Here is a 576,716-nt window from a genome sequence, read left to right on the forward strand (position 1 = left end):
GAAACAATAATGATGTGTCCAATTGCAGCAGATAATTTGGGGGAAGCATAGTAAATGAGTAAAATGGTTATTTGGATTAAAGGTACAGTGGGTCTTCATTATCCACAGGTTCAGTATCTGAAGATTTGACCCACTGTAGGTTCCAAACCCACAGTGCCAGGACTCAAAGAGGACCTCCTAGGTGTGGCCGGAACCTCATGGATGCCAAGAATCAACCTGTTTTCCACATGTCTTCTTCCTAGGTTAGACCTGGAGGCAGATCTTTATTGATTCTTTGTCCAAAGACTCATTGAAGATGCTTCCCAGCTATTTACCATTTGACTCAAGTTTTCAGATATTCATATTAAAATTTGACCAAGATGGAGCTAAGCAACTGGTTCAGCTATGCTGTATATCAATCACAATCCACCAAGGAACACAGCATATATGTGTATTCACAATATGTGATTGGGATAACAGACCATGGTTTAGGAAGATGCCACAATGTTTTTGTTTGCAACTAGAGAGGTTAGTTCTGAAAGTCAGCGGTTGCTAGGTAGACTTTTAATCAGGAAGGTCCAGCAATGAAAATGTCCTACTTATGAAATGTTTGTGTGTTGTATCATATTCAAGCATTCTTTGCAATCATGAGAACTTGCCACTTGTTTTGAAAATTAGACTCATGGCCCATATTTTCAAGGAAAACAAAACTGCAGTGCTTTGGAAACCTAGTCAAAAGGGGCTGGAAGAAGCTGGAGAATCAGAGATGCTATTTGGCTACAGCTGAGTTTGCAGAACTTGCAATGGGTAGTTTTAATATCTATTCACTTCAATGACAGCAGTAAGCACATTTTCTTTTTGGATCCTACTGAAATTACTGGGACTTCAAATGCTCAACTTTGACCCAAGTGTGCCCAGTGGTTTCAATGGGACTTGGGCAGTGGGCATGCACAAAGGCATATATGGGTGCAATATCAGTATTAATGTTGCAAATTCAGCACCCTTCTTTGTTTGCTGTGATTAGTTCTTTGACATTCAAATGTGAAGTACACTAAATCCATCACATTTGTTGAGTGTAAAATGTAATTAAAGGATGATTTTGGGAGAGTTGGCACAGAGGACTGCTAGGCTGGTTCCTTTATGATAGCATTGTGGGAGTTGATAAATGGAGTTGATGAAGCTACCCATTGTTGGCAGCCTGTTGTTCCATTTGGTAGAAATTGTGTTTCTTTATTAATGTGCATGTACCCACAGGGACGTGTGCAGGTTTTCATAAATAAAAGACTAATATTAATGGCCTTAATTTTTACCACCCCCACCCCACCCCCATAATAAAGATTAATGATGATTGTGTAACGGACACATGGTTTCAGGGTACTCCATACAGTATTAAAAGCTGAGGTGAGTATAAAAGTTTGCCTGATTCATCCTTGTATTGATTTTTTAAACAAACATTTAAATAACAAGCGGTGTTTAATCCAAGTTAAAGATGCTGTTGGAGGTGGAAAATGTGTTCCAGGATGAACGATGCCTTTCCTTTTCCCAGTTAAGTATCGAAGCCTGAATCTCATTTATAGAAAGATATTATTCCTTTGACCCGAACGGTGCTTTTTAAAAATACTTCTTTTTTTTCCAGGCTGAAAAAGAAGAGGAGGAAGGGATTGAAAGCCAAGGTAGAGATTTTGGAAGGTTACATAAAATGTAAGTTCCAAGATCAATCAGTGGACCTGGGGGGGGGGGGGGGGAAGTTCCATTAATATTTGGAATCTTCTGGTAAGTATCACATGCAGTCATAAATAAAAAGCTTGAGCGCGGATTGTTAACTCTGTTAACAAAACTCTGTTTGTATGCGTTCCAAAAAAAAAAAAAAAAAAAAAAAAGCCATGGCAGTTTATCAACTAGCAGCATGAACTGTCATATGTACACAGATGAGCATATTAGATAAAGCAATGAAAAAGAACAAAAATCACTGTACATGAACTGTGGCCAATTTTCAAGCAGGAAGAGCTTGGCTTTCCACACCTAAAAATACTACATTGAAGTGGCTGTAAATATGTGGTTTGTGGCTTGAAGGACTCCTAATGGATTAAGTTTAGGGCATTTTGAAAGAAATGGCAATGCTGTTCCATTTTTTTTATTTTCTCTTTCATCTTTGTTAGCATCATCTGTGCCAAAACACTGCCAAGGTTAACATTCTAGTCCTCAACATTTGTGCCATCTGCCTAGAGTAGCAGAGTAATGACCCAGCAAAACTGCAGTAACATTTCTGCATGTGACATTCCACTGGCAAGGCACTTTTACACACCCAAAGTACTTATTTGCTGGTACAGCAAATCTTCTGACTGGGCTTTAAATAGACAGGTAGAGTTGAGAAACAGGTACTCTTAATGGGATGTTGATGGAAGCCAAATGGGAGGGTTAACATATAGCTGTAATATACGTATATAATTTGTAACAGGAATACTGATGAAGCCAACAGATCATTTATACGTACATACTCCTATGAACGAACTGCTTGTTCCTGGAATCTTCAGGATCAAGACTTCCTTTTTGTCTTCCTTTTCTTCTTTTTTTCTTCTCCTCATTGCAATAAAAAAAAAATATTAACAAAGCTGTTTAGAAAGCACAATAACAATAAAGTCCCCTGTCCCACAGAAAGGAACTCAAATGGCGGCTCACATCCCCCAATGGTCCTATTGATAAATGACCCTCTCCCAGTTCCCATGGCACACCTGGGGATCATTCATGGCACACCAATGTGCCATGGCACAGTGGTTGAAAATGGCTATGCTAGACCACTGGTTCTCACTACGGGAGTTTGAGAACCAGGGTAAGTCTTTTTGAGGGCAGGATAAAGAGCAGCAATGCGGCCTTGCTGAGAGGAACACAGGGGCCTTTTTTTAACATACCTGAGACCCTGCTGACATCTGGGGGGTGTCATAAATGAACAATGAGAGCTTGCATTTCAGGATAGCAAGCATGTGTATTTATAGCCATACTAACCATGATAGTAGAGGTGTCACTAGGGGTTGTGTCACCCAGTGAGAGAGCAATTTGCTTCACCCCCCATGATGGACTTCCTCCTAAACCTGCCCATACAGAATAAATTAGAATATCATATGCACATCCTAAATGCAGTAGCCTCACTAGGGTTAGTGTCACCCCCATTCCCTTTATTTATTTTAATATATAACAGTACAGGTCACCAAAAGAATTAGTAATCAACCAAAAAACAGTGGACAATTTGATGACACTCACACAACTGAAAAAGATTTCTGATATTAGCTCTGATACATGGAAATGAGAGCTGACTTGTACTAACACCTTATTGGTGCTCAGTTGTGACATAATAACACCTTATTAGCTCTTCGAACAATCCGTCTCATTGGTCAATTTTGAGTTAAAGAAATCCATTTTTGTTACATAAGGCAGTTGCGTTTTCCTTTTCTTGTTTTTTTGGCTGTAATGTTTGATAGAATACTGATGTTTCAGCACAGTTTGTTTCATTGCATTCTGCATTACATTACACATCAGATGATATATAACATGATGATATTCTTTGAAAATACCAACATTTCACAATTTTGGCCAGTAGTGGTGTCACATGCACACCCCGAGTGTGTCATCTGGTGCAGTTTGCTCCCTGCCTGCACTGTCCTAGCAACACCACTGCATGTCAGTTACCAGCCACCACATTCAGTTGTACGGCAGTGGCAGCCTCTTCCTCCTCATCAGTATTTATATACCGCTTTTCAACAAAAGTTCACAAAGCAGTTTACAGACTGGAGGCACAATCCTTACCAGGTCTACTCAGAAGTAAGTCTTATTTTGTTCAATGGTGCTTACTCCCAGGAAAGTGTGGTTAGGATTGCAGCCAAATAACTAAATGGCTCCCTGTCCCAAAAGGGCTCACAATCTAAAAAGAACACCAGCAAAGAGCTACTAGAAAAGACACTGTGCTGGGGTGAAGAGGGATAGTTTCTCTCCCCTTGCTAAATATAAAAGGAACACCACTTGAAAAAGTGTCTCTTGTCCAGTTAGCAACATGACAACAGTGGTCAAGAATATGCCAGCTTTCATTCCCAGGAGCAGGAATAGGCAGGCAGGCAGGCAGGTGTATAGGGCCTTCCTTGGTCTTGTCATCATAAGTACAGTATAGAACACTGAATGTACCTATGCAGCTCTCTGATCTGGCTGCGCTCACGCTCGCTCGCTCGCTCGTTCTCTCTCTCTCTCTCGCTCTCTCTCGCTCTCTCACTCTCACTCTCTCTCTCAATTTGTTCTTAATGAAACAAGACATACAGTCTTCCCAGGAAAGATGCTCTCACAGAAGTATGGTAGCTGCACACTTTTGCTTCCTGGCCAGAGTGCAACATTGGCAGATCATCTCCTTTGTGTACAGAAGTACAGTAAGCAAGATGTGTCCTTTGTTTAGTCGTGTTCCTTGTCGACATAGGCAAGCAGTCCAATCCTGGGCAATTTTGTTCCAAAGTCATTCGCTTTGATTTCAGTGAGATCCGCTCTCAGTGTGCATAGGAGTGGAGCCCAAATAAAAATGAAACACAGGTCACTCCGATGTAAACAGCAGTTGCTTTACTTTGTTTGCAGAGAGCACATGGAATGTCGTCTCACACTAGAATCCCAACTAGACTTTAGAAATGGATTTAAATGTACAATGCATTGCTCCTTCGCTTAATCTGTGGTCATTAAAGACATACAGTGTACATCCTGCTCTCCTGTAAAGCAATTATATTTGCTTGCCTGTAAGCATTTCATTCAAAATTAATCTTCAAGCCTTATTGTGATTATTTCCCCTATTGCTTTGGAAAGCAATAAAAATACATAATAGTCTATTTTACCGACCTTTATCATCCCATCTGGCCCAACTGCTCCCTGAAGCAGCAATAAAGGTCAAGAGGGTTTTACAGAAAAAAAATGGATTCACTTTGCCAAGCATACAAGACCTAGCAGTGGACTTGCACTAGAAAGCGAGAGAGTTCCATCAGAGCAAATCTTATTGCTCCTTAAGTGAGGGTAAGGGGATGGCCTTTCGGAGGCTATAAATGGTTCTTGGTGTGGATTGCTGTGCATGAAATTGGAGGCATCATCTCTCTGGGACCAAATTCCCACTGCTTTCTATTGTTTTGATTAAGGGCTGACTGCAAGTGCAGGACTAGCGCAGAAGGAACTTTTAAACTTACTGAAGGATGACTGCGTTTTGTGAATTTCTCCAATTAAAATGGTAGATTGAGATCTCACATGAACAGTCATTCTGTATGTCAGGTAGCAAAGCCCCCTGTTCATTCTCAGCTCCCCTTCTTTTCCCTGACAAGCCTCCAACTCACCTTTTCAGTTTGGAGCTTGTGGAACACCTCAGGACCTTGTTCCAGTTTTGTACCCCTAGTGAGCCCTGATCCAGGTTCCCAGACCAGCACTAGGTGGCTGAATGTGGGTGTGCTTCAATTCCCCCCCCCCCCCCCAGCTTGCCTTCTCCAGGGCTTTGATCTGAGTGAGTCTTTGCAGACCTTCTGGCTAGGGATGGGAAGCTGAGAAATGGAGAGAATGGGTCAGCAAATGGGAATGGGATTATTTCCACTGTCTTTCATCTGGATAAGCAACTGAGGGGTGATTCTGACAGTCATTCTACATGTTTGTAACCCTTCTAACCCTAAACTCTGTATCAGATTCCTGGGAACAGCAGAGATTTGCTTCAAAACAGAGTACAACACTTTACAAGTCTGTACTGATTGTGGACAGCATCTAATTCAAATTTAGTACTTTTCCAGTACTCGGTTGTCTCTCTAAACACTTTAAAATTAAATGGATTAATCAATTGGAATAAAAACACAAAACACTGAGTTTTGCTTTTTTAGTTCAACAATTTTGTGGGAAAAAAAAAACCCATTTTCAAACAGCCCTATTATAAGTCACCATATCCACTGGAAGGGCATATAAACAGGCAGAAAAAGGAACTGCTAAGTGTCAGTGCTTGGTGAGAACGATGGTCAAAGGACTTCTTGAAACCACACTTCATTTTTTGCAAAACGAAACAAGCTGTCTGCTTTTAATTAATATCTCACTTTTTTGTTTTAAAATAGCATTCATCACAACAGCTATTTTCTCAAGATCTCCCTCTCGGGACTCTTACATGTAAGCTTTTAATTTTCAGCATAAGTTTTCCATGCCACTTCTGCCATGGTGCTTGAAGAACATCATTTTATTTACAGGTTTGTTTGTTTTTCCTTCTCCCCCTTCATTATGACACTTGCTGTACAGCTCGTAGTTCAAATGTGTATTTCAGAACAGCAGCTTGAGGCACTTGGACTAAATCAGGGAGTACTCCAACAGGTGGGACTACCTGGTGTTGGCCCATAAAGGTGTGAGAGCAACTGGAGGGACTAGTGGCTGTGGCAAACTGGCAATCTGCTTCATGGGCATGGGGGAGGTGGGCTGGCTCGCCACCTTCCAATGCTTCATCTTCCTGTAAAACTAAGAAAAAAAGACTGTATGCCACCAGTGTATTGCAGCAAATTGAAAGGTGGAATACATCTACTTGGGCAGCTAGCTACTCTGTTATTCCCCCCATCTCCTATTGGGTAATGATGCATCTCACATTCACTTCCTGAGAAGAGGTTGTGGCTGCAAGGTGCTTTCTTTCCTAGCAGGAGGAGGCGGCATTGAGGGCAGCAGCACCTCGGGGCAGGTCAGCAGGCACCTTTGCCTGGTTTCTCTTCACTTGTTCCCGGTGAACTGTTGCACAAGTTCTGCTGCGAAAGAGGCGCTGCTGGGAAAGAGATGAACCTCATCCACTGAGCATCTCCAAAGGCAAAGATTTTGGCACAAGTCCACAGCAAAGGGAGATGGTACTCTGCACTGAACCCAGCCAGGTCCCAGAAGGAATTTGGAGCAGTGCCCAAATGTGCTTTGGGTAGTAGTAGTAGTAGTAGTAGTAGTAGTAGTAGTAGTAGTATGTGTGTGTGTGTGTGTGTGTGTGTGTGTGTGTGTGTGTGTGTGTGTGTGTGTGTGTGTGTAGAGTAGAGTGAATTGCCTTGAAAAAATGACATAGGGCAGAATCCTAACAAGGTCAACTCATAAGTAAGTCCTATTTTGTTCAGTGGGGCTTACTCTCAGGAAAGTATGGTTAGGATTGCAGCCATAGTGAGACTTATGTTGGTCCAGAACAAACCTGTTCAACTCCTGTCCTGTGTCGCTTTGCATCAGTAGTGTCCAAGTCAATAAACTGCTTGCTCCTGATGAAGAATTGCTATCACCAATCACAGCACAGCAAAACTCTAAATGTCACATGATGATCCAATCAGATATTTCTTCTAGAATTATATTAGAAGTCAGTTATAGAAGGAGAGGCTATATTGCTCTCAGCCTCTGGGCTACATATTAAGCAGGCCATTTTGTAAATCCTAAATTTCAGAATGGTGTGAAATGTATATATTTTCCTGATTTACTGAACCTAAGAGGGGAAAAGCAATCAGGAAGTTTTCTGACAGCAAAATCTGTTTTTAAAAACTGCTGAAGCTGTAGTTTAGATACTTATCAGAGCCAGTGTGGAATGGGAATCTCAAGACAGAGAGAGAGAGAGAGCAATGCTTCTGAGTTTCAGATTGGCCATCACACAGCTCCACATCAGCCCCCCCAAATTCCAATGCAGCTGATTCACTCCAAGGATGTCTTACGATATAATGAACTTCAGACAAGATAAAGGATGGTTCCCTCTGCCTGTGATGGGTACGTTGGCTAAGCCACGTCTGCATTAAGCACATTTCCTGTACTTCCAAACCAAGAAATTAAGGGCAGCACATGGCTTCATGCCTGTTGCTAGGCTGGTTGCTACATGATGATCTCAATAAATTAAAATGGAGGATTATTCATGTGTTCACATTGCTGGGGCAGTCCTACACCAATCTTGACGTAGGACAGGCATTAAGACCCTGGGGAAAGAGGGATTCCATTTGACAAGTTTTCCGGTAATGGCACTTAGAGCAATCAGCTACAAAGCCAAAAAAAAAAAAAAAAAAAAGAGGAGGCAGGTCAAAGGAGGTTAGGTTTCTCTTCAGCACAGCAGCATGGGAGAAAAGTAACTTATAAAACAGTGCCTTGACTGTTACACCGTGATCCATGTGTACCACACTTGCTTTGCAAAAAAACATTTGTGGGACAGGGAAAGCTAAGTGTGTGAGGAAGAAGCAGGTGTTGCCTCCTTCAGGCCTTCCTGATATTCCATATGTGGATTTCATTCATCTGTGCTGGCAGAAACTGGACAGGTTATAGATGCTCCTCTGCTTGGGTTACTGTCCCATCTAAATATTCCAACTCCCTTCGCCTGCTTTTTGGCTAATTAACACCCTCCTTTTCCAAGAACAGCAGCTGTGGTGTGCAAAGAAACAAACAGAACTCCTTATCTGTAGCAATTAACCAAATGTATTGCTACAAGCACTGACACTCCCTGCAAGTCCTCTTGTCCAGAGGCTTTCCCTCCCCAAAACTCTACTTAACTCAGTGGGTAAAGGTCTGAAGCCTCCAGTCCAAGTCCAATCCAGTCTCCAAAGCACAGTCCAGTCTTCTGCAGCAGAGTCCCTCCGCTCCAGCAGTGTCCTCTCCAGCAGAGTGTCTCCTCCAGCAGGGTCCTGGCAGTCCTCTCTTCTGTGTCCTCCAGCAGGGTCCTGGCTGTCCCATTCTCCCATAGGTATGGGTCAGGTAGTGTCTCCCTCTGGGTCAGGGTAGCTCTGTCACCTTCTGAAGCTGCCTTTTATCTTTGGATGTCCCATTATCCAAAATGCAGGTCAGCTGTAAGCTACCTTGTTAAGTCCAAATTAGGCTCAGGTGAGTCATCCCTTCAGTCCATGTCCATTCAAAGTCCCATCAAGGTCAAATGAAGCTCAGGTGTCCATCAGTCTCCATTGGCCTTGATTGATTACAGCTGTGGAGCCAGCCCTGCCCTTCCCAGAGCTGTCAACCAGCTGTCAAAACATGGGGTCACTGTCAATACCAAATCATCCACCTGATGATCTTCTGATCTTCCATTACAGTTACTGGACACAAAGTGGGCCAGAGTGCCTAAACTTTTAACCATTGTATAAAAAAGGGAATTTTGGCAGGTACAGCTTTTCAAACCCTTCCAGGTTGAGCTGCACCTGCCAAAATTACCTCTTCTATGCAATGGTTAAAGGTATAGGCACTCTGTTCCACTTTGTATCTGGTCACCCAACCTTTGCTAAGTAAGCCCACCCCTTACTCCTTTGTTACAACAGCAAATGGGGAATGAATGCCCCATCCAGTTCATTCAGCCTCCATATATGTTCATTTCATAATGATTTAAAAGCTAACTGAACAGCCCCTATTTGCTTCATGTTTTATTTTTTATTTTTCACTTTTCTATACAGCCCTTCCTCCAAAGACCTCAGGGCGGTGTACACAGCTGCTCCCCTCCTTTTGTCCTCACAACAACCTTGTGTGGTAGGTGAGGCTGAGACTGGCCCAAGATCACCAAGGAAGCTTCATGGCTGAGGGAGGATTCAAACCTGGATCTTCCAGGTCTACCTTCCAAACCACTACACCACCCTGGCTCATTTGTTTTCATTTGTTAGCATAGGGCCAGCAACCACAGGACTTTTTTTTGTACTTTTATACCATCTTTCCTCCAAGGTTGGTAGACATGGTTCCTTCCCTCCTTTTGTCCTCACAACAACCCTGTGAGGTAGGTTTGACTAATAGTGACTGGCCCAAGGTCACCCAGGAAGATTTGTGGCTAAGTGGGAATTTGAACTCGGATCTTCCAGATCCAAGTCCAACACCAAACCCTTATATGCCATTCTTGCTCTCCAATTATAGGTGGGTCCTCAGTATCCACTAATCTGGTGTCCACTGATTTGACTTACCACTGATACCAAGGTCCACCTTTAAATGCCTTGTAACAAGGGGGGGGGAAGTGCCAAAATCCCATTTTCTACCTTCGCGCTATTAAATAATTATAATTTCATGCCACTAGAATTCCCTTGTTCACCCCATCTACTATTATTATTATTATTAACAGAATTTATATACCGCTTTTCAACTAGTGGCTGACTGTGGTACATTGTGGTACCACTGAATGTGGTACATTCAATCTAGTGGCTGAATGTGGTACATTGTCTATACCCATGCATTCTGGGGCAACAATGGAGGAGCAAGAAACCTGGAAGTGGGCCTTTAAAGCTATTTTTCCACTGATTTGGTATCCACTGATTTTTGTTTATCCACTGGGAGTTCTGGAATGGAACCCCCATGGATAACAAGGCACAACCTGTAGTGCTATATATGCAGACTGTCCCCAGTCTTATGGATCAAGCTGTGCTGTTTTGCTGTTGTATGACAGTGTTATGCTTTTGGTTTCTCAGGTCCTAATCCTAATCAGGTCTACTCAGAAGTAAGTCCTATTTTGTTCAATGGGGCTTACTCTTAGGAAAGTGTGGTTAAAATTGCAGCCTTAGGCAATCTATTGTTGTTGGCAACCTTCAGTCTCGAAAGGCTATGGTATCTGAAAGGTGGTTCTGGAACAGCGTCTAGTGTGGCTGAAAAGGCCAATTCGGGAGTGACAATCCCTTCCACACTGGGAGCAAGTGCAGTCTGTCCCTGGCCTGTCTCCCTGGCTATGGGCCTTCCTTCTTTGCCTCTTTGCCTCAGACTGTTGGCCAAGTGTCTCTTCAAACTGGAAAAGGCCATGCTGCACAGCCTGCCTCCAAGCGGGCTGCTCAGAGGCCAGGGTTTCCCACTTGTTGAGGTCCACTCCTAAGGCCTTCAGATCCCTCTTGCAGATGTCCTTGTATCGCAGCTGTGGTCTACCTGTAGGGCGCTTTCCTTGCACAAGTTCTCCATAATCTATACTGACCTAACAATTCTCCTAATAGATTATTTTACAACAGTACATAATTGCAAGGAAATGCATTTAAAAACACTCAACAAAAGTTACCTCAGCATTTTTATTTTATTTTATGGAATTAAAAAATAACTTAGAGCATCCCAAAACTCCATTAATATTTTTCTCCTCTTCTTTTCTGGTTTGTTTTGAGCGGAAAGAACTAAAAACTTACTAAGCTAAAAACATATCAAATGCAGGATGTGATAGATGTAAATGATATTTTTACAATCCCAGCAGTCTGTAACTGCTGTAAATAAAGAATTATCTCTCAGTTGATGTTTTTAAAGAGGAGGGCAGCTTTTGAAAATGTCAAAAGAGGATTATACTAAAATAAAATCAACTAGTGGATTATGCTGACATTTTATGTTTTTTGAAATGTTAAATAAAGGCTGTTCATTTGTACATAGTTGCTTCCTTTTTCTGGAGTGGGGCAGATTGGCTGACCACTTGACAATATTGACTACTGATTAATAGTTCAGAGAGTCAGCCCCACTTTCCCTCACCAGTTCTTTTCAGAAAATGTTGACAGCACAGCTCAGTGAATGTCATTGGGAGGTGACTCAAACCTATCGTTGCCAACCGTCGATCAGGTTGGCTCCCAGATCTCCTGCCAATCAATTTCATCAGAAGACCATGCAACAATGGTAAGAACTTCATTTGTTGATTTCTCAGCATACAGCAATGGATGAAAGTCAAAAATGGATGAATTTCGAAACATAGCCTTATTTAGCTTGCAAATCTATTTTGGCCAGTGAAAGTGGTTACATCCCATCCCTGATCTGATTCACCCCTTACATCCCTGATCCACCCTGTTCTGCTCTCCCCCTTCCTAGAAACAACCTCTCCTAGCCTCCTTGACACCCTCCCCACTCCCCTGTACCCCCAACGCCTTACCTGTCTGTGTCAGCAGCCCGGGGCTTTAAATGCAGTGTCAGTGGGTGGTGCAGGCCCTTCCGCCCGCACAACCTACTCTCCAGATGCAACGTATGAGCTTTACGCTGCACCAGCCAAAGCTGGAGTTTGGATCACACTGGCAAGTTTTTTTAAATAAAACTTTTATTGCTCTTTATTCCTTGTCTGGTCTCACGTTCTCAGATCAGTAGAGATATGAAGGCTTGTAGCTATCTTTGATATTTAATTTAAATAGCTGGAATTTGACACCATTTGACAGCTGACATGCAATGCTATACTTGATTTGAAAGATGCCATGATATCTGGTATTTGACTTAATTTAGGGTCCAATCCTATCCAATTTTCAAGGGCTGGTACAGCTTTGCCAATGGGGTGTGCACTGCATCCTGTGGTGGGAGACAGTCACAGAGGCCTCCTCAAGATTTGTTTCCTTACCTTGAAGCTGCATTTTGGCTGCATTGGTGTTGGAAAGTTGGATTGGGCCCCTAGTGTCTGCCATCTTTGTGCTGCTTCTCACCATAAATGACTGAAGCACCATTCAATTAGCAAGTAATAAGCTGGCACTAATTGTTGGAAGCATTCTGTTGGGGTTCTACTTGACCTGACCAAGGATGGAGCTACATATAACCCCCCAGATTATGGCTATGCAAACACCATAGTGCATGAAATATTGGAAAGGGTGAGGAATTCATAGCCTGCTGATGAGATCTCCTTCCCTTCAGGTTATGAGTGCACCACTGCTTGGCAGAATGCCAGCTGGTCCCCAACCACCTGCGTCACAAACCAGCAGATATTTTAAACACTTGACTATATTTGAATAAGCCAATTACACTATTTAAAAGTTTAAAATGGCTGATTAGAAATAAAATGAGAGACATTAATTATGACAAAGTCAACTTAAAGTAATATTTGAAATGGTGAATGACAACTCAGAACAACCAATATGCCATGTAAATAAGATTATTGATAGTTTAGGTCGGACTTCAATCCTATACACACTTACCTAGAAATAAATGCCATTGAACTCAGTGGTGCTTACTTTTGAGTAGATACCCAAATGGCCAATTGCACGGTAAGGCTACAATCCTAGACACACTTTCCTGAGAGTAAACCCCACTGAAGTAAGACTTACTTTTGAGTAGATGTGCATAAAATTGCACTGCTAGTCCAGCACAAAAGTAACAGGGGATGTCACTAGCTTAAAATAAAATCTGATTAAGTTACAAGTTTAAATCAACCTGGCAGGGTTGCTATAGCTACTGATGCACAGCTGCTGCTGGGATGGTGAGTGGTCACCCATGGAACTAAAGTTGACAATGAAAGATTAGTACTTTTGACACAGGAGGTGTCCCCCGTGAACCTGGCCCAAACCAGTTTTGCGGGCAGACCACCTACGCAACCATATCCTTTAACCATCGCAACACTGACCAAAACACAGTCTGTATTAAAGGTCTGTTTTCTTCCAGTCTGCTGACATTGCCTTTATCCTGTCCATGATATCTTTAACATGACTAATCTTTTCTACCTTGCCTTTGGTTTCCAGCAATGAGGCTTATCCATTCAGCCTCAAGTTCTCGGAAAAGCCTGCTGGGCAGTAGGTGTGATGGCATCTGAACCTGCTTCCCTTTTCCATGAGCTTTTCCAGCCTCTGTCCGCAGAGTGAGAAGGCCGCATCAGCCTTTTTTTCAACATTCATTTTGCATCGGATCATCGCACAAACAGTATGTAAAAAGCTGCCGATATGTACCTACAATAGTTGAAGTATGGATCGCAGCCTGAATGAATTCTCCCTCCTTTCCTCTCAGTGTATGCTTATAAAACAGAAGGCATGACAATTATTGTTGGTGTTTCATCTGCTCCACATCATTAGCTTTTGTGGATGCTGTGGATGCTGCTACAAGATGATGTTGCAGGTATTAATATCATTATTACAGGGAGAAGAAAGGAAACTAGATATTGGGTCACTATTTTGGGTAGAAACCCTGTGTTTTGGACAACATGTAAGCTTGCACAAAGGGTCGTCAACTATTTATATACAAATTATTCTATTATAATCAAGCAGTTGGACTATTGACAGTGCATTTGCCTGCACTGATAAAAGACTTTAAGGGCCTAATCCTATCTATCTTTCTAGCACTGATGCATCTGTGCCAACTGGGTGTGCAATGCATCCTGTGGTTGGGATGCAGTCATGGAGGTCTCATCAAGGTAAGGGAATATTTGCTCCCTTATCTCAGGGCTGTGTTGCGGCTGCATCAGTGCTGAATTTTGGTAGGATTGGGCCCTTAGAAGCCTGTAACTGGCATTAGATCCACAATGAAACTTCAGCTAATGGCCTCCAGAGCAGGGGTGCCCAAACCCTGGCCCTGGGGCCACTTGTGGCCCTCAAGGACTCCCAGTGTGGCCCTCAGGGAGCCCCCAGTCTCCAATGAGTCTCTGGCCCTCTGGAGACTTGCTGGAGCCTGCATTGGCCTGATGCAACTGCTCTCTGCGTGAGGGCAACTGTTTGACCTCTTGCTTGAGCTGTGGGATGAGGGCTCCCTCCACTGCTTGCTGTTTCATGTCTGTGATGCAGCAGTGGCAGCAAAGGAAAGGCTGGCCTTGCTTTCTGCAAGGCCTTTTATAGGCCTTGAGCTATTGCAAGACCTTCATTCATTCACATAAGTTCATCTTTAATATATTCATTTTTGTAAACTTATGTAAATTTATTCAAATTTTAAATGTAAATTAAATATTTTCTTCCTCGGCCCCTGACACAGTGTCAGAGAGATGATGTGGCCGTCCTGCCAAAAACTTTGGACATCCCTGCTCCAGAGCGACCATGGCTGATTCAATCAAATGGGTCATCTGTAAGCAAAGGTGACATCGGAAATGGCAATGACTTTGATTCCAGTCATAAATGCACTTCATCATGTATAGGTATCACTAAAATCAATGGTCCTTCTTGCAAGTGCTTTGGACTACAGCCATTTGGTAACAAGGGCATTTAAGGGCTCTCGTAATAGATTATAAAAAGTGGCATGACAGTGATTCTGAGCAAGTTGGGTGTTTTAAGATATTCATCGTTTAAGCACAGGTATTTGAATGGCCATTGTTCAAGCACAGAAGACAGTCTCTTCTATCTCTCTATTGCATTCCCAACTTGTACCTGAGCAGTGGGCCAGTTTCAACCTTTGTAACTAGAAATAATCAGTTGTCAAGAATGAATGACTTTCACTACCTTGCACCCCAATTGTATCCTCCATTCTAAATGGCTCTGGAGGCCGAAGCACAGAGTAATTCTGCAACCGCATGAAGCAAGCCAAGTAAGCCCAATTCCTATTTGCTGCTAAATATAATGGAAAAAGTGTTTTGCTAAAACTTCTGGCTGTTACCATCACTGTCAGTGGTAAGAGCTCAGGCTCTTGTTTCAAGGCATGGTCAATTGTTTCACCCTGTTTTGCTCCAGGTTGAAGGTGTGTTCCGGGGCATCTGGGTAAAAAATGGCTGCCACCAGGATGGGCGGGGGGCACAGTGGGGGTCCTGCTATAAGTGTCACAGGCAGTAGGGGGAAAAAAAAAACAAGGTTTAAAGTAAAAAAAGGAAATTAAAAAAAGAAAATAAATGGGAATATAAAATGAACCAGAACACTACAAATAGACCCTGAAAAGAATAGAGAGCAAGCCTGAGTGACCCAAAAAAAGAGTTCCAGAAATAAATGGAGCTCTGAAAATGTAAAATGTTTTAGTACATGTTTCTAGTTATTAAAACAGACTGAGTTCAATTTCTCAGATCCAACTATATACTTTATTGTCTTCACTTTGCTTGAGCTGATCGCCATTGTGTTTTCCCTAAAGCTTCCTATAGTTTTGTCTTGGACAGAGTTGCAACTAGGTCATTTGACACCCGCGGCCCATAAATTTTTGTCATCCAGTACGTCATAATAATAATAATAATTGTCACTATTATTATTTTAATTATTTAATTAAAATTTTATACTGCCCTTCCTCTAAGCAGCTCAGGGTAGTGTACATGGTTCCTCCCCTTATTTTGTCCTCACAACAACCCTGTGAGGTAGGTGAGCTAGAGATAGTAATAGTCATGACATGTAATGAATAATAATAATAATAATGGCCAGAAAATAAATGCAGTGAATATTTCCCCACAAGTAATGGATGAAATTCTGCATCAAATGGTATATAACATGATGGCATTATTCCTAAAAGTCATGATTTCCATAATTTTGGTCACTGGGGTGTCACCCCCCCCTCCCTAGGATGTCTCATTGGCCTGCTTTTGAGTTAAGGCAGTGGTTCTCAAACTTTGGACACTGGCACCCACTTTTTAGAATGATAATCTGTCAAGGACTCACTGGAAGTGATGTCATGGCTGGAAGTGACATCATCAAGCAAAAAAAAAAATAATTATAAACAATTAAATTAAAGAAAAACAGATATTTAAATAAGGGGAACCCAGCCCTGTTTCACCAAGTGAATTTTCTCTGTAGCTTGCCTGCAATAACACCACCCCCCCCCCCGAAAAAATCTGTGAGATTTTCAGCCCTCTCCAGTGCCCACCTTACCAGTTCAAGCCTCTGTTTCATTCTTGGGGGGAGGGGTGCTACCTTCTGGAGCATTTGTTGAGCCCCACTTTCATCAGATTGGGACCATGCAACTAGCCTTGCATTCTCCTTTACCTGACTTGACCTGCAGCCAAGGCACGTTTGCTTACTCGCGAGTAAACGCGACCATGTGGCTTACTTTTGCTTTCCATGGGGCTCAATTCATTCGTCGGCTTGGAGGGAGTGACCCTCCTTCTTGGGTGTTTTTTGCGGGCTGCTCTCATTGAATAGGAACCATTCTGGTGTCGTTGGATTCCTCTCAGCCTGCCCTTTTTGATGCACTAAGGCAAGTTTGCCTACTTGTGAGTAAACATGTGATATGGCTCGGTTTCACTTTCCATAGGGCTCCATGCATTTTAATATCCAAACAGTCCAGAGAGCAAGTGATTCTCAATGTGAACAGAAGTGTTTATGAACCACTTCAGTTCTGCCTAATGTTAGTTCCCCACATATGAAACCCTCAATGACTAGGTACTACTATATGCATACATGTAAATAAAATCTAATACTAGTATAGGCATGGGCATGTGTGCACAGGTGTTTGCACATGTGTGCTTGAGCACATGGGAAATTCAGAAATTCCAAACAGAGGGCAGTGTTTTGGTTTCTCTTTACCATTTCCTAGGCCAGCTTATCAATCTTGCAGAAGGCTTAATGTAGCCAGGTCTTTTTTTTTTTTTGTTTGAAGGTTGCTGATTTTCTTCTTTCTCCCCTCCTGATTCTATGTAATTTCACTGCCCAATTTTGTGGCAGCATTCCAGCTTTGAGAGGAGTTAAGCTGCTAGTCCCCTAAAGCCAACCATATGGTCGTGGCAGAGTAAACATTCCCTGTTGTATCTGTCCTCAGACACATTATTACTCAGGATAAAATTGTCTTGATGGAGATGTTAATCTTCCATGTTAGCATATGCGAGTGGTTCTCAAACTTTTAGCACCAAGACCCACTTTTAAGAATGACAGTCTGCCCAAGACCCACCAGAAGTGATGTCATGGCCGGGAGTGACATCGTCAAGCAAACCAAAATAAATACTGTAGACACTCACCTATAAGTCGATTTCACAGACAAGTCAAGGGCGGGTTTTGAGCCCCAAATCATGGAATTTTCTATGACCCTCAAATAAGTCGGGGGTTAAACTTAGGGGGGTCTGACTATAATTTTGTCTGATTTTACCCAAGGCCAGATCCTGAAAAACAACCTTCCAGTAATTGTTACCTAAAAACTGTACAGGTTCTAATTTATTAAAAAATACAATAAAAGATAATAAGATGCATTTTTGTTCATTAACTTTAAAAATTCTGGACTTCACAACATTTGTGTAAACACTGTCAGAGTAAGTGTTGTGCCTGTAAACAACATACCAGTAGAACCATCAGTCAAATCCTTCTTTAAGGTGCCTGGTGTGTGAAGCCAGAGGCTCTACATATAACATGCAACATAAAACATGCAATTGGGAGTGTGCAGTTCAGTTCACAGCAGGGAGATGAGCCACAAGGACTGAGCTGCGCACAGTTGCAACCCTCTTTACTCAGAAGCAGACCCCCTGCTTTCCATGGGTGTTACTCTTAAGTACTGGTGCATTGCAGCCTGCAAACTTGTTTCAGATGGAAATGAGGATCCCATCCTGGGGTTTTAAAAACCAGACCCCTAAACTTGGGGGGGGGGGATGAAATTCTTTGCAAATGACTTGCCAGCAGTGTTCAGAGGCAGTAGCAGCAGCAGAAGAAAAGGAGGCATTTCCCTTCTTCTTCAAACTGGAAGGGAGAAAAGGGGCTTCTGGGAATTGTGGGGAGGCTTTGTGGGAGCATGTGCTGCATTCCATAGCAGCAGCCCATACAGAGTATAATTCCCAGAAGTGCCTTCACTTCTCTTCCTGTCTGGAGAACAGGTTAAAATAGTGTAATTACTAGTAAAAATTCTCCTCTTTCTCCACCTGCTTCCTGCTTCTCAGCCCATTTCCAGCCCCCCCAACTTCACCAGACAGCTGCTGAGCTTCCATAAGCTTCCCAGAAGCTCCCAGAGGATCCTGTTCCTTCTTCTGCATTGACCTGGGTATAAGTTGACCAAGGATCTCAGGCTCCATTTTTAGGCATAAACTTTTTGACCTATAGGCGAGTATATACGGTACAGTGGTACTTCGCATAACGAATGCCCTGCGCAGTGAAAAACTCGCAGAACGAAAGCGTTTTGCGAAGTTTGGTAACTCGCACAACGAATTTTTATGACCTGTGCTTCGCAAGACGAATTTTTTTTGTTTTGCTTTGGTTTGTTTTAAGGGGAAGATCTTCATGTCAGTTTATGATCCTGTCCATCCTAGTAAGGGGAGGATCTTCATGTCAGTTTATGACCCCGTTCACCCTAGTAAGGGGAGGATCTTCATGTCAGTTTATGATCCTGTACACCCTAGGGAGCGGGGGATCTTCATGTCAGTTTATGATCCTGTTCACCCTAGGGAGCGGGGGATCTTCATGTCAGTTTATGCTCACATTCACCCTAGGGAGCGGGGGATCTTCATGTCGGTTTATGCTCACATTCACCCTAGGGAGCGGGGGATCTTCGTGTCGGTTTATGCTCACATTCACCCTAGGGAGCGGGGGATCTTCATGTCGGTTTATGCTCACATTCACCCTAGGGAGCGGGGGATCTTCATGTCGGTCTATGCTCACATTCACCCTAGGGAGCGGGGGATCTTCATGTCAGTTTATGATCGCATTCACCCTAGGGAGCAGGGGATCTTCATGTCAGTTTATGACTCCGTTCATCCTAGTAAGGGGCAGATCTTCATGTCAGTTCATGATCCCAATCATCCTAGTAAGGGGAGGATCTTCATGTCAGTTTATGTAAGTAAGTCCCATTGTGCTTGCTCCCAGGAAAGTGTGCACAGGATTACAGCCTTCAAGCTCCCCACTCAGCATCCCCCCGTTTTTGAAATCCTCAGTACAGTATGTATGCCTTTAAAGAGCACTTAATAAACACTTTGTAAACCAAATTTGACTTTGTTCTGACTTTTCTTGCCCATAGGAACGCATTAATTAAATTTCAATGCATTCCTATGGGAAAACACGCTTCGCAAAACGAAAAACTCGCATAATGAAAGGACTCGCGGAACGAATTAATTTCGTTATGCGAGGCACCACTGTAATTATAAGTGATTAAAGTAAAACAAATAATTAAATAAGGGGAAGCCAGCCCTGTTCCACCAATTTTCTCTCTACCCTGCCTGCAAAAAACCCCCTCCCAAATTAGTAAGATTTTCAGCCCTATCCAGTGCTCAGTTCAATTTAAGTTCTTATATTTAAACCATATCACTACCAGGACCCATGTAGCTTTACAAGTCTTAAAAAAAAAAATCACCTTACCATCTTAAGCCTCTGTTTTATTCTTTTTATTGGGGGGGGGGCTGCTTTCTGGAGCACTGGTTGAGCTCCACTTTCATCAGATTGGAACCGTTCTGGTGGCCTTGCATTCTGCTTTGCCTGGCCTGAGCAAGAACCAAGGCACGTTTGCTTGCTCACAAGTAAATGCAAATGTGTAGCTTAGGGCACAATCCCGAGCATCCTTTGGGGCAGTGCAAGTCCCTTGTGCCAGCCGAAGAGTGTCACAAAAGTACCATAAATCACTTTCTCATCACTTTTCAGGGAGATAGGCTTTTGCACAGATGTGCACTGGCTTCCCTGCACCAACACAAGCCCCAGGGCCTGGTAAGCTCACACTAGCCAAACTTGGCTAGCACAGGAGATGGGGTGTGTGTGGGGAGGGGGGGAGGCATTTCAGGGCAGGGGGAAGGAGAGCGGAGGGCGTTCCTGGGGCAGGTGGGGAGTGGGAGGCGAGGCCAGGATATGGCACTTATGCCAGAACCTAGTCCCATTGCCGAGCAGCCTGCAGCAGCTCCGAGCTGCTTAAATTTGTGCCAACAATTTAGGTTGGGGCTGCTGTGGCTCTCCCCAGGATAAGGAGAAAAGCTTCTCCTTGCCTCAGGCCAAGCCTCAGACAGCCCCAAACGTGCACTGGATACAGTGCAGGCCCATTGGCCTGCCTGTTCCAGCACAAGTTAGGATTGTGCTGTTAGTTTTGCTTTCCATAGGGCTCAATACATTCATCAGCTTGGATGGAGGGACTTCATTCTTGGCTGATTTTAGGGGATTGTGTTCATCAGGTGACACCATTCTGGTGTCATTGAATTCCTCCCAGCAAGTTTGCCTACTCATGAGAAAACACACAGTTTCACAACTCACTATCACTTTCCATAGGGCTCCATGCATTTGCCTTCTCAGCTATCAACTTGTTAGCTAAAGCTTCACAACCCACCAACAATCAGGTCATGACCCACCAAGTAGGTTGCAACCAACAGTTTGAGAAACCTTTGCATATGCATATACGACATGTTTCATTTCATCTCTTTTGTACAGAACCATCACAATCCAATCACAATCCAACCCAATAAAAGCAAAGCACTGCAACGATAACAGTGAAATGTTAGCAGTCTTCTGACAAATTGACCCACAAAAAGAACAGCTGATGGGCCAGATCATTTTGTTCAAGGAAATTTAGACTTGGTCGTTCAATGAAGCCCTGGTGGGAAGCCTGGTATCTACTGATTTTCAGGATGTTTCCGCAAGCACGATTCCTTGTGTTCACATGAAAGTCTCATATGTTTCCCAAGTTCAAATCACAGTCACAGTGTTGGGTTAAATGCCTTAAAAAATATCCTGAGGTTTCTGAGGCAGACCTTGCTGGTGTCACCAGGCAATCACAAGGCAGTGGTAAGACTGCTAACTTTTAAAACATGGAGGAAGAAATCTGATTCCAAGATGTGACCCAGCAATAAAGTGCAGGGCCCAGTGCTAAAGGGGCAAGGCTCAGCTGTGGTCCAAATGTCCACTATTTTACATCGTTCCTACTCATGGAACTACTGTAAATGGGTTTAATCCGTATCATCTTGTCTACCTGATCTATTTGACCAAAGCAGGCTTTCTTAACAGCTACAATTTTCTAAGAAGTGCAAAAGCCAGAGACCTTAATGAAAGACTGGCTGCAACATCTGACTCTATGAGAATGAAATGATTTGACAGTATAGTCCAGTGGTATTCAAACTGGGGTGTCGTGACACCCCAGCCTGTGGGTCCTCTCCTCTGTCCCCTTAAGGGGCAGGGGAAGCCAGGAGACAGGGGGAAGACAGTGGCGCGATCCACAGGATTGCACTGCTCGGGGGGCTGCAAGGGCTTGGGTGCACTTGCCCAAGCCTCCTGCAGCCTCCCAGGGGTGCCGGGAGCCCTGAGCAACCTTCGGCAGGGCTCCCCAGGTCAGGAAAAGTGAAAGTGGAGCGATCGTGTCCCGCTCTACAAAACCGGAAGCAGAGCACAATCGCTCTGCTTTCCCTTCTGACCGGGCTGCAGGGACTGGGGTGCACTCACCAGTCCCTGCAGCAGCCGTCCCTGTGTGCAGGGAACTCTGCATGAGCGCCTGCAGGGCTCCCCAGGTCAGGGAAAGGGAGAATTGGGCAATCATGCTCCACTTCCGTGTTTGCAAATACTTCTGCAAAGTTTTGCAAAAACTTCCGCTCCCCCCCCCCCCCCGCAAAGACTTACTGCGGGTTTCAAACTCCCGGAGAGTTTGAAAACTGCAGGTATAGTCAGTTCTGTTGGAATTTTTTTTCCCCTTTGGTTATACTTACATGCTGTGTAGAAAAGTCTGGGTAACAATAGATTTACCATATTGGTAAAAATGTCACCCACACCCACACCCTATTCCTCTTAGGATCATCACCTATTTTTAGAACAAAATGCAAAAAGACTGTTTCAGTCTCGGGAAAAGAGCTCCAAATCACTGACTCACTGCTGAAGTTGGAAAGTGTTAGAATTACAATTCCCTCTATTCAGTGACTGTGAAAGAATAGCCCCAACACTATCAAACATTTTTAGCTGCCAAAATTAAAATCCGCTGATGCATTTCAGAAGGACATTCTTTAATTCTCCTGTCATATTATTTTTGAAGAGCTGCAGGAGAGTTTTCTTAATCCCAATAACACTTTTATGGATGCAAGTTCTAGTCGATCACCCACATTTTAGCTTATTATTTCTTCTGAAGTCTATCAGAGACTTGTTGAGTCTATCCCAAATTGTTGCGATACAATTTTTCAAGCAACTGATAAATGTCCGTTACTGAATACTTGATGTTTTTGAAGGCAGAGGTGGTGGACTTTTTAAAAGCATATTTTATGTAACTTAACTTTCCACACGTTTATGCAGAGCAGTCAAAGATGGGGGTGGGGAAAAAGTTGAGTGAGACCGGAAATTATTTGTTTGATTTTGAAATATGAAAGGAAATGAGAGTATCCAAATCCTGCATCCAGGTTGACTGCTTAAATCCTACTGCTATAAAGAGGATTAAAGAAGCTTGGCAATTCAGAACACGGCGGCGGATCTCTGCAATTCCTTTGCTTAACTTTTGTCATTTGGTTGGTTTCAGTGTTGCCCATATTGGTCCCTCACGCTTCCAATCTTTGTTTATGGTTTTCAGCCTTCTCTAAATAGCAATTGTGTCGCCTGTGATGCTAGTGATTCTCATTGTCCACAATTTTCCAAAGCCTTTCTAAAGTGCAAGAGGAAGGTCTGAAGGTCATCTGGATCAGCGGTGGCCAGCGTTTTTGGAAAGCATGCCACAAGTCAGACCCACTGTCGCGGATGGTGCCATGCCTGTAATTTTTGTAAAATAAATAATGCCAACTGCTAACTGGGCAGAGGCTCCTTCTGAAGTCATGCCCTCTTTTATTTAACAGAGCAACTGCTCATCTTCACCCCAGCAAAGCATTTTAAAAAAAAAATGATTGTGAGCCCTTTTGGGACAGGGAGCCTTTATTTATTTTGATATGTAAACCGCTATGTGAATGACTTTTTATTGAAGAGCAGGATAGATAAATATTCTTAATCATAATTCTCCAAAAGCCAAAGTAATCTTTATTAGACCCAACTAAACCATTGGTCTGTAGGCATGATAAGCACAAACTAGGCTTGGTCATTGCCTGGCGGGATTCTTGAAGAAAGAAATTATTTGAGCTGTACATGTACACCTGTATGTATGTACATAGTTGACCATTTCCCATTCTGTGGTGTCAATTAAAATCAAATCAATGTTGGTTAGTGGTTGTGATAAAAGTTGGGTGGTACTGGTACGATGATCAAGCGGGATTAGTTATTTCTGCTGATCGTTGCTGACCATCATGCCTTGACCTCCTTGACACATCATCTTAAGTATCACTTAAGTAACACTTCACCAAAATGACAAAATTACTGGTATGTGTTCACACAACTGCAAGCGTCTACATAAGTTCTAGATTCTTCTTCGATTGTAATTGTTATCGATTGTAATTGTTATGTGGTTGTCTTTCTGTGGGACACCTTTCTGTTTGTATAACAATATCCATACCAAGTTCTTGCGTTACAGAACAGGGACGTGCAGTGTGGGGGCGGCGGGTGAAGCAGAATCACCCCGTCATTGTCCGTGGAAAAGCAACACAGCTGCCCTACCTGCTTACACCTGAGGAGGCCCTCCTTACCCCTAAAGAGGCTCTCCTTCCATCCAAGGAGGATCTCCTTACACCTGATTTCGCGGGAGTAAGGAAAGCCTCCTCAAGTATAAGCAGGCAGGGTGCCTGTGGTGTCCACAGACAACGACGGGAGTGGTTCTGTCTCACCTGCTGCTTCCGTACCACCCGTCCCTTTTACAGAAAGCCCTTTGGTCAACTTGTCTCCCTCTGCAGTTTCATATCAAAGCGGAAAGGATGTTGTGAATACGGTACATCAAAGGTGCTGCTAACCCATGATCCAGCAAGCGGAGTGCAGTCCACCACCCATGTATTAAGATCTGCCAGTCCTTGCAATCTCCTTGCAGGCCGCACAAGTTGTGCAGGCAACCAATGATAACATCTACAACTCCAAGTAAAGAACCAATGAAATTGTCCTGTACTGAGCGTTAACCAGTGTGCTTTTCAGACCAGTGTGCTGGTCCATCTGGATTAATATTGTCTAATGGCAATGGCTTCCAGAGGTCCCTCACAGTCCTACCTGGAAAAATCAGGGATTTAACCCCAAGCCTTTTGCATACAAAGCATGTGCTGTACCAAGAGCCGTAACTAGGGTGGAGCCTGAGGGGTACCTGCCCATGGTGCTATGCCAATGGGGGGTGTATGAGTGTTCCTCAGGCTCTGCCCTAGTTACGGAGGAGGTGCTGGCAGATTCTCTCCCCCTTTCCTTCTTCTGTGGAGGCTCCCATTCATGGGAAGCCTCCACAGGAGAAGGAATGGGGCACAAAGCTGCTGCAGTGAGCCTCACTCCTCTGGGGAGAACCCAGAAGTGACATCACATGGACGTGACGTCATGACATCATTGCTCCAGGTGCAGCTTCTGCCCTTGGACAGAGACATAAGACATCACATGACATCAAGCCATGTGACGTCACTTTGGCTGTACCACCACTCCTTTGGCTGTACCACTAGGCTACAGCTTTTCCCCCAAAGAGAGCACTTGTGAATACCTTACTATTAGGGAATGCTTCCTGAGCAAAATAAACTATATGCCTATTTACTTTTATTATCCATTTACATTTCAGTTTATTTTTAATGCCTCTAGTTCAAAGGTTTATTTGGTAAACATCAGGGTCTGAGTCTTTAAATGCATTTAAATGGTGGGATTCCATTACAGCAATGACAGTCATTTGGTTTCTTATTTTTACAGGAGAGAACAGGGAGGATCCAGGCGTCAGTGCTGTTGGAATGCAGAGAAAGTCAAACTGTAGGATGTTTTGGGTCTATTTAAGTGCAAAAACAGAAAACGTACACAGAATTGCAAAAAGCCTGATGACAAATACCGTGCTATCAAAGTGATTAAAGTAATCTTTGGAAGTTGTTAGCAAAGTCCTCACTACAAATAAGATACTTTAATACTGATTTGACCTACTTCTTAAAATTTTATATTTGAAAAAAACAAGAAAAACCCTACGTTGCAAAGTCATGATTTTTCTCTACATATATCTTTTTTTGTGTGAAAACATTAAAACAAACAAACTAACATTCACTTAGCAGCGTAAAGAAATAAGGCAATTAAACTGCTCACCTACTGTTTTCAATGCCCATGAAGTGAGGAGAGGCACCATCTTAAGTTTGTACGGGAAACTGCTGGAAGTTTTTGATACAGTGCAACAAGCAGCATCTATTGCAATTACTGGCCATTTCGGAAAGAATTAGGTCTTCCATTTACAAAGGTGGTATGTGAATAGGAATAATTGTCTTCAAAATCACTACAGGGATTTGCAGCCACTGGGAATCTGGACCGTATAATTCAGACTGGGCTGCCCTAAAAGCATGCCGCCTGTTCTCTCTCCTTGACCAGTCCTTCAACTGGTTTAAAAAACCCTCATTATCTTCTGTAAAACAAAATCAGGCTGAATTAGGCACCCACCCAGCCAAATACGGCCCACTCCTAGACAGGGAGAGTGGAGCGCCAGGTGCTTGAAAGCTCCAGTTTTTGCAGTCCAAAGCAGGTGACCAAAGCCAAGAGATTGATTGAGCCATATTATTATGGTTTTTATGCACAGACAGCCAGATGTTGGTGGCTGGATTTAGCCTGTTGAATACTGAGTGCTTCCCAAAGATCTTGGATATTCACAGATATGATGACGACAAGTATCCACAGCTAGCCGTATGTGGGTTATTGGATTTAGCCTGCTGAATATTTGATCCTTCCTTTTTTATTTCATCACAGCCTATGCTAGGCTGGTCACAGTCTGCAATTCAGAATCTAGCCAAGACCATGAGAATCACTGTAGGATTCTTGCTGTTGTTTTCTCGAGTTGAGCTGGTGTAATTTGCTCAAGGCCATGAATGTTGAGGTGTTACTTCAGACTTCTAGGCACCACTCCAATGGACTCAATGACAATTTGCACAATAGAGAGTTGTTGTTTAGATAATTATATACTTTTAAAAAATAAAATGTAGTTCACAAAGGGCACAATCCTAACCAATTTTCCAGCATCGAGGTAAGGGCAATGCAGCTCTGATGTAAGGGTACAAACATTCCCTTACCTTGAGAAGTCCTCCATGAGTGCCACCGAACTGCAGGATGCAGCACGCGTCCCATTGGCACAGCTATGCCAGTGCTGGAAAGTTGGTTAGGATTTGGGACAGAGTGTTTTACATAGCAAAATAAATCAGGAAATGGTTCCCTGTCTCCAAAGGGCTCACAGTCTTAAAAAGGTGCAGAAGAGACACCAGCAACAGCCACTGGAAAAGATGCCATGCTGGGATGAAGAGTGACGCTCTCATCTTGCTAAATACGACACCACTTTAAAACGTGCCTCTTGGTCCATGAGTCACCATAGATGATGTGTAAGCTGCAATCATGGCAGCGGACCACAAATTGTGCAGGCCCTGAGTTCACATCGTCTGCCGTGTATCCTGGAATGCTTCCTACTCTGAGTGATCGGAAACAAAACCCAAGAGAGTGACCACAGCAGGGCTGCTTCATAGAAGGCAGTTGTCCTTGGTGATGACATTGGAGTACAAAACCATGTATTCTTCTTTCATGTGGAAAGTAGGTTTGCCCTTGTTCAAATACATATGACTGGGAGCCTGATGCATTGTCCATGGACATACTTGCACACTTCAAAGGGGCAAATGCTGAAGAAACACACCCCCAGGTGCACTTCTGATGCTCAATGCCTCTGTTTTTTTAAAACATTATTCTGTATTTTCTTTTGGATTGTGCACTATGTAAATGCATTTGCCTTTTGTATTTGACGCTTTTGTTAAAGTGTTTGCATACGATTCTCTCAAACACACACGCAGTGTTTCAACAGATACCAAATGTCAGCTAGCTAGCAAATCACCTCTAGCCTATTTCTACACAGGTTAAGGCGGGGGTGTCAAACTTGTTTCATACCAAGGGCCGAATGGCATTCATGATGCCTGCTGAGGGCTGGAAGTGATGTCATTAGGCACGAAGTGATGTCATTGAACAGGTCATAACCAAAAGCAAGCACTTTTTGTCACTTAGAAATTCATTACCTGCAAATGACAGAAGAGAAAACACGCAAATCTTTATCATATTTCAAGATATGGGGGAGCCTGAGTATCATGTGGGCTGCCCTTTCAGCAGTACCACCTCAGCACTGCTCAGCAGCTGAGAGCCTGAGGGCCAGATAAAAAGCTTCTGCGGGCTGCATCCGGCCGCCAGGCCTTATGTTTGACACCCCTGGGTTAAGGAATTCTGAGGATTCCGTTAGCTTCATTCACAAACATTTCTCCAGGCATGATGCAAACTGACACAATGGGCTCCCTTCCCTGTTCCTGCCCACAGAAGGCTTAGTGGAAACATTGGAGGATTGATTGGTGTCCTTTAGCTTCTATACAACCCCCTTGAAGCCCTGGCTGCCAATTTGTATTTATAGCCCAACATGGAAGCATATAGAACCTTAGCTTCTAACGTGGTTGATTTCAGTGAACTAATTTTTGCACATATGTCCAGGAAACCTGTAACTTGTAACAATATCATTGGCTCCCATTATCCTACAACTCTTAGGATCCTTCATTATTTATGATGGTGCTTATCCTTCCATCTTACTTTCAGCTGGGTGCCACAAAACGGTTGTCTCTTTCTGTTGTGCTAATGAACTCTGGGATTTGAGAGATCACATCACACAGAGAGGTACACTATGTTCCATCTCTCAAACTACATATGCTAAATTTTTTAGGGTGTAATCCTAACCCCTTCTGTCAGTGCTTTCCAGCACTGGCATAGTGGTGCCAATGGGACATGTGCTACATCCTGCAGTTGGGTGGCACTCACGGAGGCCTCCTCAAAGTAAGGGAATTTATTGCCCCTACGTCAGTGCTGGAAAGCTGGAAGGGGTTAGGATTGCACCCTTAGAAGTGTTTTTGGGTGGGCATTCCTGGGGGCTGGGTGGGCAGGGAGCAGGAGGTGAGGCCAGGATCCGGCACTTATGCCAGTTCCTAGCCCTGTTCCTGGGCAGCCTAGGGCAGCTCTGAGTTGCTCGGATTTGTGCCATCAATTTAGGTGGTGCAGATCTGACTAGCCCCATTGGGGCTTCTGCATCTCTCACCAGGGTAAGGGGAAAGGTTTTCCCTTGTCTTGGGCCGAGCCTCAGACAGCCCAAAACTTGTGCTGGATACAACATAGGCACACCAGCCTGTTCCAGTGCAAGTTAGGATTGCACTGTGAAAACCACCAACACCCCTTAGATATGCATTGCACTCACTTGCACTGCCAGCCATAGACGGGGCTATGCATTTCCATCTTCCTTGCAATGTAGATGGGAATGCACAACCACAACCACATGCCTCTGGCTGTGCAACTACTGCTGTATACAATCAGAGCTGAATCTAAGTCGAAATGTACATTTTTTTTCTTTGAACACAAAGCAGTTTTTTTTTTTTAAGCTAAAAGGGCATATCCAGAATCTAAAATGTAGAAAAGAAATGCTGTAATTTTTATGATCTAACCAGAACAGATATTTGCTAAGTTATAAAAGTTTTGGAAGTAGATAGAGAAATTCTTCCCCAGACAATTGTCTGATTTAATGATTTTGTTGTTGAAATGTCTCGAGTTTATAGCATGAGGTAATTATGTTTGAGTCTTCAGGGAAAATAGATTTATAGTAATGTAGAAAAGTGAACATTAACTTGATTATCACAGCAGATCAAAAGGCTCTCTTGACTCTTTTAGGAGAAAGCCACGGGTTACTTGGGTAGAGATCACAACTGTGAAGTTGGAGACAGAAAAAATTCCACATGCAATTTAAAATGTTAAAAAAATACTAAAAGTACATACTAATCAAACTATGAATATTATATACCTTTGTGCGCAATCCTAACCAATTTTCCAGCACTGACATAGCTATGTCAGTGGGGCATGTGCTGCATCCTGTAGTTGGGGGAAAGGGGCAGTCACAGAAGCCTCCTCAAGGTAAGAGGATGTTTGTTCCCTTACCTTGGCATTGCATTGCCCTTATGTTAGCGCTGGAAAGTTGGTTAGGATTGCGGTTGAAGTCTGTTCCAAGGTTTTGGAAAATGCATACATATAGAAATAACATAGCTAATGCCCATACCTCTTCCATAGCCCAGCTTGCATTAAAGCTGGTATAAACAAACTCTGTGCTGGTGAACAGCTAGTTTGAGAAGTGATAGGGGGAGGGGGAGAATGGCAAGCCTAGGATCCACTCCCCAATGTTACCTGCTAGAAAATGCTCCAGTCCTAGCCACAACTTCCTTCAGATGCCCCTCCTACCTCTGTGTTAGCATTTGGAAGGGGAAGCCCAGTTGCTAGATCCAGATGTATGAATTGTTCTCATTATATAAGACCAGGATGGCCAGCTACAATGGAGGACACAGTGCCTGTACCTTTAACCATTGCAGGGAAGAGGAAATTTTGGGAGCTTTAGCTCAACGTGGAAGGCTTTTAAAAGCTGCACCTGCCAAAATTCCTTCTTCTATACCAGAGGTGTCCAAAGTTTTTGGCAGGAGGGCCACATCATCTCTCTGACACTGGGTTGGGGGCCTGGGGAAAAAAAGAATTAATTTACATTTAAAATTTGAATAAATTTACATAAGTTTACACAAATGAATATATTAAAGATGAACTTACATGAATGAATGAAGGCCTTGCAATAGCTCAAGGCCTATAAAGGCCTTGCATAAAGCAAGGCCAGCCTTTCCTTTGCTGCTGCTACTGCATTACAGATGTGAAACAACAAGCAGTGGAGGGAGCCCTTATCCCACAGCTCACGCGAGAGGTCAAACAGTCGCCCTCACGCTGAAAGCAGTTGCGTCTGGTCAGTGTGGGCTCCAACAAATCTCCAGAGGGCCAGAGGCTCATTGGAGACTGGGGGCTCCCTGAGGGCTGCATTGGGAGTCCTTGAGGTTCACAAGTGGCCCCAGGGCCGGGGTTTGGGCACCCCTGTTCTATACAATGGTTAAAGGTATAGGTAGTGTGTACTCCATTGTATCTGGTCACCCTGTATAAGATTTCACTGATTCCCTTTCCAGTTTACGAACATATTTGTGCTATTCTTCAGCAATTCCTGATCTATGTATTTTACTAATTTGTTCTAAAACAATTCCATAACCTTTTCTTGCAGCCTACACCATCCTACGTACATATGCATAATTGTATTTATTCTTTTTTCATCAATGTTGTCAAGAAAGCTAAAGATTCATTTTTGTTCTGAACTCCACTTTGACAAACCAGGAACCATTCTGAGTAGCAAGGAGATGCTGTGCCTTGCTATATCAGGGCGAAGGGCATATCAATTGATTTCCAGGCCAGCCACCTCTGTTATCTACTGTTATCCAGGGACTTGCGGTGTGGGGGTGGCAGGTGAGGCAGAACTGCCCTACCGCAGTCCACAGAAAACAGCCAGAGCCTTCTCTGCCACTGTACAAATGCTCCATGTTTGCATGCTGAATCCAAAAGCCAGTGGAGCACTTGTCCAATCACAGGGGAGGTGCTCAAGGCCAAATTAAACATGATGGCGGGAATACATGTTTTTAAGCTCAGATCTTAAAACAGTGATTTTAACTATTATATGATCCACTGGGATTTGCTTTGTTTTTAACTGTTTTACTGTGCAATCCTAAGCATGTCTACTCAGAAGTAATTCACACTGTGTTCATAAGGACTTACTCCCAGGAACGTGTGGTTAGGATTGCAGCCTCTATTGTTTTATGCCCATGTTTTATTACTGGTTTCAAGATTGTAAGCTGCCTTGATTGCCTGGAAGAAAGGTGGGATATAATTTTTTTTCCCAATAAATAAATACACACACACACACACACACAGGCAAGTAAGCAAGCTTTCTTTATAGGATGACTCTTATTTTTGCCAGTTCTGTTTGAAAGCGATGCCCTTTCTTGTGTTGTTCCATTGTCCCTGTTTTCCTTCATGCATTTGAATAGCAAAAATTGTTTAGTGAAAATATTAATGAAATGGCAGCATCTGTACTTGTCCTGACTCTCTGCGCATTTGTGTTGGCAGCTTCTGAGTTGCCTCACGGCAAGTGTTTGTTTTGGTTGCTGATGACTGTCTAGGCTACCCTTGCAATCTGGACCATTTACCATTCTTTTCCCATCTTCCCTCTGCCCCTTTCTTTTGTTTTGCTTTCTGTTTTGTTGGTTTAAGGCTTGTAATATTTTAAAATATATTTTTTACTCTCCCATGGTAAGTTTCACCTACCTATCATAAGAACATAAGAACAGCCCTGCTGGATCAGGCCAAAGGTCCATCTAGTCCAGCTTCCTGTATCTCACAGCAGCCCACCAAATGCCCCACAGAGCACACCAGATAACAAGAGACCTGCATCCTGGTGCCCTCCCTTGCATCTGACATAGCCCATTTCTATTCTCAAACCTCCATAAACTCTGGGGTTTTTTTTTTTTTTTAGTATAAAGTTCAACTTTCTGCACTTTTCCTCTGTTTTTGTAAATATTCCTTTTGAATTAAAGAATAGTAAGCAGGGAAGGCCCTACAGATTGGCAAATTAAAATACACAATGTCTTCTTAGGTTCTGGGTATGCCTTGGAATCTGCTTAGAATCATACAGTAGCCTCAATGTTGGAATCAATTTTGCCCTCAGCCTTGAACCTTGGAATCATAAGGTAGACTCAAGGATGTTGCTTCAAAGGAAGCAAATGTAGGGTTGCTGGTTTTTTTTTTTCTTTACTCATTTCAGCTCTAATCTTTGAGATTAGAGCCCACTCCCTTGCTGATTAACACAAACTTTAGGGAGGCTCATGTTGCATCCTATTGTGGGAGAAGCAGTAGTAGAAGTCTCCTCAGGGTTAGGGAACTATTGTTCCCTTACTCTGGGGAAAGCCTCTGCTTCCCAATGGGTCTCCTTGATTCTGTGCCATCTATTTTGCAGGTGCAGAGCTGAAGAATGTCATGGTAGTGGAGGGGGAGGGATAGGAGCTGGTTGCACGTGAGTGCCACCGTCCCCAAACCCTCCCACCCCTATTTTACCACCCTGTTCTTGCCATTAACTCCCTTCTTCCTTTCTGTCCCTCCCTACTCCTCCCACTACCTATCCTCACCTCTGCCTTCCCTGGTGCCAGTGGACAGTGTCTTTGCCACCAGCAAGCATGCACAGCTACCAGGGACTTTGCTGGTGGGCTCACTGTGCTAAAGTTGACCTCCTATGTACTTTTGATGGAAATGTGGTGTTCTTAAACACAATGCCTTGTCTCCATACGTCACTGCCCTGAGAATTCACAGACTCGAACCATCAAACCCATGTGTGGTCTGGGGGTTGAGCCATCGCCTTGCCTGAAAAAGCTGAGCAGAAACAGCTCAGGTCTCACCTTGAGGAGGTGGCTGGTAGAGGTGTTTGAAAACAGTGTGATTTATTTTTCTCAGGAAAGACCATTGGATTCAGTAAGACTTAGAGTGCAATCCTGGGTCAACTTTGGGCTGGCGCAAGTCCTTTGTGCTTGCCCAGCAGTGTCACAAATGTGCCGTAAGGCATGTTTGTGCCTCCTTGAGAGTCAGAGAGGTCAGCACAAGAATGTGCATCTGCTCCCAGCACAGGAGCAAGCCCTGAGACCAGTGAGTTTGTGCTGGTGGCTGGTTGCCAGCGCAGAGGTCTGGGGAGGCCAGGGGAAGGCACAACTGGGGTATTTTGGGGTGGGCCATCAACAGGCCAGGCCAGGCCCAGGAGGGGGGTGGTGCCAGGATTTGGCACTTAGGCTGGATCCTAACCCCCCTCCCTGGAGGCGTTGTGTAGTGCGGACTGCTCAGATCTGTGCCACCTCTTTAGGTGGTGCAGATCCAAGCAGCAACATTTGGGTCACTGCCATGGGGAACCTATTCCTCTTGCCCCAGGTTGTGCTGCAGCCAGCCCCAACCCCATGCTGGATATGGGGGCAGCCAGCTGGCCTGCCTGTTCCAGCTCAGGTTAGGATTGGGCTGCCTGGCTGTCATCTTACTCAGCAGAAACAAATATTTCTAGTGACCAGAAGCCACCGGCTAGAGATGAAGGAATGTGGACTGGCAGAACCAGCCTGGGACTAGATTTGCAGCTGCCTGTGGAACCTTGGAAAGCACAAGAGCTGTGCTGCCAGGATGGTGATTGTACCATAAAGGGAAACATCTGGGGAAAGGGAGGATTCTATGAAGTTTCTCTCATAGAAAAACACACTTGTATTTTTTTTAATACAAAAAAAATATGGTTAAAATATGGGGGATTATGGTCAGCCTTCCGATGTAAACCACCTTGAGTCCATGAGACTCAGGATTACGAGTCTTCGAGAAAGGTAATATATAAATACCGTAATAAATAAATGCTCACTACAAACATGTTATGCTACCACAACACACAACTTTTGTGCTCACTTACTCATTTTACTCCATCATTCAATATAAGCTTGTCACAGAGAAGGGGGGGGGTGATAAGAGAGGAAGAACATCGCCGGTGAGAATGGAAACAAAGAGAGATGAAAAATTAAAGAAGCTGGGAAGTTTAGTGTATTGGAATCGCGGAAGATCTGGCGAGGAGGTAGATGTGGTGTCAGCAGTAGCCCCTTTAAGGGGAAGGCCTGGTCATCCAGCAGAGTGTGCTGCAGGCTGCAGCCACTTGAAGGCAATAGGGCCCTCAGGGATATAAGGAGCACCTGAGTCAGGAAGGGTTTGTGGGTTGTAGGAGGAATGCAGGTTGGAGAGGCTGGCTGGGCTTATGGACTTTGGAATCTGACATTGGACTGGGACTTGGCATATTGACTTTTGGACTTTGACTTGGATACCCTGACTGATTTGACTGACTTACCTGGAACCTGACCTTGGACTGTAACTTGGCTTATTGGCTCTGGGCTCTGATTTGGCAACTCTCATTGACTGGACTGGTTTACTTGGAATCTGTGGACTGGAACTGGACTCTGACTTTTGCTTGCTGCAATGGTGAGTTTCACAAGGGAAACTAATCAGCATTAAGTGGGCACGAGGCCCAGTGGATTGGGATTTGGCAGAACAATTAGGAACAAAGAGAAAGAGAGAGGTGAAACCATCTGTTCAATGGTGAGAACCTCCATTCAATCCCTGCAATTTAGCACACTGTTTCTCAAACTGTGGGTAAGGACCCACTAGGTGGGAAGTGATCCAATTTCAGGTAGGTCCTCATTAATTTCAAAGTGTATTTTATTTTTAATATAGTAGACTGAATGTGGTATGCATTTGGGGAAATGTTTTAGATCTGTACTTTTAACAGGCTACTATGTACATACTTTTAACAATGATAGTCAATGGGGCTTACTTCCAGGTAAGTGTGGATAGGATTGCAGCCTTTGTTGCAGGAACCCACTTATAACTGTCACCTTGCCACCTGTCCTAACTTCTTACGTCTCACAATAGGTCCTGCCCTTCTTAAACAGCCAATAAACCTATTGTATTGTTGTTATATGAGAAAAAGGTGTGGGAATAATAAAGTATAATAAATATAATAAAAATAATAAATATATAATAATAAATATTTATAATAATAAATATACTTTATTATATTAAAACAAAATGTGTATTGTGCTTCTGAGCAGAGAAATAAATGTTTCTCTAGCATCACAGGGCAGAAAACACTCTTAATGAGCTGGAATGGAATCCTTCTTCTTCAACAATGTTAACAGATGTAGCTCTACTGCCAGAGCACATGCTACATGCTGTGGTGGGGGGAAGAGGGCAACCAGACAGCCTGGAAAAGGTAAGTATATATATTTTTACTTACCTCTCCATAAGCTGCCTGGCCATCAATGAGTCTCCTAGGATCTATGCTGGCTATTTAGCTGGGATAAGTCTGAGGAGCCTTGGGGACATGTCAGGATGCACTAGTAATGCCAGGATCCCATCCCTGTGCGCCCTGCTCTCCAAACCGATCCTGCACTGCCCAGATTCCCCTGCTGCCACCATATCTGCTCCAGCACAGTGTCTGGGATCTGCTGGCAGGCACATGGAGCCTCTGGCCAGTTATGCCAGTGGCTCTGGAGCACATAACAGTGGCACACCTCTAAGCGCCACTGTAACAGGACTTACAGCAGCAGCTTGCAAGGCCCTACATAGGAGAGGGCTGTTCAGGGTATCAAGATTATTATGTATTATTATTTACTTTATTTATATCTCGCCTTTCTCCTCGAGGGACCCAAAGTGTCTTACAACAATAATTAAAACAACATTGAAAACATGATGAACAGATGCCAATAATTCCCTCATCTGCCTCTTATGGTCCAGTTGTATCCAACCGTCCACTGGAGCGGTTTTACTGCTGTTTTTAGAGGGAAGGGATGCATGTTTCAGATAGTCACTTAATATGGAATTATAGGTCCCAGTCCATCCAATACTAAGGACTTTTTGATTCCATTGATTTCCCATTGATATCAATTATTAACTCAAATACATGGATTTGATAATTGAAATCAAGTAACTGGGACTGTAAAGTCCTTCACTTTGCCTGGATCATGCCCATATCTCCTAATATTAGCAGTTGATAAAATGCACTACACTGCATTTAGATAAGAACTCTCTCTTATTATTTCTGTCAGGCTGATTAAATCACTTTGGCTTGCTTCTGCTGACCTTCGTGCGATGCTTTATTAAAAGAGAGAACTATATATTTCATGCGTCATTTATCAAGTTTAATAAGGGAGGTTTTGGTCCAATTAATTGGAGTTTCCAGATAACTTTGTGCCCCACAATATGAACTAAATGTCATAACTAAAGTATGAGTTTGGGTTCAGAGGTCAAGAATGGCATACACAGCCTAGGCTGCAAACAACCCATCATCTGAACCATCAGAACGCGGAACTGCCTTACCGTGAGTAATTCACTGATATAATCGGAGAAATATGGAAGCACAAGGCTCTCAACCCTTTACCTCTTGATCTATTGCTCATCGCTAAAATTAGCTTCCAGAAGATGCCTCATTGTTTTGTTTGTTTAAACTTTGTCCATCAAGCCACATTCCAACTTTTAAGAACGATAGTACTTAGTTGTGCTTTCTTTTTTAAAAAGTGGCTGAAGCCAATTCAAAGCCCCATTGCCAAGCAATATATATATTCACCTGTCACCTGGAGAACCACACCATTGGAGGCAGGAGGGTTCCCACACCATCCAGTCTGAAAACTGTGCTTGTGGCTGCAGTCCTATGCACACTTTTGTGGGAGTAAGCCCCATGGAACATAAGGGGGCTTCCATCTGAGTAGACCCGCATAGGTTTGTACAGTGTGTGTGCTTCAGCTAAAACCCAAAGCAAACTGAGGCAAGGAGAGAATGCATGACTATCAGCTACCAAGACCTACCCTGTCTCCTACAGATGCCCAAAGGACTTCCAAGATTGGTCCACTCTTGCCTCACATGATAGTGGGGCAAGGTAAGAATGCTTCTACCCCCATGGGTGGTGGCAGGTGGCACTCTTCTTCAATTTTCCCCTGGCACTCCTTCTCAGGTTGGATGTAGCACTCGGGTGCATACAGAAACCTTGTGCTCCACAAACTTGCATGCAGACATGTTATACTTTTAATTGTTTTTTTTCTAAATCACATTTGGAAACATGAAATAAGAAATGAACTGGAATGAGCATGAGCTCCTGAACTGAACCAGAATGAGAATGAGCTTCTGTCCTTGCTGTCCTAACTTTTAGTGTGTGTGTGTTGGGGGGGGGGGGTCACTGCTGCTGAATCACAGCTATGCTAAAATCCTGGATGTATCCTTATGGGCAGGTGTCACTTCCTCTCTGGGGAGGAAAAGAAAGCCAACAGCTTCTTAAAGGGGCATACATCAGTTTTGGGCCTGGCCTCTTTAGCTCCTGGGAACCAGGCCTGCAACATGCTGCCCCCCTGCAACACCCCCTCTCCCCTCCCATACATGCCCTATCACACAGATCCTCACGCGACCTTCTCCCTGGCCTCCAAAAGCTGTCTGAAGCTTCTGGAACGCCATTAAATGTACATTCAATTTTTCAAAAATCGGAAGTACTGTTAAGAGTGCTCCAGAAGCCTCAGGTGGCTTTTGGAGCACCAGGGTAAGGTCACACTGGGCTTCGCCTGCCCATGGAACAACTCCAGATGGTGGGCAAAGGCAGCAGTGGAGGCAAGCAGGTGGGGGTGGTGCAACAATGGGTGCGGGAGTGCTGCCCCATAGGGCCCACAGATGCCTGGGGCCCTTGTCCCACCTCAGGCTCGCCACTGACATACATACAAACTACTCCATCTACTGCATCTGATGGTGGTCATAAAGATGTTTACAAGTATCTTGTTTTGCTGCTAGCTACCATGTGGCTGATAGACTGCAGTCAAATACTTGGTTTGACAAGGGGTAAGCTTGAGGAAACCAGGGGGCAGAGAAACTGACCATGACAGCTTCTTGAGGCAATCACATTAAAATTTGGGGAGAAGCATTCCCATGTGAGAAGATTTCAGCCAATGCTAATTATTACAATAGCCTAATGTAATTAATTTGTCCCTGCATCACACATTCACTCTGAGCATCGGATTAACCACATTTTTACACCACATCAGTTCATTTGTTGGGTTACTAAAATGCTGCAGCAGGGATATGTAATCCACCCATAGCTGAGATCTGCTAGATTTTTAGAAAGCTTTAGCTGTCTTCCAAATTCCTCAGATGCTGTGCCTCCAAATATGATGGCAACTACACCCTAATCTGCAATAGCAGATAATGCATTTTGCTGTCCAAAAGAGGAGCTCTACTGCAGAAAGGAGTGCCAAACGTATTATCGAGTCCTCATGTAAGAGCGAAGCATGCGGTAAATAAGCAGGATCTGGAGCTGAAAACCAACTTGCTAATTACTGCTAGAATTGAATTGGCAATCGAATGAAAATCAAATGATATCACTGTGGAAAATTAGAATGGAAACACATGGAATAGTTTGCTATTGGTAAAAAGGAAGCGAATAGAAAAGAACAGATATAGAAAGGGACAGAAAAGGAAGAGAAAGTAGTGACATAATGGATGGTATTCTTGAACTTCTGGAATAAGAGATACAGATCAAATGCAATCTTCAGATAAAATATTACTTTCTCAAGGGCTTGGATAGGATCTGATAGAAGATATTATAGTATGTTTTGTTTTCCTCTTACTCCTTCCATATGTTACATTTAGAGACTGTTTGGTTTAACAGTTGGAGGAAAAGGGGGAAAAAATGTTTAAGCTCTGAAGAAAGCATGTGACCCAACCATGTTAAGGGACTGAGTTGGTAAAACACATGTTCCACTGGTGCTCACTGACACAAAAATACCATAGAAGCGCAAAGCCCAGGTGGTCCAGCAGCCCACCAGAGTAGGTAAGTCCAGTGCAGGAATGGGGGAGGGAGGGGAGGCGGTGGGAGGAAATGGGGCAGGCGGATTGGACAGGAAAGGGGGCAGGATTGGTGGTGCTATGTATGCCAAATCCCAAGGCCCTTCCCAGGCTCGATTCGCCTACATGGATCAATGTGGATGTGCACCAGCAATATTGTTGGCAAAAGACCAGTTGACCCATTACAGCTGCTGAAGCTTACCCTAGGGAAAGGGCGTAAATGTTCCCTTACCCCAAGGAGACCTCCAGCAGCCAAAAAATCCCCCCTTCAGGATGCAGCATAGACCGAGTTAGCGCCGCTGCATCGTCGCACAGGGATTTAGGTCGGATTGGGCTGTTGATGTGCTAAGATATTAAGAGGGCGCAACATCATACATTTAGGCCCCAATCCTATCCCCCACCAGTTTATGCAATTCAGCGGACAAAACAAAGAAATCTGCATAACTTAGATGCTTCTTGCACTAGTTGCTCCATGAAATGCTATTGCCTCCTTTTCACTGGTTGCTAAAATTCTCAAAATGATTGCATTCATTGTTGGATTGGCAACAAATACAATTGCCCATATACCTCCCACAAAGACAGGAGACCATATTATTTGGAGTAAAATTCTTGATATGTAAAGATAGTTCAATTTACAACTGCAACTGATTCTACCTATACAAACTTTTCTGCCTTTTGGTGAGGACACCTACCCTAGAGGAGAACTAACCTCTCCAGACCCCCTTTGGGTGACACTATCTTTTCTTTTCTTTCTTGTATTTCTCTAGTATTTTATGAGTTATATAAGATCAGATACTCCACAACAACAGTGGAAACTGTTACACAAGCACCCTCTCTTTCCGAACACATGTGCTGTTCAAACTGACTCCATCTTTGTTTAACTCAGTTTTTTGTTCTGGACTGGCAACCCTGACAGTCGAGAGGCTGCTGCCCTGCAAAGAGGTGAAGTCACACTGTGACAGAAGATTTGCTAATTCTAGGTCCATTAAGGGTTGGACCCTGGGACATCTGCACATCTTCTTCCCCCTCAGGGTCTCAGGAATTTGGATGCCCTATTCTTATCAAAATTGCTGCAAGAGCAAGTTCTGGCTGCATATTGAATTAACAGCCCAATCCTATGTTACACTGGAAGAGGCAGGCCAGCTGGCCTGTGTGGTAAGCAGCACAGGGTTGGGACTGGCTGTGGTCCAACTCAAGGAGAATCGATTCCCCTAACCACAGACAAAATGACAGCAGCTTGAATGGGGCTACTTGGATCTGCGCCACCTAAAGAGCCAAGGCCCAGACCTTCTAGGCCTAGTCTCCCCACAGATCTGCCCTCCCCCCTGCCTGGAACACCCCCAAACCACCCTCCCCCACCTTCCATAGACCCTCATGCCTGTTGAGGCAGGCACCCAAACTTACCAGACACTAGTGCACTGGGGGCCAAATTCAGGCTGATGAGTGGACGAGCACCGGCCGGCCTCTTTCTGATGTGGTGCAAAAAGTGCCTTATGGCACTTTTGCAACACCTCTGGGCTGGTGCAAGAGACTTGTACTGGCCCAACTGGACCTTAGGAATGCGCATTAAGCTCCAATTGCCAACTGGGCAGTCTTTTTCAGTCTCTGGGCCAAAAGGTATTTCCTGAGCCTGAGACAACAGTCACCCAGTCATGATGTTTCATCTCTCAGAGACAACTCTGCCTGAGGAGCCATTAAGGCTTTGCCTGCTCCTGGAAGGGCACACTCAATCAATCAATCAATCAATCAATAATAATAATAATAATAATAATAATAATAATAATAATAATAATAATACAGGTATTTATATACCGCCTTTCTTGGTTGTCAGATTTCTCCTCAGACTTTATTCAAGGCGGTTTACATAGGCAGGCTATTTTTACAGGGATTTTTACAATTGAAAGAAGGTTCTCTCTCTCAAGAACCACAACATTTCAGATGTTTCTTTCTGATCTGGTATCACATTCTGGCCTCCATCCTCCCATGCTCAGAGCAGATGGAATAATTCGGCTCAGCTTGTCAGTCGCTTCAAGGTCGCACGGTGCCAGTGGCCTTGAACTGGCGACCTGTGGATGTTGTCGTCAGGCAAACGGAGGTCCAGGAAACCTTTGGAAACATAGCTAAAGATAACTCTTCTGTCTCCCCAGGAATGCTTTGTTCCCTTTATGAAAAGACCTATAACTTCCCCTGCTCTAGGAGGCAGAACTAGGGCAGCTCTCTCCAGCAAGATGTCTTGAGGTTTCTCTCCCAGTAGAAACCTCCATTTTGAAATGGGAAAGAAACCTCCATATACGGTATGGACATCTTGCTGGAAGGGAAATCTGGCTAGATTCAGGAAATTATCCCATCTTTGCAGTACTTGACAGTAAGACAGAGTGAAATTTTCCCTGCTCTGCAATATGCATTTGGTTCATTGCCTCTCCAAATCAATTGGACGTGTGCAATATTCAAGATCACTGCATTACCATTTCCTTGACTTGGGATCCACACAAGTGATTTGTGTGTGTGGAAAAGAACAGCACAAGAGAACCCGAGGTTGGCATTCTGGTGTTGCTGCAGAATGCCAACAGCAGTCCCCATGGTGGAGGCCATCTGCTTTTGCCAACAGCAGTGGCAAATGTTGGGAGTCAAATATAAAAGTGAGGCTTGAAGCAGATGCTGTTCTTGTCCTTCTTTGGATCTGGAATTTGATTGCCATGGAAAAACTGAAAAGTTGCAGATGTTGACGACGTTTACGGCTTTTATGGCTGTAAACGGCTTTAAAAGCTGGAGTAATGAATTAGGACTAAAATGTCTCTAGCATGCCATGTTTAAATATAGAGTGCTGGAGAAAACCACAGTCACAGAGAAGAGCATGACAAGAATGAGCTCCAATTTATCACACACGGAGTCACCGCATTTTGTAAAATAGCTGATTTACTTTTCCGTATCTATTCTCGGGATGGTCCTGTAGCTGCACAGCGTGATCTGAAGTGTAAAATTGGGCTTGGCTTCGGATGTGGGAATGGGGATGCAGAGTCGTCAAATTGAATTGTCAAAGGAGAGAGAAAAGAAAAGTGCAACTCTCCTCTCTCCTCAATCATCTTACAGCATGAACATATATTTTTAGAAAATGGTGAGAGCTTATGCAATGGAGTCATTTGAACAAAAGCAGAAGAGAAATGAATGTTGAAATGTAATAAATGTAGGTGTTTCTCCCCTGTTTGGAAGGCAAGTGAAAAGAATTCATCAAAGCAATTCAGTAAGAAAGAAGCAGCTTCCAATCAATCCTTTGCAGCTACAGAGGCATTAATTGTCTTTTGCATCATCGCAGCTAAAGTAAGATCCAGGGCCTGACAGGTGGGACCGAACTGCTTCCATTTTGTCTTTACTGTTATGCAAAACTAGCATAGGGCAGTGGTTCTCAAACTTTTAGCACTGGGACCCACTTTTTAAGAAGGAGAATCTGTCAGGACCCACCGGAAATGATGTCATGGCTGGAAGTGACATAATCAAGCAGGAAAACTTTTAACAATCCTTGGCTGCAATCCTACCCACACTTACCCAGGAGTAAGTCCCATTTACTATCATTGTTAAAAGCTTATACATAGTAGCCTGTTCTGTACAGAAGTACAGATCTGTAACATTTCCCTAAATGCAGTCACATACCGTGGTAGCATCAAGTCTAATATATTAAAAATAAAATATTGAAATGAATGGGGACCCACCTGAAATTGGCTTGCAGCCCACCTAGTGGGTCCCAACCCACAGTTTGAGAAACACTGTAGGGTATATGACCTATGAAAGTCAGTGTGATGTAGTGTTTACACTACTAGACCAGAAGCAGATTCAAATCACTTCTTAGCTATAAAGCTCATTGAGTGACCTGGGCCAGGGTGCCCTGTGTGAGCCTAGGAGCAGCTGCAGGCACTTCTAGGGGGTGGCAGAGTGATGATGTTATTGCTGTGCACCATCCGTCAGGAAGACAGCCAAGCAAACCAGCAATCCAGGAGATGAGGAATCAGGGCAAGTGCAGGATGAACAAAAGGACAGGGAGAGGGAGACAAGCAAGGAAAGGAAGGAAAAGCAAGAGGGCTGGGATAGGAGAGAAAGAGGTGATCTGACATTGATCTCTGTGTGTGCATATAAAGAAGGTGAGAAGGGAGAAAGAAGGGTGATGGGAAGGCATTCCACATGGATTGTGGAATGCCCACACACATGCCCACAAGGTTTGATAGCTGTGCTTTTAGTTTAGTTTTAGCTGTGCTATAAGTCTCCTATTCATGTAAGAATATGTACCATGTTGTACAAATCCTTTTATATACATTATTCAACAGCTTTGTGGGTCACAATACTGATAGGGCTGCCCTCCAGGATGGACCTGGAGTCTCCAGGCATCAGCATCTCCCTCCCTCCCTCCCTCCCTCCCTCCCTCTCTCTCTCTCTCTCTCTCTCTCTCTCTCTCTCATGTATATATTCAGGAATAATTTCAGTCAGTGGGCAACCCCAATGCTAAATCCAGCCAATCCACCAAGCACTTTGATCTTCCAAGCACTTTACTAACCATCAGTTTCTTCAGTCAAACAACAAAAATTGATTTTCCAAGCCCTTGATGGGTGGCCTCTTGTTGATGTGAATGTCACCATATGAGGCTCTGTCCATGCCATCCTATTATCATGGCATGGTCTCTAGTGACCATTGAGAAAATTAGTCTTTTCCCTCTGTAAAGTGCAGAGGAGAGTTTTGGGATATCTTCCATGGGCTAGATCCAGACTTACACTTGCATGATGGCATCAAACTCAGGATCTTCCCCATCACCTGAGTCCACAAAAAGCTGATCATAAGGGTCAAGGAATTTGTGAGATTGGCATAGGAAGGACAGGGGGCTGTAGGAGGTTGGGGGGAATCTCCAGAAAAGAGGTGCAAGCATCTTCCACAATATATTCTATTTTTAGGGGCCATGACTGCACTGCACCCACATTCTGTGAACTCCCCTAATCCTCTGTAACCGCCCTCCCTGGGTGGCATTTGGTGCTATTCCTTAAGGTTTTTGACCCTCAAAACTGGCTCTCTGGAATGGTCAGTGACAGTGTGTGACTCTAGTCTTTCTGTCCCTATGGTTAAAATTTGCACACCCTAATGATGGTGGGAAGTGATCCAGGAAGAGATGCTTCATCAGGAGGGCGGAATGACAAACGGACATTAACACATTTTTCCAGCTTATAAAACAGTGGTTCCCAAACTATTTAGTACTGGGACCCAACTCCCAGCACTGGGAGGGAATTTGTCTAAAACTATCATCTTTTTCAAATGATACTCCAACAAGATCAATCTAGGTTGTAGAGAGTTTAAAAAAAGATCTAGAAAGAAATAATTTTTAAGAAAATTTACATATAATAATAAGCAGAGAAAAGATGCTGTAATGGAAGATCAGAAGATTGTCAGGTGGATGATGTGCTGTTGACAGCGATTCCCATGTTTTGACAGCTGGTTGCAGCTCTGGGAAGAGCAGGGCTAGCTCCACAACTGTAATCAATCAAGGCCAATGGAGACTCTGATGGACACCTGAGCTTCATATGACCTTGATGGGACTTTGAATGGACATGGACTGAAGAGATGGCTCACCTGAGCCTAATTTGGACTTAACAAGGGGCTAACAAGGTAGCTCACAATCATCATTGGCATTCTTCAGTCTCGAAAGACTATGGTATCACGCTCCGAATGGTGGCTCTGGAACAGAATGTCCTCTCCAGAGTGCGAAGCCTGGGTAAAGTAGATATGGAGGATAAGACTGTTTCCCATGCAGCAAATCCCCCCTCTCCACGTCGCTGAAATGGTCCAATGGAAAGGCAGAAGCCAATACGGTTGGTTCCAGCGGCGTCGCAGGAGTTGCCAGAACGTGACTGTGTTCAGCCATGAACTGCCTCAGGGACTCCAGCTCCGGATTTTGCCTCGTGGTTGACTCCTGAAGCCTTTTCCATAACTGGATGTAGCCACAAGACAGTGGAGGTTTGGGATCAGAGTTTTCCTTCTCTCAGATGAGCTGCCTTCCCAGGCTATCGAGTCCCATCTATCCGGTGGTTGTTTCGTCACCTCTTACGACAAGTATAGCAAAACTGAGGGCCTATTCTTATCCCCCAGCCCCCAGGGGTGACGCGTGAATTGGATTAAAGTGAGGGAGAGGTGCGCATAGTCAACCTCACTCTCTCTTCCCAGATTTCATCTTGCTCCAATGGCAGGACAAAAGTCGAGACAGTTGGAGATGGGCGTCTTTCGTGTCTTGCTGTGCTCTTAGCGCACCACATCACTTGCAGAAACTGCCTTCATGACCATTGGTCCTATTCTAGTAGGTCTCATTCGCTCAATCCTCTGGAGTCTGTCTTCACATGCTCGGGATAGACAAGTCCCAATCTCACCGAAGGTCAATGACCCGACGGCTTCCCTCAACCTGGTTTGGCCAGCCTGTCGAAGCTGTCCCCCGGGGTGTGGCCACTGCACATGCTACAGCTACTGGGAGCCACAGGTGAAAGCTGAGTGACAGGTGGGGACCAAAGGTGCTGCCCTAAAAGAACATGACATGCCTCTACACCAGAGGTACTACCCCTCCCTGAACACCCCATACACCCCGGTAGCTCACAGCTGTGCTGTGGTAGTTCACAGCTGAGCTGCATTTTGGATAATGGGACATCCAAGGATAAAAGGCAGCTTCAGAAGGAGCAAAGCCCCAGACCTACACCCTGACCCAGACCTACAGAACCCCAGACCTACGGGACCAGGACCTATGGGAGAAGGGGACTGCCAGGACTCTGCTGGAGAGGACACAGAGGAGGGACTCTGCTGCAGAAGACTGGACTGTGCTTTGGGAGGTTGAGCTGGAGTGGACTTGGACTGGAGGCTTTGGACCTTTACCCACTAAGTTAAGTGGAGTTTTGGGGAGGGAAAGCCTCTGGGCAAGAAGACTTGCAGGGAATAAGTGTTTGTAGCAATACATTTGGTTAATTGCTATAGATAAGGAGTTCTGTTCATTTCTTTGCACACCACAGCTGTTGTTCTTGGAAAAGGAGGGTGTTAATTAGCCAAAAAGTGGACATTGGGAGACGGAACATTTTTGGGACAAGACAGATGCTCAAACTTTTATCTTGCTATATGTACACAGGCTTGCAAACTGCAGGAGCTCAGCTGCTTGCAGGGCAATTAGCAGCTACCTGATTTTTGAATAGCCGCAAGATTTGAGGCAGTTAGTTATCTGATCTCTTCATTACCCATGTTCACACATCAAAAATCAGGTTGTGACCCACCAGTGGGTCTCAATCTATAGTTTAGGAACCACTGTAATAAAAACTTCCATACCTAGCTGCAAGGAAGTGACTTTTGTTTGTCATAGAGGAGCAGGTTGCTGGCTATTTTCAAACTTTCTTATCATATACTTTCCACCCTGAAGAAAAGCACACACTCACACATGAGCTGCATGCAAGGATGGGCAATATTTTAACAGCACAAAGCTATAGCTCAGATACAGAGAACTGCTGGCTGTAAAAGTTTACAGTTGATTTGCTGTGACCTACTCACTGAACAGAAGAAGGAAATCTTTATTTCCTCAGTTGATTTGCAGCACATGTTGTTTCAATACAAATAAAATATAGTGAACTGAGCTGCTATGAATCACAACCAAAAATAGCAGCTTCTTTTCCATAAGAAAGTATGAAGCATTTTAAGACAGTATCGATGCTTATTTTAAATGCCGTAGCAATGGTGTATTTTTCCCACCTTCCAACTCTATTTTCCCTGTATCTTCATTGTTATTCAAATCATTCACAATACAATAGCAATTTTAGTCTATTTTGCAGTGTGAAACGTTTAAAAAGAATGCCTCTTAATGAAAAAGTCAAAAATATTTTCATTTATTTTTAAGGTAAGGAGCTGCTATGGTGTAACTGGGGGGGGTACAGGGGGAGAATTTTTCCAGGTGCCATGTTTGGGAGGGGGCAGCATCACACCACTGTCCACCCCCCAACAGCACCCCCCATGGCATTCAGTTGGCTGGTGCACCAATCTAAGGTCCGCCACCTGAGGGCCTCCCCTGGCCCTCAGAGGAGTTCTGAGGGCCAGTGAATCAGGGTACAGCCTCCCCGACCCTCCGTAGGCCTCGTAAAGCCCTTGAAGGGCTAAAAATATCACGTCTAGTTTCATGGAGGAAACCAGACATGACTTTTTAAGCCCTTGGAAGGGCTGAGAATGCTTCCCTGACCCTCAGAATGCCTTCTAAGGGCATATAAACATCACTTCCTATTTCCTTCATAACCCACGGGGAGGCACTGCTCAGTGAAAGACCACATGCTTTGCATGACAAGAGTCCTAAGGGCGCAATCCTAACCCACTTTCCAGCACCAACATGAGAGCAATGCAGCTCCAAGGTAAGGGAACAAGCATTCCCTTACTTTGAGGAGGCCTCCGTTAGTGCCACCTAACTGCAGGATTCAACACATGCCCCATTGGCACCGCTATGCCAGCTTTGGAAAGCTGGTTAGGATTTGGATTCCTGGATTAACAGTAACAATTCCCGGATTAAAAGTCCTAGATTAACAGTACGATCAACATAAGGCAACTTCCTATGCTTTTAAGTCACCTGAAAGCATGTAATGTTCTCGTTTGTGAGAACTGGCCTTGAGGTTGCACGCTACCTGCTCTTTGTCTTCCTGGTTGTACATATCCTGAAGGTGAATGCTATGGAGATAAACCTACTCAAGGTGAGGTTGAAATCAGTAACATCAATTGTTCAATTCATCTTTCTGAGCTTTCCATCTCTTGCACTGAGCAGGCCCAGGCAGGGTTGTAGTAAGAAACATAAGACTCATTAAACTCTAAATAGAAAATGGCTTTCTCTATTAGAGTATTCCAAGAGAGGCATTATGTTAACAGAGTGTAATATAAAAAAGGGGAAAGCAGGGAAGCTGCATCTGCATTAGAACTGATTCCATCAACCATGACTTGTTTTGTTATGTGAAAAAAATTGGTTTGCATTTTGATCAGCTCATTTTTATGCTATATTACCCCAATAGTATCTTTCATCACAAACATGCCTTGTGGGGAAAAAAAATGCTCATTTGTAAACAAATTGGTAATCCTGTAATTGCCGCAACAACAGAAAAACCAGACTGAAGCATGTGTTGGTAACAGCCCATTGGGATAATGTTTCATCAACTCTTTTCTCCATTATGTCCAAACCATTTAATACAAAAGAAACATACAATGTTTAATCCACTGGAGAGAGTACTGTGGGGCACACGTTGTAGCCTGAGTGACAGCAATAGAAGCCTACTTAATCAACACTGGATTGTGTTGGAAATGAGAATTACCCACACTCTAACCTCTCTTGATGAAGACACTATTGTTGCTAAGAACTTCTTCTTCACCTGTTGGATGCACCTCGCTGCAGGAAAATTAAGCAAATCTGATTTTGTGTCCCTTTCCATTGGGTCCCTGAAGAAATAACAAAGATGGAGAATTGGGACTTTCAAAGGAGAATATTCATGTTACCCATTTCATGCAGACACACACTGGTTGCATGCTTTGTGTCTTACAACTGCCATATCTTAGACCAGATGATCCCAAACTCAATTGGGATGCTATCCCCTTAAGGAGGGTTGCTACCCTCCCTAAGGTGTAGCATCCATCCTCCCAAAACTGCACACACCTGCTTGGGGGGGGGGGTGCAACCCCCAGTTTGGGAAACACTGTCTTAGATCATATGGGGATCTTTGAGGCTACAATCCTGTCCACACTTTCCTGGATGTAAGCTGGATTGAACCCAATGGGGCTTCTGAGTAGACATGTATAGGATTGTGCTGAGGGTTTCCGGATGCAGTGGGAGGTGAAGTAGTCCTAGCCATACCTGCCCGTTAACTTCCTGGTCCTGCTGACAAATCCCTTGTGGTGCTCTGGAGCACAACTCTGGTGGGGTGCTTTCAGCCCCGCTGGACTGCTTCTCTCCCTCTGTGCGTGAGACAGAGGTGGGGAAATGTGGGCAGATAATTGGCTGCCGTCGTAGTTGGGGGCATGGTCTGGCTGTTGCTGGGGCTATCAGTCTGTCCTAGGCAACCCCCCTCTGTGGCATTTGGCAAGCTGGCAGGACAGCCAGGAGTGGGGGCTGGTGTACATGCTGAGGATAGCAAGGCCAAGGGGTAAGTCAGGACCACTCTGACAACACTTGTCCGGATTGATGAGGCTAGCTGGTTAGCCCCTTGGCTAGTTTGAGCAAAGGCTTACACAAGGTTTTCCAGTGTGGGTCTGTGCTGGCCGCTGCCTCAACCCTTCAGGTTTGACCATGATATGTTAACTCAGTCCTTGATTGAGTGATGCCGTAAGTCAGGATGTAATGCCCAATTGGGGTCAGGGAGAGGAGATGGCCCGTGCCATTTCATCAGGCAATTAGATGCCAGCACGCTGAGGGAGTTTTATTGTTGTTTGTTGTTTATCAATAAAGTTTAAATCCTATGCCTTGCGTGCGTCTTTGGGGTGCCAGTAACTGACTATCTCCTTACTGTCTAAAAGGGGGTGGAAAGAAAAAAAAAAACTGAGGAAGAAACAGGTATGAGCTGTGACTGCTGTGTCTTCCGACATATCAGGAAAGTTAACTGTCTCTATTCAGCTTCCCGGGTTAAGAGTTAGCAACCCTACCTCTGTCCTCTTATTCCAATGGAAGTGCTGAGATGGAATATCAGCAGTCAGGTTCTTCTTCAATATTTGGCAGGATCGAGAAATGGCTCCCCTTTACCCTGTGTTGAGCCCTAGCCTGATCTTGCCTGATCTGGGAAGCTAAGCAGGGTTAGGCCTGGTTAGTACTCGGATGGGAGACCGCTTGGGAATACCAGGTGCTGTAGGCTTCTACCATAGTCTTTCGAGACTGAAGGTTGCCAACCAATCTGTGGTATTTATGTATTGTTTGCATGGTCTGTAGATAAATATGGTGAGCAATGTTGTGAGAACAGCAGTGGCATTAGCCTAGTCATTTCACCAAGGCAACACTGTGAAATGTACAGTCACAGGGACTGTACAAAAAGGAGGGAAGGACTGAAAGCACAAAGTGTGCACAAACTCCCATGGGTGTCAGGCTAAGGATGTTAGGGTCAGGTAACCTGGAGAAATCATCTAATTGGTTCCCAAATCCATATAACCACTTATGGCCACACTCCTCCATCTCTGCCGCTAACTGCCTTTCCAGACACCACTTAAGGCTTGCTTCATGTTACTTGCCTTCCTGCCTCTGACTTTGTATCTGCCTGCCTGCTGCCTGCCTTCCTACATTAATGAGTCACTCCCAAGGGTTCACCCACTGAATTTATGAATGGGATGTTCAATAATGAGCACGAAACAGCTTGCCATCAAAAAGAAGTTCTGGTTTTAGATAAGATAGAGAAAAGCTATCTTTTGATGTGTATGCGCAACCTCCTGATTTTAGAAATGGGTTATGTCAGAATGCCAGATGCAAGGGAGGGCACCAGGATGAGGTCTCTTGTTATCTGGGGTGCTCCCTGGGGCATTTGGTGGGCCGCTGTGAGATACAGGAAGCTGGACTAGATGGGCCTATGGCCTGATCCAGTGGGGCTGTTCTTATGTTCTTATGTAAGCTAATTTAGCAATTACACAGGAAATCATATACCGTGCACTGTATTATCGGGAAAGTTCACCATAGTGGGTTCGGCCAAGAAACAACAAATGCTCCATTAATTCACTAGCACAGTGGTTCTCAAAATTACCTGGGTCATGATGCCCCCACAGCCTCTTCTTCCTGGCTGAGCTGGGCACCACCATTTTGGGTCTTGCAAAACCTTGGGAGATCCAAGATGGTGGCACCCAAATCCCACGAGATTTTGTGATATCCAAGATGGGGCAGCACTATGGGGAACAGGTAGGATGGGTAACCAGGGACATCCTGCGGTGCCCCTGTGAGTGTGCTGCGGCACCCTAAGGCAAGGGTAGTCAACTTGCAGCATGTGCCACATTTTATATAGAGAATCCTGAACGTGCCATTCCACCAGCAGCATACCAAGGGTCAACCCTGGGTGTCAAATGTGTCACTAAGTTGCCAATAGACCTGACCCCCCCCCCCAGGATCTCAAGGTATATGCCAGATCTACCCATTGCTTTGTGTGGCTGCTCAAAGCCAAGGGTAGTCTTGATCTCTGCCTCTAGATACCCTGGGTACCAAAAGGGTAGTCCTGGCCTTGAGGCAGAGGGCCCCAGAGTGTACCATTTAAAAAGTGTCCATGTGCCACTAGTGTCATGCATGCCTCAGATTGGCCACCCCTGCCCTAAGGCGTTACAATGCACACCTTGGGAATCTCTGCACTAGCTTAGGTCAGGAATCCCTGACCTAAGTAATACATTGCTTGCCGACACCTGCTTAGCAGCATTTTGCAGAAATCTTCCTTACTACCTTTGCATGCATATATTCATGCAACAAGCTATAATCTATACCCTATTCTGACTGGGATATATGGGATATGAATAGAGCATTCATTGCCATAACAACTATTAGGGAAGCCTATACAGTGTACCATCAAGATGCCAGATTTTGGCCACAATAATCAAACACTACTATTGTTGGCATCTTATGTATCCACATACTTTCATGTCCAGCCTTTAGCTATCAGCGACACTCATGCTACTTGCATGAGATTCATGTTCACCTGATGCTTCCTAGCTTCCACATCTTCTCCCCTCTGCTGAGTATTTTTAGAACATTTTCAGTGAAAAAGTTCCTATAGCTGCAAGTAGATCTATTGTATTATAATTGAGTGTTGTAAGAAAGTCAACATTCTTGAATCCCGGAATCCTCACCACTGATAAATACCAATTTCTAATTCACATTGTCGTATGCGTTCAGCTTGTTTTTAGGGGCGAAAAAATCCATTTTTAAAAGGTTATGGGCAAAATCCTAACCAGGTCTACTCCGAAGTAAGTTCTGTTTTGTTCAATGGGGCTTACTCTCAGGAAAGTGTGGTTAGGATTGCAGCCTATGGGTGGAAAGAGAAAATGGAATAAGATCTCAATTACGGCGGAGGCTGCGTCATAGGTGTGAGAGGCTCAAGCTTCCAGTTTCTGACAGTGGATGAGTCTATATCAAGTGTGGCAACTGGAGCATTATGGCATTGTCATGTGCTAGCCTTGCTGACTCCAGTAGCTGTAGGCAGGCTGTGGAGGAGAGTGAGAGGCTGCTCTGTCTTTGTCGTGACAGTGCAGCCTACAATCAGCTAAGATTGTTTCAGCTGACAGGCTGCTGATGAAGTTACTAGGGAAAACTTCACTGTAAACAGCGCACTTGTTGAACAGAATTCTTCCTTGTTAAACAGGAAGTGTAGCCTGTTAAAGGCACACCTGTGTTTCGACTTAGGAATTTGCAAGAGTATGGATAGGAAAAACAGGAGATTTATCTCCTGAGAAAGGAGGGAAGTTAAACTTGTCAATAGATACATGTTGCCACAACTCCTGTTCACAGCATAGGTTAAATACCAACAAAGGTTCAACAAGCGATTGCTTACCACGGGGAATATGAAAGCATGTGGTAAATGGGTCACTTGCGCTGCCTTCTCAATGACATGAAGAATTCATTTGTACCCAGTTCTAATATGGGAAGTCAGGTCAATCAGCAGTAAAACTGTAAAAGAGTAAAATATAAACTTACCACAATAACCACTCGGTAAACTGGTTGCCTGTGTTGTTCTGCCAAGTTTGAGATGCATTTCGTGACACTTGTTCAGAGATGAGTGCAATTTATCAAGGCATAGCTTGTCACAGGCAACAATCCTGTCCACACTTTCCTGGGAGTAAACCCCATTGACTATAATGAGACATACTTCTGAGCAGACATGCATAGGATTGGGCTCTCGGTGCCCAATCCTATCATTGGGCAACACCAGCGCTGACTGTCATAAAAGCACTTTCCAACATGCCGGAAGTAAGCAGCGCCAGCAGGAAGGCCTGTGCTGTCCTATGGGCACCACATCCTGCCTGACAGCTGCCAAGGCAGGTGAGTGTTGCGCCGGGTGGCAGAGGGGTGGGATACAGTGGCTGGAGGGCATTATGGAGGTGGGAGAGGGTGCTTTGGGTGGGGTGGGGAGGGGTGGGGACAGTGAAGTAGCCCTCCACCACATGCTAACCCCCATCCTGGGCCCGAAAGCCCTACATGGGGCTACTTGGTTCTGTGCCAGCTTAATAGCTATTGCAGATTCAAGTAGCCCCATTGACCAGGCTGGGGCGCTACACAGGGTAAGGGGACAAATGTTCCCTTATCCTGAGGAGACCTCGCACCTGCTCAAACCAAACACTGGATACAGCATGGGTCCAGTGGCCCCGCTGCACCAGCGTAGAATAGGATTGGGCTGTCAGTGTGCACACAGTCACTTGGTAAGCTGATTAATGGTATTGTCTTGAGACATCCACACCACCCTGTTCATGTGTGGTTTAAATATGACATTAAAGCTATATTTAATTCAGGTATGAGAGAGCAGTTCAGATCAATCGCCTCCCCATGCAGTTATGAGAAGGGAAGCAATGCTCCAGGAGGTAGAGCAAGGAAGGGGTGTCTCCAACATATATGAACCTGCACTACTTCTCTAGGTTTCTGAAACCCTGTCTAAATTATGGTGAGACAATGTATTCATGTGATATTTGAATTTTTTAGCTGCATTATCACATTATCCTTATTCCACTTCAGAAATTCACCTCAACTCCTCTGTGACTCAGTCCACGGTAAACCTATTATGTGGCATTTGTATTATCAAGACTGGGTCAAATTGGATGAAAAAAAAAAATGCTATCAGGTTTTCCTTACTGCTTGGCAGTGTGTTATGGAGGGTGACTACAGAGGCCCAGTTTACCATGTGGGAAATGTGGGGATGTGCGCTCTAGTATGCTAAAGTACCACAGTACAATTGTTCAGAGTTGGTTTTCATAGTTTATGGTGACTCTTGCTCCACTCTTAGTTACAGAATCATTCTGTTGCTATGAAGACATTCATTTTGCCCGTTTCTAGTGTTTGCCACATTCTAGTTCTCCAAACCAAGCAGTCTAAATTCTAGAATGCCCAATCCTGTCCCCTGCCATTACCAATGATGCAGTCATGCTGACAGAGTTTGTGCTGCATCCCAGAGCCTAGGAGAGGGGGGTAAAGGAGGTAATTTGTACCTGGGCCCAGGGTCAAAAAGGGGGCCCAGGAGCCAAAGGAGGGGGCCCAGAAATTTCTTGGGATCTTACATTTTTAAATCTCACCTGGACTCAAAGCCCACATGGGATGCTGGAGGCACTACTATGGAGCATCTGGCTGTAGCTACTGGCAAGCCATACATGCTGGGCTGAGGAATGAATACACGATACTCCTTAACACAGTGTCTAATCTGGAAAGCAACTGGCCTGCTGCAGTATTTACTTAGCGCAGTGGTTCTCACACATTTCGCATCGGGACCCACTTTTTAGAATGAGAATCTGTCAAGACCCACCAGAAGTGGGTGACCAGAAGTAACATCATCAAGCAGGAACATTTTTAACAATCCTAGGCTGCAATCCTACCCACACTTACCTAGAGTAAGTTCCATTTACTATCAAAAGAATATATATAGTAGCTTGTTAAAAGTACAGGCCTGTAACATTTCCCCAGATGCAGTCACATACCATGGTAGCATCAAGTATTAAAAATAAAATATTGAAATGAATGGGAAACCACCTGGAATTTGGCTCGCGACCCACCTAGTAGGTCCCGACCCCCAGTTTGAGAAACACTGACTTAGCATACAGAAGCATATAGGAGCTCAGGGACACAGCTGTGGGACTACAGAAGGGTGTTTTGGTGCACACAGGACACTTTCCGTTCTAGTGTGAGCCTAAATATGGTGATGCTAATTTTCTGCATGTTTTGCTTTATTTAAAAGATTTTAGAGAGACTTAAGAGTGTGTTTGTCTTTCTGTATTACTGTATCTACCTGTCAATGCTGCATGAGCAAGTAGACCTGGGCTCCAGAGACTTTTCCAGCTATCTTCCCCCTGCCCTGTTTTGTCGTCCCCCCCATCCCCGTTCTGTTTGTCCATCACCACTCTCCCCCGCTCTGTTTCACCCCTCTCCCTCTGCAAAGGGGCCCAAAAGAAACTTTGTACCTGCTGATAAAATTCCTCTCAGAGGCCCTGCTGCATCCAATGGGGGGGGGGGGGGAGTGATCAGAAGGTCTGCCAGAATTATGTAAAAATATTTTCTACTTATCTCTGCAGAAGCCTCTTGGTGGTCTATGGGTCTCCTCAGACCTACACCATCAATAGAGCTGGCATACGTCCAAGGAGAGAAAAGGAGTGGGCAGGGTCAAAAAGGGGGATAGACCCTGGGGCCAACAAGATCCACTCCCTCCTTTTTCTGCACTGCTCCTTGCCCTCTTCCCTCCCTGCTCCAAAACTTCCTCTGCCTTCTCCCTCCCTGCCCACAACATGCCCTTGCCACCAACTTACCAGCACTACTGAAGCCTCTGGAAGCTGCTGTTCTGGGTGGCACCCTCTGGGAAGCATGTGCTGTGCCTTGGAAGTGTATGACATCATCCAGCTTTTGCACCACCATAAATGGCCTTGTGCAGTAAGAACGCAAATTCTGGCAGTGCAACGCCCTGATAAGATGGGAGCTCCAGTTGCATATTGTGCAAATCATTTGACAGTTATGTACAGTCGAGTGATGGGTTGAGAGGGGGCTATATTAATTTCTGATTCTGCCATGCCCTCTCAAAATTTCACAGATAAAAACAGAAAATGGTTCTTCATGACCTGTTCTTATACCAAGTATCACTGCGCACATTCACTCCTGCCATGTTTATGCATTACTGAAGGCCCGACTGGCCAGCCATTTTCTTCAATAGTACAGTCATTCCTCCACCAATTTATTATTATTAATGATTATTAACAGAATTTATATACCGCTTTTCAACTAAAAGTTCACAAAGCGGTTTACAGAGAAAAATCAAATAACTAATGGCTCCCTGTCCCAAAAGGGCTCACAATCTAAAATTTAATACTTAAAAGGAGAATTATTCTTTCAGTCAGAGACATACTGTTACCCTGCACATGCCCGATCACGTCTGATCTTGGAAGCTAAGCAGGGTCAGGCCTGGTTAGTACTTGGATGGGAGACCGCCTGGGAATACCGGGTGCTGTAGGCTTATACCATAGTCTTTCGAGACTGAAGGTTGCCAACCAGAGACATACTATAAAAATGTCATTGTCCTTATAAACAATAATACAGGTCGGCCATCAGCATCCACAGGGGTTTCATTGCTGGAACTTCTATGAATGCCAAAACCTGTGGATACCAAATCCATGGGTCAGAGGCCTCACCTGATCTCTGGACACCATCATAAAGACCATAAAGTTTTTCTTCTTATATGCAAGATGAACAATGCTGATGCTTCCAGTTGTTCTTCCACTGCTGCCAGCTCCTAGCTTGCCAGGGCCTCAATCTCTGCAGGGCCCTGAGGAGATGAGGTTCTCAACCTCTCAGTCCAGTTGACCCTCCTGTAACCTGGTGGCCTGTCAGAATTTAGAGAAGGATTCCAGAGTTTGGGGCAGGACTGCAACACAGCTCTTCAAATGGAAGGGGGCCTATTTCCAAAGGACACTTTGGTAGCAACCTTCCTCTCAAATAGTTCAGCAATGGTACAGCTCAGTGATTTCAATTCTGTGACTTTAGTTCTGTGTCCCAGCTCCAGTTCTGACTAAGGGCTGATTGAATGGCTAAGGGCTTGTCCTTATCTACACTTTGGGGTTGCTTAGTTCCTCCTCCTTTCAGTTGGCCATTTGGGAGGGAATTTCAAACCAAACTTTTTTTTTATATTAACTTCAACAGTTTTGAAAGGACGCTTATAGTTTGACATTTCACTCGGACTGAAAAAGAAACTGGTTTTGAAGGCTGCTCACCACAGCAGGAGAGGGAGGGGAGATGGACACTAGTGCTCAGTCACAGCTATGCTTAAATTCTGGGTTTCTCCACTGCATTGTTTGAACAGTTCTCACCTCAGGGGAGAAAAAACACACCAAGAGTTTCAGGAAGGAACCAGGGAGTTCCAATGCACAGAACATGCAAGGGATGGCTAAGACCTTGGCATTCTGATGGCATGTCTGTCTGAGCATTCCGGAAATACATCAAGTCACTGGGCGGAGGGTGTGGTGGCAGAGGGGGCAGCAGGATGGCCGGTGTGCCCCGGAGCAGCATGCCAGTCAGCTACGCTGCTGCCCTGTGTCACCTGTGATGGCAACCTTTTGGGCAAGTGTATCACAAGTCAAGGTCAGGCTTTTTGATTGTGGTGCCCTACCTTGGTCTGGTTTTGCCTCTGGTGTAAGGAGCAGACAAGCAGTGACATTATAGGGGAAGGGAGTGGGATTCATTCAACACTATAGTTAGCTCCACAAGAGCATCTGTCTGTCCAGAAGTGCCACAAAACCTCTGGAGACTGCTGTTAGTGCCCTTGCTAAAGGTGGGCTATCCAGGGCTTTACGGCAGCTGTTAGCTCCTAAGAACACTCCAGCCCTGAAGTGTTTTTTGAGAGGCTATACAGAGTGAAGAGGAGAAATAAACTTATTATTACTTATTTACTTATCATCCACTTGAACTTTTCAGCTGACCATCCTTTGGGAAAATGAAATGTATTTACCATAGTTTAACTGTAGCTTATTTCACTTAAGCTACACGGGAAGCTAATGATCTCCCGGGAAACCGCTTGTAGAGTAAGAGGCTTATGAACGGAACAAGGTGTAAAAAATTATACAGCTCTCCAATATTTATGACCTCTACTAAGATTTTTCTGACATTCAGGACCCATGTATTGTTGGCATTAAAAAAAAAGAAAAATCTGAGCGTTTCCATTGACTCAGAGCCCCTGGTGACGTTTTAAGCCCTCTTATCTTTTGCAGAATGTTTGCTTTTCTCCTTGTGGACCTAAGTTAATATTTTTATAATGTTACCGACCAAAAGAGGAACACGTTATCATCACAAAAAAAGTAATGGAACCATTTAGTGATTGTTTGCTTTTTTTGCTAATAGCAAATATTTTCATAAAAGAGACAGGAAGGATATATTGACAAGGAAACTAGAGCGTTCTTCCTTAATGGCATTTTTTTTTTTTTAAGAAAATGGGGGCCTTTCTAAATCGTTCCCTCCTTTTTCTTTTCATTTCCTGCTCTCCCTTCACCTAAAAACTGTTGTTGTCAATATCAGGGTGTCATTTTATGTGACTTTTGGAGATACGTAGATGTGTATGTGTGAAAGACCAGGGTGCTTGGTACATGACCCCCCCTCCCTGTGGTGGAGTGGTGTTTTTCCACCATCTCCGCTGAGGGGGGGGGGGAGAATGATAGCACTCATCTCAAGCATATGGCAAATACAGCTAAATTGGCCCTCTCACCCACCCTCAGTTCCGTATGGCTCCAAATGGTGCCATTTTCAGAGGCAAGGGACATGCATGCATAGGGGAGGGTGTGACGGTGCAGGGGGTAACCACCCTCCTCTGTGACTTCTTCCTGCCTGGCAACACAACTGGAGGGAAGCTACAGAGGACAGGGATGACCAGGGATTTTGTTTAAAATGCTGCAATGATGAACTGTTTTTGCACCATTTAATTTTTTAAAAAAATTTTTATGTGGGACCTGTAATAAAATCTTGCATCTGCCTAATCTGCAATGCCCAATTGGCTCAAGTGGGTCAGTTCCCTTTTCCCCCATCCCTTTTCTGTTGCTGTTTCCTTCTGACACATCAACATCCTGTGGGTCTTGGACAGTGAGCATTCTCAGGAGGCCTTGGGTGGTCCTGCCTCCAGCATAAGCCCTACAGGTACATAGAAAAACAGATATCAGGGATGTTGGAATTTGGATGCAATGCCACCTTTCAGACTCTGGAGGACAATGTACTGTCCCATCACTTGAGACCATCTACCTGTCCAAATCTGTGGTTCTTGCAGGAGGTGTGATCCTTCCTTCCCTTCCTCACCAGATCAGCGCAGGATATGTGTATGTTTTTATTGATAGCAACTAGGGGCCAAATCCTATCCTATCCAATTTTCCAGTGCTGGTGTAGCTGTGCCAATGGGGTGTGCACTGCATCCTGTGGTGGGGAGGCAGTTACAGAGACCTCTTTGTGGTATGGGAACATTTGTTCCCTTACTTCGGGGCTGCATTGCGGCTGCACTGGTGCTGGAAAGTTGGATAGGATTGGGCCCTAGCTTGGGTGGTGAGATATATTTTTACCATTGGAAGGGGGTGTTGTTCTCTGATTACCATGCTACTTCCCCTTGTCTTTCCAACAAGGGACAGGGCTGGCATCAGCTTCTAGAAGGCCCTGGGTCACCTCCCTGGCACACTTCACTGTACCCAGTTTGCTGCTCCATGTTTTCCCCACGATTGCCCCTTACCTTAAAAAAAAAAAAAAAAAAAAAGTACCTGGCAGTGGTGGCAAGGCTTCATTATGTTTGAAACTAAGTGATTCCTTAATCCAAGCCAGTATTTAGGGTTCTCACAGACTACTAATCCATTCCAGAATTTGGTCTGGCCAAAACGGTATACAAGTTTCTAAAGGAATTGATAGCAGTCGGTGGCCATATGCAGAGAAAGAACATCGGTGTTAATTCCTGCATTTTGATACGTCTGCATATTTAGTCTTATTCTCAAAAGTTCCTGGTGTTCTGCTACAGAATTCACTGTGTGGGCCTCTATTAGACCTTCAGAACTTCAACAGCATCCCTGGATCAGTGAAAGAAATTCTGATGCCCTATTAAGTGATCAGGATCCATGGGAAATATACATCTAAAACAGATTATTGGGCTCCGTTTATTGTGCCAGAGTGCCACTCTGAAAAGTGAATGGTCTGATGGAAGCTCCATAGCGAGGTCATAGCTCAATGGGAAAGGAAAGTGGGCAACTGCATTGGGGAACAGTAGAGTCTAGAATGGGGAAGAGAGGGAACTGGGTCCAAAGTCTGGAGGGCATTTGGGTTTTGCTTGTAATGGCTTCAGGGTCTCTGATCTGGATTTCAGATTTCAGTGCCATCACTAGTCATAGTAAAAGACCATGAACAAGAGCCTTTGAGCACAATGAGTCTGACATCTGCTAAGTTTTTTTACACCGTGTTCCAAAATATCAGAAGCTCAATTCACAGAGTTTGCCAATATTCTATTTTTATTTTGTCCCATGTCTGATGTTGCTGAGGTTGTTCCTGTTCCCAAAAGGAATGATTTTAGCATTACTTAGCAGTTGGTAATAGGAGTCAAGAAGAGTGAGATTTTTAGCACATTCAGAGTGGCTTAATTTCCCCTCCATCTGATGATATTAATTTCACATGGAAGGAAAAACACACACACACACACCCCAAAAAGAATTCTGTGGATTTTTAAAAGCCTCCCACACACCTTATGGAATTCAGACACTGTGTGGGACTGAGACCATGAAAATGTTCCATAGGCATGGTCTCCTGGAGCATATTTTCATCTCCGGGAAAAAAAAAAATGTTAAATTAAAATTTAATGACACTCTTTTATCTAAACATCCGATTCCAAACATTTAGATTATGCCTATTGGGATGTGATATTATTTAATTTAAATTAAACTAAGACTTTTCTTAGGGTGACAGCTATAAAAATGAACGTGCTTGCTTATGTACAGCATTTTTTCACAATGGTAATACTAAAGAACAATAGAGCCTACAATGGGAAAGAGGGAGAACAGGAGGAAAATCTCTCTCTCTCTCTCTCTCTCTCTCTCTCTCTCTCTCTCTCTCTCTCTCTCTGCGTGTGTGTGTTAAACCCACCCTATGTAGTTATGTTCTGTATTTAAAAGGCACAGGAGAAGAGCAGAACTGCATTTCCCCCCCCCTCTCTGCTTTTGCTCTAGATCATAAATAGATTTGGCAGCATTTGAATGAGATGCATAGCAGCTTTACAGGCTTGTGCAACAGATGAATGCACAAAACAGGAGGCTGGATGTTGGAAATCCTGTTCGTTCGTCATATAAGAAAGGATGAAACATGCTTTCTCAAAGAAGGCTGGGCTTAGAAACCTCTTTGAAGCAAAGCAAAATCCCATTTAGGGACTGCCAAAACGTGGAGGGGGGAGGGGGGAAGAGATGCTGTCTCTTCCCCCCCCCATTTGCTATCTATCTGTCTACACATTGATCTGAATCTAAAGCCAAGTGGAGTATTGACAAAGAGCCCAAAATTTGGTGATGACTAGTGCTGCCTGAATGTATATGCCGAACATAATTTGGAGGATGATGTGAACACTGGAAGGGAATGGGATGAAATCTTGTCGTTTCATGGGAGGACCATGAAACTTGGACAAATTATATGGGGCAGAAGTTGTTTCTTCCAGGGCCAGCCCAAGGGCCTGAGGTGGCAGGTCAAACGCTGCCTCCTTTTAACTGATGGCATAGCCTCTCTTCCTCTACCTGGGCTTGAAAAAAAAAAAAAGATGAGGACACAGCAGAAAAAAGAGAGGACAATGATGGGCTAGAGCAGGGTGTCAAACGTAGGTCTACGGGCTGGATATGGCCCACTGATGCTCTTTATCTGACCCATGTGATAATTGGGCTCTCCCAGTGCCACCCTTCTGCTGTGGCACTTGGAGGAAAGGAGGAAGGAGGCCTCAGTAGGCAAAGAACACTATGGGAGAAGGGACAGGCCAAGAGGGGTGAGAGAAGGAAAGGCTAACAAGGGAGAGCCCAATTATCACACAGGCCACCCTTTCAGCAGTGCCACATCAGCTGAGGCATCATGTGGCAGACACCTCAGACATCATAGAACATAAGAACAGCCCCACTGGATCAGGCCATAGGCCCATCTAGTCCAGCTTCCTGTATCTTACAGCGGCCCACCAAATGCCCCAAATCATAAAGTGACACTTCTGCAGAAGTCATGCCGCTGAAAGGGCAGCCTGCGTGACAATTGGGCTCTCTCAGTTTAAACATTGGGCTCTCTCATATCTTGAATATACAATCCAGTTTTGCGTCTTTTCTCTTCTATCATTGCAGCTAATGACTTCCTACATGAGAACAAAGTGCTTGATTCTGGATTTCATCTGCTTAATTATGTCACTTCCTGCTTAATGATGTCACTTCTGGCCCTCAGCAGGCACCATGAATGCTATTGGGCCCACTGTATGAAATGAGTTTGGTACTCCTGGCAGCTGTGGACCTGCCATAATGTCCGATGGGGTAAAAGCCCCGGGTGTGAGCCGCTAGGACCCCACAGAAGCCTCTTTGAGGCTCCTGATGGGGGCGGAAACTGTGCTTCCGGTTTTCCAGAAGCTCAGTTTATAGCGTCGGGGAACCTCAGAGAGGATTTCCCAACATGGGTGTAGGTCGCGTGAGGCTTTGTGAGCCTCAGGTGAATGGGGGGTGTGTGGGTTTTTGTGCAGGGGGTGCGCAGCGACAATTCACGGAGGGAGCGCCATCATGGACCTTTGCCCCAGGAATGGGGCTGGGGAGGTCTGCTGCTGACTCCTGGGCTAGGGTATCTCCAACACTCTCCTCCACACATCCTTTGCCACTCTTTCTTCCATTTCCAGGCCAGGAAGTGTACGGATGAGGAAGAGCTGTGTAGGTTTATGGGCAGATGGAGGCAGGTAGCCCCTCCCCCCCCATCTTGCCTGGCATCCTGTTTTGCACAGTGGCCTACCAGATGTCTCTGGGAAGTTGTGGGCAGGGCAGAAGCATATTTCTTTCCCACCTTTGCTCCATTGCAAATGGTATTCTATTCTCCCTCTGAAAATTGCCTCAAAGGCAATCATTTCTCTCAAAGCAACTGTTTCCAGACATAGCCATGGAGGGTTTTTTTGTCATTGCCCCCCCCCCCCAAAGGAATGACTTCCGGTTTTCAGCCCCTGTCTTAATGACAGGCTTAACATAACATGCAAGTTTGGCCCCGTATGAAAAGAAAACAGACTGACACATGATCTTCAGATAAGTGCTAAGACATACCCACTCAGTCCAATCATGGGTAGGATCTAGATTGGTGGTAACCACTCAGAAAAGAGATCCTGGAGTCATTGTGGAAAACTTTTTGAAAGTAGCAGCATAGTATACACAGCAGTCAAAACTAAAAACAAATTGAATATTGAAAGACAATAGAAGGTAGACTGAAATGGGCTGCTTAATGAGTGGAATGTTCATGTATGGGGGATACATATGATTGCCAAATGCTAGGGACAAACAAAAGGGAAGGGCTATTTTCATCTTACCTATGACTGTTGAAGAGAGAATCCTGGACTAGACAAACATCAGCATGGCTCTCTTTCTCTCCATTTTGTCCTCCCAACAGTCTTATGTAGTAGGTTAGGCCAGTGGCGTCACTAGGGTTCGCGTCACCCGGTGCGGGATGCCAGCGTGTTTACCCCCCCATGCAGTGGGCGGGGCAACACTCCAGCTGGTGGGTGTGGTGATGTACCATCATTCCGCCACCACTAGTTTTTTGGCTGTACCTTTTGATAGAACAAAGACAGAACACATTCTGCATGAAATTACGCACTGATTGAGATATAACATGATGGTAGTATTCCTCCAAACTGTGATTCTGGTGATTTTGGTGGAAGTGACATCATCAGGCAAAATAAATAAGTATAAATAACACAGGCCTACAAAATTGAGAGTCAGAAAAGTTTTTCCCAAACTATGGCGGTTTGATATGAATTTGGGGTGCTGATTCCAAAAATGACATCCGTTTTGCCCCATCACGTCTAGTTTTGGAGATATAGTATAGCCACTGGTGTCACTAGGGTTCACGTCACTTGGTGCGGGATACCAGCGCATCACCCCCCATGCAGTGGGTGGGCAATACCCCAGGTGGTGGGCGTGGTGATGTACTATCGCCCCGCCCCCACTGGTATTTTTGGTTGTACCTTTTGATAGAACAAAGATAGAACACATTCTGCATGAAATTACACATTGATTGATATTTAATATGATGGTATTATTCTTCCAAATTGTAATTTTTGTGATTTTGGTCACAAGTGGTGTCACACCCCCCGCCCCCCCAGGGTGTCAACTTACTAACACCTTATTGCAGCATTTCTCAAACTTTTAGCGCTGGGACCCACTTTTTAGAATGACAGTCTGTCCAAGACCCACCAGAAGTGGTCATAGTGGAAGTGACATCATCAGGCAAATTAAAATAAATAACATCCCCCCTCCAAAACCAGTAAGGTTTTCAGCCCTACCCAGTGCCCAGTTCAATTTAAGAACTTCTGTTTAAACAACCAGATCACTGTCAGGATCCACCTGGCTTTGCAAGTCTCAGAAAGGTTTACCTTATCAGCTGAAGCCTCTGTTTTGATCCTCTCTAGTGGGGAGGGGGAGGGGGAGGCTGCCTTCTGGAGCACTTGTTTAGTTGCAGGTGCATAGGATCAGGACCATTCTGGTAGCCTTGCACTCTCCTTCACCTGATCTTCCACACCAGCCAAGGCACGTTTGCTTACTTGTGAGTAAACACAGCCGTGAGGCTTTGTTTCACTTTCCATAGGGCTCAATACATTCATCTGCTTGGAGGGAGGGACTTCCTTCTCAGGTGTTTTTTTTGGGCTGCATTCATTGGATTAGGACCATTCTGGTGTCGTTGGATTCCTCTCAGCCTGCCCTTTCCGATGGACTAAGGCACGTTTGCCTCTTTATAAGTAAACGCATGATACAGCTAACTTTCCATAGGGATCCATGCATTTTTTGTTCTCTGTTTTTTTGGCCATAACTTTTGATAAAAAGGAAATATTTCACTCTGATTTTCTGCATTGCATTCTGCTCAGGATTCCACATCCAACGGTATATAACATGATGGGGTTACTCCTAACCACCTTGATTTTAGCGTGTCACCCCCAGTGCGCGTCACCCCCCCGTGTGCGTCACCTGGTGCAGCCCGCACCCCCCGCACCCCCCTAGCTTCACTACTGAGTATAGCCTCATTCGTGAATGATTCAGGCAGCTTCCCCATGAGGAAGCCATGGTGTACACTTCCTCATGACAGTGGCGTTGCTAGTCATGCGACGCCACACCCACCCCGCACCACCCACACCCCCTAGCGATGCCACTGGGTTAGACTGAGGGATAGTGACTGACCTAGTCCCCCCAGCTTCATGGTACATGGGGATTTGAATCCAGGTCTTTCCAGCTTGAATCTGACACACTAACCATGCTGACTCTCACTGCTGCTGAAGAGACTTAACTTTCTCCCCGCTTGACACTTACCTCACTGCAGTCCCAGCCCATCCCCGGTGGTTTTCTCCTAGCCAGAATCTTTTCCAGTATTGAACCCTGGCTAAGAGAAAGCTGACATCAAAGGACAGTTAGTGGCAACAAGCTATAAAGAGGGTTCAGCTCTCCTCACCCCCATATCTTTTTTGCTGTTACAATGTGTATGTGCTTCTGGGTTTAATCACACAGATCTACCACCATCACATGAAGACTTTTGACCCTGAGTCTGAGAAATGTTGGGACTAGGATGAGGAAGATGTTTTGTTGTTGAGGTTGCAGTTTCTGAGGAGGGGGGAGGTTGTTTGGAGTCATACTGAACTTGGGGTTGGCTGGATGGCTGAAGAGTAATTTTTAATTATGTTGAGGTGAACTATCTTGGGGTTCTTCTCGTAAGAAGAAAGGTGGTATCTTCAGAAATAATGAAAAAGACACACAATTTTAAGTTTCCATTCATGTACCGTATGCAAATGACCAGGGTCTTTTCCCTTCTCTGGAGAAATAGTAATCTTAGCCAGTGTGTAGGAAAGTATCTATTTTTAAAATGTGGATGATGAAGATATTAATTGAGTTTTGTGCCCTGTAATGCTGTTGGTTCGTGAAAGAGGAGCGAAGTATTGCCATGCATAATGATTAGCCCGGGCGATCAGCTCTTCCCTTCTGTGAATTGCTTTTTATTTTGGAAGTTAGAAAGAAGCCTGACTCTGTGCCTGTATTGGTTTGTGAAATAGACACTTAAATTACAACATAATCCTTTAAAGATAGTAGCCTGTCGGTGTTCACGATTTATAACTCGGCTAAGAAGCCATGTGGCTCTTCAGGGCAAAATGTTTCATTTTGAGAATCATTCCGTTTCACTTTTTGCCATCTAAATTAAATTGTTTGAGATCTTTGTAATAGCTCATAAGCAAGACTTCTGGCTATATCTAAGTTGCTCCGTTTTAGGCTATATCAGTTTTGTGGGTGAAGGTGGATTCTCATTTGTCTATGATTGAGTTATTTTCAAAATAACTGACATCTGGGCTAAGCAGTACCCTTTAAGTGGTAGTTGTCTTATATTTAGCAGGGGGAGAGCATCTATCCCTTTCCACCACAGCATAGTGTCTATTCTATGACTATTACCTGGCATCTCTCTCTTTTGCATCTTATTAGAACTGTGAACCCTTTGGGACAGGAAGTCATTGTTTCATTTATTTTGCTGTGTTAACAGCTCTGTGAACTTTCATTGAAAAGTACTATATGGGGGGCCCAATCCGCGGATCCCGTATCCACAGATTCACTTTCTCTGCTGATCGGGTCCGCGTTCCCCCCACATGCACCCTCCGTGCATGCCCCTTCTGGAGGTGAGGGGTGTTCTGCTCAGAAGAGACCACACTCATCAATTTGCTGAGCCTTTTAAAAAAAACAGAAGTGACTTTTTTTTGTTCCAAGGCTTCATCTGAGCTGAGCAGAGGTGGGGGGGCATTCCCTGGTATCCACAGTTTAAGTAACCATGGGGGGTTCTGGAACCCCCATGGATTCTAGGGCATGCCTGTATCGCTCTTTTTATTACTGACAACAAAAATAATAATGTTGTTATTAATGTTATTATATATTATAATGTTATTATTAATAATAATGTTATAACAGGCCACCAGCCTCCCAGGTGCTTCTCGTATTTTTTTCCCGTCCCAGGAGGATGATCAAAGCAGAATATATGCCTGTCCTTCTTAGGCCACGATGCATGTGGATGAACTGTGTCCAGATGACTGGTCTGTGAATTGTGGAGTTCCAGTTGAAGACAGCCATTGTGGAGCGTGCTAAGCAAAATGTTAGTAGGGGGACCAAGCACCTTAACAGAGAGTTCCTAGCAAACTACAGAAGTGGAAACTAAGAGATGTAGCGTGCTAAACATTGTTTTTTAATGAAATGAACTACCGTGAATGTCGATAGAAACCAATTGACTTCAGACCTTTAATTATTACTTGCATGTCAAATAGTACCTCACATGTATAGCACAGCCTGAGTCAAATGTGTGTTATAAAGTCTACCAAAATAATGGAAAATATGCAATTCTCTGAAGCACCTGGATCATCCAGATTTCTATACTAAGAACGCGTTTCTCCATGGTTGTGCTCTGTCTGTAACTCAATTTTCTTACAACATACTATGTACATGCATTTTATGGGAGCTGAACTTTCCAGAATCTTTTGTGCATTCTACTCAGAAGACACCAGAGTGAGGACTTCCTCTTCCCTTCCTCTGGCATCTTCTGAGTTAGGCCATACCAGGTAACATAAACACTAAAGATTTTGCCTTAATTTAGTGCCCCCATTTCATTGCCAAAATGTCCCACACAATTTAACACCTTGTGAACAAAGTTGAGAGAAGACATTTCTGCCCAAAACTTGTTATTTTAAATGTTCATGAAACTTCAAACCCCCCCTCCCAATATGAAACGAGCTTCGGATGTTTTTGGCCAATGCTCCAAACTGCTCCCCTGTATTACATGGGAGAAAAGTGGGCATGCATGTCTCCTTCTCACCCATCACAACAGCGCATAATCCTGTGAGGGTTGTTCATTAAGAGAAGCAAAGGTAGAAAGAGCTATTCAGGTGAACCCTCTAAACAAATAGATGTCAGCATGGTGGGTAGAGGGAGACATGTGCCCATTCTATGGGCACCCATGCTGCCTGCCATGTAACTGATTCAGATCGTCTGACATGTTTATTTCAGGATTTCCCAAAGTGTAGGTCATGACCCGCTGGTGGATCATGAGCCCACATAGTGAGTCATGAATCGAGCCTTCCCGCCCCCCCCTGCCCCCCACTTTTGGTTGGTTCCAAATTGGAGCCATTCTAGAAGCATTGGGGGGGGAGGTAGAGGCCTCTCCCTGGTTGCATCAGGCCAGTGAGCCACTATATTGATCTCTATGGGTCTCTGAATGACTGGCAGGAGCATCCAGAAATTTCCCATTTCTGGACACAACTTCTGTTTTCACTGGAAGTTGCTTCAGGATCCTTCTGCAGGCCATTTGAAGGCCCATGGAGGCCAACAGAAGGTCCATGGAGGTCAATAGAGTGGGTTGGCAGCCTGATGTGACCCAGAAAGACCTCTGTACCCTCCCAAGAAGGCCTTGCAATGCATTGCAACCCACCGCAGGGGACAAGGTGAGCCATGGCACTGGGAAGTTTGGGAGTCACTGGTCTATTTGAAAATATCCCCTCTTCAGTTTGCCAGGAAAGGCTTAAGATGACAAGTCCCAGCCAAGCAATTCCCTCCCTGCACCCTTGGTCTGGAGATGGGAGGGGTGAGCAACAACTGAAGTAGCACGGATTCTATTTTAGAGTACTTTTTTTCCCCTTAAGGACTTTGTTTTTTTAATGAAAGCTTTCCAGCCAGAAATCCATAATGTATATGAGGTTGTATCACAATGGCAATTTTAATTAAAGCACTTAGGTTATTAATGTTTTCAAAATTGACTTCTGTTCTTGATACATTTTCTTCATAGTATTTTTAATGTGCCTATTCATAATTAATTATTGTTTTCCTCTCTGGGTGATGGGAGTTGGTTTATGAGGTATGAAGGAAAAGATATGGGTAAAGGACGGGGTAGTAGGTGCTTGGACTTACACAAGTTCTGGATCATTACAAACACTTGAAACCCTGTTTGAAGTGCTGCACTTATTTATATGTGTGTAAATCACTGCATTAGTTCAGGTACATAATGTAATTTGTAATGCATACGCTTTAATGCAAGGATCTGCCTTTGCAAAGTGTGTGGTTCTTGAAAGGTGCAATAAACGCAGAAATGTGTGTTCCTTCCAATCCAGCCAGTTTCAGTCAAGGGTCTAGAATAATGATCAGACAGTAGAGACTAGGTGATAGTTCATGATGATGATGAGGAAGGTGCAGAGGAATGAACCCACAGCTACCTCCACACCCCACCATGAGTAAGTGCCCAAACATTCCTCCCTATATTCGCTCACATGCATGCATTCCACACCTGTTAAAAATGTGTGTATATGTTTGAATAACAAACAAATAAGAAGATAATTCCCTGTCCCCAAAGGGCTTACCATCTAAAGAGAAACACAAGGATGACATCAGCAGTAGCCACTGGAGGGGTGGTAATCTGGGATGTTCTACCCTGCTAAATACAAGAAAGCCACTTTTTTGAGAGTGCCTCTTTGCTCAGTGAGCAGGGGTTAAACTGTGCATCTCAGAGAGAGAGAGAGAGAGAGAGAGAGAGAGAGAGAGAGTCTCTTTGTCCTCTCCTTGAATCATTTGTGTATGAGCAGTTACCAATTCTTGCCAATCCAATGTCCTATAAATCAGTGCTCAACAAGCAGTGGGATTTAGTGGGGGGTGTCTACCACTATTATTCTGCACGAGCTGAAAAATGGAGTTCTTCCCAGCCTAAATCTCCAATTTCTGTTCTCAATTGTCCACACCAAACCACCCAAAATAGGCTGTAGATGTGAACAATGATAGTCTATCCTTTAGCATTATCATTCCCTTCCTCTTCCAGTAATGGATGTAATACATCGATAATGCTTTAAAACCCAGTTAATCCAAGGGCATGATCTGACCCAAGAAAAGCACTTTCAGGCTCCACTGATTTCAGTGGAAGAGAGTTTAATTCTCCCATTGCTATCAGTGGTACCTAAAAGTGCTTGATGTCGGCTGGATCATGCTCAGAGTTATTCATCTTAGTTCCTCTTAATATTGTCTTTGTTCTTTGGCAGTTTAAACCATATTCTTAATGTTGTTGGCAGAAATGCTTATACTGGCTGATCGTTACATAGGTCTCCTTGAGTCAGGAAATTGAACTTGATAATGCTATTTCATATGGTTTTTTATAAAAGGAAAAAAAAATGGCCTTTTGTATAAAGTTCACCACACTGATGTAAACTACTGCAATTTTTCTTGACTTTGGCTCAACAATATTGTCAGAATGACTGATGCGATGGAAAAATGCTGGTTGTATAATTTATAATACAGACTTTCAAAAGTAGGCAGAAGGAAGCAAGTTATATTAATTACTTTTATTAAACACTCTGCATTTTAATCAAAGTGAATCTGTCTGTTCGCCCCGCCCTCATTGATCTCGTCATCTGATCAAAAGATTTCAAGCAAAATGTTGCCTTGCTTTCTGACCTGTAATCATTGTCATCTCTTTCATATTAGTTATTTCCATCTTGAGAATTATATTACTGGACTGGGAGGAAAAAAAGATAAAGAGCACAATTCAAACTGTGCCCTATGCCGGCCCAAGTCCCTTGGGCCGGCCTAGGAGGGTTGCAAACATGCCGTAAAGCACGTTAGTGCCTCCCTGAGAGGAAGCCAGGCTGGTGCTCCAAGAAGCGTTGGCCTGCAGAGGCTGACATAAGCCTCTGTGCCGGCTTCCCCTCAGCCGCTTTTGTCAGCCCTCCTGCGCCAGTGGTAGGCGGGGAGGAGGTGGGAAGGAGGAGGGAGGGAGGTGTTCCTAGGCGGGGGCAGGGCAGGCGATGGGTGGCCCTGGGGGTGGGCAGATAGGGAGTGGAAGGTGGGGCTGGGATCCAGCAGTTATGCCGGATCCAACCCCCATTCCCGGTGTAATGGAAGATCAGAAGGTCATCAGGTGGATGATGTGGTGTTAACAGTGATCCCATGTTTTGACAGCTATTTGATAGCTCTGGGAAGGGCAGGGCTGGCTCCACAGCTGTAATCAATCAAGGCCATTGGAGACCTAGTTGGACACCTGAGCTTCATTTGACCTTGATGGGGCTTTGAATGAGCTAAGGAGGTAACTCACAGCTGAGCTGCATTGGACTTAATGGGACATACAAGAATAAAAGGCAGCTTCAGAGGGAGAGCCAGGAGCCAGACGCTGACCCGGCCAGAAGCCAGACACTGACCCAGAGGGAAACCCGGACCCTGACCCAGAGGGAGACGCTACCTGACCCAGAGGGAACCAGACCAAGAAAGCTACCGGACCCAGACCTACAGGAGAAGGGGACTGCCAGGACTCTGCTGGAGGACACAGAAGACTGGGAAGACTGGACTGTGCTTTGGAGACCAAATTGGACTTGAATTGGAGGCTTCAGATCTTTACCCACTAAGTGGAGTGGAGTTTTGGGGAGGGAAAGCCTCTGGACAAGAGGACTTGCAGGGAATGTCTGTATTCATAGCAATAAATTTGGGTAGTTGCTATAGATAAGGAGTTCTGTGTTCGTTCCTTTGCACACCATAGCAGTTGTTCTAGAGATAAAGAGGGTGTTAATTAGCAAAAAAGCGGGCTTTGAAGGGGAGTTGAGATATTTGGACGAGACAAATTGGCGTAGTCGGCAGGATTCGAAAATTAGGACAGGACACCCGGGGAGAATGGAGCAGCTTCAAGCCGCTCCACTCCACTCTCCTCAGACTTGCGCCACCTCCACAGGTGGCGCATGTCTGAGGAGACCCATTGTGGGCACAAGCCCTTATCCAGGGGTAAGGGGGAAAGTTTCCCCTTGCTTCTGACTTAGCCGCTTCAGGACACAATCCTGCTCTGAATACAGTGCAAACTTCCTGGCTTGCCTGTTCCAGCGCAGGTTAGGATTGCACCCAAAGTGTAATGGTGACAAAGAGAGATGCTATAATTTTTGCACCAACCTGTACAAGGATGATATAAAGTTTTTTTCATTTTCCTTCTCTCTCTCTTTTCTTTTTAAAGAGAGGAGATAATCAAAATACAAAACATCCAAGAATCTTCCCCTTCTGAAAGCAGTTGAAGCAGGCCTCTGTGGCTATACGGAATAAAAGATGTGTTTGGGGCCCACATATTAATGGCTCCAGTGGCGTCACTAGAGTTTCAGTCACCCGGTGCTGGAGGCCAGCATGTCACCCCCATGATGGACCTCCTCCCATGCAGTGGGCATGGCAACATCCCAGGTGGTGGTGTGGCAACATATCATCTCCCCACCCCCGCTTAATTTTTGGCTATAACTTTTGATAAAATAGAGATATTTCAATGAGGTTTGTTTCACTGCATTCTGCATGAAATTACACATCAAATGATAGTATATATTGTGGAATTATTCCTAAAAACTGCTATTTTAACCATTTTGGCCAGTAGTGGTGTCACCCCCCCATGCGCTTCACCCAGTGTGGCCCGCACTCTCTGCACCTCCTAGCAATGCTACTGAATGGCTCTTCCTGATTTCAGCATCCTGAGTTAGCTTAACCTGAACTGCTAATGCACAACTGAAAAACAGCCTCTGGGGTAAAACATATAAATATATAGATTAGACTGATGTATTGCAAAGCACTATGCAAACCGTTAAATACAATGATGAACATTCTTGCGAGAGACCTGCATGTACTAAATTATGCTTGGATTATTCATAAAAAGGAGATTTTGATTAAATATTAACACAGCAGAATATTGAGCTTTAGATCTGTCACATAGAAAGTGACAGGTATGCATATGCATAGTTTAGTGCCATTTGCACATTGTTTTATGTTCTCATAAGCTGCTCAGAGAGTGTAAGGATAGTGGAGTTAGGGAGACATTAAAAGCAGTTCTTGCCAGGGAACTGTTGTCACTGAAATTTCATAGACACCTCATTCTTGGCATATTTAGCAAGCACTGCAAAATTTGTCAGTGGTGTAAGAACTGCTGCAAGGGGCAGGATAAGGCTTATTGAAAATGTACAATTGGGTGAAAATGTTGCACCTTCTTCCTTCCTCTCTCTCTCTCCATGTGTCTCACTCTTGAATTCATATGAATACAGGCACCAAAATTAACCTTTTCCAGTAGACAGAGGCAGTGAGCAAGAGAAAGTGAGGTCGCAATCCGGCACATATGTGCTTCCTCAAGAATCAGCTGGGCCGGCGCAGGGACATGCACTGGCCCACAGAGGCTGAATCCAGCCTCTGTGCCAACTTCATGGGAGGCTTGCATTGGCCGATGGGGAGAAAGCAATCATCATGTACCCCACATGACTTCAAACATAGTGGTTTTCATAGAATGAGTAGAATCAGTTTATACCCTCTTCAAGTGAAAGAGAATCCCAGGCAATTTTGGTTTCTCATGTATACTTGGGGCTGATTCAGATGTGCATGTCCCTAACTTGGTCTCTCTATTCACACATCTGAGTTTACACAGTCTTGATTTGCACGTTTTTGCATGGTTTGCAAATTAATACCAGAAGTCTGATTTGTCCATGCTAATTTCGAAAGAGCACGGTAAAGCTCCCTGTGCTTTCACATGTTTGGCTTTCACATCCCTGTGCTTTCAGACATTTTTCAGTGTGAAACCATGTCTGGAAAAGTTCCATCTGCCTAGCCTGGGGAGCCTAGAATGAAAAAGGCACAAAAGTCCATCACAATGGATGATCCTGTCTCAATGTAGACATGATCAACCAACTTCAGAGGGGGAGCCTGTATCAGACATTAGCTGAATACTTCATTTAAGTGAGAGCACTGTTCATTCTATTCAGGACAGTGTAGATAAGTTTAATAAAAGTGCTCAGTTGGGGACATAGTGCAAAGGAGACCTCTTATGCTTGGAGTTCTATAATAAAACAGATGCTGAGCACATGGCTTGAAGATCAAAGCAGCGCAACAAACTAACAAGCATGTTCCTAGCCCAGGAAAAAGTGTGCGTAATATTGGAAGAACTGCAAAAGAAGCAAGAGCACCCCTTTCCACGCTGCCACCAAGTCACTGTCACGGGCAGTGCTGTTCTGTCCTCCTACACACAGTGGACCTCTGTGGCCTTTCCACCAGGGCTCCACCAAAGCTTGGCGTAGCACACTGCTAGAGAAACATTTACAAATGCTTCTAGTTCCAGCAGCAGACAAGCCCAATGAGATTGGGCTGTTAGTTACGTGCAACATGTACCATTAATTTCAATAGGACTTAAGTGTAGCTTACTTTCTATGGGCATTGGCCAATATTTTTGTGCTTCACTTTGGGAAAACTAGAAATATTCTTGAAATTACATTGAAAGCTAGTTCCTAAGAATGCAACAAAGAAAACTCAAATAACGACTGCTGAGAAACATCTCAGCCACCCATTCATTTCTGAAAATTCCCAAAGAAGTAAAGTGCCAATCTTTCCAAGGTCCTCGACCAGTTCTTCTAATGTCAAGTGAAGATAACGTTTGCTGGCAAGAATAAAAGCGTACATCTGTGGTGACATTTCAAATTTCACAGCAGGGGCAACTTTTAGCAAGAGGTTCTTATGTGAAAAAAATAAATCTATTTTAGGATTGGCTATAATGGTTGCCATGATTACAACCATGGTCCATTAAAATCAACAGGAACTTTCCCATTAGTTTCAGCAGGAGCAGAGCTGTACCCTATAATAAAAGCTCTTATAGGGTTACTAGCATTACAATCAAATTATTCATATAGGACATAATGAACAACTTCATCACTTTGGGCCAGTTCAGACATCACGGTTTATCTTAACCATGGTTTGCTTAAGAAAATAGCATAGGCCCAATAGACAACCACCAAGTCCTGGCTTTTTCTATCCCATCCTGGTTTGTTTTGGCTCAGCTAAACTGCTTATCCTCACATGAATTCCCAGGTGAACTCCCAAGCACCACATTCCTTCCTTGAAGTTGGCAAAATGTCAGTTTGAGCCCAACCCTACTCTCCACTCAGTGTGGTGTTAAAAATGGGCATGCTGCATCCAGCAGGGTTGTGGAGCCTTCAGCAGGGAAAGGGAATTCAAATCTCCTGCATAAGTCTCCTGGGCTGCAATGAGTCTGCTCTGACCTGTGCTAGTGGTTTTGTTAGCTCAGGTCCAAGCTGAGAAAGGGATGGGGAGGCCGCCGCTGGAGGGGATAGGATCAAATGTGCACCTTCAGCACCAGATCCACCTACGCCCACAGCCTCCCCACTTCTATCATGCCCTCTCCCCACCCCTGCCGCACCTGCTCTAGTGGGTTTAGGCCAGACGAGTAATGGTTCTGAAGTGCTGCTGCCTCGCTCCTAAAGTGCCTTCCACTGTTGCAAAGGGCTTCACATGCTGGCCCAATCCACAGTAGGATAGGGCTGTTTGTCAATGCTCTTGTCATTGCCAAGAAAAAAAAAAAAAAGATGGAGTTCAGAGCATATTGTGCAAAAGTCATGCATTTGCCATTTGGAAATAAAATAAATCCAGAGTTTCTGGGAAGGAGAAGAACTTGGGGAAAGAGGTGTGGTGATTGCAAGGATGAGAAAGGCTGACCTGAAACCGCTGCCAGGCTTATTTATTTATAACCTGCCTTTCCCCACTAAAATTTAAGGCACTTACAATAAAGAGCAATAAAAACAATAAAGCAATACACTTTTCACCATCCAAAAATTCCTTTCACACAAAAAAGTGTTCATTTAAGAACATTCAGAACAGCTCTACTAATAAGTGGCTGGTCAGATTTCTGAATTGTGTATCTGCTTCCTTCACTCATATTAGTCTGCAATAAAACAGAAATGCTCTCTGCTGGACATTTTCCTAGTCCCTGATCAGCAACCAGCTGTCCAGGAGGGCCAGCTTGAAAAGACTGTAAGAGGGATTGGGCACACAGCCTCCCCGGCTCTCTGAGGGCCCCCCGGTGGGAGGAAGGGGGCAGCAAGGGAAATGAGGAAGATGATGCCACCCTTGGTATGGTGTGGTGCCCTGGGGCATTTGCACCTCTCACCCCACCCCAGAATGCCATTACCCTCTCCCAAACTCCTGTGGCACACCTATAAACTATTCACAGCACACCAATGTGTCATGATACATTGGTTGAAAATTGTATGTCTACTACATATTCTACTAAAGCTGATGGGAGCAATGAAATCAGAGCAATCCAAATGTACCTTCCTTCTTGACCTGTTATTCTCTGTTAATGCTTTGTCATCACCATAAACTGGTTTTATGTCATCCAACCACATTGATTTGCCTGAACACTTGAGGTTTGCCATTGCTCTGGATCTAGCTGCACTGTCAGCTGCTACCAGCATCTTGGCCTTCCTAATCAGATTCAGAAAGTGATGAGAACGAGAAAAAAAAGAAAAGAAAACCCACATAAAAAAAGAGTTATTGCTGACAACTGCTGCTGATAAATATAGCTCTTGGGTCAGGCAGTCAGTGCTACTGTGACACAGTCCCAGATATCATGATTTGAATTGTCAAAATAATCCATGTTAGATGGGCATCTCAAATACAGAAAGATTGAAGCCCGCAGCATACAAACTGATTCCATGTTCAGCCAAAGTACTTTATGTGCCATTGTTTTCAATGAATGGTTTCTATGAAAGCATATACTATACATTAAAAGCACATGCTTAACTTTATTCTATTGAAATGAATGGACCTAGCATAACATTGGTTGGATTGTACCCTTGGTGTGTATGTATGTAGATATAGATATAGATACACACACACTGTCGGAGATCGTTGAGCCAAGGTACACAAAGTCATGGACAACCTCCAGTTCATGCTCAGAGATTGTAATGCAGGGAGGTGAGTCCACATCCTGAACCATGACCTGTGTTTTCTTCAGGCTGATTGTCAGTCCAAAATCTTGGCAGGCCTTGCTAAAACGATCCATGAGCTGCTGGAGATCTTTGGCAGAGTGGGTAGTGACAGCTGCATCGTCGGCAAAGAGGAAGTCACGCAGACATTTCAGCTGGACTTTGGATTTTGCTCTCAGTCTAGAGAGGTTGAAGAGCTTTCCGTCTGATCTGGTCCGGAGATAGATGCCTTCTGTTGCAGTTCCAAAGGCCTGCTTCAGCAGGACAGCGAAGAAAATCCCAAACAAGGTTGGTGCAAGAACACAGCCCTGCTTCACTCCACGATCTCCGACACTCATTCTCTCGATGCCGAGCTAAACAAGCGCATCGGTAAAGCAGCTACCATGTTTTCCAGACTCACAAAGAGAGTCTGGTCCAACAAGAAGCTGACGGAACATACCAAGATCCAGGTCTACAGAGCTTGCGTCCTGAGTACACTTCTGTACTGCAGCGAGTCATGGACTCTTCACTCACAACAGGAGAGGAAACTGAGCGCTTTCCACATGCGCTGCCTCCGACGCATCCTCGGCATCACCTGGCAGGACAAAGTTCCAAACAACACAGTCCTGGAACGTGCTGGAATCCCTAGCATGTATTCACTGCTGAAACAGAGACGCCTGCGTTGGCTTGGTCATGTCGTGAGAATGGATGATGGCCGGATCCCAAAGGATCTCCTCTATGGAGAACTCGTGCAAGGAAAGCGCCCTACAGGTAGACCACAGCTGCGATACAAGGACATCTGCAAGAGGGATCTGAAGGCCTTAGGGATGGACCTCAACAAGTGGGAAACCCTGGCCTCTGAGCGGCCCGCTTGGAGGCAGGCTGTGCAGCATGGCCTTTCCCAGTTTGAAGAGACACTTTGCCAACAGTCTGAGGCTAAGAGGCAAAGAAGGAAGGCCCATAGCCAGGGAGACAGACCAGGGACAGACTGCACTTGCTCCCGGTGTGGAAGGGATTGTCACTCCCGGATTGGCCTTTTCAGCCACACTAGACGCTGTGCCAGAACCACCTTTCAGAGCGCGATACCATAGTCTTTCGAGACTGAAGGTTGCCAATACACACACACTAAGGTACAATCCATATGTATATAGTATACATGATTATAGTGTACATGATTATAGTTATACATGGGTATAATTGCCATTATATTATACATGATTTATACATAAACACCTTTGGATTGGGTAAATGGCAAAATGCAAATTTTTGTTGCGTATTAATAATATTATTAGCCTCCATTTCACAATGTTCCAGTACAAAATCACACATAAGTGAATTGCATTGCCGAAGTTCAACAGAGTTTAAGGGTGCAATCCTATCCTGCACTGGAACAGGCAAGCCAGGAGGCTTGTGCTGTATCCAGTGCAGGATAGTGGCCAGAAGCAGCTCAGCTAGAGGTAAGGGAAACATTTCCCCTTACCTCCGGGTAAGGGCTGTTGGCCCCATGGGTCTCCTCGGATTTGTGCCACCTCTTGAGGTGGCGCAAGTCCAAGGAGAGCGGAGCGACTTTAAACCGCTCCGTTCTCCTTGGGAACAGGGGTTGGGATCCGGCATAACTGCTGGATCCCAGCCCCACCTCCCACTCCCTGCTCACCTGCCCCCAGGGCCACCCACAGCCTGCCCTCCCCCTGCCCAGGAATGCCTCCCTCCCACCTCCTCCCCACTTCCCCCGCCTGCCTTTTGTGCTTGCGTTGGCCCAGCCGGGCCGATACTAGCATTTGGGAGGAAGCCGGCGTGGAGGCTTATGTCAGCCTCTGCAGGCCGGCACTTCTCAGAGCAACAGCCTGGCTTCTTCTTGAGGAGGAGCAAGGGACTTGTGCAGGCCCAAATATGGGTCAGGATTGCGCCCTAAATATTTTAAGACCATTGACTTGTGCTGGATTGCAACTTGTGTACATTTATGTTAAAGAACCATCACCACTTAGGGTTCAATCCTACCCTCTAATCCCCCCCCCCCCACTGCATCCATGTTGTTGCTGCATCCATCATGGGGCAGACCCAATGACAAATGGGAGGTAAGTATAAAACACATATACTTAACTCCTGGTAAACCCTGGGGCTGCCTATAGTCTCCTTGGACATACACCACTTCATTTGGTAGTGCATGTCTGAGGAGAGGAAATGGGCAGGAAGCTTCCAAAAGGAGAAGTTAGAATTCGGCTAATTCATTTGCTGCTGGATCCACTCCCCCACTGCCTCTCCCGTTCCTTTCTCTCCCTGCCCAGTTTTGCCCCCAACCTGCCCTTTCTCCACCCATCCTGGCACCCACCACTCCCTTACCAGGTCCATCAGATGCAGTGAGGTGCACATGCATGCTTAAGAGTACACTTGCACTGCTCTGATTGTACAATAAGGTAGCCAAATAGTGTTAAGAGTAATTGAGGCATAGAAACACAACTGGAATTTGCACCAGTGGAATGCTGAATAATTTCTTTAGCATTAAAAAATATCCTTCCTGTTTGATTCAAACATATTTGTGTGAACTGTGATATTTTAGTTGTTTACACATGAAGTTAGTGTAATTTATCTTGCATTTACCATTTTTTAAAGTTAGAATACACTTACAACAAATAATTTGAAAAGAATACAATGCTAGTAGGAATTTGAAAACACTCTGGGCGGCCAGCCCCAGGCATATATGAAGTAGAATCTACAACAGTCAACAGTTGCACAGATTAGCCCGTATGATTAAATATATATAGATATAGATATAGATATAGATATATTTGCCTGCTTAATGGCTTCATAGCAGAGTTTCTACGGCCAGGAACAGGGCCATTAGAAGGAGGTAGCCATTCTGGTGGACTTCCTTCCTTCCAGTAGAAGGCAGAAATGGATTTACTGAGGCCTTGAGACCACACAGAGGATGGCTCTAGCTTGGATCTAGACCAGGTGGACTCCAGCCTGCAAGCTGGATCCGGTCTACTGGAATATTCACTCTGGGTGTGGCACAGTGATGGAAAAGCTTGAGTGTTCTTGCACACAGCAACCAGTTTTCATGTCATGTGAACACAGAGCCTCATGTCAGAGAGCTGCTTCCCCATGAAATTGGGAAATAGAGCCATCTGGGGTGATCAGCAGCAGAAGGGGCTCCCCAGCATGAGGGCTGTGCAATCACATGGTGCAAAAACCATGCAATCACATGGGCAGGAGGTCTGGTCTAGAGGGTAGAGCCTCCGTTTGCCTGAAGATAACATCCGCAGGTCGCCAGTTCAAGGCCACCAGCACCGTGCGACCTTGAAGCAGCTGACAAGCTGAGACAAGTTAATCCATCTGCTCTGAGCGTGGGAGGATGGAGGCCAGAATGTGAAACCAGACCAGAAAGAAACATCTGAAGTGTTGTGGTTCTTGAAAGATAGAACCTTCTTTCAATTGTAAAAATCCCTACGGGGATTTAAATAGCCTGCCTATATAAACTGCCTTGAATAAAGCCTGAGGAGAAATCTGACAACCAAGAAAGGTGGTATATAAATACCATTATAATAATATTATAAAAAAACTGGTTGCTGTACACCAGAAAGGTTAGTCTCCACCACACCTGGAATGAATATTTTGGTGGACCAATATTCTGCTGGAGTTTGGAGACTGCTGATCTAGACAGCTGGAGATGGGATCCATGACAGACCATCTGGGAGTGGGGACTAAAAGATGATTTGGACTTTCCTATTTGAATTGAAGAGGGAATTTTGACAGGTGCCTCTTACCATCTCATATCTTCAAAGAGGTGAGGAAAACTCCACTTAACTTGGAATTGGTCACAATTCTTAAAGGAACAGCAAGATTCTTTACTGAAACTGGTAATCTCTCAGGAGGCTCCAAATGCCCTAAAAGTTCTGTAACAAACTATCCCTGTGCAGTATAGTGCTTCAATACAAAATCATTTGATTTTGCCCTAGTTCTAGCTGCTGTAGTAAAACTGTGTGTGGTCTTTTTTACTAGTTGAGATTATATCTTCTGGAATCACAAGACCAAATGCATGTTCATTCAAAACAGTGGCCTTGCACAGAGAAAATTAGCAAGGCAAGGAGAAGCCAAGGCTAGGACATTGATCCCTGAGGTCTTCTTTTCCATATGGAAAGAATTTGATTTTTTTTCTGGAAGAACATCCAGTCATGCAAGCCCCCACCTGTAGTTTGAACCGGGGTATTTTTATGGACTTTTTTCTTTGTTTCTTTCATTATTTATTTATACAGCTCCAGCAATATGAATGAAAATTTACAACAGAAGAAAAGCCAGGTCTCTGCCCCTAGAGGTTTACAATCTAAGATAGACATAAGAGAGACAACAGAGGAAGAGTAGTACTGCCAGGATGAATGGAGAATATATGATTATTTCATGCTACACACATAGCACAGTCCTATTCATATTTTATTAGAAGTAACTATTCAACAGTGCTTATTCCCAGGTAAGTATGTATAGCTTTAGGCTATACTCCCAGGGAGTTTGAAAGCTGCAGTGAGTTCTTGTGGGGGCGAGGGGAGGCAGCAGGGGTGGGGAGAAACAGCAACACAATTGCTACACTCAGGGGGGCTGCAGATGCTTGGGTACACTTACCAGAGCCTCCTGCAGCGGGGAGTCCTGCATGGCTCTCCAAAGGGCTCCCTGATGCTTCAAAAGTGAAGGTGGAGCAATTGCGCTCCACTTCCAGTTTAGTGGAAGTGGAGCACGATTGCTCCACTTTCACTTGTGAAGCATCAGGGAGCCCTTTGGAGAGCCATGCAGGACTCCCCGCTGCAGGAGGCTCTGGTAAGCGTACCCAAGCCCCTGCAGCCCCCCTGAGCAGCGTGATCCTGGGGATCTCGCGGCTGCCTCCTCCCTGCCTCCTGGCTGCCCCTGCCCCTTAAGGGGAAACAGACCAGGGCCCACAGGCTGGGGTGTCGTGACACCCCAGTCTGAAAAGCCCTGGTAGGGTTAGTTGCTACAACATAGAGACTGGGGGTAGTGTATACAGTGCCAATGTAACCAGTGGCTTCTGAGGAAGGGTTTGAAAGGATTAAGAGAGGTTATCCTCAGGTGATCAGATAGGAAGGTCCAGGCATAAGGGGGCCACCAGGGAGAAAGGGTAAAGCTCAGGTATAGGTGTTTTGCCTGACCATGATTTAGGACACAATCCTAATCCCTTATGTGAGTGCTATCCAGCACTGGCATAGTAGTGCCAATGGGACGTGTGCAGCATCCTGCAGTTGGGTATCACTCACAGAGGCTTCCTCAAAGTAAGGCAGGGCTTTTCAAACTAGGGCGTCACAATGCCCTAGCCTGCGGGCCCTGGCCCCTGTCCCCTTAAGGGGCGGGGGCAGCCTGGAAGCAGGGAGGAAGCAGTGGCGCGATCCCCAGGATCACGCCGCTCAGGGGAGCTGCAGGGGCTTTGGGTACACGTACCCAAGCCCCTGCAGCCTCCCGGGGTGCGGGGAGCCTGGCGCGGCCTGCAGCAGGGCTCCCCGCAGCAGTGAAAGTAGATGCGGAGCGATTGTGCTCCACTTCTGCTTTAGCGGAGGGATCGCGCTGCTGCCTTCCCCTGCCCCTGCTACCTCCCCCCCCTCTGCCCATGCAAGAACTTAGTGGCTCTCAAACTCTCCCAGAGAGTTTGAGAACCACTGAAGTCAGGGAATGTTTGTTCCCTTCCCTCAGAGCTGCATTGCCTTTATGTCAGTGCTGGAAAGCACTGACATAAGGGGTTAGGATTGCACCCTTCAACTGTAGGGCCAGGTGAGCTCCATTAAACTAGGCACCATAGAGATATACAGCATGTAGCAAATACAAGAAAGAAGTATCGTTTTTTGTCTTGAAGTGAATTAATTTTTAAACGTAGCCACCGGCAGTCTGCCTTTACAGCAAGTCCATGCTACTTAATGTTCAGGAACTTTTACTGTCATGTCTGATACTCAGAAAGACTAGTGTGTGTAGGGTAGGATTCTTATCATTAATTCCTCTGAATATAGATGGAGGGATGGTGACCTCTGAACCCATGTTTTATTAAAAAAGCATGCAACTTTATTTCTGAGGAGATTGTGTCTATATGCGCGCATACTCCATGCTCGGTGCATAGAGGCTCGTACTCCTTTAAGCAGCAAGGCACAAATTCTGGCAACTGCCTTGCCCTTCCCAATTTGCCGCCTTAGCGACTTGCATCACAGGTGCAACAGATAGCAAATGTGGATGGGTGAGTGAGTGACACCTGTCAAAACTCGCTCCTCACTTCAAGATGGGAGCTGTGGAAGATAGCATCTTCTAATAGGTGGAAGGGGCCTATCATAAATCCTTGCCTCCTGTATCAAGGATACAAATGGTAAAGATAGCAAATTCTGACAGGAAAGTGACATCCATCAGCGTTTCCTAGAAGTACCTTCCTTATTTCAGAATGTAAAATGATACAATCATCATCTTTTGCTGCTGGAAGGAAGTGCAGGCTGGAAAGTATTTTTGGGTTATATACTACTACTTTCTTTTCCCCAACTTCAGCTCTGGAATTTCATTCCATTTGTGCAAAAACAGAGTGTAGAAGACGGCATTGCGTCATGTTGCTAAAATGTTCCTATTGGTTTCCTTTCAAACTTCTGGAATGGAAATAAATGAGGCAGTCATTATTCAGGTTAAAATTTGACTTTGGCAACTTGTGGGGGCAGGCAGAGATATGAATATCTGACTGTTTCATGCAAGATCATCTGCTGTCACCAGATCACAAGGGAAAGAAAAACACACACACGCACACACAAGGGCATGCATATTTTTACAGTAGATAGAAAATATTCTTTAGTTACAGGTGATTTCCAGCCAGCTGTTTATTGTCAGAACAATGTGCAGTGGCATCATGATTCATACAGATGATTAGTCAGGGACAGATTAGCACTGAGTAGAATTAAGAAAGGAAATCTAATATTAGTAATGGGCAAATCCAATCAGGCTCAGAATTGGTTGGGGAAAAAACGAACTCTTTTTTTCTCACACACTCTTCCAGAAAACCATTCCACTCCCCCCCCCCCAATCCATTTGCACTCTTACTAAAAAAGTGTTATCTGGGGGAACCAAGCTCTTATTTTTTAGACCACTGGTTCTCAAACTTTTAGCACTGGGATCCACTTTTTAGAATGAGAATCTGTCAGGACCCACTGGAAGTGATGTCATGAGCAGAAGTGACATCATCAAGCAGGAAATTTTTAACAATCCTAGGCTTGAATCCTACCCACGCTTACCCAGGAATAAGTCCCATTGACTATCATTGTTGAAAGCATATACATCGTAGCCTGTTTAAAGTACAGATCTGTCACATTTCCCCAAATGCAGTCACATACCATGGTAGCATCAAGTCTAATGTACTAAAAATAAAATTGAAATGAATGGGGACCCACCTGAAATTGGCTCATGACCCACCCAGTGAGTCCCGACCAACAGTTTGAGTAACACTGTTTTAGACAAATCGGCATCTCTAAGAATTTTTTAAAGGCAAAGGAAATGTTATGACTACTAGTATTGTTACATTTTAACTCATACTTTTGGGATGTGTGCCAGGAAACAAAGGTTCCAATCCAGCAAAAAGTACGCACTTACAAATCCTATGGATTTCAGAAAGTGAAGTATATTTTTCAATCTCTTCCACTGTAATCGCTTGAACTTCAAATAACCTAATGTTGCTTGGGTTATGGTCAGATAAGTCTCCCTCCTTGCCAGAAACATAAAATATACCTTGATAAGATTAGATGCCTGTGGCCTGCTTTGATTATTAATTTTTCCCAGGGGGAAAAAATTTACCAGGGAAATAAAGTATCCAGCACCTCCTCAGACTTAAAACTGAAGTTTTACAAACATGGACCTTATTTAGAAGATTCCAAGACTCCCCCAAGTGGCTAGCTGAGAAATGCAACTCCAAAGATATTGCAAAGAAGAACCCTCCTGGCAGTCATTATGTATAATGAACTAAATTCCTGCATTCTGATATGCACTGTCCTTCCCCCATTAGCTGCAAAGCATTTGTTTGATGAGACTCATTGCATGAGACTCTTCTTGCAAGCTGATCATCTCTCTGCTCATTCCATTGCCTCTAAGGTACATGTCTCTGGAGAAAGGTGGATCTCTTCTAAGGCAGCATTTTCAAACTTTTCAGGCCTGGTGGATTCACTTTTAACTCTGACCTGCAAAATAGAACACATTGTGTGTGTGTGTATTATCATAAACAGTACAGGTATGCCCCTATATCTGTGTGCCCCCTATCCATATGTGTTCATATCTGTTCCAGAAGCCCCCACCGTTACATGAAACTGTGGATACAGAAGAATGCCTTCCTCCATCCTCTGCTCTGCTCCCCTCGCCTCCAGTGGGTCCTTTGACCCCAGCAGAGGCTGCAGACACCCATCCATGGCCTCTGCTAGGGGCTCCAATTGAGCCCAACATTTTTAAAAAATGCAACTTTTGGTTTCTTTGTGAAATTGGAAGTGACATTTTTAATGTCTTAGAAGGCCTGGGGAAGCTCTACAGGGATACTACTTCATTGACTGCACTGGTTGCCCATTCATTTCCTGACCCAATTCAAGGTGCAGATAATGACCTTTAAAGCCCTTCACAGTTGGGTCCAGGTTATCTGAGGGACTTCCTTGTCCCATGCATTCCAGCCCACTCTCTTAGGTCAACTGAGGGGCTCTCTTTCAAGTACTGTCAGTACCAGCACCCGGTTGTTGGGTGCCCTTGGCAAAAGTCCCACAATGCAACACTCTAGCACCCCTGACTTCTTTCTGGATGAGTCATTGGACATTACTGTTGTCACTGATCCTGGGGCTTCAATGGTCCACCTGATGAGTGTGGGGCCTTGGCAACTGCCCCACCTAGCTAATCCTTAGATGATGCAACCCACACTGAGTCAGTTCATAACCCATCTGTGGGTCACAAATGAACTGAAGGCCAGTCTGTAGTTGAAATCCTATTAGCTCTGCTAATTGGGCAAAGAAATATCTTTTAAATTGTGCCCTCTTATATTTAGTGTGTCCTCTTACATTTAGCATTTAGGAGGAGAACACCTGTCCCTCATCACACCAGCATATCTTCTTTTCCAGAAGTTGCTGCTGGAGTCTCTCTTTTGCAAGGTGTGTGTAGATTCTGAACCTTTTGGGGGGACGGGGAATAATTTATTCATTTACTGGGCTAGTAAACCACTTTGTGGATTACTTTTTGTTGAAAAGTGGTATATAGCAATGAATTCTGTAATAAAAATAACGCACACACACCTGGGACAATTAAGCCCCACCGAGCTCAGTGCAACTTGCCTCTGAGTACACAGGCAGGTAGGCTTGCACAGCAAGTGTAGAACCAGCTGCAATGAATGGATAATGGTGGGCGGTACTGAGTTTCTTATAATATGATCCCAGATCTTCTATTGTCATTATCAACAATGATTTTGAAATGACTGAAAGAAATAATTTAAAATACTAATAATGATAGAAATTCTGTAAAATCATTTTAATGGAATTAGTAGTATAGTTATTGTTGTTGTCATTATTGATGATGATGATGATGATATTGAGCTTCTGCAATGTATGCTGCTTATAGTCATGATTTTAGCAGGAGATTTTAGCAGGATGTCATTATTGATGATGATGATGATGATATTGAGCTTCTGCAATGTATGCTGCTTATAGTCATGATTTTAGCAGGAGATTTGCGAAAGCATAGCATAGCACAGCGTCTCTCTGTCCTGCTCAACTCCACTTCCAAATCTGACCCTATAGCCAGCACTGAGTGTTGTCAGAACACCCCCTTGAAAAGACGCCAGCCGGAGCCTGGGCTGCAATCTGCTTTAACCAATTAAGCCATTTTCGGGTTAAAGAAAGAAATAAAAGTCTCTGTCAATCCATTGAAGAAGGAATGGTCCCCAGGCTTTGCGCTGGCTTCTATTGATCCCTTTAAGTGCCTGCTAATGAGACCCGTTTATGCCCAATAAAGTCCGCTTCACGGGAGCAGCAGCAAGACAGATGAAGGGCTGGCGAGAAAAGCACACCCCCTCCCGGGCAGGGGGACTGATCGCCCTGAAAGGGTTAACTTGCTGGCGGCAGAAAGAAAGCGAAGGGAAAGGGGGCGTGGAAACGGAGGCGGCCAAAGCTGGGTGGGAGCACTAGAGAGGCAGAACAGAAGCGGCTGCCCTTCCTCCGAGCAGCTGGCCCTGGAAGAGCCTCTCTTGGTTCTCCAGGTATTAGGGCTCCAGCGTACTCAGCCCTTCCCCCAACTCATAGTTGGGGCGTCATTCCACAGAGGTGAAGGGGGAAGGAATTTTGTGTATGTTCAGAGGCACTCTCGCTCGCTCGCCGTCTTCTGCATCAGGAGTCGTTCCAGGGCAGAACCTTGGCGCGGACTCACAGCCCAATCCTATCCACACTTTCCTGGGAGCAAGTCCCACTGACTAGAGCGGGACTGACTTCTGAGTAGGCGTGCATAGGATTGGGCTCTCAGGCTGCAATCTTAACTACACTTTCCTGAGAGTAAGCCCCATTGAACAAAATGGGACTTACTTCTGAGTAGACCTGGTTAGGACTGTGCCCTCACAGCCCAGTCCTAGGCATGTCTACGCAGAAAGTCAATCCCGCTATAGTCAATGGGGCTTACTTCCAGGAAGGTGCGGATACGATTGGGCTGTCAGTCTTCCATCCCATCCACACTTTCCTGGGAGTAAATCTCATTGTACACAATGGGACTTACTTCCGAGTAGACCTGCCTAGGATTGGGTTGGTAGATGCGGTGTGCAGCCCTGGAGTCCGATGTGGCTCATTTCAGCTCTGCGCTCAATGCCTGATCCTGACGGGAGGTCAGTGGGTGGCTATCTCAGCGAAGCCTTGCTGGCTCTCCATCTGAGAAGCCTTTCCCCTTCTTCTGATCGTGGTCAACCAGATGCGATCCTGGGAATCGCACAAGCAGGGCAGGAAGACAGCAACAGCCACCACTCCCCCCCCCCGTGGTGCATCCCAAGCATTTCGTACTCGGAGGTAGACTGCCCCTGGACTTGGAGGTTCCATTCAGTAGTCCTGGGCAAGAAAGGATGGGCTAGGGAGGAGAGCCCGTTCTAATCTGATCTACCCGTTCCAGCAAGACCCCACACCCTGCGCCCTGAGCGGGAGTACCATTTCCCCTGTCTGGCAGGAGAGTTGGGGGGGGGAGACGACGGTGGGGGCAACCAGCTGCGAATGTCACATGCTGGGAAAGGGGATTCGCCGCAGCTGATGGGAAGGCTTCCCTCCGCCAGCCAGTCAGGGACAAACGCTCGCCTGCTTCCCCCGCTCCTCGCCTTCCCTTTTACCTGGGCAGCAGCAGTGACGGCGGAGGAGGGGGACGCCCTCTGCGCTTCCCCCAGCCTGCCCCCTTCTGTGCTGAGAGGGGGGATGCTTGCGGAGGGAGGGGGGCGAAAGCAGGCAGGCAGGCAGGCGGCGTGTGACAGATGCACTGGCTCTGACAGCTCCCAGGCTCAGCCTAGTGGCTCCCTGCCATTGGCTCAGTGCAATGGAGCGGCAAGGCTGCGCGCTATAATAGCACCATGCCTGTGAGAGGCAGCAGCTCAGACTCCTCCGGCAAAGCCACCGAGATGCTGCCTGGGCTTCCGCTCCTCCTCCTCCTCCAGCCTGCTCTGCACTGAGAGAGAGAGAGAGAGAGAGAGAGAGAGAGAGAGAGAGAGAGAGACTGTGGTGAATGCTAAGCCTGCCTACTGCTGCGGGGTCTCTCTCCCCACCCTGCGGAAGAAAGGCAGAGTTCGCCGCGACCGCTTGAGTTGGACAGCTCCGCCGGAGGGAGAGAGCGGTCCATGCCTGTGCGGGGGGCTTGGCTGCCTCGGGTTTGCCCCCCTCCGCCCCCATCGGCACTTTCCCAGCTTCGCCCCGTCGAGCCGGTGCCCCCATTTGCCCACCCCCTGCCTGGGGAATCTGGCGCCCTCCAGGCGTGCATGGAAAGGGCTGCAGCCAGCCAGGCGGCTGCCCCATGGAGTGTTATTACATTGTCATCAGCTCCGCTCATCTCAGCAATGGACACTTTCGCAACATCAAGGGAGTTTTCCGGGGACCCCTTAGCAAGAACGGCAACAAAACTCTGGTAAGGGCGCCTCTCCCGACCTCATCCGCTTTTCCTTTTCACCCCATCGCGGCCGGTGCCTCGCTTGGAGTTCAGCACCACAGACTCCTGGACAGCTCAGAGCGCGGGGTCCCCGGGAGGTTCTCTGAACCTGTCTGCGTCGGGTTATTGAAGGTGTTCTATGAGAGAGAGAGAGAGAGAGACTGTGCAGGTTTTCCTATAGATTTACTTTTGACTCTCCTTGGGCATGACTTTGGTCTGCTATTCTGGTCTGGCTTATGATCACCCAGTGAACCCCTTGACTTGGAAGGGGCAGAGAGGCTTTTAAGACAGACAGTGACAATGGTCCATGGGTGTCCTTCTGCTCTGGACTGGCAGTGTGTTGAACAAGTTGTCAACTTCTCTGAGTAGTATACCATATGAGGAGACTATCTATCCAGCCCAGGTCTGGAACTGGTTCTAACAACAGCCTTGCCTATTTGAATTAGGGGAGCAGGGTCTTTAAAAGGTGGGGGAGAGAGAGAGAGAGAGAGAGAGAGAGAGAGAGAGAGAGAGAGAGAGAGAGAGGATAACTTTGAGGTATCATTTGATTGGGCAGATCTTCAAGAGTGGTGACTCTAGAAGTTCAGAGCTCATCCCCCTGTTTATATTAATGCAAGGATTTAAGGCAGTTTGGTCAACAACATGGAATGGCCTTATCTCAGAATGAGCTGGGGGTACACCTAAGTGAATGATTGTATATTGAGCTTGCCAGTCAATTGTTTTTTGATCTTGCATTGGCAACTCTTAAACAATACTCTTTCCCTTAGTTTTGTTGACTGACACACACTCGATATGTATGGTTGTATTTATTGTATCTGATTGGAAATGTTGCAGTCAGAAGACTAAACTATCACTGTGTTAAGAACTTCAGCTTTGTTCATATGGGATATAGTAAGTTTACCAAGTTGGAAGATCTCTGTCAAAATACCATGTCTTGTGCATTGATCCTTCTAAGCTTCCATAGTCCTGGAACAGGTTTGGAAAGAAGATGGAAGCACTGCTTTCTCATCACTTTCTGATCCAGAAACTTTTCTATAGCAATGAGAGAATTGAGCAATGAGGGGAATCAGCACATGTCCCTTTTGTGGGAGGATCCTTCTATTAACAGTTAGTTTGCTATGTTTGATTACCTAGGGATGAAAATATAGAGCAGAAGCAAAATTCATGGCAAGTCCTAAGATACTTCTTACAAATATGCTAACCAGAAAATGGCATTGAGTTGGGAAAAGCACATAGACTATGTGCCCTTTCACCTCCTCTTCTGTAGCATTATCCTATTCAGTGAACAGGGTATCAAAGTTTATCAGATGGGGACCCCCCAAAAAATCTCATTCTATGAATTACATACACAGAGATATCTAAAAAGCAATAAGGAGAAATAACATGAATCTTTTCAATTTTCTATTGAACTCTTTCTTTTCATATGTATCAATTTTCTATTGAGTTCTATTGGACTCTTGAAGGAAAGATCAGGCAAATCTTATTCGGGGATGAAGTTTGGATGCAAGGGAAACAACTATCAGATGTCTTTACCCGTATAAGTTCCATGATGGTATCTTTGTTCACCTTCCACTACCCAGTGTCTTCAATACTATGAGAGTGAACAGTTTGGCTAGCCATCTGTTCTCTGGATTCTCACCTATTGCCATGATCCTGCACAGAACTAATTGAAAGCAAGCCCCCACTGCCAATGGAACACACTTCCAAGTCTTAGCGTTTAGGAAGGCTGCAATCTAAAACAGGCTTGAAACCAGTACATATAGAACAATTCATCATAAAGGCTACCAAATGGCATTTCATGTTTCTCCGCAGAAGAGTATAACTTACTTCTAATTGACTGGTGGGTTATAGCTTCAAGAAGATGTGCTTCTGGAAGAAGCTGTAAAGTTCTCAGTAGTGAAAGAACATGTGACATCTCTATGTGTTATAGTATATATATCCCATTCTAAAGTATGATTAAACAGCAAACATTTTTTGTTATGCTTGGTGATTAATGAACCCTCAATATCTGCTTGTCATTCAGCATGATTAGAAACAAGACTTAATTTAAAAAAAAAAAATTCAATCATATCTACATTCGCAGTTAGGAGGGTATTAAATGGCACCACTTCATCATATTTTCTGCCTTTTTTCAATCAGTTGCAAAATTGGCTGTTGCTTCTGATTTAATTAAGGTTCTATATTTTGGGAGAGTTTTAAAAAGTTAATTTAATGATGGTGATACCACAGACTTCTCGCAAGGTAATACAAGGGAAATCTGCTATAATACAACCTAATGCTCTCAAGAATGGAATTCATTTCTCTTTGAAAGCAAATGCAAAATTATTTCACAGAGCCTGGTCAACCCAAATGTCATCATAATTCTTTAAGACTGATTCAAAGTAGAACTTCTTTTGAGGATGATTTGGGACTTTTCATGAGAAGACACCCACACACAAGCACACCCACGGGGTGTCTCAAGAAAATATGCACACACTTTGTAGTGTCATATTTATTATAATGCTATGCACACATATCCTATCATTCACACATACATTACATATGGTTTACAGAGAACCAGTTGCTTGACCCAATTAATTAGTTAATGAACTATTAGACCAAGTGCTCAAAAATGTTCCCCACTGGCATCTATACACTACTGACAGAGTTGAATAAGGGATCTGTAGACATCCCCCAACATGTGTGCTGGGATGGTTCCACACATCCCTTCAATTAGTTAGATTGTTGAGTGTTGCAGGTTTTCTACAAGGAGGTGTATATGATTTAGATCTCATTAAAATGTGTGTATGCTTTTTTTTTTTTTTTAGAAAACCTGTAGTTTTAGTATTTCTAGTATCTTTTTTTTAACTTGATATGTAACTGAATGAGCGTAATGCTTTTAAAAATGTAAAGAAGCAAATGAACTGCATAATGAAGAAAGGGGAAAAAACTAGAGCTGTCACTCAGTTAAAGAGATTGAATGAGTTTTTGTCGCTTAAAGAATCAACTCAATCTTCAAGAATTTGTGTATCAATACAGCAGTATTGATACAGCAGTAGTTCTAAAGTACCATTTCTCTGTTCTTAGATGAGGTATACATGTGTCACAGCAGAGTAACATCTTAAAAGAAGCAACCCTCCTGAGTGAGGAAAGGAAAAAAAGTGCCCATTCTAAATTGTGTATGTGCTCACAGTTTTGTAAAAATTTGCATTGGATCATCTCCAAGAGAAGTTAATCATGACAAAAGACCATTGATTAGTTTGTTTCTTACAGTACAATCATAACCCTGTGCTGATACAGCCAGGCTGCAAGGCCTGAACTGTATTCGGTGCAGGTTAGGAGATGACTGGAAGTCACCTTCGGGTAAGAGGAGATTTTCCCTCTTACCCCATGTAGCACTCCAGCCTCTCCAATGGGGCTACTCAGATTTGTACCAGCTGCTGGCGCACATCTGAGAAGCCAGTGTGGGGCTCCCAGACTAAGAGAGGGGGTTAGGATATAGTGTGTGCTGCTGCCACCATTCTGCCCCTCTCGAGCCTGATCCTCCCCCTGTTCTGTCCTCCCCCTGCCCAGAAATGCCCACTCTCCACCTCCAGAATGCCCTCCCATTACCCTCTCCCATCCCCCATGCTGCCTAGTACACACTTACCTGTGCTGGCTGGCACACGTCTTTGTGCTGGCCCAGCTGGCTTGAGTCATCGCAAACCTGCCTTGCGGTATGTTTGCGACACTCAGAGCCGATTTGGTTAGGACTGGCCTGAAAGTTTGTTAATTGTTCCTAAAAATGTACCATTAATGTTGACAGTATATCATCATAACTAAGGCTGCAGTCCTATACACACTTTCATGGGAGTAAGCCCCACTGGATGCAATTGTATTTATTTCTGAGTACATTAGATTGTGCTCTACCTTTATTTCGATGTGACTCATTAAAATAATTAATATTGGTTTTTAACCCTGCTGCCTGTCTGAGTAAGGGTATGCTTTTCATCAACCCAAACTGTTTTCACTGATTAATCTAACCAATTAACTGACTTTGTCCTAGGTAAGTTTACTTAGAGATATTCAGAGATAAATTCCACTAATGGAAGTTACTGTAGCTGCAGTTACTAAGAGCACATTTACTTGGGAGTAAGTTTAATTGAATGTAGTGGGACTTAGTCCCGAGTAAACATGCGTTGGCTTGCATTGCACATGTTTCAGCCTAGACAAAATAAATCTCTTTTTATGGTACAGAGTAGCAGAATTCATTGTCATTTGCACATATATCACCCAAACTAGTTATCATCAAATGTCTTTGTGTATTGTGGAGAGTGCTGGAAAGCTGCCATTTGTTCAGAGTTCACAGGAGAACTTCTCTGCAAAGAATGGTGCTTATGAAATCTTGACTTCAGTTTGCCCTGAAGGGATACAAGTCTAATCTCCCACCAAGAAACAGCATAGATAAGAAGACTGGCTAAAACAGAAATGCATTTTTATCAATATGTTGGGGGGTGGGAGAGGAGGAATACATGAGCAGTATATAATCCAATGTAACTTGACTAATTTATTCTGTTTTCTGGAACAAAAGTGAACATATTCCCTGAAAATATCAGAAGTAAAAGAACCTGTAAATTTGTCTAAAAGAAAAGAAACACAAAACTTAATATCAGAGGAATTGATGGAAAGGTCTTAGTTATTTTAGCTCCTTAGGGGGTTTACTCTTATGTTTGTGCAATTTTTTCATTGGCCAAGGGGGGCCACTGCTGAGCAGTTTATTCCCCTGTCTCCAGCTCACTCCTTGTTCTCCTTGAAACTAACTTTGCTGAGTGTTCTGTTCTTTAGAAGGATAGCAAGGCAGAAATGGGACCTAATGCTATTTCTAAGGAGAAGAGCCAGCTCTGCACCCCCTCCCCCAACCTGTGGATGAATGTAGACCCTTCGATCCATTGCTGAGGCCAGGTTGCTGGGGTCCCTGGGGTAAAGCTCTGCACTTGGTCCCCATGACATTCTCTGTCCCCTGATGGCATAGTGGGCACTATGGCCACTTTCCCAATTGATAATGCAGGGGTCAACTGACCAGGTAGGTCATTGGATTGGTATCAGTCCTCTGCTGGTGCCCAACCTGTCCAACCTTTGACACCGGTCTCACTTAGATCTTTATTATTTATTAATTATTAACAGTATTTATATACCGCTTTTCAACTAAAAGTTCACAAAGCGGTTTACAGAGAAAAATCAATAATCTTTCTATTCCCCCAGTGCTTGGGGCAGAGATAACTGTGGAAGTATTCCTATATAGTATTTAAAGACAATCTTTCCAGCCAGATCTTCCTTAGTATTAAAATGTGACAAAGCATCATCCTTACAATGTTTTCAGTTCTGATACAGAAGGTTGAAATGTAGGGAGGATGCAAATAGACCGTGGGGGAAGAAGAATGGGTGAGACTGAAAGTATGGATTTGGACCAGAGAATTGATGAATGAACATTGCCATTAAAGAAAGCAATGGTGAATAAAAAGACTGGAAAAAATGTTATAAGTTGATGAAAATCAAACAAAAAAAGGTAGAGATGGGGCATGGAAAATAACATAAACTTGGTAGATACAGTAGTCGTTGTAATTCAAGAGGTTTGTTTCCAAGTACTGGATACATTTTCAGGCACTGAAAATGCATTAGGTCAGTGGTTCCCAAACTATGGGTCAGAATCCACTGGTGGGTTGCAACCTGATTTTTGTAGGGTTGCCATAGGGGGTCGGAAAGATCAGATAACTAATTGCCTCAAGCCCTGAGGCTGTTCAAAAATCAGACTGTAGCTGCTTAATTACCTGCAAAGAGCTCAGCTCCTGTGGTTTGCAACATGTGTAAATATAGGGAGATACATGTTTGAGGGTCTTTTTCCTGGTTATTATTACTTACAAATAAATAGATAACTATTATTTCATTCTAGATCTTCTTTTTTAAAAGTCTGGTAAACCTAGGTAGTGCCCCACCTAGTAACTCAATAGAATGTCCTTTTAAAAAGTGGGTCTTGGTGCTAAAAAGTTGGAGAACCACTGCAGTAGATATAATAAAGCATTGAAAAGTGGGGAACGTATAGTCATGCTTGCCAGCCAGTGTGTACATTATGGAGAAATAGTCATGAGATGCTTGGAAATGTGTCTGAATACTCCTTTCTATGAATTTTAATTTTCTAAAAACCAAAAACTACCTTCAAATGGGGAAAAAAAATCTGGCACAAAATAAGATTTGAATTATGCAGAACTGCTCACATTAACCCAAATGTAATTGGGCAAAACATAATAGCAGTTCTCAAATGCAAACACACACGTTTGTGCACACTCTGTCCTTTAGTGCAATCTTGGGTAGGAGAAAAACAGCCCAACCTTAAAAAGAAGTTAATCTGTGGCAAGTTGTAGCTCAGAAGATGTTGGGGTTGCAGTAGAAGTTTCTGAGATAATGCCACGGGCTTACCTTGGGGTCCTTAGCTCACAAGGTTTATGTCAGATGTTCTGTGATATGCCTCAGAGCTCCAGAATAGTACCTCTGCTATTAACGGCAGTATATCTGATGGGTCAGTATGTTTCTTTAGAGTCAATGAGATTAGAAACAGTAATAGCATCTGAAATGTCTCTTGCATCTCACAATCCTCTTGACTGTTCTTGCAGGCATTCTCAATGCAACAGAGAGATATTGCAAAAGTGTTCCAAGAAGCACTTGAAACCATTGTTTGAGACAGGGGTGGTCAATTGGTGGCCCATGGGCCATATCTGAGTCCTGAAGCAATGCTTTCTGGATGTTTTTTGGCCCTCTCATCTTTAAGCATGCTTGTGGTAAGCACACTATGGCTTCATTTATAAGGAAAAGATACAAGTCATGTGTGTATTTTGTATAGGTGCTAATATATTGCTGTTTCATGCTTCCTCTGGAGGGCACTGCCCACCGGCTTCTTGAAAGGTTCTTTTGGGAAGCATATTTGTTTTCTTCCCCAATTAAATGACCTCCTATTGCTAGAGTACCTTTGCTACAATCTCTGAAAGTCCCTACTACAAAGCGATGCCAGCTGTATTACAGAAACTGACCACTCTTGAGGTGAGTTGGATTATTCCAGCCATTGGAACAGTCTTTGGAGAACGTAGCAGCCTCTCAGACTAGTGATTGACAACACATGGGCCTTCAAGAATAAAGAAGTTGGCCATCCCTGATTAAAGACATTGCTTTCAAGTCTTGCCCAGTGTCCAAGATTGCTGCTGTTTTTAATGTTTAAGATGCGCAGTTTATAAAATATGTTGAGGCTCTTTCAGTCTAATGGTTGGCAACCTTCAGTCTCGAAAGACTATGGTCTAAGCCTACAGCACCCAGTATTCCCAGGCGGTCTCCCATCCATGTACTAACCAGGCCTGACCCTGCTTAGCTTCCGAGATCAGACAAGATCCAGCATGTGCAGGGTAACAGTTGCGGCTCTTTCAGTGCAAGATACTTCCAAGGGAGGTAGTCATATCACTTGCTTTTATTCAGTTGCTTACATGGAGGTCACAACTTTTGACCTGGAAGCATTTCCCACTAAGCCCTGCATTTTTTCGACAGACAATGCTGATGTCATGGTTACCCAGCAAGAAGACTCCCTCTGAACCTGTTGTGGGTCCACTGCTTGAGAATTTGTCATCTAGCCCATGTAGAAGTGAGCAAGGCTCATTGCCTCGATCAGCAATTTTCAACCAGTGTGCTGGGGCACATTGGTGTGCCACAAATGGTCTGCAGGTGTGCCATGGGAGTTTGGAGGGAGAGTCATATATTAGTCGGGCCATTGGGGAATGTGAGTCTCCCACTGGCAGTGCGGTTTGCCTTGTCTATTGTCAAAAAACCAATGGTGTGCCTTGACAATTTTAAGTGCCTTGTCAGTCTGTCGTGAGTTGAAAAAGGTTGAAAGTTGTTGGCCTGGATTATCTATATTTTCAAATGGATCCGACGTGAGTCCCCACAAATCTCTGAATGTAATTCATTCAAACATCGCCATGCCCGAATCACAGCAAACCTGCACGTTAGCGGAAGGCATTAAGAGCAGTCACCGTCGTGTAAAAGCCAAATAACTTTCTAGATGCACTGAACGCATGACAGTCGCATAGACCAATTTGCTGCTGATCGAAGAGCACCTCAGGCAACAACGAAGGTTGGATGGAAGAAACTGTTGTACATATTGCTTTTCGGTATCTGTTGGAGGTGGAAATGAAAACCTTATGGAGTGTCAGCATATGTCGTTGGCAGCGCAGTAGGCAGTATAATAAGGGAAAGAAATATAGAAAGCGTCTGCAATGGCTGGTTATTGCTTAGCTTTTAGTATTTTTTTATGCTCTGATTTGTTCAGCCAGAAAACACCCTCTGTCAAAATAAATAAATAAATAAAAAATGAGAAGTTTGTGTTATGGTAGGAAAAAATAGCCTTATCAGGAGAGTGCTTAACTTATGTGTACAACTTATGCCACATAATTGAAGCAATCTAATAATTTGTTTTAGCATAATGGGCAGCCCAATCCTAACTTGCCCTGGAACAGGCAGGTTGGTGGGCCTGAGTTGCATCCAAGGCAGGACTGGGACTGAAAGTTGCTCAGCCTGGGGCAAGAGCAATCACTTCCCCTTACCTGCAGGGGCCCCAATGGGTCAACTCGGATCTGTGCCACCTAAAGAGGTGGCACAGAACTGAGCAGCCTGGGACTGGTTGGAACGGGGTTAGGATCCAGCATAACTGCTGGATTCTGTACCCACCCCCTGCTTACCTCCTGCCTATCCCGGGGCCTGCCTGTCGCCCACCCTCTCTCCTCCATAAGCAAAATTCATACATGACACAAACTGGGTGAATGAGGTTCATGTACTTTTTAGTTTCACGTGTGAACATTGTGCTTATGCAAAGTATAAATACAGCCAGAGAAATGATTCCTCAGTACACATATAGTTGCTAGCTGTTGGTGTTGACGCAGAGAGAAGGTACAGCACATTTCATATTTCCATGCAAAAAAAAAAAAATTGATTAGGACTTTAAGGTGAGAATCAAGTGGAACAGAAGAACAATGTTCTCATTAAGTGGGGCAATGTCTAGATTAGTCTTGATTTTTGTTACTAAAATACGTCATTGAGGAAAATTTTCCAACACCAACCTTTTCCTACTAAACCTGTTTAGCAATGTTATAGTAACAAAAATAATTATTTGCATAGGAGCTCTAGCAAACAGTGCTCGTGGCTCTCTAGATACAAATAAGAGGACAAAAGTATATGAAAGTCATTTTTAAAAGGGGAATTGGAGGGAACATTCAAAAAAATAAACGAAGGAAGGAACAACTGTGGATTATTAAAACTACCTGGAGATTAAAACAAATTTACACTTCTTGAAAGTAAGGCAGAAAGAATGGATGGGGAAAGAGAGAGAGAGAAATCTTCCTACAGCAAAATCCCAATCTCTCGCTAACTTAAAAAAAACCTACCGTGGGGTTTCTGAGCATGGTTTATAACATTCCAGTTCAAGTAGGGCATTTCATACATAGAAGCAAGCTTCTGCACTTATAGCTGCAGCTGGATGGGCAGGGTCAGCCCATCCATGAGGCCAATTGAGGCAGTCAAGCAGCAAATTGATGGGGATGCTCACCTTCATGTGCCCACCCCCTGATCCATCCACCCCTGAACTGAAAAAGGGGATGGGATGAAAGAGGAAGTGTTGAGAACTTCTTTCTTCCTTTTCCAATCCAGGAGTGGGAGGAGCAGAGGCTGGTACAACACCAGGTAAGGAGGGAACAGAATTTGGCAGGCTGCACCAGTGGGAACCTGTCTGTGCAAGTAGATCCTGACTCACTGTCCATTTCTTTGATCCAACAACTGGGCCATGCAAACAGAGAACATTAAACAATGGTTAATTGCCTGTTTGTAGTGGGAGTCTGCTCCTTTTCCCTTATTAACCGATAGGTGGACCATTTTGAAAGAACTTCATGCAGATCTGACTGGGGGGGGGTACAAAATCTGAGAGAGTGGCTCACCTAAGACCACCCAGGCAGTAGAGGCTGAGGTGGGGCATGCAGCCAGGACTTCTCCAGGACATGCTTTTAGCCACTATACTGTGTACTTTTGCTTGATTTGAGCACACTGGGAACATGTTTTGCATTTTGTCTATGATGGTATCATGGACTAAGCACAGCACCACTCACCCACCCCCCTCTGATCAGCAAAAAGGGCCCTCCTTTGAAACAAGTAAGAAAAAAATTAGTTCAAGCATATGTCACGTTAATTCCATCTATTGTTTGTGGTTCTGATTTTTTTTTCTTGATTAAAAATAAATTCTGGGAATGAACATAGACATGGTACTTCTGTTCCCAATTTGTCCATCTGTCCATATAACGCATTGCATTTTATGACATTTAAACAAAAGAGGAAGAGACTAACCAACATCTCTACCCTTCCCCCCATAGTTTTTCAGTTGTAATTGGTGACAATTGTGAAGAAAAATGTGGGTGTGATTCTGCATAAATGGTGTGTGTGTGGAGGGGGGGGCATTCAAAGTTGAATGACATGTGAAAAGTATCTGTTTAACAAGGGAAGGAGTCTAATTCGGGGTTAATGAAAACTCACAGAACATTTTCCTGTTACTTTTCAAGGAGTGTGATAAAGGGTCTCACAAATTCATGCTTCAAGTTTTTTCCTCCAGTACCTCTTCACATCCATCATTTTGACCTGACTCTTGTGTGATCATAACACTTTTTAGAGAACTACTTGTTGGTTAAGCAGCAAGACAAATAAAAAAGATGACTGAGATAAAAAAGACTAAGGGTGAGTACCTAACCAACTATCCAGCACTGGCATGGCTGTGCCAGTGGGGCATGTGCTGCATCCTGCAGTTGGGGGGCAGTCATGTAGGCCTCCTCAAGGTAAGGCAATGTTTGTTCCCTTACCTTGAAGTTGCATTACCCTTACCTAGGTGCTGGAAAGTTGATTAGGATTGTGCTCTAACAAGCATAAGTGAGGCCCTGTTTATACATGTGTCTGTAAAGCAGAATACGATCATCATCTCTTAGCGGTACCCATGCCGCTTTGAGTAATATGTACAGGGTAGACTGCAAGCATACCGTACTAGTGATATACCCACTAATGGAATGTTCAGTGGTACAGCATAGCATTTAAATGACCACACACTAAATCAGATCCACCCAGCAAAGTGAGAGTCACCATGACTTGGTGGCAGTCACACCAGTTCAGGGCATTGTAAATGGGCCCTAAGCTGAGACAAATGAGATGCTACAATCAAAGTCATCTAGGTGCATCATTTAAGTTCAGAGAACCAACCAGTGCAGCAAATGTGAAGCACACTCTGAACCTCTGAATCAATAAAGCAAATTCAGCAGAAAAATCCTTGGATTCCAATATTTAGGCTGAGTTTCTCTGCTCAAGTTAGAATACATAGTATCTGACCCTGTATATCTTCACTGGTGTTTAGAATTTAGAGTATTGGCTCAAAAGCAGTATTTGAACGTTACTACTAAAATAGATGGCAGATGCTTTCTGTCCATTTCACATAAAAATAGCACTGATTTCAATAGGCTTTGTTTAGTTGAGTTTTAGCCATTTGCTGAAGGCCAGCGAAACCTCACAGTCAGTAGACATTCTTCAAGTGATTCACTGGGAGTTGACATTCTGTGTATGGTTTCTTCTGGTTTCTCATTCTGGTTTCTTCATTCTGGTTTCTTAACGCATTTAGTATACTGCTAAAAAGTGCAAGCAGTAGATTAGGTTTAAGGAATAAGAGGGGATTAGATACATGTAGATTCTAAGGCCAGCAGGAAAAAGTTGGATGAGCCAGACGTAGCTCATGAGCTATTTATTAAAGAATCTCCATTTATTTATTTTTTAAATTATTTTCCAAAATAAAAACAAACAACAAATATAAACAAACACATAACAAATACAAACTCAATACACAACACAAAAACATACTGTTGGAGGGTGCAGGCAATCATATGTCAATACAGGTGGAGCCTATTTATCTGCATTAGTTCTGTTCCGTGACTCGGCGTGATTAACAAAAAACGCGTTGTGTTAAATTCCATAGAGTTAAGCAAATATGCTGCAGCCTGACACTTCTGGATGGAAGGAAACTAAGGCAGCTGTTATCAATCCCCTCCCCTCCGTACTCAGCCTTCCCCATTACCAGCTGCCCGGCTTCTTTCACAGTTGGGATGCTGATCTTTTCTTACTCCCAGGAAAGTGTGGAGAGGATTGTAGGCTAAATCTCATGCTTTGCTTGGTGGGAAGGCTTGCTTATGTCAGTGATAGCTTGCACCATGGGGGGGGGGGGTTACTTGTGTCAGTGATTGCCTTCACCATCTCAATGGGGGGGAATTTGGCAAACACTGGGTTTTTTAAAGCAATCCCCTCTGTTGCTACCACACCCGCCCCTGTGTGAGTGAGTGAGTGAGTGAGTGAGAGAGAGAGAGAGAGAGAGAGAGAGAGAGAGAGAGAGCTCCACCTTGCTGCACGTGTTCTGGCTACAGAAATTTTTGGGCCCCCCTTCCCCTCTTCAGCCTCTTTGCTGGCTCAGGGGCTCCAGAAGTGTTACTGTTCCTTTGCAAGGGGAACCTCTTCCAGGGCTCCAGGGCTATTTCCCTGTCTGGGCGAGGCAGAGCCTTTTTGCAGTGTTTTGGGCTGCCTGGAAATGGAGCGAGACGCCAGCGCAGGGCAAAGGAGGCAAAGGTGTGTGACTTTCTGTTCCCCCACCCATTCACATTGAGACAAATCTGCAGATAAAAAATCCATGCATAAATAGGCTGCACCTGTATATCTAATCAATTAATACATATCTTCTAATTTTGTTCCTCTTCTAGTTTAGCCTCTTAATATCATTTATCTGTCATATCATATCCTATATAATATCATGTATACAATATATTCATCTAAATGCCATATCTTATACATCTACAACTTCATTTTCAACCAAGCATAGAATGGTCTCCATTGCTCTATCTGTGTCAGTTTGCGCTGTTGATCCAAAGTCTCTGTAAATCGGTCAATTTCCGCCACATTCATTATTTTCTCTATTAATTCATCTTTTGTTGGAATTTTAATATCTTTCCAGTATCTAGCATATAAAATTCTTACAGCAGTTAATATCATAATAACTAAGTACACATCATTTCCTTTCTCTATAATATCTAAGGTAATATTAAGCAAAAATAACTCTGGTTTCAGCAGTCTCGTAAATCCAACAATCTCTTGTATTAGATTCCTTACTGTTTTCCAATATACTGGCATTTTTTTTACATGTCCACCACATATGATAAAATGTCCCTTCTTCACATTTATACTTCCAATAATTTTTTGATATGTTCTGATTCATTTTTGCTAGTTTTACTAGTGTCATGTACCATCTATAAAACATTTTATATGCATTTTCTTTAAAATTTGTTGCTCAGAAGATGCTTCTGTTTAAACAAGACTTCTGAGTTCTCAGCCTTTTAAACATCTTTACAACATCTTTTAATATTTTTTACAGGCCTGATTCTTTTATGATTTGCTGCTCTATGCTCTTTTTACCTGACTACTTTTTATCTAACTACTGTTTTTTATAATATGTGTTAATATGCTTTTATCTCTTTTTAAATTATGTTTTTAATCTGTTTTAACCTGTTGTAAGCCGCCTTGAGTCCCTTCGGGGAGCGGGGTAAAAATAAAGTTATTATTATTATTATTATTATTATTATTAGGAGGAGGAGTAGTAGTAATAGTAGTAGTGGTAGTGGTAGTAGTAGTAAATTTTATATTATATTTCCAAATCTGTTCCCATTGTTCTAATGTAATGTTATGGTCTATATTTTGCACCCATTTTATCATACATTCTTTTATTGTTTCTTCAAGCATCTCAAATTCCAATAGGAACATATACATTATTTTGATATATTTTTCTTTTGTTTCTAAGAGTATTCTGTCAAATGGCATCTGTTCTGAATAGAATCCTTCTTGTTTATCTTTCCCAAATTTTGAATCAAGTTGCAAGCAATCCATCTCCACAGCCTGTCTTAACAGTTCTTCTTTTGTCTTTAATTGCCCATTTTTCTTCAATATACTTTAATATCTAAGCATTTTTGTTGTTTCTAATAAATTCGGCCAAGTACATGTTTCTAGCAGCATCACCCATCAGGGGATTTTGGTATACATCTGTCTTTGTATATTAGCCCAGATCCATAATAAAGATTTCCTTAATATATGATTATTGAATCACTTATATTCGTTTGCTTTTCCATACCAAACAAATGCATGCCATCCCCATTCAAGATCATGTCCCTCCAGTTTAAAGAATCTTCATTTAGACATTCCTGTATTTATCCATCAAAGACATTGATCTTTGTCAATCAGATTATCTCAGTGCTACTGACATTTGGCCAAGGGTGAGGGTGTCCACCCTAGGGTGTCCAATCAATGCTAAAGAAGTCTTGTTATATCTATTGACCCAAGTGAGTCAGGTGATGCTCTGATATCTATACCCACTTCCAGATTAGACTTGAGTTTTCAAGTCAGGCTTCCTTGCAAGGCTAAACAATTGGGAAACCTTCTTTAGTTGGTGCAGAGAGCTTTTGTCTTGATTCCCATAGAAGCAGGGTCTGACTTCAGGTGAGATTAGGTCACAAAAATGAAAAAAGAGAGAGATGTATTAAAAAATTATTTCCTTATTGCTTGCCAGTCTTGTTGTAGAGGAAACATGCAACAACGTTCGTGCAACAACGTTATCAAATTGGTATAAAGAAATGCCCAGGCAGAAGGGAGACTGTTGCATCCTGACCATGAGAAAGAAAAGAGGATGAAGAGTTTTGTTGCAACAGCCCTCCTAAAAAGGGTTGCTTAAGGAATTTATGACTGAAGCATTGCATGGACTGTAATGTTTTCAAAGAAGGGGCTGTCCTTTTTAGAAATAAGAGACATCTGATCAAGTGAAAAGGGGAAAGGCAGGGATTTTCAGTCATGCCAAACTTTCACATATTATTCCTTAGGAACCAATTTAATTTATGTATAGAACAGCTTGAACTGGTGGCTCAATCTTACCTGGGCCTTGCACTAACAGAACCTGTGCTCTGTCAGCACAAGGCTTGGGCCACTGGTGTAGCAGCCGCAGTGATAGCGCACTGACTGGGGCCACCAGCACAAAGAGTGGACAACCCCAGTTGTGTGCCAACAACCTCCAGAGCCCCCACCAGAGCAGATAAGACTGCACAGAGGGGCATTCCCGGTGAAGATTGGAGTAAGGATCTGGTGTCTGGACATGGGCATGTCGAGGGCAGCCTGGGGGCAAATATCAGTGGTAGCACTGATATCCTGTGCTCCTGGCCCAGGCTTAACATACACCCCTGGGACCCACTTGGATTTAAACCAGACAAAAAGCTCACATAGATCCAAGTAGGGTCACTAGAAGCAAAGTAGTGGTGAACTCTCCACTCTGTCAGGCACCTGGCCAGCTCAAAGCATGCAGAGAAGACTGTTCCCGCACCACTGCATGCTCTGGGTTTGCCCAGATAGGACTGGGCTGCAAAACAACTCAAATTTATAATCCTGAATCATGGAGAATTTCTCACCAGGTTTTTAATCACAGGAAGGGTTGTCAACATATATATGAAGGGGTACCTGCCTGGTGAAATAAATCAGTAGTTAGGAGTTCTGGGCAGTTTGATTTGTAGAGCATTCACAGCAATATCCTTCAGATTGCTACCAGTGTTTGAAGGGATTTACTGTCACTGCGTACGTGACTCTCCAGCACTTCAGCAGGTGAACTGACCTTTAAAAATGATCCTTTGGTGTGCAGCGGTGGCAGAAGAAGGCCTGTCCATTTATATTCAGCTCTGCTAACTTCAATAAGTATAGCAGTTTAAGAACTAGGGATTTAACAAGAGTACTGCTTAGCAGCTGTATAGTGTTTTTGAGTGTTTGAAGCATGTCCCATGTTATTTTGAGGTAGTCCTTCCTTTCAACAATCCTGTAGAGCAGTGATTCTCAAACCCTTTACATAAGAACATAAGAACAGCCCCTCTGGATCAGGCCATAGGCCCATCTAGTCCAGCTTCCTGTATCTCACAGTGGCCCACCAAATGCCCCAGGAGCACACCAGATAACAAGAGACCTGCATCCTGGTGCCCTCCCTTGCATCTGACATAGCCCATTTCTAAAATCAGGAGGTTGCACATACACATCATGACCTGTAACCCGTAATGGATTTTTCCTCCAGAAACTTGTCCAATCCCTTTTAAAGGCTTCCAGGCCAGACGCCATCACCACATCCTGTGGCAAGGAGTTCCACAGACCAACCACACGCTGAGTAAAGAAATATTTTCTTTTGTCTGTTCTAACTCTCCCAGCACTCAATTTTAGTGGATGTCCCCTGGTTCTGGTGTTATGTGAGAGTGTAAAGAGCATCTCTCTATCCACTCTGTCCATCTCATGCATAATTTTGTATGTCTCAATCATGTCCCCCCTCAGGGGACCTGGAACTGGGATTTAGCACTGGGACCCACATTTTAGTATGACAGTCTCTCAGGACCCACTAGAAGTGATGTCATTAACCTGGAAATGATGCCATGGCAGGAAGTTACATCATCAATTTAGACTTCAAACCCAAGCCATGATCAGCCAAAGGTCCCATTACACAGTGTGCTTGTACTGGTATTTGGCATGGCTCAGAATTCAATCATTCCAAGTTGGAAGTCAACACAGAAGGCAGAATTGGATCTTTCTCCAACCGTACAGCCCTCCCCTCTCTCAGCATCCCATCTTCCCACTAGGGCAAAGCACAATGCCTCTCTCCCACCCGGAGCCCACCCTGCCCAGCAGCTCTGTACACTGTATTTTCAGTGGCAGCAACTGTTACCCTGCACATGCCCGATCTCGTCTGATCTCGGAAGCTAAGCAGGGTCAGGCCTGGTTAGTACTTGGATGGGAGACCGCCTGGGAATACTGGGTGCTGTAGGCTTATACCATAGTCTTTCCAGACTGAAGGTTGCCAACCATTTGAGCTAGGTGCTACGCGACCCACCTGAAATTGGCTTGTGACCTGCCTAGTGGTTCCTGACCCACAGTTTGAGAAGCTCTGCTGTAGAGTATTTATTCCTGTTATCCCCATCTTTCAGTTGGGGCTGAGAGGGCGTGGCTTGCCTAAGGCCAACTCACCTAGTGAGCTCATGACAGAGTGAGAATTGAATAAGGGAAGAACTGATTTGGAATTCATAGCCCAATCCGACTGGGCTCTAATGCTGGCTGAAAAAGAATGCAGCCCTCATTAACCGCCTTATGCCATCACAAAGCATGCTCTGACATTTTGACGCTCTTCAAGTCTCATGACCGTAACAAAAAAACCCCTTTGGTTCCATTGCTGAGCTTTGATTCACTTGGACACGCATACCCGGAGAGATGTTTTAAGTACACACTATAGTTACTGCCTTTGTTTAAAATTCCTGACTGATTTATTTCATGATATTGGAATGTTACTGATAATTTTGAATATATGTGTATGCTGGTCTCTAGAAAAACAATTGTAACCTTCCAAGATAATCTAGCTTTTTGTTTTTGTTTTTTTTTTGTTATTAACATTCCATCAGGTTGAGAACTACACATGCCTTCTGAAAATGCCATCTGCCGTTTTCAGGCTGTCTGTTGTCAGCCCAATTCTGCATGTTGCATTTTGTCTGTGTTCCTCGACCATCATCCACATGGCGTTAGATGTGGAAATATATTTGTATAAATACTGAAAACACTAAAATTACAAATATTAGCCATGAAGCAGTGCAAATATTATTAGATGCTTTTAAAGCCAATTTTCATAAGAGATTTGTAGATTGATGATAATGGTCTTTTAACTTACTCATAATTTGGGAATATGTTGTGATTTCAGGAAGGTATTCCTAACGTACAACTAAGAATTTATGTAAAATGCTCAAATCTAGGTACTTAAAACAAACCATGAATGGTGTTGTTAATAATGAACTGAGTTATTGATCTAAATAGAATCTTGACTATGGGTATTTTGGAGAGGAAAAAAGAAAAAAAAAAGAAAGAAAAAGAAAGGATATGGCAAGCTGGACTGTGACTGGAACTGAGAAAGGACAAACACATTCCAAATGCACACTTGATTTTTTCTTCTTCTCCAGGATGTGTTTTTAGAAGTTCTCTTTCTCTCTGTGCACACACAAACACCTCTTCCTCAAACTATTCTGACTTTTGAAATGTACAAAGTCTTTGTATGTAGCCTTGTGAACATGTCCATCTTCTTGTGCAGAGGTGTCTAGGGCCCTAGGGAAAAGCCAGTATGCTTTTCAATTAAAAAAAATGTTTAATAAAAGTATTAAACTTTTGCAAATCAGTGTTGCAATATATTGTTCCCCACTCAAAAACACAATATCATCATTGCTGACGATGCATGTCATAGCAGCACTATTGTCTATGTGCATCATTCGAAAGAACAATTTTTCTAAAATCATAGCTGAGCATCACTTGCACAATTAAGCTGATTACTGGGGGAAAAAAACCCATAATTCCACTGCCTGCTTGAAATACTTAACCTGCAACAGAAATTTTGGATTTCAGAAGTAGAAAGTGACTGATATTCAGAGTGTCCCTACCTGATCCTAAAAAGCAGTTTGGAGATTTGGCATGGGAACTTTTAAAAGGTGGACTGAGGGGGGATATGCACATTGATAGCAAAGGACCAGGAAAGAGAGAAAAGAATTGCAGTAGTGTGTATTTGTCGTGTGTTGTTCAGTCTTGTCCAGCTCTCCCTTGCACGTGAGCAGAGGCACAAAAATATGAGCACCTAATTGGTGCTCTGTCATTTGGGGGTGGGACTTGGCTGGCACTCGGCATTAATTCTGCCAATTGCCTCAGTCCAATCCCAGTGTTTCAACCCCCACTATACCCTCCTTTGGGGCAGTCTGAGATTAGCTAGTTGCCCTTGAGGGACAACATGGTGTGAGCCACCCAGAACACTGGGTCCATAAATTGAGCCTTGCTTCCCAGGATTGTTCCCCGGCGCTCTCAGACTGTGTTGTGGCCATGCCCCTAGGTGGACATGAAAGCGTTAAAGGCCTGGAGTTATCTCTGTGAAATCAAGGACTCGCTTACAGTGTTGTATGCTGCCTTGCATGCACCCGTACGGTGCTAAATTATGCATGTGGTGCGTGGTCAGCAGTTCTCGTGTAGACAGCAAGACTACTGGCAGAACCTAATATGTAAGCACATGAGTGCATCTCTCAGTGATTATGAGTGTATTTTAGAATGGCCAGGCCAGATGTTTCTTTGAAACAAAATGGAGTTGCTTTGGCTTTCTACCCCGGGGCTCCTTTGCTTTCTGTTCACATCTGCTTTTTTTTTTTTCCGAAAGGTAGCTTCGTTGTTTAGTATTCACTATCTTAGGTAATCAAAGAAAGAAAGAGTTACTGACCCTTGTGGTGACACTGTGGTGTTTTCATAGCAGACTATAAGCGGGGTGATTTGCCATTGCCTTCTCTAGTCATGTTACCTTTCCTCCAGCAAACTGGGTATTCATTTTACCGATCTCGGAAGGATGGAAGGCTGAGTCTACCTCGAGCCGTCTACCGGAGATCCCAGGTTCCTCTGGGATCGAACTCAGGTCATGGGAGAGTTCTCAGCTGCAGTACTGCAACCTACTACTCTGCATCACAAAAGGCCCAAGGTTTAAAACTGATAACTTTTTATGATCTCACAATACAGTAATATTGTCACATCGGTGAGATCCTAGAAGTTCTTGAAATAACTCAATAAAGTATTAACTCTGTGCAATATATAATTATTGTACAGTATTCAGTTTGGGCCCAGTCCTATCCAGCTTTCCAGCACTGGTGCAGTCGCAATGCAGCCCCAAGGTAAGGTAACAAATGTTCTGATATCTCAAGGAGGCCTCTGGGACTGCCTCCCCGCCACAGGATGCAGTGCATGCCCCATGGGTATAGCTGCACTGGCACTGGAAAATCAGATAGGATTTGGCCCTTTGGCTCTAATCGTTTGTCACATACACATTTAAACTAACTGTAGAAAGCCAGTCAGTCATTAAAAAGGGATGGAACTTTATTATTTTTTTAAAAATATAAAATAGTAGTTAAACTTTAACTATCCCCAGTTGGGTCTATTTTTAGAATACTGTTGTCAAAAAAAGCTTTGGAATAGAGTTAGTCCCATGTGTCTCTGCCTTAGAAATGTTCATGATGTGACATTCTGAACTTGTTTTATTCCCAGAGCAGGTGCCTGGAACAGTCGATATAGATGGCTCTTGGGGGTGGATGGGGGGGGGGTGCTACTACTACAGATTAGGAGCAGTCTCTCAAAATCACTAACTGGTTATGAAAAGCCACTGCATTGCTCGTGTGATCCAGAAATTTTATGCACTGAGTGTGTCATGCACAAAAACCTACGTAAGTCTGGTGGTGGGAAAAGGACCCAAATGTTTCATAGCCCTGCAGGGGTATGTCATTAACTGTTTTGCTTTGATATTATGCCACTGTTTTTCCTTGCTGAATGGGATACCGACAAGGCAAACAATTCTACAGGTCTTGGGCCTCTCAACAGTGAAGAATCAGGGTTTTCCAAAGTAGAGGGAAGAGGGTCATGGCCAGTTATATCTTCCGAGGATTCTAGAATTGCTCAGCTCTCACATTGTTGAGATGGTAACCCCATATCCAGGTTATAGCACTCCAGTGCGCAGGATGGGCCTTCCATTTTGACTCTACCACCATAGAAAAATTTCTCTGCCTATAGAAAGCTAGCATGTCAAAGAGGAGAGTTATGGCCTCATCTTCTCCCTTACATGTTATTTTCTACATAGAGGGATTTCCTGTATGGAGGAGCAATCTTGCACCTGAGCCCTCATTGGCAGCCAGAAATTTTATCATCAGTGAGAAGTGGGCCCTCTTTTGAGGGACTGAAGCCAAAATAGGAATGCAGCAATTTCTACAAAGGGCAAGTTGCAGTCAGATCTAAAATGCTGTTTGCCTGGGTGGTGTCTCTGCTCCCTTCTGACAGTAGCTTCCTTTGGAATCTCATCCTATATACTGTGAAACCCTGAGTGGGAACGAGATCATGTGAAGATGCATATACCTGTTAAGGGAAGTGCTCTGGGCCTGAAAGAACCAGGACCAGGTCCTGAAGGGAGCCAGGTTTCAGTATTAGAAACAGCTAGCAATTCCTTTTATACAATGCTGTGCATGTGCCCAAGTCCTTGTTCTTTTAAGTGTGCAAATGCAATGAAGGTTTCACCATGGCATAGGTGGTTATAGTTTATGCACATAAAAGTTCCATTCTATGAAGGCTAAAGCTTTGGGAAATTTCGAACCATACTATGGTGAAATTGCACAGCAAACTGTAATGATTGCTTTCGAGATCTCTTGCATTTTGGAATGATCGAAACACCCACTTACACTGGAGACCACAGTCATAACACCCATTAGGGCTCATTGTGTCATGCATTTTGACAATGAAAAGCTACATTTCCCAGCAGCTGTAATGAATGGCAAATTCATATAAACTGGGCGAAAGTATCCAGCTTTGTGAATCTCAAAACATTTGGGCAATACTGCTCTATAGTAAGTCCACAGTGTCTAGGCATGTGGGACTATCTTCTTTTCTAGCGTAATCTGCTTCAGCTGCAGCCTGCTTATTTATGTGAAGTTCTGTTTCTAAAACATAGTGGGCTTGATCCCTTTTCACTGCAGGGCAGAACAGTTTTGTTTTCCAAATCTACTTTTGTGGCACACACACTGGAAGTGCACACTGGAAACATGGGATTTATTTCTGACCGAACATACATCGGACTGTAGGAATTTAGGAACTGAAATTTATGATCGTCTGAGGAATATCTGGTCCAAGCTTGTGCCTGTTTATGCCAGGCACATATGTTGTGCTTATGCCAGGAGTGCCCAATTTATTTCATATAGTGGGCAGAATAATAATCACAGTGCCTGCTGAGGGCCAGAAATGATGTTATTAAGCAGGAAGTGACATCATTAAGCAGGTGATGAACAGAAGTAAGCCTTTTTTTCCTCATTTAGGAACTCATTCGCTGCAAATAACAGAAGAGAAAATATGCAAATCTTGATCATATCTTCAAGATATGGGAGATCCCAGTTATCATACTGGCTGCCCTTTCAGCAGCGCTGCTTCTGCCAAGGCATCGTTTAGCAGCTCCGCAGCTGAGAGGTGCTCTGCAAAGTGACACCTCTGCAGAAGTGACGCTGCTGGAAGGGCATCCTGTATGATAATTGGGGTCTCCCTGTATCTCGGCAGTGTCTCCCTCTCTCACTCTCTTGTTCTGCCTCTTTCCTTGTCCATTCCTTGCCCACTGAGGCCTCCTTCCTTCTCTCCCACCCAGCACCTTAGCAGAAGCAGCACTGCTGAAAGGGCAAGTCTGGAACAGTCCAGTTAACATACAGGCTGCCCTTTCAACATCAACTTCTCAGTAGAAGTGGTGCTGCTAAAAGGGTGACCTGCATAATAATCTCTCCCAGTGCCACCTTTTCAGCAATGCTGCTTCTGCCAATGTGTTACTTCAAAGCTCAGCAGCTCAGAACAGCTAATGGGGGTGTTGGGAGAGCCCGATTATCATGGGGCCACAGGCCAAGTCCAGCATGTGGGCCTTATGTTTAACGGCAGAGGCTGCAAATCTGTGCACTTGGGAGTGGCTGGTTGGCAACCTTCAGTCTCGAAAGACTATGGTATAAGCCTACAGCACCCAGTATTCCCAGGCAGTCTCCCATCCAAGTACTAACCAGGCCTGACCCTGCTTAGCTTCAGAGATCAGACAAGATCAGATATCTGTAAGTCCTACTGAAAACACTGAGACTTAGGCCCAAATCCTAACCAAATTTCCCACACTGCCACAGCTGTGCCAATGGGACATGTGGTGCATCCTGCAGTTGGGTGGCAGTAAAGGAGGCCTCCTCAAGTTAAGGGAATGTTTGTTCCCTTACCTTGGGGCTGCACTGCCCTTACCTCGGTGCTGGAAAGTTGGTTAGGATTGCATGTTTACTTCCAAGCAAACAGTTATAGGAGTGTCCTGCATATATTTGAATATATTCATATTCATTAGCTGGTTGTTGAAACATATTTTCTTGCATGAAAAAGTCTATATTTTTCTAAATGGTGTAATTATTTAATAAAAATAAGATTTACTATACTTTTCTTTTTCCCTAGAGAAGGTGACGTGCATTCACGTCACTGAATAATTGTGAAAGAATTGACTCTCCCTCCCCCCCACCTTCTATTTTCTAATCTTAGGTCACAAAGTCCATCATTCTAGCTGCTAGCCATTTTATAATGTGCAGGCTCCTTCCCCTTCTGCACACAGCCTGCCTTTCAACTGCAAGAAAGAAAGGGAGAAACAAAATGCAGAGGATGATCTTTCGACTTAACACTGTGTCTGGTTAGTGTCTGCTGCTTCTAAATTTATTCTCCCCTAATTGCTAGACATGCCATTGAGGAGAAGAAAGGTGAAAACTAAAGAGCATTTTGTGATGTGCGTGAACAGAGGAGGTGTTAAAGAACAGTGTAATGATAAGCAGAGACAGAACATTCCCCCTTTTCCTCTGAATGTTGACAAGGAATAAACTTCTTATCAGTTTTACTTCCCAACAAAGCCAAAGATCCCCTTATAAGTACTTACTGAGGTTGGTAACTTTTTTCCCCCTTTTTGGTCTGGCTGACCTAAATGTTCATGATAGGTAATCAGTACATGAACATTTTTACAGCAAACCAAATTAGAATGGTTTAACCAAAGAATAGTTTAAGCATCCAGAGTCATGTTGGAGTCACACCAAGCTGATTTGCTCAAAGTTTAAAAAGAAGGACTAATCGGGGGTTGGGGAGAGAGAAGCTTGCATAGGTAAGTTTTAAGAATTCACATAAATTGGCATAGAATTGTAGCCAAGGCAGATTTTTGAATATCTAAACTTTTCCTGCCTGGATCATGTACAGCGACAATGTTATTGTGCCCATAAAAAGGTTTTCCTACCATGAAATACAAAGAATGTGGCCCCCAGAGCTGGCCCATACATGAGGTCAACTGAGATAACCACCTCAGGCAGCAGATTGATGGGGAGTGCACATCACTGTCCGACAACCTGGCTTCACTGCTCCTACTCTTTGGATTGGAAAAGAAAGAGAGTGACAGAGAAATAAGAAGGGAAGGAGAGTGCTGAGTCAGAATATTGGGTAGTGGTAGGTGCAGAGGCTGGCACATCATTGGGCAAGGGGGCAACATTTACATGTTGCTGCAGGTGTCTTGGGCCAGCCCTGGTGATCTTGAAGTGGAGCATGGTGTGGAAACATTGATTTTATTCAAAATGACAGGCAATTTTTTCCCCCAGTACTTACATTGTTCAAGTTTTCTTCTGCCTAGCAGGCTGGAAGCTACCAAGATTATGGTATATTTTCCTTCCTCGTGAGAAGCACGTAAGAAAATCCAAATGAACCAGTCACAATCAGGGTTCTTGATTAGCTAACTTCCTCGTTAATAAATAGAGATAAATTCTAATGACAGGTTTGTGGAATGGATAGATTACATCAGGTCTCGTTGTTTCCTACTTAAAGATGTTTATCAACAATCCCCAATGCACAGAAAGGTTCTGATGTGACAAATTAAGAACACAAATTAGCATGAAAATGCTTTTGCATCTATAAGGGAGAGCAAATTGCATGACCACTGGGATATGACTGTTCAGTATAGCTGGCATTCCTAACATTCCCCCGCTAGGACTACTGTCAGAGTTTGCTTTTCTCTTGAAGTGGCTCAGAAACAATTTTGCTGAGGAGAGTAACCATGTAAAGTGGGAAGGGCTGCTTATGTGCTAGATCTCTAGGGACCCCTTCTAGAAGTGTGAACTGTTGCTTCTAACACCTGCATTTCTGAGATGGTTGTTGTTGTGAGAAAGAGTTGCTTATTTGACCCATCCCATGTGGCCTCCATCTTCCATCATTATGGAGTGGTGGGGGTGGACCATGATCTGCTAAGGTAATGTTAGGAGAAGGAGCTCCTCAGAACAGTGTGTTATCCAAAGTTCAATCCAGTTGATCTGTTGATTGTGTGTATATAGGTAATTTTAATGGGAGTTGCTTGCTCATCAGGATGATTATACAATGTAACTAAATCTGAACAATTTTGTGTTTACCTGAATATTGTGATGTTTCTTACTTTGGGTGTGAGGATTTCAAAAATGCCACTATTTTTGGCCTAGTATCATTAGTTTAGCCACGATGTATGCTATGCAGTTGTATAATATGACATTTATTGCAATACATTAGATCAGGGGTGGCCAACCTGTGGCACTTGTGGCACAAGGACACTTTCTGAGCGGCACATGTAATGTTGCCATTTAAAAAAAAAACAAAACATTTAAATAGCAACAAAGAAAGCACTACAGCAATTTAGAGTTTGCTTGATTCCTTTGCTACGCTGTGTACAGCAAACCTGCAAGTTTCTAACGTTTTGGTGGGCACACTCAGAGCAGCCACAGCTACTCTGCTCGATTTGCTCTGGCTGGAAAAATGGTGAGAAAGGTGGGAAAAGAAGGATGGACAGAAAAGTCAATAGGGCAGATGTTAGAGAGCCACATTCCACTAACTGGCGGGTCACTCACCCAAGAAGGCCTGGGGCAGTCTGTGGAAGGCAGTGGGCGGCTGAGTGGGGCAGTGCAGAGATGGCTGATTTGATCAGCAAAACCCAGGTGGTCCAGCTAGTTTGGATACCATCTTCAGGAAAATCATCTGCAAAGAGATCCTGGGTAAAATCATGTTTGAGGATGAGAAGGTGTGCAGGCAGAGCGGGGCTGGGCCTTTCAGAAGGGCAACGAATGCAACTCATGTGGCCAGACTAAAATTCCATTCAGGACACCTTTCTGGCCTCATCAGCAGTCAGCCAGGAGTCTTTGGAAAGCCCAAATAGGCAACAGCACTCCCGTGTTACTTCCTCTGTATCTTCTGGCACTTGGAGATATACTGTCCTTGAAGTTGAAGGCTCTATTTAGCTATCATGATAATCGTTAAAAGTGCCATTATGGTGGAGTGGCATGTTCAAGACTCCCTACATAAAAGGTGGCACATGGCATGTGGCCACCCCTGCATTAGACAATAGGATAGATACCAACATAAAATTTAAGATAACTAGAAAAAAGTTTTGATGAGAGCAAAAAGCTAAGATTACCATTGGAATCATCACCTCTGAATAGTCTAAGGCTGCAATCCTAACCACACTTTCCTGAGAGTAAGCCCCATTGAACAAAATAGGACATACTTCTGAGTAGGCCTGGTTAGGATTGTGCCCTAAGAAACATTAAAAATTCAACATAGACAATTTTTGTGTTACACAGTGTTGTTTTTAGCTTGAAATGGTAACTTGCAAATACACACACACACAAAATTAGGGTGACCTGCCTTGTGGAAAGCTGAAATGATGTGAGGGAAACAAGCACTTAAATGATAAGCCTAAGAAGAACTTTCAGACACGCCGTATTGACACTGAGCAGAAGAATGAAATAGCTGCTGATTAGGCTAATTAGAAAAATGCAGCAAGCCATGCAGCGAGGCTGCTTGGAGGTACAATTGATATGATAAGCGAATCTAGTGCTTTGTCATCTCCAACAGTCGCTCCCAAAGTGTAGCTTCACCTCCAGCAACATTTGCTCTACTCAATAGCAAATCATCCAAATAAATGTATTGGGTCCTAGAGCCTTGAAGACTAATCAGCAACGGAGTGCCATTCTTGGGCCGCCAAGTGTCAGGCATCATCAGCACCTCCAAATCTATCAATGCAAAATGTGTCATCTTCCCTCCTGAGATCACATCACTCATAGAAACTTCATTATGCTTACCCCAGCCCAGTGACTGTGTTGCCCTTCAGGATGGAATCTATTTAAAACACTGCACTCGAGGCTATAGATCAAGCTCAGATCCTCCTGAAAGGGGAAGTCAAGTGACACATCAGGGCAAGGAAAATTCATATATTCTACAGTTTCAGTAGAATGACATTGAAATAAGGCCATGGTTCCCAAACTGTGAACCCTGGCTCCCTGGGAACCTGCAGAAACCAGTCAGGGGAGCTAAGGAATCCTTGAGAAAAATGTGATGTCCTATAGCGGGGGTTCCCAAACCCTGGCCCTGGGGCCACTTGCAGCCCTCGAGGACTCTCAGTGCAGCCCTCAGGGAGCCCCCAGTCTCCAATGAGCCTCTGGCCTTCCGGAGATTTGTTGAGGCCCAGCATGAGGGCAACTGTTTGACCTCTCACATAAGCTGTGGGATAAGGGCTCCCTCCACTGCTTGCTGTTTCACATCTGTGATGCAGTAGCAGCAGCAAAGGAAAGGCCAGCCTTGCTTTGTCCAAGGCCTTTTATAGGCCTTGAGCTATTGTAAGACCTTCATTCATTCATATAAGTTCATCTTTAATATATTCGTTTATGTAAACTTATGTAAATTTATTCAAATTTTTAATGTAAATTAATTTTTCCCCCTCGGCCCCTGACACAGTGTCAGAGAGATGTTGTGGTCCTCCTGCAAAAAACTTTGGACACCCCTGCCCTGTAGGAATTGTAGATCATAGCCCTGATGGGGAACCACCGTCAATGGACCAGTAGGTCAAGGGAGCCACCAGTTGAAAAAGTTTGGGAACCACTAAAATAAGGGGATGATAGTTGTTAGAGGGAGGTTAAAGTCCTGATCTTCATCTTTGGCCCTAGACTCCGAAGGATTTGTCAGCAATTCCTTATCTAAAGGGCAGCTATAACTACTGAATGTAAAAATTTACCTTATTGGAAGAGATCAAATGTCCATTCAGTCCAACACTTTGTCTCCAACAGTGGCCAGTCAGATGCCCTCCATCTAGAAAGCTTACAAGTAAGACAGCTTACAAGAGGGGGGACCCGGGAAACTTACAAGAAAGCTTACAAGAGGGGGGACCTGGGAAACTATAGGCCGGTCAGCCTAACATCCATACCGGGTAAGATGGTGGAATGCCTCATCAAAGATAGGATCTCAAAACACATAGACGAACAGGCCTTGCTGAGGGAGAGTCAGCATGGCTTCTGTAAGGGTAAGTCTTGCCTCACAAACCTTATAGAATTCTTTGAAAAGGTCAACAGGCATGTGGATGCGGGAGAACCCATGGACATTATATAACTGGACTTTCAGAAGGCGTTTGACACGGTCCCTCACCAAAGGCTACTGAAAAAACTCCACAGTCAGGGAATTAGAGGACAGGTCCTCTCGTGGATTGAGAACTGGTTGGAGGCCAGGAAGCAGAGAGTGGGTGTCAATGGGCAATTTTCACAATGGAGAGAGGTGAAAAGCGGTGTGCCCCAAGGATCTGTCCTGGGACCGGTGCTTTTCAACCTCTTCATAAATGACCTGGAGACAGGGTTGAGCAGTGAAGTGGCTAAGTTTGCAGACGACACCAAACTTTTCCGAGTGGTAAAGACCAGAAGTGATTGTGAGGAGCTGCAGAAGGATCTCTCCAGACTGGCAGAATGGGCAGCAAAATGGCAGATGCGCTTCAATGTCAGTAAGTGTAAAGTCATGCACATTGGGGCAAAAAATCAAAACTTTAGATATAGGCTGATGGGTTCTGAGCTGTCTGTGACAGATCAGGAGAGAGATCTTGGGGTGGTGGTGGACAGGTCAATGAAAGTGTCGACCCAATGTGCGGCAGCAGTGAAGAAGGCCAATTCTATGCTTGGGATCATTAGGAAGGGTATTGAGAACAAAACGGCTAATATTATAATGCCGTTGTACAAATCAATGGTAAGGCCACACCTGGAGTATTGTGTCCAGTTCTGGTTGCCGCATCTCAAAAAAGACATAGTGGAAATGGAAAAGGTGCAAAAGAGAGCGACTAAGATGATTACGGGGCTGGGGCACCTTCCTTATGAGGAAAGGCTACGGCGTTTGGGCCTCTTCAGCCTAGAAAAGAGACGCTTGAGGGGGGACATGATTGAGACATACAAAATTATGCAGGGGATGGACAGAGTGGATAGGGAGATGCTCTTTACACTCTCACATAATACCAGAACCAGGGGACATCCACTAAAATTGAGTGTTGGGTGGGTTAGGACAGACAAAAGAAAATATTTCTTTACTCAGCGCGTGGTCGGTCTGTGGAACTCCTTGCCACAGGATGTGGTGCTGGCGTCTAGCCTAGACGCCTTTAAAAGGGGATTGGACGAGTTTCTGGAGGAAAAAATCATTATGGGGTACAAGCCATGATGTGTATGTGCAACCTCCTGATTTTAGGAATGGGTTAAGTCAGAATGCCAGATGTAGGGGAGGGCACCAGGATGAGGTCTCTTGTTATCTGGTGTGCTCCCTGGAGCATTTGGTGGGCCGCTGTGAGATACAGGAAGCTGGACTAGATGGGCCTATGGCCTGATCCAGTGGGGCTGTTCTTATGTTCTTATGTTCTTATGACATGGTGGAGGTGGATATACCTTGTTATTTGTCTCCAATATCTTGTAATAATAATATATTGCCTAGAACACAGAAGTTCCATCTAGCCATCATCTCTGATAGACCTACTCTTCATGACTGTACCAAATCTTAAATTACTGGCTGACCTCCAATCTTGTGGCATCTAATTCCATAAGATCATGGTGCATTGCCTGAAGAAGTGCTTTAAGTTTGTCAACCTGTTGCCAGTGGAATTCATTAGAGGGCCCCAAGTTCTAATACGCTGAAGAACTCTGCAGTGATTTCACAAAACCATTGTACAATTACAGCACATGACTGTGGTCGGAATAATTTGGATGGAAGTCCCAAGCACACTTCTGTAGGAATAGCTTTTATTTAATGCATGTTGGCATCCTTCAGTCTCGGAAGACCACGGTGCCTTGCTCTGAATGGTGGTTCTGGAACAGAGTGTCCTCTCCAGTGCGCGAAGCCTGGGTAAAGTAGGTATGGAGGATAGGCTGTTACCTATGCAGCAAATCCCCCCTCTCCACGTCGCTGAAATGGTCCAATGGAGAAGCCAATACGGTTGGTTCCAGCGGCGTCGCAGGAGTTGCCAGAACGTAACTGTGTTCAGCCATGAACTGCCTCAGGGACTCCGGCTCCGGATTTTGCCTCGAGGTTGACTCCTGAAGCCTTTTCCATAACTGGATGTAGCCACAAGGCAGTGGAGGTTTGGGATCAGAGTTTTCCTTCTCTCAGATGAGCTGCCTTCCCAGGCTGATGAGTCCCATCTACCTGGTGGCTGTTTAGTCGCCTCTTACGACAAGTACAGCCAAACCGAGGGCCTATTCTTATCCCCAGCCCCCAGGGGAATCATTATTTAATGATTTAGAGACTTATCCTATCCAACTCTCCAGCGCTGATGCAGCCGAGCCAATGGGGCATGCACTGCATCTTGCAGGGGAATGCAGTCGTGGAGGCCTCCTTAAAGTAAGGGAACATTTGTTCCCTTATCTCAGGGCTGCACTGCAGCTTCATTGATGCTGGAAAGTTGATTAGGATTGGGCCCTTACTTGCTATCTTTTTAGGCTACCTTTGTGGGAAACAAAAAATCAGGTGGCTAATATTAAAACTATACCAAATACATAAAAAACTATAAATCAACATAATAATAATAATAATAATAATAATAATAATAATAATAATAATAATACAGGTATTTATATACCACCTTTCTTGGTCCTCAGATTTCTCCTCAGACTTTATTCAAGGCGGTTTACATAGGCAGGCTATTTAAATCCCCGTAGGGATTTTTACAATTGAAAGAAGGTTTCTATCTTTCAAGAACCACAACAGTCCAGATGTTTCACTCTGATCTGGTTTCACATTCTGGCCTCCATCCTCCCACGCTCAGAGCAGATGGAATAGCTCGGCTCAGCTTGTCAGCTGCTTCAAGGTCGCACGGTGCCAATGGCCTTGAACTGGCGACCTGCGGATGTTGTCTTCAGGCAAACTGAGGCTCTACCCTCTAGACCAGACCTCCTGCCCATACATTCCAATGGCTTCAGCCTGACTTCTTTCTGAGTAAAGAATCGTCAAATTGCACTCTTGGTTACAAGAATGGTGGAGCCAGAGGTACTCAGAACCAAGAATTTGGGAGTCTTTGCTAAGCTCCAGCTGCTGAAGAAGAAAGGCATATAAATGAACTGCAATAAATTTTCTATACCCAGTAGATTTGCCATGGAGTACAACTTATGTCTCTTACGTCTTTTTAGCCATTTTCTCTCTCTAGCACTTCACCTTGAATATCCGTTTGGAAAGGTGATTCAAAGATTCGTACATAAATAAATAAATCTCAATAGGAATATAAATCAATATTTGTAGAGAGTGCAAATGTTTTCAGCATTGGATAATTGGGAGGCAATTGTAATCACAGATGTGTACTTGTTGCATTTGCTACGGTAGTTAGCACAACATCAGTAGTTCAGGATTCCTTCTGGTGCAAGAAATTGATACTGGACAAGGCGCTACTGCATATTGTACTTGTATTATTATAGGTCAGACTTGGAGGACTGCTTCTCATATTATACTTTCCCTAAATGCATATACTAAATGTAACATAGGAGGACAATCACTGCTTACCTTTGTCAGGCGTGGTCTGTTCAGGTACTGTGAACTCACCATGCAGTTTCCCCTTAAGCACAATACACCTTTCTCCTTTTGCTGAGCTTAGGAGAAACCTTGCTGCAGGACAAAATAAAGACCCCTACTAAGAAACTGTCCAAAACCCTATTAATAAACCTATTACAGTACCAACAACTATGTGCGGTCTGAATTGAACAGTCAGTTCAACAAGAAATCAGGAAATGACATCTGGCTCATTCTCTTTTAACTGGTTTCCCAAAGGGTGAGAAAATGGTAGCTACAAGTTCAAACACTAGTCTGTGATAGATTATGAAGGTAGCCCCTCATCCTCTGCCTTGCTCAGAGGATGCCTTGCCTCTATTCTGCTCAGTCAGGACACAGGCATCAACTGAATTTTAGGAACCTGGGCGATTGTTTGTGCACCCCCCAATGAACACTCGAGACAACCGAGCTGGGAGAAAGGGCCACTTTATTACCAAGCAAGGTAGTATAGAAGAGGCAGAGAGACCTGCAGATGCTGTGGCAGCAAAGCACCTGTGGTGTGGAGGCCAGACCCTAGGAAAGCACCAGAATTACATTTGTCCCCCAGGCTGGGCATGCACCTGACTCCAAGCCTGGCCCTATTATAGGTGGCACAATTTATCCAGGTCTTCACCCCGTGAAGGGGTGAGGCAGCCGGACTGCAGGCAGTGCTACCTCAACCACCGTGTCCACGTGCAAAAGCGGAAGAGGGCTGGGCGCTGGTGCCCTAAGAACCATCTGGGCCCACGCAGCTCCCAGCCCCCATCCAATCCCCTTTCAGGGGAGGAGGCTTTTGTGCTCCTGGTTGTGCAAAACAAAGCTCCGATGCTGCTGCTTACATTGCATGCTCGGCATTGTCATGGCACAGACCCTGGTGCGCTTGTCTAGACTTGCCACACTTTTTTTGCGGTCTGTGGCACCCATGCTACATTTGGCCATTCATGGATTAAGACCTGATATTCCAAAAGTTCTCAAACCTTCCCTGTTCACAGCATCCCTACCGCGATGAAAATATCCCTACCTGGAAAAATATCCCAGTAATATTTTCATGGCAATCCTACAGTTCTGTTGCTGTGTTTTCCTTTAAAAATTTAAACTATCCTATGGTGCCCCTGGGAGTTCCCTTCAGCACCCCATGTAGCAAGTGAGCTGGCAATTCATTATATATATGTTAATATTTATTTTACCGCTGGTGATTGTAAACTTGATGGTCAATTGTTTTAATGGTGTTTTAATATCAACAAGTCAAATGGTTTCATTTTTGGACCCCATTCTTATTTATTTGTATTTATTTCTTTGAAACAGTGGTTCTCAAACTTTAAGCACTGTGACCCATTTTTTAGAATGAGAATTTGTCAGGACCCACCGGAAGTGATGTCATGGCCAGAAGTGACATCATCAAGCAGGAAATTTTTAACAGTCCTTGGCTGCAATCCTACCCACACTTACCCAGGAGTAAGTCCCATTGACCAGCATTGTTAAAAGCATATACATAGTAGCCTGTTAAAAGTACAGGTGTGACACTTTTCCAGAATGCACATACCATGGTAGCATCAAGTCTAACATATTAAAAATAAAATATTGAAATGAATGGGGACCCATCTGAAATTGACTCACAATCCACCTAATGGGTCCTGACCCACAGTTTGAGAAACAAACTGATTTAAAAGATTATACCCTGCCTTTCCTCTGCTGAAACAGATGCCCAAGGTAGCGTACCGTTTAAGACTTTAAACAAAAAATGAAAACAAATCAATGCTAATAACACCATAATATAAACAACAATAAATAAAAACAAAATTACAAATTATTTCATAGACCTTGCTCTGGATTGGAAGGTGCTACATACAGGTTAGATCAATCATAAAACTCCGGAATTATTTTCAACATCCCATGCCGCAAAGAGCTTTTGTGGTGTTCTGAGGCCATCTAAATTTGTAGGCAGAACTTAAAAGCACAGTCAGCTTGTCTTGTACCACTCATTCTCTTAAAAATAAATAAATGGAGAGCTCTCTTTTCTACCCCCTCTTTACAAGCAGACGGGTTTACAGCAATGCCATGGTTACTTCCCAGGAACAAAATAACAATGAAGTTCGGAGGAACAAGACATAGAAATGAGGCCCGCTGGAGCTGACTGTTTTATAAGAATACCAAAGCCATATGGCTTAATCATACTTATAATATCACCTCAGAGGTTTTGAAATAACAGGCTTATTGGTTATAATTGCTTTGGAATATTCCTTCAGGTGAATTGTCAGAGACACTCAACCCGCTTTTCCATAGGAAGTCTGTCACGCTTGTATTGTCTGCTTTAAAAATGAGGTACTGTGATTAAAAGCTAAAAGTCGTAAAGGCCCTTCAGGGACTTCCTTTGTATGTCATTTAGTGCTTAGTACCATGAAGTTATCATCACATGATACTGATATTGGAGCCTGCCTATGTCTGCACAAGGAGAAAAAAAAAAAATGAAAGCCGTACCTGATCTGATGGTTCTCTTTCGATGTCTCAATCCTTTGTGTAAACAGAGGAGCAGAAAGGAATAACTAAATAAATACAGGAAACATTGCCTTGCCCACAAAATCGACAGTGCCACAGTAGTTATGCTGCATGAAAATTTTATCTTGGTATCAAAAACTGTCAAGCAGCAGGGTCAAGTGGTGCGGGAGTGGCAGGTGAGGCCGAATGAGAAATCAGGTGTAAGGAGAGCTTCCTTTGGTGTAAGGAGACCTCCTTGGTGTAAGTAGATGGGATGGCTGCAGTGCTTTTCCAGGATAATAATGTTCTGCCTCACCTGCCACTCCCAAACTCCCCATCCCTGGAGACCAGATACTAAAATTCCAATGTAAGAAGGAGAGGAAGCTAACAAATAGGAATGCCACATGTGTGACAGAAATGTCACCTGTGGTATTGTCTTTGCCAGTGCCACAGGAGTGCAAGGCTTTACTGGCCCGAATGGGATCTTCTCTGCCACACTTATGCCAGCTCTTCTAATGAGTAGTGCCAGGGAGTCCTACAGAGTTAGTAGCACTGAATACAGGAAAGCCTGTAGATATCACAGTGGAGCCGCTGCCAGTCGGTTTTATTGAGACCAACCCTCGCTGAAACGATTGAACGGCCTGAGGCAGCTTCCCCCTCCCTACTGCCACCACCAGGATTGGCTTTAAGCCAATTGGACCTCTTGCTCCTAATTGGGCCCCATGCCTAAGGGCCCTCATGCTCAGGTAAATATAAAAAATAAAATTCATATATTACTTAATTGAGTTAAGTAATAAATCACTTCCTGAAATATTAATTTCCTTGCACCACTAATATTATTACTCTTCTAACTATAACTCTTCTAATAATTATAACAATTATATAGAGTCATATTGTATTATATGATGGAAAGAGTGAACTCCCATGAACTCAGTGGAACTTCTGAATAGACATGCATCAGTGGGACTCCTGGGTAGACATGCATCAGCTCGCACTGTAACTCTGTTGGAGCCCAAGCCTCTTCGTGTCTACTCAGAAGTAAGTCCCATTATAATCAATGGGGCTTACTCCCAGGTAAGTGTGGATAGGATGGCAGCCATAATTATCATAAACAGCACAGTTAAATCATTTTAGAACAAATAACACCACTTGCTCATCCCCCTTTAACCACTGAAGGGCTGTGCAAATGGATAGGCTTTCAATTTTCTTTTTTTTCTGAAAGACCATCAGGGAGGAAGGAACATGGATGACCTTCTCAGAGGCCATTCTAAAGTCTCAAGTCAAGTAGGGACACTGCAAAGGTCCTTCTCCTCCCAGGCAGTTTGGAAGACGATATTTAGAGCAGAGATCCTTTCTGGAAGATTCTAATAGGCAGGGTGGGGTGATACGCAAAGGGACAGCCTCTAAGATGCAGATCCCACAGGTGCCCTTCCACAAGCAGGGCTTTCCATGTTCAAGCCACGACTTTGAACTTAGCAATCAGGTCAAGTTGCTGGGAGCCTTCAGAAAAAGCCTGGCACTGGGGCCCCTATGGTGCCTCACCCACTGCCCGATTGGGCACTGCCAATTTCCACTAGTCCTGTGGGTTCCGGTGCTGGACTAGCTAGCTGGGGGCCTGAGATATGCATGGCCCTCTGGTTAGTGCCTTACCCCGATGTTATCCCTGCCTGGAATAAGTGTACTTTGCCTGAAGTTGCTTGCAGTCTAGTTTAAGTGTTCTGGCTTATGCACTGGGAGACAGGCGGGTAGAATGGTTCCACACTGGGCAAGCTCCTTTGCTTATTGGCAAAGATCCCAAGCTTGCTACCGTTCTCAATTTTCTCTCATGCTCTTCCAGATTCCCTCCACTTCTACACAGCACATACGTCTTTATTTTTATGACTCCTCTGTCACCCTGACTGTGTAGCCACATGCTGCCTGGCTGCCTCTGCTTAATCATATCTTTGGGACATCAGATATCGACATTGTCTATTAGAGCTGAGGGTTTCTCACATCTTCACTTCTAACCCTTTGATGGATCTTCAGTGCCTTTGGATCTTTTCCTTGATGTTTCGCCTGTAAGATTGATTAGAAGTGAGCTGTAAATATCCTCCCAAGAGGCACACTGACAGCGCCACAAACTGTGACATTATACTGGCTTTAAAACTGGCTCTGAAGGCTGCTCTAAGGTGCATTCGCACATGCCTTCTTATCCTTGATGGCTACAGAACCAGGTAGTGAGCATGCATAAGTGAATGTAGTATCACATATCAAATACCAGTTCACAACACTTCATCCCAAATCAATGCTATCCATCAAAACTCTCAGCTCAAACATTCAAGGTCAGTTTAGGCATTACTTCTTTCATGGTTGCCACAGAGAAGCATATTTTGAATCCAAAACCTAAGAGATGTCTGCCAAAGATTGAGGCAGTGCATTACATCACCAGTGCTCTGTAAGAAAACTACAGGTTGAGTCTCATTATTCGCGAGGGTTCCCTTCCCAGAACTCACGTGGATAGCAAAAATTGCATTAAAGCAAATCCATTTAAAAACAATGTCCCTTTGCTAGGTGATTTAAAAACAGTCTTGCTGACCTTTTGTAATGCACGCAGAGGCAATCAGTCTCTCTCCAGGCGCATAGAAAGGCTTCACTCCAAGGCAATGACCCCTCCTTTCTGCAGGAGCCCAGTGCAGGGAAAGAAAGGAGGAGTGATAATGACTTGCTTTCTTTCATGTGCTCAGGGGGAAAGAAGAGGTCGCTTGACTGGCATTGAAGCTGTTCTAAGTTCCTGGAGAGAGAATGATTGATGGATTGTCTACCGGCTTCCGTCTCCCTCACTAACGAGGCTATTGTTAAACATATTTTTTCCTTTGATTTAAAGAGCCCTTCTCATTGCGTTGAGATAAAACCATGGGTAATCCCTGGATAATTAGGTTATACCTGTATAGAGTAACTGGCCAAGTCACCTTAGAAGTAGCAACAGACCTGCCCCTTGACATGCCCTGGGGCTAAGTTCTGTGATGCCTGCCCCCCCCCACCACTCCACCCTTATACTTAACCCCTTATACTTAACCAGTGCAAAGGAGTCTCACACAGTGTTACGGACGACTTAGAAAGCCTTCTGAGATTTTCTATGTGGTCTTAAGCAGTACTTCTGGGAAACTGGAAGTACTGCTTAAGATCATGTCAGAAATCTCAGAAGGCTTTCCAAGTGGTCTACAATGCAATGCAATGCGGGTGCAGCGCTTGGGGCATTTGCTCCCCTGCCCACTGCCCTCCAGGACCGCGACTGCATGGAAGCTTTTGGCACAGCAGTGAGCGAAAGAATAGCTTTTGGTTAGCCCTGATTCCCACACCGATCTTCTTGGTTGAGCCTGGTTTATTATATGAGCTATCAGGGATTGTGGTTATTTCAGTGCATGTGAACACAAGCAGCCTTGCCTTCACCACACCCATTCTTCCTTGATGTGACAGGATTGGGTCTCACATAATGGAGGGCATTGACACTCATGGACCTCAGCTGGCCTGAGCCAGGAGATGGTTACGTTTCATGTGAACGTGGGAAGCATATTTAAACCTAACTGCAGCTGTGTGGTGTGCTAACAGTATAGATGTGATTGTGGGTGGCAGCTAGGCTGCTGAGGTAGCATTTGCAGCAACCTTTAGATGTCCACATGTTAAGTTAGAAGTATAGCTTAGATGTAATGTGTTAGTGGCATACTTGCAGGTGTCACAGAAGAAATGAATTGAAATGCTCTATTAAAGTATGTCAAGTACAAAAACTGCAAGAGGAAAGAAGTAAATAGTACATGGTAGACAGATTATGACATGGCAGTGGACAAATAAAATCTGGGACCAATCTGGGACCATAACCAATCATCGGTTATGTCAGAATGCCAGCTGCAAGGGAGGGCAGCAGGATGAGGTCTCTTGTTATCTGGTGTGCTCCCTGGGGCATTTGGTGGGCCGCTGTGAGATACAGGAAGCTGGACTAGATGGGCCTATGGCCTGATCCAGTGGGGCTGTTCTTATGTTCTTATGTTCTGGGGCACAAATAAGGACAACTGTGGCATCAACCTCATTCTAAATCTGCTACGTATTCTGTGGAAACTAGTCAAATGCTTAAAAGCAAAAGAAACTGAACTGTCTCCATAACTGTGTTTCCAATTCAAAGATTTGCATGTAGTTGGAAGCACATGTACTGTATAGAGATCCATGATGCCATTAAACTATGAAGTGCATAAGGACTGTTCAGGAGCAGAGATGGGGTTTCCCCTTTTTTTCCCCATAAAAGATAATCTACATTCAGTTTTTGTGAGAGGTAGAAAGCCAAATACTCATTGATCAAGTGGTCGTTCTGAAGTAAAGAAAAGCTAAGTGGCTTGAGAGAAGTGACTGGGGGGGGGGGGAAGCACTTAATAAAGATATTATTGACTGAGGTAATATCTTCAAAACTGTTTAGAATGATTTCTATGTGTTAAAAATGGCTTTTTGAATGACATATAGATTAAAATCACCTAGTGGCTAGAGAGATAAAGTCCTAGGCCATATGCCGTTTCCCCACAAGCATTAGAAAGAAAGCTATCCCCAAAATTGTGTATTTAAAAATACTTAGTGGATGAAGAAAGCAGCTCTCTATAACTGACTCTAAATCATTCACACATCATGTGATTAAGCCTGCAAGCAATTGTCAAAATGAGTTATGTGTTTGTTATTCTAAAACAAACTGTTTGTCTTTCTGGGACCACACAAAACGTGCCATCTTTAAGTCAGACATGACTAACGAGTTGTACTGATTTCAGCGAGACTTAGTTATGACTAATGGCCCAATCCTACCTAGACTGGGCAATGGTGGCGTCCCTCTTCCACTGGAGCTGACCGCCGTAAACCAGTCAGCACTAGTCCTAAAAGGCGCACTGGTGATGGGGGGAGGGTGGAATAGGGCAACGATGGGGTGAGGGATGGGCAATTCAGGTTGGAGAAGCAGGTGGGTTTGGCAGCAGCGGCAGCCACTGAATCCTAATCGCCTTCCCAGACTGATTCCATGTGTGGGGTCCATGCAGATCTGCACCAGTTACTTAGCTGGCACAGGCCTGAGTTAACCCCCGCCCCCCCAACCCAGAGGCTTACCCTCTGGTAAGGGAATAATTGTTCCCTTACCCAGGAGAGACCTCAGCAACTGCACCCAGCAGGATGAAGAGGTAACTATTTTTGTGTGCAGGTGCATTAGCTGGGAGGGGGGATAACAGGATTGGGTTCTAACTTTCAGGGCCCAAATCCTTAATTATTTTGTATTTGATGGAGAAGTTAATTGCCAACACCTTTCCCTTCATTTCATTACAGCTACTGCATATTTAAAGATCTCTCCTTTACAGCACAAGACTTGATAAAAATTCTTTTCTCTCTCTCTCTCTCTCCCTCAACAGAGGGTAACTCAGGAATCATATGTGTTCCAAAGTAAATCTCCTGTCTTCGCTTTCAACCTAACATCTAAATCCAGACTCCATGTTTTTAATCTTTATGAACACTCCAGTAGGCAGTATCAGCCATGAATGATTTTCATGGCCAATATATAAAATGCAGAATAAAACACTAACTTTTTGAAGATCTCAGCAGCACCTTCATGCATTTGAAGTCTCCAGAATGTGTTAATTTTCCTGTGGCTCCTGTATAGCCAAGGAACGATGATCACGCAATGAAGGCGCTTCTCATTTGCATATAGACTCATTCCACAAGGAGACCTCAAAGAATGCATTCAGAAGAGAAACAGACAAACCAAAAGTATCGCCGTAGAAATAAGCATGGCAAAAAAAAACTTGCATGAAGATTTCAGACAGCTCTTTGCTCATCCACTCTCACGCCATGCACAACATGCCTCACTAACTACAACTTTGCTCCTACTGAAAAGCAGAATTAATAGGAGAAAATGAAGCAAAATGGGGGAAGGGGAGAAACCTGGTTACTTAGAACACAGATGCCCGGACAAGCTTGTTACACCCAGCATTTTTAGTCTTTAAAGGCCTTGGTTGTTGGATTTTGAATGCGCTGCTGTAATCGTGATGAGCAAATGCTCTTCAGATCAGCATGGAATCGGCTCAACATTTCTGAGCTCTCTCTTGAGGAGTGTTTGGACAAAAGCTTGCCTGTTCTGGCTGACTCAGAATTTTGATGCGTGCACGCTAAACACAATGGTTATTGCATTTATTGTGTCATTCCCATCACCATCAGAAACTGTCTTCCCCACCATTAGCTATGGCGGGGAGCTGCTTAGAAAATTTCACTCACCTTACCGCTCACCGAAACAACACTCTGGGGAACAGGAGAGTGGTTCGGATCTGGATGACTGCATCAATGTTTCCACCTAAATGTTTCCACGCAACAGTCAAGGGAACCGACTCAAAGACAGAGAAGATAATTGACAAACAAAAAGCTTTTTAGTCAGGTAGTGATGTCGTTTCCCGTAGTCAACGATCGTTGCAGGAAGGATAAAGGGAAGATTGGTGCGTGTATCTACAAAGTAGCCTGGTTAGGCTCAACAGTGGTCCAGGACTGAAAATACCTTGAAGCTGTATGAGATGGCAGACTATATTGGACAAACAGAGGTCTTTGACAATGCAGTGGAAAACCGGCCTACTTATGTAGAACGGCTGGAGCAGTACCCTGAAGTCAACAAGATTCCTCCAGAAAACCAGGTAGCAGCATTTTTGAGTACTGTATTGTGGGAGGAAAGACACAGAGTCTTGTACACAATTGGATTGCTCTGGAGAAGCCTGCAAGCCAGGCCCTTAAAGAATCCGTTCAACTTGTTCAGCAACATCTATCGCCAAAAATCCTGATCGCAGGAGAAAGGTTCAGATTTCACAAGAAGCATCAGCATGAAGGTGAATCGTTTCCTCTTGCAGCAGAATTAAAACAGGCTTTCAGTTCCTACGTTATTATGGCAACTCCTCTCCCAGTACTGCATTAACTCCATTGCAGCGGCTTTGACTCGAAGCATTTTGACTCCAGTGGGATCAAGAACAGGGATCAGGTTTGAAAAGAAATTTCTGAAGTCATGCACGGTTCCTATTCAGTCAGACAATCAGAAATAACTTCTTGTGTCATATGATGGCTCTCCAGATGGAGAGGGAGCAGTGTTTGCCTGCTGAATAACTGATGGCTGAAAGGGGAAAGAAAAAAAGAAAGAAAGAAATTCACAACTAGGAGGATTAGCAATGATTTCTGAATATCAATGGAATATAAAAAAGAGCACACCTAACCCAGTCTTATCTATTCAACAGACACTGTGTCATACATGCAGACCATGAACCCCTGCAGGGACTGTATGGCAAGAACAGACCAGGTTGCCAGTGAAATCAGCCAGACTCCAGAGATGGGCCCTGGCATTATTAGCTTATGACTGCAACACTGAATATAAGCCAGGCCAAGCCCTGAGTAACACAGATGTCCTCAGCAGGGTTTCCCTGCTGGATAGCCCACACAGTCAGTACCTCAGCCTTTTGAAACTGTTTTCTGTATTGAACAGATGCTTCAGAGACTGAAAGAGGGACTGACAAAGACGCACAGTTGTCCAGAGCGTGCAAAATGGTTATGCTGCAGGCCCAGCTCTGCAAACCGATTAATAGCAAATGGAACGTTTCAGTATCCAAGATGGACGTTTGCGCTAACGTTGAACTGTGTGGTATTTTGGCCTTTGAATATCCTTGAGGTAAAAGGGGGGTATGCTTTGGGGGGGGGGCTTGGAAAGCCCTCCTAAATTCCACCTTCCAGTTTCGCCACACTTGAGTTTGCTACTGGTTTGCAGGCATTGTGGTTCCAAGCGCCTGCTGTTTCAGAACAATTTTTCAGTGTCAGCAGGGCAACTTTCACTATGTGATGCCGGCCAATGAAGGAGCCATTCATGTGATGACATCAATGAGCCATTCAGGTTTGCTCACTCAGGGCCCAATCCTATCCAACTTTTCAGCACCAGTGCAGTCATAATGCAGCCCTAAGATAAGGGAACAAATGTTCCCATACCTCGAGGAGGCCTCTGTGACTGCCTCCCCACCACAGGATGCAGTGCAAACACCATTGACACTACTGCACCAGCACTGGAGAACTGGACAGGATTGGGCCCTCAGTGAGGTCAATGAAGGCAAACAAAGCCATATGGTCTTCACTCTGAAGTCCCAGTCTATCTCTTGTCAAGCCAGAATGCACTTTGGAATGGATGGCATCTCATGGCATCTGGTCTAGTTGCCTTTAAAAGGGGATTGGACAAATTTCTGGAGGAAAAACCGATCATGGGTTACAAGTTATGATGTGTATGTGCAACCTCCTGATTTTAGAAATGGGCTATGTCAGATGCAAGGGAGGGCACCAGAATGAGGTCTCTTGTTATCTGGTGTGCTCCCCGGGGCATTTGGTGGGCCGCTGTGAGATACAGGAAGCTGGACTACGAGGCCTTTGGCCTGTTCCAGTGGGCTGTTCTTATGAATGCTTGAATATGCACCCCAGTCAGGTTTGGCTACACTGGTTGTAAGGCATGTACAAGAAATATCTGTTTACAAAGGAAATCTCTATGACTAGAAATCTAGTCTCTCTGCGGAATGGCAAAATGGGTCTGCTGCTGATTGATCGTTGAGTGCCATTGGACTTCTTCATTCTGATAGTGCATCAAGAGAAGGCATGCACAAGATCAATTCATTTTCATTTTGAACAAATAATTCAATTAATTTTCATTCATTGCTTTTAATAAAAAGAAATTATTGTGCTCACTTGTAACTCTCAGCCACAGGTCCACCACCCAGTCATCTCTTTGTAGTAGCGGTTGGTTTCACCTGTGTGCCCTGTAACACAGTGCCCTTGAAAATGGAACCTCCGTTCATTACCATTCATTCCATTTGACCCACGGAATGAATGGAAATGGTTACAAATGGTGCCTATTCAACTCATTTTCTTTCTGTCTCTCTTGTAACAAGTGAGCAGTATAAAGGGGCTAAACCGATTAATACCTGGACTTCCGTGGATTCTCTGGTGCTTACAATAAATACAGCATGTCTCAAAAAATGTACACACATTTTAATGAGCTCTAATTCATACATCATTGTAGAAAACCTGCAACACTTGAACACCTAAGGGGAGCAGTTGAAGAGTTGGATGGAGCCATCCCAGAACAGACATTGGTGGATGTCTGCAGATCCCATAGTCAATGTTGTTAACTGTGTATAGACACCAATGGGGAACTATTTAGTTACAGCCCAATACTATGCATATTTACTCAGAAGTAAGTCCTATTAGAGTCAATGGGGCTTACTCCCAGGAAAGTGTGGATGGGTTTGGGCTGTCAGTTAATTACTTACTTACAAATTTATACCCCACTTTATCACCCTCACAGCATTGAAAGTGGCTTTCAAGCATGATAAAAAAACATATGCATTGTAGAATTTTTTAAAAATATAAATATTTAAAAACTCCTAAAATCCAAAAAGCAATCTGAAAACCTCATTAAGAGCCAAGAGTGATAAAAAGCAGGTAAATCAGGAGAAGACAGTTAAAAAATGCAACATAAAATTAATCAGCATTAAAAAAACCAAATGCCCATATAAAAAACTCAAAAGGCTAGTAAAAAGAAATGTTTTTAGGCCCCGTGAGAAAGCCTTCAAGGAGAGAGCAGTTTAAGGAGGGAGCAGTTAAAGGAGGGAATTCCAGAGTTGGTGCCACTACAGAGAAGGCCCTACCCCTTGCTGCCACCCCTCCCACCTTCATGGGTGGTTGCACCCATAAAAGGGCCCTCTCCAATGACTGGAGAGAACGAGCCAGATTGTATGGAAGATTTTGAGTATTTTGAGTGCTTGGTCTAACATTGATTGACTAATAACACAGGCCAACACACATTTTGCTTCCTTAAACGTTACACCAATTCCTGGGTATATTTGGGGTGCCGATTCCAAAAATGGCATCCGTATTGTCCTATCACACCATGGCTTCCTCATGAGGAAGCTGCTTGAACCATTCACTATTGAGGCTATACTATATCTCCACAAGTAGATGTGGTAGGGCAAAACGGATGCCTTTTTTTGAATCGGCACCCCAAATTCATATCAAACCACCATAAAGTTTGGGAAAAACTTTTCTGACCCTCAATTTTGTAGGCCTATGTTAATTAACTGGGTCAAGTGACTGGTTCTCGGTAAACCATATGTAACATATGTGTGAAAGATACTATTACAGTATGCATGAGAATTATAGCCTAACAAATTTGACACTGTAAAGTGTGTGTGCATTATATTAATATACCCTGCAGACAAGTGCAGACAAGTGCTTATAAGAGCTTCTGTTTTTGTAGGGCAAAAATCACAGTTTAGCTTGTGCACTCCAAGTAGGGAAGGGTGACTTCCCCAGGCTTTTAGTTCACATTATTTAGATTCCTCAGAGGCAGAGGCTCACACCAAGATTTTCAACAAACTGATCTTGCATATGGTCTACAGATTGTTCTTACAGAGAGTTGTACTAATCTCATAGATAACATTTCCCAGAGAATTGTGCAATTAGAAAACAGATTATGTAGAAAGCTATGCGGAAAATAGGCTTGATTCATCACAGTAACCTGAGCAGCTCACTTGGTTTTCATCTTTACACATTTTGGCATCTGGAAGGATTGATTGATTTTGGGGGCAAAAACCTATGAAGGCCTTATTCAGTCAGTCAGAGGGCTCTGTCTACGTCTGGTTCCTCAAGATGTAAAGTAAGTAAGGTCTCTGAAGTCTGGGATACACACCAGTTGAGAAATACAGAGGGGATTGGTGGCTGGTGATAAGAGTGTTGGGGGGTAGTGATAGAATCATAAAATGTTAAAGTTGGAAGGGACCCTGGAGGTCATGTCATTCTCCCTCATGTCTAACCTAAATCTACCTCCCTCTGGTTCTAGCCTTGCCCTCAGGAGCCACAGAGAGTAAATCCTCCTCTTTTTCAGTGTGTCAGTCTTCCAGATTCTGTCCAGTCCAAGAGACAGACTCAACTTAGTACTGGAGTAGGGTATCCCCTCTATTTTCTTTTCCGTCCCTACTCTCATATCGGACAGTATATAGTTATATTATTATAATTGTTATAGGCAGAAAGAAACATCCTTGGTATGAACATTTTATGGAATCCATTTTAATGCAAATGTATTATGGACAGTATGCATTGGGTGCAATTTTGGGTACAAAATCCAGCACCATCAGATATAAATGTGAAGGTCCAGAGGAACAACAATCTAGGAAAAAAAAAATTTTCCCCCTCTTTTCCCGACCAGGACATTTGTCTAAGTGGAAACAATTCATTGGATGAAATGGAAACACTTATTTCCTCCAAATTTGAGTCTACAAATCCCTAATTTTTTTTTTCATTTCTATCCCTCATGACATCTCTCTCTCTCTCTCTCTCTCTCACACACACACACACACACACTCACTCACTCACTCACTCACTCACTCACTCTGTCTGTCTGTCTGTCTGTCTGTCTGTCTCTCTCTCTCTCTCTCACACACACACACACATACACACACTCTGTCTGTCTGTCTGTCTGTCTGTCTCTCTCTCTCTCTCTCTCTCTCTCTCAGTCACACACACACACACACACACACACACACACACACAAACAGAGGGAAATTTTTAAGTGATAGGTGGAGCATACCGGTACTTTCAATAAAACATGTAATAAAATAAATCATAGCTTGAAATGTGTGGATGTCTCTGGGGGGGGGGGGGGAGGACTGATGAGAAATGTCCACAGTTCAAATGAAGGGGGGGGTTCAGTGCCCTTGTTTATTCCTTTTGCTAAAAGGTACAGAATACGTTTTACACCTGTCCAGTCCCACTCCCACACAAATTTGCTTCATTGACATAATTGAGATCTCCAGGAATCCTGCTTTTCTTAGTGCAGAATTGGAGTTACCGTGGTGTGTCAATTTAGTTTTGCTTAGAGAATACACAGCCCAGGATATATTGCAGCACAATAGATCAGTTCCTTCTGACAAGAGATGTCATGGGGGGGGGGGGAAACCACATATCTATAAGAAAACAACAGAATCGTATTTCCCTGACACAGAGCGGGATTTGCTGCAGAAGTTCAGCAATTAAGTCACACCAGATGCTCCACTTCACAAATGAGTAGTAGCTTGGCAATAGCCCTGTAAAGCTGTCTACTTGACTTTATAGAGCAGTCATTATGCACTGCAGCAAAGTAACTTATTACTTTTGTTCAAGCTGCTGTAATCACCTTGCATAGAGAGGCAGGCGTGCAAAATAAGGCAAAACTGAATCATGTTTCATGGCTACAAAATAAAAACAACAACAGAGTGTGTGTGTGAGAGAGAGAGAGAGTAAGAGAGTGAGATTTGGGGGAAAAATATGATTTCTCTCTCTCTCTCTCTTTGGAGAAAGTGATAAATCAAGTGCTGCCTGAAGCTCTCGTTCATTGCTGCCTTTCAAATGGTATTCATAATAGCCTTGGCTATGATACATCAAGCCCAGCAGATGCATTTGGAATGCTTGTGGATCCAAGCTTGGAATGCTTGTCTGGCCCGTTGAAGGCCGCATGTCTTGAAATGTCCCCAGGAACTCCCCAAGGAGGTACAACTTCTTCTTGATGTCTCCTCATCCATTTTGAATGATCGAGCCAAGATTCAGAGGGCAGACTTGGATCAACATTACACCCAATATGGTTCTGTGCAATGTGTGCTTTGACCCAAAGAACACTGGGGGAACTGCTAGCCAGAGACTGCCAATTCCAACTAATCATGACCTTGTTGCTTTATGAGGATGTAATTTGTGTGCTCTGAAAATGGTGCATGATGCTCTGTCATGGCTAATTCTTGAGCAGGTGTCATGAGCCGTTGGTGGAAGACTGCTGGGGAACCCCATTTAAATTGTAATGAGTTTTCCAGAGTAGAATTTGGAAATGCCCATTTTTAAATTGTTGTTGTTAAGAATATTTATAGAATATTTTTTTGCTGCTTTTCACCCAAAAGCAGTTTCCATAGTTAAATATGGTTCCCCTGTCCCTAAAGGGTTGGACACAGCTTTAGAAGGTGCCTCTTTGCCCTGTTAGCATTACTTCCTAGGGCATGATTGGTTTGAGGTGGAGCTGACACCTTATCTGGGAGATGGAAATGATGTAGGAATCACTCTGATGACAAACCATGACTCCCTTACTCCAGTCCACTATCATGTACTGCATGGATATTTCTTACAGTAAAATGTCTGCATTCTCTTTTCCTGCATGCCCTGAGGCAAAGGCAAGAGAGAAGGTGGACAGGGCTGGCATCAGCAGTGGGTTAGGCTGGGCACTGACTGAAGGTCCACAACTATCAGAGGCTCTACCTCATCAGGCCAACCCCCCCAACCCTCAATACTAGTGGCAGGGGTAGCACTCTTTATGCCACACAGAGGGGTGGGGCCCCATAGGGGGGACAGTACAGAGCTTTGCCCCAAGACTCTAGCCACCTGCTTCCAGAACTAAAGATACACAAGGGTGCTTGTAACTTCTGAGGAGACTACCAGTGGCCTAGGAGACTCCAGCTCTTCAAAAGGTGTCCCTTTGGAAGATCTTGACCACTTGTGTGCCTTGCTCCCAGGGCAATGGCTGTTGCCCCTCCCTCCATCCCTCTCTCTCTCTCTCTCTCTCTCTCTCTCTCTCTCTCTCTCTCTCTCTCTCTGTTTATTTTTTTTTTATTTTAAGAAATTTATACCCCTCCCCCTTTCCCATGCTGAAGCAAATGCCCAAGGTGGCTTACAAAGCTTTTGTGAGATCCTTGAGCTGGGGTCTGAGGGAGGAGTGGAGTAGCGATCCACAAGGCTTCCCTCTGAAAGAAGAAAAGGGTTAGCCCCACAATGGGTTTCCCCCATTCACGTCGGGTTGTTGAGATGAGCAGGTCGGGTTGGCTGGGAGGGGGGTTTAACTGCACCCTGATCCCCCTCTCTGGCTAAGGGCAGGTTTCCCAGGTCACAGGAAAAGTAAGCTGGTAGGTAAGCTGGAGCTCCAGCCTCCCACCTCACCGCAGCCTACTCCCTGCAGTCTGCCCTCATCACTGGCCAGCCCAACTAAGGCGGCTCCAGGCTCCGCCTGGTTCCACCCCCTCCTGCTTGGGTGGGTAAAAGGGGCTGGCCTGCAGCCTTGGCCTAGGTCTGCATAGAGAGGGTTTGAGGAGGGCGTGGGGAGAGGCTCCCAGCTTGTCTCTCCCCTGGTTGCGCCTTGTCATGTTCCTGGGGCTCTTGGGCGTGACCTTCCTCCCCCCCTGAGGTGTATAGGAGCTCCCGTCAGTGGGCCGGGCACATGGCAGGCGTTGCTCGCTGCTGATATCATTGGGCGGGTATGGCTGTGCCATTCTGGCGGTTGGGCAGAGCACCGCTCGCCGGAGGACGTCTGGGCATCTCAGTGGTGAGTTCTCCCCTCTGTCAGGTCAGGAGGGGTGGGCAGCCATTTGTCTGTCTGCCCTGGTGGGTCTCCGCCTCCCTTCTTGTCCCAGTGGCTGCCAGGGCCGGGGGGATGTCTCCTGCCTGCCCTATCATTGGCGAGGCCTGGCGAGCGCGGGGAGGGGGCCAATGAGGGCTCTCCCCACTCAGGGAGTTCACTAGGGTCCAGGCCTGGGGGTTATTTTCCTGCTAAGGTAAGTCAGGGGCCCCGGGGAAGGTTGCCCCCTGACAGCTTTATAGTCAATTTTAATATTATATGATGAAAAACAAATAACAAAACAAAGCAAAGTTTAAGGGAAAAAAGAAAATATCACTCATCATATTCTCCAGTGCAGTCATGCCAATGGGGCGTACACTGCATCCTGTGGTGGAGAGGCAATCACAGAGGCCTCCTCAAGGTATGGGAACATTCACCTACCTTGGGGCTGCATCGTGGCTGCAGTGGTGCTGGAAAGTTGGATAGGATCGGGACCTGAGCCAGTGGGGAACAGATAAGTCTAGGAGGCCATCAAGTCACAACAGTATGACAGAAGCGCAGAGGTTAAATATCCACTCAGCAACCAAACGCCAGACGAAACAGATATGTTTTGAGCCCTCATTGAAAACCCATGAGAAAGGGAGCAGTTCTCAGCTCCACCAGGAGGGCATTCCACAGCTATGGCACCAACACAGAGAAGGCTTGCCTAGACCTGCCACTTGGGACAAAAGTGGCACTTGTAGAAGAGCCCCTTCAGCTGACTTAAGAGAGCAGGCTGGAATATGGAAGGAGCTGGTCTTTCAGGTAGCCTGGACCAAGGTCATGGAGGACCTTAAAGGTTAGAACTAGCATCTTGAATTGGACTGGAAGCGGATGGGCAGCTGCTGGAGCAGTGGTCCAGTTGAGTCATAACATCTGGTCCCCATAAGCACTTGGGCCACCGCATTCTTCACTAACTGCAGTTTCTGAATTGTCTTAGGAGGTGGCCCCACATAGAGCACATTGCAGCAGCCCATTCTTGAAGTTGCTAAAGCATGGGTCACTGCAGCCAGGTTCAAAGCAGGTCCAAACGGCTCAAGTATGGTTTCAGTTGGCGCACCAGCTTAAGTTGGGTAAATGCACTTCTAGCACCTGCTGCCACCTGATTTTCCAGGGCAAACTGAGAGTCCAGGAGAACTCCCAAGCTGTGCGCCTGTTTTTGTGAGGGGAGTGCAACCCTTTTCAAAGTGGATAGATGATTCAGTGCCTGCACTGAGGATTGCTTGACCAGGAGAACCTCTGACTTTTCAGTATTAATTTTGGCTTTCATCCAGTCTCTAATGGCATTCAGACAATACCCCAGGACTTCCACAGCTTCCTCAGAGCAGGATAGTAAGGAGAGATAGAGTTGGGTGTCATCCAGATATTGGTGGCACCCCACACCAAATCCCTGGATTATCTCCCCCAGCGGTTTCATGTAGATTGCAGTTTTCAGGATGTTGAGCATCACTCCCTCCCACAAGGATGAATTTACAGTGGCTTCCATCGAATTGGCTAGCTCCACTCATGCAAATCGTATTAGCAAATCAGGGCAAAGGTCAAGCTGGCAAGAAGATGATCTCAAGCTCCCGAGGATCCTATCCTCATCTTTGGGCTGTATTAATTGAAAAGAGTCCCTGATGGTGGGGTTGACAGATGTCGTAGGGACAGCTACCGGAATAGTTGAGTCAGAGTCTGTGACAAACACGATTGATTTTCTCTGCAAAGTGCTTTGCAAACACTTTGCAGCACTCAGCCGAGGACTCCATTTCATTTGTTGGTGGAACCAAGTGGAAGAGATCACAAACTACTTGAAAATTTTCCACTGGGTGGCTTTTTGCATATGCAACGGTGGAAGACATAATGACATTAAACGTTGTTTTATATTGTCTTTAAGAATTGCACGTCACAGTGGGAGCCTTTGGGCTAAGCAGCTGTGGGATAGACACACAATGCATATATGTATAAAAGAGTACTTTTCCAGCATCTTTCTGCCAGTGTTCTTTCCTATTCCCTGGATGCTGGGATACATGTAGATGCAGGGAGACAGCCAAAGGATGATTGACAGTGCTGGAGGAGGGTCAAGTACCGCTTTTTCCAAATAAACCCCCAGATTGGAATGAATGTGTTTTTGCAAATCCCACACGGGTTAACACTCAACAGATGTGAGTACCCATGGATATACTGCTCATTTGGTCTGAGCTTCTGAAACAGACCTTATTGTGAGGATGATTGATTCGTTGCCTCAGTGAAAGACTGCCTCAATCAAAGGCATTTAATGTTATGCTGTGTAGATGACCTCCTAGAGAAGGACCTGGAGGAAGTGGAATCGCCTTCTATGTCATCAGGTAAGTATGCACCAGTTTCCCAGAACATCCAGTCTTTTAAAAAAGCATCAAGGGATGATAACAACAGCTGCTGCAGATTCTGGAGAGATCTGCAATATTTAGATAATCTCAGAATTTAGAGGGTAATTTGATTAGATGGGAATCTGGCTCTCTGTGCCAACATTGGAGAGGCTTGGTCAACCTGACCAAATATGACAGGCTTGTTAATCTACTTTGACATGGGGAAAAAAGTAGAAACAATGAGGATTTGCAGTTGTGAATTTGGACCAGATATTCTTGATTGTACATGGCACAAACAAGAGCGTACGAGACGGATCAAATGGCTTCTGTCCACTGCCAGCTAAAGGACAGGAACCATTCAACACAGCTGGGTACAACTGTGGGAAGCCAAGCCTTGGAAATGGCCATCAGTAAAGTCTTGGCAGGCATAAACAAAAGATGCATGATTCCCAGGCATGGACAATTTTGTTATTTGACATTGAAGCGACCTTGGGCTGATTTAGCTTTGTCTGCTGAGATCTTCGGTCCATCGTGGTTTCTAAGGGATTGCAGTTATGGTTCTGTGGATATTGATTGTGTGCTACACTGAATAATGTACAGTAGTGGATTGGAGAGGTTACTGGATTTTGTATATGTGCAAATTGAGAGAAGGCGACAGAGTCAAGTTTATTAAAAGTTATTTAGCTGTAGCCATAACAACAACTGATTACACAAAGGATATGACACAGAAAAGCATGAAGGCAATAAAAAATGCATTACAAGCAGGTCCCTCGCATCAGATCCTTTTGGCACGGAGTGACACCAGATTTACGAATGAAAGAAATTAGTTTTTCACTATTTCCTGAATTAACTGGTTTGGCAGTGCTTAACTGAAGCCAGAGGTCCTTGTGGTTAAGCCCCAGAACCTTTCTTCATTGCCAGGGCTCGCTGAATAGGAGTAATGGTAGCCAGCTCCCACATCTGAGATTAGCTGGCAAAACATCCGAGACAGAAAACATGAGTCCTGCTGCTTTTTGATATTAGTTTTTTTCCCCATGTATGTGTACATCAGCATCTCAGCAGATCAGTGTTCTTTTATGGTGTTCCATACAGGCCCACCCCCCAGACATACTACATGTTACCCAGACTCAGGGTTACTTGGAACTTAGTCCCATTGAACATGGCTAAATATGCCATGCACATATCATTTTCCCTTGAACGATCTTTCCAGTTAATCTCCATTCTAAGTGAGCTCTGCCCCAAGGCCATCTGGTCTTTCTTTGCTTTTATCATTGTCAATGGCTTGGCGATATTTTGATGGTTTAGAAGTATGACTTTTTGTCATTCACTGACATATTGGTAGGCAGGTGCAGTCTGAACCAGTCCAGGAGGATTATATCCAAGACTGTATCAAACAGCTGAAGGTTTTAGCTGAGAATCCTCCAGTGTGTTCAAAATTTTCTCTGTAGACAATGGTTAAAAAAAATGAACAGGTTGATATGCAACATTGCAAACATGGCTTATATACTCCAAACACTTGTACAGCCCTGCTACATTCCCTGATACATTCCCGCTCCTCCGGCAGATACCAAACCCACAGTTGAAAGGGAACTCTACACTTATTGTGGTACCAAGCTCTAATTCTATAACAGGCTGCAAAGAGGCATTAGTGCCTGGCACCACAGTAAGTATAGGAGTAAGTGAATTTGCAGATATGGGATCCAGGTACACAGGGGCGACACTTGTACTTTTTTCTAAAGTTATGTGGACAAAAGTCAAATGGGTTGGTGGGTGTATATATCACAGATGGATTAACTTCATTGCTTTTGTTACTCATTCCATGCTTGCACAAAGATTCAGTGATTCCATGCTTGCTTTCAGATCTATTGAGTTAAATACAACCTGATTTTTAGAACACAGTAAAATGCTCTTTATAAGTGGCTAACTGCCTCCCACTGTGAAAAGTTTGCTTCCATCATCTTGGCCATTTGCACAGCTCTGCCTTGCAAGGATGGGGCCTGGTGCTCTGCAATCTTTGTTGTACAAGAACAACCAAAGAGCCATATCTCTCATTCCTTCTCCTGTGGTTACTGTCAGAATATAAACTGTGTTGGCAGCCAGCCTTTCCCTAATCAGTGTTCTAGATCCAAAGCCAGGTAACTTTTAACTCTCCCAGTGAAATGGGAGAGGCAGAGGCAGTTCCCGACACCAGTTCCTTCTTCTGGCCTGCCACTGCCTGACCTCAGTTGGCATGATGGTAACCAAGGGGGAAAAGGATTCCTTCCCTCATCCTCAGATATGCCTTGCAGCCTGCATTGTGTAAGCACTTATCTGTGGAGTGGAGAGTCAGTCTAGACCAGCCATTTTCAACTACTGTGCCGTGGCACACTGGTGTGCCGCGAATGGTCTGCAGATGTGCTGTGGGAGTTTGGGGTAGGGTCATTTATTAATAGGGCCATTGGGGGATGTGAGCCCCTCCCCCCACCAACAGCATGGTGTGCCTTGTCCACAGTCAAAAAAACTGACAGTGTGCTTTGACAATTTTAGTCCCTTGTCAGTGTGCCATGAGATGAAAAAGGTTGAAAATCACTGGTCTAGACACTAGTAGATTGCTAGTGTCAGCAGGAATGACCATCCCACACCAGTGCAACTCTCTTGGTCTGTAGCACCTCCCAGCACCTGAGAATAAGTGCAAGGGCTCCTCTCCCCTCTTGGTTGCTCACAGCACCCAGTGCCATTACAGCAAGTCAGAGCAGGAACTGATAGGAGGATCCATTTGAACTATTAGGGGCTACTGGTTTGCAGTTTAAAGAGCCCTTTGGAGTTTGATTAACTGGGAACAGGGATTTTCCCCACTTGAAAAGTGTCTCTTTGCCCAGTCAGAAGGGGTAACTGTATTGTGATACATGGAAATGAGTGCTCTCATTGTAATGCCTTATTGGTTCCATGCTGTATCATAATAACATCTCATTGGCTCTCAGAACAATCATATGGTTTTGAGTGAAGAAAATCCACGTTTTGTTCCAGAAGACATTTGTGTTTTCATTTTCTGCTTGATTGGCCATAACTTTTGATAGAATACAGATATCCCAATGCAGTTTGTTTCATTGCATTCTGCATTAAATTACCTTTCCAATGATATATAACATGATGGTACTATTCGCACATACCAAGGTTTTCACAATTTTGGCCACTAGTAAGCTTGTTGCACAGTGCAGCTACTATCCCCTGCACTCCCTTAGCTATGCCACCGAGTCTGGGTGAGATCGGAAAATGTAAGATCCCAGGAAATTTCTGGGCCCCCTCCTTTGGTTCCTGGTCCCCTTTTTTGTCCCTGGGCCTGGATACAAATTACCCCCTGAACTCCCTCACATGGGCCCTGCATTGTGCTATAGAGCAAATGGGGACAGGAGAGGTTTTAGGATGGTGGAGAAAAAAACTGCCAGCCTTTCCTATCTCCCTGAAGTCTGCTCAGGGAGTATGGAATATGAAAGCACCTGGTGACCGGCTAGCAGCCAGTCCCTGAGTGGGTTGGGATGTATAATTTGCCTCCATCCATGCTCCTAAAGAAGGGCTGGGGCAGCTCGTTTTAAACCTTAAATCTTTGGCTCTACAGAACAGAGGACCCCGTTACCCTTTCCTCCTCCTGAAAGCTCCCCCTCATTCTGGTAGCTCCTAAACATTCATCCTCATAAGAAAACAGTAGCATTTTGTTGCAGGGTACTAGCTTCTCTTTCTGTAAAGGCATCTCTTCCCTGATACCATCTGATGCAACAAACGCATAAACATGAAAAAAGATTTTTCAATTTTTTTTTGACAGAACTATTTTAAGGTAATTCAATTAAATTACATTAAATGCAAATGCAAGCAAAGTCAATAGTTCACTTGGCTGACAGATATTTTAAAATGAAACAGGAGATTGAAGAAAACCTAAAGAAAGGGAAAGGAAATTGTCCTCATAAGAATATAGTGATTCTTTTTGAAGGATGTGGAACTGAATCTGCAAATGTAAAGACGGGACTAAGAAGTCATCAGAAAGAATCTGATCCTGTGGGGCATTTTTGTTTGATGTGATATTTTGCCCAAGATGAGTTGCTCTCAGATTTCCTCAAACCATAGCTAACAGACGGCATTTTCTTGTTTCTCCATTTTCTGGCCACCTGAAGTTTAGCACCCGTGATAATGGGGGGAAAAAAATTAGATAACCACTGTGGTGGGGAGTTTAAAACCATTCAATACCCAAGGATGACTGATGAGACTGTTGAACTGGTGTGGGGAGCCCTGCACCCCACATCTGCCTGCTTCCCTCCTCCAGCCCACTGCCCATGAAGCTGCTTCTAGGAGCAAGCAGGAAGAGGATTAGGGCAGTGGAAGCCTCTTCCTCCTACAGTGCTGGAGCAAAAGGGGGGGGACAATATCCCCTCCTTGTTCTCCTCCTTGCCCACCCAGCTGCTTAAGAAAGCAAGAAGAAGTAGAGTGTGGCTATCCAGAGTCTGCACCCTGCCCCTCACCTTGAGCTTCAGTACTGCCTCTTTCCCATACTTTGTTCATCCCACCTATTTCAACAGGATGGCACAGATGAAAGAGAAGGTGGTGGCACTGAAGGAGGTGGAGTGGGCTCTAGCATGTAATTAATCTGTGGAACTCCTTGCTACAGGATGTAGTGGTGGTGTCTGGCCTACATGCCTATAAAAAGGATTGGACATATTTCTGGAAGAAGACTCCATCACAGGATACAAGTCATGGTGGTTATACACATCATCCTGGTTTTAGAGGTGACCTATCTCTGAATGCCACATGCAAGGAAGTGGCAACAGGATGCAGGTATCTTGTTGTCTTTGTGCTCCCCGAGGCATCTGGTGGGCCAGTGTGAGATACAAGAAGCTGGACTAGATAGGCCTTTGGCCTGAAGCAGTGTGGCTCTTTTTATGTCCTTTCCTTGCCTGCCCAGCTGCTTTGAGATAATGGTGGTGCTGCACAAGCAAAGGACTTTAGGGGGTGGGGGGGGCTGCATACTAGCAGGGTAGCAGGTCTGCCACCATTCAGGTGGCAGATCCACCGAGGCTATCACTACCAGTACCACTCTATAAGTCCATGAACACATAGTATTCCCTGAGTCTTTTTATGTGCTGCTGAATGTTTAACGCGAACGTGAGCTACCTCTCATTTTGCCACATGTGAAATACTTGTATAAAATTAACTAACCAACAGAGAATTACAGGGACTTATCACCTTGTGGTGAGAATTCCATATAGAAAATGACAGTGAAAATGCAGCTTCAGAAAGACAATTGTGCCAGTTAGGGATGATGAGAAACGTCTCTGTTTCTACTAGGAATTACTTTGCCTCATGGAATTTGCATTGCATTTCATTGCAAAGTTTCATATTTTTGTTGAAGGGAAAAGAGAGAATCCTGATTGACATCTCAGTCCTAAAGGTGACACTGCTGCCGGGTGCAGTGGCGCCAAAGTGGCTACCACTGTATCTTGTGGTCCTACGGCAGCTGCTGGAGGTCTCCTTAAGAAATGCCCCAGGTCCTGCTATTTTTCCGATGCAGACTTCCGGCCCAACACAGAGTTTAGAATCTGGCAGAGCAGAGCTCCGCTGGTCCCACCCCCTTCCTGTCCTGGTTCCTCCCCCTGCCACACACTCCCCCTGCCCCATTCTGCCCACTCCCCACCTCCTCCCACTGCTGGAGTGCCAGCCCACCTTTCAAGCATCGCTGAGGCTCAGCACCAACTGGCGGCCCCTTCCTCTCTGGGTGCCACAGACATGCTTTACAGTATGTTTGTAACTCCCAGTACCATCACTGGAACTCAGTACTGGTGCAGCAACTGCTTAGATTGGGCCTTGAATCTCATGGTTTATCCTACATTGTTTTGACAAACAAATGGAAGCTGCTATTCTATATGTACAGGTGGCAATAGCCCGCCTCCTTCCAGTTGATGCCTACTAAACTGGGCAATAGGTCTTAGGGACTCATCCCTCCTTCTTCTTTACAGTGATGCACTGTAGCATATGAGAAGAGGACTTGTTCCCACAAGAATTTTCATCACATGGTGACTGGAATGCCAAGCAATGGCTCGCTTGTGTGAATGAGACATCACAGATATACCTTTCACAGCACTGTGAAAACACAGTGCTTTCAGCTGGGCAAGATTATGCCTTGAGCTCCTTGTCATCACATAAGAAGAAATCAAGTGCAGAGAAATCAAGAGATACCTGCTTGTGTGAACCGGGCCTATGTCTTGCTGAAGCAGGAAATTAGTTAGACATGTGAATGTGGCCTTGTTTGTTTGGTGTTTGGGAAACAAGCCTAGTTTCTCGACTGCCTAGTTTTGCAGCAGTCTTATTGGTAATGTAATATGTTTCTAGACACTGCTTTCCCATTTAGAAACGTTGGGATTTTCTTTGACATTCTGCCAGCACATTAGCTCGTTATTAGGGAAGATGCTAGCTTTATCAGGCAGTGTGGCTCCGAACGAAATGGTCTGGCTCTGTCAAAGGCAGAGGGATAATCTTGTTAAAGCAGGAAGTGCATCTGGCAACAGAGCGCCATGTATGTCAGACACGCAGGTTTCTGCTAAGTAACTCACACGAAACAGCTTGGTCAGCTCATTGCAGCCCATCACCACTTGTGCATGGTTTTCAGCAGGCTCATGGCCTTCTCGTTGTGGTGGAGGTGCTTTACAGTGCAATCCTATGCATGTTTACTCAGAAGTCAATCCCACTGTGTCCAGTGGGGCTTATTCCCAAAGTCTATAGAGCAGTGATTTTCAATCTTTTTCATCTCATGACACACTGACAAGGTACTAAAATTGTCAAGGCACACCATCAGTTTTTGGACAATTGACAAGGCACACCTTACTGTTGGTGGGGAGTTGACATCCCCCAATGGTCCTACCAATAAATGACCCTCCCTCAAACTCCCACGGCACACCTGCTGACCATTCGCGGCACACCAGTGTGCCACGGCACTGTGGTTGAAAATGGCTGCTATAGAGGATTGCAGCCTTAAGTATTATTTTCTTTCGACCATGCTCATTAGCACTGAACAAGGCAACTCAATCATGCTTCTTTATGAAGACAATTTCTCTTGGGCAGGGGGGAAGAGCATTGGGAATCTAAGATATTGTCTTTCCTGATACAGTTACAGTCATATCTCAGAGTGTAGGTGTAGGATGGGGCTCTAAAGCAGAGAAGGACCACAGCTCCTCTCAAGAACTCCACAGTTCTTGATGGGCTCATTGCTGAAATAAAATTTGAACCAGAGACTTTTATATTTGATAATAATAGACACATAAATTCCATATAGAACGGTGCAACCCAGGACTATGTAGGTATCCTAGGAAGAACATTTTGCTGAGCTCAGTCCATACTATTGTATGAGGACAAATAACCATACATCAGGTCCAATCTCCTTCCCCATTCCTCCCACTCCCCCACCTTCTCAGCAGCTGGCTTGCTTCCTTGACCTCCTGGGAACCCGAAATGCAAATTTGCAATGCAAACCACGGTAAATCTTTTTCCCCCACCAAACCTTCTGTAATCATGAATTAATATACCTTTCAAGGGCTCTTTCCTTAGAGAGCTTTTTCTATTCATTTTTTTTGCAGCAGTTTCTCTGTGGCTGCCTTGTGCTTTTAGAAAATAGATCCCTCCGTGGAGTTGCCTGGGACATCATTAGCAACCCCAACAAGAAGGAATAGTGGTCCTGCGTACATGCCCTCACGTGCTGATGGCAACCTCACCTTTGCTTTCCATCCACTTGCCTCTTTAAAATCCTACCAGTGGCCAATCAGGACAAAATTGTGAAAATGTTTCTTTGAGGTCCTTTCCTCTGTGAAGGGCTTAATCGGAATCAATGTTACTCATCCAGTTTCATCTCTCATCTCACTGGCTCTGCTATGAGCTCCAGGGGCATTTCCCTGGCCACTGACAGAGACAGAATGCTGGAAAAAGAGTTCTCGGGCTCAGCATTGACAATGTGTTGGTTCTTAACGCTTCACGATCTGTTCCTTGACTTTCATCAAGCACCCCCTGTCTCCAGTTAAGTCCTGGATAGCTGCCTATATGTATTTGCTTTGTGACAAACCCAAACATATTTAGAGCAGGCAGGCAGCAAGAGGTGCTGTAATCGTCAGGAGGAAAGAGAAGCCAGCTGTGGAGAAATGGGTGGGCAATCCTGAGATCAGTGTACTTCCAAGTGGGCTTCTAAGTACTCTCTGATGTCCTAGGAGTACCCATTGCAGTGCTCGGGTGGTGAAACTACAGGTGTGTGTTACTTAATAATGGGATATAGTCTCCTATCACCGTTGTTACGTGATTAGGTCATTAAGCAAACATTCAGCCCAATCGAGTGCCTTTGTTGTGTTTGTGTGACACTTGTTGGCTGCACAGGCTACTGGAGATAGACTGCCTCTTCTTTGCATTAAGAACCTCTTTGTTGTGTAAACAGACACTCTGCTGCAGGTTATGGGAGACACGATTGCCTCAATAAGCCATTTCTGCCCAACATTGCACATATGCAACAGGGACCAAATGTGTACACCTGTGGGTTAAGAGCCTCTTAGCAAAAATGGGTTAAGAGCCTCTTTGTTGTGCTTTGACCACCGTCTTATAAGCAGTCTATTGTTAAGTGGAAGGTCGTTAAATGATACATGCCTGTACTTGGGTACTCAGGGAGTTGATGTATTTCTTTACTGATGTGGGCAAGTGGGGGGACTTGGCAGCAGTATAGAATTTGGAATTTGCGTCCCCCTCTCGCTTGTCAGGGCAGTGGAGGCACCTTCCATGAATGATCAAAGGCATGAAATTGTCCTACCCTGTTGGATTTGGTAGGCCTTTGTTAAATCCACTTTTGGGGATTGATATGAGGCTACCCTTCAAAGGGAATTTCTGCAGTGGTACCACCCACCGCTCATTCTGTTTAGCACTAATAACAGTCAGCTCTCGAAGAAATGGTGCACTCTGAATTTAAGGGTCATCGTAGTTGCAATTAAGGTGGTTTTTTTGGAGAGCTTTGAGAGGAATGACCGGAGCCAAGCTTGGCTGACCCATTCCTGTGGCAAAAAGAACAGTGTGGACACACAAAATACCATCTGTATGGGAAGGTGAGAGCCATCTTGGTTGAGATGGGGATGGCACAAGGTTAGAATGGTCAACACCAGGCCATTACAGTGTGCATTTTGTACTGTATACAGTCCAGCTAACAAGGTTAGCAGAAACACCTCTCTCTGAAGATGCAGGGAAGCATCTCATTTGCCCAGGCCAGTCTTCCCAGGCCAGTCTCCAGTCTCCAGGGCATCACAACATATATATTTGCAACTGCCCCCCTCAGAATGGTCTTAATCGCTACTGTGCTATGCCATATTCATTTAATGAAAGGGTGGCCTGTTTAGTCCCAGTTGTTGGTGTTTGCCTCTTTTTTCTTTTCCCTTGCAAGGAGACATGACTGCAGTGAGTGATGATGGTCTTTTAATAACATCCAGTTTTGACTGTTAAAATGTAGACCACACTGGGGCAGTGGAAAGCAAGACTCACCGGAACACAGTCCCATCACACATGTGTTTTTCACTATCTTGAGTGAGTGTAATTAATTTACCCCTCTGTCGACGGGTGTGTTCAGCAAATTCTGCTCAGTTTCACTTGGACAGATATTAAATACCTGACACCATACTAATGTCTCTCAAAAAAGGAATGCTTGAGAGAACTCATGGGTTTTTTTTTTTATCAGTATATGTATATATTACATGGGCCTGTGTGTGTCCGTGTGTAAAAATGCATATGTATACATTATATGACCAGATTTCATGTATGGTACATGGGTATTTGGTGATTCAATTAAAGGATAAATGGGATGCATAAATGAACAGCTTGTATGTGTGGATTAGTTGTGGTTGTCCAGGCAACCATGCATTTTTTTGGTGTAATCTGGCTTTCTGTGTAGATTAAAACAATACAAAATGATCACTTGTTATTTTTTTCTCCTCTTTGCAGGATATTTAGATCCCCCCTTTTCTTCAAAAAATCGGGACATTTTAAGTTTATGAAATATGCATTTCCTCCCAAAAAGCATATATTTTCATTCATCCTTGTTTCACCTTTGTGAATCTTAAGTGCTCATTTCTCTTGAACCAAGCTTGAAAGGTGCAAATCTTTGCAGGATAGGGGCCAGGTTATGAGTACTGCTGATTGGCCTCAACCTGCGTGTATATACTCAGACGAAGTAATACGTACGGTTTGGCTTGTTTACTTTCCGTGCAAGCCTCGCATTGCTCTGACAAATGCAAATGTTGTCAGCTGACGGCACCAATCATGTAAAAGGATTTGCTGTATATGAAATTGTGTGACAGATGGAATGAGGGGGGGCCTGGCATATCGCTAATGTCAGTGCATTAAGGACTCTCCTTGTTCTTCCCAGGATGCTTGCTCCAGTCCCTGTACTACTCAGAAAGTCACAAACATCGCCAAGAACAGATAAAGGCCAGTGCATTAACCAAGGGGGAGGACAGGAAAAGGAGCTTTGCTAACATTATATCAGTATAATTGACCTTAAAGTATTCACTTATCTGTCAGAGGCAACCAATTATTTTTTATCTTTGTAGAGCTAATTTTAATGGAATTCTTAATGAGGAAAGAAAAGTATAAAAATATGCTAATTTTTGCATTCATTTTTAATTTACTTGGGGAAAAAACTGCATAAGCACTGGATAGAGGCTTTTTGGAATGTTATTATAAATCCAATTAAGTTAACAAACACAAATTTGAGGAAGGGACAGGAAAGTCTCAACTGAAACGGTTTTTGCAAATCACTTTATCTTGACTCCCCTATCTTGGCTTCTATCTTTCCACAGTGTCTTGGCATAGTGGGTTCTTATTATTATTTAGAGTGTCTTGCCATTGATATGCGTTTTCCTAGATCTGAAATTAAAGCAATAAACAAACATAAGACAAAATGGAATGGCGCAATTTTGTCCTCGAATATTCCCAGATTCTAATTTCCTCCGTCGCCTGCAGAGTGAGGAGTTGGTTTATGAGGGCTAGAAACTTGCTTCGAATTTGTTTTTAATGCATGCATTCTCAGAAAGGTCTCAGAAAAATGCATAGCACGTAAGTGGCAGGACAGAAAGAATCAACACCCTGGCAGCATTATGTGCAAGGCTGGCCCAAGACCTTCTGACACCTGATATGGGATGCCAAATGCTGCACCCCTTGCCAAATAATATGCCAAACCTCTGCTCCTCCCACTCTTCCCTCTCCTCTTTCTCCTCCCTTCTACATTTCCTCTTCCTCTCTGTCCCCCGTCTCCTTTCAATCCAGGAAGTGGAAGGAGAAGCAATGGAGGCAAGCAAGCAGACAAAGATATGCACCCACCCACGCACCCCCACTAATCTGCTGCCTGAAGTGACCACTTCAGGTGGCCTCATGGATGGACCAGCCCTGACTGGGGAGCACGACACTGGGAACAAAGTGAAAGTGAAGAAGTAAGTGCAGGCTGGATTAGTGACTTGAACCCCTTGGAGAATCACCCAAACTAACCAGCCAGGAGGGACTTGTTCCTATAAAGAAAAACTGTTCACCAGATTATTTTGTTCAGAAGGTAGGATAGCTGGCCAGTATGGTCACATTTGTTCTGACCTACAAACTTTGGTTCCTAATCCCAGCAATCCTGTCTAATCCTGTCTCCGGTTACTCAAGGCTGTTCCATAGATAATGCTCTTAGCATCTACCCATCCTGGATGTGTTGATAACAGTTGTGTGATATGGCCATACACCAGAGAAAACTCCCATAGCTTCCTGCGATGTGCACCCGTAAAAGACAACCTAGGCCTGTCCAATAAATAAAGCAATCACGAACAGGTTTGGTAGCATGTATCCATACAGTTTAATGTACGGTTGTTTTAATTCTCTTTCTGCTGATGGTCAGGCCTCCTGCCAGGCAGTTTTGTTTGGGTTTTTGCTGTCCTCGACAAGGCAGGGTCATGGGGTAAGCAATTTCCTACGAAATTGTGGGCGCATCTCAAATTTCCTGCAGTGTTGGAAGGGATTCTGGGGCCCACTCATCAGCTCTCTGTGGGAAATAGCTATAACAGAAGACTGCAATCACTTGTACATGTATGCTACTTTGCTATGGTTAGCACCCTTTAAATGGGTTCATTCCAGGTGCCTGTCTGGGCTGCCCAAATAGATGCACTGGCTCTCTCTCTCTCTCTCTCTCTCTCTCTCTCTCTCTCTCTCTCTCTCTCTTAATAAGCACAGTATTCTGAGGGTTGCTTGTAGGTCTGCTTATTTACAAGCAAATTGAACCAGGATGTCATGCTGCATCCTTATTTCAGAATTTGGCATGATTGAGTCCAAGGAAGATTTTTGAATTCCGAGTCTGTTTTCATGCTGGGTGGCTTATTAGCTTCTCTGCAGCTTAATGTGTACCAGTTCAGCTTCCCATCAACTGTTTAACCTAATGGGAAAGGCCCTTGTGGGCTCTAAGCTAAAAGGCTAACTAATGATCCTTTTAGTCACAGTTTTGTTTTTTTAAAGGATTCAAGCACAACTTATTTGAGGAACAGGGGTTTGTGTGTGCACGCATGCTTGCATATTGATGATTTGTAAATTGTGTGTTAGAAAAATTGGTATAATTTTTCCCCTCCCCCCCCATTCATGACGTTGGGGAGCTTGCTGTGGGACTAATGTGTAATGTGTTGCTTACAAATTTGCTAGTTTTTTTTTTAAGGTTTTGCATTGCCACGGGTTTTGCCGCTTGCAAAACGCAACATGTAAAAACCTCCTGTGGAAGGAAATGAAAAAAAAAAAAAGTATCTTACTTGGGAGTCAATACTCATCCATAACAAAGGGAGACAAATGTGTGGTTTACGACTGATAAGAAATGTGTGGTTCTGACTTATTTATTTATTAATTTAAATTTCCTTTGGTCGTTGTGTGCATTCTCCCTAAGTAATGGTTTAATTAACGATATAAATTCTACACGTCTTCAGGCACTTATTTGCGGGTTTGATTTTAAAAAAAGTCCTATATTTATATTTGCAAGGCTAACTCTTGCAAGCAGAAAGTGTTAGTTCATGGAATCTGTTGGTTTCGGCATGAGACTGGCAATAGGATGCCGAAGAGGAATGTATCACTGAGAGCACAATCCTAACCTTGTGCTCCAAACATTTGTTCATTCAGCACAGTGGAGTGAACAAATGCCCCCTTATTCTGAGTAGACCTCCGGTCTGCTCCTAACCAGCACGGAATGTGGCAGAGGCCACTTGGCCCAGCTGTGCCAGCACTGGTCAGGTTTGGGCTGTGAATCATGATAGGAAACTTTGTATCATAGAATCAGGGCCAACCTGTCCATGAAAAACACAATGCCATTTCCACTGGTGGCAGATTGGGTTGGGGGGAATAGTGAACAAACCTCTACCACTACCCTCTAGTCAGCTACAAACAGACCTGGCCTCTTTACCTGTGCCTTTATCTGCATGGGGGTACTAAGGTTTTTGCATCGTGGATGATTGTGTCCTGGTCAGATATATCCTGGTTGTTGGAAGTGTTGGACATTTGCACCTGTTTTGTTAGTTTTTAATTTTGCATCCTGGTTATTTGCATCCTACTATAACTGGACAACGGAAAAACTATAACTGGGCAACAAACCCCAGGTTATATAAACCAAGCCTCTTATCCCAGCCCTAACACAACCTAGATACTGGATGCTGGAAGTTGACTAAATTAACTCCACACCCTCTCAAATAAATGGTAGACATTCAGGCATTCTACATGGCACATAGACCTCCAGTATTAGGCGACATAAACTGTAGCAATATACTGTAGCATAAACTGTAGCAAAGAAGACACTTAGGCATTTAGACCTTATTGGTTGATCCTTAGGTTGCCACCAAAAATTTCCCAAAAGTTCAGTCTGAAGCAAATTTCAAGTTTTCTTAAGGAGATAAACCTGGGAGTTTCCAAGGAAAACCAAATAATCTTCTATAGGACAAATGACATTTCTCAGGGGGTTGTACACACATGCCCTTTCATTAAAAAAACATTGGTCATGTCAATCTGTCTTTCACTAGAAATGCCAATGTACAATGCTTGTATATAAGCATATTAATGTCATGATGTCAAATATAAAACTATGACATTAAAATACACAAATACCTGAAATTTGTAGGTTGAAAAAACCCGAATAAATATAATAGTTTTGTAATAAGGGTTGTATATTCCTGAAAAGAAAAGAAAACAAAAAACAAAAAACAAACAGGCCTGAATCTTCATCATACCCCCCAAGGCATGGGAAATGAGTAGTTTCACACACACAACTCAAAATACCACCAGTACTCTCTCTTCAAATCCAAATGCCTGAATCGAGTGACCTGCTTTGAGTATGAGAGTCCTAGCACATACTTGGAGTTTCCATGCCTATAATAGCTTTTCTGTTTGGTCTAATGGAGGAATCAGATCTGTGTGTCTGATCCTTTCATTCACTTGAGACAGCCTTCATGCACTTTCAAGTGCACATAGATCCCTGTATTAAGGTACCGTTTGGCAACTCCCAGCTCTAAATTTTCAAATCAAAAATGGATGAGGCAGCCAGATTTCACGTCCTGAATTTCACAGCACTTGAATATGTCAGATTCATTGAATTTCAGGTTGTGTGTGTGCATGTATGTGCACACACATATGGACACACATGTATATAATATATATCCATTACTAAATATAGCAATCATGGAAGAAGAGTATTCAAATTACATTTGAATGCATAATAATTAATTTGCAATCCTGATGGAAAATGGATATAGACACTCACCAGTGTGCTGTGGGACCCCCATAGAGTTTAGATAGAGCCCTCTTCTCTCTTTTTCTCCCTAGGGGTACACACTCTCATTCCCCCCGCGAAGGTGGGAGTAACATAAGAAGGTACCTCCAGCTTGACACATCCTCAAGGTACCTAGTGCTCTGTACCCCCCAGCCCCTCCTTACCTATGCCACTGGAAAGCACATGTACATATCTCCCATCCCCTATAACAGTCTGGTGTGCTAAATGCCTCAGGAGGGGAGGGAAATGGACTCTGTTATGTCCTAAGGAGTTTTGTCTATATGCGGGTGCTGAATTTGTGTGGAAGGATCATGCCATAGATGTAAAACCGTTTTAGGGCGCAATCCTAGATGGCCCTGGAGGGTCGCAAACATGCCGTAAAGCATGTTTGCGCCTCTTTAGGCGGGAGCTGCGTCAGTGCATTCAGATGTGCCTACGCGCAGATGGAGGCAAAAGCCTCCGCTGCAGCTCCTGCGCCGCTGCTTGTGTGGGGAGGGGACGGGGGAGGGCGGGGAGGGTGGGCCCAGGGGTGGGCGCGCAGGCAGCTAGGAGTGGGGACGGGACCTGGCGGTTATGCTGGATCTCAACCCCCGTCCCCAGAGCAAGCGGAGCGGCTTCAAGCCGCTCCACTCTCCTCAGACCTGCGCCACCTCCGGAGGTGGTGCAGGTCTGAGGAAACCCATAGGGGTGTGCAGCCCTTACCCATGGGTAAGGGGAAGAGCTTCCCCTTGTCCATGGCTGAGCTGCTGCTCGCTGCAATCCTGCATTGGATGCAGCGCAAGCCTCCTGGCATGCCTGCTGCAGCACGGGTTAGGTTTGCGCCCTTATTCTGTGAGCAGCTATGTACACCTCACCAGGCGCACTGTGAGATGTCCTGTTTTTAGTATGTATGAAAGGCTGTTTGAGGCAGCCGTTCCCACATGAAACAGGCTTTAGACATGTTGTTTGTGCACATGGCCAGGAGCCTGAAAACTGACCTCATTGAACAAAAGCAGCTTGCAAGACTATTATTCAAGTTATAAATCCAGCACACAACAGATGCTGGAGTTTTACTAATATAGACGGAAAATCCATGTAATCCCTGCTTGACTTAATGGAAGAGCCAGGGCTCTGCTTGAAATAAATCACTGGTTCTTGTCTGGAGGAAAATGATTTCAAACAACTAGATTGTCCCATCTGTCCCAGAAAGCCTTTACATTTATACAAGGCCCGCAGGGCGTAGCAAGTCATGCTCACTCTATAAAGTAAGTGATCTATATGTCTTGGAAATCTGGAAAATTTATAACAACTTTGGCTTTGCTCTGTGCTCAGAATGTCTATATAGAGCTGGTAGTCTAGTGTTGGTTTGTGTCATCAATGCCGGAGCCAGTCCTGTGGATGTCAGTTCCCTCTGAACAAAGCATCTTCCTGGATGAAGTGTAGGAAATGTATACCATTCTTCTATCTATACACTACTTAGTGGCCTCAATCCAGATCTGATTCTGGATTGTGTGTAACAACAGGCGGCCCCAGTGGTGCTGCTTAGCCCCCATGTGCATCAAAAGATGCATCTGGCCTATTCGGTAGGAGAGGGTGAGCATTGCAGGAACGACAGGGATGTGTGCCCAGATGCTCATGTTCTTCAGCATAGGCTGCTTCTGCACATTGACCTCCCTTTCTGGATCAGGGTAAGTTCATGCCCAAATTAAAACAGTGCAGTCGCACAGATAAGGACTGCAAATGAGAATGTATTTCCCTGCACTATTATTAAAATATTTTTCATGATATAGGAAAAAGGGGTGACTGAAACAAAGATAAGAAAGACTTTCCATTAGAGCTGTGCGGAAATATGAAGTCAAAATATTCCAGTCTGTGCTTTTCTACGCCTGCTTTGTGATTCTTTTCAGCATCATGTATATCATCTATATCAAGGTGCTGCTGGCCATTGGTCTATGGGATCCTTTGGAGTTCAATCATGTCCCCAGAACCCCCTGTGAAAGGCCACCCCCTCCTGCCCTCAAACGCTCCCTCCTGCCACACTCCCCACCCATTAACTGCCCCTGCTTTACCCTTCTTGCTCTATTGTGGCATCTGGGAACCACTGGTGGGTGTACAGGGTCTCTGGCTCTTTGCACTGGTGGCTCCATAACTCATGATGGCAGTATGGCATTTGTGACACCGCAGCAACACTTAGAGTGGCAGACCAGAAGACCTACCACTATAAGTGCCTAGTAGAATTGGGCCATTTGTTTTAACAACCTGGTGAGGTAGGTGAGACTGACAGATGGTGACTGACTCAGGGTCACTCTCTGAGTTTAAAAACTGAGCTTGAATCCAGATTATTCTGCTCCTAGTCTAAATAAGGCCCAAGTCCTAATCAACTTTCCAGTGCTGGCATAGCTGTGTCAATGGGACATGTGCTGCACTCATTGAGGTCTCCTCAAAGTTAGGGAATGTTTGTTCTCTTACCTCAGAGCTCCACTGCCCTTATGTTGGTGCTGGAAAGTGGGTTAGGATTGCACCCTAACTCTCTAGCCATCACTACTAACTTTCAGAAACCCCCTTAAACACCATGCTGGCAGGGGTAATACACCAGCTAAAATATACTTTTTGTTTGTCCAATCATCCAGTATTGCTGTAGGTTTTTGATCACAGCAGCCATTAGCAATTTCAGACAGAGATGTGCTGGTTTAGGCTTCTCCTGAATCTGATTTCAGAAGGTGACCATAGCACAAAGCACAGATCTTCTGTAGTGTGTGGAAAATATAAAGTCATTCCAGAGTGGGAGTGAGAATCAAATAATGTTTTCTGAATGCAGTGCTCTCATATTTTGACACTGCAGCCAATTGAGTCACTCAGGGTGGGGGGAGTTCACTGTAAAAAGTGTTATTCGAAAGGAAGAAAGAAACTGGTGCTTAGAACTATATATGGTCAATTACTGAAGCAAGCAAGCATAGTAATAACAAAAGAGAACACAGCAAAGCTTAGACTTTGACCTGAAATGAATCATGGTAGGGCTGCTTTATTTCTGCTCGATATAAAGAACTCACATTGTTGTTTAAAAAGAAAAAGCAAGGTCACTATTTCCTCTTGTTAAGCCGTTCGATATACTTGAAAAAGAACAGGAGCAAAACCCCACAGCAATTTTTATTTTCTGCGGACTTGATTGTAATCCAGCCCTCCTCACCTTTAGCAGCAGACACCCTAACTATCATAAGCCCAACCTCCTCCTCGCTGTGTGTGATCTTGAGGATCAGCTAAAGATATTCTCATCATGACATCTGTGTGTAGGGCTGCCAGGCTGGTATCAAGAAGTGGATGTCACAAGGCGGGGCCTGGGGATGTCACATCATTGCATCCTGTTGTATGACCAAAGAAATCTAGTCAGTGGCATTGCAAGTGTGGGTGCCGCCTGGGGCGGGTATAACCCCCCCACACACACACCGCGCAACATTCCCTGTACTTGCCCAGAGCAATGAATGGGCACCCAGAAGTGGTTTGGCAGTGACAGGAGTTTGTTCAGGACTGAGAGCATGTCGAAGGTGATGTGTTTATTTAGCTTTACAGTCACTCTGTTCCAAAGGCTTCACTCTAGCAGTAGCAGACATCTGCAGTAGAGAATACGTTGCAACCCTGTCCACTCTTACGTTGGAGTCACTCCCATTGAACTCATTGGGGCTCACTTCTGAGTGGATATGCATAGGGCTGTACTGTAAGACTGCCAGGGGCCAGTCCTATCCACCTTCCCAGCACTGATGCAAGTGCAATTGAGTTGTGATGTAAGGGAACAAATGTTCCCTTACCTTGAGGAGGCCTCTGTGACTGCCCCACCACTGCAGGTTGCAGTGTACACCCCATTGGCACAGCTGCATCAGGGCCCGATCTTATCCAAATTTCCAGTGCCTGTGCAACTGTAATGCAGGCCCAAGACAAACATTCCCTTACCTTGCGGGGGCCTCCGTAACTAACCTCCCAACACAGGATACAGTGCACATCCCATTGGCACAGCTACACCAGGCTGGAAACTTGGATAGGATTTGGCCCTTAAGCGCCCTATATTTGGGGAGGGGGGGCAAGACGGGGTATATATCCTACAAATCAATAAAGAAAGCCCCAAACTGGAATGGCATGTTGCATAAAACACACATCCAAATCCTGGAGAAGCCCAGATGACTTCAGCCAGGTTGTAATTTTCGCATCACAACTGTGCAGACAAAGACATCCTCTCCAAGGTGCTGAGATTGTACTTTGTCAAGACAACCCCCTTGTCTCTCGCTCTTGTTATCTTTATCTTGCTCCCTGTTTTCTGTCCTCATCTTCAAATCACCAGACAGCAAAGCCAGGCTATACACAAATCAGATTCTGCTGTGGTTGAGGCAGTGTAGAATAAATATTGCTTCTGAGAGCAACTAGTTTTGGGAGGCCTATGAGATGTGACAGTATTCTGTTTAGCTGATAAATTGCAGTGTAGCAGGAAGGATTCTACAATGACTATTGATTTCTTTTGTGCATAGAACTCATTTTGCCACCGCTTGTGAATTGCCTTCATGAGCTGACAATCCATTAAGGATCACTTTGTATGTCTCTCCCTTCATTACGGCTTCTTTTACTGCTTTCTGCTTTACTGCCTTTTAAAATACATTGTCGAGGCAAACGAAAATTGGTAAAGGGGGAAAACTCTAATACTGGCAAAACAATTTGGTTTGTGGTAAATGGCTTTATTGAAAAGAACACACACACACACACACACACACACACAAATCCAACATTTGTACTGGGCAACTACCCACTCAACTGATTTTCTGTTTTAGGTGAGAAACTTATATGAAAACAAAAAGCTGGTGGGATTATCTGCCTAATTGATATCGCTTTTTGACATGCAAGATGCTTTGAGTATAAGAACGGAACATCAGAATAACTGAGGGCCAATCCCATTCAACTTTCCAGCACCAGTGCAGCCGCTGGAAAATTGGATAAGATTGGGCCCTAAGGCTACAGTCCTGTGCACACATACCTGGGAGTAAGACCGATTGTACTCAGTGAGGCTTGCTTCTGAGTAGACATGCCTAGGCTTGCGCTTTGAAACTGGGTTTTAGTTGGTGTTGGCAATAGGGATTTTGTATGTGTTCAGTTCCCATTTTCCAAGTCAGTACATTCTGGAAAGAACAAAAGATCACAGTTTTGTTTACGAAATATACGATTCCCCACTTAATGCTCAGGTTTCTGTTAGTCATTTTGAATTACCCTGAACAGTTGTTGTCTATCTAACAAATTCAAGTTTGCTTTAGGACAGGGGTCTCTAAACTTTTTGGCCGAAGGGCCACATCAAATATCTGGCACAGTGTCGAGGGCTGGAAAAAAAAAATAATATAAAATTTAAATAAATACATTAGAGATGGAACTTAGATGAATGACTGAAGTGAATGAATGGGCTCAAATGTTCAGGATTTCTCCAAGCACCAACACAGCCCAAGAAATAAAGCACACACACTTAAATGGACCCACATTCCCCCATTCCACAAGCACAACTCTGGTTGTGTTTGGTCAACTGGGCCAGAGGCTCTCAGGGGATCAGAGGCTGGCTGTGGGCCAGATAGAGGCCCTCCGTGGGCTGCATCTGGCCCCCGGGCTGGGGTTTGGAGATCCCTGCTTTAGGAAATACTATGGTACCTAATCCAAGAATGGGCACCTTGTTGGGGTATTTCATCAAGCTGGAAGTGCCTCTCAGAAGCCCCCCTGCACTTCAGAATACTTCCCAGGCATGACTGGAAGGTACTTCTAGTAGCATCTGGAGGTCTTCTAAAGCACCTGTCATGATCTCATTATCCTCAGGTTCAGTATGCATGGGGATCAGGGAACAGATCCCTCATGGATACCAAGGACCGCTGCATTCCAAGCTCCCAGCTGCTGGTGTAGACAGTTAAGACATAGAGCAGCTCAAGAGCATGGGGAAGGTAGCAGGGAAGGGCAATTCTAAGCATGGGGAGGGCGGAACAGGGGGTGGATCAGGCCTGGGAGGGGGTGAGATCAGTAGAGATCTCCTCTGCCATATCCTAACCTTGTTCCTGGACCAGGCAGACTCACACATGGCCTCTTGAATTTCTACCAGCTAAATAACTGACTCCGATCTGAGCAGCAATGGTAGGCTATAAATATTTTCGGTAAACAAACAGGAGAAGGATCCAGGGAAGGCTTTTAAAGCTTCAGATGAACCAACAGACAAGTAAGAAGGAAAGAGAAAACATAAAATAAAACGAATACATAAAATGATCTATAGAAATTGCTGCTGTGGGGTACGGCAATGGCCAGCATTTCAAATGTTTGTTTCTTGTTTTTTAAGTGCTATGGAAATTCAAGGATCGTGGACATATCAGTGGTGAGAATAGTCAGGTTCTCCCAAATATCTGACTGTTGGAAAGTGGAGAGGCTTCAAGTCTCCTGTTATGACCCAAGACCTCTGTGCTGCAAAACCTTTTCCTTGTCCCATCCCAAATATCCATTTGTGAGTCTGAATAAGAAAAACTGTGAATCTCGCTCAGCAAGGCAGCTCTTCCGGTGCTCTAATAACGTGCTCAGAGAGTTCTAACCCTCATAAAGAAAGATTTGATATTTGTCTCCTTTTTTGTGGAAGAAATGGTTACTTATTATTTGGATTTATGTCCTGCCCTTTCTAAAAGGTTAAGGGCAGCTGATAGCAATTGACTTGCATGTATGAGTCCATGTTCCTTCTCATACATGGACCCAGAAAGAGAGAGAGAAGGGGGAGAACCACCCTTTCTCTCAATATGTTAGTGCTGAACTTTGATGGCTGAGTTCCTATAGGGCTGCTCGTTTCAGCAAATTCAACTGTTACCCTGCACATGCCTGATCTTGTCTGATCTCGGAAGCTAAGCAGGGTCAGGCCTGGTTAGTACTTGGATGGGAGACTGCCTGGGAATACCTGGTGCTGTAGGCTTATACCATAGTCTTTCGAGACTGAAGGTTGCCAACCATCTGGATTTTAAACCTCCTATCCATGCCAGTTTTGCTTATTAGCCCTCCCAGATGCAAGGGAGGGCACCAGGTTGAGAACTTGGTTATAAGAAAAATCCTAAGTAGATCCCACATGTGTAAACTGCCGTCCTAGGTTATTGCTACTGTGAAGCAGAGGAGTTCTTTCGTAGCCTCTCCTCCCCCCCCCCATCTTTCTATGGGCTGTCTCAGTTTTTGTGAATGATTAAAGAAGACATTTGATGGTTTGCAAAAGTGATTCAGAAGTGTTGGGCAGTACAAGGGCAAAACCCAGCACTGTGGATTGGAGTTCATCTGTAATGTCAGGATGTGAAGTGTGCATGTGTTCTTGAAACATGCTTTTTACAAATAACTCAATTACTTACCAGCTGAGTGATGGTTCCCTAAGAGGCAGCAAATCTGTGTTTTTTTCCCCCCATTGATTTCAGTTCTTGATGCTTTGAGCCTCATGCAAATCAGCTCGGCTGTCTGATATTCATCTCTACTTTGAGATGTATTTGAGTGGACAGATTAGATGCACCAGTCTTTAAGGAAAATGGAGAGACCCGAGGCCGATTCTAGTGAAGGACGTGGCAGCTTTGTGTCGAGCATATCCAGAGGCTGCTGGAAACGCGGCTAGACAGTTTGGTGCTGAAATCCATTTTGAGAGACATAGACCTCCCTCCAAACTCAAGATTTTGAGCAGTGTCGCAGAAGTACACATTTGAATATTGGTCTCGACGGCAGCCACAGAATCTGCCTCTGTGGATTTTCAAAAAAGACGGTTTAATGTCATGTGCTCCTCAGAATTGGAATATTTTGACCTCGCAGCATGACATGGATAGGGATACTAAGACGAGCATATAGTTTAACAAAACTGTTTCCTGAAGTTCCCCCTCTCCTGCCAACTTGGAATGCGATAACTTCACACAGCTTTACTTAATACATGATGACACATGGAACTGCCTTGTGCTGATGGCCCAGCTCTATACTCTATACTCACCGACCATCTCTCCAGTTCTGTACTCACTGACCATCATTAAGAACATAAGAACATAAGAACAGCCCCACTGGATCAGGCCATAGGCCCATCTAGTCCAGCTTCCTGTATCTCACAGCAGCCCACCAAATGCCCCAGGGAGTACACCAGATAACAAGAGACCTCATCCTGGTGCCCTCCCTTGCATCTGGCATTCTGACAGCATTTTTGCACCTCTTCCCCTGGCATGGACTGCCGTAAATCAATCAGCACTATCATAAAGGGCGCTCTGGCAGAACACTCAGAAGTGTGCTGCCAGGGATGCTGGTGGGAGGGCTGGAGCCTTCCCACCTGCATAGTTGGCTCTTCAAGTGCCCTCCAAAGCAGGTGAGTTGGCAGGACAGGCAAGAGGGGATGGGGAGAGGGTGGAATGGGGCGGGGATGGGTGAAAGTAGGCTGTTAGGGGACGAGGATAGGAGGATTTGGTCTGGGGGTGTCAGTTTCAACAGGTTCCAGCAAGAGAGAGTGTCTGAGGGATAGGGAAGGGGGTGTCTATGTCGGCAGTGGCAGCCATGGAATCCTAACACTGTTCCTGTACCTGATCCTGCAACATGGTTCCATGTGGATCTGCACCAGCCATTTACTGGTCCAAAAAGATGCATCTGTGCCACAGAGCCATGCCACCAGGTAAAGGAACAATTGTTCCTTTACTAAGAGGAGACTTCTAAAACTGCTCCCATCAGGATGTCCCAGGTAGCCATTTTGGCGCCTCTGCATCGGCTGGGGGGGGGGAGAATAGGATTGGGCTCTGAGTTATTCCATTGGTCCAGCTAGCTCACTGTTGTCTACTCCAGAGGTTATAAAACTGCAGGTCCAGGACCCACCAGGAGGTCGCGACCCAATTTTTGGTGGTTTGCAGAACTGACAGCAGATTAGGACATGTGCACCAAGGGTTACAAGCTGCCACTTGTTGGGGGGCGGGGAGTACTGCTGCCCAAGCACCATTAGAGCCACCTCCCTTGACATTTATAAATGATTTATAAATGTGTTTGAGAACCACTGGCCTACTCTGATTGGTGGTGGCTTTCCGGGGTTTTATACAGAATTCTTTCTAGCCCTGTCAGAAAAGCCAAGAATTGAACCTGGGACTTCCCACATTCAAAGCATATGCTCCAGCACTGAATGACAGCCCTTCTAATTTCAAGGAAACTATTGCAACGATTGCGTCATGACAGGGTTGTGTGAAAAGGTAGCTAAAGCTATCATACCATGTAGATGTCTTTCTGCGAATTTATGGGCCCTTCTCAGGTGTTAATTTGAAGAACAATAAATGCATTGAGGGTGTAGCATCACAGTAGCAGGCTATGTGCATGTGCTAGAACATGTGTAGAGAGCTCTGTACATGCAGATGATCATGCAAAGGGCTCTCTGCTTATGACTCTGTGCTTCTCAAGTGAAACAAAAAGACAATATCTACTACCTTAGCCTATTCACAGAGTTAGAAGATAACTCAGAAAAAAAAGACAGAGAGAAAAAGAAACCAGAGACAAATAAAATGTTATCTTTAAAATAACTGTACTGTACTGTATGTTAATAGATATTTTTTCTTCTGTTGTCCACTTTCTTTGTCCCTCTTTTCAGCATTCTGTGATGCAGAATGTGATTTTCTTGTTAATGTTACCAATATTTCAGAAGATCACTGATTATTGTTAAAGTGTATTATATTAAAAGCAACACAATCATGTAAAGTGACTGCAGATACCCATTTGACTTACGTGCTATGCGGCAAGCAACATGTATGAAATCAGAGCATGCTGAATGAAAGTTAGTTACGATTTTCCGCTGGCTATTACTCTTCATTATTAATGGCAATTAATGCTTATTATTAACTAATAACCTGTTGAGTTATATGTTGTCGCATTGTGTTATTGACAGCCATGTCCGCCTGGGCATCCCTGTCCCTACAGTTTGGGCAGCTGCAAGCCAAGTGATATCTCCACACACTCTTACTGAAGATGGCAGATATTCACTACCGCTGGGCATTGGTCTTCCTCCATATTGCTGTGTCTAATAATAATTTGCCGGCTTGCCCATTGGGCAAAGAGGGCATGTATCATCTTGCAGAGGTTACATGCGAGGGCAGTTCATCTGAATAACCTTTCAGAAGTATTATTTTCTTTGTAAGAAGCTACAGTTGGATGCTCCAGTTGCTTCTGTCTCTTCTCCTAGGTAGGAATTTGGCCCTGGAAAAAGCAGAAGTAAACACTGTAAGAGGAGGAAAGCTTCCTAGGGTGAAATGACAAGAGGTTTGTTGTGTTTGTGTTGATTATAGTTGATAGATTGGCATCCCCTCTCCCCACTCCAATGTCTTTCAAACTCTATCCATGTTCCTTACATGCATAGGATGTAGCTTAACAGCACAAGCCTATGCACGCCTACTCAGAAGTAAGTCCCATTGTGTTCAATGGGGCTTAGGAAAGTATGCCTAGGACTGCAGCCTAAACAAAAGAAAGGGGGTTCAGAAAATACAGTAGATCCCTTGAACCAGTGTACATTTTTAATGAAATGGCTTCAGATGTTTTCCATAATATAATCTATTTGCATCACTATTTGCATCAGTCCCAGAAAATGAAAGCAAACTGTATGAATGTTAGGGTCCTGTTTTGATTCCCATAGGTTAGGATTTTCCTGGGTGTGAAGCTGATCTTGTAGACATCATCTGCTTCACTTTTAGTGTCACACTAAACCTGCAATAGGCATTACTTATGTACCCTGCATTATGCACAGAGAAAGCAAAATGTGTGCTTATTAGCACATATTACGATTGCTATGCAACTTTTATGCATTTGTAGTAGGGGTACATGAGACTACTTTTTAATTTGGTCGTCCTATTTGTTGTTATTAAAACAAGACATATGTCTTGTTATTCATTCTTCCAAATCATGTCACCTTTAATATTTTTTGTCTTTGATAGGGGTGCTTATGGGTATTTGCTTGCTTTCTATAGGAGATGCAGCTGCTCTTTTGGTGCCTGTAAGTTCTGTGTTTTCCTTCCAGTTGGCATCCAATTTGGCCAGATTAGGCAATAGTTAGCCTAAACCACTGAAAAGTTCCAACTGAAAAGAATGAGTGCATGGCATTTAGCACTTAGGACTCTGACTTTTGTTTCATAGAAACATTTCATAGAAAACAAATGAAATGAAGGTGCTATGAAAGAGACTGGGCTCACATATACCCCTCCCTCTGGTCTTATCAAAACATACCAGAAGACCAGCCAGGGGGCCAACAACCAGGATGTCCCCAGAACACTATTCCTCTGTTTTTCAATGTGGGAATGCACTTGATGTAGGAGAAGGATGTAGGGTGCCTGAAGTACCCTGAAGCACAACTGCTGTGAGGATGGATCTAGACCTTGTTGCTATAACATATGGAGTTGAAACATCAGACTGCAGTAGCTGATAAATGAGATTTTAAAAACATATAAAGACCTTTATCATAAAAGCAAAAAAAAAAAAAATGTTATTGTATTGTATGTGCTTTGTTTACAACCTTTTTTGAGGAGATTATGCCATCAATAAAACAAAATCTGTACAGCATTCCTGTGACACGGGCATTTGTCACTCAAACAGATGTTGGCCCATAAAGCTGCAGCTATCACTGTGTTCCTCCTTCTGCATGGAGAAGAGAAATGCTTATACAGACTTAATTGGTTGTGGGTTGTAAGTGACAGCTGTTCACATTGACATACATCCTCAGTGGCAAGGTGACTATGTTTTTTGTGGGGTGGTGGTGAATTGAACAATTGAATGATGCAATGGAATTATACATATGGGAAGTTTAGGTTTTGGCTTTGTTAAAAACGTATTTGTAGTGGGGGCTAAAGAGAGGCTTTGAAGACACATTAGGCAAGTGAATTAACAAAGAAAGAAAACAACACCCCATTCCAGATTCGGTTTGGAGATTAAGAACAACCCATCAAGCCAATAAAAGCTACAAAAGCAAATAAAAGCCATTAAACATGCCTGTCCCCCTCCCTTTGTGAACTGGAGACAGGCTTTGAATGTTCATAAAGAGAGCTGTCAAAATCTCATCACCTACAGTTCCATCTTCACACATGAATCTGTGCCTTGTAGGTCTTTATAAAGGAGTCAGAGGCTGCTGTTTGGAATTAACGCACTGCAAAGGTGGAACTTTAAGGTAATACCAAACTCCAATATGCTAATTGTAAATCACACAGTATGCCCCCCTCCCATTCTCTCAAAGGATTTTCATGCTTTTAATTCAGCAGGCACAGTTACTCCTCATTAGTAATGAGAAGCCGTGATGGGATAAACTGCACTGGTTGAATCTCTGCCTATGGCAATTTGTGGCCCTAGATCATATGTGGTTCTAGATTAGCTGAAACAAGAGACTGTATGGCTTTCCCACCACTGTCTCAAGGTCCTACTGCTCCCCTGGCTCATTTCCTGCTTCTAGTGTGTTTTAAAATATTCACTGGAGGTTTATTATTACTACAACTATAATGCTACCAGTCTCGTCCTCGATTCCTTCTTTGCTTGCAGTATCATCAACTCAGATGCGTTTGCCAGAGTTTGTACACTTTTTCACCTTCCTCATATATAGAGGATAAATAGAATGCCAGATGCAGGGGAGTGGCAGCAAGATGCAAGTATCTTGTGTGCTTCCTGAGGCATCTGGCGCGCTGCTATGAGATACAGGAAGCTGGACTTGATGAGCCCTGGGCCTGATCCAGCAGGGCTCTTCTTATGTTCTTATATAGGCAAGATTCTGCTTTTAAAAGCAAACACTCTTGTTTTTAAGGCGTCCTTGATACTTCTAATTAACTATGCTGTAACCCTCTTGCTGGTCCTGTTCAGATACGTGCCATTGCAAAATGCCCTTCCTCTTAATTCACAGCTCTGAAATGAGGGCATCTCAATGATTGAAATGAGGGCATCTCAATGGTGGGGATGGAAGTTACCTGTGACAGTAGCATTCCTCCCAGAAGTTACCAGCTAGGGACTGTCCTTGGAATGACACTACACCTGCTCTATAAGATCTTTGCAAGTGCCTCCTCCTTTGAGAATTCTCAATGATAACTACCTTTCTCAGTCTCTTGCCCTGTGGAACTCCCTCCCCATGAAGTTTGGCAGACTTTCTTATTGTTGTAGTACTAATGCTGGCTGAAGACCTCCCTTTCGTGGCAGGCCTTTGCATTTTGCTTCCATGTATTTTATTGTTGTTTAAAAACCAAAACAATAAAACTTTCTTCTCCTGTGATGGATGATGTTCCTTTTCCAGTTAGTTCTAGTTCTCAGCACTCTTAAGAGCAAGGCTTGAGTCCCCATGCAGACCAATTCAATCTGTTCATCAGAAAGACAGCCTCAGGAAAATGGAATGAAGTGATCTGCATTCATGTCATCGTAGACTGAAACTAGACAAGCAGCTGCGAAGGTCTTGGCAAGGAATACCTGGTCAACAGAGAAATGGTGCGATGGGATGTGCTGCAAAAGACCCCCTAATTATCTGGCTAGCCTAAAGCCACAGAATGTCGTAGCTGATAGATTAGCAAGAATTTGCTGTTCATCTGACAAAGGGAAACAGCAGGCATTGATTTGCAATGTTCAAGTAAGTTGGTATAAACAAACAAAAATACATGGAGGTTGTAATCTGTCTTCCCCAGATCACTGTTACTGAAGGAGATTGTAGCCCATTCCAGTTTTAATCTTTGAGATAAGAAATGGAACTCAGTGTTACTCATTGTTGTCCAAGAGTAACAACTTATTCCCTGGAAAGACCTCAGGCTTTGGTTTTTGGTAAGTGGTGAAGGAAAGGCATTCTCTCCTTTTATAATTACTTCGTACATTCAGAGGGCCTGGCAGTCAAAAACAGCTATTGGGACTAAGCCCTGGATCAAATTAAATCTCATCCATCTGGGTGGGAAGCTACTCATGCCAGATCAGTTTTTTTCCAGGCTACACTTTATGGAGAATGAGATAATAGAATGAGCTGATGGATTTCTGGACTATATGACTTCAGGTGAGAGAGTCCTTTGCCTCCTTTGGATATTCCTCCTCCCTAGAGGAATTTAAATCACTTTAGGAATTTAAATCACTGGATTTAGAATCACCCTGTTCCCAATTTTTCTCAGTGATGTGCTTGAGATTGCTTTACGCATTGGGAAAGCATTCAAAAATGGGTCACATTGGGACTCACTGGGAAAGCATTAAAAAATGGGAGTGGTGCAGAGTGACGTGGTAGAGAATTCTGCCACCTCTATATATTACAAGGATAGAATGAGAACTGATGGTTGATGGCTCCATCCCACATTTGAAGGTCGCGTCCTCCCCATCCAATGACCACCGGTGATCTTGCCTGGGTGACAAAGCATGTAGAAAATTCTCATCTGATTGCCCATGTGGAGTCTGGTCTTTCAACATTACAGCAGCACTGTGCGGCCAAGCCATGGAAAAGTGAATCTTCTGCAATGTATAAAAGAAATCTCAGTCTATCTGTGTGGCGTGTGGATCATCGGCTAGTTACATGGTAGTCCTCTCTGAAGCAGAGAGTCCTTCTGTATTTTGTTTTAAAGCCGTGAAAATCTCATTTAATATGGAGTGCAAGTGTGAGAGAAACTGTAAGTTGGTATTTGGAAACCTTTTTACAAAATAGCTTTCTGCAAGTACTGTATTGTTTTTATTCAAGAATGACAAAATGTGGCAAATAATACTGGCCAAAATCCAAGGATTTCTACGTGCAAGCATAAAAAAAAACACCTGTGTATGCACAGGACACTGCCAATCCAGCTGCATCCCCCGGTTCACATTGTAGACAGCTCTCTGGTGTATCCTCTACTCCTCAAGAGAGGAGTTTGGGAAGCCTGGAGGCTTCAATAGGAAAGGAGGGCAGAAAACCCCCAGTTGATGTCAAAACACTGGGGACAGCCTTCTGGATCCCCACATTCCAATTATAATAATAGCATCCCATGTCACTGAGTGCATTTTTTTTTTTTTTGCTTCTGCCAGCAAACCAAAAATTTTCAGTCCCATGCAGATTTTGAAGCACAGTGAGAGCAAACGGGAAAGAAAATAAACTTTAATGTACTCAGCATTTTAGCCAGTTAGTCTTAGGAGTGCTGACCAGTAAGAATTCATTTATTGTATTCTGCCTTCTGATGGATTTCAGTAAGCATTTATGAAGTGTCAGGGAGTATTACTGTAATTCTCTAGCAAGATATTTAAAAAGAAAAAAAAGAAACTTATAAAGTCATCTTCCTGTGCATAAAATAGCTCTGATAACCTGAACTCTTTCTCTTGTCAGCAATCCTTAGGATAAAACAGTGGATTAATTAGCACACAGGAGAGCTAATTGATTCCTTTTACAAAGTTATTTAACAGCATCAAATACAAAAAGCAATTTCCTTTCCGACTGGGAAATGCAAATATAGAGATGCCAGAGACACACATAATGTACCGAAATTATAACACAGCAAGAGAAAAAAGAAAAATTAATTTTAACCAAATCTTATATTCTCTTGGAAGAAATTATATTATTAAAGCGTTTGAGCAGAGGAATAGAGAAACTCACTTGTTTCTATGTGAGTTGGATTACAACACTTATAGAAACCAGTGTTTCCCAGACTGTGGTTGCTGGTGATTGTTGGTGGGTCCTGAAATTGAAACTGACAAGCTGATAGCTAGAGGTGTTTGTTTCCAGTGAGTAAGATAGAACTACTGAACACAATGGGTTTGTTTCTGAATAAAATAAATAACACCATTTTCAAACACCTCTACCGATAGCCGACAAGAAAAATGTATTGAGCCCTATGGAATGTGAATGTGATCCTCATTGCATGTTTACTTGTGTGTAGGCAAACATGCCTTAGCTCTTATTGAAGGCCAGGTGAAGGAGCATGCAACTGGAATGGTTCTACCCTGATGAATGTGGAGTTCAACAAATGCTCCAGAAGGCAGTTCCCCCCCCCCCCCCACTATAGTAAAAAGGATAAAAACAGAGACTTGAGTGGCTGGTAAAGTGAAACTTTTTTTTTTTTTAATATAAAGCAAGGTGGGTCCTGATAGAATGCCATTTTAAGAAGTGTGTCCCAGTGCTAAAAAATTTGGGAACTACTGGATTAGATAGTGGATTTGTTTACATTAGAAACCCATAATAAGCATGAGATAGCTTCTGATCAGAGATCCATGTACACATTATTTTGTGATTAAAAACAAACAAAATGTTCAAACCTTGGGGAAGATTTGGACTGTGGCTATGGGACTGAGACAGGGACGATTGGGTCCTTTCCCTCGAGTTATACTGTTTTCCAATTCACTCTGTGCCTTCCCCAAAGTTGCTATATCTGTATGTTGTCGTCCCCCCCCCCACAGTAAATAGCCGCATGGGGAGGACAGTTTTAACTGGGGAAAAGTTTAGTGAAAATGGTTAGCCCCTCTCTCCCTCTGCTCAGAAGTCTTGCTCTGAGTTTCCTTCTCCACCCCTAGATGCTGTTAATATTTAAAACAAAACAAAAATAAACCAAAATGATGGCAGCAGGCCTTATTCATGGCTCATCCACATCTTGCCTCAATTAGTCCTTGGGTGTGTCAGTCTGCAAGGCATCTGCACAAAAGTACTGTGAGAATGTGAATGCAAACTTCAACAGAAATACTCAATTTTATATCTGCATATCCTGAGAATACTTCATTTTCAAAGTTAGTGTTGGATTCTAAAATCTCTCAAAAGAGTAGTGCTTGCAAAAGTATAAGGAAAGCACTATGTACACCTGCAATCCTATCCTCACTTTCCTGGGAATAAACCCCATTTACTATTATGGGACTTACTTTTGAGTAAACAAGCATAGGATTGGGCTCTAAGTGCTACACAAGAACTGTATATCAGTGACAATTGTGAGAGGGTTGCCTGCGTCAGAAGAGATTCAGTGGTATCCTAGTGAGTTTTATTCACGTCCCATCCCTGAGATCTGTGTTTGGTATCAGTATCTCCTTGGAGCAATATCTTGCATTTGATAGATCTGTTTTTTGTTTGTTTTTTACATGGTAGTGTATCTGTGCACAGTATATGTAAATACTGTTAGTGTCCTTCCACAACCGGTGCAGGCATGTCCAGTTAGGGAGAATGTCAAGGCAAGGGTCAGTCAGGGTAGGCAGCAACCAAAGCCATTCGCTGATGAGGTAGCCCACCTGACTGGGCTAACCTCTGAATTTTCGGAATTGGTTGTGCCCAATGCACCATCAAGGGATGAGGGACTACCATCAGGGTGCAATGCAGGGCTTTCTGAAACCTGACACAACCACTGCAACCAGACATGGGAACTAGGGCTTCTAGATGAGTAATTGTGGATTCCCAGCATCTCTCCATTTTGCAAAGGGAGCACTGACAGTGGCGTCGCTAGGGGGGCACAGGGGGTGCGGGCTGCACCGGGTGATGTGCACAGGGGGGTTGACATGCTAAAACCGTGGTGGTTAGGAGTAACCCCATCATATTATATACCGTTGGATGCAGAATTTCGAGTGGAATGCAATGCAAAAAACCTGAGTGAAATATCTCCTTCCTATCAAAAGTTATGGCTAAGCAACTGGAGAAAAAATGCATGGATACCTATGGAAAGTGAAAGTGAGCCATATCGCACATTTACTTGTGAGTAGGCAAACTTGCCTTAGTTCGTTGGAAAGGGCAGGCTGAGAGGAATCCAACAACACCAGAATGGTCCTGTTCCAATGAATGCAGCCCCCAAAAACACCTGAGAAGGAAGTCAGTCCCTCCCTCCAAGCAGATGAATGTGTTGAGCCCTATGGAAAGTGAAACTATTCCTCATGGTCACATTTACTCACGAGTAAGCAAAAGTGCCTTGGCTGGTGTAGATGATCAGGTGAAGTAGAGTGCAAGGCTACCAGAATGGTCCTGATCCTATGCACCTGCAGCTAAACAAGTGCTCCAGAAGGCAGCCTCCCCCCCCCACCAAAAAAGGATCAAAACAGAGGCTTCAGCTGATAAGGTGAACCTTTTTGATAATTGAAAAGGCAGGTGGATTCTGACAGTGATCTAGTTGTTTAAACAGAAGTTCTTAAATTGAACTGGGCAGGGCTGAAAACCTTACTGGTTTTGGAGGGAGGGGTGTTATTACAGGCAGGCTATAGAGGAAATTCACTTGGGGCACAATCCTAACCCCTTATGTCAGTACTTTCCAGCACTGACCTAAGGGCAATGCAGCTTCGAGGAAAGGGAACAAACATGCCCTTACTTTGAGGAGGCCTCCATTAGTGACATCAAACTGCAGGATGCAGCACACTTCCCATTGGCACTGCTATGCCAATGCTGGAAAGCACTTACGTAAGAGGTTAGGATTGTGCCCTTGGTGGATCAGGGCTGGCTTCTGCTTATTTAATTATTTGTTTTACTTTAATTATTTATACTTATTTTAATTTGCGTGATGGTCGCTTTCACCATGACATCACTTCTGGTGGGTCTTGGACAGATTGTCATTCTAAAAAGTGGTTCCCAGTGCTAAAAGTTTGAGAACTGCTGCAAAAGGTACTGCCAGAAAACCACTGGGGGGTGGAGTGACGGTACATCACCATGCCCACCACCTGGGGTGTTGCCCTGCCCACTGCATGGGGGGTGATGCGCTGGCATCCTGCACCGGGTGACGCGAACCCTAGTGACACCACTGAGCACTGATCTTATGCCAAGCAAATGGAACAGCTGCTCTGATGCCTGTGGTCCTATTATAAAAAGTCATAAATGCATTTTTAGGGACGTTGGGTTCTGCCGAATGGCTCCATGCTGAATTTGGCATCCTTGAAGCAGCTCTTAAAGTGAGTCATTGACTTGCCCTGTTCCTGCTACACCTTGCCCTTCTTCCTATGCTGGATGGCTTCATGTTAGCTTTTAGAGAATCAGTCCTAATCACACCACAGCCTTACTGCTGCCTCAGCCTGTGCCTGTTTCTGCACTGCTTTCTCTGGCTGTGCTGTGCTCAAATGTCTGCAGGGGGCTCAGCAGTAGTGCTGCTCCCCACTGCACCATGCCCCACCAGATAAATACATTGGATCACTGTGGATCACATTGGATTGCTGTGGTGCAGTGCTGGCGCAACAGACTGTTAGGTTATATTAATACGTGTTGGGCTACATTTGAAAATATCCATAATTAAGCTAGTCAACTCTCATGTGATGTCTCTGTTGTCAGACCGTTCCACTTCAGACTGAAGGGGGGATGTTGAATATGGGGCATGCTACCCGTTCGAAAAATTAGAATTTTTAGATGCACACTACATGCACAAAACAAGTTGCTCAGGAATAAACCTGGTCTACAGCACTCCTCCTTGGTGAGCTAGCTTTGTATGTACAGGTCAATGTTTATACGGGAGGCATTTAAACATGTCTCCTTAAGCCATTTCTGCCCAGTGTTGCATATATGCAACAGGGATCACATGTGTACACCTGTGCGCTGAGCAGAAATGGGTTAAACTATATGTTGCTATTTATCATGTGCTACAGCTCCTGTTGATGCAGCAGTTCATAGCACTCGTCTGTAATGAGGTTCTGTTTTCACACATTTTTTTTTCCCTTCCCTTTCTTTTGGGCACTGAATAAAAAATGCTATGAAATTTTGAGAATGTGTTTCTGGATGACTTCCATAGAAAGTGTTTCACTTGCCTTTATGCTTTGGGGGCATATGTACAGTACAAGTGGTTGGGGAGCATGAACAAACAAATATGTTTGATTTTTAAATACAAAGTTGCCATTAATTCTTCCCAAATTGAACTGAGATGGCATTATTCAGGGAAAAGCCAGCATATAAGCGGGGATGATGAATTTCGGCTCAGCTTCTGATTTCTGGGTTAATTTTGGCTTTATTTTCCAGTTTTTTTAAAATCCTAACCCTTTTTCCGAAGAAGCCAAAAGCAGTTACCCAACTGCAATTACCAAGTAAACGTACCGTTCATTAATTTGTGTGAAAACAATAATTCAGACTTGTTAACCATTTTGTAAAATACTGATATTCCGTGCATTAGAAAGTGCCGACATGGTAGAGAATACATTCCTGGAGACTATTTCTCTTGTACACATTAACAAAGGTACTCTTTATAACCGCACACCTCTGCTGTATGGTCTCAAATGTTCAAACAAAATAAATCAAGCATCATCATGTACTTAAGTAAGTGACAGGATTAACAAAAGAATCAAACATGCTGCAGAGACTTTTATAAATCTCTCTTTCTCCCCTTTGAGATTTCTTCCCATCATTTCTACCAGCAGCTATGTCTTAACATTTAACATTCACAGAAGCTGACAAGCTTAGCAAATTCTTTTTGGCTCCGAGTACTCAGCTGCCATGAAGATCAGCTTGCAAGTTTCTTTATGTAACTGGTATCCAGAAGGCATTCCATATTCCAATACATATGTTTAAGGGGAAATGGAAGGGGATGGAAATATTAGGGGGGAAAAAAGCAGGGAATGAAACCGGCCCATTGTTTTTATTGCACTGTAATGAACAGAAAGCGGTTGCTATATATGGATAAAAGTAACTTCTCAAGATGCCCATTGTGCAAGTGTGTTGCAGGTCCAAAACACATGGTACTGTACTTAAAATGCTGGCATGAGTGTTTCCCCCACCCAGAAAAACAGCACATAGTGCTAGGGGAGGTGTCCAAAATGCGATGGAACCACAGTAGAGGTAGAGAGTTTCTAAGACTTTGGCCTGTGGTGCTTCTGATATCAAACATGGGCAAAACCCCTCCCATGTGTGATTTTCATTTTTTAAAAGGTTTCTGGAAGGGGAGGCATACAATCAGAATCACGGCAACATTTCAGTCATCACTGCCCCTGCACAATCTTTTTAAAAAAGATTATGCCATTTCTGCCCAACGTTGCATATATGCAACAGGGATCAAACGTGTACACCTGTGAGCTGGGCAGAAATGGGTTAAAACCCAGGCTAGCACATGCATGTAAAGTATTGTGTGCTTTGGCCATCACTGTTTCACTGCACCTATCTCATAAAATGTTTCACTTTGAGAATGAAACCAACAACACTCCATCTCTGTGCCTTCTTGACAAGATAGGATACAACTCTGCCAGCACAGTTCAATCCTCCATTAGCGCCATCCCAGTGACTGCCATGGTCTAGGGCAGCAATTTTCAACCTTTTTCATCTCATGGCACACTGACAAGGCCTCTAAAATTGTCAAGGCACACCATCAGGTTTTTTACAATTGACAAGGTGCACCATGCTGCTGGTGGAGGGCTCACATCTCCATTGGCCCTACTAATAAATGACCTTCCCCCAAATTCCACTGGCACACCTGTGGACCACTCGCGGCACACCAATGTGCCATGGCACAGTGGTTGAAAATGGCTGGTCTAGGGTGTCTCAAAAGTGCTGTAAAGAGCTCCACGACACAAAGTGAATAAGGAGCACTGGATCCAAAAGGAGTGCCCATTGGAGCAGGTAAACTCCCACAGGTAGCACAGGAGCAGGGGAGGGTAGGCAGGAAGCATGTAAAACAGGACAGGGGAGGGCTGAGAGAGGCCCAATTTTATCCTTCTCCCCTTGACCTGAATAACTTCCTGATTCAATCTCTTAGCTACTATGGCACACAATCTCTAAGAACGTATCTGTAAGTCAGGGAGTGAATTCCCTGAGCCACAAAATAACCAATCAGAATTATGTAAATATGGCCTTCTGTATTCCTAGCAAACTAGGAATGGTCAGGAAATGAATGCTCTGGAAGTTCAGGCCCATTGCTTTTTGTGTACAGCACCATTTTTCCACTAGTGCAGCACACTGCTGAGCCTTGGATGGTCCACATATGTGCCGCAGGAGTTTGAGGGAGGGTCATTTATGAGTAGGGCTATTGGGGGATGCGAGCCCTCTGCCCGTAGCACAGTGTGCCTTGCCAATTGTCCAAAAATTGATTGTGTGCCTTGACAGTTGTAGGGTCTTGTCAGTGCACCATGACTTGAAAAAGGTTGAAAATAGCTCTGCTGGCACACACCCATCTGGGTTGCAAAAATATATATTCACTGGATTCAGATATATACAGCTAAATTCTCTAAGGTAGGGGTGCTCAATAGGTGGATCGCGATCTACCGGTAGATCGCGAGGCAAAATGAGTAGATCGCGGAGTGCCGACCCCCCCCCCTTCAGGTGCCTCTGGGAGGAAACGCCGGGAGTAAGGCCCATTGTACTCAATGGGGCTTACTCCCAGGTAAGTGTGGCTAGGATTGCAGCCTCACAGCCTAATCCTAGGCATGTCTACTCAGGAGTAAGTCCTGTTATACTCAGGGGCTCAAGGTACACCAACATACATTGTACACATAAATGTTATATGTTATGATGGCGCGAACATTGTAAAAAAAACTCTGGTAGATCTCCGGGCCTTGCTGGGTTTCAAAGTAGCTCTCGAGCCAAAAAAGTGTGAGCACCCCTGCTCTAAGGCAAGGGAAGTATCATATATTAAGGCTGATGTTTCTCAATCAGGAATTCATCGTAAAAGCGACGCATCGGGATCTCCCTCCCCAGACTGAAGTCCCTCTTTGAAAAAGGAAATGATGAGTATTTGCAGTACTTGGACTATTTTTAAGTGTGGCTTCAAATGACTTGGGAAGTTGCCACTTGCTCACTTTGTCATATTTCATTTCCTTTTCTGTCTTCCTTCATGTGGCAGAAAAAGGTCCTACTCCTTTTCCCCTCCCACAGCTGCCACCAGCTGAGAAAAATAATTTTCTAACAGCAGCGTGTCGCTTTTGGCAGCCCTCTTAGCGTACACTGTACTTGTTCGGAGGGGGGGGGCACTAGTTGTTTCTAGTAGTTTGTGCTACTGTTGACATATCCTGGCTGTTAACCCTCTAGTTCTGTTTTTTCTGTAAATACTGGAGGAATTGCTTGATTAAGGAGAGACAACTTTGGACCTTTTGGTCAATGCCAGAGTGACAGATTTTCCAATTAAGAATGGCATGTTAACTTGCTTCATTAATGCCGATCAGTAGTTTTCACACCGTGCTCAGGAGGTGAGAAGGTGTAATGGAAGACAGGCCTTGCAAAAGTACCCACTGTGCCTTGCAACTCAGGGAACCTCAATGTTTGCTTTGAATTTTGTCTCAGGTGGAATTGGAGAGCTACTTAAGGTGTGTGAGAACCTATGAAATTCCTGTGGTCTTTCTTCTCAAAACGATTCACAAGCAGAATTCTCCATGTCCACCTAGAATTTGGCATAAGATCACACATTGGACCGTAAGCACAGTTGTGACACAACCATGTGATGGTCACTGGAAGGAGACCAGATAGACTGTCAGTATTACCCGGTGTCAGCCAAACATACAGCAAAATCACTGGGCAAGAAGGGGATGCTCACACACATGTGCCCTGCTTTCTCAAGGCCATTTTGCACTGCCCTTCCTCTTTCATCTGTGTCATGATTCAAAGGGCCCATATTGAATTGGACTCTGCAGGGGCAACCCACCAAGCACTGATGGCATACAACCTCTATTTGCTGACGTGGGCTTTGTACAGGACCTGTAGGCACACAAACAAACTTCATCTACATGAATGAGGATCATGCAGCTGAATATCAAAAGAGCCCTGCTCAGTTAGGTGCAAGACCCATCTACTCCAGCTTTCTGTTTCCCACAGGGACCAACAAGGTGCCCCAGGAAGGCCACAGGTAGGAGATGAAGGAATATCCCTCTCCTGCGACTGGTATTCAGAGGCACACTTCCTCTGAATCTGTAAGCATCATAAAACCCTAATGATTGGTAGACACTAATAGATCTATCCTCTATGACTCTGTTCAATGACCTTTAGCCATCCAAGCTAGTGGGCATCATCATATCCTGTGGCAATGAATTCTACAGTCTAATTATGTGCTGTGCACTGGCATACCAGGGGAAGGGTCAGGGGAGCAAATACCCCAGGGCACCACACTTGTGTGGGTGGCACAGCCACCTATGCCCCCTTGCTGCGCTATTGCCCACCCTGTAGAGCCCTTCTAAGGGCCAAGGAGGTCTTGTCCGGTAGCGCCCCACTCCCAAAGCCTTCTGAGGTCTCTGGAGGGCCACTAAGCATCACTTTTGCTATTCTGATGAAAACCGGAAGTGATGTTTAAAGACCCTCCGGAGACCTTAGAAGGCTTTTTAAGGGCAAGATGATGCTGTGCAAAGCCCTGGATGTGACCTGGGAAGGCAATCTCCTGTGGGGTGGTGCTCTGTGATCCTGGCCCCAGGTGGCACATGGACCAGGATCACAATTGGTGCTATCTGAAGAAGCACGTCCTTTTGCCTGTCCTCAGTCTCCCACAAATCAATTTCACTGGATAACTAGAGTTCTGGTTCTGTGAGAGAGGGAGAACTAACTCTCATCACTTTCTGCACACAATACATAATTTTGAGTGCTTCAATTATGAACCCCCTTCGTTGCTTTTTAAATGGAAACTTCTAACCAGGGTAACCAAAGGTGAGTCCCTAGACCCCTGATCATTTTGATTGCCCTCTTCTGCACCATCCATGCCTGGTGGATTGCACAGCCTTCGCAGGGAGAAACGTCCCTAGACTTCAATCTTGTTGTACAGAAACACGATCCTTTTGCTACGTCACAAAGCCCTTGTTTCCCAAGAAAAATGTTCCTCCTTGTGAAATTGCATTTAAACCATCCAACTTTTAACAAAAGGGCTGAAGTATTGCAGAATAATCTAAACAGGGACCTATTTATTGGTGCAGGTCAGCCGGATGATGAAACAGCTGCTTAGAGAGAGGGGGGGGGGAAAAATCTCCCATACTTCGAAAAATAGCCTCTGAACTGGATTCATTATCCTCTGTAGATGGGGCCAGGGGATCTTTTAGGATGAAGGATGAAGATTATCCTTGGAGTGATACTCTGTGCATCAATATGACGGAGTATAGGCTGAAAGCCTGAAAGGACCACTTTCTCTGCTGTCAGTTTTTGCATGCAAACTTAAGTTATCCTGCGTTGCTCTTAATTCCCCGCTCTGCTGAAAAACCTCTGTGCAGGGAGAGTACATTTGTATGAGTTAATCTAGATTAGCATAATTATTAATCATACATCTTTTGTCCACTTATTTCTTCTCCTGGAGGAAATTACCCACTACTTGAGCTCAAGTACAGTAAGTGCTGTTCTCCACAACAACCCATTAATCTCCAAACTTTCAAAAGGGCTCTTATGGGCCTTTTGTATTTCCCTCGCCTTGAAGCTGTTTGGACCAGATGCATCTCTGGGCAACTGCGGAGTCTTCATGCCAAGGCCTGTGGGAGGTGTTTTATGACATGGAGATTTGCTGAGTGGCCAAGGGTCCCTGTTAATGATGCCCAAGGATTTCAAGGGATGCTCCAATTACAGCAGGCAATTGCTGCTATTGTCCAGTCCTCCTCCCTCAAGGTCTGGATTAACCTTCCTGCTAAGTATTATTTCACATGTTATGCTTTCCACACACCCCCTGGCATAAATCATTCAGGCTGCCCCCCTGAGTGTGCATCCTTGTAAACAAAGGCATAAAACATAAGCCCGTTGCTCATGAGAACAGGCTGGCAACATCAAAGTTTTCTGAAACTGAAAGATGTCTGGGAGATAATGGAAATTTTCCACAGCCAGGATCTGTGATCTGGAGCTCAGCCTTGGGCTGTCTGAGGGGGCTGCTGCTGTATTGGAGTGGCAGCCTGGAGAGGGCAGTGGATAAATGGGCAGGGGGCTCTTCTGTTTGCTCCAACGGTACCTCCAACGGTACCACTCCATGCGACCATGGCAAAGCCGGCCATCGCTCAGAATCTCCACACCAGCAAGGCCTGATTTAGTAGCGATGAAAGCCACTGCTAGGCCTCACTCTAAATCAGGGGCTCCCAAACCCCAGCCTGGGGGCCACTTGCAGCCCTCGAGGACCCTCAATCTGGCCCGCGGAGAGTTCCCAATGAGCCTCTGGCCCTCCAGAGACTTAATGGAGCCCACACTGGCCTGACGCGACTACTCTTGAGTGCAAGGCCCGACTGTTTGACCTCTTTCATAAGCTGTGGGCCGAGGGCTGCTCCGCTGCTTGCTGATTCATATCCCTGAAGTAGCAATGGAAGCAAAGGAAAGGTTGGTTGGCAACCTTCAGTCTCGAAAGACTATGGCATAAGCCTACAGCACCCGGTATTCCAAGGTGGTCTCCCATCCAAGTACTAACCAGGCCTGACCCTGCTTAGCTTCCAAGATCAGACGAGATCAAGCATGTGCAGGGTAACAGTTGCTGCAGCAAAGGAAAGACTGGTCTTGCTTTGTACAAAGTCTTTTATAGGGCTTGAGCTATCATGAGATCTTCATTCATATGTCCCATTTCTAATATATTCGTTTTTGTAAATTTATGTAAATTTATTCCAATTTTAAATGTAAATTAATTCTTTCCCCCCCCCCCCGGCTCCCAACACAGTGTCAGAAAGTTGATGTGGCCCTCCTGTCAAAAAGTTTGGACACCCCTGCTCTAAATAGTTGTTGGCTATTTACTTTCACTGTGTATTCTTCTCTGGCTTTCCCCAAAAAGTATGTCACAGCTTTCAAGGTGGAAGCATGACTTATAAATATTGTCAGTCAATCATCTGTATTGTGTTGCACGGAAATAAAAGTGGTTATGCCTCCGACAATGTGCTGCTGAGCTGGTGGCGTATTTATGACCAGTGGCTCAGGAAATAAAGCTGTCGGAATAAGCCAGTGTTTGCAGTCCAGCTTCTGAGAGGGGAACGAAAATGGGCTGTTTTACTGGGTTAAAATTTCACCTAGGCCCCAAGGAATGGAGTAGCTTTCTGGGACAGGAAGAGGACTAGAAAGAGGTCTCAGGAGGGAGTAAGGTGAAAAGCCAGTGAGCTCACAGGCAAAATGACTGAAGGAAGGATGCAAAGAAAATAGAAAAAGAAAGTAGGAAATATGAACATAAGGAAGGGTAAGCAGAGACTTGCGATTATTAATATGCCACTTTTCAGCAAGATGTGGATCACAAAGGGCACAAGCCTAACCAAGTCTACTCAGAAGTAAGTCCTATTGTGTTCAATGGGATTTACTCCCAGGAAAGTGAGGTTAGGGTTGCAGCCAAAGTGGTTTACATAGCAAAATAAATCAATAAATGGTTCCCTGTCCCTATCACAGGTTACGGCATGATGTCTGTATGCAGCCTCTGTGTTTTAGAGGTAGCCTAGCTCTGAATGCCAGATGCAAAGGAATGGCAAGAATACACAGATATCTTCAACCCACTCTTAAAATCCCCACATGTTCTCAGTTTGTCCCCTGCCTTAAAGTAGTTAGCGCCTGTTGCAAAAGGTGCTCCAATAGCGCACTACTCAGCATGCTTTCGGGAACCCCAGTGGGAAGGTCTGTGCCTTCCTGTGGCCACTGGAGGATCCCCCACTGATAACACAGACCTACACACATTTTGCTTCCTTAAATGTAACACTAAATTCCTGGGTATATTTGGGGTGCCAATTCCAAAAATGGCATCCGTTTTGCCCTATCACATCTAGTTTTGGAGATATAGTATAGCCTCGTTATTGATTGGTTCAAGCAGCTTCCTCATGAGGAAGCCATGGTGTAGGTTTCCTCATGAGGAAGCTGCTTGAACCATTCACTACTGAGGCTATACTATATCTCCAAAACTAGATGTGATAGGGCAAAAAGAATGCCATTTTTGGAATTGGCACCCCAAATTCATATCAAACCACCATAAAGTTTGGGAAAAACTTTTCTGACCCTCAATTTTGTAGGCCTGTGTAATTGATAAAGGTAAGTCAGCAGGAGAGGCAGAAAGGTGGAATGGGGTGGGGGAGGGGTGAAATTGTGCAGGAGGCAGGTGGGGAGGGCGCATAGAGTTGGTGGATTGGACCTGGGGAGGTGGGATCAGCCCCCTTACATAGGGGATCAGTTCCCTTACCTAGAGAAGACCTATGCCACTCATCTCCCTCCACAGGATGCAGCAGTCACAATTTTGGCATTGCTGCATCGGCTGGGGGGCGGGGGAGAGAGGACAGGATTGGGTCCATTGTTGTCTTGTGTGCTCCTGGAGGCAGTTGGTAACCCACTGTAAGATACAGGAAGCTGGACAAGATGGGCCCTTGGCCTGATCCTGCAAGGCTCTTCTTATGTTCTTATGATCACAGAGCACTGACCATACTGTTGTACTATGTTGGATATTAAAATGCTATGCAGTGGAATCCTAAACACAGTAGCTATGAAGTAAGGCACATCATTCATAATAGGCATAGAGCTGCTGTTAGTTCAATAGGTAAAAAAATAAATGGAGAATGTTTTAGCTTTCTGTTTAATTTAATCGCTTTCCTTGTATGGAATGACCCAAACTATGACCGCTTTGGGCCTTTGCTGACCTCACTTCATGTTCATACGGTTTTGCATCATTTCTCTTGTAAAAAATAGATGACACTGGACTCCTAGGCCTAATATAAATCTGTGAGAACACTCATTATTAATCTCTGCTACTAAAAATTCTAATAGCTTGACTGCAGCCTCTTACGTCAGACTTTTTTTTTTTTTAAAGTGTGATAACTCATAACCGTGATTGAAATGGTTGCTATCAATTGGGTCAAGGCACTAGGGAGTGCACAGCGGGGTGATGTACGCATGCCTACATATATGCACTCTCAAATGAAATCAACGATTGAACTTTCACAAAGAATCCAAGCAAGGAGGTTGTCGACAATTCCTAGCTATCCAAGTGTGTAATCTATCTTTTATGCCACAAAAGGAAGGCGGGGAAGCTTTCATTCGTATGATGGTCTTGCTACCGACAAGTTTTTTTGTTCATCTTTGGTGCTAAGCAAAAAGAGAACACTATAACATATAACAATAGCTCTTTTTTTTCCAACTTGTGAGCTGTTTGGCTGAGTATCTGAAAGATCTTGTGATGTAAAGGTTGTACCCAATGCAGCATATGGGGGGGACGGGACTTTTCTTAGCAGACCAAGTAAGGGGACACAATTCTGCTGGTGGACTCCCTTATTAACACTTCTAAGACGGTCAGTCCAAAGAAACCATTTGTGGTGTTTGTCTAGTTGCAAAACAGCAGTCAGACTTTTGCAGCAATGATAAGTATGGCAGCTGATCAAATAAGTCTTGCTAGAGGAGAATGTGTGTATGTACATGTGTGTACTAGTGTTCATTATATATATATATATATATATATATATATATATATATATATATATATAAAATGCATAATTTATAACAGAACGCAATGGAAAAAGCCACATTGAAATATCTGTGTTCTAACAACAGGTATAGCCAAAAAACTGTTTTGGGTTTTTAGAAAAGCTGTATATAAATCAAATAAATAAATAGTGTATATATACTATGTAGTATTATATATACTATGTAGTATATATAATACTATATTAGTATAGTATATTAGTATTAGTATATAATACTATATATTAGTACTATAATACTATATATATGTTGTATATATAATACTATATTACCGTAGATACTCACCTATAGCAAGTAAAATTTTTGCCAGGTAATCAAGCTCCAATTAACATTTTGCTTTATCTCTGGGTCAATCAGAGGGCAGAGCCTTTCAACTCTGAAAAGTTTCCTTCCTTGGAGTTAATTAGAAGCAATGCAGAGATTAGTTTCTATAGTAACTTATTTGGGAAATTTCAGCCAAAGTTAACCTTTTATTCTCCTCTGTTCCATTTTGCAAATGCTGTTGCAGCTGGCTCTGTTTTGCATTGAGCAGAGATCTGCTTTTTTCAACACGAGGATGGGATCCTCCTTTCTATTTGAAGCAAAGTCCCAGGCTCCAGTTCAATGCACCCTTACTTAAGAATAACACCCATGGAAAGCAGTGGGTCTGCTTCTGAGTAAAAAGGGTTGCACATATATGCAGCTGCATCTCTCTGCTGTGAACTGAATTGCACACTCTCAGTTATGGGTTGTATGTTGTATGTAGAGCTTCTGGCTTAACACACCAGACACCTTAAAGGTGGATTTGATTCATGGATCTCCTGCAGTGGTTCCCAACTTTTTTCACTTGCATATCCCTTGGCAGCCCATTTCCATAAATTGTACCCTTCATATTAGCAAAATGTTTGTAATTAATAATACAAACCTTCATCTCCTCCATATGAAAGCCCAGACTTAATGTATTTATCACAGTGTTTTTTCTTTTTATCTGTTTGAAGAACAGAAGGCTCTGCCTTTGCACTGTTTTGCACCAAAGTGTGCTGAGAAATTCTGGGTGATTGATCATTTTCCATATTATGTTTCAGCTTTTTTACTGTGCTGGTTTTCAATCACTGGTTCATAGATGAATTGATGATCAAAAACTAGCTATTGGTGGGGCTTTCACAGCCAACTAGCTACCTCCCTTCCTGCCGTGCTTGTTCTTGCAAGGCATTCTGGAGCACGACCTGCCTTTTTCTGCCGTTATGCCATTCTTTTTCAAGTACCCCTAAAGGTCCTGTTGAGTGCCCCTGGAAGTACATGAATATCAGGTTGGGAACCACTGTTTTACTGGTATGTTGTTTACAGTGCATGGATAATGTTTACAAAAAGGTGGTGAAGACCAGAATTTAAAAATAATAAAAATGTATCTTATGATCTTTTACTATGTTTTTAATAAATTAGAGACAGTTCTTAGGGAACAATTAGTGGTAAGTTATTTTCAGGATCAGGTTGCCAGCGCGCACTGTTGCAAATGTGCCATAAGGCACGTTTGCAAGGCTTAACGCCGGGCCTGTGCACATGCTAGCCCAGCACTGGCTGGCGCTGGTCTAGCACCGGGCGGGCATCCGGCCTCTGCCACTTGGCGGTCACACAAACAGCCAAGCTGTGATAAGGTAAGCGGGGGCAGGGAGAGGTGAGGAGCAGGCATTCCGGGGAGGGGGGAGGCGGGCGGAGGGCGGGGAGAGGGCAGGGAGGAGTCGTGATGGGAAGGCGAGAGCTGGGGAAACGGCGGCTGGGAGGCGTGCTGGGGGAGGGAGCAGGGCTACTTCCCTTACCCAGGAGAAGGGGACAAAAGTCCCCTTCTCCCGAGGTGCCACCCGCAGCTGCCTGAGGCGCACAGGATATGGTGTGTTGTGCTGCTGCAGCCGCTGCACCACAGGAGTTCAGAATAGGACTGTTCATCTCCCCCCCCCCAAAAAAAAACCCCCATAAACCTTTCAAGGCTGTTCCATTTTACACTGTAGGAAGAGGGTGGTCCAATGTGTGCCTTTTAGCATTACAAAACCATCTTACATGCTTCTGTCTATCAATACTAATGTTAGCCCAGGAGATTTCACCAGCTGTTAAAATCTGGTAAAAATCTCTCTTAGGTGGGAAAACTAAGGGCCACTGGTGTTGCTAGGGGTGCGGGGGGTGAAGGCCGCACCGGGTGACGCGTGGGGGGGTGACGCACACAGGGGAAGGACATGCTAGCATCGCGGCTTTAGGAGCTACTGCATCATGCCTTTCCTGAGACTAAGCCCCATTGACCACTATGGGACTTACTTCTGAGAAGATTCACTTGGTGGAACAGGACTGGCTCCCCCTTATTTAATTATTTCTTTCATTTTAATTTAATTATTTATAATTATTTATTTTAGGTTGCTTGATGATGTCACTTCTGTCCATGACATCACTTCCAGTGGGTCCTGGAAAGATTGTCATTCTAAAAAGTGGGTCCCAGTGCTAAACGTTTGAGAACTACTGCAATCAGTTGTTAGTAAGTTGACACAGGGGTGTGTGTGTGTGTGTGTGTGTGTGTGAGAGAGAGAGAGAGAGAGAGAGAGAGAGAGAGAGAGAGAGAGACTCTACAAGATTTCAAAATCACTAAAATCAGAATTTGGAGGAATAATACCATCATGTTATATATCAATCAATGCGTAATATCATGCAGAATGCTATGAAACAAACCACATTGAAATATCTGTGTTCTAACAAAAGGTATAGCCAAAAAACCAGTGGGGGTGGGGCGATGGCACATCTTCACTCCCACCACCTGGGGCGTTACCCCACCCACTGCATGGGGTGACGCGCAGGCCTCCAGCACCGGGTGACGCGAATCCTACTGACGCCACTGCTAAGGGCCCAACGTTCTATCTAACGTTCTAGCGCTGATGCAGCTGCAGTGCAGCCTTGAGGTAAGGCAGCAAGTATTCCCTTATCTTGAGGAGGCCATTGTGACTGCCTCCCCACCTCAGGGTGCATCACACCCATTGGCACAGCTGCATCAGTGTTGAAAATTGGATAGGATTTGGCCTTCATTGTTCCAGCAAAGAAGGCTCAAGCTAACTTTTCATCTTCCTCCCATTAGCTTAGGGTGCAATCCAAACCTGCGCTGAAGCATCCAACGCAGGTTCGGTGGCAGCAGCAGCTCAGCCAGAGGCAAGGGGAAACTCTTCCCCTTACCCCTGGGTAAGGGCTACTGGCCCCAATGGGTCTCCTCAGACCTGTGCCACCTCTGGAGGTGTTGCAAGTCAGAGGATAGCGGAGCAGCTTGAAGCTGCTCCATTCTCCCCGGGGATGGGGGTTGGGATCCGGCATAACTGCTGGCCCACCAGCCCACGTGCCCGCCCGCCCCCTGGGCTGCTCATCGCCCGCCCTTCCCCCACCCAGAAATGCCTCCCTCTCGCCTCCTCCATGCCCCCCCCCATGCCTACCTTTGGTGCTTTTTCGGTGTGGGCATGCTGACACAAGCAACTGCGAGGAAGCCACCATCTGCGAGGAAGCCAACTTCCTGGTCTAACACGCTAGAGCAGGGGTGTCAAACTTGTTTCATACAGCAGCCCAAATAGCACTCATGACACTTGCTGAAGGCCAGAAGTGATGTCATTAGGCAGGAAGTGATGTCATTAGACAGGTCATAAGCAGGAAATAAGCATTTCTTCTCACTTAGAAACTCATTAACTGAAAATGACAGAAGAGATAATATGCAAATCTTGGTCATATTTCAAGATACAGGAGAGCCCAATTTTCATGCAGGCCACCCTTTCAGAAGTTACATCTCAACATTCTTAGCAGCTAAGAGCCTGAGTACAAGATAAAAAGCTTCCATGGGCCACATCCGCCCCCCTGGTCTTATGTTTGACACCCCTGCCCTAGAGCAGCGATTTTCAACCACTGTACTGTAAAACATTGGTGTGCCACAAATGGTCCACAGGTGGGCTGCTGGAGTTTGGGGGAGGGCCACTTATTAGTAGGACCATTGGAGGATGTGAGCCCCCCACCAGCAGTGCGGTATGCCTTGCCAATTGTCCAAATATGGACGGTGTGCCTTGACCATTTTAGCACCTGTTTGCGCTGTGAGATGAAAAAGGTTGAAAAACACTGCCCTAGAGAGTGTTCTTCCAAGAGCATTCCACCTCCTTCTGTGGCTTCATATACAATAGTGCAGTTATGTGAGGAGGTGGGCAACATAAGTACTGCTTTTTGGGGATAGATTGATAAGGTGTGGCTTCAGTGGCAGAGGAACCTATGATTATTGTCTGATTACACAGGCCTACAAAATTGAGGGTCAGAAAGGTTTTTCCCAAACTTTATGGTGGTTTGATATGAATTTGGGGTGCTGGTTCCAAAAATGTCGTCCATTTTGCCCTATCACGCCTCACTTTGGAGATATAGTATAGCCTCATTAGTGAATGGTTCAAGCAGCTTCCTCATGAGGAAGCCATGGTGTAGGTTTCCTCATGAGGAAGCTGCTTGAACCATTCACTAAAGAGGCTATACTGTATCTCCAAAACTAGATGTGATAGGGCAAAACGGATGCCATTTTTGGAATCAGCCCCCCAAATATACCCAGGAATTGGTGTAACATTTAAGGAAGCAAAATGTGTGTTGGCCAATTATCAGGACGGTTTTATAAATGTTGTCCATGGTGCTGTAGTGTATCACTCTTGCATATTGAATTTATCACATCACGGTGCTTGGTGATGTAGGACAAAGTGGACATTGAGATTTTATCATTGAGTACCAAATGATAAGATAGAAAATGGTAGAAATTTTGTAGTAGAAATAGTTTCTGTCAGTTGATACTAAATTTAAAACAATCAAACAAACAAAAAACTACTATTGAAAAGTGAGAAACTTCCATGAGCATCCTGTCCTTGTCATCTACTGGATGGACTTTCTGTCATTGTCAATTTGTTTTACTGTTGACAGAGATGCATGTTTCCCAGGGTACCTACCATTTTCATGTGGTGGACTCTGGTGGAGTAAACTCTCGAAATAATGTGTGGGCCATCGCATTTTGAAATAATTGTGTCCTTGGGTTGGAAAAAGTAACTGAGCAACCGGTTGCTAAGAAAAGTTAAGAATACAGGGAGTGAGGCAATCTTTGTGACTTGGTTACCAAATTGTGTTTTAGAAAGGTGTATTTCATGACAGATGCTCCGGGTTGTCTTACATGAAATTCTGTAGCACAACAATGCCGTGAAATGAGGGACATTGTGAAGTTGTGCTAATGAAAAATCCCCTGGGGGCTGGGGATAAGAATAGGCCCTCAGTTTGGCTGTACTTGTCGTAGGAGGTGACTAAACAGCCACCGGGTAGATGGGACTCGTCAGCCTGGGAAGGCAGCTCATCTGAGAGAAGGAAAACTCTGATCCCAAAGCTCCACTGCCTTGTGGCTACATCCAGTTATGGAAAAGGCTTCAGGAGTCAACCTCGAGGCAAAATCCAGAGCCGGAGTCCCTGAGGCAGTTCATGGCTGAACACAGTCATGTTCTGGCAACTCCTGCGACGCCGCTGGAACCAACCGTATTGGCTTCTGCCTTTCCATTGGACCTTTTCAGCGACATGGAGAGGGGAGATCTGATGCATGGGAAACAGTCTGTCATCCATATCTACTTTACCCAGGCTTCGCGCACTGGAGAGAAAACTGTTCCAGAACCACCATTCAGAGCACGATACCGTGGCCTTCCAAAACTGAAGGATGCTAATGAAAAATATGGCACAGGTCATACCACTGAGAAAGGGAAACAGGACTCAGCTTGAAGGTGGAAGAACCATTATTTAACCCATTTTTGCCCGGTCCACAGGTATACACATTTGGTCCCTGTTGCGTATATGCAACGTTGGGCAGAAATGGCTTATTAAAAGCAGATAAATTGTGGTGTGTTAATTCTGTGACAAAAAGTAATTACTAATAGTATTCTGGAGAAAAAAGTATTCTCCAGAAAAAATTCTGGAGAAAAAGTGTACAGAAAGCTTGTTGTACACTGAGTCAGACCATTAGGCCACATTGTTAATACTGGCGGACAGGAGCTTTTCAGAGTTTCAAACGGGAATTTTAGTCTGTCCGACTTTGAAGATGCTGGTGATTGAACCTGGTGACTTTCTGCATACAAAGCAGATATTTTGCCATTGGGTTACAGCGCAACTTGTCAGCTAGGGATTCAGATTGGAAGGCTCCACTGAAGAAATCTGAAGTACCCAGTGGTAAAAGATAAATCTCCCTAATATCTAGAGAACCATATGATTTTATTTAGTTGTACTATATTAATGGAGAAAAGTGTCCCTTCCTATACAAAGGGACTGGTGGGTTACATTCCAGATCTTTTTAGTTTCAGGATTCTTCATAAGCAGCTCGTGGCTCCCTTCTTAAAATGCAGGATGAGTAGATAAATGTGATTTAAAATGGAGAAAGAGGGAGAGTAACTGTTTTACTACCAAGCTATAATGTACCACTGCAAAGCCGAGTTAGTGATTTTATCTAGTGCATGGCAATTAGTCGCAGCAGTACTTCAGAGATACCAAGTCAGCACTTAATTTTTATTTGAGCAACTTTTTTCCTTCTCCAGTTATTCAGTGGGCTTCCAACTGCCCTCAGGATGAGCACCATGTGTTTGAGCTCACTGCGTACTTGCTGAGAGTCCCTGGGGAGCTTCATCACAGATGCAGGCCTACTGTTATGTACCCACAAGAATCTGCTCAGCCCTTTCTGTGTGCAAAAGATGACAGAGCAGCACAGCAGAAATAATTCATGAGCGTGCACCAGAAACCAAAAGGCATTACTCTGAGTCGCCGAAGCTGGAAGTGCATCTCTTCTGACAGCTGACTCTGGTTTTGTGGCGGTCTTCAGGATTTATCCGCAGTGCCTTATCTCCTCTCTAGATCGTGCAATAAGTCCTGAGAATTTACAGCCTCAGACCTGAGTGCTTGCAAAGCTGGCACTGGGAATTTGTCAGTTTTATTGCAATTCCCCTAAGTGCATTTAATTATACACCAAAGAATCAGCAAAACAATTAAATCTATTTTGGCCAATTAAAAGCACATTAAGTGCTAACAGGCATTATTTTTGTAATGAGACATGCAGGATTGTCTTTAGACATTGTCATGCCATTGCTTGATATTCTGTACATTCTAGGTTCTGATCAGGGTTGACATCTTTATCTCTGAACTGGCAAAAGGTGGCGTGGGCCAGTTTTTTCTTATGCCCCTATCCTACATAGTAGAAAGGATGCTTATAAAGCTATAGAGCAGTGCTTCCCAAACTGTGGGTTGGGACCCACTAGTTGGGTTGTGAACCAATTTCATGTGGGTCCCCATTCATTTCAATATTTTATTTTTATTATATTGAACTTGACACTACCATGGTATGTGACTGTATTGGGGAAATGTGGCACATCTGTACTTTAAACGTATAAAATATAAAGGCTACTATGTATATGTTTTTAACAATGATAGTAAATGGGAGCCTGGGTAAGTGTAGGTAGGATTGCAGACTAGGATTGTTAAAAGTTTCCTGCTTGATGATGTCACTTCTTGTCATGACATCACTTCTGGTGGGTCCTGACAGGTTCTCATTCTAAACAGTGAGTCCCGGTGCTAAAAGTTTGAGAACCACTACATAGAGAAGTACCCTTATACCATCAAAACTGGGAACTATAGCAGAGCAGGGAATCCAGTGGAGAAATACATGCATCGTTAAGAGATCATGTCATGCTAATTTTGGTGCAAAAAGCATAGCTGACATATCACTTCCCCTGGTTGAACAATCAATATTAACACCATTGTGTGTCAATCAGTGCTGGAGGTCAGCCTTTTGCATCATTTTACATTTCTAGATATTGGTATTCATTATGGTCTGTGATCATTCCAAGTGTTCTTCAATTTTCATTAGGCGACATTTGTCATCAGCCTCAAAAGGACTTTTTCACATTGTACGCTAAACTGTCAGTAATGAAAGTGTAATGATAAAATTGATTGACAATCCAATTTCTTTTTCCTTCCAACTTTTGCTTTTCCTTGATAAAGTATGTCAATGTTGTTGTCTTTTCTCAAATGCTGCATCAACAGATGTACCTTTCCTTGTCATGGTGTGCTAAAATTTCATTTCAGTGCAGCTCTTAACCCTTATCTCAAAAAGTCAAATGCATTTAGCAATCTTAATTATTAAGATTAACTCTGTGACTCTAACAGCCCAATCCCAACTTGCGCTGGAGCAGGCAGACCAGTGGGCCTGTGCTGCATCCAGTGCAAGTTTGGTGCCAAAAGCGGTGCAACCTTTCCCCTTACCCTGCGTCATGCTACAGTGGCCCCAATGGGTCTACTTGGCTTTGCGCCACCTGATGAAGTGGTGCAGATCCGAGCAGAATGGAGTGGTCAGGGGCCATACCATGCTGTCTGGGAAAGGGATCCGGCATAACTGCCAGATCCTGGCCCTACTTCCTGCTCCCCGCCCACCCACCCTGTGAAAGTCCACTGCTCACCTGCCCCCACCCCAAAATGCCTCCTCCCTGCTTCTCGCCTGCTGCTGAGCATTGCATAGAGCCTCGTTTTCTTGCAGAATGGTTTGGACTGGCAGGCAGCGTTGTGTGCCAGGTAGAGGCAGCAGTAGTGAGGGCATGGCGATTGACGGCAAGTGCAGCTCCCAGGGCATTTACCCCCAAGTCCGCCACTGGAGGGTGGGAGATGTAGTCTTTGCAAGGACTACGTCCTTTTTGCTATAGCCCTGACAAAGACTGCTAGCTTTGAGTTCCTTTGACTTACTTTCTTACTGTTTAGAGAAAAGAAAAAAGCCCTGTGCTTCACAGTTTAAACTGGCTGCTGTCAATGAGGGAGGAAAAAGAATCTTCCCATTGCTGTGTTCTTGCATCAACCTTGTTTGGGATTTTCTCCGCTGTCCTGCTGAAGCAGGCCTTTGGAACTGCAACAGAAGGCATCTATCTCCTGACCAGATCAGACGGAAAGCTCTTCAACCTCTCCAGACTGAGAGCAAAGTCCAAAGTCCAGCTGAAATGTCTGCGTGACTTCCTCTTTGCCGACGATGCAGCTGTCACTACCCACTCTGCCAAAGATCACCAGCAGCTCATGGATCGTTTTAGCAAGGCCTGCCAAGATTTTGGACTGATGATCAGCCTGAAGAAAACACAGGTCATGGTTCAGGATGTGGACTCACCTCCCTGCATTACAATTTCTGCGCATGAACTGGAGGTTGTCCATGACTTTGTGTACCTTGGCTCAACGATCTCCGACACTCTTTCTCTCGATACCGAGCTAAACAAACGCATCGGTAAAGCAGCTACCACGTTTTCCAGACTCACAAAGAGAGTCTGGTCCAACAAGAAGCTGACGGAACATACCAAGATCCAGGTCTACAGAGCTTGCGTCCTGAGTACACTTCTGTACTGCAGCGTGTCATGGACTCTCCGCTCACAACAGAAGAGGAAACTGAACACTTTCCACATGCGCTGCCTCCGGCGCATTCTCGGAATCACCTGGCAGGACAAAGTTCCAAACAACACAGTCCTGGAACGTGCTGGAATCCCTAGCATGTATGCACTGCTGAAACAGAGACGCCTGTGTTGGCTCGGTCATGTCGTGAGAATGGATGATGGGCGGATCCCAAAGGATCTCCTCTATGGAGAACTCGTGCAAGGGAAGCGCCCTACAGGTAGACCACAGCTGCGATACAAGGACATCTGCAAGAGGGATCTGAAGGCCTTAGGAGTGGACCTCAACAAGTGGGAAACCCTGGCCTCTGAGCGGCCCGCTTGGAGGCAGGCTGTGCAGCATGGCCTTTCCCAGTTTGAAGAGACACTTGGCCAACAGTCTGAGGCAAAGAGGCAAAGAAGGAAGGCCCATAGCTAGGGAGACAGACCAGGGACAGACTGCACTTGCTCTCAGTGTGGAAGGGATTGTCACTCCTGAATCGGCCTTTTCAACCACACTAGACGCTGTTGCAGAACCACCTTTCAGAGCACGATACCAGAGTCTTTCGAGACTGAAGGTTGCCAACAATAGTGTGGAAAGCTGATGGAGGCGCAGTGGCAAAGGCAGTTACCGAACCTCAAAATGACTTTTTTAAAAAAATATTCACTGCCCCCTCAATATTTTTGGATAAAAGAGCAGATCAAATCCTTGAGAGGCACACCTTACCCATCTCACTCACTGCTAATAATGTGTGGTTTAACTTTGAACCACAGATGTAGCAAGAAAAGAGAATGTCAGGTGGGCAATCCCAGGTCTAAAGGAAACTAGATTTATCAAGCAAGGGTAAATTTCAGGAATCTTTCCCCTATTGTGACACTTTTATTAGCTTACCTGAGTTTCTGTCTTCTATCTACCATTGGCTCAAGAATAGCTCTAGAATGATATACTAAATGACATTTCATTTGCTTTAAAAAAATAAAAAATAAAGTGCTAATAGTTCTCCACGTAATGGGACGAGGCTGTTATTAAAATGTGACTTTCTTCATAGGATTCCCCTTGAAATAATTCCATTAGGATGAAATTTGTCCTAGGGCAAATGTTCTGCCAAGTACCAGTGGGAATACGTTAACTGGAGGGTTGTACCATTTGCAGTGTCTTTTCCAGTCAGCGTTCAGTATACAAAAAATGGCTTCTCCCGCCTCTTCAGCATTCAGCATGTATGTTTCCTGTTAGAAGTTACACTCTGGCCATCATTTTCTCTCCTAGATTATCTTGTTTTGTTCCCACTGAATTTGCCATCAAATCAACTGAAAATGAGTTGTTTTGAAATCTCATATGACTTGAATCTACCCACCCGACCCCCCGAATGTATCTTGAAGCTGTTAGCATTTATATCAGGTCCCTTTAAAAAACAATGAGAACATGAATGGCCAAAAGCCTTAGATGATCAATGAATGTCATGCGGGGGTGGGGGGGTAGAAAAAGCATAATAGGAACATACCTTTGTTCAGCATTATGAAATCTTTCATTGTGTTTTGTTTCACTCCAATTAAGAAGAGCATCTGGGTGGTGACATGGAACTCCCAACAATGCTTTTTTCTACCTCCACATGCAAAAGTAGAATCTCAGCTTTCATTTAGTTTAGGGATGTTGCTAACACTGCAGCAACAGATTCAGAATTATGAAACTGAGGCTGCAATCCTAACCTCACTTTCCTGGGAGTAAATCTCATTGGGCACAATAGAATTTACTTCTGAGTAGACCTGCTTAGGCTAGTGCCCTGAATCTAACTTATGGTCGCAGGAAGAGTGGAAGCATAATTTGATCACTTCCTATGAATCTTTATCATGGTGGTGAATAACGTGTTGATAATGTTTTAGTGAAATAGTGCAATGTAGGAACTAGATGTGGTTTGGGCAAGTTTCAGGTGGAGTCTTATTCTAAGGTAGTATTCTTCCTTCAAAAAATGTCAACTTACATGTTTGCCCAAGCCACACAGATGACCACTTTCACGAGATAGCTTTTTGTCTCCTAGCTGAAATATTGGGTTTGTTCTCTCATGGATGTGGAAACTCTCCATGTAATTGGAAAGAATCATATGAAAAGGCAATGTAGATATTGGAGAGTCACTACACAAAAATTACCTGCAGGAATAAGATCATGAGTAGATTGACCAAATTTCATCGAACAAGAGTGGACACAGGAATCTCACACACACTCCCTCGGGATTTTGCATTCCAACCAACTCAGCGTTTTACTCAGTGCTTCTTCAGTGTTATACATTTACAGTACTTCTTCAAGGATGACAAAAGTCACAGGAGCATCAGCCCTAGATTTTTCTAGAGCCATGAGTTTTCATACCTGCAAAATTTATGATATCATCAAATAACAGCATGATCCTATCTTGCGCTGGAACAGACATGCCAGGAGGCCTGCGTTGTATCCAGCACAAGATTGGGGCCAGAAGATTGGGGCTCAGCCGGAGCCAAGGAGAAACTCCCTTACCCCTGGGTAAGCTACTACAGCCCGAATGGGTCTTCTCGGAGCTGCACCACCTCAGGAGGTGGCACAAGTCCGAGGAGAATGGAGTGGCATGAAGCTGCTCTGCGCTGCTCGGGAAATAGGGTTGGAATCTGGCATAACTGCCAGGTTCCAGCCCTGCCTCCCGCCGGCCCCCTGGAACATCCTCCCCCCACCCCCTGAATGCCTCCTTCCCCTCCCTCTCTTCCCTCCCTAGACCCCTGCATCAACCAATGCAACCTTCCTTCCCCATGTTGGTGCAGAGGCTGGATGCAGCCTCCATGGGCTGGCATGTGCCCTGCGCCAGCCCAGCCAACACACGATGAGGAGCAAACATGCTTTATGCCACGTTTGTGACCCTCCTGGACTGGTGCAAGGGACTTTCATTGTCCTAACACAAGGTTAGGATTGCACCCTAAGTGTCTCTACCTACCTTGTTCATCACTTTCTATACTCAGTGTGATCCTTAGTACATTTTTAATATATAGGGAATCATTCTACCAAAGCAGTCAGGAGTTTCCTCCAAGAATGGAAGAAGTATTCCCATCACGCAAGGGGTTCTTCCTCTTGCTTAAAGACCCTTTACATGAGAGAAATGATTGTTCCATTCCCGGAGGTAACTCCTGATGATGAAAGTGCTAGTTAGGCTATCACCCATTAAGTATAAAATATTATTTCACTTACAAAAAATTGTTCTTTTTATCATTTCACTCTGAGAAACTACAGGTGGAACCTTGTTATCCATGAGGTTTCCATTCCTGGACCCTTTGCAGATACCAAATTCTGCATGAAATCAAATCACGCAGATTGCAGGGTCCACAGAGCTCTGAATGCAACTGGAGCTGTTCTGAGGCCCGTGGAGGCTATGCATAGCCTCTACGGGCCTCAGAAGAGCCTCCAGAAGTTCTAGAAGGGCACTTCCAGTTTTCAACTGAAAACTGGAAGTGCCCTTCTAGGACCTCCAGAGGCCATTCTGAGGCCTCAGAAGAGCCTCCGGAGGTGACCGGAGTGCAGCTCAACTCTTCAGGTTGGGCTGAATCTGCCGCAACAGGGAGGACCCACATTGAATCAAATCCTCAAATCAAAAATCTGCAGATAAGTAAACCAGTATTTTTAAGAAGATTTTTTTTTAAAAAATCGGTTGATTACATGAAACATGAATTAAACCTGCATTTGCAATCAGAATTGAATCTCAGATTCAAATACTGGTTTTAGTCTTGTTTGTAAACCATAGTTAAAGTACAGCTCCAAGTTCAGACCAGCCACAGATCTGAAACCATGTCGACTGCTGAGAGTGGAGGAGGTAAGGGGGAGAACATAATGTATGGGCTTAGTTTGCATTCATGACCTTTCATTTAGTCATTTGAATGCTTGTCAGTCTTCTGTTTTCCCCCTCTTACACCTCCTCTGATCCACCAAATTCCTCTTCTCCCCTCCGCAAGATCAGTCCTGTGGCATGATAAGGAATACCTTTCAAAATTAGTCTTAAGATGTTTTTTAAATTATTCAAAATTATATTATTTTTTAATATAATCAAAATTATTAAGATGAAATTGAGTGTTTTAGAAATCACAGAAATGGAAAGACAAGTAATTGACTCAAATTAATAACTATACAGTAATGTATTCTCACCCATCCCTTTGTGGCAGAGTGAAGACACAGCTCTGTGTTGTTCTAATCTAAAAGGTCTTAATCACAAAAGAAATCTTCAGAGCTGTGTGATCAGGTGCAAACCTATTGTTCGGGAGTGTTTTTCTGTGGATAAGACCTAAGCGCACCATTTCCCAGTTTTCCAAAACCAGTCAGTCTCAATTGCATATTATGTAAATCAAGTCGTTAATTATACAAATCAAAGGGTGGGTTGGGAGAGGAGAAGTTTCACCCCTACTGCATATTTCCATTCCAAATGGCTTTCTTCCAAAGTTTCTTTGTGGCACAGACATGGTCCTTTCTTACACAGTGTTGCAAATGACATGTGTATTTATTTACTGTCACATTTCTACTCTGCCTTTTGCCATAAAATAGTCTCCAGGTAGTTCATAACAATTACATGTAGCTGAATCCTAAATGGCAAAATTAAAACAAAGGCCCAAATCCTAACCAAATTTTCAATGCTGGCATAGCAGTGCCAATGGGACACGTGCTACTTCCTGCAGTTGGGTGGCACTCACGGAGGCCTCCTCAAAGTAAGGGAATGATTGTTCCCTTACCTCGGAGCTGCATTGCCCTTATGTCAGTGCTGGAAAATGGGTTAGGATTGCGCCCAAAAAGAGTCATCTGAGGCCCAAATCCTAACCAGTTTTCAAGCACTGGCATAGCAGTGCCGATGGGACGTGTGCTTTATCCTGCAGATGGGTGGCACTAATGGAGACCTCCTCAAAGTAAGGGAATTCCCTTACTTCGAAGCTGTTCCCTTACTTCGAAGCTGCATTCTCCTTATGTTGGTGCTGGAAAGTGGGTTAGGATTGCACCCTGTGTGTAATATGTTCACTTTCTGCTTACTATACAGGTGTGTGCCCCTTAACAACCTTCCTGCCTGCGACAGTTGCATATGTGACGGCTGCTGCTAGTCACAGGATGCATTCCCCTGCCTCTGAAGCTGAAGCTTTGCTCCCCTCATCTCTGGAGGCTTTTCTGAGACTCCCAGAGGCTCAGGATGCCCCAATTGCGCAAGAGATATGATTTCCAGTTTCTCGGAGGAAACCAAAAGTCGAGTCTTTTATTTCTTTACTCAGAGTTTATTTCTTTACTCAGCGTGTGGTTGGTCTGTGGAACTCCTTGCCACAGGATTTGGTGATGGCATCTGGCCTAGATGCCTTTAAAAGGGGATTGGACAAGTTTCTGGAGGAAAAATCCTGTGCAACCTCCTGATTTTAGAAATGGGCTATGTCAGATGCAAGGGAGGGCACCAGGATGCAAGTCTCTTGTTATCTGGTGTGCTCCCTGGGCATTTGGTAGGCCACTTTGAGATACAGGAAGCTGGACAAGATGGACCTATGGCCTGATCCAGTGGGTCTGTTCCTATGTTCTTATGAGTCTCTCATGCGATTCCAGCATTTTGAGTCTTGCAGACACAGCAAGTGAACACGCACTGCCTCTGGGAGGCTCAGAAAAACCTTCAGAGGCAAGAGCAGTGGAGCTTCCCCTTGCCTTTGGAGGATTTGCATAGCGTCAGGCCCCACTTGATGACAAGAGTCCAACTGTATAAGCTTCAGAATCCCTTAAAATTTGGTCTTCCTGTGGTGAGATCTCCTAGTATATTCACAAGATCCCTCTTGTTGATTTTCCTTTTTTTTTGTATGCAAGATGCACTCAGGCTTTCTTCCTGGGCATACTTACATGGGATTCGGTCCAATGGAACACAGTGCGACCTACTTCAACATTTATAACAGGCATAGAATTGCATTGTCCAAGGTTTAACATCCAGAGACCTAGAGTTGGGAGCTGAGCCCTACAAGTACAGGTAGGGCACCAACGTATCTCCCTGTTTCAACACATCCCTCTGTATCCATAGGGGATATGTTCCAGCTGCCGCCACAGACAGCCAAAACCACAAATAGCAGCACATCCTATACAGGCTGAGTCTCATTATTTGCAAGGGCTCCGTTCCCAGAACTCACATGGATGGCAAAAAAAACTCATTAAAGCAAATCAATTTAAAAAACAATGCTAGGTGATGTAAAAACTGAACTATCTGGATGCTGGACTATCGCCTGGCTTTGAATGGGGTTGCACTCCCCCTGAAAGAGCAGGTTTGCAGTTTGGGGGTTATCCTGGATTCACAGCTGCTCCTGGATGCCCAGGTGTCAGCTGTGGCCAGGAGCACCTTTGCCCAGCTTGGGTTAGTGCACCAGTTGTGGCCGTACCTGCCTCATTTGGAGCTGGCCATGGTGGTCCATGCCATGGTGACATCAAGATTAGACTACTGCAATGCGCTCTATGTGGGGCTGCCCTTGAAGATAGTTTGGAAGAAAAGCAGTCTTAAAACTGTGATTTAAAGGGATGCGTTTTTCCCCGTCTCCAGGGATCAGCAGTTTCCTTCTCATTTGCAGTGACCATTCGTGTTGAGTCAGATACGTGTATAAAAAATCTGTGTATAACAAGGTTGCACCTGTACTTAGAAAGCATTCTGGGCCATGGTGCTAACAAGAAGCAGTTCACAAATTCCCCCATTGTGCAAATGACTAACAGCCCAATCCTATCCACACTTTCCTGGGAGTAAGCCCCATTGACTTTAATGAGAATTACTTTAATGAGAATTACTTTAATGAGAAAGACATGAGTAGACATGCATAGGATTGGGCTGGTATTTGTCTCTGTTTCCAGCCCTCCTGTCACTGTCTTTTAAACACTGTGTCGTGTTGATTGCAGTTCTCCAACCTGCTTCCTGTTAGCATCAGGCAGGGCAAACACTAACAGGAAGTGGGTTGGAGGGCTGCAATCAACACAGTGCTAACAGGAAACAGACAGAACTTTGAACAGACAGAACAAAGAGACAGGAGACCACCACAGGAGGCTGCAAGCAGACACAGATAAGTCATTTGTACGATAGGGGGAATTTGGGAACAGTGCATAAGTGAAACCGCTGATTTGGAGCTGTAGTGATGGGGGGAACCCTGTATTATCATCAGTGCCACAGGCAACAAAATGAAAACAAGCCCTCTTCAAAACACAAGAGAAGAGACAAAAGATGAACAATAAGTTCTCCAGAGATAGGGACAAGAAAATAGAGGGGGAAAAACTGTAGGTGCTGATACTGTTAAAAAAAAGTTATTGAATTTTATGCAAACTTCCCTGTCCACTTCTAGAACCTAAGTATTTGTTTTCCCTCATACATTGTCCTTTGGGGTTAAGGGTTAGGATTAGAGGCAGTGGGAAAGAGTTGAGGAGGTGAGGGTTTTAATCCTCAGGCTTACCTTCAGGCAACTGAAAGACTGGACAGGCTTGGAAGCTCACAAGACAGCATGTGATATTTCTCTTTTAAATTATTTTGTTCCAGAGACTGGATAATATCTAGAAAGCATCAAAGCAAAGTACACCTGTTAGCACAAACTGTGCCTTTGCTGCTTCTCTTCAGCTGAGCTCCTCCTGAGCCAAAGCGAAGGCGGCTTCTCACTGGGCAAACCAGAGATTTATAAACTGGAATCACAGATACTGGAAAGTATCTGTGATTCAAGGTTCTATGGAAACTTTTTGTTTTTCTTTTTGTGTTTCTGTCTTCCCCAGTAACATGGAGACTAAGCCAGAAGCTCATGCTCTCTTAAACTTTTTATTTTTGAGGGATTTTGGCTTGTTTGTTTTTTAGTTGTTAAACATATAAAAGGACAATATGTCTGCATGCGGGTCAGGGGCAGTGCTAGATTTGGCCTAGTAATCAACTGTACGCAGAAGCTTTGTGCTTCACGGATCTGCATGGAGCCATATTGCACTTTTAAGCACATAAAATGTTTTTTTAGAAAGCTATTTAAAAATAAGACAATGTTCTGTCTCCTTCTGCTGGGGGGGGGAGGAGAAGGGGTGAAGAAAACAGACACTGGTACCCAGGCACAGCTCTGCTAAATTGCTGAATTTCTCCAGTATATTCTATGGGCAGTTCTCACTTCTTCCCCAGGGGAGTAAACAGCAGCAGCAATAGCTTAAGAAAGGAACCAGGAAGTTCTGTCCTCCGACAATTGAATTTTCCCTGTAGCCTTTTTCTGTGTCTCTGGACTGTGTGCACGCAAGGGAATGAAAGCATGCTGCTCCAGCTTCTCTTGTCTTTCGTTCTTAATTCTTACCTTCTCTCAGTGGCTAACAAAATGGAAGGTATGGGGCAGGCTTATTTCTCAGAGAGTGGGGCAGATTGCTACTCCCATATTGTGGCTCATATCTTAGCTTCTAAAGCATCAAGGAACTTGCTTGGGGGGAGGGGTCTGGCTATCCAGGCCAGTTATAGGGCAAAATGGGCAGGGGGTAGAATGGCTAAAATCTAGGGAAAACTCAAAGATCTGTGTAATATGGCAACTCTAGGAAGGCAATACCATTTTGCTCCAGAACTATACCAGTAGCAGGTTTCTTCTGATCTTCATCAACGATTAAGCAGCAGAAAATATCTGTTCGTCTTTTCTAGTCTCCTAAAAAGAAGAAAACAAAGCAAAAACAAAACCAGAACTTTTCTCAGCTGACTCAGAACGCTCCTCCTGAAAGCAGGTTCTCCTCAAATCTTAACTCCCTCTTTGGTCCGCACCAGCCAACCCACGAGAGCCCATCTGACAGTCTGTCAGAATCTCTTTTACATGAATGAGGACTTGTGCCTGCCCTACGTCTGTTAAATTTTAATTCAATCAATACATGCAGAGAGTTAAATGTGTTAATGGTAGCAGTCCGTGTGCATGTATTTGCAACACCCAGCTCTGGTGTAATTAATGTCACGATCAATGAAGACTGACGATTCTCAGGAACTGGAGTGTAAAAGGGGACTGCAGGAGACAGGTTGATTGTACAGACAATTAGCTGAAGCATCAAGAGTTGATTAGGCTCTTCTGTTGAATACAGGGGAAAGAGAAGAAAAAAGAAATCATTCTTCAGTTGTATACCTATAGCAATCTTTTTTTTTTCTGGCTGAGCTGAAGTATCCCAAGGCCAATTCTGCTGGATGAATTTGAGTGACTATGGAGAGTGAAATGTCCCCTGACATCACACCCCCATACTTGTAGTTCATGTCTTTTGAGACTGTTCACATGCTCAGCTGAAGGCTGAGTCAGCAAGTGCAGGACAATAGTGAGTGATGCTCAGGTTTCCTCAGCAAAATGAGGATACTTTCCCTTGTCTTCCAGTGACATGCAGTCCAGTATCAGAAGACATGGAAAGTCGTCCAATGGCCTGTCTTCAAAGGCTGGCTTGTGTGAACCAGAACTCTTTTGTGAAGTTTCAGGACAGCCACTAGACTTCACTGAAGTGGGAAAACCATACAGTTCCTCTCCAATACCTTGTGTAAAAATGGGCATCTTGCGCAATCCAGCAGTCAACAGCTGGACCTTGCCACTAGGACCCAAAGTAAGCAACACTAGGACCCGAAGTAGGCAAAATTAGACACACCCATACAGATAAGGTGATGCTTGATGCCTGATGGATGTCATGTTTAAAGGGTTCTTAACTTGTGCTCTGATGTATTCAATGTCTGGATACATGCACAGTTTCCATTTGGGCCACTGCTCATCTTGTATGCCTGTGCTGTACGTGTGTTGGCTGGTACATGGATTAAAAGCACCCTTTTGTGATATGAGGCCATGGCTTGCTGCTAGAGTGCATGTTTTGCTTACAGAAAGCTCCAATTCCCTCCCTGATGTCTTGAGGAAGGATTAAGAAAGACACCTCTCTGAAATCAGAGAGAGAGAGAGAGAGAGAGAGAGATGGTCAGTGTCGGCTGTTGGACAAACAATCTGACTCACTACAAGGCAGCTCATCATAAATGTCCTGTAGAGGCAAGTGGTCACGCTATCTCATTAAAACCATTCTCACCTCAGTGAAACAAGCATGACTCATCCACTATAAAATCGGACCATTTTCAAAGGTAAAGCATATCCCCTTCTTGCTGTTGTTTGCCTCTGATAATTAATTTTATCTACATCTATGTTTCAGCAGTCATTGTTTATTAAAATCTCCTCCTTGCTGTTGGGTTTTTTGGGCTTGATAGTGTGTGTGTGTGTGAGTGAATGAGTGCGTGAGAGAGAGTATTCCATCAAACAAACAAACAAACAAACCCCAATGAAAGATTTCCACTGACATTTCAGTGAAGGGAAAGGATGAAATAAATTTCAAAATTAAATCCCTGCTGCGGACGTCTGGGCATAAATAGCTGGGGGATTTGATTGGCTGTGAGCATAAGAACAAAGAATGAGAAGTGGAGACAGGGTTGAGGAGAGATTAGAGAGAGGACCGGGTGTGTAGTGGAGATGAAGTGGCTTCAGAGCCTGTTTCATCCTCACAGTGTGTACTGTTCATAAGAAACAAAAAACAAACTCTGGAGTCGAGGCTGGAATAAGAGAAGTTCTCAAATCGACTTCTAGACAGCCTAAAAAAGAAATCAAGGGGGAAAACTCTGCCCACGCACACCCATTGGAAGGGATGCGCATTATATCAGTCGTCAGAATATAGTAATGCTTTGTGCTTTTAAGTGTTCAAAGTACTTCTCATACATGATTTCAGACATGCAAACCGTAGACCGATAAATGAGAATGTTCCAGTTATCCTCTTACTGTAGATAAGAGACTGAGGCTGGAAGATGGTGGCTTGGCTAAGACCACTGATGAGTTCATATAGTGATAGTTGAATTAAAACATTCTATCGTGCTGTTCACACTGGTAGCTGCCAAAGTACTGGGTAGTGATCTAGGAGGGATATAAGAACCTAATAACTGCTTTGCTATATTAAGGCAAGGATACATCTAGTTCCAAGCGCATCGGTAAAGCAGCTACCACATTTTCCAGACTCACAAAGAGAGTCTGGTCCAACAAGAAGCTGACGGAACATACCAAGATCCAGGTCTACAGAGCTTGCGTCCTGAGTACACTTCTGTACTGCAGCGAGTCATGGACTCTTCGCTCACAACAGGAGAGGAAACTGAGCGCTTTCCACATGCGCTGCCTCCGACACATCCTCGGCATCACCTGGCAGGACAAAGTTCCAAACAACAGAGTCCTGGAACGTGCTGGAATCCCTAGCATGTATTCACTGCTGAAACAGAGACGCCTGCATTGGCTCGGTCATGTCGTGAGAATGGATAATGGCCGGATCCCAAAGGATCTTCTCTATGGAGAACTTGTGCAAGGAAAGCGCCCTACAGGTAGACCACAGCTGCGATACAAGGACATCTGCAAGAGGGATCTGAAGGCCTTAGGAGTGGACCTCAACAAGTGGGAAATCCTGGCCTCTGAGCGGCCCGCTTGGAGGCAGGCTGTGCAGCAGGGCCTTTCCCAGTTTGAAGAGACACTTGGCCAACAGTCTGAGGCTAAGAGGCAAAGAAGGAAGGCCCATAGCCAGGGAGACAGGCCAGGGACAGACTGCACTTGCTCCCAGTGTGGGAGGGATTGTCACTCCCGGATTGGCCTTTTCAGCCACACTAGACGCTGTGCCAGAACCACCTTTCAGAGCGCGATACCATAGTCTTTCGAGACTGAAGGTTGCCAATACAAATAATACATCTAGTTCAGCACTGGGTTTGCCAGCCACATGCTATGGGAAGTTCAAAAGCAGGGCACGACATAATGGCCGTTCTGTTCCTTGTCCCCATTATCCAGCAGTCAGAAATATGCAGATCATGGAGGCTCTGTTTGACTTATCATTGTATCCATTGGGTATCTTCCATGATTTGTCTGCTCCTTTAAAAAATTGAATGATTATTGCTACTAGTTGTGGGACAAATCAAACAGTCAAGCCAGTGTTGTGTGCTCTGTTAAACCATTTCTGCCCGACATTGCATATATGCAACAGGGATCAGATGTGTACACCTGTGGGCAGGGCAGAAATGGGTTAATTTTTCACTATGATAGTTATTCTCGAGATATCACATAGGGTGTAATATGGAGAAAGTTGGACATAGTTATATATCAATGAAAAGAATAGGACTCAAGAGTTCAGCTATGTATTGGGTAACACCCATTGTGATTGGGCTACTTTTTCATTCACCAGAGTCACCTTCTCTCCTGAGCAGTATAACCTGTGAGCTGGTTTTTCATGGATCTCAGTTGCAGCAACTTCTGCGATCTCCATGTCTCTGAAATAGCAATCACAAAATTTGCTGAGGCTGAAATTTGTGACTAGGCATGATGCCAGGGATTGTCCAGTTTGAGTACTGACAAAGGGCCCATGGCTATCAGAAGGTTCAGTTGGCTGGGCCACCCCTGTGCCTTCGGTACTGGTGGCAGCCATAGCACCCAGTGCAGCATCAGAGGACAAGCAGGAGTGCTATAGGGGGCAATGCAGGACCTTGTCCCAGAGATACCAGTAAGCTGGCATTGGCACTCTCTGTGACCTACCAGCTTACATGAAGTGTTGCTCACATGAACGGTTTAATTGCATGGGTAATACAAGTGAGCCAAAGTCATTTCCATATCACTGTGTAAGCAAGATCTCAGAGCTGAGGCTTTACAACTGCTTAATTTCATCTGGATTGTGAAGTTTGGTCGGGTTCATGCATGGCTGAGACTGTTTGATAATTGCTGAACACATACTTCCCTATATCATGTTCCTCATCTCCTAAGTAATTTGTATTTGTATGACCCCTGACATTAGTTGTCTTCTTTTTTTTGGGGGGGGGGGGGTTACATGTCAGTGGTTACATGTCCTGGTTACATGTCAGTGCAGACAGCTGTTGTATAAATATGGTGGGTAAGCTGGTTGTGTGAAAGTACCTTCATACTTATTGGATGCTCCTCATTGAATTTCACCATTAGAGGGGGGAAAAGAACTCTGTATGTGTTGGGTTGTTTTTTTTTTTTTCCTTCTTGTCCATGAATTGTACTGTTGATAAAGTGTATTATATCCTGACCTCTGTAACATGTTTCAGCAAAATGTAAAAATGGATTCGCTTTGTTGATAGTGTTGTTATCACATAAGGACGCTCTCAAGCATTAAATGTGAAACTGTTCTGGAGGAACGCTGCCTGGTTGTTTGAATATGTTAGGTGGATAAAAGTGTATCCTGTGTATGAATATGAGAGATGCATACAAATAAAAATGTTTTAGAGCTCAAATCCCTCCTTTTATGGAGTGAATAAAAATCTATGGGCAGTGAGAAAGCTCATTGCGAGGGAAACGGTATGAGTTAAAAGGACAATTTCTTTTAAGTGCACCATCTATTCTGTGAATAACAAACGAGGGGAAACCTCTCTCTCTTTGTTTAGTGGAAAAGGAGAAGTTACAGGTAATTCATTTAACAACTGAAATATCGCTGACACCTTAAAATCAGAGCTGTGTGTGATTATGATTAATGCCTCAAAGCAAAACTTCCAGCATCTAACACTCAAAAGAAGCACATTGGGGTCTTTGTGAAGTAGTCAAATGGAATGCTTCTAAAGTGGTGTTCACACAACAAGGGTCCTTAGAGCTGCCATTGCTGTTTTGCTGAAAGCAAAATGCAAAGTCAAATGCGGTATCTCTCCCCTCCATCCCACCTGCTCCAAGAGAAACTTGTTTGAAATTCTAAGGTTGGCCAGAATATGGAAACAACCATCGCATTGTGGCAATTGTATGGTTTTGAGCATTTTCCAAAGGGAATAGACAAGACACAGGAGGTCTTCTCATGGATGTTTCATGAGTCAAAGCCAAAGGAATCTGTATCCCTGAGAAAGAGCAAGTTAAGTGTGCTTGCAGGGCCAGCTTACTGATGAGTAGTGGCAACTCCACTCTACTTGCAGGGCTGGATGCTTGTGCCGGCCCTGGGACCTAGCAAGACCTGTTGAATTTTAGAGCATCCACTTTTTGCTTGTTCATGCTGATGAGGAGTGATTAATAGGAAGAAGACCACCACCCTTTTCCCTGACATATCCAATAAGCCCTGGAGAGCTGTGGCAGGAGCATGACTTCATGAAAATATCTTTGGTTCACGCTGGGGCAAACTGCAGTTCAAGAAGCTAAACTCAAATCTGCGAGAGTTTAAAAACAAAAGTGTGGGGTGAGCAGGAGGGCAGCAAGTGTTGCTAACGTGTGCAGCTTCTTATCTCAGACACCATAAAGTGCTTCTGTGACAGCAAATGAGGATCACTCCAGAATATTAATATGCAAGAGAACAAATAGAACTCGGAGTCATCATTGGTACCTTAATGCCCAAATACCTGCTGGCGTAATTCCCATTAGTAGCTAAAACAGAAGATTTGCTTCAGGGAAACAGACAACTTTGATAATATCCCTTAATTCATGCCCTGGCTGGCTGGGCTTTTGTGGAGCACTGCTCCTCCTACATTGTACTATTCCCCTGATCCAAGCTGAGTGCTTCCTTCCTTGTCTTTTTTGGTGTGAACATGCTCCTCTCGAAGCCGTTAACCAGGAGAAAGAAGAACGCAGCCATTGAAAAAACATGCCGCCTGACCATCTTGAAAACTGGTTTTATATCACAGCCGAGGAAGGAAATTGGAATGTTTTGCATAAGAGGAAAAGAGGGAGGATTATCATAGCTAGGGAAAAAAAGAAATTAACTGTTTGGCTGCACAAGTAGCACAAGAATAATTAAAAAAAAGTAGTCATCTCCTCAGTAAAGCATTCTGGCAGAATCAAGGGTGGAAGAGGTAAAACAAAACCTACAAAACCCACGTTCCAGCCAGCTGAATGGAATAGCAGCTGGGTGAGTGGTGTGACAGCCTTGATAAGCCAAAATACGTCCAAACATTTGGAGAGGAATTGTTTTACCCAGCTGGTATTCTGGGACACTCTCTTTCTTCCCCTTCTACCACCAAAACCCTTCCTCAGTTAGGTCTGCATGCAGTCTCGGGCAGGACAGATGGGACGTCCCAAACAGCCACTGAATTTCACCTAATGGGAACCTTGAGGCAAGCTGGGAAACTTTGGCTCATGGCAACCTTCCACGCAATTCTGAGAACAGGCTGTGAAGCGAGCAGCAAGACATCTCTGGGAAATGTGTGGCCCCAATACATCCCAAGGGGGTTCCTGACTGCCCCCTTATAAGCATATTTTGGAGATGTGAGATTCCTGCTTTTGACATGATTTGAGAGCGTGAAACATGTTTTCATAGGAAAACCACATGTTTCTTGTGTGATCGTATCAGTGATACGTCTGCTTTGAAAAGCGTTGCGAAATCTACGTCTGTGTCAGTGGAACCAAACAAATAGTATATGAAGGCTGCTATGCACAAACTCTCACTATTTTGTATGGGCACCCTGGATTCTGAACTATAAGTGGCTACATTTGTCATGGGCTAATGCAAGTCCTGAACATTAAAAAAAAAAAACCCTAACATTCTTAATATTTTTATGAATGACCCACATTGTTCATTTCTACCTTCCGAACAAATTCTAAACAGTATACATGCTTCACCTCTGGCGCTAAAGGCAATCACAGGGACCCATTTATTGAATTCAGTATAAATAGCATTTGCTTTAAAGGTGGCTTTGAGTTCAATTTCTGTGCGCAGCCATTCAAAACTGCAGTGCCCAGCTAGGTTATTAAACCAATCATCTCTCTCAAGAGCCTATTACTGTGAGCAAAGCAGCTGGCATAATACAGATCTAGTAGGGAAAGTATGAAATGCAATTTTCACAGGGCAGAGTTGGCTTGCTACATTAGATCACTGGCGGGAAAGAGAATACAGGGTTGGCCTTCTATTAAGTGAGTGGTGGAGGTAATGATGTTGCTTCTAATGCACCTGGGCTGGGTGATACCAGACATTGGCGACATCGGCATCTTTTGCTTTTATCAGAGGTGCTGGGAAAGTCTTGGTTAAAGTCAAGGGTGGGATTGAGTGAAGCCTGTGCATGAGACAAATGCTGAGCGTATGTGCCATGAATGTATGCTGTAAGAGTTTAGCTGCTGTAGAGCTGAAGTAATAGATATTGTATCTTGTATTGTTGGTGTCAAAGGGGAACAAGGGGGGGAGGCAGGAAGTGGTCCTCAGACTAGTAACCTGCCTTCCAGATTCAGGGGTGCAGCTAAGGGGAAGTGGAATTCTAGAACTTTACCTGTGGTGGAAGCAGGGATGACATCTGCGGGAGCATTCAGGTGCTGCCTTTGAAACGTTTTTGCTACTAAGAATTTTGGCAGAGAAGAAAAATCTAGCTCATTTGGAGGCAAACTGAGAAATTTACCTAAGGGTTACTATCGATGCCATCTCCTGAGAACTGCACTATGAAAAGCACTGTCACTCATGTTAACAGCCTGATCCTATGTAGCTGTCATACTGAGAGTGCAAGGGCATTGGTGTGATATCCAGCAGATCTTATGCTCTGTTGTGGTAGAGAGGCTGGTCGTTGGGGGGGGGGGGGAGTGTTACAGCACTTCCATGCTTGTTCCAGCTGCTGCATAGCTCCCTATGGGGCTCCTCTGAGCTATGTCAGTTATGTTGCTGATGTAGTGCTTTGCAGTCATTGGGGGCTCTGGCTCGGGAAAGGGGTGTGGGATTCATCACCTGCCAACTCCGCCTTGTACCGCTCCATCCCTCCCTGCTCACGCTGCTCACCTGCAACCTCTCCACCGGTGGGGGTGTGCCAGCAGCTGTTCTGTGCCCCATTAACAGTGCACTAAGTTTTCAGCTGCTGTTCTGGCAAATGCACTGGTGTTTCCCTTGCTTAGGATTGAACTCTAGGGGTACAGTCCTATGTACGTTTACCTGAAAATAAGTCCTACTGACCACTGTGGGGTTTACTTCTTAGTAAATACGCGTAGGCTACCATTCTAATATGCCTTTTATATTTTCCTGGGATTTTTTTTAGCTCCATGTTTCAATTTATATACACTTGTTTTAAAATTATTGCAACAAGCTCCCCAAGAATTTGAGAGATGGAATGAGCTGCATCTTTAAAAGATGTACAGTAAGTCTCTGAGTAGAAATACATGATAGGAGAAGACAGTGCTCTAATAAAGAAATTTAAAGTTAATTTTTTTGTGTTATATTCTTAATGAGGAAATGGTTCCTGCACTTTAAAATCCACTATGCCACTGCCTATGTTGCAGAATCATAAGCTGGAAATGAAGATAAGGCTGCCGACCTTTACGTGAATGTCATCAAAATAAATAAGACTCATTTCAGAACAACAACATTTCATGACATCTAGCCATCTATATTGTGAGGCAGTGGTTCTCACACATTTAGCACTGGGACCCACTTTTTAAAATAAGAATCTGTCAGGACCCAACGGAAGTGATGTCATGACTGGAAGTGACATCATCAAGCAGGAAAATTTTTAACAATTCTAGGCTGCATTCCTACGCACACGTACCCAGGAGTAAGTCCCATTTACTATCATTGTTAAAAGAATATCCATAGTAGCTTGTTAAAAGTACAGGTCTGTAACATTTCCCCAGATGCAGTCACATATTACGGAAGCATCAAATCTAATATATTAAAAATAAAATATTGAAATGAATGGGGAACCACCTGAAATTGGCTCGCGACCCACCTTATGGGTCCTGACCCACAGTTTGAGAAACACTGTTGTGAAGGTTATTTGGGTAAAGTACTCCCTCTGTACACCAAGTGTCCATTCATCATGGTTCCCATCACCAAAGTGTCCCTTTGAGAAACCAGAGAGGTATAGCTCTATGCCATGTGTCTAATCATCTGTGGTGAAGTCTCCCTGGCAGGGGCTTTAGTACTGGGGTTAATGGGCTGTGATTGGCTGCCAACTGTAGTCCATATCCAATGTTCCCTTGTAGGAAACTCCTGTGGATGGCAGGAGGTGCAATTTTCTAGTGTTTTCCCCTTCCCTATTGATCCCTATATGTTAATTCCTTCCCATGCCAGCTCTGTCATTGACATAATGGTTTTCTGGCATTGGGGTGTGTCTGTCATCTGTGGGGGGGGCGGGGGTTCAGATATAACATTCCTCATCCATCCCTCTCAAGTTGCACCCCATTTGACCTTTCACTAGTGGAATTGTGCCAGTGTCTGAACTATGTTGGTGTGGCATTTTTCTGGCAGTATGCCAGTATCCTTGGCGCATCCATCAGTGGATGGTCTTCTGTGCTGGTGGGGTTGTTGTCGCGCCAATTCTGTGGACTTGCTGGTATAGCACAAGGATAGGATTGGGCTGCCAGACTTCAATTCCATACACAGTTCCGGGGTTCAGGTTCCATGGTAATGGGACCTACCTCTGAGAAGACATGCATAGAGCAGGCATATTTCTGAGCAGGCATGTTAAGAATGGAAATGCTTAGGCATTTGTTCCTGTACATATTTTATCACATGCAATTTACAGCACTGACCAAAGGACTTTGCAGAGGCACATGAGAACATATTGCGCTTAAAGGTTACTTGTCTGTGATGTGCTGATCTACAGCATATGAATGGTGAGGGAAGGTAGCAGGCTCTAAAGGATGTTCACAAAGCCCCACTTCTGACATCCATCAGTTTTAACCAAGTGATTGTCAATATAAAACAATAGCTATAGAAGTTATCACAAAAGATAGAGGGGCCAGATCCCCTCCGCCCCCATTATTTGAGCACTGCTGACGTATTCTGGGTTTGGGGAACATATTTTCATTGTCTACGTTTTGGGACCCAAACAGTCCTGTGCAGAAAATAAAACATACTGGCGTCAGGTGCATACCTGCCATTTGTTTATAAGAATGTTTAGAAAAGAAATCGTGAACAATGTCTTTGAAATGGTGCCAGACTGTGGGCCCAATCCTATCCAATTTTCCAGCACTGGTGCAGCTGCAATGTAACCCTAAGGTAAGGGAACAAATGTTTCCATACCTCAAGGAGCCTGGAGGGTTTGTCCATTGATCACAGATTATTATTTCTAATCCGTGCCTTATATTCCAACACATCACTTAAGATAAAATGTTCCGGGTATGGACATCTCTCAAATGCTATTCCAACTTATAAGGGTGTAAAGCTGGGTTGTGTTCTTGCCCCCCTTTTATTTAACATCTATATAAATGGCTAGGTGGATCACCTGAGCTCTTCCAGCTTCCACGCTCCAGCTTTAGCTAACCGTAAGATATCTATCCTTCTGTATGTGGACGATACAGTTGTCCTTGTATTTTAATGTTGAAATCTTAAATTCTGCCTCTTGTAGGGCGGTGCTGTGTGTTTGTTTTTGCTGGTCTTTGACAGTAACAATAAATACCTACCTACCTACCTACCTACCTACCTACCTACCTACTTCAAGGAGCCCTCTGTCACTGCCTTCCCACTACAGGATGCAGTGCATGCCCCATTGACACGGCTGCACCGGCACTGGAAAATTGGATAGGATTGGGCTTTAAATCAGTCGTTTTTGTCATGAAAACCTGAAACTGAAAGAACTGGATATGAGGAGCCATTTAAATAATGATCATATTGGCTGGCAGCCAGTCTCTTACCCTACTCAGTACAAAAAGGAGAACCTCAGGTGACCAGTTGCCAGTATATGCTGTGCAATAACAGGCAAAGCTTACAAGGGAAGGGGGTGGAAATGGCAACCATGAGATTTCATTAGTCTGAAACTCAGCCACAACTAAACTGTTGTGTATTCTGATCCTGTAGGTGTGATGAGATAGACTAGAACTTACAAAATCATCCGATAGCTGAAGCACATTTTCTTTCTGAATGAACATTGGTGGCACTAAGAACATAAGAACAGCCCCACTGGATCAGGCCATAGGCCCATCTAGTCCAGCTTCCTGTATCTCACAGCGGCCCACCAAATGCCCCAGGGAGCATACCAGATAACAAGACTCTTCCACAAATGTTGACTTTAAAGCACCAATCCTACCCCCCTCACCTGTTTACATGATACAGCAGTGCCAATGGAGCATCCAGTACATCCAATGGTGGGGTGTGTGTGATCAGATAGACTGGGAGAGGTAATTAAAAGTATTTTATACTTATCTCCCAGTAGGCCACCTAGCCATCAATGGATGTCCTTGGAACCACACTAGTTATCATAAGTCCAAGGAATATCAGAAGGGTGGGTCCAGGCTAGGAAAGGGGGAGAGGATCATGGCATGTGGTGTTGCTGAGAGCCATCCACCTCACCTTCTGTCACCTGCACCTCACCTCGATCTTTCCCAAAATTATCTACAATCCACCCACACTTTACCTGTTCTGGTGCGGCATCTGGGAGCCACCAGAGCGCACATGAGGCCTTTGGCCTTTTGCACCATTGGCCCTCAAGCACATAATGGTGCTGTGGGTTTTGTGATGCCACAGCAGCACTCATGGTGGCAGATCGGGTGATCTGCCACTATAAGTGACCAGTAGGATCAGTCTGTTAAAGTGAAAGAATAAGCACTACCTGTCCCCAAGGGAGCCCTCTGTTTTTCTGCCTGAGTCATCATTCTGTGTGTATCTCTGAATTAGAACGCTATAAAGCAGGCATGGGGACTCATCGGTTTCCTCCAATGACAGGCTATTTTGCTGTATCTCTTTAAAGACTGACGGAATGCTCAAATAGAGAAGCCACAGTATTATCAGCTGAAGGCTGTTTGGAAGTAGGCAAGGCCAGAGCTGTAAATCATGCCAACATGCCGTGGGTAATTTAACTTATGGATGGGTACTCATATGAAGCTGCCTTAGACTGAATCAAATCATTGATCACACTAGCTCAGAACGGGCTACACCAGTGGTGTTGCTACGGGGACGACGACGACACTGCTGCCCACACGCTTTGTCATTCATAAATCAGGCAGCACCCTTTAGGGCTGCAGAAGCTTTTTAGATCAAGGGGAACACAATGCCACCCAAATGGTCCAGTTCTGATGAACACAGCCCCCAATAAAAGCTCCCCACAGTGCCTCCCCCAGCTGACAAGGAAAATGTATTGAGCTCTATGGAAAGCTAAACTGAGCCACACGTCCATGGTTACTTGTGAGTAGGCAACCGTGCCTCAGCTCTTAAAAGCCAGGTGGAGGGGGAATGCAACATCACCAGAATGGTTCCAATCCAATGAACATAGTGCTCAACAAACACTCCAGAAGGCGCCCCCCCAATAGAAAAAAAGCTACAAACAGGCTTGAGCAGCTGTTTTAGCACACTCATTTTAGGCTTGTGAGGCTAGGTGGGTCCCAATAGATAATGTCTGAAGTTCTTTGAACACTCTGAAGTGCTAAGTAAATGCCCAAATCTATTATTCAGTCTCTCACTACAGACAGAACAAGCAAAGAGGAAGGGCTGTGTGTTTCCTTTCCAACTGTGCTTCACTTACCAATAGTGATGTTAATTCCTCCTAATAATTCCAATTAAGATAAGTAGGAGCACAGAAACTGAGGCTGGTTGATCTTTTCTAGGGCTGAGGCCAAATCCTTACTCATAAGGATTACTTACTCCATCAAGCGAGAAAACAGAATCACATCCCCTGGAGAAAATGGAACTTTCTAAAGTGCCAGATATAGAAGAGTTCTTCAGTCGAAAGTTGCACTGACTTATATTTTGAACGTGTACAGTTACTGTTTGTGTTGCTACTTAATTCAGACAATCCTCCTTCATAGTCAGCTGTTGATAACACTTCATTTTGTGCCTTATTAGAGATGTGTTGACATTTCCGCTTGCTGGGAGAGCTTTTTTCTCCCCCTTTCTGCCACTGTCTCGGCATTATAAAATGCAGCATTAACCTTTCTATTGGGCTGAGGTGTGACACAGAAGATATATTTTACCAGAGAATGTATTATTCATTAGGCAAATAGTAGATGTGGTATGAAAGAATTGCCGGAATGCTAAAACTTAATCAAGGAAATTACAATCAGTGAGGGATTAATATATTGCTAGGCCCAATTACATTACCATTAAATGCACTCGGTCTTTTCCTTTTGGAATAAAATGGCAGCAAGCTCTAATAGTTATCGGAGCAGATCCAGGTGGTTCTGTTCTTATCCTGGCTATGGAATTGCTGTAGAGAGAGCTCTTGGTATACCACACACACACACACACACACACACACACACACACACACCACCTCCAGTGGCCTCTGGGGAGATATATAGATATAGATAGATAGATAGATAGATAGATAGATAGATAGATAGATAGATAGATAGATATATATGCTTAATATTATATATATGCTTTATATTTCTGATCCACCCTCTGCCTTAGACTCCAAGTGGGATGTAATTGCCATCCAGAAAAATAGGCCATGGAAGTATGGTTATTAGAGAGCAAGCTACAGTCACAAATCTTGTCATCTTCCTCCACATCTCCATCCCCATCCTCTACTTAGGCACTGCCCCTAAACCCGAACTATGTTATTTGGCTTCCCACACCCTCCTTTTCTGCTAAGTAGCTTCCTTCACTTCTCTGATTCCCCCCTATATTTTGAGGCTGAATAATACAATAATTATATGGTGCCCCTACATTTGTATTGTCTTAAATGAGAAGAAAAAGTAATGTGCATATGTATTTATACCCTGCATGTTTACTCAGATGTAAACCACAAAATTCGACAGAACCTTCTTCCACACAAAAGACTGCAGTGTTAAAGAATGATCAGTAAAACACTTGCCAAAAATGCATAAAATACATGGGAGGGACAATAGAGGCAATTTCCTTGGATTTCATATGTGATGGAGGCCACAAATGACCACAACCCCGCCCCCCCCCCCCCCCGCATCTCTCAGAGTTTTCAAAAGACTCTGATAAAATATCATAACAGAAATAACCATACACGCCTTACCACTCATGAAATGTCTGTTTTAAGACAGTAATTACACCTGGAAAGTATGGATATTCTACTAATGATCTCTAAATTTTGAGTTAAACAAGACTGAGGTCCACAAATTTACAGTCAATTCTCGTTATCTGCTAGGGTTTGGTTCCTGGAAACCCTAGTGGATAGCGAATTTGGAGATAATGAACCACTGATGCTATTGGATCAACAGGGTTGTGTACAAGGTTACCCTAGGTACCCCTTGCACCTAAGAATTCAGAAACAGAGACCTAAGAAACAGGGACCCTCAGGAAGCCAGCAGAGTGCAGCAGGAAGTGCCAAAATATCTCTGAATATTTCAGGCACCTTCCAGAGGCTGCAGGGACCTTCAGAATGGCACCCACAACCTGCAAGGACCCCTTTAAAACGACAAACAGAAGTTTGTGCCAGCCATTTTAAAGGGTCACAGGTTGTGCTGGGCATTGGTCACAGGCAGCATTCCAAAGGTCCCTGCATAGCAGATAATGAGAACAGAGGCACGGATGATGGGAGAAGGTAGCAATTCTGCCCCTCGCAGAGAGCAAATTTGCATATAAGGAGAACTGACTGTATAATAATTATTAACTGCATTTGTATTCCACCTATACTGGCAGATACCACAGAGAGATTTAAAAAAAAAAAAATGCTGTTGCACTTCCCCCAAAATTGAAAGGTCATTTCAGAATTGGGGAAGTGTTTTCTGTCCATCTGGGCCTATCAACTCATCAGAGCTCAAGAACCTATTCTCATGATGCTTACTGCACAGGGCGTCTGGTAATGCCTCCATGGGACAGCGCTTCTTGTGAGAAGAACCATGTTGCGACATTCCAAGAGTGCAGAAAATGCATGGAGGGCAGCAAGAGCACTGCCGAAGTCTTGCCTTCCCCTCTCCCTGTGGAGAGCGTTTGCAGTGACGAACGTGGCTAGAGACTCTGGGCCCAGAGAAATGCTCTCCATAGGAGGAGTGAGGGAAAGGTTTCAGGGGCACATCAGCAGGGACACATTAGCATGGAGGTTGGACTTGACAGCATGCTCTCACGACCCACCCCACGTTTTCTATGTATGCCCTTTTGTTCCATGTGAACAGGGTTAAGATGGAACATTTGTTGTAGATCACTGGGTGAATCACCGCCATCTTGTGGAATCATCTCCATGCAGCATGAAGATGTTTCACACAGTTCTGCTGCGTCACTCACTACACCTGTTACGCCCAGCCTTGCAAAGTGCCATCAAATGAAAGCATTTTTCCCCGGAAGACCCTCCATGTGGAACAAAAGAAGTTGGAACTGGCAGGCCAGGGGTTAATTTGAAGTTGCGTTCAATGAAGAACCCCTGCCCCACAAGGTGATTCACATTCAGCAGATCACAGCTTTGATCTCTCTCTGTCCCTGTCTCATGTCGTGTTCTTTCCAAATGCAGACCATAAAAACTGGCGCCAAACTGCTCCCTTTCCCATCCCTTGAGCTCTGTGGGGTGTCACATTCCAAAGGCAGAAGGGAGAGATTTCCAGTTTATCAGCAGAACACTTCCATCATTCGCTCCTATTGATGAAACTTCATCTGATCCTCCTGAACTATTAAAGCAAGCCATCCATCTCACAAAGGATGAGCCCCCAGCCACACAGTATGAATTGAAGGCATGGGTATAGGCTGAATTTATCATGCTGCATACTGTGTTCAAACCATGCTTTTGTATAGATTCAGTCAGAAGGCAGGTGCCTGTATATTTGGGGCTGAAGTGACAGATGGACAACTTTTTTCACAGATCACCCCAGGCTATGGCTTAGAGTGTCTGATGACCAAGTAACCATGAAGGAGATGACCTTTTCCAATAGACAGGTCCATAGACTTGCCTGGTTTGTGAGTTCTCTGCAAGCTAGAGGAGAGAGAATCTGCTTCCTGCCATTATGTATAAAGTAATGTTCAGTATTAGGAGCCCACATGTAGGGCCATGTGTTCAGTGGTCCAATTCACACCATTTTTCCACTCCAAAAGGGAGAGAGATTATGCAATGGTGCCATGTGTGATACAATCATGTGCATAAACCTTCTGCATGCAAGTCATCTTTTGTGTGTGACAGACTAGGGAGTCCTCACCACTTGTTCCACTATGCAGAGAGGGTCCAAAAGCTCAAGGAAACTGGCCAAACCCATGCTTACAACAATGGAACTCGTGTTCCGTGGTCATAAGCAGCATGGTGCAGCTGTAAATGGCGTGCTGTTGCTGAGCGTGAAGGAGCCGCAAACAGACGAGCTGGCAGCTCCCTGTGCACACTGATGGCCTACCTGGGCTAAGGCAGAGGAGGAAAGGTGGCAGTGGGGGTGTGTCGTGGGCAGTTCAGTGCAGTGTGGGGGAAGGGAGGGCAGGGAGGAGGCTGGAGGGGTTGGATCTCCGTGGCAGAGGCGCATGCCAGATCCAATCACCGATTTTTCACCCCACCCTCTTCCCCTCCTTAGACTTACACCAGCAAAATTGCTGGATTTGGCCTATAGAGACTCATAGGCAATCAGGCCTACCAGGAGGTGAGTAATAAAGTTTTGTACCTCTTACTGGCCACCTGATCCCTCTCCCACCATAGCATGCAGCGCACTATGCTCCATCAGCACTATGCTACGGAGTGGAGGAGGACTGGGCTGTTAGTGTAAGAACTGGGTCTGTGTGTTCTGGAGCCTCATCCATGAACATCGAGATAGTGGGACCTGCAACTGATCCACTATAGGCCTCTCCACAGAATCGTGATGGCTGCTGCGCTGCTGCTTGAATGACTTCTCTCTGTCTGGCCTAGCTCATAAAAGCAAGTGAATTCTCCAGTGTGGACATTTCCCTTTTGAATAAGTCCGCTAACAGTGCAATCCTAACTCACGCTGGAACAGGCAGGCAGCCTGTCCTGTGCTGTATCCAGCACAAGTTTGGACTGGCTGTGGTTCACCCGAGGCAAGGGAAGTAATTCCCCTTACCCCGGGTAACACCACAGTAGCCCCAATGGGGCAACGTGACTCTAAAGAGGTGGTGCAGATCCGAGCAGCCCAGGACTCACCGGGAGTTCCCCACCACTCACCCATGGGCCTTCCTGCCACCCACACTTCCCCTCCCCCCAAATGCCTCCTCCCCACCTCCCTCCCACCCTTCCCAGACCCTTCCCAGACCTTCGTGCTTGGCCAATGTAGACCAACCATTCTCTGTTGTCGTGCAGCCTCCACGCGCTGGTGTGCGTCCCTGTGCCAGCCCAGCTTGAGGAGGCGAAAATATGCTTTACGGCACATTTGCGACCCTCCCAGGCCAGCGCAAGGGACTTGCCCTGGCTGATCACTCCCTTTGGATTGCCTTACTGAGGTAATTTAAATTATCTCAGTAGGCACTACACAAAGTGGTGGTCTGTGAACAAGTGCTGGTCCACGAATCATCAGCTCCCACTCCTCAGTGAATTTCCAGGAAAGAAAGAAACAGTAATATGACACAGAAAGGGTAGCAGTCCCTGGCATACTGGAAACCAAAAATGGCTGGCTTGCCACATCAGATAGTTTGAGAAGCATGAATCTAAGTTAAATCAGAGAAACTCTGTATTCTTTGGACTTTTTAATATGCAGTACAAACACAGAGAATACAGTGCTACATTTTTTTTTTCTGTAAGGACCCTGGTTGTGCAATTTTTTAGTCATAGGATTGATTTTGTCAGCCTCCCAACATACTCTTAAAAAAAAAAATACATATATTTAAAACATTGCAGGGAAAGGTCTTCCGTGCATATTTAGTGTTTTCTTTTCATAAGTGCAGTAATGTGGAGATGGCCTCTCTCAAGTGGAAAATAATGGAAAATTATTTGCTAATATCTAGCCCATCAACAAAAACCATAAAAAATATCCACCATCTCAACTGCAGGAGCAATTTATTAAAATGTCAAAGAAATCGCCTTTTCATTTTTCACGTTATCAGGCTACAGAAGTTGCAGATGGATTGTCCTTGTGCGTACAATTGTCTCGTTTAAAATGGGTTATTGCCGAAGAGTAATAGCAAATATGGATCAGATGTGTTGAAAGAATAAAAAGCACATTCCAATTTCCACGTTACGGATGTTTAAAAATAGCTTGGGTGAAGTCAAAGCACCCTCAGCTAATAATATTTACTTTTTAATACAGTTTATCTGTTTCCCCATCAGGCTGGCTTTTATTGTACAGGGAATTGGGTTTTGATCCACTTTTTGCTCGTTAATCAACAGATCTGCTTTGGCTTGATTAATAATACATATTTTTAAATCCCCAAATACATATTTATGAAATGACTCAATAATTTATGCTTTTCCTTTGTATATGTGTGATGTGCAGTTTTCTCGTCAAAGTTCTGGGTTCGGTTGTAAGTAGCAGTGTAGGATCTCAGCATGGTGCCAGAGCCACAACCCATTAAAACAATTAATTAACCTGCAATTTTACATTCCTTCATTAAGACTGCAGTCTTATGCACCCTAACCTGGAAATAAGTCCCACTGAACTTAATGGAGCTTACTTATGAGTAGACATGCAAAGAATTATATTGCAAGAGTTTTTTTTTCTTTTCCAGCCACTTATTTTTACTTTGAAAACTTTTCCTATTTCATTTAAAGGTCTAGCTCATTTCATCCCAAGCTCTTAGAGTGAGCTGTGATCGTTTTACAATAAACGTCAATTTATTGTAACCCTATCCCCTGTGGCCACTGGTGTAACTAGTGTTGTGCCAGCAGAGGCTGCTCTATGGCACCCACAAAGCAGCCTTCGCCAGCATGTGCTGCAGGCCCACTGACAGGGAGACCAGAGTGGCATGCCACCATACAGCCAAAGACCCACTGGCCCAGGTAAGCCAGAGCGGGAGGGGGGTCAAACAGGGTGAGAAATGGGCAGAATAGGGCAGAAGAGAGGGTAGATAAGACCTGGGAGGTGGCGGGGTCAGTGACAGTGGTGCTTGCTGAATCCTGACCCCCTTCCCAGGCCTGATCTGCCTTCTTGGGTCAAGGTGGATTTGTGCCAGTGATTGAGTTGATGCAGGTCTGAGTTGAAGCATAGCAGCTGCTGGGGCTTACCCCAAGAAGACCTCCAGCAGTCAAAAATCCCTGGCGGGATACTGTGGAGACTACGTTAATGCCGCTGCACCACCACATGGGGATTTAGGTAGGATTGGGCTGCCCATGTAACATGACTTATACACTGTCTCTCAGGTAACATTGTCTTTCCAAAGACAATGACCTAGACATTAACATATGCTCCCAAGCAAATTTCTCAGTTTGTCTCTGATGCTTCTTCTAGAGCAGCAGTTCTCAAACATTTTGGTCTCTGGAGCCCTTTACGCTCCTAAGGATGTTCTTGGGGAGTCCAGGGCTTTGAGGAGAACACATTGAGAAATGCCTTTCTAGAGTAATGTCCTTTGGAAAAACATGTTAAACACAGCACCTGAGCATCCTGTTGAAGACTCCCCCCCCCCATAGGAGAAGTCCTGGACCTCCGCACCCCCTCCCCCACTCCCTCTTGATTACATTCCTGGTTGTAAGGAAGTTTCCTGCCAAATAGATTCAGTGGAGACTGCCAGCAATCCATTTCCAAAGGATTCTTCTGAAGAAGGCATAAATGAGCTCTGACAGAGTTGGCTAGTTTTCCAAGCTGTTGTTTCTTGGGTGGGAAAACGCATGATGTGCAGGACGAGGCTACAACTCTCACTACAATGTGAATTTCGGTTTCTGCTTTCAAAAGCTGCTGTATGTTCCATTCCTTCCCACATGCACAGGACTTCCAAGTGGAAACAGGCATTTGGAGTGAGCATCATCCTAGGCAAACTAAAAGTATCAAAGGTTGACCAGGTAGGGCAGCGGCCAAGGTTGCATGCCCATCAGAGCACAAACCTGGCCGGGTGGATCCCTGAGTTTTCAGTGGCAGTGGTAGCACCCACTGTACCATCAGGAGATGGACAAGGGGTCTTCATGGGGGTCCCTATGCAGGGCATGGGACTTGGCAGTGCTACTGAGACCTCTCCAGTCCTCAGCAAGATATAGAATGTTAGCGTTCGGATGGACTTTGGAAATAATCTAATCCAAACTTTTCTCAGTGCAGACAATTACTGTGGCATCCATGACAGGTGGCTGCCCCACCTCTGCTGGAAAACATCCTATGATGGAGAACCCACAACTGCACAAGGCAGACAGTGCCAGGCAGCTCTTACATTCACGAATTGTTTTTCATGCGACTGCTCTACTGAATGCCCTGAAATGCATCCAGCCATGACTAATTCTGCACTGAGTGAAATGTTTTGTGGAATGACTAACAAGTCACTAGCCAGAAGCTTTGCCAAAATCCTTTAACGTTCTTTAATGTCTAGGGATATGTCTAGAGACTGCCTAGGAGCTAGTTTTTCACCCTCCACCTAGAGCAGAATTTTTCAACACTTTTGTTGAAAGTAACCACCTTTTGTGGGTCCCGTTGTTTCAAATACCACCATTGCCACAGGAGATGTACACAGCTGGGGTTTTCACTGTGCACCCCCCCCTTCCTCAACTTGTGCTTGCTTTGAGGAACCAGGCAGCTGCACAACCACATCTTGCCCACAGGCGCACCACTGCCCCAGCCATCTTGGCTTCCAAAGGGTAGAGCCTAGCGGAGCAGTACCATGGTCACTATGGCAGTGGGGCCAAGCAGTTGGGTACCTGCCATTGGGTTTGATGGGGCAAATGCCCCAGGTGCAAGCCACTAGGACCCCGCAGAAGCCTCTCTGAGGCTCCCGGCGGGGTCAGAAACTGTGCTTCCGGTTTCCCGGAGAGAGGCTTCCCCGATGCTAAGGTTGTGTGAGGCTCCATGAACCTCAGGTGAGTAGAGGGGCTGGATTTTCACGCGGAAGGGATGGCAACAGCCCACAGGGGGCACCATCACAAATCTTTGCCCCGGGTGCAGGACCTTTGCAGGGCTGAGGAGGTCCGCTGTTAGGCCCAAGTACCGCCTGCCATACTGTGAAAGAACTCTAGTAGTCTAATTGCATTGATTGAAAAGCAATGATTTAGTGCAAGGACAGGGATAACCTTGGGGCAGGGGTCGGAGAGGTGTGAACTGCACTGGGTGAAACCACCGGGGGGGTGACACCAAAAGAGGAGAGCTGAAAATTTCCTGGGATGGCTTCACTAATTTCCAGTTGGCCTCACAAAGAGCAAAAGTCAGAGGCTGGGCCGACCAGGAGGCCAGGTCTACTGGGCAGGTAAATCTGGACTCCGTATTAAGAAGCCCAGTAGATTTGGACTCCAGAGCCTCCTCTTTTGTGGAAAAGAAATAAAATATTGACCACGTGTAAATTAAACATGCATATACGTGTAAAGTATACAAGCATCAAAGACACACTATAAATATCTAGTGCTCTTTCATCCAAAGGAAGCTAATAAACCGTTGTGTTGGCCCTGGAACTTTACAGAGTTCCCCATTCAGGGAGCATGTGTCTGTATAAACAGGAGAACAGCCAAAGCTACAGCCTTACGTTATCTCCAGATTTTCTGTGACCTCTTCTAGTGAAGAAAATGCCAGTACCATCATAGCTGCATTTCAATGACATGAATTAAGGCTGTTTCCTAGCTTTATTATAACAGGCTTCTGTCCAACCCGGATTATTGCATTCTTGATTCGTTTTGGCACGTCAGGCAGAAGTGTATTCTTAAATGGATGAAACTGCTCAGATGGCTGAGGTGCCAAATTACACTGGAAGGAAAATGCCATTTGCGGGGGCAAGATGAACCTTTCAGCAGCCTGTGGCACCAAGCATCTCGAGGCAAAAGTCTAAGTTAACCAGCAAAATCGAAAACCACCCTCTGACTCTGAAGTCTGCCAAGGAGACAGATGGCAATGTTGAAATAGTCTCTGTTGTGCCTGGCATTGAGGTTTTGTGAGAAAAAGAGGAACCTACAGTGGCAGTGTGATGCAGCAGCATAAAGGCATCAGTGCCATCCATTTCGATGTTGTTTAAAACCGCATGACATTCATCCACTGATACCCCAATCCGACTCTCCCCAATGCTATAGCACTGTGTTTCTCTGTACCACTGGTGGTATTTGAAGTGGTGTCTGCTGGTACTTGCAGGACCCCTGAATACCTACCACCTGGCAGTGAGACCAGATATGTGTTGGCAACCTTCAGTCTCAAAAGACTATGGTATCGCGCTCTGAATGGTGGTTCTGGCCTCTTCAGTGCGCGAAGCCTGGGTAAAGAAGGTATGGAGGATAGTCTGTTACCCATGCAGCAAATCCCCCCTCTCCATGTTGCTGGAATGGTCCAGTGGAAAGGCAGAAGCCAATACGGTTGGTTCCAGCGGTGTCACAGGAGTTGCCAGAGCATGACTGTGTACAGCCACGAACTGCCTCAGGGACTCCGGCTCCTGATTTTGCCTCGAGGTTGACTCCTGAAGCCTTTTCCACAACTGGATGTAGCCACAAGGCAGTGGAGGTTTGGGATCAGAGTTTATGCAATGCAACAAAACAGTAGGAGGCTCAGCTCAGCGGGCAGAGCTCCAAAACATTCCCCCCACACTAAAAAAAAGCCCTTCCATTCACCCTGAGCCTATTATTGGTGTTTGTTGCATCACATGTGGCTTCCCAACCCAGAAGTAACTGGTGATGATGTCATCACCAGTTACGTCCGGTGGTACTTCGAATAGGTGGGCCATGTGAAGTGGTGTGGCAGGGGACGAACTTTGAGAAACACTGCAGCATGCAACCACACCAAAAATGCACGTGCTACATGATGTGGCGGAGGAAGGCAAACCGAGTGGTGTAAAAAGTTTTTTAAAAGTAGAAAGCTTTTTTACTCACCTCTGCACAAGCCTACAGGCCACCCGTGGGCCTCCTTGGACCCATGCCACCCATTTTTCTGGCATAATTTCAAGGAGAGCTAGGGGGTGTTCCAAAGTGGGGTTTTGGGGATAGGGACCTGGCAGAAGTTGCTGCCTCAGGAATCCATCCCTCCCTCTGCAGAAACAACCCTGTCCTCCCCTGGTGCTCCCTAAAACTCTCTCTCCCCACTCACTCCCTTCCCCCTCCATTGAGCTACTGAGGCTGACACAGCCTGGGGCCCACAGTAGTGGGGCACTAGTGCTGCTGTCACTTCGCAGCAGCAGTTTGGACTGGCCTGCTGGTGTGCTCCGTGCTCCATCCCTGAACTATTTGCAATAGCAGTCCAGTCTGCAAACAGTCCAGAGGACTGGGCCACAAATGCATAGAGTTTCAGAGAGTTTTAAATAATGATGGGGTTAATTTCCATGTGGGCTGTTCAATATAAATTCAAAGAATCACACTATATTTTGAGCCAGGGCCAGACCCCTTTGAATTGGGATTGAAATGGAGTTCACTCCCAACACTAGCCAGCCACATATGTGAACAGCCTCCTACCAGCCAATAGGTCTACCCAGCACATTGTTTTCCACTCTGGTTGGCACCAGCTCTCCATAATCTCAGGCGGAGAAAGTTCTTGTTGCTTGATTCTTGGATCACCTGGTGATGCAAGACATCGAACCTAGGCCTTGCAACATGCAACACATGTGCCCTGTCACTGTGCAAGATCCCTCTCCACCTCCTTCCTAGTCAAATAAAAACTTGTCTTTGTGAAGCAGCACAGTTAACCGGTAATGGGGAAGACTTCCTAAATCCAGGAGAATCTTTTCTGGCCTCTCCTTAACTGGAAATGTATCCTTGAGCATTCTCAGGAGCATCATTTTCATCAGGTATCATGGAATCTTTAGTTTTGTTCACATCTTGCACTGAAATGGGAGGCAGGGAAAATTACAATCCAATGTCCCCAGTAGAAAATGATGCACATTCTTCACTGAATCCCTTCCCTTTCTCAAAGCTAAGTGCTTTTTTTTGCAAGTGAAGGAGGGGCTGGGGCGCGGTTTTAAGTGAAGTAGGGTGTTGGAGAAGCATGGAGGGTTGGCTAGTGGTGAGGACATATTCTTGTTTGTCCAAACTTTTTAGAATTGTTGTCTGTGTTTTATTTCTGCCCTTCATTGTTTTTAATGCTTTGTTGTCACATCTACTTTTCAGTTGTCTTCAGTCACATGTTTTGTAAGCCTCTCGGAGCAATATGCTGTTTTGAAACAGATAAAATTTTATATAGGCTGTTCTAGCATCCTTTACAGACTTCATGCAGATGGAATTTGTATAATCTCCAGATTGAGCCTGATTTCTATTGGGAGAGAGGTCGGTTTTGGCCAGGAATGAGAAGTCATGACCTCTGGTAAGAAGAACATGCTGAGGCACTTTAAATAGAAGTCTACGGAAACCATGTAGTTCCACTGACTGGAAAGCAGAGTTTTCTGCTCAAATGTTGGCAAGGCCTGTTCTTGACTATGTTGTTGGATCACATTTGACAGGGCCATTGATTGTTACACCTTTGTTCTCCAAATCTCAAACTATTTCATCAGTACAACCTCTGCTTCCTTCAGATGAAATTGAACCACAGCTGAGGTCCACAGCAAAAGTGTGCCAAAACGTGCTGCAACACTGGCATGGATGTATTAAGGAACTAGTAGGCTAAAAATATATATAACAGGCAGGGCCGTAACAGCAATTCACACCAAGATATAAGCATCCCTAAGAGGCAGTATACACATTGCATGGCTTGCTATATTATGCATACTTCTCTGTTTCTTTTACCATTGTTCCACTGTTGGCTTTTATTTTCAGAATTATTAAAGGGAGAAATTCCAATGATCAGTATCTATTTAAAGAGTGGAACCAGACTATATCTAGCAAGTCCTTTGTGAGAACTTGCAAAATTCTTTTTGAAATGTGTAAGAGATTTTTAAGCAAGACAGCTTTTCCAAAGGTGCTCAGAATAGCTTCTTCATGGGTTATTAGGCAGTACAGGAAGGCCTGTGATAGCTTTAAAATGATGCACAGTTGATTGAGATTCACAGTAGTGACTCTTTCTATGTTAGGAAGGACTCCTAACGTTATTGGTTCAGAACAAAGCTTTGCACTACAATACAGATCTAGGGTATCTTGATCTAGGGACAACTAGATCGAATACTGATGTGAACTTTTCAGCATGCAAAACATGTCTTGGAACCCACCACAGTGAATTCTGCGGCTGGACTTTATCTAGACATTGCCATTGTTTCGTGAACGAGATATTTCACATGTTGAGTTGGATTCCTCACTGCTAAGACTTATGGCAGCACATGAGTTCTTAAAATAGAGTATACTGTACTATGCTCAATATATTATATATAGTCAGTATATATGTATACAGTATATATGTATACAGTATATATACTATATTCAGTATACTGTATAAAATGGGGTATACCGTACTGTATTCAGATGCAAGGGAGGGCATCAGGATGCAGGTCTCTTATTGTCTTGTGTGCCCCTTGTGGCACCTGGTGGGCCACTGTGAGATACAGGAAGCTGAACTAGCTGGGCCTTTGGCCTTATCCAGTGGGGCTCTTCTTACGTTCTTACTAACTGCTATGACAATGCACTGCTGGAAAACATAGGGCTGATTATGTTTATTTATTTAAACTGTGGGCTTGGTCACACATCTATGGTTCTTACTCAGTAGCAGCAGCATCTAAATGGCAACTTGAATATCGGACCGAAACACTAATGATAAAAAATCACAGTTGGAGCTTTAAAGCCCATTTACCACCATAGATGTGTTGGCGCAATGTTGAAAATGTTGCACTAATACAACATTTCCTGGGACCTCCAAACAAAGAAAAAGGTTTTTGGAAAAATTTCAGTGACTTTCCACTTGCTTGAAACAAAATTGTTGCATTTTATACCCTATTATTATTATTATTATTATTATTATTATTATTATTATTATTATTATTATACCACTTTTCAACTAAAAGTTCACAAAGCGGTTCGCAGAGAAAAATATCTAATGTCTCCATGTCCCAGAAGGGCTCACAATCTAAAAAGATGCAAAAATACATCAGCAGACAGCCACTAGAAAAGACACTGCTGGGGTGAGGAGGGCCTTCCCTATGGTAGTTCACATACACTTTTTCTTTCGGAGCACTGTCTGGGGTGTTGAGCATCAATTCCTATGAAAATCATGCTAAAAAGGTGAACTCACCCCAGAAAATCTTTAAAAAAAAAAGTTTTGCTAAGCTTCCCAGCCGCTGAAAAAAATAACCACACACCTCCATTTGACTGAAAATTCATGGCTGAAATTTCATCCCAGGATTTGCGTTTGCAAATTACACATTAAAATGTTTTCAGAGTATGATTTTCTCACTTGTGCCCGTAAGAAAATTCATTGCATTATTTTTGTTGTTGTAGAAGATAACTCTGAGACGGGAATCTTGTCTGCTGTACTTGTGGTAGAGGGGAAGTGGGTTTCAAGTACAGGCATGCCTCTTTATCTGCAGGGGTTCTGTTCTGGAACGCCTCATGGATAGCCGAAACTGCGGATACAGTCGAATGCCCATTCCTGTAGTCTCGATCCTCTGGTAGCGAGGGGAGGCATGCTCCCCTCACCTCTGGAGGGGTTTCCGAGCTCAGCAGAGGGTGTGAACATCAACTGAGCTTTGAAGGTGAAAAAAAAATGCAACTTCCAGTTTCACGGAGAAACCGCTTCTCCGGGCTTCTCCCAGTGCCTTATAAGGCATTAAAAACATCACTTCCAGTTTCTTCCTTGAAACCAGGTTGAGTTTTTTTTTTCACATCTAGAGCTCAGTCTGAGCCCAGGAGATGTCCACGGCCACTGCTGAGCTCACAAGCTCCTCTAGAGGCAAGGGGAGTTGAGCTTCCCTTGCCCCTGGAAGGGGTGTGTGCAGGGGGGCCATAGAACCAATCCACAGATAACTGAATCCACGGATACTGGAACTGTGATATAGGGCCCCCCTGTATACTTCATTTCTTATTCTGGTATCTACTGCTAATTGGAAAGGGCATTGAATTAATCTGGGGGGGAAAAAATCAATGGATGCAATCCTAATCAACTTTCCAGCACTGGCCTAGCTGTGCCAGTGGGGCATGTGCTGCATCCTGCAGTTGGGGGGCAGTCATGGAGGCCTCCTCAAAGCAGGGCAATGTTTGTTCCCTTACCTTGGAGTTGGATTGCCCTTATGTCAGCGCTAGAAAGTAGGTTAGGATTGCCGCCAACATCTGCTAACCAGTACTGAGACAAATGTAGTGGAAAAGGTGGACTTTGCAGGTGGAAATATGCAGAAATGCTTTGACTTTGTACAAGGTTGATTGTTTTCCAATATACGTAACTTACTTTCATTGCCTCTGTTGATGTTATGGTAATCCTGCTCCACTCTCACTTTGTCATAATCTACAGTTAACACAATAAACAGCATTCTGATCTGAGATTCAAATCTTGTCTACTTAGGCATCAAGAAGCCCCAAAACGTCAAGCTTCTGTAATATTAACGTGTTTTCCAAATCTGAAATTCTAAACGTTGCCTTGATCCTGTGACGGAATGAGAGTCATTCTGATATAAAGTTGAACAAACAAATCCTCAACAAATGTACATCTGTCACATTACAGATTTTGCTTTTCATTGACTATATGTTTTGAAAATGGAACACAAAGTTTACAGACCGATATTGCTCCTTTGTTCTGAACAATGACAGAAGCACTGTACTCATTTAAATCCCCATTTCATTTGTATGCCTCTTCCAGGAGCCTTATGACGGGGAACAGAGAGGGTATTCAGCAATATAACATGCTCATCATTAAACAGACAGATGACCAGAAAATTAAATCTTCTTGTCCCACAGGAGGTTTTCAAATGTTAAATGAAAACATCTGTGGCAGATCTGTTTTGTTCCCTTTAAAGTAACAATGTCCAGGCACTGTTCAGTTGTAATCATGCGCGTACATGTGGAAACCATTGCATTAAAAATATACCTGGGGGCACAATTTAGTCAAAGGTCAGAGCTAGACAATATGGAGAATGAGCGGCTTCCACATGAGCAGCAGTCCCTTGTCTTTTCCTGTCTTCTTCCCTGGCAATAGCTATTAAATCTGAAGCATGATGACATGCCATTGTATTGAGAGTTCCTGCACCCTGTAAGTGACAGCCAGTCTAAAAATGGCATTCCCCATTTGCTGCTCCTAATGGTACAGTTCACTCTACAACTTCAGAGTTCTGCCATGTCAGAGCCCAATCCTGAGCTCTTAGCACTGGTCCACCACTGGCGCTGAGTGTTGCAAACATGCCATAAGGCATGTCTGCAGCCCTCAACACCGGTCCACCGCTGGTGCAAGCCCAGCACCGGCTGGTACTGGACTGGCACTGGTGGACTGCTGCCGCTCTGTGGTTGCCTGAACCGCCGGGTGGCGCAGAGTAGGTAGGGCGTGGGTGGAGGTGGGGAGAAGGCGTTCTGGGTTCGGGATAGTGGGGGAATGCAGCGAGAGGGTGGGGAAGAGGTGTGCCAGGGGGATGGAACAGGGCAGGAGGGAGGTGGGACCAGAGGACTCTGCTCCTCCACATCCAGATCCTCCATGTCGGGCTGCAGCCCCAACACAGAGGCTGTTGATTCTATGGCAGCCCAAGGGTTGCTGCAGAATCAGGTAGCGCCCTTTCTGGGGCTACTTGCCTTAGCCGGGGGAAGGAGACTGTTGGCTGCCCTGTTGCACACAGGATGTTGTGCCATGGCAGTCCTGCCGCAACAGGCAGCTCAGGATTGGGCTGCCCATCTGCTGCATGAGTAGCCCACTCTCATTCAATGAGGGTGGGCTATTCACGCAGGTATTCTTCCTGATTTTTCAGGAAGAACAGCTGCCTGATTGGTGATAGTGTATCTTTAAACATTTAAGTAAAAAAAAAAAAAAAAATCAGTGTATAACTTTACAGAAAAAATGTAACTGATAGGAAAAATGTGATCCTCAGCAGGAAATATCAATCATAATCGAGCAAATAAGAAGTGAAATTGTGGAACAACTCCAACCAAATGAATCAATTCCCAGCATAGCAGAAAATCCGAATAGTAATAACGGGGAACATTTACTCAGAAATTGAGGAGATGGTGCTATATTTCATGACCATAAGCTTGAGTACGATAACATTAGGGACCCTTTTTAGAAACCTGTCCAGATATATGAAAGTAAAAATGTACTGTCATGACCAAGTGTATCTGCAGGGTGTGAGAGTCACTGAAGGGTTGCAATAATAAGACCTGCAAATGAAAACGATATTGAACGCTCTCATCTAATGCATACTTCTGAAATTGAAATAATCCGCCCCGCTGTAAAATGTGGTGCTGCCACAATTAATGAAGCTGTAGGTCTGAAGTGGAAAGCAATTAAATAGGGAACCTTGTGAATAGTCCTCAAAACAGGAACGAAGATGGCAAAAGACGCTAAACACAATAACTAAATAAAGGATCAGCCTACTGAAATTAAAAAAAAAATTACTGCATACACATGAACCATGTTTCATTAAATGAAACAATTTCCTATTCACCCCAGCAAAAACAAATTTGATGACATTACTTATTGATCACCTTGATACACAGTCACAGAAATTGGTAACGTTTACCCCACAATACCGTGAGTGAGAAATATAAATAAAAGAATGCAATGGATTCTCATAGGAAAGGCTGAGAAAATACCTTGCCCAAGTGCCGTTATGCTTGTGCTAACTTCTCAGTCTTTCTTCCCTAGAGCAGCTCTTAGAGCCCCCAGAAAAACCACCCTTGTGTGGGTGGCTGCAAGGGGATGGGGAATCCCCTGAAAAATGCATAGAGGCAGCTTCTGCAAGTGGGGGTTCTGTGAAGGGGAGAACCATGAGACCAGGCATGTGTTGCAATAATTGAAGGAAATATAAAATATGATGCTCCATCTTTAAGGAGAACATAATTTCAGATATTTTGAATTCAATTTTGCTTTTTTTAGTACTGAAGAAACCAGCCTCTTGCACAACTGCTTTGTTTTAGTACATCAAAAGCTTCTTGAGCTGATGAGAATTTCTGATAGGAATCGCATAACTGCTTCAGAGCCAACTGTATGTACTAAACTTACTAGTTTTTCCATTAAAGATTGATGGACATAAAGTAAAACAGTCAACTTTGTTTTTAATTGCAAGTATCTGCCCGCCTGGTAGCTGTCATCACTATAAAGGACAGACAGGGCTTTGAGAGAGTTTGCAGAAGTTTACCTCCAGGACATGATAACACTGGCACAAGGATTATTTTGAGGAGGCAAGAGATCTTTTTCTAGACAAGGCTTTTTGATAATATTTCACATGATGCACAAGAAAAACAGAAATTGCCAATATCTGCAGTAAAAACTCTGAATTACAGTGATCCAACATCTTGTCTTCTTCGGCAGTGCAGTGGTTTGAAAGGGTAACTCAGAAGCAGCAAACTGTGTAGAAAGGTAGGTGGTTGGAGGTTTGGATCAAAAGGACTATGTGGAGCTTCCAGTGAGATAGTGATTCATGAGTGAACTCTGAAATAGGAATCAAGCATCCTGACTGCACTAGGGCTGTGGATTCCTTAAATCCATGCAGCAATCCTGTCTTATTTTATATTGCATGATTCTGTGATGCACTCTGCATTGTGAAAACAGCAGAGCTTCCAAGGACATCCCTGATCTTAACCAAGAACAAAGTATTCACCAACCAAAAGTCCCTAGAGGATCCAGGGTAAAAATTCATGCTTTTGCTGTCTGACTGATCTCGATCACCATTACCAGCAGCAAAAAACTTCTGTATGATGGTGTGTGTGTGTGTGTGTGTGTGTGTGTGTGTGTGTGTGTGCATGCTGCAAAACTGTAGTCAATTGTGGTAACTAGAATGAGACATTCTGCCATAAATCAGTGCCTCGTGCTGAATAAGGTGGTTAAAATGCAATAAAGTATGCAGTATCTATTGTCATTTATAGTTTTGCTATTTCTGTAGGCAGCCTATGTTGTGCTAAAAAATGAAATTCTGACAAGAGGATCCTCTCCTAGGTGAAGTATGAACACCTGACTGCGCTTCTGAACAGGATATGCTCTGAAGTTGTACTTGCACTGGAGAATGGTCAACTCCAGTCTACCTAGCTGTATGCAGAGGTCAGATCCACAGGGCAGGGGAAATTGTTGATCATCAGATATGGTGGAGACTGCTTCACTTGCATATCGATGTAAACCATTGCAATACCATGCCGGCTTTGTAGAACTTGACCCCAGGCCAGGTATATTTTTGTACAATAATTGGTATGCAATCCAGGGCAGTGGTTGGAAATGCATGTTCCCCTTCTCATTACAATGCAAATAGAAATATATGAGCCCATTCACCATGTGAACAGGGACTGCAATAGATATTTTCCCAAAGTTTTCTGCATCTACTCTGTGTGTACAGTTTTTTGGTGTTTTTTTTCTTCTTTTCAATCCTCCAAGGGAATTCAGACAGAAACTGCTTCTGCATGCAGATCCACCCTTGGTAAATTGGGGCACTTAATCTGAGTTATTGTCTCCTGACTAAACCAGGAAATATGGAGCTACTAACTCCCTGTGGATCCTGTTTTAAACTAAGCTATTATTTGTATTTGCCTGCTCTCTGCTTGTGATGTAGTATAATGGGGATGCAGAGAAGTCTATGTATGTTAATCTGCCCAGATGCTCCTGGCTAACCTGAACAGCTAGGGAAGCGGTTAGAGAAACCTTAGGCAAGCCAGAATTATCTCCAGCCTCTTCTCTCTATCTGTGTGGGGAGAACTAACTGACTTGCCTTTAGGATTCCTGAACTTTTAATACCTTTTTTCAAATACAATTTTTTTTTTCCAAATTAAAACTGCAGACAGTATGCAGCACAATCTCAATCCTATCTTGCGCTGGAACAGGCAAGCCAGGAAGCTTATGCTGTATCCAGCACGAGATCGGACGTCAAAGTGGCTCAGCCAGAGGTAAGGAGAAACTCTTCCCCTTACTCCCAGGTAAGCCACTGCTGCCCCTATGGGTCTCCTCAGACCAGGAGGTGGCACAAGTCCAAGGAGAGCGGAGTGGCTTCAGGCTGCTCCACGCAGCTCAGGAACGGGGTTTGGGATCTGGCATAACAGCCGAATTCCAGCCCCACCTCCCGCTCCCTGCCTGCCTGCCCCCAGGGTTGCCCTCCCCCCACCCTCCCCCCACCCTGGAACGCCTCCTTCCCACCTCCTCCCTGCCCATCCCAAAGCCTTGCATCGGCCAAGCTCGGCCAACGCAAGGCTCACCCCACAAGCCGCCACAGAGGCTGGATGCAGCCTCCATGGGCCAGTGCCCTCCGGGGACTGGCGTGGCTTGCTCCTGAGGAGGTGCAAACGAGATGGGGATTGGGCTGCCCATCTCTCCTAAACTTGGTGCTAGGGCACACTAGTGTAACCTGAGAGAATGGCTAGTGTACCATCCAAGCCCTAAAATTCATTAAATCAATAATGCCTGCAAGATTCTGAGCTTTTCAGAAACAGATCCAATTTAATGATTAATTAAAATTGGCGACATACATTCCCCTTACATTCTAGCAGTTCATTCCCTGGAGTGTGAGACTAAGGGCGCAATCTTAACCACGAGTTAGCCAGCGCTGGGCTAGCACCGGCACTCCACCAGCACTGAGGGCCACAAACATGCCTTATGGCACATTTGCAACAGTGCACGCTGCGGTGAGCCGATGAGCACTGTGTAGGTTTGGGCCCTAAGTCACTGAGCATATGGATAATCCACAGAGTCTTGTAGCACCTCAAAGGCTAACACCTTTATTGCGGACAGCCAGTTTGGGAACCTCTGGGCTAACATCTTCATTGTAACATTCATCAGAAAGAGCCCAACTGAGGACAACACTTCAGGAATGTGCTGAAGTGGTCTTTAGTCTACAAAAACTGATACTACTATACATTTATTAGGCTGCAATCCTATTGCACTTACCTGGGAGTAAGTCCTATGAAACTCAGTGGGGCTGACTTCTGAGTAGACATGTAGAGCCTTGCACTGTTCGCCTGTAAGGGACCTCGTTGTTTTTGTTACAATAAACTAGCACAACTGCCCCTCTGGAAGTATGTGTCCCCTTCCCAACAACACTGAGCTGTGCCACTAGAAATCCTCCATTTCATCTGTGAGAATTGGAAACTGAATAGCAGAGCAAGAAAAGCCCTCCAGCTGCTAATGCAGGTGGAGGGAAACTTGTCCGGTTCCCCGCCTGCATGATGTGGTTGGCAGCTATTGGTCGGGGAGGGGGCAAGCTGCGGCGTAGTTTAAAGGCTGGCGCCCAGGCTTGCCCACCCTCTTGGTTCTTTGGCAGCAGTGGAAGGAGCAGCGGGAGCTACAGCATTGAGGTGACGAGGGACTAGCTTGCCAGGCCAGAAGGGCTGGGGAGGGAAATCTGGTGACAGGGGTGGGTTGCAGCTTTCGTCTGGAAGCTGCTGCGGAGCTTTGCTGCAGATTCCCCACCGGTGCCAGGCAGCACCCATGCGGTCTTTCTATTCAGTTTCTATCCCGGCTGGGCAGCCACCCCCCCACCTACTCCTTTCATCCTTCTCGCTTCATTGCTTATCCTGGGCGGGGCAGCCCCCCCCCCGCCTTCTCCTCCTCCCCAGTTTATCTCCCTGGGCGTAGTGGCCATCCAGGAGCTTTCCCACGTGGTGTTTCTTTCAGCCCTAGAGCCAGGCTGGTGTAGTGGTTTGGGAGGTGGACTCAGACCTGGAGGATCCAAGTTCAAATCCCCCCTCAGCCACAAAGCTCAGGAAGCAAGCTCAGGTGACCTTGGGCCAGTCACTTTCTCTCAGCCTCACCTACCTCACAGGGTTTTTAAAAATCATCTGCTTCCTCCTTGTTTTCTCACCCACGTGATGTTCATCTGCTTTCTCCTTGTTTTTCCAGCCAGTGCAGATTGTTCATCTGCTTCCTTGTTTTTCCAGCTGTGACTTTGCTCCCTAGCCCCCGCCCACGTGGTGTTCATCTACTTCCTCCTTGTTTTTCCAGCCGTGACTTTGCATGTGCACTCCCTGTTTAACCCTCCCTGGCCCCCACCCACGTGGTGTTCATCTGCTTTCTCCTTGTTTTCCAGCCAGTGCAGATTGTTCATCTGCTTCCTTGTTTTTCCAGCCGTGACTTTGCACGTGCACTCCCTGTTTAACCCCTCCCTGGCCCCCACCCACGTGGTGTTCATCTGACACCCCTGCTCTAACCGTACTGCCAGCGAGGGCACTGATTTGTGGCCACTCCATTGTCTTCTGGGCTCACAAGCAAGCTCTCAAGAGTGAATTTGGATCCCAGCTGGGCCTGGGAGCACAGCTTTCAGTGCAGTGGGCCGCCAGAAGAGGGATGAAATGGGGGCAGTGTATACAGGGAGCTCCTCCTCCCCAGGTGCTTCTTATACACCTTGGCGGTAATGACCTTTGCCTGAGGATGGGGCTGTCCTTAAGGCAGCAGGCGGCAGAAGACCGCACTGAGAAGCTGGATGCCTGGCCTGATCATCATATGGTTGGACCTGCTTCTGCGCCGGGTTTGGAGGTGTACCACAAGCCCAGCTGGAGTTGATAGAGCCAGAAGGAAGGTGAATGCGCACCTGGGGAGGGAAGTGTTGGCAACTGGCGGCCTGGTTCTTCACCACCCAGATATAGTGAGCAATCTGCCGCACCTTTACAGGGGAGATGGTGTGTATCTCTCAGAGGTCATGTCTTTCTGTAAGACTTGCAACGGGTCCTGCAAGGACTCTTAGATGGGGCAGGGGGATGCTAAGCACTAGGCTAGCCCCCCTCTGTGGCAGAGTAGTGCGGGAACGGGAGGAGAAATAGGGAACCGGTGTCTACCTTCAGGCAAGCAACAGGCCGGGTTAAGGCCAGTGCAGAGCCCCGAGGCTACCCAGATCAGGGGCAGCCTGGCTTGACCCCTGAATGGAATTGGGATGCTCACCTTCATGGTTCCCCAGCTCAGGGTGGGCAGAACAATTCAGCTGGCTAGACCCCGTTTCCAGGGGTTGGTGATGAAGAACCTGGGGGAGCCTTGGGCGAGCTCAGGTTCTGAGTCAAGGTAGTTTGCCCAAAAGGAGGGCTCAGACAGGAGCTGTCTCCTCCTAGTTAGTTGCCCGCACTAAAGGGGGGTGGAGTATAGTCAGGACCCATTGCATTGCACCAATAGCTGCGCAGCCTTGTAATGGAATAAATCATGGCCCTGTTTCAACCAAGTCTTTTGTGTCATGCATATTTGTGGGGGGATACCTGGGCAAATAGATCCATGGGATGACTGCTGAGGAAACTAGGGAGCTGTCCAACAAAGCAGTCAGAACTAGAACAGCAGCCATTGGAAGGAAGAGCTGGGCTGAAGGAACTGTTGCAAAAGGTTATATAGCCAGTGCTGCAGCCCCTCTCCTTCTTGGAACTTCAGTGGATCTGAGATTGGCCCCAATAGGGATTTGGACTAGGACTGCACTGGAGGCTAAGGGCTAAAGCAACCTGTCCCCCACACCATGGTCCCAATATAGATTGCCCCCCATAGCTGTTGTTTAAAAAGAGTCAAGTTTGCCAAGGTCAAACAAAAGTATAACGTAATATGTAGTTTTGGCCCTGAGCAGGCTGCAATCCTGTGTGCAAACTTGTTTTGGAATGAATTGCTTAGGGATTGATTCCAATCCAGATTCCAATCCAAAGATATTGCTTGCAATGGACCATCTTGAAACTGATCAGGAGGTTTTATCACTGTACTGTCTTTCCACAGTCAGAAGTCCTCAACTGGGTCAGGTTTAACTGGAGTGTGGGTTGACCAGAGAGGTGACTATTTGTCCCAAGTCAGCTACCCAAAATAACTTCCTCCCTCAGCCAGCCACTCAAGACAAAATGACAAATTTTTGTATATATGTGCTCTCTCTCTAGTATACATAGTAAGAGTTCAGTTTAATAAAAGACCAGCTGCAGTGGCCACGCAAAAGTGTTTCATATACAAAGGTTCCCATGAAATTCCCAGGCGAGATTTAAAGTAAAAATAAAGGAGCCTTTAAAAAACAACAACAATCAAACCACATGCTGTCTTTGTAGTGGTCTTTAGAAATTCCAGAAATGCAAGCTAAAATAATAGGATACAGTAAATCCATTTGTTCTACTCGGCAACCAGTCCAACTTACACTGGAACTGCAAAACCAGGTGAGAAGGGATTTGGAGGAAGGAAAATTAGATGGTATCTGTAGTGGAATTCTGATATCTCATTCAAAACATCTCAAATGTGGATTCTTTTGCCAAGTGTGCTTCCAGTTCCCCCTCAACGGTTCTCTTTGGGCAGAATAAACCTATCTTATTCCCTGCAGATGATGGTTCTTTCTATGGACAAGACTGAATCTAAAATGGGAGCAGTTGGCTTCACATTGCAGCATTCAGAATGAGTATGTGCACTAGATGAGCTGGTCAGGACTAATTTTGTCTCTTTTCTGTAAACTGCTTTGACCAGTGTGGCAGCCACCACACAGATGGCAGCTTGCCATGATGCAACTGCATGGGTGAAACACAAAAACTGATTTTATGAGCTTTCAGACAGTATTTATTTATCACATTTTTATACTGCCCTTTCTCCAGGGAGCTCAGTGTGGTGTACATGGTTCCTCCCCTCCTTTTGTCCTCACAACAACCCCATGAGGTAGGTGAGATAGTGACTGGCCCAAGGTCATCCAGGAAGCTTCATGGCTAAGTGGGTATTTGGAATTATCCAGGTCTAAAGTTAAACTCCTGAAGCACTTATGTCTCCCAGGTAGCACTCAGAAATGCCCTTCAGTGACTTTCAGGCTGGAGCTGAAACATTTAAGAGCAACTTTTAAGATTAATATAATCATAAACACGCTAGAAGTAAGTGCCAGTGAAATCAGTGGGACTTAAATTTAGGGAGATGTATTGAGAATTGGGGCATAAGGCCCTTTCTTACTTCCTCAATCTCATGTGAATTGGGATATCAATGGGACAATTGCATCAACATTACTTAGAAAGTCAGTTTGTTCAAGACTTGGAATTTTTAAAGCCATGTTGTCAACCACCAAGGGTATGACAGTAGAGGTTGTATAGGTAGGCAGGCAGGCAGACGGAGGGGCAGGACGTCTGGTCTAGAGGGTAGAGCCTCTGTCTGCCTGAAGATAACATCCACAAGGTCGCCAGTTCGAGGCCACCAGCACCGTGCAACCTTGAAGCAGCTGACAAGCTGAAGCCGAGCTATTCCATCTGCTCTGAGCGTGGGAGGTTGGAGGCCAGAATGGGAAGCCAGATCGGAATGAAACACCTGAATGTAGTGGTTCTTGAAAGAAAGAACCTTCTTTCAAATTGTAAAAATCCCTATTTAATAAGGGATTTAAATAAAGCCTGCCTATGTAAACCGCCTTGAATAAAGTCTTGAATAAAGACCAAGAAAGGCGGTATATAAATACCTGTTAAAAAAAAAAAATAAAAATAAAGGTCTACTCAATGGGGCACAAGGTTGACTTCCTATTGTTCCATGAGTTACTGATTGTTTGGGATGGTTTTGCTCTAGGACAGGGGTCTCCAAAACCTGGTCCAGGGGTCAGATGCGGCCTGAGGTGAGCCTCTGTCCGGCCCACGGCCAGCCTCTTGTCCCCCGAAAGCCTCTGGCCCACTTGGCCGAACATGACTGGATCTGTGCTCTGGTTGCGTCTGGAGGGTGTTCTAAGGGCCAAAGAGGTTGAATGAATGAGCCCATTCATTCATTTATCCACTCAACTAAGTTTCATCTCTAATTTATTTATATAAATGTTATATTTAAATTTTTTTCTGGCCCTCAACACCACGTCAGATATTTGATGCGGCCCTCTGGTCAAAAAGTTTGGAGACCCCTGCTCTAGGACATGAGGAAGAAGAATAGTTTGCATCAGTTGCATCATTTTCAACCTCCTGTCTTTTATAAAGGAGGCATCATGTTTTATAGGACTTCAGAGGCATTAATTTTGTTCCCTTGCACAACCCGTTAAAATAGATTGCATGGTTCATGATGGTTCTGAGCTAGACGGGCATTGTCTTTCTTCTGTCATGGAAGTCACAACAATATACATGGAGCTCCTAGGCTTCTACCTGTGCAGAGTCCATATGCTTATCTTCAGTTAGAGAGCTGCTTCAAGTGCCTTCAAATAATGAACCTGAGTAGGAAGGGCTTATTGATGCTATCATAGGCCACCTGAGAAGAATTTTCTCTAGTATCAGTCCCCCCCCCCCCATAGCTTCTGCTGGTGTGAGTGCTTGGCTGCTTGGCAGCTTCCTGATGCAAATTTATTTGAGTTTCTCTGAGGTCTGCACAAATTTCCCATCCATTGTGACTACAACCTATGTATGGGGGCCTACCAGGGGCCTTCATAAACTTCTTGTTTTTATTTTCTGCCTGTGCCATCTGAGGCCAGGACCTCAGAATGCCCCCCTAGAATGCCACCCTACACAAGGGGCCTTCTGAGAGCTGGTAGAGGCTGGGTGCCAGAAATCTTAAACATCACTTCCAGTTTTCACCTGAAAGTGCATTTAAAGGCCCTCCAGAGGCCATGTGTTCTAAACACACGCTAAGGGTGTGGAGTTGAAGGGGTGGCCTGGGAATTCTGTTAAATGAAGTGGGAGTGACCTTCTACTGGAGCCTAGTCGTTCTGCTCTGAAGGTGTACATTTAACTTTCCCATGTTTGAATTGTACTAATATATGTTGGTGCTTATGGAGAAGATCTGGGCTGCATTTCCACTACAGCTTTAATCCACTTTTAATGCACTTCTGTTCCCCCAATGCATTCTGGGGGACCATAGTTTGTAAGGAATCTAAGAGCTGTTGAAGCTACCCTTAACAAACTACAGCCAGCACAATGCATTGGGGGAATAGAAAGTGAATTAAAGCTGTAGTGGAAATGCAGCCCTGGATAGGATAAGATTCAGGTACCCAAGTTTATTTTGTAATAAATTTGTTCTGTACTTATAGTTTGTTTTGTCATGACCCAAGTGCCCTGGAGGCCCGGGGCCTAGGGATTTTGCCCCCCACCCCGTCCCCCCTCTCCTCAGACCTGGCTATCCTGACATCAATGTTGTCATGAAAATGCACATGATCTGTATGTAGGAGGGCTATTATTTTCTTATTTTGCAATCTACTTAAAGAGGCTTGTACCTGGAAAAACAGCAACTATATGCAATCAATTGATTGCTAAAGAGTTATTATCCCACTAGGATGCTTTCCTTTATGTACAGGGTGGAACATGAAATTTTAAAATTAGCCTTGCTGTGAAACAAGTGACAATCTCAGTTGAAGAATGTCAATCCACTTGAAGAAAAATTCAACATGCCTTCCCTTTAACTCTTCAAGCAAAAAAGGAGTATCTTGCTGTGATCACAGACTTCCTTGGTCTGGCTGACTTTGCACAGGCTGTCCCAGCCAAATCCCATTTGTCTTTGGAAAGAGAATAAATAAAATTAACTTGGCCCAATAGCTAGGGACTTGAGGGGGGGAAAAAAAATCTGAAAGCATAAGAAAAGAACATTCAAAAGCTTCCATCTTGACTTTTCTGGCTCACTTGAGGTTAAATTTTAGATTATGAAAACTTCAAAACTTTTTGAAGCCGTAGATCCCTGCTGTGTCGCTTTTCTTTCGCATTGATTGTCAATTTCCATGTCAGAAGCTGATGAGTTTGGGCTGACTCTCAGAATGCCTGCCAGACAGTGGGAGAAGTAAAAGCACTGCTGCGGAGGGAATGTTCAAGATTCTTTAACATCACTCATGGCAGGAAATGGAAAATCTTGGTGCATTATGCATCTGCTCTGGAAGCTAGGCCTCTCCAAGGAACACTTAATATGCAAGCGTGCAAACATTAAGAGAAAAAGAACAGGGAGAGCTTGAGACAGGCAACCTGCGCAGCACTACAGGTCATAATGGAAATGTTTAGCTTGAGAATGTCAACACATCTGCACACACAATTTCCAAATATATGAAAGGAATTCTCATGAATGTCATGCTGGAGGCCTCATGTCATCTCATTGGTCAGCTGTTCTAGAGTTGTAGCAGACTCTGAATCCTAACATGAGGAAGTCCAGGACAACCCAGACCTCAGTACCAAGCCAGAGCCTGAAGAACAACCGGAATAAGAGCCATCAAAGGCAGCATTCACAGAACCTGAAGCTCCTATGGAGCCTGCTCCTCCCATACTAGGGACCTCACGTTCTCTCCAGTGCCTGCACACCAGCACTTGAATGGGAAATGACCAGGAGAAAGTGAAGTGTTCAGGGCTGACCTTGGGCCAGTTTGGCTAAATTGGGCCTAGTGCCTGGAGGGGCCCTGCAGAAAGGGTGGCAAGCAGCGTGCCCACTGCCACAGCCAGCACCTAGCTCTGTAGGTGATACTCCGGCATGGAATCTTCCATGCCGAGGTGTCACCAGGAGAACTCAGTGAGTCCTTGGGTCTGATTGGCTTGAAATAGCCCCCTCCGGGAAACAGCTGGCAGTGACACCACTTCCAGGTACCTCACCATTGCCGCTTATCCTGGTGATGGGGGTGTGTGTGTGTGTGTGCAGAAATGTTTTGCACTGGAGCCCCGCAGCTCCTAAGGCCAGCCCCGGAAGTGTAAAACTCCAGGCAAGAAGAGTCTCCACCTCAGTCTTCCCATTTGCAATTGTTTAGTCTTGCTTTCTTGGACCTCTGTTTGTGGGGCACAACAATAATGCACTGAAGAGCAAGGAGCACAGCCTGTCTGTTAAAATGGCATCCATTAAAATACTTCTTTGGATTAAAGAAGAAGAGAGCGAAGCTTCATTGGAAATGGGTTCCCTGCAGTCCTCACACTGTCCTTTGTGTTGAATGTCACTCTTAATTTACAAATCAAATTGCTGGGTATTTTTTTCTTTTCTTTTTTTTGCTATCCCACCAATCACTTAAACCTGATTTTCTGCTGGAGAATTTGCATGTCTTATCGCTGCTAGATAAGAATGTTTAAAGAGGGAGAGGACTGAGAATGTACAAGGAAGCATGTGAAACGAAATTTCTTTCTACCCAAGAAAAACGTGTTCTGATAAGAACAATGCCAACTGTTGCTACTTCTGCAAAGACTTCGGAAACAAATGCTGCAATGCAGTTTCACCTACTTCTCATTTAATAATTGTCTCATATTCCTTGCGAGGAACAAATGTTTGATTCCTCTTAATTCAGTGGCCCTGTTAACGGCAGCTTGTATGTGCTACAGTAAAGTACCACCCTGCGTGCTTCTCTGTAATAATCGACAGGAGTCTCTGCTGAACTTCCACATTTCAGCTGCTTCTTATCCATGTTAATTATCAGACTTGATTATACTTTTTTTAAGTTGTTGTTTCTGTTGGGGAGAAAAGATCAGTCATCTTCTCCACACACATTAAGATGTAATAGGTAATTTGTATGCAGGGAGTATGGCTTATGGAAACTAGTTTTTCCCTCCATTATTTGTCAATGGCAGTTTTATATGCCCTGCAAAGTCTACTACTGTTTTCCATTATTTTCAAATGGAGATGAGCTGTGCCTGAGGTGAACTATACTACTGGCCTGAAGGGCTGTCAGAAGCAATTGAATACAAGGAGTAAGTTGAGAGTAGGTCTTGTGGAAAGCAGCAGCTGTATGGCCAAAGTGGAAAGCTAAGTTGGGGTCTCCTCATCTTCCCATTTGACCTGTGGTGAGTTGCACGTGTTTGGGAATGGATAGGTCTTATCTCATGCCATCTTGTGTGTTCTGGTGATGAGAGCACAACATCCTGAGGGTTGAGACAATTGATTCTGAGAAAGAAGGTGCGAAATAAGGTCAATTAGCACTGCATTTGTTGAGTTTCTAGAAATAAATGCTTCAGTTTGAGTTCATTTTGGTAGCTGGGAAACTTTTGGGCAACTAGTAGTAGCAAAATGAAAGAGTTGAGACTAGGCCCCAAGTCTTTAGTGAATGCAAGTTGAGTAAAAATCTAGGCCCCAACCCGGAGCATGGGGCTGCTGTGGTGGTGAAACAGCTGCTGCAGCATCCAGGGCACCCTGGGCAGCTGCTGCTGCCTCCTCAAGAGAACGGGACATTTGTCCTCAAGTAAAAGAAGCAGCCCCACAATGGGGCTACTTGATTCTACAGCAGTTCTGGAGCTGCCGCAGAATCAAAGAGCTCTGTGTCGGGCTGCGCAGCCCAACATGGGGCTCAGGATCTGGTGGAGCAGAGCTCCACCAGTCCTACCCCTCTGTCCTCATTCTGTCCCCTTGCCACGCCTCCTCCTCATCCTCCGCCTGCCATCCCCCAGCTCTTCCACCCCCAAACACTTCCCCCCATTCCCCCACAAGCCTTTCTGCCACTTGGTAGAATGTGGGCCCACTGCTGGAGCTGGACCAGCACTAGCTCACTCTGGGCTAGCTCCACTGGTGGGCCCGCGGTAAGGTTCACAGACATGCCTTACGGCATGTTTGCGACAGTGCATCCCAGTAGTAAGCGGGCTCAGGATCAGGCCCTTAGTCAAAGAGATGTGAGTAGTGTAAGCCGAATGCAAAAGAGTCCCCTAGCTCCTGTTCCTTTAATAGAGGAAATTTCAGTAAGTGCTACTTTTCTCTCACCTGACATGGGGAAAAAAATCAGCTCATTGTCACTGTTACCAAAGAACCTTATCTCAAAACACAGTCACGCAGTGCACTTTGAGAGTGAGATCGCCTAGATCAAAATATTTTACCCCAAAAAGAATGAGTCATCATCTGATTTTATATATGGATACATGAAGAATAAGGATATAATTAATTGAGTTAACTTAGGCTTTGGTGGAGGGGAAGGATGCACATGTGACTAATAAAAAAAGAATACTGTCAATCCTTTCTAAGCACAGCTCCCATGGATGGTTTTTATCATGTCCACTTCTCTATTTGGTGCAACTGTCAAAATAGAGGTTTGAAAATGCCAGCATGCCTTATTAATTAACCTAGGGGAATCTGATGCTTTCCAAAGAGTTTGCTATTCTGAAATGCCTCATAAGTAGAGGAACATTGCATGTCTCTAACCCAGGGGTGTCAAACATAAGGCCCGAGGCCAGATGTGGCCCACGGAAGCTTTCTATCTGGCCTCAGACTCTCTGCTGCTGAGCAGTGCTGAGGTGTTACTGCTGAAAGGGCAGCCCACATGAAAATGGGGCTCTCCTGTATCTTGAAATACGATCAAGATTTGCATATTTTCTCTTTGTCATTTGCTGCTAATGAGTTCCTAAGTGAGAAAAAATGCTTATTTTTGGTAATGACCTGTTTGATGACATCACTTTCAACCCTCAGCAGGCATCATAAATGCTATTTGGCCCTTGGTATGAAACGAGTTTGACACCCCTGCTCTAACTGTACTGTAATTTCAAATCTGGCTATTTATCCATATATAGAAAAGTCTGTTTCCAACGTTCAGTCACACTCCAGCATGATCACGAAAGGAACGGCAGAATGGGACTATCAGTGGGCAGGTGAGACTATGCAGATACATGGAGGTTTGATCCTCAGTGACAGGCAAAATGCGAATGTGATCAGTGTTCTTGAGCACAACCCTTTACTGGGTCCCATATAAATGAATGATCACCACAGGTGGTACAATACTGTGGTTGTGGACACTTTGTGGTGAGATTGAAGCTGCCGTTTACCTCTGACACTGGGCAGCTTTGGCCCTCAATGATGGGAATTGTTCAAGGGGTCAGCTTGTCTTTCTACTACTACCCTTGCTAATTGGGCAAAGAGACACTTTTTAAAGTGGTGCTTTTCATATATTAGCAGAGGGAGAGTACGTGTCCTCAGTCCCGGCCCCAGGAGCAGAAGGGCCCAATGTGGGGCATTCACACAGGGCCCATTTTGGGTCATATGGAGGCGAGGGCAATTGGGAGACCTGACACACCGCTCCACTTGCTGCACCTTGGCTGGAGCTGACTCCATGCTTGGACAGCAGGGGTGGCTGTGCAGGTACCTACCAAAGCGCAGGGCCCAATTTGGCCAAATTGGCCCAGTTGCCCATAGGCCAACCCTGCCTGTCCTTCACTCTGGTGCAGTGTCTTTTCTAGTGGCTGTTGCTGGTGTTCTACATCCTTGTAGATTGAGAGCGCTTTGGGGCCAGGAGCAATTTTTTTTATTGCAACTGCAAACCAGTTAGTGAACTTTTTGTTGAAAAGCAGTATATACTTACATATACTTTTAATATTTTAATACATTTTACACTTACTATTTTCAGGCTAGCTGCTAAGATCAACTTTTCGTGTGGAACAATTCGTTTGTGAATGTTGTTGGCATGCTATGGAAAACTGAAGGCAGCAATTTTTGAGTCTTTTGCATGTTCTGCTCATTGTAGTTTTTTCACTGGTTTAACAGATTTCGGAATTTTTTTTGGGGGGGTAGTCAAATTGGGGGGGAGTAGTCTTGATGTCACCAGTATAAAATGCCTTTTAGGTTATATCAGTATGTCCTTATATGATATGGGGGGGAAAAACCCAGCGATTTGGCAAAGAGTGGAGGAAACTGCTTCCTATGTTGCAGTTGTATAATTTACTAAATTCAGCTAAGTTTGTATCTCTTTGATTGCCTATTTGCATATGCCAATTACTGCAGTTGAAATGAATATTTGCATATGTAGATAGAGGCTTTGGCTTCTCAGCCATAAGTTTCTATTTCAGAATTTATTTTTTTAGATCCCTGTTCAAATATCGGTTGGAAAACTGGATATAATAATCCAAGCTGGTACTGGGGCAACAATATCTTATGTCACAAACACTATAAAAGGCGAATTTGTTGGCTACTTATCTTACCTTTAGTGTTTAATGTGCATACGTTCAGCCTGGGGAGAAGAAAAATCAAGGGAGATTGTTATTTAATAGTAGGGGAAAATCCAACCACAGAGAGTATTGGTAGCACATGTGTGTTGGCAACCTTCAGTCTCAAAAGACTATGGTATCACGCTCTGAAAGGTGGTTCTGGAACAGTGTCTAGTGTGGCTGAAAAGGCCAATTCGGGAGTGACAATCCCTTCCACAATGGGAGCAAGTGCAGTCTGACCCTGGTCTGTCTCCCTGGCTATAGGCCTTCCTTCTTTGCCTCTTAGCCTCAGACTGTTGGCCAAGTGTCTCTTCAAACTGGGAAAGGCCATGCTGCACAGCCTGCCTCCAAGCGGGCCGCTCAGAGGCCAGGGTTTCCCACTTGTTGAGGTCCACTCCTAAGGCCTTCAGATCCCTCTTGCAGATGTCCTTGTATCGCAGCTGTGGTCTACCTGTAGGGCGCTTTCCTTGCACCAGTTCTCCATAGAGGAGATCCTTTGGGATCCGGCCATCATCCATTCTCACGACATGACCGAGCCAACGCAGGCGTCTCTGTTTCAGCAGTGCATACATGCTAGGGATTCCAGCACGTTCCAGGACTGTGTTGTTTGGAACTTTGTCCTGCCAGGTGATGCCGAGAATGCGTCGGAGGCAGAGCATGTGGAAAGCATTCAGTACCTCAAGTACCTCAAGACATGAGGGATGCAAACATCGTCACGCTGGTAGCACAACTGTGCAAGAAACTGTTCATATTCAGGGGGGGCCTGCATTATCCGTGGGTTCAGCATCTGCAGATTTCATCATCTGTGGATGCCAAACACCTCAAGCCTCTGAACCTGACTGGTTGGGTCTCGAGGCTTTTCTGAGGCCTGCAGAGGCCACGAGCAACCAGCCGCACCTCGGCGGGCTTTAGGATGGCCGTTTAGGGGGGAAAAAAAGGTACTTATGGTTTTAGGAAGCCTCCCCAGGCCTCACAATGCCTTATAAGGGAAAAAAGTCACTTTTGGTTCACTCATAAAACTGGAAATAGCGGGGTTTTTTTTGCCTAAACAGCCACTCTGAAGCCTGCAGAGGCCACGGGTGGTTGCACACGGCTTTGGCGGGCCTCAGCAGGGCCTCCAGAAACAGTTCTGGTCAACTTTGAGGCTTGGGAGTGGGCCCTGAAATCTACAGATTTTAACATCAGTGGATTTCCTTATCCACAGGGGTTCCTGGAACAGAACCCCTGTGGATGATGAGGGCCAACTGTATAGATACTGTAAAGCAACCCAGGAGTGCCTGCATTGTCTTAAGACAGAAAGTCTGCCACCCCATAAATGATCAATTTATATTGGCTGCAGTCCTGCACTCAGGGCCTTCCTTCTGAAGTCAGTGGGCCTGAAGCAGTTTCACTATTTGCAGTTTCACTGCAAGGTTTTTTTTTTTTGGAATGGGACATGGGCAGGCCTTAGTTCCTGGTAAATACTGTCTGGGTCAGGCTGAGGTCTGTGCTAAGCATCAATATTCTCTAGTCATTATGAAGGATAATCTAAGGACCAGTCCCTTAAGCAGTCCCACCATAATCAGGTGGCAAGTGTAATCACTCCTGCATTCCTACCAAGCCTGTAATGTGACCTGGTCCTACATTGGGAAGATTCATGCTTTACCCCTCACTCCAATTTTGGGTAAAGGGAGAAGGATTATGTGTATCGTTTTTGCATATGGACCTGTAACATGTTACATTGCTGGCATGGCGGGAGTGTGCATTTCTTCATGCTTCCTCACCATGTGTCTTTTACAGCACAATCCTAAGCACGTACTCAGAAGTTTGTTCCATTGTGTTCAATGGGGCTTACTCCCAGGAAAGTGTGTATAGGATTGCAGCCTTAGTTATTGTGCGAACCAGCTCAATGGGAAAGAGAGCCACCATCCCCATGAACGATGATTTCTTTGCCATGTCCTTCATTGACCTCTTTTTCCAAAAGTAACTTTGCCTTATCATATGACAATGGACACATATTTCAATGCTTAATAGCACTCTCTAGCCTCCACTCATCATGCTCCAATGTTTCTATGCCCATCATTTGGTAGTACAGATGTGTCTTTGGGTACAATATTTTAATTCCAGCAGTCTTATACAGTGCTGTACTGATGACTGAGAGCCCAATCCTGTGGTTGGACCACAGTCGCAAACATTTCGTAAGGCACGTTTGTGGTGCTTACCGCCGGGCTGCCACCAGAGGTGGCTCAGCTCCAGCTGGCGCTGAGCCACTGCCCGGCGGGCACCCACGCTCCACAACTCGGCAGTGCCTGCGACCGCATGGGCGTGGGGGAGGCGTTCCAGGGAGGGGGCAGGCATGGTCAGGGGTGTTCCCAAGGGTGGGGGAGAGGCAGGTCCGCGGAGCCAAGCTCCGCAGGATCCAGTGTGCTTGGGTAGGGCTGCTCGCCCTACACGAGCGCCTTCACTTTAGTGGCAACCAAACAGTCGCCACTAAAGTGAGTAGTCCCATTGTGGGACTGCTTCCCTTACCCAGGGAAGTCCCCTTCTCCCAAGCAGCTGGATCTGGCAGGAGCCCTTTGTGGAGCCGCCGGGTCCTGCAGCTCCAGGCTTTAGTTCTTTTCATTTTACTGTAAGTTCTTTTCATTTTACTGTAGTGGTATTGTTATTCTTGTACCACATTAGCCAATCAAATCAGGAGCCTCTCTAGAAATGATAGGCATTTGAGAAAGGCCTGTCATTACATTTCTTTTTTAACAAAAAAGAATAGCTATGGAGGACACAACTTGTGACATTAATTAAAGAAGGGGGAAATGGCATGCCAATTGTGTCGAACCAGTTTAAATATGACATGAATTTAAAAATGGCAACTATTATTATGATCAGAATAGTGAAGACATTGATGAGGTAGAGTGCCCTGAATCTGTGTAACTCCAGCAACAGGTGTGGTACCCTACACAACATTCAGAGAAAAATATGTATTCCAAGTGGGTATATAAAGGGTGAATACCTCAAAGGGTGCAATCCTAACACCCTAACTTTCCAGCACCGACATAAGAGTAATGCAACTTCAACGTAAAGAAACAAACATTGCCTTACCTTGAGGAGGCCACTGTGAATGCCCCCCCAACTGCAGGATGCAGAACATGCCCCACTGGCACAGCTAGTGATAGAAAGTTGGTTAGGATTATGCCCAAAGTGTTCCTTTTCCTTCCATTAAGGAACTCATTATGACCCAGTCCTGTCCCAATCCATATTCCTACATGCAGCTGCTTTGATGGAGCGCACACTGCATGCAGTAGTGGGGAGGAATCATATGGCCAATGAGAGACAGCCTGCCTGGTCACCAGTGTGTCTCCCTGGACCCATGCCAACTATATTGCTGGCATAAGTCCAAAGAGAGGAAGGGGGTAGGTCTTCCTTCATGACTGCAACTGAGATCCACCCTCTTCCACCCTCAAACTGCCCCTCACTCCACACCCCAATCTTCCCCTGAACCATCTATGAACTTTCCCCTCTGCCACCTTACTTGCCCCAGCGGAGTGTCCACGCTGTTTTGGCATGTGCACGGAGCTTCTGACCTCTTCCAGTAATGGCTCCGGCGATACCACATTTGCAGTGTCACAAGGTGACTTATGGTAGCAGATTGCTAGATCCATTGCCGTAAGTGGCCGATAGGACTGGACTCTTAATTTTGGTTGTGGAGAAAGAGAATATGTGTTATAAATCTGGGATCTGTTCAACAAAGCAGACCTGAGAGCTGATACATTATGTGAAAATCAGGATGTATCTTGGGGGGTAATGCAGCATCCTATTTAGCTTAAAAAAATAGAAGATAAAGGAGAAGGAGGACTGGGCCTGCTGTAGGCAATTGACTAGACATTTGCTAAATTCACTGCATTCTTGATGTTGAAACATTTCCTAATTCCCCAGGCTAAGTCAGCTCAGGAATGTTCCTTAGGCTTTCACTATTTTAATGTTGTTAGTGTGAAATGGAGGGACTTGAGGGACAATCCCTCCCCATGGCCATATGAAAATGAAAAAGGCAAGGCGGCATTGTTTGCTATTGGGTTTAGACTCGGTTTATGCATTGGCATAAAATGGAAAGATTCTGTTATAAAGGAAGGAACTGATATTTTAGAAGCCCAAAAAATATGTTTTCAGATTTTTTTTAAGTGGATTATTTCTTTCATATATTGAAAAAAGAATAGCTAAAATAAAATGTTGAATAAATGCCAGTCTGTGTATATGGACTAGATGAAAAGATAAACTAGGCATGATGTTTGGAGATCTTTAACTGGATCCCCCACTCTTTTAAAAAACGATTAAGAGCACTCACAGAAGGCTAGAATTTGAATCAGAGCCATGGCAGCAGAAGAAGGGAATTTAATCCTTCTCCCAGGACTTCTGCTGAACCAGATTGCCAGCCAAACTTCTGTTTGTCCCACTGGGAGGGAAGGGGCTGAAAATTTACAGGTACCCATATGGTACCTGTATGATTTTCTTTACAGAGCATATAGCAGCAGCTCTTAGGGTTCAGAATCCAAATCAAGAATCTGTGGGAGAAAGAGTTAACCCTCCCTATCTCATTTCAAGATACTGAAAGCTCCTAAGCATCATAAATTAAAATTGTCAATAAAATTTCCAGTCTGCAAAGAATAAAAAATGCATCAAAACAAGACTGATTAAAACATTCAGTGCATGCTGTACTGACACCAGTATTCCACTTGATTAAAACGTTGTTCAAACTGTGCCTCCCACTGAACAGCTGCTGTGAGGGTTGCACCGTGAAGGGGGTCTCTGGGGGTCGCCCGGGGGGGTGCTGAGGGGCAGCTGGATGGCCTCTTGGGGTCCCCTGGGTGGGGGTGTCCACCTTCCTGCGGATCCCTACAGGGGAAGCCTCAGACCCAGCCAAGGGGAGGCGGTTCACGACACCCTTGTTCTCCTCCCTGGAGACAAGACCTGAGATCCTTGGTCCTCAGGCAGGGGTTCCAGCTCCAGCCTCCTGCCTTCCCTCTACAGAACCGACTATCACCACTGGCTTCCCTGCTTTTATCCTCCCCAGCCACAACCTCGGCTTCTCCCCTCCCTCCCTCCCTCCCTCCCCAGGCTTAAAGGGGCCCCGGCCCTAGCCTGCTCTCTGGTGGCTAATGGTGATCCTGCCCTGCTCACTATTCTGGTCAGGTGAGCCCTAGGGAGACTGTCTCTCCCACCCAGCTGCCTCGCGTCTTGCTTGGTCAGCTAGCGAGGCAGCGGCTCTGTGGCATGGCGGTTCTGTCGCTGGCCAGCTGCCAGGTAAGGCAGGGATTGGGCAAGGGCTCGATCCCCGACAGCTGCTATTCACATTTTTAAAAATTGCTGGACAGTGGGGACCGTGCCCCTTTGCCACCTGAAAAACCCCCTATTTTTCTGCAGCTGTGCTGACTTGCATGTACCCCCCAGATGAGGGGGAAGGCCAGGCAGGCAGGTCAACAAGCAAGCAGGCTGCAGGCCAGTGAGCACCCATGGCTTTGGCTTTGGAGGAGGAAGAGAGGCACCTGCACCCTGTTCCCCTTTAGGTCTTTGTGTGGACCCTTCTTCTTTGTGTGGCAGCTTTTGTTTACAATTAACAGGAGCAAGGGGTGCTTTTTAAACAGAAGCCGTGCTCTAGAAAGTCCACACACAGAGCTTGGGTAAGGACACGAGTCAGTGGCAGCCCCCCCCCCAGGGGCTACAGGGGAGGGGGAAAGAGGCATCCCCGCCCCACTTTCCCTTTACTTACTGGAGTTCCATACACAGCCTCCCATAGGCTAGAGCGCATGTTCCAATGGAGCCACTTAATTGGCAGGGCAGGATTTAGGTAGGATTGGGCTTTGACTCTAACAAGGACAGTTAGTGGGACTTCACTGTCAAGGCTTTGATAGGCAGAGCTATTCTAAGATGTAGTGTACTCTTCACATTTCCCCATTTTAGCCAGATACCACTGAGTTGGCATCCTTCAGTCTCGGAAGACTATGGTGTCACGCTCCGAATGGTGGTTCTGGAACAGAGTGTCCTCTCCAGTGCGCGAAGCCTGGGTAAAGTAGGTATGGAGGATAGGCTGTTACCCATGCAGCAAATCCCCCCTCTCCACATCGCTGAAATGGTCCAATGGAAAGGCAGAGGCCAATACGGTTGGTTCCAGCGGCGTCACAGGAGTTGCCAGAATGTGACTGTGTTCAGCCATGAACTGCCTCAGGGACTCCGGCTCCGGATTTTGCCTCGAGGTTGACTCCTGAAGCCTTTTCCATAACTGGATGTAGCCACAAGGCAGTGGAAGTTTGGGATCAGAGTTTTCCTTCTCTCAGATGAGCTGCCTTCCCAGGCTAACGAGTCCCATCTACCCGGTGGCTGTTTAGTCGCCTCTTAGGACAAGTACAGCCAAACTGAAGGCCTATTCTTATCCCCAGCCCCCAGGGGATACCAGTTCTGCAATATCACAAGGCTGTGTACAGCTTTTCCGCAACTTTTGAATAAAATGAAAGAAAATGGCAACAGGTTTGCCAGTGGATGGGATTTTTCTTTTTTAGCAAATGCATTGCACACTTCACCATTGTTAAAACTGTTTGATTGTTTGGATAGTAGTAGCAAATTAAAGCCATTTCTGCCTAACGCTGCATATACGCAACAGGGATCAAATGTGTACACCTGTGGGCTGGGCAGAAATGGATTAAACCAAAACCACTTGTTGGTCAAATTCTATACACAGTGATCTTCCTGTGAACAATGAGTCTCTCTAGACTAGGGCCCACAATGCTTATTTTGAAGACACTTATATGTTATACTATATAACATATAGTTATATATGGTTATATATAAAAGTGCAAGATCACTTTTTACTGTTTTACTTTTTACTGTTGAACAAGGCAAATGCAGGGACAGTTGCTTTGGAATTGGGAGGGTGTGGGGGAATTGACTTTTAGTAAATTTAGTAAATTTTAGTAAATTACAAGACTGGACTTAACCTCATATTTGCCTCATATTTGCACGAGAAAAATATACAAACAGGAAGCAATTTGAAGCTATTATTTAAACATTCACAACTGAAAATGTTCAAAGTGATTATCTCCCCAGAATGGCATCGTAATTAAGGCATTCAACAGGAGACACAAAAATGCAAGTCCTTTTCCAGACACTAAACATGAACTCTTAATAAATTAATCAGCTTCCCCACGCAGAAGCAAATGGAATTTCCATACTAGCTTTCACTTTGTCCTTTTTTTTTTTTACAAACTAAGCAAGGACATGGTGGGGTGGGGGGTAAAAATTCATTAAGGTTGGTAGTTTTATTTAATCTCAGAAAAAGGATTTCAAAACAACTGAAAACTAAGCGTGTTTGTAATTTGAGTCACATATGTACAAGGATTACCTTGATTTTTATATTATTATAAGTGGTGGTGGTAGTGGTACAGGTAGAGCCTCGTTATTCGTGAGGGTTCTGTTCCTGGAACCCAAGCGAATACCAAATTTCACATGAAACAAAGTCATGCAAAATTTGGGGTTCACCCAGCTCCAAACTCAACCAGAGCCTTCCTCTGGTTGTGTCTAGAGTTGTTCTGAGGCCTGTGGAGGCCGCGCGCAGCCTTCACGGGTCTCATAATGGCCTCCGGATGTCCTGGTGAGGCACTTCTGGTTTTTGCTCTGGAGGGCTCAGGTGGGACCAAGTCTGGGAACCCGTGTTGAGAGTAAGATTCTCAAATAGAAATTTCGTGAATAAAGAGACTCTACCTGTATTAATATTATTGCTAATATACAGGCATGCGTCATAAAACAATGGGGATATGTTCTCCTACCCCCATCATTAAGTGATTTTGTCGTTATGCATTCCTTACTTTGGTGATGTGTTGGAGGCCCCAGAGGCCTCTTCTGGAATGTACTGGAACTCAACTGGCCTCAAAATGGTCACAGAAGCCTGTGGACGCTACTTCCAGTTTTCAGAAGCAAACTGGAAATAGTTTTCCAAAAACCAGAAAGAGCTTTCAGAGCCTCCTGCAGGCCACTGTGAGGCCCATGGAGGCCCAGCATGACCCAGAAGAGGCCTCTGGGCCTCCTACGGACACCACCACCAACACAAAGGTAAGGAGTTTTCCGTTTCTGCACTGTAAAGCATTGACGAACTGTCGTATACGCAGTCCATCTTTGGTTGTAACATGGCTAAGCGATGCACACCTGTATTATATAACATTCACATTATGTAACATCCTTGTTTAGATTTGAGATTGGAATGTTATTCAGCAAAACCTATAAAAATGGATGTGTGGATGTGACATTCATGCCTTCTAGTTGACGTTTTAGCTATATAGTCTCAGCGTGTCTCTCATAGATGAGTGTTTGTATACTGCCCCATCCCACCCCCAAGGATCCTTGTCACTCTTCTTGAAACTCTTCTTTCTGTCCTTTGGAAACCTGGGATGTTTTTTCTCGATCTCCAAGCATGCCTCCATTTTGCTCTGAGCAAAATTCAGCAGCAACTCTAATCTCTGGTTTTATCCACATTGGCCACTGTGTGGATAGTTTGATCATCAGTTCCTGATCTTCCAACCAGTTTAGATAAGAGGGAGATGCACCCGTAGCACAGCCTGAGAAAAACAATTTAACATTATCCATGCTTCGAGTGTATTTTTCTGATCAGAAACTACCAAATTCACGCCAAACGTCCCTTGTGGTAACATTTGGTGTCTCTAAAAGGGCCATTTGGTTTCTATGAGTAGAAGTCTTAATTAAACAGAAGAATCTACTAAGGGAGCCAGTCCTTGTTTTATCTATAGGACTTTAGTTCTGAGGCTGCCAACCACACTTACTTGGGAGGACTTATTGGTCCTGAGGTCTTATTGAACTCAGTGGGACTCTGCATAAACATACATAGGTTTGCACTGTGTAGGTGATGAGAGCAAATTCTTTAGAGGTAAATTAAAATCAGCCACGGTGCACGTGCTGTGGACTTCTCAGAACAGATTACATTTAAGATTCCCCTGCCCGTTTTGGCTGCCTTAAATTTGATTCAGATTTGCAAGCTTTGATTGATTAGGTATGAAGCAGCAAAGTGGTTTCTTCTCCCCCAATCATGATTTTGTGCTCTTTTTATTTTCTACTATGAAGGAGCACAGCTATTTTTCTTGATGACCTGGTAGGCTGTGGTGCACCCAGGTTGTAAACAACGCATTTGTTCAGCTTAGTAAAATTAAAGACGACAGCATTCTAGCTCCACAGCTCTACAGTGTACACATTGTACATATTGGCGTATTAACAATTTGCAATAATCATGAGCAACAATCTGTTATATTTTAAAGGGAAACACATGCAGTCAACAGGAAGCCTTGATCCGGACTACAAACCTAGTCTTCCAAACACGTTAACTCTTAAGTAATGCTACTCATAGGAGTGATCACATTGATTTTTGGCAGTAAGCTGTTTGCAGAATTGGGCTTGATATGTTTGAAACCTTTCAGAGATGCTGATCGATGCTACAGTCTTAATTACTATGTCTTGCTATTGAACTGAAATATGTTGGTCTAAATGGAGTGCAATTACCTGAAAGTGCTGTAGCTAGATTACTTATTCAGATGAAATGCAGCCTTTACTGTCTATCTATGCTTTCATTCATACCTTGGAACCTGATAATATTTGACATTGCTTTCAGATGCTAATGAGTGTTTTCCCTTCCACTCCATGTTGTCTTTCCGTGGCATCTCCCAAGCTTTATGTTGACCGTCATCAAGGAAGTCAACAGGTCTTGGGAAGGGGCTGTAGCTCAGCAGTAGAGCATGTGATTTGGATGCACAAGACCCCTGAGTTCATCCCCTGGCATCTCCAGGTAGGGTTGCCCAGATTCCTTTCTGAAACCCTGGAGAGTTGCTGCCAGTAGATAACATATGGAGCTACTTCCATGCATAGATATGCTCCACTATGGTTCCCCTTCCCACTTCCTGTCATTCATCCTCTTTTTGTCCCATTCTGCACCACATCCCATGCTACTGCCAAGGTTCCCCAAACATCAACATTAAGAACATAAGAACATAAGAACAGCCCCACTGGATCAGGCCATAGGCCCATCTAGTCCAGCTTCCTGTATCTCACAGCGGCCCACCAAATGCCCCAGGGAGCACACCAGATAACAAGAGACCTCACCCTGGTGCCCTCCTTTGCATTGGCATTCTGACATAGCCCATTTCTAAAATCAGGAGGTTGCGCATACACATCATGGCTTGTACCCCGTAATGGATTGTTCCTCCAGAAACTTGTCCAATCCCCTTTTAAAGGCGTCCAGGCTTTATATTCATAGTAGAGTTCCACAGACCAACCACATGCTGAGTAAAGAAATATTTCCTTTTGTCTGTCCTAACCCTCCCAACACTCAATTTTAGTGGATGTCCCCAGGTTCTGGTGTTATGTGAGAGTGTAAAGAGCATCTCCCTATTCGCTCTGTCCATCCCCTGCATAATTAACTTTTCATGGGGCTTGTAGCTTCAGTAGGGTTAGGAAGCCAAGCTGCACTCACACTAATTTTGCAAGCATAACTCCAGGTGCTACTCAGAAAGTGAAGACAGTCCTGAGCCTGATGGACCAAGGGTCTGGCTCAGCTCAAGACCACATCATATGTGCATTGGAGGCACCTGTGGGGCATTTGCATCACAGCAATGACTACTATTTGTGTTTGACCATCACTGGGAATCACAGAGAAAAATTCTTGACGCTGAAGAACTTGTTGTTTCTTTTGTACATTGGGCAGGGATGATAAGGAAAGCAATAGTGGAGTGATGGCTGGGAGGAATCCTGCACATAAATAAGGAACAGGCAGCCCAATCCTATCCCTGGAGGCTCTGCTGGGTATAGCAATGCCAAAATGACAACCAATGTGTTTTGCTAAATTCCCTTTCCAAACTTGGTCTAGAGAACTTATGCCCACTTTAAGCTAATTCACTCTAAGCTAATTCCCTTCTTCACTCAAATAGCCCAAATGATTCAGAACTGAATCATATTCAGTGCTGAATAGTAGTGCTGAATAGCACTGAATAGCCCGAACAATTCAGAAAGCCCTGCTTGATCTCACCACCAGGGTAGCTGTCCAACTTGCAGAATTCCTCCACGCTTCCGCCAGCAGCCTCTCCAGCCGCTGCAGCAACACCTTGGTTCCCAGCAGCTCTTGGGCATGGCAGCCACACACTAGTCTCCAGCATCTCCAGCAGTGTCTGTTCCAGCAATCTCCCACAGTCTCTGTTCAGTCTATCAGTCAGTCAGTCAGTTTGTCAGTCAGCCAGTCTGTCTGTCTGTCTGTTCCTCCAAGCTTCTTCCTCTTGCTCTCTCAGTCTCTCCAACCTCCTTCCTTCTACACCCATATACTCTTCCTTCTCCAGTTTCTGCTTTTATCCTTGAAGACCATTTTGCCTCTAGTGTCTGCAGCTGTGCAGCACACCCAGTGCTAAAAGCCAAGTTTTAACCCCATGTTTCCCAGACCATTCGAAGCAAGGGCCCACTGTTGACACCACATAACACCCTCTCTATTTGAGGGATCTTGTGTGTCTTGCATCACACAATGCAAAAATACAAAGATTCCATTCACAGTTTTATGGGGTTTCATTCCCTTCTCCTGGGTAAAGTCCCAGGCCCAACGATGGGACTTCTCAAGTCTGCACCGGCTGTTTTGCTGGTGCAGACTTGAGAGCCTCTGTGTTGGACATTGCAGTCCTCCATGGAGGATAGGATATGCCAGTTCTACCCTCCTTCTGAGCCAGTTCCTGCCCTGCCCCCCTTTCCGCCCACTCCCTTCCTTTCCCCTGTCCCAAAAATACTCACCATGGGCTGGCGCTGCAGGAGGTTGGCCGGCCCTCCAACCCAGTGCTGAGGTTCAGCGTCTGCACCCTTCCTCTGGGGGTGCTTCGACACCCAGTGCTGGTGCTGGAGTTCAGCGCTGGCACTGAGGTTACATAGATTGGGCCCTCATTGACAGAGCTGAAGTTTGGAAAATTGCCTTCTTTTTTTGCCCCTGAACATATACTAGGAGGCTCTTCATTGTTGCTGCTTAATGTTATGTATTTGTAGTTTAGGTACTGTCTGAGCATTGGAGATCTGCTAGTTGTGTTTCTATACACTTTGCCAAGGCATGTATCAAGAACTCTACAGAAGTCTTTGTATCTCAAGCTATGTCGGATCAATTCTATCATGAACAGAACGACACACCTTGGGTTGGGGGGGGAAGCAGCCATGACATTAGCGTCAGAGAAAAGGCTTTCTATTTCCTTATATATCTTTTGAGTTTCAAATGGAAAGGTAGAAAATAAAAACCCTGAGTAATTATAAACAAGTAGAAGGAGCAAGAAATGTCTCCTAAAATTGTTTCTAATCATATTACTATGCCTGTAGCATAACAATAGAATGCAGGAAAAATAAGATTGCAGGACACAAACCTCAGGTGTCAGCTTGTCAACATGTTACATTTAAAGTAGTTATTAAAATCATTATGCCATCAAGTTGTGAAGTTTAGATACTCCAAAGATAGCAACCTGGTTTAATTGCTCACCACTTTCAGAGAGGGGGAGAGAAAGGAGGAGGAGGAGGGAAGGGGAAGAAGCCTGTATATTTTCAAGTTACTCTCAAAGGTCTCACCCACCCCCTCCATCAAAATGCAATGCACACATACAGGAGGAAAAAAAAAAAATCCCGTTCTTAGCAGGAGTGGTAGAATAAATTAAGTATAATTTGTACAATCAAATCATAGGCTTTGAATAATGAACGTCTTACTGGAGATAGAACTGCCTACCAGTTTGCCCGTTCTGGAAAGTAAATAACGAGCACAGACAGGGATTTCTGAGAGCTTCCAGCAACAAGAATGAAATGTATGTTGACATGGCTCTGCAGTTCCCATAATGATATTAATGTTGTTTTCATCTGGGGAAATTAAGGTAAATGAATATGAATGACTGCGTTTGAAAAAGTGGAAGTACGAGGTGCCGAGTTTCTCCCCAGTGCTCTTCACCAGATGATGCACTAGCTGTATGTAAGATTAGAAACTGGGCAGGATGAACTGGTTAACATAACATAGGAGGCCAGGGATGCATCATTTCATCTTAAAATAATGAGTTATTTGCTCTCAGACGCACAGATCTTCTAACTGAGCCTCCATACTTTAACACATCACCCATCCCCAAGCTTCCATTGCACCAGCATTGACTGGGATTCCATAATCTTTATACAACTTAAATCAGAAGATATGTCACCTTGGTTAGATTTTTAACAAGGAAGGTGGGATATAAATCCTTACAATAAATAAATAATTCTTACACTCATGGTTAAAAATCTCTGGGTATACCGGCCATAAAAATCCAAAACAACTAATGTTGTTTTTAATTAATCAAATAGCATTAGTTGCTTTGGAATTTTATGGCTGGTATACCCAGAGATTTTAACCATGAGTGCTGTTGCATTTGAGAACCTCTTACACTCTTGTTTAGGCTTCATTCACAGTGCTCCATTTGAAACTGCAAGCAAGAGCATCCTTCAACTGACTATGAGAATGGGAATGAAGGCAGAAAGAATCTGGACATTGTGTCACTTGATGTGCTACATCCATGTACTAACGTACTGATGTAACATGTGCAAATGTTTTATTGCTTTTTGAAAATGTTCTTAATTGTTGTGGATTTTAGTGTATGGTTTGTTTTATGATTTTATGCTCTTTGTTTTTTTGTACTGGTTTTTTGAAATCCACCTTGGGTCCCTTCAGGGAGAAAGGAGGGGTAAAGATATTGTAAATAAATAAGTACCTATCCACAACCTGCCCATCCCAGAAGTGATGCTGCAGACATTCACCCTCAATTTGCCATGGCCTCCTTCCAGTTCATTTTAGTTGGAGCCACATTGATCTGGTTCCCTATCCTTTCACTCCTTCCAACAAATCTGGTCATGCACCTTCTGGTTTGTTAAATGGAACAATGTGAGGAAGGAGCAAGGTAAGGGGATAGGGCAGTGGATCGCTGATGCTTGCACCCAAAAAAACCTGCATCCATTCATCCATCCAGTCCTATCCATTCTGAATCCAACCCATTCCATTCACCTTGCTGATGTAACTGTGCCACCAGAATGCACACTGCATCCTATTGAAGGGGCGAGAGAAGACTTTTCAGGGTAAGAGAACATTTGTTGCCTGGAGGTAAGCCCCTGCCGCCCAGCTGGGGCTTCGCACAAGTCTGAGTGGACCCAAGAAGGCAGATCAAGGCTGGGAAGGGGGATAGGATATCAACAGTGACAGTGCTGTCGATACCGCCTCCTTCCCTGCCTCAATCACCCTACTTTCTGCCCCACTTTTGCCTCATTCCACGCACCCCCACCTCCCTCCTGCCTCCTGGGCCAACATACCAGCACCAGGGCTCATTGACAGGCTGCCGGCACTTGGCCACTCACCACTTCCAGTAGTGGCCTGGCAGCACAAAACAGTGTGTAGCCTTTTGTGGTAATATTAAGGACCTTGCACAGCTGGAATGCTAGTTCCAGCAGAACAAGGCCCCCAAAGGATTCAAGCCCTAAAACTCAAGAAGATAAAGCCTGGGTGATACCTCTTTTTCCAAGGTAATAATGAAAAATCCTGCAGTCAAGGATGTCCCTAATGTCATGCCCACGTTTAGCACTGTCTACATTTCTTTTAGTCCCCCCCCCCAAAAAAAAAAAAAAAATCTAGCCTGAAGAAACTTTGTGGGTATCACTGACTGCAATTTGAACAGTGGTTGGTCCTAATAAAAACATGATTGTTACACTGACAGCAATTTTCATTCCTCCAATTTAACAGCTTTCTGGTTTCAATGTGGAAAGTGGTCACCATATATTTTCTGCAGGCGGAAAGATATGCTGTTGGGTACGAACGCAAAAAATCAGTTTTCTCCTCACAGTCCATTTAATTAATTTAGAAAGTGTCCACCCCCACTGCCTAAATGGAAGGCAGGGGCATCTTTGCCCTGTTCCTCCTGGCATGAAGCAAGGTGGGAAATCCTCGCCATGTTGGTTGGGTAGGTGTGTTGTTGGTGTAGCCACTGAGGAGGCTTACCTTCCCCAAATCAGTTCAGGTGTGCCTATCAGCAATCCCCTCTTACCTGCCCAGTGGATTAGGCAGGGGCTAGCTGGTTGCCATTGTGAATTGGGGTAGAAAAGTTTCATTCTTCACCTGATTGGTCATTGGTGAGGGGATTTTTTGCCTACAGATAAGGTGTTGTTAGCCAGTTTGGTCACATAGCATGGGCACACTATGAGGCAGGGAGTAGAAATATGGATTTGGTATGCACCCTGAGGTAAGTAAAAGCCTTGGGGGAACCAGCATTGATCTAGAGAGGTTCTGGGATGCTGGCTGATAATCCCCAAGGTTTGAATTGCAAAATTGAAATTAAAAGCTCTCTGACTTGGAGGAGGCATGGAATCCAGTTGCCTTGACCCCTGTGGTTGCTGACACAGAGATGTGGGATCATCATCATTGCCAGCTTTCAGTCAGGGTGGAAGCACTCAAAAGGGGAATAGGCAGTTGTGTGCTGTCTCCTCCAAGGCAAAGACCCACAATAAAGGGAGGAGTGACTGAGGGTAGGACCTGCTGTGGAGTTTCTTGTTGAATAACCTTAATTTCATGTGGCCTGGTTCCAAGTCTTGGTTTGTGTCTTATGTGGCAAGAGCGACATTTCCAGGTCAAGCCTATGCACATTTATTCAGAAGTCGGTTCCACTGAGTCCAATGGGGCTTGTTCCAAAGTAAGTGCACACAGGATTGCAGCCTTAGAACCCAAAGTTACACAGAGCAAAGTTACAAACTACTCAAGATGTAGTTTGAAACCAGCGTGATGGGGCCAGGAATCAGCCCAACTTGTGAAACTTATATGAAGAAGACTGAAGCTTTTTTTAGTACACAGCAAACTGAGTTGCTGGGAGAGAAATGATTGTCAGCAAATGTGTTTAATTGAGCATGACTTGGGACTTGATGTGAAGTCGCACTTCTTTGAAAGTTGCACCAAGACAGATGTGAAAGACTTCATAGGTTTTTTTTTTTTTTTCTCCCAACTTTACAAGTCAGAAAAAGAAATTATTTTTATGTGGTAGCATTCAGCAATTTGTACATTCTGACATGGTTTTTTTTTTTTTTTTTTTTGGAGTGGCAGAATGTTCTGTTGATTAAAAAAAATGAAATCAGACTTAACAAAAGAAGTGACAGACATGTGGAGCATGTTTCCTACAGTGTGAAAATCCTTGGGATCTCCTCCACTGTTTCTGGTAAACTTTTAAAATAGCCTCTAACACATGTAACAGAACTTGGATGGAGTCTAGTGAAAATAGCACACATCCAGAAACTGCTAGAGACTGTAATCTATAGAGTCAGATCCCAGGAGCCATGTCCTGAAGGAACATAGTTGTTAGTGCTATCCTACAAATGCATATGTCAGAGGTTGGAACGACCAATCTTCTAAAGATTCCTTAATGCACAAGCTTGTGCATGTCTACTGAGAAGTAAGTTTAAGTAATTGGACAACACATATCTTCAGATTGGTTATTATATAGTGGATTATGGACACAATCCTAACTCGCCCTTGGGCTGATGCCCAAGTTCCTTGCTGTGGCCCAGGAGTGTCGCAAAAGTACTGTCAAGCACTTTTGCGCCACTCTGGGGGGAGATAGGCCAGATAAAAACGCGCTGGCTGAGCTTGGCTGGCACAGAGGTTGGGGAGGGCATGGGGAGGGCGGGGAGGAGGTGGGAGGGAGGCATTTCAGGGCGGGAGAGGGCAGGCAGTGGGCATTCCTGGGAGCGGGTGGGTGGGGAGCGGATGGCGGGGCCATTTATCCCAGATTCTAACCCCTTCCTGGGCAGTCTGGGGTGGCGATTTCCCTTGACCTGGGCTAAACCACTTTCATCCCCAATCCTGCCTTGGATGCAGTGCAAGCCCACCGGCCTGTCTGCTCCAGGGCAGGTTAGAATTGGGCTGTATGTTATTTTACACTTGTAAGCCTTCTGGAGGTATCACGGAATAACTGAATGTAATTATCAGTGGTCTCATAAGAACATAAGATGAGCCCAGCTGGATCAGGCCAAAGGCCCATCTAGTTCAGCTTCCTGTATCTCACAGTGGCCCACCTGACACCTCAGGAAGCACACAAGACAAGCACATGAGACCTGCATCCTGGTGTCCCCTCCCTTACATCTGACATTCTGAGGTAGCCTACTTCTAAAATCAGGAGGTCGCGCATGCCCATCACAGCTTGTAACCTGTGGTGGACTTTTCCTCCAGATATTTGTCCAATTCCCTTTCAAAGGCATCCAGGCCAGATGCCATCATCACATCATGTGGCAAGGAGTTCCACAGAGTAATTGCACCCTGGGTAAAGAAATATTTCCTTGTTTGTACTGTGATCTGTGCATGCTTACTAGTTTGAACTGTACCCAAGAGTTTAAGAAGTGGTGAGATATCACTATATAATGTTCGATGTTCCTAGCAGTGTAGCTCAGTGCAATTGTTTGAGTGTTATCTTGTCAATGCCTATATTGGCAAGATAACAGATGAACCACTATAGTTATTATTAGTGTCATAAGGTTTATTTTTTTGTGCTAGTTTTTTTTTCCTGAAAAATCAATACATTAGTTTCATTTACTATACAGCAGTCATGATCGCTAAGTTGCTAATCTTTCAACAGTGACTGTGTGAGATAAGTGGGGGCATATTAACAACAGTTCTGAAGTATCTTAATCCTAAACAAACTGACTCAGAAGTAAATCCCCAAAAGTGCAACTCACACTTTTAAAAAAAAAAATTCATCTCTTACCAAATGTTGTTGGTCTTCAGCATTCTTCAACTCACTCTCAGCATTGCTGGGCAACTTAACGATGGAAGGTATTCCACACATAAGATGCGGATTCCATAGGACTCTTAGTATCGGCAGTGAAATTTCAGCTGGTCTCACACTGGAAATATCACCAGCTGTCGCCTATCAAAGGGTGAACCAACAAACTATGAAAATGCATATCTCGTGCAGATCTTATCCGTAACAACAAGATCTGCACACAGATCTTATAGATAAGATCTTATCTTATCTTATCAAGATCTTATAGATAAGATCTTATCTTATCTTATCAAGATCTTATAGATAAGATCTGCACACAGAATAAAGCAGCCCATGTATTAAAAATTACTTGTTGGATGTCTGGTTGCCTTTTGGATGTATGTGGAGACTCGAAGAAAGAAATATGCAAAGGGACAGCTAGGTGAAGTTATTTCTTTGTTTTGTGACATCATAGTCAGCAGAGATGGCGAGTCCAGCACGACTTGACTCAAGTCACGAGTCTCTGCCCCTATGACTTGACTCGAAAACGAGTCCTAACAGCCTGTCTTTCCAAGTCCCCCAGAGCAGTTTTGTGTCTCGAAAAGACTCGAGTTGTTCCCTTCAAAAACCCAGCAGTGGAAAAAAAAACGGGGCTGCTGCCAGAGTGTGTGTGTGTATATCGGAGTTCTCTTTAAACACTCCCCTGATTCCCCATCCCATCACTGAACAAGGCAGGAGAGAGTGGGACAGACTGCATGATTGCAGGGATAGAAGTGGCAAGAGGGAGGAGGGTCACGTGTAGCAGCTGCAAGGATTACCAGAATGACCCACTCCTTTGCAGCTCTACTCATAAGTAGTCCCATTTGCACTTCCTCCTCCAAGTAACAACGGAGCCCACCAGTACCATAGCTAGAGGGGGTGCAAAGCACTATATTTTGCAGGGAGCCTCACCTTGGCTTGCAAAGCACTACATGTGGCATGGAGCCTCACTGCAGGCATGCAAGCGGCCCCCTCCCCTGCAGAGCAGGGATGTGCAGTGCAGGGGCAGCAGATGAGGCTGAACTGCCCCATTGTTGTATGTGGAAAAGCACCGCAACCGCCCTGCCTGCTTACAGCCAAGGTGGCTCCCCTAACACCTGAGGCTCTCTTTACACCTGCTTTCTCAGGTGTAAGGACAGCCTCCTTGGGTGTAAGTAGGTGGGGCCAGTGGCGTCACTAGGGGGGCGTGGATGGCACGGGCTGCACCAGGTGATGAACAAGGGGGGGTGACGCGCTAAAATCACGGTGGTTAGGAGTAACCCTATAATGTTATATACTATTGGATGTGGAATTTCCAGCAGAATGCAATGAAAAAAACCGGAGTGAAATATCTCCTTTCTATCAAAAGTTATTGGCAAAAAACCGGAAAACAAAAAACGCATGGAGCCCAATGGAAAGTGAAATCGAGCCGTATCGCACGTTTACTCATGAGTAGGTGAACTTGACTTAGTCCATTGGAAAGGGCAGGCTGAGAGGAATCCAACAACACCAGAATGGTCCTTATCCAATGAATGTAGCCCCAAAAAAACACCCAAGAAGGAGGTCCCTCCCTCCAAGCTGGCAAATGTATTGAGCCTTATGGAAAGTGAAACTAAGCCACATGGTCGTGTTTACTTGCAAGTAAGCAAACATGGCTTGGCTCTTTGGCAGGTCAGGCAAAGGGAAATGTGAGGCTACCGGAATGGTCCTGATTTGATGCAACTGGAGCTCAACAAATGCTCCAGAAGGCAGCCCCCTTCCTAAAAATAATGAAACAGGCTTGACTTTTTTAGGCTGCAATCCTATCCACACTTTCCTGGGAGTAAGCCCCACTGACTATAATGGGACTTACTTTTGAGTAGACAGGCATAGGATTGGGCTCTCAGACTTGTAAAACCAGGTGGGTCCTGATAGTGATTTGCTTGAAATATAAGAACTTAAATTGAACTGGGTACTGGGTAGGGGTGAAAATCTTACTGATTCTTTTTTTGGGGGTGTGTGGAGCTATTGCAGGCAGGCTAAGAGAAAATTCACTTGGTGGAACAGGGCTGGCTTCCCCTTATTTAATTATTTGTTTTACTTTAATTATTTATAATTTTTTATTTTAATTTGCTTCATAATGGGTCCTGGACAGATTGTCATTCTAAAAAGTGGGTCCCAGTGCTAAAAGTTTGAGAACTTCTCCATTAAGGTGTTAGTAAGTTGACACCCTGGCGGGAGGTGACACCACTAGTGACCGAAATCACTAAAATCACAGTTTGTAAAAACATTACCATCATGTTATATATCAATCAATGTGCAATTTCATGCAGAATGCAATGAAGCAAACTGTGTTGAAATATCTTTATTCTATCAAAAGGTATAGCCAAAAAAAAGTGGGGGCGGGTCGATGGTAGATCACCACGCCCACCACCTGGAGTGTTGCCCTGCCCACTGCATGGGGGTGACGCGCTGGCCTCCCGCACCAGGTGGCGTGAACCCTAGTTATGCCACTGGGCGGGGCAGCTGTGGTGTTTTTCCACAGACAATGACAGGGCAGTTTTGCCTCACCTGCTGGTCCCACACTGCACATTCCTGCTCTGAAAGGTAGGGGGCCACTTGCTTGCCTTTGGTGAGGCTCTGTACAACACAGTACTTTTCAAGCCGAGGTATGGTTCCCTGCAAAACATAGCGCTTTGTACCCTCTATGTATGCTGCTTGAGCCAACAGGAGCCATGTGGTTGGAAAGTGCAATTGCCACAAACTGCTTCTTATCCCTCCTGCTTGATGCAAAAGCAAAACATTAACCCTTCCTTGCCTCCTGGTTGGAACTTCTCTGCTGCTTGCGCAGTCTGAATGATGGCTCCGTGAAGTCTTTCACGCTGTGAAAAAAGTAAGCAAGCATGCCCAGACACAGACAGACTCCAGCACACATGTGTGGGGAATCGGCGCAGAGTCAAGTGGCCTCAGACTTGAGTCAGTGCCTGAGTCATTGGCACAAGTGACGCGAGTCCCCACGAGTGAGCGAAAAACGTTGATTTTCATGACTCGGACTCAAGTCACCTGACTTGTGTTCCCATCCCTGATAGTCAGTAGAAAGACATATAATTGATGTGATTTGATGTGAGCCACATCAATGTGGCCACATGATGTGAGAGTCTCTTTGGAGGCTAAAGGCCAGATAAAAATCTCCAAAATAAGTAAATATATGGACTTGGACCAAGTTACCTTAAAGACCATCTGCACCCATATAAACTTTTCCAAGCCCTGAGATAGTCATCTCTGACTCCCCTCTCTGGCCTGTCACCTTTGCAGATACATATGTCAGGAACAAATTTGTTGTCTTGAGTGCTCCGTGAAGCATTTGGTGGGCCTCTGTGAGATACCGGAAACTGTACTAGATGGGTCTTTCGTCTAATCTAGCAGTGCTCTTCTTATGTGCTTATGTTCTTATAAACCAGAGAAAGGATCTTTTCTATTGTGGCACTGGGGCTGTGGAATTCTTTGTCCAAGAAATGTGTCAGGTCCTAGCACTTGCTTTTAAATAGGCTCTCAAAACATTTTGTTCCTCTTAGCTTATATCCAAGCTTGGATGCACTTCTGCTCATTTGAGTAGTTTTACCTGGTACGGCTGAATTGAATACTGCTGCTTGAAATGGTCAATATGAATTTCAAACTGAATTCTCTTTCCTTAAACTATGTTTGGAATGTAGATATTAAAAAGGTGGTGTACAAATATATTAGATAAAGAAGCATGTGTGCAAAGATCTGTGATTCTGGAACTTGCTCCATAATGATATTGATTGAGCAATAGAACTTTAGAATATGTGCCTTTCAAGAAGATTGTCATACAAATATATTAGATAAAGAAGCATGTGTGCAAAGATCTGTGATTCTGGAACTTGCTCCATAATGATATTGATTGAGCAATAGAACTTTAGAATATGTGCCTTTCAAGAAGATTGTCATACCATGACTATATTTTATGTGTGTTTTATTCTTTTCTGTGGGGTTTTGCTTGTGTTTTCTGTTTAATTCTGTGTTTCCTAATGGTGTGGGTATTTTAACCCCCACTACATCTTGTTACCATGGAGTATTTCATGAGCATCTTGTTTGCTGACCTTCTTTAGCATCTCACTTCCTGCTAAAATTCAGGAATACTTGAGTTACAGACGAGCCATCTGATTGGCTCAGGTTCTCACCAGGCAGGGGGAAGGCAGAGATCAAATAGCAGGATGACATCATTTTAGCCAAATGATAACACAAGAGGATGGAAGTCAATGCTTCTTGATCCCACAGCCTGTGAACATTACTCCGTGAATTCCCAGGTCCCTCACTAGATGCAAGTGTAAAAATGTAGTGGTTCCATCACCCCAGGAGGATTAGAGAAGGAACTGTGTAGGTAGAAAATCATTAGCATTTTAACTTGTTTTAGAGATTCTTTTTTTCTAGCTGTGTGTTACAAGATAGTTCAAACCTCCTGGCTGACTTGTCAAACTCTTGGTTATAATACATGCATGAGATTCCGTAGTGCCTCAGTGCCATCTACAGGCTATCTGTGTTATTTCACTATCTGTGGGTTTGCAAGTTAATTAACTCCTTTTCTGCCAAATTAATCTACTTTTTCTTGTTCATTTGGTTTTGTTATCCCCCTTTTCTTTTGTTAGACGTTTAATAAACCTTTTACATCTTACTCTGAGTCTGCCTGATTCCTGGTATGGGAAGTACAGTGGACTGTCACATCTCCTCAGTCTGCAGGTGCTATTGTGAGAGTGTTTTTGATAGGAACTCCTGAGATTCAGTACTGTGCTAGGAGTTGGGTTCTGTCCAGAGAGTCCCTTTGGCTAGCCTGATCTCCTGGGCCGGTGGCAGCAGATCCAATCTACCAAGACACTTCCCATTCAGTTGTGTGTCCAAACAGGTGAGAAAGGAGCAGAAAGGGTGCGAGCGCGCTAACCACTAGACACTACTGCCCTGCAACAGTTGCTGATAGCACTTCTCTTGTCATGCATAATTTTGTTTTTGGGGTTGTTTTTGCTAAGGGGGCGGGGGTTAACCAAGATGATATGCAGTATATTTAGTATGGAAGTGGCATGACAACAATTAGTAGAATCTTTTTGATTCAGCTTCATGTGACAAAATGATTAAACAAGGTGCTTTTCAATTCATTGTGGCAGTATTTAAGCTTTTCATCTGAAAATCCATACAAAGTTATTGCTGCTTGCTTTCTATTAATGAGTGTGTGTGTGAGAGAGAGAGAGAGTCAGTCAACCTACAGTGATTTTCCACTTGGACACAGCAAGGAAATTGTTTTAATTTAAATAAAAGAGGAGTCAGGCTGTACAGGGCAACCTGAAAGCATGGAATTATAAAGATAAAGTCAGCCCCTCATTGGCACACATTAGCCAAATCTCTCCTCCAGGCCTTGAAAGGATTCTTGTCTGCAAGTTGATAACTCAGCTGATTACCTGTTTGAGATTTATCATGTGAGCAAAGGCCACCGAGACGAAGATGTTGGGATCAGCTCCATTATTAAAGTTTTGCTGTGTGTGTTTGTTTTTGTCAGCAGCCACTGGGCAGGCTGCCTTTCTGTCGAGGAACAACATTAAGACAAAAATCTGCGGAGAAGTGATAAATTGCAGGGCGAAGGAAACAATTTAGTGTGTGTTGATAGTCCATAAAGAGATTAAGTTAACTTGCTAATGTGACTTGTTCCTTAGATATATCCTCAGACTCTTATCGTGTACCCATCTTGAGAGGGTGAAATCAATTCAGCTAGGAAAACAGATTGTTCGATGAGCCTGCATATAATACAAACAAAGGATGTGGAGAGATACATCTCACAATACATATCTGGATGGAGAAGTTGTGATACTTAGTCTTCCTCCTTGCCCTTGAAAAGTGTTCCCATGATTATATTTACACCCAAAATTCTGGATCTCAGAACATTCAGACTTCTCAGTTCAGCCCCATGGACTCCTGAAAAACAGACTTCTCTAACTGGTCCACAAGAGCGGGTCACCCACGAAGCCAGCTGATGAGGGTTGCATCAGTAGCAGATGGAGAGGGTCTGAGGGGGTGGCAGATTCTGAGTGCTTTTCGCCCCGAGTCTGCTTCCACCACCTTCCTCCAGTCAGTGGTTGTTGCAGGCCCAATGATCTCCTTTCTGCACGTTCAAGCAAGAAGCAGATCACTCCCATCCCCCTTGTGCACTGTTGTCAAACCCAGAAGGGTGGGACTTCCAGTTTTATTTCCAGGGACAGCATGAATGAAGCCGCTCTTTTATTCACACTGTCTCTGTTTAAAAAGGAAGGGGGGAGTTGGAGGTTAGTTTATTGTTGTTTTTTAACCACAGAGATTGTGAACCTGAGATGGCATCAGGCAGTGCTCTGATCACACCACCCTGGTGGACAGATGCTTGGGTTGTTTGGTCAAAAGAAGGATGCCTTAGACTTAACTTTTAAACTAGAAGTACATTATTTAGATCAGCACTTCTAAAACTGTGGGTCGTGACCCACTTGGTAGGTCGCGGCCCAAGGTCCCACCTACCCACCCTTGTCTCTGTTTGGCTCCAAATTGGAGTTACATAGACGCAACTGGAGGCCATTTCTGGGTCGTGACCCACCTCTGGAGGTCACTTCCATGTTGTGTAGGGCCTAGGATGGCCTCCAGAAGCCTCTTTAGGCCTTGGAAAGCTTCTGAAGTAACTTCCAGGTCACTTACGGTTTCGGGAATGCAACTTCAAGTTGTGTTCAGAGGCTTTTTGGAGGCCTGTGGGGGATCACAATGGTAGACCTGGAGGCTACAGTGGGTTGTGGCTCTAGTAAGTTTGAGAACTGCTATCTAGATTTATTGAACAAATCAACCTGCCTGTACAGTGTGAGAGCCCATCCTGAACTCTTATTGCCAGTCCTCTGCCAGCGCTGAGTATTGCAAACGTACCGTAAGACACATCTGCAGTTCTCAGTGCCGGTCCAGCACTTGTGCTAGCTCAGCGCTGGAAGCACTGGGCTAGCACTGGCGAACCACCACTGCTCTGTTGCTCTGCAGTCACCCAAACTGCCTGGAGGTGGAGAGGTGGTTGGGGGTGTGGGGGCAGGTGGGGAGGAGGTGTTCGGTTCAGGGGAGGCAGGGGATGAGGCGTCCTGGGGGAGGGAGCGGGGTGGGGGAAGCAAGACCAGAGGAGGTCTGCTCCTCCGCATCCAGAGCCTCTGTGTCGGGCCGCAGCCCCAACATGGAGGCTCTTGATACTACAGCAGCCCAAGGCTTGCCACAGAATTGAGTAGCCCCATTGTGGGGCTACTTGTCTTACCCGGGGGAAGGAGATGAAAGTCCTCTTCCTCTGAGGAGCCACCAGCAGCTGCCCCGTTGTGTGCAGGATGCCACGGCAGCCGTTTTGGCACCACGGCAGCCCCTGTGCGATGGTCAACTCAGGATTGGGCTGTGAATCAGCCCATTAGTCCGTGTAGCTCAGCTCTGCCTGCTCTCTGGCTGGCATTGCCCTGGAGTTTCTTCAGGTGGAGATCATTTTCAGCCATGCTACTTCATATCCTCTAATGAGAAATCCCAGAGACTGATCCTGGGACCTTGTATATGTGCAGATGTAAGCAAACAAACAAACAAATAAATTCTATTTGAGATGATATTTCAAGCTTGAGAGCTATGATAAGAACATAAGAACAGCCCCACTGGATCAGGCCATAGGCCCATCTAGTCCAGCTTCCTGTATCTCACAGCGGCCCACCAAATGCCCCAGGGAGCACACCAGATAACAAGAGACCTCATCCTGGTGCCCTCACCTGCATCTGGCATTCTGACATAACCCATTTCTAAAATCAGGAGGTTGCACATCAGGAGGTTGCACATCTAAAACCAGGAGGTTGCACATACACATCATGGCTTGTACTCCGTAATGGATTTTTCCTCCAGAAACTTGTCCAATCCCCTTTTAAAGGCGTCCAGGCTAGACGCCATCACCACATCCTGTGGCATGGAGTTCCACAGACCAACCACATGCTGAGCAAAGAAATATTTTCTTTTTTCTGTTCTAACTCTCCCAACATTCAATTTTAGTGGATGTCCCCTGGTTCTGGTAAGCAACAGCATGATAAGCAACAGCATTTCTGGAAGTTGGTCATATTGTGTTTTCAAAAGCACAAAATAGCATTGGCCTGTTTGCAGAGGCAAGGGAAGAGGTAAAAGCAGAAGTTGGAGCATCATGATTGAAGCCTGAATGAATGTGGGTGTTCATGTGGGGAGTCTGATTGCTCTGAAGTCGGACAAGGTCAGTATTCAAAAAAGATTTTGCAATGTTTGCCAGGTTTGGTACTGGTTATAAGATATAGTGATAGTCACAAGACGTTGTGCTGGCACTTGGCCTAGTTGTCTTTGAAAGGGAATTGGACAAATGTACAAAGGCAACATCCAGTACAGGATACGAGTTATGACTGTATGTACTGGTTGGCAACCTTCAGTCTCGAAAGACTATGGTATAAGCCTACAGCACCCAGTATTCCCAGGCAGTCTCCCATCCAAGTACTAACCAGGCCTGACCCTGCTTAGCTTCTGAGATCGGACAAGATTGGGCATGTGCAGGGTAACAGTTGCTGCATTATGACTGTATGCAACCTCCTGTTTTAGAGTTAGCTTATCTCTGAATGTCAGATGCAAGGAAGTGGCATCAGGACACAGGTATCTTGTTGTCTTGAAAGGTTACTGAGGCATCAGGTGAGCCACCCGTGAGTTACCGGAAGCTGGGCTAGATGGGCCCTTGGCAGGGTTCTTATGCTCTTAAGGGCCCAATTCTATCCAATTTTACAGCACTGATGCAGCCTCATGGTAAGGGATCAAATATTCCCCTACCTTGAAGAGGCCACTGTGACTTCACCTCCACCATAGCATGCAGTACATGCCCCAGTGGCACAAATGCACCGGTGCTGAAAAATTGGATAGGATTGAGCTCTAAGGGCCCAATCCTATCCAATTTTACAGTGCCGGTGCAACTATGCCAATGGGGCATGCATTGCATCCTGTGGTGGGGAGGCAGTCACAGAGACTTCCTTAAAGTGTGGGAATATTTGTTCCCTTACCTCAGGGCTGCATTGTGGCTGCACCAGTGTTGGAAATTTGGATAGGTTTGAGCCCTAAGATATTCAGTGGGATTGAAAGGACAAATCTTATAGCACACCCTTGAGTATTAGGAATATCTTCCACGTGTTGAGAAAGATTGGATAGATAATATTGTGGGGGGGGGGGTATAGAAAAATATGTTTCATTTTCAACAAGTGTTTCCCTATTCCAAACTTTAAAAAAAATTGGTATACCATGCCTTATGATGCTGTAGCAGTTTTGTGAACACTGATCTGTAGCTGCAAATAGCCACTTTGATGCACATTAACACAATTTATGTGTTTTGCCCTAATACCTACCCTTCTCTAATTTTAATTTAGTGTTTCAGTCACTGTGGTTCTATCCTACTGCTCAGGAATAATTCTTACACTTTTCCTCCCAGAAGTATGTTTGTGTAGTGGGGTGGGGGGTGGCAGGCAGTTGTAGTTATGGTGCCATAAACAAATTGATTAGAACCAGAAATGAAATTGCCGGGAGAGGAAAGTGTTTATTTATTGGAAAAGGCAGAATGTGCCTGCTTGCAAATATTTAACCAATTTGGGAGAAAAAATGTTGCAGGAAAGCTTCCGGAAAGGTAAATGAATTTCTATTTAAGTGCGCTGTTTTCATTACGTTTCAGATTGAACATGAAAGGTCAGCAATGAAAGTCTCATATTTGGCAAATTTTGTACTATGAGATGCCATTTAAAATAAAAGCAAGGATTTACCCCTCAATAAAGGGCAGTGACAACAATCAGCAGAATAGTCTTCTTCAATATTGTGCTATAAACAGAAAATGTTGGTTTCCTCTGTAGTTAGCAGGTGGAATTTGGCTCTCTGCCAAAACATCAGAGGCTTTTGCTTATATTAATGCAGGCCCCAGTTCTTGAGATTTCAGAGGAGGGAAGAAGGGTAACAGTAATTTGACATGAGTCTGAGTTGGTTGGACAAAGTAATTTTTTTTAAAGCACATAGTTGTATCCCACTCTTCATTTGGAGAGCTGAGAGCAGGTTCCTTGGAGTTGCAGTCTGAGGGATCCATCACATAGCTTCATCAATGCCCCAGCACCAGCTGTTCCACTGAGGAACAGGTTGAGGAAGACCTGTACCCTTCTGTTGCCCGACGCATGCGTGCCTATGTATGTGCATGCCAATTAAGCATGATCCAAGCCAAACCCCTGCTGCCTTTGGCATGGCTGCATACTATGATGTGGTTGGGGATAAAATTAGGGTCTGAGGCTCCAATCCTATCCACATTTCCTGGGAGTAAGCCCCATTGAACACAATGGGACTTCTGAGTAGACATGCCTAGGATTGTGCTGTTAGTTACAGTGGGGAATGGGGACTAAGGCATGGTGTTGAAGGTTTCGTTGAAAAGGTGGGTGCCTAGGATTGCACTATATGTTTAACTGAAACAATTGCATATGCTTTCCCTGTTTATTCCTGCCTCCATCTCCATCCCTCTCTCTCTTTTCTCCTTTGTGTCAGTACCAAGATTGTCAGCGCAATCCTTAGCATGTGTACTCATAAGTAAGTCCAACTATGTTCAGTGGAGCTTACTGTCAGGTAAGTGTTTGATAGGACTGTAGCCTGTAAGTCCCATAGGACAGGAATCTGCCATTTTCCTTTATGTAAAGTACCATGCACACTGATGGCGCTATATAAATAAGTGATAATTTTAGCAACATGGCAGAATTAAGCATGTGCAGAGTCAAGATTGTGCTGGGCAACAGGAGGTGCCAGCATTGATTTTCTGTTTGACCTTTGGTTCTGGCAGTTGTTCATAAGAAGATTTAGTTTGTAACAAATTAATGACACTCCAGGATAAACTGCTGAATCAGAGTGCTTGCACAAAATGTTCACACTGAGCATGTTCTTCATATCTATGGTGATGAAAACCAACGGGAATATGATTGGTAGGCAATCAAGAAAAGATTATTTTAATTAAAAAGCTGCCCATGAAAACAGTGATAATTATGACAACTAAATTGAGTGCTTTTGGACTATTGTGAAACTGTTGGAAAAAGCAGTTTGATTTCAGGTGTATTTTGTAAAATAAAGGAATACTGCAATCTCAGCTGTATCAAGACACAAGAACTTCAGGGTCTGATGGCTGTCATTCATCTCTGCTGAGTGCCAGAACTTGATTTCAACCAGCAGAGACGTAGCTAGGTCATTTGACACCCGGGGCCCATAAATTTTTGTCACCCCATATGACTTAATTAATAATTAATCAATTAATAATCAATCAATCAATTAATTATATTGTTTAGTTAATTAATTCACTTTTTATACCACCCTTCCTCTAACCAGCTAGGGTGGTGTACATGGTTCCTCCCCTTATTTTGTTCTCACAACAACCCTGTGAGGTAGGTGAGACAGAGATAGTAATAGTCATGACATGAAATGAATAATAATAATGGCCAGAAAATAAATGCAGTGAATATTTTGCCACAAGCAATGGATGAAATTCTGCATCAACATGCTGGTATTATTCCTAAAAGCCACGATTTCCAGAATTTTGGTCACTAGGGTGTCACCCCCCCCCCATGTCTCATTGGCCTGTCTTGAGTTAAGGCAGTAGTTCTGAAACTTTTAACACTGGGACCCACTTTTTAGAATGACAATCTGTCCATGACCCACCGGAAGTTAAGGGGAATAATAAAAGCTTCTTCAAATATGTTAGAAGCAGGAAACCCGCCAGAGAAGCGGTTGGCCCTCTGGATGGTGAGGGAGGGAAAGGGGAGATAAAAGGAGACTTAGAGATGGCAGAGAAATTAAATGAGTTCTTTGCATCTGTCTTCACGGCAGAAGACCTCGGGCAGATACCGCTGCCCGAACGGCCCCTCCTGACCGAGGAGTTAAGTCAGATAGAGGTTAAAAGAGAAGATGTTTCAGACCTCATTGATAAATTAAAGATCAATAAGTCACCGGGCCCTGATGGCATACACCCAAGGGTTATTAAGGAATTGAAGAATGAAGTTGCAGATCTCTTGACTAAGGTATGCAACTTGTCCCTCAAAACAGCCACGGTACCAGAAGATTGGAGGATAGCAAATGTCACGCCTATTTTTAAAAAGGGAAAGAGGGGGGACCCGGGAAACTATAGGCCGGTCAGCCTAACATCCATACCGGGTAAGATGGTGGAATGCCTCATCAAAGATAGGATCTCAAAACACATAGACGAACAGGCCTTGCTGAGGGAGAGTCAGCATGGCTTCTGTAAGGGTAAGTCTTGCCTCACGAACCTTATAGAATTCTTTGAAAAGGTCAACAGGCATGTGAATGCGGGAGAACCCGTGGACATTATATATCTGGACTTTCAGAAGGCATTTGACATGGTCCCTCACCAAAGGCTACTGAAAAAACTCCACAGTCAGGGAATTAGAGGACAGGTCCTCTCGTGGATTGAGAACTGGTTGGAGGCCAGGAAGCAGAGAGTGGGTGTCAATGGGCAATTTTCACAATGGAGAGAGGTGAAAAGCGGTGTGCCCCAAGGATCTGTCCTGGGACCGGTGCTTTTCAACCTCTTCATAAATGACCTGGAGACAGGGTTGAGCAGTGAAGTGGCTAAGTTTGCAGATGACACCAAACTTTTCCGAGTGGTAAAGACCAGAAGTGATTGTGAGGAGCTCCAGAAGGATCTCTCCAGACTGGCAGAATGGGCAGCAAAATGGCAGATGCGCTTCAATGTCAGTAAGTGTAAAGTCATGCACATTGGGGCAAAAAATCAAAACTTTAGATATAGGCTGATGGGTTCTGAGCTGTCTGTGACAGATCAGGAGAGAGATCTTGGGGTGGTGGTGGACAGGTCGATGAAAGTGTCGACCCAATGTGCGGCGGCAGTGAAGAAGGCCAATTCTATGCTTGGGATCATTAGGAAGGGTATTGAGAACAAAACGGCTAATATTATAATGCCGTTGTACAAATCTATGGTAAGGCCACACCTGGAGTATTGTGTCCAGTTCTGGTCGCCGCATCTCAAAAAAGACATAGTGGAAATGGAGAAGGTGCAAAAGAGAGCGACTAAGCTGATTACGGGGCTGGGGCACCTTCCTTATGAGGAAAGGCTACGGCGTTTGGGCCTCTTCAGCCTAGAAAAGAGACGCTTGAGGGGGGACATGATTGAGACATACAAAATTATGCAGGGGATGGACAGAGTGGATAGGGAGATGCTCTTTACACTCTCACATAATACCAGAACCAGGGGACATCCACTAAAATTGAGTGTTGGGCGGGTTAGGACAGACAAAAGAAAATATTTCTTTACTCAGCGCGTGGTCAGTCTGTGGAACTCCTTGCCACAGGATGTGGTGCTGGCGTCTAGCCTAGACGCCTTTAAAAGTGGATTGGACGAGTTTCTGGAGGAAAAATCCATTATGGGGTACAAGCCATGATGTGTATGCGCAACCTCCTGATTTTAGGAATGGGTTAAGTCAGAATGCCAGATGTAGGGGAGAGCACCAGGACGAGGTCTCTTGTTATCTGGTGTGCTCCCTGGGGCATTTGGTGGGCCGCTGTGAGATACAGGAAGCTGGACTAGATGGGCCTATGGCCTGATCCAGTGGGGCTGTTCTTATGTTCTTATGTTCTTAAGTGATGTCATGGCTGGAAGTGACATCATCAAGCAAAATAAAACAATTATAAATAATTAAATTAAAGAAAAACAGATAAATAAGGGGAAGCCAGCCCACCAAGTGAATTTTCTCTGTAGCCTGCCTGCAATAACAGCCCCCTACAAAAAAATCAGTGAGATTTTCAGCCCTCCCCAGTGACCACCTTAGCAGCTCAAGCCTCTGGTTTATTCTTGGGGGGGGGGGGTTGCTGCCTGCAGTAACACCCCCCCCCCACACACACACACAAATCAATGAGATTTTCAGCCCTCCCCAGTGCCCACCTTACCAGCTCAAGCCTCTGGTTTTTTCTTGGGGGGGGGGGCTGCCTTCCAGAGCATTTGTTGAACTCCACTTTGATTAGATGGGGACCATGCAGCTAGCCTTGCATTCCTCTGACATTTGCCTGACTTGACCAGGAGCCAAGGCACGTTTGCTTACTCGCGAGTAAATGCGACTATGTGGCTTACTTTCGCTTTCCATAGGGCTCAATACATTCGTCTGCTTAGAGGGAGGGACTTCCTTCTTTGGTGTGTTTTTTTGGGGCTGCTTTCATTGGATAGGAACCATTCTGGTGTCGTTGGATTCCTCTCAGCCTGCCCTTTCCGCAAGCTATGGCAAGTTTGCCTACTTGTGAGTAAACGCACAATATGGCTCAGTTTCATTTTCCATAGGGTTCGATGTATTTTATGCTTTCCAACACTGGCATAGCGGTGCCAATGGGATGTGTGCTGCATCCTGCAGTTGGGTGTCACTCATGGAGGCCTCCTCAAAGTAAGGGAATGTTTGTTCCCTTACCTCAGAGCTGCATTGCCCTTAGGTCAGTGCTGGAAAGCACTGATAAAAGGGGTTAGGATTGCACCCTGTCTCTCTAAAATCCTTGAAATATAGAAAATATGGTGGTGGATCATGAAACCTGCTGCCATAAACACTGATTAGGATTGCGGCACAAGTCTCCTGCCATTACCAGCAATGCAGCCTGAGTTACATACTATGGGGAAAATGCACTACCAATGCAGTGAAAGGAGAAGCCATTGGGGAGGGGAAAATGGATCACACTAGCATACACTAGTTTGCACCTAAGGAATCCCCTGTTAATGGGTAGTTGGCAAACAGACTTCAGCTGTGCACTGGTTTTTGGTTGAAGAATGTAAACCATCTTTAGCAGAAAATGTCTTCTTCATGGTAAGGGAGGTAGAAAGTTAGGACTTTGGGCAATGAGCTAACATAGGCTTCTAGAAGTGTGCTGAAGCTGAAATGACGTCCCCTTGAACCGAGAAACCAACCAGGCAAATCTCTCTACAATTGTTTAAGGCCTGCCCAACTGGAACGTTCCTCGTCACTGCCCTAATCTTTAAGCACTTGTGGCCTAATAAGTTCATAACACATACAGCAAGGCTAGTAGTGAGACTCCCTAATGCGATAAAAGGACAGAAGAAAGATGATATGTTTCTATGAAAAGATTTAACCTACCAGAAAGCAACTGTAAAATGGAAACTAGGGTGGGGTAATACGGTTGAGAGGAGATTCTGTAAAGAAAAATCAGGTGGCCTTTGGCATGGATTTCAGCATCCATCATCTGACTGAATATATAGCTCTTTGTTCATAATAGACATTTACTTACCTTCAGGATGCATTTTTGGAACAACACTATAGTCCAAATGAGTGAGATGAACTTTCTGATACCACTGATTTATATTTAATATTTTTTAATGACTTGAAAGATTTTTATTTGACCTACTTAGAGAAGTGGGTTTGTAAGTTGCAATGAAGCTTGGGGAGTTGAAAAATACTTCAGCATACGTAATAAAATCTGAGAAGCTTATTTATTTATTTATTTCAATGGTAGAAAATACTACTCAGAGAAAACAAAAAAGGGTCAAGGAGAGAAGCGATTATTTCCTCCAAAGGTAAAATAAAATAAAAATAGGGGGACTAGCTAAGCATTTGCAGAAACACTGGCCAAGTCTTGCCAAAGATAAGACTGTGAACTTGAATTGATTTCAAGAAGAGGCAGTTATTTGTGGGTCTGACTGCCATATAAATCAGGATTTAACATTGGCTGGATGGATCATGCCCAGTCTGATGAAAATTGACATATTAGAAAAGGGGGATGATCTGTGTATATTCATATTGGAAAGAGTATTCATATGGAACTCAGGAGAGAAGTTCAGGTGGTGCCACACCTGATAACAAGAGTGTATAAGTCTATGCTCTCTTATGGCCCTCTGAGAGTGCCACCTCTGTCTTTTTGTAGGAGACTTCTGGGGCATAGCCTGTTCACATAGTGATATCATTTCCCCATCTTTGCACTGCCCATCTTGCCCAAGACAATGAAAACCTTGAGCCATTGTTATGTGGCCAGTCCGATGATGAGGTTTCTCTACCTCTAAGGCTGCAATCCTATCCAGGCTTACCTGGAAGTGAGTCCCATTGACTTACTTCTGAGTAAGCACACATAGGATTGGACTGTAAGACAGAGAGAGAAAAAAATGCAGCTTCCTGTTCTAGTGCTGCCCCCATCCTGCTGTGTTCAATACACAGGACAAGATTAATCATTGGGAGTAACTGGGCAGCTCTCATGCATTTCAGCCCTCCATCTGTTAAGCCCTCCACTTTCAGCCTTCAGACAGATGAGACGCTCTTGAGACACTAATGATATCTGCTCAGAGAGCCTATTAGCTACTGGATGACAAATAACCCTGATTGATCTTTGATAAATAGCCCTGATTGCCCTGATGAGAGCCAACAGACTGCCCTGATTGGTCTTTGAGAGAGCTCTGAATGGCTTTTGTTACCTTCCTGGAGATAATCTTGTTGTATTCCTCCTGCAGCTAATGGCTTTAGGATAATGTTTGTATGGTACAAGTTTGTGTATTCTGAGAGGGGAAGGGAGAGACTTTATTTACTGCAATTTTCAACATTTCTATCTGTTAAGGACCTTGCTACATTAATCTGGTTCCTCTCCAACATTGCACAGGTGAATTCAGAGGATATTTTAGGACGCAATCCTAACTCACTTTCTAGCACTGACAAAAGGGCAATGCAGCTCCTAGGTAAGGAAACAAACATTCCCTTACTTTGCAGGGGCCTCCATGAGTGTCACCCAACTGCAGGATGCAGCACATGCCCCCTTGGCACAGCTATGCCAGTGCTGGAAAGTGGCTTAGGATTTGGACCTTAAAGACACACACGGACCAAAAATTGTGCTTCTAGTTTAGTTATACGTATTTTACACTGTGAACTGACATGCGTGCACACTATGTGTCTATACTGGTGGAAGCACCAAAAATAAAATACATTGGGGGGGGGGCAGGGAATGAAAGGAATGACATCATTTCTTTGGGGGAACAGAGTTTGTCTCAAATGTTGGATTTCTAAAAGCAAATAACATTGTATTTCACATTCATGCTTCCATTCTAACCCTGCATGGAATTGAGCCCACAGAGAAGTAGTCTTTATGAATTCATGTTTTATATGTGGATTTATTGATTATAATAACAAAAACCCTTCTGTGTGAAAAGTGCCTTCCTTTAAGTTACCTCAGGAACACAGCAATTCAGGGGAGGCAGCAACAGAGGAAAGTTACTCTTCAGGAGGCCACCTGCCCTCCCCCCATCTCTTTTGGTACTACCTGTTTATTTACTAAGAGCCCAATCCTATCCAGTTTTCCAGTGCCGATGCAACTGTACCAATGGGGCATGTGTTGCATCCTGCAGTGGGGGGGGGAGGCAGTCCCAGAGGCCTCCTCAAGGAATGGAAACATTTGTTCCCTTATCTTGGGGCTGCATTGCAGCTGTAACGGTGCTGGAAAGTTGGATAGTTTTGGGCCCTAAGGCTGCAATCCTGCACACACTTTCCAGGGAGTAAGCCCCACTGAACACAATGTGACTATTAACTTTTCAAAGCTAATCTGCACATTTTGTTTGTTTACATGTATGCTTCATATTAAAATGTGCTTAGATCTATTTGGTCCATTGACTCACATGCACATTTAAAGTGCACATTTTGATTGCTTTCCATTCCATCATTGGGATATAAAGTCTGTAATACATTTTATTTATATCTCTAAGATTCTACAGGTGGTAAAGAAATGTTTCTAATTAGGCCCAGCAGCTCCTAAGGCGGGCCCTGTCTCCTGCTTTAAGGCTTGGTTGGGTGGGATACAAGTTGCGGTAAGATACGCTAATTCAGGCCACCCAATTCTAGTCTTCTATTAACAGAGCATGCCCATTAAGGGATAATGTGTCACACCCCATGATTTAATAAGGGAGTGGAAGGGTCTGCAAGAGCTGACTAATAGCAGCTGGTATTTGCATTTGCCAGCCCACATGAAATAATATTATCCCTTTGATTTAGTCCTTTAGTTGTGAAGCACTAGAAGAGCATCATAAATAATAAATAATAACCACATCTCCATGCATAACAGCTTGCCTAACATTTAAAAACTTAATCAAGCAATTTTATGAGCCTCTTTTTTTTAAAGGTAATTTTGCAGTTGCAAATACTTTGAGCTTATTTCAATCACACAGAAGACTAGGGACAAACACCCCTTCCATCACTAGCTTGGCACAAATTTAGCTGACTCTTAACATTATTGGACTGATTTTTGTTTTTCCTTTTATTTTCTGTTGACTTACAGCCCAATCCTAGGCAGGCCTATTCAGAAGCAAGTTCCATTAGAGTCAATAGGGCTTACTACCAGGAAAGTGTGGATAGGATTTGGCTGCAACACAGACTTGAGCTTCAGGTTCAAGTCTTCCAGAGGAATCCCCATATCCTGGTGTTCTTGTCCATCTGCACCTACAGTTGCCTGTAGGGAAAACAAAGGTTTTATTGCATCATAGAAGTAGGGGGAAAAAAGTGAATGATGGTGATTGATGGTAGGGTTCAGCAGTGAGAACAACCTTTTCTACTAGTATGACAAAAGCCAGCATTCAGGGATGTGCAGAACCTTCTGAAGAAAAGTCACCCAGAAGCACCCAGGGAGAAGGTGATTCAAGTCTAATGTTCCCAGAACATCAAGTTGCCCATTATGGGAAAGAAGACAAGATGGACCTTTGGTCTGTTGCAACATAAAACATCTTTTTATGTCCTTATCAAAACACATCATTGGTCATATCAACATTTTTTGGCTTATCTCAAACCTTCTCAGATATGACATCTAAGAAGGAACGTCAGTCTTCTGACTGAATTTCATTGTAGGCAGATTTGAGTGAAATCCTCGGGATGCAGAGAATCATTTGTACACTTTGGCTAGTCTAAGTGAAGTTTTCAACCTTCTCCAGAGGTTTATGTCATGGAAAAGTACGAATTAGGGCTGTTTTACTTTAAATATCAACTGTAAGATTTCTTATCTCTTGACCTGGGGTGATTGAGCCTATAACTGGGAACCTAAAAGTATCTGTGAGGCTAAATGGGGAAGAGGGAGGAGTGAGTTATGTTACTTACAAAATCTTCTCCAGCTAGTAAGGGAAGAGCTGAGCTTTCCTGGGTTCTGTTGAGTCTCTAAGTAACAACTAACAAGATTGTATTGTTAAATTACCCTTCTGTTACTGATGTTGGAAGACTTCATTCAGGTCCAGATTAGTTAGTATCTAGAAGTTGGAAAGCTGGAAACCCTTACAACCACATGGTTGCCCGTTGTAGCAAAAGGGGGCAGGCAGCGTGTGTAATAGCTTCAGGACAGTTCTCCAAGTTACTTAGAATTTTCTTTAGGTGATATTTAGATGAAGTTTCAGTGGTAACTGTCATTCATGTTAGAGGGCCTTCAAATCCCTCTGGGTGGAAAGAAAATGGAAAATAAATACATGCTTTAACTGTAATTCTTATTCATGTTTGGTACATGAGAAAAATACTCATAGAGCTCATATAAAATATACTCGTGGGTTGCAATCCTGTGCAAACCTACCTGGGAGTAAACCACTTTGAACTCAATAGGATTTACTTCTGAGAAGACATTCATAAAGTTGCACTGAGAGAATATAAAAAGGAAGTTTTTAATAAAATAAATTGAAATATATTGCATTGAATCGTAAGGTTTCCCTTTCCCCCAAGGAGACCTCCAGCTGCTTCCTGGTGCCTGCTGGATACAGTAGTAGCTGCTTTGGCACTGCTGCTTCACTGGGCGCTGGAAAGCTCAGGATTGGACTGCCAATCTTCTATGCCTAAATACAACACAGCAATGTTTTACTTAGGTAGGATAAGAAATTATTCATCATAGTGTCTTTTGAAGAACCTTTCTCAAGACACTGTTCCTAAGAATTTTGCCTGACACTGACTTCAAGATAACCAAACCTCTCTGGAACTTTAGGCAATATTGTAGATTCCTTCAGTAAGCATCCATCTTATCTGGGAAAATGGTACAGTGAGGGTTGTATAGCCAAGAGGGAAAGAGGCTCTTTTACAAATTGGCAGACAGTATCAGGAGGTGGAGGTGACATGTATGTTGTTCAAGAACAGATGTCATCCTAGAGTGCCCTCCACAAAGGAACTGATGACATCATCATTACATTGTCCTATGAGAGAACAGTTTGGGCATCCCACAATGAGATTGGTCCCCAGTGCACACTGTCACTCCCTTCCAGCTTGTTTGCATCATCACCATTCAGATGAAAGCAACAGTTTGGAAACAAGCCTTCAGTTGCTGTTCAGCAGTGGTAGCCAACAAATGTGGGCCACTTCGTCCATTCCCTGCAGAATTCATCACCCCAGTCTCAGCCTTTTGACCTGCAGCATGCATCAGTCAACACTTACCCATGTAAAGTTGGGGGGGGGGGGGAAGTGAGATATCCTTGGTAGTGAGAGAAAGATATGGTATACTTTAATTCAGAACATCATACTGCTGCAGTGACAATAGGTGTCATCTTTCTTTCATTGCTGCTTTAAGTAATCTCAGCATAAAGTTTCAGGCATGGAAAACTGCACAGTTACTGAAGTAAATAATGATTCAGTTGTGGTCATAATCATCCTCCAACATATTTATTCTTTCTCCCATTGTAGCATCAAACTGCTTATTTCTGTTCACTGAAACAGCCCTGGAACCAAAATAAATGAGTGTTTTCATCTCTATATGTGCACTGCTGAAATGCATTTCTTTGCTGAAGGTTCTGACCACTGTTCACTGTTAGACTTTTTTTTTTCTTGGAAATTAACACAGCCTTAAGCAAGATAAATATTCATTTTGTTTATTTACTGTTCAGTAAGACGAAACATGCAGTTCCTTAGCCTTGTGTCTTGTTGAAAGCCCTAGAGGTAGTTGTCATTTGGACCGTACATTGGAGTGCGCTAAACGTTGTGCTTCTCTGCTGATAGAGCAATTGCAGGCAGGCTTTTCGTTATAGCAGTACATGTTGACAGATGTTCTTAAATTAACAGAATATAAACGAAAACCCAATTGTGAGTCTGAGCATCTACCTTGCTAAGCAGGTCTTTACCTGGTCATGTCCTGGATGTGTGACCAAGTGTGGAAGTCCCATATATGCCATCTTGAATACCACCATGCCATAAATATGAGATGTACATAAGTAAACCAGAGAACTCTCCCACTTTCTTTGTCCACAGGATTATGCTGAAAAGGAGAATACAATAGCCAAAGCTTTAGAAGACCTTAAAGCCAACTTCTATTGTGAACTTTGCGACAAACAATATTACAAGCATCAAGAGTTTGACAATCACATTAACTCCTATGACCATGCTCACAAACAGGTAAGCCCTCCATGTGCATTTTGATGGTGGTCAAAAGGATGTGTACATGCAAACTTGTTGCTGCTATTATGTTATAAAGAATAATTTGTTTTTATTTTATATCACTCCATCCATGCATAGTAGGCACCTCTCCTGAAGGGCTCCGTTTTAGGAGTTTGGGTGCCCATGCCACTGCTTTAAACATTTAGTATATACACAATTTATATGATGGAAAATTCATCCCATTGTTAAAGCAAATTTCCATACCAAAAACCAAAATTCACCAACATTCAGATCAGCTTGCATGAAAACATTCTACTTGGTGAATCAGCTCCCTTTTTTACTTATTAATGAGTTAATTTTTTAAAAAAATTCAGTATATTTCTCTTTTGTGAATTCAGATTCAGTGGCCTTTTGAGATAATAAAAGAAGGGCAAGAGAACCTCCAATTTAATAAACAAGCGCTACCCACTCATGGCTCCATCTTTAATATTTTATTCTCTATTACTAATGCGCCAGGATCAAAATAGCCTCAAAAAATTAGCAAGCATGTTTTTAACTCTGAACCCCATTGATTAAAATTTCCCTGCACTGATGCTTCTCACCTATTAATCAACTGAAGCTTTAATGGATTAATCTACTAATTAAAGCTTGCAGGCCTATATATGAGTGATTACATCCCCAGTGCTCCTTTGATCTGATTTCCTATCAATTACGTCTAGAGCAACTATGGGTGCCCTGGATAGCTGAACTTGCCTGATATAGACAGCTATTGCCATGTTGGTCTCAGAATAGCAGAGAATAAGAGACAAAAATATGTTCAGATGTAGTCTTGGTGGCATGCAACTTTGTAAGTTCAGCAGTGACACAACTCTTTCAGCTACACGTACATCACTGTTTGGTTTCAAGTACTTTTATGGCCCAATTCTAATCCTTCCTAGTGCTGGCTAAGTGCACGTTCTGCCAGAGCAATCTGTCATAAAAATGACATAAAGCACTTTGGGATAGCACATCTGTAAGAAGCACTGGTGGAAAGAGCAGAGTGGGGCTGTGGAGGAGTGTGACGGGGTGCATGGTGGGTGAAACGGGCCAGAGAGAGGAGTGTGATCGGTGGCACTGGTACGCACTGTATTCTATCCCCCTTTCTGGGCCTGATCCGCTGACATGGATCATTGTGCCTGCTATTTTGGCTGTTGGGGTTTCCCCTGTTGCAAGGGAACCGACTTCCAGCCACCTGAATTTCCACATGGGATGCAACGGAAGCCACATTGGCACCACTGCATTGGTGCGAGGGAACTTAGGTGGGATTGGGCCACCCGTCACTTTAGATACAAAACAACTAAGTATGAGGTAGCTTAGATTCAGTAGCTTAAACGTCATGAATGAGCCTTACATATTTGATACATTTAACCTTTGAGTAGAATATTCTCCTACTTCAATCTACTGATCCATAACAACTCAAAAATGGCTGTCAGTTATACAATCAACAGCATCAAGCAGTTCGGTTTTACCCGGACTGTACCATGTCATGCTGTAGATGGGGTGTGAGTGTTTGAATGTTTTCCTGGAATTAAAAGAAAAGCAGAAAAAAAGCATGCAAGGAAGAAGGCTACTGTAAACACTCCTGCTTGACATGTTGTTTGTTCTTTGAAGGAAGCATTCAAATATGCATCTGTCACCTTACGGTGACTTACCCTGCGGAGGGCAGGACCCTAGAAGGAGCAGCAGGCAGCAGGGCAGATACTGAGCCCCCACAGGCAGGCGAAGGCAGGGGATGAGCAGCCGGGCGTGGTGACGGGAGCTGCCAGGAGCCCTGGGGCAATGGGCATTGCCCACAGGGAGGGGAGCCAGCTGGGGAAGCAGCCGCCCGGCAGCAATGCACCCAAGTAAAGTGGCTGGGGTGGAAGGCCAGATGCTGGGTTGGCCCGAGATTTCGCGAGATCTTGGACCTGGGAGACACCTGGAAGGGGCGGGGCCAGGGCGGAGTAACATGGAGCTCATAAGGAGCCCGGCTGCTCAAGAGGGAGGTCGCACCATCCCAAGGCAACAACCCCACTTCAGAGGGGGAGAAGGGGCAGGTCCTTGACCTTCCCCAACAGTGGATTAACAAGGGAACCAGAGAACCAACCACTCCATCCCTTCCAATGTGGGACACCGTGAGGTCATCCCAACTGACCCCCAGGCAGCAGAGCAACACCTGGACTCTATATACCTCCACTGCAGTGGGAGAACAACTTGGGCTCCGCAGCCAAGGGCGTCAGGGCCAGCGCCAGAGCTCCATCGCCACCACCCTAGGAGGGGCCAAACAGGACCGACTCCAGCAAAGCTCGTGCTAACTTTGTGAGGTAACAAAGATGCCAGGGATGACTTTGAAGCTGCATTTTATTGACTTATTTGCAGGAAAGTTACTGTGATGTAACAGCCCTTCCAATGAATGTAAAAGTCTTAACCAAACTGAACGGAGCTTACAGACCACTCTTTACGTCTTCTTGTGTCTATCGTCGCTCCGTCCGGGCTTTCTCTCCCCACAAAGTCATAACTGAGGCTCCACCCCCTGGCTCCACCAAGGGGATGGACATCACAGCACCCTACTACACTCTTCCTACTTGTAGCCTGAAGAGGCTGACCTGACCTGCAGATTGTCAGAGTCTGCAGATTGTACAAACTGCCTTGCAGCCTACAAACCTAAGCACATTTGCTTAGAAGTAAATCCCACAGAACAAGTGTGGCTTACTATTGAGTAAACATGCATAGCATTGGACAGCACAAATACGAGCCTTTGGGAGCTAATATTGATGCTTGACTAATGGAGAATAAAGTTTTGATACATGGTCTACTAGGAGCTTATGTTGTGTCTGTGAATGAAACCACTTTTTCCTGTGATAGTTTTTTTCTATCACACTGAAATATTTCTGGGTGTGACACCTTCTTTGCAATTTCCCACACATTTTCCATTAAGAAACTTCATGAAGGTCCAAATCCTAACCAACTTTCCAGCACTGGCATAGCTGTGCCAATGGGGCATGTGCTGCATCCTGCAGTTGGGTGGCACTCATGGAGGACTTCTCAAGGTAAGGGAATGTTTGTTTCCTTACCTTGGCGCTGCATTGCTCTTACCTTGGTGCTGGAAAGTGGGTTAGGATTGTGCCCTAAGTTGAGTACCTGGTCAGTCTTAGCTCATAGAGAAGTACTTTGGGTCCAAACGAAGAGCATGAAGAGATATTCTGGTCATAAGCAATGTTGGTGTTTATTTTCAAAGTTTGACCTAGATGTGGAAGGCTCCTTAATTTAGCTACGTAAGGAGCATTTTACAAAAGCATGTCAGAATCAGAATTTATTGATTGTGTGGTGGACTGCTATAAATTCCTGGAGGCTATGTCCAGCTTTGTGGGTCACAAATTGTGCAGGCTTGCCTTACCTCATGGTGACTTTATTCTTATCCTTATTTATTTACTGCATTGTTATCCTGCCTTTCTCCTCCTACAGGGACCCAAGACATTTTATCAATGCTATTTTTCATGTTGTATGTGTTCCTACTGATTTTGAATGCTAGTTGGATAACTGGGCAATATTTATTTAACTTTTGTCATTTGAACTGTTGGGTGTTCAGCATCTCAGTAAAAGTAGGACACTTTTACAACTCTTCAACATAAATTCTGCATCATGGGAATATGCTGCCACAACAGTTTTAGAAGTGGCTGGTTTTGTCCCTGCAGATCTCTGCCAAGTCTCAGAGGGACAGTAGGTGCCTTATGTTTTCTTTCTTTTTTATTAGCCACCTGTCAATGATTATCAGATATATATCAGTTAGCTGACCTCTTGCTCTTCTTCTTATAAATGGTGAGTAATTAAGGAAGGGAGGTTGAGACTGACAAAGCTAGAAGACCTCTGGCTACTCCAGAGTTTCAGCTATGAAGCCTGCAGCTGACATTGTGTGAACAATAAGTCATAAACACTTGCATCAAGTCAGTCATGAATTCTTTGTACTTAGAGCTTTGGACTAGGCACCATCTTTTAGCTTCACGCCCTCTCTCTATCTGCAATATGGGGCCTATTAGTCCTATTTGTAAGCATTACTGAGAGTCAAGCTAGGTGTGTGCTTGACACATAATGGCTAAGAGAGTAAGCTGTGAATCAGGGCTTTCTTAAGAACATAAGAACGGCCCTGCTGGATCAGGCCATAGGCCCATCTAGTCCAGCTTCCTGTATCTCACAGTGGCCCACCACTTGGTTTGCATCTCGCCTCTGCCCTGAGGTGATGTGAGGCAAGCAACTCCTGAGTCTCAGCTTACAATATGGAGAAAATAATACATTCTTGCCTTTCAAATTGTTATGCCTCAAGATAAACATGAAGGGCTTTGCACACTGAGAAAGTGCTATACAAATGTTATTAATGTCTCTGTCCCATTCACAAAAACAGGCATCCCCCCATCTCCACAGTTTCACATATCTGCTGTTCTGAAATACTCTCCCCAACAGGAAGTGGACAGCAGAGGACTTTCTGTTAGCATTTTCACTATCACTTTTGGTAGCATTGCTCTTGCAACTATGAATCTGGTTTATCATTGTCTACTTCCAATGTGAAAGGAAAAAAACGCTCCCTTTTGCAAAGTGTTTGCAAATGTATTGTGTCCAGTTCTGGTCGCCGCATCCCAAAAAAGACATAGTGGAAATGGAAAAGGTGCAAAAGAGAGCGACTAAGATGTTTACGGGGCTGGGGCACCTTCCTTATGAGGAAAGGCTACAGCATTTGGGCCTCTTTAGCCTAGAAAAGAGGCACCTGAGGGGGAACATGATTGAGACATACAAAATTATGCAGGGGATGGACAGAGTGGATAGGGAGATGCTCTTTACACTCTCACATAACACCAGAACCAGGGGACATCCACTAAAATTGAGTGTTGGGAGGGTTAGGACAGACAAAAGAAAATATTTCTTTACTCAGCGTGTGGTCAGTCTGTGGAACTCCTTGCCGCAGGATGTGGTGATGGCATCTGGCCTGGATTGGGCCAGTTTCTGGAGGAAACCGTTTCAGGAGGGGATTGGAGGGGATTGGACAGTTTCTGGAGGAAAAATTCATTACAGGTTACAAGCCATGATGTGTATGTGCAACCTCCTGATTTTAGAAATGGGCTATGTCAGAATGCCAGATGCAAGGGAGGGCACCAGGATGAGGTCTCTTGTTATCTGGTGTGCTCCCTGGGGCATTTGGTGGGCCACTGTGAGATGCAGGAAGCTGAACTAGATGGGCCTATGGCCTGATCCAGTGGGGCTGTTCTTATGTTCTTATGAAGAGAGGTGAGTTATGAGCATGACAGAGGGAGTTTGAGTAGTGTTCATTGCTATCCTTGGTTTTGGCTTTCCTCAGTAGCAGCAGGAACCTATTCCCCACAGAGACCGGGGAGATACCTGCAATGTGGAGGGTGGGGTGATGACCTCATTTTTTACAACCGAAGAGACATGTGGATGACAGGAGTCGAATTCTCCCCACCAAACCTTTCCACACTCCATCACTCCAGGCACTTTTCTCCCAGCTCAACTCCATCATTTCACATACAGGTCTGACCATGTTGAAGCTGAGTCATTTTCTCCACATGTGAGATTTGCTATAGAGCTCTAGAGAGCCTATACTACGGAAATGGCACCAGCACTGAAAATAAGGCTGGCTGGGGAGAAAGCTGCTGGCAGAAGTGCAACACCCTGGACACTTAGGAAAAGTGCTAAGTTTTATTATTAGATCAGTTAGCAAATCAGAATACCTGTGTCTTTGTGCCCAGTCAGGCAGCTAACACTGCACCATTTGGGAACCCCTTAGCACACAGCTGGCTGTAATTTTCTGCAACTTAGCCCAGTTTCTCTTGCTGCACAAGATTGCATCAGTAGAAAGCTTCTATCTAATCATCAGGAAACAGCAACAGAGGCTAATGACTTTGCTGAAGCGATGGTGAGAATAACTTCTTGCATCCAACAGGTGCTGTTTTTCCCCCTTGTCTCTCTTCACTCTCCTTTGCTCCATGGACAACAGGCTCTAATGAGACTCCTGTCTTAGAGGCAAAGCAATCATTTTGTAAATGGCTCATTTGAATTCTTAGCTCCTGACACCCAAAGCCATTTTAAACCCTGGTTCGACCTAGACAGCATTTTTCAGTGCCTGTTCAAGTTCATTCAAGAACTGAATGTAGAAGTTGATGGCACCATTTCTGCAGGAGAAGCTCTCTGGAACCCTACAGCAAAACTAACACGTGGAGAAAGTGGCTTGGCTTCAACACGGTTGAACCTAAGTGTGAATATTGAGCCTCTTCAAGTTTTCCTTAAATGGGATGACCACAGGATCCTCCAGTTGACTTTTTAAAGAAAAAATGAACCAGAAAATCCAAACATGGAGTCTTCACATCTCATCTAGTTTAGCCCTTAAAGCACAGGTATGCCCTACTGCTGCAAAATGGAGCTAGCTATGACTCTGTCTCTAATGCATCAAATGAAGCAAAATTAAACATCACCTGGTGAAATCCCTTCCTGTTCCCAACAGGTAAAACATCCAATTAAAAAGACACAAAGGGCAGAATTCCTAGCCAACTTTCCAGCACCAATGCAGCCGCGCCAATGGGGCATGCACAACATCTGGTGGGAGGGGAGCCATGAGAGCAGGGGCATATCCACACCTGGCACCCTCCCTCATTTGCCCTGGGCACCACTGAGAGAGGGTGCCAGGTGTGGATTTATCGGGTAGCAAGTACTAGCAGTGGTGTGTCCTCATTCATGGCTCCCAGTCTCTCGCGGTGGCTCCCAGCCTCTCCATGTTGGAGTGCTTGTTCTCTGTAGTTGGGCCTGAAAAATATTGGTTCCAAGCAACAAATTTTTAACTGATGCAGTTCTTCCAAGCAGATGATATCAGAACTTTTGTTAGAAAGCTGTCCCTGACTAAAGGAAGATTTACATTTATTAGTTCTTTTATTTATGCCTTGAAGTTAAACACTTCTGCCCTTCTGTTGCATTAAGATCTCTGATGTATTTATCTAGAGCAATCATATTCTCTGTCAGGATGATTTACAAAGGATGCTAAAAACACACTGTAATCTGGAAAGCATTACTTCTTGAATGTTGTTAATGTGATACAGAAAGCTGAAGAGGACCATTGTTAAATCAAATCTACATTCTGTTCAGTGTGGCTGTTTTATTTGATTAACACATGCTGGAAATTTCAATTCCAGTTTTAGTATCACTTATGAAATGCCATATGAAATGTCTTTTACTGCAGAAGTGGATTTCAAACTCTTGACCTTCAGGGAACCTAGGCACTTCAACTCTTCTCCTCTGAAACCCCTGAATACAGTATCTGTTGAGACAGAGGCTGTGTATTGCAGAGGTTTATGACACTTAAACATAGAATGTTCATCAACTCATGTGGAGGACTGGTTGGCATTGTTGACCAGAACAACTGGACCTCATCATTGCCTTGTGTCAACTGGGATTGCATCCTAGAATGCATCCAACAGTCTTGTGTGGCTAGGTGTTGCAGAGGAAGGCTGGTAATGATGGACAAGCTGTTTTCTGGGAAACTTGTCCACTCTTACTGATTTTTCTAATTGAGGAACACCATGGAAAGCTTCTGGTACTAGAAGCTAGACCATGGAATTAGAAAGTCTGGCATTCAGAGACTTTAGCATAAACCTGCAAATTCACTAGTCCTGTGGTTCTGCAGTCTAGATTCTGCATTTGATGCCCTGTCCCAACCATGAAGATTCCTTGATCACCTGTCTAAATAACCCACTTTTTTCAAAGGGGAAAATTCAGCAGAAGTAATATCTTGGGAAAGGGGAATCCTCCAGCAAAAGGATTGGAATAAAAGATCCACTTTTATCTATTCTACCCCAGCTTTTGCTGGAGGATTCTGGACACTTCTGAGCAAAATAACTTTCCGGCATATTTTGTATTCCTCCGTGGATTGACAACTGTAGCTCTGGCTATGACTTTGGGTCTCATTTCTGCCCTCTTGCTTGAGAGATTGTTCTGAATTACAGCCACTGGGGGAAAACATGAAACAATCTTTAGACGGGAAAATTGCCCACCACCTCTCTATTTACCGCTAGTGGAGAATTACTAGCAATTTGTTGTCTCATTGGGACAAGGTATTTTTACTTACTCAGAAACGATTGTTGGCCCTACATTTACCAGACATTTAAATAAATGAAAACCTTCTCTTTAAATTGATACCTATGTAGCACTTTTTCCAGTTACCTGAAAGTTTCTTTTGAGAAATATAATTTTGCAGTTTTTAAACAAATCTCTGGGTTTCACGCCAAAGGTTAAAGCTATTATGGGATGCCATACTCTTCAAACTTTCTGTTTTTGGGAACCTTTTCTACTTAACGTTAAGGCACATGTGCATTGTGGCCACCGAACCCCAGTATGTTGCAAAGCATTCTGGGAAGTGTTGTAGGGTGTACACTCTGTTCATGCAAGGTTGTGGCCATTCACAGAAGACCAGCACGTCACCCCCATGGTGAATCTCCTCCCATGCAGTGGGTGGGGCAATGCCTTGAGCGGTGGGCGTGGTTCTGCACCATTGCCCCAGTCCTGTTTGTTTTTTTGCTATAATTTTGGACAGAATAGAGATATTTCAATGTAGTTTGGTTCCTTGCGTTCGACGTGAAATCACGCATCGAATAATATATAACATGATGGTATTATTCAAAAATACCAAGATTTTAAAAATTTAGGCTAGTAGTGGTGTCACTCTCCCCCTGCATGCGCATTACCTGGTGCGGCCTGCGCCCCCTAGCAAAGTCACTGGCTGGGGGGGACAGACAAAATCATAAGTACTACAGGCACTACAATGCACCATGTAGGCAGCCCCTCCCGCTTCAATAGTGATAGGCAAGCTGTCTTACAGTGAGACTTATCTGCCATTTCTGACCTCATTGAGGAATCCCATTCCCTGATAGCTTCCAGGTTCCTTCAACGACAACCTGAAAACTTCTGTAACCTCTATTCAAGAATGTTCACTTGCTAGCCTTAAACATGATTTGATTAGTGTAATGACTTTGTTTCAAAGGATCCCTGCCTGTGTTAATTGTTACTAGAGTTCTGTAAGGTACTGCAGTTTGAGGCCTGTTGGCAATACACATGCATGGCCCAGTCTTGCGGGATAGAACTCCTGCAAAAGGCCTCTGTTACTTCCCCTCCACACTGCTCTACAACTGCTGACATTACCATTCCCTTGAGTAAGGTGAGATTGCCAAAATAACAGGATGCCAGTGGACCGTGGAGAAGCTGAAAAACAGAAATCCCCACTTACAGCTCTTCCACATCTGAAAATGTGACTGGAGCACTAAGTTCCAAAGGAAATTTTTTGAGGGGATGCGGTTGTTGAGATGACAGACATTAGGATGGCCTCATGAAATTGGTTGTACTTCTGCACAGTAGAATGAAATTAAAGGCTGACATATAGCTCTTAAAACACAGGGGGTGCAGCACAATGGAAAGCTTCTAACTCTCTCTTAAGGCATGATATCCCCAAATGGTGATTGAAACTGTGACTTCACACACTTTAAAACAGGTGAAGAAACACAAGATCACAGGAATGTCAAAACTGCATGCCATCCTTATCAAAGTTTTTGTTTTTTTGCCATTACCCACAGGGAGTATGTAGAGACGAAGGTCTTGGTTCAGTGCTTTTGTAGTTGTTTTGGCATATTTGGGGGATATCCTTATTTTATATGTTCTTTTATTCCCTAATACTCTCACAGAACACTGGGAGTGGATTAAAAATTAAAATCACAAAAAGCCACACCAGTGAAAAATTGGTTGACGGGGTCCCAAATCTACTAGTCCTCCCTTGTTGGAAGTGGGGGATAGGTGGCAATTTTGCAATGTAGGCTTTAGGGCTCCAAGGAACATGTGCCTTTGTGAAGTCATCAACTCTGATCCTGAATTGTAGTTGGTGGATCAATATTTCAGAAACAAAGAACTTTGGGGCCTGTGGTATATCTGAAATCGGAGACATTCATTATATTCCCTGGAAGTGAGACAAATGAAAATAAGGGACAATTGTTACGTTGCATGTGACTAGAATAAAGGAGGTCATCTTAGGGGTAGTGGCCTTTTTCAGCAGTAATGCTTTACAGCAGAATGTCTGAATTCAGCATTACTGCATAATACTACTTTTACAGATGCATATACGGAGTGGTGGTGGTCACAGTTATCCCATGCTGCAAAGTCCACAAAGGATTTTGGCACCTTATTCATTGATTTGAAGGCCATGCAAAGCTCCCTTCAGTTTGTTTTGGGAATGACGGGCAGCCCAATCTTGAGCTGCCCGACGCACAGGTCTGCAGTGGTGCCAAAAATGTCTGCCGCTGCATCCAGGACGCCCTAGGCAGCTACTGCCACTTCCTTTCATCGCCTTCCCCCGGGTAAAGCAAGTAGGCCCACAGTGGGGCTACTCAATTTTACAACTACCCAAGGGTCGGCGTAGACTTCAGAGCCTCTGTGTTGGGCTGACAATCCGACATGGAGGCTCAGGATCCAATGGAACGAAGCTCCACCAGACCCACCTCCCTGCCCCTCCCCCTCCCCCTGCCTCCCTCTGTCCCAGAACACCTCTTCCCATGCCTCCACCTACCTCTCCGCTGCCCAGCAGTCCACGCAACCACCAAGTGGCCAAGCTCGGCTGGTCCACCAGTGCTAGGGCCCGCAAACGTGCCTTGTGGCATGTTTGCAACAGTGCAAGCCAGCAGTGAGCCCGCATGCACTGGATAGGATTGGGCCTTGAGGCAGTTGGAAATAATTGTGTCTTGCATTGAGGCATCTTTGAAGAAGTCTTTTTATGTTGCACAGTCAGCCAAAGAGCCTGTAAGGAAAGCCTTTGTTTTTAATGCTATTAGTCGCTTGGATTAGAAAGTATCCCAGAACTTGGTTAAACAAATTTTGGGGCTGCACAGATGTCTTTCCCCCCCCCCCCCAAGGCTCAGGAGCATCATTGGATGCCTCCTAGAGTCTTAACAATCAACCTTAAACTGTGTGAGCAGCAATTGGGGTCAAGAACTAGAACAATTAACAGCCCAATCCTAACTGAATTCCTATGCAGAAATGCAGCAGAACCAGCACGGGTTAAGCTGTATCCTGCAGGGGAATTTTGCTTGCTAGATGTCTCCTTGAGGTAAGAGGACATTTGTAAGGCCCAGCAGCTGCAAAGGGTCAACTCAAACCTGCACCAGCAATATTGCTGGCACAAGGTCGTGTTGATACACGTTGGCAGATCAGGCCCGGGAAGGGGAATAGGAAATGGTGTGCTGTACTGGCACAGCTGGCAGAGGATAGGATTAGGCTGTCTATCATTTCCTCATTCTGAGCTGCAGAAGGACTTGGAGGGATACAGTGATCAGCTGATGATACCTCTCAGCTAGGCTAGTTCGTATTCAAACCAGGTCGTTACCTGTTTTGGCAACATTACTAACTGAGAATTATATTTTTATTCTGCCAGGAAGTTCAGGGTGGTGCATGTGGTCCCCCACTCTTTTTCCCTCTTTTTCCCTCTTTTTCCCTCTTAGATGAACCTGAAAGATGGTGGTTGAGTCAAGATTAAGCCATGAACTATGTGGCTTTGTGAGATTTTGAACCTGGGTCTCCCTGATCTTGGTATGATGCTCCATCCACTGTGCTATGCTGGCTCTCAATGGTATCTAACAAGGCAGTCTCTGGATCATGGAATTTAAACTACAACATACTTTTTGGTTGTTACAGTGCCACAAAAAAAAAGTTGTTATGATTACCCTGTGGCAGGAACAAGGTGATCTGCTTGTGTATCTTCCTTATTATTACCTCCCAATTCCCTGAGCTGAGTCTGAGAACTGAAAAATCAACGTTGGGGCTGCACTGAGTGAGTTCCAATTCAAATTAACCAGACTGTGTGAGAACTGCAGTCATTACCAAGAATCCCCCAAACTCCTTACTCAGGAAAAGTATTGCTTCAGGGTTGCAGTGGAAGGCTCTGAATTATGATTTCTCTGGAGTGTAGAAGTCTGAACCTTCCACTTACACTCCGGCCCACAGCAGATCCTGTATCGACTCCGGCAACCTCTTTTCACATAAATAATATAAGCCGACATGGCTTCCTGCTTCTATTATCTTTCCGCTTTCTTCTGCTTCTGTGTTACACCATCCTCTTGTTCTCTCAGCCTCAATTAGATCTGACTGGGCCTCCTAGGCACCTCTGCATTACAAATAATGAATAATAAATAATAATATTAATTCCAGTTCATTAATGATTAATGCAGCTACATTAAAATGCCCAGCGGCTGTGCAGCGGCCAGTCTGATTCATCTTTTGTGCTTATGCTGGCAAACAGCTCCTCTGAAATGTTGGCATTGCAAATAGATCAGCCAGCATTGTCCGTCACTGAAATCCCACATGCATATATTGACACAAAATGAGTGGCAAGGAAGGAAGGAAACCTGACTGGAATTTATCTTCCCAATTTCAGTTTTGAATTGACGTTTAACGATTTATCATTAACGATTTATCAGTTAACGATTGATCATGTTTGTGTTGCTTGTGTTCTACACACATGCTTAGTGTTGCCTAAGTAGAACAATCACCTCTGGATTCACTCTGACCTGTCCTTGCTCACTGGTAGAGCATGAGTTCTGCATGCAGGCAGTCCCAGGTCCAGTCCTTGGCACCACCAAGCAGAACTGGGAAAATCTTATCCAAAATCCTGGAAAGCCACTGCCACTCAGTATAAAGGATACTAAGCTGGATTGGCCAAATGTTCTCTACTTATAGAAGGCAGGGTCAAAGAGGGACAGGCTTCGCATTCACTGCAATAGAGGAATCCATTCCACATGCATAACTGGAGAAAGTTTTCTGTGCCATAGTAATCAATCGGAATGTTGAGAGGAACGTCTCACATGAGGCTCTGGATCAGGAGCATTATGCAGGAACATACACTTCTGCAAATTCATACAGTCTTCAAGGCATTTGTGTGCATCTGAAGGTACATCTCAGAACAGGAAGTGTCATCCCTTTTATTACAAAAGTGAAGGGCATTAATCCTCATGGTTTCAAAGAGGCATTAGCCTTCATGGTTTCATTTCTGCCTTTGTTGTTATTGCTGACCAATTACAGGCCGTGCCTTATTATCCACTGGGGTTCCATTCGAGAACCCTCGGTGGCTAAAAAATATCAGCGGATATCAAATCAGTGGAAAAAATAACTTAAAACCCTTTCAGGTTTCTTGCTCCTTCATTGTTGTCCCAGAATGCATTTGTCTAGATGCTATACCATACTCAGCCAGTATAGCATCTATATCGATGTATTCTGGGGCAACAGTGGAGGAGCAAAAAGCCCAGAAATGGATCTTTAAAGCTATAAACCCAAGAAACTTGCAAAAAGTGCAGTTTAACAGTGCAAAGGTAGGAAAATGGATTTTGGCACATTTTTCCTTCTTACAAGGCATTTAAAGGTGAACCCGGTATCAGTGGTGAGTCAAATCAGTGGATGCCAAATCAGTGGATGCCAAATCAGTGGATAAGGAGGCACAACTGTAAAACTACTCTTGCATATTTGGAATTATGAGGTTAGAGCCTGATTCTGGAACCTGGTACCTATTAATAGAAATTCCCACTCAGCTATGAGTTCACTGTAATCCTAGGCACACTTTCCATTAAACACAACAGGAGAAGTTAGTTACTTCTAACTAAACATGCAGAAGATTGCACTGTGTGTAACTCCTGATTCCCTCTCAGCCTAACCTTAACCTATTTCACAGGTAGGGAATGAGGGTAGAATGGACAGTACTGTGAGAATAAAATGGAGAAGAGGAAAGGCAATACACCTCCTCAAAGCAATCTGGATGACGTAGGTTAAAAAATAGAATAATGATACTGAAAGCAATGGATCTGGGCTTTCTGGGGTGGGAAAAGAAAGAGTACTGCTCCTTTTGCAACATGAAGGAGGGTGAATAGATTTTGAAGTCGGCAATTTGGATCAATTTTATATTGTGTGTCTGTGTTTTGTCGGAGAAACAGTAGATATATAAAATAATGGTTGTCTGTGTGAGGAGGCAGCTCTGATGATCTCTGCCACGAAAACTGTGCAGCGCACTGCTGAGAAGCCCATTTTCTTCCCCCATTCTAAGTGCTATCACTGACAATAAAATTGCTTGAAATATGAAATAATGGCAGCATGTTGCTTAATGTGACAGGGAGCATGAGAGGTTTTGGCCTTTAGTATGCTTTAATGGGGTGCTTTAGAAAGTAACTATACAGCTCGTGACACATCTATTTATTAAACACAATTGCCCCAAAACAAAATTCTCTGCATTTTTCCTCTCAAGAGAATGCATTATGAGTTAGCTTAATTGTGCACGCTTTTCTCTTGTTCTGACACCTTGACAGCCCTTGTCAGCTTTTAAGAATTGGGCACTTTGTAGTGTTGTACCTTGGCTCAGGGTGTTCGCATGCCTCTCATGTGAGCAGAAATAGCTCAGGTCTGCAGCGTGCAATTTAAAGGCACAGGGGTGGCGATTGGACACAGGGTTGGAAAGATTTTCACTCTCAGAAGCCGTTCCTCAGACCTCTCCCAGATTCAAAGAAGGTTCAGCATAAGAGCTGTTTAATGGAAAACTCAGGGGAAAATAGTGTATGCAGTTCCACAGCAGTTTCCTTTGCACAGAGTATCCCTTGCGCCAACTAGGGTTGTGTGGCACAACCTCCCACTGTCACCCTTTATGAGAATTGTTGCTAATCCTCTCAGGATTCTTTTTTACCTCCTTCACAAATCCTCACAGCTTTGACCAAGCAGAAGCATCCAAATTTGCCCCGTTAGACAAAACTCAGTGGTAATGCAGAGATGTGCGGAAGCCTTCTTTCCCCATGTGAGTTTTGCTAATCCTATTACTTTTTCTTTTCTTTTTTTCCATCAAAGTTGTTCAGAGATTTTGCACGAACAGGAGTTTAGGAGGAATTCACTCCTAAACTTCATTTTAGGTGAACATTGGTAACTATCTCCCAAACTATTCTTGGATTCTTGTAAACAGAAACCAGCTTAGAAGTTATGTGCACCAGGTAAAAAGGAACTGAAAGCTAAATGGGAAGAAGCATTTAGGAGATGCACATCCCTGTAAGTCCAACCAACTTTCTATCATGGATGCAGCTGTGAAGATCGAGGGTACACTGTATTCTGTGGTAAGGAGGATGTCACAGAAGCTTCTTCAAGGGAAGGGGACATTCTAGCCTCAACGCAAGTGTATTTTAGTCATGTCCCAGTGGAAATAATAACTTTAAATAATTTTTTTCTTAGTCTCTTTTCTTTTTCAGCAGTTGATATAAAACTTAAATGTTTGTATTTAGAAGCTCCTTGTAATGTGAAGCCCTAAGCTGTATCATGCACGAACTCGGCTAATATAGCTTTCTCTGACTCGTTTCAAGTGGTCGTGCTTCCCAACATGGGAATGACTTACAGAGGCACTCCTGTGTGCTTCCTTCCTAATGTGCGAATTGGCTCACTGTTATTTGGTTTGCACGCAATACGCCCCAAAGGTTCGGTGCATAAACTGGAGTTTAGGCTTTTGCTCCTGACTAACGGAATTGGACTTTCCGATCATTCTAGCTGTGTCCCACCCCACTGAGTATGCTTTGATTGCACCAGCTGAGCCAGCTTGGGGCCAGAGTCTCAGCAGAAAGAGAGCTTGACGCTTTACACTGTGAGAAGTGCTGATCCATCTGAAGGGGTGGCACTGAGCTGCCGCCCCCCCCCGCGAGTCCTTCCTAAAGCAGTATGTCACTGTGCTGCTGCAGCTGCCATTTTTGAGACATAAAACGGAGCCCCTGATGGCGTGTGATAATTAAATTCCCATAACACTTTTCTTAAGAGGAGGGGTGTCAACCCTCATGCACTAGCCAAATTCCAAGTCAGGTAATTAAACACCCTCTCTATTAATTTCCCCCCTGTGGTGCCAAGTGATTACAGTGTCCTCTTTTGCTTTCCTTTTCTAAACCGTGCAGTGTCAAATTGGTACGCGCTATAAAGCAATTAGCCTTTTTTCCTCTTGTAATGGCTACCTTTCCTTGGTAATGGTGTGTTTGGCATTTCCTTTATCTAGAACACCTGAGCGGGCATTTCTAGTATTGTGCTGATGTCTATAAACACCTTGGGTATGAAGCAAAAAAGAAATGCATGGCTGATGTTCTAGTATTGTGGGTAGAAAAATGCATCTTTAGTTCATAATATTGTTCCTGATTTGCTTTGACAACATGAGAGGCAGAGGCCCCACACCCAGGATCAAATTGTGTTATTGGTTCGAGAACACCATCACCAGCAGTATTTTGATCTTATTGACTGGGTGTGGACGTGACATCAAATGCCCCTGAACTGGCAAAAATTGCTATTCACATGTGAATGCACACTATCCCTGATGGATTGTATGAATGTCTGAAACTAGATCTAGATTTCCCCACTTCTTGGACTCTCCAATGAATGCTGATCATTACATTAAGTGAATGCTGATCATTATATTGGCAATTCTCAATATGCACAGGTGGATCTCCGTTCTCAGTGAGGCATGGGAGGAAATGTTAACCATTCCGCACATTTTGCACTTCCATTGTAATGTAAACACATGAGGAGAGCTAAGGTGCTAAATGGTGCACATTAGTAAGGTTAATACTGGGCAAGATAAGATAGGCATCAATCTATTTTTCTTAAGGAAAATGCGCAACCTCCTGATTTTAGAAATGAGTTATGTCAGAATGCCAGATGCAAGGGAGGGCACCAGGATGAGGTCTCTTGTTATCTGGTGTGCTCCCTGGGGCATTTGGTGGGCCGCTGTGAGATACAGGAAGCTGGACTAGATGGGCCCATGGCCTGATCCTGTGGGACTGTTCTTATGTTCTTATGGGTAACAATGCTGCTAAAGAGGACCAAGCTGGACTAGATGGGCCCATGGCCTGATCCTGTGGGACTGTTCTTATGTTCTTATGGGTAACAATGCTGCTAAAGAGGACCATTCTGCTTTGTAGGTCTTAGACTGAACGCACATTAAAATGTGCAAACAGAGATATAGGAGAAGAGCATCAGATTCTTTCAGTGGTCTCATATGTGCCACCTTCTAGCCTCACATACTCAGTCAACTGAGCCATAATTAGTAGACTGCATAGATTAACTCCTTCTCCTTCCACTCCCTGGATTGGGGAAGGGGACAGAGAGGGAGATGAACTATGGAGGGGAGGGGAGTGCTGAGCGGGAACATTGGAGAAGAGGATGGCATGTCATCAGATAAGGCGGGACAGCATTTCTCATGCTGCCTTAGGAGGTGTCAGTTGCATGCCTGCCATAGGGTTTGATGGAGCAAATGCCCCAGGCGCCGGCCGCTAGGACCCTGCGGAAGCCTCTCTGAGGCTCCTGACGGGCAGAAACTCTGCTTCCAGTTTGCCAGAAGCACAGTTTATAGTGCCGGGGAACCTCACAGAGGTTTCAGTGGTGCGGGAGGAGGTTGCGCAAGGCTCTGTGAACCTCTGGTGAGTAGGGGGGGGCGGATATCTGCACGGAGCGGGCAGTGATAGCCCGTGGGGGGCACCATCATGGAACTTTGCCCCGGGTGCGGGGCTGCAGAGGTCCACGGCTGGGAGGTGTTGGGCCAGCCATGGGTCACATCATCTCAACAGAGCTGGAAAAGGACCAAAAATGGACAAACAACTGGACCCCCAAAATGATCAAGCGCTTGGAGTCCTTTTTCTATAAGGAAAGGCTAAAGTGTTGGGGAGTTTTGTGTGTAGAAAAAGGCAATTAATGTGGGATATGATAAAAGCTTACAATATTCTGAATGGTATGGAGAGGGTGGATAGAGATTTTTTTGCCCTCTCTCAGGAGCTTTTTCATTCAGGTTAGCTTCCTGGTCTTTATGCATTTCAGAGCCTGTAGCTGAGAAAGGAAAACATAAGGAGCAGAGCAGAAAAGACTTCTCATACCAAGAAAAGTGTGTCTGATCAGAACTCGAGGGTTCTTCTTTCTATATAGACTCTACGAAGTTCTACTTATTTTGCTTGCAAGCAGCTGGAGGACAGTGTTTGTGGCAAGCACCTCAGGAGACCTTAAGAGGAAAATGAGTCATGCAGCACCTTGCAGAGACAATTTTCCCTTAAATGGGATGCTATCAGGTCTGTTCTGCTGACTGTAGCTGCTGCTCCACTGCCTCCTAGCTTTTCAAGGACATGGCATTGTTCCCAAAGCAGCATCCCAGGCAGCTGTCCCACAGAATGTGTTCTTCTTCCTTGATTTCATAGTCCTCTCGACAGCCTTTTCTGTCTTGCTGGGGTGACTGTGGTGGCTCTTCATTTCTCTCCAGCTTTGTTTACAGCAGTAGCTTTACAAGCCTGCCTTTATGACAGCCTCCCTTGCTCAAGGCATTCTTATGGTCCAATCCTATGGCCAATCCTATGCCGGCTGGGTGCTGGAGAACTGCACATTGCGAGGGTAGAGACTGCTTCATGTTTCTCAAGATTTGTCATCTGCTGTACCACTTCACATGGTCCACCTATTCGAAGTACCACCGGCGATGAGATAATCACCAGTTACTTCTGGGTTGGGAGCACAGATTTGACATGATGAACACCAATAAGAGACTCAGGGTGGATGGGTGAGCTTTTTCGAGTGTGGAGGTGCATGCTTTGGAGCTCTGCCCAGTGAGCTGAGCCTCCTACTGCTGTTGGTTGTGTCACGTTCCTGATCTTGTTGCCAAGCAGCAGGGGTCCTACAAGTAGCACCAGGTACCACCTGAAGTACTACTGGTGGTACCCACAGTACTGGTTGAGAAGCACTGCTTTATAGTAATTGCAAAGAAGCTTCTACTGGTGCATGCTGCCGGGCAGGGAGGCCAGAGTGGCATTCCACACACCTGCAGATGATCCAAGATCCACTGGGTAGGTAAGTCTGTATGGGATGGAACAGGGTGAGGGCAGGGCAGGGGAGGGCAGAGTGAAGGAGGGGTGGATGGAATAGGGTGGTGACTGGAGTAGGGAGACAGCAGCGCGTGCTGAATCCTGCCCCCTTCCTGGCTCTGATCCGACTTTCTGCATCAATGCAGACTTGTACCAGCAATTGATCTGGTGCAGATCTAAGTTGACCCACAGCAGCTGCTGTGCTTTATTCCAGAGGTATTCAATTGGACTCCCTGGTGAGGTTGGGTTAGCCCCCAGGGGCATCAGGAGGCATCTTGGGGAGAGAGGTGGCTATAGCTGCTCAGCTCTGCTCAGCTGCAGGTGCTGCCTCCCTACTTGCTGTTTTTCAATAAGGTGGGTGAGGCAGTGTGAGGTGGGGAGGGCATGTGAAACATGGTGGCGGGAGGTGGTGGAGCCTCCCTGGCATTGGGCAGGTCGCCGGCCCAGCCATTCCAGTCTCCTGCGCTGAGTGCGCTTGGGCTTCCCTCCCCATCTGGAGAAGGCACAGTCAGATTGCACTGAGCAGTGTAGGACTGCTTCCCTCTCAGTCCAGAGACGACTGCTTTCCTCCGTACTGGGAGGGAAGCCCGACCCCAGAGAAAGCTGGCCGGGTGGCGCTGCGTGTGCTTACCAGCCGAGCTCAGAAGGGAGGCACGTGCTGTTTATGATGTCCTCCTGGCAGGCGCCAAACTGGGAGGGAAGCCTGACGCTAGAGAGCGCCACCAGTAAAGGCAGGCAGTGCAGCGCTTCCCTCCACTTGGGAAGGAGGGAGCCAGCCTGCTCTTAGTGGGGGGGGGGTGTCCAAATGCCACAGCCTGCATTCCCCCTTCTTGCCTGGGGGGAATAGAGCTGGCGTCTGCATGTTGGGTGTATGTGTGAGCAGCCCCCATCTACTTTGGGGTGAGTTGTAATCTTGCTCTGTGTGGCTGCAATCCTATCCATGCTTTCATGGGAGTAAGCCCCATTGACTCAAATGGAACTTACTTCTGAGTAGACCTACATGGGCTTGGGGTCTGTGTCAGCTTAACCAAGGATCTTCACCTTTCTCTTTTTCCTCCCCCTTCAAAAAAGAAAAAAAAAAGCCACGCTTGATTAGTCAAGTTTTATCTCCAAAAATCAATTAAAAATAAAAATACCCTTCCTTTTCAGCCATCCCCCTTTTTCCTCCTGCCTCCTTGGGGGGGGGGACTTCCCAAGTTGGCTGCTATTATAAGACAAAGGGCACAATCCTAGCTAGGTCTACTCAGAAGTAAGTCCTATTTTGTTCAATGGGGCTTACTCTCAGGTAAGTGTGGTTAGGGTTGCAGCCTCAGAGTGCTGGCAGCTGTTTTTTTTTTGTTTGTTTGTTTCTAGTGTATAATTATAACACCTTCATCCTCATTTTGAAGGTAACTGAGGTGAGGTGTTGTAATGGGGAGCTGTGGCCAATGGCTACAAGCATCAGGGGAGCCGCGAGCTGGAAAAGTTCGAGAACCACTAGTTTACCCCAATGAGCTAATGTTACCCTTACCCCGAAGAGGTCTCCAGTGCCAAAACCCCCCCACGGGATACAGCAGAAGCTATGCTGGTAATGCCGCATGGGGATTTAGTTTGCATTGGGCTGTCCATTAACCACTTCAGCCCCACATGGTTTTTAGTATTAGGCTTCTCTTGGTTGGTGAAGCTGTTGCTATCACTGGAGGATAACAAAACTCTTTCTGAACAGTTCATTAACATGACCATGTGCGACAATATCTGTATTCTACCATGGAATAAGATTGGCCACCCCAATTTCACATAAAACAAAACGTGAAGCAAATGATGTTTTCTTTTAAGAAAAAAGTCCAAGTCCTTCTTAAAGGTAGTTTTGTGACTCCTTAAGCCATTTCTGCCCAACATTGCATATATGCAACTGGGGCCAAATTTGTACACCTGTGGGCTGGGCAAAAATGGGTTAAACATTTAAATCTGCTCATCTCTGAAGTGTCACAGATTTTTTTAAAGTTTTGTTGTAAGCACGGTCACTTCTCTAGAATTGTACATTTTGACAAACTTCTTCAGGAGTTCTGCACATCAATGAATTGTCATTTGATCTCGCCTAATGTGGAATTTGTGCAAATGTAGATGAACAGCATATCATCTGAGACATTTCAAAAGAAGGCCAAAGATTTTGATTAGATTTGCGACATATATCTCTGGGGACTTCCTCAGTTTTCTACTTGAAACCTGTTAGACCAAATGAATCAGTTTTCTCCTGGCTAAAGGGTAATGGAAACTGTGTGAAAATCATGCTATTCACTATCAACTCCTAGGAATCAACTGGTATTGTACCACCTCAAAACGAGGAACGAAGCAGAAAAAACACTTTGAAAGGATCATGAAGATGATTAAGGCACAGTAACTCCTTTCAGAAGTGGAATGGACACAATCTCATGCTCCAGTACGTGCACACTGACACCAGGGTGCCATTTGTCCTTAATTATGAACTCTAGTCTTTTGCAAAATGGATAGACATTGCTCTGTGAAATATTGTCTTGACTTCAGTTCACCTTTTTTTTATGTGCAGCAAAGGTCAGTTCCTAGGAAAAGCAGACAGCATTGCTTCCCTTCCCATAGGGGGAGTTACACTTGTCTAAGAAGCTGTCCTCTTGAAGATTCAAATGTCTTTCTTTTTTTAAAGCCAGGGTCACCTTAAACAGCAAGTATAAAGCAACATCAGCATCCCTAAATTCTTAATCTCAAGCTGCTTACGTGCCTATATCTTCAGAAAAGAGACAGAGAAGCCATAAGGGTGATATAAGGGTGATCTTCAGGTCACATAAATCAGTATGGCAATTAGCCAAGTGGATTTTCTCCACAATTCAACTTTAGAAAGAAAGATGGATTTTAAACGACCATATTAAACACAGTAGTCACGAGCCTTCGGTGGCAAAAATGCTGCCGAATAGATCCACTGTAAATGCTCTCAAAGAGATCCACTGTAATGTTGTAGCGGGATGTAAGTCTTATTTGATATTCATTGAAAATAAGAAATAAGGGAATACTTCCACACCAATATATTGTCCTGCAATAATTATTTCATTGCACTCTAATAAGAAACCTTCATTCAGTATACTATAGCCATACAAAACGATCTATAAATGATGTATATGATGTATGTATAGGTTCCCCTCTGTAAACACAATTTATGGCATGATACATTATGCAAGAACCGTTTGATCACGTGTTATTCAGGGAGTAGAATGTTCATTTTTGACATTTGAAACACAATCAGGGATGGGCTGTCACTTTGACAGGATCAGGCTCACATTTAATGAAGAAAGATTTACCCAAATGCATGTAGAGGTGATAGAGAGAAGAGTCTCCACAAAGTGCAATCACTCCACAAAGAGGATTGCCAGCCTTGCAAATGCGGGAACAGAGTTCATGTCATCCAGAGAACACTGACCAGCAGTAAGTACAAATCAAACAACTTATTCATGTCTAAATCATCTTACCCAAATATTACTATTGGGTGTAGCACGGTTCAGTAACATAGCCGGGGGGGGAGCATAGTAAGCATTGCAGGCGCTGCAATTTACCGTGTAAGTTACCCCTCCCACTCACTATTGAAGCCATTCTGGTAGTGATGGTGGAGCGCAGACGCTTGCCAAACCAAACGGCCAGTGCCTGCACATTGCTGTCTATATCTGGAATGGCTCTGATGATGAGAGGGAGGGGCCTCTCACATGGCATGTTGCGATGCCTTCAGTACTTACTGCACCACCCCCTCTCTGTCTATGCTACCGGCACAGTTGGCTTTTAGAAAAGATTAGCCAGTATTTTAAATCATCATCATCATCATCATCATCATCATCATCATCATCATCATCATCATCATCATCATCATCATCACTTTATTTTTACCCCGCCTTTCTCCCCAAAGGGACTCAAGGCAGCTTACAACAAGTTAAAACAGATTAAAAACATAATTTAAAACAAATAAAAACATAGTAACACATATCATAAAAACAGCAGTCAGATAAAAAATAGTCCAGTAAAAAGAGCATAGAGCAGCAGTAAATCATAAAAGAATCAGGCCTGTAAAAAATATAAAAGATGTTTAAAAGGCCAAGAACTCATAAGGCTTGTTTTCAGGCCTCGCTGAAAAGTCTCAAGAGAGGGAGCCATTCTTAAGTCAAGGGGAAGGGAGTTCCATAGCGTTGGTGCTACTACTGAGAAGGCCCTATTTCTTGCTGCCGCCCCACGTACCTCCTTAGGCGGCGGCACTTGTAAAAAGGCCTTCTCTGATGACCTAAGAGGACGAGCCGGATTGTACGGGTGTAGGCGATCTCTGAGATATCCTGGCCCAGAGCAGTATAGGGCTTTAAAGGTCAAAACCAGCACCTTGAATTGGGCCCGGAAATGAATGGGCAGCCAATGCAGCCGCTGGAGAATGGTGGATTACAAAATCTCCAAGGCAATGTAGCTTTGATTACCAGGTGCTGGGGGTAAACAGAATGCCATCACCACCTCGCCTTGCTTAACAGAGCAATTGCACTGGTCACTGTTGGAAACAGACAACAATGTGAGTTGGGCCTTTAACCTGTTGTCTAGTAAGGAAATATCTGTGCTCTGGACAACGTGGGAAACACATCAGCCCCCAAAGAGTCTGAAACAGTAATCTTCAGCATGTCCTTTTGTTACTACCTGCAGGCAGCTGTCCACAGGGTGGCTGCTCTGATTTAACCCCCAAGGCAGCTGTATTAGTCATTTCGGTGTGTTAAAGATTGCTTGTGCCAGAAGGTAATCATCTATGTGTCTTGGAATAAGCCCTCACGTATTTGCTTTTGGATAAGATTTGAAATGGTAGGCCAGCGTGATACAGAAATGGAATTGAAATGTCAAGTGAAATTTAAAGTAAAGAGAGAAAAATGACTCCAACTTGTCTTTAATTTTCTTGGTGGAGGAAAGCTCTTGAAGGTGTTACTGCAAATTTATCTTTGTAATTAGAAAGCTTGTTCTGTCTCCAATAGAAGTCAGCAAGTGTTTTGCCATTGGCTTCGGCGAAGGCAGGCTGCAGCCCCTTAAAAATAATTATAAATAATTACCTTCCAACTTCAAGGCTATGCTACATGGAACCACTTTGTGGATATATAAACGGCCTCCACTTTTATGATCCTTTGATGATGCGTTTAAATTAATTTGAAAGGCAGGATGCTAATTTTGGTTTTACGGTGTTTCCTTGGGTCCTCCCATCAGTAATATTTATGAGGGACTCTGGAGAATGTTGCTGAAGCTCACAAAAAAATATTCAAACGCTTTGCAGTTTGGCCAGACTGCTTTGAAACACATGGTTACTTTACAAGTGAGGCTGGTGAAATATTCAGTAAGCTTCCCTCAGCAATTCTGCTCATTAAAAAAAAACAAAAAAAACCCTGAAAAGCCTCTCATCTTAGATAAACATTTAGACACAAAATGCTACATGTTTTCAAGGGTGGCACTCACTTTCAGAAACTTGGGCATTTTCAAGAGATCAGGTCTTATAAGGCTATATAGCTTTATGTTATTAGAACATCCACACCACTCCATAGCATGCAGCTGCACAAGGCCAGCTTTAGGAGCTGCAGGGCCCAATACAAAATATTTTTGTGGAGCCTCCCCCCCTCCTATTCACCAGGATGAGCAGCAGCGACAAGGCACCTGGCAGTGGTGTCACAGTCAATTGCTTCCGGAGGGGCTGATTTCAACCAAATGAAGCCAGGAGCAGCGGGAGGGTGGGTCATCAAGCAACAATGTTTGCCACAGTCTCCTTGCAATGCCTCAGCATGGAACATTCCATGCTGCCCCTGTGCAGGACCTCTCCAGGTGCAGGGCCCAATTTGACCAAATTAGTCAAATTTCCCTGAGGCCAGTCCTGCATCTGCACCAGTGGAGCATGGCGGGGTGTCAGATAGGCCATCTGATTGCCTATGGATCTCCTCTGACTGGCATAAGTATGAGGAGAAGAAGAGGATAGGATGGGTTGGAAAATCAGGGATAGGATCCAGCATGCAATTTTGCTGCTGACATCCACCTCCTCTAGTCCACTCCCTACCCTGGATCCATCAAGCTAGTGCGCACGTGGAGCTGACGATTCTGGCATGCACATGGAACTACTGGCAGTTTCCACCACTGGCTCCATCTCGCCAACAGCAGCGCATCATTTGCATCACCACAGGGCCATTCACAACAGTGGATTGATAGATAAAGAGCGCATCGCATTGGGCCATAAGAATAAAAATTTCTAAAAAAGGTGAATTATTTTCAGCCCATATTTTTCAGATACCTGATGCTTAACCCAAGTTTCTGAGCTCTGTTCTCCAAACTACCGTTCCCTGATTTCCATTGCACTATAACCACTCACTCCATTCAGTTCCTGTAACATTAATGTCCTCTTGACTCTGAAGGGCAAATTGCTGCCCTACCAAGAACTGAGAGTGCTAAAATGCAGCTCTGCAGAGCTGATTCAGATCTAATGATCAGATACGATGTGGGGAGGCTAGGCAGGCTGCCAGCAGATGGGGCTCCTTTCCTATGCATGGGAAATGCATCATTCCATTGGTGCTCTCTCTCTCTCTTCCCCCCTTTCTTTTTCTATTGTCCATATTTTATTGAATTGATTTGATAACAATGCAGCCTTGGTGGTGTGACTCTTGTAGGGAGACTGCTCAGCAGGAAATGGGTATGAAAAGAGCAAAACCATGCAAATGCCTTAGTGATTAAAAAGTACAAGCTTCCAAAGAAGAAAATCAGAAGAGAGATGCCAAATCAACAAAGTCAAGTTGGATCGAAGATAGGTTATTTGGTGTTTTAACCACCACTAAAGCAACAGTCTTTGGGCACAATCCTAACCAGGTCTACTCAGAAGTAAGTCCTATTTTGTTCAATGGGGCTTACTCTCAGGAAAGTGTGGTTAGGATTACAGCCTTTGTCTTTCAAGGTGATTAAAGAAAACAGTTCCAGGATATTTGTACTAGGTCAGATTCAACATCAGTAGAATGATTTCCCATCCCTACAAAGGGAATGGAGTTTGGCTTTACTACAGAACCCATACATATAGCCATACTTAAGATACAATCTTATTGGGCTGTATGAGTGTACCAAAGACAGTCGACACTTTACAGCAGTGGTTCTCACCCTTTTTAGCCCAGGACGCACTTCTGAGAATGACAATCTGTCTGGGGCCCACTGGATGGATGTGATGTCAGCAACCTGGAAGTGATGTCATAGCCAGAAATGACATCATCAAACAGGAAGTGACATCACTGTGGTGTCAGAACATGAAGTGATGTCACCAAGCACCAAGCAAGTTCCTGCCTAGAAACTCAAATTGTAAAGGACAAGAGACAGTATTCCAGCTCAGAAGCTTCTTCCAGTTCTCCCTGCCCTCGCTACCATTGCTATCAAGCAAAAAATAAAACATCTGGACAAAATATTTGTATTTTTTTACTACTGTTTTTATTTCTGTCTTTATTTACAAAATCTCAAGCTACTTCTTGTATTGCGCTTGAAACTAACAAACACTGATGTGGCTATTGATACTATGCACAGCATTAGCCAGAAACAAGTGCACCCTACTCATGCACCTCAATACAAGAAGTAGCTTGAGATTTGGAAATAAAGAAAATAAAAAAGTAGTATCCCCCTCAGAAGGAAGCTAAGCAGGGATGCTTCCCCTCATCTCCCCCAAGCCCAAGCACGTCTACTCAGAATTGCCTCCCATTATTGGCAATGGGGCTTACTCCCAGGTAAGAGTAGACAGAATTGCAGCCTAAGAGAGAAGTAAGAAGAGGGGAAGGGTGCACATCAGAGAAGCGGCTGGGGGAGCAGCACTCTCCCTGGGTGCTTCCCCCCCCCCACATGCCAGGCTTGCCCTCCCTCCTCCCTCCCCTCCTGGCTGCTCTCTTGGCAGCCAGGCAACCAGGGACCCCCCCTCGCCCCAGCAAAGATATAAAGAGAGGACTTACTAGCCAGGGCAGGAAAGGATCGTGGCTTCCAAGAGATTTCAGAGAGGGAGAGAGGCTGTGATGCAGAGGACGAGAACGGCAGTGGGGTGGCGGCGGCAGTGATGCTGCTTTCAAGGCAGGCTCACAAGAGGGGAGATCACGCGGTTCTGCCTCTACTCACCCAAGGCCTGTGTTCCGGTCTCTGCCTACACTCTCCAGCCCAGCCCAGCTGCAGGGGGGGGGGAGCTGCTCTGTCTTGCAACCCTGAGCCCTGTGCTTCCAGGCTGTCACTTCATATGGCAGGGAGTGCGCACAGCAGGGTGTTTTGGAAGCAAAAAAGGAGCACCGCTGCAATAAGTCCCTGGAGTAGTTGGAATGGGGTAGGAGGGTCAGGGGAGGACTGGGGGCATGTTGGAGGTGGGAAGGGGTGCCACCCATCATGGGCAATTTGCACTGGATGCCATCCCCTCCCTCCCAAGCTGACATGCCCCTTTTGTTTCCTTGCACTTGTACCAGCTCAAGAACTGGTGCGGGTCCAAGGAGGCCCATTGGCAGTCAAAGGGGCTTATGTAGGAGTAAGGGAAAATATTTCCCCTTTCCTCTCCCAAGCTTCCTCATCACCCCACCACCATAGTATGCAGCACAGACTTTTTTGGTGCAGCTGCGTGCTATGGTGGGGAGAAGGAGAGGATTGAGCTGCTAATTTGCCTGTGGGATTCATTGCCACAAGATTAGGTGATAGCCATTAGCCTGGATGGCTACAAAAAGGGACTGGACTGGAAGACAGGCCTATTGATGGCTACTAGTCACAGTGGCTATGTGATACCTCCAGGTTGAGCGGCTGTACGTCTCTAAATAGTAGTTGCAGGGAAGCAATGGTGAGAGAGAGAAGTATGCCTTTCGCCTGCTTGTGGTCTTCCCAGAGACAGCTAGTGGGCGATTGTGGGTTTAAAAAAAAAGTCTGCTGGACTAAGGCTGCAATCCTATCCTCACTTTCCTGGGAGTAAGTCCCACTGAACACAATAGAACTTACTTCTGAGTAGACCTGCTTAGGCTTGTGCCCTAAATGTGCCACTGCCTTGATCTGGCAGGGCTTTTCTTTCATTCTTATGCTGTTGGTTATAGTCCTAGTTCTGCTCCTTCTTGGAATGTCCTTCTGCAATTTTATGTTGGGTGAAATGAACACTAGAGAGAGGATGCAGCATTAACATGTAAGGTTGGTCCCAAATCCATGCAAATTAATTAGAATATGTGTGAAGATTGGGGAAGGAGCCTGCCACTCTGTTGCTCCTTCCCATTTTAGTGCATTCATTTCATCCCGCTTAACATCTGAAAAGGATAGGGAAACAATCCAAGGGAGTAGCTGCCGTAGAGATGGGCCACGAAGACAGTGCAACACACAGGTGGCCCTTCCATAAGTGCTCTGTGCCTTCTAGCTTTGAAACTACAATGTAAGCAGAGATTCAGGACAGCTAACTGCCTTGGGACCAAAATATACATTATGACAAGCACATGTTTGTCAATTGTATGCTTGTTCCTTCTGCAAATTGAGAACCGTGCAAATCTGCCAACTGTGGCAGATGGACTTGTTGCTGCCACAGTTCCAGTCTGAATTGGCCCTGGGAGACTGTTGGAAGAGCATGGCACTGACCAGTAGCTTCTCTTGCTATTTCTTTAAGAAAAAGGTAAAGGTTTTCCCCCACCCGGTGTTAAGTCTAGTCGTGTCCGACTCTAGGGGTGGTGCTCATCTCTGTTTCTAAGACGAAGAGCCGGCGTTTGTCTGTAGACAGTTTCCAAGGTCATGTGGCTGGCATGACTAGACACCTAAGCACACAGAACGCCATTACCTTCTCACCGAGAGAAGGTATCTACTTGCATTTTTACATGCTTTCGAACTGCTAGGTTGGCAGGAGCTGGAGCAAGCAATGGGAGCTCATTCCATTGCTTGGATTCGAACTGCCAACCTTGCAGTCAACAGGCTCGTTGGCTCAGCAGTTTAACCTGCCATGCCACCATGTCCCCTGCTCTTTCTTTACAATATGCATATTTAGCAATAACTTTTGTCTGCTCAAGGACCAGAGCATGGATGAAAGTCAAAAATGGATGAATGTCAGAGCAGAGCCTTATTTAGCTTGCATATTGATTTTGGTCAGCAAAAAATGTAAATATGACTGCAATCCTATTCATACTTTCCTGGGAGTAAGCCCCACTTGAACACAGTAGGACTTAGAGTAGAGATGCTTAGGATTTCACCCTATATCATTCATTTCAGAACCTTTATTGGCATAATAAATTTATATACCCAGTACATAACATTCCACAAATTAGCGTAACTAACTATATAACACATGAAAACATAAGTGAACCAAAAGAAAAGAAAAATAAACATAAGAATGTTGATGAACATCATGGAAGGTGAGATGAAGTTGGACAAAAGAGATGAAATCTGAAATGTGGTTATAATTTAAAACAGTTGAAAGAGCAAAGCAGTGAAAAGGTATTGTTGTAAAGTGCTTTGTGTCATTCAACTCTCCTGTGAATTAGTTTTTGTTTTTCCCACAGCTCTGCTAACAGACAGAAGTACCCACTGACAGTTTTTGTTGTTTTTTTTTGAGTGAGGGGGTGTAGAGAGACAAAACCCAACCCTTGCTCCCCTTCAGAAGTATCACTGTTTTTTAAAAGGATTAGATGCAGAAACCTCAGGCAGTTGGATCAAAAGAATGATGCATGCAGAAATTAGTGGAAACCCCCAAACTGGCTCAGGGCAAGTTAAATGCTTTCAAGTATTCACTGGGCAAATGTTGGTTTAAGAACACAATTTCCATACATATTTTTTTAAAAGCATGTTTGGTCGTGATTATCACGTATTGAAAACTCTTTTTCCTTTAGTATCCCTATATTTTGTCCAAAAAACATTTAGTAATGCCCATGATTCTCTACTAGGTTGGTAGAAAAGGATAATTGCTATCAAATTCAAAATTAATATACCAAATTAATTTTGTACTATGTTCAGTTGTACTCCCGTCAAATTCTATTCAGGTTCTTGTACCATATCCATTATTGCAGTATTTAAGCATGGCATTAAATAACACTTCAATATGCAATTTGAGCTGATTAGCTCTAAAAAATTGAGTTATGTTAATCAGCCCAAACTAATATGCAGTATATGAATCTATGATTCACACTAATTGCAGTAGGCATACTTTGGAGCAATGCAAGAATGGTATGGAAATTGCTCATTGTGATCTGTGGATTTTAAAATAACCCATTAGGTTGATTAACCCATTCCAGTTTTGATCCTAATTTTAGCAAAGCAAAAGGAGACCCCCTCCCCCAAATCAATTAATGGAAAGTGTACACTTCAGTAGAAATTTCTGTTTCCTCACTACTTGCAGCACATATTTGTGGCCCAGTGGCTCTTCTCATAATTGTCTTCTGAAATGAACAATTAAAGAAATCCCTTATCACAATTGTGTATTTAAGCATGCGAGCATAGAAGCAAGCACAGTTTTAGCTCTTTTTTCCTCACCACACACCTTTGTTACTTCTTCCCCCCATCCCCTTGGTATTAATAAAGGTAGCTGACAACGCCTTAAAATAAATAATAACCCTTGGAATCCTATTTCCACTCAGTTCTTTCCTCAGGTCTCATTTTTTAACCCACTTCCTAGCCATTTCCCTTTCTTCAGCTGTTCCACCTCTGGAAGGCTGAAGTATGGTGGCTTCCATTGCCTTCCATTCCTATTATGCACTTTCAGTCAGGGTACCTTTGTCCTCCCTTCCTGCCAAGCACTGCATCAGTGTCTAAACACTGTGAGTTTTGGCCTTCCAGAGACCTCAGAAGGTCTCCTGAGGGCCCCTCAGAAAGCCTCCAGAAAGCTGGAAGTGCTCATTTTTGGCCTTCCAGAGCCCTCAGAAGACCTCCTTTAGGGTTGAGGAGGCCATGCACAGCCTTCCTGACTCTCAGAGGAGCCTCTGAACAAGACGAGAACACAGCTTCAGTCGCATTCTGAGGATTACAGGCCAGGCAAATGTGTGTGTTCAGGACCTGCAGTGAGGTAAAACCGTGGGTCCTGAATCTGCAGACAGGCAGGTGCAGCCTGCACATGCAAGGCTTTATCAGTAGCATAGCTAAGCTGAGGTGGTATTGTGCCCCCAGGTGGCACTCCATGAGGGATGGCAATCTATTCCTCTCGCAGCCACTCTCACGACTGTTATGTGCTGCTGTGAGCACTGTGCAACCGAAAGTAATTGTGGTGACATCAACATGTCACTGCAATTACTTCCTGACCAGGGCAGCATTTGAAGGGGTGGCAGAAGAGCCAGCTATAACAATAGGCTCTATGCTCACTTGCGTGGAGGTTAGGGGTAGAACCAGCTTTCACTTTCCTGTTCCCTCAGTGTTCACACTGAATATTGTTCAGCATTCACAATGCTGGCACCAGATTGCCAGCAGCCCTGAGGCACAGTCCTACACTAGGACCTCCGTGGCACCCCTGTCCACCTCTTGATGACACATTGGACTGATGTCACTCATGCTAAGGATTCAGAAGTAAAGGTGGGTGGGCTGAACTCTTAGGACAGGTCATGTAAATTAAGGCCCTTTAAGGGGAAGACTGTAGTGCTGTGGGGCACCTGTGCATCTGCAGAATCCTACACCACCTTCCCAGCTCTGACTTGACCCCAGAAGCCTCCTTATAGCTACACCAGCAAAAGATCTAGCATAGCTTTGAGGAGTCCCATAGGACTATGCAGAAGCCGGGTAAGTAACATTTTCTTTTCTTACTTTTCCCAGCTGGCCTGGTCTCCTGCTGGCACACAGGCTGCAGCAGACACTCGATCAGCAGTCCTAGATCCTGTGCACCAGCGGAGGATAGGAGTGGACTGTGAGGCATCTGCCTGAAGGTGCTTAAGGGACTGTTATATATCAGTATAAATTTCAGGGAGGTGGATTCATGAGAAGAGAGCAGTAAGTTCAGTGTAAGAGCCATAAAAGAAACCAGCTGCCCTTGAATAGTTTAGTACATCCACTTTGCATCTCTTCCTGTCTAAAAATAATCCATTGATCTGTAACTGCTTTATGACAAATATTTTGTATTCACTGGAGGATCACGTGGCTTTTAAGTGCCATGCACAACATCTCTTGCATTAGATGAAACTTTTCGTCTTCATAATAGTGTTACCGAGAAGAGCCAGAAGAAAGCGGCCTGCTCTGAGGCCTAGAAAATAAGAGGTGAAGATTTTCATCACATGGTAATTGGTGGATACATTTGCATTCATCTCATGTACATTCATCAGTTCCACTTTGCAAAGTGATGTGCAGTGCAATTCTAGCTTGCACTGGAACAGGCAGGCCAGTGGGCCTGCGCTATATCCAGCACAAGGTTTGAGCACTTAGTGGCTCAGGCTGGGGCAAGAGGAATCACTTCCCCTTACCCCGGGAAGAGCCACTGCAGCCCCAATGGGGCTACTTGAATCTGTGTCACCTTCAGAGCAAATCTGAACAGCCTAGGCTGCCCAGCAACGGGGTTAGGATATGGCATAACTGCTGGATCGTGGCCTCGCCTCCCACTCCCCTCCTCTTCCCCGTCCTCCCCAAGCCCTTGTGTCGGCTGAGCTTGGCATGGGGAAGCTGGTGCAAGTCCTGTGCACCAGCCTAACCCCACTTATGTTGGCACAAAAATGCTTTACAGCATTTTCATGATGACAATGGCCGGCACAAGGGACTTGTGCTGGCCTATTTCCCCCTTAGTATTGCACCCTTAGATGACCAAGCTACCTCAGAGTGACAGTGAGAACATCATCCTGGAGTTTTAGGTATCTGAGTGGGCTACCTCTTGACAGCTGCACATTAGGCTGCTGTTAAAGACATAGTTGCGGAGGTCAGTTGAAAAGTTGGTAACCCAACTTCATAATATGCAGTCTCCCCTAATATTAACTTAATTTGAGTCTTTTGTGCTTACTGAAAAGAAAAGAAAAAAAGGGGGGGAAGTAAGGATTTAATGCCAAATCTTTGTAATTTGCTTTACTTATCTTGCCTCTGTCATAGGTGGAACCTGAAATGCAGTGTGTATCCATGCCTAGTCTTCACGAGTATTGTCATGTGTTTCAGTATTGTTATTAATTCATAGCTCTTCCATGTTTTTAAGTCTACTGCTTTGTTACAAGTCCTTAAATCTTGAATTAAAGTAGATCTCCGCTAGTTAGCTGGTAAAATATTGTACAACAAGCACGTAGGCCCAGTCTGAGCCATGCAAATAAAATGAAACCTTCTCACCATTTTCTCTGGCTACCGTCTTGCACACATCAGTACCCATTCAGAACTCTGACTGGAGCCTAGTTCTTCATAGCACAATGAACTGTCCCCTCCAGGCAGGAACATAAACCCCTTTCATTGAATTGATTATTCTTAAAATAGAAAAAAGAGACTATGTGTTAATAGGAGAGCATAGTTCATTTTGTAAGTGAACACTTGCTCAAGCAGTTTGCCTTGCTTTTCTCTCGGCCACTTTCTGTCCAACTTGCTACTTACTACTCCCACCTCTTCCTTCTCCCCTTCCAGCTGGGGAAAAGTGTCTTACCAGTGGCGTCACTAAGGGGGGCAGGGAGTGTGGGCCGCACCGGGTGACACGCATAGGGGAGGTGATGCGCGCTAATTGACCAAAATAGCTAGATCGTGGTTTGTAGGAATAATACCCTCATGTTATATACCATTCAATGTGTAATTTACAGCAGAATGCAATGGGAAAAAGCCACGTTGAAATATATGTGTTCTATCAAAAGGTATAGCCGAAAAAAACCAGCGGGGTAAGACAATGGTACATCACCGCACCCACCACCTGGGTCATTGCCCTGCCCAGTGCACAGGAGGAGGTCTATCATGGGGGTGACACACTGGCCTAGTTTCATTTTGGCATGTCATGAAGAACCTTTTGGGAAGGTTCCTTATGGGAATCTTTTATTCATGCAATAGCTCTATTAGTCTGGGCCAGTTTGGACCAATGAATGTTTACAATGTTAGAAACAAACTTTGATATTAGATGGAACTCTTCCTCAGACTGGGGGAATCTTGCTCAAGATGTTTTTAAAAATATATCATGAGTGCTTTCCCCAGTCACTATTTTATCCAGCCAAAATTGCCAAGTCTCAGTATCAAAAATAAATAAAGTACATTATTAATTGCTAAGCTGCAGCCTCAAGCTACTGCGTCTGGCTGTTTGACATGGAACTGATAAAGAAAAAAAATCCCATCCATATATATTGGGAAATGTCTGTGAAATTCCACTGTTTCCAATTTTAAACCCAGCTAATGATGGATTCTAAATAGATTACAAAACCTGATGTTCCAAAGTGGTTAGCTAACCAAGCTCATCGCTGTCCGTTGTTCTGATGCCATATTGTTGCTTGTCTTGCACTCCTACAATCACCAATGATCCAGTGCATAGCAAACAACTTATTCTTGGGCTCAGACTCTCTCGGTCACTGAACTGAATTAATCATCACAAAGGCAACTGCTTAGAATGCTAGATATCTCTGAGGATGTGAGCAGTCCCATCAGAGTAACTTCGTCGTCAACTTGTACATTCTTTATTGCAGAGAAAAAATTATTGTGCCATGAGCCAAAGGTTCCATAAGCACACAGCCAAGTTGCGCAAGCCCATCAATTAGTAGGTGAGCACCTGTTTTGAACGCAGAAGGTCTCAACCCCTGGCATCTCTAAGTAGGGCAGAGAAAAATTCCAGTCTGAAACCTTGTAGAGCTGTTGCCAGTCAGTGTTGCCAATAGTGAGCTGGAACAACCAAAGATCTGGCTTGGTATACAACAATGTGGGGATATTCATGGGTTCAGAGCAGATGCAAATGCTTGTTAGGCCCTGTAGTGCTGCAGGGAGAGGAGGGGAAATAAGATCCCCACAAATAGGAGAGAAGCATTCCAATTTTCTGTATATCGTAAAGGGACTGGCATCATATTCAATGGAGCCCCTCCTCACAGCTACTAGAAAAATGCTTGCAGCTGTCTCCTTCTGCTCATGATGTCTTTACCAATGATTTGCCTCCTCCAAGAGTAGAAGACCTCAGGGGCACTGAGTTTCCATCACCCTCAACTACTTCCACAACTACTGTTCTCCTTACCCATGACAAAAAGGGATGCTTCACATCCTTAACAAGTGGTGTAGCTAAGTTGGGGCTAGGGCAGTGCTTTGCTGCCCCTTCCCCCCATGGCAGAGTGGTAGTTTCCCACCATCCCCACTGGGGGGAGGGGTGTCAGCTTCTACCTGAGGTTTATGGCAAAGGTTGCAAAATCAGCCCCCCCCACCTAGCCTTGCCCCCCCTGCAGCTCCAAATGCCAGTGCTGTGCAGATGAAAGTGTAGGCTTGGGGGGAGGGGGGGTTTCCCTCTGTTACAATTATTTGGATATTCTGTAGTTGTTTTGTTTGTTTTAATATTGTTTTTAATTATTGTCAGCTTGGTGGCCTCTTGAAGTGAGAGCCAAAGGCAGCCCAGACATTTAAAAAGTAAAATAAAGCACAATGCCTGTTGTTGGTGGTTGAGCCTGCCAGACATCACAACCAATGTTGTGCCATTATTTGCAACACCATCCTTTGCATGTCTACTCTGAAGTCTGTCCTATTGGGTTCAATTGGGCTTACTCCCAGGAATGTATGTATTGGATTGCAGCCTTACAGCCCAGTCCTATGCTGCCGCTGTGTGGCCGAAATGTGCGTTCTGGGGGCACAGTGTGCTTTAGGCCATCAGAAGACATGACACACCATAGAGTGCAGCCTGGCTGCAACTGCAAATGAAGAGTGGCAGCGCTGGGAAACGGCAGCCACTGCTGACGCCCTTGTTTCAGTAAGTTGGCATGGGGAGTGTGCAGTGAGCAGGTGATTGGTGAAGCAGGGCAGGGGGAATGAACAGGGTAGGGATGGGGGTATGTTGAGGGTGGGAAAGGGTGGTTATCAGCAGCTATGGCACCAACAATATCCTAACCCCCTTTACAGCCTCAACCCACCTATCCAGGTCCACTTGGACTTGTGTCCTCAAAATCTCTCACGTAAGTCCAGGCAGACCCATCAGGGCAGCAGAAACAAGGGAACAAATGTTCCACTCCAGTGACTTGGCTCAGAATCAGCAAGGGGAGGACTGAGATAGGATTGGGCTGCTAGTCTAATATGGTGCAGAGTAGACACAGATGGGCAAAAGGTATGCACTTTTTAGTATTTTTATAGCTGCTCAAGAGGAAAAGCTTCCTCCTGGAAAAAAAAAAATCTTTTTTTTTCCCCATGAAAAATTCATAATTGCTAAGGGAACAGAATGTGTTTATGAAACCAGCCACCTTGAATTTCAGAAGAGAAGAGGGATGCCAAGTATGTTCAGGGGTCATCGTTGCATAATTTGTTGGAAGAAAGGAATCCACAGGAGAACGGGATATTCTGAAAAGAAGCCTCAGTGCCTGGCATTCCTCTTTGCAATCCAAAATCCCAGACTTGTCTAAAATGCATACACTTTCTGTAGTTCTCGCCTGTAAGAGCCTGCATGGTTTTTGTCACTTCTTTCAGACGTATACCTAGGATAGAGGTCACAATTAGTTTCACTATTAAATCATTGATGTGCACCCATCAAGGATTTCTTAAAAAGTCGTACACAGCTACTGAAGTGACAAGTGATACCCATTCAGTGGCAAGCACAATATTTCACTTTACTCTTTCTCAGTATATTTCTAAGGTTTACGACAGCATCTGAGCAGACAGATGGCACAGAGCTAGTACTACCCAAAATGAGAAGTGTGTGTGTGTGTGTGTGTGTGTGTGTGTGTGTGTGTGAGAGAGAGAGAGAGAGAGAGAGAGAGAGAGAGAGAGAGAGAGAGAGAGAGAGAGAGAGAGAGAGCACCCTGCAATGCGACTGGATCATTAAATTAAGTTCATATGCATATGGTTCACTGAGGTTGCTGTACAGGGGAAGAGCGAGGAAAAAGTGAGGAAAGAATCCCCAGCTGCGCTATGCTCACTTCTTGACACTAAGGACAGTAAGCATACATATTTGGGTGCAGGATTACTTTGGATGGCCAGGAACTCAGAAGCTTGTGAGCTTTCTAGCAGGTGGTGAAAACAGAATGTTACCCAGCACACCAGTCCTAACTCCCTGCACAGACATGCAGCAGCACCAACGTGGCTACTGCTGTATCCCATAGAGGAGTTACGGCCTCCGGAGGTCTCCTTGGGGCAAGGGGATAAGCCCCAGCAGCAGCCATGACTCAACTTGACCTGCACCACAGCTCTAGCTGGCACAAGTGTAAGTTGATCCGTGCAGGTGGATTGGGCCTGGGAAGGGGGTTAGGATATGGTGGGTGCTGTTGCTGCCAAACTCAACACCCTCCGGGTCGAATCCGCTCTCCTCTCCACCTCATCTCCTTCCCATTCTGCCTACCCTCTATATCTTCCCACACCATTCCACCTCCCGAATGGTCTTACTTGCTTTGGTGGGCGTCCAGAGTCTACTGGAGTGCGGACCCGGCTGTGTACTGCTTGCAGCAGTAGCCAGGCCTTGCACTTCAGAGTAATTGCCTTTGCAACTGCCATAAAGCATGTTATGCCAGCATAATGGCTTAATAGGATTGGACCACTAATCTAGAAGAATATTGCAGCCAATAAGAAGACCACAATATCATTTTTCACATTTCTATACTGATCTTCCTCCAAGGAGCTCAAGGTGGTTTGCATGGTTCTGTGCCTTTCTTTTATCTTCACAACAACCCTGTGAGGCAGGTGAGAGAGAGAGAGAAAGAGAGAGAGAATGACTGTTCCATATTTGGATTTTCCTGGCAAGGCAAGGTACACCACACTGGCTCTATCATCAGATGGATGGAGTGTCCTACATGGATTATACCTCTGCCCTCCCTCTCTCACTGAACGTCTGCCAACCATCCATATGTTGTTGTTGCTGTTCTCTGGCCCACATGCCTACCTACTCACCTTTGTCTACTGATGTGGCCCAGCTAGTGACAGCAGCCACCATTGCCACATCTTTTTCTCTTCATCTTCCCACTCTCCAGTTTTAAAAATGAAGACTGTGGGAAGTGGAAGAGGAAGAGATGATAGTAGAGTCATGGCCTAGAATGTCTCTCAGGAGGAGCAGTAGAAAAAAATGGAGGAATGTACATGTTCGAGGAGCCACATAGTGGAGGTGGTGACTCACCACATTGCCCCCTGAGCAGGGATGGACTAAGGCTCCAGTGGCAGAGAGTGGAAAGTGCAGAACATGCCAGGATTGTATCCAGTTGCAAAGCTGAGTTATGAGATATAAGATTCTGTGCAAGTAGAGTCATGGTATTAACTGTGATGGCTAACTAGAACCTCCATGTTCGGAGAACATATAGCTATGAATACCAATTGCTGGATGCAAACAACAGAGGCCAGTCCAACATTTGTCACATAAGTAAGCTTCCCAGTGGCATCTGGTTAGTCACTGTGACAGAATATTGGGCTAAATGGACCCTGGTGTGATCCAAGACAATTCTTAAGAGTACTGGGCAACCTGACCCTATTGCAACCTATGGTTTGTATCGTTACTTACACATGGGTTGAGTAAAACTGCCTGTGAATTTTGCTATTCTTATGACACAATCTTATCCAGACCGTGCACTGATGGAACTCAGGCACCTCCACTCACGAGCCCAATCCATGATAGGAGCCCGCCTCGCGGCCTACAACGTCCTCCAGAACTTGCAGTCTTATGCCTGGAGATTTGCCAAGGTTTCCTCACGGAGGTGGTCAGCAGGCATTCTGAGGCACTCCACTGGGGAGGGACAAGGCTGCTGTTGTTAGCCGTAGTGTAAATATTTGTTTTAAAGATTGTTCTTAATAAAGTGGCGCAGTGTTTGATTAGTTCGCATGTTCATTTTAACCACACCAGTGGACTGTGTTTATCTTTCAAGACTGAAAATGTAATTGGTCTGAATTTTTGCAGTGAGTTAGATGTGGGTGAGATTGGAAAGTTTGACCTTTGACAATCTTAACAGTGTGTCTAAGTGAGGTGTATTTTTCCATCTCACTGTAATATATTTACACTAGTTTTTTATTGTCTTGATAGGGAATAATCCCTAGCATTGGGTCTCTAGCCTATGGGAATGATGACTATATATAACTACTGTTGCTTAAAACATTCTTTTAGTGACTCATGAAAACCCACATAATGTGGGAAACTATTTAAGAACATAAGAAGAGCCCTGCTGGATCAGGACAAAGGCCCATCTAGTCCAGCTTCCTGTATCTCACAGTGGCCCACCAAATGCCCCAGGGAGCACACAAGACAACAGACACAACCTGTGTCCCAGTGCCCTCCCCTGCATCTGGCAATAAGAGGCAGCCTGCCTCTAAAACCAAGAGCTTATTTCTGATTATCTATCCTGTCTACCTGGTAAGGAATTCACTAAAATTCAAAATGCTGCACGCTATGCCATCAATAGGTCTAACAAATGCAGTAGCATAGCCAGGAAGGGGAGCACGATAACTACAGCAGGTGATGAAATGCGCTATGTAAGCAGCCCACTCCCCATTGGAGCCATTTGGGGCAGCAACGGCAACGCACAGGCACTCGTCACACCAATCAGCGAGCACCTGCGCATTCCATAGCTGCCCCAAATAGGACAGTGATTGGGAGGGGTGCTTACACAGCTTGTTGCAACACCTGCTCTTCTCATCGCATGCCCCCTTTGGCTACACCACGGAACAAATAATATGTCCTTATCTGTATGCTTATCTGTGTCTTGTCTGAATCCAGCATGGCAATAACTGCCTATATAAAATAGTTTATCTGCTATTAGTAGTAGATTGTCTGCAACTGCTTAGATATCAGGATGTCTTAACTAGAAGAGATGAAATCATAGTATTATCTTAGGGGCTGTCTCCTTCTATGTACCTCCCCAATTGTTAAGATCTATGAGAGGCATTTTATTTGGGACTATAAGTCTTCCGGTAGTTTGTTTCTAAGCTGATTTTAATGCATTCAATGGTGCTTTGGTTTCTGTATGAAAGTATTTGTTGTTGTTGTTTTTTCTTTTTTTTGAGATTCAATCTGTTTTATTACTGATTTTACAACTCAATTCTATGCATTTCTAATTAGAAGTAAGTTCTGTTGAGTTAAGTGGAGCTTACTCCCAGGTAAGTATGCTTAGGATTGCAGCTGGGCAGCCCAATCCTGAGCTGCCTGGAGCGTGGGGCTGCCATGGTGCTGAAAATGGCTGCCGCAGCATCCTGAGCACAACCAGGTAGCCACCAGTGGCTCCTCAGGGGAAGGGGACTTCTCCAGTCCCGCCTCCCTCCTGCCCCGCTCCCTCTCCTGGCATGCCGCCTCCCTGCCCTCTCCTCGCCCTCCCTCCATCCCCACCCTGGAACGCCTCCTCCCCACCTGCAACCATGCCCCCAAGTACTTCTCTGCTGCCCCATGGTTTGAGCGACTACTGAGTGTCGGAGCACTGGTGATCCACCAGCGCTAGCCCAGCGGTGGCTAGTGCTGAGCTAGCGCACCAGTGCCGGACTGACGCTGAGGAATGCAAAAGTGCTTTACGGCACAGATTGGACTCTTCATCTGCTTTTTATTTATATTTTAAGTTGCCTTGAAACCAGAGCAGGCAGGCAGGCAGGCAGGCAGGCAGAAAGAAAGGAAGAAAGGAAGAAAGGAAGAAAGGAAGAAAGAAAGAAAGAAAAAGAATTGGGAGACTTAACTTCGATCTTCACATGTGAATCACCTAACTGAATAATTCATTCCAGATAAAGTCATTCATAATGGAAACTGCAGCTAATGATAGATTTATAACCCAGAGTGCTTATGGGGTGGGGGAGGGATGCCCACCAAGTAAGCTTAGAGATAATAATTGTGTAATGTATTTTACTAATGCATTTTACTAACAAAAATGCATAAATCACTTGGGGGGGGGGAGCAAAAGTTTTAGGAGACTTGAGCAAAGTGGCACCCTAGCAAAGGCAATGTGAATTCAGATGCTCCTGCTTTATAAATATAAAAAATCAAGTGCTTTCATAAGAATGGAAAATAATAGTCTCTTAACAGCTTCTTTTGGAGTCTTTTTTCTGCATTAAATGTTTCTCTTTTTTCCCTGCTTCCAATTATTTCTTATAGAGACTCAAAGAGCTAAAACAGAGGGAGTTTGCACGAAATGTAGCCTCCAAATCAAGAAAAGATGAAAGGAAACAGGAAAAGGCCCTTCAACGATTACACAAGTTAGCAGAACTCAGAAAAGAAGCTGCATGGTGAGTGGAAAGTTATTGAAAGGTAATAAGTCCAGGAAAGTGGGGGGGGGGGGAGGATATCCCAGGCTACACAATTTGGCAGAAGGCCCATGACTATTAAAGCCTTGATCCAGAAGAAAGTGAATCTGTTTTTATGGCACTCTCTGAGCTGTATGCAGCAACTAGATCTGACATGATGAGTAGAAATAAATGTTTAAACATTACATTTTTCATCAGACTTAAAATGTCAACTATTTTTGTTAAAAAATATGTTCTATATATATTTAATAAAGGAAAGCATAATGATGGAAAACATTAGGGAACCAGGTGAGCATTTGAAGCTTGGCAGGACATCATCAATGAGGACAGGAATATACAGGCCTGCAACTAGACTGTGCGACATTCCCCAAACCACTTTTCTTTCAAAGTTTTTTTTCCTGAAAAATAGGACTTATTCATTAGACGTTTAACCCACCTTTCCTCCAAAGATCTCAAGGCAGAGATCTCCTTGAGTCTGCGTGTAGACACCCTCCCATGGCCAAGGGGTGCTCCAAAATAATCCAGTGCCTGAGACAGAACCAATTGCACTTCCCACCCCACCAAATTTTCACCCCCTTCCCACCCCAGAATGAGCACCAGACAAGACTTACTCTTGCTCCAACCAGTATCCCCCATCCTTATCTTCCTCCTGCATCACTTCTTCTACCCTGGCATCTAGGAGAACCTTTCTGGTCCCTGACGTCAGCAAGAAATGGTTCTGAAGAAAGAGGAAGTAAACCCCACCACCCTCTTTTTACATGCTGTCTATGCAGGTGGGTGCAAATTTATCACAGGCCCATGCCACTGTAAGTGGGTGTTTCAGCTGGCCTTTTTGGTGGGTTAGCCCTGATCCCTCTCTTTTAGCTTCACAACAGCCTTGTGAGGTAAATTAGTTTGAAAGAGAATGGCTGGCCCAATATCACCTAGAGAGGTTTGTGGCTGAGTAAGGCTTGGCCCCATGTCTCCTGAACTTAAATCTAACACTTTGTTCACTTCACCACACTGGTTGTCAGGATTCTGTTACTTATATTAGAGATACTGTTCTGAGGGGTGGCATCAAGAGTCAGGCACTAACTTTTAAGTCCAGAAGTGTCATAAGGCCTGTTGAACCAGGCTTACTCCTGAGACCTTAGTACAAGTGGGAGGGATATGGTCCTTATGGACCATCAGGAGGTGGAGGCCCAGTGCAGGGCTTTGGTCCAGACTTCCAGCAACCTGGTACCAGCACTGATTCTGCAGTTTGTGAATTACAGTCTTCACCTTGAAATCAGTTCTTGCTGGTACAGGGACCTCCTGTACCAGGCATTTGGGAGATGTTAAAACAATATTTACACTTGGTCATTCAGAGTTATGACTTTTATCCTCTACTTTGTAAAAAAAAAATCAAACTGGGTTTGCTATCATGTGCTAATAAGGCACAATGGACTCCTTTTTATGAGTGGGAAGATAGAGATCTGATGGCACCTGAACCTTACCGTATCTTGATCTAGTGCAGGGGTGCCCAAACCCCGACCCGGGGCCACATGTGGCCCTCAAGGTTTCTCAATGCAGCCCTCAGGAAGCCCCCAGTCTCCAATGAGCCTCTGGCCCTCCAGAGATTTGTTGGAGCCCACACTGGCCCAACGCAACTGCTCGCAGCTTGAGGGCGACTGTTTGACCTCTCGCGTGAGCTGTGGGATGAGGGCTCCTTCCACTGCTTGCTGTTTTACGTCTGTGATGCAGTAGCGGCAGCAAAGGGAAGGCCAGCCTTGCTTTGTGCAAGGCCTTTTATAGGCCTTGAGCTATTGCAAGACCTTCATTCATTCATATAAGTTCGTCTTTAATATATTCATTTATGTAAACTTATGTAAATTTATTCAAATTTTAAATGTAAATTAATTTTTTTTCCCCTGGCCCCCGACACAGTGTCAGAGAGCTGATGTGGCCCTCCTGCCAAAAACTTTGGACACCCCTGATCTAGTGGCTGATACTTGGATAGGAGATCACCTGAGACCCCATCTATATTGAATTGAGCTGGGAAGAAGCGCATAGTGACAGCATAACAAATATGTGTGTGTGATGGGAAAGCACTGTAAATCCCTCAGAGACATTTGTATGTGTGCAAAAGTCTTCAGGATTGCAAGGAACAGGTTGCTACAGCACAAAGTGCAAATCCCCTTAGATTGATTGGGGGAATGGATTGTTTAAAGAAGACATCCATTTGCCTCTCCTCTGTGCGCTCCAGTTTCCCCTAAGAATCCTTCAGCAGTATCACTAGATCCATGGAGAGAGGGAACGTGAAAAGACGTCACGAATCATCTGGGCTAATCACTGCAATTTCTCCACTGCTAACTACGGCACCCCCACTGTATTCTTGGTCAATCATAATATTCCTTGCAATGTCCCACTTATTACAATTAGCCTGTCACACTGCAGCTCATCTGTGCCAGAGACCATATATAGCTTTGAAAATGTCCACAGGGTCACCTTATGACTGCTGATGTAAATAGCAGTTCAGCTGCAAAGTATTGTACAACTTTTACCATAATGTGCATTCGCACATTCAAGCTGCTAATAGCACTCACCTAAACTCCACAAATCTTAGCCTCTTAGCACTTTTTAAATTGATCGGTTGTCACTAAGGCATTTGCCTGAAGCGTTGACAGGCAACAGGTGTATGAGGGTGGAGGCCTTATCCTTTCAGTTTTTGTTTGACCTGGTGAAGTCAAACATTTTTAAAGTCTGTAAGTTTGGTCTGTGTCCCCTCCGCCTCACAGTGGCTACAGAACCATCCAGTGTTTGGGGAGGAGCAGAAGACAACAAAGAAAGAAAAATCAACAAGGAAATATGCCACCTTTGTTATTTCCACCTGCTAGTGCTTCCTTAACTTGTCACTCCTCCCTCACAGTGGTCATTAAAGTGCCAACTGTGAGGAGGAGAAGGAGCTAGAAAGAAGCAAGCAAGGCACCACCACCTTCACCGCCCAACCTTTTTCTGCTGCATTGTTTAATTTTATGTACGTCACTTTGAGAGCTTTGTCAGCTGAAGAGTGGGGGATACAGGGGCGTCCATATCTACAGATTCCATATCCGAGGATTCACTTATCTGCTGATTGGGTCCATGGGGCCTCCCATGCTCCCCTATGCATAGCCCCTCCCAGGGGCTTCCCCAGGCCTCCTAGTGCCTTATAAAGCATTAAAAATGCCACTTCCGGTTTCACAGAGAAATGTTTTCTGCCTTCTCAGTTCCAACGCTATGGAACTCCCTTCCCCTTGACTTAAGAATGGCTCCCTCTCTTGAGACCTTTCGGCAAGGCCTGAAGACCCTTCTGTTTAAACAGGCCTTCTGAGTTCTCGGCCTTTTAACATCTTTTTAACATCTTTTAATATTTTTTACAGGCCTGATTCTTTTATGACTTGCTGCTGCTCTATGCTCTTTTTACCTATTTTTTTTACTCTGACTGCTGTTTTTTATGATATGTTAATATGTTTTTATTTGTTTTTAAATTGTTTTTAATATGTTGTAAGCCGCCTTGAGTCCCTTCGGGGAGAAAGGCGGGGTAAAAATAAAGTTATTATTATTATTATTATTCTCAGGCTCAGTCTGAGCCCAGCAGAAGCCACAAACGGATGTCCGCAGCCTCTGCTCGGCTCAGAGGACTCTCTGGAGGTGAGGGGAGCAGAGCTCTGCCTGTATCCACAGTTTCACTTAACCACAGGGAGGGGGTTCCAGAATGGAACCCCCACAGATTTGGGGGCATGCTTGTATACATGTTTTAAATAAATAATGTCACCACAATGTGGTGAGCTTTTTTTCTGAGTGGAAGGCAACCCTTTTGAATAGGTCCATAGTCATGAGTTCTGTGACTTGGGAGAATAAGAACTGTTTTGAGATTTATAACTCTGATTGGGAGTGATAACATTCTGTGGCATGGCATGGATCCACGCAGTGGGATCAGATCTGGGAAGGGGCTTAGGATTTGGTAGTGACCACTGTCACCAGACCTGCCCCCTTCCCGGGTATGATCCGCCCATCCCCCACTCCTCTCCCCAGTTTAGTCCCCTCCCCCATTCTGCCCTCCCCTATTCTTCCTGCCTCTCCCTCTGACAAGCACTGCCACTGCACGAAGTGTCTCATCTTCTAATGAGAGCATCTTCCAAAGTTCTGTGCCTGCAGCAGAAGCTCTCATTGGGAGGGAGGAGCTGCCAAGACCAATGAGACCTTCTTTCTGCCAGTAAGGGCACAATCCTAACAAACTTTTCAGCACTGGCATAGCTGTGCCAGTGGGGCATGTGCTGCATCCTGCAGTTGGGGGGGGGGCAGTCATGGAGGCCTCCTCAAGGTAAGGCAGTGTTTGTTCCCTTGCTTAGGAGTTGCATTTCCCTTATGTCAGTGCTGGAAAATTGGTTAGGATTGCGACCTAAGAGTGGTTAGGATGATATACCACCTGTCATTCTCAATACACTGATGGGGGCGAACCCAAAGTGTCCTAGAGCACCAGAGCAGGGCTTTGCCCCAGGACTGATAGCAACTTGGCTCTGAGAGACCTTCAGTCCCCTTCTTGAACTGAAATCTTGTGGTGCTCCTGGCTTGGAAATTTAACAACTTAACTCTGTTGGCTTCAGTGTCAATAAATCTGGTTAAATCCAAGAACTCTGATTTAGCTCATTGCAAACTGGGGTGCAGGTGATTATTTCTTTCCTCTATTCCTCAGGCTTTTGTAACCTTTAAATAACTCACAGCCTGAGGTCCATATCCAACTCCCCATGCTGTGCTAATGATCACATTATACCTAATCGTATATTTATTAATGGTGGTACTGTAGAGAGGGGTGAAGGACAATGGATCAACCTATGTGCATACATATCTGAAATTGCAAGCAAGACCCCTGGGGTACTGTATACATTTAGATACTGCTATAAATGTTTTATTTGGGAATACAGCAAAGGAGCTCGACATGCTGCATCAGAGAAAATGCAAACCTGTCTGGTAGCTGTGCTCGTTGGAGAGCAACTATTTAAAATGACCGTGGGTGTTCCTTACTTATCTTCACTCAACAATGTCTGTGTCAAATACAATGTTCTAAAAGTCGTTCCGAAATTGCTCGCACAACATGCATTCCAAAAAGGTAGTTTACAAGCACAAGGGAGGGGTGTGAGAATCAGTGACAAAATACATATGAGGCATGCATTAACCCATTCCAAGGTTAATGGGAGACATTTTCTGTCAGATGATCAAGGATAGCCTGGCTGTGTCTGAGAGACCTGGAACTGCTGCCGACAAGCAGGTTTCTAGAGCTACCACCCTACGGCACACACAGGGACAGCTGGAGGACCCTGTTCATGCAAAATGGCTGCAGGGGTTTCAAGGGAAGCTAAAGCAATTTTGCTTATTTACACTGCAAACCTACACATGGCTACTCAGAAGTAAGTCCCATTGAGTTTAATGGGACTTACACCCAGGTAAGTGGAGGCTGGGGCTGCAGTCTTAGATTAGTGAAATCTCACAATCATGTAGAATGTTCCGGCTTTCTGCAATTTAGCTAGCTAGTGATTCCCTTCAGTGCTCCCCTGTGATCAAAAGATGGAAAAAGGAAGATGAATTGCATGTCTGTGGATGCTAATACATATTTATACATTATATTTAGTTACTGGGAAAAAATACTTGGGTTGGGAATAGGGATTTATGTATATGTCTTATGTATGATGCACCTGCAGATTCAGCCCCAGTATGTAGCATTTACATGTACAGGGGCCTAGAAGTAAACCCTAGGCTCATGTGCCCTCCAACCACTGAACCTTCAGTGTGCATTGGAATCTACGCAGAGGTAGGTTCCTCTCATGTGAGTTCTTCATTCTTTTTCACAGTGAGCAGATCACATGAACGAGGCCTGCGCACATAAGTTTTGACTTTCAGTGCTTCCAACTCACATTAAAAGTTCTATTTTTGGTGGGGAAGGATTGACATGCCCAGGACATGACTCCATGTCCTACCACATAGAAAATGGATATGCTAAGCCAGGGTAGGAAGCTGATATCTGAGTTATTACTAAATTTCTCCTAAGCAGAAATTCAAGGCTAATTCTGCCATTCCAGGGAATGGTCAAGATTGTATCTTAGAAAACTTTCAGTAGCAATTCAGTCACTAGAGTTTTCAAATCATTGGCTGATTGACAGCCTAATTCGAACCTTCCTCTGCACCTATGCAGCTGTGCCAATGGAGTGCATGCTGCATCCTGCAGTGGTGGCAGTCCCAGAGACCTCCTTAAGATAAGGAAACATAAACTGCCCCCAACAGGTCTCCTTGGATGTGCGCTAGCCATTTTGCTGGTGTAGATCCAAAGAGAGTAAGGTAGAAGGCAGGGGAAAGGAACAGGGATAGGATCCTGGCCCATGCTAGTGCCACGGGTTTCCACTCCTCCCTCCCCCATTCTACCTCCTGACCTCAACCCTTCCTTACCCAGATACTTCCCCATTCCATTCCCTCTCCACCCCATTCATCCCATCGCCCACCCAACAGGCTGGTTTTCCTGTGCTCCCACTGGTAGCTGGCAGGGGCAGCGGGCCTCTGATGCTGCCACCATTTGCAGCAGTGGTTCTGGAATGGCGTCCAGCAGCATAACGTGCGCACTGCTATGTGAGCATTTGCAGCAAACAGAACCACTGTTCCGCTGTCATAAAGCCCAGTTGGGATTGGTCTGTTAGTTATTCAAATTTTAAGACTTCGTAAGAGAACAGAACAAGAACAAGGCCAGCCCAGCCAAGAAGCAAACAAGTTCCAACCACTCATACAACACTGGCCCAACTTCAGGAAAGGTCAGGAAAGTAGGGGACAGAGGGTATCTCTCAACTAATCTTCCACAGGTATCAATAGCAAGAAAAGCTAGGTCCTGCTAGTATCCTCTCTATATCAGCCAGCATTCACATGAGCTCAAGAAAAGTGTTGCAATCAGTCCTGGGGCACAACCTCTTCACCTCCACAGTTTCTAAGTTATGTGCATTCTTTGTACCTGAAAATGTCAGGATTCTGTGCTGTTAAGAGGGCACGTTGTGGTTGCAACTAGTTGCACATTTCAAATGGTTCTGCACTGTTTCTGAATCATACTCATAAATAGTTTCTTTGTGTTTTGTTCTAGTGCTCCCGGGAGTGGTCCTATGTTCAGATCCACGACCGTCACAGTCCGAGATAATTTCACTGAAGTCCCACGAAGTGCTCTCATCGACTCTGCTAAAAAAGAGCAAGAGTTTGACGTGGCTTTACTGCACAGTCCAAAGGTTGCTGGCAATGAGGCCTCCGTTGCTTCGTTGTCACCTGAGATTGCACAAAACAAGAAGCTGGACGTTAGCAAGCTTGGGGATCAAATGCAAGGATTTCAGGGGCATAAAGTGGGATTCTCTTTTGCTTTCCCAAAGAAAGCATCCGTCAAGCTAGAATCCTCAGCCGCAGCTTTCTATGAGTATAATGATGAAGCTTCAGCAGAACATGCCCTTGGCAGAAGAAGTCGGTTTGTTCCTGGGCCTTGCAACCTTCAGGCTTCATCAGATGAAGAAACAGCTTTGTGTTCCGAGGATAAACCTAACTTGGGTGGTCCACTGGTAGAAAAACACACTGACAAAACAGAAGTTATCCTAATACAGGATTCAAAGGAACCACCAAGTGAGGAGAAGATCATACAAGAGGATGTCGTATTAAGTCCTGTTGCTCATTTGAAAGAACCCGGTCTTAGTGATTTGGATAACTTCTGTGTTAGCGTGGATTCTGCTCTGTCACTTAAAGAAACCCAGCCTGGAGTTGTCCTTGGAAACCAAGCCCTCCCTACAGAAAGCAATACTGATGAACATGTGGGAAATAAATGCACAGGTCCCCCTGTCAACGAAGATTGTCTATCCCAGCAGGATGTCCAGGAAGAAAATGATCAGAACATTAGTAGCAATTCACCCACTACTGAGGCTGAAATTAAAAAATCCTCCTCTGATGGACTGATTCCAGCAAATTCTGAAGGGGAAACTATAGCTTTGCCTTGTAAACAAGAGTCACAAAAAAGACTCTGTGAGCCATTCGTTCCTGTGCTTAACAAACATGGATCATCCATTCTTCAGTGGCCATCTGAAATGCTAATTTACACAAACACAGAACCATCTATCTCATACAGCTGTAATCCCTTATGTTTTGACTTCAGATCATCAAGATCGAGTGAATGCCTGGAGAAAAATAAGCCACAGTCAAATATGGTGAATTCTTCCCTGAAGACTGAAACCAGCCAGGGCCTAGCTTTAAATTGTCCAGATAAATCTCTTTCAATGTATGTTGCAACCAGTATTAATGCACATCCATGCAACCTTGTAACATCAGAGACAGCAGATGTTTCTGCAGTGGAAGGTTGTAATCCTGACAAAAAACCAGATGAATTAGGCTTGGATACTTTGTGTAGGGCTGAAAAAATGGAAAACGGTCATAACCCCCAAAAATGCATTCAAGAAAGCTCATGTACGGATGAACAATCCCACCATGGCTGGATCAAAAGGACCTGTGATAAGTGGTTTCATAAAAGTAGGAAGAGGAAAAGGAGGAGAAAGCTGTGCCATCATCACCACTACAGGAAGTCTGCTGAGTCAGATATTGACATTTCTCCATTCATTGAACATAATTTGGCTGATGTTGATAAACATCTAAAGCTTCATAATGTCATGGAACAAAGTATGGGTGAACATGGACTGGGTTATTCAGCTGCAGAAAAATTACAGCAGTCATCTGAAACTCTTGAGGCTGATTGTGGTGGAAGGGTATCAATGTCCACAGAAGCCCATGAGATCCAAAGTCCATACCCAGCTTGCAACACAAAAGATGACAGGGACTGTTGCATTATCTCAAACAATCTGTGGAGAAGGAGCAAGCCGGTTTCTCACAATCAGTCAAGTAAATCAGGATTGCATTCGGGAGGATTCAACTCTGTGTATTCTAGAGCATTTTGTACTTGGAATATAAGAAGATCTAGTAGTAGCCCAGAAAACAAACACAGAGGCCATCATTCTGATGAAAAATGCACACATCAAACACAGCCCTTAAAAAGAGCTTATCATTCTCTTGCCGATGAGGTAGAAAGGTCCCATAGAAAACGGAGACATCATATGCATTCCTGTTCCTCAGATGAAAGTTCATATGCAAAGACCTGCTTCTCAGAAGAGAATCTGAGGCAAACACGGTACTTAGCAGCATCTTGTAAGCCTAAACGGAAACGAAGAAGGAAGAGAGCAAGAATTCACCGTACTGTTAAAGAAAGAACTCCAAGAAAGGACAGCAGTGTCAAGTCTCCCAAAGAGGTCTCTGCGTTCAACAATTCTCCCAAAGCATCAGCTGAGGATAACACAGAGCAAACCCAGGCCTCTTCTGTCACAGATTATGCAAATGATATGGAAAAAACGATACAGCCAGTGGAAAGCCAAACAGCCCCACAATCTGAACACTTACTTTCATCAGAAAATATTCAAGGATCAAACTGTTCTGTTACAGAGAACGCTCCATCTCTGGAAGAATTTGTGCATTCTGCTTCTCCTGTTACTGAACACAGTGTCCTGGCAACGACGAAACCCAGGAACACGCAGGAACAGGGAGAAAAACATGACAGCGTGAGTATTGCAGAAAGTCAAGCTCCTCCAAAAGTGCCCCCTGTGGAAAAAAACCTAGACCACCCTCTCCCAAAAGCATACCTGTGCCATTATGAAGTGGCTGAGACCATCCCACAAGAGAAACTAGTCCCGTCAGCCAATGAGTGGCTGCGGTATAACCCGGGTATCTTTAATACCCCACCTCCTTTGCCCTTTAAAGAAGCACATATAAACAGTCATGCTTTCTTAACGACAGAGCAAATCCTCTCCCCCTTCACCTTGCCTGAACACGCCCTGCTCTTGCCCCCGGAAAACCATGACAAATTCAAAGATCTACAATGTGAGGCCTACCACCAGATCTTTCAGCAAAATATGCTCGCTAGCAAGATGAAACTGACATTCCCTCCCACTGCAATCCTGCCTTCAAATGCTCCTCTGCAACCTCTACCTTTGCAGCAGCCACTGTGTTCTACCTCCGTCACCACGATCCACCACACTGTTTTGCAACAGCATGCGGCGGCCGCAGCTGCTGCCGCCGCAGCCGCCGCAAGTACATTTAAGGTCCTTCAGCCTCACCAGCAATTCTTTTCCCAAGTTCCGCCTCTTTCACGGACACCTTTACCTCACCTGTCAGTCGGGCCAAGACTATGTCCTGCAGGCCACACAGCCATCGTCGGTCCACCTCAGCTGCCACTCATCCCAGCTTCAGTTCTCCATCCAAACCACTTGGCTTTTCCCCCTTTGCCACACACTCTGTTCCCCTCGCTCCTGTCTCCACACCCCACTGTCATTCCTTTGCAGCCACTGTTCTAGGTCTCACAATGGCCCTTTAAAACGGGAGTGGGAGCCTTCAGCTGACTATATCTGTATATATATCTGGCCTTGTTCATCAAATATTTTGAGTGGATGGAAATGAAGGGGGGGTTCAGAGCCTCCTTATCCAGAAATGATTTTGCTGTTGGCAAAGCAATGCAGATATTTACGTGTAAAGTGCAGATTCATAATAAAATTAAAGCACTGAATAGTCTAATACTAATAACTATATATATACCTATATATATGTACGTATGTATGAAGATCATGTCTTAAAATACGTAAACATGTATATAAAATATATTTATAGTATTGTAAGCTAGTTGTAAAGTATGCTCCTGAGTTCTTTTTTTAATTATATTTGTGTATTTGCACCTAAGTAATGTTTAGACAAAGCCGATGCACTATGTTTTGTATAACATTCCTTCTAACCATAAAACGATGAGGAAACTCTCTCTTGCAATAATTTTTTTGTTGTTGTTCTTGTCGTTATGGATTTAACAGGACTAACAAAATATATCATTTGCTGTTAGGCTGACAGATGTAGTTGTTTTCTGCCATTTAAATACTAGGCTTGACTTTGTTTTGGTAATCACGTATCCTGCCCTTCCATGATTTATCATCCAGGCTCAGAGGCTGAAGCCTTAAGGGGAACAATCTTACGGAGAGGAGAACAAAGGGTGATAGATCTGATTATATTAGCAGCTTGATGGCATGGAGACAAAATATTGCCTGTTTGCAGCATGTGCCCAAACTGCTGACTCGAAACAAAAGACAGGCAGAGAGAAAGCAAGCACAAGGGAACTCTTCCATGCCACATCTCCAGCAGGCCACAGTTTCTTTAGTTTCTTTTCCTCCTTGTTTTTTGTATGGCTGTCAGAACCCACTTTTCAGTGAGTTCGAGTAATGATCAAGGAGCTCAGTGCCACCTGTCCATAGTGTGCAGCCCTCTAGAAAACCTACCACAAGGAAGAGAGGTGCTGCTGCACCTTTCCACCCACCACTAGACAGAGCAGTCCTACCAACTGCTCAGTGCAACAGCTACCCAGTTGCTCACTTCTCAGTCATTATATTTCATTCCAGGCATATTGATAGCTTTGAGTGGCAGGCAGGTGCTACATCCACCATGGAGAGATAATCAAGAATCACCATCATTCCACCCCCACCCGTATTATGGCCCTGCCCTTCATATTGCTTGGGAATGCTCACCATGTGAAGTGACACGATCACCCTGTCGGGCAACGACATAGAGCAGGGAAACTCCTGATGTGATGCTGGCAATTGGCTGTGTGTGCATGCTACAAGGGAGGGTTGTAGACTCACCACAGGGATGCTTTTTGCACCAACACCTTATGGTAGCCATAATATCTGCCACATCTCTGTGGCTATGAAAGAGATGGAAAAAGGGGAATGGTGAAAGAAGAGCTACTCTAGTCTTGAGAAACGATGAAGAAATAGGTAAGTGGATAGCCTGGAATGACTTTCAAGGGACTCCAGTGCTGTTCCTATTTTGGGTAGAAACAACGGATGAAAGTGTGGTCCTGTTATGGTTGCTCAGAGACAGAAAAAATCAGATGTGAGTTCTGTTCACAGGGAACTCACATTTGGATCAGCTCCTTGTTTGGAGAAGGCATGATATGGTTTGTGGAAGACGATGATATAACGAGAGATGTGGAACCAGTGTGCCACAGGCAAAATGACAACTGTGTGTGGCAAACAGAAATCTCATGCACACGTAAGTGCGGTGGATATGGTATATGAATCTGCAGAACTCTCATTCTTGATTCATACATGCAGATTGATCACTTGATCACTGCAACATCAGTTGACTTGCATTGGCCATGATGGCCGCAACACCACACACCAAACTCTCATATAGCTGCAGACATAAGGCTTTTCAGTGTGACATTCAGCTGTCAGTCAACAAGGGCTGAGAAACCAAGTGACATGCATTCAGGCACCAGGCAGGTCAAAGGAACAGCAAAGGGATTGACTCTGCAGATTGCCCCTCATGTATACGTAATCCCAAGAGTTTTTCCTGTACATTTTTCTTAATTCCAGAAGAAGTCCATCTGCTATTTTTTTCACTCTGAGGATGACAGCAAGAGGCAGTGAATGGCCCTTGAACATTTTTGTCTTTGACTTCCAAGTTGGCTGATATCTAATCAACAGCCAAGATCTTATGAGTTCTCAAGTTCCAGTACTGATAGTAAAGTCCAAGTTTGACAGCTGAGGTGACAATACAAGGCAGGCTGGCAGAAAGTGCAGCCCTAGGCTTTGACCTGGGTTGTGACTTGGCATCAGAGGAATAGGGTTGCTCCTCATTGGGGTTCTTCTGACCCAGTTCTTGCCAGTGGTCATAGTGTTGCATCCTGACTTGTCCATGGAGCTCAGGCCATTGTTGGAAGCTCCAGCTGGTCCCAGGTATCTTCCTTATGTGCGAAGAGTCTTTGTGTAAGCAGGAACACTCTGGACAGAGCTTCTGATAACACTCCAAATTCTGTGGGCAGGTTAAGAATAGATTAATTTAACAGAGAATGTTTCACTTGATCTGAGCCAAAAATAATACAACTCCTGCTACTCAGAATTGATACAATATTGTAAAATCAGATGGGAAACCAACTAAAAGTTAAAATATTTCTTATTTCAGAATTTAGAAGACAAATTATCTGAAGACCAAATGAGTCAATATGGCTATCATGTGATGGGGACTAGCATGCTTGATTTTTCAAAGAACAGTTGCATGGGACCTGATCCATATCAAAATCACAGTGGTGGGAGGGGAGGTTAACACCATTGTCCTTACGTATATACCCCCAAATCTACTATTAGCAAAGAAATAAAGCTCCTTTTGGAACTAATGAAAACCTTTCTTTTTGACAAATAACGGCTGCAGGGTGGGGCAAGAGCAATTAAGCGTTACAAACACCTTCTCCCCACGCTACACTGTCAGTCTAGATAGGGGTCCTGAACAGCTGCTATTTAAATTTGAAAAATCAAGCCTGCAGGCACAGTCAGGTGATAAGAGTGTCATCCAGTTTGGCTTAATTTTTATTTAAACATGGAACATTGGTTTATCTACTGATTACACAAGATTTTAAACACAGATGAATGAAATTAGCACTGTTATGGAACCACAGAACCACACCATTCTAATTTGCACAGGCAAATTTAGCTACTCTAAAATTCAATTTTTCTCTACTATCCAAATCTCCCCATGCATGTAGACTCCTTAGTTTCACTCCAATACATGCTGTCAGCGTTTAGAGTAGTTTAGTAAAAAAAAAAAAAAATGTAATGCTTTTTTTTCTCTTTTAAGCTTCCATTTCTTTAAATCACCTGGGTCTGTTGAATTAATTAATCTTCAGATTGCAATGATAAACCTAAATTAGATTATAGATTTTGTTAGATTTCTACCCGTTCCCAAAACAGCTATGCAGAGAAATGATTGAAAAGTTAATACATTCCACCCAAATGAGAAACAGAATTTTTTCCCCCTGACCTTGGAAAGGAGTAACCTGACCAGACCACAAATGTCCAGGACGTATATAATTTCTCAGGGAATATGAACCAAAAAATAATGATCTTCTAAACGGGGTTTGCATTAGCACAGAAAATCATGATCATATTCTCGTGAGATAGCTTATCAATAGGCATTTAAATTGTCACACACTGTAGCCATCACATCCTGCCCAGTGATGAGCATTTGTTGCTGATAATTGAAATCAACAAGATCAATTTGAGGCCTTCCCCACTGCTGCAGCAGAGACCCCTATAGCAGAATTGCATGGTGGGGGACTTTGGGCTCATATGAACAATTTGCCTGGGGGGAGGGGAGATTGCAGCAAAGATTTTAGGTGAGGGACAAAATGGGGCAATTCCAGGCATGGGGACAATTTTTTTAAAAAGTTTTGTGTTAGGGTGGGGGTGGGGGGTGCTCACCCGTTAATGACCGTGGTAGATGCCCTGTTTCCTTCTTTTAAAACTTCCCACCACTTTGATTTCATTTTATTCTCCATTCTGGGCCTCCCAATGGCCACACTGTAGCAAGGCCTATGGAACCAGCGTCACACCCCTACTCAGCATACTGCTTTGAATGTTTTAAGCAAGATGGCTCCTCCTGCTTTTGGAAGAACCATGGTGGTTTGCATCAGCTGTGATTCTGCCCATTGCCATTTATAAATCTGAAACCTTCTAATAACAAATTGAAAAATCAATGGACAATAAAAGTGCTTTTCTAGTTGGTTCTTTGTCTGTACCTGGTGCTTATAATTTGTTGGCTATTGTTTACACCAGTGTTTCCCAAGCTTTTGACACTGGGGCCCAGTTATTTGCTGGCTTAAAATGGGAGGGACACTTAATTTTTACACCAAAAAGATGCACTTTCTTTTTTATAAGCACCCAGAAAAAAGGACAAGCATTTGCTTCAACAAGTGTAGCGTAACCCAGTTAATAGTCCTAACCACCCCCTTGCCCAGTGAGTTGGGCATGGGACAGTGGGCTCTGGGCAATAGTGCTGCATGTGGCATTTCCCAGCACCTTTCAGAAGTAGTGTGCACTGCATCAGGGAATCCTCATTTATCCTTCTCTGAGAATTATGTCACTGCCTATATATAGGTGGCAAGAGAAAGAAACAATGTTTTGTGAGCCTTCCAGCTCTGATGGACAGAGAGTGGTCGGTACATCCAAAAGCGAGCTTATTTTTTTCAAGGCCTAGATGTGGCATACATGTATCCCAGCACACTGTTTGGGAATCATTGGTTTAAACCTTTGTCCAAGATACATCCATATGACCTGTACTGCTGTATATTGTCACAGAACTAGTCTCTGTATATAAGGAGAACATCCCATGCACACAGTATATGCTCCCCAAATGTATAGTTTTATCATATTATTTTAACTCTTTTCTATTGAATTTAGAGATAATTTTTATAAAGCAAACTAAAACAGGTTGTGTATAAAATGTCATTAACTGTACAATAAATTAATGTGACTTGCTATACAATATGTATATAAACATTTTGTAGAGCATTCTGGATTTATGTATACAGCAGTTAGAAGCTTAATTTCTTTTTTCTTGTTAGTTTTCACTTTCCCTTTTTTTGCTCTGGCGATACTTTATAAAGATTTAATCCTCTCTCTCTTTTGTTGGCTAGCAACACCTTTCAAGTTTCTTAGGATTTATATTTGCAAATAAGAACTAGGGCTTCTTTTGTACTTTCAATTGTAAAAAATAAATGTATCTGCTGTACGAACAACATGACTTCTTGTTCAGGCTTTTATATTTATTCCTCAGTGCTGAAATATTAAATTCATTTACTGCTCAGGGTCTAAATTATAGATCATCACCATAATCCAATGGAGAGGAACCCTGACCACAAAGAGTACTTGTCCATGGATTGCTATCAAAGATTTCTTGCTAGCCTGTGCAGCTCATTGGTTCTGAAGCTAGCAATGGGATTGTTAGGATGTTCCTGTCTTCAGAAACCTTCTGAAAAAGACTGACTAAATACAAATCTCATTAGAAAACTGTTGAGGTCATGCCATAAATATCTGTAAACTGAGATCATGTCACAAACATTTGTAGCTGCTTTTTACTGAGCTGAACTGGTTCACTCTGCCAAGATTGTCTACTCTGATTGGTAGTAGACCTCTTGCGGCAGTGGTGAACTGGCATACATTCTTCAGAACTGGGCCCGAAAACAGCTATTTCTGGGTCACATTGAAGCAAGTAACCCCCTCCTTTCAGCAGTCTCACCAGAATGCAATGCTGAAGCAGGGCCTAGGAGAAGGGGGATAAAGGGGGTAATTTGTACCCAGGCCCAGGGTCAGAAAGGGGGCCCAGGAGCCAAAGGAGGGGGCCCAGAAATTTCCTGGGATCTTACATTTCCCAATCTCACCCAGATTCATTGCCCACACAGGTAGGGTGACCAGATAGAATAGAGGACAGAGTGCCTATACCTTTAACCATTGTTTAGAAGAGGAAGGTAGGCAGGTGCAGCTCAACATGGAAGGGTTTAAAAAGCTGCACTTGCCAAGCTTCCCTCTTCTATACAATGGTTAAAGGTATAGGCACTCTGTCCTCCATTTGATCTGATCACCCTTGCACAAGAGATGCTGAGGGCATTACCATGGGTACATGGCGGCAAGGACTGCCACAAGCCATACACACCAGGCCCAGGAATGCATACGTTCCTTAACAGTGTCACATCTGGGAGGAAACTGACCTGCTGCAGTAGCTCTTTGGCTTGTGGATCCACTAACCATGAAGGAGTTTAGAGTTGCTCAGCAACACAACTGTGGGGCTGCTGCTGCAGAAGTCGGTTTTGGGGGACACAGGACATTTTCTGGTCTAGTGTGAGCCTAAATACAATGATACTAATCTCCTGCAATGATGTTCTATGTTTGAAATATTTTAGAGAGTCTTAGGAGAGTGTGTTTGGCTTTCTGTATTACTGTATCTAGCTGCCAACACCGGGCAGGCAGGTAGATCTCAGCTCTGCTTTGGGCTGGGCTCCAAAGGCTATTCCAGCTGTTGCCACTTTCCCCCTACCTGTTTTGCCCCCATTCTGCCCACCCCCAATCTATTTCACCCCCTCCCTCCTTTGGTAAGGGGCCCAAAAGAAACTTTGTACTCCCTGATAAAATTGCTCTCAGAGGCTCCGCGCGGAAGTGTTTAATCACTTCACTTGTCATTGCAAAGAATGCATTGTTGCAATCTTTCATGCTCCAGGGCCTGCTCGCTGCTCTGTTGCACTACAATGGTAAGAAAAGTGAATTTAAAGGGACAGTTTTCTTAGCAGATTTCACTATCCACTGTTTTTGGCATCTGCGGGGGTTCCCGGAACTAACCTGTATGACTATGAGCAACTCTCTTACGTTTATCCTGTTTTCCAATTTTCTCATCGTCTTTAGTGCTTTAGGACCCATATTCATAGCAAACCACAAATTTGAAGACGCAAAGCACAAAAGCAGATACACTGTAAAGGGGAGCATGTAATGCATATGCCTTGAAGGTGCAGAGACTCGATATCCATCAGACAGTGAGTCTCACATGAAGGAAGGTGCCTCTTCTCCAGCCAGACTCAGTCCTCCAAGAGTCCTGAACAGTGCTTCCCCTAAAGCCCCTAGAAGCACACCCAAGAAAGGGAGTGCTTCTGGAACTCTGTCCTACTGGGGCAGAAAGCCAACATTTGATCCAACCTCCTGGAACTCCTTCTTCGGCATGCAAGGCAAATTCATCCCCTTCGCCCTCAAATCACAGGGAAGGTCTACCCATGGGGTAAAATGGGAGGTAGACCTTTCCTCTGCAAGGTACTTTGGGACAAAGGTACTTTGTCCCTCCCCCCCTTACTGTTCCCAGACATATCAAAAATCTTGATACAGCTAAAGAGGGATATTGTTAATAGTGTACAGTATGAATAGGTGAATATCCATATAGCAAAAGAATGGATAAGGAAGAAGCATATATGTGTCCCATTTAATATGTATTTCATATGTATTCCAGCAACAGAGATTTTCTTGGATGTTATCACACATTATGGTAGCAAGTGATTATAACACACAGAACACATTATTTCTTTTTCTTCTATTTTTACCATTTCAGCAACACTGACCATCTAAAAATATGCATTTTTTTTTAACAATTATAATTTTATTTTAAAACACCAAAAGTTAACAAATACAGACTGAGAAAATTGGAAATAAAAATAGACAAAAAATAAAAATGAAAAGAAAAGCAGATATTGAAAGTTGTGTGGTAATGCAAAAAAAAAAATGCATTCTCAAGGGGATGGTTCATACAAGTATGTTCACTGCTTGCAAACTAATAGCCCAATTGTATCCAGAGCTGGCCCAGAGCATGCAGTGCTACCAATAGAGGCTGCCCCAAATGCTATGGGGAGTGATAACATTCTGTGACATGGCAGGCTTAGTGAAATAAGTAAAGAAATTTTTTACTTATCTTTCCATAGGCTGCCAATTTCCAGTGGGTCTCCTCAGACCTTTGCCAGCTCTTCAGCTGATTAACAGTCCAATCCTGACCTGCCCAGCACGCAGGGCTGCCGTGGCACCAAAAATGGCTGTCGTGGTATCCTGCGCACACTGGGTAGCCAGTATTCATCCCTTTCCACCAAGCAAGGGAAGTAGCCCCTCAATGGGCTATCTGACTCTGCGGCAGCTATGCAGCTGGCACAGAATCCAGAAGCCTCGAGTCACGCCATGAGGCACAACACAGGGCTCTGGATCTGGCGGAGCTGAGCTCTGCCAGTTCTACCCCACTCCCACCCCATCCCTCCCCCTGCCATGCCTTCCCCCACCCTCCATTTGCCCCAGGATGCCTCTTCCCTGCCTCCCTCCATGCCCTAACTTACCTCTCTGCTGCCTGGTACTTCACAGGGAGTGCCTGGTGGCAATCTGCCAGACTTTGACTGGCGCTAGCCCAGTGTGGGCTTGTACTGGGCCAGCTCTGGCGCTGGGCTGGTGATAGGAGTTGTGGAAGTGCCTTATGACATGTTTGCGACAGTGTGCACCGGTAGTGAGCTGGCGCATGAGGATCAGGATCAGGCCCTTAATGTGTTTCAGTAGTGCAATAGAGTCCATGTACAATGGCAAGTCATCTGAATTGAACTGAGGATCAACAGAATGTGAACCAAGTAGTCACATCTCTTCCCATATGTGGAGACTGAAAAAAAATGCCACTGCAATTACACTTTTAGCCTATCCACTGAACCATCTCAAGTTCAATACCATGTGAAGAATTGGACAGGTGTTTTGATTTTTGCAGTTTCCTCTTATATCACATATTTCTCCCATCACCGAAGGTGTTTTCTCTTAGCCTGTCCTCCAATCTATCCTTGTCAACAGCAGACAGGATAATGACCAGCAAATTGTACACAGTTTGCATGAAACAGAAACTGTTTTTCTCTCTGGAGGAAAGATTCAATAGAACCGCATCTCACCGTACAAAGTAAGCATTTCAGGTTCTCCGTATTGCAGGAAACCAAGCCATGATATCTTCTCTTGTGCAAATTGTTTTTTCCCCCAGCTACCCCCCCATTTTTAAAAAAATGACTTTTAGCTTAGCAATACAGTTCTATGCTTGCCTATCAGGCATGCCACAAAGGTTTTACTTCAGAAATTAGATCTAACAGCACTGTCTCCCGTTTCCCAGGGCCTGTTGATAAACATTGCTGCCATTTTGAAAGTTTGGTTAGCTAATAACGCATCGTTGCCTCGGCTGGCTGAGATACGCAGGCAAATTTCCTTGAAGGTTTCAACTCACCTGACCTGACTCTATAGACCCAACAATTTTACAAGAAGAACTTTAGCCAGGTGATACCCTGAGGAGAGGGGAAGAGTCCTCAGGGTATCACCTGGCTAAAGTTCTCCTTGGAAAATTGTTGGGTCTATAAACATCCACTAGACCAGCGGGTCTCAAATTTTCAGGGAGTTTGAGCCCCGCTGTAAGTTCTTGCGGGGGAGGGGGAAGCAGCAAAGCGATCCCCAGAATTGTGTCGCTATCGAGGGGTGCAGGGGCTTGCTTCCACTTTACCAGAGACTGGAACAGACTCCTGGGGGTGCAGGAAGCCCCATGCCAGCCTCCGCAGGGCCCCCCCCCGAAGTGCGCAAACTGTCAATATAACAATCACAACCCACTTCCAGTTTCACGACCGAAAACTGGAAGTGCTCGCAATCATTATTTTAAGTGTCTGTGCACTTCAGGGAACACTGTGGGGACTGGCATGGAACTCCCCACACCCCCGGGAACCTGCTCCAGCCTCTAGCAAGTGGAAGCAAGCCCCTGTGCCCTCAACAGTGATGCCATTCTGGTGAGCACGTTGCTGCCTCCCCCCGCCCCTTAAGGGTGCAGAGGCCAGGGCTGTCTGGCTGGGGCATCTCAAAGGCCCAGTTTGAGAACCATTGCACTAGATGAATGAAGTCTGTCAGAAAACACCATTCAACTCTTCTGTGCTCAACATCCTCATAACACCATACTTGGAAAGATGTCCTTCCCCTTACATTATTTCAGCTCACTCAAGACAGCTACAAAGAACCACATTAGTCTTGTTTTTCCTGGACTACCTACTTTCAACGTGCAGCTATTTCATGGGTAAAATACACATCAGTGCGTCACATCTGTGGGTTTCAACTCACGTGGAATTTACTACCACACATTCACTGCAATCCAGAGCTTTCTTCAAATGGCAAAAGCCACAACAGGCAGTCCTCCCACAGCATGAATCATCCCTCGGCAGGCTTCCTGGGTCTGCAGGAATCCCAGGATCGCTTGTCCACCAAAAAGGGTGGGAATTTCCTCCTGAGGTTTTGTTCCTCTGAGGGCAGGGGACTTCCTGGTTTGGGCAAATTCTGTGATTCCACATCCCAGTTTTCACAAGGGAGCCTCCCCAGCCCCTCACACATTCTGCAATTCTGTTCTTCAACCAAGAAAGTACGGTTTATCAAGTAGGAAACCCCATTTGGAAAAAAAAAATGGACCACATTCTGCAGCATTTCCCCCTAGAGAACTTCAGAGTTATCAACCAAATTTAATGGGAAATCATTTAGATGTGTCAAGAACCACACAAATTTTACTTGCATCTTCTCAGGCAGATTTGTATAGCTGAGCTACATGTTACACTTACTTCATGGACAAATCACCCAGTTGCCTGTGAGGAATCTTGAAGAAACTTTCCCTATATGTGAATAAATATGTAGAGGTCTGATGTAGCTGGCTAGCGCCTTTTCCTGCACTTCCAGAAAATAGAGAGTTGAGTCAAGCTCACAAGACTGCTGAGCAGACTTTTATTTTTATTTTTCTTGCTCTCTCCCATTAGCCTCATCTTACTTAACAGGAGGGAGGAAAGTGCACAGAAGATTTTACATCTGAGCAAGCATGCCTCCCCCTCCAACTTTTCTTCTCTTCTAAACAGGAAGATCTGGGTTGCTTTTCACAAAATAAATATAATATGTATCCTGACACCTGAGTAAGTGTGACTATTCCTGTGGAATGGCAAGGACCATCTATTTTAGATTGTAATGAGTGCTGTTTAAAACAGCTTAGCTTCTGCAGTATCTCTGTACTCTGTACTCAGCCTTTGCAATACCAGTGATGGAATGATTAGCAAAATGAGCATGGACAAGGAAGGGGATGTGTCCCAGATCAGTGTACGCAGAGTAGATTACCGAGTAGCTAGCTAATTTAAATATAATTGAATGGATAGTACTCAGTCAGTTAAATTCTACACTACTCTAATTTCTGCCTGAAGCGACTAAAGCCATTGGAAATAATGGCTGAGAAATCACAACATATAAATAAAATCCAGGAGGACAAATGGGCAATTTGCTGAGAACTAAGAATTGTACAGCACAAGCTATGAATGTTTCTTTGCAAGCCGGTATCGCAGCCTTCCATGGGGTTTTTACTCCTTAGTAAGTGTGTTTAGGGCTGCAAACTTCAGTACTTTCAACGCTTGCCCTGCATACCAGGCAAAACTGAAATCAAATTATCTGTGGATGGGAGGAAGGTGAGGTGTGGAAATCAGTGATCATCAGGGTGTTGGATGCATGGGACTGAAACTGAATTTTATTAAAAGTAAAAATCTAGCCAAATCCAAAGGTTCTTGCTGAAGTGTGAATGTTTGGAAACTTAGTAAACTATCTCAGGGGGCTTTTGTACACCCCTAATTTAGATGCATATGCAACACTAATTCACAACAATGGATGAGAACAGGCAGATTAGCAATCATGGCCGAGTTTAAGGAATATGAACAATACACGTGAATGTCGCTTGTACGACGGTCTGTTGTTGATCCTGGTTTCCCCATCCCAAATCCTGTGGAGCAAGGGGAGCTGTGCTCCCCTTGGCTGTAGAGATTTCAAACAGGTGAGGCCGCTTAATGACGGTGTCACTTAATGACAGGGGCAGGAGAACACATCCCCGTCATTAAGTGATGCTTGCCTGTATGTTAAAAAAAATGAACCAGTTAAGTTAAACAGTCAGGAAGTGTAATAATGAAATCAATGCCCACAACAAAACACAAATGAGCCAAACTGAAACCACTGTTACAGTCTAATCCTATGTGGGCGTTATGCACCGGAACTAGCTTTCCCACACCATAAAATCCTTTACAGCTGTCGCAAACATGTCACGCTGTCCGGTGCAGCTGGGTTGCTGCTGCAAGCAGTGTGTGATGACAGCAGCCTTCAACTGGATCTTCCAAGTCCTCCAGTGCCATTCAGGGTACAATCCTAACCAGGCCTACTCAGAAGTAAGTCCTATTTTGGTCAGTGGTGCTTTCTCTCAGGAAAGTGTGGTTAGGATTGCAGTCTAAGTCAGCTCAGGGGGGAAGGGAGGCAGAGAGGGGAAGGAACAGGGAGGAAATGGGACAGAAGGGGGGTCGGAAAGAGAGCTCGAAGGATTGATGATGGTAGCGCCACCGCCAATATCCTATCCCCTTTTTAGGCCTTGTTCTGCCCTCCTGGGTCCACTTGGACTTGCGGCAGAGAAATCACTGGCACAGGTTCAAGTACACCTGTTCTGGTGCTGAAGGTTTACCCCTGTGTAAGGAAACAAATGTTCCTCTACCTGGAACAGTCATCCAGGACTGCCCCCCACTGGCAGAATACAGCACATGGCACAGCTGTGTCAACGAGAGAAGAAAGGATTATGGCCTTTGTGACATAGCATGATGTAAATAACCAGTGCCAGTTCAATAGTAGGTTTTGTTGCAGTTCTTTCAGGGTCTAGGTTTCTTCCTTTTTTCTTTGCAGCTACTTTTCATCTTCTTTCTGACATTGTGTCCTTTCTTCTCCTCTCTCTCAGAGTCCTCTTTCTTCTCCTCAGCTTCTTTTCTCCCCACATCTCACCTACCCTTTCCCAACTTTCTGTCCTTCCGTTCAGTGGCTCAGCATTCTGTGGCCTCATAGGACTAGAACGTTAGCTAGAACTTCAGCTAAAGGACTAGAACTTCTCAGCACACAGACAGCTGAGAAGGTGGCGCTTTTGCCTCTGCCTTCTGTCATTGCGAGAATATTCTACCTACAGGCCTGACAAGGTGATTCTTTTCTGAGCCATTTGGAGACAGAGACAGATCATGTACAAATGTTTGTTCGGTGCCCTGAGCTAAGCTAGGGTGGGATATAAACAGAAATAAATAAAGACGGGAAAATGCACAAAGATGGGAGAATGGAGAGTGCATGGCTTGCATCATTTATGAAACCCAGACAATAACTCAATGGCTAGGTCTAAACTCTAGCAGGATCTGCAAAAACAAACAGTAACAACTCGACAGAAGCTCACCATCTCCTATTATTCATTTCTCATTAGGACTCTTTTTCCCCCCCTTTTTAACCTGTGGTTACTGAGGAGACGGGATTTCCTGACACAATGCAGTGTGACATTCACAATAATAGCAGCCGCTGCTCTCGGAAACCTCAGTCACCAAAGAGATTAATTACCTGCGGAGCTTCGAGAATTGAGCACCTACTGGAATATTCTCTTTTTCGCAGCGAGTCACAAGTGCCTGAATGTGGGCTGCCCAGCCTGGCTGCTTCTGAAGGCCTCAGGAACTTGTGTTGGAGATGTAAATGTTTCAAATTCCTCTTGCTGCGATGTCACAGTGTGATGTGCTGTGTCAACGTGTGTTCTTCCCATCAGTTTTCATTATCATGAGGAGTTAGGAAGCTTGACATGGATGATTGATTTGATTTGACGTGTCATAAGCGGTTGCGTCAGTAGGACAACCTGAAAATGGCTTTCTCGAAAACCAGAATCCTGACTGGGTTTTTAAAAAATGCTTCTTTTAATTTATCTTCAAAAAGAGATTTTTTTAAAAATCTCCTAAGCGAGTGATTCTCAACCTATTTGACTGCTGGGGCTGGTAACTTGAAAGCAGAAGGTTTTATCTGAGCCAGGGCTCACCAGGGCTTATCCCTGGAATGTATTTTTCAGTGCCAAGTCTCCAGAGCCAAGATTCAGCCCTAAAACATGTCAAGTAATTTTAAGGAGCACTGAACAAGTACGGGGAGCATTTCCATCAACACTGCACAACCACAATCAGTTGCATCCACTATACACATAGAATGGGACAAATGCATTCATCCCTGTTGGCAACTCACCCCTCCTCATAGCTGTACAAAATTCAGGTTTAGGTGCTGAAGTTCTAGGTCTATATTTGCAAAAGAACAGAAGAATTCTTTGAAAAGGTCAACAGGCATGTGGATGCGGGAGAACCCGTGGACATTATATATCTGGACTTTCAGAAGGGGTTTGACACGGTCCCTCACCAAAGGCTACTGAAAAAACTCCACAGTCAGGGAATTAGAGGACAGGTCCTCTCGTGGATTGAGAACTGGTTGGAGGCCAGGAAGCAGAGAGTGGGTGTCAATGGGCAATTTTCACAATGGAGAGAGGTGAAAAGCGGTGTGCCCCAAGGATCTGTCCTGGGACCGGTGCTTTTCAACCTCTTCATAAATGACCTGGAGACAGGGTTGAGCAGTGAAGTGGCTAAGTTTGCAGACGACACCAAACTTTTCCAAGTGGTGAAGACCAGAAGTGATTGTGAGGAGCTCCAGAAGGATCTCTCCAGACTGGCAGAATGGGCAGCAAAATGGCAGATGCGCTTCAATGTCAGTAAGTGTAAAGTCATGCACATTGGGGCAAAAAATCAAAACTTTAGATATAGGCTGATGGGTTCTGAGCTGTCTGTGACAGATCAGGAGAGAGATCTTGGGGTGGTGGTGGACAGGTCGATGAAAGTGTCGACCCAATGTGCGGCGGCAGTGAAGAAGGCCAATTCTATGCTTGGGATCATTAGGAAGAGTATTGAGAACAAAACGGTTAGTATTATAATGCCGTTGTACAAATCTATGGTAAGGCCACACCTGGAGTATTGTGTCCAGTTCTGGTCGCCGCATCTCAAAAAAGACATAGTGGAAATGGAAAAGGTGCAAAAGAGAGCGACTAAGATGATTACGGGGCTGGGGCACCTTCCTTATGAGGAAAGGCTACGGCGTTTGGGCCTCTTCAGCCTAGAAAAGAGACGCTTGAGGGGGGACATGATTGAGACATACAAAATTATGCAGGGGATGGACAGAGTGGATAGGGAGATGCTCTTTACACTCTCACATAATACCAGAACCAGGGGACATCCACTAAAATTGAGTGTTGGGCGGGTTAGGACAGACAAAAGAAAATATTTCTTTACTCAGCGTGTGGTCGGTCTGTGGAACTCCTTGCCACAGGATGTGGTGCTGGCGTCTAGCCTAGACGCCTTTAAAAGGGGATTGGACGAGTTTCTGGAGGAAAAATCCATTATGGGGTACAAGCCATGATGTGTATGCGCAACCTCCTGATTTTAGGAATGGGTTAAGTCAGAATGCCAGATGTAGGGGAGAGCACCAGGATGAGGTCTCTTGTTATCTGGTGTGCTCCCTGGGGCATTTGGTGGGCCGCTGTGAGATACAGGAAGCTGGACTAGATGGGCCTATGGCCTGATCCAGTGGGGCTGTTCTTATGTTCTTATGTTCTTATGTTAAGAATAAAACAAGTTGCAACATTCTTTACAACATTGACTTTACATCAATGGCATGTATGAAGCAGGCAAATATTGGTTGGTTGGTTGATTGGCAACCTTCAGTCTCGAAAGACTATGGTATAAGCCTACAGCACCTGGTATTCCCAGGTGGTCTCCCATCCAAGTACTAACCAGGCCTGACCCTGCTTAGCTTCCAAGATCAGATGAGATTGGGCATGTGCTTGTTGATCAGTCCAAATGACTATTGGTCCCAGAGTAACTGCTGAAAATTCCTAATTGCCCACAGCCTGGGTTCACCATTTTCTATGCCATTACAAAAGTTTTCTTTTTCTCATTATTTGCATGGGAGCGTGCAAAAAAGGAATTGTGTGAACCCTACATGGATATTAATATCTGCATCTCTGACCCTGCTCTCTGGTCTGCCTCTTACACATTCATTTGATGGTGCCAGCAAAATGGCCTTTTCAGTGGTGACACTCTGGTTGTGGGATTCCCTTCCCAAGGACATATTCACCCACCCACTCTATCTACCTTTAAGTGAGCTCTGAAGACATTGTTATGTTGCTTTGCTTTTGGAAAACAGGAAGATGTCCATCCTCGTGAAGATAAGGATATGCCAGCAGTATGTCTGAGTGGGGAAATATTTTCATTTATCTTTGTAGAACTCAAATCTTTGTGGAACTAAGCAAATCAAATTAATACCAGGTCAGAAAAAGATATCATAAACTACATGTTTGAGTTTCAGTATTTGCAAGGGTTCTTTTCCCAGAACTCACGGGGATGGCAAAAATCACACTAAAGCAAATCTATTTAAAAAAACAATGTCCCTTTGCTAGGCAATTTTAAAAACAGTCTTGCTGACCTTTGTGATGTAAGACAGAGTCGTTAGGCAGACAATCCATCAATCAGTCTCTCTCCCCATGTTTAGAAAGGTTTCACTTCCAGCCAGTGACCCCTCCCTTCACCCAGAGCTGGGAAAGAATGCATAGTGTTTTTCTTTCAGGAGCTCAGGGGGAAGGGACGGGTCACTTGCCTTGGAGTGAAGATGTTCTAAGTGCCCGGAGAGAGAATGATTAATGGATTGTCAGCCAGCTGCCCTCTCTAGCATTAACAAGGCTATTGTTAAACAACTTTGTCCCTTTAATTTTAATTAAACGACTTTGTTTAAATAATTAATTATAATCAATTAATTAACAACTTCGTTTAATTAAACAACTTTGTTCCTTCTCATCGCGTTGAGATAAAACCACAGATGAAAAATCCATGGATAATTAGTTTATATCAAATCGACAGAAGCATAACTTCTACTAAACACCAGTTAGCACACTGCAGGGAGAAGGATTTATCAACCAGCAGAAGATTATCTGCAGATGCCATTGGAAGGGGTATAAAACCCACAAATATGAACACAAGTCTCTCCGTCTACTCCACCAGAACTTAGAAACAATCATGAAGACTGCTGATGGTCTCTGCTGCTCTTGCAGGCCCTGCCTGGGCAAGCTTTGGGCAAAGCAAATGGTGACTACCAGGACTTCGCCTTCTCCGGTCTGGGAGCTTATTAGAAAACTTTTGCAGTAACTGTTTCAGGCTTTTGTTTGGTTTGTTAATTTTGCCTTCTGTATTAGAGTTTTGAATATTTTGAATCACTTAAGAGAAAGTCTCATCATTAGCCTAGATTACTTACATTTTGGAAACTCTTGGGAACTGTGGGAAATTACTTAGAATTTTGGAACCGTTAGAAGTTTATGACTGAAGATTTTGAGAAGCCTCTGTGGAGCTGTGGAACGTTATTGAGAAGCATCCTAGGAAACTGGGGAAATTCCTAATGTACTTGTGCAAACTGTAACGTTGTGTAATTCTTCCTCTTCAATCCATTACTTGAACCTGAAACACTAACCTACTGTCAGTTTCAAATAAAATACTATTTTGCTTTAACTAGAAACAAGTTGTGATTTATTGGTAAATTTGAACTGAGCCTTGAAGATATCAAGGCTATCAAGGCTATCACAAAGATATATATATCTTTCATCACTTTGTGAAACTATTTCTTTTTTTAAGCCACATATAAACTAAACAAGTAAATAAGGAATTTCAGCTGACTTTGAAATTTCAACTGACTGATTTATTTATTTTTCACATTTTTATACCGCCCTTCCTCCAAAGAGCTCAGGGCTCTGTACACAGATGCTCTCCTCCTTTTGTCCTCACAACAACCCTGTGAGGTAGGTGAGGCTGAGAGAAAGTGACTGGCTCAAGGACACTCAGGAAGCTTCATGGCTAAGAGGGGATTTGAACCTAGATCTTCCAGGTCTTAGAGCCCAATCCTGAGCTTGGCGCTCCGGCTTTCCACCGGAATGCACTGTCGCAGATGTGCCATAAGGCATGTTAATAATAATAATAATAATAATAATAATAATAATAATAATAATAAGAAGAAGAAGAAGAAGAAGAAGGCGGCATGCCGGGCCAGCACCCATGCTAGCCCAGCGCTGGCAGTGCTGGACTAGTGCCGGGCTGGCACCTGTCCTCCACTGCTCAGCGGTCTCATGGTAAGCAGGGGCATGGTAAGCTCGCGGCATGGTAAGCGGGGGTGGGGAGGAAGCGTTCTAGGGAGGCGGGAGGTGTGGGTAGGGCGGAGAGTGGGTGGGCAGGTGGGAGGCATGCCGGGGGGAGGGAGCGGGGAAGCAGGAGGCGGGTCCGGTGGAACTCAGCTTTTGGTCTGCAGTAAAGTGAGTAGCCCCACTGTGGGGCTGCTTCCCTTACCCGGGAGAAAAGTCCCCTTCTCCCAAGGCGCCGCCTGCGGCAGGCTGAGGCATGCAGGGTACGGCAGCAGGCATTCTCGGCGCTGCTGCAGCCGCACTCCCCAGGCAGGTCAGGATTGGGCTACCCGTTCACCTCCCAAACTACTACACCACCCTGGCTCTTATGCCTGAAGGTCATGTGACTTGGGCCTTAGTTAAGCAGCTCCATACCAACCTTTGGAGTCATATCTTCACCGTAAACTTGAGCAGTTTAAAATAGATAAAACTGCCAGCACTTAGCTGCGGGAGCCTTGGAAATAGTAAGCATGCTTGCTACACAAATAATCTCTGCAGAGCTTGCAGTAAATTCTTGATTCGCTAAAGTGAGTTGGGCTGTGGAGGAGGCTCTGAGTATTGCACATGTTAGGCTAATGAGACAACAGGAAATGGACAAGCAGGATCTCAGGAATAAAAGGAAGCTTCATAATCACACAGCCCAAAGACTTCAGGCAGCGGACAGCTTCCTTCTCTTACAACCCTATCCTCTCCCACCCCTGCTGGTGTAGCCATACCAAAAACAAGTGTGCTGTATCCAATTGGGCTTTCTCATATCTTGAAACTGAATAAGTTTGTTGAAACCCATAACTTGAAACTGATCAAATGAACAAGATCTACACATTTTCTCTTCAGCCCTTTACAGCTGATGAGTTCCTATGTGAAAACAAACTGCTTATTTCTGATCATCATCTGCTTAATGATGTCACTTCCTGCTTCATTATGTCACTTCTGGACTTCAGCAGGAGCCATGCATTCTCTTTGGACTGCTATATGAAATCCCTGATCTAGAGATCTACTGCTATCAATGCAGCCCATATTGAGCTAGATGGATGGTCAGATTCAGTGTAAGCCACCCTGGATTCCATCCACTTTTCCTGCAGCCTTCCCACCCCCTTTCTCTCCTTGCGTTTGCACTTGCGAAATCACCATTGCAGTCCAAGGAGACTCATTGTGCAGTGGGAAGCTTATGTAGGAATGGGAGGATTTAAATCCCCTTTCCCTGCTGAAGATTCCAAATTTGTCCCCATCCCCCCCACTGGACCCAGCGCACTTGTTTTTGGAATGGCTACACCAGCAGTGGAGACAGCCCAGTTATCATGCTAGGAGAGCTCAATTATCACACGGGCCACATGAAGAGCTTCTATGAGCTGTGTTAGTCCCATGGACCTTATGTTTGACACCTCTGCTCTAGAGTAGGGGTGCCCAAACCCTGGCCCGGGGGCCACTTGCAGCCCTCAGGGGCTCCCAATTTGCCCCTCGGGGAGCCCCCAGGCTCCAATGAGCTTCTGGCCTGCTGGAGACTTGCTGGAGCCCATGCTGGCCCAACGCAACTGCTCTCAGCATGAGGATGACTGTTCAAACTCTCACCTGATCTGTGGGATGAGGGCTCCCTCCACTACTTGCTGTTTCACATCTGTGCTGCAGCAGTGGCAGCAAAGGAAAGGCTGGCCTTGCTTTGTGCAAGGTCTTTTATAAGCCTTGAGCTACTACATAACCTTCATTCATTCATATAAGTTCCATCTCTAATAAATTCATTAATGTAAATTTTTTTCAAATTTTAATGGTAAATTAATTCTTTTTTCCCCAGCCCCTGACAGTGTCAAAGAGATGATGTGGCCCTCGTGCCAAAATGTTTGGACACTCCTGCTCTACAGTTTCAAACAGGAAGCTGAGGACTGAATCTAGCTCCTTTGTGTGCAAAGCAGGGCCTCTACATTAAGCCGTTGGCCTTACCCTCAATCAAAATATTCTCTCATTAAAAAATTGTGGGCAACTAGAGCTCTGAAGTTAATCTTTAACATGGTAGTTGGTTATAAAGGGCTATCATACATCTACTTCTTCTAGCATACCATTTACTAGCGCAACATATCAAAGACTGCCTGCAATAAAGACAAAGCAGTAGAGGTAGAAGCAATGGGCATTGGGATAAGCTTGACTTTGCATGATCTCATATTATTTAACTCCACTGAAGGAATAAAACACTCAGATATAATCTATGGAACAATATGATTTTATCACTGCGCTATGCAATTATTAGACTATCAGTATTATTCCACAAATCACACTTAAACCTGTATTAAAATTGTTGCTGTTCCACATTTACTTGAAATATCACAGAACGTTAGACAACTGTAAAAACAGACCTGGCTATAATTTTATTTTAAATAGGCACAGGCCCCACTATTATAAAATAATTATAGACCTTTGGTTAATATACCTCTTCCATCTGGGATTGTGAATAATAACTAGAATATATGTGAAGAAGTATAGCTTAGCTCCTACAGTGACGATGCTTTCAGTGCCTGTACTGGCTCACCCAGACTGCGGAGTAGCATATAATCAAAAGGCTACGTATCTACAGAAAGGAGAACGAACAGAGTAAGATCCCATCATTCATACCAGAGATAGTCACTTTTGGGTTGGTGGATTTCTGTTAAAGGGTGTTAACCCTTTAAAATGAGGTTGGAGATTAATTGTTGTGGTTTTCCACTTTTGCCTCTGGATTACAGACCCTTTTCCAGACGGGGTTGTAAGTCTGCATGCATCTTTTTTGCAAGGAGAAATTTCCCCGTTCAATCACTGCACCTTCGAGTGGAACTAGGAAACCACCCTGACTCAAACCTTGGAGAGATGCTGTTGGTTAGCTAGACGGATGAGTGGTTTGACTTTGCACAAAGCAGCTTCCTGTGCCCTTTGACAAGGCCAAGCTTTTCATCCAAAAAGTAGACTGGTTATGGGAAAGAATAGCTATATTTCTTTTTTCTTTCATGCCTGTTTGGAGTGCAAGGTGCACTGTCCTGGAGCTAGCCCTGAAGGGACAAGCCCAGGCAAGCTCCCAGAAGAGAATCAAAGCAAGCAAAAAGATAAAAACAACACAGAGAGTGTACAAAGACAGCAAAAAATAAATGCCTAACTTCTGTTTTGTAGGAAAGGATTTGACAACCATTGCATTTGGAGAGATATTCTTTTCCAAGAGATGTGATGCTAACAATTAGATAAGGTAGCTCAGCAGTCTCCAAACTGGAGACTCAAACCTGGAGTTTCCAAAGTGGAAACTGCTGCGCAATGGGATCTTTGGTGCAATCAGTGCTTACCGTTCCACTGGGGAGCCATCCTTCCCCGCTGCTGATCTCCCCCCAAACTGAACTCCAGCTTGCCACACCTGCCCAGAAATTTGGGCACAGTGGCTGCTGGGGTAACAGAACCCAGAAAAGGTGGGCTGGACCTCAGTTTGGGGGAGATCAGCGGAGGGAAGGATGGCCCCCCTGCGGAACGGTAAGCGCCTTTCACGTGAGGGAGGGAAAAGGCAAGGCGCCGGATCCAGCCTGCAGGACAGGGACTGGAGAGCCCTGAGATAGCTGGATCAGATCTCCTCATGCTTTCCATGCTGATGGCCAGAAAACTGCCTTTGCAGGTCTGTTTCTAAAGTCATGGCAGTGAGGAGGGAGCTTCGCTGAAGTTGGCCCTTTGGGACTAACTTGGGCATTGTGCTTTCCTGCAAGCTGATCCCTAGGCAGTTCCATCGGGTTGGCCCTTTTGAGCTAGTTCAGGGTCTAGGCTGCTCCCTTGCTGAAGAGTGAGAGCTTCAAAATCAATACAACATTTTGAGAAAGGTACTGGAAAATGGACTATAAAAGTCTTTGTTTTTACATAAGTCCTGCACTGTAAAAACAAAATGAACATGTGTCAATAGTTTTGTCTCAACTTCATTGCAAAATACATAGGCTGTTAAGCAGCTGCTTTCCTAAGAAGAAATTACACATGTTCAATGGTGTAGTGGTCAATTTTGATGTTCAGGAGCATGTCATGACACTCCATAGCCACATGCCCATAGCCCACTCCACTGAGATTCTATATGCTAAATTGCTTCACTACAGCATTTTGCCTGCTACTTATCTCTACTTGCATACTTTTTACTCTTTGTTGAAAAATGTAGTATGTTTCACCACAAACTCAATATGCAATATGAGATGCAACATGTTTCACCACAAAGTTTAGTGGTGACGGTTTGAACATCATCGGGGAATAGTTATGGGCGGATTCTCTTAGCTCAAATTGTCTGAGTTTAAAAATAAGCCAAAAAAAAACAAACAATTACCTCCCTCCCCAAATTGGAAAATAACTCCATTTTTTGAGCCAATTCAGATTGAAAGTCTCCTCCATTCATCTTCAACTCAGGAAAATTGTCATTGTCACAGTCCTTGGGAAAACTACATTTCCCAGGGGCTATTTGCAGAAAGAGAGACACTCTCTTCCCTTTCTTCCTCCCACTTGCTGCAGCAGCCAGGTCATTTTGATTGCGAGAGAAAGACGGAGACGGTCAAGGATTCATGGAGGCACTGAGTGGGTGGGAGTGAGGTGTTTGGGAATGGCTAGAGTGGTGAAAACTCTTTGCTGGCTTGGATTCAAATTTGAGCCAGAGGGGTATTTGATTAGTTATAATGCCTTCCTTGTATTTTATGATAACATCACAAGTTGCCAAGACCTTGATTTCCAAGTCCAGAAATATGACTGTCAGCAACATACTAGGAAGTACTTAACCACCTGGACTCTGTGGGGACACTTCCTCTTCAGGTCCCTGGTGCACCACTCCATTGCTTGCTGGAGGCAATGCTGAATTTTGAGACAAACTGGGAAGTTCTGCTGAGACAAAGCATCTGTGGGGATGCTGAAGGACATAAAATGACATTTGCAGAGATTACGGATACCTCTCAAGGGAGTGTTGCACACCTGTTGCCTTCTGAACCTCTTTTTCATCCTAGAAAAAAAGACCAAAAAACCAGGGGTGTATTTTGCTTGGAGTTTCTCCAGCAACCATCTTTTGTTTGAAAAGAAGGACAACTGACAGCCCTTTAGCATCACGGTAATCAAGTGCTCTGAGGCTCATTCAAGAGACAAAGGAGGCAGTACTGATACATCTCCTGTTCCCCTTAATAAATAGACCTGGTTGATTTCATGGCAGCCTCATTTTATGTATAAATCCTCTCATTGTAAGAGGAGAATAACACCCTGCTCTTGTCACAGAGTTCTTAGGTAGACACGAATCTCCACATATCACACTCTCTTTCCATGTCCCGCATGGCATTCATTTTATAAGAACTGCTGTGCACCACACAAAAACAACCACATACTTGGATCATGGCAATGCTCTTTTCTTCCAAAAGAAAGCAGCTGCCAATTTAGCAGCAAGTATGAACAAATTACAAGCATTAAATCTGTTTTTCCCCCTCTGTCTTAAATGGAAGAGCACAAACCAAGCTCTACTGGAATTAAAACAACTTGTCATGGTTAAAATGACCCACATGAAAGCTCTAGTCATGTTGATGGCCAGTCTACAAATAGCTCATAACTGTGGAGACATGTTTGCACTAAGCTGTCTCTTTTGCTCTTACACACTGCCAGCCAGCTCTTTGTACAGTTAAAGCTGTCTTGGTGACCATTGTAAAAGCTGATCATTTGTAGACACCCATTGCAAAACATTTTGGACAGTAAAAGTGTGATTGTTGTTAAAATTCCTAAAACATTGTATGTTTAAGGGTGCGTTTTAGGGGAGGGACTTCTTTTTCTTTCTGCTCATCTCAGAGTGGCCCAAGTGCAAGGTGATTGTTGTGGTTCACATCAAGCATTGAGCTTTGGGGAGAGGGAAAAAAAGTGAGGTGCTTTTCATCCCCAATCTGCTGTCACCTCCTAAAAAACTGCTGTGGATGGGGATCCATTTCCTGCTTGCTAAAAGCCAACAGGAGGCAAATAAGAAGACAACAAGCCTGTCATCTAGGCCCTTTTCTCCTTCATCATGCTGTCCCTTTAAACAAAAGAGAACATGTGGGATGTGTTGGAACTGTTTCCCAGAACATCCTGTATATCCTGTTTTGTCTGAAGTGACCACAAAGAAGGAGAAAGCTAAGGGGGCATTGGATCAGGTTTGCTGCTTTCTGCATGGTCAGAGTGTGGGCACAAAACCAAGGTGGTGACAGACTGCAAATCACTTTCTGCCACCCTTGCATTTTAGTATATATATTTTGTTACTTCACAGTTTGTTGTTAGGTCAAATTTCCTAAATTTCCCATGCAATCCTATGCACACCTACTTAGGAATAAGCCCATCTGGCTTGATTGGAAAGGGGCTTGATTCCATGGGGCTGCAGCCTTAGAGTCTCCTTGGTAGGTGATACAATGGGTGTATTTATGGGGGGAAAGAAAAACAGGCATTTATGAATGGTCAGTGAGTGAAGAGAGAAATTATGACTATAATTGCTTGTTTTGAAACATTTGTGTTTATTGTATTGTGTATGCATCCTCGGCATCACCTGGAAGGACAAAGTTCCTAACAACACAGTCCTGGAACGTGCTGGAATCCCTAGCATGTATTCACTGCTGAAACAGAGACGCCTGCGTTGGCTCGGTCATGTCGTGAGAATGGATGATGGCCAGATCCCAAAGGATCTCCTCTATGGAGAACTCGTGCAAGGAAAGCGCCCTACAGTTAGACCACAGCTGCGATACAAGGACATCTGCAAGAGGGATCTGAAGGCCTTAGGGATGGACCTCAACAAGTGGGAAACCCTGGCCTCTGAGCGGCCTGCTTGGAGGCAGGCTGTGCAGCATGGCCTTTCCCAGTTTGAAGAGACACTTTGCCAACAGTCTGAGGCTAAGAGGCAAAGAAGGAAGGCCCATAGCAAGGGAGACAGACCAGGGACAGACTGCACTTGCTCCCGGTGTGGAAGGGATTGTCACTCCCGAATTGGCCTTTTCAGCCACACTATACGCTGTTCCAGAATCACCTTTCAGAGCGCAATACCATAGTCTTTCGAGACTGAAGGTTGCCAATACAATGCAACAGTAACAGACCAATCCTATGGTGCCTTTAAGACTGTAGATCTTGCAACCTACAGTCATAAAAGCTGCAGCAGGGCTGTCAAAGGTGCAATGCTGCCGCTTGCGTTGGAGCCACCAGCGCAAACAGATGGCAGCTCCATGCTTCCACCACTGAGGCAAGCCTGTGCAAGAGCAGATAAAGTGGTGGCAGGGGCAGGTTTAGGGGAGGTTTAAGGCTGAGAGGGGGATGGCAGAGGTGATTCAGGGGCCAGAGGGGATGGATCTTGGCATCAACAGTATGTGGCAAGATCCTAATTCAATTTTTCTAGCTCCCCCTTTCACTCCTGAAACTTACACCAGCAAAATAGCTGCTGTGGGTTCAAGAAGACCTACTAGTGACCAGGAGGCCCACCGGAAGTTAAGATATTTTTCACTAGCTGTCTGATTGCCACTACCTCTACCATTGCACACAGCATGCTGCATGGCAAAAGATGGTGGGAGATAGAATTGGGCTGTAAGACTGTTTCGCTTCTTCTTCATTATCATCGTCATCATCATCATCTCATATCAAAAGCATTATCTTCTGAACAGATAAAGTAATAACACTAAAAACATTATGGGGTACATAATGCCCATATGCATTATGCCAAGGCATTGGAAAGAATGATCAGAAGGACCACAGGAGATTGCAGTGTGTGCGAAGCAATGGTTGGGAAGGAATTGCAGCTAGATCCTAATTAGTTATTTTATGGATATAACTAAGTAAGACTGAAAAAGTGCCACATATTTTATGAGCATTTGTATAGTTAATGCTTTCGAATATTGCGAAATATCTTAGGGTTGAAGATAAAAACTTGAGATCTGAACTTCAAGGTTTCGTCCATGCAGAAACACCTAAGAATTTTCAAGGGGAGTCAAATGAGTATCTGTAAAACAAGTGACATTTCTCTGAGGGTTTCCGCTCAGCAAGTGCTTATGAGGGAAAATTTCTCACAGAGTCTGCAACACTGTGTAGGTCTATATATATATGTGTGTGTCACCCCTGCTTTCCCATGTTGTTACTTCTGAGCAAAAGGCAAATCAGCTGAGCCACTCGCTGCCTGGTTTTATTTGTGAAACAACTTCAAAGAACAACTTGTCCCATCAAAAGAGTTTCCTGGGACAGTTCTATCCATTTCTCTCTGATTTGGTATTCTTCTAGTGGCTTGTTTTATGGTACCAGAATTTTTTTTTTTATTTTTTTTTTTAGGATAGCTTAATATGATTTTACAGTAGATATGCAAGGCACCGGTCGCAGACCGCATTATGTGATAACAGAAGATTTAATTTGGGAAGCTCTAGGCATGGGGGACTGGAATTAAATGAGAATGTCACTGGTTCAGAAATGCAGACAAGGAAAAAAAAAAGCACACCTGGCTTCATCTGAGAAAACCGACAACACTCCAGCCAGTCTATTGTGTGCTGCCATATTCAAAAGAGTGGTTATTTTGTTTGAAATGCAGAATGACAGCTCGGAGAGCAATATTCCCAGCAGCAATTCTTCCCGCTCATGAAACTTTTGCCTTAAAAAAAAGGCAAAAAGAAGACTTCTTCCAGAAAATGTTGAGCCATTTAAGACCAGGGCACCACAGGGAGTCAGTTTCTATGAAAAGGACACATCAAGTCACTTGTTTACATATTCCACACTACATAAGCACCTTGGCACCGATCCAGAGATTCTGGATTCTGTAGCTGTGGGCTGTATGCACAGTCCAACACAAACACATGATAATCATTTGCCCTGAGAGAGAGAGAGACTCAGCTTTCACCTTTGCAGAGGAGTTTGGAAAGCGGGAAAGGGGTTACAATCAGTCCCTTGATTTCCAAAGGGTCAATTAAATGTTGGAATGTTTTCCCCTGTGCATTCCCGGAAGCCCATCTAGAACAAAACATGTGTATTTATTCATTTAATATAACATGTTCCTGTTCCCTACTAGAACTTACTAATTTTGTTCCAGCTTTTTTTTGTAGTTTAGATGAACTGATGCAGGTCACAAGGCCTGGCAACTGCTTCCCAGTCCATCCTATCCTGTAACTGTATGTTTTTATATGTTTTATCTTCTTGTTGAACACCACTTTGAATACAGGTCGTGTCTCGCTATCCGCTAGGGTTCCGTTCCAGAACCCCTAGTGGATTAAAAAAAAATCAGTGGATAAAAAAACAGTGGAAAAATAGATTTAAAGACCCACTTCCAGGTTTCTTGCCCCTGCATTGCTCCTAATAAGGCCATGTCTCGACGTTCACAGGGGTTTGATTCTGGGACTCCCTGCTGATACCATAAAATGTGTAAAATAAAAGCAATTTAAAAAATATTAAAGTGTGTCCCTTTACAATTGTGGTTTAAAAACAGTCGTTCTTACTGTTGTAGAGATGCAGTCAGCAATTAGAATTGCAAAGGACCTCTTGCCTTTGCCTGGCTCAGCTGAAGAATGGAATGATCACTTGTATGACTGTCTCTCTACAACAGTAAGAAAATTTTTTTTTTTAAACTGTGATTTTAAATTTTTCCCCTTCTCCAGGGATCAGCACATTCCTTCTCATTTGCAGTGGCCGTTCGTGTTGAGTCAAATCCATGTATAAAAAATAACAAGGTTGGACCTGTACTGTATTTGAAAAAGAGGCAAATAAGGAAGTAAGAAAGTGGGTTTAACTGGGGTGGTAAATTCTTACTGCAGCCATTCAAGATGAGAGAAAGCTAGTCAGAAGGAGGCTTGGGGAACCCTCCTTTCTTGATGAATGGAGAACCCACATATTCTAGGGAGTCCTCTCAGAAGCTGAACAGTAGTGAAGGCTGGCAGTCTGGGAAGACAGGGCAACCAACTCCCTCTGGAGTGAACAGAAAAACCAGACTGGCAAAATAAAGAAGAGTATTAAAAGAATAAAAGCACGGAAACAAGAGATGAGATGAAGTCAAAAAGCAAAAATAAGGCACTTGGGATATCACGGAAAGGCAGAGTTAATGGATGGATTGGACCAAGGCAGTTAAAGTATGGTGGTTAAAAAGCAAACTGAAAATAAAACAAACCACTCACGTGACTTGTCTGGGTACTTTACCTACCCCATATACTCTTACTAGACCGTGTCAATTTAAGGACTAGGCTTTACATGTGGGGAGCCGAAGTTTTCAGTGCTCCTGCACTTGGGAATCAGGTGGGCTTCGCAAGTGAATGAGCTGCTCAAAGCCCTGGTTTATTCATCCAAAAGAAGGTCCACCACCACCAGAGAACAACAGTGACTACAACTGAGTAACTCAGCAGCCACCGGAAGATACTGAAGCACTATAGGCGCCTCCCCAGGTGACAGAAAGGTTGAAACCAGGTGAAAATAAGCATGAAAAATAGGAGAAAATGAAGGATTTTCCCCACAGCTCTGTTCATCAGTGGGAGCTTGAAAGAAAGGAGGAACAATGTTTTCCCACAGCAGAATTACCTGATATAATTCCCTAAAAGATGAGTAACACCCTTGATAAAGGTTCTTAAGGAAAGTTTGACCTTTACTGAAAAGATGACTGTAACAGGCTGAGTGGGGAGGTAACAGGGTGGGGGGCTGAGTGAATCAGGTCTGCAGTGGAGGGCAGGTTCGGCAGCAGTGATGGCCACTAAATCCTAACTCCCTTCCTGGGTTCAATTCACCTTTCTGGGTCCACACAGAATTGTGCCAGAGACATTGCGGATGCCGGTCCAGGACAGCAGCGGCTTTCCCCTTAGTTCCCTTGCCCTAAGAAAGCCTCCTGAGGCCAACACTCCCCCATGGTATTCAGCAGGTGCCACATTGACACCGCTGCATGGCTGCATGGTGGGTTATGAATGGGCCATAAGTCCAGGATGATTGTGGGGGGAAAACTGATGAAAATTATAAAAATAAAAACCCATTAAAAAAAAAACCAATGGCAAGCCTCCCCCACCCAAATTTTCCAAATGATTTCACTTTCAACACCCACTGGGCTTTGCCCTAGGAATCTGGCACCTTCACTGTCTGTCTCCATGAACCTGGAAGGCTTGGACTGGGAATCTCCAATCTTTCACATTCTTTTCACCTAAAAATCCTACAGCTAATATCAGGGTATGCATGTACCATTATCCTTATATGGAACACTAATATATGACGGAATGGAGCATTCTAATTTCTTTGTATACTCAACAGCTGCAAATTGTCTAACAAACTGTAACACCACAGAAAAGTCATTCTAGGCCAGAAGAGAGGCAGAATATTAGTTCTTCCCATTCATATTGCCAAGATATCAGATGTACAATAAGAGGTACAATAACAGCCCAATTCTAATGAATATGCATTCCGCCGGCATGCGCTGTTGCAAAAACGCCATATCCTATCTCCCTTCGGACCCCTTGATCTGCCTGCATCAATCAACTGACTTGTACCAGCTATATAGCTGGCACAGGTCCAAATTGGCCCATAGCAGCTGCTGGGGCTTACTCGGGGGCAAGGGGCAAATGGCCCCTTACCCTGAGAAGACCTCCAGCAGCCCAAATTCCCCAGTGTATGCTGTGTAGTCCATGCTGGTGCCTCTGCATCACCTCACAGGAATTTAGTTAGGACTGACTGCCCAGGTAATACTCCCCCAATATTGTGGTGTGTGTTTTTTTGCAATACACTTGGTTCTTACAATGCTCTCAATGAATGAATGCTTTCTGATATTTTCCCTATGTTGCGTTCCATAGAAGGTAAGAAACTTAATTTGAAGATAATGCAATAGAGCACTGTATCTCGGCGCCTTAATGACAAGCGTGAAATTGTTTTATCTTTTGTGTTTTTGGTGCTCCGTGCTGATAGAGCGAAGTGTAGAGGCCATCTGCTGCTGAGGTAGCTCTTGGGATACTTGTCAAAATGATTGCTCTCAAAAACAACTGAGACATAGGCAAAAAAAAGTGCTTCTCTAATTACATTTTGTTTCTGCTCAGGATCTTGTTCAAATCTAGGAAGTGATAATTTAGAAATAAATAGCTTTGGTGGACAGTTTAGAATTTGTAATTAACTAATTACACTATTAACACACTTTTTTTAAGGTGAGTAAGAATCTCCCCCCTGGAGCCCTTACTTCCATATGCCCAAGATTCCTCCAGCTACATACATAACAAAATGATGTATTCATTTTTATTACATACATCAAGCACTGGGGTATATGATTCTGCACAAGGAAAAAATGCATCAATTTCCTCTTTCTCTTTCCTCGCCCTTTCTCAGGCAAGTGAAATAAAAATTGCTACATTACCTTATTATACTCCCATTAATAGCTTCCAGTTTTCCCTTCGTTTAAATATTTGGCATAGGATTTTTTGTTTCCTCAGACAAAAGAGTCAACAGTAGAATCATTAGAACCAGTAACAAAGGATAATTAAAATGTTTCCTTCTCAGTTTTTCTTCTCGCCGTGTTGTGGCTATATTAGAAGAGGATCTGCATGATGCTTTTCAGATGTTGCTTAGAAACGTTGTTAACTCAAAATTTGGTTAATTGGTTAGTGAGTTGGAAATCTTTCTGTCTCTCGGAATTTTATAATCAAAATTGACAGTAAGTTCAGGACAGACAAAAGAAACTATTTGTTCCCACAAAACACAACTTACAGAATTTTCCATCACAGGATATGGTGATAACCGATAGCTTAGAAAAGTGTTTCTCAGTGTTTGTCCCACACTGTACCACTTCTCATGGTCCACCTATTGGAAGTACCACCAGAAGTAAATGGTGACAATGTCATTGCCAGTTACTTCCAGATTGGGACAAACGCCAATAAGAAGTCCGGGGCAGATGGGAGAGCTTTTTTTGAACACGTGAAAAGTGCATGCTGGAGCTATGCCCACTGAGGGCCCAATCCTATCCAACTTTCCAGCTCTGGTGCAGCTCCAATGAAGCCCCAGAACAAAACATGTGTATTTATTCATTTATAAATAATTCATTTATAGCAGGGGGAGGAGAGAGGGTGGGGGAGGCATTTCGGGGGGTGGGCGGGAGGCGTGCCGGGGGGAAGGAGGGAGGAGGATCTGTGGAGCTCCGCTCTGCAGGATCCAAGGTGCTCAGGGAGGGCTCCGCGCCCTACACAAGTGCCTTTTCCTTAATGCTGACCTTTTGGTCGGTGGTAAAGTGAGTAGCCCCATTGTGGGGCTGCTTACCTTTCTCAGGGGAAGAGGACGAACGTCTCCTTCTCCCAAGGCGCCTCTGGTGATAGTGCAAGAGGCACTGGATTCGATGGCAGCCCTCCTCAGTGCCGCCAAGCCTGGGCACCCCGGGCAGCTCAGGATTGGGCTGTTACAGGGTTGCTGAAGAGATGGTGGCAAATTCAGGTGGGTTGAAGAGGATCCTCAAGTCTCCAGCCCCTGTTCAGTATACGGCTATTTCCACCTTCCCACATAGGCCTGAGCACCCCCTGATTCCTTTCCATGAATCACTGCTTGCACTCCAAACTCCTTCTGTGTACCAAAACAGCTTCCTGACAGCCTGTTATCTAAGTTTTCCATTCGCCACTGGCCATCATCATTCTACACTTCTCCCTCTTGGCTGCAAATATAGACACATTGCAGATTTCATACTCCAGTTTGATGCCCTGCACTATACTATACTTGCCATACTCCTTGACCCCCCCCCCCCGGGCTGATTGAAAAAGAATGGTAAGAGAGGATGATGCTGAGACCTGCATTGGCAGCCATTGCTAAATCCACGTCTTTGCCTTAGTGAGAGCATTTGTTTCCAAAAAGTACCTTCATATATCTCATGTGGCTGGGGTGACATGGCCTGCAGTGAAGACTCATAAGGCACAAATAGAAGAGCCCCAGGTCTGGTTTTTTCTTCAGAAAGTTTTTCTGTAAAATGAATTTCATTTGAATCCAGAGGGCAGGGTGATCAGGTCCAATGGAGGACAGCTCGCCTCTACCTTTAACCATTGTATAGAAGAGGAGATTTTGGAAGCTGTAGCTCAATATGGAAGGGTTTAAAAAGCTACACCTGCCAAAATTGCTTCATCTGTACCAGTGATTTTCAACCTTTTTTGTCTCACAGCACACTGACAAGGTACGAAAATTGTCAAGGCACACCATTGGTTTTTTGACAATTAACAAGGCACACCATGCTGCTGCTGGAGGGCTCACATCCCCCAATGGTCCTACTAATAAATGATCCTCCCCCAAACTCCCACGGCACACCAGCAGACCATCTGCGGCACACTAGTGTGCCACAGCACAGTGGTTGAAAATGGCTGATCTATACAGTGGTTAAAAGTATAGGCACTCTGTCCTCCATTGGATCTGGGCATCCTGCCCCATGTTTTTGTTTGACATTCCTATTGTAAGGATTATGGAGGTGATATACATAATGTGCTTTGAACCATTAACAAAGGTGGTACAGTACGTGACTTAAATGTTAAATAATATCTATGGATTTCATTTAATACCCTTCACTTCTTTATAGCATTTCACAACAGACGTATGATTCTCATCTAGGCAGGGCCTTCACCTGAAAGGTCCACTACTGATCCCCAAGAACATTTCTCTACCTGTAGTCTTCGTGCGGTGGTATGGAATGATTCCCTTGGGGCCTGCCTCGGTAGAAGGGAGCCCGAACCCATGGAAGGAATTTGCTGAAGGCCCCTTAAAAGCTGAAACCAGTCCAGGGCTAGACCTACTTTGCTACAGAATAAGAATGAATCATGTGTCTTCAGCTCATTCTCTAGGCTTAGGACAAGGGATCCAGGCAGGGCATCCAGAGCTGCTCCAGTGTCACTTTCTCTCTAGCACATGGAGCTACCCTGAACCACTCCCCATGCATTAATCTACATCCAGTCTACTCCCAGGTCATGATCTAAGAGCAGCATAGTGACAAAAGTCTCCAGCAATCTCCCCCAAAAGACAAAGGCTGCAACCTAGTTGTGGTGGCCTCCTCCCACTCACAAGGCTTTAACAATACAGTATTTCTCATTAGCATTTTTTTTAGGTGAGAGAACAGTGTATAATGCAACCCTATGTGTTCCTGCCACCTAATCTGTGGATAAGGGAACACTCCTATCACACAAGAAAACCTGGCAGGTTAAATTGTATTGCAGTCCAGTTCAGTGAAAAACAAAACAAAAGAGCTTATCAGGATTGCATGAGACACATAAAGTTTAAACACAAAAAATATGGAGCGCTCTGTCTGCTTCTCTGTTTTTTACCTCCACGAAAGATTTCATGGCATTCTAAAGAAAGCAGGACTCAAAATGCTGAACGTACCCCTGCTAATTGGGCATTGAGGCACCTTTTATAGTGATGTCCTCTTATATTTAGCAGAGGGAGATCAACTGTCCCTCTTCATCCCAGCATGGCGTCTTTTCCAGTGGCTGTTTGCTGGTGTTCCTTCTGCACATTTTTAGATTGTGAGCCCTTTGGGGACACAGAGCTATTCATTCAGAGCCCAATCCTGAGCTGCCCAGCGCGCTGCTGAGCTGCCCAGGGTTGCAACAGTGGCAGAAATGGCTGTCACCACATCCTGCGCACTCCACGCAGCTACCAGCAGCTCCTTGAGAGAAGGGGACTTTCGTCCCCTTCCTCGGGTAAAGCGAGTTGCCCCGCAATGGGACTGCTCGATCCTGCATCGACCCAAAGGTCAACGTAAAATCAAGAGTCTTCCTGTCAGGCGGGGAGCCTGACATGGAGTCTCTGGATCTGGTGGAGCAAAACTCCATCAGTCCCGCCTCCCTTCCACTCCGCTCCCTCCCCTCGGAATGCCTCCTTCACACCCTCTCTCCGTCTTTCCTCCGCCTCCTTCCTCCCTGGAATGCCTCCTCCCTGTCTTCCCCCACGCCTCTACCTATCTCTCTGCTGCTTGGTGGTCCGTGCGACCACCGAATGGCAGAGCTGCAGTGCTCACCCGGTGCTTGCCAAGTGCTGGCCAGCACTGAGCTAGCATTGGCGGAGCACCAGTGCTAAGGTCCGCATATGTGCCTTACGACATTTGCGACACTGCGCGCTGGTGGCACGCTAAGCTCAGGCTTGGGCTCTCATTCATTCATTCAGCTCTGTTTTGTGAACTTTTTTTGTTATTGTTGAAAAGTGGTACATAGATATTCTTATATCAACAACAGCAATTGACTTTGACGGATAGAAAATTTCAAGCAGAAGTCTTCCCCAGCCTTGCTACTAGAGAAATTGACAATGCCCGTTTTTTTTAAACTGACAGTGCTAAGGCTCTTGAACCTGGCCTCTTGTGTAACCAGAGCATGTGCTCTGCTGTTATAGATTATGCTGCCATTTTGACTATAACTGTGCCAAAGGAAATGCTTCTACACCAAACAATGGAATTTGTACAGTCTTTGCTCCTTAGCAAAGTGTGAGCAGCTAATAGCCTTGGGTTCCAATTCCTTTCAGTTTGTCTCTCTCATACTCTTTCTAGCAATGATCTGTACCAAGCATTAATGCCAGCTTCAATGCTGTTGCTTTGGGGTATTTTCCACAGACGCAACTCAAATCTGCCAAGAAGAGGAAGGAGGGACATCAAGTACATTGTACTGCTAATATTATGACATTGTCTAAAGACCTCGTGTTGACACAGATACAATGAATGTACCAAGCACCATGCTAAGTATGTTGTAGGGCTTGCAACACAATGGATAGTCAACTAATTTGCAGACCTGCTGTGTTGATTGTGCATCAGCTTGTACACTGTTTAACCAAGGGGGCATGTATGAGGGCCCAATTCTGTCCAACTTTCCAGCAGCAGTGCATCTGCGATGCAGCCCCAAGGTCAATGTTCCCTTACCTTGAGGAGGCTCCATGACTGCCTTCCCATCACAGGATTCAGTACACACCTCATTAGCAAGACTGCATTGATTCTGGAAAGTTGGATAGGGTTGGGCCCTAAGACCGCTTACTGGAAGTGTCTTATCAAAATAATTGGACTCACTTTCGAATCAATATGGGGGGGAAAATGGCTATAAAATTGGTTTGTGCCATTTCTTGGGATCTTTCCCAAGAAAGAAAGGAAGAACTCTGATCAGTCTAAGAAAAGTTTTCCCAGCACTCTGAGCACAGTGGAATGAAGGAGAATCTCACAGACTCTGTAAGGTTCTTCAGGGATCCAGGAAAAGTCAGAGAAGTTTGTCAAGCACACAAAGAATTTATTGGGACAACTTAAGCAGCTATAAATCTTTGGAGTAAGGCCTGCCAGAATCTTTCATAGTTACCAGTCCTATAGCCCAATCCTACCTAATATGGCAATGCAGCCACGCGAATGGGGTGCACACTATAGCCCACAGGGCAGTTTCAGGTACCAAAGTTCTTCTCCAGGTAAGGGAACATTTAGGACACAATCCTAAGCAGGTCTACTCAGAAGTAAGTCCTACTGTGTTCAATGGGACTTACTCCCAGGAAAGTGAGGATAGGATTGCAGCCTAATTCCCTTAAGGCCCAAATCTTAACCAACTTTCCAATGCTGGCAGAGCTGTGCCAAGGGGATGTGTGCTGCATCCTGCAGTTGGGTGGCACTCATGGAGGCCTCCTCAAAGTAAGGGAATGTTTGTTCCCTTACCTCGCAGCTGCACTGCCCTTACGTCGGTGCTGGAAAGTGGGTTAGGATTGTGCCCTAAGACTCCATCGCCTGCATGGGTCTACTCGGATCTGTACCAGCTGCTTTGCTGGTACAAGTCCGAGTGGGCCCAAGAAAGCAAACCGAGGCTGGGAAAGGGGACAGAATATCAGTGGTGCTGCCACTGCTCATACTGTCCCCTTCCCAGCCTCAATCCACCCCCTCCCAACCCCGTCTCCTCCCCATTCCTCACCTACCCTGCCAACCCCACCCCTGCCCAATCAGACTTACCTTGGTGGGTCCCGTGGTGGTCCTCCCACAGCTCTGACAATTACAGCAGTGATCCTAAAATGTCTGCCAGCAGCACATTGCGCATGCCACCAGAAGCCATTTTATGGCAGCGTAACTGTGTTGAGATTCAGCTGGAACGGCTTCAGGCTCCAGCATGACTGAACTAATAGGAAAATGCCAAATTGCTCCTGAACATTTGAACTACTGTTAGAAAGTAGTACTACCGCATTCTTATTGGTTATGAGCAATATGTCAAAACACCATCAGCTTCTTAAATGCTTTTTTAAACTTGATCATACTCCCACTTTAGCTGCAAAAAAGAAAAGCAGTTGCCTGACAAGAGCAATTCATAGTTGCAATCCAATGGGGCAAACACTTGCAATTCTTGCTAGCTGGCTATAGCTTCTGAATGGCACAGAAAGTAGCTTAGCCAGTCTGATGCGTCTTAAGTTGAGTGGAAGAAAGGCTTCTGCAAAGTCCTACCTCCTTTCTTCCCACCTTCTTCTATAGCCATGCTGTGCCACACTGGTGTATCCAGCATCGGGCTCACCTGCCGCCACTTTGTGGGGTTCCAGGCCTTGTGGATGGCCCACAGTCAACCAGCTTCAGTGCCTCAGGCGTGCCTGCCTTGGCAGCAGGTCTCTTCAATCACATGCAGACACTGCCCATTCCCACAGGAGTACTCTCTTTGATGCAGAGACAGGATTCACACCAGCTCAGCCGGCCAAAGAGAAAAGGGATCAGAAGGTGATGGTAGGGGCTGGGCAGGGGGAGGCTGGGGCAGGAATGGCAGGGCAAGAAGGGGGAGGGAGCAAAGGATGAACAGAGCACAAATGAAAGGCCAGGGTGTCTTGAGGCCTTGGAGGTGAGCCCGGTAGAAGTTGCCCAGGAAGGTGTGTGATCCGTGATAGAACATATAGGCCACGAGGGGCCCGGTGGAGGCTTGCCAGTGGGATCTTGAGGGCAGAGGGAGCCTGCTTCCTGCCTGACTTACAGATTCCTAACCCTGGGATGGACCTGGCTGTGGCCAGTGGAGGAGGAAGCTGTGTGCACCTAGATCTTCCAGCAAAGCGAGACAGATCCCAGGAGACTGGCAGCAATCAGGAACTAGGCTGCAATTCTCCTGCACTCTTGGTCCAGGTCCGTCCCCCCCCCCAACCCCTGAAATAGGGGTGCTCCTACAGGGTCTTTTACTCAGCATTTACCCAGCAACACCAATTGCTGAGGATTTGTCACAGGAGGTCACGCCAGTAATACATCCCTATTCATCAACCTTTCCAATATGTTCAACACTTTCCAATATGTTCTGTTACCGCTGCTCAGTAAAGCACAGAATCGGTCTGTAAGGGATCTAATGTCGAAGGCTTGCTATTCACATAAGTGCTGAGAAAGGGGAAAAAAATAACTCAATGCTAAATATTCAATATTCTGTGCAACGCCAATGTTTTGTGTAAGTAGAAAAGGATTATCCCAAATGATCTTATAAAAACAGCTTCCAATGAGCTCTGGAGTTGAACATTTTTAATATGTCAACTTTTGATTATGTGTTGTCAGCTCAGGATGCAGGTTATAAGAATATACACAAGTCAGTGGAAAGATTAAATGAGGTCAGAGACTTCATTTGGCGGTGGCCTTCAAAGCCTACGATTACATTATGCAGAGTTTTGCAAGGTAGCAAAGATGATCCCCAACCAAAGCTAAGCTATAATTACTCCCACTATTGCCAAGGGAGAGGGAGGAGAAATAACAAACAGTACTAGAGCAGGTGAAGATAGAGCTACATGGAACAGGAACTAGTGACATTTTTTCAGGGTGAAAGGGGCAGCAAAAATTTTCATTTAAAAAACCTTTGATTATATCTTTTACATATACTGTTAATTCCGTAAACCTGTATATAACTTTTGCCTTCCCTAATTTGCAGCTTCAGTCCCATTTAAAACATGCACAAATACACAGAGGCTTCTTCCTGATGCAATTCTAATCAATCAGAGATCACAAAGACAGCACAATGAAATCATATGGGCATGCAGCCAATCAGAGCTATGTGAGGACTCAATAAACCAAATCTTAGCAAGGGAGCGAGAGAGCAAATGAGAGAGAGAGAGAGAGAGAGAGAGAGAGAGAGAGAGAGAGAGAGACCTTGTGTAACACAGTGCCTAAAAACCCAATCATATTCCCCCTACTTGTGCAGCCCCACCAAAAAGAATGTGCTGTATCTAGCAGGGAGGCAGATGATCAGGTGACTTTGGAGGGCATTTAAATCCTCTCACGCCCTATAAACCTCCTACTCCGCAATGGGTGTCCTTGGATTGGGGAGAGAAAGGGGTGAGGAAGGTTTCTGAAGGTTTCTGCACACTCACAATGGACATGCTCTATGTAAATGTGCTGCTCTTTTTAACCAGCCATGCTCCCAAACAAATTCCCTATGGTAAATCTGATTGCACTGTGGCTATGATATTTAGGACCATTTACCGAATGGTCAGTGGTATCACTTGAAGAATCCCCATGCTGGTGGTACCATTGACTACCAGAATGTCTAGCGAAGCAACGTGAAGACTATGACAGTGGCAATGTGCATAGAGCCAAGTCAGGCGAATGTAATGCGTTCAGAATTTTGACTGTTAATAGAAAAGATCTGTTTAGAAAAGAATTCACCCTTCGGGCTTTGTCGTCTCTTCATTTTCTTTGGATATGTCAGTCTATGAATGTAGCTTAGCAGAGTGTTTTGAAGGGCAGGCTTCTGCATGACACGCTTGCTATCAGACGCCTGCCATCTCCCAGACATCTGCTCCATAGCACTTCTTCTTGGAGCCAAACCATTGGAGTCTCTGTTGTCTTACATGCTGCAACTGCGGCAATGGGGCTGTTGGTACGGCTCACAGGATCGTTAATGGTCCCTCCCATCTCCTGACTAGAGATGTGTTAACCTCCCTCTGAGAAATTTCACTGATGTTGTGTTTTGTTATCAAAGTTCTTTGGGGCTTTCCTCAAAAATCCTCCACCGTTTCCCTTGAGCCAATTTGACCTACAAATTTGTGTTGAATTTTGCTGTTGGCAAAATCCATCAACAGCTCAAGGATCCATTGCACACTCATTTGCACAGAGAATTTTGCTAGTGAACGGAAAACTCTGGAGGCATCTCTCAGAATTCCTCTGAAGTGTTTCTTGAAGAACCCTCCTCCTGCCACCAATTTTTTCCCCCATTTCTTGCTTTAGGTGAAATGTCCATGGTCGTCTTACTCCAGACCTATATATGTGCTGCTGTCACAGAGGAAGAACTTCCTAGCAAAGACATGCCATTTGTGAGCTACCTATCTAAACTCATTTTGCTTGGCACCCAAGCATAACTGGCACCAAACCCTGTGAGCAGGCACGGCGCCATTGGAACAGATGGGGATGAGCGCAGGCATCCAGGAGACCATGTCTAAGCATCATGTACATTTGTCAGAGTGCAAGTTTCCAAGCCAGGAGAGTTGGAACAGCACTATGTACTGAGCTCATGTATCTAAGAGGCTGTGTGATGCCTTTTAAAAATTCATAGGTGCACAAGGGAAAGTGGAGAGTTGTTCTGTTCCTGCTGATATGAACAAGTTGAGAGGTTACAAATATATTGCAAGGAAATGTATATATATTTTGTGTTCACATATCAATACAATGCAATAATAGTCTAATAATAAGTTAATAATATGTGGAACTTCCTCTACCTGAGGCATCAAAAGACTCTTATGTTGCTTTTGAGCTTTGTGCCTTCTCTGCGCAGAAAGTATAAAATCAACAGGAATGAGGCTCCATCAGAGCAGGGCAAGATGAAGAAAGAAGAAGACCTTGAGATTGTACTGTAATCCCAAGGGCTTGCTTTCTGCTTCTGAAAGCGTTCACACACACATTTACAGCCCAATCTACCCCCCCCCCAGTGATGCAGTGACACCAAGATGGCTACTGTTAAAGCCTGTGGAGGGGGGGGGGTTGAGGAAGTCTTCTCTGAGTAGTAGTAGTAGAAATAATAATAATAATAATAATAATAATAATAATAATAATAATAATAATAATAATAATGATGATGATGATGATGATGATGATGATGATGATGTATTCATACACCACCTTTCTGGCCATCTCTGCTCTGTCCCGTCTTCATTCTGGCTGTGTCAATCCCACACCCCACACTGAGAAACAGCTGCAGCCAGCTTCTTGTCTCCCACTCAAGAGCTCAGCTCAGCTCACCAGGATCAGTCTCACCACACACAGAAGCTTCCAGTGTTCTTGAACTGGCGACCTTCAGATGTTGGCTTCAGGCTTAACGATAGCTTTACCCTCTAGACCAGATCTTCTGCCCAGTCATTCCCTCACCCAGGGGTAGCGGGGGTGGGGTTCCTAGAAAGACCTGTGCTAGCTAAATAGCTGGTGCAAGTCTGCATGGACCCATGCCATGGGATCAGGTCCAGGAAGGGGTAGGCCTTCCTGCTGGTGCTCCTGGCAGTATGCTGTGTAGCACACTGTCAGAGCACCTTTTACGACTGGTACTGGCTGCTTTACAGCAGTCTATACCAACTGAAGATGCTGGGCAATGTTGCAAGGTAAGTATAGGATTAAGCTCTTATTCTCTTCAAAAGGGGATTCATCATCAATGCATTAAGGGGGGGAAGGGGTGTAAGAGACCATTCAAGCAAGTCTATGGGATAGTATCCCCACATGGGAAACAGTAAAGAGCACGTTTTCAGTGACAAACAAGGGGCTACTGCATTTTCTATAGAATGCCACACAGCCTGTCAGGTGTTGTGCACCTGCCCTGCAATTCCAGAAAAATACCGCTTTTATGTTTTTGTTGGCAAATGAAAATGACAACATGTTGCAGCGCTGCTTGTTAAATGCTGCGCCTTGAGAGACTAAAGTAGATGTTGTCCAAATGCTTTTAAAACGTCACCTTCAATTTCCAGAAATACCCTGTGAGGCTCCTATGGAAAGGAAGATAAAATGTTCATGAGGAAGCACCTTTATTTGATTTATATGCTACCTGGAGAATCTACATGTAGATGCAAAGACTCTGGCTGTAGGTCACTTCCAGGTTAGCCATCCATGTGCTTGAGGGCTTCCCAGAGGCCTCCAGTTGGTCACTGTGGGAAAGAGGATGCTGAACTAGGCCCACCTTTGATCTGATCCAGAACCCTGAATTACCCTGGAATTCCACTGAAATCAGAAGTAATTTTCATGATTTCAATGGGATTTTAGGGTGGCAAAACTAGAGGTGGCAGGACACTGGCCTAAGAAGAGTTCACTCAGAAGTAAGTTTGCAAGGATTCACCACAAATATCAAATGTGGTCCTCTGATATTTAAATGTGTCTGATAATCTTACATGAGTCCAGTCTTAGTCCTAGTTATGCGCATAGCACAACAAATACAGACTTGTAGTTCATTTATGTTTGCAGAGATAGACCTGCAAGCAATTCATTCAGGCTTGTTACGCAGCCTTGGGGAAGATGCTTCTCTTGTGACTCTGAAAGCACATGAATGGCTTTGAATGGGGGACAGGCGTTCTGCTTCCGTAACAGATCTATAAAACAGAAGCAATTGTCCTGCTTTTCCTCCCCGAACTACCTAATAGATAACTACATTAAAGATTATGAAGTGCTTGGATCCTCTGGTAAAGAGGGTCTGATAAGTGCCTACAGCAGATAACTCAATTGTTCAGAGTGGAGTGGTGGTGAATGAGGCTTACAACAAAGAGTGGAGGACAAAAGCACCGAATGTGTTTGCTGTTCTTGAGAAGCGCAGAGTCAGAGTTTAAGAATAGCAGCTGTTAATGCTAAACAGTATTGTCAGGAAACACTTCCCTATCATTCCCTTCTCGGCTAATTCATCTCTAAGAGGTTTGTTCCTTTCCTTGGCAAACAAACAAATATAAGGAAATGATTCCGTTGGTTCTAATTCTAGTGCTGCATCCAGGAAGTATCTACGGTTTCTACAGCTAGTATGGACACTAACAAAGGCTTGAATAACTAAAAGCCTTTGGCCAATAGCCTGCTCCAGACAATGCATGAGCTCAGGCTAACTCCTGCATTACAAGTACAGCCTCTTCTAAGTACTGTGAAGTATCTTCAAAAAATGCATCTCCTTTTCCTTCATATGACCTTCTGCTACCTTCAACTTCCTTAGACTCCTGTTTCTCAGTTTGTCACTTACCCTGCACCTTCCTTCATTTATCTTGTATCTGGGCTTCTTGTCTTGTATTTTCTTTGCATTCACTACAACATCTTCATCTTCTAAAACATGGTGAAAGTATGACCTTTCCTCTACCCCACAGCAAAACCTACAGCTTTTTGTTGACTATTGACTTCTCCTGTACAACCATCTTCTCTTGAATCTCTGGTCACAGTCTCATCTTTCTCAGTTCCATTGCTGCTAAAGTGGCTGTCAAAACCATTCACCTTTCTCATTGCTCTGATCTCTTCATAACCTTCATAAAATTTCTACATTGAAATTTCTGACCTGAGATCTTGCTGATCATTTCCAGATCCAGCACCAGTTCCTTGACTTTCTCTTCAAAACTCTGCCCCTCTTAACTTCTCTGATTCCGTACGGATCCCATGTCATGTCTGCCTGTGATGTAACATCATGGATACTTGTAAACAAAATCACATTGCTCACCACAGCCAACCGGATTAAATAGCAGTGTGTACAAATTAGGCTGAAGCATTCAAAGGGCAAAGGAGAAGAAGGAAAAAGACACTGAAAAGATGCAACAGTCCGAGGAACAACACTGATGAGTAACGCCGAACCAACACAAATGTTCAGCCCAGTGAGTGTTTCCTTCAGTCATTTGTTTGGCTGCATCTGAAGTGCTCCTTTCAAAGCGAATACTGAAATTAGTGAACATTGGGCACAGCCCTAGAAGATACTTTTTCTCCTGAATTCATATCTGAACAATGTGTTTCCATCCAAGGTCACAGAAGGCAGATATAGGCAAATACCATATAAAGAACGCCTCTGCCCTTGTAATTTGGGAAATGTTGAATCAATCATACACATTCTTTTTTATTGTCCTCGGCACACTAGATCCCGCCACACTTACGTGACTCCACTTCTCGGCAAAATGAATGGGCTTTCGGAGGAGGCAAAACTGAAGTGTCTCCTAAATGACTGCTCACCAGATGTGCTAGAGGGAATTTCTAAATTTTTACTTTTGGTGATTTCCAAGCCTTCTTAATGTAATTTGTCAAAAATGTTGATATTTTATGTTGAACTGTAAATGTTTTATTAGTAATTTAGTATCTTAACTCCGTTTTTGATAAATGGGATTAGGACTAATTATGTTTGCTTTTATGATTTCTCTATCTATGCCTAATAAAGGTTCATTCATTCATTCATTCATTCATATCTGAAGAATGGTGAAAACTTTGAAGGGAGGTTTTCTCTTTCCATTCGAAGAAAAATGTCAGTGTAGCAAATTTCTTTTAATGCCATTTTGGCTTAATCGCTTTTTGAATGGCGCATTGGTTCATATCACTGGGTGGAATCGACACATCTTTTTTGTTATTTACCTCTTGCCGATTCAATGGCTAATTAGCAGCCCTTCTTATCAAAATACGTACCTCGATGATCTGTTTAGCAGCCACGGCCAGAGGCAGCCTGCTATTTTCGTTTTCCTTTCCCAGGGATCCCTGTTGCATATTAACAGGCTTCCTCACCCCCCACACTCCCAGCCATTCCATTACAAGACAGAAATGCTGACACTGGTAATAAGAGAGCAAAGTAAATGTCATAGGCTTAAAGGCACTGGGAACACACACACACACACACACACACACACACACACTTATGAAAGTTGGTCTAATATGCCACATATGGCTGTCTGGTAGCATCAGACATACATCAGTGGTAGAGAAGCCCGACTCTTGCAATATTGGCGCCAGTCCATTTATTGTACCTTTCCTCTTGTGTCAGAAGAATGGAGGAATGGCAATAATGCCCTGTCAAACTATAGCAGGTTAAACAAGCTTCCAAATATTATTTATTGGCCTGTGGATGCAGATTACACGGACACTTTATTACCCGCTAATTTACCACCCGCTGGTTGAAGGATAGTAAAAGTCTAGTATTTGTTTTATTGGAATTCATTATGCCATTAACCTTTCACTCCTCTGGGCCACAAGGAAAGATTTTGCTGGTTGAATCACTCCTGAAATAACACTCCTCGGATGAAAACAGTGGTTTGCAGCATCCTCAAAGCCAAATGCAACGCCAAGACCATTATTTTTCAACGCTCCGCATGATGCATATGTTTGCATCAACAAATCGGTGGAATGCAAGCTGCAGCGAAACAAGGGAACAGTGCAATATTTTTATCTCCTGGGTTTGCATTTTATTAGCTTGAAAACTGGGTCACTTTCCTAAACTGTATCATATGCATCTTCTTTGTCTCCCTCCCTGCTCCCCCCTCATATTTATGTTCATATTTTAAAATATATATTTAATGAGAGAGCCTTATAGCAAGTCCTCACTTAAAATCATTTCATTATAAAGTTTGCTGAGAAAAAAAAAAAAAAAAGATTCTTGCATCTGTGTGGAGTTTGCATGTTCTCCCCATATCTGTGTGGATTTTCTCCAGCCCGGAAAGCTCACATTTATTTCAGTGTTTAATATTAAAAGTGTTTTGGGTCTTTATTTAGAAGTTTGGCAATGTGTTTGTGACCAGAACTATGCTATAGAAATGCAAATCTTGTTTACATATATCAATTAACCAACAAGAAAATTGGTTTTGTTATAACAACCCAATCCTGAGCTCCCCATTGTACCGGGACTTCTGCGATATTGAAACGGCTGCCATGGCATCCGGGGTGCAACATGACAGCCGCTAGCAACTCCTTGGGAGACAGGGACATTTGCCCCTTCTCCTGGGTAAGGGAAGTAGCCCTGCAAAGGGAAAGAGGGGGGACCCGGGAAACTATAGGCTGGTCAGCCTAACATCCATACCGGGTAAGATGGTGGAATGTCTCATCAAAGATAGGATCTCAAAACACATAGATGAACAGGCCTTGCTGAGGGAGAATCAGCATGGCTTCTGTAAGGGTAAGTCTTGCCTCACAAACCTTATAGAATTCTTTGAAAAGGTCAACAGGCATGTGGATGCGGGAGAACCCGTGGACATTATATATCTGGACTTTCAGAAGGCGTTTGACATGGTCCCTCACCAAAGGCTACTGAAAAAACTCCACAGTCAGGGAATTAGAGGACAGGTCCTCTCGTGGATTGAGAACTGGTTGGAGGCCAGGAAGCAGAGAGTGGGTGTCAATGGGCAATTTTCACAATGGAGAGAGGTGAAAAGTGGTGTGCCCCAAGGATCTGTCCTGGGACCGGTGCTTTTCAACCTCTTCATAAATGACCTGGAGACAGGGTTGAGCAGTGAAGTGGCTAAGTTTGCAGACGACACCAAACTTTTCCGAGTGGTAAAGACCAGAAGTGATTGTGAGGAGCTCCAGAAGGATCTCTCCAGACTGGCAGAATGGGCAGCAAAATGGCAGATGCGCTTCAATGTCAGTAAGTGTAAAGTCATGCACATTGGGGCAAAAAATCAAAACTTTAGATATAGGCTGATGGGTTCTGAGCTGTCTGTGACAGATCAGGAGAGAGATCTTGGGGGGGTGGTGGACAGGTCAATGAAAGTGTCGACCCAATGTGCGGTGGCAGTGAAGAAGGCCAATTCTATGCTTGGGATCATTAGGAAAGGTATCGAGAACAAAACGGTTAGTATTATAATGCCGTTGTACAAATCTACGGTAAGGCCACACCTGGAGTATTGTGTCCAGTTCTGGTCGCCGCATCTCAAAAAAGACATACTGGAAATGGAAAAGGTGCAAAAGAGAGCGACTAAGATGATTACGGGGCTGGGGCACCTTCCTTATGAGGAAAGGCTACGGCGTTTGGGCCTCTTCAGCCTAGAAAAGAGACGCTTGAGGGGGGACATGATTAAGACATACAAAATTATGCAGGGGATGGACAGAGTGGATAGGGAGATGCTCTTTACACTCTCACATAATACCAGAACCAGGGGACATCCACTAAAATTGAGTGTTGGGCGGGTTAGGACAGACAAAAGAAAATATTTCTTTACTCAGCGCGTGGTCGGTCTGTGGAACTCCTTGCCACAGGATGTGGTGCTGGCGTCTAGCCTAGACGCCTTTAAAAGGGGATTGGACAAGTTTCTGGAGGAAAAATCCATTATGGGATGCAAGCCATGATGTGTATGCGCAACCTCCTGATTTTAGGAATGGGTTAAGTCAGAATGCCAGATGTAGGGGAGAGCACCAGGATGAGGTTTCTTGTTATCTGGTGTGCTCCCTGGGGCATTTGGTGGGCCGCTGTGAGATACAGGAAGCTGGACTAGATGGGCCTATGGCCTGATCCAGTGGGACTGTTCTTATGTTCTTATGTTCTTATGCAATGAGGCTACTTGATCCGTCCAACATGGAGCTCAGGATTCAGTGGAGCTGAGCTCCACCAGTCCTACCTTCCTCTCACACCTCTCCCTCCCCCGGCACACCTCCTCCCCACCCTCCCCTGCCCTGCAATGCCTCCTCCTCTCCTCACCCCATGTCCCCACCTACCTTTCCACTGCCCGGCAGTCCACGTGACCACTCAGCAGCGGAGCACCTGTGATCCACTGCGCTAGCCCAGTGCCTGCTGGCACTGAGCTAGCTCTGGTACTCGGCCAGTGCTAAGCCTCGCAAACGTGCCTTATGGCATGTTTGCAACAGTGTGTGCCAGCGGTAAGCTCAATCCTGATAAGGCAGCAAGCCAGTGCACCCTGCTTAGGATTGGGCCCTAAGGAAACAATCCTAACCAACTTTCCAGTACTGGCCTAGCTGTGCCAGTGGGGCATGTGCTGCATCCTGCAGTTGGGGGACACTCATGGAGACCTCCTCAAGGTAAGGGAATGTTTGATCCCTTACCTTGGAGCTGCATTACCCTGATGTCGGTGCTGGAAAGTAGGTTAGGATTGTGCCCTAAGTCATTTTGCTTAAAGCTGCAGTTTCCCAGAATCTATCAACAACTTTAAGTGAGTACTTGCTGTATTTTTCTCTTCACACGGCATATGAGCTGGGAGGGTTACATTTTTCTCAGGTGTTGTAGAAGTCCAAAAGTTGACAGCCAGAGTGGTGTAGTGGTTTGGGAGGTGGACTTAGACCTGGAAGAACCAGGTTCGAATCCCCCCTCAGCCATGAAGCTTCCTGGGTGACCTTGGGCCAGTCACTTTCTCTCAGCCTCGCCTACCTCACAGACTTGTGAGGACAAAAGGACCGCCTTGAACTCTTTGGAGGAAGAGCGGTATAAAAATGTTAAAAATAAAAAAATAAATCCAAACTGAGTGCCCTTCTAAACGTTACCACCTAGAGTTAGTTAACAAAGCAGTCTTACTTAATATGGTGACATTAATGGTTGCTTCTCAAAGGTTTTGAATTGGAATGCCTTGTAGTCTTCCCTGAGATTGATCTGAGAAGTAGAGGAGGATAGCATACTGTTGCTAAAATACCCATGTATTTTCTTCCAGTGCATGAAAACATTGCTACAATGCCAGTGCAGCATCATGGTTTCTAATGCTGAACTACTGGCCTGTAGCGAATTGATTACACAGCACACCTACACAACTGCATGTTGCTCTCATTTTTCAATGTTGTTGAAGGACCCACACTTCTTGGCTCGAGAAGTGATTAATTTACTTATGTTTACACAATTTATGTATTCTGCCTTTCTGCTTAAAAACTAGGATGCCCAAGGCGGGTCACAACCAGTGGTGTCTCTAGGTGGGTGCGGGGTATGAAATCCACACTAGGTGATGTGGACGGGAGGGGGGTTGCCACCACTACTGATCAACATTTTTTGAAACTTGGTACTTTTGAATAATTCCATCATTTTATATGTAACTTGATGCGTAATTTCATGCAGAATGCAATGAAACGAACCACATTGAAATATCACTATTCTATCATATGTTATAGCCAAAACAAACAATCAAACAAAAAAAACAGTGGGGCAGGGCATCACCATGCCCACTGCCTGGGGCATTGTCCCATCCACTGCATAGGGTGATGCACAGACCTCCCATACCAGGTGACTCCCCTGCACATCCCTGATCTTGTCTGATCTTGGAAGCTAAGCAGGGTCAGGCCTGGTTAGTACTTGGATGGGAGACCTCTTGGGAATACTCGGTGCTGTAGGCTTATACCATAGTTTTTCGAGACTGAAGGTTGCCAACCAACCCCAGTGACACCACTGGTCACAACTCATAAAGTACAATACAATATCAATAAAATACAAGAAAGAAACGAGAGATGCAAACATGTAAAAAATGCAATGTGTATAAAATAGAACAGGTTAAAAATGGGGGAATGCCCTTTGGGGAGGGGGAACCCACTAAATGGAGAACACTTGACTTAAAAAGATTTTCAGCCCCTGTTAGAGGGTCACCAGGGAAGAGGCAGTTCATAACTCTTTTGGGAAGAAGTTCAAAAGTTCCAGAGAAATCTCTCCCTCATGTTGTCACTGTTCCACTGTTGTAAAGCCCTGCATGCGCTGGCCCAATTCTAGGTTGGGCTGTTAGCCTCCAACCCTCACCCCAGCCCATGACAACAAATGACGTTTTAAATCAAATGAATGGCATATACCATTTGCTTCGTTCGGACCCCCATTCATAATTGCAAGCATTTATTTCAATTAAAAAAAATGGGCTCAGTTTAGTCTTTTGGCTTTTTGAAAAATTTGTCCTGAAATCAATACACGCTCTTGCTCTGTAAGTGATAAACCTCCCCAGGGCTGCTGGGATTTTGCTTGTGTGGTTAAATGCCAGGACGTCACGTGAACTGAAGTCTTAACACTGACCAGCACTGGGGCTGGAATAGATGAAGAATTTTATTTGTTAAGAAAGCAGCTAAGTTATTTGCTGCAAAGTAATATTACCTTGTCACGTGTGATTTGTGGTGGGGGTGTGTGTGCTTGGCAATAGACAATGTGGGTGCTCCACCCAGAGGCCTGTATGTGAACATAAATCATTTGTGTGATTTCCCCCTTCTGAAATAGAAGGAAGACCCTGTGACTCAATATATGTATATATATAAGTATTTCTTACATCGGGCACTTGGGGAAATGGAATGTTCGCCTCCTCCTGCTTCCCACTTTGGAAACTGGAGTACCACTTACTGGGCATATAAAATAGTCCTATGATACTATCTAAACTGGCAGTGTTTCACTGTGTTCCTATTGAGCAGTTGCCCAGGCAGCTGGTTGTTTTCATTGACAGTTTCACAACAGCGTTGCCTGCCCATTCCAGCCACACTCTACTTTAATCTGTCCCATGTTCAAAACAGTTTGCTTATTCAGCAGTGGGCTGCTGGAGGTTCAATTCAGCAAGAAACCTGAGTTGACAAATATCCTTGATCCAAAGCCAAAGTCTTGTTCCAAACTAGTAAATGTAACATTAAATGCAGAATTGGAGTTGCTGTCTGCGATAAGGCTGGTCGGAGGGCCTTTCAAAGCCAATGGAAAGCCTAACTCACGAGAGGTAGTGGGTCTTACCTCTCGCGATAGGAGGAAGTCAGGTCAAGTCAGTAGTAATAAACAGAAAGTCATTGTATTGATTCATAGCAAGATGTAGCTAGATTGCCTAATAATTCCAATTCTCACAAACACAGCTGCCCCCTTTCTTACCACTTTGGTCAGACAATTAACAGTTACGACTCTGAGGGCGCAATCCTAAGTGTGCCCTGGGCCAGCATAAGTCTGTTACCGGCCCAGGAGGGTCACAAATGTACCCTAAAGCACATCTGCACCTCCCTCCGAGTAAGCCGCACCGCTGCATGGAGGTGCATTGGCCCGCAGAGGCCAGATCCAGCCTCTGTGGCACAGGCAGAAGGTGAGTTTGCACCAGCCGAGCTTGGCTGACACGGGCATCTGGAGATGGCATGGGAGAGTGAGAAGGAGGAGGAGGCATTTCGGGGCAGGGAGGGTGGTTGGCAGGCGGGACCATGGGCGGGCGGCGAGTGGGAGGCGGGGCCAGGACCTGGCAGTTATGCTGGATCCTAGCCCCTTTACCAGGTGATGCAAAATAGCTTCAGGTTGCTCTGTTCTGCTCGGATTGCACTACCTCTTTAGGTGGCACAGATCTGAGTAGACAAATTGGGGCCACTGCAACTCTCTCTGGGGTAAGGAGATTTTTTCCCCCTTGCTCCAGGCTGAGCCTCAGCCAGCCCCAAATGCTAGGGGGATATACCACAGGCCCACTCCTCCTTCCCCCCCCCCTCAGCTGGCCCAATCTAGCAGAGCGGGGAGAATGTTGGTAGATCTTTTCCTTCTACTCCATTTGAATTCACCTCTATCCTTTGGAGAGGTTTCTCACAGTGACTGTCTCTGAGATATCTATGCAGTTCACTTTGAACCAGTCCCTATCACATCTGTTTATTTTTTTGCCAGTGGGCTCCTTTGTTCTAGCAAATCAAAGCCTGTGCTTGTGTTAGTGACCCTCCTGATTCATCTCCCTTCTAGTCTTGAAAGCAGCAGTTTTAAAATGGCACCTAAATGCTGCTTCTCAAAATGGCATTGGCCTGGCTCCGAAAGTATAAAGGATTGTAGAAGCATTGAAATATGTCATGATGAAGAGACGTTTGTTTCTTGTGTCATCAGGTGTGTTTTTAATGACAGGGTGTAACATGTGCACGGGGCGGGAGTGGATCTGTTGTTTGCGCATGGATCAAGTACATCAGCACGACTCAATGGAAGAGCATGAAAAGAGGACAGAGGGGAGGTAAAAGTTGTAGATAATTTTGTAGATTTCCCACTTGAAAAGTGGGAAAAATCATCTTCAACACTTGTACAACGAAACCCTAAACATAAGAGGTTTCTCAGTAGAAAAGGCAAGAAAGAGTAAATCCTTACAAGAAGGGGGGGTGTTCAATCATGCACACAAAGGAGGAGGAAAGAGAAGGGGAGTGGGATGTAGAGGAATCCAGAGGGTCACTTAGAGCTGCAGTGGCAGGGATTTTGTGGAAGAAGAAGGGGAAGGGAAGAAAAGAGAGAGACCAAAAGAAAGGGAAGGGGAAAAGCGGAAAATCATAAGGGTTCCATCAGCAGTGAAAGACCATGGTTTTCTGTAGGCCACCAATGGGTTCACTCCTTGCAAGACCTTGGCCTTGTGCACAGCTGGAATCTTGTCATTCTCCCACTTATTCTTCTTCCTTTCCCTAGCCTTTCTGCTCTCGCCCCACCTCTCCAACCACCATGAAACAACCCCCCCTTTCTTCAGCCCTAGTTCTACCTAGAAATTGCCTCCTATTAAATAATTGCGAAAGTGTTTTATGGCACTTTCATGACAGTCATCGGCCAGCATGAGGGACATGTTCCGGCCCAGGGTGCTTTCTGGTTTGAGTCCAGAATTGCTTAAGCTCGATCAATTGTCTAAGGATTCTCTGTAGGAATGATGGGCAGCCAAATCCTAACTAACCTCCCCCATCCAACCCAACCTATCCTACCAAACCTGCCCCATGACAGTACAGAAGCATCAGCGTGGGCTTCGCTGCATCCTATAGGGTATTTGCAATGCTGGTGGGCTCCTTGAGGTAAAGGGACATTTGTCCATTTGCACCATTAAGTTCCATCCTTAATGGGGCAATTTGGATCTCTGCCCGCTAAATAGCCAGGTCAAGTTCACATTGCCTCAGTGTATCTGGCCTGAAAGGGGGATAGTTATGGTAGGCACTGCTCCTGTTCTTCCTGCCCCCCCTCTGGGCCCAATCTCCCCTTCCTGCCCCATTCCACCCTCCCCCGTCCTTCCCCCAATCCTGTACTGCTTGGAGCATCTCTCACTAGCTCTGGCACACCCTCCTTCTGAATCTGGTGCCAGCGGGATGGTACAAGCCTTCCTGGAAGCTCCACTAACTTCTGTACTTTTACAATGTGCTTTACGGCATGTTTGCAACAGCCTGCACTTGGGGGAGGGGGGTAGGATTGGGCTTTACAGTGATGAATAGGTGATGAAATGGATTAATATTTGATTATCTCATTCTGTTAATGAATTAGCCCTATCTTTCTGAGGAGCAAATTATGGTCATGTTTCTTATCACTTCCTGATGATATTTGATTTCATTGTTAAGTAATTATGATTAATTCAGCAGCTTATCTGTTATTCGACATTAGTTTAGTCTGCCTTAGCTAATAAGATGAGAAACAAAAGTTTGATTATTTTCTAATCTTGTGGGAGAATCTAATGAATTATTTCAATGAACTTAGCATTAAACTAGCATTAGACTATTGGGGAAAATAGATTTGATAGGGTTTCTTTCATAATTAGTATTGCTATTAAAGCATACTTATCAATTATTTGCTATTGGGACGCTAAAATATCTTAGTAACAAATAATTTGATGAGTATATTTAATTGAAGAACTAATTATGAATGAAATTAATTTATATTACTTAACTGGTTAATTAACATTCATCTAATGATGAAACTTCTATTAACTATTGATAAATGGATACATTTGGGAACTATTTTTTCCTGAAAACTGAATTAATATTGAAATTTATTCTCTGGGAATAGCCTGAGTTATGGAAAATTTTATAATGAATTATAAGAAATTAAATTCAGGAATTATAAATGGAATTTGTAATGAATTATAAGGAATTAAATTCAGAATCTGTGACTATTGATTGCAAGCACTGTTGATTGTACCTCACTATGATCCTAACCCACTGCGTTGGCACAGTGGAACTGCATGGCCCACACCATATCCGCTGCTGGAATTGGGTAGGCTGGAGGTCTCCTCAGACTAAGGGAATATTTGTTTCCTTACCCTGGATAGTGTTCCAGTCTACTCAAAGGGGCTACTTGGATGTGCACCAGCTAAATCTCTGGTGCAAGTCCAAATAGCCCAGTGTAGGGTTTCCCAGACAATGGTTGGCAACCTTCAGTCTCGAAAGACTATGGTATAAGCCTACAGCACCCGGTATTCCTAGACGGTCTCCCATCCAAGTACTGACCAGGCCTGACCCTGCTTAGCTTCCAAGATCAGACAAGATCGGGCATGTGCAGGGTAACAGGGACAGAGGTTTGGATGTGGTGGAGCTTGCTTCACCATTCCTACCCCCTCTCAGACCTGAACCACCCACTCCTTCCCCTCGCCTGCCCCAAACCCCCTCTCCCCATCTCTGTTCCACCCTCCCCTTGCCCTGCAACATTTTATTTGCTTGCACCAGCAGCCATCACTTGGGATTCAGCACCCCAGGACAGTGCAAGCCTTCCTGCCAGAGCTGCTTTCTATAGAGTTCCCCTTGTGTGACAATGCAGTGGCACCGCATATGGGTTACGCTGCATCCTGCCAGGAACTTTTTTGGCTTCTGGAGGTCTCCTCCGGCTAAGGGGACCAACTTGCCATGGGGTAAGCTCCAGCAGCCACAATGTGTCAACTCAGGCTTGTGCCAGTGATATCACTAGCGCAAGTTCACATTGATCTGTGCAGGGAGTTCAGGCTGAAAAAGAGGGTCAGGATTTGGTGCGCGCCACTGCTGTCAAAGCTGCCCTTCCCAGGCCCAATCCATCCACCCTGCCACATTTCCTCCTATCCTCCCTCACCCCACACAGTGGGTTCAAGGGATATTCTCCTCCTGGAAACGGCACCGAAGAAACGGCACCCCAGCTGTCAGGAATACTACATCAGGTGATCTCTATAGGGGATTTCACATCTTACTCAAGCTAGAAGTGACAGTGAGAACAGTGCCATCCAATCTAGAGCATTTTGTTATCTGGTGTGCTCCCTGGGGCATTTGGTGGGCTGCTGTGAGATACAGGAAGCTGGACTAGATGGGCCTATGGCCTGATCCAGTGGGGCTGTTCTTATGTTCTTATAAACAGGAATAAACAAAAAACATTCAAAATGTATTATGAGCAGTTGTGAAACAGGTATGCATTTTTGTGGTTTCTTGAAAACACAGTTGAAATGTTTTGGCTTAATCCTAGTGTTTAAGTCATGCATGCCAATAAGCTCCATTATCCTCTGGTATTCTCAAATTTGCTTTCCCAAACACTGTAGGCTGCTGATGTTTGTCAGTTACGTATTCCTTACACAGTTACGTATTCCTGCAGTGCTCATCCTGCCACATGCCTCTCTTTGCTGAGATAAAAGCAAAGTCCAATTAAATTAAAATTAATTATTATTAAAAGTATTTATATACCACTTTTCAATTAAAAGTTCACAAAGTGGTTTACAGAGAAAAATCAAATAACTAATGGCTCCCTGTCCCAAAAGGGCTCACAATCTAAAAAGATGCAAATGAATACTAGCAGACAGCCACTAGAACAGACAGTACTGGGGTGAGGAGGGCCAGTTACTCTCCCCCTGCTAAATAAAAGAGGAGCACCCACTTGGAAAAGTGCCTCTTACCCAGTTAGCAGTTAGCAATTGACTTCAGCAGGAGAGACTTAAGCATGTGCTTGCCCATTCCATGGAATTCAATGGTAAGAACATAAGAACATAAGAACAGCCCCACTGGATCAGGCCATAGGCCCATCTAGTCCAGCTTCCTGTATCTCACAGCGGCCCACCAAATGCCCCAGGGAGCACACCAGATAACAAGAAACCTCATCCTGGTGCCCTCCCTTGCATCTGGCATTCTGACATAACCCATTTCTAAAATCAGGAGGTTGCGCATACACATCATGGCTTGTACCCCATAATGGATTTTTCCTCCAGAAACTTGTCCAATCCCCTTTTAAAGGCGTCTAGGCTAGACGCCAGCACCACATCCTGTGGCAAGGAGTTCCACAGACCGACCACACGCTGAGTAAAGAAATAAAATATTTCTTTTATCTGTCCTAACCCGCCCAACACTCAATTTTAGTGGATGTCCCCTGGTTCTGGTATTATGTGAGAGTGTAAAGAGCATCTCCCTATCCACTCTGTCTATCCCCTGCATAATTTTGTATGTCTCAATCATGTCCCCCCTCAGGCGTCTTTTTCTAGGCTGAAGAGGCCCAAACGCCGTAGCCTTTCCTCATAAGGAAGGTGCCCCAGCCCCGTAATCATCTTAGTCACTCTCTTTTGCACCTTTTCCATTTCCACTATGTCTTTTTTGAGATGCGGCGACCAGAACTGGACACAATATTCCAGGTGTGGCCTTACCATAGATTTGTACAACGGCATTATAATACTAGCCGTTTTGTTCTCAATACCCTTCCTAATGATCCCAAGCATAGAATTGGCCTTCTTCACTGCCGCCGCACATTGGGTCGACACTTTCATCGACCTGTCCACCACCACCCCAAGATCTCTCTCCTGATCTGTCACAGACAGCTCAGAACCCATCAGCCTATATCTAAAGTTTTGATTTTTTGCCCCAATGTGCATGACTTTACACTTACTGACATTGAAGCGCATCTGCCATTTTGCTGCCCATTCTGCCAGTCTGGAGAGATCCTTCTGGAGCTCCTCACAATCACTTCTGGTCTTCACCACTTGGAAAAGTTTGGTGTCGTCTGCAAACTTAGCCACTTCACTGCTCAACCCTGTCTCCAGGTCATTTATGAAGAGGTTGAAAAGCACCGGTCCCAGGACAGATCCTTGGGGCACACCGCTTTTCACCTCTCTCCATTGTGAAAATTGCCCATTGACACCCACTCTCTGCTTCCTGGCCTCCAACCAGTTCTCAATCCACGAGAGGACCTGTCCTCTAATTCCCTGACTGTGGAGTTTTTTCAGTAGCCTTTGGTGAGGGACCGTGTCAAACGCCTTCTGAAAGTCCAGATATATAATACTTACTTACAGGATCATCACTTTGGACACATTATACCTATGGTAATTAATTCCCATGTCACACATCAGATGAAAATGTTGACATTTTACATCTTTTCCATGTGGACAGAATAAAGAAAGAGGAGGAAAAGAGGCAGGCTGCAGGAGCAAGTTCTTGAAGATCAGCCACTGAAAATTCTTGTTGCGCAGAAAAATTCAAGGCGGCATTAAAACAGACAAGTGCATTAACAATTTTAAAATAAGCTTTTTATTACTTAATATATTTTCACCTAAATTCTAAGTATAGTGGAAAAACAGAGAACACATCAGCGCTGCATTAATTTTTCAAGCCTTAATGTGCTAGACAGGGAATAAGTTATTACATCTGTTGCCCTCTGGGAGGAAAGAATGAAAAGCACAAAAATGATTCTCCCCCGTTAGGACTGCATAACTGAATAACAGCTGATTTGTGCAGTAGAGACACAAAAGAAAAGCTTACAGCAGCTTTTGTGTCATCATTAGGAGCGAATGATGCACTCTACAACCAGTGCGGCAAGATCAGGAGACATGGCAGAGCTTATTTGTTCTTCTCAAGAGGGCCTTTACAATTAGGGGAGAATTTCAAATGAGCAGATCATGCACGGTTGATGAAAATCTGTGTGAAAGAGACTCCTTTTTCATGTCAAAAATGGAGCCCATGCACCTTTTGTTGGAACGTTCACCGGAGAGGAAGACGGGCCACTGCCTTGGAAGATCCCAGAACACTATGGCGGTTCCACTTGAGGTGCTTCTAGGAAAGTTCCCACATTGTGCTGTGTTCTTGTGCAGTGAAACATCAAACTCTTGGATCACTTCCTGGAGTTGAGGAAAACATCCTCCAAAGTTTGTCCCAGATTTGTAAAGGCAGAAGCAGCTGCTGGTTTCTCGAGTCAGTTCAGCAGGCAGAAATCTAAGCCAGGATTGCCTTTTTCAGAACAATTGGTTCCTTCGATAAATGAAGTCTTTGTCAAGTGAAGCTTCACAGGAACCTAGGATAATGAGCCGGTAAGCCAAACGCTATCCTTTTGAGGCTGGAAAGGAACATTAGGACTTCACAGGGAGAGAAAAGGAAAATGATTCTCTTTGTGTCACTTAATAGGCACGACTGTCATACACACATAAGTGAAATTTCCTCCATTGGTCATGCAGGCCTCCTATTTAGAACACACGTACACATTAAAATATCCAGAAAAGGGACAAGAAATTGGGATTGCTTCTCCCACCTTTGTGGGCTGAACAAGGGTATGGAAAACAGAGTACTGGATGGTTAGTTGTTCTTAAGAGTTTTTCTCATACTATGCGTACATGTGCTGGCTTAGTGTAAGCCCAAAGGCAGATGAGAGAAGAGATTTCACAAATCAGATGTTGATTTTAGATCAGTGGTACCCAAACTATGGTTTGGTAGCCACTAGTGTCATAACCTGATTTTTGGTGGATCGCCAAAAGATGATGGAAAGCTCAGATAACAAATTGCCTCAAACCTTGAGGATATTCAAAAATCAGATATCATAGTTGCTAATTACCCTGTGAAGAGCTCAGCTCCTGCAGTTTGCAAGCATGTGTAAATACAGGGAGATAAATGTTCAAGGGTCTTTCTCTGGTTATTATTACTTATAATAAATAAATAAATAAATAAATAAATAAATAAATAAATAAATAAAATATTATTGATTTCTCAGAGTTTAATCCCAACCTTTGGGAAAGTGCCATAAAGCACTTTTGTGATGACTTAAGAGGAGGGAGGCCAGCCTAAGCTCCCTTGGGTTGGCAGAAAAGGTAAGCACAAGCTAGGCTGGTACAGGGATTTGGGGGGCATTGCAAGGGTGGGGAGAAGGCATTTCGGAATGGGGGAAGGGCAGGCGGGCCCATGGGCAGTCAACGGGTGGGGGGTAGGGTCAGGATCTAGCATTTATGCCTGATCCTATCCCCATTCCCAGACAGCCCAGGGCAGCTCCGGACTGCTCGAATCTGCACTGCCTCTGTAAGTCACACAGATCTGAGTAATCCCGTTGGGGCTGCTGCTTCTTTACCCAGGGTAAGGGAAAGCTGTTCTCTTTACCACGTGCTGAGCCGCTTTGTGTCTCAACCCTACTCTGGATGCAACAGCCTGCCTGCTCCAGGGCAGGTTAGGGTTGGGCTGCCCATCTCCTTTTTAAAAATCTGGTAAATAGGAGGGTCCTATTAGAGTATCATTTTAAAAAGCGGGTCCTGGTGCTAAAATGCTTGGGAACCACTGTTCTAGATGAAGTAGATAGTGATTTTTTTTTTTTTTTAAGAATTGAATGTGTTCAATCTGAGAACGTATTTGCAGCTTTTCCTATAATACAAAATTCATGGACTTTAAAAACTCAAGGGCTCTGTTGTAGTGTGGTGGATAACAACACAATCCTATGAGTGTCTTCTCAGAAGTAAGCCTCACTGAATTCAATAGGGCTTACTTTTTTGGTAAATGTGAATTAGATTGTAGCCTTACAGCCCAATCCTATCTCCTGCCGTTAGTGATGATGCAGCTGCATTGACAGACCGAGCATTACATCCAATGATGGAGGGGATGCTCAGGAGGCCTACCAGAGGTAAGTCAAAATATTTTCTACTGACCTCTCTATAGGCCTCCTGGTGGCCTATGGGAGTCTTTGGATCTATGCCAGCTATATATCTATGCCAACTAAATAGCTAGTATAAGTTCAAGGAGAGAAGGGGGTGGAGCAGGATCAAAAAGAGGGGAAAGGATCCTGGCACATGCTGGTGTGATTCACGCCCTCCCTTCTCCAAACCACTTCCTGCCCTCCCCCTCCCTGCTTTGAAACACCCCCTGCCCTCTGTCTCTCCACCCATGACATGCCTCCACTGCTAACTTGTCAGCACAGGTGGGTCCTTCTGGAACCATTTGCACATCTGCCATACCTCCGACTGTTTGCAGTAGCAGCCCAGGTGCATGCATTGCTGTAAAGGGCCTTGCACTACCAGAGCACGAATTCCAACAGTACAAGGCAGCGCTAGGATTGGGCCATAAGAGACTGACCTAGGAGTCAGGATTTCTCTGGTTCAAGTTTCACCTCTGTTACGAATTCACTAGAACAGTGGTTCTCAAACGTTGTATTACCGGGACCCACACTTTAGAATGACAATCTGTCGAGAATCACCAGAAGTGATGTCATGGCTGAAAGTGACATCATCAAGCAGGAAAATTTTTGACACCCCCATATGACCAAATCAAATTAAATAAGTAAATTAAGTTGATAAGAAGTTCAATTTATTTTTTAAAAAAGAAGAACCCTCCTAACCCTTCCAAGCAGTTGCTGACCTGTTTTAAAAAAATTTCCCCAAACATCCCAACTGACATCCCAATTGACTACCATTGATAAAAACATATACACAGTAGCCTGTTACAAGACCGGATATGTAATATTTCCCCAAATGCAGCCACATACAGTAGCATCTAGTCTAATATATTAAAAATAAAATACACATTGAAATGAATGGGGACCCACCCAAAATTGGCTTGTGACCCACCTAGTGGGAGTAGACCCACAGAGAAACACTGCACTAGAAGGTCTTAGGTAAACCACTCTGCCTCAGCTGTAATATGGGGATAACAGTACTTCCTTGACATAGAAGGTTACTATAAGGAAAACCTCAATATAATACATATGCAGTATTCTGCATGCTCAGAAAGCAGAATACAAATATCACACATTATTGTTAAATTAATACTATCTAGATGCTTCTTGGGTAATAAAATGGGTAAATGTTCATACATGTTACTTACAGGAAACCCATTTGTGGAATGTTCTGCTATGCAATTTGATGTATCAAGGGGTGATGGATTAGCCATGGCATCATTCTTTGAGAAGAGAAGCTCAGAACTGACAGCCATTTGAATTTTAGCTTTGGAAATTCTGTCCACCCCCACACTTGATGAACAAACATGGTCTCTTGGCTGCCTGCAATCCCAGCCATCTGTCTGAATGGCAGAAGTCCTGCCTGGTAAGTTGGTTGGAGTGTTTCACTTGGGCTGCAGGCAAACCAGGAAGCAATAGTCCCACAACACCAACATGCATTAACTCAACAAATTCTGCATCTCCTATAGGAAGCTCCCCAATTTGGTCAGATCACAGTAGGAACCAGATGAGGACATCTGTTGATGCTAATATACCAAAATAACAAGAACAGCTAAATGGTAGAAATGGGAAAAACAAATTATGGATAGCTTTGAAGCTGCCAAGTTATACTAAAATGGGCACTTCCTTAGATATGTAGGACATCTGAGAAATCTAGCTGCCCAATCTCGCCCCCACTATTTCCAATGACGCAGCTCTGATAAGTCTTCTCGGGGGGGGGAGGTGGAGGGTGGGTGGAATGGGGTGGAGGGAGGGAAGGATTAGACTCAGGAGCAGGGGCAGGTATGGTGACAGGCTCTGCCATTGTATCCTAACCTCCTTCCTGGCCCTTGGATCAGGCAGCCCGACATGGGCTTCCTTGGGTCTGCGTCTGCTCAGAAGCAGGTGCAGATCCAAGAAGACCCACTGGTGTCGCAGCTGTAATACCTGGAGTAAGACAGTAGATACCTCCTTACCCTGAGAAGACTTTGGTGCCTATTGGATCCAGCAGTCACCATTTTGGCACCCTGGGTGCCACAAGTGATAGGATTGGGCTGCCCCACTATAGTTCAGTTACAGGGTCTTGGATTCTGACTTTTCCCTTCAAGGAACCCCCAGGACCTCAATGGCAGAGGTGATAGTTGTTTTGTCAAATTCCCTTTCCAAACTTGGTGTAGAGAACTTATGCCACTTTCAGCTAATTAGTCCCCCTGGTTCAAACATGGCTAGCTCTAGCAGTGTATGAAACAACTGCTGAACCCCAGCACTGACAGGGAAGGGAACCAATAAGCAACTTGCCTTTGGGGCTGCAGGGTCCCTCCTCCCAGTTCTCAAAGCAGCAGCTCTTCTAGGTACAGCGGCACCCCCTCAGCTTGCCACCACTCAACGGTCTCTGTTCAGTTAATCAGTTTGCCAGGCAGTCAGTTAGTCCACTAGTCAGTTTGTTAGCCAGTTAGCCAGTCCGTGAGTTAGTCCACCAGTTCGTTAGTCTGTCTGCCAATCTGTTAGTCAGTTCACCATTTCGTTAGTCAGTCTGCCACTCTATTAGTCCGTCAGTCAGTCAATCTCCTTCCTTCCTTCAAGCTTTCCTCCTTCTACTACCCACAAAATTCTCCCTCCTTCAGGTGCTGCTTTTATCCCTGAAGACCTTGTTGCCTCTAGTGGTACACCCACTGCTAAAAGCCTAGGCTTTAACCCCATGCTTCCTGGACCTATATGGGCAAGGGGCCACTGTTGTCACCACACTCTATCTCCTTGAGGGATCTTGCATGTTTCCACTACAATAGTTGACATGTTTAGACTCTGGTCTGAGTTTCCTGTTCCAGTTTCTAAGCTTTTTCCATTTCAAAAGTTCTTCAGAAAGTTCCGCCACAGATTCCACATGGCAGATATGAGGACCTCAAGATCTCCTGGGCAAATATTCCTAGATTAGGAACAGAGTTGGAGGTGTTGAAAGGGCTGAGTCATAAAAGCATTCTTTTTAAAAGAAAATCTGGTGTGTCATGTTTCTTGGGTGATGATTAGCAAGTAATTGGTGTTCTGGAATCTCTCATTCACAGCACAATCCTAACTTGTGCTGGCAGGCCAGCTGGCCTGAGCTGTATCCAGCACAAGCTGTCTGAGGCTTGGCCCGAGGTAAGGGGAAAGAACTGCAGCAGCCCCAACGGGGCTACTCAGATCTGCACCACCTAAATCAGTGGCATAGATCCAAGCAGCCTAGGACTGCTCTGGGTCACCTGGGAATGGGGCTAGGATTCAGCATAAGCACCAAATTCTGGCCCCACCTCCTGCTTCCCACTCACCCCTGGGAATGCCACTCCCCTGAAATGCCTCCCTCCCACCTCCTCCCCACTCTCCCTTGCCCTCCCCAACCCCTGTACCTGTCGAGTTCAGCCAACGCAAATTCACCCGTCCCCAGAGCCCATGTCCTTGCACCAGCCTATCTCCTCGAAGAGTGTTGTGAAAGTGCTTTAGGGCACTTTCATGACACACTTTGGCTGGTGCAAGGGACTTGTGCCACCCGATCGGGCGCTTTAGATTATGTCCTCAGTCAATTTACATCTTGTCGTGTGTGTGTGTGTGTGTGTGTGTGTGTGTGTGTGTGTGTGTGTGTGTGTGTGTGTGTGTGTGTGTGTGTGTTTCTAAATGCAGGTATCCAAAGCCCAACTATTCTATTGCACACATTGTAATGACCTTCTTCACAAAATGAACCACAAATTATAGCCATATATTATCAGAGCTTCTGGCAGTGTGCCAGGATGAAAATGCAAAACTTATCAATTCATAGTCAGGGCTTCACATCGTCTCAGCATCAGTCTAAAGCATTATGTTGTGAATTCTTCTGGATGAAACACTGCAATCTTGGAAAGCCATAATGGGAAGAGTGATAAATTGTCTCTTCTTCTTGGTGTCAGCAAAATTGTGATTGACAGCATCTTATAATGCATTCTAGATCAATAGTGCGCCTTAAGCAGATCTGGAGAACTAACTTTAATAAAGTAATTATCCTGCAAGTAGATACGACAAAGGACAATTTCACTATAGTAGTCACGCTCCCTTTTCTACTAACACTTTATTTGAATGGAATGAAAATGTGACTGCTTTGTTAGTCACAGTTCTTTAAGGATTAACACTGGACAGAAAGGGCTGCTTTAGAGTAAGTTAGTACGTTAAAATAAACATTAGATTTAGGACTCAGAACCTTATTCTTGCGTCCATGTACACATTAGCCATAATTGAATAATGTGCTTAAGTATACTTTAGGGTGGATCATGCCCTGGGCATGAAGCCCATCACTCTAGTATAAATGTAGAACTCTTTGATATATAAAGCTTTTCCATTCATTTGAATGTAGGGGGCATCTCTGCATGTACTGTACCTGCATCCCTTCCACTCAACTGAAGCATATGCAAATGTTTACACAGGACCAGCTTCATGATCCAGTTTGATTGCTACCACCTGAACCAGGCTTTCTACATGTGAGACATAAAATTAGGGTGGGGAAGCCTCCGGGAACTCCTTAGAGAAAAAGAATGATAGGCTAAAAATGTAATAGTAAGTAAATGAGGAGCTTTGAATGCTGCATTTGCACACATTGTTATGAATTATGGTAAAATTGGACAAATTGATCTTATAAATTTGTCTAGGAAGGGAGACACATGCTCAATACATGACATTTCATGAACCTCTAAACAAATGGAAAATATTATAGTTTGTGAGGCTGTTGACTATGGTAGGCCAAAGCGCAATTAGATATTTCACAGATGATTTTTTTTGTATACAGCATACTGTACTTTGCTGTGAAGATCCAACTGATGCAGAGCAATACTGGGATGCAATTTATCTGTCCTCCTGGCTAAACGGCTGAGCTGACTCTGCTAGGATTTGTTTCTCTGATTTAGGAGAACGACTGAGTATCTTGCACCAATAAAGCTTTCTTCTCCATATTGCAGAGAAAATAACTTCCAGGGAAGACGTACTCTATTCAGCAACAGTCAGAACAGGGCATAGGCATGTAGCTGGCGGGAGCGGGATGTTCAAGTGAACACATAAATAAGCACAACATTGAACAGGCTCATATTTCAAGCCAAATTTGAAATATTCACAGACGTATTTCCTAGCAGCAAGAAACTCTGAGTCTCAGTGTGCCCAAATCTCAGGTCCTTTGGGGGAATGTGTTTTACTCCCTCAGCTGGCAAAAAGATGCCAGTCCAGGAAGTGATGAAACAGAAGCCAGAAGGACTGCCAAACTGTTGCCCCTGCTCAGAACAGGTATGCCGTATACATCTTAGGGTGCAATCCATAAGTGCCAGATCCTAGCCCTGCTTCCCACTCCCCACCCACTTGCCCATGGTCCTCTCACCGCCCTCCCTCCCTCCACCCAAAACGCCTTCCTCCTGCCTCCTCCCCACCCTCTCCATGCCTCCCCCAGATGTCCACACCGGCTGAGCTCTGCCGACACTACTCACTTTTCCCTAGGGCCCGCATCAGCACAAGGAGATGTGCGCTGGCCTTTCTCCCCTTGTCTCGGCACGAATGTGCTTTACGGCACTTTCGTGATGACGATGGGATGGCACAACAAGGGGTTTGTGCTGGCCCGTTTACAACCCCTCAGGATTGTGCCCTTAGTCATACATTGATTTCCACATATATCGTATCCATAGACCATGTATTTGTGATTGTTGATTTGCTCAACTATCCCAATTATGCAATGCAGTCAGTTCAAGCCACTCATGTTTTCACAAAATAGATCTTAGATCCTTTAAAATCAACAACACTATTAAAATAGCTTGAGCATTACACGAGACAGTTCACATGTTTAGGTGTGTCCAACACATACCTCTGCTCTTTTTTCCCTTCCTTTTCACTGAATTACAAAAAAAAAACACAAAAAACCACCATTTAATGAGATCACAATTCATATGTCCTCACATCAAAATTAAACCAACAAAAAAAGACTTTGGATTCAACTCACCAATCCAGAATAATTTTACAGCAATAAAATGGATGACCTTTTAAAGGCTGATGGTCATCAAAATATCAACTCTTTTCTTGCTTCTGATCAATATTTGCATGTGTTACTACTGCATTTCCAGAATATTTTAGTTCCTACTAATCCAGTAATGAATTGGTGGTTGCATAGCTTTCCATTTGGAGGCTAATTCTATTGTAGCTAAACCTAAAAAGTCTACTGCTGCCATTGTCGATTTCTCAAGTAAATATTGGAAGTTTTCTGAGGTTATTTGGGATTTGTCATTTCCCCCGTGTAATGGTAGCTTTCACTAGTCAAATGATGGCATTGTGTTGTGGCTAATCTCACAGATTCTGACAGTGTTTGATAAACCCTTTTGCTCATCAGAGCCAACAGGTTTGCTGTGCAGAAACTCTGAGGCAATATCTGCAGGTAAAACGCTTTTGACCATTAATTTGTCCACCATCTTCCATCTGAACACCGCCCACTGTGCACAATTGTAGGATTAACCCTGAGTTCAGACTTTGTTTTGGTAGTTTTATTTCTTTATTTTAAAAATGCCTCAGAAAAGGATGCATTTTGTTGTGATTCTTACGAGGGAAAAAACAAATATTTGGGAAGTTGGGAAAGGGGGCGCAACAGTGGGTCAAAACTTTGAGAGGAACTACCAACATGGTGATGTTGTCAGACTAACACAACAGGAGTGGACGGCAGCCCAATCCTAATCTGTTCTGGTGCAACATGGCAGAGTGGCCTATGCTGTATCCAGTGCTGGATGGGGACGACGACTCAATCTACTTGGAATAAGGGGATATTTTCTCCCCTAGCCCGTGTAGTGCTCCAGACATCCCAATGGGGCTACTTGGATCTGTGCCAGCTAAATTGCTGGTGCAAATCTGAGCAGCCTTGTGTAGGCCTGTTCTGCCTTCCCTGCACATTCCTGAGCTTGAACATTCCCCCTCCCCCCTCTCCCCACCCAGAAGCACTTCCTCCTTGTTTCCATTTCACCCTCCTGCCACCCTCCCCCTGCCCCTCCAACTTGGTGGAGTGCTCACCTCCGCCATTGCCTGTCAATGGGAATGCACTGGTGGGTCAATACAGGCCTTTCTGCCAGCTCTACTTGCACTACAGTAGTCGCAAATGTGCTTTATGGCAAGATTTCCTGGCTACTTCAATCAAAGGTGGAGGGAATATCTTAAATCATCTCCAGCAGCTGAATACCATGTGCCATGGGTCCAGGATAAATTGGGGAAGGAGAACAGCCTCCCACTCTACACCAGTTCTTTAGGGCAACCTTAAAGATTTCCTAATTGCTGAGCACAATTCCTCTCACAAAGGCATCTTTTCCCTAATCAATTCTATGGACTGCATCCTGAACATATCTTTTTGCCTGCTTGTGGCACACCTTGAAAGAAGAGAATACTAGGGATAGGAGAGAAGGCAAATGGAACTTGTTTTTCTCAGCTGGTTCTGGCTCCAGAAGACACAATCCTGAACCGTTAGGTCAGTAGATGAGAGAAAGTTGGATTTTCTTGGGTGCAGGACCAGTAAGGGTTAAGAGCTTCCTCCTAGCTTGCATGGTGAGGTGAGGCTCCATGGGTCTGTGTAGGCCAGCTTCAAACCAGCCAGTCAACTGCCCATTTCCTTTTCCTCCCTCCCTACCTGATTAGCTTGTGCAAATCCCAATATCCCTCCCATACTTGAGAATGGAACTTGAAGGCAGATCTTCAGGGCAAACTTCCAAATAAATGTCTTAGCTGTACCTGAAAAAACCTATGGCAACACTTAAGATCCAAGTTATTTTGGATGAATCATTCAAACTGAAACTTTACAAAGTGTTTCCTCTTATCTTCCTTTTGCTGAATGGCGTCACTGGCTCTAGGCTTTCTCCGCTCATATGTTCCTTGCCCTTGAAAATTCCCAAGTGAACATATTATCAAGGTTTTTTGCTTTGTACCTTTAAACCTCTTTGATGAATGTTAACAGCTTAGATCTGTACACAGGGCCCTTTCAGTCTGCTCTCCAGAAGTTCCTCTTTGTTCCTGAACTTTGAAAAGCTCTTTGTCACCGGACAGAAGCCAAACTGATGATAGATAGGGTTGAATTCCACCGGTACCTTTTAGCCTTTACCATTGTGAGAAGCTGATATGCTGGATATGCCTATTTAGTTATAATAAGAGATGGGTTATTACATGGAAAAAGTGTGACTGGAGTTGAGGAACGATGAGAGGTTGGTTCACACACATAAAAGCTACCTGCTCGTTCCTCTCTTCTCTACAATGCCTGGGCTGACATCTCTGGGTAGGTGGGTGCCTGCATTGAATAGGGATGAGCAACTGGAGGCCTCAGATCCCAGTATCGCCTACATAATAGCCCTGATCCCAGTGGCATCTCTTTATTCTTTTCAGTCATATGAACCAACACTCAGGTAAAGGATTCTTTAAAGCACTCAAATGAACACAGGTAACAGGATCTGAATGAATTCACCTCTTATGCACCTTGGCGCTAGAAAAAATGACATGTCTAAATGAAGAACTGAGAAGAGGGGAAGAAATAGATGGAATGCCCCTTTCATAACCTCAAAGACCAGGAGGCAGATGCTTAAGGAGAAGAGAGCATTCATATATGAAGATAAGTCTGTTTACCTAGGAAGGAAGACCACCTTTAAGGCAGGCACAAAAATTCATGCTAGAGGGAACCTGGGGGTACAGTAACTATTACTGACCCTTCAGCCTTTGCTCAGCTCAAATGGCCCCTGTTACAAAAAAGTTACCAACCATGTGCAGTGTGTGAGCTGGTGGTGAGCCATTACTAAGCATGCAATCTGCCAGAATTTTGATTAACCCATTTCTGCCATGGCCACAGGTATACACATTTGATCCCTGTTGTGTATATGCAACATTGGGCAGAAATGGCTTAATGGGGTGGTCATGGACACTTGCGGGGCATGAGAGGTTGCAGCAGAATCCATTGTTTACTATAGGTGTACATGTTACATTTTTCCACTGGATTCCAGGTCAAGAAAGAACACATGGAGGGGGAAAAAAACAAACTGGTTCACATATGAAAACTGACCCTCAGGCAATTTGATTTTGGTTGGGCAGTAATAAGGGGCCTTGGGTACAAGCAAGAGTCATTAAAATAAATGGGTGATTAGTCATTGTCTTCAGGAGGATGTGGGCTGCCCTCTATATCACAGGGTAAGTGTGAATAACAGCTGGTCTGGCTCCACATTATAGGGTTATTCTGAGACAGACCCAATTTCAAGCACCATTATAGCATGGGTCAGATATCACAAACACCAAAGAGGGCTGCAAAATAATGGATTTATTTAAAAACAAATACGTTGGAATTGAAATACAGATTTCAATTAGGATATATTTGTTTTTAAGTAAACTCATTCTTGTCCAGTCTGTTTTTCATCAGAGTCTGGATTCTGTGTGTCAGCAACAAAGTTTTCCACAATAAGTGCATAAATGACTCAAGTCGCTGGCCGAGAACCCGTGGATCAATACACAGGCACACAAACACCACCCTCTGTCCAATTCCTGATCTTGCAGTTTATTTACCCTCCATATTTAACTTGACTGTTTGTGGCAAGTATAGAATTGGCATCGGGTTGGAACCATGAGGTAGCTGCTGATGCCGTTAGGCCTCTCCTGCTGATGCCCCCAGTTCCCCAGCAGGACCCTTGGCCAATCCATAAGGAGGAGGTAATCACTGCCACCTACCATCCTTGTCCTGCTAAGGTGGATGGAGCTTCCTGTGACTTCTCCATCTGTCATTGCTCATTGATCAACTGCCTCCCTGAGCAGGTAGGAAGAGTGGCTAGGGGCAGCTGCAATTATTCATCTGGCCTCTCTTGGATGGTAGATTCTTCAAGCTTCCCTTGCCACTCACTTGACAGATCTAACAGGTAAATTATTGGTAGAAGTAGCAGCAGCAGCTGCCAAGGAATTGGTGGTTCTACTCCTGAACATTTATCCACCAGGGTAGAGTTACAAGTGATAACTGCAGCTGCTTTCCCTATGAGATAGATGGGGATGGTGTCTGCATCACCACGACGGTGGGGAACACTTCAAGGTTCTCTTCTCTAGCTGCAGCCATTCCCTTTGCCTTGTTGGGGCATTGTGAAGTCTTACATTCTATCTATTCTAGGGCCAACTCTAGGTTTTGGAGGGTTCTCCATGGCCCTCTCCTAGGTGGGAATCCTTTAAGATTCATGGTGGTATTTACATTGGCAGAGGGGATGAGAGACAGGAGGGGGCAACAGAATGCCTCCCTTGGTTGAAAGATCCACTCAATCACCACCTCACAAAGTTCTGGGCACAGAAGTGGCCTCAGGGATTGGCAGTAGGCCCTTGTGAGGTCCTTGGCACTTACTGGTGTCAACCTTGATGCTGACACTAATCTGTGCCAATCTTGAACTGAATGGATACTCAGTATTTCAGCATGGGTTGTCAACTGCAGCACCGGTCTCACAAAGATTTGTGGCACCATTACACAGGAGGAAGAGGAGCTGGCTATGACATAGAATAAAGCTCGTCTTTCTGTCAGCCTCTTTTGCCCTACTGCCTACTCAACAGAAGCATGGTGGGGAGCTGCCTATGTACTAGAGCAGTGGTTCCCAGACTGGTGGATCGTGACTCACCAGTCTGGGAAGCATGTAGCTCTGGCCCCTTAAGAGGTGTGGGGGGGGGAGGCAGTAAAGTGATCCCCAGAATTGCACTAGAAGGGTTTTTCAACTTACCTGAAGGAGTGCCAGTCTCTGGGGGGAAGGTGCAGGGAACCCTGCAGACACCTCTGCAGGGTTCCCCAAGCCACAGTAACAGTGAAAAAACTTGATTGAAAGCACTTCCAATTCCGGAGGTGGCTTTCAATCAAGTGTGTCTTTTTTTACTATTACAGAGGCTTGGGGCAGAGGCATTTGCAGGGCTCTCCACATCCCCCCCCCCCCCGAAGGCCAGCACATCCTCAGGTAAGTTTAAAAAATAAAAACCTCCCTTCTTCCTGGGGATTGCATTGCTGCTGTAGCCCCTCTCCCACACACACTTACACACTTATGGCCCAATCCCATCCAATTTTGCAGGGCTGGTGCAGCCATGCCAATGGGGTATGCACTGCATCCTGTGGTGGGGAGGCAATCACAGAGGCCTCCTCAAAGTATGGGAACATTTGTTCCCTTACCTCGGGGCTGCATTGCGGCTGCACCAGCACTGGAAAGTTGGATAGGATGGAGCCCTTACTCCCTTGGGGGAGGTTGGGGAGCACTGTTTTAGAGCCACCATTGCTTTGGCATTTGTACTGAAAAGAATAACAAACATCCTCATCTAGTACTTTCAAGCAAGTATATTTTTCAGGTTCATCCACAGATATTGTGGTAAAGCAGAAAGAATCACGCAGAGACGTGTACAGCAGCTTTCTGGAATGTAATCCTGTCTCACAGCAGAAAATATTATTTGTCTGAATCTGAATCCAATTATGGGCTGGAGGCAAAGAAGGCCTTGGTCCTGTCCAGCGTTTTGTTTCCCCAGGCTGAAAAGGGTTAAGTAGCTCCATCATGTCTTAATATTGATAAAAGTTTCTAATCTAATTTGTCAAGCTCAGTCCAGGAGGAACGGCTCTCAGATGTGCTGACCAGCAATTTCAGGCACGGGTGTAACTTGAAGTCAGCTGTCATTTTAAATTAAGGAAGGTACAGCAACACAAGTCCCACTTTCCACTGAAAAATGCAGTGCCCCAAATGATTGCCTTTTATCTTGATTCCATTTTAGGAGCTATAGGATCTTTATGCTTTCTGTGAGATGTACCATCTGTCATGCAGATTCCAACTATATGTTGCATGGAAGGTGATAGGTTTTCCACAGTGGAAGACATTTGGAGATGTGACTGCAACGCTATAAACAGGCTATATTGCATCCTTACCTGGGAGTAACTTCCACTGAATTCAGTGTGACTTACTGCCAAGTAAACAGACATATATTCAGGTTGTTAGACTGTTTAAGGGCCTAATTCTATGGTGTCCAGCATTGGCGGTTCACTTGTACCGCCAGCACTGAGTGTCATGAAAGTGCTATAAAGTACTTTCCTGCTGACGGTATGCTTGTACTGCTGGCGTTGAGGTAGCAACAGTTGGTGCAACAAGTTGTGCTGGGTCGGCCAGGGGTATCACCACCAATAGCAGCATGGTTTTTCAGGGCGGGGGAGGCAGAATGGGGGTGGAAGTGGACAGAGGGAGGGCCCAGGAGGGGGAAGGAGATGACAGCAGTCTCTGCCACCAAATCTTATGCTCCCTTCCTGGCCAGGAAGCCCTACCTGGGCTTCCTTGGTTTTGCATCCACTCAATAGCAGGCTCAACTCTGAGGAGATCCATTGGGAATGTAGAGCCAGGGCACTCCTCTGAGTAGTTTCCAGCAGCTGCCCTGGTCCCATTGGATACAGCGATGGCCATTTCGGTGCCGCTGTTCCTCTGGGCACGAGGACAGAATAGGATTGGGCTGCCCATCTCATTGCAATCAGATGTGGTAAGTAGCCGAACTGTGTGCAGGATTGTCTATTCCTATCAATACATAGATAAATCATTTTAATTTGACAACTTTTAGATGTCCTGCCAGCATTTGGAAAGTGCAGTAAATTCCATTGTGTGTGTGTGTGAGAGAGAGAAAGAGGTGGAGACTGATTACTGAATGAAGCTTTCAAACCGCTTAAGATAGGACCAATCACAAAAATCTTGCTACACTCAATACTGAGAAGAAAATCCAGCACTGTGTCCATCCCACAAATGTAGGATCTACATTTAACTTTGTGATATAAACATAACTTCAGGACTGCAACCTGCTAATTGAGAGGGCCAGATTCTGTCTCAGGATGAACATTCTGATTTTAACACTGGGAGTTAGCGTTAAATGACACTGCCAGGACAAATTTATTTTGTTCTCTGCTTCAGTCAGTTAATTGTTATAACCTTTATGTCTGTTCTAGTCATTTCCCCCCAGCATTATTACCCCCTAAACCCCAGGAGCAGAGCCAAGGGAAAGCCATGGTTGTGTGCCCCCCCCCCAAACTATCACGCCAGCAGGGAAGGGCACCTGCTAGGATGGGAAGTGAAGTGAGATGCTAGGGGAATGTCCACTGAGTGGGACATCAGCAGCTAGATCACACCTGGTCGACGCTCTGGCTGATCCAAGGTCTCACGAGACCTTGGGTGGGCCATGTGGCCAGAAGGGGTGGAGCTCTCAGACCTGGTGGCCAGACTCATAAGGAGCTGGGTTGCCAAGGAGGAAGGTTGTTTCTTTGGGAACTCCAAGGAGGTGAAGCCTGGGGAAGACTACCTGCTGCCCTTCTTCTGTCTTGCCTGAAGGGGCCTCAGCTTCGATCCCTGCCCAGAGGTCTGGTAGAGGACCAGTGTGGTTCTAAGACATCATTTCAGTTAAGGTAGTGCTCATGCCCCCCCCAGCACAAAAACTGGATCCGCCCCTTGCTCACCCAGGTTAATATTTTACAAAGGTGTCCTTTCTGTTAAATAAATTTGTCATGTTGCTCAACTCTTTTACTATTGGCTTCATTCAAGGCTGCAATAAATGGCCTCTGGATTGGATTTTCAAATAAAAGATAGTTGTCACAGTGGGGTAAAACTATTTCCTGAAACACAGGTTGCGTGACTATTCAACTTCTTTCTAAAATCCTTGTATGGCATGCATGGAGATGACAGACCTACTCTGTAATTGGGACAGATTAACTAATTGCCCTACCCCGTTCTACCCCCCAGAACACCTGGTTCCACTCCCTCCCTGCCCACAATTTGCCTTCTGTGCCAGTTGAACTGTTCTGGAGTTGGTTGTCCGCAGTGGTAGCAGGCTACCATTGCCATTTGTGGCAGTGGTTCCAAAATGGCTACCAGTGGCACATGTGCATGCTGACGTATTCCATTCCATAACTCTAGTCCACTCTCATAACGAGCACAATAGGATTGGGCTGTAAAGCTCTCCTTTTTAAAATCACATTCAAAAACTGAAGTTCAGTTTGAAATTTTTGATCAGAATCTGAATGGAAACATTCAAGGATTTACCAAATTTTAAAGACGTGCAATTATTTGGTTCAGTGCTACCTTTGGGCCTCCAAAGGTTGATTCAGTGTGTATTTGCTGAATAAGAAATACTGGGTCTATAACCCTTCCTTGATTTACGCACTAAACATTACAGCAAATGAGACTAAACATGGAACTAAAGATCACGAGCACATACAATACTTTTTTTTAAGTACAGTACATAAAAACACTAAAAAAGAGTTCCATGGATGAATAAAAGAATTCACCCATAAAGAATTCATCCAAAAAATTCAAAAGAGAAATTACAAATTATCTTTGTAATTTCTCACGACAACAGTGAACATCTTTCTCAAGGGCAAAAGATTAAAGAGAGTACAAATGAAGATGAATAGAATAACAAAATTCCTGTAATGAATGTTCTGATTTTAACCTGCATTAATTTGGTCTAGGCAGGTCAAATATATTTCATCTTGGCTAATTACTAAATTTCCTCATCTGAACTGATTTACTCTGTAATACTAAATGACTTGGAACTTCAGCCGGTGACTTGCATTGGTGCAATGTTAATGAGCAAGTGACCTGGAGAAAGTGAAATAAACATGGGAACTATTGAATCATTGACCCAAAAGTTAACAATGAAATAACATTTTGAATAACCAAAAATAGGTATCACACCCATAATTCACTGAGAATGGAAGCAGATATATTCACCATGAACCCCAAGATACATATGCAAGTTGATTTAGGATGTGAGAGGGTGAATAATGCTGGAGGAAATGGGCCACTCCCCTATTTGTATAGGTAAGCGGTGTGGCAGCCTCTGCCTAAATGCCTACATTGCCCCTTTTCATATATCTCCTTTTCATATTCCCCAATGAAAAGGGGACACAAGACCAGATATGATGTTGATCATTTGATGCAAGTGGTTCCTAATGGCTTTTGATTATGCCTCCCAGAGAGCCAAATTTTCTCAGCCCCCCTCGTTTTACACAATCATCCTGGAAGTGTGTAGTGTCTCTATGACTTAGACCAGTGTTTCTCAAACTGTGGGTTTCTCAAACTGTGGGAAGACACAGATAAAGATCATTTCAAGGTGAGGCAGTCCTGATCTTAGCTCCATGTGCCCATTTATAAATTATAGCAGCAAGCTTTAATCAATTAGTGTGTGTGATTAATTGATTAAAGTACATTTTTAAAAACCTTACAGGTAATCATCAGTGACCTTAAACAGAAGAGTTTGCCCTCTTCACTTTTCTGAGTGGTTTTTAAAAAAGAAGGGCTATTCACTTTAAACTCCTAATCACACACTGAATGATGAAAATGTTCTAGTCTTTATCTGATACAACTTCACAGCAGGCCTGTGAGACAGGCTACTGTGATTCTCATTTTATAAAGCATAACTTGTAGCAAATCTAACCAGTTAACAAGTAAATGAAAACCCATAGTTTTCAAAGGGCTCAATTCAGAGTGCCCCTTCAACCACCGCAAGGGAGGCGGCAAGTTCCTTGCTCCATGGTAAGCCCCTTAATGGCTAGTGGGTCTCCTTGTACTTGCACTAGGTCTATAGCTGGCACAATTCCTAGGAGACAAAGGAAGCTGTAGCTTCTACTTCCTGTAGACTGGAAGGGACAGCATCTGGTGCAAGCAAATGCCACTGCCTCCCGTCTCTGACACACTCCAGCTAATCCCGTTACGCCTACCCCTGCTCTGCTTTCCTAGCCCCTATACTGTTATGCCCCCCTGCTGACTTATTGGTACTGGCAGGCCTTCTTCACCCGGCCCTGTGCATAGAGCCTTTGCAGCATCTTTGATGGCTCTGTCTGCCACTATAACACATTTTATGACACTGTAAAGTGCATTCTGCTGCCCCAATACTAGTTCTGGCAAAGGATTGCAAGCGTAGGATTGGGCCATAATTATCATATAGGGTTGTTGTTGCTTTTGTTTGTATTTAATTTGAAGAGGGGGGACATGATTGAGACATATAAAATTATGCACGGGAAGGATAGAGTGGATGCTCTTTACACTCCAACATAATACCCGAAACAGGGGACATCCACTAAAATTGAGTGTTGGGAGACTTAGGACAAACAAAAGGAAATATTTCTTTACTCAGCATGTAGTTGGTCTGTGGAACTCATTGCCACAGGATGTGGTGATGGCATCTGACCTAGATGCCTTTAAAAAGGGATTGGACAAGTTTCTGGAGGAACAATCCATTTCAGGTTACAAGCCATGATGTGTATGTGCAACCTCCTGATTTTAGAAATGGGTTATGTCAGAATGCCAGATGCAAGGGAGGGCACCAGGATGCAGGTCTCTTGTTGTCTGGTGTGCTCCCTGGGGCATAATTACTAACAAAAAATAAAAATAAAGGAAGGTGTTTCTGAAACCAGCGTATTTAGAAGAAAGAGCATGTTTAAAAATGCTCCCTTTTAGAGGGGTGAAATGCTGTTGTAATTCAGTCTGTGGTAACATAGCAGAAAATCAGGAAAACACAGGTCAGACTTTTAGAAGAAAAGGCAACCCTCTTTGAAGACTTTAAGGCTGGGGCCAAGAAGACCTTGCTGGATTAGCTCAATAGGTCCATCTCATTGCAATAGTACTACTGTAGTTAACATGCCTGTTGTAGGTTTTGAAAGTTGCAAGCACTTTACTTGCATTAACTTGCTGCATTATCTTCAACAACCTGATAAGGAAAGGATTCTTTTCATGTCACAGCTGAGAGGGAGAAGGAGTAGTGGATTCATGGCAGCGCTGAGATTCAAAGAAGTGTGAGTCCTAATTTGCAGCTCAGTGTCTTGGCCAGTATGTTGCACCAAGCAGATCGTCAGAAGCTCAGGCCTGTGTTCTGTTCCTAGCAGTGCCTGCCAGATGCTTCTGGGAAGCTCAAAGGCAGGGCATGAAGGCCACAGCCATCTCTTGTTATTTCTTTGCAGCACCTAGTACTTGAAGGCATACTGCCAATGAGAATGGAGAGCGTATTCAACTATCATGGCTGAAGCCACTGACAAATACCGTCAAAATATTTGTCTCTTCCTTTCATGAAGATATCTAAGTGTGCAATTCTAACCCACTTTCCAGCACCGACATAAGGGCAATGCCACTCCTAGGTAAGGGAACAAACATTCCCTTACTTTGAGGAGGCCTCCATGAGTGTCCCCCAACTCAGGATGCAGCAAATGCCCCACTGGCACAGCTATGTCAGTGCTCGAAAGATTGGTTAGGATTTGGGCCTAAGTTAGCAGGCTTATCACTATGCACCGGATATCACTATGTAGTCATGGATTTCAGAAGCTAGTTCTATGTTGTGTGAAGAAATATGTCTTATTTCCAGCCAGCTTCACAGAGTTCTTCCCAGTTCAATTTTTTTTTAAAAAAAGCTTCTGACATTCAAACATATGAACCACCACTACAGTCTGAAACATACACCCTGGAATCAGAACTAGGCCTTAATTAGCTGCACCTGTCTGGTCTATAGCTTAAATAGTTATTTATAGTCTACAGAATATATGCCAAATGGGGTGTGTGTGTGTGTGTGTGTGTGTGTGTGTGTGAGAGAGAGAGAGAGAGAGAGAGAGAATTCTCCCTCTCTGCTGCTCTTCCTCAATGTCCCAATTCCATCCCCTTCTCAACAAGAACTGGATCCAGATATGCAGCGGTGGTGGAATCAAGGCAGCATTTCTTGTCAAGCAGATGAGATGGAGACAATGTCCTCTGGCATTCCTTTTCAGCAATCCTGAGCACATGGTCCCCATTTGTGCTTGTGCAAAAGTGGTAGCCTGTGGCAACCAAGACCACATGATAGATGAAAGTAGGTTTAACTCCAGACCTCTGACTACCTAAGTTGTTCTCTTGATCTGGGGCAACTACAGGAGACCATTTTCAAACAATTATAATGCCATCAGGAAAAGTTCCTCAAATAGCTCAGAACAATTTTTTTAATGATTTAAAGAAGCAGCTCTAATTTGTACTGATGATTAATCAACAATATTTTTCTTGTCCATGAGAATCGTCCACCACTCTCATTCTTTCTCCTAGCCTGCCATTTCCTCAAACACACAAAGGTGATTATGGGATAAAGGGACTGGGTGGTTTGAACCCAGGAGGGGGCAGAAGCAGCTATGCCAGGGCTCACTGTAATCCTATTCCCCTTCCTGGGCCTGATCTGCCTTTATAGCCCAATGCAGGCTTGTGTCAGCAATACTGATTATGGAAGTCCATGTTGCCCCATAGTGGCTGCTAGGGCTTACCCCAAGGAGATCTCTAGCAGCCAAAGTTCCCCGGCTTTGTGCTAGCACTGCTGCATTGCTGCGTGGGAATTTAGTTAGGATTAGGCTGTCTATTGCCAAACTGGCCAAAGGATATACTCTAATTCTTTTAAGAGAGAAAAAAAAAATGATTAAAATTTAACTAATTCAGTTTGATGTTAAAAACCACAAATTACTTAGAACAAACCTTTTCTTATGTCAAAAGCAAAATGACAGCAACAGAAGAAATTACTCAGGGAAACATTTGCTTAAATGGCAATGATGCAACTGCAGTTTTCTACCCTTCGTGTATATACTCTATACTATTAATGTAACCTACATTCTATTCTTTTTCTCATTACAAGCACAGTAAATAAATGGCACCATTTTAGATTGGAAATGGCAGCAGCATTGAGATGAGATGATTTCCACTTTCTGAGGAGCTTTTACTGTATTGTGGGATTTATTTTAGAGCATGAGACTTACTGAGGATGAGTTCTGACTACCTGAGGTGCTAAAACAGGTATGGTGCCAAAAAAGAGAGAGAATTTTCTAGGCTATTTTAGAATGTTATGATATTCACATATAAGCAATAATATAAATGTAGGTCATATTTACACAAAATATCAAAGACGGAAAGCACTGTAGCATCTGAGTGCCTTAGGGTCCAATCCTATTTTGGTCTTATGGCTTTGGATCTCCCCACCATAAGGTCTGGGCTGCTGGCAGGGCACATGTTCCATTGTTCTGCGTGTGGCGGCTCCAATGCAAACCTTTGGAGGCCATGCACGGGCAACACTGGCCTATAGAACTTCCTCCATTGCTAGTAGGTGGAGATGGATTGGGGTCAGGAAGTGGGCTGAGCTGGGCTGGGGCAGTTTGAGGGTGGAATGGAGGAGGATTTCTGCAGTAGCTGCCAATAATAATAATAATAATAATAATAATAATAATAATAATAATAATAATAATAATAATAAATACAGGTATTTATATACTGCCTTTCTTGGTCGTCAGATTTCTCCTCAGACTTTATTCAAAACGGTTTACATAGGCAGGCTATTTAAATCCTCGTAGGGATTTTTACAATTGAAAGAAGGTTCTATCTTTCAAGAACCACAACATTTCAGACATTTCTTTCTGATCTGGTTTCACATTCTGGCCTCCATCCTCCCACGCTCAGAGCAGCGTGGAATAACTCAGCTCAACTTGTCAGCTGCTTCAAAGTCACATGGTGCCGGTGGCCTCGAACTGGCGACCTGCAGATGTTATCTTCAGGCTAATGGAGGCTCTACCCTCTAGACCAGACCTCCTGCCCCCTTCCTCTTCAGATCTCCTGCATTTACTATCATTGTTAAAAGCATATACATAGTAACCTCTTAAGAGTACAGATTAGTAACATTTCTCCCAAATGTAGTCACATACCTTAGTAGCATCATCTAATATATTAAAAATAAAAAATTGCAATGAATTGGGACCCACCTGAAATTGGTTCACCACCCACCTAGTGGGTCCCGACCCACAGTTTGAGAATCACTGGATTAATGGCTATTGCAGAAGTTTTCAACCAGTGTGCCACAGCACATTGATGTGCCACAAATGGTTTGTGGGAGTATGGTGGACGGTCATTTATTAATAGGGCCTTTGGGGAATGTGAGCCCCCACCAGCAGCATGCTGTGCCTTGTCAACTGTCAAAAAAACAGATTAATGTTGGCAACCTTCAGTCTCGAAAGACTATGGTATCGCGCTCTGAAAGGTGGTTCTGGAACAGTGTCTAGTGTGGCTGAAAAGGCCGATTCGGGAGTGACAATCCCTTCCACACTGGGAGCAAGTGCAGTCTGTCCCTGGCCTGTCTCCCTGGCTATGGGCCTTCCTTCTTTGCCTCTTAGCCTCAGACTGTTGGCCAAGTGTCTCTTCAAACTGGGAAAGGCCGTGTTGCACAACCTGCCTCCAAGCGGGCCGCTCAGAGGCCAGGGTTTCCCACTTGTTGAGGTCCACTCCTAAGGCCTTCAGATCCCTCTTGCAGATGTCCTTGTATCGCAGCTGTGGTCTACCTGTAGGGCGCTTTCCTTGCACGAGTTCTCCATAGAGGAGATCCTTTGGGATCCGGCCATTATCCATTCTCACGACATGACCGAGCCAATGCAGGCATCTCTGTTTCAGTAGTGCATACATGCTAGGGATTCCAGCATGTTCCAGGACTGTGTTGTTTGGAACTTTGTCCTGCCAGCTGATGCCGAGAATACGTCGGAGGCAGCGCATGTGGAAAGCATTCAGTTTCCTCTCCTGTTGTGAGTGAAGAGTCCATGACCCGCTGCAGTACAGAAGTGTACTCATTTTATGATGACCTGGCCACCACTATCAAGAAGATCCCCGTAAAAGAGCCATTGTTCATCCTCGGCGACTTCAATGCTAGAGTTGGTGCTGATAACAGTTCGTGGCCCACTTGCTTAGGTCAGTTCGGCACTGGGAAGATGAACGAAAATGGCCAACGCCTGCTAGAGTTTTGCTGTCATCACGGTCTCTGTGTCAGCAACACGTTCTTCAACACAAAGCCCCAACATAGAGTCTCTTGGAGACACCCAAGATCAAAGCACTGGCACCAGCTCGACTTGATTCTCACCAGACGCTCCAGCCTTCCCAGCATCAAGATCACACGTAGCTATCAGGGTGCTGCCTGTGACACCGACCACTCGCTGGTGTGCAGCAGAGTGAAACTGCAAACAAAGCGACTGTATCACACGAAAAGGGAAGGAAGACCTCGCATTGATACGAGCAAGACCCGGAATCAGAGAAAAGTGGAGGAATTTGCACGAGCGCTTGAGGAATCTCTTCCAGGCCCGGTCGATGCAAACGCATCCAACAGATGGGAACATTTCAAGAATGCCGTTTACAACACCGCCTTGTCCATATTTGGCAAGAAGACCAACAAGACAGCAGACTGGTTTGAAGCCCACTCTGAGGAGTTGACACCAGTCATTGAGGAAAAGAGGAGAAAAAACAGATAGGTTTGGACAATTTTAGTGCCTTGTCAGTGTGCTATGAGATGGAAAAGGTTGCAAATTGCTGTTCTGTTGGCTTCATGTATACCCAACAGGTGGGATTTTTCTGAACAGTTACTATTGCTAGATTTGTATGGAATGAACCATGACAATATTTTGACATGCATTCTAACCTTTGAGGCTGAACTGTGCTTAGCTTTCAGCCTCAGTGATTTCCAGCCGGGCTCCGTATTCTGGCCTTCTGGATGGCAGAAGGATCTTGTCCCCTCATCTCCAGGCCTCTGTGCAAGTACTGAGAAGATTTAAAATAAAATGTTGGCAGCCTACATTTAAATTGGCTACACAATAATTGGTGTGACATGAACTTTTGTAAGCTGCCGCCTATTTAATCAGATGCATGCTTTGGTATGTATACACATGATTTGAGATACACTGAAAGATAAATCAAGTTACAAGATTAAAACAAAATATATAAAATATATTTTCATATTCCAGGCTCTCAAACTTATTGAGAGTTGGAGTGTGAGCAAAATCACTGTCACTACTGTAATTGCCTTTACTGAGCTGTCACTATAATCTCCATATATATTGGAGATTATAGTGGCAGTGATCTCATTCCAATGGCATAGTTTTTCAGTTCCCTACTGAAAATGTCAGCCCCAAAACCCAATGAAGAGGCTTCATGGGATAATGTCCTGCACAGCTCTGCCTCCTCCTGGGAGCTACACACAATGAATGAATGGGGCTGGATCAAAAGGTGTGGGGAACATTTGGGTCAGATGGGAAAGGTAATCCCATTTTGAGTGGAGTCATATGAAAGAGCAGTGCTTTTTTTGTGAAAAAAAGGTGCAGGAACTCACAACTTGTTAATGTTTTATTTATTTATTTATTTATTTATTTATTTATTTATTTATTTATAAGCCATTTTTTATTGGAGAAATAAAATATTTTTTATGTGCTTCCCCCTAAAGATGAACTTACTTCTGAGTAGACATGCATAGGATTGGGCTGTCAATCTCCACATCCCCTTCCCCCTAGCTACTTTTTCTACACATGGGGAAAAATACTGTACAGGTGCACTTGTAGCGTGTAGTATATAGTGTGGCACTACTTAGAGGAGAGGAAGCAGTGAATGGATTCCGAAAAATGGCTTACATGAGTTTCATGTAGTAAAATTACTCTAAGCAACTGTGGGAGTAAGAACAAAAAAGGAATTCTTACACAAGAGGGGTCCTTAGGTGCACATAGAAACAGCTACATTTGCAAACAAGCAATTAAATATGGTTTAATTCAGGTATCAGAATACTCTGTGTCTTTGGGAAGGTGCTTGGCATGCAATTGTATGTTCTCTGCTGCCCTGAGCAGCTGCTGTGCATTGCTGGAGAGGAGCTGCAAATGCTGGCAGGCGGAGGGCATGCTTGTGGGGGAAGGATGAGGAGGATCTCTGGCAAGGCTGGACAGCACGTTGTACACACGTAGAATCCCTTTTCACCTGCCCTTAGCATGTGAAAACGGGTGCAGATATATATCTCTGCCAGGATTAAAAGCCCAATCCTAGGTATGTCTACTCTGAAGTAAGTCTCGTTCTAGTCAATGGAGCTTACTCCCAGGAAAGTGCCTAGGATTGAAGCCTAAGAGCCCAATCCTATGCATGTCTACTCAGAAGTCCACTTTAGTGAATGGGGGGGGGGCTTACTGTGGATAGGATGGCAGCCTTAGAGTCCAATCCTGTGCCTGTCTGTTCTGCCTCTGTTTTGCTCCCCGCCCTCCTGGAATGCCTCCAAAGGGGAGGGGCCCCTGCAAAAAGGTGCCGGAACTCCGTCCCCCCGCGTTCCATTACAAAAAAAGCCCTGTGAAAGAGGAAGAAAATGTTGGCAGCGCAATGCCTCCTCTTTTGAAACATTTTGACAGTTTAAATGGGGTAACATGTAGCAGGATTGCAGGGTTTGATCTCTCTCTCTCTCTCTCTCTCTCTCTCTCTCTCTCACTTCCAAATTTATGGGCAAGTGCTTGCTAATTGACAGTCAGGCAACCCACAGCCTGATTTTATCCTGTTTCTTGGCAAATCACTCAAAAATTGACTGGAGGGACAAGGATTGTACTGTGGTGCAGATCACTGATTTTAAATTGTTGATTTACAATCATTGTGCCAGTATAAGGAGACAATGGCTAGCGCAATCCCTCTCTACTCAATTTACAAGCACTCTGACAAAGGAAGGGGAGGGGTTGCACTATGGATCGCCTTCTTTTCAAATGGCTGCCTGTATTCTACTTGCAAAGATTCCACTTCTATGTCCTTGAGTTCTTTTCAAGAGTACACTGGAATTGGACTGAACCACACACGTCTGTTTCCCCCCCCCTTCCCATTTTTATGGTCGTTTTTCACCAGACTGCGACATTTTCCAGCATGGCCCACCCTTGCGCTGCGGTTGGTTGTTGACATTCTGTGAAGACCAGGAAGCTAAAGATAAACATCTTTCCTATTACCCCTTCAATGCCATGCTGTAAACGCTTGCTCCGGCACAAATTATAAACTGCAGTGCAGATTTATGGTGTGACAATGACAATAACAGCTTCAGAGGAGAATAATGACTTCACATCAGGAAGCTCAGGCTTGCTTGTACCCTGAACTTTACAAACATACTCTGAAGAGGTACTGCTTGGAATGACAAAAATAGGTTGTTTTGAAGTCCTTTGAGTATCATGCAGCACATTATGTCTGGGAGTACAATTATAAAGGCATCACAAGCAGATATGATGAAAAATCCATAAAATGGTGGTGTGGTTATAGAACCAGTCCCCGTTTTAAAAATGTGTGCGCGGATGATTTCCCAGAACTGGAGGAAACAAAACAGCAAACCCAGCATTTTACTATCTATTTAGCCTGCCCTCCCACTAAACCGTAGACATGTAACTAACCTCCTCCATTTGCTCTCCACACATCCTCAGAATTGGGCTTGTTATAAACTAGACAGGCATTTTGCCCATGTGCATTCAAAGCACCATATTCAAACTCCTCTTTTCCTGTTGAAATTGAGAATGTCAAGTCTCATTATAGGACATGAGTTGAACAGTATAATTCAATTGGCAGTCTGTAGAATGGTAATGTATCCGCTTCCTCCCCTCTGAGAATTCCTAAGGCGAGGAGCTGGTCCGTAAATGCTTCAGACTGGGGTTGACACAGACATAGCAGCACCGGTTTGTGTTTGCTTTTTCAAGTTTCTCTCCTTGTGAATGTTCTAGAAGGATGTGAAACCAACAGGGGGCAACTTGATTTCAGAGACCAAGGGATGAAACTGGAGCATTTGGTGGGTCGCTGTGAGATACAGGAAGCTGGACTAGATGGGCCTATGGCCTGATCCAGTGGGGCTGTTCTTATGTTCTTATGTAAAGTTTTCTTCCTTTAGAGTAGTGGTTCCCAAATTGTGGGTCCAGGACCCACCAGTGAGCTGTGATCCAATTTTTGGTAGTGTGAAACTGACGGGGCAAATTAGGCTATGTGCTTCAAGGGTTAAACAAGCTGCTACTAGGGGAGGGAGCACTGCTGCTCAATCTCCTGTATAGTCATACCCCTTGGCATTTATAAATTAGGCAGCAGCCTCTAGGGCAGTGGTTCTCAAATATTTTAGCACTGGAACCCACTTTTTAGAATGACAATCTGTCGGGACCCATGAAAATGATGTCACTAACCCATAGGTGGTCACCCATAGGTGGTCAAAGGGCTTACAGAGGGGTAAGGGAAACTATTTTCCCCTGCCTCTCCTGAGCCTCCTGATCGGCAACCCCCACCACCACAGCATGCAGCACAGCCTGTTTTGGTGTGGCTGCATACCAAGGTGGGGGAAAGGATAGGAGTTAACCCTTCCCCAATCTGTTATTCATAGAATTGCTGCCCAGTCCTATCCACATACTGCATTCTGCAGCTCAGGGCACATTCTGGTGGCGTGAGAGCTGGGCCACTGTTGCATACAATTGCAACAGTGAGCAGTGCAGCACATATAGGACTATTATTATTATTATTATTATTATTATTATTATTATTGTTATTATTGTTATTATTATTATTAACATAATTTATATACTGCTTTTTAGACTATGCTGTTAATGTAATATAACCAAGGAGTCAAATAGGTCTAGTTCAAATCTCAAGAGGTGTGGATATGTCTGTTCCCCCCCCCCAATAGAAACAACTTTACAAATTGCAAATCATTTTGTGACAAACCTAAATAAAGTTGGACAAACTCTTGTTACTTAATTTTAATGCAAGTGTTAAATAGTACGTTTCCAAATTTTTTTTAAAAAAAGCTTAATTGTTTTTTAAACATTGAGTCCAATCATATCTATTATTGGGAATTGAGGAAAAAAAAATTGGGGGAGCAAATTAGAATTTTAGCAAACAAGTTTGAACCTGGAATGTGTGTTTGTAAATCCATCCCCCAACACTCATTTCAACTCAGTTTTAATCTCTCTCTCTCTCTCTCTCTCTCTCTCTCTCTCTCTCTCTCTCTCTCTGTGTGTGTGTGTGTGTGTGTGCATGTATGTACATACATACACACAGGCTATATAATATGATGCATGTATAAGTGAAACCATTCTCTTAGGAGAAACATTTCAGTTACATTTAGCTCTGTGCAAATACATTTGTAAATAAGTTTCACTTGTTAAAACCCCACCATATGAGAAACACAGCTGGAGGAACTTAAAATAGTAACAATATCCCACAGAGAATCCTCATTTACATCAGTTCATCCTTCTCTTGTGTGATAAAGGTAGCTACCAGTCTCTGCAAAAGGTATTAAATAGCTGGGGAAGGTTCAAAGCAAATGTTTGTATTTATCATCATACCTTTTTTTTTTTTTTAAAGAGTCCCTTTAGCTAAATCCTCATGATGGTTTATGCAAAGCATTGGTTGTTATACTAATGCATGAGCTGAAAATCTCAAAGCAAATTCTGATCAAGCTAATTCACAGTGGTTCCAAACTTAGTGGTGTTTGGAAATGTAACTAGCGCTCTTAAGGATGAACAAGCGAATGTACCATTTGCATAGGAACAAATGGGCTAAAAGTTAAATAAAGTTTCAATCTCTTTACTTTGATGAGAGAGTCAGACAAGGTTTAATTCTTACAATAAAATCAATGGGAGTTTTTATTTATTGCTTATTACCATCATTGGATTGATCGTAAAGACAACTGTGTGAATAGTAATGCTAATTAAATTAGATCAATTTAATTATTTAATTATTAATTAAATAATTAAATAATTATTATATAATTAAACTATTTAATTATTAATTAATTGTAAGATTTGATTAATTAAAGCAATACTAAAAACCTTAAACATAAAAATGATTAAGACAGACAGACCCCAGGATCACACAAAACTATTTACATCTCATTTAAAACACCAGTCCATAATGTCAGTCAGTCTTCCTAACTAAAAAGCTTTTGAAGCTCCTGCAAGATCTGGGTTCAAAACCCTGTTTAGCCATGAAGCTTTCTGGATGACCTTAGACCAGTCACCATCAATAGTCCCTCTAAGAGGTCTGTGCTGCTGTGTAGACCCCTTCGCTTGCTGTGTGGCAGCTCGTTAGCACTTCTAGACACGCTGCAATGTGTCATTGCCTGACTTCCAGGAATACTGAGCTCTGTGCAGAGCTAGGCTTTGGTGGGCGTTGAGCTGTGCAGCCACGCAGTCTTAAAGAGACAGCTTAAAGAGAACGGTGATCACCATCTCTCAACCCAACCTACTTGACAGGATTGTTGTGAGGGCAATAGGAGGGAGGGATCCAGGAACACTAACCTGAGCTCCTCAGAGGAAGGACAATATAAAAATGTGAAAAATAAATAATACCAGCAGCAACTGTTACCCTGCACATGCCTGATCTTGTCTGATCTCGGAAGCTAAGCAGGGTCAGGCCTGGTTAGTACTTGGATGGGAGACCACCTGGGAATACCGGGTGCTGTAGGCTTATACCATAGTCTTTCGAGACTGAAGGTTGCCAACCAAATAATATCAAATTACTGTATGATGATGTCATGCAGAGAGCAAGTATGATCAGGGAGTTCACTGCAATTCAGTCTTGATTTTACTGTTACATGCTTAACATTATTGTTTAACATTAATGTTGCTTAACATTATCTACAACTTGTTTCTTATTTCTAAATTATTACATAACATGGATTATACTTTTTAAATGGACCATAGATCTATCAAACTTATTCTAGAGCAGAGCCTGGAGGTTTCATTCACCTCCACCATAAATAAGGGGACACCTTATCAGGTTGCAGATACTTCAGCTTCTGAAAGATGCTACTCCTGAGGGCATTCGTAAACACTTCCTGTGTCTGCAACATTCAGCAAAGATGTTTTCATAAGAATCCTGTTTCAGGAGACACCCTGATAATTTGTTTCATAATCAATAACCTTGGGCTGGCACAAGTCCCTTGCACTGGCCTGGAGGTGTTGCAAAAGTGCCATAAGGCTTTTTGTGCTGCCTCAAGTGTTGAGAGTCTGGTGCAAGTAGAGTAAATCATTGCACCAGCAGACCGGTGAGTACATGCTGGCTGAGTCAGGCTGGCGCAGGCTTCTAGAGACAGCATGGGGAGGAGAAGAACGGGGCGTTCAGGGGTGGAGGAAGGGCAGGTGGGCCCATGGAGGGGATGGAATGAGGATCCAGCACTTAGGCCAGATCCCAACCCTACCCCCAGGTGACCTGGCACAGTGCAGGGCTGCTTAGCTCTGTGTTACCTCTTTAGGTGGCTGATTGGGGCTGCTGCTGCATTACGCAGGATAAAGGGAATCAATTCCCCTTGTCCTGGGCTGAACTGCAGCCAGCTACAACCCTGCACTGGATATGGAACAGACCAGCTGGCCTGCCTTTTCCAGTGTGGGTTAGGATTGGGCTGTCATTCTCCACTTAAGCCTAAACAGATGCATACATTTTTTTTTCTTTTTTTAAGAAGTCATATATAGGGAGACATTTTTTAATTGGTGTGGATGTGAATGTGCATGAGTAAAACATGAAAATCAGGATACTTATAAAATTAGAGACAGCTGGTTAGGGATAGACTTCTGTCTCGTTGGTGCTGAATATGCTGCATTTTGATGAAGATCCTTTGTAATATATACAGTATCGGGTATTTGAACACAGTTTGCTTCAGGTTGAGGGTTTCTGGACTGGAAAGGATCCAGGAGACAGAGACAAATTAGTTCTTTCCCTTCAGCAAGAGATAATCTATTTCGAACAAATGTTTTTTTTCAGATATCTACATTGTTCTTCTAATGGGCAATATCTGGGGCTCTAGCCAGGATGTTTGAATATTAATCAGTTATATACTTACGCAAAAATAACTTATTCTGTAAGATCATCTGAGTGAAGACACATGTTTATGGTTAGTTGGAAAGATGCAGGTGTAAACATCAAAAACAGATGCCCAATCCTATAGGGTAGTGCTCCTCAAACTTCTTAGCACTGGGACGGACTTAAAAAATATATATATCACAACCCACTAGACAAAAAAGAAATCTAGAAAGAAATATTTCATGTATTAATAAAAATTGATAAATTATTTATTAATAATAATTGACTCTCTAGGCTCCTAGAGACCTTACATATAGTGTGTGTAGAAATTTGCCTTACTACCTAGAAATGGAGTTCAAGGACTGTTGGCCCAAACCTATAGTCATTCCAGGATATCCAGAAGGCTGAACCGGAGGGCACAATGTGCAGTTAGGAACTTCCAGGCCAGACAAAAGGTTGAAACTGGGTTCACACATGATCTACAGCTTGTCAATTACTAGAGAAAATTGGAAAATGTGATTGCCTCATACCACAGGTTAGCGTACCAGCTAACAATTTACTTCTGCAAATCAGGCAAGGGTGCTTGCAATTTCTTTTAATGTTTCAAAAAACTTTTCACTCCCCGCCAAAAATTGGTTCATGACCCACAGTTTGGGAAACACTATGCTAGGGTCTTTACAACAGTTGATCTCACATTCCACCCTCATAAAGACTGCCACTGTACCATGTGCTGCCAGCAGAGCATTGGACCCTAAGGGCGCAGTCCTAACCACTTATGACAGTGCTTTCCAGCACTGACATAAGGGCAATGCAGCTCTGAGGGAAGGGAACAAACATTCCCTTACTTTGAGGAGGCCTCCGTGAGTGATACCCAACTGCAGGATGCAGCACACGTCCCATTGGCACTGCTATGCCAGTGCTGGAAGGCACTGACATAAGGGGTTAGGATTGCGCCCTTAGTGTGTTAGTAAATTCTTCAGTAATGATTTTAGCCTTGTGTTTGTTTTGAGTTGCTTGTATGATTATCAGAAAACACTGTATTTTATCCTATCTTTTCTAATTTTTTGGTTTTGCCCCTTCTTTTTTAGCTCCAGTGGCCTTATCTTTATGATCGTGGCTGGGGCTTCAGTTACTCCCAACATCAATGCTTTGTTCTGTCCTGCTTGGATTTTAGTCAGGTTGCTCTTAAACACAATACTGTATATAGATTTGAGCAATGAATATTAAGGGGTCGATACAGAAATTCTAAAAATAAATGTATGTACAAGGAGGAATCTCTTGGTTACTGCATGATTCCGTTCTCCTACAGTTCTCAAGCCCTAGATTCAAAAGAAGAGACTGAAGTCTGAAGTTCCTCTTGTAAGATTGAATTCTCTCCCTTTTTTCTGGCTGAATGAACCTCAATATGGCTTGAGGTCCAAAACACTCATCTTGCTAGAAAAGCAGACACATAAGGGGAGAAATGGTGGAAATTGCCAGCTATAAGAAGTGAGCAGATTCCTGGAAGAAAAGGGAGGGGGAGATTTGGCAGCAAAGCAATCTGCCTTTATGCAAAGCGCAAATGTGCAGTAAGTGTTTTGAGCATGAATATAAATTGAGACTTGCATTCTTAATACGTTTACTAGAGAGTGGGCCTTATTGCAGTGAGACTTACTTCTGAGTAAACATGTAAAAAATGTATTTTACACACACAAAAATTGTAAAACTTTCCTGGGGTCCTGAAAGATTAATAGGGCTTAGACTGGGGATTAGGGGATGGGTAAAGAGAAATGGGGGAGGGGCAGGAATCCAGCCACTCTGTATTCTCTCTCTTTGCATGTTGTCAATAGCCATGTTGTAAAACAAGTTCCCAATGAAATAATGTAGCAGCATCCTTGATGATATTAACCCACCCATTGCAAGTTTGATTAAGTTAATTCATTGATTAATATTCATTTCAATATTTTATTTTTAATTCATTAGACTTGATGCTACCATGGGATGTGACTGCATTTGGGGAAATGTTGCAAGACCTGTACTTTTAATAAGCTACTAGGTATATTCATTTAACAATGAGAGTCAATGGGACTTACTCCTGAGTAAGTGTGGGTAGGATTGCAGCCTAGGATTGTTAAAACTCTTCCTGCTTGATGTCACTTCCAGTCATGACATCACTTCTGATGGGTCCTGACAGATTCTTCTTTTAAAAAGTGTGTCCTGGTGCTAAATGTGTGAGAACCACTGCTAGTCTAGGATGATATTAAGCCATCTTTTCTTTGGATTTCCTCTTGGTCTTTTCCCAGTACTTTTGACACTATATGCTTGATTGACTAGACACTAGATGAGAGTTGTTCTTACTCAGTATATGGCCACACCAGTGCAATCTAGATTTTAAAACCAGCACTGAAGGTGGCTTCTCATCTGATTGGATCCATACATCTTATTCCTCCATCATAGCCACCACATAACTTTCGTTATTTTACATAGACAGCAGGTGGCAAAGCTTGCTACTTTCTGTAGTTCATACTTCTGCAGAATCCAGGTCTCACAGTTAACCCACTATATATGTGTGATAACTGAGATAATGCTAGTGTCCTGGTTAGTACTTGGATGGGAGACCGCCTGGGAATACCGGGTGCTGTAGGCTTATACCATAGTCTTTCGAGACTGAAGGTTGCCAACCCCCATCTGAGTATTTAAGGGCATAATCCTAACTAACAGTTAGGCCTTTGCAAGTCCCTTGTGCCGGCCCAGGAGGGTTGCAAATCTGCTATAAAGCAAGTTTGCACTTGTTTGGGAGTTGGCTGGGCCAGTGCAGGGACACACTCCGGCCCATGGAGGCCAACCAGGAAGTGGACAGGCTGAAGGACAATGGGGAGGAACGGGTTGGATCCTAGGAGACCCAGCATGCTCCAGAATCCAAATTCCATTCCTCTTCATTACTCTCTCAGACTTGTAGAAGCAAAATACTGACCAGAGAGAGAGAGAGAGAGAGAGAGAGAGAGAGAGAGAGAGAGAGAGAGAGAGAGAGAGAGAGAGAGAGAGAGAGAGTTCTCATTAAACATGGACTCTGATCCTGTGGATTCGCTTATCTATGGTCGCAATCCTAACCAATTTTCCAGCACTGACATAAGCAGCTCCGTAAGGGAAAAAAACATTGCCCAACATTGAGTAAGCCTCCATGACTGCCCCTCAACTGCAGGATGCAGCATATGCCCCACTGGCACAGGTATGCCAGCGCTGGAAAGTTGGTAAGGATTGCGCCCTATGTCAATAAAAATGTTACCTTTGTTGCTGCACACAGTTTCTTTGAACGCATTTGCGTCCAAAAAAGTTCTCATGGCTTCTGTTGTTTTTGTGGCTTAACATGCTCTCAGTACTTCCCAGCAGCTTAAGAAGTCTGCACATGCTTCCCCCCCATAGGATCAATGATTCAATAACCGTGGTTTCCATAACCATGAGGTTTTCCCCAGAACCTAACTCCAGCAGTTTATAAGAATGGACTAACACTCTCTTGCTCTGTGTGTGTGTGTGTGTGTGTGTGTGTGTGTGTGTGTGTGTGTGTGTGTGTGTGTGTAATGCCATTAATGTACTTCTCTGGATTGCATCCAAAATTCTTCATAGAAGTTAATCTTAACAACTAACTATATGATCAAACTTTGGGGAACAGTTATAATGGATAATATGTTATCAAGATTTAGATAAATGAGGCGCTTAAAACTAAGCTGGTTATTGGCAATGCTGTGCAATCACTTATCACAGCTGCAAGAAAAACTAGTGTCATGCAGAAAACAGGGTGTCGCGTTGATGTAATCTGTTTCTCAAATAATCGTGTCCTTTCAGGATAATTATTTTACATTAATTCCCAACAGCACAGAGCAGAAACACTGATGAGAAACAATATGATATTTCACACAGGTTTTCCAAGTTCTTCATCACCATGTTTTCCTACAACTAACACTTAGTACATTTTAGCTGATTTAAGGTACGCCTGTCTCACTTCATTTAAAAAAGATTCAACATTCAGCCATCAGGAAATCTCACAGGGCAACAAGAACTGTAGAAAGAGCTGAATAAGAGCCATTCATCATGTACTCATCATGCCAATAAGCATCTTGACGTGGTAAAGGAGCAGAGGCATCCCATATATCTTTTCCATCATATTAGAGGTGTTTGAAAATAGTGTTATTTACCTTATTCAGAAGTAACCCTGTTGTGTTTGGTAAGACTTAAGCTGTAATCCTGTTTTACTCACTGGAAACAAACACCTTTACATAAGTAACATTGCATACTGTGTTTTAATAAATAAAACATTTGCATCATACAGGATGTTCTCTTAGGAAGGGGAAAAGGTGACCCTACTCCACAAACACATTAGTGACCCAATCCTACGGGCTGTTTACAATGGCAGAACCAGATTACTCACATTCCAGCATCATAAAAGCCACAGCACCTCCATGTATGACAATGAGTGCATTGGAGCCACGAGTGCAAATGGCTGGCAGCTCTGCAACCCTGCCACCATGGACCCAGCCTATGCCAGAGCAGATAAGATGGAGGCAGGAGCAGGTCACGAGTGGGCAGCCGTGGACCTCCGCAGCCCCGTACCCCGGGCAAAGCTCTGCAATGGCACCCCCACGGGTTATCACTTCCCCCCCAGGCAGAAATCTGTCATCCCCACCATTCACCAGAGGCTCACAGAGCCTTACACGGCCTTCTCCCATGTTGGAGAAACCTCTCTGAGGTTCCCTGACGCTATAAACTGTGCTTCCGGCAAACTGGAAGCACAGTTTCCGCCCCTGCCAGGAACCTCAGAGAGGCTTCTGCAGAGTCCTAGCGGCCGGCGCCTGGGGCATCTGCCCCAGGGAAGTCTATGGTAGGTACACAACTGTGAGCGGGCAATGGGAGGTTTGACGGAGGCTCAGGGTGAGGAGGGTAGGAGCACTTCAATGGTGGGAGGGGGGCGGATCTCAGTGGCTGAGCACATGCCAGATCCTATCCCTGTTTTCCCAGTCTGACACCCTGTTTTCCCAGCCTTCCTCGGACTTACATCAGCAAAAGATCCATGAGGTCAGTAAAAGATATTTTTACTTATTTAGCACTTACCGATCATCTGATTGCCCCTCACCATAGCACGCAGCGTGCACTCTGTTGGCACAGCTGAATGCTGTGGGCTGGAAGGGGATAGGATAGGGCTATTTGACTCTTTCTAGTTTGGTGAATTTATGAATCAAGCCTATATGACAGGAGAGAATTGGAAAAATAATATTCACTGTTGATAAGCTATACTTATTCACACCATACATAAAGTTGCAATATTTTCCAGTCTATTTAAAAGAACCTAATTCCTATGATAAACCTGAATTCACACTTTCATTATCTTGCACTCACCTGATGGCGTGCATATTTAATAAGTATATAAATAAGTACATAAAGAATTATATTTTATTATGCACAACTCTTCAACACTGGTGTTTCAAGTTTGAACTACAAGACAATGGATTCTAAGCATTTATTTTTTTCTTACAGGAAATTGTGAATACAGTGATTGTGCTTTAACACAAAACAATGAAATTGATGGGAAAGGTGTTATATAGGCTACTATTTTCGTATCCTGAAACCTGTTTTCTAGCATTCGTCTTTAACCTTCTCTTCTTGTCTCTCACCCAGTTAATCTTTCTCTCTAGCCTGAAACCTTGATTTCTCTCTCTCTCTCTCTCTCTCTCTCTCTCTCTCTCTCTCTGTGTGTGTGTGTGTGTGTGTGTAGGAACCTTAAACAATTGTTGTTGGGAAACTTTTCAGGCGACTTTTGATACTTTTCAGTTGGTGCAGCCTGACAGGATTCTTGGAAAGATGAGAATGACCACATGCATATGAGAACTTTGTCCATTCTGGCTGCTTACAGTAAAGGCAGGAGGACTGCAGTAGCATTGTCACGGATATCCTATCTCCTTTCCCCTCTTTGATTGGCCTTCCTAGGTCCACACAGATTTGTGCCAGCAAAATAGCTGGTGCAGACCTAAATAGACCCATGCAGGTGATGAAAGCTTACCCTCCCCCTCTCCCAGGTAAGGGAACTAACATTCCCAGAGTGAATGAAACTCCCCTGAAACTCCCCTGTGGGATGGAAACCTTGCCTCATTGGCTCAGTATCGCTGCACAGAGAGTGCAATGGCTGCATAAGGAGTTAGGTTGGATTGAGCTGTCTGCACTTTTTCACAGAATGTTTTATCATCAAAATGGCTCTCTTCCTCACAGGAGAAAAGAGTGAAATGTGTGGACTTTAATTTTAGTTTACAGTAACTTAATATAGGTGAAATGCTATGAAAACCTTCCAGATAGGAATGATCAGGCACTATAAACAGGCTGGAAAGGGAAAATGCAGAAGCTGCTTTTTGAAATGGCTTCATCCCTATACAGTTTTTTTTTTTTTAAAAGCAACCAGATTCTTGCTTGTTTTATTTGACACCATTGCAGAATGTCTCTTATTCTATAAGGTATGGAGCTGCCAGCTTCTTTCTGAACTATCAACATAATTCCTGGCAGCATTATGAGCAGCCTCTACCGAGTCCTCCTACACTATTTGTGCGCTAAGAAACCAATCTGTTTCTCTGTGTGGTAGGTTGCGTGCATGTTGATGGATAAAATGCACAGTCATAATATGCCATTGGAACAGCCTGGGCAAAGGTTCTTCCTCACCAAGCTAGTATTGAAAACCATGCTAAATTGTCCCAGTAACCAGAGTGTCACCTCCATAAATCCACTTCCCTGAGCCCTCTGTATCCTACTGGGTGTCAGTCCAAGATGAAGATGCAGACTTGTTACTGAGACGGTGATTATTTTTGAGTCCAACCACACAAACTGTAAATGAGATTAGACAGCTTGTAATATTGCCCATTTTCATTAGTTTTCATCAGCCTGAGAATGGAGGCAAGGTTGTATCGTTCTCTTGCCTCATTATCAGCTTTCACATAAAGATGATCTATATTTTAATGGTGGTGGTTTTCAAATACATCAACTGTGCGATATTACTTTGACCTTTCAGGATGATGCTGGAAATCTTTATTGATTTGTTATTGTTGCCTAATTGTGTTTTCTGAAACAGAGCAACTGGCAAATATTCAGCTGCTCAATGCAGAGACCATTACAAAGACCAGCACCATACAGTTTGTCATGATCCATCCCGACGGAGTTCCATTACATTAAATAAACCACAATGGAACCCAGAAGTTCTCCTAACTTTAAAACTAATTTTAAATTTGAGTTCTTCTAACATTCACTTTTCTTTTGATGCAAGTTTTAGGAATGCCCCAGAATTTGTCCCAGAGCCTGATTGGGGAGAATTTTGCCCACATCTCCAAGGCTCTAGATATGGTGTCTGCTTTTTCCCTTAGCTTATGGAATATGCTTGGTACAGCAGGGCCTCTGAGAGGAACTTTATCAGGGGGTACAAAGTTTCTTTTGGGCCCCTTTGCAAAGGAGGAGGGGTGAAACAGAGTGGGGGAAGGTGGTGACGGGTGAGCAGAATGGGGGCAGGGAGAAGCAAAACAGGGTGGAAGGAGGATAGAGACAGCTGGAAAAGTCTTTGGAGCCCAAGTCTACTAACCCATGTGGCATCAGTAGGGTACATCATACTGGCATCCCCAGTCGTGGCAGTGTCCCCAGCATCCCATGCAGGCATCAAGTCTGAGTAGATAGGAAAACATAAGATCTCAGGAAATTTCTAGGCCCCCTCCTTTGGATCCTGGGCCCCCCTTCTGACCCTGGGCCTGGGTACTAATTACCCCCTTTACCCCCCTCTCCTAGGCTCTGAGGCACAGGGAAGGTGCAGTGTGTCACTGATATTGGGGGTGAACAGCCTCATCCTGAACTTCCCAGCACCCAGGGCTACAATGGTGCCAAAATTGCTACAGCTGCATCCCAAGGAGCTGGGAAGTACTGCCAGGGCTACTCGGAGTAAGAGAGCTTAGGCTTCCTTACCCTGTGTAAACCCCTGGCAGCTTCAGTGCGCGGGGGGGGGGTCAGGATATGGCGGCAGGAGCTGCTGCCATCTCTGCCCTCCTCCCGCCTCCTCCCACCACGCCTTCTCCCCACCTCCCCCACGCTCCCACTCACCTCTCCGCCGCCTGGTACTGGCCTAGAACTCTGGGCTGCAGTCAACTGTTCTCCATATGGCAGTCACCTGGGCAGTAAGTGATGCAGGCATGCCTTACAGCATGTTTGTGACAGTGCGCACCGCAGTGAGCTGGCACGCGACGTTCAGGATTGCGCCCTAATCCACCAAGTGTTAAGAATTCAGGCCAAGTTCTGACCACAGTGCAACACTGTCTCCAAGAGTAATGCTTTGCTTTTCCCATAGGAATGAATGGCAAGAATTTATTATATGAGAAAAGGTAAGGGGGGGGTTACATGAGACTCCCCATATGGGAGTTAGACCTTGTCCCTACCCCTGGTGATCAGTCATCCTTCTAATTGCATGCCTCCCCCCCTTTTCATCTGTGTAGCCCCAGCTTGGTTGTGTTTTGGTTAGGTGGACAGGAGTATAATAGATTGGAACTCATTGTTCCATATGGAGACTAGCAATGTTGGTGGGGAAATGAGTATGAACAACTTCACAAATATAAGATTCCCCCACCCCATTTGATGAGGAACATTTTCTTTTTAATCATTAAGCTCACAGTCTGAAATCTCCCTAAATGTTGGGGCCCTGAACATTCATTTCAGATCAACAGTAGGGTTAATAATACTGACCTTCACACTGGGAGAGGTCTGTGAGGATTAATGATGTAATTATTGTAATGAGCTTCATTATCTACTAATTAAAAATGGTGAGAGTATTAATGGATAACTGTATTCCATTTTAGACACTCACTGGATTTAATCTAAACTTCTTTTGGTTGGAATTACCTTGATTTTGGTTGTACTTCTCAAGGTGTTTCATGCTTTTCATGTGACGAATCCTACACACTTTTATAAAAGGCCATAGAAATAAGATTGTGTTGGTGCTTCAATGACGACAACGACCATATAAGCCGATATGAATATTTCATCGTGGTATTAAAAATGGATTATCATTTATCAACAGTTTTGTTTGAATTAAGTGGTGCAGGATTAAAGTGAAAAGGAAGAAAGAAGATAGCAGCACCTGTCAAGCAGAAAGCAAGTAAAAAACTTTCTGCATCTTGCTCTATGCCAGTGGTGTCACTAGGGAGGTGTGGGGGGGTGCAGGCCACACTGGGTGACACACACAGGGGCGTAACACCAATACTGGCCAAAAAAAATTTTAAATCTTGGTATTTTTGAATAATGCCATCATGTTATATATCATTCAATGCGTAATTTCATGACAAATGCAATGAAACAAACCGCATTGAAATATCTCTATTATAAAAAAAATTATAGTCAAAAATCCAGTGGGGGCAGGGCAATGGTGCATAACCATGCTTACTGCCCAAGGTGTTGCCCAGCCCACTGCATGGGAGGGGATCCATCATAGGGGTGACATGCTGGCCTCTTACATCGGGTGACGCTAAGCCTACTAATGCCCACTGCCCCATGCGCTGTGATAGTATATGTGGGTTCGGGCTCATCTAATATATTCAACATAAATTATAACATGGTTCTGTCTAGCTACTAAAGGTTGCCGATTCAATGAAGCTGTTGTGATTCAATTCAGAATTAACTCTTCCTTCTGCAGTTATCTCTGAGGACTCTGCAATTGGCATATAAATGAGTTGCTTAATATATGCTTCTGCATGTACACCTTGGAGAAAACGGATTACAGTCAGGAACAAAATAATTGAGATCAAGCTATGCAATAGAATAATGGCACATAATTGTGGGTATTCTTGTCCATATTTCTTGCACTGGCATCGATCAATTTGCACTGCGGCAGAGATCCATAGTGCAAGTTGACACAAAAGCAGCAGGGATTCCCTGAGTGACTCCCCCAGGAAAACCACCCATTCACTACAGTTGATACTGATCTTGCCATTCAAAAAAAGGTGCTATGTACAAGCCTTCCAGTCAAACAGCCCTCGTGAATAGAGATCTCCTGCTGTGTAACGAATGGCCTTCTCAGTATATAAGCCCCCCCTCTACATATACTACATATGCTGCTTAACTGCTTAGAAGTCTTTATATTCAGTTAGAACAATCCCCGACTGAGGGCCAAAAGATGTTCACAATGACCTCCTGCTAGAGACGAGAGTTAAAAAACAAAGACCTAATGACTTCGACCGTTAATTCCGGCTAGCTCGGCTTACAACTCAAAATGTACCATGACAAGCTGTCTCAACAATTTCCACAGGCACCCAGACAGAGCAAAATAAAAATAAATTAAATGGCACATCCATAGTAGAGGTGGACATGAACGAATTTCAGGTAAAGCCCTCCCTGTTACATAGACCATGACTGAAATGAGAAAATGTAAATAACTCACTCCATTCTTCTCACAGTTATTTGTGCCCAAACACAAATCTGGCTGTAAAGTTTCAATAACTTTGATTGCTAAACACTGACTTAATTGCAGCTCCTTGTGATCCAGTGATATCAATAAGTCCACATGCTTGTTTTTTTTTGTTTTTTGTTTTTTAATACAACTCTATCTGGAAATAATGATGTTGCTGAAATTCTTATTTTCTGACCCAGAAGTACAAATTTGAGTGACTTCATGATTTTGCTTCAAATATATGATTAGGCATTATGAGGAAATCACACGGGGGGAGAAAACAGAGTATTCATCACACAAGTGCCCTTATGGTTATGGGAGACGTGCCTCACTTTCCCCCTTAATATTAAGCCTATGAGCAGGAAAACACACCTACCTATATATATTGTTCCCTGTAAACTGCACAGCTGTTATAGAAACCCCATGCCATGGGGAAAAGCTGCCACACATGTATCTCTTACTTCTGTTGTCTTATCTCCCTCTCTAGAATGATGCCTGGAACCTGCTCAGACACCAAAGGCAGGGAAGCCAGGCATGTGTGCAGACTGCTGATAGAAGTGACACCAGCAGAGAGTGAAGACATGATGCTTCCATAGCAGTGGTTCTCAAACTGTGGGTCAGAACCCACTGATGGGTTGCGACCTGATTTTGGGGTGATGGAAAGATAACTAACTGCTTCAAGCCCTATTAAAAAAAAAATAATCAGACGTTGTAGCTAATTACCCTCCAAAGAGCTCAGCTCCTGCAGTTTGCAAGCTAGCTGCCCACTCCCCTGCAAGGAACTGAGCTCCTGCAGTTTGAAAGCATGTGCAAAAATAGGGAGATAAATGTTTGAGGGTCTTTTTTCTGGTTATTATTACATACTTATAAATGAATGAATGAAATATTTCTTTCTAGATCTCTTTTTCCAAGGTCTGGTAAACCTAGGTGGGTCTCTATACAGTGTTATTTTAAAAAAATGGGCCCTGGTGCTAAAACATTTGGGAGCCACTGTTCTATAGGCTTCTGTCATTCTCTCTCCCCTCCCTTAATGCCAGGAAGTGCATGTGTAGATCACTGTTAGAAAGACACTCCAGCAGGGGTGCCCAAACCCCGGCCCTGGGGCCACTTGCGGCCCTCTAGGCCTCTCAATGCGGCCCTCAGGGAGCCCCCAGTCTCCAATGAGCCTCTGGCCCTCCTGAGATTTGTTGGAGCCTGCACTGGCCCAATGCAACTGCTCTCAGCATGACGGCCAACTGTTCGACCTTTCGCATGAGCTGTGGGATGAGGGCTTCCTCCATTGCTTGCTGTTTCACATCTGTGATGCAGCAGTGGCAACAAAGGAAAGGCCAGCCTTGCTTTGTGCAAGGCCTTTTATAGGCCTTGAGCTATTGCAAGACCTTCATTCATTCATATAAGTTCATCTTTAATATATTCATTTATGTAAACTTATGTAAATTTATTCAAATTTTAAATGTAAGTTAATTATTTTTCCCCCCAGCCCCCAACACAGTGTCAGAGAGACAATGTGGCCCTCCTGCCAAAAACTTTGGACATCCCTGCACTACAGAATGAGTTTACACCATCTCCTAAAGGAGTTTGTGAGAAAAGGTACAAAGATCCTGTACCAGGCTTCTGCAATAAAGGTGCAAAGATGGGCTACCAAAATGATCAAGAGCTTTTTAGTTTGAAAAATGTGAGGAAGGTGCAATGGGGTGGAAAAATAAGGGTGGGTAAGAAGATAGAGGTTTATGAAATTAGACATGGCTTGGAGAAAGCAGAAAGAAAGAACAGAAAGCTTTCTCAGAGTTTTCCATCTCCCTTATCTTCATCTCTACATTCTTCTAACTCAGTTACTTCTTCAACAAACAGGCTCAAAGCCCAGTGGCGTAGCTAAGCTGGGGCTGGGAGATACATTCCCTCTTACAGCAGGGTTTCAGTGGTCTGCTGTCTCTGTTGAGGGTGGTGGCAGTTCTTACCTGAGGCATATGGCAAACTCTGCAAAATAAGTCCTCCCACCTGCCCTTGTCCCTGTACAGCTCCAAAGAGTGCTGTTTCCGGGGCCAGGGCCATGCATACATGGAGGAGGGGGTGACAGCGCAGATGCAGGAGGGTGACATGATGATGCCAGGGGCATCAATCAACCCAGTCTATGCATATCTATTCAGAAGTAAGTCTCATTATAGTCAATGGGGCTTACTTTCAGGTAAGAGTGGATATGATTGCAGTTCAGTGGAGCATGCTGGGAACACTCCCAGCATGTTTTGCAAAGTCTGTTTGAAGAAGAAACCGGGCATGAACAAGGAGGTTGTGGAGATGGAGATAAAGTTAATGGGGGCAGTTACCCACCAGCCTACTTCTTCAAGCAAATAGTCTGTCTCCTAGCGCCACACAACCCGTTTGTTGGCAGAAGCAGCAGGAAGGACAAGGGGGAGATAGCCAAGGCTGAGTGATCCCACTGTGATTGCTTTCCTGGAAGGTGAGTGAGGAAAACAGGATTGCTCTGTCCCCAAACTGCTTCTTTCTCAAGCATTCTCACTGCCAATGCCTTCAGCAGCGATGCTGGAGGAACAGGTGGATCACCATTACCTTGATCTTGTTCTCATTGAGCAAGAAGAGAATCAGAGCACAGGATGAAGCACAGAGCACTAGATGAGTGGCAAGAAGAGGGAAGAAGTGGACAGGCATGGGGCACCCCTTGCCAAGTCACTGCTTTCATCAGCCCAGGCCAATGCAGCCACTTCACCCTGCCTATTGGAAGGACAAAACTTTGTTGGGAGACAAATGGAGAGGGCTCTGATTCTGGTGGGAATAGAAGGTGGGAAAATCCCCGAGCTGAGGCGATGGGCTGCTGTGTGAGTGAAAAGATGTTACTGATTTTGTAGCTTCTGGGTGAGTAGTGGCAGACCTCCCATTCATTCGATGGGGCAAATGCTCCAAGTGTGGAGCTTTACGTGCTGTTAGGACCTTGTGGAATCCTTTCTGAGGCTCCCGACAGGGTTGGAAACTGCGCATCCAGTTTTCTAGCAGCACAGTTTAAAGCATTGGGGAACCTCAGAGAGGCTTCCCCGATGCATTCTGGAGTCAGGCGAGGTTCCTTCATGCTCCAGGTAAGTGGGTGGGTCAGATTTGTGTTTGGTGGGGCTGTGACATCCCATGGGGAGCACCATCGGGGACCTTTGCCCTGGGGTGCAGGTCTGGGGAGTTCTTCCACTGTGGGTGAGAGAGTGAGCTGCAAGCTGACTGAAGATACACAATGTTGGTTTTTAGGGATATTATAGTGTTTGGAATTCCATTGTGAAATCAGCAAGATCATGGCACAAGCTCTTAATTGCTCTTGACTCATTTCACAGTTATAATATGCCAGTTTTTCTCTTTGCTGACATTTACAGCTTCCTGTTCTTATACCATTTTCTGGTTTTAGCAAATATACGATCATTTCAAACATCAGCATTTGTAAAACCACAGTTGCAAAACCACAATTTGTAAAAGGAAGAAGAACACAAAACGAGCATTTGCCTCATTATAAATAATTCTAAATGCTTTGGATAACTTAGAGAGCAGCAGCCTTTCCTCTTTACAGTGGAAATTAGCTTTAGGAATACAATTGAAATATATTTTCATTATGTTGGGAACAATTAACCTACACACTGTTTAAAGAGATCTCATATTTCATTATGACACTCTACAAAGTGGGAAAAAAACATTCTGAGACAGCAACTAGGCTAAACATGGCGATTTTGTATTTCTTATGGCTATATATGGACTGTAACTTAAATTAAAACAGTATCAGCAAAGTTTTTGAAGGCCCCAACTTTCTAGAATAGGGGTGTCAAACATAAGACCAGTGGGCTGGATGTGGCCTGTGGTCGTGTAAGCCAGTGGTTCTCAAACTCTCTGGGAGAGTTTGAGAGCCAGTAAGTCTTTGCAGGGACGGGGGGAGGAGGCAGCGGCACGATCCACAGGATTGCGCCGCTCAGGGGGCTGCAGGGGCTTGGGTGCACTTACCCAAGCCTCCTGCAGCCTCCCTGGGGTGCAGGGAGCCCGGCGCGACTTCTGGCAGAGCTCCCTGCAGCAGGGAAAGTGGATGCGGAGCGATCGCGCCCTGCCCCCGCTAAAGCGGAAGTGGAGCGCGATCACTCCTTATCAAAATTTCCCTCATTTGCAGCTCACAAGTTCCTAAGTGAGAAAACAGTACTTATTTCTAGTGATCCTACTTAATGACGTCACTTCCTGCTTAATGACATCACTTCAGGCCCTCAGCAGGCTCCATGAATGCTGTTTGGAACACTGTATGAAACGAGTTTGACACCCCTGTTCTAGGAGGTGGTGATGTTACTTGTTGATCTTGTTGCTCAACAAGTAAGGCTGTGTGAGAAAGTGTCATGGTGGGAGGGATGAAACACATGGCAACTCTTTCTTTTGCAGGAAGTTAATCTACTTCCTGTTAACTTTGATCACCTGTTTTGAAGAGTTCAGGCTGCAGGGAATCAGCCTGAATGTTGCTATAAGCTTGTAGCAACCTAGTAAAGCAAGTACATTTTCACAAAGGTAAGCACTGCAATCACTTCAATAGATGTGCAGAGGGAGGATAAGTGCAATAATGGAAACTGTGGATATGGGATCCACAGATATGGGAGTCAGTCTATAATAATAATGGACGCCAGGGTGGTATAGTGGTTCAGGAGTAGGACTTAGACCTGGAAGATCCAAATTACTGCTCAACCACAAAGCTTCCTGGGTGACCTTGGATCAATCATTATCTTTCAGCCTCACCTATTTCACAGGGTGGTTGTGAGAAGAAAAGGAGAGGAGAAACCATGTATACCACCCTGAGCTCCTTGGAGGAAAAGTCATATAAAAAGATGGAAAATAAATAATATTACTGTTGTTATAATAATAATTTGGTTTTTCACCAAAAAGAAATACACCTCTTTTGAACAATTACACAGGCCAACACACATTTTGCTTCCTTAAACATTACACCAGTTCCTGGGTATGTTTGGGGTGCTGATTTCAAAAATGGCATCCGTTTTGCCCTATCACGTCTAGTTGTGGAGATATAGTATAGCCTTTAGTGAATGGTTCAAGCAGTTTCCTCATGAGGAAGCCTAAACCATGGCTTCCTCATGAGGAAGCTGCTTGAACCTTTCACTAAAGAGGCTATACTATATCTCCAAAACTAGACGTGATAGGGCAAAACGGATGCCATTTTTGAAATCGGCACCCCAAATTCATATCAAACCACCATGACATTTGGGTAAAATGTTTCTGACCCTCCTTTTTGTAGGCCTGTGTTATCAACACTGTGCCCTTAACACCAACTCAAATGGCTTCAGGACGGTACACTGAGCCAGGTTTAGATACATCCTCACATAAGAAAAATGGTGACATTATCATTTCATCCAGAATATTTATGCCGACACCTTACAAAATACCCAATAAAAGTGTCTCATGGAATGCAGATTGTTTTGGTGATTTATCCAAGCAATTTTCACATATATCATACGCGGTTTGTGTGTTTCAGTATTAATACCTCAATAAAACATGTCACTCCTTGTGCGAAGCTTTTCTTTTTACTCCGGCAGAAAAAAATTATGTTTTGTGAAACTTTGATAGTTTTTTTTCCTTGTGGTTTTTTTTGACATAAATGAACTCTGACAGAAGAGAGACTCTGTGGAAGACTGACGCTAGTCATTCACAAATTGATACATTACTCTTCAGATCTTCTTGATAGAGAAGGAAACAGCCACTATTATGGCAATCGTAACTTACCCATTAAAGTGTCTCTGAAGCACGAGCATTTCTTTAAAGCCGCAGATCAAGAAGTTTTTTGAAAATTTAAAAAAAAAAAAGCTCCACATTTGCTCAAATTGTGAGGGATGCCTTGCTGAGGACAAAACAGAATTATACAAGAAGCTGTTTGCCTGACTCCTCTCATCTTACTACTTATGAGCAGTGGTTCTCAAACTTCAAGGTCATTTCAGCCCTGCAGTTAAGACCTTGCGGGGGGAGAAGAGGCACCAACATGATCGCCAGCATAGCTTCGCTGTGAAGGGGCTCAGGGGCTTGGCTGGACTTACCACAGTGTCCTGCAGCCTCCAGGGTGGGTGGGGAGCCCATGCCAGCCTCCACAGGGCCCCCCAAAGTACGCTGACATTGAAAATATCTATCACAACCCACTTCTGACTGATGAGTGTTGCTAGGGCAATAATCTTGTATCCAAAACATTGTTATGGTGTTGGATGATGCAGTGTGGCTTTTGAGGGAACCGGATTCCTGGTGCATTCAATTCTTTTATTTTTCTCAGAATTCTGCTTGTTTTCAAACAACCAGAACATATGGCTGATTTCCTTAGAGTGGTCGTTTTGTCTTCTCCCCATAAGAGCGGTTTACTGATTGAGAGCATGTCAGTGGACTGAGGGCCCAATCCTATGCCATGGCAGCACCGGCGCTGGTGCACTGCCCTGTAAACTGCCGTAGCATAGCATGAGTGCCATAAGGCTTGTTGCTGCTGGTGGTAAGCCTGCTGTGCTGGCAGAGAGACCAAAGAGACTGGGCTTCAGCGCCAGAAAGTTGCCAAACCGAAGTGGCAAGCAATAAATGGTGGTGAGGCTTTTCAGGGGAAGGATTGGGGGAAGGCAGAACTGGGCAGACCGGGGAGAGGGCATGAGACCCGGGGAGGGGGTCAGTGGCAGAGTATGCTGATGAATATTATGCCCCCTGCTGAACCGAGTCTCCCAACACCAGCCTCCTTGGTTCTATACCCACGAAATAGAGGGTGCAGCTCTGAGGAGATCCACTGGTGGCAGCGGAGCTTTACCTGGTGTAAGGGAACAAATGTTCCCTTCCCTTGTGGAGACTCCAGCATCTGCAGTCCCATAAAATACAGCAGCAGCCATTTTGGCACTGCTGGACCTCGTGGCAGCAGACTACCTTAGAATTTGACTGTTAGTCAATATTAACACAGCACAGCTGATGGCAGGTAAATGCACAGTGTATCCTCAATTTACAAGAGGCATCTGGTGGGCCATTGTGAGACATAGGAGGCTGGACTTGGCCTGATGCAGGAGGGCTCTTATGTTCTTATGCCCTAATGTACAGAGAACACATCAGATGACTCCATGAGTGTGGTGTTGGAGTATGTAGCAATGCAGTATTATTGCACACATACTGGCAGAGGGCAGTTAGGCTATGTAGATAGTTGTAGGGGGACAAGGTGTTCTCTCTCTCCTTTCTGCCCTCAGGTAATGCATGCTTGTTGGTTACCTAGAATGCAATTCTCAGGCCTTCCTTCTTTCCTGAAGAGATGTAGTTATACATCTATAACTATATAGCTATAGCATCCACATCCATCCTTTCTTACAAAGATGTGTTTCTCCTAAATAATGTTATCTTTGTTGAACAGACCTTGGCGCAGGCTAACTCTTGTTTCCGTCTAAACCTCCTCCTAAGGTTGTTGTGAGGATACACTGAGATAATTCCATACATGATATCTGAATATCCTTGACAGAAATTTAAGATAGAAATGTGATTGGTATTAACTACAAATGGACAAAATCAGGGAACCAACAAATGTGTAGGTTGGGGGCTCCTCAACTGTGAGTCGTGATGCCTGGGAAGTTGCAAGGCACTCCCTGAGGTGTTGCAGGCTACCAGCTGGGTGGCCGTGAGACCACGGGGGTCACTACAAAATGGTAGTAAGAGGATCATCCTGGTGGGCCAAGCTCCTATGCACAGTTTTTGTGTGCTGGAAACAGCCCCCACATCTGCCCTGAGCCTCTTACTTTGTTTGAAGCTTTCCATGTGGTCACTGAGCCCAGAAGTAACTGGTGATGATGTAATCACCAGCCACCTCTGGAAGCCATATGTTGCATTTGCAGCACTTGGGGGCAACACGAGATGTTGAAGACTGGGAAGCACTGGTGCAGAGGATTGAACAACATCTGCCATATCATTCAGAACACCAACAAATGTATTGTGTGCATGAATACAAAACAGCTTTTCATTAATATGAGTGATGAAACAGCATAAAAAGTCATACAGAGGGAATATACAATTGAAGTCCCTCTGATCTAGCCATCTCTAGTTAACATGGTTTCCATAGAATTTACATTGTCCACTACAGAATATCTGTAACAATAAATCCACTGAGGTACAGAATACTACATTGTTACATTTAATTTGTCATAGATCATTGTAGACTGAGTTGTCTCTTTCCCCCAGTTAATATCCACTTATCCAACAGAGGAGCGTGCAGTTACTATTGCAGATTGGTACAGTGACAAAATTAATTGTGCGCAGTTCACAGCTATTATCATTAATATAATTAAGGCCAATTTTGTTTTCCTAATGAGATCCTCTTTAAAGAGGCACTGGTGAGAGTTTAGGAGTCCAGCTCGATTGGAAATGGAAATCAAAAGGCAATTCACCAGGCAAAAGGAGAAAAAAAAAAAGTGGAATTGATATCTTGATTTGATAGTATTCCTATTCCTATCAGCAGCATTCCTGCCATCACATTCTAGACAATATAAATGCAGGCACTTCCTATAGAAATGCAGAAAGATAATTCTCCCCATTTCATCTAAGACTATACTTTTGTCTGAGAAACTTCACAAGCAGCCCAATCTTATCCCCTGCCAGCCTGTAGTACGCAGTGTCGCTGGTGGAGTACATGCTGCATGCTACAGTTGGAGTGGGCAACCAGACGGTCCAGGAGAAGTAACTAAAAATATTTTTCACCTAAGCTGCCTGGTCTTTAGTGGTTCTCTTTGGACATACACTAGCTGTTTTGCTGTTGGACATCTTAAGAGACTCAGAGGGCGGGCCCAGACCAAGAAAGGAGATAGAATCTTGGTGTGTGCCAGTGCTGCTGAGTCCCTCCCACCCCCGTCTGGCCCTGTCCTCACCCTGAACTCCCTCCCCCCAACTTACTTGCTCTAGTGGGCAATCTGCAGCCCACTGCTGGTGGCGCAAGGCTTCCCAAATGCCACATTAATGAATTTCTTGGATATGTGATTGCCACTAAGATCCGCCCCCTCCCACTCTCAAACCACCCCCTGGTGCAGCACACTGGCTGCCCTGGTCCTCCCCTGAACTGCCCCCTCTGCCACCTTACTTGCTTTGGCATGATGTCCAGCAGCCATTGCTGTGCTCACAAGGCCTCCAGCCTTGTGAACCAACAGCCCCGAGGTACACAGCAGTGATGTGCCTTTTACAACACTGCTGCAGCATTGATGGCAGTAAATTATGAGATCTGCTGTCATAAATAGCCTGTAGGGTCAGGTCGTCAGTTTCTCTCTTTAGCTAGTAATCACATGGAAAATGTGCTTTCTGTTTCTTCCCATGGAGCTTTGATTCATGGCTCAGTTTCAGCTTAAGATCAGCTTCTTTGCTGATCAACAGTCTAACTATTTGCCGGTTCTCACTGACAGTGCTGTAAACCATGATTCAGTGAATAGAAACTCAATGAACAAGGGCTCAGAGTTCTAAAACACAATTGCACCCCAGGCCTCTTATCTTTCTATATCAGCAGCAAGTACTCTATTCAATAACAGGACATTTCAAGTGTAAAATGCATTTTCCGTTCCTGTAAGTCATTCTCCGTATGATGTGGGCAATCTTCAAAATTATGGCCTTTTAAAAACTATTTGCTACTTCAAAGATGCCTTGATTAATTTTTTATTTTTTATTTTTGGCATTTAGCAACTTCTGTAAATTCTCCATTAGTACTTTAATAATATTGTGTTCAAATGGATATACGATACTTTTCGTTACAGCTTATCCAGCTACAGTTTGCCAGTCTGTATTTCAAATTTATGTTCAGCAATATTTTTCTATACAGTGCTGTATCCTTCTTCATGCTGAGTTTTTCATGTCGGTCAATGATGTCACTTTTATATATAATACATATTTACTCTTGGATAACATTGTTATGGGCCCACAACAAATCGTTCGTTTCTTTAAGGAGTTGACCTCTGCAAAAATCACCCAAGAGCACAGAGCTGATATTCTGCTTTCCCTTCCTTTCGAACAACTTTGTCCTTGTATTCTTTCAGTGACCTTGCTCGTTCCCTGGATGTTGAGAAGCTTCGTTCTTAAAAGTGGCTATCATATTATTATTTTAAAAAGGGCTGATGTGGAAGGAATGTGGAAGGAACATGCTCAGGATGTGGAGACACCATGCATATCTCTCTCTCATAGAAGTTGCTTTTTTGCATGAAAACTCAAATATCCTGGATTCAGGAAATATGTGAAGTGAATCTTGAAATATAAAAGACTGGGGCGTGTGTGTGTGTGGTTGGATGCTTTAATATGTAGATAGAAAATGTTATCGTATATTTGAGGATTTTTCAGAATGCTTCTCAGTGCTTGTATTTTATATTCTAGATCAGTGGTTCCCAAAGTTTTTAGAGGCTTTAGAGGCTGCTGCCTGATTTATAAATACCATGGGCTGTAATGGTGGTTGGGCAGCAGTGCTCCTCCCCCCCCCAACTAGCAGCTTGTTTGTTGATGCACATAGCCTAATCTGCCATGTCAGTTTCACAACCCAACAAAAATTAGGTCATGATACACTGAAGGGACCTGGACCCATAGTTTAGGAACCGCTGTTCTACATGCTTCCTCCCCCTTCCCCCCAGATTTGATTAGGAATGTACCAGACAGTACTGTGTTCTAGTTATCGCATAGAAACTTCCAAACTATGCTGGATCTCTGAATGCATGTACTGGAAGGCCTATACACCAATCTGAATCAATGTTATTAATCAGAGCAGAGGCCTGATACATATGCCTGTCAAGGTCTTGTGAAGCTTTCAATTTTTCCTAGGCATTATATTAACCCACTGATGTATCAGAGGAATTCCCAAGAATACACAAAGGCATACACTGAGCTCTTTTATACCATTGATTTGATGGCGTATCAGTGGCCTCTGTCTACACAAGGTGCAACTTAGAAACAGTACTGGGTTTCTGTCTAGAAGATGGAATTGGATTCCCAGAATCCAACAGGTAGACTCAGACATCAACCAAAACAGAACTAAACAGCATCTGCTATCCCACCTACTGAGTGGTGACAACGACCCTTCAAGCTCAATATATTCTCTCAGCTCTGATAAACCATAGTTCTCTGAATTCCCAACTGTTTTGTTGTATTGTAAATAGCTGTTTTGCTAATTGGAAATGCCACAATGTCCAGGGCAGTCTGACCGAATGAAGAGGGACTGGTGGCAACTGAATTGTGATCTACATTCTGCAACCCTTTATTTTTTTGTGTTTGAGCACACCCATCTCCCTATTATCACTGCCACCACCTCACTCTCTCCACAGTGTTTCATCAAAACTGGGTGAAGGTGATCTTGGGAGTGGAAGAGGCTTCAGTTCCAAGATTGTCTTGAACCCAGTGGCAGACCTCCCATTCATTTGATGGGGCAAATGCCCTGGGTGCAGCTTTAGGACCCCACAGAATCCTCTGGGACTCCTAACAGAGTCTGAACTGTGCTTCCGGTTTGCTGGAAGCACAGTTTAAAGCATCGGGCGAACCTTCAAGAGGCTTCCCCAACATGTCCCGGAGTTGCACGAGGCACTGTGCTCTCCAGGTAAGTGGGGGGGGTATTTGTACATGGGGGGCAGTGGCATCCCTCAGGGGGGCACCATGGCAGACCTTTGCCCCAAGGTGCGGGACTAGGGAGGTCTGCTCTGTTTCACCTAGTCTGTTTTGAAGAAGTGCCAGCTGGGAGAGAAGATGGCGAACCTCTTTCCAATCACATACTCCTTTTAGGACAGCCATCAGGAACAAGATGGCAGTGGCATTCACCTCTCCCAGTGGCATTCACCTCTCCCAGTGCCACTCCTTCAATTTTCACTGGAGGAGAAAGTAAGCCACCCCACTTCCTGTCACATGTTCTCCAAGGAAGGAGGCTGAGGAGAGAATTGGGTAGCAGCTGGGCAGGCAGCAGACTAGGGAAGGTGGTTGGTAGGCATGGGTCATTGGACACTTGCCTGTCAGTTTTCTACCCCTCACCTGCTTCTGTAGTTTCATGGAAAGGTTGGCTCTCCATTGGGTATAACCAACATTATTATATTTATCTGCAATTATATTCACTTGGATGGTATAAGCAATTAATGACCAATTTTATGCTTGTTTTCAGAACCTCTTTTACTTTAAATCCTCCGAGAATATTCCAGCCCACTTATTCCATAGGCTGAGTTGTTTCCGCATTGACTCTCCACAGTGATACAATGGAACCACCAATTAATTAGAGAAGATAGTATTCCATTACACTGGTGTAATAATCATAACACATGCCTGAAAAGCATTCATTAAGTCTTCACACTAAAAAGCTGTTGCCTTGGCTTATGTAAGTGAGCTGCTAACTTAAGAAACTCAATATTTTATCTTTGCAATGCACTAACTAGTCATTAGTGCATACAGAACATGTTTCAAATGCTATAGAGAAGCAGAAGCAGTAATTGCTGGAAATAAAGGGGTCTCACGTTTGCACAGGGAGTCACTGAATGGGTCATTGGACAGTCTTCCAAACAGGGGTTTTCAAGGGATTGTGGTTTATTTAGAGAAACTTGTTTTTTTTACTTGAGACCTCCTCCCTGCACCTTTTCTTTCAGGATCACTAAGCTAATGATGCCCACTGTTTTTGTGATTGTATAATGAGATGGTTAGCCACCAAAGAATTGAATAAACCAGGATGGGAGGTGAGAGGGTATAGACATAGAAGGTTGCAATATTATTGAATCTCCGATGTCAGTGATTCTCAAACTGGTGCGTTGCAACCCACCAGTTTGTATAAAGCAGGGTTCTCCAAACCCTGGCCTGGGGGCCAGATGTGGCCCACAGAGAGACTCCATATGGTCCGCAGCCAGCCTCTGATCCCCTGAGAGCCTCTGGCCCAGTTGACCAAACACAACCAGAGTTGTCCTTGTGGGGTGGGGGAATGGGGGTCCATTTAAGTGTGTGTTTTATTTCTTGGGCTGTGTTGGTACCTGGAGATTTCCTGGACATTTGAGCCCATTCAATCATTCATTCAAGTTCCATCTCTACTGTATTTAATTAAATTTTATATTTAATTTTATTCTGGCCCTCGTCATTGTGACAGATATTTTATGTGGCCCTTTGAAAGAAAAGTTTAGAGACCCCTGGTATAAAGGTTCCCCTGTTCCTTTAAGGGGTGGGGGAAGAGTCGAGGCAGGGAAGTAATCCCTAGGATCATGTTCCTATGGGGCGAAGGGGGGTACTTTCACTTACTTTTAAGTAGGTAGGGCTGCTGGAGGTGCAGGGAGCCCTGCACAGCGCTACCCAAGGCTTGGAATAATCAGTAAAAGCGGGCGCAAAGCACTTCCATTATCCTCCCCCAAGCACTGACAAGGTGCTAAAATCATCAAGGCACATCATTGTTTTTTTGACAATTGGTCAGACACCACACTGCCAGCAGGGGGCTTGCATCTCCCAATGCCCCTACTAAAAAATGACCCTCCACCAAATTTCCATGGCACTCCTGAAGACCATTTGTAGCACACCAATGTGCCACAGCACAGTGGTTGAATATCACTGATCTAGGCCATAGGAGAAGGTATAGCAGTCAGCTAGAGTCTGCCATAGCTCAGTAGTAAAACACATACTTAGCATGCTTGAAGATCACAGTTCAGACCCTGATGACTCAAGTGAAAAAGACCTCACATAACAAGGCAACAAGGCTGGGAAAGATCTCTGTCCAAGAATGACTGCAAGACTCACTCAAGTTATTAGCTGCCCTAGGTGAAAAGGAGTGCTGCTCTCTTTCACCACCCCAGCATGTTCTTGTATGCAAGGGACACAACTGAGTTTCCACCCCAAGAAGCTCCTTGACTACAGCCTCAATAATTAAAATTGAGATAGAGATGCAACTGCCCCTACATTTCAGATGTAAGAGGCTGGTGATGGCTGCTTTTGTTTGTTTGTTTGTTTTTTGTTCCAGGGGTCTTGGGCCAGGTGGGTGGGAATTCTCCCTCTTTAGGAATTTCTTTCCATGCTTGGAGATCAAGTCTCTACTCTTAACACACAACATTATTTCTCTCTTTCTTTCTAGTAATAAGGAGGGGAAGGCTGGGGAAAGTGGGAAGGGCTGCTTAACTCTTTTTTCCCCTGCCTTTCCCCACTCAAAATCCCCTCTCATGTTACCTACATAACTTTCCTCTCACTGGGGGGGAGGGGGCTGCTTCAGAAGGGATTTTGAGTAGAAATATCTTGTAGGGGAAGTTAGAGTTGCCAGTTCTCTAGAACTGGAGATTCCAGGAATCCACACAAATCTCCAGGTGATTACTGGAAGCAATAGTGGAAATTTTAAAGAAGCCTCCACTCAAGGAATTTTCAATGACATCATGTTGGGGGGAAAAATTCTCCATCTGACTCTCCAGTTTTGGTCAGAGTTAACAACTGGGGGAAGGGGATATCACTTTTTCCCCACCCAACAAGTGGCTCCTTAAGACTGCAGTCTCTAGAAGCTTCTCTTTGGTTAAAAGAGAGTCAGGTCAAAGTTGCATAGAAGCATGGAAAGTCACATGTTTTAGACAATGACAATGACAATGTCATAGACAATTGTCAATGACAATGGCATACATTCATGTGCCAGGTGTCACAATGGGGAGGAAAGGATACATTGTCACATGCCTTTAGCACATGAAACATTAAAGAGAAAATCAGGTTTTTCCATACTAGTATGTAACAAAGCATTACTTTCATCAAATTGTCTATTACTAGTTGCATTTTTTGTTACTCTCATGTTATCTAAGAATGCTGTGTGTGTAAGTAAAAGAAAGTTCACATCTCCATGCTTTGGTTTTAGGGGTCCTCTTGCTTTTATTATTTTCATATACATTATCCCTATTATTAATTAAAATCCCTATATTAGTTAAATATAGTTAAATATATAGTTTAACTATATATTTAATATATAAATGAGATATTTTAACTAATGATAGGGATTATATATATATATATATATATATATATATATATATATATATATATATATATATATATATATATATATTATAATTAATATATATATATAATCCCTATCATTAGTTAAAATATCTCATAATATCTGTACTGGTGACCTTTCCTTGAACCTGTCTTTTCTGACTTGCCTTTTCCTCTCCATCAACAAAAGCTGATTATTAGTGCATGCAATTATGTCCATTCCCTCATCATTTGCGTGTAAGGACTGTTATAGACACACCAGAGTTTTTAAGTATAATATTAACAGCTGAATTATTGTTAATTTTAATGGACAGGTTTTATTAATAGGCACACACAATAGCAAGATGTCAGTGAAAGTTCAACTGTATTAATTTTCTACTTGGCAGCACAAAAAAAATCAGGAACATAATTAATCCTCTATTTCTCACACCTCCAGACTTAGACATATCCAAAGTGTGAACACTACAATGTTACAAGCAGTTATTGACACCAGTGCCGGGTGGGGGGGGGCACGACTAAGACAAGGCTGGGGGACATGTTGCAACAACTTATGGTGATCCATAAATACTTTTGTACAACCTTAAAGACAATTCATTCATGCTGAGAAATTTCATTTACCTGGGGCCACACTATTTTAAACTGTAGACATGGGGCCACAAGTTATCTCCTACACAGAAATCAAAACAACCAATTGAAAACTAGAACATAGCCCACATAAGAGAAGAAAAAGTTTGATTACAAATGGATTGCAACTTTATTAAGCACCCAACATGTTCTGCAACAGATCCTAACAATCCTAATGTGTCACCCTCCTTTCAGTACAGGCTCCTGTTTTCAGGGAGACATTTTGGACCTGCCCTTCATGGCCTCCCCTTTTCTCAGGCTACTGCACCCTGATGTCAAGCTGCAAATCATCTCATGGCAATTCCTTGGTTCACTGAGGAGCTGCAAATGATGAAGTGGCAGGGCAGGTGTCTAGAGCGACGGTGGCAGAAAACTCGCGATGAATCCGATCGGACACGGAGTAGAGCCACGGAGTAGAGCTCATTACAGAGCCTACTCCGTGGCGGTGGTAGCAGCGAAGAGATCATTCTTCTCTGCTACCATTGCGTCTGCTGATAGCCGTCCGGCAGAGCTGTTCCATGTGGTGCAGGGCCTCCTTCACCAGGCCCCTCCAGTAGACCAGGAGGAATACACGGTCAGCCGCTGTGACATGTTTGCGCAACATTTTGCAGATAAAATTGATCGTATTCGGATGCCACATTGACAATGTCTGACGAAGTCCCCTTGGCAACTGCTTGTCCAGTGTTGTGGGATTCTTTTCAGCTTGTACAGCCTGAGGATGTGGACAGACTCCTTTGGAGTGTGAGGCCATCTGCCTGCCTGTTTGACCCTTGCCCGGCTTGGCTGATAAGAGCTGCCCGGGGTGGGCTGGCTGAGTGGACAGGGAGGGTGGTTAACTCTTCCTTGATGGAGAGGATGTTGCCACTGGCTTTGAAATGGGCGATGGTTCGCCCCCTTCTGAAGAAGCCCTCCCTGGATTCCACTGTGTTGGATAACTACTGGCCAGTCTCCAACATCCCGTTTCTGGGCAAGGTAATTGAGCGGGTGGTGGCGGCCCAACTCCAGAGGGTCTTGGATGAAGCGGATTATCTGGACCCTTTTCAATCTGGTTTCAGGACAGGCTTTGGGACGGAAACCGCCTTGGTCGCCTTGGTGGATGACCTACGCCAGGGACTGGACAAGGGGAGTGCATCCCTGTTGGTCCTGCTGGACCTCTCAGCGGCTTCGATACCATCGACCATGGTATCCTTCTGGGCCGATTGGCCGAGTTGGAGGCACTGCTTTGCGGTGGTTCCGCTCCTACTTGGAGGGTCGGTCCCAGATGGTGGTGCTGGGGGATGCCTGTTCGACACCCTGGCCTTTGAGGTACAGGGTGCCACAGAGTTCAATTCTGTCCCCCATGCTATTTAATATCTACATGAAACCGGTGGGAGAGGTCATCCGGGGGTTTGGAGTGGGGTGTCATCAATATACTGATGACACCAGCCAAAGCATATGCTGATCCAGTACAGCAACTGACTACTTGAACAGAGATGGCTGAGTGGTGGAGAGTTGAGGTGGTGCTACTGCACCTGAAAGGATCGCTGACTTAGGAACTGGGAGGAGGGACCCTGCAACCCCACAGGCAAGCTACTTTTTTTTGCTGGTGCTGGAGTAAAGTGGTAGTTTTTGCAGACTGCTAGAGCTAGCTGTGGTTAAGCTGGAGGAACTAATTAAAGTGGCCATAAGTTCTACAGGCAAAGCATAGAACAGGAATGTGGCAAAACAGTAAGCCCCATTGATAATGGGGTTACTTCTGAGTAGGCTTGGGCTGTGAGGCTGCTATTCTCTCCACACGGACCTGGGAGTAAGCCCCATTGACTATAATGGGACTTACTGAATAGACATGCATAGGCTTGGGCTCTGTGTCTGAAATAATTAGGTGCACATGATGCTGCTGAGCCACAGAGTTGAGCGGTTTGGGCTCCCCAACTGTCAATCCAGGCTGACAGAAGTGCCCAGTGGCCTGGCCGCTCCTTCCTGCAGCCTGAGGAGGAGAAACTCAACTCGGCAGCAGTAAGAACCGCTGCCGTCTCCAAAGCCCCATCTCCTTGCCTCCCTCCCTGCCCCCAGCCCTCTCCCCTATGCCAAGCAAGGTTCAATAAACAGAACCAGCCAGAGGGCCCTGAAATTCACCCAAGGGGTGGGTGGGAAGTGGAGGTTTGAGTGTGGGCACTGAGGCTGCTGCATGTGATGGGGCTGGCTGGCTCTGGCGGCCAGAATCTTGTCCCTGACTGACCTCTAGGCTGAAACCTATTCAGCCTAATGGATAATGTGGCCCTGCTTCTGCTGCAAGAATCAGGTTGTCCTGATAAACCTCCCAGCTGCTGCTTGTGATCCTCCTCCTCTCTCGCACTCCTTCCCTGTTTACAGATGGGTGGAGATAGCAGGGGACTGTTCAAAGAGAGCTGTGACATGACACACTCACACACACACACACACACACACACACACACACACACAGAGAGAGAGAGAGAGAGAGAGAGAGAGAACCTGGCAGCAGCCTTGTTTTTTTCACACAGATGGCTTTTTAAAGGGGGAGAGACTTGATTCAACTCCATTAGAGTCACTAAAGGGTGACTTGGCAACTCAGAAAGTGCCCCTGTTATGACCCTTTTTCGAGTTGAATTGTGAGGGGTGGTGACTCAGTGAGTTGACGCGAGTCAAGCCCCACTGGGTTTTCCCGACACTGATATTTTGCATGTCAAACCCTGCCTAAATGATGAATCATATATACAGAAGTGGGAGCCAGATTCTGACATAAATAGCATAGCTCTGGCAATGCAGTTCGTTTACTTTTTGAAGATATGTGCAATGAATAAATTAAGTCAATAAACGGAACATGTCATGTGTAATCCATGTTGAGGTTCCCAAGTTCCCTTGAAATACGATAATCACTTATAGCCTTGCTTATGCTGAGTGCCATTCTTATGACTTGTGTTTGCTGAAATCTTAAATATTTGGCAAGACGCTGCCAATGTATTCCTATCACAATGTTGTCTTTGTACAAATCCAATCTCAGCTGCCTTAACTGTATATGAGCAATTGATGTATTTAGGAATCCATTACGACTATCAACTATAAACCCTGTAAGATTATGGAATGAGAAGTATGATCTTGTGAACAGTGGGCCCTTTTGAAGTTGGTTTCAAGGGTGGAATAATCAATAGAGCCCTTAGTGTATGACCTGCTGTTGAGAGAAAGATCAGGCAAGTTGGACAACTGCCTTAAAAGAGGCCATCCATTGTATGTTATAGTTTGGGCTACATTTGGATTTGCATGATGTAACTTCAGTGAAGAAATATTTGCTACAGAGACAATGGAAGAGTATTTCCTTACTGATGAGCATAAATGGTGCGTAGGTAGGTGTAGCAAAAGCCTTGATAATTGATTCCAATAACATCATTTGAAAACTGTCACTCATACCTAAGACGTTCCGTTACAGAGCTGAAAACAGCATGTCTATGGAGTCTTTAACTTCTTTCTTTGCTTAGACCGTGTGGTATCCCTACATTTGTTTGTTTCTGGTGAGTAAGATAGGATTACACTTACTGAATGCAATGGGCTTACTTCTGAGTAAGGTAAATAACACCATTTTCAAACACTTTTAGATATCCCTCTTCAGACATCTCTTGCACAATCATATGTATCATTACACAGAAGTTAGATTCAATTTAGTTCAATGGAACTTACTCCCAGGTAAGTGTGTATAAGATTGCAACCTTCCACTGGTCCTCTCTTCCCCACTCTCCTCATCCGCCATAAAATTCTAGTACTTACCTGTATAGTTTTCCATTGCCCATTCCCTATCCAACCTTTCTGCGCTTATTTCCTATGTTCCCAATATTTTTCATTGCTCCAGTTCTACCACTCAACAAGCCAAAAAGCTTTTATTCCCAAAACATCAAAGTGGCTCTCTCTCTCTCCCAAATCCCACCCTCCTTTTCTATGAAGCCTTTAGCAGCCTTTTAAATCTAACCTAGGACAATCATTGTCTTCAGTAATGGACCTGGCCTCATGCTACCCTACGGTGCAGGTCCATGACATGCTGCCTCCCTGCATCACACTGACCCCCAGGTACTTGCCTTGGAACCTCGCATGGTGCTCCGACATGCTTGAAAATCCTTCTGAGGCTTCTGGCGTGATCTTAAACAGTACTTCCAGTTTCATGATGAAACTGGAAGTACTCTTTAAGATCACACCAGAAGCCTCAGAAGGTTTTACAAGTGCGTTGGAGTCCCGTGTGGGGCTTCACCTGCCCGCGGAACTGCTCTGAAGGACAGGTGGAGGCAGGGTACGGCAGGCACAGTGCCTGGATCTTTTGCCCCTACTGCCCCCCCAGGTCTGCCACTGATTTTCTCGTTTTGTTTTCAGATTGCCATTACAAAATGTTTAGTAGAGTATGCAGAAACGAGGGTGCTTGTAGGTCTGCCCCTTAGTTGAGTCAGTGGAAGTTAAATTTACAACTGTTATATGCATGCATGCTAAAATGTCATGCCATCCATTGATGTCTGAGAAAATAAACTGAATGCAATGTTCTCCTTTAAAAAAAAAAAAGTTTAAAAGAGCAAGCCAGACTATTGTAGGATACAGCAGGCAGAAGAGAGCCTTCCACAAAGTGTGCAGGGAGACATGCTTCATGCAGTGAACTTGGTGTAGGAATTGGGTGTAAACAAGAGCGCAGTTCATTTTCTTCTGTGAAAGCGCTGGGTGTGAGGTGTTCCAAAAAGGCAGGCTAAATATAAGAACATAAAGAACATAAGAACAGCCTGTTTTGCCAAATCCCAATCCACTGGGCCTTGCAAGCCAGTCCAATCAGAGTTGCCAATAAGCCAAGTTCCAGTCCAATGGTCAGGTTCCAGGTAGGTCAGTCCAATCCGTCAGGGTATCCAAATCAAAGTCCAAAGCCAAAGTCCAATCACAATCCAGTCTTTCCCAATTCCATAAACCAAGTCACCTCACCACATTCACTCCTCCTACAACCCACCAAACCCTTTCTGCCTCAGGTGCTCCCTATATACCTGAGGGATCTCTTTATGCTCTAGTGGTTGCAGCTGTGCAGCACACCTCCAGCTACCACCTTAATCCTGCATTTACTCAGAGCAAGGGGCACTGTGGACACCACACCCTATCTCCTCGGTAATATCTTCCGCAATTCCAATACACTCCACCCCTTGGTGTCACAGTGGTTCCCTTGATCAATTGCTCTTTTTCTTGGGCCATCCACCCCTTGGTCTGTTTCATCTTTTCCATACCAGTTGCTGAAGCTCCCATACAGTCCAATCCATCCTGGTGCACAATTGCTATATCATGCATCATCCCAGAGGGCAGCCTATCAATCCCAGAGGTCCTGCAATTAAGTCCAGAGGCCATCCTATTAATTGCAGGCATGCTGGCTCCTCCACTTCCATCTGTTCTCCTCTCTAGGGCATCCCCAAAACTATGAGGCATTCCCATTCCATTTCTTGGAGAGTCTCTTTCAAACCCCCTTCCAGCAGCAAAGCCCATTTTATTCATCCTGCCAAGCCCCATTCTAGGAGGATAATGGCCCAAACTCTCCATGCCATGGAAAGGGCCTTCCATTCCTCCCATTTTATTCATCCTAAAATCCAAGCCTTCCATACCCGTTGTTCCAGGTCCCAAGTTGCCTATCCCCAGGCCCTTGGTCAAGTGGTTTGCAATAATAGGTATCCCTCCTGGTCCCAGCCCCATACCAATGCCCCCAAGTCCATGAGGAAGCTGCTGGGGTTGCTTTGGAGGGGAGCAGTCTCTGTTTGGTAAGGCTCGTACATCCATCTTCACATGCATCTGTCTACCAAACAGCAACTGTCCATTGAACATGGAGATGGCCTGGACAGCTTCAATTACTTGCTCAAAAGTCACAGTGCCGATCCCTCGACTTCTGCCATCTTTGTCTTTAAAAATGTCTGCACGGACAACCACACCGGCCATGCTGAACACATCCTTCAGTTTCTTCCAGCCAACTTTGTACTTCAAATTGGCCACAAACACAGTGCTTCCCAATCTACCAGTCTGAAAAGAGTCAAAGAGGCCCTCTTTGCTGCTCCTGCAGCCCCACCCCTTTATCTCTAGTCCAGACCGACACTTCAGTTCAACCAGGCGTCCTGCCTGTGCCTTATACAGGCTCTCTGCAGCCTTTATATCTTTGGGGGCATTTGCAAAGGCCTTCACATATGTGAGATTTTTCTCTCTTTCAATGCAAATTAGCCCTTTTAACTTGGCAACTTCCTCCCTCAGAATTCTCTTTTCCACATCCTCCCCACCTGACCCCCTGAGCCTTTTCAGGGAAAGGATGCCATATTTAATGAGTCCACCCATATACTGCACCAGCTGGAAAATGGTCCAAAGAATGCTCAAAGTAGCCCAAACATTCCATAATAGGGCAGGAGCATTTGCTTTCCATACAGCAAGGTCCAGGGCCTCCCAGATCTGCCAGAGATCCATTTGCTTTGCTCTCTTTTTACACAAGGGGATACTAATTGCCTTGGGCTTGTACCCCACTCCTGGTACCAATTGTTTTGCCAAATCCCAATCCACTGGGCCTTGCAAGCCAGTCCAATCAGAGTTGCCAATAAGCCAAGTTCCAGTCCAATGGTCAGGTTCCAGGTAGGTCAGTCCAATCCGTCAGGGTATCCAAATCAAAGTCCAAAGCCAAAGTCCAATCACAATCCAGTCTTTCCCAATTCCATAAACCAAGTCACCTCACCACATTCACTCCTCCTACAACCCACCAAACCCTTTCTGCCTCAGGTGCTCCCTATATACCTGAGGGATCTCTTTATGCTCTAGTGGTTGCAGCTGTGCAGCACACCTCCAGCTACCACCTTAATCCTGCATTTACTCAGAGCAAGGGGCACTGTGGACACCACACCCTATCTCCTCGGTAATATCTTCCGCAATTCCAATACACAGCCCCACTGGATCAGGCCATAGGCCCATCTAGTCCAGCTTCCTGTATCTCACAGCGGCCCACCAAATGCCCCAGGGAGCACACCAGATAACAAGAGACCTCATCCTGGTGCCCTCCCCTACATCTGGCATTCTGACTTAACCCATTCCTAAATATGACATTCCTAAATATGACATTCCTAAATATGACACTTCTAAAGCTTTTCTGCATTCACGATGCTGCAAAAGACAGCTTTCTTTTTTCTTTTCCTTTCCTCCAAGAAACACTTACTGTCAATAGCATTTTTTTTTAAAGGAGCAAGCCATTTCACAAAGGTCAGGGAGTATTGTAAAGATCGTAATTGCCTAAAGGCTTCATTAACCTTTACAAAAGAGTGCTTGCTGGATTGTACAACATAGGATTAAATGACCATTAACATCCAGAGCAATTAATGAAAGTAGCACCCACAAGGTACTACAAATGACACATAAACCACAGAGTACTGCACCCCAAACAAAAGGCTGACTCCCAGCAGTCAGTCAGGCAGGAAACAATGGAATCGGTGGAAATGGCAGTGACTGGTTATGTGCTGGATAATCTCACATCATCACCCCGCCCCAAAATGAAGCATCAGTGGGTTTTGCAGGTTTATAGCATAATTGGATGCAACACCTGATAACAATTGCTTCATTTTTTCCCCTCTGTGGACTTCTCTGAAATGAAGTATTATAAATAACCCGTTTCCAGCTGTTTCATATGCTGTATTTGTTTGAAAAGAGACCGTATGCAAACATTAGAAAAGAATTTTGTATTGCACATTTCAATAGACAGATTCTGAATTGCTCTGTATCAGTGCTTCCCGAACTTTTTAGCTTTGGGACTCACTCTTAAAAACAACAATCTATCATGACCCACTAAGGCCAGTGGTTCTCACACATTTAGCACCAGGACTCACATTTTAGAATGAGAACCTGTCAGGACACACCGGAAGTGACATCATTAACCAGGAAAACTTTTAACTATCCTAGGCTGCAATCCTACCCACACTTACCCAGGAGTAAGTCCCATTTACTATCATTGTTAAAAGCATATACAGAGTAGCCTGTTCAATGTACAGGTCTGCATTTCCCAAAATGCAGTCGCATACCATGGTGGCTTCAAGTCTAATACATTAAAAATAAACTATTGAAATGAATGGGAACTGACCTGAAATTGGCTTGCGACGCACTTAGTGGATCCTGACCCACAGTTTGAGAAACACTGCACTGGAAAAAAAGAGATCTGGAAATAAATAAATAACTAATATTTTCATTAATAGTTAAGTTATTAATAAAGTCCTGTGCTCCCAAGGCTGCTAGAGACCTTACATATAGTATGTGTGCGTAGACGTTTGCTAGACTCTCCCTCAGAATGGAGTTCAAGGATTGTTCCTCCAAACCTTTACAGCAATGGTTCTCAAACACTCTGGTAGAGTTTGAGAGCCTGTAAGTCATTGCTTAAGGGGTGGGGGTGGGGGGAAGGCAGAGACACAATTCCCAGCATCGAGCTGCTCTGGTATAGTGCAGGGGTGTGCTGCCAATCACCCCTCCCCCCCCACAGCAGCCTCCCGGGGGTCGGAGGAGCCTGGCACCAACCTCAGCAAGGCTCACCAAGCAGTGCAGACCCCTGCAGAACATGATCACGACCACTTCCTGTTTCTCGACTGCAAAACCTAAAGTGGTCATGATTGCGTTCTACAGGGGTCTGCGCTGTGTGGAGAGCCTTACTGAGGCTAGCACTGGGCTAATCTGACCCCCAGGAGGCTGCTGCAAGCGGGCATGAGTGGAAGCACATCCCTGCACCCTGATCAGAAGTGCAATCCAGGGGATTGCATCTCTGCCTTCCCCCGACCCCTGCCTCGTAAGGGGGCAGAGCCCAGAGCTCTCAGTCTGGGGTGTCATGATGCCCAAGTTTGAGAACCACTGCTTTACAGTCATTTCAGGGTACCCAGGAGGCTGAATTAGAGAGCAAGATGTGCAGGTAGGGACCTCCAGGTCAAACAGAAGGCTGAAATTGGGGTCACATGTGATCTATGGCATGCCAATTACTAGAGAAAATAGGAAAATGTGACATTTTAATTTGACAGAACCTCATATCAGCTAACAACTTTCTTATGTTAACTTGGCAAGGGTGCTGGCAAAGTTTGTTTTTAATATTTCAAAAATGTTTCACAACCCACTAAAAATCAGCTCATGACCCATTGGTGGGTCCTGACCCACAGTTTGAGAAACAATGCTCTATATTATAATAATTAAGCTCATAGCAATGCTGAAAGTCTCTTACAGCCCAATCCAGGACATTCCACTTGTGGTGACTTAACTCGGGTTGTCCAAAAATGTGTTTTAGGATGATTCACACCAACTTGAGTCATGAACGTCACTGGCCCTGACTCAACTTGCAATTCAACTTGCCAATGACTCTAAAAACAAGTTGAAACTTGAAATGACTCAAGTCCATATCAAGAGTCCCTATTGTGTGTGTGTGTGTGCGCGCACACACACACACTTTTTTTTTTTTTTTTTTTTTGCTTCCTCATTGTGCAGAAAGACCATGTGGGTGAAGCTGGCATTTAGTGGGATGGCAGCATTGGGGTAGATTGGTTCCAGGTGGTGGGGGCTGGGGGGTTGAGAGGAGGAGGAAGGCTTATACTTTTTTTTATTTTTTTGGCAGCACTAGACTTGTTTCTTGAAATGACATGATTTGATTTAAAGGTCCAGCCTATTTATACACGGACTGATAGATAGGAATTTCTTTTTTCCTGGTTCTTTTAGCTGAGCAGCCAAATAGAATGACAGAAACGTGTACTGTTCTTTAGTCCATCTTTATTGCTCCAGCAGATATACCATACAGGACAGAAACAAGACTGTCAGGACATAGGACCAGCCCCCAGCAACCTCCCCTTGCCCATAGGTTTTTATAGCAATGTGTAAACAAGTCTAATGAGACCCTCTGATGCAAGTTTTAGCTCTCATCCTGGGACTTTTCACAATTCTCAAACCAGGAGGTCACTTTGCCCTGAATGTCTTGACATGTTTCCCGTATCTGTTCTTCCAACAAAAAGTCCCTGGCCCCCAGCCGACTGAGCTTTTGGTCATAAACATGTTTTTTCACTTTATCTGCTGCGTAAGCAGGTTTTAAGCTAGAGCTGCAAGCCTCTGCCTACAGCCATGATACTAGGATCTCAGCCGTCAATTTGCAGAGTAATATTAATTTCTGGCTCCTTAGGAAAACTCACTGAATATATGATTTAATAGAAAGATTATAAAACAGGTAAACCACTAAAATTTTCCACACAATTTTTTTATACACGAATTTGACTCAACACAAATGGTCCCTGCAAATGAGAAGGAAAGTGCTGATCCCTGGATAAGGGGAAAAATGCATCCCTTTAAAATCAGTTTAAAAAACTGAACAGTCCTTTAACAACAGCCTCCTTAATGAGAGAGAGAGAGAGAGAGAGAGAGAGAGAGAGAGAGGGCAGCTGGTTGACAATCCGTCAATCCTTCTCTCTCCAGGCTACCCCTTCCCTTCCCCCTGAGCACGTAAAAGAAAGGTGATCACTTTGCACTGGTGAAGGGAGGGGCTGAGTGAAGCGCCTTTCTAAGTTCTTGGAGGACAACTGATTGATGGATTGTCTTCTTAAGGACTCTTATCACAAAGGTCAGCAAGCCTGTTTTGAAATCACTGGAGCAAAGAAACTTTGTTTTTTAAATTGATTTGCTATAGTGCAGTTTTTTGCCATTCACGCGAGTGCTTGGAGTGGAACGCACGCGAATAATGAGGCTCAAACTGTATTAATAAGGAAAAAAACCTTTGACACATCTCTAACAGTCAACACCATCCATGAGTATGAATGTACTAACTGGTGGCCTTCTGGGTAGTCAGTTTCTTGTACATGCAATGAAAAACAGTATTCATTGCTCCAAAGACAAAAGGTCATTGTGTGTTCCTCACTGCACATAAGCTGAAGACAGGTCAAAGGTTTTTTTTTGAAAATCAAAGGGGCACTCTTCCTTCTTTCAAGGTGCTCCTTTGGTCTCAGAATGCCAAGGGACGCAGACCACAGCCGCAAGCTGCACAACACTGACCCTACCCCTGGCTTGCTCAGGCACTAATCAGGTGCCTAGTCTGATCAAATGCCTTTTGCAGGCTGGGACCAAGCAAAGGACATCTGTCCTTTGTTTATCTCTCTGAACCTCAGTGCTCACACGTGTGACATGATTTTTGTACATACTGACACCATTCCTTTCAGTGTCTCCTGTGAATTCTTTTCCCCCTGTGAAATTTTGCAGAATATTTCAGCTGAGTAAAACAGCATTTTAGAGATCCATTTCTGCAAGTGTGTGTTTGAAGCCATCTACTATAATTAAAAAAAGAAAAGAAAAAAGAATAAGAAGGTGAAATGGTTGCTGCGCAACGGCACCTGTAACCAATTAAGCACTTTCAGGCACTATAAGAAAAGGTTTTTAAAGTACATGTTTTGAACAGGATTGAGTAAATTATAGTCCAGTTCCATGTTTTTAAAGTGAATAATTTTGTAGCCTTAGTGGAATCATGAGTTCCCATAGGAACCTTGATGTGAAAGGAGAGAATATCAGATTGGACTTTAGAGCTCACTTTGGCATTCAGCCTTGTTTTCTGCCTAGCTTTGAAAAGTTAGTGGGTGATGTTTCTCTCCTACCAATTGTTCCTTGTTTGCCCTGCAGCATTTCACAACATGTTAGACAATATGACTGTGTTAGGGATATAATGATGACCTGCTTAACCTTAGTAGCACTTACCAGGACTGTTCTGCAGTGATAGCCAGAGTTGTCTAAGGTCAGGTTCATACCATGAGTAAGCTAGCAATTGTCTGAAGGTTCTCTCTCTCTCTCTCTCTCTCTCTCTCTCTCTCTCTCTCTCTCTCTCATACATAACCCAGAAAAGTCTTTCTAGATTGAAAAGGATGTCCCTTTGCTCCCCAAATGGCTGGTCAAAATCCCATATGATCTCCTGTAATGTCCTTTCCAAAGCTATTCAAGGCCCATAAGACACTCTGCTTCCAGATCCAACATACAATTTAGTCCACCATGTCAAAAGAAAGTGAAAAGCCAGAGTGGAAAGAAAACAGAATCTGTCACTAAATGTGATGCAAATATGAGATGTCTGATTTTTTTAACCAATTTTCTCAGGAAGCACAATTTAAATCAAAGTTGAAGAGAACTGCCTTCGGCTTGACAGTTACTGCACTAAGCGGTCTGCACCCAATCAGTTCCTGGAATGTGCTGAAAGGACAGACAGAAAACTATGAGACTCTTTCCCTAATTGCAGCTTCTATAAAAATCAGAGGAATGCAGCAGAGCATCATTGCAGGTGCTGCTAGGAAGAAACTAGGGTTGATCTACGGAAGTTTCTCTCTGAATGTTTATGCTGCGGCCTGAAGAATCTGTTCTGCCTAGAAGAACTTGCCTTTCCCAGTTTTCCTGTTCTCCAATTCTTCCCATTGGTCTGTTCATCCCTTGATACTTCATCCAAGTATCTCATTGCAATCACTAACCAATTGAATTCAGCATAACTCTACAGTACCCAAAAATCTACAGTCTAGCTCATCAGATGTATCCAATCTTCAGACTCAGTGGGCAGAAGTTTGTGTGCAGGGCTGGCCCAAGATATTGTGCTGCCTGGGGCAGAAGATGAGATGGTATCCTCCTTCATTACACAAAACCAACACCATGAAAACGAATAGATTTTTTTAAACATAGGATTAATTTGGAAGCCTCTTCCACACCTGTGGGCCTTGATTTAGTTTTAACTGTAAACTAAAGAATTATGGAAATAAAAATGATATTTTGTCAGTTTCAGAGTCATGTGTAGAACTGAGTAGTTGACGGAGAACTCTGCATGACTTTATTGTTGGCAAGTGGAGTAGGGAGAAGCTACAGATCATAGAGGAAACAGGCCTGTAAAAATACTAAAAGATATAGAAAGATGTTAAAATGGCCATGAAGGCTTGTTTAAACAGAAGGGTCTTCAGGCCTCGCTGAAAGGTCTCAAGAGAGGGAGCCATTCTCAAGTCAAGGGGAAGGGAGTTCCATAACATTGGTGCCACTACTGAGAAGGCCCTATTTCTTGCTGCCGCCCCACGTACCTCCTTAGGCGGCGGCACTTGTAAAAAGGCCTTCTCTGATGACCTAAGAGGACGAGCCGGATTGTGCGGAAGTAGGCAATTAAGATACCCTGGCCCAGAGCAGTATAGGGCTTTAAAGGTCAAAACCAGCACCTTGAATTGGGCCTGGAAACGAATGGGCAGCCAATGTAGCCCCCGGAGAAGCAGGCTGACAGAGTCAAACCGCCTAGCTCCAGTGACCACACGGGCCGCCGCATTCTGCACTAATTGCAGTTTCCAAACTGTCTTCAAGGGCAGCCCCACATAAAGCGTGTTACAATAATCTAACCTCAATGTCACCGTAGCATGGATCACCGTGGCCAGGTCTGCACAATCCAAGTACGGCTGCAGCTGGCGCACCAGCCGATCCAGCCGAAGCATATACAAGGATCACATAGCAAGTCGGATGACATCATATTCAATGCATAGCCAATACAATTTGGAAATGCTACGATATAACTGAATGTAAATAAGGGTGCAATCCAGAGGAGGAGATGGGCCAGCGCAAGTGCCTTGCGCTAATCCAGGAGTGTCACAAAAGTGCCATAAAGTGCACGTCACACCTTATGGGGTCACAGCTCTGTAGGTCTTTAGTACAAAAGATGCCATTTATACAAGGAGATGCATTTATTTTCACTTTAGCAAAGAGTTCAACCCCAAAACGAATGACAGTTTGTACCAGAAAAAAAAACACACCAAGCTCCTATAGCTAACAAAGTTAACATCCCAATTACTGAAGACATCTTCTGGTTTACAAGCACGTTCTGAGAAAATAAAAAAGTTAAATCACAATTTAACTGCATTAGTTTTTACACTGTATTCTGCTGGACCATTTCCACTACATGCAGCTACTTTTATTGTAGTCAGAGAATCCAGGCACGTACAGAGTGTATCCACTGTACTGGATTTTTTTCTTCAAGGCAATCAATAGCAGTTAAGAAAATAACATTCCTGTAAAACCTGTGGGGTTTTAATTTTCATCTCATATAATTATGCTTTGTTTCACATAATTATATTTGTTAATAATACCGAAACAAGATTTTATGTCTTACACTACTCTTATAAAAGTGCCATTTGAAATAAATTAAATCCCCTTTGAGAATAATAACAATATATTAATTCATTTCAAGCCCGAGTAATGGCAAGAGAGATGATATACGGTAATCTGATCAGGCAGGACAACCTTCTTAGACCTTAAAGGCATTTACATCTTGACATTTACACTTCTAATCTGATGTATGATTATAAATCATATTTAGAAGCAGTAGCATGCAATTCGTAGCACTTGTTCGGGATTTTTAACCGGGGAAATGAACTGAATGCATTAGACGTTATTGTGAAGTCAATGGCGCTATTCTATTAAAGTAGTCTGTGAATTTCCTCCTCGCTAAGATGGATTGCTGGAAGGACAAGGCAACAGAAAGACATCAGACAGGTGATCCCGAGCCAAGAACTGAGCCAAGAGAGAAACACGTGTACTCCCATAGAGCGAATATAGCCCTGCTACTGGAGGCCTAGGGCAATCCTGAGGAGATTGTAAGAGAACCAAGGAGGAAGATTCTGAGGAGAGAGATTGGAGATTTTGAGAGAGCAGAAAAGCTGAGAAGACTGAAAGATGGAGCCATCCTGGAGCAACAGTCTTCTGCCCTTATGCACCGTCTAATGAGAACCAGTGCCAAGACCAGCATTATGATATGTTTAAACCTGAAATGGCACGACTGCAGTTAGGCCTAATGAAACTGCTTCATTTCTGGAGGGATGAAAACAGGGTTGAGCAGTGAAGTGTCTAAGTTTGCAGACGACACCAAACTTTTCTGAGTAGTGAAGACCAGAAGTGATTGTGAGGAGCTCCAGAAGGATCTCTCCAGACTGGCAGAATGGGTGGCAAAATGGCAGATGCGCTTCAATGTCAGTAAGTGTAAAGTCATGCACATTGGGGCAAAAAAATCAAAACTTCAGATATAGTCTGATGGGTTCTGAGCTGTCTGTGACAGATCAGGAGAGAGATCTTGGGGTGGTGGTGGACAGGTCGATGAAAGTGTCGACCCAATGTGCGGCAGCAGTGAAGAAGGCCAATTCTATGCTTGGGATCATTAGGAAGGGTATTGAGAACAAAACGGCTAGTATTATAATGCCGTTGTACAAATCTATGGTAAGGCCACACCTGGAGTATTGTGTCCAGTTCTGGTCGCCGCATCTCAAAAAAGACATAGTGGAAATGGAAAAGGTGCAAAAGAAAGCGACTAAGATGATTACGGGGCTGGGGCACCTTCCTTATGAGGAAAGGCTACGGCGTTTGGGCCTCTTCAGCCTAGAAAAGAGACGCTTGAGGGGGGACATGATTGAGACATACAAAATTATGCAGGGAATGGACAGAGTGGATAGGGAGATGCTCTTTACACTCTCACATAATACCAGAACCAGGGGACATCCACTCAAATTGAGTGTTGGGCGGGTTAGGACAGACAAAAGAAAATATTTCTTTACTCAGCGTGTGGTCGGTCTGTGGAACTCCTTGCCACAGGATGTGGTGCTGGCGTCTAGCCTAGACGCCTTTAAAAGGGGATTGGACGAGTTTCTGGAGGAAAAATCCATTATGGGGTACAAGCCATGATGTGTATGCGCAACCTCCTGATTTTAGGAATGGGTTAAGTCAGAATGCCAGATGTAGGGGAGGGCACCAGGATGAGGTCTCTTGTTATCTGGTGTGCTCCCTGGGGCATTTGGTGGGCCGCTGTGAGATACAGGAAGCTGGACTAGATGGGCCTATGGCCTGATCCAGTGGAGCTGTTCTTATTTGTGGGATGCCATCCTCCCCACTGTGTCAAGACTCACCTGAAGATGGTCAAGCTGTTTTCTATTGCAGAGGCATAGCTAAAGGGGAGGCTACTCGCCACTTGACAGAGCAATTCCAGGTGTTCACTGCCCGGAATGACTCCGATAGCAAGTGGGAGGGGCGCATTGTGGCACCTGCTCTACTTACCATGCTGCCCCCCGTAACTACACCACTGTTGTACTGTTCTCTTTGCTTCCTTCATTTTGGTTTTCCTCACTGTTAAATCAATCCAAGCCGTCGTTTTCCACTTGTATTAAGTTGCCTACTAGTCTGTGCTTCTCAGTCACCTTTAAAATGTATGGGGCCTAGTAGGTTGGAAGGTGGCCACATTTCCCAGATTGCTTAGTTTTCATTGTTGCTTGGAGCTTGGGAGCTCCTGGATGTTGAGAGCTCTGTCTTCAGATCAGAGAGGAAGCTTCCAAGATGGCTTCTTTCTGTCTGTCTTAGTGGTGACAACAGATACATATCAATCCCCCAAATACCGCCCAGATGAAACAGCTGGGGGAAGGGAGGCACAGAAGGGCTGCTGCTAACCACTAGGCATTGTGCCTGTTTTGTCTCCACCTGTGCTGCCTGTGTGTGCCCTTCCTACATCACAGATACATTTGGGAGCAATTAAGACTAGAGATTCAGCATTCCCAGTGGGGTTTGTGGGCTTCTGAATGGGTGGAAGAAGGGACTTTTGTGGCTGGGGCCATCATCAGGGCCATTCTTCTCTACTTCGAATTGTAACTGCACCACACCTGTGATGGCTGGAACAACCAGACGAGGGCCTCTAGAGGTGGTCTCAGAGACCACTCAGGCTGATATGGATGCAGAGATCCTTCAGAACAGATGCAAAAAAGAAATTATATGCTCTTTCCCCATGACTTCTACCATGTGCTGGTCTTACGATGAGCAGCGGCAAGCGATTTTAAAGTGCACTCTTTTCTCTCTGAATAAAGCATCATTTTAATTGGCAGAAGAATCTGTACTCTTGGGACTTTGACTGTTGTAAGATTCAATAGAATGTTTATTTCTGTTTGCAGAGCCAATTACATCAAAATTAAAGATTCTTTTTTAGATTTCGCAGTGGGTGGAAAGCAGGAAGTGGGTGGGAGGCAGCCAAATTGAATGTTGAAATATTTAATGGCCAAAAAGGAAGAAGAGAGATGGGAAGGCAGTTTAAAAAATGTAAGAAAAATACGTGTCTGAACAAAGTTGTCTCAAAGAAAGAGAGCTGGCACTTCTTTTTGGAGTACGGGGGGGGGGGGGGAATGCAGACCGATTTGAAAGGCCAAAGACCTGAAGCAAAGCTTTTGATCTTACAATTTGATTTTGTCATGCCTTGCTCTGTCTTTCCCCCAGCCTGATCTTGCACTTAAACACAGCACCTGTGAACCTGCCAAAAAAGAAGATTCAGTGGTCTGATTATAGTTATTTTAAAAGTGGGCTAAAAGATGAAGACAATGTGCATCTTTTCATATTCCCTTGGAGGGCATGAAAAGGGTCAACCAAGAGGTCAGCGCAGCTCATCTAATTCCAACCTGCTTTTTAAAAAAAAAAAAAAAAACTTCCATTGAGAAGACTCAAACCTCTGACAATCGCATGTGCACGCATGCTCCATGTTGGGATAATCAGACTGACTGGGCCTCTTCTCTGCAGTCCTCCAGATGTCAGATATAACTTCATGGTGGCTAAAAGAAATATGAGACTTCTTTCCATGGAAGTTAGGGTCGTCACATAGGGATGCCTCCAGTTTGTAAATGGTATATTAAATCATGTCATGTATTCCCCAATGATGGCTCATAGGATCCTAATGAATAGACAGTGGCATATCAAGTGAGGGGCTCAGAGCCTGAAATGTTTCCTTTGGCAATGTTTAATGCTGCCCATCATATCAGAAGCTGTAGGTTTCTCCACATTTGCACATGTCACTAGCATGTAATTGACTGTCCTTTTAGCTACTCATCTCTTGTCTACCTGCCTGCCCTGATTCCCCATCACCACCACATCTGAACAGTTTGGAGGTAGTGGGGAACACATGAAATGGAACAGCCTGCACTTATGTGCAGTGGTGTGATTGTAAATTTTGAAGTACAGTTGCTCATCATGACATCCATCCTATAGCCACACTCCACTGAGTCTATACAACAACAACAAATCAACTTTAAATTTCTTCATTGGAGTGTTTTGTTCCTGGGACACTGATTCCTGCTGTGAAACTTTGCCTGCTTCACTTACAGATCTTGCTCATTTTACCCCAAGTTCTTGAAGCGGGTTGCAAGGACTTTTTAGAACAAATGTATAAAAAGGGAAAAACAAGGTGGAAGAAAATTCCAAATAAATGTGAAAGGTATATTAAAATGCTTGTCTATGCATCTCCTAACCTGTTCAATGGGACTTCTCTCAGGTAGATTTGGAAAGGGTTCTAGCCTTAATGTAACATGAGCTACATTAAGCCTACATACTATCTCTCAGCTAGCCCTTAGGACAGACAATGACCTCTAGACCAGTGGTTCTCACACATTTAGCACCGGGACCCACTTTTTAGAATGAGAATCTGTCAGGACCCACCGGAAGTGATGTCATGACCGGAAGTGACATCATCAAGCAGGAAGAGTTTTAATTATCCTAGGCTGCGATCCTACCCACACTTACCCAGGAGTAAGTCCCATTTACTATCATTGTTAAAAGAATATACATAGTAGCTTGTTAAAAGTACAGGTCTGGAACATTTCCCCAAATGCAGTCACATATCATGGTAGCATCAAGTCTAATATATTAAAAATAAAATATTGAAATGAATGGGAACTGACCTGAAATTGGCTTGTGACCCACCTAGTGAGTCCCGACCCACAGTTTGAGAAACACTGCTCTAGCTTATACTCTTAGGCAAATTTTTCAGTTTGCCTCATGGTGATCCTGATACTACATCTTGGCTAAAATTCTTCTGAAAAACAGTTGTAAAGGCAACAAGAGCGCTCCTGCTGATGACATCACCAGTCCTGCTGTAGGAAGAGTCCTGAAGCTCTACTTCCTCCCCACCCCCAATCTCCCTCGACTACACCCCTGGTTACACAGGCCAACACACATTTTGCTTCCTTAAACATTACACCAATTCTTGGGTATATTTGGGGTGCTGATTCCAAAAATGGCATCCATTTTGCCTTATCATGTCTAGTTTTGGAGGCACGGCATAGCCTCTTTAGTGAATGGTTCAAGCAGCTTCCTCATGAGGAAGCCTACACCATGACCTCCTCATGAGGAAGCTGCTTGAACCATTCACTAATGAGGCTATACTATATCTCCAAAACTAAATGTGACAGGGCAAAACGGATGCCATTTTTGGAATCGGCACCCCAAATTCATATCAAACCACCATAAAGTTTGGGGAAAACATTTCTGACCCTTAATTTTGTAGGCCTGTGTTATGAGTACAGGACTGAAACTTTTGAAGGTATTGGTTGCAATGTTATTTCTGAAGGAAGAGAAACCTCCAGTTCCAGATATGGCACCTTCTCATCCACCACCTGATCTGCTACCCTCCCCCAATTTGGATATAGATCATGTATCACTGTGCCTCTCTTCTCCCTAAAACAAAACTAAGACTTGGGTCAGGTCCTAATTATGCTACTGTGCTGCCCTGAGAGCATGTCTACAACACACAGAACACACAGTGTATGCTGAAACGGGTTTACTAAACTTAAATGTGTCATTTCCTCTTTCTAGGAGCCCTAGGAATGACAGTTCTGTCTGTGGAAGAGTGCAGGAAATGGGATTTTTCCAACAGAGAATTTTCAATATTGCTTCGTCCAACAATTTTCATGATTCTTTTGGAGAAGCCATGGCAGTTAAAGTATTGTAAAACAGACATACGCTTGTATGATAGACAGGGCCTCTGTGTACTACAAGTTTTCTGGCAGTAGAGCTGAGACAATAACAGTGCAATCCTAAACAGTACATGTGTACTCAGAAGTGAATTCCGTTGAGTTTAATGGAGCTTATTCTCAGATATGTGTGTATAGGATTGTAGCCTGAGGCACCCACAGCATAGTGACAACATTCAGTTGACAGGTGAATCGTTACAAAGTCCTATGAGTGTCCTCTCAGTAAAATTTGGAATTCAGTCCTGTACAAAAAGTAATAGAAAGGACAGAGAACTCCTTTTTCCCTACCTCACCACCGGTTGTTTGACTGGAAAGAGAACAACATATTATGCTGGATTTAGAGCCCAACCCTCAGCTCCATGTGCCGGTTTACCACCGGCACGCACTCTCGCAAATGTGCCATAAGGCATGTTTGCAAGCACTAACACCGGGCGAATGCCCATGCCAGACAGGCGCCTGGCCTCTGGTGCTCGGCAGTAGCATGGACTGCCAAGCAGCAGGGAGAAAAGAGAAACAGAGAGGAAAACAGTGGTGGGGAGGCGGGGGGAGGTGTTCTGGGGAGGGGGGAGGGGTGGAGGGCGGGGAGAGGTGTGCAGGGGGAGGGAGCGGTGGGGGGAGGGAAGCAGGACCAGTGGAGTGATGCTCCACCAGATCCTGAGCCTCTGATTCAGACTCGTAGCCTGACACGGAGGCTTTTACCTCACCACCGACCAAAGGTGGTGCAATCTCCCCCCTGCACACCTCTCCCCGCCCTCTCCCTGCCTTCCCGTCAGGCCTGCTCCCTATACTCTCCCCACCCTCCATCCCCCTCCCCCCTCCCCAGAACACTTCCCTCCGCCTCCCCGCCACTGCTTTCCTCTCTGGCAAGAAAATGGCAAAAGGTCGGTGGTGAATGGAGTAGCCCCATTGCAGGGCTATTCCCTTTACCCAGGGGAAGGGGTTCTCCTGAGGTGCTGCCCGCGGCTGCCTTGGGTGTGCAGGATATGGCGGCAGCTGTTTTTGGTGCCGCTGCAGCCATGCACCCGGGCAGCTCAGGATTGGGCTCTTAAGCTGTAATCCTAACCAATTTTCCAGCACTGGCATAGCTGTGCTGGTTGGGCATGTGCTGCATCCTGCAGCTGGGGGGCAGTCATGGAGGCCTCCCCAAAGCAGGGTAATGTTTGTTCCCTTACCTCGGAGTTGCATTACCCTTATGTCCATGTTGGAAAATTGGTTAGGATTGCAGCCTTAGTCATTTCTGTTTGTGTGCATGGGCTCCTTAAGCAGGGAGAAATAGGAAATATCAGTCCTATTACACAATTACAAATTGTGTAATTTGTAATTACAAATTTTTATAATTTGTAATTATATTATTACAAATAATAATATTTCCTATTACAAATGATGAAACTGCCAACAAAACGTTTAGAAGTCAACCGGCAAAATCTGGAGCCGGAGTCCCTGAGGCAATTCATGGCTGAACACAGTCACGTTCTGGCAACTCCTGCGACGTCGCTGGAACCAACCGTATTGGCTTCTGCCTTTCCATTGGACCATTTCAGCGACGTGGAGAGGGGGGATTTGCTGCATGGGTAACAGCCTATCCTCCATACCTACTTTACCCAGGCTTTGTGCACTGGACACTCTGTTCCAGAACCACCATTCAGAGCGCGATACCATAGTCTTCTGAGACTGAAGGATGCCAACTAACTAATAAGTCTAATATATTAAAAATAAAATATTGAAATGAAAGGGGAGCCACCTGAAATGGTCTTGACACACAGTTTGAGAAACACTGCCTTAGACTTCTAAAAGCAATGTTAACTCACACTGGTAGTGACTTGTCTCCCATTACCTGTTCAGCACGAATGGATTAGAGTTGCCTTTTAAAAAGTAGGTGCTTGTACAAAGACCAAAGGTTGGTATGTGGTTTTCCCGTCTCACTCCTTTATAGGACTTCAAGGCAAAGGAACTCGCAACCCACTGCTGCTACTTGCTTATGTCACAGGCAAAGGGACTTGTCCCCTTCTCCCACATTCCAAAACAGGCACAGTTGGACTCGTAAGCACATGGGCATGTTATCCTTCAGAGGATATCCTTCAGAGGATAACATGTGAATCAGCGCTGTTTCAGGATGGCATCAATGTGACAGTACTTGGAGTGAAAAGTGATGCTTGTGATGCTGAAAAACCATCAGACACTCTTGGCATGAAAGGAATGAAAGGCAACAGGAAAACAGGTGGTGCCACTGATGGTGGCTTTGGTGAAGATGTTGAACAGAACAAGGTCGGTTTTGATGGAGACAAGAGAAAGGATATAAGAAGACTCTGAAAGAGAGAACCATGAGCCATGAGTAAAAGCAATGTTTTTTTTTACTACTGACCCCTAGGGAAAATGCAACTGCCTCTGGAGATGAACAAATGTCTTAAGGCAATATGAATATGGGAATATTGGCTTATCACGCCTAGCTGTATAATTCTTACACTGGAATATATTTCACATGTTCATCTATATGTAAGAAATAATAAATTGACATATGTGATCCTGTTTCCCATACAAGAAGGGAGCTGTCAAAGGGACAACATGAAGAAAGAGGGAGTGTTACTATGGGATGGCCAACTCTGATGTCCTCCCCACGTCTTCCTATGCACCTCAGGATCAGGAAACAATGACCACAAGACTGAAAGCCCAGCCCTATCCATTCTCTCCTGCTAATGCAGCCACACAAAAATGATGTGTACCGTATCCAGTGCAGGATGGGGGGGGGGGGGAATCAGGTGGCTTCAGAGGGGAAAGAGGAACTATTTCCCCTTACCACTCCATAATCCTTTTGCTCTGCAATGGGTCTCCTCAGACATGAATCAGCTCTGCAAGTCGGTGCAGATCCAATGAGAAGTGGCGGAAATGCTTGAAAAGGGGGGGTACAGTCTAGCATGTGCCACTGCCACCAGATCCACCTGCTCCTGCCGCCTCCCTGCCCCTGCCACATTTTGCCCCCTCCCACCTACACGCACCCCCATTGCTGCCTTACCAGCCAGGTCTGCCGCCTGCTGTGGGAGCTGTCTCAAAATGGCTGCCGACTGAGCACTCCGCAATCTGGTGAAAGCCATTTTACAACAGGAAGACTCAGTCGATAGGATTGGGCTGTCAGTCTAGTGAAATGTCCAACTGCTGAGAAACCTGAATACCAATAGTTACCGTACTACTTTGCTTAGCCCAAAGAAGGGAATGACTATATGGAAGGATGGAACGGCTTCCATATAGCTTATCTGTGCTTGGGTGATATCTACTCCCATGATAGTGATTTGGAGCCAGAAGGCTTTTTTGCTATACAAACTGGACATTCATAAATGTTCAAGTTCCGTAATAAACATACCATCCACTCCTATCCTCCAACATTACGATGAGGCAGCTGCACTGACAGAGCATTGAGTGGTGAGGGTGGGGATTCAGGCGGACTGCCTGTAAAAATATTTTCTGCTTACCTCTGGATCTTTTCAGATGGTGTGAAAAGATAAACGGACAGAGCAAGGTCAAAAAGAGGGGACAGGATGCTGGCACTAGCTGTTGTAGCTGAGATCCGCCCCCTCCAGGTCTTTCTCAGTGCCCACAAACCCCCCCTGCCCTTTCCTTCCCCACCCACAACATGCCCCCTTCCCATCAATTTACCAGAAGTGATGGAAGCTGCTGTTGTGCATGCCGCACCTCTGCCCATTTGTGGCAAAGGCCCAGCTTTTGTGCCACCACAAAGGGCCTAGTGTTGCTGGAACATGACTTCCAGCAACTGAAAGCCTTGATCGCATTGGGGTTGTTAGTGTCCTCTAACAAGAGAGCATCCATTTTGGAGTCAATTTACTCAGACATGGTATTTATTTACATACAGAATGCAAGAATAGAATAAAGAGTAATAGAGCTCCCCGGGAATGGGGGTTGGGATTTGGCATAACTGCTGGGTCCCAGCCCTGCCTCCCGCTCCCTACCCACCTGGCCGACGCAAGACTCAGTGCCTCCGTTGGCGCAGAGGCTTATGTCAGCCTTCGCAGGCCAGTGCATCTCCGCATGCCGGCCTAGCCAACTCGAGAGGAGTCTCCTGGGCCGGCGCAAGAGACTTGCACCAGCCTAAATCATTCTCAGGCTTGCGCTGTTAGCCAGTTAGCACAACATTAGAGTATCATGTGCAGCTCTGTCAGAACTGTATATCTCAATGAGTTTTCTTGTATAAACCTATGCATTGCTGGGACTACTAATTTACTACAAGTAACTACATGCTGGGACTACTAATATACCACTGGGTGCATGCAACCACTTGGTTATCCAGTTGTCTGCATTATTATGTCATCGGTAAGGAGAAAGTTATAAGAAATCAGGTGCACATGGATGCTAAAATGGCTTTCTGTATCGATCTTGCCACTTTTGGCCTGGGCAATATGTGGGTGAGCCTAGAATTTAATTCAGTGGAGTGTCCTTTTATTTTTTAACCCAACCCTGCCTTATGCAATACAGAAACAAAGGTGCAACTTTTGTTCTCAAAACCTTTAGATTCTCCTAAAGAAGTTGGAAATAAGGGATTTATCATCAGCAGTCCTGGCAGGCATTTTAACAACATAGCCTATACCAAATTCAATACTTTCTTATTTATGAATCAAAAATTCAAATATATTGTGCTAAAAGAGAGAACCTGAGAGTCAGCAGTAAATTCAGCAAAGCCCAGAGTCCATTGCTGCTCATAGCTATCAATACCAACTAGCTGGTACTATGTCTTTTTCATAATCCAGTATGGATCTAGTCATTTGAGAGCTCCATGGGTAATAAATATATTTCCATTGATTGCCCACAAATGTTCTGGGTTCTTGAGCCAAGCTGTGTTTATGACTGCCTATATTGTGTTCCCCTGGCTTATTAATCACACTCATATATTCACTGTGATATTCAGAAAACAATGGATTTTACCAGTAGGAAGAAAAAAAATTTTTTTTTTTCCTAAAAGGATGAAATATTAATTATGAATTCATCAAAGAGCTAAAACAATCAGTTGACTGCCACTGAAGGTAAGTTAGTAGAGATGGAGAAGTGTGATAAATCTGCGGGCTGACCAAATGACTTGTGTAATCCCTCAGACATTTCGTTCTTAAGAGGGAAAAAGGGATATCAATCTTTTCAATGCAATAAATTTAAATAAGTTGTTCCTCTGGTTTGCTGTGTCATGTGGTTCACAACTTCTGCACTCCGGTTTAGTGAGGAGAACCTGTTGAAGAAACCATATTAATTCACAGTCAGTACATTCCAGGGTGTTAATTCTGATGGAAATTAAAAATTCTTTAAGTGCTCAATTCTATCCAACTATCCAACGCAGCCGTGTCAAAGGGGTGTTCATTGCATCCTGCATTGGGGGTGGGGTAGTCATGGAGACCTCCTCAAGGTAAGGGAACATTTACCTGCATTGTGCCTGCATCTATGCTAGAAAGTTGGATAGGATGGGGCCCTAAGGCAAATTTGTATCTCATAAGAACATAAGAACAGCCCCACTGGATCAGGCCATAGGCCCATCTAGTCCAGCTTCCTGTATCTCAAAGCGGCCCACCAAATGCCCCAGGGAGCACCCCAGATAACAAGAGACCTCATCCTGGTGCCCTCCCTTGCATCTGGCATTCTGACATAACCCATTTCTAAAATCAGGAGGTTGCGCATACACATCATGGCTTGTACCCCGTAATGGATTTTTCCTCCAGAAACTTGTCCAATCCCCTTTTAAAGGCGTCCAGGCCAGTCGCCATCACCACATCCTGTGGCAAAGAGTTCCACAGACCAACCACACGCTGAGTAAAGAAATATTTTCTTTTGTCTAACTCTCCCAACACTCAATTTTAGTGGATGTCCCCTGATTCTGGTGTTATGTGAGAGTGTAAAGAGCATCTCCCTATCCACTCTGTCCATCCCCTGCATAATTTTGTATCTCACAAAAGTTGCTTTCATGAACACTGAGGGAAATAATATTTTTAACAAAAGATATGAAAAAAATTTTGACCAAGAAATATGGATGACGCTACTTCAGTGATTCAGAGGAAAATGGTCCCTCTTCTCTAAATTTTTCTTTTCCCCCTACTGTTTAATGGTTTACATTTTTTATGCCACATTTCTATCCCTTTAAGGACCTATACCACTAGTTAACAAAATCAAACCCTGAGCTTCAAATAAGCAGTAATGAATTGTATTCACTTTTATATATTTATATATTTTTGTATTCACCTTTATAAATATTTTCCTGCTCCCCCCCCCCCCCAATATATAGGACAAGGTGATTTTCAATCTTTTTCATTTCATGGCACACTGACAAGGTAAAATTGTCAAGGCACGCCATCAGTTTTTTGACAAGGTACACCATGGTGTTGGCAGGGGGTGGACATCCCCCAACGGCCCTACTAATAAATGACCCTCTCCCAAACTCCTGCAGCACACCAGTGTGCCATGCTATACAAGAACAAAGAAGAGCCCCTCTGGACTAAACTCAGGGCCTATCCGGTCCAGCTTCCTGCATCTCACAGCAGCCCACCAGATGCCTCAGGGAGCACACACAAGACCACAAGATACTTGTATCTTGCTGCCATCTCCCTGCATCCAGCATTTTATTTACACTCATATTTGGGGGCAGCAAAGAAAGCAGATTGCAAATGGGTTGAACTTGTGCTACTTTAATAAACATAGTGACCAATTTTTATTGCATGAAACCTACTGAATATACCTTCTCTCCCTTGCCAGTCTGGGGTAGGCAAAAAAACTGTCAAAACTGCCAATTCAGATGACAGAAAAAAATTCCTACCTGAAATTTGAGGTAGGCCAAGAGGCCTGCGCTGTATCCAGCACAGGATAAGGCCCAAGGTGGCTCAGTCAGAAGCAAGGGGAAACTTTTCCCCTTACCTCTGGGTAAGGCGCCTTTGCCCTAATGTGTCTCCTTGGACTTGCACTGCCTCCTGAAGTGGCATAAGTCTGAGGAGAGCAGAGCAGCTTTATGCCACTCCAAACTCCCTGGGAACAAGGGTTGGGATCCAGTATAAGTGCTGGATCCCAGCCCCACTTCCCACTCCCCCCCCCACTCTACACCAGAGCCGCCCACCGCCCACCCTTCCCTGGGCCAGAAACATCTCCCTCCTGCCTTCTCCCCGCCTCCTTCCTGCCCACCCCAGAGCCTTGCCAAGCTGGGCCAATACAAGGCTTGCCAAGGAAGCCAGTACAGAGGCATGTGTCAGCCTACACAGGCTGTTGCACCTCTGAGGGCTGGCCCAGCTTCCTCTTGAGGAGGTGCAAATGTGCCTTAAGCCATGTTTGCAACCCCTCTTGCACCGGCCCGTCTGCACCTCAGGATTGTGCTCACAGTAGTTGAAAGTAGCTGATATAGGGGAAGGACTATAATTCCTGCATTTCCTACGGCGAAATGTGAAGAAAAGGGATGAACAGATTATATCCCAAATACTGTAAAGCTGCACTGAAAGAAAAACAAAAATTTCAATTAAACTCTGATAAGGTAAGTGTGTGTTGGCAACCTTCAGTCTCGAAAGACTATGGTATTGCGCTCTGAAAGGTGGTTCTGGCACAGCGTCTAGTGTGGCTGAAAAGGCCAATTCGGGAGTGACAATTCCTTCCACAACGGGAGCAAGTGCAGTCTGACCCTGATCTGTCTCCCTGGCTATGGGCCTTCCTTCTTTGCCTCTTTGCCTCAGACTGTTGGCCAAGTATCTCTTCAAACTGGGAAAGGCCATGCTGCACAGCCTGCCTCCAAGCGGGCCGCTCAGAGGCCAGGGTTTCCCACTTGTTGAGGTCCACTCCTAAGGCCTTCAGAGCTGCTTAAAAACTGAAGGCAGTCTAAGTACTGAAGAAAACTAACATTAGCAAATACCCTCCCCCAGTTCTTTTCTTAATTCCGAATTACGCCAATAGACCCAAGATGAATCTTTCTAACTATTCTAAATTTGCACTGACGATCCATGCTTTGTCATTTTTGTCACCATTTTTTTTCAAAAGGGACATTTTAAATTATATGATAGCCGAAAAGTAAGTACCTGATGTGTCCAAATGATGAACCACCAATCCCTGCCAAAAACACTAAAGTGTTATTGTCTGAGTAAGCTCCTTCACATTCGCATCGTAGAGCACTTCTTTCAGCAGTGAAAAATGTCAGGCAAGCAATACAGGACGGATATTTGCAGGCATGGATTTTATCCTCATTTTGAATGGACCCGGGACGGCTTTGAGGCTTGTAATCACTCCTAGTGTTTCGCCACTATTCGACCCCAGCACATCAGCAACATGGTTTCATTCATCACTCATGGCTACTAAACAGGCACTGCTATAATACTTAACATGTACCTCTAAAAGGATGGTGATACTTCGCCATCTGCAGCCACATTAAAAATTTTACACAGGTGCTGAGGAAAACAGGTGTTTGATCACTTGGTTGGAACAGCAGCAGCTCATCAGCTGTAACAAAACACATCATTACAGATGGTCTGAGAACCCCTGACATTGTAATAGAACTGGTGGAGGGGACATGATCAATGTGCTTTGAAACACAGAAGAAGTTTATCCAAAGAGAAGGAGCTCTAAGAATAAACTGAAAGGAGCAATAGGATTAAGCACGGGGCATTCCCCCCCCCCCCCCAGAATAAATAGGAAATAAACATTTTAAATTATTATCCATCCACCTTTAAAGGACATTTTTGTTGTTCAAGAAACAACTCTGTTTTCTGGTAGCACAGCAGTTGTCTGAGATCCAATCCCACTGGGGCCTTGTGCTGCTGGAACTAGCATTCCTATATCACTAGGTCCTTTTATGGTTATCACAAAAGGCAACACACCATTTTGCACAGCCAAGCCTGCGCTGCACAACAACCGCCTCGCTATGACCCGTGGTGCCAATAAGTCAGCAAGGGCGACGGGGTAGGAGGAGAAGGGGAAGAAGGGGGTGGAGGCTGGGGAAGGGAGGGGCAGAACGAAGCAGGAAGAGAGGGTATTTGCCTCAGTGGTGCCGCCAATATCCTGTCCCCCTTCCTGGCCTTGATCAGCCTTCCCAGGTCTACTCAGACTTCCATCAACTAAATCACTAGTGTAGGTCAAGTAGACCCAGCAGGGTGGCAAGGGCTTACCTTCCCCCTGGACAAGGGAATAAATGCTGATTTACCTGGAGAACTTACCTAGGAGACTGCCCCCCCCCCACACACACACACAGAATGCAGCACATGTTCTGGTGGTGTGGCTGCATCAGCATGGGAGGATTCCGGTAGGATTGGTAGGATTAAGTTCATTCCTTAGCAATCACGCATGGGTGAACATTGTGTGCAACAGATTCGACTATTATAATTCCCCGTTAAGTTGATAAAAATTGCATGTCTATACCAGAGATGGATTAAGCTAGTGCGAAGCCTGTAGCATTTGCTATGAAGGGCCTCCTCCCCACCCTGTCCTTCCCCTCCCCATCCCTTTTTCACCCTCTCCCTGTCCCTTCACCAGTCTGCATGGAGCTTGCCTGATCCAAAGTGCGCTTCTCTTCTGGGGGCACCAACAGGCCAGTGCAGGCCTTCCTGCTGGCGCCTCAAACTCTTCCACTGTTGCAACATGTTTTCTGGTACATTTTTGACAGCCAGCCCTGGTGGAGCACACACTCTGCTGGTGTTGAGGCACAATAGGATTGTTCCCACAGTAAAGATAAATTTGAACAAATTATTTATTCTTATCATGTTATTAATGACATCCGTAATGATTTCGTATCATGCAGCATGCAGCTCCCTTGACATGTATGTAAACAACAGGATTGCCAGATTGTGGACAATGCAATGCCCATGGCATATGCTAATTTTCAGGGATGGGAACGCGAGTCAGTGATTTGGACTTGACTCGTGAAAATGTGCATTTTTTGTTGTCTTATGAGTTATACACATGGAAGGCTATGAAAAACACTCGAGTCAGGGGCCCCCTGACTCGACACTTGTCCCCGTGCATATTGACTCGAGTCTGCCTGTGTCTGGGTGTGCTTGCTTACTTTTTTGAGGCTTGAAAGACCTTGTGAAGCCATCATTCTGACCGGGCGAGCAGCAGGAAGGTTCCAGCCAAGAGGCTGGGAAGGGTTAATGCATCCAAGCAGGAAGGGGGAGGCGGGAGTGAGCTGTTTTGCCCATGATAGGAAGGAAGGAACCCATGATAATTGGATGCAGGATGGGAGGGCAGGAGGAAGAGCCCAAAGGGGTTATTGCTTTAGGATTGGCTGGAGTGGGAAAAAGGAGGTGAGGAAGCAGGGGGAGACAGTTTGTAGCAATCACACTTTCCAACCTCACGGCTTCTATGGGCTCCATTGTTACTTGAGAGGGGGAACTCACATTGAATGACCTTCTGTGGTGGGACTACTGAGTAGAGCTGCCAAAGAGCGGGTCGTCCTGGTAAGCCTCACAGCTGCTGCACGTGACTCTCCTCCCTCTTGCTGCTTCTGTCCCTGCTCTCTCGTAGTCCATCCCACCCTCCCAGCCTGTTTACAGATGAGCAGGGACAGCAGTGGAGTGTTCAAAAAGAAGTCTCTCTCTCTCTCTCTCTCTCACACACACACACACACACACACACACACACACACACACACACACACACCAACGGGCTTTGTAAAGGGGGTGGGGCAACCCAAGTCCTATTGAGTCACAAAGACTAAGAAATTGCTCCTGTTATGACTCATTTTCAAGTCAAGTCGCAGGGGGTGGTGACCCTTGACTCAACTTGAGTCAAGCCCTGCTGGATTTTCCCATCTCTGCTATTTTTGCTACTAAATTAATCCAGCACAGGCTTTCAAGCTCTAAGACCCCTTCTGGCATGACATTTTTTCCCCTTGTTTAGGCATACTCAGCTTTCAGAAAGAAATGCATACATCTGTGTACACCACTATGTGAGGAAATGACTAGCTTTTTTGGAGCAAAATAGTAGTTGAAAGCTTTTGTAGCAGAGTGTAAGCTGGTGGACCTTTGATTCCGAACAAGTAATCTTTTGCCACTGCTGATGCTTTATGAATCACTGATGCTTTTTGCACAAGAAAAAAAGCATGAATGCAGACTTCAGCTAGTAGCAATCTCACAGGCAACTCATGTAAAATTCTTTTCAGATCAAATTAAGAAAAAAAAAATTAAAGATGCGACATTGTCAGGAGAAGGACAATCTTCAACAAGGTTTCAAGATTCCTATTTATCCCTGCCAAGGCACACTATCAAGTCTCTAGGGATTGCACTACACTTCGTTAGCGATTCAGGAGAATGAACATGGCAATATTTAGAGTTTATGGTTAGCAAATTAATAATCACATAATTATTCAAGTACTCATCAGAGGAAATGAGCATCACATAAGTAGCTTCCTTCAGAAGAAGGACTCCTGATGTTTTACTCTTTGCTAATTTAGTGTTCAGAAATGGGACAAAGAATTCTTAAAGTAATGAGCCCTGATCCAGCTAGGGGACATATGCGCATGAAAGCACATGGATGCCTTGCCTGAAAGCATGGATGCTACATATGTGGCTTGCTCAGGATAAAACTGCAAGGCAGTATGCAAAACATACGGAAAAATTATTATTATTGAAAAAATTTCAGCATTAGTACCAAACTGATGTTCATGAAATAGAGCAGTATGGGCTGAATTCAGGCTGCAAGTACTACATACACTTTCAGGGGAGTAAGTCCCACTGAATACAATGGGACTTAGTTTTGAGTACATGTAAATAGACTTGTGCTGTAAGTCTTGCACTGCTATACTCTCTCCACCAAACAGATGATAAATGTAATTGCTGATTGTTTGATTTGATGGACCTGTGCATGTGCAACTCTTGTGGGTGTGTATGGGCACTTCTGGACCACGACTGTAGTTTGTGAAAGTCTTAGTGATATGAACCAGTAGAATTGTCATACTTCTGAATATGTGTAGAAAGTTAAATTAAAGAAATCATCATTCATTAATTATACATGTTTAACCGTAGTGATCAATTAATTAGGCAATTAAATTCTTTTTCTAAAGAAAACCAGACTTTCTTTGTTTTCAGATGTGCAAATGGACTGCAGCACCCATCATGTTTGAAGCCATTTCCCTTCTCTCACACAGAAGATAATGCTTCCTCTAACATGTAATGCATCATTGCCTGTTTTCATTTTTGGCATTAACTTTATATCATGCTTTTCTTATGGAATTCATGGTAACACAGATAGGGTCCCGAACTGGTCTCCCATCCATGCACTGGCCAGATTCAGACCTGCTTAGCTTCGGCAAAACAGCTGCATTATGTGTCCACATCATGTCCATGAGCACTATTTGCTATCAACACTGAAACCTGCTGCCTGTTTAATTGGGTGCCATTACATCCAGCAAAAATGGTTGCCACTGTATCCTATGCATGCTGGGCAGCCACTGGCATCTCCTTAGAAAAAGGGGACATTTGCCCCTTCCCCTGAGGAAAGGCCCAAGCCCCACAATGGGGGCTACTCATGTCTGCACTGGCTATTTTGCCGGAACAGAGTTGAGATGTTCCGGGTCAGACCGGAAGGCCCAACATGGGGTTTCCACTCCCTCCCCCACCCCACCTTCCGTCTCCACCCTCCCTGAAATGTCTCCCCCCACCCCAACTCACCTTGCCACTGCCCAGAACTTGTCCCATATGGCATGTAGGGTTGGCGCGTAGAGCTCAGGATTGGGCTCTGATTGACTAAACATTGCAGCCCCAATGGAAAGCAAATCTAAAACGTTGATCAATTTATTTGTGAGGTTCTATAACAGAGATTAAATGAAGACCATGCTAGATTGAGTAGAGCAATGGTCTCCATCATGACACAAGCCATACATGTAACTATTGGAAAGACATAAAAGATGCAAAGCTTCTATCTCTGAATACAGAAGGGCTGCAAATGAAAAGCTGGAATTGGAATAAAGCTGAAACTGGAGTAAACTGCTCTGGAGTAAACTGCTCTGGCTTCAGGCAACAAAGTTGCAGGGCAGCAACAATTATGTCATACCCACAAGGTAAAATATACACAAGAACACCTACATCAGCCTAGGTAATGCTCCAAAACAAATGCCTTGTCAGCAGTTAGACAGCATTTTCAGCAGACTATGATAAAATACAGGTGCCAAATCATAGCACTCTAAATAGGTCAAAGACAAGGGGGCTCTAAGTTAATGGACACAAATGAATGCTGTTCTGACAGATTAGCTCTATACCTGACTGGTTCCCCACACTGTGAAAGCAACCACAAGAACTAATTTAAAGTGTCACCCATGTTGTTGCAGTCATAAGGTATACACCAGCCCTCATTTATCCAAAGCTCTTGTTTATCCCATCTACGGTGACTGACTCATAACTCCACCTCAATATCTTCTCTATGAAGAGCTGTTTCAGAATGTCTCCTGACTTGTGGTCATTGAGCTGTACACTGGGGTACACACTGTATTTTGTGTCATAGTGACTGTAGTATGTACGGCACAATTTATTTTCCTTGTGATGGCAGAAACCAGACCAATGTCAGCAGACCAAAACCATTGCCATCGATGAACAGAAACAGCCAGAAATAGTTCCCAGATAATACAAAACCCTTGTGGTATGCTTTGTTCAACCCAGCAGTGGACCTCCCATTAATAGAACAGGGCAAATGCCCCAGGCGCGGAACTCATGTGCCTCCAGGACTGCGCCGGAAGCCATAATGAGGCTCCTGACATGGTTGAAAACTGTGCTTCTGGATTTCTGGAAGCACAGTTTAAGACCACGGGGAAGCCTCAGGTGGCTTCTCCCGGAGGTCCTGGAGTTGCGCGAGGCTCCGTGGTGGTCCAGGTGAGTTAGGAGGGTGGCTTCACACGGGGGGGGGGGGGGGTGGCAGCTTCATGGCACTTTACCCCAAGGCGCTTTAAAGAGAGGTCCATCACTGATTCAACCAATGCATTACATTGCTGTAATGATATGGCAAAAAATAAAAATAAAATCCTGGTTATAAATTGTTAGTAGGTGTTTTACCAACCATTAATCTAAAACTGGCAATAATTTCTCAGGCTGTAATTAGTTATGGTGACTGATGTGGGTCAGGCATCAGCTGTCTGGATTATGAATGCAAGACATTCCCTTCTCCCTCACTTGCTCTCTTGCTCTTCCCCAGTCATGGCAATTCATTAGTTCTGCTGTTTGAGAGCAGCTGTACCATCTGAAATGTAATTTATTCAGATTCCCTCAATATTATTGCTGAAGCATGAGAAGATAAGTGATTTGATGAGGCTATGTATTTACTGTCAGATAACATTATAGGTTGAATGTGTGGTCAGAAATGATAGGAACTTTTTTAAAGAAAAAAGAAAAAGAAAGAAAAAAACCTTTCTGCCTCCTCAACCCAAACCTTACCCTTTATAGGGCAAAAGATTAAGTTGGAGGAAGCCGAGAATGAAAATCGTCTAACACGTCAGTCATGTCATACACAGTTATGCAGAGAACATGCCAAAGAAACCTTGTCAATCTTGTTACAATTTCACTTTGCTATCCCTGAATATTGATGAATTTTGTAAAAACGGCCATGCTAGTTAAATAGACACATTCATGGGAACCAAAAGATGTAATACATTTTCCTGTGGTCAACATGAAAATTGGGGTGTATGCTATATAAATCTCCTGTCTGTGGCAAAACATAATTGATAAATTATGGCTTTGGGGTGTCTTCCTGAAAGAAATAAAGAAATGAATTCTTTGTAGGAGGTGACTGGGCAGCTTAAATTCCTCTGTGCTATAGGCATTAAAAAAAAAAAAAGATCTGGGTATATGTATGTATCTCTGAAACACAGCTAGTAATGGTATCCATTGGGGTTGCCCAAAACAGATGAGAGGCATGCTTTTGTTTACGCACACTGCCAACCTGAGTCATCACTGGATTTTGCCAGAAGTCGAGTATTGCAGAGAATCTGGTGATAATACTAGACTGAAAATCTGCAAAGAATTTCAAGGGTTGCAAAATGTGTCTGGATAAATGTAGTAAAATTGATTGGGGGGGAGTCCTGTATAGCTTGCAAGTGAATGAAATGCATTCACTGCCTCTTTCTAGACTTATGCCTTGCCTGTAGCCTTCAGTTCAAGCTTTAGAAAACTCTTCCAGCTGCAGCCTTTTTTACTGGCCTGAACCACCTTCATCACCATGAGAGCTGCATGTGTCTCTGAGTCCAGCCGCACAGCCTCACAGCACAGAGGAAAAGCTGCCCATCAGGTATGCTTTCTCACACTTCATCTTTCCATCCTGTATCTACATACTCAGCAATCACCTTGACACTCTGAATTATAATTTCTACTGATAGTATCATCAAACATTTGCCACTTGGATCTGCAGAGTCAGCTCCTTTTGGAGAGAGAGGTGGGACAACAGTTTAAACGATGGATAGGATGGAAGTTGGCCAGAATTTGCTAAACACAATATGACATGCTTCATAGTGGGCTTACTTGGTATTGTAGATTTTCTAAAACCCTTTCAATCATCTTGTTTGATTACCAAACTTCCTGAGATGCACAACATCAGCAGGTTTTGGGTTTCAGGGAACGAAATGAATACGATAGAATAAGGAGAATATCACTTCACACACACATAGGAGACAGTTGGTATAAAAAAGTTTTCAACCCTAATCAAATGAAAGTGATGAAGGCAAAGAAAAATGCAAACTAATATTGAAAATGTTACTTAAAGAATACATTGGGTCCAGTTCAGAGAAAATCATTCAACAGCACAATCCCAACTTGTGCTGTAACAGGCATGCTGGCCGGCCTGTGCTGAATCCAGCGCAAGTTTAGGGCTAGTTGAGGCTCAACCTCAGGCAAGGGGAAATAATTTCTCTTACCCAGGAGAGAGTCACAGCAGCTCAAATGGGTCTACTTGGATCTGAGCCACCTAAAGAGGATCTGGCCTCCACGGGCTGGCACACCTCTGTGCGCTGGCATGGCTTATTCCATGGGAGGTTCAAACATGCTTTACGGCACATGAGCGACCCTCCTGGGCCAGTGCAAGGGACTTGCACCAGCCTAGGGTACACTTAGGATTGTGCCCCAAGTCCCATTGAAATCAGCTAGCAACTTGGACTGAAATGAGATGAATGCAGCCACTCTGTAGGAAAGCAGTGGCTTTCTTGCCCAGTCAGGTCTTGCATGAGTCAAGGAGGGAAAGGGCTGCACCTGATTGGTGCACTCTGCTTGGGGGTGGAGATTTTCAGCGTGTTTTTTTTTTCTGCTATAGACAGCTTAATTCAGTAGTTGGGCTTCACTGTCTTCGCAGCCCAGCCCAGCCCAGCCTGAGAGCACCTGGTTGCCCTTTGCTTTCCCTAAGATTCTTCCTGTGTTACACCTTTCAAAATGGTTGACAACCTTCAGTCTCGAAAGACTATGGTATCAGCCTACAGCACCCAGTATTCCCAGGCGGTCTCCCATCCAAGTACTAACCAGGCCTGACCCTGCTTAGCTTCCAAGATCAGATGAGATTGGGCATGTGCAGGGTAACAGTTGCTGCTACACCTTTCAAACAAATGCAGAAATTAAGTGACTTAGACTGCACTTATTTATCAGAGAACAAAATATCGGGAACACTAATGTCTTCTTCGCGGTTTTAAATCTGACATCCGTATGCGCTCACTGACTATTTTGCACTTCAGTTTGCAGTGGTAGTGCACACAGCAATCCCTGGCAACATGTGACTGCTCTTGGAGCCATGCCAGTTATTCTTAAATACATCTCAGGAGCAAAAATTAGCAAGCTGCCTTATGTTTTGGGATTTTTTAAAAGCTTGCACCAGTACTGAAATAAGCTGTTTCACACTTTCGAAAGGAAATGAAGGTTTCATCACACTTCCTGACTTCAACATATTATGTACATCTGCACATCTCCCTACATGTACGTTCACCTTCGTTTTCAAATGGGAATATCCTACACACAAAGATAGCACAAATAAAGAGTTGTTATGCATGACATTTTATTTATGTGTATAGCAAGGGAAAATTAACGGTGGAAATTGTAGTGTGTCCATTCCCATCTCCAAGTATCCCTGAAATGAAGTGTGACAGCTCAGGCCAGGAGGTCTGGTCTAGAGGGCTGAGCCTCCATTTGCCTGAAGATAACATCCGAAGGTCGCCAGTTCGAGGCCACCAGCACCATGCGACCTTGAAGCAGCTGACAAGCTGTGCCGAGTTATTCCATCTGCTCTGAGTGTGGGAGGATGGAGGCCAGAATGTGCGACCAGATCAAGAAAGAAACATCCGAATGTTGTGGTTTCTTGAAAGATAGAAACCTCATTTCAAATTGCAAAAATCTCTCCAGGGATTTAAATTGCCTGCCTATGTAAACCGCCTTGAATAAAGTCTAAGGAGAAATCTGAGGACCAAGAAAGGTGGTATAGAAATACCTGTATTATTATTATTATTATTATTATTATTATTATTATTATTATTATTATTGCTCACTGGCTTTGGCAAAATTGGATAAAGTTGTATTGCGTTCATGATATTTGCCCATTAAAAGATGCAAATGAAAACATGGATCACTTAAATGTGATCATTTTGAGAAAGGAATTCAAAATGAACTTCTAAAGTTCTAAAGGCTGTTGGGATTGTCTTACTAGAAAGTGTTCTAGTAAGGAACTTAAAGATGCACATTCAGCTACTAAAACCACAGCTTAATGGTTTCAGATACAATACAAAGAATAATAATAATAAATAATAATAACTTTATTTTTACCCTGCCTTTCTCCCCGAAGGGACTCAAGGCGGCTTACAACAGGTTAAAACAGATTAAAAACATAATTTAAAACAAGTAAAAACATATTAACACATATCATAAAAAAACAGCAGTCAGATAAAAAATAGTCAGGTAAAAAGAGCATAGAACAGCAGCAAATCATAAAAGAATCAGGCCTGTAAAAAATATTTAAGATGTTAAAAAGATGTTAAAAAGGCCAAGAACTCAGAAGGCTTGTTTAAACAGAAGGGTCTTCAGGCCTCGCCGAAAAGTCTCAAGAGAGGGAGCCATTCTTAAGTCAATGGGAAGGGAATTCCAAAGCGTTGGTGCCACTACTGAGAAGGCCCTATTTCTTGTCGCCGTCCCACGTAGCTCCATAGGCAGCGGCACTTGTAAAATGGCCTTCTCTGATGACCTAAGAGAATGAGCCGGATTGTCCGGGGTAGGCGATCTCTAAGATACCCTGGCCCAGAGCAGTATAGGGCTTTAAAGGTCAAAACCAGCACCTTGAATTGGGCCCGGAAACGAATGGGCAGCCAATGCAGCTGCTGGAGAAGCAGACTGACAGAGTCGAACCACCTACCTCCAGTAACCACACGGGCCGCCGCATTCTGCACTAGTTGCAGTTTCCAAACCGTCTTCAAGGGCAGCCCCACATAGAGCGCGTTACAGTAATCTAACCTCGATGTCACGAAGGCATGGATCACCGTGGCAAGGTCTGCACGATCCAAGTACAGCCGCAGCTGGCACACCAGCCGAAGCTGAGCAAAGGCCCCCCTAGCCACAGCCGCCACCTGGGAATCCAGGAACAGCTGCGAGTCCAGGTGGACCCCCAAGCTGAATCAGAATAAATCAGATACCCCAAGAATAAATAAGATACCCCAAGATCAGATACCCCATTCCAGGGTTGAGTGATGTGTTGAAAGTGAAAACACAGATACACAAAACCCACAGAAAGGCAGTAGATAAATCTATTCATTTTCAGTGCACAATAAGGTGGACATGAAGTAGGGTTTGGGATGAGGATGGGGAAGTAGGAGGCTGAGGGCCTAATCCTGAGCCTTGCACACCAGCTCACCACTAGCGTGCACTGTTGCAAAAGTGTGCTAAGGCGTGTTTGCAAGCCTTATCACCGGCCAGTACTGGAGCTAGCCCAGCATGAGCCCACGCTGGGCCAGCTCCAGCGCTGAGCACATGGTCCGCCGCCTGGTGGCTCACCCAGACTACCAAGTGATGGAGATGTGAGTGGGGGCATAGGGGCAGACAAGGAAGTGGTGTTTTGGGGTGGGGGGAGGGCAGGGAGGAAGCGTGGCAGAGGAAGGGAGTGGGGAGGGATGGGGAGGGGCCGGCAGAGCTCAGCTCCGCCAGATCCAGAGCTCTGTGTCTGCAGCCCGACATAGGACTCCTTGATTCTGCGCCCGCTGAAAAGCTGGCATAGAACTGAATAGCCCATTGCAGGGTTACTTCCCTTGCCTGGGGGAAGAGGATGAAAGCTTACTCCCCCGAGGAGCTGCAGGTGACTGTCTGGTGTCCTTAGGATGCTTTGGCAGCCATTTTTGGTGCCGGGCAGCTCAGGATTGGGCTGTGAGTCATCAAAAAGAAAACTCATCTAGTGTGTCATCACTAAAAACAAGAACAAAAAAATTGGCAGGACCCATCCAAATATTGCAGCAATGCATTGTTAAAATGTCTGAGATATGCTAAGTAGCTAATATTGACAGGCTGATGCCTTTGTGTATTTCACAAAAGGCACCATTCTGCATTAGACTGCTTAGACTAGGGAAAATGTACCACTGGACAATGTTTTATTTATGGTGCTGATGGTTTCTCTTCATTTCCCTGTTTTCAAACGATGAATCGGCTGTTCAAATCAGGTAGTTTAGACTGAGCAGCTCTCCTTCGCTATGGGAATACTCGTCCCAGTCCATTGTCAAAAGTGATGGACAAACGAGTAGGCTCACTGTATGCCTTAGTTCTTGCCATCAGAATCGTCTTGGGCAAGTAAAAGATAAACTCATCCAAGCCTGCTTTCCCACTGGGAATTGTTATCGTCTCTTTGGACTTTGGACTTAATATGTTTGGAGAAATCAGAGTAAAGAGTTTGACTGACATTCCAGTTGCTGGCTGGTTCGAGGCTTATAACTAATTTGTAATGCCTGTCATTCTGGAGAGGGTAGTGAGGAAAACACAGAAGGAAAAGAACTTGATATATATTTGAGTTGGGTTTTTTTTTGGTTTTTTTTTTAAAGCACACAGTCGAAATTCAGCTTGTTAAAAGAACTTCTGATGGATTAAAGAAGTGAAATTAATGACGGTTCTTAGAAACATCTGTTAACATATGGATATCCTTAATTAACTTTGGGGACAAAGCTGCATTTTGCATTAAGATATGGGTGAACCACTCAGAATAAAAAGATAAGCAGCAGCCCTACATCCTACCTCATGTACTACAGGAGGGACCCAATGGCGCTGGATATACAAGGTCAGACAATGAACATTCCTTGATCTTGGCCTCTTGAGTGACATCATTAGTAAGTAGTGATCACTTTTGATCTATACTAGAAAATAAAGTGATGTCTTTGAGGAAACCAGAGCTGTCAATTATCATTATCCTCAATCTTCATAGGGCAGTGGTTCCCAAACTTTTTAGACTAGCAGCTCACTTGACATACAGTGCTGTTGGCTTTGACTCCCCATTAGGGCTAGAATCCTATACATTGTATAGGTCAGAAGGGTTTTCTTGATTATTCCACAGCTCCCTTGGATGGTTTCCACATCGACCTGGGAAGCCAGAGCTCACAGTATGGGAACCACTGCCATAGGGACTCCTCCAAACTCCTCAGGTTAAATCTCCCATAGCATTCTGAGGGAGTTCCTCAACAGCAATAGCTGAGAAATCCCCAGGATTGACAGCAAATTTGGTCCAGAAGGTTGAAACTGGCATCTGGTCTTGGTACTTAAGATCTTCCTTTCGAATGACTCATAGCCCAGTCCTAACTGTGCTGGAATGGGGAGGTCAGCTGACTTGCCCTGTATCCAGAATAGGGTTTGGCCTGCCTATGGCTCAGCCTGGGGCAAGGGGAATTCATTCCCCTTACCAAGGGGTAATGCCACACCAGCCCCAATGGCGTTGCTTGGATCTTTGCCACCTAAAGAGGTGGTGCAGATTCGAACAGCCTGGAGCAGTGCTGTATTGCTTGGGAGTGGGATCAGGATCTGGCCGAAGTGCCAAAGTGCCAAAGTGCCCCACCCCCGGCTTGGCCCCAGCCTGCCCACAGGCCTGCCAGCTGCCTGCCCTAGAATACCTCTGTTCTGCCCTCCCATCATATTCTCCAAGCCTCTACACCGGCCTGACTCAGTCAGCCCATAGTTTAGATAGGATTTGGCCTACCTACATACATTTCCAGTTGGCACGTCTTGGATCCAAAACATACACATGTCTTTGGCCTGCTCTCCCCAGGTTCCCCATTTAGCTTTGTTGAAGATTTAAATCCAGTTTAAATCCAGGTAGTGTCTTCTTCAGCTCTGAAAACTCCTAGCCAAAATGTTTCCCTTTTTTTTTTTTCCTCACTGATGGACTGGAGCAGGAAGAAAATGGATCACCTTACACTTCCACCTCAGTTCCTCTTCTTGGGTGCAAGTTTCATGATCTCTTCTTCCACCTTCCAGGGAAATCTTCCATTGAGAAGCACCTTGAATCCTTCCTGTCTCTTTCTGCACAGCAGAAAGAGCTGCATTTCCTGAGCTGCACAGCAACTAGTCAGTCAGTATTCTGCATACAAACACATCTGATCTAATATGATAATCATAACCTTGATTCAATTTCCTATATTGGAAACATATTATGAAATAGGGAGGGTAGGGGAGCTATGACTGACTTCAGCTTTTTTTTTTTTTTAAATATTAAAAAAAGAAATTTCTGCTTCCTTTGTAGCATTTGACATGGAAAATGCATAAGCTATGAAATGCATGAACTATTCCCAGATTTGGGAAGGGGAGGTCCAATTGTACCAGTTCCCCAACTTATATCATGTCCCGACAGCCCCAAAGGAGAAACATTACAAGTTGGCAACCTTCAATCTCGAAAGACTATGGTATAAGCCTACAACACCTGGCATTCCCAGGCGGTCTCCCATCCAAGTACTAACCAGGCCGGACCCTGCTTAGCTTCTGAGATCAAACAAGATCAGACATCTGCAGGGTAACAGTTGCTGCAAAAACATTACAGGCACTTTTTGTATCTGTACATTCCCCCCTCAATGCCGAATAACTTCTTTAGTGTGGGCAAATGAAACCATTACATGGAAAGGAAGGGTGGGCTCTCCTCCCATCAGAGCACAGCCCTGATCTAAAGGGGATGGCTGCAGCTGCTTTTACAGGACGAAAATTACTTTGAGAATTCCAATCACAGAACTCTTATGTAATATGTAGATTGGTCCTTGGTAATATACTTTTGTGTTCCTGCTATGTCTCCCCGTCCCTGTCCCCCCCACAGAATATCACTCATACACATTCCACAAGCACAGCAAAGGTCCAATCTGAATAAAACACCTCAATATTCTTTTAGTACTCAGGACTGTTTTCAAAAACCTGGATGGGATTTCATTTGATATCTCAGGTTAATAATATGTTAGCATCCAATTTTGGTATGAACAACAAGTGGCTTAAGAGGCGAAGCACATGAGCTTATAGCAATTTCTGAGAATAGGTAATCACGGTACGTTTAAAAACAGGGTATTACTTAGCATGCCACAATCCTATAATCTTTGCAGCATTTGAGATTTTCAACCTGGGGGCTCTTATGCAGCTCTCCTCCTCCTTTGGGAAGATAAAAATCACAAGGTGAACTGTGTGTCACGGATGGCTTGCTGCAATCTTTAATACTGGCACTCTTCCCTCACACCCCCCAATTCTGCTCCAACAATTTGGTCTTCTGAAGCCACTGCTCCACACTGTGCCTTTACGCCTGATGTTTTTTCAGCACCAAGGACAGCCTTGCAAATCTTATGGTATAACTACTTGGAATATTTTATTTATGTAAAATTCAAAGGATTTCAAAACTCAAAGGGGAGGGGGAGATAGTTGCTCAGAGAATTGCTGTACACACACACACACACACACACACACACACACACACACACACACACAGGCCACATTTATTGAGATCTTTATCTTTGCAATACTTCCTTTGTCCTTGACCATTTTTTGGCTAACTTGTGCAGATGAAGCAGAATGGCATGTGACACCATTTCACTTCACCTGAAACCACCCCTACTTCTTTTCAATAGATGTAATATTCCGATCCTATCTTATCCTTTCCTCCTCCTCCCACTGGTGCAGCTACACCAAAAAGGTGCATGCTGTAGTCAGTGGGGAGGGGGGCCTGATTGGGAGGCTTTAAAAGGGAAAGGGGATTTAAATCCCCTTACCCCTTTGTAAGCCTCTAGTTTTGCACTGAGTCTTCTCAGACCTGTGTCAGTGATTTTGCTGACACAAGTCCAAGGAGAGGAAGGGGGCAGGGAGGCTGCAAAAAGGAAGGACAGGATCCAGCATGCATCAGATCCACCCCCTCTCAGTCATTGAATTCTGCATTTTAATTGAAGCCCTAGTTCATGTCTGTTCAACTATGGTAACAGCTAGTGCAAAGCCTGCCTTCGACATTGCTACTGTTAGATATTATGAGGTTCTTAATAGATGGCCATCGACAAAACTATCATCCAGGCATCTAATGTTTTTGAGAGCAGAAGACTGCAGTTTTGTGCTCATTTCAGATAATTAAATGACACTGAAGTCACAATTGCTACCTAAGGTCAGCCCCACTGAGACATTCCTCCATCCTTGCTACTTTCCAAGATCCAGACCATCCAGAACAAAAGATGGCTCAATGGCACTGCTGAAAAGATGGTCTCTCTCTCTCGCAGGCCCATTGGCCTGCCTCCTTCACCCAAGTTAGGATTGCACTGCAAGTTAGGTTTCCCCACAACTTACCTACTGCAGTGTTTTTCAAACAGTGGTACTTGTACCACCAGCGGTACTTGAGGTGGTGTCGGGTGGTACTCACAGGACCCCAGACCCCCTGCCGCCTGGCAGCAGAGGCCAGCAACACAATGTGACAAGCAGTGGTAGGAAGCTCGGCTCTGTGGGCAGAGCTCAAGCGCATGCATTTCGCAAGCTCAGAAAAGTCCTCCTGTCCACCCTGATCCTCTTACTGGTGTTTGCTGCATTGCATCTGGCCTCCTTATCCAGAAGTAACTGGTGATGACATCATCGCCAGTTACTACTGGTGGTACTTCCAATTAGTGGATGATGTAAAGTAGAACAGCAGGGGGCACACATTTAAAAATGTGGACCTACTGTATATAATTATAGCCAAATCCTAACTGACTTTCCAATGCCAATGCAGCCAGGCCAACAGGGCGAAGCACTGCTTCCTGCAGTGCGGGGAGAGGCAGCCACGGAGACCTCCTCATTTCCTTTTGTGTTTGGATCAGTGCTGGAAAGCTAGTTCTAGATTGGGCTTGTAAGTTAATGTATTTGCTTGGAACAATTGGTTTAATGAGAAATTGCTTGAAGCAATTTCTTTAATTGGACACAATCTGTATCATGATGGTTTCAGTCTTGAACTGCTGTGGCACAACTTTTCTCCCGCACTGCACCCAAATTCTCTTCAGAGTCAGCTGACAGTATATTCCTATACAGGTTTACTCGGGAGTAAGTCCTATTTTGTTTGATGGAACTTATTTCCAGGTTAAGTGTGCTCAGGATTGCAGCTGGGCAGCCCAATTCTGAGCTATCCATTGTGCTGGGACTACAACAGCACCAAAACAGCTGCTGCAGAATCCTGTGCGCAACAGGTCCCGCCTTCCTCCCAGCCCACTCTGTGCCCCTGGTACGCCTTCTCCCTGCCCACTGCCCACCTTCCCCCCACTCTGGAACACCTCCTCCCTGCCTCCCCCCACACCTCCACCTACTCTCTGCCACCCGGTGGCACGTTTACAACACATATGCAACAGACTGGCAGTAAACTGGCACACACTGTTTAGGATTCGGCCCGGAGTCTTCGTTATCTCAGGATACACATGGAAGTCAGAGATCATATCAATGTTGTGGCAGTAGTGTCGCTAGAGCGGCAAAACGGTAAGTACTGCAGGCACCATAAGACATCATGTAAGCGGCCTCTCCCACTCACCTTTGGAGCCATCTTAGGCAGTGACGGCAAAGTGCAGGAGACACCATTTGCTGCTCAAAATGGCTCAGACTGTGAGTGGGAGGGCACACTTACACAGTGCATTGAGACGCCTGCACTACTTCCAGTTTTGCCCCCCCTACTTATGCTACTGTGTTGTGGAACATGTAAAAGTGAAGGGGGGAAGCTGACTTGCGTAGCACTTTGGAGAACACACGGGACTCTAATTTGGAGATGTACATACTGAAGAATAACGGTTTTAATAAAATATTTTACAAGGAAGTAATTAACGACTGTAAAAAGGAAAACAACACAGAAGGGGTAACGGGGAAGAAACATGCACATATTTCATGGGAAAGGAAAAGTGTGTCGTTAAGTATTCCTCCAGGGTAGCAATCTGAGATTAATGATAATTCACCCCAGGTATGGTCTGGCACTTTGTCTTGTAATGTCACATCACCGTGCAGCCACTCAACAGTAAATGTGCTCTGTATATATCACAGCTGACAACTGAACTAGCATTGATTAACTCGTATATCCTGTTCGAATCCTTAAAAAATTTATAGAGTGTACAAATTATTTTTAGATCTAATTTAGAGGAAAGGGACGCTCAGAAACGACCAAGCCTACAAAACTGTTGGAATATGGGTGCAGCACTGCTTGCAGGACTCTGGAAGTCAGAGTATTGTTCAGATGCCAAAGACCATTTACCTTGTCCTCTGTTGCACTCAGATAACTCAGAAGATGTGTATAATTGTAAACTGTGAGTATTTTTTTTTAAACCTCAAAAGTATTCTTCCAGGGATCGGTCTGTTTATTAAAATCCCCCATTTCCAACAGGAGCCTACAAAACCCCCTGATGATAAATATTCCTTGGGGATGTGGCCTACACTCCAAACCTAACTAACCCCACCCCCCACCAACACCAACAGAATGCATGCTGGGTGGTCACGGAGGTCTCCTCATGGTAAGTGAACTTTTGTTCCCTTACTCTGGAACAAGACTTTGCTCACGGAATGGGTCTTCTCAGATCTGCACCAGCCATTTTGCTGGTGCAGAACCAAAGAGAGTAAGGGAGAACAAAGAGGAGAGGGAATGGGCATCGAATCCTGGTGGTGGCTGGTGCTGCCAGGATCCACACTTCCTCTCCTGTTCCACCTCCTGCCTGTCCTCCTCCCTGCCCAGACAATCCTGTTTTTCTCAGCAACCTGCCTCTGTGCAGGCTTACCTGTGCTTCCATGAGTAACCAGCTGCAGCAGTGGTCATCTGACAACACCTTAAGCTTCTTTCTTGCTTCTGAGGCAACCCACATCAGCTTAAAGGAAAACAAAAAAAACAAACCAACATTCAAAGCACAATCAACACAAAAACAATGAAAAGGACTTATAGAACAAAACCAAGATCCACCTGGCAGATCATCTTTAATTCCAGTAAGTGCAATAGAGCTCACATGTTCTAAGAGCGGACAGAAGGTATCAATGTAGCCTTTACAATGGACCACAAATGCACAGTAGAATCTGAGCAGTTGTATCCAAAAGCATTGTCTCTGCACAGTTGGGGTACTTGTACACCATAAATGCCCTTTTTGTGTTCATGTTGTAGCATTGCTTTGTTTTCTTTTTAAAGCACAGGTTGCAGTGTAAAAGTACTTATGGAACACACTGTACAGAGTATATATTAACATCCCATTCATGGAATTTCTAGAAATACATGTGCCAAGTAATTGATCATTACAAGAAGCCAACCCAAATTGGAGTACTCTGGTGCTCCTAAACCTTTATAAATGCTTGCCAAAGCTGCAGATGAAATGTCAGGAGATAGAGTTTTTATTGGACCACAGCCATCAAGCCTGAACATTCAGTACTTCAGTACTGTCAGTACTTCTCTTTGTACATTTTTCTTATATGTTTACATTCTAAAAATTTGTGTTCTGCTTTGAGCACTATAGATTGAAGAGCAGGTACAGATTTTCTACATACATCCTTAGATACATACATCCTGGAAAAGGATAAAAGGTCTATAAGCCTGGACATGCAAAGGATCCTGGTGAGATCTGGCCTCCTTTCTGAATTTCTAGCTTTCATTTTCAAAAAAGTCTTTTTTTTCTTGGAGATCTATGTGTAAATCTATGTGTAAATCTATGTGAACCAATAATCCATCTAATTATCCTTCATGAGTGGGAAAAGGGAAGCTGTGTGAATAATTGTATGTTTTCCTAATAAGGTAAATAGCCTGAGGGGCACATGACTGAGACATATTAAATTATGCACGGGATGGATAAAGTGGATAGAGGGAAGTTCTTTTTCCTCTCACACAACACCAGAACCAAACAACATCCACAAAAAAGTGAGTGTGGGGAGAATTAGGACAGACAAAAGAAAATGTTTTTTTTTTTACCCAGTGTGTAATTAATCTGTATAACTCCTTGCCACAGGATGTGGTGATGGCACCTGGCCTAGATGCCTTTAAAAAGGGATTGGACAGATTTGTGAAGGAAAAGTCCATCACAGGTTACAAGCCATGACAGGTATATGCCTGGTTCTAGAAGTAGGCTGAACGCTATATGCAAGGAAGTACAGGATACAGGTATCTTGTTGCCTTGTGTGCTCCATGAAGCATCTGGTGGGTCACTGTGAAATACAGGAACCTGGACTAGATTAACCTTTGGCCTGATCTAGCAGGGCTTTTTCTTATGTTCTTAGCAGTTTAGGGGTGGAAATTTACTCAGGAAAAAAATGGCACATGGGAGGAAGGGTTAACCTAACCCAGCACTATGTTTTCACTGTAATTCAGATCCCCTTTTAAAGACAGTTTAAAAACAAGATCTATCAAATTAAAGATTTCAAACTGTTTATATTTGATGGATCAGCAGCATAGCTAATTACAAATTCCTTTTGCAGGGTATCAACTCGATCCAGAGAATCCAAAACCAACAGAAGTATTAATTAAAACAAGAGTCATTATTCTGAGGTATTCTACAAAGCATGGAAGTGAGAGCTTCCCTGGCCATAGGAACAAACACAAGGAAGGCATAAAGCAGAAACATCTTCAAGTGACTTCTTTTGGAAGCCTGACTCGGTACTTTTCATCCACATGACCTGAAGCATGTAATTTTTAGTATCCTGTATTTCATGTGATATTATGAAGTGCATTCAGGTACTATTTAAAAGCACATATCACTTATTCTCATTAAACTAATTGATGCTGAAACTAGTGATCAGGAGGAGAGTATAAATTGCACACAAACGAAGCGCATAATTTGGAGTGAACTGCAAGCACACCAGTCAAACGGAAAAAAATCAAAGAGATGGGTGAAGGAATCCAAAATATTCATGTAAAGAAATTCAATGAGATTCACGTTAAATCATTACAACTGCAGATAGTACACTTACAAACATTCACAGAACATGAGAACTGACTATGCTATACTAGCGGCCCAATTGTATTGGGCCTTGCCGCCACTGGAACACACATTTCACTGACAGTGACTGCCGTAAAACAGCCATAAAGTGTGCTCCAGCAGTGCGCCAAGTAGCTAAAACCAGAGCCTTCCCTACCAGAACCAAAATGACCTGCTGAGGCAGGCGAAATGGAGAGGTAGGGAAGGGGCAGGGGAGGATGGAAAAGAGGAAGGGGCAAAACCTGGCAGGGAGAGGCACATTGGGGGTGGGGAGGCTGCAGGAGTGGGTGAATCTGGCACCAAAGGTGCGCACCAGATCCTATCCCCTTAGGCAGCAGTCTCCCCACCCCTTTCTCTCCTAAATCGCTAGCGCAGGTCCAAGGAGATGCTTTGCAGAGCAGGGGATTTAAATCCCTTTCTGTGCTGTAGCCTCCTGATCCATCTTCCCCCATTCTTGGCACAGCTGCACTAACATGGGGGTGGGTGGGGAGAATAGGTTTTGGCTGCTAGTGAAGAACTAGTGCAATTCATCAATAGTGATAAGCCAGTTGTTTCTGGGGAGCACACAAGCAAGGTGGAGATAGCCAGATTGACACACTCTTAGCATCTGGGATTCAGAAGTACTGAATCCCAGCACTGTATACTGCTTGAAAACCTGGCTGTCGCGTATGGAGGTTCCACAGAAGTTGTCAACCACTGATAGATCTATCCTTCATGAATTTAACACTTGAAAGTTTATATTTAATTTAAGTGTCCCTATAAAATATAGCCAAAAGAGGAAGCATTCATGGAGCTGTTACGGAAGTTTCCAAACTTTAATTAATTGAATTACACGAGTGATATACAGAAAGGATGGTAGAAAGTTGCATAAGTAGTCATGCATTCTTGGAAAAATTGCTTTAAAATAATTGTCTAGTGAAGAGTAAAGAGTTATGGATGGCTTATTTTATCTTGTCATATTATTTTGTGCAAGAGATCCATGGTGTTTATTACACCTATACAATTAAGCCAATATGAAAGGCAAATCTAATGCATAGAAATAGAAATGGGGGAGGTGGATCATGTCAATATTAAGAAACTAATTTTTCACTCTATTTCTCATTCCAAGTTGTTGTTGTTGATTTAAATCAAACTTGAACTGATTATCACTGTGGTATAATTTTGGGCTCCATTGAACTGCTGTAGATTTTCCATTTAAATAATGGATATATGTGAACTGAAGTCATCCTTCTTCAACTGAACTATGCCACCATCTGCATTTGAAGGTTAAAAATGGCCCGCCATTTTTGCAGCAACCTCAATTACTTGTGAAAGATATTCGCTCTGATCCTAGGTATTTACTTTAGCTGCGATGGGGTGGGCAGGATGAGGAATGGAAGGTAGAGATGGGATCAAATGGAGGAATACAAGCATTGAAGGAGTGAGCGCACTGCAACGCAGTGATGTGAGAGAATGCTTGGTGAGGTATTCTGAGGGCACTGTGCATGTTGTGCTTGTTGAGGAAGGAATCATCAGGGTGTGGTAGATTGGAGTGAGGGGACAATCACTTTGTGGTGATGTCCCTTCCCATGTTTTTGTTCTGCTGGTCTGGGATACCCTCATTATTACGCCATTCCTGTACACCAAAATCTTTCCCTGCAATTCTTTGGAGCCCTTTAATCACATCACCCAATTCTCCCATCCTGCTAACAAGAAGAATAACTGTATTTATTTTTTGACAACCTAAGATCATGGATTTGGAGGGCTTTCTGATCCTGTGGGTTACACAACTGAAACACAAGATTAGAAACAATCACAGAAACATATGCATTATCTTGCGAATGGGCAACAGCACCAGAACCACCTTCAATATTACCAGTTTTAATTGTGGAATAAGTAGCTCAGGTGATCGGAACAGCTGAGAATGGATGGATACATGGTTTGAGACCCAAAATAGACATTACACTAGACGTGTAATGTGATCCTGTTTGTTCGTAAAAACCGAGGCAGCTGCAAAATGGAGCACAGCCATGACAGGTTGGGGTGTTAGAACTTTGTCCTCATCACAGTTCTGCTGCTCATATTCCATTCCAACATGCTATTTTATATGGAAAATAAACAAAGCCTCTGTTTGGGGGGGAGGTTGCAATCAGGAACAGAACTGTAGCAGGGACAAAGTGTCACAGCCCACCATCATTGTTCCACTTCATTTCATGCTCCCCCCCACTGGTATTTACAAATCAACAACAGCACCAGTCCACTTATGCATTTCATGCAATATGTATTTTTTTTATTATTGTATTGGCAACCTTCAGTCTTGAAAGACTATGGTATCGCGCTCTGAAAGGTGGTTCTGGCACAGCGTCTAGTGTGGCTGAAAAGGCCAATCCGGGAGTGACAATCCCTTCCACACCGGGAGCAAGTGCAGTCTGTCCCTGGTCTGTCTCCCTGGCTATGGGCCTTCCTTCTTTGCCTCTTAGCCTCAGACTGTTGGCAAAGTGTCTCTTCAAACTGGGAAAGGCCATGCTGCACAGCCTGCCTCCAAGCGGGCCGCTCAGAGGCCAGGGTTTCCCACTTGTTGAGGTCCATCCCTAAGGCCTTCAGATCCCTCTTGCAGATGTCCTTGTATCGCAGCTGTGGTCTACCTGTAGGGCGCTTTCCTTGCACGAGTTCTCCATAGAGGAGATCCTTTGGGATCCGGCCATCATCCATTCTCACGACATGACCAAGCCAACGCAGGAGTCTCTGTTTCAGCAGTGAATACATGCTAGGGATTCCAGCACGTTCCAGGACTGTGTTGTTTGGAACTTTGTCCTGCCAGGTGATGCCGAGGATGCGTCGGAGGCAGCGCATGTGGAAAGCGCTCAGTTTCCTCTCCTGTTGTGAGCGAAGAGTCCATGACTCGCTGCAGTACAGAAGTGTACTCAGGACGCAAGCTCTGTAGACCTGGATCTTGGTATGTTCCGTCAGCTTCTTGTTGGACCAGACTCTCTTTGTGAGTCTGGAAAACGTGGTAGCTGCTTTACCGATGCGCTTGTTTAGCTCGGTATCGAGAGAATGAGTGTCGGAGATCGTTGAGCCAAGGTACACAAAGTCATGGACAACCTCCAGTTCATGCTCAGAGATTGTAATGCAGGGAGGTGAGTCCACATCCTGAACCATGACCTGTGTTTTCTTCAGGCTGATTGTCAGTCCAAAATCTTGGCAGGCCTTGCTAAAACGATCCATGAGCTGCTGGAGATCTTTGGCAGAGTGGGTAGTGACAGCTGCATCGTCGGCAAAGAGGAAGTCACGCAGACATTTCAGCTGGACTTTGGATATGCAATATGCATATGCATATGCATATGCATATGTAATATGTGGTTTGATGCTATAGGGCAGGGGTTTCCAAACCTTTTGGCCAGAGGGCCGCATCAAACATCTGGTGTGGTGTTGAGGGCCGGAAAAAAAAATTTAAATATAAAATTTAAATAAATAAGAGATGAAACTTAGATGAGTGAATAAATGAATAAATGGGCTCATTCATTCAACCTCTCTGGTCCCTCCAGAACACCCTCCAGACACAACCAGAGCACAGTTCTGGTCATGTACAGATGAGTGGGCCATAAGCTTTCAGGGGACAAGAGGCTGGCTGCAGGCCAGATAGAGGCTTGTCATGGGCCGCATCTGGCCCCTGGGCCAGGGTTTGGAGACCCCCGCTATAGGGCATATAGGTGGGTCCACTGGAACCTATTAGTTATGAATATTGGGTATCCATTGTATATCAATATCTACTTTTGAAACTTCCCTTAGTTTCAAAAGAGATTTGCAATGCAGCCTGAAGGTCTGCTGAACAAGAAACACAAGGCCAAATCTTCCATGTTTCTATGGATAGGGGTGGAAGAAAATTGTGATAATGAAATAAAAGCACAGAACACTACCTTTTGCACTTCTCATTTTTGTTAAAAAATAAATAAATACCCAAAATCTGCAAGCAAAAAAAAAAAAAAAAAAAAAAAAAGACGGTTTTATTTGGGTTTTATTTATTATTTAATGGGGGGGTACATAAATAATAAGTGTGGCTACATATGCTGACACTATAACACTAATATCACCTACTTTTAAAGCTTTTAAAATTATAATGTAAATTTTGAATAGAAATATTGCTTTCTGCTCTTCTAATTTTGGAAACACTGAAATCCACCCAAAAAACTTTTCTCCACCTCTAACTATGGAGGACAAGTCTTTGGACTTTTCACCATATTAGCGCTATTTGGTTCTTCTTCAGTGAAGAGTATACTTCAGTTTCCTTCATAATTTCAGGGCTCAAAACCAGTTTGGTCAACTTTCTTTATCTAAAATTAATCCATCGTTTATACACTGAAGATAGTTATGTATCACCAGGGTCTAGCCTGCGTTGGCTATTTTGACTTGAGAGACTCAGTGAGATTTGTGAGGGCTTTCTGGCTGTACTTGGAGTTCAGGATCTGGCGCGGCAGAGCTCCACCAGTCCCACCTCCTTCCCGTCCCAGTTCCTCCCCTGCCCCATCATTGCCCCACCCTCCACAGAACACCCTCCCCCCACCCCAGAGGCCCTCACTGCTGTTGGGAGCTCTTACCTAGCTCTGGGTATCATCCAGCCAGTGCTGGGCTCAGTGCCAACTGGCGCTAGGCTGGTGCCGACTCCTTGTAGAGTGACTCAGACATGCCTTACAGCACATTTACAACTCCCAGCACCAGCGCTGGAGCTCAGTTCCAGTGCTGGTCCTATTTAGGACTGGACCCCAAATCACTATTCATGTAATGTTGTCGTACAGTATAGTGTAATTTCAATTTGAGTTTGAAAGACAAATTGCAAGTACTTTACTATATACATTCTGTATTCCAGAGACATAAATTCTTTATGTATTTTTCCCCCTCTATTGTATAACTACCTTCATTTAAATTTGGGTTTTATTGGCTAAAGGTATTTGCAATAGAAATTTGCTATCAGTTTTTATAACGCACTGACAGTCCAGATGCGTTCTTGCAGACAATAGCAGAACATAGGAATACTGTAGATATATTAACATTCACTTTAATGGCTGTCACAGAAGCTTCAGTCATAAACCCATAAAAGCTAAATATGTGTTGCTCTTAGCTAGTATATATATTTTGCATTTTACAGGCACATCCTGTTTGGCCAGACTAAAAGAATAACTTTTTGCCATTGCCGAGAAAAATATTCCGCTCCTTTGTCACTTTAAAAACCATTTGCTTCTCCTCTATGGATTCAAAATTCTATGCTTGGGATCATTAGAAAAGGTATTGAGAACAAAACTGCTAATATTATAATGCTGTTGTACAAATCGATGGTAAGGCCACACCTGGAGTATTGTTTCCAGTTCTGGTCACCGCATCTCAAAAAAGACCATTTCCATAGTAGAAATGGAAAAGGTGCAAAAGAGAGCGACTAAGATGATTACGGGGCTGGGGCACCTTCCTTATGAGGAAAGGCTATGGCATTTGGGTTTCTTCAGCCTAGAAAAGAGGCGCCTCGGGGGGGACATGATTGAGACATACAAAATTATGCAGGGGATGGACAAAGTGGATAGGGAGATGCTCTTTACACTCTCACATAACGCCAGAACCAGGGGACATCCACTAAAATTGAGTGTTGGGAGAGTTAGAACAGACAAAAGAAAATATTTCTTTATTCAGCGTGTGGTTAGTCTGTGGAACTCCTTGCCACAGGATGTGGTGATGGCGTCTTGCCTGGACGCCTTTAAAAGGGGATTGGACAAGTTTCTGGAAGAAAAATCCATTACGGGTTACAAGCCATGATGTGTATGTGCAACCTCCTGATTTTAGAAATGGGCTATGTCAGAATGCCAGATGCAAGGGAGGGCACCAGGGTGAGGTTATCTGGTGTGCTCCCTGGGGCATTTGATGGGCTGCTGTGAGATACAGGAAGCTGGACTAGATGGGCCTATGGGCTGATCCAGTGGAGCTCTTCTTATGCTCTTGTTCTTATGAGTTCAAAATATGAGCTGTTGATATTGTGATTTGCTCATCTTTTGACAAGAAGGGACCCCCATATCCACAGATCCTGTATCCACAATTTCAGTTAACTGAGGATTGGGTCCATGGGCCTCCTGTGCATGCCCCCCCCCGAGGGCTTCCACAGGCCTCCTTATACCTTAAAAATGTCACTTCCAGATTTCATGAAAAACCAGAAGTAGCTTTTTTTTGCTACCTACAGTCACTCTGAACCTGGCAGAAGCTGCAGGTGGACGCACATGGCCTCCATTGGGCTCAGAAGACCCTCCAGAGGTGGTCTTGCCTCCCCTTGCCTCTGGAGGGTAGGGAGTTTCGCCCTGTAACCATTTTTTAATTTATCTGCGGGGAGGGGTCTGGAACAGAACCCCCATGGTTAAGAGGGCATGGCTGTATGTTATAATTTCCACACTAGTGCTAAAATGCAAGCATGAGCTATATCAGTCTTTTATGAGATTATAAATATCATTCTGATATTACTCTTTTCTCTGTATCTTAGTTCAAACATGGTTCTTCCATAACAGAGGGGAAGCATGAATGCTCAAACATTCCCTTCATATTTAAATGCACCACGAGATACAGCTATATGTGTAGACCATGGCTGATGAGAGTATGGGAATTTTTTCCACATTTTTTATACCACCCTTCCTCCAAGGAGCTTATTGTAGTGTACATAGTTCCTCACCTTCTTTGGATCTCACAACAAACCTGTGAGGAAGATGAGGCTGAGAGAGAGAGGGAGGGAGACTGGTCCAAGGTCAGGGCTCCCAGTAACTAGGCAAGAAAAGTGTATCTAATAAATGACCCATCATTTTTAGTGGTGTTACTCCTTGTGCACAAAGCTAGTGTCATCTTCAAGAAATTGCAGGAAAAGTGGATCCAAAAATATGGTCCGTTTGATCAAGATTGATAAGCCGCATAAATCTTTAACGTTGCTGCACCAGCCACAAATTGAATGGCCAAGTTTGCACACAATGCACAGGATTTCGGGAAGCCAATCTATGAATTACATTACCATAATGCAGTCTCATAGCCAACAAAGGCCATTGAAGCTCAACTCCCAAAATTGCTTTAGGCACTGACATATTCAATAGGAAGACATTATCAGCAGAAATTGCCATATTGACAGTTTGGCTTTCCAGGGAAATTTAACTTTGGTATTTGGCGAGACACAACAGCCAAGGCAAAACAATCCACTTCACTGGAAGCTCAGTGGAAACATCAAGTTCAGTAGAACTTGTAGATTAAGCATAGATGCAAATCTCTGTTTAATAGTTCTGTATGTTGTTCCAGGTTCGGAAATGAGTTCTGGGAGCTCTGAATTCCCCTCTACAAAGGAGAGGCAAATTCTCCAAACTTAGTTTCAGAACCAGATCTTAAAGCATCTCAGTGTCACTTCACCGGCCCTCCCCAACAGACTTCAGCCCCCTCAAAACACCCTTTACTTACCCCACAAACAGGGGAAAGCTCCTTTCCTCTCCCTCACTGGCAGAGCTACAGCCAGTGCTACAGAATGGGGCTTTTGTTGTCCCTCCCTACCAAACAGGAAGAGAAAGGAAGGAACTTGTGGTAGTCTTTGCAAGGGCTACTTCCATTACCCCTCATCTTAGGTCAGTGGCATAGCTAATGATCTTGTAGCCTGGTGCCAAGTTCAAAATGTTGCCCCAGATGTCACAACCGGAAGTGATGTCATGCCTGGGCTTTTTAAAAAGTGAAAATTGGGAGGAATCCACCTCCTCTCCCCAGCAGCTCACCACCCACTTGCTCTGCTGTCTCCCCTCCAGTCAGTGGCATCTATCTGCTACCTGGGGCCAAAGAAAAGTTTGTAGGTTCCCCTCCATAACAAAATCAAATTTAATTAATTTAGTAAATAAAAAGTTATTGGTTCCATGCTGCATCATAATAACATCTCTTTGGCATCCAGAACAATCAGTCTCATAGGTCAGTTTTGGGTTAAGAAAATCCACTTTTTGTTCCATAAAGGCAGTTGTATTTTCATTTTCTGGAAAATTGGCCATAACTTTTGATAGAATACAGATATTCTAATGTGGTTTGTTTCATTGCCTTCTGCATGAAAATACCTTTCCAATGATATATAACATGATGGTATTATTCATACATGCAAAGATTTTCACAATTTTGGTCACTAGTGTCAAGCCGCCCTAAAGCTTTCTGCCCGGTGCAACTGCTACCCCCTGCACCCCCTTAGGTACGCCACAGTCTTAGGCACAGTTGACTTGTGCTAACTCAACTACACACACTTGACAAAAAAACAAACAAATAAACAAAAAACAGTTTAAATAATGAAGGCAACGCTACTTACTATTTAGGGTTACCAGATACAAACTGGGACAGAGTGCCGATACCTTTAACCATTGTATAGAAGAAGGAATTTTGGCAGGTGCAGTTTTTTAAACCCTTCCATGTTGAGCTGCACCTGCCCAAATTCCTTCTTCTATACAATGTTTATAGGTATAGGCACTCTGTCCCAGTTTGTAAAAGCTATCACAGTTGTGACTGGCTCTGAAGATAAGGGGAATGGAGGGGAAAATGCAGCCCCCCCCCTCCATTCCCCTTATAAGAAGGGGGGGGAGAAGCAGAACAGGGCATATACTGGCAACACTGACTTGTGCCAATATCCTCATCCCATTTTTATCCTGTTAGCTCTCCTTTTCTCACCTCAGACCTGTGCCAACAAAGCAGTTGGCACAGTTCTGAGGTGACCCATTGCAGTAATGGAGGTAATGGAGGTAATGGAGGGAGTGAATGTTCCCTTATCTGGTGGAGATCCCAGTTGGGAGGAGGAGAGAAGAAAAAGACAGCTGTAGTCCTCCTCCCAACTGGAATTGCCACTGCCATAACCAGCTTAGCACATTCACTCCCAGTTTGACATCTCACTTGCTTCCTTCCTCCTTCTTTGCTTCCTCCTCTGCTTTGAAATAGTGCTGCAGAGTGCTCCCAGTTTGACATCATACTAGCTTCCAGTTGGGAGGAGGACTGCAGCTGTCTTTTTCTTCTCTCCTTCTCCTTGATGTAGACAGATGGACTAAGAGGGCTACTGTCATCTTTGCTTTCTCCACACCCTCAGAGGTTGTGAGGAGGCAGGCTTAAGGCAGCTGCCATCATCATCATCACCTCTTTGGAAGTCAGGAGTGTGTGTGCGGTGGCTGCAGCAGTGCTTGGGCATAGCTTCAGTTGGGGCATGGCTTCAGAGCAGCGCCAACTTCCCTTGGCAGAGGGGTCTGGTAGGCTCCCTCTGGGATCTTCCCATGCTCCCTCTGCAGAGGGGTCTGGTGGGCTCCCTTTCTGGCCATCTTTGGATGAAAGCCAAAGATATTTTCATGCTGAGATACCTTTTCTGTTACTCTACAATCTTCATTGTGAGTCCTATTATAGCTTTATTGCTGTTTCTTTTAATTAACAACCTGTGTTATCCACCTTTTTGTATATTGTATGCTTCTAAGCCATTTTATTTATTTTTTTTTACTAGTAATGGGATATAAATCATTGACATAAATACAAAGAAGGATTCCAAATCATAAAATGTCAAATCTATCCTTGTCTTGTAATCAAACGTAGCACTCCTAACAGTAACCATGTTGGTAACTTAGGAACAGGATCCAGACTCTGCTTGGAAATGTCGTTCTTTTTTATATTGTGTAGCAATGCTCAGTATTAATTGCATTGCCATTTTTGAATTTGTCCGCCACACCTCCATCTACTCTCTTCTCAACCTCTCCTTCCAGTTGCATCAGCTCTGTAAGGAAATGGGAATACCATACTCCAACATCTTTGTTTCAAAGAAAGAAAGAAAGAAAGAAAGAAAGAAAGAAAGAAAGAAAGAAAGAAAGAAAGAAAGAAAGAAAGAAAGAACTACATGTTTTAAAAAGTAGGACACTGGTAACATTTCTTGATGTTTCCGTTTCACTTCAAAGGATTCAGAAGCCAGCATGTTTTGTATCCCACTGGGGCTCTTCCTGATCAAGAAGTGACCTAGCTTGATCTGGGTCACAGCTGTCGAAAGGAGGGCATGTGTGCTAGTGCTTAAAAAAAGGCAGCGTTGCCCTCTGCAATATTGTTACGTTGCATTTAGTCACTTGAACATGAATAACCATCTGATGTCATGCTGTGTCCTCTCCACTGACATTTGGCTCCTGGTGGATCTTTATGTCAATCAGACCTTCACAGAACGAGGGCCCAATCCTATCTAATTTTCCAGCCCTGGTGCAGCTAATGGGGCGTACATTGCAGTGGGGGGGGGGGGGTTAAGTCATGGAGGCCTCTTCAAAGTAAGGGAATGCTTGTTCTCTTACATCGGAGATGCATTGCGCTTGCATCGGTGCTGGAAAATTGGATAGGATTGGGCCCTCAATCATTGAGAGAAGTCTACTTTGCCTAAGCTCTATAACTTAGCATCCATTTGTAATTTTTTTTTAAACTCTTGTTTAGAATGAAGCAAGGCCTAGGAGAGGGGGGATAAAAGGTAATCGTACCCGGGCCCAGGGTAAAAAAGGGAGCCCAGGAGACTAAGGAAATTTTCTGGGAGCCCAGACATTTTCTGGGATCTTACATTTTACTATCTACTCAAACTTGTTACCCACACAGGATGCTGGGGACACTACTACGAACATGCAGCTGCAGCTACTGGCAAACCATATATGCTGGGCCACGGAGTGCATACATAACACTCCTTAACACAATTTCAAATCTGGGAGGAAACTAGCCTGCTACAGTAGCTCTTTGGCTTGTGGATCCCATAGCCGTATGGTAGCTCAGGGGCACAACCGCAGGGCTACAGAGGTTCATTTTGGTCTATTTTAGTGTGAGCCTAAATGTGATGATGCTAATTTTCTGCAACTGATTTTCTATATTTCAAAACTTTAGAGAGACTTAGGTGTGTGTTTGGTTTTCCAGATTACTATATCTAGCTGCCAATGTATGGTTGGGTAGACCTGGGCTCTGCATCAAGAAGCCTAGTAGACCTGGGCTCCAAAGACTACTGTGGCTGTCAGCACACTCCCCCTGCCCTATTTTGCCCCCCCCCATTCTGCCTGCTCCCATTGCCGCCCTCCCCCTTTGGGAAGGGGCCCAGAAGAAACTTTGTACCCTCTTATAAAATTCCTCTCATTGGCTCGGGAATGGAGTACAGTGATCAGAAGAAATTTGTCACACCAGTTCCCTTTTCTCAAGACAGAACATAAATTTTACGAGTTCTTTGATTTGTTTAATGGTGGCAGACAAAGAAAAACCTTCCACCTCCTGGCATTTCCAAACCTCTTCAATAGGCTACTATAAAGGGACATCATAAAACTGTACTGACAGATCGCAGCACAGGACGCTTGTGTATCTAGCACTGTGGACCCCCGAGTACTTGCTGCATTGGACACGTGCTGCAGAAGCTACTTTTCACGATGAAAGTACAAATCGTGCACAGAATGCACAGGCTTTGTGGAAGAAAGTCTTCTTTTGTTCATGAAGAGATCCTGGCTGACGAACAGCACAGGAGATGGAGCGGTTTGTGAAAAATCCAGTTAAATCGGATGAAAACTATTTAAGCTAACAGAAATATTTCCCTTAGAAGTGATTTAGGAAAACTTCAAAGGTTCTGAATTCCTGAAAAACTTTATGCCTTGCCTATCAATTGCCTTTCAGCTCTTGTTAATGGCAGCCTTAAGTTTCTAGAAGGAATGTCTTTATTGCTGATGCTGGGTCCTTTGACTTTTTTTGTTTTTTTGCTGGTCCATTTACTTGCTTAAGCTTTGTTCCAGTGTGGCAGCCTATGAAAAGTGATTGTGGGAGAGGAAAGTACTGCATCTTTTGTGTTTACAGAGCTCCCTTAGCCCTTTTCTGGCAGACATGCAGAACTCTGTATAGGCCTACTTGGTACTTTGTGCATCATCCTTTAGGATGAGCACAAGAGCTTTCCATGTGCATAAGAGCATGTATAGGCTGCAATAACCAGTTTGAGCATCCGAAGCTCTTATACAGAATTAAGGGACAGCCCATCCATGAGGCCAAGCAAAGCAGTTGCTTCTGGAGACTGGGAGGAGCAGAGGCTGGCACATTATTGGGTAAGGGGACCAGTATTTGGCATGCCGCCCCAGGGACCAGGAGGTCTTGGGCCAGCCCTGGCAGAATTATGATCTCTGTCATGGTCCTTCCAATATTATGATCTCTGGTTGGGAGTGGCTCTCTGCAGATTCAAGAAAGAATAATAACAATAATAATAACAATAATAACAATAATAACAATAATAATAACAACTTTATTTTTACCCCGCCTTTCTCCCCGAAGGGACTCAAGGCGGCTTACAACATATTAAAAACAATTTAAAAACAAATAAAAACATATTAACACATATCATAAAAAAAAACAGCAGTCAGAGTAAAAACTAGGTAAAAAGAGCATAGAGCAGCAGCAAGTCATAAAAGAATCAGGCCTGTAAAAAATATTAAAAGATGTTAAAAAGATGTTAAAAGGCCAAGAACTCAGAAGGCCTGTTTAAACAGAAGGGTCTTCAGGCCTTGCCGAAAGGTCTCAAGAGAGGGAGCCATTCTTAAGTCAAGGGGAAGGGAGTTCCATAGCGTTGGTGCCACTACTGAGAAGGCCCTATTTCTTGCATCTAGAATCTTTCTAGCCTGAGAGATACCAGGTATCTTTATTTTCTTTTTTCACATTTTTATACCACCCTGCATCCAAGGAGATCAGGGTAGTATACATAGTCCCTCTTCCTCCTTTTGTCCTCACAACAACCCTTTCAGGTCGGTGAGTCTGAGTGATACTGACTTGCCCATGGTCACCCAGGAAAGTTTCATGGCTGAGTGGGGATTTGAACCTGGATCTTCCAGGTCTAAGTCTGACTCCTGCCCCACTACACCATTTTAGCTCTTTACCCAAGATACCAGACACTGAACCGGTGACTTCCCTGCAAGAACAGGGGTATTTGAGAGACCGCCTCCTTCCCTACAATCCTGCCAGTGCTCTTAGATCATCTGGGGGGGAGCCTTTTGACTGTGCCGCCACTAAGAGATGTGAGATGGGTGGCGGCCAGGAAGAGGGCCTTCTTGGTGGTGGCCCCTGAACTGTGGAATACCCTCCCCTTAGAACTGAGAACTGCTCCCTCATTGCTAACGTTTCGGCATGGACTGAAGACCTTTTTATTTCAAAAAGCTTTTAATTGTTGACAGGCTGGCTGGCGTTCTTGTTTCTTATATGAAAATCCACGAGGTTTGTTTGTTTTTAGATTTTGTAATTATTGTAAATTGTTTTTAATGATTGTTTTTAATGTTGTATTTTTAAAGTGTTTGTAAGCCGCCTTGTGTGCCCGTTGGGCAAAAAGGCAGGGTATAAATTAATAAAATAAATAATAAATAAATAACAGCATGCATTCTACCACTGAGCAGTGAGGTCCTCTCTATGAGCATCATCAGGCATTTTTTGTTTACAGTTGAAAGGTAGGGAAATTTCTCTGCAAAACATGTTTCTCTCCATTAGGGGAGAGAAGGTGTGCAACTAAAGAAGATAAATACCACTTCCTCTGACTTTCTCTGCTGCAGTTATCAATATTAATGTGCTACAATTCAGCAAGGAGATCCTGGAGTAAGGAGGAGCACCTGTTATCAAGACGCAGACAGCAAACAAGAGAGAAGTGCTGTAAAACAAAATCATTACCAGCCGTAAAAAAAACAAAAACAAAATTTAATGGCCTCTTTTTTCCTAGGAGGGGGCAGAAATAAAGACAGAAAATGGAAGCTTGAGTTTCACACAGGAATGATACAGAGTCAAAGTTGGAACGTGGAGCCATATATCATTTGCCACGATCCCAAAGCTCCCCACATTTCTGCCTGATAAAAAAAATACTAATAATAAACCAGGATGATGCAAAATCACAGCAACTGGACAGTAACGGCTGCGGAGAGCTGTAAATTACATGTCCATGCTGTCTAAAATATCAATCTTATCTGTTAATCACAAAGACAAGAGTCCAGAAGTAGAGGAAATCATAAGAAAAAGAACCTTTTTCTTGGAAAACAGCCTACACAGGAACAGTGGTCCAGGTGAGACTATGGCAAAGGGTTAAATCCCCCTACACCTCTGCTAGGGTCCATCTCCACGGAGAGTCCACAGACTGGCTGCTATTTATGCTTAGACTGTGACATGAAAGAAGCATTTTCTTCTGTCCCAGAAACTCTTTCTTAGAAATAATTCATCTTGTCAGAGTAATTCCTTCAAAAGCCTGGTGGAATTCGCATTCCTGAGAAATAACATTTGAGGCCGTTTTGAATCAAAAGCCCAGGTTTTATATGTGGCTGTATCTTGACTTGAATGTCCAAGACATTAATCAAGGCAGGTTCTTCCCAAGAGTGATATGAGCAGACCTGCTGCCTGAATCGGTGCAGATGTGCCACCCCTGCTAAAATGCACCCTGTCGCTCAAAACCTCAAGCACATGTCCCCCTCCTCTATCCCCTTCCTTTGCACCATCCTGTTTGACATAGGGCACAATCCTAACCAGGTCTACTCAGAAGTAAGTCCTATTGTGTTCAATGGGACGTACTCCAAGGAAAGTGAGGTTAGGATTGCAGCCGTAAGCAGCATGCTGCCAGCATGCTCTGCTCATACTGTTTATGTCATATTGAACAGTGCAGAAGAAGGAAGCTGCGCTGGAGTGGAAGGTAAGGGAAAGGGGGACAATCTCTGGATCACCAAGCTCAGCTGTTCCTTGCCTGCCTAAGCAGGTGGGTGAGGAGAATGGTCAGAGGCAGTAGTGGCACTTTTTTCCCTTATTCTTCCAACTGCACTGGAGGAAGAGGTAGGCCGCTGCCCCCCCCAATCCTATTCTCGCTCACTCTCAGTGAGCAGGAAGAGGTTCAGAAAGGATTGGAGTGCAGATTGAAGTGGATCGTTGGGTGGTGGGCAAGACAGAGCTATGGTCAATTCACCTCTGCAGCCCAGCTTGAAGCTTGAAATGGCCACTTCATAGTTAGACCAGCCCATTCTTCCAAAGGAGGGTGCATTTGGGCAGTCTCCGTGCACACAGCGCACTCCCTTCTTAGGAATAGGAAAACACCTATCCGAAGAAACCTGTGAATGCAATCAGTGAAGAATGGCTCTTATTCCTCAACTCACCTCTGCAAGATTGCAGCACATGCACACACACACACAGTATTGGATGCAAGTGGGTAGAACAAAACAAGGTGGCAGTTTTGTTACAGGTGCCAACATTATCACAGCAATAAAAACAGAAGGAAATGATTTTAGAAACTGATTGAAGCTTTGAGACAAGATGCTCTTCATCATAAGAATGTGGCATCTCAGAAGTAACTGACTTTTTAATTTGAGCCTCAGTCGTAAAGATGTTAAAACATCATTGTGGGGGGAAAAGACCAAGTACAGTGCAGTTCATGATGAGATTAGATATGAAACTGAATTTAGAAATATATCCTTATATAGCACATGCATCTACAATAGCATGCGTAGTAGCAATGCCTCACCAATAAATCATTAGTTTAATATTCCATTATAGATAATTTATGCCAGGTTGATTTGAAAGTTGTTTGATTTAATTGATCATAAATGTACGCAGTAAAATTATTCATACCTAATAGGCACCAACCATTTGATTCCCCATTTCAAATTAATTAGAAAAACTGGAGTACAGTACTATGACATGCTCTACTCCCTTCCAGACCAGATTCTATTATGAGCATCAGAGTTCAGTGAAATCTTGATTGGATGGAAAAAGTTATGTTCTGTGGTTTTAAAAAGGAATCATATAAAATAATGAGCTTTTTTGAAATACAATTCTGAATTCTTAAAAGGTATGGAAACAAATATTAATATAGTCTTACATTAGGGTCGGTTTACTCTCAGCCCCATTTGATTTGAGGCCTAGGTGCTCTACCACACATTGCCTAATCCTATCCAACTTTCCAGTTGTGATAGCAACTGTTACCCTGCAGATGTCTGATCTTGTCTGATGTCAGAAGCTAAGCAGGGTCAGGCCTGGTTAGTACTTGGATGGGAGACCGCCTGGGAATATTGGGTGCTGTAGGCTTATACCATAGTCTTTCGAGACTGAAGGTTGCCAACCAAAAAAATCCAACTTTCCAGCACTGATGCAGCTGTGCCAATGGGACACAAGCAAAATCCTGCTGGTGGGGGGGGGGGGGCACTCACAGAGGCCTCCTCAATGTTAGCGTACTTTTGTTCCCTTACTTTGGGGCTGCCTTGTGGCTGCATAAATGCTGGAAAGTTGAATAGGATTGGGCCCACATTGTACATAGAATGTCTAGTGTGAATATGACCTACAGTCATGTCAGTGAATGTAGATTCAGAAGTGAACAAGCTCCATTTGCAGGAGCTATCCACTATAAAAACTTAGGCATGAATCATGTGAGTAGGACCCACTTGTGTTCAAATAAATGTGCATAGGCCTTGTTCAAACCCCCCCCCCCCCAAAAAAAAAGTTGCATACATATTGTATAGAACTGCAGTAGTTTCATATTGTAGAACACTCATAGCAGCACTTGGATCCAATGGCTTCATTTGCATTTTGAGAATGTTGATGCACCTCCAGAGCTACAGGTTCTCCATGAAGACAATGGAACGTGAATAATCATCCCTGCTTGAAAACATCTGGCAAACAGCAATGGCTGCTGCACGTTCTTCGAACACATTGGTGGGTTGTGTTTGCCCCTCACCCAGCATGCAGGATCTTTCCATCTTCCATTGATGTCAATCTTTCATGGGCTCACATGTCTTAAGTTCAGTTCCGGCCCAGGATCTAGCTTCTTTTTGCACAGAATTTTGGCAGAGCTGCTACCCATCAACATTACAAACATATCTTGGTTTGATACCATTGAAACTGTCATGCAGATGAATTCTGGAAACTGCAGTCTGAGCGTTCTCTTTTGGAGATTCCTAAACTCACAGGACAGTCCCTAGGATTTCCCCAAGCAGGAGGAACCCTGTTAAAACAGTATTGTGTGCAAATTACGTGGAATTCCTCTTCTGGAATGACTTCCACTTGGACAGGAAATCTGTGACAGCTCTTTTCACGTCTGCATCGACTTAGCGTCATTTGCTTGTTGTCATGCCAGCCACATTAGTATGTATTGTACACTGAGCCACAAACTCAAGCCAGAAAGGGAATCTATATATAAACAGCTCCGTTCTGCCCTCCATCTCAGGCAGCCTTTTGTCAAGCCTTCAGTGCCAGACTGTTGTTGGCAACACGCCCTAGCTGCTTCAGCCAAGACAGAGCAAATTTAGCACTTAAACTTTAAAAATCCTTTTTTGATCTTGTACCACAAATCACATCAAGGAACAGTAAAAGCTCTGATCCCAGTTGATCCCTCTGCCTTTCCATTTATCGGAAGGGATTTCCCAAGACGACCCCAGAAATGGGCAACATAGCCTTGCTTTTCTTCTCTTTTGGCTGGAGAAGCCGGTTCTGACAGATGTGGGTATAGGGTAGTTACAGAGCAGGAAGGACAAGGAAAGAGGCTTGGCCAGTTATGTTAACTGTGTCCATTCTTCTCAAGGTCTGATAAAATGGTACCGATAGTGACCGGTCCAAGCTCACACAGGAAGATTCCTGATTAGGTGAGGACTTGAACTCTGGTTTCTGAAATCCTGCTCTGACATTCTAACTACCATACTACATGGGCAGCTCAATTCAATCTAGGGCTTATGGTGGTGGATCCTGTGACCTGCTGCTCTGCCTGGCATCACAAAAGGTAAAACCTTTTGGAGCAGGTGAGATAGCAATTAATGGGTGGTTTGTGGGAGGATCAGGGAGGGGAGTAGTATGGGCAGGGGGCAGTTTGAGAGCAGGAAAGGGTGGATCATGGCAGCAGTCATGCACACTGGGATTCTATCCCTTTTCCCTGGCCTGACACCCCCCCTCCCCCGAAGCTCCTTGGATGTATGCCAGCTTAGTAGCTGGCACTGGTCTGAGGAGATCCATTGGCAGCCAGGCAGCTTAGGGACAGATAAATAAAAATTTTTTTACTTACCTCTCCAAGGCCATCTAGTCACCACCCACCATAGGATGCCTCATAAGCTCCATTGGCACTGCTGCATCACATAGGCTGGTGGGGGGGGGGTAGAACTGGGGCACCACTATCAACAACTTTGCTCTTAACTTTAATTACTTCAATGGCCCAGTCCTATCCATGTGATATGATGGCAGATAGTGATACATAATATTGCATGGTTTGCTGGCATATCAGCTGCTCCTGTCAAGAGCTACCACCAGTGCAAGACCCAGGAGTCTGTGCATGGGCAAGAGCAGACTGCAGATCGACCAGCACCATAGGTAAGTTGGCGGCAGGGGTGGATTGGGATGCAAGAGGAGTGGATCTCAGCTGCACCAGTGCATGCCAAATTTTAACCTCCTGTCCTGGTCTAGACTCACCTCCAGAGGCTTCTTAGACTTATGCCAAGCAGAGACCTGGCATAGGTCTGAGGAGACCCACTGGAAACTTGTGGAGAGGTAAGCAAAACATTTCTTTACTTACCTCTCCCAGACTGCCTGGTCCCCTGCAGGGAGAATGGGAAATGATAACGGTGGATCAGGTCTGGGAAGAGAGTGGGTTTGGTGGCAGCAGTGGCCACCGAATCCTAGTCTCCTTTCTGGACCCAATTCCACAGCGCAGGTCCACACAGACTGGAACCAGAGAATTCACTACTATAGGTCCAAGTAGACCTCTTCTGCTAAGGGATGTTCTCTTTTCTAGAAAAGATCTCTGCAACTGCCTCCTTGCAGGGTGCAGTAGTAGCCATTTTGGAGCTTCAGCTTTAATGTGGAGGGGGAAAACATAGGATTGGGCTGCTACTTTTATGGACGTGTATATGAACTGCATAGGAGTTATAACTGTGGTGCTATTCCACTATGCATATAACAGCTGCTTGTTTGGATAAGATCTTGGTCCTTCTTATTTGTAAACTAAACATTATCCCAAGTAATTTCTTCTCTGAATGGACACCTCCTGAACAGTGGAAAGGCAGGATATGAATTTTTGAATGAATGATCTCGCCTTCTAAGCATTTTATTGACCTTTTTCTGCATTTTAGTCTTAAGGCGGGGACACTCTAGTAATTTTCTCAATGCGGGCACATTATTGGATAAAGTATTTATTAGAAATAGTCTGAGAATCAATCAGGGGAAGCAAGAGGGCGATCATTTAAGAATGCTTCATCTGAGTAGTAACAAAAAAATGATATTGCATTCTGTGCACAGACATCTGTGATTCATGCAGTGCTATCAGTACCATGCATGAGTGCTTTGATTGAATGATTATTCAATTAAAATGGTATTTTCCTCTATATGCAACATTTTTATGAAGTCCCAAAACTTAATTACATGTGACCTGCTTTTTAAAGAAAGATTTCCCCCTATTTTTCCTCTTCATTGATTATATCAATTGATTATATTAATAAGTAATGCACAACATAAATTGGTCAGGGCTCATGTCTGACTTGAGACATAGCAGTCTGTAAAACACATTTTGACAAAAAGTCATTAGCAGTTTAACAGAACATCACATTGGACAGCACTATGCAGTAGCTTCCTGTATTTATTCCCGTGGGGATTGGGGTGTTTTGGTTTGTTTTTTCAAATAGTGCTTCATATTAATGGTTGGCAACCTTCACTCTCAAAAGAATACGGTGTAAGCCTACAGGACCCAGTATTCCAAGGTGGTCTCCCATCCAAGTACTAACCAGGCCTAACCCTGCTTAGCTTCCAAGATCAGACGAGATCAGGCATGTGCAGGGTAACAGTGTGATGCCTCTGGAAAGAGCTGCCTCGCATTAGGAATAAAATAATCATAGTGCCCCTTGTTGCAGTGGTGCTGCCCTTCACCTGGCCATGCCCCTCCCAGCCCACCTGTACAGAAGCATGAAAATAGATGGCTTACCACCTGGGACAGGGTATGCTCAATCTTCTGAGCACACCTGCCACACCCCACCTCAGTTGTGGTTCAGTGGCAAGCTCCTACCTGCCCACCCTAAGTTCAGTCTGAGACTAGCTGGTTACCCTGTTGGGAGCTGGGTAGGAATTTTTTGCTGTTATCCTAATTGACTCACGGCTGGTAATTTTTTTCACCTGCCCCAGACTGGCTGGGGTAGTGGGTATTGGGTTAGGGTACATTTGTTCATTGGTTTTTATCTGGCCACTTTAGGCAAGTTGCATGCAGGTTGGGTAGCAGGGCTGGTGTTTTTGGCATGCATCTTGAGGTTGGCAAGGTCAGGGGGTGAGCCAGGACAACTCAAGCAACACCTGCTTGGGTTGGTGAGGCTGGTTGGATCCAGCCAGACCACCATAGGTGTCCTGTGGGTGGGTCTGTGCTGTCTAGCTGCCTGGACCCTTTGGAATTGACTGTGATAGGCCTACTTATCCTTGATCGCTTTTGGCTGGGAGTCAGAATGTTTTGACACCCTATTTACCCTGGAGAATGGTTAGCACCTTTGCCCCCAAGTTAGTGGCTAGCCTGCTGGGGGGTTGGAGTTTAAATTTGCCCCGCTGCATTTCTTGTTGTTATTCAATAAAGTAGCCCTTTACCCAAAAGCCTCTGTCTGGTATTACTGCTTATTCTTGGGGTGAGAGTGCACAGGTAATAGCTTAAAGGCTAATGCAAAGGCAGCTGAGCAGTAATAGTCCCAAGAGCTAGTTTTGATTTACAGAGCATTGCCAGCTCAGAGCCCAATCCTGGGCTTGGTGTGCCAGCTCACTGCAGGCGCATACTGTCACAAACAGTCACAACAACAACAAAAACAAAAAACATTTGATCTGTTTCTTTATGTCTGATATAATGCCTTAAGGCACGTTTGCAAGGCTTACCGCCGGGCAAGTGCCAGTAGTAGCCCAGCACCTCCTGGGCTGAGCTCCGCTACTCTGTGGTCACACAGACTGCCGAGCTGCAGTAATATAAGTGGAGACATGGGGGGAGGCAGGGAGGAGGTGTTCCGGGGAGAGGGAAGGAGGGCAGAGGGCAGGCAGAAGGTGGAGAGGAGGCATGACAGGGAGGCAGGGAGAGAGCAGGGCAAAGCGGAGGAGGGAGCGGGGAGTGAGGGAGGCAGGACCGAATCCTCAGCCTTCGTGTGGGACTCGCCGCCCGACATGGCTCTTCCCTCACCTTAAGTCGGCAGTGAAACAAGTAGCCCCATTGCAAGGCTACGTCCCTTACCTGGGGAAGGGGATGAATGTCCCCTTCTTCCAAGGTGCCGCCCGCAGCTGCCCAAGGCATGCAGGATGTGGCGGCAGCCATTTTGTGCCCCGGGAGCTCAGGATTGGGCTCTCAGACATTATAAAGGAACAGATCAAAAGTTTGTTGTTGTTTTGTTTTGTTTTCTTGTTAATACATCAAACCATCAGCCTGTAGTTCTAGGAGCAGATAGACACAGCATCCCTGATCCAGAGGCTTCAGTGCACATGCAGGTGCTCCAGTGGACAAAAGAAGCAAGGTGGAAACATGGGTTGCTGTCGTGTTCTGGGGTGCACTTTTCTGTCCTCCACTGATAAATGTTCCACATAAACAATGGGATGTTTATGGTTTATTCCCAGGCATCAAAATTAATACAACAGCCTTTTCATATGGATCTATGGGTATTTTGGAGCACACCCCCAACACCAAGTTTTACATCATGCTCATTTTTTTTTATAGCAACAGAAGCAAAGTTGCATCTGAGACCTTGGTTAGTAAAATTCATCTCTAAGAATAACAGAGACCTGTATTTACTCTTATGCCATGGACATCATTAGGCATAAAATATGGTGTCAGAGCTACTGGAGCTAAGAGCACATAAGATATGAAGGACATAAGCTCCTCTTAAGTTAATGGGCCTAACTCATCCATAATTGTCAGTAGGACTATATTCAGAGAGAAGTGACTTGTGACCTCAGTTTCTTGTTTGTGCTGGGTGAAATTGTGCTGGGGAGAAATTTGCAACGTTTTTCTTCCTGCACTAAGATGTAGTTTGGCCTAATATTAGAACTATTAAAGTGGTTAAATGCACATACAGCCCACTTGAATACTAGAGAGCAGAGTCAAGCAAGCCTTGGCCTAGCCACATTGCATATGTCACTGAGAACAAGCTAGGTATGTACGCATTTCAATACTCTGCTTTTGATAGGGTCCTCAACGGCATGAATGCATGTTGCAGACATACAGATCTGAGGGCATACTGGGACGGGGTGTAAGCAGAAAAAGGTAAAAATATTTTATTGTTGCAGGCTCAGGCAAGGATGGAAGTGGACACCAAGGAGGTTTCAAGGAAATCAAGCTTTTATTCTCAGCTGGTCACAGAGGAATAGCTTCCAAAGTCTGTGACACTTGATTTTCTCGGGGCTCTGAGTTGATATACAAAACAAATGTTCATTGTAAAGCATTGGTCAGATTTCTGATTGGCAAAATACAAATTGCAAAGCCTTGGATACATTCTTGATTGGCAAATAGCATATCACATGATGCTTTGTCCCTGCCTACATATCCCACTATCCCAAGGTAAGGTAACAGACATGCCCTTACCTTGAGGAGGCTTCCTTGATTGCCTCCTCACTGCAGGATGCAGTGCATGCCACATTGGCACAGCTATGTCAGTGCTGGAAAGTTGGTTAGGATTGCACCCTAAGTTCCATCTTGTGGGCTTATATGCCAATTCCTGCTTTGCTTACAAGTATCTCACTACAGACACCTTTTATGTCAAACAGTGTCAGCATCAGCTTTCCAGGACAAAGTCTTGAACTTTGGACAAAGCTCTCAATTATGTTCTCTACTGCCTGATGTAACACTGATGTAAACACTACCATCAATCATGAGGATAGAAGGGTCAAACTGGCCAAGTGGGTCCTCCAATGGACAAGAGCCCTTAACTGATGCCCACTGGCTGACTCCTGATGCCACACCACTATGAAGTTTCAATGAAGTTAGTTTCATAGGGATTACTCCCTCCAAAACCATCCTTAACACACAGGTGGCCAACCTTTCAACTTCAAGGCTCCTAAACCTTTAACAATTATGTAGAAGAGGGAATTTCAGCAGGTGCAGTTTGTCAGCTAGGTATATGTGCAATATTAACCATAATCATGACATGAAGTACAAAGAAATTCAAAACTGAGAACATGAAACATTATTATTCCTCATTTCCAAATGTCAAAAACTACAGAATGTAGAAGGGTAAAAACTGGAAAACACAATGGATGCTCAAAGATACGTTTGTCCACATGTATCACATGCCACTCAGTTTCTTATAATTCTGTCCATAATTATAGTTATATATTATGCATCCCATTATTATCCTGTCCTTCTTGTGCATTCTCGCAAGACTCTAGCACAGTGTGTAGGATGAATTTTGGTAGGGCCAGAACTATCATATACCTGCATGATTGCATTTTACACTGTTTGTGTGTGTGTGTGTGTGTGTGTACGTACAACACTAAAGCATCATTTTCCTTTCTTTTTGAATTCTTACTGACATTTTGAATTCTTACTGACAGGAATTGCCACCGTAGGTACCTCTTGCATGCTGAACCATGCAAGGAAATACTAGCCTGTCAGAACCAAAGTAACATGCGACCAACGGATACAAAAGCTTCCACCGACTGGTGCACTCTGAACACATCAAGATTCAGGTGCAAATAGAACTGACACTCCAAAGACAAGCTAAACATTCACTGCTGCATTCACATGCATTACTAGCTGGGGAAATCTGATACCTTTCCAAACACAGGCGCACACAAAGCCAGCCCTTAACACATGCTTATCCTTCCCGACTGCAAAGAAATCTTAACAACCAAACAAGCTTACTGTAAAAATGTTTGCCAATCCCTAGCTTAAAATATTCACAGGGACGAAACCACCAGTGAGACAAATCAGTTCTCTCTTTCTGCCTTAACGGCGATGCAAAAAGTGCTACCTGGTGGCCTCCTAAAGTACCTTAACGCTTTCGTCTTAACTGTTGAAGTTTTGGGTGTTTTTTTTTCCTAAACTCTGAAATCCATCCTTCTCTGACTTTCACCACATAAGAAGCGACAATGAATTAGCATTTTTATCAGAATCACTCTAACCCCCTGGAGTGCTTCTTTCAGACTATATGACAGGAACTAATAATTCACAGCTCTGTGACATCCACGTATCTGTATGTATCTGCCAAGGGATCCCCACTGGAGATGCTCTGATAGAGAGAAGACTCTGCACGCAGAATGTTCTTTCTGAACCTCCCTAGCCCTCCTGGCTTTTGTATTATAATTCAACATGGCTGCCAAGCTTCATTATTACGATAATACCCAGAGGAAAGCTGGTTTTTTTCCTCAACTCATGGGAGACCTGTAATTCATCGGGAAGCAGGTGCTCAGACACCGTGATGGACTATTAATGTTTGCTAATGAGGCCTATGAAATCCCTTTGTTTTGTAAAATATATAAAGACATATGGTCATCTGCCTACATTGCTATGGAGTCTGGTTTGAGGACCCTCTTGTTGATAGACTGTGTGAGAAGGGACTATCCCAAAGGCAATTGCCATTGGTTGTCTGGCAATAGTGCAGGATCAGAACTATAGATCAAGCATGAGAAGAAAATGAAGAGTTGTGACAATGCAGGTTTGACGCACGTTATCACGTCTGATATATTTCAGAGCAGTTCCTTAGTAACAGAGGAGAGATAAAGACATATCTAAGCTGAGTTGAAAGTAGTAATACACAATGCTGGGGAGGGCTCTAATATGTTGAAAATAGATGCACACTTTCTGTTAGCATAGCTGTCAAATAGCATAGCATCTACCGGGTAGATGAGGCTCATCAGCCTGGGAAGGCAGTTCATCTAAGAGAAGGAAACTCTGACCTCAAACCTCCACTGCCTTGTGGCTACATCCAGTTATGGAAAAGGCTTCAGGAGTCAACCTCGAGGCAAAATCAGGAGCCGAAGTCCCTGAGGCAGTTAGCAGCTGAACACAGTCATGCTCTAGCAATGCCGCTGGAACCAACCGTATTGGCCTCTGCCTTTCCATTGGACCATTTCAGCGACATGGAGAGGGAGGATTTGCTGCATGAGTCCTCCATATCCACTTTACCCAGGCCTTGCGTACTGGAGAGGACACTCCAACTTCGCCATATGGCATCGGCACAACACAGGAAGCAGCAGTTTACCAGTTATAAGCCTTTGCTCAATTGGCGTAGAGTGTGATGCCAGGGGCTGCTTCCGACAGTGGGAGAGATCATTGCATCTCATTAGGCAGCTACTGCCCGCCATAAACTGGGCAGTCCCCGGCCAGTAGGTGCTGCCTCGCCACGGTCCGTTAACCTCACAGAGTGTGTGGGGATTAGGGTGAAAATCGACAAGCAGATTGACAACTCAGCACCAGGCAACAGAAAACAGAAAACTCCTGCCCTAAAGCTGGGCACCTGGAACGTAAGGACAATGACACCTGGCTTCTCTGATGACCTGCAAGAAATAGACGATGCCCACAAAATAGCTGTCATCGACATGGAGCTGAGCAGACTGCAGATGGACATCGTCGCCCTTCAAGAGACGAGGCTGCCGGATTCAGAATCTGTCAAGGAGAGAAATTTCTCATTTTTCTGGCAGGGAAAACCACTAAACGAGACCAGGGAACATGATGTTGGCTTTGCGGTCAGAAATACCCTGCTGAAATCCATCATCCCACCTTCTGCAGGAAGTGAAAGAATTTTGTCCCTGCAGCTCCACTCGTCAGCAGGACTTGTCACTCTCATCAGTGCATATGCACTGACTCTGTCATCTTCAGCAGAAGCAAAAGACAAATTCTATGATGACCTGGCCATCACTATCAAGAAAATCCCTGAAAAGAGCCATAGTTCATCCTCGGTGATTTCAATGCTAGAGTTGGTGCTGATCACAGTTCGTGGCCCACTTGCTTAGGCCACTTCGGCACTGGGCGGGTGAACAAAAATGGCCAATGTCTGCTTCAGCTTTGCTGTCATCACGATCTCTGTGTCAGCAACACCTTCTTCAACATGAAGCCCCAACATAGAGTGTCTTGGAGACACCCAAGATCAAAGCACTGGCACCAGCTCGACCTGATTCTCACCAGATGCTCCAGCCTTCCCAGCATCAAGATCACACGCAGTTATCAGGGTGCTGCCTGCAACATTGATCACTCCCTGGTGTGCAGCAGAGTGAAACTGCAAACAAAGCGACTGTATCACACAAAAAAGGAAGGAAGACCTCGCACTGATACCAGCAAGACCTGGGATCAGAGAAAAGTGGAGGAATTTGCATGAGCGCTTGAGGAATCTCTTCCAGGCCCGGCCAATGCAGATGCTCCCATTTCAAGAGCATTTCAAGAATGCTGTTTACAACACCGCCTTGTCCATATTCGGCAAGAAGACCAACAAGACGGCAGACTGGTTTGAAGCCACGGTGAGGAGTTACAACCAGTCATTGAGGAAAAGAGGAGAGCTCAAGCAGCATACAAGGCCTGTCCCAGTGAGCACAACCTGCAGGTCCTCCGAGTTGCTTGCAGCAAAGTCCAGCAGACTGCCAGGAGATGTGCTAACGACTACTGGCTCCAGCTCTGTCCCCAGATACAGATAGCAGCTGACATGGGCAACATCAAGGGGATGTATGATGGTATCAAGCAGGCCCTAGGTCCAACACAGAAGAAAATTGCCCCTCTGAAGTCTGCCACAGGTGAGGTCATCCAGGATCAGGCGCAACAGATGGAACACTGGGTGCAGCACTACTCTGAGCTATATTCCAGAGAAAATGTAGTCACCGAAGAAGCACTGAACAACACTGAGTGCTGCCTGTGTTGGAGGAGCTTGACAGTGAACCAAACCTAGAAGAACTTCATGTGGCCTTGCCTTTGGCAAGGCACCTGGAAAAGACAGCATCCCTGCTGAAGTCCTAAAGTGCTGCAAAGAGATCATTGCCACTGAGATGCATGAAATCCTCCTCCTCTGCTGGAGAGAAGGTGGACATGAGGGATGCAAACATCATCACGCTGTACAAGAACAAAGGTGACAGGGGTGACTGCAATAACTACTGTGGCATCTCTCTCTTTAGCACTGTAGGAAAGCTGTTTGCCCGAGTTGCACTGAAGAGGCTCCAGGTACTTGCAGAGAGCATCTATCCAGAATCGCAGTGTGGATTCCAAGCCAACAGGTCCACCACTGATATGGTATTCTCCCTTAGGCTGCTGCAGGAGAAATGCAGGGAACAACAACGGCCACTCTTTATAGTTTTCATAGATCGCACGAAGGCTTCCGACCTGGTCAGCAGGGACAGCCTATTCAAGATTCTCCCCAAGATCGGATGTCCACCCAGGCTCCTCAGCATCATCAGGACTTTCCATGAGAACATGAAGGGCACTGTAGTCTTTGATGGCTCCACATCAGACCCCTTTGACATCCGAAGTGGAGTGAAGCAGGGTTGTGTTCTCGCGCTGACCTTGTTTGGGATTTTCTTCGCTGTCCTGCTGAAGCATGCCTTTGGAACTGCAACAGAAGGCATCTATCTCCAGACCAGATCAGATGGAAAGCTCTTCAACCTCTCCAGACTGAGAGCAAAGTCCAAAGTCCAGCTGAAATGTCTGCGTGACTTCTCTTTGCCAATGATGCAACTGTCACTACCCACTCTGCCAAAGATCTCCAGCAGCACATGAACAAGAACAAGAACAACAACAGTATTTATATATCTTTTTCAACAAAAAGTTCACAAAGCGGTTTACAGAGAAAATCAAATATCTAATGGCTCCCTGTCCCAAAAGGGCGCACAATCTAAAAAGATGCAACACCAGCAGACAGCCACTAGAAAAGACACTGCTGGGGTGAGGTGGACCAGTTACTCTCCCCCTGCTAAATAAAAGAGGAGCACCCACTTGAAAAAGTGCCACTTAACCAATTAGCAGGGGTTTAACTGTTTTAGCAAGGCCTGCCAAGACTTCAGACTGACAATCAGCCTGAAGAAAACACAGGTCATGGTTCAGGATGTGGACTCACCTCCCTGCATTGCAATCTCTGCGCATGAGCTGGAGGTTGTCCATGACTTTGTGTACCTTGGCTCAACGATCTCCGACACTCTTTCTCTGGATACCGAGCTAAACAAAAGCATCGGTAAAGCAGCTACCACATTTTCCAGACTCACAAAGAGAGTTTGGTCCAACAAGAAGCTGATGGAACATACCAAGATCCAGGTTTACAGAGCTTGCGTCTTGAGTACACTTCTGTACTGCAGCGAGCCATGGACTCTTCACTCACAACAGGAGAAGAAGCTGAACACTTTCCACATGTGCTGCCTCCGATGCATCCTTGGTATCACCTGGCAGGACAAAATTCCAAACAACACAGTCCTGGAATGAACTGGAATCTCCAGCGTGTATACACTGCTGAAACAGAGACGCCTGCTTTGGCTTGGTCATGTTGTGAGAATGGGGGATGGTCAGATCCCAAAGGATCTTCTCTATGGAGAACTCGTGCAGGGAAAGCGCCCTACGGGTAGACGACAGCTGCGCTACAAGGATATCTGCAAGAGGGATCTGAAAGCCTTAGGAATGAACCTCAGCAGATGGGAAACCTTGGCCTCTGAGCGTTCTGCTTGGAGGCAGGCTGTGCAGCATGGCCTTTCCCTGTTTGAAGAGACACTTGGCCAACAGTCTGAGGCTAAGAGGCAAAGAAGGAAGGCCCATAGCCAGGGAGACAGACCAGGGACACACTACATTTGCTCCCAGTGTGGCAGGGATTGTCACTCCTGAATCGGCCTTTTCAGCTACACTAGATGCTGTGCCAGAACGCGATATCATAGCGCGATATCATAGTCTTTCAAGATTGAAGGTTGCCAACAAGCTATCAAATAATGCACTCAGATGTATGCGTCACTGTACAACAGTGTTTCTCAAACTGTGGATCAGGACCCAGTAGGTGGGATGCAAACAGATTTCAGGTGGGTCCCCATTTATTTCAATATTTAATTTTTAATACATTAGACTTGATGCTACCATGGCATGTGATTGCATTGGGGAAACGCTACAGATCTGTATTTTTAACAGGCTATTCTGTACATGCTTTTAACAATGATAGTACGTGGGACTTACTCCTGGGAAAATGTGGTTAGGATTGCAGCCTAGGATTGTTAAAAATTTTTCCTGCTTGATGATGTCACATCCGGTCATGACATCACTTCTGGTGGGTCTTGACAGATTCTCATTCTAAAAAGTGGGTCCCGGTGCTAAAAGTGTGAGAACCACTGCTATACAATATTTAGCTTCAGATTAAACCAATCTTGAAGTCTCATCAACCAATTACTTGACAGACTGCAATGCTTTATTTATTTATTTGAAAATTGGATATCCTGCCTTCCTTCAGAAAAAAAAAACACCAAGATGACTTACAATGTATAAATAAAAACACATACAAAACAACACAAAGGAAACACATTTTTTAAAGTACTGTAGCCCCTCCCCCCATATATGTGGGCCCTATGTCTGCTGTTTCACTTATCTGTGGTCCTCAAATTCCCCCATTGCACTCATGACTCACAGCTCCTCATTTGCAAACACTTTGCAAAAGATGCTTTTAGGAAAAGGAAACAGACAGTGAGAGCCTAAACTCATGGCTGCTATGGGGTGCTAAAGGAGGCGACAGTAAGAATGCTAACAGGAAGTGAGGTCTAGCATTCTTGCTGTCTGCTTCCTGTTCGTGTTCCCGCTATCACCTTCTTTAGCATGCCTATAGCAGCTACCAGTCTAGATTTCTGTCGTTTGCTTCCTTTTCCAAAAAACTTCCTTTTGCAAAGCATTTTCAAATGTGAGACATGAATGCGATGGGGAAATTTGAGTAGGGTTCACTACTATCCACAGTTTCAGGTATCCGTAGTAGAAACAGAAACATACCACTTATTGATATGGGGGAACACCTGTGTATTGTAAATAGGAGAGACCTCCCGTACAGTCGGCTATGAAGTCCTGTTGGAATGAAACTGTCTTTGGGCAGCACCTAAAAACTGGCAAGCTGCACCTCATGCAAAAGACCAATCCGCATAGTGGGGGCTGCCACTGAGAAATGGCAGAGTCACCATCAAACTTGGAGGTTGGTAGAAATCACCAGATGTCCTCCCGGAAGGGTCTTATGGGATGAGCAGGTTCGCATACAGGAAGGCAGTCCTCAAAATACTTTGTCCGTAAACCAGTAAGAGTTTGAAAGTAATAACCAGCATCTTGAATCACACCCAAAAACAAGCAGGAAGCCAATGCAGCCAAAACAACAATGGCATGACACAACTGCATAATCCTGCACTTGTCAATAGCTTCACAGCTGCATAGTAATAATTCAAATTTATCTAGTTCAGATAGTAACAATTTCAAATGTATCCTCGAAGGGCCTTCGAGGATGGCCCCACCTGGAGAATTTTGCAGTAGCCTAGTCAAGAGGAGGTAGCTAAGAAATTGTCAGTGTAATTAGGGGGCACAATCCTAAACAGTTGCAGTGCCGGCACTGAGCTCCGGCGCTGAGTGTTGCAAAAGGCACGTCTGTGGCACCTGGAAAGGAGGAGACGTGAGTGCTGAGCCTCAGCACCTCTCAGAAGGCTGGCCAGCGCTCCAGCAGCTCCAGCAGCACTGGCCAGTGGTATGTAGTATCAGAGTACGGGAGGCGGGGAGAGGGCAGAATGGGGCGAGGTGGGGTAGGGCAGGAAGAGGAACCAGGGCAGGAAGGGGTGGGACTTGTAGAGCTCAGCTCCCCTGGATCCTGAACTCTGGATCCAGAAAGCCCAATATGGAGTCTCTCAAGCCTGCACCAGCAAAAGAGCTCGTACAGAACATGAGAAGCCCCATTGTGGGACTTGGGGCTTCCCCCAGGGAGACCTCTGATGGCTTCGGCAGTTCCACTGGATGCAGCAGTAGCCATTTTGGCTCCGCTTGGCCAGGCAGAGCTGCCGGTTTTAGGATTGAGCTGTTAAGACAAAAACAGAAGCAGCTGGCACACTAACTAAAGTTGGGCAAAAGCAATTCAGGCCATAAGCACCACATGAACTTACAGGAATAAGATCAGTTTCAAAAGTGCATTAGGAATTTATTTCTCTATTTCTCTTCATGCATCTATTTTCTCTATATGGTGATTTAGCATCCGTATATTAGTTTACAGGAAGTGAATAATGGTCAAGGAAATTTCTGGCCATGTTCATACCCACAGAAATTACTGAAACAATTCACTGGACTAGTCAAAAGAAGATGGGTAGAAAGGAAACTGAAAGGGAAAGGCAAGAAGGTTAAATCTCTCCAAAGTGTGTGTAAGTTATTTAAAACCACAACAACAGAAGCTCAACTAGAATGCTGAGGAAAAGGATGTTAAGTGTGAAAAGCATCACAAGGTCAGAAGAATGTCAAGCATGGCTCACGTGTGGAGTCACAGAAGCTATAAAAGTCAAGGAGGCTTTCTTCAGAAAATGGAAAGTCTTGTCCAAATCAGAACAAAAGCAGAAACAGAATCACTCTGGCAAAAGAAATGCAAGCTTCAAATATGGAGCATGGATCAAAGCATCAATGCAAACAATACATGTATATTTAAATGCCTCAAAAGCAGAAAATCTTCCAGGGAGGTGGTCAGACAGTTAGATAACAGGTCTACTTTTTCAGATGTTCAGGTGAGGTGCCTACCACCCACACTATCCCAAAGGGTTTCTGTACATTCTACGTGCCCAAAGATGTGTTAGATACCTTTATTCTGGTGCAAAGTTTAGCATCCTAAGAACTGCAGCTTTTCTCTTTCCACTTATTCCTTTATTTAATACATTTCTTCTTAAAAAAAACAAAAACAAAGCCGTGTTCTCATTCTCATGGCTGTGAAAAAAAAAAAGTAATTATTTAAGCAATATTTGAGTGTAGGTGAATGGGAATTATTTATGAATTTACTAATGTATTTATTTAGGAACAGCTTACCCTGCCTTTCTACAACTTCCATGGGTGTCTAAGGCAGCTTTCATAAAATCAAAATATACACTCAACGGCAATAAACCTAGAAATAGCTTCTAGAAACCAAACAGGAACTGAGAATAGTAATTACACAATGCAGTTCTTGTGTGCTGAAGAAGCCAATCAAGGAGCTGACCAGAAAGGAGTCGTTTTTAGAGCCGCAACACAGAGAGTGCATTGGACCACAGTCATTCTTGTGGGTGTGTATTTTGTTCAGAATTGCAGTGCATCATGGGATTTTAGCAATAGAGCTGAGGTCCAAACAATACATTGCATTATGCACATAACTAGAACTGGTGTGTTTTGTTCTTTTCTCAATTGGAGTTGCAAGATGGATCCAGATCAGGATGATGGCATAGAGAGAAGGAGCTTTAACACTGTACTTGCCACGGTCGTGATTTAGACTGTGCATGTGAACTTTGATGACACTCTTATAGCCTAATCCTATCCCCCACCATTCCATAGCATGCAGCACCATCAATGGAGCATATGCTGCATGCTATGGTGGCGGGGATATCAGATGGTCAATGAGAAGTATGGAAATATATTTTTCACTTACTTCTTGGTAGGTCACCTGGTCACCAATGGGTCTTTTCAGACATGCACCAGTTGTTTTCCCCTATAGAAAAGGGTGCACAACTTCCACCAAGATCCACTGCACTGCCCTTGAACGGCCCCCCATTTGGCCTTTGGACTGAATTGGACATTTTGCCCTACGCCTTCCTTTTGTCCAGTTCTGGTGTGCAACCTTATTATCTAGTCCCTCTTTTGAAATTGCAGAAAGTCTGAAAGTCTTTCGAGGGTTGCTTTGCTTTTGAGGTAAAAGCACTGCAGTGTGGGGACAAATAATTTTAGAATGCACTTTATTTAAAAAATGACAGGTTTCAGGAAGAATAAACAAGACGCAGCAAGCAAAACAGAACTCTCCATGACAAGATCATTTGCAACTCCTTGTGTATCACACAAGGATAAAGTGCCTCCGAGGGAGCCTTGTCCTCTATAATCTTCTCCAATGGCTGTAGCAATTTCTGCCCTTGGCAAACTCTAAAGTGTTTTTACAGCTTCAGACACAAATGCCCAGCACCTTTGATGGCCAACCCAGGAGGCTCCATTTACTTACACTGAATAGGGTTAAAATAATGGCAATTCACAATGGAAGTATATTATCTTAACAAATAAAAATTATAAAATGAATAAAGAAACATAACCATTATTTTATAATATACACATAAACACACACCCCTATTAGTAAATCCTTCTGAACATTCCTGCATCCCTTGGAAATGAAAAGTGCTTGCTCATTGTGCAACATCTTAAAGAGCAAGATTAACCAAGACCATCCCTGTAATTGGATTCGCGTATCCACCACCAAATGTCAAAGTTTTTTTCTCTATTATGCTTTAAATTATAAATTATATCTGACGCTGAGCATGGTCGGGCCTGGTTAGTACTTGGATGGGAGACTGCCTGGGAATACCGGGTGCTGTAGGCTTATACCATAGTCTTTCGAGACTGAAGGTTGCCAGCCACTAATCCCACCTAAATTCCCCTGCTCCAAAGCTGCGGCGCCAGCATGGCATGTACTGCATCCCGCAGGGGAGTTTAGCAGGCAGAATGTGTCCTTGGGGTAAGGGGACATTCATTCCCTTGCCACAGGGGAAGCCCCAAAGCAGTGAATCTACCAAAAATCCACGTTGATTCATGTCAGCGGATCAGGCCAGGAAGGGGAATAGTTTAAGGCATGTGCTAGTTCCACCAATCCTGCCCCCCTCCCTGGGTTGATCCTCCCAGCCATCCCCCATCACCGCCCTCTCCCCAAAGAGATTTTCTGCCTGCTAAATTCCCCCGCATGATGCAGTGCAGTTGGTCAGATTCTGCACCCAAGACTCCAAGCCCAATCAATTGCCTGCAAGCTTGGTCCAAATCTCACAAGATGGGCAGGCCAGTCAAGGTCAGCCCAAATGACAGTAGGTCAGATCCACCTGACACCTATCAGTAGGTGATACATGGACCTCTAGAAGCTACCAGATTGTTGACAAAGTGGTAGATCTGTGAAAGGAAGCCCCAGAACCAGGGTTCTCCTCCCCCACAATCACATGTTGAACATGGTGTCCAACAGTGGGATACAAAGTGTTTAGTTTGGGGGAAAAGATCTGAATTTGAATTGTGGTGGATTAAGGGGTGGCACCTTTCCATGGTGTGGTGTGACATACAAAAATCTAGGACTATAGGCAAACAGCTTGTGGTTATTTTCTTATCTCTTGGGATCAGCATGGAGCATGAACACCTAGATCAGGACCAAATACTGCAGCAAACAATTACAGTGTAACTCGAGAAATAATGAGCTCTTCTTCCCCCTTGCAAGCAGGGAATGCAAGGGAAAGTTACTTTCCAACCAAACCTTTTGAAAAGTCAACAGGCTTTTAATTTTTAATTCTGCATGTATTTTGCAGGTGGCAGAACAATGAACTGGCCCTTACCATTGTAATTTTTCCTCTCTAATTGGTTCACTGTCTCAAACTACAACCATCCATGCTTGTTCTGCAAAGCAGAATATCTGTTCTTGGAAATGAAAAGGAACTGCTGTAAGACTCTCTCTGCTAAGCTCGGCGTCGATGACCTTCTGAGTCAATTACTTGGTGTGGGAATAATATTGGCCTTTAAATGCTGGAGAGCTCAAACTCCCCTGCAAGACTGACTTTCCGTCTTACCATGAGGCCAAGTCTGAAGAAATCTAAATATTGATTTGATGTGCTACAGTAGGCAGCTTAACACTGAATACTGCACACGTTTGACACAGTCCTAATTAAGAGAGCCATCGCAAGACCATTGGCCTGGGAGACCTTATGAACAAACACTGGGCCATTTTTCAGGGCTGCTGTTAGGATTACTGGGATAATGAGTCTGAATTGTTTTAAATACTTCAAAGGCAACATATAAATTAGAATTACAATCATCATCTTATTGGGCAGCTGTAGGCAAGTCTTATATTTTGCCCTCAGTTCCGTATGTGTGAAATGGAAATCACCCCTCAGTACACTGTACAGACTTAGAGCCCAATCCTATCCTTGACGGCTGCTGTGCTGGCACTGGGTGTCATAAAAGCGGCATGAAGCACTTTGACACCCCATGAGCAAGCAATGACGGCAGGAAGGCCTGCACCATCTTACCAGCGCTGAATTCTGAGGAACAGCCACTAGTGCCAGTGAGTACAGACCCTAGATGCAGGGGAAGAATGAAACAGAGGAAGGGAGGACGTGTTTCAGGGCAGTGGGAGGGCAGAACGAGGGTGAGTCAGGCTCTGATGGGGGCAGTGTTGGCAGAGGAGGTCTCCTCCTCCATATCCTAACTCCTATCCCGGGCCTGAAGCCCTGGGGCTTCTCAGACTTGTGCCAGCAATTTAGCTGGTGCAGAACCAAATAGCCCCATTGGACAGACTGGGGCTGTACATGGGGTAAGGGAACATTTTTTTTTCCCCTTACCCTCAAAGAAACCTCCAGTCTGCTCAATTTCAGGTGAGCATTCGGCCCTAATTTTTAATATCTTCTCCACTCAACCACGTTTGCTTTGCCAACTAAAACACCATGAAGTCATCATCTGCCCTTAACTGGATCAACAGATTGCAGCAATACCTGCCTGAGCCACCTTCTCATTTAAAAGACATTTGACTCATTTTGTCTTGTGACTTGCTCGATGGTGCCAACCCACAAGCAAACGGAGACCAAACAGCACTTATGCCTTCCCAAAATGCATGTTAAATAGAGTTTTCTGCTCTTCAAAGCTTGACCTAATTGCGATAAACTGAATTACTCTCTTACTTTGTTCTCTAAGTACTGCCCACTCAATAGATTCGGCCCTGCTGAAGCTGCAGTTAAACTTTACCCTCTTTTGTCGATCTCCCCCCCCCCCAATTTTACATACATTAAAGAAAAACCCAAGAAAGTGGCATATTGCTGCTACTCCTTAATGACGGACAGCTGTGATTTTTCACCCAGCTTTTACACAGCTGTTCCTCCTATCAATTATTTCACCAGGAGTGCTGAATCAGGAGCTGAAGTTGTAAGGAATGATATTGAAACACAAAATAAGCATATTCTGTGTGTGCATGTCCATGTGCACTGCAATGACTACACTTGTTAAATTCAGGGATATATTTAAGTATTTGAGTGGAAAGGGCTGGAAAAGATTGGTGATGTTCTTTTGGTTCTTGACCAGGGTATCCATAAGAATAGACCCAGATTTTGTGTCCAGGGATTGCAACATTAAGGCAAAATGGGGAGCAGATCTACAAATGAGAATTTCAGTCCCATCATGGAACTACACTTGGAATATCCAATTTCATCTATATGTGCTCTTCATTGACGTGAATGATAAACGATGAGAGTGTAACCATGCATCAAGCATCATATGGTGCAATTTAAATAGAGAGTGCAATTGTAAATATGGTCAAACACTGGAGAAACAGCGGTGAGCCAGTTCATATCTGGCTGGGTCTGGTCTAGAGGGTAGAGCCTCCGTTTGCCTGAAGATAACATCTGAAGGTCGCCAGTTCGAGGCCACCGGCACCGTGAACGGCGAGACCTTGAAGCAGCTGACAAGCCAAGCCGCGTTATTCCACCTGCTCTTTGGCTGCCTTTCAAGTGAGATATGAAGGATTGTCAGCCTGCGTGGGAGGAAACTGGAGGCCAGAATGTGATACCAGATCATAAAAGTTCCATCTGAAATGTTGTGGTTCTTGAAAGACAGAACCTTCTTCAACTGTAAAAATCCCTATTGGGATTTAGTATAGCCTGCCTATGTAAACCGCCTTGAAATAAAGTCTGAGGAGAAATCTGACGACCATGAAAGGCAGTATATAAATACCTGTACTATTATTATTATCATCATCATCATCATCATCATCATCATCATCATCATCATCATCATCATCATCATCATCATCATCATCAATATGCCAGCAGTGGGCCAGTTCATATCAGGTTAACTTCATCAGATCATATGATAACCCCTCTCCCTGGCTGGTGCACCATCTCACATAGCTGCATAAAACTAGTATTTGGATGCTTCACTTTATGCAATTATGCCATGGCAGGGAGCAGATGTGAGCACCCACTCACAGTCTTCCACAGCTCATTTGTCTGGGCCAGTCCAGCAAATAGAAGAAAAAGTTGACCTTTCTAGGAAATTGATTCATAAAACTGGTGGCGTATGCTGTGGTTGTCCTGGAGGAGTCGGGTAAAAGCCCCAGGTGCCACTCCTGTGGGTCCTGTGGGAGCAGTACCATCGCACCCGCCGTAGTGCCTCTGCCTGCTACACCACAGCTGCCACCTTCGCCTGCCCTCTGGAACTGTTCTGTGGCTAGGCGAAGCCCCACGCTGAGTCTGTGGGTGCCCCAAAAGCCTTCTAAGGTGCACAGAGCACATTGTTTAACAGCGCTCCAGAGGCCTCAAAGGTTTTCAGAGTGCTCAGGAACGTTGTGCAAGGCTCCATAGGCTATGTAAGTATCCCCTTGGGGGGGTAGTGTGTCGTTGGGGGTTCAGCGTATTGTGGTCCTGTCCCCCAGTGCAGTACAGGGGCCAGGTTCACAACTGGGCATACGATGCTAATGAACACATTGATACTTTGTAAATAGAGATGGGAAAGGACAGTTCCTCAAAAGTAGTTGCTGTAACAGCAGCAACAGCAACCTTGTGTGTTGTTTTGGAGAAAAACAAATGAGGGGGAGAACTACAGTTTGAGGATTCAATATACCCTTGAGGATCATTTTCTCCTTTTTGTTTTCTTTTGTTTTGTTTTTTTTAAATTGCTTTCTTTCCTTCATATTACAAGCTTACACTTTTATTATAAAGCTTTAATAAAATATTTATTAAAGAACAGGCTCAGATCACCTGCAAGTACGCAGCAGCACATTTAGAGTTTAGTTGAATGATGCGATTTTATTAAGGTGGTTGTGCCCATGGCTAAATATACAGGAAGGGGAAAGAGGAAGGATGAGAGCCAAGACAGAGTTGGTTTGAAAGTAGGTCACAATATTATTCCCCAAAACTGTTATGAATGTGACTACCTAAAGGCACATTCATTCGGTGCCCAGAGATTCTGACAGCCCATCTTCTAATAGATAATCCATGGGGCCAATTGAAATGATTGCCTAAGATTGCAGATTCAATGGAGGGGATGCCCATCTCTGCCTGTCTGTCTACTTGTGTCCACAACTCTTCCTCTTCCTTCCACTCCTTGAACTGGAAAAGGAAGAGGAAAAGTGGAGGGGAGTGTTGAGCTAGAACAGGAGTACCCAAATCCTGGCCCAGGGGCCATATGCAACCCTTGGGGACCCCCAATCCAGCCCGTGGGGAGCCCCCGGTCTCCAATGAGCCTCTGGCCGTCCAGAGACTTGATGGAGCATATGCTGGCCTGTCACAACTGCTCTCAGCAGGAGGGTGACTGTTGGACCTCTTGCATGAGCTGCGGCCCGAGGGCTCCCTCCCCTGCTTGCTGTTTCAAGTCTGTGAAGCAGCAGTGAAGGAAAGGCTGGCCTTGCTTTGTGCAAGGCCTTTTATAGGCCTTGAGCTATTGCAAGACCTTCATTCATTCATAGTTCCATCTCTAATATCGTCATTTATGTAAATATATGTAATTTATTCAAATTTTAAAAGTCAATTAATTCTTTTTTTCCCCAGCCCCCAACACAGTGTCAGAGAGATGATGTGGCCCTCCTGCCAAAAAGTTTGAACATCCCTGAGCTAGAACACTAGAGGGTGGGGGAGGGGAAGCAGAGGCTGGCACATCATCAGGTAAGGAGGGCAACATTGGCATGCTGTCTCGGTTTAGGAGGCTTAGGGTTGGTCCTGCAAGGCAGTGAGCCTGGTGGCTGTAGCCATGTGACTGCTTCCTCCCTGAGCTTTACCACACTGCACCCGGCACAAAGGTGCTCCTGTCAATCTGGCTTTCAGTGGGAAGGGAGACAGAACTGTCAAGCCACTTTAGCTGCAGTTGTGTCAAAATTGATGATTTTCATCTCTCTCTCTAAATCTGGACGTGTCATAATATTGCTGTAGATTTGCACATCTGTTCACGGTGCCACTTCAGAAATAAATGTCTGAAAAGTGGAAAGAAGGTTTAATAATTTATAAAATAATTGGAAATGTGAGTAACCTTGATAACCTTTTATCTAAAAGATTCGGGGTAATATCTAGCCAAAGTTAAACACCTTCTGAGGAACAACGCTTAATTCAAGGGGAGGCAGGGAAATCCAGACAAGGGAGCACCTACCCATTTTTCTTTGTTTTTGCTGCCCAGAATGAATTCAACGATGAGCATGAATCTTAAATCTTCAGCACATTTTGCTTTCAGGGCTCTCACCCTTGAGTACCATGGTGCATATGCCCATGTTGAATACTTCTGGGCATCAATCCTATATAATGGAGGGAGCTACATGTAGACAATGTATACAGAACACAGTGGGTGAATACAAGTTGCTGGGGAGTACACAGTTTGAGAGGACTACGCCTTGGAGCTTTGTGGGTGAAAAGCAGTTCTTAGTCATGAATGGATAGCCACCATTGGGAACAGGACAATGCAATAATGTATTCATTGTTGGTTTGTCCCAGCAGGGCCATAACAGGTGTGTTCATGAGGGTGGAGCCTCTGTGTACAATGTCAGTATACCACTGAACGCCAGATGCTGAGGAGAAATGTTATTTTATCAGGTAATTGTCTAAAAATAGTGTGCCTAAAAAAAACAAGGAAACATATTTTTGTCAACAGAAATCTTGGAGTTATGCATATGCAAATATATGTAAGTTTAAGCAATTGAGTACTTGATTATTTGACAAAAAAATCAGACAGTTAATCAAGAAATATGTCTTTCATTTAGAGATGGGTATTTTAAATTTATTTATTTATTTATTTATTTATTTATTTATTTATTGGATTAGTATTCCGCCTTTCTCCCCGAATGGCACTCAAGGCGGCTGTGTAAATCTGTGTGATTCACCACACCATACCCAAGCAGAAAGCACTTTCATTTAAGCACAGATGAAGAAGTTTCTTTGGTATGTGAGGAATGCTGCTTGAGGGGGATTCAGCACATGGAGAAGCCATTTCCACTAATATAAATCCTGGCTATGAATTTCAGCCAAAGGAAGTTGGACATGAGCTTAGCTTGCCCACCAAAATCAATGGGACTTACATGAGCTGAGCTGAGCTGAATTGTGCTTTCACGCAGATTAAAAAAGACATTTTTAGCGATTGACCACAGCAAAGAAAAAACAAACGCTTAGAAATTGCACGTTCCTGCCCCCAAATCTCAGATTGACTGAACAAACTCTGTGGGACATCAGAAAGATGGACAAACTCATGTTTGTATGTTTATTTTGAAGGAAGCCTCACAGATTTCAATGACAGTTGTTCATTTAGTAAGTGTTGAGAGAATGCTTGCCTTTTTTTTTTTTTGGAAGAAAAATGAGGGCGGGGCTAATTAGAAATTCATTATTCAGAATTGGGCATTTTTATAGTTATTGAAATAATTTGCATTAGGATGGCATCTGTGAAGATCTTGGGCACAATCCAGCAACAGTAAGCATTTCTAAGTTCCGTTCATTTCATTAGATGAGTTAAGGGTGTATTGAAATCTCTCCTTCTGAAGTCAATGGGGCAAAAGTGCTTAAATCTGAATCAATCATGTCCCACATCTTTTGTTCTGTTACAAATTGCTTTGCGTTTCAATATTTAATTAAAAATGGCAGTGACAAAAAAGACTGTAATCCTCAAAGCCTTACTGCCGCAGAAGGGGTTCCACTGAAGCAAAGGTGACTACTGTAGAATAATTGCTAACGAGGATTGCTTGCAGCTACAGGAGTCAGGACTGTTGCTTGGGTTAGCACCAAAAAGCCCAGGAGCATGGCCACATTCAACTCTATTGACAATAATGCATTCAGAGAAGCAATTACTCATGCTTTCATTAAATAAATACTGGACTTCAAAGCCTTTCCTATTTCATATATCACTTTAACAGGCTTTATTTCACTTTGGTGACAACGCATGATTTATATACAGATCATCCATGAACTTTATGAAACAGATGAAAGTCGACACATGAACTTTCTCCACTATGTGTCATACTTTTCTCCCACTTACATAAAGAGACTGAAGGGTAAAAGAAGCAGGATATTTCTTGGAATAAAGCCTTCCTTGGGAAATAGAAATCTGCTTATATGTACTTTGGGTGGGCTGGCCGCGAATGGTTAGGCTCTTTTCTAGAACTTGTGATATGCATTCATTCATTCAATTTATATCCTGCCTCTCTCCCTGAAGGGCACCCAAGGCAACAGCCAATCTCCCACAGAGACCAACTGTACACACTTTCCCGGGTGTCAGCTTCACTGAATACAATGAGACTTGCTTCTCAATAGTAATGCATAGGATTGTGCTGTAAGCTAAGGTGGTAGGCAAGAGAATAGGGGAAAACCCTGAAGCCCTTTGTCTAAGATTACCCATAACTCGCAATCCATTCATTTCATAACTACTTCCATAATCAAGAAAAGCCTGGGATGGTGACACCTTAGGAAAATCTGACTGTTTAAATCAGTGGTTCTCAAAAGCACTGGGACCCACCTTATAGAATGACAGTCTATCAGGACCCACCGGAAGTGATGTCATTAACCTGAGGGTGATGGCTGGAAGTGATATCATCAAGCAGGAAATTTTCAACACCACCATACAACAAAATCAAATCAACTCAATTAAGTAAATTAAAAAGTTTACAATAAGTATAAATTTAAACATCTATTTAAAACCAAGAAGAACCCTCCCAACCCGCCCAACCAGTAGCTGACCTGTTTTAAAAAAATTCCCCAAACATCCCCAAGGCTGCAATCCTATTCGCACTTACTTGGGAGTAAGTCCCATTGACAATCATTGTTAAAAGCATATACGTGGTAGCCTGTTAAAAGTATAGATCTGTAACATGTCCCCAAATAAAATACACATTGAAATGAATGGGGACTCACTTGAAATTGGGCCGTGGTCCACCTAGCGGGTCCCGACCCACAGTTTGAGAAACACTGGTTTAAATGATGTTGCTTAACTTGATAATTCAGTTGATGAAACAAATGTTTAAATATCCCATTAACGTAGGCTGCAACATGTCCCAATACATCTTGCTTCTTTAGTCAGAAAATCCGGCAGTGGTTAATAATCTCCCATCCTTCTCAAGAAAACTTATAACCATATTATGTTTGCTCAAAGAGATTTTGCGTAAATCCTTTCAGCATACTTTATGAAATGAAGGGGGCTGTATTTACTCTTGTGCATTTCCAACTCGCAAAGGATGAAGGTGGGAAGATGAAATTTTGCAGCAACCGGCATCTAATAAGAAAATGGCCAGGTAACATTCAGAAAGGAGGCCATCTCTTTCCTATTTCTTCTCAGCTTCCAAACATATGTCTGTTCAAATTCTTTTCAATGATGTTATGCAAATTAAGCCACACTGCAGTGAAGTAGCAGGCGTGGGTTAATAAACGGAATACTGAACACACACACACACACGGGGAGAGATACTGAAAAAGTAATTTTATAAATCTTAAAGGGAATCCAGTTGTCTAGGCATGTCTATTTATTTATTACATCTTTCCCCTGTCTTACTCCAAGGAGCTCTATTGTAGCTTTAGACCTACGCTGGGAAGAAAGGCTAAAAGATCAGTCTAGGAACCAGAAATGAAAAGTACTGGTCAGAAAAGTGAAGTCCTGCTCAGGGTGGCTCCTGACAGTGAACTTCCTCAGAGTTTCTTGCACCCCAAATCCTAAGATCATTCTGCAGTCATTTTAAAGCACAATTCTATGCATGTCTACTCAGAAATAAGTATGTTGAGTAGTTGTGAATAGGGTTGGAGCATCACAGCCCAAACCTATCCTGGTTTAGACTGCAAGGGCAGGGCTTTACAACAGCTGGAGAGCCTTCTACTGTCGTAAAATGGCTGCTGACAGAGCACAAAGCGCTCCATTGGTGGCCATTTTGGGACCGCTGCCGCAAGAAGCGACAGCACACTGCATGCATCACAGGACCCGCCAAAGAATGTAAGGCAGTGGTGGGGATGGGGAGGGGCCAAAACTGGGTGGGGAGCTGGGAGGAAGGGGGTAGGGAAGGGTAGGATCCAGCACACCCCAAATCCTATCCCCTCTTTTCACAGCCTCTCTGCCCTTTCCTTCTTCTTGGACTTGCACCAGCTTCTCCTTGGAGTTAGAGCACAGCATTTGTGCACGTGTACATGTGTGTGCATATGGGTACCCACAATCGTTTAAGAATGCAAGCTCCTTTGGACCAGGGAACCATCTTCTTTTGCTATGTAAACTGCTTAGAGGAGTTTTTTTAGTAGAAGAATGGTATATAAATATTCTTTTACACACACACTTTACACAATTTATACATTTATGGCTATAGTCATTTACTTATACCAGAGGTGTCCAAACCCTGGCCCGGGAGCCATTAGTGGCCCTCGGGGACCCCCAATTCAGCCTGCAGGGAGCCCCCAGTCTCCAATGAGCCGTCTGGAGATTAGCTGGAGCCCATGTTGGCCTGATGCAACTGCTCTCAGAGTGAGGGCAACTGTTTGTCCTCTCGCAGGAGCTGTGGGCTGAGGGCTCCCTCCACTGCTTGCTGTTTTACATCTGTGATGCAGCAGTGGCAGTGAAGGAAAGGCTGGCCTTGCTTTGTGCAAGGCTTTTCATAGACCTTGAGCTATTGCAGGACCTTCATTCATTCATTCATTCAGAAGAAGAAGAAGAAAAACTTTATTACGGTCATAAGACCAGCCACACTTCATTCATTCATATAAGTTCCATCTCTAATATAGTCGTTTATGTAAATTTATGTAAATTTTAAATGTAAATTAATTCTTTTTTTCCCAGCCCCCGACACAGTGTCAGAGAGATTATGTGGCCCTACCACCATAAAGTTTGGACACCTCTGACTTATACAAAGGCAATTTTGATGACCCATAAAAGATAGGATTTAACGCATATATTTTTGTTAACTTTAATTCCAACTGTGACCATCACTGATCACTGTAATTTAACACAAGCTACATACTTTAATACAGCTGAAGCAGTGGGCTCCAGATTCATTAAACAAATGATCAGGTTGAAAGGTTGGTTTGAGTCTCTGTTTTTTAAAATAATATTGTTCCTAAAATAGAAGACTGAATAAGAAAAGAAAAATAGTTGGACTTTGGAAAGTTAATGTTAGGTAGGTAGATTGATGTTACTTTTGCCTTCCTTCAGAAATATCGCAGATGTACAAGGTTAAAATATAGAACTGTTACACAATTAAATAAATCTTTGTTGATTAATCACATGAGTTGAAGCCATTAATTGATTGAATCAATTTGCATATATTTGCTAGATACAATGTTGTGGCCAAAGGACAGAGCTGCGAATCAAGACTTCCTGGTACAAATCTCACCTCTGCATGGATTCTCACTAGGTAGCTTTTGGCAGTTCACCCCCTCTCATCCTCGGCTACCCAGCTACAAAATTAAGAGGATAACGCTCGCAGAGTCATTGTACATATTGCATCAAGATTGCACATGCAAAACACTTTGCACACTCAGACAGTGCACTCTGGATCCAGAACCGCGCATCAGGCCTCCTGGCCCAATACGGCACCTCTCAATTCTGTGCCGGTGAAATAGCCGGTGAAATAGCCGGCACAACTCTGTGCTGGACTTGAGTAGCCCCATTGCAGGGCTTGGGCCCTCCCCCTGAGGAGATTCTGGCAGCCCAAAGCCCATAGGATGCAGTGACAGCCATTTCGGTGCTGCTGCTTCTCCGGGAGCTGGGGAGCTCAGAATTTGGCTGTGAGTTTCTTAATCCTATGCTCTCTTACGAGACACAAAAGGATGACACTGACCCACCCATGAGAAACAGGGAGAGGCCATCAAGAGCATTCAATGGATAAAATATTAGTCTGGAATTAGAGTCTCAAAACATTGCCTTTTAATTTACAGCCAGAGCACCCTAAAAGCCTTGTCAGACCCCCAAATTGTTCATACTCCTGCCTAATTTTTGTGTGTTTCAGAATTGTTTGCTGTGCTCCATCACACATCACTCTCCTCTGGACTATCCAGGAATCTCCATGCCACTCCTGCCACTCAGGAAAGGTAACTCTCTGCTTTGCCCATCTTCCCACTCCCTTTCACTTGCCTCCCTCTCTGGGTCTCTTCCTCCTTCCTAAAACCAAAGAAGCTTCTACCCAGGGCTTGCTAGGACTGCAACTTGCCTATTGCCTCCTTTGACTCCTCTCTTTGTTTTTCCCTCTGAGCCTGCTGAACATCAGGTACCTAACTTCACCACTTGCTCTGTACTTTAATATCCTAGTGGAGATGCCTCAGCAAACTAAGAAGAGATAAACTGCCCAACAGTGCCACTCTCTGATTTCCTTTCCCTACATGCAGTCCATGGGTGGTGCAGTTTAGTGTGTCATCTCTTTGTTTCCCTAACATCCTAAATCTACAGGTCCAGCCTATTTATATACAGATTTTTTATTTGTACACGGATTTATAAATCCTTACATGAATTTATAAATATATGGATTTGACTCAACATGAATGGCCCCTGCAAATGAGAAGGAATGTGCTGATCCCTGGAGAAGGGGAAAAAGGCACCCCTTTAAAACCAGTTTAAAAAACTGAACAGTCCTTTAAAAATAGCCTCCTTAATGAGAGAAAGAGTGCAGCTGACTGACAATCCAACAATCCTTCTTTCTCCAGGTGACCCCTCCCTTTCCCCTGAGCATGTGAAAGAAAGCTCATCACTTTGAATTGGTGAAGGGAGGGACTAAGTGAAACACTTGGAGGATGACTGATTGATGGATTGTCTTCTTAATGACTCCTATCTTACATCACAAAGGTCAGCAAGGCTGTTTTTAAATCACTGGAGCAAAGAAACTTTGTTTTTTAAATTGATTTGCTATAGTGCGTTTTTTGCAATCCACATGAGTGCTTGGAATGGAACCCACACGAATAATGAGGCTCAACCTGTATATTCTTAAAGTCCATCTACGTTCTTCTTTTTTGTGTGTATTGTGTTTAGATTTACCCAGCTAGGGAAATAATAATAATAATAAATAATAAACTTTATTTATATCCCGCCCTTCTCCCTAAAGGGACCCAGGGCGGCTGAGGGAAAGAGACTGGAGATCATCCCCAAGCTCCTCTTTGGCATAGTTCTCTTTAATCAATCTCACAAGCCCTCTGAAATATTTGGATAATGTTACACATGTAGAGCATTTATCTTCTCCAAGCCTCAGTGAAAGTAAAATCAGTCTTATTTATAAGCATGTTTCAGATGAAGGATCTTGTTTCATTTGCATTAAGCTATAACAGTGGTTCTCAAATTTTCTGGGAGGGTTTGAGAGCCAGTAAGTCCTTGCAGGGGTGGGGGGAGGAGGCAGCAGTGGCGGGGGGAAGGCAGCGGTGCGATCCCCAGGATTGCGCCGCTCAGGGGGCTGCAGGGGCTTGGGTCCACTTATCCAAGCCTCCTGCAGCCTCCCCGGGGTGTGGGGAGCCCGGCGCAACTTCTAGCAGGGCTCCCCGCACCCCAGGGAGGCTGCAGAAGGCTTGGATAAGTGGACCCAAGCCCCTGCAGCCCCCTGAGCGGCATGATCCTGGGGATCGCGCCACTGCCTTCCCCCTGCCACTAGGCTGCCCCCGCCCCTTAAGGGGGCAGAGACCAGGGCCCTCAGGCTGGAGCGTCGCAACGCCCCAGTTTGAATAACACTGGGCTATAAAGATGGTAGGCAGTAGAAAGAATCTCTTCCTTGACCTGGAATTGACTATTGCTGTTTTTTGGTTTGTTTTTTAACCTTTGCCAAACCACAAAAGACATTCAAAACTTGAAGAGATTTGTGTGATATGGGGTGTTCTGCTCACCAGAGATCCATAACCCATAGTTTGTGGTGGACGTGTGAATATCTGTAGCTAAGGGCCCAATTGTTAATTGCTGAGCTCCAGTGCTGGTGCTGTCACAAATGTACTGTAAGGCACATCCATGGCATTCGAGGAGGAGGGAGTGCTGGCATCAGGCCAGCAACAGTCAGCGCTGGGCCTAGTGCCAAGTGGAGGATGCCACGCAGCCACTGACAATAGGTAAGTGCACCAGGTGCTGGTGTGGGCTTTTGGGGAGGGGGGAGGTGTTCTGGGGTGAGGGGGAGGGTGGGCTGGGGTGAGGAACTGGCCCAGGAGGGGGGTAGGAGCGGTAGAGCCCTGCTCCATCAGATCCTATCCTCTGTGTTAGGCTGCAAAGCCCAACACGGAGGTTCTCCAGTCTGCACTGGCAAAAAGTTGGTGCAAACTCAAGTAGCGCCTTGCAGGGCCTGCGTCCTTATTCAGGGGAAAGGGACAACAGTCCCCTTCCCCTGAGGAGAGCTCCAGCAGCCTCTGTAGGGCTGCTGGATACAGTGGTCGCCACTGCACCCAGCGGCCTTGCTGCGGATAAGATTGGGCTGTAAGTTAGCACAGTTACATGTAATTATGACACTAGGAAGAAGAGGGTGAGGAGAATTTGTGCACATGTGGGGAGGGAGATAGGAAAGGTGAATGTGATCCTTTTGCCCAAATCTAACCCCCAAACCAGCTTCTAGCATTAAATCCGAGTCTCAATCACAGAAGCCTTGACAGGCAGCCTCAGCTTGGGGTACTTTATTTTCCTCTGCTAAAATATTAAAGTATGTCCTTAGATACACACCACACTTCATAGGAGTGTAATAATTCTATGAAGCACCTAAATACCACAAAGCTCTCATCAGTCCTGACATTTTCAAGTGAATTACAACAGCTGTTCTATGTTAAAGGGAAATTTTAATCAAATCCACCTTTGATAAGCAGGAAAGGTAAACATGACCAAGCTGCTAATGTGCATGCAGTTCCATTAGGTTTAAAGCAGAATATTGTGATGGAAATGTATGCCTGGCCATCAGATAGATTGTGTATTCTGCTTTCAGAATATCATGCCCACTAATCTCTCTCTCTCTCTCTCTCTCTCTCTCTCTCTCTCTCTCTCTCTCTCTGTGAGTCTGTCACCCTATCAAATCTTAATCCATCATTTAAATTTGAGTTAAGTCCAATGGTCCCTCTTTTGACTGAGAAAATGTCTTTTGTTTTGGGTGACTCGGCAGAGATCTGTGGGTGGCAGAGTTTGGTTTAGCCTCTTTGTCATGGGCAGATCACTGATTGAGTTTGGATTTTCTGGAACTCCAGCAAAGTCATAGAAGTGGGGAGCTGAAAGCTCCATCTAGTCTAATGGTTCTGGATTCCTGATGGAGTGGAAGAAATTTCTGCTGCCAGAATTGACAAGCTTGCTAAAGACCTGTTTGAAAACTGGAATGGGGTTTGGGGGAATGACATAGTGGTTGACATAATCACTTATAAATGCCATCTCCCACTTGCTAGACCTCAGTTGGATCCATGGAGTTGAGTGTGATGAAATGCCGGGAAGAAAAACTCAAATGACTATTGAGAACCAAACGTGGGCTATATGCTCATTTTAATGGCTGCTTTGTTGCAGTGACGGAGATGCAGAAATCTTACCGGTTTACAAAGATGGGGTCAGCCACAAGCCTATTTTCAGAGGCTGTTACATCTTCACACCATCATGAAGATGGGATAAACCTTGGAGGTTCACAGTGACCAGTCTGCAAAATACTTTGTGGTTACACTCGCTGGTATCCATTCCAGCTTGGACTCCCAATTAATTGTGGAGTCTGTAGACGTGGTGTGTGCTTTTGCTTGTCTAATTATTAACAGCTTGTTCAGCCTCAGGATGTGGACAACATTCTTAGAGCTTTGCACTTTTCAACTCTTGCATATTCTAGCTAATTAAGGGCCCAATCCCGACCCATGTGCGCCAGCTTACCTTACGGCATGTTTGCAAGCCCTTACCACAGGCCTAGTGCTGGAATTAGCCCAGTGTGAGCCTGCTCTGGGCCAGCTCTGGTGCTGGGCCTGCATTCCACCACCCAGTGGTCTCCCGGAATGCCTAGCAGCAGAGAGGTGCGTGAAGGTGTGGGAGGAGGCAGGAAGGAGGTGTTCCGGGATAGGGGAGGTGGGAAGAGGGTGGGGGAAGGCATGGCCGGGGAGGGAGCGGGGTAGGAGGAGGGTGGGACCAGTGAAGCTTAGCTCCACTGGATCCTGAGCCAGTGGTGGGCTGCTCAGCCCAACACAGGAGTCTCCAATTCTGCAACAGCTCCAGAGCCACCCAGAATCGTGCAGTCCCATTGTGGGGTTAATTCTCTTACCCGGGGGAAGGGTTTGAAAGTTCCCTTCCCATAACGAGCTGCCACAGGCTGCCTGCTTGTGCTCAGGATGCCACGGTAACCATTTTGGTGCTGCAGCAGCCCCATGCTCCAGGCAGCTCAGCATCCCTCAGCTGCTGGAGGGGAAATGACCAAATGGGTACATACACATGTATGTATACATACACTTCATCATAACAGCAATGTATCCACTGCTTTGAAGGAAGCAACGGTAAGACCATTTTTAATGTCCTCACATTGAGGTTGACTTTAACAGAAAGGTTAACAGAATTTAACAGGTTAACGGAATTAAAAATTTTTTTTAATTTAACCAAAATTTAACAGAAAGTTTAAATGCTCATGATAAAAATAAAACATGTTTTATGGCCCAATTGGGCTTTTACATCAGTGGATCGTGTGATCCACCATTGTCAGGGTCTCTGCAGTGCCATAAATGCCTCGCTGTTGCCATGCGCATGCCATGCGCATGCCAGCAAATAGGTTGGAGGTTCTGTGTGCCTGCCACACATGAATCCAGCCCATGTCAGAGTAGGTAAGGTCCTGGCGTGGGTGGGTCATGTGTAGTTTGGACTAGGCAGCTGGGGAGGGGTGGGAAGGGGACAGTTGAGGGGCTGGAGGGGGCGAATCCCAGCGGCAGCAGCACACACTAGGATATTATCACAATTTTCCAGGCCCAATCCCCCTCCTGCTTCTCAGTGGGCTTATGCCAGTAAAATAGCTAATCTAGGTCTGAGGGGACTCATTGAGAAAGTCTGAGGAGAAATCTGACGACCAAGAAAGGCAGTATAAAAATACCTGTATTATTATTATTATTATTATTATTATTATTATTATTATTATTATTATTATTATTAATGGCCATACAGTCTATAGGAAAGTAAGTAAAAATTAGTTTTGTCACCTCCCCAGGCCATCTAGTCACCTCCCCCCCGCCGCCCCACAGACACTGCATGTAGCATGTGTTCCATCAGTATGGCTGCATGACGGAAGATGGTGGAGGACAGAATTTATCTCTTAAGTTGGTATCACTTGGGATATCAAATACAATTCTTAATTTCTAAAGAATTTGACTGAATAATGAGAAGTACAATCTAGGATAGGGTCATGCAGAAAGGAAGCCTAGATTTTCAATGTCTGGGGTCAGAGGGACATCCTCCCCAATAGTCTCCCAAGTTCTCACTTTTACTTTCTTCCATTGAAATGAATGAATATCAACCTAAGGAGTAACATAACGCACTATGGCAGAAAACATTACAGGAGCAAGGGAAAAACCTGCCTTTCTTGATGTAGGAATTGCTGACCTTAGAGACAGGAATCTTGCATGGAAGTGGAATGTTTATATAGAGTGTTTATATTTGTATAGAGCAACCATTCCCAAACTTGCATGATGGGTTGAGACTCACTCCGTTGGCCTCCCTGACCCCAGAATGCCCTGCAGAAGTGACCAGAAGCAACTTCTAGTTTAAGGAAGCTAACTGGAAGTTGTGTCCACAAACCGGAAGTCACTTCGTATCACACCTGCAGTGCATTCTGTGGCTCGCAGAGGCCAATGGAATGGGTTGCAAGCCTGGTGTGATCTGGAAGCGGACTCCAGGGCTCCCAATAAGGCATTTTTTGGTGCTACAGGGAGTTTTGTCTTGTGGCCAAGTTCACATGGGGTTATGACCCACTGGTGTAGAGGGAAATGCTTGTGTAGAGAATACCAAGTGACGCTGAAACCATAAAGCATTCCAAAGAACATACGGTTCCTTGGAATATATTTCCTAACACACATAAATGCTGCCGTAATGATGGGCATTCTTTTTGTGTTAAATAAACCACACTCTAAATCATGCTCATTCATTGGATGGTGCTGGGGAAGGGAGCAACAATGATCACAGAACAACATCCAGGTGATTTTTTCCTCTTTCTTTCTTTTTCTGTTTCAGGCCACGTCCTATGTTTCTCCTGCCTAGTGAGTGCCAAACTAACCTTGACCTACTTTGAAAGAACGGTTGGGCTGTCAGTCAGGTTTAAAAGAAGTCATTAAAAGCTGACTGAGGTACTTTCCTGTCAGCTTTGTGAAATCCCCTGTTGTACAAAACTGCCCTTCAAAAATGACACGGCAACTAATTAAAAGTAACTTGTTGAATCACAGCCATGACATCCACCCATCCAAACAACGGCTTGTTAAGCCATTCAATATTGACCAGCAGGTTTTGCTTCCTGGGTAGTTAAAGTCCCAGAGGAAGAGAGAGAGAGAGAGAGTTGCAGAAGACCGCACCATGGAGACCTGAAATCCAGCAGAGCTGCCCAGGCTTCCAAACTGCTTTCCAACACAAAAGACGTGAGACACATCTCAACGGGAAAGCCTGAAGATTCTTGGAACATGCAATGACAGCAGAGGCATTGAATCCCACTTGGAAAGGTTATGTTTGCAGCCCAGAAGGACACACAGCCCTCTGTGGAGCAGAGTTCCTTTGCTTGTAATGACATTAGAACACACCTGCACACTTGTTAGTTTGCTGAATCTCCTCTCATGCTGCATATTCTCTCCCAAAGGGAGGATGAGGACCAGATTGCTTTTGGTTCTGAGGCAAATTCATGCACTCCATGGCACCACCCATTCAACCCTTAAAGGTGCAGTCGGTGCTACCAGTTCCAGTGTACCACTTCTTGGGGTCAGCCTGGCCATATGGACCCTCAGAGATATAGGCCCTCAGCCACCCCTGCCCAAAGTCCATCACATCCAGTACTCAGGATCCAGCTTGTATAGCTCTCCATGTACTTACACAAGCCATAGGGAAAACTGTAACACTGACACAGGCTGCATATTCTCAGTTTTCACTGTTAGGAGAAATGTTGGATGTCTTTTCTAGCGTCATATGCTGCTGCTTGTAGGCTAAACCACCAAATCTGGAGTTCATCCATGTTCATATTCAAGCTCTGTTGAAGTGAGAAAGGATCAGACATTAAGAGTAGATCATCCTATTTGCTGCCTCTCCTCTGTTCTTCTTTTCCAGTGAGATAAAAGCAGAAGTAGGACTGCAAACCACTTAATGAATGTTTGACTGTAACATCATCTATTTTAAACCAATTAAACAACTGTTTAAATAAATGTACATTTTACTGAAATGGTACACACCTGGGGCTGCCAATCCTTTGCACTAGTGGCCCTGACCTGTGTGCTGTAGGAAGTGGCTATCGTCTCAGCAGCCCAAACATTGCGCTGATGGAGCACAAGTTTTGGCAGCACAAGGCAGCACATTCTATCAATATGGCCCTTATTCTACTTATTCTGAAACCTTGTCTTTTCTGGCACCATCTCCATAAAACGCCAAGAATAGTACCTGGTAATTAAGAACAGTGGACACAAAAACGGGGATCCAATTTGCTGAATATAGCATTCTGTGTACACAAGGGGGTTTCAGCTCTACCCTTCTGATTGCAGCTCTTGTCCCCCCCCCCTTGGAAAGTCCCTAACTGTCCCGCTTAAAAAAAATCAGCAATTATTTGGAGCGGCACTTCATGAGGGTCTTCATGATATTCTACTGGAAGGAACATCAGCAATTCTCCTTCTCATGCACACTTAGTGCTTGCTTTGTGAGGTTTCACAGGCCTCTTTTGAATCTTTGCCAAGGATAAAATCACTTAAAAGATGGGCAGCTCAGTCCTAACCTGCTGTGGTGTGGCAGGGCTGCACGGCCTCCGCTGTATCCAGAACTTTTAAAGAGAAAGCTGGAGGTCTCCTTGAGGTAAGGGGATATTTTTCCCCTTACCCCGAGTAATGCCTCAGTTTCTCCAGTGGGGCTACTTGGATCTGCACCAGGCAGAAATTTGAGCAGTCCCATGTAAGATGTTGAGGCCTGGGAGGGAGCATAGGATATGGTGGTGGCCTATTCTGCCAATCCTACCCCCTCCTGGACCTGACCCACCCCCAATTGTGACCCTCCACCTAGAAACGTCCCCTACCCACTTTGTTCCACCCTCCAGCTGCCCCACCACTGCCTGGCACTTCTCTGTTGCCATTGTGCTGACCACAGACAAGCTAGGGATTGGACTGTGAAACTATAGACAACTGTAATGAAGGACCCAACATAAAGTTAGAGAAGAAAGATAATGTATTCTACCTGACTTCCCAAAAAGCAAGGTACAATTTCAAGCTTTTTTCCCCTGTCAGTTACATCATCAATGTAACTCATATTTCAGCTAAGCAGAAGACAATCAAAGGTGCTGCATCCTGTTCAGGAAACAAAAGGAAGTTTGTAAATATGTTATCCATCTATTTCCCATCTACTTTTATTCTGACATTTAATGAAGTTGCGGAAAGAAAGTGTTTACCGTAATCTTTTGAATCTCAAGAGCTTTCCTAGCATTCAAAACAGAAAGATTTTTTCAATTATTCCTTCAGTTTCTTAAGTTGGGTTATATCATGTCTGCTAAGACTTAACGCCAGAAAACTGTCTTGGGAAGCTTAGAGTGTTTAAACTTGTAATATGGGCTGAATTTTCTGGAAATGGAATCTGTTCCTTTCTCATACAGGGAGGGGATAAAAAAAATAGAAAGAACAAGAGTTTTGGAAACGGCTTATTGTCAGTCAAGATAGTCCTAGCTCCATCTTAAAAAGCACAATGTATATCAATGCTAACTGGTTGGTTGGCAACCTTCAGTCTCAAAAGACTATGGTATAAGCCTACAGCACCCAGTATTCCCAGGCAATCTCCCATCCAAGTACTAACCAGGCCTGACCCTGCTTAGCTTACGAGATCAGACGAGATTGGGCATCTGCAGGGTAACAGTTGCTGCAAACAGGAGGCTGCCGTGAACAGGGCTTGAACCAGCCAGCTCAGGCTCCGCAGCGCTGCACTTTCCCGCGGCGCCACCGGGGGAGCTAACTAACAAGCAGACATTTGTAACTTGGCCTGTTGACTATCATCGTCATTCTGTGGGCACTCCTCCATGTCAGTGGCGGATCTGCCTTTCACTTGATGGCAAATGCCCCAGCACAGAGCCTCACTCACCTTTATGACCCCACGGAAGCCTCTCTGAGGCTCCTGACTGGATTGGAAACTGTGCTTCTGGTTTGCCAAAAGCACAGTTTAAAGCGTCGGGGAACCTTTAGGGGGGTTCCCTTCCACATCCTGGAGTTGCACGAGGCTCTGGGTGCTCCAGGTGAATTTGCGAGCAGGGAGCTGCGGCATCCTACAGAGGGCACCATCACAGACCTTTGTCCTAGGGCGAAGGGCTGGGGAGTGTTAGAAAGAAATTTTCTTTTCCTGGTTCTTTTAGCTGAGCAGCCAATTAGAATGACAAAGATATTTATGTTCTTCAGAACATCTTTATTTTCCAGCAGATTTAACATACAGGACAAACACACCCGTCTGAGGACATAGGACCAACCTTAATCTGACCTCTTCTCACATGCAGATTTTATAGCATTGTGTAAACAAGTACATCACTTCTCCAATGAGACCCTCTTATGCAAGCTTTGGCTCTCATCCCTGGACTTTCCACAATTCTCAAATCAGGAGGTTACTTCGCTCTGTACGTCTTGACATGTTTTCTGTATCTTGACATATTAGAGCAAAAAGTCCCTGGACCACAGCCAACTGAAGCCTTGGTCATAAACATGTTTTTTTACTTTATCTGCTGCATAAGCAGGCTTGAAGCTGAAACTACAACCCTCTGGCTGCTGCCATGACACTAGGGCTGATCTATCTGCAGAGTTACATTCATTTCTGGCTCCTTAAAACATAGAATAACTCACTGAATATATGATTTATACAAAAAAGTATATAAAAACAGGTAAAACCACTAAATTTTCCCACAGGAGATTCACTACGGGTCTATTTTGCATCTGTAGATAGCAACACATGGATGATGTCAAAGCACACTGGTATATAGTTGTGGCTTTTTGCAATTGTTGTGTGGAATGTTTCCTTTTCAGGGTCTGGACTAAGGGTATCAGTGTCGGAACACTTTGCAGATCCTCACCACGGGCAGTTCCTTCCTCGACACAATTATAGACTAGATTAATTCCCTGAACAGTAAGTGGACATTTGGAAAAAAAAAGTTAATCCTGAGTCCAAATCAATTTCACAGCAGTTTAGTCTCTGACATACCCTGATGACATCATCCCTGTGCACTTGAGCCTAGAGGCTTCTGAAGATGCTGTTGCCTGCAGAACAGGGATAAAGTTCTCTACTGCAGTCTCTGCAAAGTTACACCGAGAGGGCCCAATCCCGCCATGTAGGAACAGCATTTTCTGATGCTGCCGTCCTTCAGCAGTCCTCTTACAAATTCATGAGGACTCATTCCATATACAGAAAAATCCCTTAATTCCCTGGGCAGACATGGCATCTTCAAGCAGACCAACACCTGTAGGACAGGACTGGCCCTTCACATAGTCATCAGCCAAGTACTTCCTGGTGGGACAGATGTTTTAAGGGGTGGTCTCTTCCCTGTGGACAAACACACTAGGGAGAGGCAGAAAGATGGGGGGGGGGGGCCATGGGTACCTGCTCCACAAAACCAGACTGTAGTGTTCTCATCCAGGACTAATTCTATCTAACTCTGACATGTAGCATAGTCTGTATGTTATTTTATCAATTGAATATATGTAATGCAACAGTAAAGAATAATGGTATAAGTTGGTCTAGCATAGTGCTTCTCAGAGTTGTGGAATACTGGCAATAGTTTTTTGTTTGTTTGTTTGTTTTTTCCTGCTGGGCCACAGAGTAGCACACTCTATATATAGTCTAGATATAGACTATACCTACATAGACTATAGACCAGTGGTCTTCAATCTATTTCATGCCACAACCCCCAAAAATAAATAAATAAGTAAAATACGAGACTCAGACCCACTGCTGATCCCACCCCTCTCCTGAGACCCAATTCACCCACTACCTTCTACTGTCACTACCCCCTCCTCCTGTCGCTCCTGTCGTCACTCCCTGCCCCACCTGCCTAGTTTCCCCCTACTTCTTGTGTCTTCACAACAACTCTGTGAGGTCGCAAACTCAGCAATGCCAGACTTAGGAGCTGGGGGGAGGGGGAAGAGCAAGTAAAGGCTGTGCAGAAGGTCATCTCAAGGGGTTATATCAAGAATTCAGTTTTGATAATATATCATTATTGGACTGGCTCCAAGACCTCTCTTGCACAGGATTTGGAAGGTTGCTGCAACCCCTTCACAACCCCATTTGGGTCCCAACCCACAGGTTGAAGAACACTGCTGTAGACTGTGTGTATGCAGCCTGTGGCATAAACACAAGCATACATACACATAGCACATCAGCGTCCCTTGTCCTTCCTCCTTCTCTCTTTCTTTCCCACTGTCTTGTAACCTCTCATGATGCTTGATGCACATCCAAGTACAGCAGCAAGCAACAAGAGATATCAGAAGACCTACTTGCGGACTAGCAGCCAATGGCTCACAGACAAGCACCGGTCTGTGCACCACAATTTGAGTAGCACTGCTCTTGTGGATATAATGCCAACCTAGAACCCCGTCCAATGCTTTTTGCATGCGTCTTCATAAGGAAAGACTGGGTTATTGTTGAAGCGTGACTTCTTTTGATGACTTTGCCATTTATTTGACAGTCACACTCATTGGGGCCGTTGGAACTATTTCAGTGTAGCAGTTCAGAGATTATATTCACAAGGACTGATCCCAATGACCTTACTCCTGCTGAGTAATTATTTCTATTGATTTTAGGGAAGGCTTATTGAACAAGTGAAGCAGAATTTCAGATCAGCAAAGCCATCGGTTTTCAGCCAATTTTCAGATTGAGAGCTAGAGAAAGCCACCAATGGATTTTATCCAGCAAACCACTTCAGCATATAAGCAACCTCCACTGGATCGATGAAACCGGTCACATGGTTACATTGAAACATACATATGTTTCCTTTCAGGTCTCTGTCGCTTGAATTGTTACTGCCTGTTTTTCCAAACTGCAAGAACCTCAGTTTCATTTGGAGAACTGGGCAACTGCAGGGGTTTTTGTAAAAGACACCTACAAACACTGAGGAACATAGATAAAAACTTTTCATCTCTGCCTCTGCCAGAAATCTCACTTGAATAGGTGTTGTGTGATAGATTTTAGAATCACACAGGGACACTGGTCAAGGACTTAGGAGGCCATAGCTGTCCTGGAGCACCCAGATAGTTGCTGCCCTCCTTCACCAGCTTGTAGTTCCTCCTCAGTGCCTTCACCTTGCTCTGGCACACCTCCAGGTTCCCAGGTAACTGATGTCATTTTGTCAGAAAAGTAGAGGAACTGCTCTCAGTTTCTGCCACTTTTAATGAGAGCCACCTGGACGACTTCCTCTAACCACATGTCAATAAAAGCTTTCAATTCCTTCTCGATCCATGAAAGTATCATCAGATAGCAAGAAAGTTCTCCACTACTAAGAAAAATGCCTTGAGTAACTTCAGCCAAGGGAATATCATTTCCCTCTGTCTCAAACCAAATCAAAGGTGAAGATCAACAGCTAAGGTGAAACGTCTCAGATCCGTAATTCAAACTAGGTCAGCCTTCATGCCTTTCTCTCCTGCTCAACACAAGCGTTGGAAGGAGAGCTGTCTTTAAAGCCAAAAGTTAAACCAGTTAGGAGATGTGGCAAAGAAGTGCTCTCCAGAAGGATGGTCTAGAACAGGGGTGCCCAAACCCCGGCCCTGGGGCCACTTGCGGCCCTCGAGGCCTCTCAATGCAGCCCTCAGGGAGCCCCCAGTCTCCAATGAGCCTCTGGCCCTCCAGAAATTTGTTGGAGCCCACTCTGCCCTGACACAACTGATCTCAGCGTGAGGACGACTGTTTGACCTCTCACGTGAATTGTGGGATGAGGGCTCCCTCCACTGCTTGTTGTTTCACTTCTGTGATGCAGTAGCGGCAGCAAATGAAAGGCCAGCCTTGCTTTGTGCAAGGCGTTTTATAGGCCTTTTGCTATCGGAAGTCCTTCATTCATTCATATAAGTTCATCTTTAATATATTCATTTATGTAAACTTATGTAAATTTATTCAAATATTAAATGTAAATTAATTCTTTTTTTCCCCGTCCCCCCAACACAGTGTCAGAGAGATGATGTGGCCCTCCTGCCAAAAACTTTGGACACCCCTGGTCTAGAATGCCAACTTATCTACCAAACTCATGGATATCAAGATCCATGTGGCTTTTGTGACCATACGTTGAAAAAACCACACGGAAGGCTCACAGATTAAGGCTGCAATCCTAACCTCACTTTCTTGGGAGTAAGTCCCATTGAATACAATGGGAACACAATAAGTCCCATTGAACACAATTGGACTTACTTCTGAATAGACCCGGTTAGGATTGTGCTCTAAGGGGACAAGGGGAAAAAAAGATGTTTGGCACCAAATCCACAGGATACATAAAACTATGTTGGCCTTGCTTCTTAATGTGCACTTATTCCATTGAAACCAAATGTACTTTTCTGCACATTTGGTCTGAACCTAAGTGTGGAATAAAGAAGTCCTCTTATAAGCAGGTATCCCAAGGTTATTGACTGTAGCCAGGCTTGGAAGATCCTGTGTCAGTTCAAAATTGTCAGATTACATTCTTCCCAGTCGTACTGTTTTGATGATTTTTCTATGCAGATGAAGTAGGTTATTGGACAATAATGGCAGATAGGTAAAAAAGAAAAATGAGGGGGTTGATTTAGCTTCCTTTATCGTGCTTGATTGTTCACTGCATTCAAAATTTATTTTCAGTTGCCAAATGGAAAAAAGTAGCAGCAAATTTATGGCTGTTTCTTTAAAAAGAATTCTTATACACTGTACCACTTTTATTGGCTGAGTTTTCTGTCTGTAGAAATTTATACATGCTGGACAGTGGGAAGAGATGGGCAACACAGGATTTACACCAGGATATGTGCAATTTTATTGGCTGGCACTGGGAATGGATTGGATGCTCCTAACCTTCACTCTCACCCACTTGAGTCCCTTCCTTTTCCACTGCCTGTACACATGAACCATCACTTTTCTTTTGTAACCAACACTGCAGAAATGCCCCTAGGTATGACAGATGACCAGCAGAGTTTTGTAAACATGTTTTTAGAATATTGTAAGCCTAGGTTTTTCTTTTCCTTTAAAAAAAACTAGGAAGTAATATTAGGGCATACTCAGGAAATGAACTGGCCTTGAGCTAACAGGAATCAGTTATTACTTTTGCTCCCTAAGAAATCTTTGTAATTTCAAGAATTGGAGACCTGTGGCTCCAGTCCACTTGAGCTATAGGAATCTGTCTGATGTTCTCACAAATAATATGAAAGCGCATGATTTACTACTATATTTTGATTTATCTCACTGCATTGTCAAAAAGCAGGAGCTCCTGGACATTTTAGTAAATTCTCAAAGTTTGGTCTTTGCTCCTGAGCCGTCAGCAGGTCTGATCTTATTATGTTTTATATATAATAGCTATATCATTAATCCCCATCATGGTTCACACACCTCTAGTGTTATATTGTTTCAAACATCCACTGTAGGAAGAGTCAAGAGGTGGAACAAAAGAAAAATAATGTAATTGGGGAGACTTGCCAACAGTCATGAGCAAAACAAATGTCAATGCACAGGATACATTTTAAGTTTAGAGACCACTTCTGCAAACTGTTCCCACGTCAGATAACTTTGAAACCATAATATCGATATTAAACCAATGATGTACTGTTCTGGAGTATAATTTATTTTATTTTATTTCTTTATATACTGCCTCTCTCATCATCAGATTGCTCATCCAATTTTATTCAAGGCAGTTTACATAGGCAGGCTATCCTAGACCCAGTAAGGGTCTTTAAAAACACTGTTCTATTCATATACAGAAACTTTCAGTCTCCACGTTTCCTTTCCATTAAATAGTCATCTCTTTGGCTACACAGCACATCCCCTCAAGTTTTCGCAGACAGCCACAAATCATGTTGGGCAGGATCTCAAGTTGTTATTGCTCTTGCCAACTGACTTCTCTGCATTCCGTTCCGTTTTGCCCTTTCACCGCCGCACACCAGCAGCTCCTCTCTCTCTCTCACAGGTCATGACAATTTGTCAGTGACTTCTAGCCTTGTTCTGGGCTCCCATCCAGGCATGATTGAGCTGCTCCCATTTAGCTTCAGGCAGGCAGTTCAACCACTGGACAACATCTCCTGCCCTAAAACATATAGCCCATTTGATACAGTACCAAGATCAGTGAAGCTATCAAAGTCCCACAGCTGGTCTCACATGATAATTTCTGCAGTGTCTCCCATTTGATTTGGGTGGACCACATAGCTAATGTACCAAGCTGGCAGCAACCTATCTCCCTGTGTCAACCACTACTACCATTTTAGCAACCACTGTTAACAGTGAACACTGACTATAGTTACAGATATTCTGAACAGCATGATGATAGCAACACTACCAGTTCAGATAATGTTTGAAGTCACTTGTGCATTGTACAATCGTATGATAATTTCAGAAATATCCTCCTAAGCTGGAAATTGCTCATGGTTATGATCCCTGGACTAGAAAATGTAATGTGAAAATCAGATTGACTCTTATGAGTACAAATATGGCTTATTACAGAGTGGGAGGACCATAAAACCCCGTAAAATTTCAACCCTCTGTTATTCCCTTACCTTGAGGCTAGATTGCAGCTGGAAAAGTGCTGGAAAGTTGGATGGAATTGGGCCCTAAGTAGCTTTACATGATACAGATCACAAGGAATGTACCACTCAAGAATGCAACAGTTACTATGAAGATCTGATTTCAGGAGAAAAGAATCCAAAAAATATCTGTTATTTTAAAAGGAACATTGATTATACAGTTGATTTATTGAAGGGCTTTTTTATCCCACCATAAGAACATAAGAACAGCCCCACTGGATCAGGCCATAGGCCCATCTAGTCCACCTTCCTGCATCCCACAGCAGCCCACCAAACGTCCCAGGCAGCACACCAGATAACAAGAGACCTCATCCTGGTGCCCTCCCTTGCATCTGGCATTCTGACATAGCCCATTTCTAAAATCAGGAGGTTGCACATGCGCATCATGGCTTGTAACCCATAATGGATTTTTCCTCCAGAAACTTCCTCCAGAAATTTTTCCTCCCCTTTTAAAGGCATCCAGGCCAGACGCCATTACCACATCCTGTGGCAAGGAGTTCCACAGACCAAACACACGTTGAGTAAGAAATATTTAAATATTTTCTTTTGTCTGTCTTAACCCTCCCAACACTCAATTTTAGTGGATGTCCCCTGGTTCTGGTGTTATGTGACAGTGTAAAGAGCATCTCTATCCACTCTGTCCATCCCCTGCATACTTTTGCATGTCTCAATCATGTCCCCCCTCAGGCACCTCTTTTCTAGGCTGAAGAGGCCCAAACGTCATAGCCTTTCCTCATAAGAAAGGTGCCCCAGCCCAGTAATCATCTTAGTCGCTCTCTTTTGCACCTTTTCCATTTCCACTATGTCTTTTTTGAAATGCGGTGACCAGAACTGAACACAATACTCCAGATGTGGCCTTACCATCGATTTGTACAACGGCATTATAATATTAGCCGTTTTATTCTCAATACCTTTTCTAATGATCCCAAGCATAGACTTGGCCTTCTTCACTGCCGCTGCACATTGGGTCGACACTTTCATCAACCTGTCCACCACCACCCCAAGATCTCTCTCCTGATCTGTCACAGACAGCTCAGAACCCAACAGCCTATATGTAAAGTTTTGATTTTTTGCCCCAATGTGCATGACCTTACACTTACTGACATTGAAACGCATCTGCCATTTTGCTGCCCACTCTGCCAGTCTGGAGAGATCCCTCTGGAGCTCCTCACAATCACTTCTGGTCTTCAACATTCGGAAAAGTTTGGTGTGATCTGCAAACTTAGCCACCTCACTGCTCAACCCTGTCTCCAGGTCATTTATGAAGAGGTTGAAAACCTCTTTCCCCTATAATGTGGCACCCGGTGGCTTACAAAAGACATAAAATACAGAGGCAAAAAGGTATAGCACTGCTTCATGCATCTCCATTTTATAGATTTCTCAATTCAAATCTGAATTTTTCCTCTGCAAAATGTGGCAAATGAATGCTTTACTCTGCATGCTGCAACACTGTAAAAGTAGGCATTCCTATCGCTGGCGTAGCTGGAGGAAGGGCGGAGTACTCAGTACTCAGCAGGGAGGTGGGCGAGCGGCCCACCTCACCCCAGCAGTGTCTGTTCAAGTGGCTGTCTGCTGGTATTCATTAGCATCTTTTTAGATTGTGAGCCCTTTTGGGACAGGGAGCCATTTAGTTATTTGATTTTTCTCTGTAAACCGCTTTGTGAGCTTTTAGTTGAAAAGTGGTATATAAATACTGTTAATAATAATAATAATAATAATAATAATAATAATAATAATATAGAAATGCCAGGCAGCCCCTACATTCAAATCAGTGGTGATTCAGGACTTCAGATGCCTACATTTCCCCACAATGTCCAAGGGGTTTCATCATTCAACAGTATAGTCTATACAACAGCAGCATACACACATCATAAAGCAACACAATATAAACAGAACAAATCCACTGACCAACTAAAAAGTCGTGCATTATGCGGCATATATTTAATCAACAGTGCGCCCGCACATATGTGGGGAGGGGGAAACGAACACATGATTAAACTAATAGGATTATGCAAAAGAAGCTCCTAATGAAATGCCTGTAATTAATCTCTTTTAGTCTTGAGGCTTGCTTCTAATCATTCTTCCTGTGCATAATTTGATTCAAGCAAAAACTAATTCTATTCAAAGGACATGCCTTACAACAACCCACCAATTTGCAGAGCGACTACTGCCCTAATCTGGTTATACTCCTGCAGATGCTACCAGGTCCGTATGGTCCAGGTTTCTTTTGGCTTTCTTTCAATTGGACTGTTTCATTTTAACTTTCTGTTGTTCCAAGAAACCTCAAAATACCCCCCTCCCAAAAAAGGATACTTTTCATGTACACACAGAACCTTAGGATTTTGTGGATTTTGCATCTGCAGATTTGACTCAACACTGATCCCCCAACCCACGTTGAGGGCAGACCTGTACCCTCTGGACACAATCACATCAGGAAGGTCACAACTGGAGGGTGTTCTAAGGTGTGGGGAGGCTGCGCATGAAAAACCGGAAGTGTGTCTTAGAGTGCAATCCAGAAAAGGAGATGGGACAGTGCAAGTCCACCCTGTACACCATCTGACAAGGAAAGGTTTCACCTCCTGAGGGCGGCCAGTGTGAGGGGTTGGGGAGGGTGGTAGAATGGGAGCATTTGAGGGGGGTGGCTTGCAGGCTGTGGGCAGAGTGGGATGGGAGTGGGACCAGCCTCTGGCATTTAAGCTGGATCCTATCACTCCTCCTGAGCAATCCAGCATTATCCCGGGCTTCACAGGGACAGATCCAAGTAGCCCCATTGAGGTGGCTGGGGCATTATTTAAGGTAAGGGATCATAAGTCCCCCTTACTCAGAGTTGTGCTCCATGCACCCTCAAACCTGTGCTGGATACAGCACAGGCCAGTAGCATACCTGTTCCAGAGCAGGTTAGGATTGGGCTGCTAGACGCCTCCAACAGGCAATCTGATATGTCTGGGTAAACCTGGGTAAACCTGGGCTGCTTCTTTGTCTTTTCTTTTCCCTTTTATGCAGATGTATGAATTTTACTTTATCTGTTGCTTAGTGATGAAACTAAGGATAATTTTAGCTTCCTGTTGCCAACAAGAAATTAAGTAGAACAGAAGTATGTGTGTATGTATGTATGTTTAAAAAAAAAAACCATAACTTTGTGATATTTATTTTTATCATATAAATTATGCGAAGTGAAATTTCACTGTATTTGAAACACATCTCTAAGATGTGATCAAACACCAAAAAATATTTTGACCTCGGTTGATTTGCTATGCTGAGAGAGCCCCACATTTTAATCAGCAATATGTTCTGGGTGTATGTTAATGACAAAACTGGTGGGAAAAAATGCAGTGGGAAAGTTTTTTCTAAAGGATTTTTTTCTCCATTCAATTTTAGAAATAATCTCCTCGTTCATTCAGGTCTGGAACATTTTCTCCCTGCTTTCCACAGTACCCACACCTAGACTCAGGGACTGTTGCACCAAAACAAAGTTCATATGACATCAAAGGCAGGTGAAAGCAAAGGGTGGAATGGCTCTTCTTTCCCCCTGTCCCACTACTTCCCAGACATTCATATGACACCTAAGAAGTACCTCAAGATCTATTTATTCACCCAGGCTTTCCCAATTTTGCTGCAAGTGCAACATAATCCTTCCTTTCCTCCACTGTCACTCATTCACATCACCTTTCTTTCCCTTATTCATCTGTGTCAATTTTGCATCCAAATGGTTCCATGGAATCAAAAAGATGCGTACCATGGTGGATGCATGTTCTGGTCCCTCATCTTGCTCCCAAGGCAAGATGGAAGGCTCAAATCCTAACCAACTTTCCCACACTGACACAGCTGTGCCAATGGGGCATGTGCTGCACCCTGCAGTTGGATGGCAGTCTCAGAGGCCTCCTCAAGGTAAGGGAATGCTTGTTCCCTTACCCTGGAGCTGCATTTTCCTTCCCTCCGTGTGGAAACGTTTGTTAGGTTTGTGTCTTTAATCACTAACCATAGTTGTTTTAGCTGAATCAGCTTTAGCTACATGTGCTGTTGTCATGCAGGATTTGCTGTGGCTGGCTTGGAACTGATTAAGATCCAATCCAGTCCAGGGCAGGGATTTTATTGAAGGGATCTGAGCTATTGCATGAGTCTCAAGATATAAATGTTGATCATATAAAAGCTTTATTTGAATACAGGAAAGCATGGATTAATTACATTAGCTTCTTTATTTGTGAATATCCATTCATACATGCCTTTGACCAGAGTAGTCCCTGGTGCATAGTCTTTGAGGCAGGAGTTTTCTGACATCCACACTTTCTTGATCACCTGATCAGTGATCTCCCCCAAAATTGCAAGCATGGGGTTTTATTTTTAAGCCCTTCATGCTGTCTGTTTTGCTGCTCTCCGTGTCACTCCCTCCTCTTGAGCATCATCAATCTGCCATTCTTGGTTTTATCTCTTCCTCCTTCCTTGGTACAGTCCAGTGACCTCCCACCATCTCTTATTACCATCCCTGGACACATGGCACAACTGATGTTTTACAATAATGTTTGTAAACATCACTTTAATGTTTATGGTAAAGGTTAGTGGTCTTTCCTGGAGACAAATGGGACCCGGTTCAGAGGTAACCCTGAGGTGGGCGCTACCCAGTGGGGTGCTTACCTGGAGGATTTTATCATTCTGAAAGTTCGGGGGTGATATAATGATGTGATCACATCACCCCTGATTTTCTGTGCTATTTCATTTCTTTTAATGAGAAAAGCCTGCCTCTGCACCACCTCCATTTGGAGATCTTCAGCCTGCTGCGGGCTCAGTTGCTTCATGTTCTTGCTGGTGAGCAGTGAAAACATGATCATTGATGGGAGCACAAAGTGGCTGGGCCCAGAGCAGGCTGAAAATCACTGGATGAACGCTTGGGTGATGTGGTCACCAGAGGCCAATACCTAGTGCGGTCTGAACCCACCCCACCCCCTTGTGACGCCACTGCCCTGTGTATTTCCTTGCAGCTAGAGAATTTCAAAATGTCTTGAGGAACATTAAAAGTGTTGCCACATCAGCCATTTTCTTTGGTTCACCAACACCTCCGCATGCGCGCGCACACCCTACTAGTCTTATCTAAGATTCCAAAAATTAAAACTTAACATGTCTTGTGCGACTATTAAACCTGCTTTTAAAGTTTGGATGGGCTACTTCCCCTTCCAAAGGTCACCTGATCAGAAGGGGAGGGTCTGCGTTATGCACTTCTTTCATCATGTGAGGCTGAAGCCTCAAGCATTGAGGAATTGAAGCACTGTCCCAAAAAGCCTTCTATTTCTTTAGGTCAATATTCTTCAACCGATGGAACAAGTATCACTGGTAGCACTTCACAATACGACAGGTGATACTTGGTCTTACTCTCGTAGAGACTGCATAACACTACAAGGAAGGAAGGAAGGAAGAAAGGAAGGAAGGAAGAAACTCCTGATTTAGGACCACATCCTATCCAATTTTCTAGTGCAGATGCAGCTTTGCCAATGGGGCATGCACTGCATCCTGTGGTGGAGAGACAGTCACACAAACTTCTTCAAGGTATGGGAACATTTGTTCACTTAGCCTGGGGCTGCACTGGTGCTGGAAATTTGGATAGGATTGGACACTCCGACTATAAGCTTGCAGGTAGAGTCTTAGCATTGCAGATCTTATATTTGTACAGTGCCCTGGTGTTTAGGTGCTTAAGATAGTATTATTTTCTCCTGTGATTTGTCATGAATTGGTCTCCACCAGTTCTTCCATATAGACATCCTTTCTTCAGGTTCACTGCCTCTGTTCCCTACCTTCTTTACCTCCATTCCTCATTCCAATTCCTCCTGACAGTTCTTCACTTTTCTATAATGAAAGAGCAACTCGCCTCATCTCCCCCAAGGAATTTGGTCTTCTCTCTGTTTACTTCGGCAAAAGTGTAGGCAGAAGTTTGTTTCTGAAGCTTTAATAAGATGGCTTGTAAGTGTGTTGCAAACTTCACTGACACTGGGGATTAGATGTATTTATTTAGAAATGCTGTATAATCTTCTGTGTTCCGTGAGTAACCATGGTTTGGGATTAAAAATGACTAAAAAAAAAATTATCTTAGTTCTGATGTTCCTGAGATTTAACATCTGCTTAGTGACATCTCATTCAAAAAAGGGATTCATTAGCATCAAAATGCAACTTGTTATTTTCAAAGCATTATGACAGTTATGGTTGAATAGGCATTTCCATTGCAAAATTAGATTCCCCTTCCCCTTTCTCAATGGTTTAAATATCTCTGCAGTTTCTGACCTCAATAGACTGAAATGTGGTATTACAACTTATCAAAAGGATGCACGCTTTTGAACAAAAAAAGATGTTTAAGCTCTCTTAAGTCTTAAAGCTTTAAAAAAGAAATACAATTGGGACCCAATTTCAGGCCTTTGTTAAGCAAAATTGCTCAAAACAGGGTTAATTAAATTTAAATAACTAGGCAGGAAAAGCAGGATGGTCGCCATTAGTGCAAAGCAACCCTTCAATGTTTCCGACAAGCAATTCCGGTTGAAGCAGATATTTCCATCAACAAATGAATATTAACTACTGAGCAGGTGTGGTCGTTAATTTTCATAATGTTCTTGGTTGTGCAGCAAATATAGCTTTGCAAATCTCGTTACAAGATAAAATAGCGTCTGACAAATTCTGTTTTGACACTAACTGCCATTCAAACAAATGGAAAAACACCTCCATTTGCATTAAGGAGAGTTTGGGGGGAAAATTCATCAACCTCTTACTATGGTACTGGAATTTTGATTGGGATGAGAAGCAGAACCATAATATTAAAAAAAAACAAAAACAAAAAAAACCCTGGGTTTATTATGCCAGAACTCAGCAAAGGTTTCACTTGTTATTTGGAACTATTTGTACTTTGCTGAAGCTCTGAAGGCTACATGAAAGTTCACACTAGATATGGACTCTCATAGAAAACAAAAGAGGTATGCAGCTGATGGGAACTGAACCCTGCTTCATCTCTTCTTCCTATGGTCCCTCAACCTAGGATGTTTTCTCCCAGCCCACCTTACTCCTTGTAATGAAGCTAAACTGAGGAAAAGGGAGTTTGGGATGTTTGACCATGGCAAGGAAGGGGGAAGATTCAGCTCTCCTCACCCATTGTTGCAGTACCTCAATGCCTGGAGATACATTGCAAAAGAGAGCTGTGTGAAATGTGCTACAAGAGACATGGTGAAAAACAAGGCAGGAAACCGTTTCCCAGAATGCCCTGCTCCCTTTGCCTAGTACAACTGACTATCATGGGAGGACAAAGAGCACCAGAGAACATTTACTGATAACAGGCATTCCTTTTTTGGAGATGTACACTCAAAACAATGTCTGGGTGTCATGTTCAAATGTTTACGTGCCCTTGGACTTCATGGAACAAAGTACGTCAAAGATACCTGGGATGGGTGGAATAATCCCAAAAGAAAATGCTGAACATGAATTTTGAGGTCTCCACATGTGCCTACAACAAGGGGAAAGAGCATTAAAGGAGAGCAGAAGTGGTTTCCACATAGAGCTCTCCAACTGAGTCTCCTGGGATCATCTCTTCAGTGGAATATTTCTCTGGTTATCTGCCGAGATTGCAAGCCTAGGTTCTTTTCTTGCTTTGCTTTCCTCTTTTTTTTCTTTTTCGGTTTTCTTTTTTTGTGGCCTCTCTGACAGGAAGAAGCCACCACAACTTTACATAAGAGACTTGACAACGTTATTCTGTAGGGCTCTCAGGTTGTTATGAAGCCATGGGAAACTTTGGAGCTTTTTAAATAGCAGTGCAGGAGGTTAGATTATTTTAAAAAGTGTACGGATAGGTCAGGTTGTTAGGAATTTTTTTTATTGCTAAGAATTGTTTGTCATTCAGAATTGCTAGGTGGGTCTGAACATGTTAGGAAGTCTGTCACCTTCACTTCATGTAACCTCTGTATGCTTTTACTATGCTATGGCTTTACATATATTCCAACTTTCCAGCACTGCGGAAAGGACAATGTAGCGCCAAGGTTAAGGGACCAAACATTCAGTTTACCCTGAGGCGGCCTCTGTGACTGCCCCCCTCCAACTGCAGGATGCAGCACATGCCCCATTGACACAGCTATGTCAGAGCTGGAAAGTTGGTTAGGATTTGGGCTTTAGTGTCTTGGGAGCACGGGTGGCCCAACTATGAAGATACCTGATGCAGCTTTTATCAACAGTGGATTGGGAGGGGAGTGAGGGGGTGGTGGATTTAGGGTGCTCTTCATCCCAGATCTGCTGCGGCCTCCCTCCAGCCTGCCTCAGTCACAAGCCACGATGATGATGATGATGATGATGATGATACAGGTATTTATATACTGCCTTTCTTGGTCATCAGATTGCTCCTCAGACTTTAATTCAAGGCAGTTTACATAAGCAGGCTATACTAAATCCCTATAGGGATTTTTACAATTGAAGAAGTTTCTGTCTTTCAAGAACCACATTTCAGATGAATCTTTTACGATCTGGTATCACATTCTGGCCTCCATTTTCCTCCCCCGCAGGCTGACAGCGGCCAAAGAGCAGGTAGAATAACTCGGCATAACTTGGCTCGGCTTGTCAGCTGCTTCAAAGTCTCGCCATTCATGGTGCCGGTGGCCTTGAACTGGCGACCTTCGGATGTTATCTTCAGGCAAACGGAGGCTCTACCCTCTAGACCAGACCTCCTGCCCCTCCTCTTGATCTGCTTCTTGTTTGCTCGAGTGAGATGTGAATCATCTACCTCCTTACCATGATCCTTGCACAGTTTCCTCAACTCAGAAGTGCAGGACTTCTGACTTTATTGACAGAGACTGCCCAAATGATGGGTCTCCTTTTTGTGTATGCGTTCACTTTAAATTAAACTAGATGACCCATGCTTTCAGTCCCAGATCTGAGGAAACCACATGAAGGAATTTTTTCTTATAGCAGTGGTGCAGGTGGCTTTGGTGGTGTTAGGCAGAGCTCAAGGTCACGCCACCACTGCTTGGGTGTTATCAAGGCTGGCTTTCAGTCAATTGCTCCAATTGGCCCTGAATCTGCGCTAGGGTAATCTAGTTTTGTATGCAATTTATATTAAAATGTGCTAAGATCCATTTGGTTCATTAACCCACATGTACTTTTAAGTTCATATTTTGATTGCTTTCCATTGTTTCATAGAGATATACACTCTATAATAAATTTTTATATCTCTCAGATGCTACAGACTTTGGCTGTGAACCTGGGGCGCTGTAAAAAATATTTCCAAGTGGTCCCCACAGCTTCTAAGGCCAGCCGTAGGTATTATATCTTAATAAACTATGGGTCTAACCTTGTTATATGCAGATTTTTTATACACAGATTTGACTCAACAGAAATGGCCACTGCAAATGAGAAGGAATGTGCTGATCCCCGGAGAAGGGGAAAAATGCATCCCTTTAAATTCACAGTTTAGAAAAACTGCTTTTCTTACTGTTGTAGAGAGACAGTCATGCCTCTCCTCATCTCTTTCACTACCCCCAACCTAGCCACACTTTCTGCCTCTTGTCTTTTGATGATCCTCTACCCACTCCAGCACTTGACCCCAGAATGTCTTGACCGTATTTTCTGCCTCTGGCCCCACTGACCCTTATTGTTTTCTCCACTGCTGAACCCTCTAACTGCACTCTGGCTCAAGATCAGGCCAAAAGTAGTTGCCAATTCTTAGCCACCCCATTATCTGAGAATGTGTCTGTAAGCCTGTGCTTACCATATTCAGAAGTCCCCACAGATTGGAACATGGTGGCTGTCCTTTTCACACCTGAAAGAGAGGCAGATATTTTCCCAGATCAGGGGAAAATTTTAGATCATGGTAGCCTGTTTCTTTAAATTGTGAAGAAAAACAAAGCAAAAGAAATAGCTATGTAGGTGAAGTAGAGTTTTCCATTCAAATTTGAACTCCTAGCCTGCAGTGTAATTGTGCCAATGCATAACCTGAAACACAAAATGTAGGCTGAAATTTTCTATTTAAAATCTAATCTATGTAAGTAACCTTTTGTGGATCAGTGGTGTCAACATCAGCAGCTCTAAGCACCTAAAAAGACTAGGAAGATTATCTCCAACAATAGTTTAAATAACTAATTTTATCTTTATGCTGCAGCACAATATTGCTTTTTAATAGAATGTAATTTGTGTGGTAGGATAGCAATTATTTGGCTTTATAACTCTGACTCTCATTCATCCATTGGGAGTTAATTATAAAGCTTTATTGCCTTTTAGAAGAACTGTACATCAAAGTCATTTTATACAGCATTTTGGTTTACCATTTTAGTAGATAGCACAAAACCTGCGCCAGAAGATTCACAGTGCCAGGTTTTCAATTGAGGCCAATTGTGACTGGGAACATTAAGAAAACAATGGTTACCTGACTGTGATGGTGTGAGCAGTTCACTAAGAGGGATTGTGATGTCGTCCTGGTCAACTATAGAATTGAATTCATTGTTATGCTAAATGCTCTTGAGAAGCATTGTTGCTTAACTACCTGGAACTTTTCCTGATGAGAAGCCCTTCTTATTCTATGTAGTGTGTTCCTCAAAGATTACCTGTGTTGCAGAAGGAAACAGCCATTACCTTTTTACAAGAAAGGGAACCAGCAGTCATGTTCTCAAGTATATACAAATTTGGGGGGGGGGGGGGAATAGACTTTCCAGCTAGCCTGAGAGTCAAGATTTCAGAAAGAGAGTATGGGTTTGCACATGCAAATAAGTGAGTTTGAGACCATTATTGGTTGTGAATCCAATATAAATAAGCCTGGCTCTGACAAGGTCTGTTTCTCAGCATTTGAACTCATTGAGCCAAACACTAGAGATTTGTAATAGAAATCTCTACTCCAGAGATTGCGAGAGACCATGGTACCCCCTCCTTCCCAAATAATAGCAAATTGGGAGCTATCATTGCTACTGGAATTGAGTGTTCATGGGTTAGTGCAACCAGGTAGAATGTCTGATGAACATGAGTCCTCAGCCGGGGCCCAACCAGGCCAATTCTTCCTGCCACTCCACCTTAAGTGTACTTTCATAAGTCTGAAAACTGGTTCCAAATTCACTCAGTCAGTAAGATTTCATGGAAGATTTGAGAATGTGAACAGCATGATTGGAGATGGCTAGCTAGAGAATATTCAACTGCCCAGGTACCACAAAAGACACAAGACCATGTGATTTGGAATAAAATGGGCCACGTTTACTGATCTATAACAACCGATCAATTTGAAACAGCAGCAGGTCCTATCTACACAAAATCCTCGCCTCTTAAGTGCAAGCACCTACCTTGGAGGAGACAGCAGGCAACTCTCACTTCTCCCTTGGGCTCAACCAGTCTGGCTCCAACCTTAGGTTGCCCTTTGGTGACTCTTGCTTTTCAATGCCAACGTCTGGGAAGGAGAGCAAGGCAACCAAATTGTTCTGTCTACTTCAAGCCAGACAGCCTTTGAGACAGACATAATCCAAGCCTGCATTCCTGAGCTAGGCAGCCTCTTGAGATTGCTTCCAATTCCCTCTCACAGTGAGGGAGAAAGGACATGGAGTATGCCTTAATTAAAGTCTTTCTACATTTATAAAATAAAGTTGCTTATCATTGAATAAGTATGAATTCTCCTAGCTTAGCTACCCACAAACATTTTCCCCCCATTGTCTCCCTACTGCTTGAGAGACATTGTCAACCTATTGTCAGCCAGTTGCTTGGTGGGTACACTGTTGTTATCAAAAACCTTCACTAACTCTCTATTTCAGTGGTTCCCAACATTTTTAACATTGGGACCAACTTTTTTAAAATGACACTCTTATCGGGATCCACTTAGGTTTACAAGACTTTTAAAAAAGATCAAGAAAGGAATAATATGTTTATTTACTTACAAGTAATAATATTTTATTTGTTTATTTATTTATTTACAAAAAACCTAATCCATTTCTCATCATTAATCATCTCCCACATTTGTCCCCAGAAAAATTTAAAAAAAAAAAATCTGATTTTTTTTTTAATTCTTTATCTTTTATCAACTTAGGCCCAAATCCAAACCAACTTTCCAGCACTGGTATAGCTGTGCCAATGGGGCATGTGCTGCATCCTGCAGTTGGGTGGCAGTCACAGAGGCCTCCTCAAGGTAAGGGAATGTTTGTGCCCTTAACTTGGAGTTGCATTGCCCTTTCCTCAGTGCTGGAAAGTGGGTTAGGATTGCACCCTTAAACACATTTATCTCCCTATATTTACACATGCTTGCAAACTGCAGGAGCTTAGCTCCTTTCAGGGCAATTAGCAGCTATCTGATTTTTGAATAGACTCAGAGCTTGAGTCTATTCAAAAGAGTATCTACCCTTGCCATTACCTGTGCTTACATTGGAGGCTCTGCCCAGCCCATTGCGACCCACCAAAAATCAGGTTGCAACCTGCCAGTGAGTCCTGACCCATAATTTGGGAACCATCAATCTATTTTATCCAAACTACAGCAATGTACTTGCCAGACATGCAAGCAAGCATGGTATAATTTTTTCCCCTTCTGTTCACAGTAAGGAAAGAACAATTTTTAAAAAAAATCCAGCTGCAAGACCCAGCTGGAGATGGAGAGCTAGATTTTTTCCTGGTGTCTGTCAGCATAGCTCCAGTGCTTTATGTGTAAACACGCAGCCAAAGAAATGGCCTTCTGAGTGCTCCAAGTACAGGACCCAACTGTTCTAGAGGAACCTAAAGGGAATTTCTTACAACGAGATTAACTGATCTCATGATCTCATGAGATCTCATTCTGAATGTTTGTGCACTGAAGCTTTGGCAGAGTGGCATGGATTAGAGAGCATGATGTCTGCAGAAACAAGCATTTTAATGAGGATATCATTCAGTTTATAAAGCAAATAAAAAAAAAATTATGGCTGCCAAACTGGGCACCCAGGGAAGCTAGGAAATGGTTCCTATGTGATGTCAACTGACCCCATTCTGGTTCCCAGATAGTTCTGCATATATATTTTGACAGCAAGGTTGCCAAGATGCTCCTTATTTTAAGGAATTATCCAAACCATTGAAGATGCACAGTGTTCTCATAGAGCGAGAGCTGCCTCCTTAAAACAAAACACAGCCGGTTTCCAAGAAAGATGAGAACATCTCCATGACGGTTTGGTCCAAAGTTTTTGTTCAAGCACAACATTTTCAGATGGAAAAATGAAAGCTTTGGAAACCCTTTAAGCAGCTGAATTAGAGTGAGATTTAAATTCCCATGAACTTTAATTTTACGAGTTAATTATTCCAGCTTTAATTCCACAGTAACATGCAATTCCAATTTCTTTCATTTTAATCAAAGAAGAATTATCTTCATAAGTACTTAATGTCTATAAATAAGCACCAAATTGTAAAGTAATCATTAGCATAGCCTCCTGTTTCCTAAGGAACTGGACACCTTGCATTCCAGACAAAGGAAGCCAGCTCAGATATGAAGGTCTTAGTGCCCTTCTGAAAGACAGACAGGGTTGGATCTTTTCAAATACCAAGGGGAATGAAGTTTCATTGTTGTCAAACAGCCATCCACTAACTTTTTTCTTCTAGCCATTGTTGTGCAAACTGAATGCATCAACAGTATAAAAATGCCAGCATGGTTTAAATCTGTCTTCACGCAGTAAAAATGTAGTTATAACACCACAGAAAGAAAAGAGGTTGGCAGATGGCCAGCTGAAGATTCTGTTTTAATTGTCTATGCTTCATTTTCCCTCTCAGAGCCACTGTTCTAAAGCACTTTTGACAGAACCAAAGTGGTCTCCATCCCAAAGCCTTGGCTTGATACTGTATTGAAAGGAGTCCAGATAATCTGCTTCTTCCAAGATTGCCTGAAGCTAAGATGCCACCACCCACTCTGTCTAAAAAAGGGAGTTTGGATACTGGTCAAAAATTATCCAAACCCACCGAGTCTAGGGAAGGTTTTTTTCAGGAAAGGGTGAATTACCGCCACCTTTAACAGTCCAGTCCTCAGCTGCCTGGGGCGTGGGACTGCAGCGGCGCCAAAAATGGCTGCGGCTGCTCGGGAGAAGGGGATTTTTGTGCCCTTCCCCCAGGTAAAGAGAGTAGCACCGCAATGGGGTAATTCGATTCACCGCAAATCAAAAGGTCAGCAGTGAATCAAGAGCCTCCGTGTCAGGCAGCAAGCCCAACACGAAGGCTCTGGATCTGATGGAACGACCTGGTAGGAATCTATTTTCTTCAACATCTTTAAAACACAATACGTCAAGGAAAATAAATTGATTCCTGGCTGGGGCCACGGTTTGTGTGGTGTTTGCATGTTCTCCCCATGTCTGCAGGGGTTTCCTCCAGCGTAGAAAGCTCATATTTATTTCAGTGCTTAATATTAGAAGTGTTTTGGGTCTTCATTTAGAAATTTGGTGATTTTTCTGTGATCAGAAATATGCTGTAATGTAATTCTTGTTTATGCATAATCAATTAGCCTATATTAAAACTGGTTTTGTTATAAGCCATTTCACTTAGGGTTGTGGTTTCCAAGAAGCTATCAACAACTTTAAGTGCTGTAAACTGAAAAGAACCCCAGATAACTGAACAGGCAGGTTCTTGATGCATCAAGGGTTCTCTTGATGCTGTCAATGCAAACTGAGGCAGATCTGAGCAATTCTATTCACTATGTGGTCGGGGGGCTCCCTTGGTATGCATATGTCTGTAAAGTACAAGGGGGGGGAATGCACACCAAAAAATCTGATGCAAACTGAGCATGCTCAGTGCCCCCCCCCAAGAACTATGGAATGTTGAACTGTCAATTGGAAAAAAAAACACACACACCAGAACAAGGTGGGGGCAAGATAGAGGAAACTGGCCTGCTTCAACCAGTAAGGTTGGGGAGGTGCACCAACTTGTTGCACAGCCTATTAATAAGAGTGTTATTTTCAAGCATTCTTTCATGACATTTCATGAAAAAGCCCTTTTGTCTTGAAAATAAGGCCAGTTGGTAGCAACAATGTCCATTTAAGTTTACGGTAATGGTATCACTGCGTGAAATCACCCTCACAGTACCACCAATATCCATGCAACAAGGGAGTGAGAAGCGTGAGCCAAAATACTTAATGGCACTCCTATTAAATTATAACTATTGACTTCCACCTCTGCTTTGGTTCATTGTGATTGCCCATCTACAGGCCTGTCAGATACCTCCTGAAATAATAGATGCCATAGACGTAATAGCTCTGCCAGTTGTGAAGTAAAAGAAATAAGTGTACACCCACATTGCTGCCCCCACTCCCCCCAAAAGCCAACTATCTCAATGGCACAAAGATGTACCTGCTGCAAATAGTTCAGTTTTATCCATCAAGTGCACCAATTTATTATTGACATTAAATAGGTCAGGAAGAACAGGAAGCAGTGCAACATGCTAAAATCTGTTTGCCCAGAGATACATAGCTTGATACAGAGCACTGTGAATACCCTTTAACAGTACAATGCTGCAAAACTTCATATGCATTGGGAAATGCCATTGAGAGAGAACGTTTATTTCCTGCTGCAGGTTGCCATATGTACTTTATGTCCAGGTAATGTTCATTTCATTTCTATAAGTAGCTGCTAGGGAACCCAGGCAGCACTGCTGCACACAGTGTGATCCAGCAGGGAATTGGAGCAGTGAGGATGGGAAAAGGAAACCAAGGGGCGGCTGCATGGTGGTTTAGTTTGGACCTGTTAAATAGAGCAGGGGAGAAAGGTTAAGGCTTGGGCTGTTTACCTCCTTCCTGGTTTCATCCAGCACAGTCAGGATGAAAGTAAAACTTCTGGTATACTCAGGAGCAGCAATAGGGCAGGAGAAGCTCTTGAGCACTCTAGGAGAACCAGCCAGCAACAACAGAACCAAAGGTGTTTGGGCTGGGGATGTGTTTGCTTCCATTAGAAGCATTAGCCATTAGATATTTGATTTTCTCTGTAAACCGCTTTGTGAACTTTTTGTTGAAAAGCGGTATATAAATACTGTTGTTGTTGTTGTTGTTGCTTCCCATTTCCAAGCTTCCTTTGCTGGGAAGCAGTGCTGGGTCAAAGGGTTCTTCTAAGGGTCAGCCTTTATAACCCATCCTGAACGATGAGCACAAACCTCAAATTTAAACAGACAGGGACTCTTTAGGCCAGTGACGAGGAGTGAACCAGTGAGATACTCACAGCCCATCAAGGTAGGAACTAGGGAGCTGGTCTTCCCAGGCCCCGCATTGCAACTGCTTATTCCATATTCCAAAATCTGAGAACCTAAGACCACACATTTTTGTTTGACTCTACATTATGCACCTGACAACAACTTTCTTGTTTTGACATATAAAAAGCAGCACCAGAAGCATAAAAATTGTGCCAACAGGCACATCTGAGACAAACTCAACTTACTCAAAGGTAAGTTGGAAAAAACCCCTCCCTCCCCAGCAGCAGCGCAATCATCCTGATTGCACCTCCACCTCTCCCTTCACCTGCAAACATTCTGCAACCTCTGCTCAATGCAGTGATTTACATGCACTGCAGATGACTAAGGCTTTGACCTTAAGAACAGGAATGCCAATGAAGATCCATTGCCTGGGCTATCATGCTCAGGAAAAAAAAATGTGCTGCTGCACTTGCATTAAATAGTACTCTATATGTAATGCATTGTTTCTTTGAATGTTTGACACCTAAGGTAATGTGCCATATCCTAATGGTCCCTTCAGCACAATAGAGAAGCCATAAGCAGTGGCTCAGTTTTCAATAGCTCTTGTATGTTGGTCTTTCTGTGGAAGCCACGCACATATACTCTAATGTTGTGGCAACAGTGAGAAACGGTTCAGCATCACAAGTGTTTTACCAAAACTATTTCCTGAGTGTATAACAACAATCGGGTCATTCATTCAGCAGCGCTCAGCTCAAATCACAATATACAGGATCTTTAGTATAAGCTATTATTTCGGAAAAGCTAGTATTTCGGAAAAGAAATCAATAATCTTTACCTCGCTCAGAGTTCCTTGAAAATAACACCACCATTTCCTTTTGTGGCAGGAAAGACTCAGATTAGAGAATACCCCAGACTAGAATTTGTGCAAATGTGACCAGCAGTGGTTATTTATTTAGAGATTTATATCTTGCCTTTTGGCTACAAAGTGACCCCCAAGATAGCTCTCAACACAAAATTAAATGGAGTAGCATATCAAATATAACACAAAATAAATAGTAAAATATAGCAACTAAAACAATTTAGCAACCGCCCCACCACCTCCCTAAAAAAAAATTACAGATCAATAGGCCAAAGAACACAATCCTTAACTCAGCGGAGGGATAACCAACATATCTGAAATGCCTTGTGGAACACAAAGGTGTTCACCAGGCACTGAAGAACTAATAGTGAGTGGGGCAAATAGGCTTCCCAGGATAGAGAATTCCATAGCCTGGGGCTGCAACCAAAAAGCATCTGTCTCATGTCACCCCATGCCAGACTTTTGTTGGTGGTAGGACAGAGCAGAGGTTCAGAACCCAAGCCTATCCTTCCAGAGCCAACCCCTCCGCAATGCAACAACTTCAAAAATAAGCTGTATCCAGTGGGAGTGGGGATAGATTAGAAAGCTTTAGAGGGGAAAGGGGAATCATTTCCCTCTGTTATGGAATCTCTGTATTTTATGCGCAGGATGCATGGTCTGGAGGTTGACCTGTTGTCCTACCTGAAGATGCTAAGCAGGATCGGCCTTGGATGGGAGACTGGTAGTCACTGACAGAGCTTGCAAAGGAACATGAAGTGTGTGGAATATGGTGGAGTCAGCTGACGAGAAACAGATAAAATCTTGAGAACTGGCCAAGGTGTCATCTGTAGCTACCTATGAAGGCTTGGAAGGTGTAAG

General features: G+C 44.3%; 1 protein-coding gene and 7 pseudogenes across 1 annotated transcript; 4 read left to right on the plus strand and 4 right to left on the minus strand.

Annotated features, from left to right (window-relative positions):
- Positions 1-55,803: 55,803 nt before the first annotated feature.
- LOC136637077 (5S ribosomal RNA) lies at positions 55,804-55,924 on the plus strand (annotated as a pseudogene).
- Positions 55,925-88,414: 32,490 nt separating this feature from the next.
- On the plus strand, positions 88,415-336,975 carry ZNF804A (zinc finger protein 804A). Its single transcript, XM_066611241.1, has 4 exons — positions 88,415-88,525; positions 285,288-285,431; positions 326,430-326,560; positions 333,693-336,975. Exons 1-4 carry the CDS (start codon positions 88,415-88,417, stop codon positions 336,973-336,975), a joined length of 3,669 nt encoding a protein of 1,222 aa, XP_066467338.1.
- Positions 105,372-105,488, plus strand: LOC136638095 (5S ribosomal RNA; annotated as a pseudogene).
- LOC136637464 (5S ribosomal RNA) lies at positions 180,247-180,366 on the minus strand (annotated as a pseudogene).
- A 15,658-nt stretch (positions 336,976-352,633) lies between the features above and the next one.
- LOC136637407 (5S ribosomal RNA) lies at positions 352,634-352,760 on the minus strand (annotated as a pseudogene).
- A 37,172-nt stretch (positions 352,761-389,932) lies between these two features.
- Positions 389,933-390,051, minus strand: LOC136637727 (5S ribosomal RNA; annotated as a pseudogene).
- Positions 390,052-422,483: 32,432 nt separating this feature from the next.
- On the plus strand, positions 422,484-422,603 carry LOC136638093 (5S ribosomal RNA; annotated as a pseudogene).
- A 63,499-nt stretch (positions 422,604-486,102) lies between these two features.
- Positions 486,103-486,222, minus strand: LOC136637000 (5S ribosomal RNA; annotated as a pseudogene).
- Between the last annotated feature and the right edge of the window lie 90,494 nt (positions 486,223-576,716).

The sequence above is a fragment of the Tiliqua scincoides genome, chromosome 1, assembly GCF_035046505.1.
Source record: "Tiliqua scincoides isolate rTilSci1 chromosome 1, rTilSci1.hap2, whole genome shotgun sequence".
NCBI classification, from domain to species: domain Eukaryota; kingdom Metazoa; phylum Chordata; class Lepidosauria; order Squamata; family Scincidae; genus Tiliqua; species Tiliqua scincoides.

Coding starts and splice junctions, on each gene's coding strand:
- ZNF804A (XM_066611241.1), top strand. CDS start 88,415: ATGGAGTGTTATTACATTGTCATCAGCTCCGCTCATCTCAGCAATGGA. Junction 88,526..285,287: donor AGAACGGCAACAAAACTCTG/GTAAGGGCGCCT, acceptor CTTTGTCCACAG/GATTATGCTGAAAAGGAGAA. Junction 326,561..333,692: donor CTCAGAAAAGAAGCTGCATG/GTGAGTGGAAAG, acceptor GTTTTGTTCTAG/TGCTCCCGGGAGTGGTCCTA.